Source organism: Dermochelys coriacea, chromosome 6, assembly GCF_009764565.3.
Source record: "Dermochelys coriacea isolate rDerCor1 chromosome 6, rDerCor1.pri.v4, whole genome shotgun sequence".
Classification (NCBI taxonomy): domain Eukaryota; kingdom Metazoa; phylum Chordata; order Testudines; family Dermochelyidae; genus Dermochelys; species Dermochelys coriacea.
This window is the reverse complement of record NC_050073.1, coordinates 104,374,399-104,842,545: the sequence shown is the minus strand read 5'-3', so window position 1 is coordinate 104,842,545 and position 468,147 is coordinate 104,374,399. Positions and strand designations below refer to the sequence as shown.

The 468,147-nt window shown below is 42.1% G+C and overlaps 6 protein-coding genes and 2 long non-coding RNA genes across 17 annotated transcripts; 3 read left to right on the top strand and 5 right to left on the bottom strand.

Annotated features, from left to right (window-relative positions):
- Positions 1-20,832: 20,832 nt before the first annotated feature.
- LOC122460697 lies at positions 20,833-38,006 on the bottom strand. The gene is made up of 3 exons (XR_006282162.1): positions 37,996-38,006; positions 23,755-23,760; positions 20,833-21,354 (listed from the first exon to the last, which is right to left on the bottom strand). It is a non-coding gene; the product is annotated as an uncharacterized LOC122460697 (long non-coding RNA).
- A 21,256-nt stretch (positions 38,007-59,262) lies between these two features.
- Positions 59,263-74,561, bottom strand: LOC119856613 (extracellular tyrosine-protein kinase PKDCC-like). Its single transcript, XM_043516839.1, is given in 10 exon segments — positions 59,263-60,434; positions 60,969-61,034; positions 62,539-62,715; positions 64,236-64,340; positions 64,443-64,522; positions 65,740-66,011; positions 68,625-68,747; positions 70,042-70,118; positions 70,121-71,078; positions 74,310-74,561. Coding segments are annotated over 9 exon segments (2,091 nt in total). The 3' UTR covers positions 59,263-60,434; positions 60,969-60,987.
- Positions 74,562-80,246: 5,685 nt separating this feature from the next.
- LOC119858031 (cholesterol 24-hydroxylase) lies at positions 80,247-100,781 on the bottom strand. 4 transcript variants are annotated; one of them, XM_038407846.2, is made up of 15 exons: positions 100,264-100,781; positions 94,628-94,705; positions 94,244-94,325; positions 93,065-93,138; positions 92,138-92,224; positions 90,911-91,049; positions 89,722-89,832; positions 88,751-88,907; positions 88,297-88,362; positions 86,777-86,849; positions 86,198-86,282; positions 85,360-85,470; positions 84,939-85,027; positions 84,324-84,390; positions 80,247-83,371 (listed from the first exon to the last, which is right to left on the bottom strand). In XM_038407846.2, the coding sequence occupies exons 1-15, from the start codon at positions 100,389-100,391 to the stop codon at positions 83,210-83,212; spliced, it is 1,509 nt and encodes a 502-aa protein (XP_038263774.1). In that variant the 5' UTR covers positions 100,392-100,781; the 3' UTR covers positions 80,247-83,209. The 4 variants fall into 4 exon arrangements, with proteins under 4 accessions (XP_038263774.1, XP_038263775.1, XP_043372464.1 ...); XM_038407847.2 differs by having other exon boundaries at positions 88,297-88,359; positions 100,264-100,755; XM_043516529.1 differs by having other exon boundaries at positions 88,288-88,362; positions 100,264-100,666.
- Positions 100,782-111,295: 10,514 nt separating this feature from the next.
- Positions 111,296-112,641, top strand: LOC122460662. The gene is made up of 2 exons (XR_006282114.1): positions 111,296-111,684; positions 111,847-112,641. It is a non-coding gene; the product is annotated as an uncharacterized LOC122460662 (long non-coding RNA).
- HHIPL1 (HHIP like 1) lies at positions 112,414-139,662 on the bottom strand. 2 transcript variants are annotated; one of them, XM_038405949.2, is made up of 9 exons: positions 138,950-139,662; positions 133,892-134,538; positions 126,218-126,361; positions 124,444-124,772; positions 121,842-121,968; positions 121,100-121,245; positions 118,038-118,119; positions 115,708-115,790; positions 112,414-112,646 (listed from the first exon to the last, which is right to left on the bottom strand). In XM_038405949.2, the coding sequence occupies exons 1-9, from the start codon at positions 139,628-139,630 to the stop codon at positions 112,606-112,608; spliced, it is 2,280 nt and encodes a 759-aa protein (XP_038261877.1). In that variant the 5' UTR covers positions 139,631-139,662; the 3' UTR covers positions 112,414-112,605. The 2 variants fall into 2 exon arrangements, with proteins under 2 accessions (XP_038261877.1, XP_038261876.1); XM_038405948.1 differs by having other exon boundaries at positions 112,414-113,501; positions 138,950-139,651.
- Positions 139,663-177,247: 37,585 nt separating this feature from the next.
- CCDC85C (coiled-coil domain containing 85C) lies at positions 177,248-349,845 on the top strand. 3 transcript variants are annotated; one of them, XM_038404576.2, is made up of 7 exons: positions 177,248-179,001; positions 281,129-281,205; positions 304,029-304,067; positions 315,657-315,761; positions 339,032-339,127; positions 344,273-344,371; positions 346,269-349,845. In XM_038404576.2, exons 1-7 carry the CDS (start codon positions 178,293-178,295, stop codon positions 346,356-346,358), a joined length of 1,215 nt encoding a protein of 404 aa, XP_038260504.1. In that variant the 5' UTR covers positions 177,248-178,292; the 3' UTR covers positions 346,359-349,845. The 3 variants fall into 3 exon arrangements, with proteins under 3 accessions (XP_038260504.1, XP_038260506.1, XP_038260505.1); XM_038404577.2 differs by lacking the exon at positions 304,029-304,067 and having other exon boundaries at positions 177,437-179,001; XM_038404578.2 differs by lacking the exons at positions 339,032-339,127; positions 344,273-344,371; positions 346,269-349,845 and adding an exon at positions 321,378-321,586 and having other exon boundaries at positions 177,420-179,001.
- Positions 349,846-350,022: 177 nt separating this feature from the next.
- CCNK (cyclin K) lies at positions 350,023-381,133 on the bottom strand. Of its 4 annotated transcripts, none has more exons than XM_038404574.2 (11): positions 380,354-381,133; positions 375,556-375,813; positions 374,357-374,438; positions 373,367-373,498; positions 371,892-371,997; positions 370,503-370,560; positions 367,741-367,910; positions 365,987-366,261; positions 356,142-356,175; positions 355,246-355,317; positions 350,023-351,404 (listed from the first exon to the last, which is right to left on the bottom strand). In XM_038404574.2, exons 2-11 carry the CDS (start codon positions 375,750-375,752, stop codon positions 350,797-350,799), a joined length of 1,734 nt encoding a protein of 577 aa, XP_038260502.1. In that variant the 5' UTR covers positions 375,753-375,813; positions 380,354-381,133; the 3' UTR covers positions 350,023-350,796. The 4 variants fall into 4 exon arrangements, with proteins under 4 accessions (XP_038260502.1, XP_038260501.1, XP_043373438.1 ...); XM_038404573.2 differs by having other exon boundaries at positions 355,246-355,341; positions 380,354-380,619; XM_043517503.1 differs by having other exon boundaries at positions 355,246-355,341; positions 380,340-380,527.
- SETD3 (SET domain containing 3, actin histidine methyltransferase) lies at positions 380,867-459,051 on the top strand. The gene is made up of 13 exons (XM_038404570.2): positions 380,867-380,998; positions 401,886-401,995; positions 404,856-404,948; positions 409,208-409,356; positions 410,680-410,752; positions 411,376-411,632; positions 442,076-442,134; positions 443,295-443,409; positions 448,725-448,799; positions 451,291-451,457; positions 452,316-452,401; positions 455,119-455,279; positions 456,552-459,051. Exons 2-13 carry the CDS (start codon positions 401,893-401,895, stop codon positions 456,996-456,998), a joined length of 1,785 nt encoding a protein of 594 aa, XP_038260498.1. The 5' UTR covers positions 380,867-380,998; positions 401,886-401,892; the 3' UTR covers positions 456,999-459,051.
- The last annotated feature ends 9,096 nt before the right edge of the window (positions 459,052-468,147 follow it).

The following is a 468,147-nucleotide window of genomic DNA, read 5'->3' as shown; positions in this document are numbered from 1 at the left end:
CGTATCACAATGACAATACATCAGAAAGAAGCATTAAGGGCTATTTTCTCAAATTATTTTCAGATGTGAAAGGGGGAGATGATTGAAAAAAGGGAGGAGAATATGACATTTATATTTACAATAATATTTATAACTGACACTAATATATAAAGTGATAGATATTTGTGGTAATTACTATATACAGTAGAATTTACAGTAGTTTTGTACCTACGAGATCCTGATATTAGACCCATACATTTTGCTCTATAGTTTGGGATTTTTAAAGCCAGATTTTTACTGGTCACAACTGAATGTGAGCTTGGTATTCCAGAGAGAAAAAGTCTCCATCATCTCCTCTGATGTCACCCCAGACAGAAGATTAGAAGATTATCTGTGTCAGGTGACAACAATCCAGCAGCACAGAATAGAATTTTGCACATTCAAAGAGAAAAAAGGAGGGGAGAAATTCCAGCCATCTCTAAGAAACGTATATCTCACAAGTCTATTGCTGGTTCACAAAGAAAATGTTTTATGTAAAGGTGATTCTATACAATAAATAAAATAAGAAGATCAAAGACTTGGAAGAGGATTTGTCTTTGAGAGGGAAAGAGTAGATAGTTCATGAGTCTCAGTGGCATTTCAGTCCCATTCTATTTATAAGCAGCTGCTTTATCTGGGGAGAAGTTACAAAGGACCGTTGAAATTAAGTGGAGAAAATATTAATGCTAACTACCATTTGAAAGGTGGAATTGTTTTCTAGCTGCAGCAATGGCTGCTAACATTCTGGAATTCAAACTGAGTATGCAAGCTTAAATCTCACTTGCCGTGAGCATTTGTCTGGATGAAATTTGTTTGCACAGCTATTTGCAGAAGGTGAATACAAAAGAACACAAACTGGGCTTATCACACTCACTAAGAAATGTGAGCAAATGTTCATCAGCATTCTTGCAGTATTCACTCAGTGCAGAGAGAGAGAAAGAGCGAGATCAATGTAAAGCCTATTCTTCCATCAATATACATTAGATCTCCAAGCATAATTCCAAATAGTGTTAATGGGGGTTGCCAATGTAAACTTTCCATGCATTAATGGGTAGTCTCAAGGGAAAACTGAAGGAGCAAAAGAACAATTATACAATTTAGGCCTGATCCTGCTGCCCCTGATTTCAATTGCAGCTTTGTCATTTATTTCCATGGGAGTAGGATCGAGCCCTTTATATTCTCCTGCAGCTGAATTTACTTATCACAAACCTTGTGGGGAAAAAAAGAGCTTCAATCCCTGAATGTAAATATTATGCTATCGAGCGGTGGATCTGAGGAGCAAGTGAGAGTCTAGCAAACTGAGAAGGCTTGGCAGCTGCAAAAACAAAATTCAGGCAGACAGATGCTCTCTGCAATGAGGCCGGTCTTAAAAGACTCACAAATGAATGGGCTCTGCAAGGTTTTCAGTGTTTCCTACCAAAATTCCTATAAATCAGCCTTTCTAGGCAGGGAGGCAGAGAGGAGTAGAATCAGTTATATCCCCAGACAGCTTGGATCTCCAAGGTTAACTGACAAAAGACTGGAGAGCTGGAATGTCCTGGGAGGAATTAAGAAGGGGCAATGTCATCCTTTTAGAAGGCGAAAGCCACCGCTTTAGTTATGGACTGTAAGTGCTTGGGAGACTAATTGCTACTGTCTGTGACCAAGGATTTCAATTCAGTAATAAAGGAAGGTGAGGTGCCAGATACCATGAATTATGGAACCATGCTGGGAATACTAAATCTTGTTTTAAGAGAAGTAAAACCACACTCCTTTATTGAAAGTATGAGGATCAATGCCAATTAGAACACTAGAGAGAGCAGGCGAGACAGAGATGAACCTCTCGCCTGCGCCTGAGAGAATGAGATTTATTAAAAGTGGGGCCAAATAGAACATTATCAGGCCTGAATTGTCCCATGTTTTAATGAATAAGTCTTCACCAGCTTTCGTCTCTAATATTTTCTACCTGTGCACGTTTAAATCAAGAAAGACATTTTCACGATTAAAACAAAAAAACCCACTTGTCAACGGTGACCATAATGGGACATCTGTGAGGTCATAGCTTCCGTCCATATTTGCAACAGGAGCAAAGCATATGATATCTGCCAGCAAATGCTGACTCGTGGGTTTAGAAGGGTAGCAAGAGGTGTGCTGGATGACCAGGCCAGAGGTTGATACATCTACCCCTCTATAGCAGTGGTTCTCAAACTTATTTGATCGTGCCCCCGCCCTCCCTTCTTTGTGTCTGTAGTAGTTTACTCCCCCATTTGTCTCGCCACACAAGTACATGTACTGATATAGGCAGCAGCGCTTCACTTAAATTAGTTTTGGCTTCTTTGTTTTTCACTTGAGTTGTTTTTTTTCCTGTTGCACAAATGAGCCAATGATCCATTATAATAAGAGCAAAAGCAAAACTGTGACCAACTGTGACCATGGTCCATGTGCACACTATGCCCTTATCTAGACTACGTGAATAACACAGCTGGAGTCAACATAGCTGGAGTGGGTGGGTGAGATTTTGTGGCCTGCGTTGTGCAGGAGGTCGGACTAGATGATCATAATGGTCCCTTCTGACCTTAGTATCTATGAATCTATGAACATAGCTTAGGTTGACTTACTGCGGTGTCTACACCATGCTGGGTCAACGGGAGACACTCTCCTGTTGACTTACCTTATGCTTCTCGTTCGGTGGAGTACTCTGGAGTCGACAGGAGAGCGATTGGCCGTCAATTTAGTGGGTCTTCACTAGACCCGCTAAATCAACCTCCAGTGCATCGATTGTGGTAGTGTCGATCCCCAGTAAGTGAAGACAAGCCCTATGTCATAGCAAACAGATTAACATACAGATGGCAACACTTTCTATAATGCTATTCAAGCTTAACAGAAATCTGTCAAAATGCACAGCGTCATCTAGAGTCAAGTGCACACACCATCTGAGGACCTGATAGGTCTGGAGGAATCAGCTTTGCTAGTTATTCATTGCTGTGGATAAAATATGTGCAGTAAATTTTTCTTCCTAAAGCTTCTCATGAATACATTCTGTGCCTCCCAGTTTGAGAACCTTTGCTTCATAACAATCCCAGTTTGAATCTCATCATATCTCATCTCATCTCATCACAAGTAGTTTACAGATTCTCCACAGCTTCAGACTTTTCAGAACCACCAGCAGCAAACAGTGAGCACCAAATAGGTGGTAAAATCAGATGCTCCTCCAAACAGTCTCCTGCACTGAAATCAACTGCAACCTTCAAGGTGCAAAGTCAAGGTCTCCCATCCAGGGAGATGGGATGAATTAAGGCAGTGGTTCTTAATCCGGGGTGCATGCAACCCCTGGGGGTGCGAGATGCCCTTTCTGGGTGTGCGAGACATGCCAGATTTTTTTAGAAGGTAAATCATTGAAAACGCAAATTAAGCACAAGCACGTAAGTACACTACTTTGTTTCATCAAACCTATGTATTTATTAACATTAACATTATACATTTTTTAACAATTACTGTAATATACAAACAAAAATATATCTAGGTTTAAAGAACTGACCTACTTAAATGATTTTTCATAAGGGGTGCGAGAACATATTTTGAGAACCAAAGGGGTACAGGCTGCAGTAAAGGTTAAGAACCACTGAATTAAGGGATTGTTAATGGAATCAGAGTTGAGCAAACAATGGAGGAAAACTATTCACTAACATGTTCATAAAATCTGCAGCATAATTCAATCTGGTCACGTTCACACCCATTTTCATTTACTTCTTTGCAAGCATTTGTCAATGGCATTGGATGGCAGAAAAGATTGCAGAGGAACTTTGGTTCTTATTTATTTGGAGAATAATAAGAAGAAACACCACCACAATTAGCATAAACTGGTGACCGTTCTGTCCACGTCTGCAAAGAGGCCAAAGACTCAGTGGGAATAAGGAATGAGCAACTCCATTACCATTTAAGTGTCCTCTCTAGGTCAGGGTTGATCAAGGCATCCATGAATCTCAAAGTGTTTGAGGAAGTCAGTATATTTATTCCCATTTTATAGATGAGGAAACTGAGGCACAGGGAAAAGTGACTTGCCCAAGATCAGCAAACCAGGGAAGAATCAGGTATTGGATGCAGGTCTCCTGAATTCCAGTGCAGTGCCCTATTCAGTTGGCCATGCTGCTTGTCTGTGGATAAAATTGAGGAATTCACTATGCAGGGATGTCAAATCAATTCATCACTGAAGATAAATGTCTTAAATATGCTGTGTAGCATTTTCCTATCATCATTATTATTATTGTCAGGAAAAGGAAAGTTAAAGCAAATAGTAGGGAGGAGAAGAGAGAAATAAAGAGAAGATAGCAAGGGAAGAGAAGAGGAAGAAGAAGAGAACACATGAGATTAGTGTTTGAAGCAATACAAATACATGTTTCTATATTTGCCATAAACTTGGGCACACATTTGATTGTGCATGTAGCTTTATGTGCAAAGGTATGGCTTTGTTTTCTGTGTACTGCACCTTTAAATTTCTAAGGACTATACCTATCTGCATGCATATCACAGAATAGAAAACACTATGCTCACCCGTGCAGACTTTACTTTTATTCTTCCTTATTTTGTTGTTTCCCTTACTCTGAAATAAATGTCTGGCTGAAAATGTCTGCTTTTTGGTGTATGGATAAACATAACATACTGCTGCATAAGGCTTGTTGAGAAATTTCCAATCAAAGTGGTTTTCAATGGAAAATTGCGTTTTCAACTAAACAAAATTTTCCATGAAAAGTGTCTTTTCACAGCATTTTTTACCCCTTTTTCTTTGAAAAACTGAAAGCCCCAAACCCAAAATATTTCACTTTGGAAATGCTGCTGAGAAGACACGTGGGAGCTGTCATTCAGTTGCTTCATGTCCTCATTCTCTTCTAGGGTTTGGTCTCCCCAAGTGGACAACAACTCCCACAATGCTTCGTGGCCAGGGACTCCATTGATGCACTACCCCTTCTTCAAAAGTGGAGATTGTGGTGCATCATGGGAGATGTACTCAAAGCTTATAAAGGAGAATGGAGACATGAGACAGTTGAACTATAATTGCTGTAAGGCGCCATAGCAGCATTTCCAAATGGAAAAAAATTGAAATATTTTCAGCAGAAATCTGATTTTTGAATTTCCACTGAAAAATTAAAGTTTTCCAAAGAAAATGCATTTACAAAGACTTCCCGACTTTAGGCAAGACTTTACAGCATCACCTTAACAGTGATGTCTAGTGGTTCTTTGGAAGGTAAATTAGGGCCTGACCTTGTAACCACTTACTCACTGGAGCAGTATTTACTCACACCAGCTGTCCTATTGAGTATAAAGAAAAGGAGTACTTGTGGCACCTTAGAGACTAACAAATTTATTAGAGAATAAGCTTTCGTGAGCTACAGCTCACTTCATCAGATGCATTTGGTGGAAAAATTTTTGCATCTGATGAAGTGAGCTGTAGCTCACGAAAGCTTATGCTCTAATAAATTTGTTAGTCTCTAAGGTGCCACAAGTACTCCTTTTCTTTTTGCGAATACAGACTAACACGGCTGCTACTCTGAAACCTATTGAGTATAGTTTTCCAAAGGATTGGGTCCCAATGCAACATATGATGAGTACAATTAATTGAATGTAACAATTACAAAACATTTTAGCATGCAAGTCAAACAGTCAGCAGAAATTGAGGCTCTATTCCCCAACTGTTCCAGCACGACTGCTGCTTATCAATAGCAGCCCTGCTTGGCACCTATTGTAGTTCTTAACTATCCTCCTTTCCCTGTTGGCACAAACCCTTCCAGGCCAGTGTTTTTGCTATGTCCTGGATGCATCTCCTGTCTATGTCTTTATTAACTCACAGCAATGACAGGAATTAATGGAAGCAGGGGAGTGAAACCTTGGCTGTAATATCCTGGAATATAGACTTTCAGCGGGGGGGGGGGGGTTCGTGGAATTACTAGCACATTGCACAGAGTGCTTTGGCAGAGCTAGATTAGATGTGTTGAAATGACACCCCCGGGCCATCAAAGGAGCAGTTAATGTGAACTAATAATGGGTCCCAGCATTTTTAAACACATATCAGTTTATAGTTATTTTTATCAGAAAATTATACTGACAAAAATTACAAGAACGCATTACTGGTGATGTTAACTTGCCAGGAATAGATAGGAAAAGTGCAAAGGGTACAGAGCAGAAAATTAAAACCCCAGGGAATTTTTTAATGTAGAGAGCAGCAGAAACTCTAAGAAATCTGTCTCACAGCAGAGCCCACTTATGAGGAAATTCACGTATAGTCAAGTGTCAAGATGTTTTCTCAGTGCACGGCAACGTGTCAATTGCATTTCCAGTCAGAGCGAACCTTTGCTTAGAGTGAAGTTTTTTTGTAATGTTGCATTTTCATTTTAGTTCATCTGCACAAAAAGCTGCTGTATATTTGCAAAAGTTTAAGACCTCTTTCTTTCTCCCCACTGTTACTTGAGGGCCTCCTTCTGTCACTCTCACGCTGATTAGCTCTGAACTCTGCAAGTGGTCCTATTGCACAGGTGCTGCGATCTGACCTGCCGTTCTAAAAGGCTCATTGGGTTAAGTTCTGCCCTCAGAGGCGGATGCACTGCTCCTGCTGAAGCCACTGAGATTTGCATGTGCAGGCAGAATTTGGCCCCATGCTCTCTAGGTGCCAATAAAATGTTTTTTATTTACCAATAAACTCATGGGGATACTCCGTTGGTAACCCCACCATTGGTATCCTTTTCAAACAAAGGGCCTGAGCCCCCGGGCAGTATGCTGCAGAGATATTTCATGTCTGACAAATTACAAAGCAAAGCTAGATCCTGCCATCTTGGTGCGATAACTCCAGCTACAGGGGAACTATCTCCTTCCATTACTCTGGGCTCACACACTGCGGATGCTCATCTGCACAGTGACGATGGGTTTATTCCAGTCCCAGCCCTCCAGACTCTAGTATGTGCAGAATGTTGCTGTCTGCTGGCTTATCCATACCAAGCATAGCACCCCCACCCTCAGACACTTCCACTTATGGCTCCCCGTCCTTTTCAGAAACCATGCCAACGTTATTCTCTTTGTTTTTGAGAGTCCCTTTCTCTTGAATGGTCCTTCTCTCTCCTATTCTCCTTGGGCCCCCCACTCTTCTAGCACTGAGCTACTCTCTACCACTCACTCCATGCCACCTTGAATAGTTGGTGGAAGAGCCACCTTCTCTGCAAATCCTGTTACCCTTCTAGTATCCTTGTACTGCACTGGCTCTCCCTGTCATTTCGAACCTCAGCTGGGAGCATCTCATTACTCCCCTGGCTCTCTTTTGAGTTCCTGCTCCCCCTTCTGTATACTAGTTAGCTATGTCTGAGAAAAGCATGATGGTCTTATGCTTAAGGCAGTGGACTGGGTATCAGGCAATTGAGGTTCAGTTTGTGGCAGTGTGATCCTGTGAGAAACATCCAACCACTCTGTGCCTCAGTTTCCTATCTGCAAAATGGAGATAAGACTTACCTTCTGTTTTATCTATTTAGTTTGTAACCTCTCCAGGGCACATGCTGTCTCTTACTATTTGTTAACACAGCACATACCACGAAGAGGCCCAGTTCTTGGCTGTAACTATGCTACTGTAACACTAAGTTCTTGCATATTTTATGTCTAAAAAGTGTTTTGTGATGGAGCATGTATGAAATATACTCTACTAAATAAAGATGTATTGAATTCCTGAGTACGAAACTTTCCATATCTCATACATATTCTACCTGCAATCGATCTCATTAACAAACAGAATGCATCTAGGACTGTTTGTTCAGCTATGGATGGTTGAAATGACGCTATCATTGACATAACAATTGATATAGCCATGGAAAGAATATTAATTTCAGAATCCTTCTGGCCAATACCCCAAGATGAAACCAGCAATGCATTATGTAGCCCATGGAACTGCCTAAATATTATTTTGAGCATGGCAAGGTAAAAATTAGTGGGCATAACAATGAATGATGAAGGAAAAAGCTATGATTTATGAGATGAAAACCTGACTTGATGCTAGCTCTTTAAAAATACACTTGAACAATGCATGGAAAAATAAACGTTTTCTATCATGTCCACATTCCTTCTGCACCTCAGAATTGTAATTAGTGACACGGGGAGGGTGTGTGTGTGGGGAGGGGAATAATTCATTTGACAGTTGTCCTCAGGGCAGACTTTTTACTTCTATCTACATCTACACAGCTCTCTATTACTATTTCTCCTGGCAAAACTCCTCCTCCACTTCACTCGGTTCCTTAGCAGAGACAGGAGCCGATGTAGGGCTAATCCACATTTTCTCCTCTTTTGATGAATACTTTGCTTAGCCACTAGTGGACTAAGTATTTAATTTTCCAAAGATGGACAATGATGCACCGGGACACACACAGCACTAAACTACTGTTCATAATCCTGCCTGCTGTGGGAAACAACCAATGTTAATTCAAACTTAACAGGATCTAAATTAAACAGCATGGGCCAAAGTCATCCCTGGAGGTAACTATTGATCCAAATGTACTTTATTTGATTTGACTGAATTACACCAGGAATGAACTTGGCCCACTGTGTTTATACAGTGTTGAATGATATAGCTAGGAAATTTAACTTGAGCTGCACACATGTATAAACTTGACTGCTCTGGCTGAGACACTGATACTATGCTGCATTTAGCTTGTTGTTCTTTGATCTGGATCTGTCATCATCCCTTACGAGTATTTCTGAGGCTCATTTACTTCCCACTCTTTATAAAGGTTAGCTGGGCCTTCTGAAAATATGAGGAGTAATACAGAAATCCTGTCTACATGCAAAATGTGGACTGTATGGACAGTATTTTTTCCAATTGGTCCAAACACAAAGACATACCTCTATCATTTATTTCAGATCTATCCTGTATTAGGTATGTACGCTGGTATGAATCTCTACTGAATACACTAAAAAGTGAATCAGTACCCAGTACATTAAGATGCAAAGAATATAACTTTCGGAAGTACTAATGGTGCATAAATGCAGCCAGAGATTTCCCAGCTCTGGAATTTACAAGGTTAAATTGCAAATTGCATACTGCTGTTGAGAAGGAATTTGAAGTTCACTCAGATTCCTTGGGAGTTCAGCAAAGAGCTTCCTAGAGTGTAACAGATTTGATGGGTCAGCTTAGTTTCCCTATCACAACACAGGCCATAGTATTCTGCAGTTACTCAGCAACCCTCACTCATCTGATGGATGCCATCTTGGCACCAAGGATTGCCAGGCCTCGAGCAGATTGTGTGTGTAGACTTTACTTACATGGAAATGAGCAAAAGTCAGATGCAGAGCCTGATTCTGTACCATTGGAGTCAACGGGAGCATTGCCATTGGCTTTACTAGGAGCAGGAGCAGGCCTATATTGAGTATTGTATAATATTTGCAATGAAGGAATATATTCATTAATTTACCCAGCAACTTTTTAATACCCCATCTCACTATCTGGTGCTGTATGTTTACTGAGCCTTCAGTTTTATCTTTGTGACCACTAGCCACTCCGTATTTATTAAAAAGAAAAGGAGTACTTGTGGCACCTTAGAGACTAACAAAGTGAGCTGTAGCTCACGAAAGCTTATGCTCAAATAAATTTGTCAGTCTCTAAGGTGCCACAAGTACTCCTTTTCTTTTTGCAGATACAGACTAACAAGGCTGCTACTCTGAAATCTGTATTTATTCTGTACTATATTATTCTGTATAGAGACTGGAAGAAGCCAAAACCTGGTCTCTTTTTCATCTGTGTTTCTGCATTGTATGTAGTTGTGATTTTGATGGTCAGATCTTGCAAGCGGGGATTTCATTCCTTGATATCCATCTCTACACTTCTGTCACTGTATAAATAATAGCACTACACCTTTGACACTTTGCAAAGTAAATATGCATACTAAAAGCCCAATCCTGCAACCCTCACTCTTGTAAATAATCCTTAAACAAGTAGCATCACTGAATTCGTTGGGATTACTAGCATGAATAAAGGTTGCAGGATTCCTGGGTCCTATGACGATATATAAATAATAACAATATTGTTTACCAAACTATGAAGCATTAGCTTGAAAGAACTACCTGATCTTTACATTGTATAGGGAGAGTTATGGGCCTAAGGGAGGGATCCTCACCAGCTGGCCAGCTGAGAAAGGAGCCACCTAAACTAGCCAGGAGTAAATGCCAAGGAGAAGGGTGAGAAGAGGAGAGGGGCTTAGGCACTTGCGTGGCTGATGGACCAGAGATAGGTACCCCCCCCCCAAGTCCCTGCCTGATCAGGATCCTCATCTCAGGGGCACCGGAACAGTGGAAGCCAGCGGGTCAAAGCTCCACCACTTTTAGAAGTGAGAGGGCTATGCTCTCCAACTTTTTACTGTCCATAAGGGTGAGCGATGGGGGGGAGGGGTTAGAGAGGAGCAAGCAGGGGGCGAAGTCTCGGAGTCGGAGAGGGAAGAGGCGGCCCAAGGGTAAGCAGCTGGAGGGAAGGGGTGGTACACGGGCAGGGCCTTAGTTCAGGTGCCAGTGGCCCCGACTTTTAGGGAACTTCTACTGCTCCTGCCTCAGCTGCAAACTCTCTTCTGGAGGTATGTGCCTAAGCCAGGACAGCCATTCAAGTAGCCCATGCCCTGGCAGCTGACACCATCTCTCTCCCGCTCACAGTGATACCTCTAGCACACCTGCCCTCTGTGCCACTGGCTGTCTTTTGTGCAGGTGCTGTGCAAGCCCCACACTTACTAATGGACTACATCTGCCTCTCCTGCTGTGGGGTCTGACTGGTATCAGGTGTTAGGTATGCTCAGAACATGCCTACAGGATTGGGCCCACAGGTAAGATGAATGCCCTTTGGCCTAGTTTCAGACTCCCGCTTTGCACCTCTGGGGCTTCGCCCATGAGCGAGGGCACCAAGCTGCTCATCAGGGCTTCAGTGGCTTTGTAAATGTCGAGTGGTGGAAACATAAGCACCATGCCAGCAGAGGGGCAGTTTTGGAAATGTCAGTGGCACTTATATGGTGGACTAAGGCACCTAAATATCTCTGAGGATCTAGCCCATAGGAGCCTAAATCCCACTGACTTTCAATTAGACTTAGAACACTAAGTTAATTATAAAAAGAAAAGGAGTACTTGTGGCATCTTAGAGACTAACAAATAAATCTGTTAGTCTCTAAGGTGCCACAAGTACTCCTTTTCTTTTTGCGAATACAGACTAACATGGCTGCTACTCTGAAACCTGTCATTATGCAAGGCACTGAATTTAGCCGTATGGAGTGGAAATCTATCAACTTCATGAAAAAAACTCATACAGATACAGACAGACATCATCTTCCTTTCCAAATGCAAACAGATGGACATCATACCAAAAGGACTGAAGGGAAAAAATCCATTACAATCTACATACCACACAGACTATGCTGACAGCTTGTGCCACACACTCTCAAAGAAACTGCGGAACCACCTGATCAACATCCTCTACAGCAAACAGGGAAAGATTAAGAATGAGCTCTCAAAACTGGATACTCTCATAAAAAAACCAATCTTCCACACAAACTTCCTCATGGCTGGACTTTACAAAAACTAGACAAGCCATTTACAACACACACTTTGCTTCTCTACAAAAGAAAAAGGACACTAAACTATCTAAACTACTACATGCCACAAGGGGCCACAACAGTGGTTCCCTTAACCCACCCAGCAATATTGTTAATCTATCCAACTATACTCTTAGCCCAGCAGAAGAATCTGTCCTATCTCGGGGCCACTCCTTTTGCCCCTCCACCCCCACAAACATGATACAGTTCTGTGGTGACCTAGAATCCTATTTTCAACTTCTCCGATTCAAGGAATATTTCCAATACACCTCTGAACAACATACTAACCCACAGAGACCTTCCTACCAAGACTACAAAAAGAAGGATTCTGGGTGGACTCCTCCTGAAGGTCGAAACAACAAACTAGACTTCTACATAGAGTGCTTCCGCCGACGTGCACGGGCTGACATTGTGGAAAAGCAGTACTTGTGGCACCTTTAGAGACTAACAAATTTATTTGAGCATAAATTAGTCTCTAAGGTGCCACAAGTACTCCTTTTCTTTTTGCGAATACAGACTAACACGGCTGCTACTCTGAAACCTGTGGAAAAGCAGCATCACTTGCCCCATAACTTCAGCCGTGCAGAACACAATGCCATCCACAGCCTCAGAAACAACTCTGACATCATAATCAAAAAGGCTGACAAAGAAGGTGCTGTTGTTATCATGAATAGGTCGGAATATGAACAAGAGACTACTAGGCAGCTCTCCAACACCACTTTTTACAAGCCATTACCCTCTGATCCCACTGAGGGTTACCAAAAGAAACTACAGCATTTGCTCAAGAAACTCCCTGAGAAAGCACAAGAACAAATCCGCACAGACACACACCTGCAACCCCGACCTGGGGTATTCTATCTGCTACCCAAGATCCATAAACCTGGAAATCCTGGACACCCCATCATCTCAGGCATTGGCACGCTGGCAGCAGGATTGTCTGGCTATGTAGACTCCCTCCTCAGGCCCTACGCTACCAGCACCCCCAGTTATCTTCGAGACACCAATCACTTCCTGAGGAAACTACAATCCATCGGTGATCTTCCTAAAAATACCATCCTGACCACTATGGATGTAGAAGCCCTCTACACCAACATTCCACACAAAGATGGACTACAAGCCGTCAGGAACAATATCCCCAATAATGTCACGGCTAACCTGGTGGCTGAACTTTATGACTTTGTCCTCACCCATAACTATTTCACATTTGGGGACAATGTATACCTTCAAATCAGCGGCACTACGATGGGTACCCGCATGGCCCCACAGTATGCCAACATTTTTATGGCTGACTTAGAACAACGCTTCCTCGTCCCCTAATGCCCCTACTCTACTTGTGCTACATTGATGACATCTTCATCATCTGGACTCATGGAAAAGAAGCCCTTGAGGAATTCCACCATGATTTCAACAATTTCCATCCCACCATCAACCTCAGCCTGGACCCGTCCACACAAGAGATCCACTTCCTGGACACTACGGTACTAATAAGCAATGGTCACATAAACACCACCCTATACCGGAAACCTACCGACCGTTATTCCTACCTACATGCCTCCAGCTTTTACCCAGATCACACCACACGATCCATTGTCTACAGCCAAGCTCTACGATACAACTGCATTTGCTCCAACCCCTCAGACAGAGACAAACACCTACAAGATCTCTATCAAGCATACTTACAACTACAATACCCACCTGCTGAAGTGAAGAAACAGATTGACAGAGCCAGAAGAGTACCCAAAAGTCACCTACTACAGGACAGGCCCAACAAAGAAAATAACAGAACGCCACTAGCCATCACCTTCAGCCCCCAACTAAAACTTCTCCAACGCATCATCAAGGATCTACAACCTATCCTGAAGGACGACCCAGCACTCTCACAGATCCTGGGAGACAGGCCAGTCCTTGCTTACAGACAGCCCCCCAACCTGAAGCAAATATTCACCAGCAACCACACAACAGAACCACTAACCCAGGAACCTATCCTTGCAACAAAGCCCGTTGCCAACTCTGTCCACATATCTATTCAGGGGACACCATCATAGGGCCTAATCATATCGGCCACACTATTAGAGGCTCGTTCACCTGCACATCTACCAATTTGATACATGCCATCATGTGCCAGCCATGCCCCTCTGCCATGTACATTGGTCAAATGGACAGTCTTTATGTAAAAGAATAAAGGGACACAAATCAGACATCAAGAATTATAACATTCAAAAACCAGTCGGAGAACACTTCAATCTCTCTGGTCACTCAATTAGCCTGAGAGTGGCTATTCTTCAACAAAAAAACTTCAAAAACAGACTCCAACGAGAGACTGCTGAATTGGAATTAATTTGCAAACTGGATACAATTAACTTAGGCTTGAATAGAGACTGGGAGTAGATGGGTCATTACACAAAGTAAAACTATTTCCCTATGTTATTCCCCCCACCCCACTGTTCCTCAAACGTTCTTGGCAACTGCTGGAAATGGCCCACCTTGATTATCACCACAAAAGGTTTCCTTCCTTCCCCCCACCCTCCCTACCTGCAGGTAATAGCTCATCTTAAGTGATCACTCTCTGTACAGTGTGTATGGTACTACCATTGTTTCATGTTCTCTGTGTGTGTATATAAATCTCCCCACTGTATTTTCCACTGAATGCATCCGATGAAGTGAGCTGTAGCTCACAGAAAGCTTATGCTCAAATATATTTGTTAGTCTCTAAGGTGCTACAAGTACTCCTTTTCTTTTTGCGAATACAGACTAACAAGGCTGCTACTCTGAAACCTAAGTTAATTATGCGTTGCAATGCTGCGTGGAGACCTGCCAACATACCTTTAAAAATCTGGGCCTTAGAAGTCAGTGCTTTAACTAATCAGTTCTTATAAACTGCACATTCATTCTGTGACAGCGAGGTCCTGTTGCCATACACCTCTTTCAAAGGTCCTTTTGGAACAAATGCCTAACTGGAAACTGACACACATTGCTACACAAAGCACGACACTCTCCAGAAATGAAAGAAAATCAGCTTGGTTCACTTTTCTGATAGATGTCAGCGACCATGTCTGCTGCTTTCTGAAAGGGGTCGGCTCCCTCCACTCTCCCCTCTTACTGTTTGCCTCGGTGGGCTGTACTGATGCAAAGGTTAAAGGCGCGTGGTTATTCCTCCATGCATGGGCTCTGTGTCACTGAAATCAAAAAGGAGAATACTATTGCCCGTGTTATTAAAAATAATGAGCGACTGATTAGCACTAGAGACACAACAGAAAACATTTAATTTAAATTGCCTTTCTTGTCGAGTTAATTAAAATAAAACTCAAAGCTTTTCAGCTTTATTACGATGACTGCTTGGTTCAAAGCAATTCAACTAAAGAGGATCGCAATTAATATTTGTGTTGACTTCCACCTTACATTAACATAATAAAAGAGACTAATAACACCTTTCAAATGATTCCCAGTGATACAGCTGCAGTTTAGAATGTCAATATGTTTGGGTTAGGTGTAATGTAATGTACCCCACATGTTCTTCTAGAGAAGCAGCCAGTACTTAATGAGGAAAATACAGAAGCGCCCAGAGCTTTGAATATGAGTGAATGAATAACTGCCCTACCGGGCCCTACTGTAATACCTGTCAGTTGCTTTCTGAAACTTCTGGTGCCTTGTTCAGGCTGCCCCAGGGAACGAACGATTCAGCTAGATCAGTTAAGGAAAATGTTTTGATGCGGTATCAATGGCTCTTACAGTTTGGAGTCATCTTTTAGACCAACAGCACCCAGTGAAATGAATGCAGCCCCAACAGAGTGCGTAGGTAAATCTTAATGTTTAAAAATAATCATTTTTCTTATGTGTACACTGTATTGTTTCTCACTGCTGGCAAATACCATACATGTCACTGCCCTCTATTGTAACATATTGGAAATGCTAATGGATTCATTTCCCTAACACAAGGGGAACTACAGAAATTGAGCCTTTAGCGTATTGGTGTGGGCTTCTAGTTTTGGAGCACACGGTCCTGAGTCAGGGGGGTCTCCCTGTACAGTGAGTATGATAACTCTACATATGTGGTTATAGATCGATTTATCTCCTTCTTTTGTGATACCTTATAAAATCAGATGGCTCTTGGTAGACTACCAAACACATCAATTTACCAGTTTTACTGAAAAGTATTTTACTAATACCTACAAGTACATCCATCTTTAACCTATACCCTCTTTATCACCTATATATTAATCACAGTAATTACATACTGGGGTAAAATGAAGGATACATTTGCATTTCTTACACCATTGCAAATTACTGAGTAGTCTTTAGGATGTTTTAAACTCGAAATAAAAATTAAACTGTGACTGTACAGTATTGGGTGAAGAATAAAGTGCTGTAAATAATGGATTTAGTATTTACTCGCTCAGTGTTAATTGTGATGGAAAAGGAATTCGTTTCTGTAGAAATCTGCACGTACCGAGTGCTCCAAGACCCCGGGATGGCAGGTCCTACACAAGTGCAAAAGTTTGTATTATATGATTATTATTATTATGCATCCGGGTATTAAATACGAGTATAATTTAATCTGGGCATCCCATTGCAATGTGCTTATATGGTGTACTGGAAGGTGCTCTATGAAAACCTTAGTTAGCTAGACAGGAACTTTCACCACTTGTAGTACAATGCTGTGCCCAATTAAGTAGTTACCAGATTAGGCCCAGGGTCAGGGAGAAAAGTTGGTTTTGTGCATAAATAGAATCATAGGACTGGAAGGGACCTCGAGAGGTCATCTAGTCCAGTCCCCTGCACTCCTAGCAGGACTAAGTATTATCTAGACCATCCCTGACAGGTGTTTGTCTAATCTGCTCTTAAAAATGGAGATTCCACAACCTAGGCAAATTTATTCAGTGCTTCCTAACTCAGGGTGGTTAAGTTTTTCCTAATGTCCAACCTAAACCTCCCTTGCTGCAATTTAAGCCCAATGCTTCTTGTCCTATCCTCAGAGGTTAAGAAAAACAATTTTTCCTCCTTCCTCCTTGTAACAACCTTTTATGTACTTGAAAACTATCATCATATCCCCTCTCAGTCTTCTCTTTTCCAGACCCAATTTTTTCCAGTCTTCCCTCATAGGTCATGTTTTCTAGACCTTTAACCATTTTTGTTGCTCTTCTTTGGATTCTCTCCAATTTATCCACATTCTTCCTGAAATGTGGTGCCCAGAACTGAACACAATACTCCAGTTGAGGCCTAATCAGCACAGAGTAGAGTGGAAGAATTACTTCGTGTCTTGCTTACAACACTCCGGCTAACACATCCCAAAACGATGTTCACTTTTTTTGCAACAGCATTACACTGTTGACTTGTATTTGGTCCACTATGACCCCCAGATCCCTTTCCGCAGTACTTCTTCCTAGGCAGTCATTTCCCATTTTGTATGTGTGCAACTGATTGTTCCTTCCTAAGTGGAGTCATTTGTATTTGTCCTTATTGAATTTAATTCTATTACTTCAGACCATTTCTCCAGTTTATCCAGATCATTGTGAATTTTAATCCTATCCTCTAAAACAGTGGTTCTCAAAGCCGGTCTGCCGCTTGTTCAGGGAAAGCCCCTGGTGGGCCAGGCTGGTTTCTTTAGCTGCTGCGTCCGCAGGATCAGCCAATCGCAGCTCCCACTGGCCATGGTTCGCTGCTCCAGGCCAATGGGGGCTGCGGGAAGGGCGGCCAGCACCTCCCTTGGCCTGTGCCGCTTCCTGCAGCCCCCATTGGCCTGAAGCGGCCAACCGCAGCCAGTGGGAGCCGCGATCGGCTGAACCTGCAGACGCAGCAGCTAAACAAACTGGTCCGGCCCATCAGGGGCTTTCCCTGAACAAGCAGCAGACTGGCTTTGAGAACCACTGCTCTAAAGCACTTGCAACCCCTCCCAACTTGGTATTGTCTAAACTTTATAAGCGTACTCTCTCTGATATTACCTAAATCATTGTGAAGATATTGAACAGAACCGGACCCAGAACTCATCCCTGGGGAACCCCACTCGTTATGCCCTTCTAGCATGACTGTGAACCACTGATAACTAGTCTCTGGGAATGGTTTTCTAACCAGTTTTGCACCCATCTTATAGTAGCTCCATATAGTTTGTATTTCCCTAGTTTGTTTATGAGAAGGTCATGTGAGACTGTATCAAAAGCTTTACTAAAGTCAAGATATACCACATCTACTGCTTCCCCCCATCCACTAGACTGGGATGCAGGAAACGAGGCAGGGTGCTGGAACTAGGAATGCTGGCAATGCAGGAGCACCCACTGGCTTGAAGTGGTTTCCATCATATACAGTGTTTACAGTTTGGTTCAATGGCTTTCAGCACCCCCGCTATACAAACTGTTCCAATGCCACTGAAACTAGGGGTCAATTCCTGGCTCAGCCACAGATTTTCTCTGTGATCTTGGGCAAGTTGCTTAGTTTCCTCACTTCACCGTACATTATGTGGAGCTAATAATCCTTCCTTGATCTGACTTGACAAGTCATAAACTCTTCAGGGCAGGGACTGCACTTACTCTGTATAATGCGTACCACAATAGGCCCATGCCTTGACTGGGGCCTCTAGGAACTACTATAATAACAAGTAATACCATCATGCTGTCCTCCATTCCTTATCTCTCTCTTCCCCTTCCCAGCATGTGTCTATGCAGCAAGAGCTGTACCCAGGTTAGCCTGTCCAAGCTAGGCTGAATCCAGCTAGCCTGGGCAATAGTAGCAGTGAAGACAGCACAGCGTGGGCTTCAGAGCAGGCTAGCAAGCCAAGTACCTATCCAGAGTCCATGCCAAGCTTGTACTACCTGTGCTGAAGCCCTCACTGCACTGCGTTCACTGTAACCTGTGCTAGCTGGAGACAAGCTAGCTTGTGCGGGGTAGTCTGGGCACAGTTTTTGCTGTGTGGCAGCATTAGATCAGCAACAACCAGATTTAACTTTCATCTAAGAACAAATATTCCTCGTGAATTTGCTTTCTATATGGAGTCCTCAATGCTCCAGAAACTTGCTTGAATTAAATGCAAGCTGGATTCCTGTCCGGCCCCCAGCTGCGAACACCTAATTGACAGCAGAGATGTGAACAATTCCTTCACTTCATCTTTAGTTATATAACAAAGGCAAAAGTACAGTAGCATGTTCAAAATACTTGTCCTACTTCCAACTACAGAATGAAAATGTCTGACTTGGCTAATTAGTCTCCAGTGTGGGAAAGAGGACAGGTCGTTAATCATTTAAGAAGCTCATTAGGTTTGCCCCATATTTCATTACTACAGTCACAGAGGTTTTCCTTTGTGTGCCTGCAAGTACCTTACAATACCAGTTGATAGCCATTTTTGAATCACACTAGTAACATGGTAGGTAATAATGAAACTAATTGGCCCTCATTCACTTATACCTGTTCTACATTGGTGTTACTACATTAACTTCAATGAAGTCAGTGGTGATGGACACAAATATAAACAATTTCACAACATGTCTCATCGTCTATGAAGTTGAATCAAATAAGAAGAGCCCATAGAGGCACCTATGGGTCGATTTACACATTCTTCTTAGTCTACCCATGTAACTGGGCAATCTGCCCCATTGCTGATGTGGGCAGGGCTGGCAGGGAGCAGCCCTTCCTGCTCCTGGGAGAAACCCAGCAGGTAGGTCCTGGGAATTAGCTGATGCAGGTAAACAGCAGCTGATTGGATAATAAAGAAAGAGAGATTAGGGAGCATACACCCTATAATTAAAGCAGGAGGCTGCAGGCAGGCACATCCTGTGGATCTTCCCTCCCCTGCCACACCACAGCGTTGGGGCAGGCCTGCTCACTAGCTACTGTAGGCCAGAGGGCCCCAATCTGGACCCTTAACCAGACTGTTTTGTGTGTTACATTTTGCACATTGTTTCTTTCTTTCTTTATGAATATTATAAGCCATCATGTTCCTTTGCACCCAATGTGTGGTGGTCACAGAGCTTGTTATACATACCGGATAAGTTCATAAGATCCTTTAATGCTCTGCCAGGAATGGCTGAGGTTCCTTTTAAATGAGGTATTTTATACACAGCACCACCTAGTTGCTGAGCAGTATAATACAATTTAGCATTCCATCACATCTCCCCCTTTAAGTTCTGCATTCGTACTATTTACAATATTTACACTATCATGCTATCTTTGAAATTAAGTACGGATCTGTCTGTTGAGTATCTCTGAATTGTATTGGTTTTCTAATTACACAACCCAAACACATAACAACTTGGTCATTTGGCTGTCCATTAGTTGCCCTGACTGGTTGTGGTTGGTCTGGGATTCTTGAGTTGTCTTCTTGTTTGGCATCCACCATCTGTAAAATTTGCTCTGTTGATTGTTATTCCTGAGGAACACATTGTAAATATTGATGGTTTCTGTTGAATTCACTATCAGTTTTGATCTCATATGATCCGAGTGCTGACTTCTTTTTCTTTTCGACAGCTGGAGATGTCCATCCTTTTTCTCCATTCAATTTGACATGGTCAACAAATTCTAGACCCAGCAGTGGTTTGTCGGAGTAATGTCTGTTGTAAGAGAGTGTTCATAAACTCTTTTTGCCTTTTCATCCAATTTGGTTGCTGTCTTCATGTCTGGCCACTTTGGAGATAGATTCTTTCCAAAGTTAGAACAGTAGTTCTGAGTTGTTTTCCCATCAGGAGTTGTGTTGGACTATAATCAGTTTTTGCTATTAGTGTTGATCTGTAACTCAGAAGAGCAAGGAATAGATCTTCCTGCTGTATATTTTCTTGGCTGTCTGTTCAGCTCTCTCAACCTCTTCATTCACTTATGGATAATGTGGCTGCTACTAATATGATCAAAGTTATATTGGAATGATTTATTCAGCTGCAGTGAACTGTGGTCTGTTGTCCATCATTAGTTGTTTTGGAATACCGAAAACAAAAGTGCACTTCAGTTTCTTGATACAATTGTGATATATTGTGTCTTTAAGTATATTATTTCTGTATACCTGGAAAAATAGTTCATGACCACCAGATAATGATGTCCTCTGAATTCAGCTACTCTCTGTTGGTCTGTTAGTTCTGCAATTTTCACATGCAGAGGCCTGGCCAACACACTGACAGGTTGGCTCATTCCTGGCATTTAGTTACTCCTTGATGTCCTTTATGGAGAAGATATAGGAGTTCTCCTCTCATTTCATTTGGAATTACAATTGAATTGACTTTAAGCAAGTAATATGATTAATCTTCCATGCACCACGAAGTAGTCTCTTGTCACTTCCTTAGTATCCTTTAGGTACTTGGACCAGCCACCCCTCATGTAACTTAGAACTTCCTGAACTTGCATGTCTGTCAAGGTTGCTTTTTGTAGCTGTAGTAGTCTCTTTTCTGACAATGGTCTGTATGTGTCCACAGCATCCACCTATGCCTTTATGTCATCTTCAAGCTCAGAGGTAGTTGAGTGCAATGCTGGACTCCATGAGAATGTCTGCTACTACTAGATTTTTCCCCAGAAACATATTTAGCAATTAGGTTAAATTATATTAACCTTGGTAATAGACCAGCGGTCTTTTCCATTGATGAGGGTTATAAGTGGTTTACTGTCTGTTATCAGTATAAACGAATCCAGTCCACAGTGATATCTGTAAAAGTTCTCACATGCCCATATGCTTTCCAGGCACTCCTTTTCAATCTGTGTATATGGTTTTTCCCGCTTCTGTGAGTGTGCAAGAGCAAAATGCAGCTGGCTTCCACTCAGAGCCATGTTGTTGCAACAATACACCACCTAGCCATAGCTGCTTGCATCTGCACTGGCTGCTGTGGGTTTGTTCACATCATAGTTCTTGAGAACTGGAGCTGTTGAGATCATTTCTTTTACCTTTCCAAAAGCAATTTCTTGATTTGGCCCCACATAGCCAAATGTGTTGGGTAATGGTAGTTCATTCAGGGATTTTGTCATTGTAGAAGAGTCTTGTAGATATCGACCAAGGTAATTTACCTTGTATATAAATTTACCAGTATATAAATTATGTTATAATATACTGTGTGGTATATCAGTTGGTGCATTCAATTCTCAAATTGCTTTTACTTTCTCAGGGCTAGGACTGATTCCATCTTTGTTTATTGGATGTCCCAAAAACTCCATTTGGGGTAGGCAGAAAATACATTTTTCCTTGTTTAGCTTCAGTCCAGACTGACTGATTAGGTTTAGGACTTGTTTGAAGGTTTTGGTGCGTTCTTCCATCTAAGATCCATATATCAAAATATCCTCCATGAAAATTACAACTCCATTTGTGTTCATTAACAGTTTTACCTTCTTTTCTTGGCAAATTTCAGGTGCACTGGTAGTCCAAAAGGTAATCTTCAAAAGCAAAATCTCCTAAAGGGTGTGATAAATGAAGTCGGTTTAGCACTCTCTCTGGCTAAAGGAATTTGCCAGAATCTGCTTGTGGCACCCAGCCTGGAGAATACAATAGCTCCTTTCACTTTGGGGAGAATGTCATCCAGTGTTGGTAGGCTACATTTTGCTCTCACAACTGCCTCATTACATCTTTTAAGATCCACACATATTCATATCTTTCCATTTTTCTTTATAACTGGTACCATTGAGGCATACCAGGATGTGGCTCGGATATTTTTTTAATTACACCAATCTGCTCTATTTAACTCAGTTTCCACTTTATGAAGTAATGGGATAGGAATCCTGCGAAGTTTATGTACACTATAATTCAACATTGTCTCAAGGTTATTTGTATTGGATCTCCTTTCAAAAGTCCAATATCACCAAATATTCCATCGAGTTCTTACACCTTTCGCACTAGGTCCATCATGGCTGCCACATTGCGGCTGAGAAGAATATTGGTCTGTGGTCTTTTGATCACATACAAAAACAAAAGAAATGCATTCAGAGCATAAGTTGTTTATGTGGTGTACTGGCAAATGCACCGTTCAGAATACCGCCAGTGCTAATCAGAAGCTGTGTCAGGTGACTTCAGCTCTGGGAGGGGTTGAAGGGGATTATAAGCTCCTTCTGAGATGACTGTAACATCAGTACCTGAGTCGATTTTAAATGCAATAGTCTTGCCATGAATGTTCAGTTTCACTCTCCAGGCAGGCTCTACGTCATCACAAGTGATAGATGCCAGAAAAAATGGCTCTTGACTGTCTGCAATAAGTCAACTCCCTGACAACTTTGGAGAGGCAAACATCTGCAAAATGTCCATATTTCATGCATGTATTAAATCATGTGCCTCTGGCTGGATATGCATCATCTCTTTTCCACACCTTGTGCATGTAGGCTGGAATTTGCCCTTCTTAGCCTGGGATCTCTCTCTCCTTGTCTCAGGGGTTTTATGGTAATGACTTTTATCACTCATGCTGCATATGTTAACAGCTTCTGAGACAGTTTCTTGTTTTTCAAGTTTGGCAATATGCTCTTTGTTTTGCTGTCTCACCAGCTCAGATTGCTTTGCTGTGGTTAGAGTTAAATCTCTCTTCTGTTGTAGCTGCTGTGAAAGGTTTTTATTTGTTAACCAAATAACCAGCCTGTCTCTGATATTTTTATTCCCCCAATCACAGTTTTCAGCCAAGCAGAGCTCTTATACAACATATAATATTTTCCCATGGTTCTTGAATTCTCTGACGAAAAAATGCTCTTTTGTAAACCAAATTTCTCTAAGTATAACATATGCCTCAAACATAGCCAGGATCATAGATATCTTTGTGACTGTCGCCAGTAAAGTAAGAGGATTTAAAGGTATGCTTTTCTTGCTTCCCTGTAGCATAAATTAAAGAAGATATCTGTATATCTCCATGCAACGTTGTGCTGTATATGATTTTATGAAAATATGCTAATGAGTGTAAATATAATGTAACTGGAATATGCTTCATGCAAAAGGTCTCTTGTGAGGTATCATTACAAAGCTTATAATCTACTGAGTGTGGTCATCCTATTTATATAAATGTATCACTCTTGTATCTGAAACTAGAAATATAACCCTGAGATCCTATTGTAGTTATGCAAAATGTGGGCCATTAATGGTGGCTTGGAATCTTGATGGCTCCCATCAACCAGGACAATTGACTGTGGATGGCTATTTACTTGCAGGCCTTCCTGTGAGTCAGGCTGGGAGAAATGAAGGCTTTCGGTCTCACAGGACATGTGACCATGTCACCTGGTAATGAAATACATCTTAAACCTGGTGCTTTTCCATTTAGAAGGAGGGATGGGGACCCAGAGAGACAAAAGAGTCCCGCCTTGTGCCAAAGCTATATAAGGGGGTGGAACAGAACAAAGGGGCTGCAATCATGAGAAATCTCCTAGCTACCACCTGAGCTGGAACAAGGGCTGTACCAGGGGAAAGGATTGTGCCGAGACGAGGAAGGCATCCAGTCTGTGACAGAAGCTTACTGAAACATCTGAGGGTGAGATTTTATCTGTAATCACTTTCTTACAGTACTAGGCTTAGACTTGCGTGTTTTATTTTACTTAGTAATTCACTTTGTTCTGTCTGTTATTACTTGGAACCACTTAAATCCTACTTTTTGTATTTAATAAAATAACTTTTTACTTATTAATTAACCCAGATTAATACCTGGGGGGGGGGGGGGGGAATAGCTGTACATACCTCTCTATCAGTGTTATAGAGGGTGAACAATTTATGAGTTTACCCTGTATAAGATTTATACAGGGTAAAACAGATTTATTTGGGGTTTGGACCACATTGGGAGCTGGGCATCTGAGTGTTGGAGACAGAAACACTTCTGAAGCTGTTTTCAGTTAAGCCTGCAGATTTGGGGGGGATGTTGTTCAGAGCTGGGTCTGGGTTTGTAGCAGGCTAGTGTGTCTGGCTCAAACAGGCAAGGTTCTGGAGTCCCAAGCTGGCAGGGAAAACAGGTTAGAAGTAGTCTCAGCACATCAGATGGCAAGTCCCAAAGGGGTTTCTGTGATCCAACCCATCACACTACGGCTTCTTTGTGGAGTTTGTTTGCAGTTCGAAATCCTGCAAAATATTGCTTCCAGTCAGGGGTACCAGAAGGGGAGGGGGGGCAGAAGACCATGGCCCCATTACTTTTTACCAGCCGTAAGGGCGAGCAACTGAGGGGAGGGGGCAGAGAGGAGCAAGTGGGGGGCAGGTTCTTGGGGAAGAGGCAGCACAGGGGTGGGGCCTCAGGAGAAGCAGAGGCAGGGCCACAGTTCGGCTGCTGGGGTGTCAAAGCTGAAGTTCTCTGGGGCATTGAAGAGTGCCATGTTGATGAGATTCTGCCACTTTTGCTGCCTTGTTCCTTCTGTTTGAAACCTCTGTTGCTATTTTCCTTCTGTTTCTGTTCTTAGTGTAATCTTGACACCACATCACGTAGTTCTGTACCAGGTGTCGACTGATCACAGAACTTGCTTATGCACACCAGAAGTGTTCATCATAAGATTGTTTAATGCTCTGCTGTGTATGGCGGAAGTTAGTTTTAAATAAGGTTTTTTCACACAGCACCATCTAGTGGCTGAACAGTATAGCACAGTTTAGCGTTCCATTCTATAAACCAGTGGGCATAGGTTGAGAACCAATCAGCACACAGCTGCGGTCCATGCGACATCCTCAGGGCTATACAGGTAGTACTGAATGCGGCCGACGGTAAATAGGTTGAGAACCACTGATGTAAACAGAGCCCTGAAGGAAGGGGCATAAACTAAGCTGGGCTTGGCTGACTATTTGACCCCAACTGGTGATTGGTTTGTAAGCTGGGGGTACGGCTTTTCCAAAATTATGTAAATTGGTCAACTAACGTTAGGGGTTTGAGGCAAAGAAAGTGCTTGTTTGCTTTATTCCCAAAACAGACGTTCTTTTTTAAAAAGTGAACAAAATATTAAAACCTTTCATTCTGAAGCGGTATCACCTAATACATCTTAATGCTTAGCATTTTAGAAAAGCATTGATTCATCACACTTTAAAATTGGGTAAACTGAGGCAAAGAAGCTTACAAAGGTAACAGTGAATCAGTAGCAGAAGTGGGAGCAGAATGCAGAAACTTGGGTTACCTGTCCTGTGCTCCAAAGAACAGCCCATACCTTCCTTTTGTTCCAGTGTTAGAGGAAAAGGAAATAATAAAGTGACTGTATTAGAACAATATTTACCAGCTTCAGCACTAATCACCATATTCTGACCTCAGATGCATCAGGTTCATCTGATGGCAGCATGGTCCTGCCACTGAATAAGAACATTTCACTAGATTGCCATCACACAGGTGAATCAGGAAAATTGTTACTTCACCTGCGGGAAAGACCTGCCCAGTGCTGCTCTGGTAATGTAACAGGAGGTTATCAGGTAGCACTGGTGGCTAGGGCAGGGAAGCAGCAATGTCTAGTGTGCGTGCTCACCCTTCTGCCATAAGAGGGAAGTGGGAACTTGAACAGGAGACATTCAGGGCATTGAGGCAAAAGCTAAGGAGGAAGCTAGTTGCTTGCAAGACACGCATTCATTGGTTTCAATGGGAGTTAGGGGACTCGGTGTTTCTGAAAATCCGACTTGGCAACTGTCTGCATCTTTAGATGCTTAAATATTGTTACAAATCGGGCCCTCTGACACTACAGCGCTGGGTTGCTGGGTAAAACCCTTATGACAGCAGAGACCGCTACCAATGCCACTGTGTGAGAGCAATGAGGAATCTGGACATGATCTTTGTACTTTTGAGCCTGGCTTGCTGCAAGTTGGCATGGTTCCTCTCCCAACCATCATAGAAAACTCAAGATTTCAACTGCATTGTAACTGGAGCCTCCAAATACCTTAAACAAGGGAACCTTCCTATATCCACAGTGTCCTAATATGACCCACAGAGTCCTTCTATTCTCTAGCCCAATGTGTTAGACATTTCAGCCGTAACATCTCAGACCATAGCATTTGGCTTAAACCAACTGTTTAAAATGCTGCTTCTGTATCACTGCTCAAGGTGGTAATGTGATTGTTTGAGTTTGTAGAGCACCTAGCACAACAGGGTCCTGGACCATGACTAAGGCCATTCGACATTATGCTAATACAAATAATAAAACCCTACAGACCGTCAGTGGTGATTTTCATCATATTTATCTCCATCTCCTCCTCCAAAACCAGAAAAGACACAGACCTCTACTTTGTCCTAGTGAGCCAATGAAAAGCTCATATTGGGTATAAATAAGTTTGATGCACTTGAGTCTCATTCCAAAGTCAGGCTAATTCTCAGAGCAGACAGCCATTCAAACATCAGTCAAGCTACTCTGTCCGGGAGGTGGCACTTATAAAGAGAAGCTGGAGTGGAGATTAAAAGAAACATTCACCTTTACAGGGCTCCAGAGCTTGAATCAGTGGGAAAGACTGAACAACAGGTAGAAAAGCATAGCAGGAGCACAACAGAAAAGCAGACAGATGGATGCTCCATTAGCTCATTAAGTGTAGAGATGTAAGCCTGCTGGGAAATTATTGTCCACTTTATGTCCTGATAGTAGAAAGAATTTAACTAAAAGAGCTAAGGCAGGTTTAGCACTCAGGCTATTTAATTATGCTTTTTAAAGTGGCCTTTGAAGCCACGGAGGGAAGGATGGATGAAACACACTCTCAAGATCCTTATTAGTCGCTCCCTCCTCTGAAGTAATAATAATTATATTGTCCTGCATTGGCATGAATGTTCCCAGGGAATCCCAGTGCTCCTTTCCCTCCTAGATAACATTTTCAGCAGTGCAAGCTGAGATAATGATATGGGCACTTAGAGCTCATGCTTCAGGGTGTGGGACCTACACAGGTCATGTATGAACTTCCCTGCTAGGTAGATCATTGCACACTTTTCTTGTACTATAAATGGGGACAGATCTGAAAACTCAGGGGTGTAGGGAAAATCTGGATCAAACTTTGTGGCTAATGCTCATCTCTATTGTCTTGGTGATTTGTGAAGGAAAGCATCTCATTCTCCCACTGCTGTAGACAACACCAGACTAGACTGATTCAATGTGTCATAGATTTTAGACTAGAATGGACCGTCATGATCACCTAGTCTGACCTCCTGCATAATACATGCCTTGGATCCATGATGTGATCTGGTATTTTGAATACTATGATGCTACTGTGACACCCTGGCACCCCCTTATTCACCGCGGTCTATAATTAGGATACGTTTTGTACAAGTAGGCCTTGTGAGGTATCATTCTAGAAGTCTTGATCTGCTAGACATTAATCTCTCAGTGGATTGTATGGGCTATCATTGTATGTGAAGTTTGGCTATGCATGTCCTACTGAAATATGTTGTGAGGTTGAGAACTCCCACAAGCCGCCTTTCAAGTACAACAATAGAAAGGCCAGACAATGTTAATGGCTTATTGAGGAAATACAAAGCTGAACAAGGATGACCCCAGGACCTATGTACAATAGAAACCTCTCAGAGATAGCACTACACAATGGGAACTGTTTGACTCAGGTCACAGCAAAAGAGCTTTCCAGCAAGTTGGAAGAAGATATAAAAGAAGGAAATGACATCATGAGGAGACCTTACTCTCCCTACAACAACACACCTGAAATTATTGGAGGAAAAGGACTGAATTGAGGGGGCGGGGGCTGGTCCCAGGCTTAAGGGATTTCTAGCCTGTGTATGGAAACTTGGTGGACTGCTTGAATCAACAGTCAGGATGAGAGATTATTGATTCAGATCCTATCTCATATTGTAGACTTAGTTTGTGTTTTGTTTTATTTCTTATGGTAATCTACTTTGATCTGTTGGCTATCACTTATAATCACTTAAAAGTGATCTTTCTGTAGTTAATAAAGCTATTTCATATTTTACCTAAAACACTGTGTGTTGTTTGAAGTGAAAAGGGGATAAATCTCAGCTCATGAACAAGAGTTGGTGCACATCCACTTTCCTTTATAGAAGTGGTAGACTGGGTAATAAATTCATACTGGTCAGGTTTTGATCAGGGCAGGACGGTACAGCTCTGGGGTCTCAGGCTAGGGAGCCGGGGATACTTTGGCTGTAGCCTCTCTATTGTGGGTTCATGACTGGCTAGCCAGAGCATTCATGAACACAGCTGGGTGTTGTCCCTACTTGTGGATGCTGGTATGAGTGCAAGCTTGGAAGGCTTTGCAGCTTGTCACAACATCACATTGCAAGAGGGAACCCAAATTAGCAAGACAGAGGGTTCAGTTATACCTCAGTTCCAGGTGGCACCCCGAGGGGGGGGGGCCATCACAGCTACGACACTGTGAAATGAGAGCACAAATGATGCAAGCAGGAAAAAAACACCAAAAAAAGCAGCGTCTCAGCACGACAGACAATTTTGTGCCACTGACATTACATATGGAATCGGTATAGCAAAACTGCACTGAAACTGCAGCCTCTTAGAGAGCACAGCACCTGCATTATCACTGGAAACATCCATTATGCAGTACTTGCCATTGGACTTTCTTCTAGCAGCACCTATGACACAGACAGGAATAATAAAGGAATTCATTAATCATTTAGAGAATTGCTATTACAGTCAGTCAATTCATCAATACTGGACCTTCACATGAAAGTGCTTTTGTTTCTGCTTGTCCAGAACACTGTCTTTTCATGCTGCACAAGGTCATACTGTATTTAGCTAGGACAGGAAAGGTCCTATCAGTCTGGAGGTTTGAGGATATGGATCCCACAGCTTGGTTGCTGTTGCTTCCCATGGAGAGACTCATGGCTCAGTCTTCAAATTATTTGACTTCTCTTTTAAATTCCACATGGCCTGGTAGCCAGGCAGCTGTTTTCTCTTTCTTTGTGGTGTCCTGGCAACTGAGTGTGATACTGGGATCTTGCGACTATGGTGGTGGGAGCTGGGCATGGCAAAGAACATACTGTCTACTGAAAAGGAGAAGGCCCTGTTCTGAAGTCACCATTTATGAGGACTTGCTAAGACAGTGCAACAGCCACCATGTTGGCCAATGCGGCAGAGACTAAACTAGAAGATAAAAGCACGAGCTGCTACAGAGGGAGCTAAAAAGAAATGGTTCTGTTGCAACTGTTGTATCTACCTCATATCCGCTGTGGGTGAGGCACAGAGCGGGACCCATAAAACACAAACATACACTAGAGGGTTACAGTAGCTCATACAGCTCCACCCTGCTCCTACCGATGCTGATGAGAATTTTAAAATCCACACATAGATGGAGCCACTGGTGATTGTTCAGCTAAGAAATGCAGCAGCTCAGTGCTGATACATTCCATTCAAACTCCTTGTCAAATCCGCACATTGCTTTAAATGTGACAAAGGCCCCCCCCAAAAAAGAACAAATAAAAATGCACTTTTGGTTGACAGCAACTTCTATGGGATCATCCACTTGGGTAGGCGGAAAAAACAAAAGAACAAAAATTACTCTGGGGCATGGCCAAGGAAATGCCTAAGTCCAGAGAAGTGGTGTGGAGATAGACAAGCACTAGCCTGCATGTAGAGACCACAAGGGCACGTATCAGCCTTGGTTCTGCAACTGGACACTCCTGGGCAGACCCTAGTGCCCACACAGAGCTGCACTGATTTCAGCAGATCTCTGTAAGGGCCCAAGGGTTTGTCTGACCCCATTTCATTAAAGGCTCAAGGCCCTGGTTTATTGTTTCTCAATAGCACCTCAAGAGCCCAGACAAGATCAGGACTCCATTGTGCTAGAGTCATACAAACTCAGAGAGAGACCCCGTCCCTGCCCTCAGCAGCTCACAATCTAACTAGACAAGAGTGGAATGGGGGGGAGGGGAGGAGGTGGGGCAACAGATGCACAGGGAGCGGAAATGACTTACGTCAGCTCACCAGTGGCTGAGCTGGGACTAGAACCATGCTCTCCTGAGTCAGCAGCCTGTGGTCTATCCATTGGGCCTCCCTGCCTCTCTGTCAAGGCTAGAACTTCCTGCATTTATCTTGGTGGCAACCATGCAAGCCCTTCTTCAGGGCTTTTCTCCCCCAACTCTTTTCCTCTCCTACTTGCTTCCTTGCTGTGCACTAATGTTTCCAACTAACTTGAAACCACCAAGTTCCTGTGTGGCACAAAGTGGGCCCCTTTCAGCCCCCACCCCCTGAGCCTGCTGCACTAGCTTTCTTGCACACTGGCTGGAACAAAAGTCAACCCCCTGTTTTTTCCTGCTCAGTGAGTTTTCTCCTCCTCTGTGTGTTTTCAGCATTGAACTCCCTAGAGTTAGCCTTTGATAAACAAACCAAACTCTGATTTTTTTCCCCCGAAGAGTGTTTCTGTCAAATCCACTACGTGGCAGTAGAAGGAATAGTGAGCTGCAGCTCACGAAAGCTTATGCTCAGATAAAATTGTTAGTCTCTAAGGTGCCACAAGTCCTCCTTTTCTTTTTTAGTAGAAGGAATACCTTCCTCTCCCATTAAAAGATTAGGATCCTTTGAGTCAGATTTGAGGAGGATCAGTTAGGAGGACTGATGAGCAGGGCCAGCTCTAGGTTTTTTTACTGCCCAAGCAAAAAAAAAAAAAAAAATGTTGGCTGCCCCCACCCCAGCCCCGGGCAGCCCCCTTTCCCCCCTGCTGCCCCAGCCCTGGGCTCTCCCCACCCGCGCCCCCTGCTGCCCCAGCTCTGGGTCACTGGTAACTTGCTCCCAGGGCGGGTCATCAGCATCCCGCTCATGACACTAGCGGGGGTGGAGGCTGCATCCACCCTACTCCTTCCCCGTGCCCGGGGGGCCTTGACTCCCCCGCTCCTTCCTCGCCTCCAGCCGGTCCGGCGCTGGCAGGGTCGGGGTAAGCAGCGGAGCTCAGCCCAGGGTCCCTCCAGCCAGGGCTCCCGCCTCCAGGTCCAGCTGGGAATCAGGAGGCCAGAGCCAGGGGGACTGCCCCAGCAGGGAGCTGAGGAGCCAAGGCAGGGCAGAGGGAGCGGCCGGTGGGGAGTGGAGCCCCGGAGAGCGGGATGCAGGTCCTGCAAGGTAGCGCCCCAGGCACCGGTCCCCTCTGTGGACCCACTGCTGCTCCTGGCTGCCCTGCTGCACCCCTGGGCAGCTCGGGCCACTTCGCCCAGCCCCAGATGCAGTGCTGGGGGGAGGCCGCCCTGCGGCACGTGCCGGCGGCTCAGTGCGCCCTGTGGGGTGGCCCCCAGCCCAAATGTCCTGCACTCCAGGTATTTGAGCCTGCCGGATGGCTCGGCCGTGGCCAGGGGCGCAAAGCACAGCAGCCCCAGGGCACCCCCATGCTGCTGCTGCGAGCTTTGGCCACCCACTCTGGCTCTTCCACCTGGACTTCGGCGTCAGCTTGGGGGCCGGGACAGTGTCTATGTGGGTGAGCACCCGCAGGGCCAGCACCCAAGCAAAAAAGATGGCCCGAATGCCGCCCCTGCAAATGTGCCACCCCAAGCACCTGCTTGCTTGCTTGCGCCTAGAGCCAGCCCTGCTGATGAGCTACAAGAGAAAGTCTGAAAAGTCACAGGACGGCACCCAAACAACAGGTGGCATTAAAAGGAGAAAGAAGACTGGAAATCTTACCAGCACTTTGCTTTATTTGCAACATACAACTATTCATGACAATACTCTGATCAAGAATAAATAGCTAGGCCTAGGGCAGTACTCTGAAGTAAAAATGAGATTGGAGCCCGGAGGTAGGATTCCCACTCCCAGTGTAATGTATGCTGACACTCTAGTCAGGCCTAGATAGTCTGAGCATTAATCCAAATTAAGGCAAATGTGTATAATCAAGTCAGGGGTGCATATGATATATAGCACAAGTCTATTAATGAGTTAAATGTTTCAGATATCCAGAGATGCAAAAGTAATTTCAAGCACACAGTGCCCAGATCTGACAGTATTAATGACTGGTGCCATTGGCAGGGACAGAAGAGGGGGACAATGTTGGCATGTCATGCTCAACTTTATATCTATACAACCTCTCACTGATGGTAAATACAGCACAGAGGATTTGTCATGAGGAAGGTTATCTTTCTTTTTCAGCATTTATACTCTTCTCACCACTGCCTGCAAGTAAAGTAGTCAGGGATCCTGTACCATCAAATCTGAGGCAGTCTTGCTGACCTGTGGGTATTTTGGAGGCAAGAGAGGACCAGGAACCAAGACTCCCGGGTTCTAGTCTTATTCTTTACCTTAAATAAACCCCCTCTCCTCTCTGTCTCAGTTTCCCACATGTGAAAAGTGCTTTGGGATCCCCAGATGAAAAGCCAAGTATGAAGTATCATTGCTGCCCCCATTATCACTCTATTTACCACCATGGGCAACACAAGGCACCTCCTTCAGTGAGCTGTGTCCTCCCTGTTCTCCATGCCAGGGCCACGGATATCCTAGCCCTAAAAGAACCGCTGTGGGGGCTTCCGATAGGAAATAGTCACGTTCCCCAGAGTTGTTAGCCTCCACATCCCACACGTTTTGGTCAATTCTGTAATAAGTATTAGGAGGCAGAGAAGGGGAGAACTAGTGAGTTAAGAACAACAGTTGTTGTCTCTCCTTTTTCTTCCCAATTCCTATGGTGCTCACCACCCGGAGTTTCAAAGACGCTCCCTCCTACCCTGACTACATTTTCCTCTTTTGCAAAAAGGGAAGAAAGGGGACACATCCCCACACTCATATTCTGTATCGGGAAGCCACATCACCACCTACCAGCACCACTGTGGGCACTATATACATGATGCATGACTCTTCTCTTCCACCTGGGGCAAGTGGAGAGGGGTCTTGAAGTGGTCTTGTGAACTGGGGAGCCACAGGAAATCCTGTAGCTCCCAACCTGAAGCATCCCATGTGTTCCTCTGGGGACTGCTTGCTATCACAGCAATGATCATATGGCCAGGCCAATAACCAGGCTGCCACTGGCTCCTGGGATCCCTCCCTGCAGTCAACAAAAAACTCCCCGATTTCAGTGAGCTCTAGATCAGCCCCATCATTCATTGCCTAACAACATTAACCATTCACCTTTATCAGACCCCATCTTCACTGGTTTGATGTTCCAGAAAACGTCAAATTCACTGGAAATATTCAGAACCCCAGGCTCTTTCCCAGTCCCATAGGCTAGCTACTTGTCTCGCCCCCGGTGCCTTGCTTCCCAGGAAGCTGAGCAGCCGCCGTGCCCTGTCGCAATCAGTACACATTTATTCTAATTGAAAACACCATTGATTGGAGGCTGATTGCAGATGTGAAATGCTCTATCAATAACCTGTGCCAGAGAAGGACTCTGGGTATTTTGACAGTAGCCAGCAGAGTAATTGTCAGCAGTAATGCTACACAGAAAGCCAAACCAGCCAGTGCTCTGTCAGTCTTTGAATGCCCTACTTACAGTTCTCACCAGGGAGCAAGCTGTCTTGCTTTCACAAAAAGAAAAAAGGAGTACTTGTGGCACCTTGGAGACTAATAAATTTATTTGAGCATAAGCTTTCGTGAGCCACAGAAGAGAGCTGTAGCTCACAAAAGCTTATGCTCAAATAAATTTGTTAGTCTCCAAGGTGCCACAAGTACTCCTTTTCTTTTTGTGGATACAGACAAACACGGCTGCTACTCTGAAACCCGTCTTGCTTTCGTGATCAATTAATTTCCTCTGACTGCTAACCCCACAGTCCTCCACTGCAGCATCTTGCCAAATTCACGGCATAACAAGAATCTGTCACTGACGTGCAAATATGGATTCATTTTTGGCACCACAGGCAAGACAGCGGACCCAACTCCCCCGCACTCCCCTCTTCAAGATTTTCCCCTGCAGGGAAAAATTTCAAAATTGCTAAATGGAAGGTAACATAGAAGTCATTTAATTGAACAACTCTTTTGATGTACTGTGGCTTAGGCTTTAAATAATCATACGACTCCCACAGCATGTTTGATGTCTTCGGGTTTTATTGTAGGATGAGTTATGGCTCAGCTTTCTCATAACTTGTTAAGTTACCTACCATAACCCATCAGCCAAGCCCAGAAACACTGGGGTTTGTTGAAAAGCCTGCCTGAGGGTGGGAGGGAGTTAGAGCAGGAGATCAGAAATGAGGAATTCTGATTTTATTCCCAGATTGGCCACAAATTTGCTGGGTGACCAGGGGGAACTGACAGCCTCTCTGTGTCTCAGTTTCCCTACCTGTTAAATAGAGCAATTAGGATGAATAGAGACTGGTGATTTGTGGGTGTGGCTGAAGTTGTTCATGAACATTTTTGCCAGTTCAGTTCCGGTGAGTTTTTCAATCCTCAGCATTTCATTCACTATGAGTTTGCGAACTGCAAAATTCCCCCTGAAATTCTCTGAGTCATACAGTTCATTTCCGGCTACAGATGTTGTCAGTTTGAAATGGAGCATGCAGTAATACCTTGGGTGATTCTGGCTTGTGGACAGAAGGCATGAAACAACACATGGAAAAAAACACACCCATTGATAATACACATTAAGCTGTACATACATGTACAGCAGATAAAGGAGAGCAGAAGTGGCACTAGAAGTGCAGGATAGATAGTTCAACTTCCAGACATGGCATGGGGATTAATGATGAATCATGCACCCTCCAATCAAGGGAGCAGCAGGCTTTAAATCAGAATTTTGATTAGCCAGAGCAAAGGAACCAAATGGTAGCAGATAAGCAGGCCTGTCATTCATCAGGATCCTGACAATACACCCAAAGCAGTGCTGATCTTTATGACTTGCGCACAAGGACTACCGGAGAAATAATATCCAGAAACATGTCACCCCCAAGATTAACATAGCCAAAGCACATGTGAAAGCAAGTCACACTCTAAATCAGCTTACTCAAACTGCACAGAAACCTGGTGATGGATTTAAACTCAAATGATTCAGAATTTTAATACGTCTCTGAACCATCCAGCCCACCAGGCCAGGTGGTCCTGTGTCCCTAAACAATGCAACCTACACCTAGCACTCATTCTTTGCGGGGAAGCATGACCTACTATCCCTGACCTTCTCTGGCATCTTTGGTTGATGAACTACGTTCTCATCTGGTGTCTTCAGTGCGAAGGGATTGCCAGGGAGAGCAGCGTGCATGGTATTTAAGAAGCAAAACGTGGTCCCTCGTCCACAGTGCCTTGCAACAGACAGCACTGCACAAAGATTTCCGCTGCTATCATTCCTGCTGGGCCCTTGTCTATACTACTAGAGCCCCCTGCTCTTTTTGGGGCTTGAGAGAAGAGGATCCCAAGGACACCAATTGTCTGCCCACTCAGCTGCCCAAGACACCTGTGGGGGCCAGACAAGAAGGCCGACTGACACACCAGGGCAGTCAATTTCAGGCTCCAGAATGCCTGTGCATGGCTGGGATCTCCCAGACACATGAGCTGAGCCTGGATAGACACAGCTGGGGAGAGGAGAACAGGAGTTGATTGCTGGGAGTGGGCTTCTACCAACAGAACCCACAGCCTTCGAGTTGCTCTTGGAGAGAAGGTGCAGAGAAAGGCCAGGGCCCATTGGTCCCATGATGAGCCATAGAGCTAGTGAGGAGGGAGGAATGAGCGGATTCCAACACTCTTGGAGATCAGGAGGGTGCTACGCTAAAAGACTTGCACCTGTTTATATTGACTTAGTTAAACCAGTACAAACCCCTGACACAGATGCACTCAAACCTGTTTAAAGCTTGCTTAAACCCTCAGTTTGGCTTTCTTTGCTATGTTGCTGATGATTTAACTAGGAGGTCATTTGTGTACAGTGTGTCTACATTAGTGATTTGCACTGGTTTAACTAGATCAGATTAAAAATCAATTTAGTCAGATTGGTGCAACTTTCCTGGACAAGATCTGAGCAAATGAGCAGCAATGGCTCTGCTCACCCACTCAATCATGTGAGGCTGATCAGCCAATCAGGGAACAAGGATTAATGCTATGTAATTTACTATGATCCCTCTCAGACAAATCAAGCCAGCTACAAAAGGGGACCTTGGAAATGTATGCAAATATTTCTGGCAGTTGTTGTAACAGCAGAATTTTTTCCTCACCAAGTCTCATGGAAAAAGGTTAAACAGAATGTTACCCCACCATCACAAGGACATACAGGGTTACTATTGCAAGATGGGTCTTCAAAGACAAATGTCTTCTATGCTTAGAATCAAAACACCTGCTTGCAACGCTTAACCCAGGAGATTCCCTGCCTTGTACAACACAGTATTCAGAAGGCCCATTCCTCTCATTTCTACAGTGTGCTGTGCTCCAACATAGCACGTTAGGGTTGGAAGAGACCTCAGGAGGTCATCTAGTCCAATCCCTTGCTCAAAGCAGGCCCAACACCAACTAAATCATCCCAGCCAGGACTTTGTCAAACTGGGGCTTAAAAACCTTTAAGGATGGAGGTTCCACCACCTCCATAGGTAACCCATTCCAGTGCTTCACCACCCTCCTAGAGAAAAAGGATTTCCTAATATCTAATCTACACCTCCCCTACTGCAACTTGAGACCATTGCTTCTTGTTCTGTCATCTGGCACCACTGAGAACAGGCTAGCTCTATCCTCTCTGGAACACCCCCTTCAGGTAGTTGAAGGCTGCTATCAAATCCCCCTTCACTCTTCTCTTCTGCAGACTAAATAACCCCAGTTCCGCCTAATAAGTCATGTGCTCCAGCCCCTAATCGTTTTCATTGCCCTCCACTGGACTCTCTCCAATTTGTCCACATCCCTTCAGTAGTGGGGGGACCAAAACTGGATGCAATACTCCAGGTGTGGCCTCACCAGTGCCGAATAGAGGGGAATAATCACTTCCCTTGATCTGCGGGCAATGCTCCTACTAATACAGCCCAATATGCCATTGGCCTTCTTGGCAATAAGGGCACACTGCTGACTCATATCCAGCTTCTCATCCACTGTAATCTCCAGGTCCTTTTCTGCAGAACTGCTGCTTAGCTGGTCCCCAGCCTGTAGCATCTAAATAATTTTAGAACTTCTACTCCATTTAGTGCATGGCTCACATACTGACCAGATCTTTAGCTGGTTTAAATCAGCATCACTCCACTGAAATCAATAGTTAGGCAGATATGCTACAGCCAAGGATCTAGCCCACTCTGTTTAAGAAAAGATTGCAAAGAGCTGGAGTTCTGATGAAAGTGCTGTAAAACACTCCTTCTTTCTTTCAAGTTTCCCAGATAATTGAACTGAAGTCACCTTGAATCATGACTACATGTGGCTGAAGAGTCTCATCTATTGACTCAGATGTAGGGCCAAATTCAATCCTTCTGCAAGGCAAATTAAACAAATGGAGTTAAACCAAAAATGAATTTGTCCTGTTAAAATTTACTGCATGACAGACAGAACCAAATCAGGTTTGTCTCACAAAATGAAATGAAATCCATTATCAGTGACTTTGAATATATCATTCTTTTAAGAAAATCTGGGCATCCTCCCTTAAATACAATATCAGCTTTCAAAAGGAGTATTATGGTAACAAAATTGCCTAATGATTACCTAACAGAGGTCAGCATTGCTCACTCAGCTGTTCCTGAGTTCCTTGGTACAGATGGAAGGAATGAAGCCTCTGATCAGTGAGCTGGAGAACTGAGGTTGTGCCTTTGAGCGGGTTTCCTAAACCAATTTACTAGCTTGCTGCAGTTTGGATGAAATTTAAGACCAAATCTGAACTATTGGCCAGGAATCTCTTTTGAAATACAAGCCAGGAAAGTTTTCTTTGATGAATATTAAGCTTCCATTACTTTCCCTTTTTATTGTAAGGGTAGATGCAGCATAGGTAGAACTCTATCCATTATCTGTATTTGGACAAAAGCCCAGTATTTAGAAAACCAGTTCAAGTCAAGGAGACTTTGAACTAAACCTTGTCCACATTGTTTGAAATTAAAGCTCTTTTGCACAGAGTATGATTGTGTGGAGCATATGGATCTCTTTTTAATCAAGCAGCTCAGGCTGTCTTCAGTGCAGAATTAGCTTAGGTTCTAACTCAGGTGTTGTCCCCAAACTTCCTCCCCTCCACACACAAAACCTACTCACCTGAATTCAGAGGTGCTTTCAACCCAGGCTAGCTGGCTCTGCTGGGATTGTGGATTAGAGTTTGGATATCACTTACACTCAGGCTGGTAAACTATCTTCTTCACAATGAGGATACAGGATAAATCACTCACGTGCTGATAGTCCTCTAATTCCTTCCCACAATTCCCCTTCTGTATCCACAAGGACACACAAGTTCTCCCACAAATCACTGGGAAAGAATCATAGAGCAGCTCAGCTCACTACAGCCCAAAGAATCTTGGGATATATCCCCAGAAGTCCTAGCAACACACCAGTGAGGATACAATAACTCAGGAATGGCTTTGCTCTGTGGCTGCTCATACCTGGGCTGGGCTAACTGGGGTGCTGACCACCTGGTCTAACTTTGCAATTAAGACATACCCTTAGAGGGGCTCCCTTCCTGAATCCATAGCCCAATGGAAACTACAAACAGACTCACTGGGCTTGATTTGCCATTATCTTGCACCTTCTATAATTTACATGTGTGTAACTGAATGCCAAGATTTGCTGGTATTTTACACACACTTTGCCCGGGTGTTAATGATTTCATAAGGTTCAGGACAGGTTCAGTGAATCAGACTCATTGGGTGGAATACAGTTGACCACCGATGCAGGCAAATTTCCTGAGACTGTTCCAAGTTGCAGGATTCAAAATACACGGGAAAGCAAAGAGCAGTTGGTCACACTACACATGTTCCTAGCTGTATAGCTGGTATGGTAGGAGAAATCAGAGAGAGGATATAGTATATGTTTGTACCAGAGAACTATATTAAATGTGTCTATTATATAGGTAGAGTCCCGATTCCTAGGATCTTCTTCTCTTCCTGCCCATGGATAATTCTCAATGAACTTGGTTAGTTATGTGTAACTTCAGAAGGAACATAGAATTCAGTGTTCTTATAGACCAACTTTCCTTTCTTTTCATTCATACATCTGACCTTTGTAAATTCAGTGTTATCACCAATGGGCCCAAACACTAGGTCTGAACACCCCTGAACTTTGCAGCCTAGTCCCATCTTGAGATACTTGCAAATTCATCCACAATAATTCATCTACTCCTGGCAGGTGGAAGACCCTGGGTCCACTCCCACTGCTTTAATAACTTTTTCATTATTTATCCAGAGTGCAACAGCTTCAACAGGAGAGAGTGGGGGAGCCCTTCATCAGAATAGCAGGGAGCTCACTGGTTAGGATTTGAAGAGGGGTACCCCTCTGAGAAGAGTTCTCTTTTCCCCCCTCTGGCAGAGAGGAGAGAATTGAACCAAGTCTCCCATATCCCAGAGGAGTGCTCTAACTGGTGAACTAAAAGTTATAAGGTGGGCAGAGGTAACCCCCACCTCCTCCTCTGGCTGGATTTTTAATGGGACCCGATTAGATAGGTGGCCTGTGAGCACGCCTACTGGAATGGCCTCTCCATAGACAACTCATGCCTCCCCAGACCTAGGGGCCACAATCTAAAGGGGAGGACACTTGACAGACCCTCGTGTCTCCTCTGCCCAGTGACCCCTCCCTCCCGCCTTGCACCCAGCCTGGGGCCACCGTACCCTCCCTACTCCAGGTTGGGGGGCAGTTTTCTGTCCTTCTCCCAGTGCATCCCCCACCTTGCAAGTTTGGCCCCTGTCCCTGGCAGGTGGGCCCAGGTGGGGAGCAGAGGGGACAGGGTGGGCCACCGCCTCCCCAGCCAGGCTCTCTCAGGCAGCTGCTGTGCTGCATGGAGCAGCAACTCCAGCGTGAGAAGTGACCACTCCAGTTCCACCCCTTCTGCTCCCGGCCCAGGCCCGGCTGCCAGGGACAGGGGCCGAGTGTGCTGGGGGCAGGCACAGTGGGAAGACAGAGCCCCTCTCCCTCTACACCCCTCAGAAGGCCAATCTGGGGGAGGCAATTGACCCTGAATGCCCCCCGCCACATGAGCCCCTCTATGTGAATGTCTAACTTTCCCTGCTTCGTGAAGCGCTCTGGGGCTTAGCCAGGAGATAGGATCCAAATGCCTAGATGGAGGCAGCAGCGCACATGCTCACAGGCAGAAACAGAGGTGCCTGGAGAACTTTTACTCTGAAAAACTTAGGCATCAAGTGAGTCTAGGTGCCTACTGTGTTGGGCAGGTGTTTTGTGGATCTCAGTGGAACCAAAACTGGGACTTAGGCTCCTAAACCCCAGACTCAGGGACCTACATCTGGAGTGTAGGCACCTGTTTACTTTTGTGGATGCCAAAATGATTGTGCTACTACTGGCTTAATTGGGATAAGTGAACTTGCTGGGGCAGGCATTTCTGGTATTGGAGAACAGATTTTTATTATTTGTGTTAGGTGCTGTCTGTGTGCATATGAATGCACGGAAGATATATAAGACCAGTCAGCATTTAAATGGTGTGCATTTATTCATACAGTTTAATGCAGATAACATACTTAGGCTTAAATCATCCTGGCTGCATTCACAGTGCTTTAGAAATATGAACTAATGAATCCTCAAAATGCCAGCGTAAGCACTTATATGGCTCTCATTACCAGAGTAATCTAAGCACCTCACAATCTCTAATGTAAATATTGTTAACCCTATTTTACAGCTGAGAAACTGAGGCACAGGGAGACTATGTGTCACACAGAAGTCTGTGGTAGAACAGGGAATTGAACCTGGATGTTTCACAGCCCAGGCTAGCACCCTCACCACTGGGTAGTATTAGAATAGCCATTTTACAAATGGCTGAACCAGTTAAGTGGTTTCCCCATAGACAAAGGATGAAACAGTGGCAGAGCTGGGGATAGGAATTGGAACTTCAGTGTGAGTTGATAGTGAGGAATGAGGCTTCAGGAGTCCTAATGCCTAGTTCCCTACTCTGCTACTAACCCAGGAATAGCTCCCATGCCCCAGAGAGAGAGACCAACAGACACAGAATGCAGCCTAACCTCTCTTAGGTCCATGAACTGAAGCAGGAAGATTCTCCTCATGCTTAAATGCAAACAAATAAGAACAGAAGACAGAGAAGAATCACAAAATATGATTCCTGCCCTTGATTAATGTGATTAATACTTCCTTTCCTCTACTAGCAATTACATTAACAAGAGCAGTTTCATACAACACAGACATCTGGCTGGGACTAGAAGGTACAGCATGTTTATATATTATTAATACTTTCAAAAGCAGTCTTCTGGGGCATGATTATATACACTAGAGCAGTGTGAAATGTCCTTTACAGCAAAATTAATTAATGCAGGTACCTAAACTCTTTTAATATGTGTTCATCTTTTTGGAATGAATTCCTCATTTGGACTAAACACATTTGTTTTGCCAAATAGTGAAACAAATTAGGAGCTGAAATCGGTTTTGATTATAAGTTAGCGGCCAAGCACTTCTTCATTCTTAAAAGATATAATCTGGTCAGGGAATCATGAGTCTATCATAATGGAAAATTGCAAATCCCAGCCTTATCCAAGAAGAGCTCTTTAAGGATTCTTGGCTACTTCTGGAATAATGATGCTATTGTCTCTCAGTTTAAATATTAGGCCTTGGCACTGAACATAAAATTATAGTGGGAGACTTCTAAAGCATAACTTTGGGATAGAATTATTGCATTTCTTTAAATGGTTTATCCTCTAAAAAAACATGATCTAAGAAAGTTACTTAGATGGTAAGCCCTTCATAGCAGGGACTGTTTCTGTTATATCTCTGGAGCCAGCAGAGAAGGAGATAGACAACAAACAGACACAGAGGGAGCTGATGAATGCACAGCTTCTTGCTGTACTTGCTTTATTGTTCTGGCTGAAAAACTGAAATCAACCTGAAAGTGAGGCTTTGGGCTATGGAGTCGGGAGAGTACAGAGTCCCTTGCACATTTAAAGGGAAAGGACATCACAGTTTGTTTTCTAGATGTTTGTACAGCATCTAGCACAGTGGGGCTGGTGCCTCGAGATGCCACTGCAATACAAACAATAATAATCAAGGTTTTCTTCAGTTTTTGTATCAATTGATGATATGCTGTAAGCTGCTTACACCACTAGGCAATCCGAGAAGAATAGTTATACATTACTACTAGGCAGATATACTGACATTAATTAATGCACCATCCATTCTTGAGGGGACAGTGACTCCCTCAGTCTGTACCTCAGAAGTCACAGATGTGAGGAGATAGAGTATTCTGCTTCCCTTGATATCTGAAATGAAGAACTGAAATGGGAGGAAGGGTCACATTTTCAGTAGCAAAACTGCATGCAACTGGGTGTGGCTGCATCACTCGCCTGTTCACTTACTGTCTGCGCAGGCACAAATCAGGAAAACAAATATGCAAATGGCTGCTGGACGCCCAGCTTTTGTCTGGGGCCTGGTCTCTGCATGCACCTGCAGTTATCATATATGCAAATGTGTCCAATCATTTGTGTGCACAGAGCCTTATTATTGTTATTATTTCTGTTACAATGGTGCCTTAAAACCTTAACTGAGATCAATGCCCCAGTGTGCTGCTAGGTGCTGTAAATACACATCCTAAGAGAGAGGTTCTGCTCTGAAGAGCTCATAATTACCTAGACATGACAGAGAAAAGAGGAACAGGTGAAGTGACTTTCTCAAGCTACACAACACATCAGGCAAGAGAATCCAGGTCTCCTGATTGCCAGCTCAGTGCCCTGTTCGCTAGCCCATGCTTCCTTTCTGAAATGGTGATCCTAATAATAAAAGAGAAAATGAATCTAAGACTCATTCTCCTCTGGGTTTCCTAGGCCATACTTTGTGGAACCAGACTCTGTCCCCTCGTGAATATGGGCCAAAAAGAGGACAGATGCTGCCAGGCTATTTGACCTTGCTTAAAATACAAGAACAGAAGGCTACAAATCTAAGATGGGGAAAATGGCAGCCACTGCAAAAGATACCCCAAGCCTGTGCCTTAACCACAAGACTGTCATTCCTCCCCAAGCACTGCAGGAAGATTCTGTTCCATGGGCATTTCCAGTTCAACCTGAAAAGAGAATTCCCAGAAATCTCATGAGAGAGAGCCTGCTTTCACTATAGTCTAGTTCAGGTCCAACCCTCTCTGGTTTGGATGGTGTGAACAGTCGGATGCTTTTCATGGACTCAACTTCTGTTCTGTTTGTGTTGTTGCTCTTCACAAAAATGCACCCTGCCCATGCCTCCTATAGTACATTGTACAGCATTGTACTTGGCTCGGGGCAGGAAGTTAGTTTACCTTGGCAAATATATCACTGTAAAATATCCTGAGGAAAACAGTTTATTTAAAAGCATGTGATTGGGAAAAAAAAAAACCCTTATGATCAGCAGAACTTTTCTCCCTCAGCTTGTATGGGCAGATTCACTCATAAGGCCAAGCTGCCATGGGGTTATAAAATAGAATCAAATCCCTGTAAGAACTGATCTAACTTTCTTCAATTGCCCTTGCATCTTTAATCACTCTCACCATTTTAAAAGCAGCAGATCTGGCAGCTAATAATTACACTGAGCCTGAAGCAGGATGGCCAGTGGCCAGATCATGTCTCCTTTCATCTGCATATTTATGCATTTAAAGGAAAATAACTAGGTTCTTCTGAATCCATAAATTAAGTTCTCCAGGCTGGTTCTAAACTTTCCCTCTTAAATAAGTAGAGTGTTTTTTTTTTCCTTCTTCATTTTCCTGTACTGGATATAAACATGGGAGAAGTGCTGAGATGACCCACACAGGTTATTGATCCTCAGTAGCATGTGATGTGTCAGGCAAGGTAAAACCTAATGCACTTATTTTTGAGATAAATCTTTTATTTGATTCCTGGGACAGAAAATGTTGAATTCGCCAAGACTCCTTATATAAACTGTCTGGATCTTGTCTGTTGATTAAACAACAAAAAATTAACCAGGCAATAGTGATCACCACATTTAAAACATTATCAGATACAAAACAATGTACTTTGCCCGGTATTGTACTAATTAGAAAATCATTGACAGCGCCTGTATTGGCACTGAGCCTATTGGAGATTCTGGGTCAATATCTGACATGATGTTCCCCTATATAGATGTCAGAATAAAGGAACTTGCTCCAAATGAGAGTCTCGCTCCAAAACTGTAGGCTGCTGGAGATCTTTCACAGTTCACACTGTCAGAGAAAACAACGGATGGTCGATCTCCCTCAGTGTTATGCCTTCAACCCCTCTGTCAGAGGCAAAAAGAAAAGGAGTACTTGTGGCACCTTAGAGACTAACAAATTTATTAGAGCATAAGCTTTCGTGAGCTACAGCTCACTTCATCGGATGCATTTGCTGTAGCTCACGAAAGCTTATGCTCTAATAAATTTGTTAGTCTCTAAGGTGCCACAAGTACTCCTTTTCTTTTTGCAAATACAGACTAACACAGCTGCTACTCTGAAATCTGTCAGAGGCAGACTCAATTCAGCTGAAACCCCCCCCCCCCATGTGTTTAGCGTTAATTATGCATTCTGGCTACAGAATGGCATGACAGGGCTGCCATTGTCTTTCCTTATCTCTTGGTAGCGAAGTGTAAGGAGTGATGCTGTGTGAATTGCTCGGAGAAGGCAAGGCTCACTTCACAGAGTATGGCAAGGATGCTTTCTCCTCGCCCCTGGCTTGTGGCTGATAGCTTCTAACACTTTGCATGATATCACGTAGGACATTTTGCAATTCATTTTCAGTCTCATTCTAACCATTTTGCCCAATCTGACATGTGAACGCATGGTTTTCTATTAGTATTGAATGACAAAGTAAATCACTATTAAAACGCAGGATGCAGTGAGGACAAGAGGTTATTGCTTGTGACGTGCACAAAGCAATCAAACAACTGACTATGTCAAGCTGTCCTTCAGTGACTTAAGAGCATGAGTACCAACCTCACGGCAGACTGTTAAGAACAAGGGCACAAACCCCAACTTGGCTGGGGGTTCTATGCTTAGATTTCACAAACCAATTATCAAGTATAAACTCTTCAGGCACTATAATAGCCTTAACATGGAATCACTGGCAGTCCCCTTGGGTATGCCAATCTATCTCATCACCTAGGCAAGCCTACCTTTGTGATGGATGGTCGAATCACAGCAATATTCAGGTTACTTCCAGTCACAAAGGACCAGTCAATTATCTCAGGTCAATTGTACTTTAGATCTTACACCAATGACAATGCTTGTAGTTAATCCTATAATAAACTATATACAAATTTATTAATAGGAAAAAGAAATGAGAGTTATTTACAAGGCTAAAGCAGGTAAACAGACACACAAACCAGTTACAGTCTTACGTTTCAAAAGGTAATAGAAGCTTCTAGAATAAGCAAGATCTATATGTCCGTTAGGGCTAACCAGGCAAAGCAGCTCAGGATCCCTTGCTCATGCCTAGAAACCTTGCCCCCAGAATCCAAGCAGCAGTGAGATCTAGTTCCTCCTTGTTCATAGATTCATAGATACTAAGATCAGAAGGCACCATTCTGATCATCTAGTCCGACCTCCTGCACAGCGCAGGCCACAGAATCTCACCCACCCACTCCTATGAAAAACCTCACCTATGTCTGAGCTATTGAAGTCCTCAAATCATGGTTTAAAGACTTCAAGGAGCAGAGAATCCTCTCTCAAGTGACCCGTGCCCCATGCTACAGAGGAAGGCAAAAAACCTCCAGGGCCTCTCCAATATGCCCTGGAGGAAAATTCCTTCCCAACCCCAGATATGGCAATCAGCTAAACCCTGAGCATATGGGCAAGATTCACCAGCCAGATACTACAGAAAATTCTTTCCTGGGTAACTCAGATCCCATCCATCTAATATCCCATCTCAGGGGATTAGTCCTATTTACCCTGAATATTTAAAGATCAATTACTTACCAAAATCCCATTATCCCATCATACCATCTCCTCCATAAACTTATCGAGTAGAACCTTAAAACCAGATAGATCTTTTGTCCCCACTGCTTCCCTTGGAAGGCTATTCCAAAACTTCACTCCTCTGATGGTTAAAAACCTTCGTCTAATTTCAAGTCTAAACTTCCTGGTGGCCAGTTTATACCCATTTGTTCTTGTGTCCACATTGGTGCTGATCTTAAATAATTCCTCTCCCTCTCCTGTATTTATCCCTCTGATAAATGTATAGAGAGCAATCATATCTCCCCTCAACCTTCTTTTAGTTAGGCTAAACAAGCCAAGCTCCTTAAGTCTCCTTTCATAAGACAAGTTTTCCATTCCTCGGATCATCCTAGTAGCCCTTCTCTGTACCTGCTCCAGTTTGAATTCATCCTTTTTAAACATGGGAGACCAGAGCTGCACACAGTATTCCAGGTGAGGTCTCACTAGTGCCTTGTATAATGGTACTAAAACCTCCTTATCCCTACTGGAAATGCCTCTCCTGATGCATCCCAAAACCGCATTAGCTTTTTTCACAGCCATATCACATTGGCAGTTCCCTTTCCCCCTTCTGATTTGAGCTGCAAACTCAGCTGATGGGAGGAATTCATTTTCAAGACTCATCTTCACTGGGGTGTGGGGAGGGGAGAGTAACAACAAAGTCTTGCATCCTCTTTAGTGTTCCACTCTAGTCCATCTGGTGTTGATGGGCCTTCCTTGTCAGGCAGGCCATAACACCTTCTGCTGGAGACCAGCATTTCACACTAGTTAAATTCTCCGAGCTGGTACTAACACAGTTACAGAAGCTGACAGTGCAAATGCTCAAATATTACCTCACAATATGAGATACAGAAATTATGAGTAAGGCTAAGATTTTGTCATGGATATTTTTAGTAAATCTCATGGACAGGTCACAGGCAATAAACAAAAAATCACGGAAGCCCGTGACCTGTCCCTGACTTTCACTAAAAATATCCCTGACAAAACGGGGAGGCGGGATCAGCTCAGCACCCACTGCTGCTGGGGATCTGGGATGTTCCCCCCCACTCCGGCACGGCGATTGGGCAGCTGCAGAGTTCCCTCCACGAGGGTGGGCGCTGGGAGCTGTGGGGGTGCAGCTGGGAGCTCCAGCCCCGGGGCAGAAAATGTCATGGAGGTCAATGGAAGTCATGCATTCCATTACTTCCATGACATAATCATAGCCTTAGTTATGAATGAGATTAATGCAGGCAGCAACTCCCAAGCATTCAATAAAGCCTAAACTTTATTCTTATTAGTCTAATACCTATTGTAACAACACTAACACACAGGTGAGCCAGACTGATTTAATCTATATATTTGCCTGTATTTAACTGAGGCATGGATATCTTGGCATGATATGGCACCTGGTCTGCCAGTGTCACAGACTGCCTTTGGCACATTGAAGTGCTTAGCTAAATACAGTTCCTAAATTTTTTAATTCTCTATTAAAGAAAAGAATCATTCGCATTTCTATAGTAGTAAGCGTATTTCTGCATTGGCAGAACACTCTCCACTCCACAGACCCCTAACCGCAGCCCGGGGACCCCACCCCCTATCTAACCCCCCCTCCCCCATCCCCTGACTTCCCCGACCCCTATCCTATCCTGAGATGGTCGAGTTCAGGATCCTGACACAAGGAAAAAAGGAAAGCAGCAGAATACGGACCCTGGACTTCAGAAAAGCAGACTTTGACTCCCTCAGGGAACTGATGGGCAGGATCCCCTGGGAGAATAACATGAGGGGGAAAGGAGTCCAGGAGAGCTGGCTGTATTTTAAAGAATCCTTATTGAGGTTGCGGGAACAAATCATCCCGATGTGTAGAAAGAATAGTAAATATGGCAGGTGACCAACTTGGCTTAACAGTGAAAGCCTTGCTGATCTTAAACACAAAAAAGAAGCTTACAAGAAGTTGAAGATTGGACAAATGACCAGGGAGGAGTATAAAAATATTGCTCAGGCATGCAGGAGTGAAATCAGGAAGGCCAAATCACACTTGGAGTTGCAGCTAGCAAGAGATGTTAAGAGTAACAAGAAGGGTTTCTTTAGGTATGTTAGCAACAAGAAGAAAGCCAAGGAAAGTGTGGGCCCCTTACTGAATGCAGGAGGCAACCTAGTGACAGAGGATGTGGAAAAAGCTAATGAACTCAATGCTTTTTTTGCCTCTGTCTTCACGAACAAGGTCAGCTCCCAGACTAAGGCCAGTTAGCCTCACCTCAGTCCCTGGAAAAATCATGGAGCAGGTCCTCGAGGAATCAATTCTGAAGCACTTAGAGGAGAGGAAAGTGATCAGGAACAGTCTGCATGGATTCACCAAGGGCAAGTCATGCCTGACTAACCTAATTGCCTTCTATGACAGGATAACTAGCTCTATGGATGAGGAGAAAGCAGTGGATGTGTTATTCCTTGACTTTAGCAAAGTTTAGCAAAGTTTTTGATATGGTCTCCCACAGTATTCTTGCCTGCAAGTTAAAGAAGTATGGGCTGGACGAATGGACTATAAGGTGGATAGAAAGCTGGCTAGATCGTCTGGCTCAACAGGTAGTGATCAATGGCTCCATGTCTAGTTGGCAGCCGGTATCAAGCGGAGTGCCCCAAGGGTTGGACGTGGGGCTGGTTTTGTTCAATATCTTCATTAATGATCTGGAGAATGGCATGGATTGCACCCTCAGCAAGTTTGCAGATGACACGAAACTGGGAGGAATGGTAGATATGCTGGAGGGTAGGGATAGGATACAGAAGGCCCTAGACAAATTAGAGGATTGGGCCAAAAGAAATCTGATGAGGTTCAACAAGGACAAGTGCAGAGTCCTGCACTTAGGATGGAAGAATCCCAGGCACTGCTACAGACTAGGGACCAAATGGCTAGGCAGCAGTTCTGCAGAAAAGGACCTAGCGGTTCCAGTGGACGAGAAGCTGGATATGAATCAACAGTGTGCCCTTGTTGCCAAGAAGGCTAACAGCATTTTGGGCTGTATAAGTAGGGGCACTGCCAGCAGATTGAGGGACGTGATCGTTCCCCTCTATTCGACAAGGTTTTCAGGATCAGGCTTGGACAAAGCCCAGGCTGGGATGATTTAGTTGGGGATTGGTCCTGCTTTGAGCAGGGGGTTGGACTAGATGACCTCCTGAGGTCCCTTCCAACCCTGATATTATATATATGATTATACCGCTATAGATCTGCTGGTACAACTCCCTGTATAGACACTCTATTCCAGAATAAAAGTGACTTTATTCTGGTATAATTACGCTGCTTTCAAAGCTCTTTTATTCTGGAATAGAGCGTTCACTCAGTTTTTTTAAGATGGAGCTTGGTAAGGGATTGTCTGCACTTAAAACATTACAGCAGCACAGCTGCAGCACTTCGGTGTAGACACTACCTACGCCGATGGGAGGGATTCTCCCATTGGTGTATTAATCCATCTCCCTGAGAGGCAGTAGCTGGGCTGACAGAAGAATTCTTCCACTGACCTAGCGCTGTCTACACAAAGTCTTAGGTTGGTTTATATCCGCCATTCAGGGGTGTGAATTATTCACGCCCCTGACCAACATAGTTAAACTGAGCTAATTTTCTAGCGTAGACCAGGCCAAAGTTTATGAATGGGTTTATGTGATGGGACATTCAGAAGCTGATAGTAAAATGCCTGTCCAGCTATACCAACATGCTGATTAACGTGTCCCGCAGGGGTACATTATCAAGCTTTTAATCTGAGCCACAAGTCTCAAATCTGTCATCTGAAGCAATGAAGGGTGTCACAGGATGTTTTTTTTTTACCAGCAGAGAATTCACTTGCTGAAGGCATTTGTTAGGTAGGAGTAACCTCATGAGAATTGGGAGGGCTGGTCATTTAGTTTTATAACTTTGGGATAGCCCAATGCCTTGAATTCATTTTGAGGACAGATCATTTATTTCCAGTACAATACATAGAACAATCAGTCTGATCCAAACCCTGTAGAAGTTGTCCAAGAGAGTAATTTCATTGATTTTGATGGGTTTTGGATATAAATGCTGGCATTATAGTGTAAGTATTTGTCCTTGTGGAAGGTCTTGTGTAGACTAGGATTTGGAAGGTGTTATTTAACATGTAACTACCTAGTGTATAGACAAGACAATGCGCCTTTAACTCAACCCGTCTCCATTAGGCTATTAACAGGCACTATCTACCACATTCCAAATCCGAGTCTAGATGAGGCCTTAATGTTTAAAGCAAATGGAAAAGGAGGTTAAAAAATAATGACAGCCTGGCTTCATGGTTAAGGCATAGGACTAGGAATCAGGTGATCTGAGTTTTACTCCTGGCTCTGTCACAGACCTTCCATATGAACTAAGGCAAGACATTTGGGGCCTGTCTTCGCTATGTTAGCTCAGAAGATCAGCCTCCAGGTTAGCCTAGCCTGGGTCTGAGCAGCCTCATGGTGGGAATTGTGGGAAGGCATTGGAAGACTATCAGCATTTGAGTGATTTAGACTGCGTCCTAATTGCAAAGTGGGCAGATTATTTGTCTGAGTGGAAGCGCTCAGAGCCTCAGGGTGAACGCACCCTCAAACTTTGTGCATGGATGGGAGAAGAGTTAGCTGCAACACCTGGGAAAGAGACCTAGCTAACTGCAGTGAAGAGATACCCTTATACTCCTGTGAAGTTGTGACATGAAGTTTCCACAACGAATCGGTGAGCTGAATTTTAAGCAAGGTAGACTTAGCATTCATCCCCTCCAGCTAGCACCCTGCCGCTGTAGCTGCAGATAATTTTGCCCCAATCTGATCAATTTTATCTGCAAAATAACCTGAATTTTCCTCACAATAGCCAAGTGAGGACAGCTTCATTAACCAGACTACCCACCACCCAGAACAAAGCCACTGCCCTAGACTATACAGCTGCTATGGAGGAGGAACAGAAGCATTTCTTTGTCTTCCTCACACTCATGACATAAGACTTTAAAAATCATTAATGATGCAGTCAATCAGTTTCTGCATGAGGCTTCCATCAGCAGAGCTCTAACAAGCTGCCATTTTGCTTCATCATGTCACAGATCACTTGTAGATCATGTGAGGCAGAGCCAGGAAAGATGGTATCTAAGGGTCAGTCTACTGATAGTTCAGGACAAAAGATTATAAATCCTATTAAATCACAGAGAAGTGTGTTGGTGATACAGTATTGTATTCAGACCCATCTAGAAGCACTTGTGTTCTGTTCACTTATGAAAATGGACCATCAAAAGGAGAGTTATATTCTAACTTCTAACCACGGGCATCAACATTTTGTCCATGACACAATCCCCAACTCTCCGATAACTAATCTTAACCCAAACCCCACACAGTGTGGCCAGCTGTAGGAGTTGAACCTAGCACCTGGGATAATCCCATGGCTGTCATGAGAATCCTGAACCAACTCAGCCAACACGTCAATGGGGACGTTAAAGTCATTGAGAATTGATGCTTGTAAAACACGCAATGATCCTCAAATGGGAGATGTATTACAAGTGCAAAGCGTTGTTTTTGTCAGCACAAGTGCTTTTTTTAGATACATAGTGTGTTTTTTCATTATCAAGTTCTGCTCCCCGTCAAGTGCTAAATCATATATGAATTCCCCATTCACACACCTGAAGACAGTCATCCTTCATCTGCTGTTATTTATTAAATTATGCTGTATGTCTTTGCAGTGAACAGTATTTTGTTTTATGAATACAGCTTTATCTGTATTCTCTGTATTTTCTCTGTTATTGCAACCTCGAATAAAAGAAGAATATTAAAGTTTTTTTTTTAAAATGACATTCCTTACTTTCATCTACGGGGACATTTTCTCCCAATAGCATTGTCCTTTTGGAAGATGTGACAGACATATTGAGTAAATACTGTACCTCCAACCACATGGTTCCCATTACAATTGATTCCCCTGCTGTTTCCTTCTAAGCATTCCCCACCTTACTTCTTCCACAATGGTGAATTCAACAGTGTGACTGATAGCGGAGATAAATTTATTCCAGCAGCTTGTTTTGGGCAAACTTGTTTACCTTAGCATGCACTTCAGTTACTGAAATAAAGATAAATAAAGAAGAAAATAACAGAACGCCACTAGCCATCACCTTCAGCCCCCAACTAAAACCTCTCCAACGCATCATCAAGGATCTACAACCTATCCTGAAGGACGACCCAGCACTCTCACAGATCTTGGGAGACAGACCAGTCCTTGCTTACAGACAGCCCTCCAATCTGAAGCAAATACTCACCAGCAACCACACACCACACAACAGAACCACCAACCCAGGAACCTATCCTTGCAACAAAGCCCGTTGCCAACTCTGTCCACATATCTATTCAGGGAACACCATCATAGGGCCTAATCACATCAGCCACACTATCAGAGGCTTGTTCACCTGCGCATCTACCAATGTGATATATGCCATCATGTGCCAGCAATGCCCCTCTGCCATGTACATTGGCCAGACTGGATAGTCTCTACGTAAAAGAATGAATGGATACAAATCAGACGTCAAGAATTACAACATTCAAAAACCAGTTGGAGAACACTTCAATCTCTCTGGTCACTTGATTACAGACCTAAGAGTGGCTATCCTTCAACAAAAAAGCTTCAGAAACAGACTCCAGTGAGAGACTGCTGAATTGGAATTAATTTGCAAACTGGATACAATTAACTTAGGCTTGAATAGAGACTGGGAATGGATGAGTCATTACACAAAGTAAAACTATTTCCCCATGTTATTTCTCCCCCACACCCCAACCCACCGCCCACTGTTCCTCAGATATTCTTGTTAACTGCTGGAAATAGCCTACCTTGCTTGTCACCATGAAAGGTTTTCCTCCTCCCCCACCCCCGCTGCTGGTGATGGCTTATCTTAAGTGATCACTCTCCTTACAGTGTGTATGATAAACCCATTGTTTCATGTTCTCTGTGTGTGTATATCAATCTCCCCTCTGTTTTTTCTACCAAATGCATCCGATGAAGTGAGCTGTAGCTCACGAAAGCTTATGCTCTAATAAATTTGTTAGTCTCTAAGGTGCCACAAGTACTCCTTTTCTTTTTGCGAATACAGACTAACACGGCTGCTACTCTGAAACCTGAAATAAAGATATTAGGGGAAAATTTTACTGCAATTGACTTTATAAAGACCTTTGATGAAGCTTTAGTGTAAAAGGACAAAAGCGAACAAAGATTGATTGGCCTGGTTCGGATATGAAGATACTGCTCTCTCTATAAAACACCCACTTTGCACACAAGAGGTTTACAGAATATACTATGGTTGAGGAGGGCATATTGGTTAGCGCATCATAGAACCAAAAGATTGCCAGAAATTGTAATCTGCAAAATGCAGAATCTGGATTATAATCTTGCAGTTTGTTCACTTTGAATTGCAATGGAGTTCATTCTCCTGAATTATTTGAGCTCAGTGGGAGCCTCGGGTGCACAAGGAATGCAAAAAGGGTCAAACAGGAGTAACTAGGGATTGGGAAGTTAGAAGCAGAGGAAGTTATTTGGTGGATTCAAAATTCTTTCATATATATCAAAGGTCAAGTCCTCTCTCGTTCCAGGGCACTGACTCCCAAAGGGATCACTCTCCAACCACAAGTTTGGACAGTGTTTTGTTAAAGCAACTAATTAAAAATAGATACAACGTTGTTTGCTTGGATTCCACATACTCAGTGTATGCCCACTTAATATTACTAAGCCAAAGAGCAGAAGGAAGGAAGGGTTCGGCATGAACACAGCTTTGCCCTCAAAAGTCTGGATCTGCAATCGCTGTATGCCAAAATGCCCAGTGAGTAGAATGAGAGTTTTTGGTATCTAAGGACTTTACGATTAGTCAACAAACCTGGTGATCCAAATGCTAGAAAAGTAATAAACTGAAAAAGACAATCATGTTTATTTCTGAATTGGAAGCATTGAAGATCAGAATCTAGACAGGTTTCAGAGTAGCAGCCGTGTTAGTCTGTATTTGCAAAAAGAAAAGGAGTACTTGTGGCACCTTAGAGACTAACAAATTTATTAGAGCATAAGCTTTCGTGAGCTACAGCTCACTTCATCGGATGCATTTGGTGGAAAAACAGAGGGGAGATTGATATACACACACAGAGAACATGAAACAATGGGTTTATCATACACACTGTAAGGAGAGTGATCACTTAAGATAAGCCATCACCAGCAGCAGGGGGGGGAAAAGGAGGAAAACCTTTCATGGTGACAAGCAAGGTAGGCTATTTCCAGCAGTTAACAAGAATATCTGAGGAACAGTGGGGGGTGGGGTGGGGTGGGGTGGGGTGGGGTGGGGGGAGAAATAACATGGGGAAATAGTTTTACTTTGTGTAATGACTCATCCATTCCCAGTCTCTATTCAAGCCTAAGTTAATTGTATCCAGTTTGCAAATTAATTCCAATTCAGCAGTCTCCCGTTGGAGTCTGTTTTTGAAGCTTTTTTGCTGAAGGATAGCCACTCTTAGGTCTGTAATCGAGTGACCAGAGAGATTGAAGTCTTCTCCAAACAGCAGCCTGGACTTCTACATAGAGTGCTTCCGCCGACGTGCACGAGCTGAAATTGTGGAAAAGCAGCATCGCTTGCCCCATAACCTCAGCCATGCAGAACACAGTGCCATCCACAGCCTCAGAAACCACTCTGACATCATAATCAAAAAGGCTGACAAAGGAGGTGCTGTTGTCATCATGAATAGGTCGGAGTATGAACAAGAGGCTACTAGGCAGCTCTCCAACACCACTTTCTACAAGCCATTACCCTCTGATCCCACTGAGAGTTACCAAAAGAAACTACAGCATTTGCTCAAGAAACTCCCTGAAAAAGCACAAGAACAAATCCGCAGACACACCCCTGCAACCCCGACCTGGGGTATTCTATCTGCTACCCAAGATCCATAAACCTGGAAATCCTGGACGCCCCATCATCTCAGGTATTGGCACCCTGACAGCAGGATTGTCTGGCTATGTAGACTCCCTCCTCAGGCCCTACGTTACCAGCACTCCCAGCTATCTTCGAGACACCACTGACTTCCTGAGGAAACTACAGTCCATTGGTGATCTTCCTAAAAACACCATCCTAGCCACTATGGATGTAGAAGCCCTCTACACCAACATTACACACAAAGATGGACTACAAGCCGTCAGGAACAGTATCCCCGATAATGTCATGGCTAACCTGGTGGCTGAACTTTGTGACTTTGTCCTCACCCATAACTATTTCACATTTGGGGACAATGTATACCTTCAAATCAGCGGCACTGCGATGGGTACCTGCATGGCCCCACAATATGCCAACGTTTTTATGGCTGACTTAGAACAATGCTTCCTCAGCTCTTGTCCCCTAATGCCCCTACTCTACTTGCGCTACATTGATGACATCATCATCTGGACCCATGGAAAAGAAGTCCTTGAGGAATTCCACCATGATTTCAACAATTTCCATCCCACCATCAACCTCAGCCTGGACCAGTCCACACAAGAGATCCACTTCCTGGACACTACGGTGCTAATAAGTGATGGTCACATAAACACCACCCTATATCGGAAACCTACTGACTGCTATTCCTACCTACTTGCCTCTAGCTTTCATCCAGATCATACCACACGATCCATTGTCTACAGCCAAGCTCTACGATATAACCGCATTTGCTCCAACCCCTCAGACCGAGACAAAGACCTACAAGATCTCTATCATGCATTCCTACAACTATAATACCCACCTCCTGAAGTGAAGAAACAGATTGACAGAGCCAGAAGAGTACCCAGAAGTCACCTACTACAGGACAGGCCCAACAAAGAAAATAACAGAACGCCACTAGCCATCACCTTCAGCCCCCAACTAAAACCTCTCCAACGCATCATCAAGGATCTACAACCTATCCTGAAGGACAAACCAGCACTCTCACAGATCTTGGGAGACAGGTCAGTCCTTGCTTACAGACAGCTCCCCAGTCTGAAGCAAATATTCACCAGCAACCACACACCACACAACAGAACCACCAACCCAGGAACCTATCCTTGCAACAAAGCCCGTTGCCAACTCTGTCCACATATCTATTCAGGAGATACCATCATAGGGCCTAATCACATCAGCCACACTATCAGAGGCTCGTTCACCTGCGCATCTACCAATGTGATATATGCCATCATGTGCCAGCAATTCCCCTCTGCCATGTACATTGGCCAAACTGGAAAGTCTCTACGTAAAAGAATGAATTGACACAAATCAGACGTCAAGAATTATAACATTCAAAAACCAGTTGGAGAACACTTCAATCTCTCTGGTCACTCGATTACAGACCTAAGAGTGGCTATCCTTCAGCAAAAAAGCTTCAAAAACAGACTCCAATGAGAGACTGCTGAATTGAAATTAATTTGCAAACTGGATACAATTAACTTAGGCTTGAATAGAGACTGGGAATGGATGAGTCATTACACAAAGTAAAACTATTTCCCCATGGTATTTCTCCCCCCCCCCCAAACCCCCACTGTTCCTCAGATGTTCATGTTAACTGCTGGAAATAGCCTACCTTGCTTGTCACCATGAAAGGTTTTCCTCCTTTCCCTCCTCCCCCCGCTGCTGGTGATGGCTTATTTTAAGTGATCACTCTCCTTACAGTGTGTATGATAAACCCATTGTTTCATGTTCTCTGTGTGTGTATATCAATCTCCCCTCTGTTTTTTCCACCAAATGCATCCGATGAAGTGAGCTGTAGCTCACGAAAGCTTATGCTCTAATAAATTTGTTAGTCTCTAAGGTGCCACAAGTACTCAGAATCTAGACAGTAAATTCGCTATCAGACAATTAAGAAATGTTGATTGAGTGAGAAGTCTGATCCTGGATAACTTAGAAAACTTAGCAGGACAGCGTTTCACTTCTAGGTGCCTGATCCTGCATTCATTGCACACCCAAAACTCCCATTGACTGCAGAACCTTGCATCATACGAGTTCATTCTGCATACATACAGACCCTCCACTGAAGTGCAATGCCCATATTATATGCCCCCGGGAGCTGCACGGTGGATACAGGGAGAATTGTGCCCATAGACTTGGAGTGACACATTTTCAAAGTGCGTACTAGGTCTCCACTTGCGCCTCAACGCAACTAGGCACATACATACCTGCACTCAATTTGTAGGTGCAAACACCTGGGTGTGTACTTCCAATAGCATGACACCTGAATATTCATAAGTGTTACAATTTGCACTTACCACATTGATTAGGAGCATTAAGTTTTGTAGGTGCCATGTTTAAACACATGCAAAGGTGTTACCCTGTTGGAAGTGTGCATGAACTAGTGCACATAAAGGTACACAACTGGTCCCAGTTCAGCATGGTACTGCTTGCATGCTTAGAGTTAGGCACCTGCATGTGCACTTTAGAAGTTAGGGGTCTGAAAACGTATCCATTAATTTGAAATGCGTAGGCTATGTTTTCCACATGTGGCTTCTCACTTGCCAAGTGCAAATCAGCTCAATGGGATCCTTTAAACCCTTCGTACACCATTTTAAAAAATATATTTATTATTTGTTAGCCCTTTGTGTGTGCACAGCCCTTTGCAAGATACAGGACATGAGCCTCACCTCCCCAAAAGCTTCTAGATTACTTAGACTATGTCTACACTACGTGCCTTTTAGCAACACAGGCGTGCCACTACAGCCATGCCGCTAAAAGGTGCGCAGTGTAGCTGCTCTTTTTTGGCAGGAGAGCAGTTCCTGCCGACAAAACGCAGTCCACACTGCTGCTTTTCGTTGGTAAAAACTTTTGTCGTTCAGGGTGTGCAAACACACCCCCCCGACTGACAAAAGTTTTACCAACGAAAGTGCAGTGAAGACAAAGCTTTAGTTGCTGTAGCTCTGACTCTGGGATTTGCATATTTACAATAAACAACGTCCTCCCCCGCACCATTTGCACAAGGGCCAAGCCTGACTACCACATGGGAAACAGATAATACAATGAAGACATTCTGAAAAATTATTAGCCCAAAGGGGAGACCTCTGGGAGTGCTGGGTGTTTCAAATACACTTTTTTTTTTTTTAACCCGGGCCTTGACTTTTCATCAGGATTGTGTAGAAAAATCTTTTTAACAAACACCAGAGTCACTTCATTCTTGCAGTTTTCAGTCTTTATCCCCTCTCTTTCTAGGTCCAGCAATGAGGAGACTACACCAGCCCTTGGCTGTTGACATGAGGGTGTTCTGATTTGTCTCTCTTAGGGTTCAGAGAGATGGATACAGTCTCATTAACTCTTTATAATGTAGAGCATCACATGGCAGATGCCCTGAAGCCTTCACCCAGTACAGTCAAATTAGAACAATAGAGGACCCCCTGCCAGGGCCTCTCTCTCCAATACACTGGTCCTGTAGAAGTGGAAGGAAAATCTTTGACTGTCCATTTAAAAAGCATTATCTTCACAAAACCCATAGCAGGAGGGTCATCATGATAAAAAAAGGCTTCTTGTTGTACTAGATAGGCATTTTCATTAATTGTGTCGTTTTGGAGCATAATGCAACTGGAATGGATTGCATGAGAAAGCAGAAGTGTAATGGCTCTGCTGTGCCTTAATGGAGCACTAATGAGCTAACAGGTGAGCAGCTATATTAGGAAACACAGAATAGCATGCAACAAGGAGCACAGCCTGAGGTAAATACTCAGGAATCTCACTCTGGAGTATCCAGATCCCAATCAGGTATGTCTACACTGCAATAAAACACCAGCAGCTGGCCTGTCTCATGGAGCTATAACATTGCACTGGAGACATTTGGGCTTGGGCTGGAGAAACTTATACTGCAATTTTATAGCCCCGCAGCCCAAATCAGCGGACGTCAGCCAACCCTGGATGTTTTACTGCAGTGTAGCCATACCCCTTGTGGCCTACAGCTAGCCACTGCAGGGTAATGAGAGTATGGAGATTGAGTAGCCAATATGGTCTTACTGCTTCCTGTACACTCACCCACTCACTCACACTCAGGCACAATGTTAGGTACATCTCCATTTATTGCAGTTTAAAATGCGTAGAAATCCTGAAGCCTTTCAGAGGAACTGCGCGCAGAGGGCCAATGCAATATATTATCTCATCAAAGCAATAAAACCACCCTCCCCCCTTCACCTCATTGTCAAGAGGAAAATAGCAGTTCTTTATGATACAAAATAGAACTTCAGACAAATATTTTGAACATTTTGCTCAGCAGAATTTCTTTCATTGAAAGTAACACTGCACAACCTTCAAGGCTGATACAAGGAAACTGGTGTTTTAAAATGCACACATCAAACCCAAACCCTGCATCCAAACATCCCAAATTTTAGATCTGGATTTGAACTGCACACCTACTCCCCTGCCCTGTTACAGGTTGAACCAAAACCCTGGATCTGAACTGCATACCTCCTTCCCCCAGTGGGTTGAACCCAAACCCTGCATTCTGAATCACGCGCCTACCCCCTTACCCTGCACAATGGACTGAACCCAAACCCCGCATTCTGAACTGCATACCTAGACTTCCTGCCTCCCACCCCCATGGGCAGATCCAAAATCATGGCTCTGGATCCAAACACTCCACCTTGGGCCTCATCACTAATGTATGGACGTAACATCTTTACATTTATGATGTTACTAAATCCCTTTTGGCAGCCCCATCATTGGGGAGCTGTGTGTTCTTCAGAGGTGCATTATTCATAGATTTTCAAAGACAGATGAACTAACTAGGACTACTACAGCCAAATTCCTCACGGCCATTTCTATTCCTTTGCTGACAAGTTCTGAAAGCAGCAAGCCGAGGTTCTGCAAATTGCAACAACATTTGAACCAAAACTGCAAATGTTTACAGGGAACAGCAGAGTCTGGGAACAGGTTAAGAACCAGGTGGGGTTGTGTAACAGAGAGCATTTGGCTATGGATAATCTCTGCTTTGATCAAAAAGACAGCACCATTTTACTCAGTCCAAGATAGCATGGAGATCACATGCTAAAGCAAAATAAAAAGTATCATTCCTTTTGGTAGATGATGTTCTCCCCACTGACTCCTACCCAAATTACTTTATGTGAGCTCTCACTGTTTTTTAAAGTCTTTTCCTCGAGGGAGCAGATCGTTTAATATAGAGTACAGCTTTAACATCTGGTATTAAGTCAGTCAGGCTACTTTGAAATGAAGCGAGTGGGCGTCCTGGTAAGAAAATAAAAATGCAAGTTTAAACAGAGGAGACAGGTCATCTTGGTTCTTTAGATTCCAAGAAAGATTTATATATAAAAGTATTCTCTAAGCAGGTTCCTTTTACACCAGCTATGTGCATATGAGGCATCCTTCCTACATTCCCTGTGCATCCACGATCCTCACCAATTTCAGTAGGAGTACACAAGAAATGCAGGATCAGGCCCCATAGGCTTTATGACTCAATCAGTATTACAGAGTTACTTTAACAAGTTACCGGCAAACACCAGCAGCTCCAGTTAAAGTGAATGCAAGATCTGGGTCCTCAGCATGTCAGAAAAATCAGGCCACAAGTAACAGAATTGTCCTTTTTGGGCATTCAGAAACAAAGACTTGTTCCAAAATGTGAGGAAGAAAAAGCTTAGGAGAATAAAAAGAGACTACAGAAATGGCCTTGCTACAGGGCAGCCTCTTGCGGAAACAGAATGTAGCGATGTAGGCAGGCTGTTCTAGACCATTCTGGACAGGGGTTTATACCGTGCTCCTCACCATAGTAGCTGAGCTCCTTCTAATAGCACATGAAGCATGTGACGCACATCTGTTCCATTATAAAACCTAGAAGAGATGCAGAATACAATACCCATGCACAAACCATTGCTACTGTGAAACTGGCTCTGTGCACAGAAGCCAGACCTACTGTTTTGTCAGCACATGAATACTCTTATACGATCAAGTTATCCGTGTACAATTTTCATACAAACGTATAGAATACGATTGAAATATTTTTTTTTAAACAAAACACTAAAATGCAGCCATGTATCATATCAGCGGACAAGATACAAGATCGTAAGCACCACGGTAACAATGCCTGGTTCATGTTCATATACCTTATTCAGTATTCACATTATAAGTTATGGCTTAGACTGTTGCTGAAGTGTCAGTTAAATGAGGGGATTTACAGTGTAATTCTAAAACCAGGCAAGCTGGCTTCAATGAAAGGCTGTAATCAGAGCTAATTATAGGGATGTTTGTGAAACTCATTGGTCTGGAGCTTTATTTTGATATAAAAAGGAGCAAAACTATTGTAAACTATGGTTCTTTTGAGTATAACAATAATAACCGCCTACTTTTATATATCTTCTTTCACCTCAAAGGACCCAAAAGCTTTTTACAAACGGTATATACCACAGCAATTGCCTCACCCACTACTGAAGTGCAGCTATCTCTGGGGTGGATAATAGCAACTATTTAAAACTACATACCAACACCATGCAAAACTGTAGCAGAGGAAGTGAAGAAAATTATCACATCCTGTTGAAGATGCTGATGGAATTCACTGAGGAAGAATGTAATTAACCAAACATGGACACACACACACACTAAAATCTCCATTATTCTTGCAAGATATATGGTATCTTTAATAACCACAAAGGTAGCTTCCTATCTCAACAGTAAGACCTTATCTTATATTAAGTTTCTATATAGTGTTTCTCCTCCATAAATGTCAAAGAGGGGCAGTATCATTATCCCCATTATATAGATGGGGAAACTGAGGCACAGACAGGGAAGTGACTTGCTCAGTAGGTTTGCAGCAGAACTGGGAATAGACTCCAAATCTTCTGGGTCCCAGTCCAGTGCTCTAGTCACTAGGCCACACTCCCTCTTCTAGACAATACTTTGAGATGGTTCTTCCAAGATAACTGTGCCACCTAGCACCATGCTGGGGCACTGGCACAGTACTGACCCAGAGAACAGAGCCACCTCCTGAATCACCCACACCACTTCCTAAGCACTCTGCATTTTTCATGGCAGAGCAGCCTCTCATCTCAGTACTGATCAGGCCAGACCCTACACGGCTTGGGAAATCAAACCAGATCAGAACCCAGCATGGTATGGCTTCTATTAAATCAAACAGAACAGCAGCTTTATGCAGTGGGACATGATACCAGTTCCTAAGTGGAATGTCATGCTTTTTTAAACACAGGATCTAAAGGGAACCTTTTTGACTTCCTTCCTGCACGCTTTCTATCATAAGTCCCAGCAATTTACAACTAGCTCTGGCCATCTGTACTGAAAGATCTTTATTGGGATTTTCGATAAAATAAAGTCATCATCTCACCTGTCCACGTTCTCTGTTGAGCGACAATAAAACTTTGGCATTGTGGTTGAGAGTTACAGATTGCTGCAGCTTCCTCTGCATTATGAATGGAGAGCAAACATCCCAGATGGCTGTAGGAGCGCCAGCATTTATAGTCCTGCATTTCCATGGTTCGGAATCCCTTTAGGGTGATGTAGTCTGAGAAATAGAATAAAAACTAGTAGATAAGGAAACAGCCTTTAGGAAACCTTTAATATAATCCAAAAGGAAGACACCCTGCAGTATGTTACGGTTACATCATAAAGTTAATGCTTTGCCCTTGCGTGACATCCTTCATTCAAATAAGACAGAGAGAAGTTACAGTAGCTGCTCAAACTGAGTCAGTGGAGGAGCCAACCACAGAACACATACATTTTGACTTAACCCCCACTGCTTTAACCACTAGATTTGTCTAATGCCTCCCAGACAGATATGACAGAGCGGACAATGTTTAAGGCTACCGCTCACTCACTGCTAAGATTTCTGCCCCTTTGTGGAGGTATAAAATAGGACAGAGGTGCTAATTTTAGCACACTGCTAATGAACACTGATGGATTAACTGAGGGAGAGACACTGTTAGAAATGCAGGCCCATCTGTGTAAGAGTGCACCTACATTTTTGCACATGCTCTGCTTGCAAGCATGCCATTTCCAGAGTAGATGTAAATCTGGCACTCCACAGATATTGCAATTCATGCCCATCCCAAGTCTGCATGGGAACACTTTGGAAATCTTGGGCCACAAGACCTTTTGGGCTCAAAGCAGCAAGGAATGAACTTTTTCATAAGGAAGACTGATTAGTCACTTTTCTCCACCATGGAAAGGATTCCCTTCTTTTGTACAGATGAACAAAGCCCCAAACTATGATCCATGGTCCACCAATGACTCAAAGCAGCAGATCAGTTTCATTGTGCAACCTGAGAAAAATAAAAGTATCACAGGGCTCCGTGGGTAAAGAGAGTGGAGGCCAACTGAAGATCCTTCTTACCAACTGGTCCACAAAAGTAAAAAGCTGGAGAGCCACTTAAGATATTAACAGGACATATATTCACTTGAAACACAAACTGATGCACATGCTGAAAGGACTGTGAGTAAAGTGGAGTACTTAAAACAGCATGCACGTGCGCACACACAGACACACACACACACACACACAAGCCAGATTGTTCTGCAAGGTACGTACAATGTAGTACAAGCAATCACATGCAACTCTCATGAAAAAACAGCAAAGATTGCACCAAAGAGAAAGAAACAAAGATACCAAGGCCAGCTCCACACTAGAAACGTCTGCTGGTATAGCAATATCAAGTAGGGAGTGATTTTGGGTGATTCTTTATTGTTTCGGTGATACTTCTATTTTAAAAAAACCCAGCGCAGATGCAGTTATAACCGGCATAAAAATGCTTTAGCTGGTATGGCTTATTTCATCTTTTTTTCCTGGTGTGACAGCATCTACATCAGGAGGGCTTGACTGTATAGCTATACCTGTATAGTTTTACTGGTAAACCTTTTCTAGTGCAGACTAGGCCTAAGTGTGAGAAATACATCCACTGTGTCCATTGGGACTGCATGAGCATAACTGAGATCAGAATTGGGCCATATTTGGGAACCACAAGATTCTTACAGTCCGATTGCACTGCAGTAATTGAACTATTATCTAAAGACTCTGAAGTCGTGTACCTTTTAAAAGAGGAAGCCTGTTCTGTAGATATAGCCCAGACTTGTACAAATGTAAAACTTTTTCACAAGCTCCTAGGGTTTCATTTATTCCATATCGTAAATCACCTACATTAAAAAGAAAAATATGACAGAAGTAATTAACCTGATAAAATATCATTTAGAATGTTTTCTCATAAAAGACACTGGGGTCTAAATATTAGCTTGTACCTGTTCCATTCAGAATATCACCCAGAAGGGGCCGCAAAGCAGAAGGTGCAGTGTGTGGCAAAAGATACGTGAAAAAATACCTGCAAAAAAATCCCACAGGCTTGTTAGAAGTGAGAGGTCTCAATATGTTAGCAGTTACTCCTCTCTAAATTGTCACTTTCCATCTCAGGAGGACGATTCTGTTCTATTCAGGTTGTTACATAATACCCAATACTGTGGTGCTGGAGCACCATAACTGGCTTCTCATAGATCATGTTGCCAATCCCTCTTAAAGCTTGGTCCCTGTGGCATATAGTGCTGCCAAGTGCTTTATTCAGTCTAATTTAAAGTATTCAAGCAATGAAGCTTTCACTAAGTTCCCCTGAAAGGCTTCTATGTATATTGCCTTGCTCACCTTTAAGCAGTGACTTTCCAATCTACAAACGACATGTATGCTCTCTCACCTAGGGCAACCAGAAGGCCTTGTGCTACCAAGGCTTGGCAGCCCATTATTAACTGAAAGATAGTGTAGCTCATTATTAATTCCTTGAACCATTCAGTCCCTCCACAAAGCTGCTGTTCTAAAAGGAATGGGTAATTATTGCAAGACTATAATTTTCTTTTAGGGTGAAATTAGGATCCCTCAATAACAATGTCTCCCTCTTAAACCCCTGAACGTTAATAATGGGCTATGAAGACTTTCACCTCCAGGTCAGCAGTTCAAATCTAGCCCAGATCAATGGAGAGAGGAAGTCGCTGTCTTTTGATAACTGATTGGTGGCCTACGTGAAGTGACTTGACAATCTCAGTTCAATTCCCAATAGATGTCCATCTCTATTTCTTCTTCGCTCCTTTGTTGCCCATCTCAAGTGAGAGGCCATGAGTTAAAAGGGACACGGAGACTAAACTATACTGTTCTCATACAGAGGAAACTCCACCTGCAGTACCACCAAGCTGGGGCACATTGGTGGGGAAGCTTGCAGTGCCTCTGCCGTGGAAAGTTAGAGGATTGCCATTTCCAAGGCGGTCATTGTGGGACCTCTGGGAAGCAATAAGTTCACTGTGGAAAGTTTTTTGGTCAGGTTTACTGGTGATCATAGAGAGAGGCAGTGCAGGAGGGGTGTCTGCTAGCCAATGACTAAGCTGTTTTCAATTCTTAGCTAACAAGGAAAATAATATTTGCTACAAAGAGATTCTTAATAAATCTCTCTCTCTCTAGAATAAGAATAAGTAGAATAAATACAGGATACTGCTTACTATATGGTATTGTGCAAATTATGATCAAATCTACCAAATTTTTCTATATAATTGCACATACCGGTATGCATTAAAAAGCTTCTTCTTTTCATTTAGTCCGTCACATTTCCCAGCTGCAGTACATTTGAGAATGAAGCTTTTTACAGGGAAGTCTAGTGGGCAGTCATTATCTTTCTTGCATGACAGTTCCTCAGTGCTGGCATCGTCCATGTCTGTCACTTTTAAGTTTCCATCCACCATAACAAACTGCCTTGGCTGGAAATCCAAGAGGACTATTGAACCCAGAGAGGAATGTGCCAGGTAAAACAGCAGTTTCACTAGACTCAGGCAAATCTGAGAAAGAGGAGATGAATACGCATGGGAAACATAGTCCAAAAAAAGCTATTAAACTGGAAGAAGGGCATTCAGTGAAATTAAAGACAAGAAATGTACAGTAATTAAGAGGAAATTATGTGTATGTTACAAACTGTATTGTCAATATTGTCAGAGGATTTTACTATCATAAGCAGTTTAGCAATGTTTGTTAAATATGCATACGCACAAAAAGAAATCTTTACAGTTGCACCATTAGGGTAAATAAGGGATACAATATCAGCTTTTATGCTTCAGGCCATACGTAGATTGCCAGCTGAGATCAGGAAGGTGTTTTCCACCCTGGTACAGCATTACACAATTAGCCCCTGATCCTGCAACTGTTCCATGCACTTGGACTCCTGCACCCACATGGAAGCCCATGTACTTCAGTCTACATGAGTTCAGGGGTTGGTTCACTCAGAACAGCTTACAAGATCAGTGCCTAGTGTGGTGCATCATGGGATAAAAGCAGGCAGGGACCATCAGTATAGACCATTACCAGAGTCAGGATATAGGCGCAGATGGTCCAATTATCTGTTCTGGAACAGCACTCCCTATGTAAAATTATTGTACTAAATGTTTTGTTCATTAACGGTATGTCTACACTGCAATTAAAAACCCACGGCTGGCCCATGTCAGCTGACTTGGGCTTAGAGGCTGTTCAATGACAGTGTAGTCCTTCAGGTTTGGGCGGGGTGCAGGTAGGGTTGCCAACTTTTTAATTGCACAAAACTGAACACCCTTGCCCTGCTCCCTACCCTCCACCCCTGCTCCAAGGCCCCTGCCCTACCCCTTCTCCAAGGCTCCATCTCCCACTCACTCCATCCCCCCTCCCTCTGTCACTCACTCTCCCCCACCCTCACTCACTCATTTTCACTGAGCTGGGGCAGGGGGTTGGGGTGCAGGAGCGGGAGCAGGGGATGGCTCTGGCTGGGGTGCAGGCTCTGGTGTGGGGCTGGGAATGATGGGTTTGGAGTGCTGGAGGGGGATCTGGGCTGGGGCAGGGGTAGGGGAGGCCTTTCCTTCTGCTGGAGCGTGCCATGAAACCCCTATGCTGAGTTTTGGATGTCAGTCTGTTGGTTCAGTCTTGTGGATCACATGCTTTTGGGGGTTTTATGGTTTGAGGGTTTTTTAACCAAAGAATTTCTCACTGATTGCAGGGTAGTTCTTCCTTTAACTTCAACATCATCCTCTCTCCAGTAAAGCAAATAAGCAGCAGCCATTACAGTGAGGCCCTGACCAAGACTTCTGAGGGCATTACCATAATACAAATAATAAAAATAACTTCCATGTCATATGTAATTTATGCTAATGGAGAGCTAAAGAGCCTCACTTGGCCTCTCACCTACCGGGCTGAGATAGCAATTTATTATTATTTGTATGATAATAGTACAAAGAGGCCCCAAACAAGATCAGAGCCCTACTGGACAAACGCTTTAAGAGAGGGTCCCCGTCCTGAAAAGCTTATAATCTAGAGCAGGGATGGGCAAACTATGCCCGGGGGGCCACATCCGGTCCTTCAGATGTTTAAATCCGGCCCTCGACCTCCTGCCAGGGAGCCGGGGTCTGGGGCTTGCCCTGCTCCACATGTGCCATGGCTCCGCGCGGGTCCTGGAAGCAGCAGCATGTTCCCCCTCCGGCTTCTACGCTTGGGGCAGAACAGGGGATCCACACATTGCCCCTGCCCCAAGCGCCGCCCCCGCAGCTCCCATTGGCAGGCAGTCCTGACCCTCTCCAGTGCCCCGACTCCCTGCCCCAGCCCTGATCCCCCTCCCACTCTCCAAACCCCTCAGTCCCACCCTCCTGCACCCCAGAGCCTGCAGCCCCAGCCAGAGGCTTTGCCCCGCCACCACCTGCACCCCAACCCCCTGCCCCAGCCCAGAGCCCCCTCCTGTATCCTGAACTCCTCAAGGCTTTGCCCCACCCAAGAGCCTGCATCCCCAGCTGGAGCCTTCACCCCCTTCTGTACCCCAATCCCCAATTTCATCAGAATTCCTGGCCTGCCATACAATTTCCATACCCAGATGTGGCCCTTGGGCCAAAAAGTTTGCCCATCCCGATCTACAAAAAGGATAAGAGAAAAGACAGAAGCACAGAGAGGTGAAGTAACTTGCCCAAGGTCACGTAGGAGGTCAGTCAGTGGAAGCACCTGGAAAGAACCAGTCCCTGTCCCTTGCCCCTCCACTGTAACATAATGCCACTGCAATAATGGGCCTACCTATACAAATCAATAGACCTCTCTGCAAAGGCGTGCAGAACAGAAGGAACCCGACATCCAGTCAGACAAACACAATACTATCCCTCAGCAGGATTCTTTAGACTTTGTAATTTTAGGTCTGTTGTAACATTGCTTCGGAGGAGGGAATAAAGGAATAGCTAGTAATAGTGGAGCTCCTGCTCTCTGACTGGAGATATTATTTACTGTAATTTAAAAGGAGTGAAAACAAGATAATTTAAAGAAGAATTCTAGGAGCATACAGAAAGTCAGCACGACAATCCTGTGAGCCCCAGCACTCATCATGGGCTCTTTGCATTTACTCAGTTTGAGACCTAAAAGCTACTGATAAAACTGCCTTTGTTTTGTTTTCTTACTTTAAATCTCTCCTCCCATGGAGTCTGCAGAAGCTGAATCATCTCCAGAGGGGATCCCAGCTCCAGCATAGCTGTGACCCTTATTTCAGGATCTAAGCTATTATCGTAGCACTGACCATGCAACTGTATAGAGAAAAGGAGAGATTGTTATACTGATGCATACTCAAGTACAAATGTCAAGGGAAAAGGTTGAATAAATATTGACAGATCAGCTTGGCCTCCGGGGAATATGGATTCAAGTACAGTAAAAGGCATTCAGTCTCCTACACTCTGTTTAAAGCAGGCAGACACTGTGTAAATATGCAAAAAGAAAAGGAGGACTTGTGGCACCTTAGAGACTAAAATTTATTTGAGCATAAGCTTTCATGAGTCTCTAAGGTGCCACAAGTCCTCCTTTTCTTTTTGTGAATACAGACTAACACGGCTGCTACTCTGAAACCTGTGTAAATACGGTAGCACTATCGCTAATACAATTCAATTGCTCTCTGTTTAGAAGGGTTTCAGAGTAGCAGCCGTGTTAGTCTGTATTTGCAAAAAGAAAAGGAGGACTTGTGGCACCTTAGAGACTAACAAATTTATTAGAGCATAAGCTTTCGTGAGCTACAGCTCACTGCATCCGATGAAGTGAGCTGTAGCTCACGAAAGCTTATGCTCTAATAAATTTGTTAGTCTCCAAGGTGCCACAAGTCCTCCTTTTCTTCTCTGTTTAGAAATCACCGGTACCATCACAGGTATCAGGAGGTAGCCCTGTTAGTCTGTATCCACAAAAACAACAAGGAGTCCGTTGCACCTTAAAGGCTAACCGATTTATTTGGGCATCAGCTTTCCTGGGTAAAAACAAAAAAACCAAAAAACCCACTTCTTCAAAAGCAATGCGATACCGTCCCATGGATGCATAGTTCTGTTTGCTGCCCCGACCAAGCAGCAGTTGTTCCGCTGAGCGAGAAAGCGGCGTGAGCTGCCTTGGCTGATTCCCCCCAGCTAACGGCATCATTAGCGGGCCGCAAGCCCGGGACGCGACCCTGATGAGTTTACAGGATGTGAATTTGAAGACCTCGCTTTCTACAAAGCACGTGGCTCTGGGCGCATCCTTGCAAGGGGCTCTGTAGTGAACAGCCCGCCCCCCCCCCCATCTCCAACCAACCCCATCAGCTGGGCTTTATTTGGAAGACCGGGATCTCCTTCCTTCGCCCAGCTCCGGACGCACGGGCGCTGTAGCACGCCGGGGACAGTCCGTAGCTGCCCGGGGCTGTGTGCAACGGCTGCGCGCCAAGGAGATCGGGCACTCGCCCCGCTGCCGCAGCGGCTGCCCGGGGTCCCCCCGCAGGTGGCCGGGTCAGTGGGCGCGGGGCGCGGCCCGTCAAGCCGCGGGGCTCAGAAGCGCTGGGTCGCCCACTCCCCCCGTCCCGCTACCTGCCTTGACGACGCCGGGCTGGCCGAGGCGCTGCAGCAGCGTCACCTCCCTGAGCAGCTTGTAGCCGGCCAGCCGGCGCCGTGCCCGTGGCGCTGCCCGCAGCGGCTCACGTCGCCGCCGGCCCGGCGCCCCCACTTGAGGGCGATGGCTCCGGCCCCCGGCAGCGCCGCCCGCAGCACCAGCTTGGCGAAGCCGGAGCCCACGACGCCCAGCCCGGCTACGCGGCTCAGGTCCCCGCCGCCCAGGCGGCCGCCGCGGCTCAGCCCCAGCTCCCGGGGCCCGGCCGAGGTGGCCAAGCGCCGCAGGTCCCGCTGCCGCCGGCTCAGCTCGTCCAGCAGAGCCGGGGGCGGCCGCCTGGCAGGCCGGGGGCAGCCCCGCGTCCCGTTCGCCCCCCAGCAGGGGCCGGCGCCCGGGCAGCTCTGGAGGGCCAGGGCGAGCAGCGCCGCCGCCCCCCCCCGGGCCGGGCGAGGCTGGCGCCCTCCTTGCCCCTGGCTGCCCCCATGCGGGACGGCCTGAGCGCGGCCGCTCCCCAGCGGCTCTGCCTGCCCGTGCCCGGGGCGAGCCGGGCGTGTCCGCCAGCCCCGGCTCGGCTCCCTAGGGGGCAGCTGGCCGCTCCCGCCCACCCCACCTCGGAGCGGCTCCCCCTTCGCTGGCCTGCCCTCTCCCCCAGCCCGCCCCAGGGGGCCCGTGGGCGTCTGCCGCCAGCCCCGCCCCACGGAGCCCGGGGGCGTCTGCCGCCAGCCCCGCCTCTCCGCCAACCCCGCCCCACGGAGCCCGTGGGCCTCTTCCCCAGCCCGCCCCACGGAGCCCGGGGGCGTCTGCCGCCAGCCCCGCCCCTCCCCCAGCCCCGCCCCACGGAGCCCGGGGGCGTCTGCCGCCAGCCCCGCCTCTCCGCCAACCCCGCCCCACGGAGCCCGTGGGCCTCTTCCCCAGCCCGCCCCACGGAGCCCGGGGGCGTCTGCCGCCAGCCCCGCCTCTCCCCCAGCCCGTGGCGGCTCCTCTTTCCTGCTGCGGAATCGCCCCGGTGTTTTAAAGCGACCCTTTCAGTTGGCCGCAGACTGACTTTGGGAGACAGGGAAGGGGCAGATCCGGCCCTGATTTCACTGCACGGTCACGCCGCTGAATTTGGCCCGTTAGACTTGGGCTACTGTGAGAGGAAGAATGGTCCCTCTGATTAGCTTGCTGGACTCAGGAGGCCCCAGGTGTTCAGGCATCTAACGGATTGAAATCAATGGGAGTTAGGTGGCTACATGCCTTCTAAAATGCGAGTCTTTGTAAAATGAGGCTAATAACACTTCCCCACCTTGCAGGCTGTTGCGAGGGTAAACACATCAAAGACTGGGGGGTGCTCACATACTACAGCGATGGGGTACTTGGGTTCTGAGCCAAATCTATGACACTGCAGTTAAAGGAGAATTACACTAGGTGTGAATTTGGTCCTCTGGCTTTAACTACACTGCTTTCAGTAATTCGTAGCGACAGCATCGAGAAAACATAGCGGGTCTGACTGTGACCCGTCACAGCACCCCAGTATTTCAGTGGACGTAAATGACTAGCGAAGTCAGTATGCAGAGCTGCTGTAGGTTTGTGGGTCCCAGCATATTAGATAGACAATGTGGGTGAGGTAATATCTTGTATTGGATAAAATGGTTTATCTTCTTGTTTCTCACCAACAGAAGTCAGTCCAATAAAAGATACTACCTCACCCACCTTGTCTCCTTAGACAAGTTAGTGGTAGTCAAGAGCCTTAACTCTCAGGGCATCCTAAAGTTGCTCAGGCCTCTATCCCACTATTTGTTTGCTGCAATGGTGCCAGCTGAATTCATCGCAGAGTGGCATGAGAATGTGCCATATCACGGAGGAAGAAATAAGGCTGCCATCCCTAGAAGCCTTTGGGAGAGGATTGCAGAGTATCTCCATGAAAGTTTCATCAGGATCTCTGAGGAAGATAAAAGAGACATCCCTATTCACACAAAGGAGTGCTTCACATTCCCACCCCCCTTGCCTGGCCCAGCCAGGGAATGAAAAGCAGATGCCTAGCTCTGCAGGGGTGTCATTTTAGATTTGGGGGCGGCAACTTTAACCATGATTCCAGGGGCCACTTAAACACCTGAAAAGTCTAGGTTTTTTGGCAGATAATAACTTAGAAATTAGTTTTGGAGCCTTAATAAAAGAACTAAAAACTTCAGTTGGTAAATAAAATTCATGCAGAATATTTGCTCAATATCATTGTCCTTACAATATCACACCAGCCACCCTCAAATACTCACATACTTTTTTATTTTCATTTCTATTACCTTCTGGAAAATTATAAGCAAGCAAATATATGCACTCTTAATTTGTATATCTTATTTCTCATTAAAAAGGTATGAAGTCTAAAGTAGTTGGGTTTCCCCTCAAACATTCTTCTAAAATATGGAATAACTAACAAATTAGAGAACAAATTCGTTTTGCACTAGCTTAAAAAAAAGGCAAGATAAAAAGCTTTTAAAGTGATAACCGGAAAAAAAAATATTAGAATAGACACCTGGAAGTGTATTTCCAGTAGAAAAATGTTATCACCTTTTTCCAATGGCAATGTGTTTTCTTTTCCTATTAAGTTACTTCAGTAATAAGAAATAAAGTCTTAAATATTGTAATCTGTTTATACAATGCATTTGATATTTCTCCAGCACAAATGAAAACACACTTTAGTTCAAGATATTTAAGATGTAAAGCTTCCAAACATTAACACAAATTTAAAAATTGAACTTGCATTTACAAATGACTGATCTAAAAGCCTGTTTTAGCCTCTGGAAAATGTTCAGTGCTATAATGTAAAATAGAAATCCTGAGTATCTATCTACAGTGACACAACTGGATGATTTTTAACCGTTTTTTAATGAAAACATGACACGATGTGTCTTAAATATTATTAAGACAATTTGCCCTCTAAACAATGTCATTTTAAGGGCATACTCATACATTAAGGAAGTTGGTAAAGAGTTTTGTTCCAGAGCTGTAACAAACTTGTAGGATTAACATGAAAGCAGGAGGATGGTGTGAATACATCATGAAGCACCATGACAGATATGCTTGTTCTTTAATTCTCTGAGTGGAGTTTTGCTGACAGGGAATTAGCTAAATTGGGAGACAAAAGAAGAATGAGGGGACATTGAAGCATGGGGATAAAATGGAAGGTGAAAGGAAGAGAGGAGGAGTGAATGGGGAAGAGAAAAAAGCTTGATTTACACTACATCCACACCCCTGAGCCACATAGTTATACCGACCTTAACCCTCCATGTAGACAGCACTATGTCAGCAGGAGATGGAGTTATTAAGCCGACGGGAGATCTCTCTCCCATCAGCTTAGAGCGTGGTCAACAAATGGCCTGCAGTACAGCTGTGGGGATGTAAATTTGTAGTGTAGATCGGCCCAAAGATTAAAAACCTCATCAGCAAAGCCCAACAGATCCCACAGTGACTTCCTCTGCAGCATGGAGCAGGGATCATCTGGACACACTCCACCTAATCAGTTCCCTGCCACACACTGGATGGGCCTCCAGACATTGGTGGCATCTCGGTCTCTTCTTCCCTGCCTGTGACTTGCAACAGTTTAGCCTCCTGAGGACTGGAAAGGGGACAAGACATTTAGCTCTGATTTGGTCCAATAAAATCTGTTTGGAAAGATTCAGAATCAAGTTTTTTATAAAGTAAGGCACAGCTAGCCAGGCAGACTGATTAACCCTGGTTCCCAGGCTAGCTACCAAGTCAGTGGGAGAGCTGGAGCCAGAACCCAGGAGTCCTGACTGTGTGGCATACTCAACTTTAGAGCTGCAGCCTTATGGAGAGGAGAATATGTTTCAGATTAAGAGAGGAGAAGGAGAGTGAAGGACAGTGGCATGAGGAGCTGGAGAGAGAAAAGCCACCACAGGTGGATCAGGATGAGTCAGTGCAGCAGCAGTTCCAACACCAGAGAGAGGAGAGGGCGCAGGAGCAGCGCTGTGAAAAAGAACAGGAAGAAAACTCAAGGAGAATGCCCATGGGGGGTGATCACAGATGCAGCCCTGTTGTGACATAGTCCCTTTAGTAGCCTAAAGTGAAAGGAATAGACACCAGTTACATGGGAATTGGGGAAACTCTGTGACCAATACCAATGGAGCAGGAATCATGGGACCATTATCTCTCCCCTTTCCTCTCAGGGGAAAGTGTTGGAGCCCTATTCCTGACTGGGCCAGGAGGAGGAAGACACAGTATCTGAGTGAGTTACAGATCAGTTGCTACAAATATACCAAAAGTCCAAAGGAATCAATGGCAGAGGTCTGTGTCAGGTCCAGGGGCACAGACTGGCACACTGGCTGGCTGGAGACGGTGGATACCCTCAGCATGGTGATGAGGTCTACAGCAGCAGCTGAGGGGTTGTCATGAATTGCTAAGAGTCCGTCCATCCATCCAAGAGGTTGACCAGATGGCAGGATGAGAGTTGGGCATGTAACCTTCCAGTGCTTGCCAATACAGACACAAGCACACAGGTACACACCCATGTTTCCATGGACACCTGAGAACGCCTCACAAGGGCAGGGCAGTATTTCTGCTACTGGGTGTCTCCCACTGCTGGCTTTGGATTCCCTCCTAAATGGGTGGTGGGCAGATGTCAATGCAGATGGGGCCAAACCCTTCAACTCCAGCCTGTACTTCACAGATGATTGAATAAACAGCCCAGCCAGCAACAGGGTTGATTCTGCCTGAGCCCATTGGGATAGAGCTTGAGAGGGGTGAAATTTAGGGGGCTGTGATTCCAGGGTAAGAAACTCAGTTCTCTGGAAATAACCTGGAATACAGGGCATGGCATCAGGGGTCCTGCCTGGCTATGGCCTTTAGAGTTACAGCAAGAACAGTAATGAAATCATAACTGTAATAGTGTCAGACTGAGCCTAGTGGGGACTGGAGCTGGTTGGGAGCAGGGACTATGATTGTGAAGTCAGTTAGAATGCAGCAATTTTGTGGGGCAGCAGCTCTTCAGGGCAGTTGGGCTGATCAATGGGCATCATAGTACTGATGACCTCCGCTCTTCAGTCGGTGCTCCAGGACCAGCCCCGCCTCTTGGACATTAGACCAAATGGTGCCCCAGGCAAAGAGCATCTTTGATTTCCCCTCCTCCATTTGTTAAACTTTTGAATACTGTCTTTTTTATTGCATTTGTAGCCCATTTTATGACTTTGATTCATGATCTGCATGCATGATTTATCCCTGTCACATAAGATGATAAATTTGCACACTAGGCTCTGTAAAGCTGTATTTATTCATGCCATATAAAAGCAAATAAAAAATGTGTTTTCTCTACGCTTTTAATTTTAAGAATAACTGAAATGTACTAACATCAAGAAATTGAACTGTGCACCAATATTGGGTGGCCCAACATTAAATAGTGTTACAGTTGGTGACAGTCTTAGAATATTAACCCTAGTCCTTTAGTTCAAATCTTGCTTTTTCTTGCCTTTGCCCTTGTGAAGGGAAGCACAGCACTTGAAAAGGAGGGATAGCTCAGTGGTTTGAGCATTGGCCTACTAAACCCAGGGTTGTGAGCTCAATCCTTGAGGGGGCCATTTAGGGATCTGGGGCAAAAATTGGGGATTGGCCCTGCTTTGAGCAGCGGGTTGGACTAGGTGACTTCCTGAGGTTCCTTCCAACCCTGATATTCTATGATCAGAGAGATCCAAAGACTGGCCAATGGCATTTTCAAGTGATAAAAGAGCAAGCAATGTCAGTCTCTCGTTGGCTATCACTGATCAAAGATATGTTTTAATGGGCCTGAGCTTCAAAAAGCTGTGCTCACCACACATGACTGTGACCGGCAACATGAGCAGAATCCTCAAAGCTATCCACACATTAGGAAGAGGGTCCTTCAGCTCTGCATCATGAATGAATTGGAGAACTTGGAATGAAGAGTGCTTCCGGTGTTGCAAGGTGCGACGGATATTGTCCTGTGTTCCCGCTAAGCTGTGCAGTCGGGCGGCACTCGGTTAGCAGAGCCGCACATATCCCTCACCATGTGTTCAGGTGCCCCCTCCTCCCCTGCCCTGCTACTTTGCAGCCACATTGCTCCTGCAGCAGCTCCCCGAACCATCCGGCTGGCTGTGCAGAGCAGGGGAGAGGAGGGTGCTGATGTCAGGGTGTCTCCCTCCCCCTGCTCCTGTACCCTGTCTCCACAGAGCAGGGGAGAGGGCTCAGGACTCGGAGCAGGAGAGCTGCTGCAATGTGAGGTGTGAACAAGCCTTCTGGACAGTGTGTGCCTTAAAGAGACAGTACACGGTCTCTCAAAGACTTCCCCAGCAGCCAGCTTACCCAATCTCTGTCTCTCTCTCTCTCTCTCTCTCTAACTCACACACACACACACACACACACACACACACTCTCTCTCTCCCCCTCCCCCCTGTACCCCACCTCTGCAGAGCAGGGGAGAGGGGACAGCTATCAGGAGCAGGAGAGCTTTCAGTGAGTGCCTTAAAGAGACAGCACACGGCATCTCTCGGAAACTTCCCCAGCAACCAGCACACACACTGTCTCTGTGTTGCACACACACACTGTCGCTAGGTCACCTCCCCCACACACACACATACTGTCTGTGTGTGTGTGTCTCTGTCTCTCTCACACACACTGTCTGTCTCACTCACTCACAAAAACACACACACACACTCTCTGTGTGTCTCTCTCCAATACACACACTCTCTGTCACACACACAGTCTGTCATCACACACACAGTCTCTGTGGCTCTCTCTCTCACACACAGTTTTTCGCACTTCCCTCCCAACACATACTTGCATTATTGTTGTTGTTACTTCTCGGTACTTCCTGCAATGCACATATATGCTCTGTAATTTTATTCTTTCAAAGTGTGTTATTTGTTTTTTGACCAGTCTATGCATTTCATAATTTTTATTTCTCTCTTATTCTTAAATTTAATTCTTTGAGTCGTGTGTTCTAAAAAGCCTAACCTATCCTGGCTGGAGTAATTATCCTTATAGTAACTTTTTAAAAACATATATTATATATAATTGTCTAGGTTTTTTTATTCTACCGGTGGGGCATATCCACACATCACCTCGGTGCACATAACAAAATTCATTCCACACATGGATGAAAAAAATTAGAGGGAACATTGATGTTGTCCAATTCGACACAGAGGTCTTTAGCATTTACATCTGAACATTCCCCATATGTCAGCATCTGGTGAAGGTCTGAACAATTGTTCAAGAGTGTTTTCCTGTCCACCAGCAACTTAGTAAGGGAATACAAAAGCCCCCAGATCTGTTTGTTGTACTTCATTTGTCCTAACCTTTCTTCAATGGACACTTGAGCAGTGTCAACAAGTGAGCAAAAAAATGCCACATAGAGATGTGGGGGTTGGCTCTGGGGTATCAGTTCAGGTTTCCATAGAGATGGAGCTGGTGGAGAAATTTAGAAAGAGATCCAGGTCCGGATTCAACTTCTTGCCTAAATTCTTGCCTAAGTTCACCCAAGTGATGTGGTAAGAGACAGGTCTCTTGACAAATTAGCTGAGGAAACCTAGATTGAATAACAAGGACTCGGTTCTGGGGGAAGCTGGAGTGTGAACAAACCAAAATAGCTGAGTGGGCAGAATAATCAGCTGAAATGCAGCACTGCCCTTGGATAGGAGCAATTCTAAGAGAGTGCTACCATTGTGAAGACAGTAGTAGGATATACCATTGGGGTGGCACCAGCTATCCATTGCTGACTCTCCTGTCACCGGTGTCAGAATGAGGAAGGGACTGTCCCTACCCCAGAGGAGTTTAGCATTCTCTGCCCATAGATCTAACAGTGCACAAGCAGCCACAGTCCATCCAGAGAGAGAGAGGGAAAGGAGTGAGCGAGCAAGAGAGATTTGGAACTCATCAGCAAAGACCAACACATCCCACTGTGCTGGGAGTGGGGTTTGCTGTGACACAACAGAAAGAGAGGAGAATGTTCTGATTTTCTCTCAGCGTTATTCAGGCTGGTCTCTGGGATGGCTGGGATTTGTGGGGTGTAAGCGCACAACACACTCAAGGCACTATCCCCATGATTTACACTGACCCTCCTGCTCCATCCTGCCACCCTGCCTTCCGGGCCAGTGACACACAACAAACGTCCTCCCTAGACCATGGAGAGAACAGGAAGCTCTACATTGCACACACATTACTTTTAATATCTGCAGCTCTGTATTAGGGCAAAGACTAGAAACAAATCTCACGCTTCAGCCAGCACAAAAGGCCCCATGCAGCAGCTTGCTCAAGCCCCTGCTTGATCCAAGATGGCTTTTCCCAGAGGGATGGAGACCCCCTGCAACCCAAGGGAAACAGGACTGACAGAAGAACACTGCAGAGATTTGGCACAACATCAATCCACCAGCCTGGGAAGCATCTACTCTCCCCTGTGGTGTTGGCTCCTAAGAAACTATCAGGCCTGCAGGGCCGGGTTTGACAGTTGGAAATGAAAGCCTGCCACCTGATGGAAGCAATGGGTAATAAGCACTGATCTGGCACAGTCCAGAGATAAAAAGAAAAGGAGTACTTGTGGCACCTTAGAGACTCAAATTTATTTGAGCTAAATTTGTTAGTCTCTAAGGTGCCACAAGTACTCCTTTTCTTTTTGTGGATACAAACTAACACCGCTGCTACTCTGAATCCAGAGATAGTATTACTATTTTCCCTGTATTGGGACACTTTTCTTGCTTTTTCTTTCATTTTGAGTTTTGTGTGAAAAATTAGGTAGGTGACTACCTAAACAGCTCGGGACTAGCAGCTTCTGCGGTTTATCATGGTTGTAAGGACAGCTCATACTCCAGAAATGTTTGCGCTAGGCTTACCAGATTGCAAGTGTCAAAAATTGGGACAGGAGGTGGGGGGTAATAGGTGCCTATGTGAGAAAAAGACGCAACAATCGGGACTGTCCCTATAAAATCAGGACATCTGGTCACCCTAGTTTGTGCTGTTGTTTGGCAAGGTATCCACAGCTCTGCCAGCTCCTTCCATGGGCTCCTTGCTGATCCAATAACTCCTCTACCTCCGAGGCTTTCCGACACTTCAACAGGTTCTTAGCGACAGACCCCTCTGCTATTAATTTAGATGGAATATATAGGCCCAAAGAGCCAAAGGTGTCAATGCGACCCTGAAAATGTCCAACATTAAAGAGTGTTGGACAAGGTTTGGTATACAGAAACTTCAACCTGCTTAATATGCTAACCTGATTTTAAAGGGATGATTTATTACAGGCTCACCAATGATCTGAACAGAAGATAATAAGGTTCTTGTCCTGAAATCAGGCTACAGAATTCAATGCAAAGAGTTCAATATTTTGTAAGGACCCTCAGGGTGAGTGGCAAGAACACTCATGCTGAGAACAAAGCAGAGATTTTTATTAAAGGAAAAGGTCATCAAAGCTCCGACCTCAGAATTAAAAAGAAATAATACCATTCTAATAGTACCCATGGTAACATTCCTCACAAATGCTAATTAAACTAGCATATTAACACCCTTCTTGTGGACCTGGTGATAAGAGACACAGGACAAGCCTTGCCTCTGGCATGCTAGATGAGTCCAATGGTCCAAGTTCCTCAATGGCGAGATGGTAGAGAGCAGAGTCAGTGTTGAGTAATTAAGTTATACTGCAAAAACTACGCTGGTAGCTAAACAAAGGGGAACTAAAGATCTAAAAGAATAATTTCCATATGGTGGTTTGCCCTCTTATAGAGTCTTAATACTATCCTGAATATTCATGTCAGTGCCCAAACTTCCATGCCCAAATTACATTTCCTCACCCACATAATCTTAGGGTACACTTATTCTATCATACTCATACATATTAATGCCCATTATCTGATATCTTGTTACCTTTGGCTTGAACCGTTACTTCCATGTTCTTGTGGTTATTATTATGTCCCAGAATTGGTAAACACATTCAGTTTCCCAAAATCTAAAAGGATAATCGGTAGGCCATTTATCTATGCCACAGGTTACAAACACTCATGCAAGTTTGCTCTAGTTAATAATACAGGATCCAGGTTCCTGCATTACAGCCAAATATAATGACATAATGTTTACAAAAATTATCCATTACAAAAATATAAGCCATAATAACATAATCATACCAGCCACTAAAGACAGGATATATAATATAGCAACCTAGCAGGCTAGTCTTATGGACTATAAATACCATGGAAAACACATCATCATTGAACATAATTTTAGTCTTTAATTAAAGATACAGAAAAGAAGGAAGAACAGTTAAATCATTTGAAAAGTACTAAGTAAGGCTTTCATTATAATAACATCCCTTGTTTCCTTTTCAAAGGAACCCCCTCCCTTGTTTGACAGTCTCATAGATCAGTGGTTTCAATCTGGGGTCCACAAACTATGTCTAAGGTGTCCGTGAAAGGTTGTTGTTACATAAAAGTGGTTTTCAACCTGTGGTCTGCGGATCCCTGGTGGGTCTGCATACTATGTCGAAGATTTCCAAACTAGTCTGCACCTCCATTTGAAATTTTTTAGGGGTCTGCAAAAGAAAAAAAGGTTAAAAACCACAGTCTTAGATGCTATCAAAGATGGTAAAAAATGTCCTTTGGGGGGAGAAAGAGAAGTTAATTGAAATCGGCTGGAGCTGTTGTTGAAGGTGGGGAAGAAACACACAAAGGTGTATATTTGTCAGTCAAAGTCTCACCTCTTAGGTGGCATATGGGATTTAGCCAAAACTGGTGATGTCAACTGGTTCACTCTCTCTGGCTCAGTCTGCTCAAGACATCTTTCAGGATTAGAGAGAGACAGTACAGGGCCCAGGAGATGGTTGAGGTGGCAACTGTGAAGAAAAGCTTGTTCCTTCTCTTGTCTTTCAGTCAGCCAGCAGCCCAGTAGCCTTTCCCACTCAAAGTCTCTTTTTGAGGATCGGTAGGCAGAATTGCCCATCCCCTCATATTTTGTCCACAAATTAGGCTAATTTCCAACACACCAATTTTGGTTCATTGGCTTCCAGTCTCACACTGTTCTTGTTTATCAGGCATGATCTTAATGCAGTTCTTGAAGTATATTACTAGGCCTTTTTGTTCGGACTAATTCCATCTTTTTAACCTTTTCCCGTCAACATTATTGGCTATTGCGTCACTTCTATGAACTGTTATTCACTTTTCACAGTTGAGGTCACAATTAGGGTATCTTTGTAGGCCAAATTATCACAACAGCCCTCACCCCTGATAGGGCATCCAGACCTCTGCAATGTCCTCAGGTGACTTTAAGCAAAAAGGCATCTGGCTCGGTCCCATATTAACCTCCAGCAACATACTTGTTGAGAAAGATAGAGTCCCTTTATTTGTGTGTAACAGGATAGTCAGGAAAGAGTAATGCAGAAGCAGGGCTTGGAGCAAGCTGAGCACAGAAACAGAGCATAACCACAGGCACATGCATTGAGCAGCCAGTGAATTGCTGCCGTTGGGCTGAAGAGCAAGCCTGCTAGCTTCCTCAGCCAGCCAGGTGGGGCAATCCATCAGGTGGTCTAGTGGATGCATCCCAGCTCTGCTCATTAGGCTGGCAGGTGACTGAGCAAGCGCAACTGCAGGGCCTTATACCTGACTGCATGTGCACCTTAGGACATTATCGAAGACAGTAATGCTGTCGGAGTGATAGCATCAATGCGATAGGCCAGATTATCATGCCCTTATTTATGCTGAATAGTACCTTAGCCCATGAGCTGTCCCACTGAAGTCAATGGGAACTCAGTGTACAGTGCCCTACAGGAACAGACGGATGCTGTACCACATCACAGCTTGTCTTCTGCTCATCTTAATTGGAAGAGATAAGGAACACAGTTCAGCTCCAATTATCCTGAACTCCTTTTATCCAAGACAGGGTCATGTTCCCCATCATCTATTAATTACCATCTATTTCTAAACAGTAGCGTTTTCCCAAGTTGTTCTTCCTTTAATTGAGATAGGCCATTTGGAAGCTAATCCAGCTGAATGCTTTGTCAGGCATGGAGCACTGTCATATTACAATCCAGCTAATGTCAGCTGTAGAAGTAGTACAGGGTAATACTAAGACACAGCACAACTTTTGCTTCCACTGTGTGTTCACTGAGCAACATGGACTGGGGCTGGAGAGAAGGATAGTGTGAAAGACAGAGTGAGAGACAGACAAGAAAGGAGGAAAGACTAGATATGGACAAATTTTTTGGCAAAAATGCCAAGTGAGCAATACCAAAATGTTTTACAAATTCATGGCAGTTTTGTCCAATTACTTCATCTGAAAAAAACCCTAAGAAGAAAGTTCACAAAAAACTGAAATGCTTCAGTGAAATTTTCAAAACTAAATGTTTCAATGTTTTGGTTCAAAACTTTTCATTTAGAAATTTACCTTCATTTTATTAAAAACTGAACAATTAAAAACATAAAAAAATGCTTGAAATCAAAATATTTTGTTCAATACAATTTTTTTTTTTTTACTTTTTTGAGTTGCCAAAATTTTTTTGTAAAAAATTCATTTTTTGCTCATTCTGAAACAATTATTTTAATCTACCGGTATTTTGGAATTGTCAATGAACCACAAAAATCCAGTATTTGCACAGCTCTAGGATAGACAATAGATGTAGCTTCTGATCCCCTCCCCTGCCATTAGTTTTCATATATTGAATCATATTCACAGCAAAGATAACATGCACTATTGCAGTTTACAGCACGGGTGGGGGAAATGATTTGGGTGCAATAAGAATGAACTCAAACTTTTACCCCCAAACTCAAACCAAAACTGCTGTACAATTCAACCAAGTGTTTGATTCATTGTTTAAGTGCTCATATGCTTCTGAACTTATGCCCAATGGTTCCACTGAAATCAGTGAAAAATCTGGACCAGGATTTGGCTTTAGGTTTGTTTGTCATCATACGTAGCAGAGTGAGAGATGACATTCTTGTGGTTTTTCGAACTCTGATGAGAGCCAAGCAGTACCTGATTAAAAGTCTGCTTTTTGCAAAGCTTCCAGATCAACAAGTTTCAAATAAACAGCCACACTAAAACTCCTGAACTTCTCCACAGTAATTATGGGGTGGGCTAACAACATTTTCTAAATAGCACCCCTCAAAAGTGATTGCAAAATCTCTAAAATCCGTGGGGAAACTCCACCACCATTTGACTCCATTGCTCCCCACTCCCATTATTTTTGGGACCCTTTTGTAATGATCCATGGTTTCAATCTGCACACTACGCCGTCTTTTGGTCTAAAGGTTCCTGTATCCATAATTGTAAAGCTCTGCCCTGGCACCAGCTGAAATTCAAACCTCTGAAGCAGTTTTGCCATCACCACTTTAGCCTCCATCTGTTAAGGAAAAAAGAAAACTCGAAATAAGCAGATGCAAATATTGCTTTGGTGAAGAGATTTAAATTGAAGACACTGGGCAATTCTGTAAAATACAGAGATTTAAAACGATACAAGCTACCGTGTTATTGTAACTCCATTAGGGAAAGAGCTTCCCCTGTGAGGGGTGTTCCTCAGTCACCTGCAGCGTTCCCGAATTGGAGATATATTACAGACACAAAGATACGTCTGTTGGTTTAAGTTCTAGGTCTTACTTGGAGACGAGGGTATGGATCAATCCACTTTAATAAGAGGATTGCCAGCGCAGGTATAACTGCATTTAGATGAGCCCCATTAGCAGCATGGGAGACTGGAAAAACAGAAGATTCCACACAAGAGCTACAGAGCAGGGAACAAACAGCAAGGCCAGCTTCCCTGCACTGTCCACAAATGTGCATCAGGACAGCCTTGGGGATCCCAGCTGTAAGGGGAAGAGGCCGGGTCAGTAGCTTTGCCTCTATGCCTTTGGGCCTGTCTAATTGCCTATTGCTTCAGCAACATGGCACAGCATGTACCAATGAAGCAACAGTTAAAATTTGTTAGCTTAACAAAGGTAAGTTTTATGGGTGATCTGACTGAACAGGGAACAAATATTTAATAATGAGCTCTTCAAACTATTAGAGAAAGGTCTGACACGATCCCATGGCTGAAAGTTGAAGCTAGACAAATTCAGATTGGAAATAAGGCATAAATTTGTAATGGTGAACGTGATTAACCATTAGAACAATTTACTAGGGGTTGTGGGGGATTCTGACTGGATGTTTTTCTAAAAGATCTGCTCCAGGAATTATTCTGGGGAAGTTCTATGGTCTGTGCTATACAGGAGGTAAGACTAGATGATCACAATGGTCCCTTCCAGCCTTGGAATCTATGAAAAAGGTGGGATACACCAAAACTTCAGAGGCCTGCGTACCTGTGAAAATATCTGTCCAATACAGGAACGGGGTCCCAAAGAAAATGGAAAATAGGTAAAATATGGCCTATGAGGAAAAAAAAATTTTTTACAACATTTATTCTGATGGCTGCACTGGGATGAGAGATGCTGGTTTATAAGTCAAATATTTCATCACAACTGTAATTTTAATTGCTTAGCAATAACTTCTTTACACCTTTGACTCATTAAGGCACCATCTTCTTAACCTACCAGCAGAATAGCATCATACGTCTTTGTGCCCATTTCCTGTTATATGGGGGAAATGACACTGTAAACTCTTGGGGGCAGGGACTGCCATTCATTATATATTTGGACAGTGCCCAATGCAATGGGCCTCAATCTGATTTGGCCTTTGGGTGCTACTCCAGTCTAAATGTTAATAAATAATAATAATAATACCCTCCTTTGTAAAGTGCTTTGAGAACTGCAGATAAAAAGCTGCTATATAAAACACAAAATTATTATTAATAATAATGATGCTTTGATTTGCATCTGAGCATAAAGCTACAATAATAAACATATTTTCCCTGTTAAAGCTCTTACCATAATGGTTACTCAGTACGTTTTGGTAACATGGTAGTAAAATATACTCACTTTGGTGCATCTTTGCTAAATCGGTCAGGATTAAAGGTCAGTGGGTCCTTGAAAAACTTTTCCAACCTTCCCATGATATATGTGCTGAACTGCCAATAAAATGTGTGTTTGCATTATTTATGAGATGCACAGTGCTAAAGCCTCTCTGATGGCTCACAAGGACAAAAATAATTCTGTTTGTCTCTAACTAAACACTTTGCATCACCCTCCCCATCACTGGATCTGACGTACTGCCAGGAACTGGGTCCAAAAGCCCCATTCACACCTTACTCTTTTGGTCTTCAGTGCCCAATTCTCTGTTGCCGTAACTCCCCTGAAGTCAAAGAACCATGCCAACAGAGAATTCTGGCTCTGCAGTGTCTAACTCCATTGTGTGTGGACCTACAACCTGATATGTTTTGGATGCAGCCATCAAACTCACAAAGAGAGTAGTGTTTGCGGGAATTCTGATGCCTTCAATGATATTTTCCTTTCCTGTCCAACGTACGGTCCCTGGAACAGGAGGGTATAATCGGAGGGATTCTTTGAGAACCTGTGTCAGCACAGAGTAACAAAGTGTTAATTATTACAACATGGGGAGAAGAGAGATGATGTCAATTCTTCCCCCATAGCCTTTCCAATCAGGTCATTGATCTGGAGGGTGAACAATATAAGTAAGGCTGTAGCTAGAGAAGTTGATGGCTAGCAAGGCAGGACAGCTAAATACATATACTTCTGCCCTTCTTACTGCCTTGTGTGTAAGGAGAACACTATGAAAAAAAACCCCACAGCAACTAGACGAAGAGCCCAGGTCAACTGCCTTGGGCTTGTGGGGCTTGCACCATAGTGCTAAAAATAGCCGTATAAAGTCTATTACCACTCAGGTTGGAGCTCAGGCTCTGAAACCAGGTCAGTCACCCTAAGTCAGACTCTCTGGGGTGGAGTTCCAGGCTACAAACCCATGTTGTCAAAATAAGGGCAGAGATTCACTTGAAACATATAGTGAGTGAGAAACCTAGTTCTATGCTCCAATAATAATTAAACTAAGCAGGCAAGGATTTTTGTGCGATTTCAGAGTGAAAACCCAAGAACATCTTTTCTCCCAAAGTTATGCTACCCTGAGAGCTCAGAATAGCTAGGACAAACACTGTCAGAATTGATCGTTGCTTTTGATTGTATAAAATGAAACCAGTTCAGAGTCCCTAATGGCAGTGCTATGACATGGCAAAAGTGCTGCAAAACAACGTCAACTGCCCTTTGGCCTCATTCTCCTACTGTACCTGTGACAAGTACTCCAGCTTCCCAAGATCTTCATAGTCAATGTCCCTCTTGGCTCCAATAACCTCATCCACTTCAGCATGAAGTCTAGAGGTATAATGAAGGAGAAGCTGAAGTTACCAACATCCATTTCCTGCTAGACCAGGTGAACAGTCTTTTTTTATTTTATTTTTTTTATTTCTTAAACTGTTCTAATATTGAGCCTGACCTTGCCTTCCTCCCTCAGACAAAATGCCTATTGATTCCAAAGGCCGACTGCCTGAGCAAATATTCCAGGATCAATACCATGGCAGTATTCATAAAGTATAACACAGTCAAAGGTGATAAATTCCATCTGCAGACAAGACCAGCTTTGTATAAAGGCTTCTAAATTACTTAAATAGAATTGAAAAATCTCAGTTCCATGTTTTTTACTTTACAGTGTGAATTGCATTAAATATTATTTATTTTGGAACACAGGTTAGGATTTATTATGAATAAATACTGGTTATTTAATAGTCCTTATAATTATTATGGGGCACAACATGCTCACCCTAGAGTCAGAGAGCTGGCCTGGCAAACTAAGCATGGAGTGTACATACCTTTCTAGTATTTCAGGTTGCCGTCCCAGTTCCATTATTGTAAATGATAACTGATTAGAAGTTGTCTCATGACCTAAAAATATTGAGAATCTATTTAAAAAGCAACATTGAAAAAATCACTATTCTATACAAAATGAATGGCACCAATACAACTGTGACCACAAAACCAGAGGCCAGATTGAGGCCTCTAAAAAAAAAAAAAAAAAAAAAAAAAAAAGCCCCAAATGCTTAATTTTAATACTGTGCTAGGCAATAAATGAATGAAATCATATAAATGTTGAGATATGCATGCAAGAGGCCTTCAACAATAAAAACCACAAACAGATTACGCTGCAGATCAAGCCTATTTCTTGTCCTACTTTCAGTGAATACGGAGAAGAACAGATCTCCATCTTCTTTATAACAGTCCTTAACATTGCTGAAGAGTATCAGGTCCCCCCTCAATCTTTTCTCTCAAGAATACACATACCAGGTGTTTTAAATCTTCCCCATAGTTCAGGTTTTCCAAACCTTTTATCATATTTGTTGCTCTTGTCTGGACTCTTCAATTTGTCCATATCTTTCCAGAAGTATGGTGCCCAGAACTGGACACACTACTCCACATCCGTGATGAGTACAGCAGAACAATTACCTTCTGTGTCTTACATAAGGCACTCCTATTATTACATCCCAGAATGATATTAGCCTTATCACATTGTTGTCTCACATTTAATTTGTGATCGACTAGAAGCCCCAGAGCCCTTTTCAGCAGTACTACTTCCTAGCCAGTTACTCCCAGTTGTGTGTTTGTGCATTTGATTTTGCCTTCCTATGTGTAGTAATTTTGCCCTTGTCTTTATTGATTTTCATCTGGTTGATTCCAGACCAATTTGTCAAGGTCTTTTTGAATTCTAATCCTGTCCTCCAAAGTGCTAGCAATACCTCCCAGCTTGGCATTATTCATAATTTTATAAGCACACTCTCCACTCCATTATCCAAGTCATTAATCAAAATATTGACTAGTTTTGGATGAAGAATAGACCCTGAAAGACCCCACTAGATGTGTCCTCCCAGTGTGATAGAAAACCATTGATAACTATTCTTTGAGTACATTTTTTTCAACACACACCCCCTTTATAGGAATTGCATTTAGACCACATTTCCCTTAATGTCTTTTAGCTACTTTCAATGAGATCTAGGGGAGGAGATAGCATCATGAGACTAACCAGCTCTTTGCAGACCACCATCAAGTGCTGCTCTGTGGACCACAGCTTGGGAGCTACTGGTCCAGATATTCTTCGCTTATGTTTATCTGATGAGTGGGAGGGATAAATTTCATTTTCTTATTTCCCACTCCAGATCTCACTCAAACTGGTTTTACACCACTATAACTTGCAATGGAGTTACTCCTGACCTACACCTGTGTCAGAGAGAGAATCAAGCCCTTAGCAACTCTCATTGTAGACCCCCTGGGAATGCGTACTCTTTTCAATAGCTTCCCACATTATGTGTCAGAGTAATAAAATAACTACTGTACAAACCAGCAATGAAGAAAGTGACAAAGTTATCCAGGATAGTTTCATCATCTCTAGTCTCCTCCTGAGCTGCTGGGATAGGAAACAAAGTAATTATAAAAGTTCACTTTGCCCCTTTAACAACATTTTGGGGTCATTGGGGGTGGGAGGGCAGGGGGCTAGAAGGGTGGGGGAGGCTCAGTGGTGAACCTGGAACCCAAGTTCTGATTCCAAATGTAAAAAGAGGTATATGTTAAACTCAGAAAGGGGCAAAATCTCCAGGACAAAGTCCCACTTGTAAACAAATCCTTGTTTGGATCTTCAGCTTGAAAGAAACATTCCTGAACATGTTAGAAAGGACTGTACCTCAAAGTTCAGATCCAGAAGTGAATCCCCAAATTTTGGGTGTGTTTGGATCCACTGTTTAACCCTGCAAATCAACTCACAGAATAATGAAATCAGAGAAAGTTGAGTTTCCTACCATCTTCTTTCAGGATCTGAGTAAGAATATCTCGTGGGACTTCCTCCCCATTCTGGATTGCCTCTCGCCTCTGCTCAATGCATTCCTTTCCTACACGGCGCAACAGTCTCACACTTTCCTGGATCTCCTTTATTATTTTTTGTTTTCCTGGCATGTACTGAATATAAAATGCACTTGGTCATTTTACTAGCTTTGCAGAATAAACCAAAGAGGTGTAGAGACTAGGGCTGGTCAAAACTGTTTTAAATAAAAAACTGGGTTTGATTAAATGAAATTTTTTGCTAAAAATATTTGCTCTTCATGGAAAAATTACGTTTTTGTGTTGAAAGACCAAATGCTTGAAAATTGAAATATTTCAATTTGGATATGCTGCCGTAGCACCTCACAGCAGCTGTAATTCAGTTCAGCTGCCTCATGCGCCATGGCCAAGGACTCCCAGGAAGTATCAAAATGCACCCTTTCCTGCATCATGGGAGATGTAGTCTAACCAGGATGTCTGACCTATAGAGGCAAATGGGAGCAGAAGGCATCTGAACTACAACTTCCATGAGACACTGTGGCAGCATTTTCAAATCAAAATATTTCGGTTTTCAGTTGAAACGTTTTGGTATATGAATTTTTGCTTAAAAAAAAACCCTTCACAGAAAGAAAACCCTTTTTCTAACCAGCTCTAGTAAAGACCATGATCCTTTTTTCAGATGCATTTATGCTTCTATTCAGAGAGAGAGAGAGAGAGAAGATAAGAAAATATTTTGTTCAGTGTATGATTTACTTAAACTACTACTGAAATTTTATTTCAGAGAGAGAGGAAAGGAAAGACACAGGAACCATCTCAATCTGTTGATCCCTTTTCTATTGCGAAAGGGCCAAAACACACAATCCCAGCCCACTGTGCTCACCAGTCAATATGCATGCAGTGACTACAGCTTCACTCTGAAGAGAGCACTAACTTAAGTGAGATGTGTACGGACCTGCACAAATGGGACACGTATCTCGTTCATTCCTTTCATGACCATGGACACGGCATGTGGGAAAGGTGTCTGATCATCATGCAGCGTGTTTAATTCTATGCCAAAGGCCACCTGAGGATATTGAGAGAAAGAGGCAGCTATTTGCTGATTAAATCCTTCTACTTCTTGCATCTATAATTAAAAACCACATGAATAGACCCATGCCCTGTTCCTATATCATGCTAGTACCTAAGGGTTACATTCTACCTTTAGACACAGCCCTGAGCAAAGGGTCGTATCTAAAGACCAGAAGCGGCCCCTGGGAGAGAGAGAGAAAGGCTCAGAGACACCAATCTGTGTCACACTACTTACCCAATGGGGGTAGTCATTTACTGCTCCCTTCTACCAACCTCGTGCTGGCTCCTGCAGAGAGGGTGCAGCCATGGCAAGTTTTTGTTGATGCATAATGGCAATGAAACACTATACACACATATGAATTAACACTGACATGTTCCTTTGAGATTGGAGGAGAGGGAGAAGAAGACACAGACCTGGAGAGCCCTCTCAGGCTATGTCTACACTGCAGGTGTGATCTGCAGCTTGGGTACACCAAAGTTAGTAAACCAAAAATGGCAACGTAGGCTTCAGCATGGACTGTATAAGCCCATCTGGGACCCTGGGTATGCACTCATGCTGCTAGTCCACACTGAATTCCTGCTACTTTTAGCACGCTAGCTAGATGAAAGCTAGCACTGGTATGGCTACATGAGGTGCAAATCACACCTCCAATTGCACAGTACACACAGCCTGAGTGTAACAGCCCCTGAGCAAAATTTTCAAAACATGCCAAAGTTTTATTTCCAAAGCACATAAGTCACTTAGGGACTTCTAAAGTGGGACTTAAAACACTTTTTAAAATGTTTCCCCTCCATCCTTTAGTGCAGATCAGATTCTGCCACCCTGGGGCAGGTTGAGTGGTAACTTATTCCGCGAGTAATTATCTTGCGTCATACTGATGTCAGTGGGTCTAGTTATGGAGTACGCTACTACTCTACCTGTGTAGGGGTGGTACACTCTCACCCTGAATTAGACTGGCATTCAGGGGAAAGTTTTCTGTTTCATAGCTACAGCCCCTTGATTTTGGTCTAAGTATCTGCACTACAACTGTTCTGTCACTTACAGTGGAAAAAGGAAGTCAGACAGTCTGTACCTTTGCAAGAACATCCAGAGTCACTCGGCTCATCATGCTCATGATGTCCAGTTCAGTTTTTCCATCTGCTTTTTCCTCAAGCTTATTCATTAGCTCCTCTACTTTTTCATTAAAGGTTTCCATCAAACCAATCAGGTAGCTGGACAATTAAAAAAAATATTAGTGATGGGGCATCTTTGTTCAGAGAAAAATTATCTTCACTTATTTTACAAAGGAAAATTTAGAGAATAAAATTTTTTCAAATGATATTTTAAACCCCAAACTAGTTATATACATTTTTCCAAATTAAAGAAAACACCTGGTATAATCACTTGCTTAAGCACAATAGAACGAGCTAAATTCTGCTTGCACTACTTCTGTGGAATTCAATCCTGCCAGAGATAAGCATAACCACGGAATGAATCACTTTCAGAGCAAATTGATTCAAAGCCCACTGAGGTCAATGGAAAGACTCCCACTGACTCCAGTGGGCTTTGGATCAGACCTGAAATGAAACAATGCCTAGATTTAGCTTACCTTCCCCTCTGAGCATAGGTGCTGAATTTTATTTTTCCTGGGGTGCTCCACCCTTGCTCCGCTCTGAGGCCCTGCCCCTACTCCACCTCTTCCCACCCTGCTCTGCCCCCTCTCGAGGCCTCTGCCCACCTACTCCTCTCCACTCTCCCCCATACACTTCCCACCAGCTGCCAAACAGCTGTGGCTGGTGGTGCTAAGCACCCACTATTTCTTTTCCGTGGGTGCCTGAGCCCCAGAGCACCCACGGAGTTGGTGCCAATGCCTTTAGTACACACAAGCAAAACTAAACAAAAACCCTACACAATAATAAAGATGTTTCTCCTAAAGACTGAAAGCAAAGGAGACAAATGGTATTTGAAGTCACTTTTTAGATACTTGAGAGGCGCTCAGATATGACATATGGTGTCATCACTATTGTCTAGATAGATAGCTCTGCAAAAACTGCTGCTGCTACTATTGTCATTGGGTGTATATGGATGTAAGTGGGAGAAACAAATTAGTCTCTATTTACTGTACGTACAATACGGACAAGTTATGGTTGACATGAGAACAATGCATTAAACTTTGGATAAAATGAGAACTATCCACTGAATGACCACAGTTACTTCTAAATTTAAAATAATTGGGGAAGGAAGAGAAATACCTGACACATTTTAATAACTCCTCTTTGGAGACAATAGGGAGCTAATCTCAGATATAGATTTGCCTTACTTTCGGCTGAAAGCTGGATCCATAATTCTCCGTTGCTTGTACCAGTGATCATGGTTAAGATCAGTCACTAAGCCATTCCCTAAAAATCTAACAGAAAAGATGAGGATTAAGGAAAAGAAAAAGTTTCTGGCAAGGGATTTGATATGAAGTTTTCAATTCTTTAAGCCACATGTATAGCAGCCTTTCCCCATCTGCCTGAGCTCTTATTAGCCTACTCGGTTTTATAATAGGGAAATATTTTGTAATTTCCAATTATAAATACGTTCTTTTCTCAGGAAGCTCCAAGTTGGTCCAAGCATATTATTCCACTCATGCCACTGAAGGAGGAAATAACTTTAAAAGACAGCTGGGTTTGTACAGTACCTAGCACAACTGGACTTTGATCCATGACTGGACGGTCCTAGATACTACCACGTACAAAATCATAAATAATCATATCTGAAGTACCACATATATGTTTCAGTAGATCATGCTAGCATGGCAGGATAATTTCCCCCTCTATGACGAATATTCAGCAGCTGAATATCCCCATGCACAAAGGAATGATTCAATAGTGTAAAGGGCAACCAGGGATTGATTGATTTTTTAAAATAGTCTTGTGCAAAGTTTCATCTGCTTTGGGTTTAGCTCATAGGAGCCCAACTGTTCTGAGGCTAGGTGCATATCCCACAGGGGAAGGATGTGAAAGATAAAGGACTTCCATGCGTACTCTCCATCGTTCCACTAGGAAGACACTTGATTCTGTTTGAGTCTCATAAAGTTAATATAATTGGTGCCTTGTGCCCAATTGTGACTGGAGTTTAGCCACAGATCCCAATTTAAAGTCAAATCCAGAATCAATCAAAGCAAATTTAATCCCTTCCTCCCATTTTATTCATTTCTAAGTTTATTTTAAGCACACGATGCTTTTGATTGGAGTTGGCCTACCTCACACCAAATAGAGCATAGAGTTTGCCATATGTTATTCTATCCTTCGGGTACTGTGGTATCGTCAGGAACTCCTAAAATGAAATCCCACAGTCAGCAAATATAAAGTGCAATTCGTTTCCTAAGTAGACTGTAAAGAGCCATTCGAGCATTCAATACTTTCTTTGTTTTATCAAAAGTCCACAGGCAACAGGCTACACGAATCACACAAACTTGCCCCGTGAACTATTAGGAAGGAACACATTTGTCTACCAGAGTTATTTTAGATGATTTCAGAGTAGCAGCCATGTTAGTCTGTATTCACAAAAAGAAAAGGAGTACTTGTGGCACCTTAGAGACTAGCAAATTTATTTGAGCATAAGCTTTCGTGAGCTATGCATCTGATGAAGTGAGCTGTAGCTCACGAAAGCTTATGCTCAAATACATTTGTTAGTCTCTAAGGTGCCACAAGTACTCCTTTTCTTTCTAGATGGTTTGGCTCCCTCATTTAGCAGATGACAGAACGAGGAGTAATGGTCTCAAGTTGCAATGGGGGAGGTTTAGATTGGATATTAGGAAAAACTTTTTCACTAAGAGGGTGGTGAAACACTGGAATGCGTTACCTAGGGAGGTGGTAGAATCTCCTTCCTTAGAGGTTTTTAAGGTCAGGCTTGACAAAGCCCTAGCTGGGATGATTTAACTGGGACTTGGTCCTGCTTTGAGCAGGGGGTTGGACTAGATGACCTTCTGGGATCCCTTCCAACCCTGATATTCTATGATTCTATGATTTGTACACTTCCAGAATTTAAGGCTTCTCTGCAGGCCTAACCCTAGAACACCTTTCCTCCCAGGATCTGAAAGTGCCTTACAAAAGTTGCTCAAATCTCACATCACTATTATTCCTATGATTCAGAAGGGGAAACTGAGGCATCTAGCAGTTAGTGGACTAGTTTTTTGGAAGTGTTGAGCACCTGCAGCTCCCATTGACTGCAGTAAATGCTGCGGGCATCCACTATCCTGTACAGCGATGTCACAAGTGGCTTAAATCAAGGCAACAGTATACGTCAAACGGTACAGCAAGAACTAGAACCTCCGGCTCCTAACCTCATACTCCAAACACTGCACAACACCCTTTCATTTTATAGGAGGACAGATGGGTGGATGGATAGGATGATTCCAGTCAGATGATTTATACAGTACCTTTACTCCTTCTGGACTTAGAACCATTAGCGAGACTCTGTGAAAAGCATTAAAACGCATAATGGGGCCATACTCCTCTGCCCTACAAGAGAAAGGAAGAAGAAGAATTATGGTAAAAACTAACACATCAATCATGTGTGAAATGAAAACACCCTCAAAGGAAAACAACACAGTGTAATGCGCACTGCTACCGCCACACCTAGGCAAAGCATTTACAGCAAGATCTGACTCTGTCACTGACTTGCTGACTGACCCTGGGCAAATCATTTACTCGCTTTGTGCCTCAGTTCCCCAATTTGCAATATAGGGTTAATGATGCCATGTGTAACACTGAGTGGCGGTGTGGTCCAATAAAATAAAAGTTATTGAGATATAACAACTTACCATTGTATGAAGAGATCAAGTGCCAGCTCATTTTTCTTTAGCATCCTCCAGATAATTGGCAGGTGTCCCAGTAAAAAGCTGGAGAAAACAAAACTAGATCTTAGTCTAATCCTAAGGCTGAAACACTACTCTCTGTCCATAGGACTCAAGTGGCTATGGACAGAATGAAATATGGGGGATAGATTTAAAGGCTGGAAGGGACTTGGCAGAATGTGTTGGTTCAGCTCCCAGAATGTGCAGGTCTTCATGAGGCAGGGAACATTGCCATTAACTTTGCTGTGCGAACTGACACAAGTTAGACCTTACGTATCAATTTCTCCATTTGTAATAATGGCGATCATGTTTATTTGCCTTTGAAATGTGCTTTAAATCTTCATTTGAGGACAAGAGTAGATCATATTAATGAGTGTGTATTTTTAGACACATTGATCTCATGTGGCTTGTAAGCTTTTGTAGAACTTAGTCACATTGTTCTGGTTTCCGTTGATGTGCTGTCTGCATTGCTTGTATTTTCTTTCCTTTTAAGAAAGCACACCCACAACCCATAGCCCCTCCTAAAAGACACATTCCCCGCCACCCTCTTCACTGATGTTTACAAGGCAAGACTCCTTGAATTGTTCTGCAGAGTTCTCTGCATTCTGTAGGAAGGTCTGTGAACAGAGGCTGAGCACAAAGACTCTGCTGTTCTGTAAAATGAGACAGTCTTTTGTCTGTGTAAGAATCTGAGATGTTTGGGATTATAGGCGGTAACTTTCTTGGCATCAATGACAAAGGGACCCAGTGCCTTCAGTCTAATATTCCTGAATCCATGCTGTAGTTGTTATACAATTGTATGTACAGAAGAGAGAATGTGGGCCCAACTCTGAACTTCTTTACACCATGGTAACTCAGTCAATGGTGTTACAAAGATGTAAGTATGATTAGAATTAGCCCCCTCTGTCTACATGTTCTCGTTCATTCAAATTATGAAATAAAGAGGAAACATTAGAAGGGAAAGTACTGGCTAATATGGAAAATAATTAAATGAATAAAAGGTGTTAATCCATCAAATGCATCAGCTTTATTTAAAACCTATGTGTCAATTCTTTTAGAGGCAAGTTGAGAATTCCCACTGACTTTATATACATCTGAAGTAGGATCTGGCTCAGCAGCTTCCTACTGCAATTTCTCAAAAAGCCAACAAGCTGTGCTTAAGGGGATCAGTTTTCCAAATGAGACAAAGATAGCTGTGCTGTTGTTCTCTTTAAAGTAAACAAGTTATAATAAAAAACAACACAGGTTCTCTTTCTTTATGCTAGATTCTTTTAGTTACTTAAAAATGTCAAGCATTTAACAAAATTAGCCAACCATTTATAACACACTCTTTTAACACTTTGTGTGTGTGAGTCAGTGAAGTTCCCTTCTAGTAACTGGACCAAAAAGGACAGGATCCCTGCTGCTAACGGTTAGCTAAACAAATTCTCCTTTAGCTGAGGTATCAGAAATCTGTGTGTTTTGAGCATGAAGGAGCAAAGTTGTAGCCCTGGCTCCCTTTGTGCTTGTCTCATTTGTTGACTGTCGTTGTCCTCACCACAAATATTTTTCTTCAAATTTCCCACCAATGCAAGCCCGCCATTGCCCGAGCCGCTGGTGGTAACACTGGTGGGAAGCTTGTATACACTGGCTGCCAGTGGTTTAATTCACTATAACAGAGGAAAGATGGCCAAATGGTTAGTGCATTAGCCCGGTACCTATGACAGCTGGTTTCAATTCCCTGCTCTGTCAAAAACGTTCTGGGTCACCTTAGACAAGTCACTTTGTTGCTCTGTCTCAGCTCCCCATTAGTAAAATTCACTGGGGTGTTATGAGAAGAACAATGTTAAAAGCGTGTGAAGGGCTCACCACAGTGATAAGAGCCCTGCAAAGCTTACCATAGATAGTATTATCCAGCTCTGCTTAAAGCAGTTCTAGCTGTTGGAATACTGGTGGCAAAAGCGGCCTGTCTACACTAGTGCTCCCGCTGGTTGAGCAGCACTGGTGCTTGACAAAGGTCTAGTATAGGTAAGGCCACTGTCTGAATCCTCCCTTATGCATGCTCTGGCCCAGTGGCTGGCTGATGGGGACGGAACACGCCAATGGTCCTACTCTAGAACGCTTCCCCCCCCGAACCCTCCCATGGAAAGGACAGTACCATATTTTTTTCCACTTATGCTTTTTTGATCAATTGGACACTTGATGGGACTTAACACATAAAGTTAAGCATGTGCAGAAGGATTTGCAGGATTAGGGCCTAAGATAATACAGACCATATATTCTTCACACAGGCCACTGGCATATTTTTTTAGAGGTTGTTGATGTGCCATGCTAATTAATACAGAGAGCACTGTGTGGCCCTAAATGACTAAACCAGCATGTCTGAGTCACACATCTGCCTCATTTCACACCCCTGTGTCATTTCAAGTCCATTGTTTTCCAGGGCTCTGCAGTGATTCTTGGAGTGCAGAGGATTCTTTGCAGAAGTCCCTGACTCCAATTGGAGCTGTGAAGGGGCTCAGCATCTCACAGGACTGGGCTCTTAAAAATGGTTTTCTTTATCACATGAACAAAGATTCAAATCAAAGGACTGGAGAAAAATCCCTGGAAAAATCATGGAGCAGGTCCTCAAAGAATCAATCCTGAAGCACTTAGAGGAGAGGAAAGTGATCAGGAACAGTCAGCATGGATTCACCAAGGGAAGGTCATGCCTGACTAATCTAATCGCCTTTTATGATGAGATTACTGGTTCTGTGGATGAAGGGAAAGCAGTGGATGTATTGTTTCTTGACTTTAGCAAAGCTTTTGACACGGTCTCCCACAGCATTCTTGTCAGCAAGTTAAGGAAGTATGGGCTGGATGAATGCACTATAAGGTGGGTAGAAAGCTGGCTAGATTGTCGGGCTCAACGGGTAGTGATCAATGGCTCCATGTCTAGATGGCAGCCGGTGTCAAGTGGAGTGCCCCAGGGGTCGGTCCTGGGGCCCGTTTTGTTCAATATCTTCATAAATGATCTGGAGGATGGTGTGGATTGCACTCTCAGCAAATTTGCGGATGATACTAAACTGGGAGGAGTGGTAGATACGCTGGAGGGGAGGGATAGGATACAGAAGGACCTAGACAAATTGGAGGATTGGGCCAAAAGAAATCTAATGAGGTTCAATAAGGATAAGTGCAGGGTCCTGCACTTAGGATGGAAGAATCCAATGCACCGCTACAGACTAGGGACCGAATGGCTCGGCAGCAGTTCTGCGGAAAAGGACCTAGGGGTGACAGTGGACAAGAAGCTGGATATGAGTCAGCAGTGTGCCCTTGTTGCCAAGAAGGCCAATGGCATTTTGGGATGTATAAGTAGGGGCATAGCGAGCAGATCGAGGGACGTGATCGTTCCCCTCTATTCGACACTGGTGAGGCCTCATCTGGAGTACTGTGTCCAGTTTTGGGCCCCACACTACAGGAAGGATGTGGATAAATTGGAAAGAGTACAACGAAGGGCAACGAAAATGATTAGGGGTCTAGAGCACATGACTTATGAGGAGAGGCTGAGGGAGCTGGGATTGTTTAGTCTGCAGAAGAGAAGAATGAGGGGGGATTTGATAGCTGCTTTCAACTACCTGAAAGGGGGTTTCAAAGAGGATGGCTCTAGACTGTTCTCAATGGTAGCAGATGACAGAACGAGGAGTAATGGTCTCAAGTTGCAATGGGGGAGGTTTAGATTGGATATTAGGAAAAACTTTTTCACTAAGAGGGTGGTGAAACACTGGAATGCGTTACCTAGGGAGGTGGTAGAATCTCCTTCCTTAGAGGTTTTTAAGGTCAGGCTTGACAAAGCCCTGGCTGGGATGATTTAACTGGGACTTGGTCCTGCTTTGAGCAGGGGGTTGGACTAGATGACCTTCTGGGGTCCCTTCCAACCCTGATATTCTATGATTCTATGATTCTATGACTACAAGGGGTCTAGAACACTCATTAAACTCCTGGATTCCTAACACCTATTGTGCACCACGCTGATACCTTTGCTCAGGTTGGGATGTATCGGCATGTGACAATTATCCAAAAAATGTCCGTTTGGAAAGACATCTATTTTTCCATGTTTTCCTTTAGAATCCTCATGTGAAATAAGCCTTTGACGGGATAACCAAAGATGTGAGCCATTCAAGTGAGAAAAATGGCACAAAACCCCCATGCAAGGATCACTTTCACACCTATTCAGCGGAATGTTTTAATTTAAAAGTGCTCATAAATGAAGGCTCTGAGCACCTTAAACAATTTACCCACCATTTCTATTCTAAAATATACAAGAGGGCATCAAGACCAAATAAAGCTGATACTAGGAGCCACACAAATCTCAATAGCGTGCATAATATAGCAGTGCTGGAAATTAAAAAGGGATAGAGAGATCACAAGCCTTATTCTGAAGGATCCTACCTAGGTTGATCGCTGAAAATCAAACCAAAAATCCTTAAGGAGAAAGACAAATAAACAACCAAAAATTTACCTTACATGGTGCCACAGGCCTGGAAAGCCATTTTGGTCTAACTACAAACAGGACTAGAGCTGGCATATCCCTAATATTAATTTGTAGACTCTGAATAGAAAGACACGATAACTGCAGTTACACAACCAAACCTGATATCCTTGTGTGGCTGCTTATGCAACAGAATGCTATTGCTGTGTCTGCTCACGTACTGGTATGTCCCCAGTTTACTAAGGCACACAGGCCCAAAGCTAAGGTGAAATAAGCAGCCTCAATACCGCTACATGAGCTGTTTCTCCTTGTTGCAGCAATGCCACTTTGGTGCTTCGGTCTCTTTACCACTGTTCATATCTGTTGACCTTTGTTTTTTGCCAAAACAGAATACCTATGCTGTAAGGAAAGAATATGTTGAAGTGGGTGAAATTGTTGTCAGCTGATGTGGTCCAAACATTCTGATATGACCAAGTGTGTGTGTGTGTGTGTCGGGGGGAGCTTTGTGGCCAACAGGGTCAGTTTAAAGACAGTGTACTGACAGAAACAGAGCTTCAAATGGAAAAGGAGGACTTGTGGCACCTTGGAGACTAACAAATTTATTTGAGCATAAGCTTTCATGAGCTACAGCTCACTTAACTGGTGTGCTAGCCCCAAGGTGGATTATAACCCTCTCTCCTGGATTGCCAGAGCCCAAATCCTACACATGCAACGCAAAGCCAAACCCTCCAGGTAAAAGACTTAAAGTGCCTCTAAACAGGCTTTTACCTCCCCCAGCGTAAAAGGAGAAATCCTGACCTCATTCAAATCAATGGCAAAGCTCCCACTGACTGTGCCGGAGCCAGTTCTGCACCCAAAGCGGGTCAGGCCAGCACGCCTGTCCCCGCAATACCAGCAAGGTCACAGACAGCCCTCCTGGAGGGAGAGCAGCCCCCTCCCCTATTTCCTCATTGGGCCATGCTGGCATTAGCAGGGCAGCAGATGGGCCCGGATGCACCCAGGCTGGTGCAAAGGGAGAACCTGCCACCCCCGGGGGACCAAGCACTGGGGTGTCAAATGGGGGGGGGGTGCTACTGAGATGCCTGAAACAGCAAGACCCTTGCCTCCCCCCGAGCCCCTGTCCCTCCCCGGGGGCTGGCTGCTGGCCTCCCCTTACCTCGCTCTCGGGGCGCCGGGGATGTGATCGTACTTCGCGTGGATGGCTCTCACGTAGCAGCAGTAAAGTCCGAAGGCCAGGAGGCAAAGCGGGAGCAAGAGGAGCAGCAGGGCCCCCAGCCCCTCCATAGCCGCGGCTAGATCGCTGGGCAGCCCCCTCCCGCCTCGCCGCTAGGCTCGGCCGGCGGGCGTCCGACTCCTTGCCGGGGCCCTGCCCTTCGGGGGGAGGCAGAAAGCGCCGCAAGGCTGCGCTTAAAGAGACAGGGCAGCCCAGCCGCGCCTCCCCCGGCAGCGCCCAGGTCCGGCCCCGGCTCGGCTGCCTCCCCGGGCTGGGCCCTGCAAAGCCAAGGCGTCTGCAACAGCCTGTACCCCACCCGGCCCGCGTGCCCCCGGGGCAGCCTTGCGGCTCTTCTCACCAGAGGGGAACCAGAAAGTTAATAATCACCCAGGGAGCTGTCAGCACGGGGCCAATTCCACTGAAGGGACACAGGGAGGTGAAACTCGTGTGTTACAAAGAAACGCTGCACTTCCCTGCCCTTAGATAACATAACCTGGTTCAAAAATCACGAGTAACACCCCCTCCGCCCCATCACCAGCTTGGCCTAAACCAGCTTTAATTTCTAAAACCAAGATTTTTTTCAATAAAATCTTCATATTAAAATTATAGAGAGAGATATATATATATAGGGTTCTTTGTGTTTGCCTTCTGATTTGTGAACTCTGAGATCCCACTCGCGTCATGTTTACAAGCTCTTCATCGCAAGCATAAGAGCAGAAATGTATTTTTTTTTCTTTTTAATTAACATCTGAGATTTCGCACAAGTCACAAGGCTGAGGGAGCTGGGGCTTTAAGAGGGGAACCCCGTCCCCCCCCCCCCCAATCCTGTGAAACTTGTGATAAATCCTGAGAGTTGGCAACCGGGAAACAATCACCTGATATTTCGTTGTTCTGATGTTGGCTGACTTTTTGGGCATTCATTTCCTACATCTTAGACAGCAAAGCTCAAAGGGGAAAATATAATGTGCCTTTAAAAATAAATGTAAACTCATCTAGGACCACAAATGCTAAAATGTCTTAATCAAAATCATTTATGATTATTGCATGATATCACTACAAGGCAGAGCGATGGGTTTCTGGGTTTCTGAACGATGCATTTCTTAAACACAGAAGTATTAAACTGCCACCTGGTGGAGCTTTGGAGAATTTGCTAGATAAAATAAAATGACACGGTGAATGGCCGCAATATCTTTTATTGGACTTCTATTTCTGTTGGTGAAAGACAAGCTTTTGAGCTACACAGAGCTCTTCTTTAGGTCTGGGAAAGGTACTCAGCCTGTCATAGCTAAATACTAGTTGGAACAGATTTAACATAAGTAGTTAACACCTATTCTAAAGGACCATTCAAGGGGGGAAGTGGTCAATTAACACCCCTACAGTCATAGGACAAAAAAGGGAGTGTTTGTAGGTTATAGATTGTTGTAATAAGCCATAAATCTAGTGTCTTTATTAAGGCCATGTCTACACTAGTGAATATATAGTGGCACAACTGTACTGATGCAGCTGCACCGCTGTAAGATCCCTCCTGTAGCTGCTCTATGCTGATGGGAGAGAGCTCTCCTGGCAACCTAATAAAAACACCTCAATGAGTGGTGGTAGCTATGGGGAGAAGCTCTCCTGAGGACATAGCGCTGGGCATGCTACCACATATGCCAGCAAAACTTATGTCGCTCAGGGGTGTGTTTTTCACACCCTAGTGACATTAGTTTTGCTGACATAACTGAAAGTGTAGACATGGCCTTAGAACATGATTTTTAGAGTGCAGCAAAGTTATGGATTTAATCTCGTATTTTGAAGGGTTGTGCAGCTTTCCTTTAGGATAAGGACTAATAGATCAGATATGGAGTGATTGTTTTGTGAAAAGTCATAGGGTTTTGGTTTTTTGTTTTGTCTTTTATCATTTTCCTGTGTGAGTTCATTTGAGAGCATAATGATTGGTTTCATCTACATAGTTGTTATTGGGGCATTTAGTGCACTGGATGGGGTACACCACATGTTATGATAGCCATGTGTAGGACCCATGTGAATCACCATGCGTTGTGGGAGGTATCGATCATTGTAGCAGTGAAGATATGTCTGCAGGTTTTGCATCTGTTGGTCTGGTGTTGAGTTGGTGGATCCTGGTTTGTGTGGAGCTTTCTTCTGATGATGAGCATGGCAATATTGGGGGAGCTGAAGGCCTGAAGAAGGGTTTGGGAAAGATTTCTTTCAGGCTGTGGTCCCCATCAAGTATGGGTGTAACAGTTTAACAATTCCCCATATGGGTTCCAGTGTGCAGCGGGAGGTGACAAGGCAGGTGTGCCACTGTAGAGGTATTTTTTCCTGTATTGAAACAGGTTCTCTCAAGGTATTTGGATGGCCAGTCCTACGATACGGTCCACGTCTGGTGGACTGTCCTTGTTTGGTGAAGGGAGTTTTAAGTATGTTAAGATGTATATCCTGCACATTCTGTGGTATCTGAGGGCCTGGCTGTAGATAACAGATGTTTTGATGTGTTTGTGGATCTGTGAAGCTAAGAATGGTGATACGGAAGTGTTCTTGTATATAGTTGTCTGTTATTCCAGTCGCAGGATAGCTAGTGACATGTTTTGTAAGTGATGAGAAGAGGTAGCGAGCATAGTAAAGACAGCAGCTTGCACTTGAAAACAATTCACTATCTCTGCACCACATACTTGACCAGTTTGAGGGATACAGAGGGGTCTGTCTTTGGGACAGTTCTGAATTTGTCAATAAAATCAGGTTTCCAAATAAGAGATTTTTTGTTTTCTTTTTTAACAGCATCCATCTCAAATATGCAAATGAACATGGTGGCTATTCATTAAGTATCATCAGCATGCTCAGCACTGGAGTTGACAATTTAGACAGTCCCTCCTGAAGAGTTTACCATTTAAATCTTCAAAACTGTACAGAGCACTATATGGGCAGAGCCCTGAGCTCAGTGCAGGATCAGGGACTATGCAAGCAACATGCTTGAGCAGAGTGCCATAGCGAATGGAAATAAACACTTGCATATTAGTATTTTATATTGGCATCAATAGCACATCACATTGCTACTATAGGGTCTTTTGCAGCATATAGTTACCATAATATGTGCAAGCATTAGCCTTCCACTTTACACATAACTCATGGGGGTTGGGTGGATGATAGATGCTCTCAGTAGTAACTGCTCGCAGGATTAGGACCATAATCTGTGCTGCCTGTAGGAATATTCAGATCACTTATAACAAAGTTTATAGAAGATCTATAGCATCACAGTGTGCTAGAACATTTTTAGGCACTGTAACGCAGACAATACTCTGACAGAAAATGATTGCATGGATAGACAATGAAAATACTCAGGCATTTGTTTAATGGGAGGTAAATGGATTTTACTATCACTGAAAACAAAACCTCAGTATATAAAATTTGCCTTTGCTTTCTTGTTGGTGCTTTCTTGTCTGTTCAATGGTCCGGTGTCATCATAGACTAATCTTTGAGCAACTACAGTTTACAGACCTGGTCTCTGCCTCCAAGGAATTTAAAATCTGGTATATAGAGCATGTAATCTCATGCTTTCTTACTGTGTGATGGCAAAGCAAAACTGCTCCACTTATCTATGATTTTAAAATGTGCTAGAGGTTTAAACATATTCAATTTATATTGTGATACACAGCAAGCAAAAGGCACTAGCACTGTGTGGTATTATCATGGATACATCCAGCTCAGTTCAATGCTTTATAAAATAATTTTGGGGATAGGGAATATAATCACAGGTTTAAAATAGAAACAAGCTAACCTTATATAAAAATATGCAACAGTATAATAAAAAAATTCATCTTGGTGTTCTGAGGGTCAACTGTTTTAACAGCTGAACTCCTGGGTTTTACTATTATTACTGTGTAGATTCATATGGTACCCACCACTATAGTACTAGAGTGCACATTATCTCGGTTAGAGTAAGAGCAAATAACATTTTCCCCAACTATAAGAACAGACACCACGGACAGACCCCATTGCTGGAACTCTTGCATTACATAGTTGTTTCTCCATTATTAATATTGTACATGCCATTTACAACATAGGCAGGAAAATATTTGCTTGTAGGCGAATTCACCTGCATTCTTTCGTGCAAAATGCTCACATCAGAAGTGAAGATGTAAAGTTTTTTTTCCAAATATATCCAAAAATTAATTTTAAAATCTGGGGTTTTTATTTATAAAATACAGGCTGCATTATTATACCTAATATTACAGACCCATCATTACAATAAAGGCTTATGTTTCCACCACCATTACAATAAAGGATTGCATTTTAAAAACAGATATACAGAGGCCCAGATATGAATGAAATAAAAGTAATAGAAAGACATAACTTCCGTACCAATATAAATTTGTTACTTTCTCCCAGGAAAAGTATAAAAGTAATAATAAAGTAATGGGCCAAATTCTGCTTTGTATGGAGTCAGAACTAAAGCCATCTCTTATATCAACATGTCACTGAGCATGGCTGTGTGAAGAGACAGCCTAATCATGAGTGGTACTGACCACCTGCAGCTCTAGGGAGTGTCAGGCTCACCTCTTCCAAGTTCTGCTGCTCTACCCAGTCATGTCTAGACTTATAAGAATGGCCATACTGTGTCAGACCAAAGGTCCATCTAGCCCATTATCCTGTCTTCTGACAGTGGCCAATGGCATGTGCTTCAGAGGGAATGAACAGAACAGGCAATCATCAAGTGATCCATCCCCTGTCGCCCATTCCCAGCTTCCGGCAAACAAAGGCAAGGGACATTATCCCTGCCCAGCAGAAGTGAGAACCCACAAGGCAAAAGAGCAATTCCTTATAAACTGAAGGCATTTCTCTTTCAGAGGTAAGCAATACATTTCAAAGCAAGTTGAGTCACACCAGCAAAGGAAGTCAACAGCACATCACCACCAACAGCATGAGATCATGTTGTTATTGATCTAATAATGCCAGTATGGACATCTCATGTTCCCTTGAGATGGTTCTCAACCAGCTCAACATACGCTATCTTCATGCCAGATGCAGAGTGGATGCGCATAAACAATGATATGATTGGAAGAAGCTAGTTGGCCTTCCTCCTTCTCTATCAACAACTTTCTCCTACAAGAAAGGGGTAGAGATTAGACATGTAAGTGGTGAGATCATTAACATTGGGAGATAGCTTCTTGAGAAAGGGCCAGGCCACAGTGTGTTTAATAGTTGCCTTCAGCTAGTCCTTCCTAAGAAAGGCATTAATGATTACATTCCAGATTGATGTCAACGGAACTATAGATGGCTGAATATTGGGGTTGTTTTTATATATAATCATTTAAATAGCATCACTATTTCCCATGTTATTGTTAAACACTAATTGCATTTTCCATCTAAATCCCTTTTCCAGTGGTGCTGATGGTAACTTGGCAATAAAATTCTGCTCAAGGCAGAAATATGGGATACAGCTTTCTCAGCCTGAGAGTAAAGTCAACACATTAAAAACCCCAGGACTGGAATATGAAATGTATAGAAATGTTTAAAAATAGCAAAGTGGGCTTGGAGGCCTATTTAAGTTTCTATAATTTTAGGCAGATATAGATTTAAAATAAAATTTGGGATGCAGTTAGCTCCTATTACTATTTGTAAAAAGGTCAACAGTGTGTTAGGCACTTTACAGGCAGGTCTGGAGGTACAAGGTGAAAACCTGGTCCCACTGAAGTCAATGGCAAAACTCCATCTAAATTAGAGGTTTCAGAGTAGTAGCCGTGTAAGTCTGTATTCGCAAAAAGAAAAGGAGTACTTGTGGCACCTTAGAGACTAACAAATTTATTAGAGCATAAGCTTTCGTGAGCTACAGCTCACTTCATCGGATGCATTTGGTGGAAAAAACAGAGGGGAGATTGATATACACACATAGAGAACATGAAACAATGGATTTATCATACACACTGTAAGGAGAGTGACCACTTAAGATAAGCCATCACCAGCAGCAGGGGGGGGAAAGGAGGAAAACCTTTCATGGTGACAAGCAAGGTAGGCTATTTCCAGCAGTTAACAAGAATATCTGAGGAACAGTGGGGGGTGGGGTTCACTTCACCTGCTGAAGTGAAGAAACAGATTGACAGAGCCAGAAGAGTACCCAGAAGTCACCTACTACAGGACAGGCCCAACAAAGAAAATAACAGAACGCCACTAGCCATCACCTTCAGCCCCCAACTAATACCTTTCCAACGCATCATCGAGGATCTACAACCTATCCTGAAGGACGACCCAGCATTCTCACAGATCTTGGGAGACAGACCAGTCCTTGCTTACAGACAGCCCCCCAATCTGAAGCAAATACTCACCAGCAACCACACACCACACAACAGAACCACCAACCCAGGAACCTATCCTTGCAACAAAGCCCGTTGCCAACTCTGTCCACATATCTATTCAGGGGACACCATCATAGGGCCTAAACACATCAGCCACACTATCAGAGGCTCGTTCACCTGCGCATCTACCAATGTGATATATGCCATCATGTGCCAGCAATGCCCCTCTGCCATGTACATTGGTCAAACTGGATAGTCTCTACGTAAAAGAATGAATGGACACAAATCAGACGTCAAGAATTATAACATTCAAAAACCAGTTGGAGAACACTTCAATCTCTCTGGTCACTCGATTACAGACCTAAGAGTGGCTATCCTTCAACAAAAAAGCTTCAAAAACAGACTCCAACGAGAGACTGCTGAATTGGAATTAATTTGCAAACTGGATACAATTAACTTAGGCTTGAATAGAGACTGGGAATGGATGAGTCATTACACAAAGTAAAACTATTTCCCCATGTTATTTCTCCCCCCACCGTTCCTCAGATATTCTTGTTAACTGCTGGAAATAGCCTACCTTGCTTGTCACCATGAAAGGTTTTCCTCCTTTTCCCCCCCTGCTGCTGGTGATGGCTTATCTTAAGTGATCACTCTCCTTACAGTGTGTATGATAAACCCATTGTTTCATGTTCTCTGTGTGTGTATATCAATCTCTCCTCTGTTTTTTCCACCAAATGCATCCGATGAAGTGAGCTGTAGCTCACGAAAGCTTATGCTCTAATAAATTTGTTAGTCTCTAAGGTGCCACAAGTACTCCTTTTCTTTTTTCTAAATTAGAGGTGTCTGTTAGTCTAAAGCACAGAGCTCGGAGTCAGAAAACCCAGAGCGCCAATCCTGCCTGACTTCTTCTGAGGTCTTGGGCATGTTTTTTAACTTCTCTTCTAACATGATTTCCTCACCTTAAAATTAGGAAAATGCTTACCTACCTGCCTGCAAGGGGGAGCTGTGAAATTAGCTAACACTTGTATAGCACTTTGAAAATGTATAATGCTACTGCCTTAAATAATCACCTACAGTGAGATCCACCTGTGTGTGAATGGCCAATAAAAATCCTATGCACCATTTAAAGCCTCCAACTGGGACTTAAGTGGTGCACAGACCTTTGCCAGGCCTTCTGTGTAGGGGTGAATTTTACCCTGAATACATTAAAATCAATCAGTGTTATTTAACAGTCAGCCAATGCACTTTCAGAATAACTTCTACAAATTGTCATATGGATTTTTTAGTAGACTTAACACATGCTCTAAAGGCCCTGGTCTGTCCCACCCAGACAGAGACTACTACCTACCTCCATGATACTTAAGCCATTAAATAATCAGTGATGCACTCTATATCCAAGAGGAGGATTGGGATGTAAAACATTTAACATAATTACACAATAAGGACACGGTGAAAACATTACAGGCCACTTGCAGCCCTGATATAAGCAGGTAAAATTCCAAAAGAGTTTTACCCTCTTACCACTCTGTTTTGCCTTAGATCGTGAACAAAATATGAACACACAGAATAGAAATATAAATGAATTTATGGTATTTAGGGCCTAATCCTGCTGTGGGATACATTCCCAAAGCTCCCACTGAATTTAACGGGCATTTGGAACATAACTAACGGTAAGATCAAGCCTATTAGTAACATAATGCGACAGGTTTTGTGCAGACTTCTATCCTATGCTACCCGCATCAGCTTTATGGGTTGTAAGAAAGTGCAATGCATCGCAAAAAGTTGCCTTAAGAAGATTTGGCTGAGTTGTTCTGGTTTGCTGGGTGACAAAACGAGAGCTAAATTTTCCCCTTTGCTGTGCCGATGAGTAAGATGGGAGGAAGAGGTCAGGAGGGACACCCAGCCGGGGGGAGAGACAGTTGAACAGAAGCTTGCAAGGGTTGGGAAATGGGGGCAGTGGTGGTTGAAATGACAGTCTGAAACTGTGAAGCAGGGGCATCAACTTTCATTTTTGGTGGGGGACAATCCCAATTCCTTAATGTGGCAGGATGTCTGAGGCCAGGTGTACACTACAGACCTACATCAGTATGACTATGTTGCTCAGAGGTATGAAAAATCCACCCCCCGACCTAACCCCCCCCCCCCCATGTAGACAGCGCTATGTTGATGGGAGAACTTCTCCCACTACCACTTCTTGGGGAGGTGAATTAACTACACTGAGAAGAAGCTCTCCTTTCACCATAGGAGCATCTTCACTCAACCAGTGCAGCACCTCTATGGCAGTGTGTGTGAACACAAGTCCTTACTCTACTGCCTGTGGTAAAGGTTACCTTTGCTGCACATACTGTGCATGTTTTCGGTTCTAAAGGCAGATTGGTGCCCTCTGGGTTTAAAAAAATTCTCAAGAGAATATCTGGGAATCCAGCTTTTCTGAGAGGGCATCCCAGTCCCTCAGACACTGCTCTCTCCAGTTGTTCAGCGTAGGGAACAATACATTTCAGAACAACTTTGCAGTAAATGATTTCTTTCCCCCCTTAATCTCAAACACACCCAAAAATAATGTTTAAATAACTTTAAATATCCAACTAAAGTCAGGAAATGTGCCAAATTCTGTCCCTGACTCATGCCCTCGTGTCTTTGTTTTCTTCCTTTCTTTGTCATGTTAAAAACAGCATGTCACTTGCAGTGCTAATACTAAATTTCCTCTGTTTGAGTCAGTCTTAATTAAAGACAGTTCTTGTATTTAGTAGTGTAAGAAATGTGTGAGATACTGTTTATACCCAGCAAGCTGATACACAGGAGGTGGGCAGGGTTCTCCCTGCAGAGTTCTGCGCTACATAAGTCTTAAAAATCTAAAACTGAAATTTCACACAGATGAAACAGAACTCATTTTCAAACTATTTTTCTTGCTTTTGGTGGCCAGGACTCCTTAGTGGCTAAAGAGACCAAAAATAGCTTAGTTTTGAGATATATTTACATTACCAGATAGAGAATGAAAACATCTTAATTTATACAGCATGTTTCCTTCTCAAGGTTCTTAAAGTGTTTCAGAAACTTTACATACATACACAGAGGAACTGCAATCCAACATTGAAATGCAGCCACTTCTGGAGTGGAAAGAAGCCGTTGTTTAACGGCACATAGCAACACAACAGCAGTTTATGGTAAAGACTCTGGGGAAACAATTAACACATGAATAACATACCCACAATTGCACTATGGTAACTGACAGTTTAAGGGGCAGATCCTGCATAATGGTCCACTAGCACAGAGGTCCATGCATTGGCATATTCTGATGAAGGAATAGAACATATCTAAAACTAAATATGTATGTGAACTGTGACACAAGTGAAGCAGTGAGCATTAAAAGAATGACAAATACTAACAATAAGAATCTTATTAAAAATAGTTGATGATGCATCAAATATTTAAATGTACAGGTATTTCAGCCTTTGGCATCAGGGGCTCTTTATTTAAATGCTGCAAAATTAGAGAGTGAAAAATACATAGATTTTTAAGGCTAGAAGGGACCATGATGATCAGGAGTACTTACCGTCTCTGTTGTATGAATATGCATAGAATGCACGCATTCACTTTCTCTTTGTCTGTGCTGCCCCCCAAGATTTCCCACCGTTGCACTTCCTCTGGTGGAAGCAACTGTGGGAGCACAGCACTGGTGGGAAACTGTCAGGGAAAAATATAATAGATGGCCTCTGTTTCTAATACTGTACATTTTCTCTATATGCTGTGTGGCAGCCACATGATTCCCAACAGCACACACTGGGATTGCAGAGCTTTGTATCTGAACTTGCTGGGGTCAGTTGTCATCACCTCCCCTGTGTACCAATAGAGAGGCGATAGCTGTGGCCTTGAGTATTCCTTGTTCTCCTCTCCCGGCACAGAATGAATGCCACAAGGTGGCAACAGCAGCCACTAGGAGACGGTGGTGATCAACACTGACAGTCCTCGATGATGAGGTGGCCTTTAGTTACATTCTGCTGCCAAAGGCTCCAGCTGGCGAAAAGCAGGAGTAAAATAAACTAAGACTTTAATCTGAGGAGTACTCAATCACCTGCCGCTCTTCACCATGTTGAGGTTCCTCCCCATCTTGTCTTTGGCAAAGATACTCAAATCATCAAGGAGTATTCTGGGATAGCTTTAGTTCACGTGGGCCAGAACCTACCCACCGTTTTTAAGCAGAACACCTCCTCAAATTTCCGTTTAAAATCAAACAGCTAGCATTGGATGAAATTAGATTATAAAAAAGGGGAATTTTTGAAAACAAATGGTATGAAATAATTCCTCTTTCCCACAACCCGCCCAAAAAACTGTGGTATGTGGCCCAATGGTTTTATAGACAAATTTACAAAGGGCTTCTCGAATTGTTCCCCAAACAAATGGATGCATCCAAATTGAGTATCCCCAAGTTTTCAACAGCTGTACCTGGTTACTGGGTTGCTGTGAAAAAAGCCTTAATGACTTTTTGAGTTTTTTGTGGCAACAAGAACAACATTCCACAAAAGGCAACTTACTTCTTTGCTTTCCCCTTTTAACTTGATTAACATGGAACAGAAAGTTGTAGTCTGTGCTACTCCTTTCATCATCTCTGCTTACACAGGGATGCTATTCTTTACCACCAAGGAATATTTATAGGGTCTTCAAGAAATTTCAGGCATGATCATTTTAAACAAATTTATTTAGCATCTGGAGTTGTGTTTTGGATTTGAAAGGACACGGTCAGCTTGGATTCTGGGCTATTTCATAGTTGCAGATTCTAAGTCTTGTGTTTGAATTCTGCTGGCTGTCTTTACAAGTACTACATATTCCTTTTTTTCATCTTTCGCATGGTGTGGTGTAAAAGATACACAGTAAATAGGAAATAGACACTGAATATAAAGTGAAAATTACTGTACATAAAATGAGGACAAAACCTTTTTTTAAAAAGTGAGCGAGAGAGAGACAGAAACGTGTCTCCACTCATTCAGTTAGGGTTACTTATGTGTTACTTGTAAAAAAACCAATTCAGACAGAAGTGTAAGATTTTTTGAAGGTGATGGTGTCCCTTTAAGGATAGGTTTCAGAGTAGCAGCCGTGTTAGTCTGTATTCACAAAAAGAAAAGGAGTACTTGTGGCACCTTAGAGACTAACAAATTTATTTGAGCATAAGCTTTCGTGAGCTTATGCTCAAATAAATTTGTTAGTCTCTAAGGTGCCACAAGTACTCCTTTAAGGATAGTACATGTGTAACAGGCCTTGTTCTCTATGGCATTGCCCCTTGTGTAGTCATTTACACCTATGCAAAATTGGTGTAAAATGCTCCATTTCTGATTTGGTAGAGGTTTGCACCTATTTTGCACAGCGGTATATGGTCATGCAAGGCTCAAGGCAGTGGACAATCAGGACTGAAGTGTCTCCATAACTGCAGTTAAACTGGATTACAGCCACCATATGTACTATGGGCTGGATTTGCCACTTGCTTACACTGGTGTAAATGAGAGTAACTCCAGTGACGTCAATGGAGTTACTCTAGTGAAAGTGAGATGAGACAAGGCTCTCTGAAATGAAACTTGAATCAATTTGTAGAATTTAACACATAATTCTTCCAGACACTACTGTGACTCTGGGTAGGATTCCTTCCTCATGTAAACAGGTGTAATTCCTACTTTAGTCAATACATTTACACCAGCATAAAAACAGCCAGAGAGGAGAATCAGGTCCCTGCCTTCATTTTCCTTTTAAAGCCAGAGCATGGAGATTCAACACTAAGTTATCTCCATTTTCCACAACAAAACACACAGACTCGTAGATGCTCAAAGATCAATGTTCAGTTTTTTGTACAGGTGCCAGAACAGTTAAGCAGGCAATGAGAATGTTTGGATAAATAAAACTTTAAAACACTGCCATTTGGGAATGTTTTTCAGCAGAATGCCGCTCGACCTGGCTGGGGGAACTCTGTGCTACAGTTGCATTTGAGATGACAAAGGGGTACATTTTTCTATTTCATAATCGCTAACATGAGGATGTTTCTTCTTCCACCTGTAAAAAAGAAAACCCTGATCACACACATGCTCAAGCGATTATGTTCTCTCTCTCCTCCCAGCACACACATTATAGGATGTATGGGGACAAGACTGCAAGATTACTTAAATCAGATATAGCATCCTCAGGGTTAAATATATTGTATTCAATACATCCACTGTTTAAGAAGGGGGAAAAAGAAAGATTGAGGTTAGTCCATTTCTATCCTCCCATTCCTCACAATGTGCTGTTATTAGTTTATAATCTCTTCATGGCTACATATCACCCCTGCATCTTCTTTGTGGGAGCAGTTGTTTTTGCCAATGTCTGCGTGTGTGCATTCCAGCAGGTTCTTCTCCTGCCCAGTGCACTCAACATCATCAAGAAGAATCCGAAGCGAACGTCCTTCCCCAAACTCCGCTCTCTTGGTTGCCCTGACAACATAAGGGAACCCTAACTGGTGACACACCACAGCTGCTGCCTTGGAGTTCCACAAGTCATCACACACAGTGCCCCACTCTCCATTGATGTAAATCTCCACCCTTCCCCGGTCTCTTCCTCTTGCTTGCCTGTTCATCAGTCGCACTGCACCATTCAGGAGCTGGGGTGGAGACAGAGTGCTGGGAGGTTTGTTTTTCCTTCTCTGCCCTCTTCTTTCCCCACTCTTCCCCCCTTTCCTGGACTTCGGGGGTTTGGTTGTTGGTGTTCTGGAGGTCACCTGCACTCTATTTTGATTCCTTAGAAGGTTCAAGATTTGTTCCACCCAGTCTGGAGCAGTGGCATGGGGTGTTTCAGGAGTTGGCCTACCCCTGCGTGGGGCTTTGGTGGTGGTCCTTAATCTAGGCCGTTGGGTTGGTGTTTTCACAATCAGTTCTTATTGGGGGAAAAACAGAAGTAACGATAATGAGTCTATAAAGCTAGTACAATAGTTTAAAATGACTACATAAAAACAGTGCTAACTTATAGCTCCACTGTATTTAACTTCTCTGATGGAGTTTACTTTCTTGATCCTGTTGAGTAGTTAAACCGACATTGCACCAGCTAAAAGTTTCCAGTGTTTTAAGAATGTCTGGCTGCTGGAGATGACTGCACTGTTCAATGCCAATAAATAGGACAAAAAAAAGGAAACATTACCAAATTTGCATGAACAGTTTACCAACAGAACTTTAATGCGCGGACACATCAAGAGTCAGACTTAAATGCTGGAGACTTCTGGCAAGAAACAGAGTTCTCTCCAAGTACCTCTTGCCCCTGCAGAAAGCATTTTTAAAGACATGCTTCTACTTCTGCTGTCTTCTTCATTACTCATGATTGGATCATAACCAGACTGTAAGAGCTCCAGCCTCCCCACTGTGCCAGATACTTTATTCAGTGTGGCTGGAATCACAGACATTCACAATCAATTCTCTCTGGTAACTGGAATGTGCAAAAAGAGCTGAGTTGCCAGGACAACACATAAAACAGAGGGTTTTTTTTTAAAAACAGCCTTGAACTGCAAAGGGCTGGACGTATTTTACTGTTGCAGCTTCCAGGAATTACTGGACTTGCTTATTCATTCTATTTTAAAGTTAAAAATAAATATAGGCTAGTCAAAGGGATAGTTACTTTAGTCAGAATAATAATCAACCAAGTAGCTCTCCCAACGTTATGCATATTTGCAAAGATGTCAAAATTCTGCTGTTTAGCCTACGGACTTCCCCTCCAACCTCACTCATCGTTCTTTTTAATATACAGAGGGGAAAAAGTGTCAAATTGGGGAAACTGACAATACAGAGAAGAGATTATCACATTCTGGAAACTTACACATTGTTGGGTTTAGGGCCTGACCTCACAATGTACTCAGCAATTCTGGAGCTCACTAATTGATAAAGTCTATCATTATGCAATAGTACATTTAGTAACAGGCAATCAATGGGGGGGGGGGGTTGCGTAAGCTAGAAGTTCAGCTGACTATCTGACTGAACTGAATCTTTTGAGAGCATTTTCCTCATCCTTTCCTGACCTCTAAGTAACAGTGGCTCAGATCCAATCTCTCTCAAGGAGCTAATTTCCAGTTCTCTAATAACAAGACTTTTCACCCCCTAAAGTGCTTCTGCCTATTAGGAGGTACTCCAAAATCCACGGTTTTCCTAGTGGAAAGCACTGTAGAATTCAAGATCGCAGTGCAGGGATGGCAACAGGCAGGGTTTAAATTCTCACAGACTATTTCCCAGAGCCCCAAGGCTTCTACCGGAGGCACCGGGGCTCCCACAGGTCTGAAAATATTTACCTGAGCTCTGCTCTGAATGGTTATAGCTGAATTTAAGCCCTGGCACAGGGAATCCACGCTACTCTTAATGAGACAGCCATATTGCTATCTACTACAGAAAGGGAAAATGGGAGGGAATGGGAAAAAGTCATGTAAGGAGGCACAGTCTAAGCTGAATGTTTAGTATGTCTATCCTAGGTACTTATATGGCCTCCCATCACCACAGTATCTGAGTGCCTCACAATCTTGAATGTATTTATCCTCACAACACTCCTGTGAGGAAGGGGAGTGCTGCTATCCCCATTTTACAGATGTGGAACTGAGGCACAGAAAGACTAAGATGAGGTCTATACCACAAACTGAAATTGGTATAACTACGTTGAAAAATCCACACTCCATGCAATGCAGTTATATCAACCTAACTCCCAGTGTAGACAGCACAATGTTGAAGGGAGAGCTTCTCCCATCAACATAGCTACTACCTCTCACAGAGGTGGATTAACTATGCCGACAGAAGAAGCCCTCCCATCAGCATAGGCAGTGTCTTCACTGAAGTGCTGCGGCATTTTAAGTGTAGGCCTGCCTTCATTGACTTGCCCAAGGTTACACGGGAAGTCTGTCGCACAGCAGGGAATTGAACCAGCATCTCCCAAGTCCTAGGCTAGTGCCCCAACCATCCTTCCACTCCTTATATTAAAAAGGTGTAGGTAGAAATTAATTTTAAGGATAGACTAGGTCTGAGGCTCTGGATGGTTTGTAGATCCAAAAAGACAATGTTGGTTTTGAGTTTATATTTATGGATCAAAAATAAGGAGCAACAACAATACTCACTCTCCTTCGGCACAAACTTTATTAGCCTGCTTTTCACTTTCACTGACAAAGGCTCAACACGGCATTTTCCTGGGGGTGCTCTCCTGTGAAAGAGGAGCACAGACAATGCAGGATTAATTGCTTTCCAATGCAGCATTCTATCAGCAGGATTCTTTGTTTCCATTGCTTTTCAATGAATTTCGTACTTGTGGAAAAAAAGTCTATTTAAATGACCCAAATACACTCTTACACCCCACCCCACAAAATCCTATTCACTCTGTATAGCAGAGAGCTCAAATATTCACAAGCATGTGCAATATTTTGATAGCATTTTCTTGATCATTGCTGTATCCATCAAAGTACAAATCACTGGTGGGTTCAAACGATACAGAAAGATGTGAATCAAATTGAACAGAAAAAAAGCATAAAGCTATACGTTTGTTAGATAGCTGAAATGAATGTCATGTTCACATGCAAGTTTCCAAGCCATCTCCATAGAAATAAGATGGCATGCAATCATTTATATATTTAAAACAAAAATACTCTTCACTTTGCACCACAATTCACACAATAGAAAGGAGCCAGAAAGAATGATTTAAAATGGAAAATAAAAAGAATCTGGAATTTGTCACCGACAGCAAGTTAACAGTTTAAACAGCATCATAGATGCAATTCACTTCAAATTAGATTTTTTACATTCAGAGTCCCTTTTAAAGAAGCATTCTCTTAAAATGCTACATTCATTTGACTCAAGCTTGTTTGCCATGCCAGCGTCCCTCACTTTTGAGAAGTTACACGCAGTACATAGCCACTTTTTCCTCTGATATTTGGTTTGTTATTTTCAGGGCTTCTGAGGATTTTCAAAGCAGCGCAACAGTTGGATAATGCAGTCTGACTATTTGCATGCACACATGCAGCAAATAATCCCTACATAATTAGAGTCATTTGCATCTGCTGTGTCTGGAAAGAAGACTGTAATAGCCAGACATGAAGAATAGCTCTCTCACTTATTGACTTATGAATACTATACTTTTGTAAGCCCATGTACAAATCTTTATTTTTCTACTGTTATGCTCTATAATGAGTCCTACGAAGAAGACTTTCATTTATAATTTATAGATTGCCTGTTGAGTTCTGTTTTTCAAAATCTTAAATATTTTTATGTGGTTTGATACTAATAAGCATTGTACTTTGTATTTTAAAAAGGGATGCCCATGGTTTTAAGATGCTGGTTTGTACCATGGAAACTGCAAGCATCTTTTTAATACATTCTATGGTATGCAGGAAATATTCTAAATTGTTTCAGTTGATGGGCAATGAGACGATCAAAAAAGAACTAGTCTGCAAAGGTGTCAGAGAAAAAAAGAAAAGGGTGAAGTTCTGGAATTCAGAAGCTATCCATATGCAAGCAGAGAGATATTCTCTATAAATAAGGAGTTTTCCCATGCTGACTCAAAAAAGATGCTCAGAGAGCTGATGCCCAAATTTAGTTTATTTTAAATAAGCACATGTCTTAAAAAGCCTACTGGGCGCATTTATCTGAAGGCATTATTTGGTCCTTTAATAGTCATGTTTTAATTAAATTAAAATCTATAAATTCTCCCCAAGATTCTCCTACATTGTTAAAGTCCCAGATACAACAATTTTGTGCAATAGCATGAGATTCAGAAAGTGAAGCCCTAGTCTTCATACCACTGTCCAAGCTAGTTCCACCATTATACCAACAGCATAAATGGCAAAAAATAAATTCAGTTTTTATTTTATTTTTTCTGTTTTAGTTATAGAAAGTGGTGGTGCTAATATCAGGCTGGGCTGCGCCCTTTAATTCACACAGAGAGGCCCCTCTGTGGACATGGATCTCACACCTCCCCTGCAGAAGATGTCAGCCAGCTGCAGAAGGTGCTCTGTGGAGGTGGGCTTTGTGCAGGAGGGAGCAGATGGGCCTGTCAGGAACATACCAACCACCTTGACAAAGGCAGCATCAGTTTGGGCAGAAGTCATGAGGCTCCATTGTCCCCTAATACAGCAGGAATGCCACAATACCAGCTGCCTGCTTTTCAAGCTGCCACTAAATAACCCTCACAGCCAGGTAAGGTAACAAGCCCCCTTCAAAGCAAATCCATGGATCACCCACCAATGCAGACTCCAACTCTGTAGAAACCCGGAGCACCCACTAGGAAGCTTACTCAGAACTCTCCAATATGAAGCCAGTCCCTGTTTACACTGGTTTACTCTTTAACAAGGGACCAAGGTGAAACAAGGGCAATTTATTTCAGCCATAACCATCAATCACATTTGAACCCAGGTCCACAGAACCAAAATGTAGGTTTTGTAACAAGAGCATTTCTCACCGTGAGGTGTCTACTATTTTGTAAACTACTCCATTGGGAGCGATGGCACTTGGTACTCCAGTAGACATGAAGTAAAGTTCTCCTTAGAAAAACAAATAAGAATTACTGTCTGGGAAGAGAAAACTGTCATGTAACCTATGCATCCAATTGAAAAGACTGAATATAAAATACAATAAACAAACAGAGAATGGGCTTTGTACCAAGAATTATTCTGTGAAAATATTAACATAATTGGAGAAAATAGATTTTTATGAGGACAAATTTGATCAAATAAATTAGTTACAGATTATTCACACAGCTCTACCTGCCAGAAAGAATTTTATGTCAAAACTCATTGATTTCCTTCACACACACCCCTCTCCTCCCACCACACACTTCATTCACCAGCCTGCCTACTAGAAAGGCTATCCTTTGGGTTCCTCAACCCTGCCTCAGAGTGACTGGCTTCAGGCCTGCTGCTGAGGATATTCTCTGGGTTCCCCATCCCAAAAGTGCAGAGAGAAGGGAAGAGAGAAACAGGCACAGACCTGCTGATTGGGAGAAGCCTTGACCTGCCAGACCCCCTAAAGCATCTCCTATGCATGCAGTGAAGAGGAGAAGGGGAAGCAGCAGCAGGAGAGTTGAGATCAAAGAAATCATGGGTGTCAGTGGGAATCAAGGATATCAAAGAGAAACCTTGTGTGCAAAATCCTGAGATCTTTACTCTGATTTTGCTTGGGTAAACTCCCAACTGCCTCAAGATTTGCCCCTGGATTTTAATCAAATTTTGCCATGACTCATCAATAATTTTTCCAGACATTTAACCCGAAAATAGTCATTGCCCTACTGATGAGGTTAACTGTGCAAAGGAATGGACCCAAGAACACAACCTGACTTTTATGCATGCAGAAGATACCCACCCATACAGTAGCACCACCTTCCTGCAGAGAGCTGATTTGGGACCTTCCTTCAATTTTATGCAAATACCAAAAGTATACCAAAAAGATTTGTGGTTTGCCATTGCACAGGAGCTGCTTCCCACCCGTCAGAGTAGTAATCCTGAAAACAATCATTTTAGTAAGGGAAGGCCCACTCAAATAAATGGTAAAGTCATAAACAAACATCTCCAGACAGCAAAAGGGCCCAAGAGAAGATTATACCCTGAACTCAATTGAGGAAAATATTAATTTAGTGGTACCTCTTCTTTCCATTATACTGAAATGAATACATAGGAAGAACTAACCCGGTAAAAGATTACAAACCTGATACTCCATTGAACCTTGTACAGTCACTTATTCCAGTGCAGTGTAAGTGTAAAAAGCTACAGAATGGTAATATTTTATATCCACTTTGCACTCCATGGGGGGCATCAGCATTGTGTTTTAAAAACCCTTGCAGTGAGTCTCAGACCCTGGGACTAGAGACTTGGGTCGCAGTGTGGTGCTAAAAACAGCAGTGTAGACATTGTGGTTTGGGTTGGAGCGCTGGCTCTGAAACCTAGGGAGGGGATAGGCTAATTATGTCAATAAAGGGTTTTATTTTTAAATATAAAAAAGGGGAAAAATTGTATATTCAGTTATTCAATTGCATTCAGCCTGCATTAATACCAAACATTGTCTGCTCAACTGTCCACGAACAACAAAGAGTTATAAAAACATACCTCAGGGATTGTGGCAGGAGTCATTGTGATCAGAAGCCAACAGACTTACATTACGTCTAAGAGTACAAACTCCCAAATTTCCATGTAGTGCATGCTGCTGCTTAGCAACCATGCTAAACATTTGTGGAGTGACTCTAATGCGTCTACTGCTATGAATTGTACAGTGTGCTTATCCTTACTTCAGTCTCACAATCAACAATATGTATGAATTGCATATAACATTTGATCAACGTCAAGTTTTCCCTTCAGATCCTCTTCCCCCTCACCCCAGTTTCATATCATAAGAGATCACTCTTGTAACATACAAAGCCAGTAGCTTATCCTGAAGCCTTTTCACAAATAATATTATTTAAAACCAAGGCCAAATACTTTACCTACTATCTGAGCAAAACTCTCATTGACATCAACGGAAGTTTTGCCAGAATATGACCCTAAAAGGAAATATACAATTGTTTGCAATTCACACATTGCAAGATACTAAAACAGTGTACAACTTCCATTCTGTTTCACTTTGAAAGGAGATTTACAATATTTAAGGCCAGTACGAGCAGGTGTCACTGTCACCGCTCATTGTGTCTAATTTTCTGTCCATCATTAAGTGTCCAGTCCAGATTGCTAAATGAGCCAAAAAGCATAAGCTTGTTGTAACAAATACCAGATTCCTTTCATTTTTACCATCAACTTGGCCACCCAGTTGCATCTACACTGCAATAAAAAAAAAACCTCTGGCATTGAACCTCAGAGCCTGGGTTAATTGATTCACACTCGCAGGACTCGGGCTGTAGGGCTAAAAACAGAACTGTAGACATTCAGGCTTGGTCTTGAGCCCAGGCTCTGAGAACTTTCCCCCGCATGGGATTTCAGAGCCCAGGCTCCAGCCTAAGCCCAAATATCTATACTTCACTTTTTAGCCCTGCTGCCCAAGCCTCATGAGTCTGAATCAGCTGACCCTGGCCAGCCCCAAACCATGCTGTGATTCTTTTATTGCAGTGTAGATGTACCCCCCATATATTTCCTATGGCTTTTTCAAATTGGAAATTAAGGTTCCCGCTAAGCGATGTTTTAACATATTTGTCCCCAGGCATTCACTCCCCTCCAAATGGCAATGGGGCAGACTCTAATGCAAATGGATCCGCAGTAAAAATAAATAAAATGGCAAGCAACCTACTCCCAAAACTGCTGATGGACTCATCATTGCATGAGACACTGGCCACTTAAGGAAGAGAACATTATAATTGCTTGTTTTTGGTAGCTGAGAGAACTCGGGAGTCCACTTTTTTAATGTTTGGGCACACTCTGGATCTTACCTGAGCTACTCTCCAGAATGCGTGCTTCTTAACTTAAAAAAGTATTCTCATTCCAAGGTGTTTTGCTCTGAAGATAAAATACAACCACACTGTTCAGTGTAATACTATATGATTACCTGCCTCATCTTCAGCAAAAGAGATGATGTACTGATAATAATTATTGATAAGCCCAGGGAACACACACGTTTGTCCTGTTCCCATGCAAATTTCAGTGTACTGCCATTCTCCAGTAGAATCTCTCTCTTTCAATGACATTAAACGTCTGCAAGACAAAAAATAATTTGCAACAGGGACAAATACTTTTAATCTAGTAGTACCAAATGGGATAATTAAAAGATTGCCCAATTGTGTGACGGATGTGTGCTCTCCACTCATTTCTATTGAATCTAATGTGAAAGGGGATGAACATTTAATAGGACCAGAAACATGGGCACAGACTTTCATGGGTATGTATGTGCCTAACTCCCATTCATTTCAATGGGAGTTAGGCACCTCCTGTGACTGGATAGTGCAACGCATTAAAGATGCACCAGAATACAGAATGGTCATTTACTCTTCTTTTATGGTTTTAAATCAATGTCAAAGCCACATCCGTTCACATATACTGACACCAAGTGAATCAGCAACATCTACCGCTGTTGTGATAATCATATACCTTCACAACAACATGGAATAATGATTACATAAAAACATGTTACGTGAGTCATTTGTAATATGCAGTAAGGGTTTGCACTCAGAATAAACCAAGCGAAGAACAGTAAGTCAGCGAGGGTTACACTGCAGAAGCATTTGCAGACGTATGGAGCAAAAATGGAAGATTTCAGCTGGGGGTAATGCTTGCTGAGCGACCGGACTTACCCACTCATAAAATCACCAAATATGTACAGCCCATTCAGGTTTGGAGACTCACAACCCCGATAGACATAGCCTCCTATAACAGATTTCCCCATTTTGTGTGGATAAGCATAAATTGGAAGCACATCATCTGTAGAGGGGAGAAGATATTGTGTCTTTCCTTGTTTTAAGTATGATACAGAATAGCTGTTCCATCAATAAAATGATAGATGGTTACTAGTCAGGGATGTGTATTATCAAATTCCCATCCAGCTTCTTGTTCTGTGCTAAACCAACTACTGAATGGAGTCAAATTTATTTTTATTATACTTTGGCCTTTCAGGTCTCTTCTCCCAAATGGCTGTGATAACTAGGGCTCCTTATTAAGAAACTGACCCAGTAATTAAGTGTACAAAATAATTTAATGCTGGACCTAAAGGCTCTGTGATTAGCCGCATGCTGACATGGGAGATGCCTAGCTGTATTCCTGATCCTGGTCTCTCCCCTCTAGAACTGGGCTGCAAGCATGAAAGAAACTGTATGTTCACAACCCTGTCAGAGGGAATCTCGCATGACACTCTGAAGTAGAGGAACTTAACCTTGAAAAGCCACAAAATAATTGTGGTGAGACATCCTGACAGCGTTGCCATATTTAATGCAAAATATTCATGAAATCACCACAAAACATCACCAGGGTAGAGAGTCATTTTGTGACTCTCTAGGGCTCCATCTTAAAAGTTTCCTCATTCCCCTCCCTAACTCCTGAATATAGGGACAGAGGGCATATGTATATGGGGGCAAGAGGGCATGCATTTCTCTCCTCTATCCCTCTTCTTCCTCACAGCAGCTAGGAAATTGGAGAATGGAAACATATTTCTCTCCTTGAGCTGTAGCTCACGAAAGCTTATGCTCAAATAAATTTGTTAGTCTCTAAGGTGCCACAAGTACTCCTTTTCTTTTTGCGAATACAGACTAACACGGCTGTTACTCTGAAATATTTCTCTCCCCATCCTGTTTTCCCCACACTTATTTGCTGGGAATCCGAAAGGGCTCAGCACTCTCCTGCAGTCTCTCAGTGAGTACCCCCGTGACTGGCAATTGGCTCCAGGAGAGCCTTGAATGGCAGCTTGATACTCAGCCTGCTGCACTAGAGCCTCCTCTCTTTGAAGCGACCACTGTAGCTGAGCTAGAATGGGCACTGATGAGTTCTGAAGGGAATCCTAGGCAGCCCTCTTCTGTCAACAAATGTAACTCTCGGCCTTGGGAAGATGAGGGTAGTGTGGATGAGGAAAGCCAGCTGGGAAATCCCTTGTTGTGGACAAGAAACTTAATGAGCTGTTTCCATAAAGAAAGCAGTTCACACAACATAAACACCGGACCGGACCCTGAAAGCTGCCAAGCCCTTCCCACTCCCCTTAACTTCATGGTGCATTCATGTATTGTAAGGGTCAGGGAAGATGGATATATAAAAATTATACAGCATAGCTTCCCATCTAAAGTAGTTACTTCTGACAACTCAACTTGTTTTATTTTAAAGAATCTATGAAAGCATCAGAAACTATTCTGAACCCACGGTGTCACTGATAAAGAGCTTCCCATTAATGTAGCTTAAGTAACTGACACACAGAAAGGCATTAAAAGGACACTTATAAGGCTACTTTTTCAGTGGCAGAAGGAAGAGAATTCAGACTTAAAATGTGCCACATGCCTTCCAACTCATTAACCCACATTTTATAGCTCTTAACGTCCTTTCCTATGTACCAATTCCCTTATATTTAAATTCATAGGAAGATGATGTTTACATAGCAAAAAGAAAAAAGTAAGGCACTGAACAATATAAAAACCATAATGGGCCAGATGCTTGGCTGGTGTAAAGTGGTGTCACTCCATTGGCTGCAGTGAAGCGATGCCAATTTACTCCCACTGAAGCTATGGTCCAAAATCCATACACATTTATGGCCTGGCGTGCCCTGAGATTTACTATGTTGACCAAACTGTAGCAGACAGCATGTGTACTGAGTCAAAGTGTTAAAAATAAAAAGTTAAGAGTGTTTTCCTTTTGGGATTAAAAAATAAATCATCACACTGCATACAGAGTAGCCTTTTAAAAGCCAGCAGAGTAACCAATCCAGGTAAGGGAATAATAGCTTGAAGAATCTCTTTATGAAGCTAAACCATTTACAAGTTATGGAGATAAATCAGTAAAATGTTACTATCTCAGGGGCAAGGTGTTGGATAAAGCAAATAGCTCTGACTTCCACACACTTGCATATTAGTTTAGTTTATGTAGCAAAAATGAAAATTGTCCCTTGTGCATATTTATCCAAATCACAGAACCACCATGAAAACTTGGCACAGTTTGGTATAATTAGCAGCATATTTGGCTAAGAAGTGGAATAGCCAGGGCATTAAAGTTCAGTTCATTTTTCTCGTAACTCAAAAATAGCAAGAGTTTTTAATGTAACTTCCCAAGTCAGTTTGCTCCCAGGATGAGGCTGTATATGCCAAGTTTAAACCCAAAAATACATGTTAGCAACTGCTCAATCAACCTGTGAAAGCAGAAGTCAATAATGGAAGTCCAGGCACCACCCAATATCAAGGTCATTTATTTAGAGTGTATAATTACCTAGTGAGGAATTGGTGCATAGTTTCTTATCATAACAGCTGAATCCTTCCCTTGCTCTCCAGCCATAATTTTTTCCTCTCTCTATAATGTCAACTTCTTCAAATTTATTCTGTCCTACATCTCCGCAGAAAAGTCGCCCTTTCCCTTCTTTTGTGTAGGGTTCGCCCCTATCGAAAGAGCAGCGCCACATATTTCTCACCCCGTATGCATAGACTTCAGGTCGAGCTTTTGGGTCACTAACAAATGGGTTGTCTGGAGGGATTCTATAAAGAGGTCCACGGTCATTATTGTCCACATTGATCCGTAACACTTTGCCTAGCAATGTTGATCTGTATTTGTTCAAAAGAGAGAGGGGAAAAGACAGCACTCTCTTAAACACATATTCTTAACCAAAGATAAGTATTTTTTAAAAAAATGCAGTCTAAAATTTCATAATTTCTATTTCAGAAAACATAAGTCTTTCAGTGCATCAAATATTCACTAGTTGAAGTTTATGGGAGCCAACCTATGCAGTTTAAAGTAAGCCAGAGCTTTGCCAAGGGCTTTAATGAGGGCAGGATTTAGTCTTGCATACAAAAGAAAAATGGATTTAAGTAAAAAATTAAGGGCCTGATTCTGCAAACGTTTACACATTTCACTTTAAGCATCTGAGAAGATCTATAGACCTCAATGAGACTGCTATGGGAGAAAAGTTAAGTTGGCAGGTTAATGTTTGCAGGACTGCAGCCTAAGTGAATTTATTGTTCATGAAAAATGCCAGATGGACAGAAGCCCTCTATTTATCCCCAGAATAGGTGGCAGCAGCAATGCAAGCTTCCTCACCAAGATCCAGCAGTGAGGATTAATGGGATCACCTCCAGAGTGAGGGCAATTTCCTTGCCCAATCAGACACTGGCCTCCTGGCTGCCAACAAGGGTGCCAATTGTGGTGGAGCTTTTTGTTATCTGGATAGTTGTACTTAAGCAACTGGACCAAGATCATCTATCTCATTTTGCATGGGCCACTGAACAGCCTTCATATAGTAATTACTTTTTGGGACTACCAACGTGGCAGATTTAAACTGGTGTCTTGGAAGTGAAAAGCTCTATAGCCGCCATCTAGATGCTAGAAAACTGGGATCAGTTCAGGATATTGTGCCTAAAAATTGGGTTTGTGTTTCAGATTTTAATAGCTCTTTAAAAAACACATTAGTTACTGTTGTAATGTAAATTAGCATCATAACAACGCTTAATATGCGAAGAAAGGGTTGCAGTAACAAAGCTTCCTATATAGTAACAAGATTTATGACAGCACTTGGTTCATTATGGCATCTATGCAACATACTGAATGTGTAATGAAAATGAAATGCGGTGCACCATTAGCAGCTAATTTCCAAATGTAAGTATTTTGGGTGTTTGTTCCGCACTGCAAATGGCATAATCTAGATTAGGGAAGAGCTCCGTTCTGAATTATTTATTTTTAAATGAAGACATTTTGGTTTAATGGAAACATGGTCTAATGGATAAGCCACAGGATTTGATGTCAACATATCTAGGTTTTATTACATTATAGCATGAAATTAGAACCAAAGGAATTTTCTATAATTCCTGTAATATTCACCTTAAAAAGGCAAGAATATTGCTTTAATGCCTGTTGAGAAAACTGGAATTACACATTTAAGGAAACAAACATAACTAGAAAAATAGTTCCTCTCCCCTTGGCTTATCTCTTCTACTTAACCCCCCTCCCCAACCCAGCCCCACACACAAAGTTTCATACACTTAGAGGCTCATACTTGTTTTGAGCATTTCCAAACGTCCCAAAAGGATCGCCAGCCATGCCTCCATCCCCAGTAAATATGTAAAGATAACCATCATCTCCAAAGAGTAGCTCTCCTCCATTGTGATTGGAAGCTGGCTCTTCTACCTCCAGAATTATCCTGATCAAAACCAGGAATGAAGCATTATCAATACTGGGTAAGTTATAAGCAAAAGGCACAGTAGCACAATAGCCTAAGTACAGCTTTTGAGGCATGAAATTGTATGAGGACCAAGAAAAATACAAATCTTCCTCCACACCCTGGTGATAGAATTTTGCTTTGTCCTTGCTCTAGAGAAATCAGAGTTTTTTCTTTAACATGCTACACGCAGTGGGCCAGCTTTTGATTTCAGACACATTATATTTTGAGCCATACAATATTGTGCACTAGTCATCTGGAATCCCAAATGGTGCAACAGGGCAGACACCGTTGATTTTATTATTTTAGATAAATCCACAAAATTTTCAATGATATGGAACCATCACATTGTGCAGTAAGGAACCTATGTAATCATGTTTATGATTATTACATGCAAAATGTATTCTTTTAAAATAATACTGTTTGCACTTCACACATTTCATAATATACTGTGCATATTTTGGTTTGGCATATGCAGTCTTTTTTTTTTGGTTATCCCTGTCCTCCCCCTCTTCGTGCCTTTTATTTGTCATACACAGTTGTTGCTTCTCGTTTCCAATCAGACTGTAAACTATAAGGTCCAGGACCAAGGTCTACCTGTGCATTTGCACAGTGCCCGGCACAATGTGGCTACTATTCTGATTGGGGCTTTCTGAGCTACTGCTTTACAAATATCAGCACCAATGTGGACACAAGAACAAATGGGTAAAAACTGGCCACCAGGAAGTTTAGACTTGAAATTAGACAAAGGTTTCTAACCATCAGAGAAGTGAAGTTTTGGAATAGCCTTCCAAGGGAAGCAGTGGGGGAAAAAGATCTATCTGGTTTTAAGATTCTACTCGATAAGTTTATGGAGGAGATGGTATGATGGGATAATGGGATTTTGGTAAGTAATTGATCTTTAAATATTCAGGGTAAATAGGCCTAATCCCCTGAGATGGGATATTAGATGGATGGGATCTGAGTTACCCAGGAAAAAATTTTCTGTAGTATCTGGCTGGTGAATCTTGTCCATATGCTCAGGGTTTAGCTGATCGCCATATTTGGGGTCGGGAAGGAATTTTCCTCCAGGGCAGATTGGAAGAGGCCCTGGAGGTTTTTCGCCTTCCTCTGTAGCATGGGGCACGGGTCACTTGAGGGAGGCTTCTCTGCTCCTTGAAGTCTTTAAACCACGATTTGAGGACTTCTATAGCTCAGACATAGGTGAGGTTTTTCATAGGAGTGGTTGAGTGAGATTCTGTGGCCTGCACTGTGCAGGAGGTCGGACTAGATGATCAGAATGGTCCCTTCTGACCTTAGTATCTATGAATCTATGAAATATTAAATAGTAACAACAATAAAGCTCAAGGCTTGAGGCACAAATTATTAAGGAGAATTACAGATGCATATTTCACTTGCTCCTGGAATCTGTATATTACTGAACCACAAACTTAAATGATTTTTAAAGGGACATCCTTAAAACAGTCACACTGTGTTAAGACAAGTATTCTGATTATTGTTCAAAGCAACACCTAACATTATTGTTAACTGAAAGAAATTTGAAGAAAAAAATCTTTTTTCAGCTGGTTTACTTTGTGCATTTGGCATCACTTTAAGTATAGCAAACAGTTAAATATAAGAAAACATGATTAAAAAATACACATTTTGGCAGTGGGATTCAGGGTCAAGTGTAACACTTGAATTGTATTTTATTTTCTTATTTTACAAAACCCACTGTATTTCAAGTTGACAGTCTCTCTCCAATATCCGTAAAAATAATTGATCAGATAATAACAAATCACAGTATCTTGCATTAATGTTATCCCCTCTCCTTTTAAAAGATCCTAAAGCGCATAGTAAACAGATAAACTAGCCATGTAGGGATCAGTTCATCCACCACTAAATTTCATCACCTCTAGAATGGAGTAGCTGTTCAACAGCACATCAAAACACTACCCAAGCGTAAAAGTGAAGAAGAATACTGTAAGCAATAGAAACCTGATTTCTGTTCAGCTCCTCCCAAAGCAAAGGGATTCTGCAGAACAGCAAGACAAACTGAGTTATTAGTAAACAGGAAGGCAAACAGAATAGATACATTCTCACTCTTAATGCTAATGGAACCCCACACAGGATTACAGGCCTGACTGTCCATCTCTGGACAATATTCACAGTGAAGTCAATGGAAGCCTTGCCAAAGTAAGGGCAGCAGGACCAAGGTTTGCTTTTTTTCAGGTTGCAGCATGAATCTATTTTTGTAATGAACATTGTAGTAGCTATGCAAGAGGTTACAAACTTAGAGCCTGATGGGTCTTCATTCAACAGGACAGCATGAGAGTGAACGTTTGCAGGGTTAGACCCCTGATCCATTTCTCAAGGCTCTTCTCCTGTCCAAATCTAAATTTCTTATAAAGACTCACTTCTGCCATTCTGCCTACAGGGAACTAAATTGACATATATACACTGTCGTTCCTCTTCCCAGAGCCTCTGTCTGTCACTAGGCTGTGACTTCTTTGGAGCAAGGATCACTCATTCTTGAGTATTTGGAAGGTACCTAACACATTGTGGGTGCTAGCATAAAGATAATAAAATTCATAATATTCAGTGCTCTCATAAAACTGTAATTTTGAGGTCCTACTCCAGATTATAAACTTTATAAACCAACTCCTTTGTCCTACATGCAAAACTTCAATTATCTTTGCATTGTAGGTGCAGAGCAACAGCAGAATCAGATTAGTTAACTCAGATGCCGTAAAACATTTTTAATAAGAAAAATATAGCTGTGCTTAAAAATGGTGCAGTTAATATGTTTGGCTTGTGCCTTAATTCCGTATATTAAGCAATGAAACACCAACATTTATGAAACCAAAACCTTACACTGCCTTCAATGATGCCTTGTTTTAGAAGAATAGGATGCTCCAATTCACTGTAATGCAAACTTTTAAAATGCATACGATTATTACATGCAAAATGTATTATTTTAAAATAATACTGAAGGCACTAAAGACATTTCCTAATTTACTATGCATATTTTGGTTTGGCATATACAGTAATTAAAAAGTTATCTTATATAGTGTCTCATACAAATGTATCTCAGGATGTTGCACAATTATTACACATTTCTATCTACCTAAGGTATTTATAGGGTCCCTCATTACCATAGTATCCGGGCTCCTCATAATATTTAATTAATTTATCCTCACAACACCCTGCGAGGTAGAAATTTGGTATTAATTCCCATTTTACAGATAGGGAACTGCGGCACAGAGAGGATAAGTGACCTTCCAAGATCACACAGGAAGTCGGTGGCAGAATAGGGACTTGAAATGAGGTCTCCCAAGCCCTAAACTAGTACCCCTGAACATCCTTTCTCTGAATTTTGTGCCTATAAGAGTAATAAATAATAACAGATACTATAGCTGTGGAATTATACAACACTTCAGGGTAGCTGAAGGAGATACTGAAAGGCACTGAGAAGAGAAAACAGGTAGATTTTAGGAGGACATGTTAAAAGAGATGGATAGTCAAAACAGATGCAGTCCAAACAGAGGTATAGCAAGGCTGTCTATGAGGGCAATAGCACAGAAGAAAGCCCTTTCATATCAATGTGTAAAAAGAAAAAGGAGTACTTGTGGCACCTTAGAGACTAACAAATTTATTAGAGCATAAGCTTTCGTGAGCTACAGCTCACTTCATCGGATGCATTTGGTGGAAAAAACAGAGGAGAGATTTATATACACACACACAGAGAACATGAAACAATGGGTTTATCATACACACTGTAAGGAGAGTGATCACTTAAGATAAGCCATCACCAACAGCAGGGGGGGGAAGGAGGAAAACCTTTCATGGTGACAAGCAGGTAGACTAATTCCAGCAGTTAACAAGAATATCAGAGGAACAGTGGGGGGTGGGGTGGGGGGGAGAAATACCATGGGGAAATAGTTTTACTTTGTGTAATGACTCATCCATTCCCAGTCTCTATTCAAGCCTAAGTTAATTGTATCCAGTTTGCAAATTAATTCCAATTCAGCAGTCTCTCGTTGGAGTCTGTTTTTGAAGCTTTTTTGTTGAAGTATAGCCACTCTTAGGTCTGTGATCGAGTGACCAGAGAGATTGAAGTGTTCTCCAACTGGTTTTTGAATGTTATAATTCTTGACGTCTGATTTGTGTCCATTCATTCTTTTACGTAGAGACTGTCCAGTTTGGCCAATGTACATGGCAGAGGGGCATTGCTGGCACATGATGGCATATATCACATTGGTAGATGCGCAGGTGAACGAGCCTCTGATAGTGTGGCTGATGTGATTAGGCCCTATGATGGTATCCCCTGAATAGATATGTGGACAGAGTTGGCAACGGGCTTTGTTGCAAGGATAGGTTCCTGGGTTAGTGGTTCTGTTGTGTGGTGTGTGGTTGCTGGTGAGTATTAGCTTCAGATTGGGGGGCTGTCTGTAAGCAAGGACTGGTCTGTCTCCCAAGATCTGAGAGAGCGATGGCTCGTCCTTCAGGATAGGTTGTAGATCCTTGATGATGTGTTGGAGAGGTTTTAGTTGGGGGCTGAAGGTGATGGCTAGTGGCGTTCTGTTGTTTTCTTTGTTGGGCCTGTCCTGTAGTAGGTGACTTCTGGGTACTCTTCTGGCTCTGTCAATCTGTTTCTTCACTTCAGCAGGTGGGTATTGTAGTTGTAGGAATGCATGATAGAGATCTTGTAGGTGTTTGTCTCTGTCTGAGGGGTTGGAGCAAATGCGGTTATATCGTAGCGCTTGGCTGTAGACAATGGATCGAGTGGTATGATCTCGATGAAAGCTAGAGGCATGTAGGTAGGAATAGCGGTCAGTAGGTTTCCGATATAGGGTGGTGTTTATGTGACCATCGCTTATTAGCACCGTAGTGTCCAGGAAGTGTATCTCTTGTGTGGACTGGTCCAGGCTGAGGTTGATGGTGGGATGGAAATTGTTGAAATCATGGTGGAATTCCTCAAGAGCTTCTTTTCCATGGGTCCAGATGATGAAGATGTCATCAATGTAGCGCAAGTAGAGTAGGGGCATTAGGGGACGAGAGTTGAGGAAGCGTTGTTCTAAGTCAGCCATAAAAATGTTGGCATACTGTGGGGCCATGCGGGTACCCATCGCAGTGCCGCTGATTTGAAGGTATACATTGTCACCAAATGTGAAATAGTTATGGGTCAGGACAAAGTCACAAAGTTCTGCCACCAGGTTAGCCGTGACAGTATCGGGGATACTGTTCCTGACGGCTTGTAGTCCATCTTTGTGTGGAATGTTGGTGTAGAGGGCTTCTACATCCATAGTGGCTAGGATGGTGTTTTTAGGAAGATCACCAATGGACTGTAGTTTCCTCAGGAAATCGGTGGTGTCTCGAAGATAGCTGGGAGTGCTGATAACGAAGGGCCTGAGGAGGGAGTCTACATAGCCAGACAATCCTGCTGTCAGGGTGCCAATGCCTGAGATGATGGGGCGTCCAGGATTTCCAGGTTTATGGATCTTGGGTAGCAGATAGAATACCCCAGGTCGGGGCTCCAGGGGTGTGTCTGTGCGGATTTGTTCTTGTGCTTTTTCAGGGAGTTTCTTGAGCAAATGCTGTAGTTTCTTTTGGTAACTCTCAGTGGGATTAAACAACAGAACGCCACTAGCCATCACCTTCAGCCCCCAACTAAAACCTCTCCAACGCATCATCAAGGATCTACAACCTATCCTGAAGGACGAGCCATCGCTCTCTCAGATCTTGGGAGATAGACCAGTCCTTGCTTACAGACAGCCCCCCAATCTGAAGCAAATACTCACCAGCAACCACACACCACACAACAGAACCACTAACCCAGGAACCTATCCTTGCAACAAAGCCCGTTGCCAACTCTGTCCACATATCTATTCAGGGGATACCATCATAGGGCCTAATCACATCAGCCACACTATCAGAGGCTCGTTCACCTGCGCATCTACCAATGTGATATATGCCATCATGTGCCAGCAATGCCCCTCTGCCATGTACATTGGCCAAACTGGACAGTCTCTACGTAAAAGAATGAATGGACACAAATCAGACGTCAAGAATTATAACATTCAAAAACCAGTTGGAGAACACTTCAATCTCTCTGGTCACTCGATCACAGACCTAAGAGTGGCTATACTTCAACAAAAAAGCTTCAAAAACAGACTCCAACGAGAGACTGCTGAATTGGAATTAATTTGCAAACTGGATACAATTAACTTAGGCTTGAATAGAGACTGGGAATGGATGAGTCATTACACAAAGTAAAACTATTTCCCCATGGTATTTCTCCCCCCCACCCCACCCCCCACTGTTCCTCTGATATTCTTGTTAACTGCTGGAATTAGTCTACCTGCTTGTCACCATGGAAGGTTTTCCTCCTTCCCCCCCCCTGCTGTGGGTGATGGCTTATCTTAAGTGATCACTCTCCTTACAGTGTGTATGATAAACCCATTGTTTCATGTTCTCTGTGTGTGTGTATATAAATCTCTCCTCTGTTTTTTCCACCAAATGCATCTGATGAAGTGAGCTGTAGCTCACGAAAGCTTATGCTCTAATAAATTTGTTAGTCTCTAAGGTGCCACAAGTACTCCTTTTCTTTTTGCGAAAACAGACTAACACGGCTGCTACTCTGAAACATATCAATGTGTGTGAGACTGTGTGGAGGGAAGGAAAAAAAGTGTATACTAGATGAACGTATGAAGTGGCAAGTAAGGTGGTTTTCAGAGTTTCTGCTTTAAGACTGATGAATTAAAATATTATTTTCTAATAACTTTAAATGTGCTGAGCTGATGAGCCCAAAATGTGCTCATAACAGTGTGATTTTTGGAAGAGCTTGGCAAATTCAAATAAATGCAACTGTATTTATTTCATTCCAAAAGATACATATTTATTTGAATGCACAACATCACAGGAATGCAACATCACTCAGCTAAGAATACTGGGCCAAATTAATCTTTGGTGTAACATCGCTGACTTGATTTATATTGACTTCAGTGACATTCCAGTAGGGATGTATTTGACTTGCACAGTGCAGAAGTATACTTGAATGTGTGGTCAAGGTTTCTCTTTCTCTTTTTTCTTTCTTACACAGCCATCAAACCAAGGAAATTAAATGCAAAAAACTTTATGCAACATTATAGTTATATCTTTAGATGTTCAACGGTTAGGAAATTCAAATGTTTTTTTCCAGGGCAATTGTAATTCATCTTCATTGAACATGTATCTTTTATACCTTAATACATACCTGTGCAAAATGAAGCAGCTACAATTACTCTTAGGGAAAGGGTTTAGAATTTTCTGATCTTTGTACATTAAAATAAAATCTCAATTATAAACTAATGTCCTTTTTCCACTTTAAAGTTACAGCATAAATAGACTAGAACTTACTTCATATAAAATTAGAATGAAAGAGCAATATTAAGCCAAATAAATCTTGTTTATTGCGTTAGCAGGCCTTTAAAAATGCATGAAATTTTCTTTGAAATCTTAAATAATTTTGACAGATAAATGTGCATACAATACCTTTCAGAACTATGGTCCAAAGTATTCATGTCATCAGGAGAAATTCTGAACTCACTTATTCGGATTCTCTCTTCAAAATGAACTTCAACTGAATAGTAGACATACACTTTACCATTAAATTTGAATTTAGGATGGAAGACAATACCTAGAAAACCTCTCTCGTCTCCTTCCCAAGGTGAGGTAAGTACGGCTTCACTGATGTTCAGAAATGGCTTTTCCAGCCTTGACCGATCTGAGAGGTAGGTCCAAACTAAACCAACTTGTTCGGCAATGAAAAATCTGTGAGTTCCATCATGTGCATGCACCATAGCAACAGGATTCCGCAGACCATTAGCTACCTCTACTAGGCACAACTGGAGACAGCCCTCTGAATTGGCAGTCACTAACCCAAGGTTTTGATTAAGATTCTGATTTACCAGCAGGCGAGGGAAACAATAGTCCACATCATCAAGTGACAAATAGCGGCAGAACTTTGCCTTATTGTTTTCCAGGGCCAATAATTCTTTGTCCATAGAAAGATAGCGAAACATGGACCTGCATTTTTGCCACACCTGCTCACAGTATTCTTGGCAAAGTCCTGCCACTGTCCGCAAGGGAGTGGAAGGATCCTCAGCATCATACAAGTGAGCAGCATAGGGGGAGCATTCCTACGGAAAGAGCAGAAACCTCAGTCACTTCAAAATGTGGCCAAAAAAATTTCACCAAAATATGAAACGTCATTTTATCACAACATCATGCATGTGACTCACGGTGCAAATATATTTACATAAGTAAAGATCTCAGACCTCTGAAAATGATTCATCCCAACAATCGAGGTAATAACCTTAAGTACAGATGATGGGAGCCAACTCAATGGTAGTTCTCAAATGTGGATTCAGGTATTCAAGCCTGAGTGACAACACAAAAAAAACTGGACCCAGACTCATGGGTATGCTTAGTGTATATCACGCCGATGTCCTAACAGAGGAAAAGTGAAGTTTTGTGTTACAGGCTCTATTGTCAAAAGTCACCATTGCTTTACTCCAGTTTAATGCTGGAGCAACTGCATTGAAATCATGGAGTTACACCTGTAACGGTAAAACTGGACCAACACAGAAGAATCAGGTCCAAAAATTTCCACAGTGAAAGAAGCAGCAACTGAGCTGCTATAGCTCTATAGCTTCCATTCCTCTTCAACTGATAAAGGGATGCACTGCTGTAACAGCAACATAGAGTGAGGACCACAGATCTGTGAGCACAAACTACATTTGAATACCCAACTACCTGACTAGTGAGTGCAAATGCATCTTGAGACCATTGAACTAGATTGTAAACTCTTAGGGTAGATACTATTCATGCTATGAGTAGGGCCGTACCAAATTCATAGCCATGAAAAAAAATTACAGTCTGAAATCTGCTCTCCCCCCATGAAATCTGGTCTTTTGTGTGCTTTTACCCTAATCTATACAGATTTCACTGGGGCTCCTGACCCAAAAGGGAGTTGCAGCGGAATAGCAAGGTTATTTTAGGGGGGTTGCAGTATTACCACGCTTACTTCTGCGCTGCTTTCAGAGCTGGGTGGCCAGAGAGCGGCAACTGTTGGCCAGGATCCAAGCTCTGAAGGCAGCATCCCACCAGCACCAGTGCAGAAGTAAGGGTGGCAATACCAGACCATGCCACCCTTATTTCTGCGCTGCTGCCTTCTGAGCTGGGTGGTTGGAGAATGGTGCCTGTTGATTGAAGTTCCAGCTCTGCAGGCAGCAGCTCTGCCTTCAGAGCTGGGCTCCTGGCCAGCAGCTGCTGATCTCCAGCTGCCTAGCTCTGAAAGTAGCACTGCCGCCAGCAACAGCGCAGAAGTAAGGGTAGCAGTACCACAATCCCCCTGCAATAACCTGGCCCCTTGCAACTCCTTTTTGGTAGAGGACCCTTGCAATTACAACACGGTGAAATTTCAAATTTAAATAGCTGAAATCATGAAATTTATGATTTTTAAAATCCTATGACTGCAAAATTGACCAAAATGGATCATGAATTTGGTAGGGCCCCAGCTATGAGATGTTACAGTGTTCCAATCCAGACTGGGCCCTTTGGTAGCTACTGCAACACAAATAATCAACAGTTTATGAAGATGCCCTGCTTAAGAACTGAATCAAATTCATACAAGGGTTATCTGTCATAAGCACATTTTCTTGACATAAGAAGTCACTTACATCCAGAAAACTACTTGTCTCTTACAAACTGACCAAAACACCCAGTTCTCTTGATTTTCAGGTGTTTTTTCTTGTCAAGTAATAATACATTACTTTCCACTTCTAATGCACCTTCCAGACAAAGATATTAAAGTGCTCTATAACAATGCAATAAACCTCAATTGGTAAGGATTTTTAATTTCAAGTGATAGATAAATAAACAGACAAAGAAAGGAAGAATGATTTATCACATATAACTAAGCAAGTCTGTGGTATAGCTGGGAAAAGAAACCAACTCTCTTGAATAAATCCGTGCTTTAATTATAGGGCCACACTTCTCCTAAGCAAAATGTGCTTAATTTAAAAAAACAACAACATACAGATTAGGTCATTAGTCAATGATGAAAAGAAAAAACATCCAAGATACCTATATTTAAATTAGCTGGTAAATATACACAATTGTACTACACACAATATTTCATTTTCATAATAGTTCTGGCATCTCCCATAATAAAGCAAGGGACTATGTAACAGATCTGGTTAGTGTATAGTAAGATTTCTTATTATGTTAACCTATTCATTGCAAAATGAAGGTTATTATGCTGATTGCCCTTCAAATGAACAGCAATTAATGTGAAAAAAAGCAGATTCAATGAGACAAAACACCAAAACTGCATACACAGATTGAGTAACTGTACACCAATTCACTTATGCAAATATAAAAGTGTGCAAGGCATAGCAGATAAACTGGCATATTTCCTGGTGCATTTGTTCTGGCCATGATTGAAGATTTGGTCTTAAAAGTCAAACCTTAATACAAAACAGCAAGAGAATTCCAACTTAAAGCTATTATAGCATTCATATTGGCCACACATGCATAGCTCACATTGACCTCAATGGAGTTCCACACACATATGGAGAAGAAAACAGACTCATATTAAATGCTGTAGTACATATGGTTCTCTGACAGGGTATCTTACACTCCATATGCACTATAGAACAATATTCTGGTTTCAATACAGGAGATAAAAATGGCATAGAAGCATGAATGCCTAATTCCTTTGTTACTGTGTTTGATCCTTAGGGCTTGTCTATATTACCTGCTCGCTCGACAGGCAGCAATCGATCCAGTGGGGGTCGAAGATGCGATAAGTCGACCGCTGAGCGCTCTCCTGTTGACTCTGGTACTCCACCAGGGCGAGAAGTGCAGGTGGAGTCAACAGGAGAGCGTCAGCCGTTGACTTACCGCAGATCTAAGTATGTCAACTTCAGCTACATTATTCATGTAGCTGAAGTTGCGTAACTTAGATCGATTCCCCACCCACAGTGTGGACCAGGCCTTAGTCTTAAGTCAGTGTTAATAACAGAAGATATTATGGATAACCTTATATGCGAGTCATAACACATCTGTGGTGCCATTTGTATACACACAGTAACATCTCATTGGAAATGATGTACAAAAGATTAACGAACAGCCAGATACTGCACTGAACCATGTTTCTGTAGTATTTTCCACTACTAAAATGCTCAAAGTTGGGAGACCTTCTGATTCTGAATCCGAAACACAAGAAGCCTGACCTTGAAATTCTTTGCTTGCGAATCAAGTGGTGCATCCAACCCCTAATGCTACTTTATTTGTTGTGTTCAGTTAGTTATAACGTTAACTGACTTTGCACTGAATTCATGGCACAGCAGGACCAGCAGATCTAAATTCTCTTCTACAAATTACAAGCTATACTGTTTTATTAATGCTTCTAATTGAACTCTTCTAGGGCTTGATCCAGAGCACATGGAAGCTAGTGGACAAGACTGGCCAATACCGTGATAAGAATGGAAATTAACACTGTCAGTAATTTAAGTAGCTGGCTGGATTTTTTTATATATGCCTGAATTATTTAGGCAGCTAATTTACAGAGTTACGAAAAATATTTACCTAAGCATTGACTTTAACAGCAACAATTAGAATCAGGATTGGTACTCAGATCCAGCAATGATTTACCCATGGTATCAGTTTGGCAGTTCTGATGCAAGTTTTTAGAAAAGTGTTCTACTTTCCACTTAGCCTTTGATACTTCTTATCATTTTCAACCTAGGAAGCACAATACTCTTACTTTTAAAAATGATATATTTATTTAGGAGATTGTAGTTTAATGGGAAAAAGCCTTTGCCCTCCATCTCTTTACAAAAGTTTTCACCAGGCTGTACTCATACATGTAATTATTTTCACTTTATATAGTTTGTCCTCAGCCCCTTCCTTGCTGCTTTGCAGCACAAAAGCAGCCTTAACTGGCCCCTTGAAAATTTCACCTGCGATGGAAAGTCTTTGAATAGCATAAAGCAGGGACTGGCAACCTTTGGCATGCAGCCTGTCAGGGAAATCCGCTGGTGGGACGAGACCATTTGTGTACCTGCAGCATCCGCAGGTTCGGCTGATCGCAGCTCCCACTGGCGCGGTTCGGAAGGGGAGAGGTAACAGGGGGTGCAGTGTCACCTGGCAGAGCGGGCCCTGCAGGGAGGGGAGGGGGAGCACGGGCTGTGGTGTCACCGGGCAGAGCGGGCGCTGCGGGAAGGGGAGGGGGCGCGGTGTCACCGGGCAGAGCGGGCGCTGCGGGAAGGGGGCGCAGGGGGCGCGGTGTCACCGGGCAGAGCGGGCGCTGCGGGAAGGGGGCGCAGGGGGCGCGGTGTCACCGGGCAGAGCGGGCGCTGCGGGAAGGGGAGGGGGCGCAGGGGGCGCGGTGTCACCGGGCAGAGCGGGCGCTGCGGGAAGGGGAGGGGGCGCAGGGGGCGCGGTGTCACCGGGCAGAGCGGGCGCTGCGGGAAGGGGAGGGGGCGCAGGGGGCGCGGTGTCACCGGGCAGAGCGGGCGCTGCGGGAAGGGGGCGCAGGGTCACCTGGCAGAGCAGGTCCTGCAGGTGGCTGGCGCAGGCGGCGTAGACAGGCGGGGCCAGGCGGCCGCTCAGGCTGTAGTACCGCTCCATCAGCTGCCGGTCCTGCTCCGCGTCGCAGCAGCCGAAGTCCGAGTACTGCACGCAGAAGTCGAGCGGCTGCGGCGGCCTGAAGGGCGGCTTGAAGTCCAGGCACTGCGGGTGGGGTCGCACGTGGCCTAGCCCGGCCAGCAGCAGCAGCAGCAGCAGCGGCGGCGGCGGCGGCGCCAGGAGCGGGGGCCGCGACCCCGGCCCAGCCCCCCCGGAACCCGGCGCCGCGCTGCCATGTACCATGCTGGGCGCTGGGCTCAGTGCGGCCGGCAGCCTGGCTCCCGCCCGCTCCACGCCCCGCCTGGGCGGGCTCGGGTTATGCAATGCCCCGGGCCGCCCCTTGGCTGCACCTCGCCCAGCCGCTCCCACCCCTCCGGCCCTCGGGGCAGCCTGGCCGCGCCGGAAGCCAGCGGGCCGGCAGAGGCGATTCCCCGGCCGCCGGGGCGGGAGCTGGCCGGCCCCGCTGTCTGCTGCTCTCGGTGCCCTAGGGCCGGGGGCCCCGGCGTCAGGCTGAAGCGCCGCCCCGGCTCTGGGCAGAGCCAAGAGCAGCTGCAGGGAAGGAAGCGCACGTAGAAGCAGCGATGTTGGCCGAGCCATTCTGGGCTGCGGCTCCCGGGGGGGCAGCTCCACATAGCTCAGGGCTGGGAGCGGTTCACCGCCCGCCCCCCCCAGCCTATGGCGACACGTAAAACCCCACAGTGACATAGGTGCTGCTGCGGCACTTCAGATACTACAGCCACCGGAGGGGTTCTCCCAGCTCCCCCTCCCCTGGAGGCCATGGCTAGGAGCAATCCTCACTCCAGCTGGCACTGTCTACACCGGAAAGAAAAGGAGGACTTGTGGCACCTTAGAGACGAACAAATTTGTTAGAGCATAAGCTTTCGTGAGCTCCAGCTCACTTCATCTCACGAAAGCTTATGCTCAGATAAATTTGTTAGTCTCTAAGGTGCCACAAGTCCTCCTTTTCTTTTTGCGAATACAGACTAACAGGGCTGCTACTCAAACCTGTCTACACCAGAGACTCAGTCAGTTGAGCTCCGTGGGCATTTTTCACACCCCTGCGCAGCGGAGCTGGGTCAGTCTGATTTTGTAGTGTTGTCCAGCCCTAAGAGACGTATTTATGTCAATTTAACCCCCGGAGTAGACACCGCCAGGTGGATGGAAGAATTCTAGCTCCTGCCTTTTGGGGAGGTGGATTAACTACAGCAATGGGGAAAACCCTTCTGTCGCTGAAGCGAGTGGCTATGCCACAGGTTGTTAACCCTCCCAGATTGGCCAGAGTCTTCTGGAGTCGGCCTCAATCTCCCGGAGCAATCTGGGAGATTTTAATAGGCCAAAAGTCCGGTTGGTGGGGCTAAGGCAGGCTTATTACCTGCCCTGACTCCGCGTGGCTCCCTGATGCAGCTGGCATGTCCCTGCGGCCCCTAGGCCCAGGGTCAATCAGGGAGGCTCCGCATGCAACCCCGCCCAGAGCACTGGCTCTGTAGCTCCCGTTGACCGGGAACCACAGCCAATGGGAGCTGCGGGGTTGGTGCCTCCAGGCAGGGGCAGCGTGCCAGGCTGCCTGGCAACCCCTGAGCCTAAGTTCCCGGCGTGCCAGTCACTTCTGGGAGCCACCTGAGGTAAGTGCTGCCTGGCCAGAGCCCGCACCCCAGCCCTGATACCCTTCCTGCACCCAAACTCCCTCCCAGAGCCTGTGTCCCTCACCTCCTCCTGCACCCCAACCCACTGCTCCAGGCTCAGCCCAGAGCCCCCTACCACATTCTGAACCCCTCCACCCCAGCCCAGAGCCTGCACTCAACCCCTGGGCGTGAAAGTGAGTGAGGGTGGGAGAGAGTGAGCGATGGAGGGAGGGGGATGAGTGAGAAGGGCTGGGGCACAGGTGTGGCCTAGGGGTGGGGCAAGGGTGTTTGTGCGATTAGACAGTTGGCAACCCTAGTTACAGCAATGCAGCTGCAGCACTGTAGCAGAGCCACTGTGGCATGTTTAGTACAGACATAGGCCTGGTCTACACTAAAAAGTTAGGTTGACCCAGCTACATCGCTCAGGGATGTGAAAAATCCACACTCCCGCGTGATGCAGTGAAGTCACCCTAAGTCCCCGGTACAGACAGCATTAGGTCAACAGAAGAATTCTGTCGACCTACCTACCTCCTCTTGGGGAGGTGGATTACCTACACAGATGGAAGAATTTCTCCTGTCAGTGTAAGTACTGTCTCCACTGAAGCGCTACAGTGGCACAGCTGCAGACTTGCTGCTGTAGCCTTTCAAGTGTAGACAAGCCTAAAGTAATTTAGGAGACTAGTTCAGAAGTGACATCGGCATGTGAGCCAAGGCATACTGCACTTTTCAGAATGGGACTCATCCTCTTAAGTCACTTCAGAGCTGCTGAAAGTTTTACCCACTGTCCAGAGTCTTGGAGAAGGGCAAAGTTTTGTCACATATAGAACATTAGATGTGGTTATATTGTATCCTGCAAAGTTGGGAGAGCATGGGGGGAAATTGATAGACATCAATCATGGAGCATATAGATCTATAAAGGAACATACAGACTTTTGAAAAGTCTGGGGTGGAGGGCGATTGCTCCCCTTGCTGCATAGCGAATGGTGCCTCTGGAGCTAGTGGGAATGGTTTTGCTGAAACATTTTTTTAAGTGAATAATGGCTTTTGGGCCAAAACAAAATGTTTCATTTTGATTTGAAATTTTCCATAACAAATTTCCAGTAAACTTTTTTCAGTTAAAATTTTTTGGTTTTCAAAAGCAGGAAAATTGTTTGAGTTTTAATTGAAAAACAAAAACGTTTTTGTGGGAAATCTTAGAGTACTTTTTCCTGAAATTTCCCATTAAAAATAATTGGCATTTTTTAATCAGCTCTACTATAGACTAAACAGAGAGAGAGAGAGAGAGAAGAAGAATTTCCAAAAATGAAGGGCAGGAAAATTTTGGAAGCAATATTTCTTTAAAACCCTCATGGGATTCTTCTCAATTTGATCCAAATTTTTTTCCCCTTCTTTGTAACATGAGAAATTCCAGGAGGACTGGTTTGATTTTGATAAAGTTAGCGGTGAGGTTTTGAAAATGGGCTTATAATGGGAAGCTATGTGCAACCATCACTTTGAGGGACTGGGGCCCTTCATAAGAACCACTCAGAAGATCTGATTTGAATAGACCATGTACAGTGGAAATAATTATTTATGTGTATTTACAGTATAATGAACATTTTGGAAAAGTGATGGAAAGTCTTGAGTCTGGTTCCAGTTGTACTGCAGCCTCCTAACTACATACACATACAATGTAAATATAACAGTATTGTGTTGCTTTAGATTGAAATTTATAAGAAATATAAAAATTTTAAATGGAAATTAGGGCACTTTTCTACTAAATTGTATCAGGACTGCCAAACTGATACCATAGTTAAACAGACCACTGTGAGTGCCCATCTTGATTCCAGATCTTCAAGTTAATATATTTCCTTAACATTTTCTAAACAGTTCTCTAAGTACATTCTTGCAGCATAATTTATTTGGTCAACTATTTAAACTGGTAAAGGTGAGCTTTTTATTCTGTTAATAATATAAAACTTCAGTCACAAAAAGAATAAATCAGAGTAATATTGTAATTTGGAAAGAAGTTATTTAGATTATGACTTCAGCTTCATTTGGTGTAGTCAGTGAAGACAATATATAATAATAATAATAATTAGCACTGATGTGACTTGCTTACAGGCCATTTTAAGACTGAGACATTTAGAAGCAAGAAAATTCAATCAATGCAGCTAGTGTTTTTATTGTAACTAACTTCTACATTCTTTGGTATTACAAGGTCAGACTCTGATCCCACCTAGCTTTGTGCAACACTAGATGCAGTTGAGATGGTGCTCAAGGTGGCTTTTACGCCATATGTTTGTGGCTCCCACATACAGGGACTCTGATTTGGTCTGGACCCTGCCTGAAGACTTAGCATGCCTATCTACGGTTCAAAGGGCCTTTTCTGACAGCCAGGGATAGCACCTTTGACATACTCTTTTCCATGATGATACTGCACCAAGGGTGAAGTTCCCACTGTATGCTACCCAGGGATTCCCCATATGCAAGGGAATCCCAAGTTAGCTAGTTATACCAGCTTCCCAGTAGTTTTGCACCACCATTGTGGGAAAAAGATTCTGACCAACAGGGTCCAGTCTCATACTTCCCACCTATAGGCATTTGATATGTATTAGCGGGAAATATTTACTTCAGAGCTTGGGTTAAGTACAATATTTAGATGGCAATTGTTTGTACATCATATTTTATGTCATATTGTTTGTATAAAGCTCCCAAGGTGCATTGTAATTTTAGCTGTTAAATACTATTATCCACATTTCAATGTGATACGTTAATATTAAAATCTAGAAAATCCATTAAAAACAAAAGAATTTGGAGACAAGCTGCCATGCTGTTTTTAACTCCCACTTTGATACAAAAGTACTGCTCTATAGTGCATACGGAGCATAAGATCACTGCTTGGTTCGAGAGACCCTGTCAGAAGATCATATGCACTACAGCATTTAATAAGAGACTTTTTTTCTTCTCCATATGCGTGTGTAACTACTACTAATGCCAGTGAGAGCTATGCATATGTGTGGTAGTCTTAACTTAGAATTCTTTTGCTGTTGTGCATTTATGTTTGTGTTTTAAAGACAAATTTTCATCCATGACCCCAATGAAGGCAAACACAAACATGCCATCTCATCCATCGCATCTGCAAAACCTTCTATTTGCATGTATAAATAGGTAATTAGGTATGCAATTATCCAGTCCCAGGTTTTGGAAGCACAACTGGTTTCCATCCATTTTTTCCATTTTGTGGTTAAAAATTGGGTTTGTGTTTCAGATTTTAATAGCTCTTTAAAAACACATTAGTTACTGTTGTAATGTAAATTATCATAATAACAGTGCTTAATATACAAAGAAAGGGTTGCAGTAACAAAGCTTATTGTATAGTAACAAGATTTATGACAGCACGTGGCTTATTATGGCCGCTATGCAACATATCGAACGTGTAATGAAAATGAAGTGCAGTGCATAATCAGCAGTTCATTTTCAAAGGTAAGTATTTTGGGTGTTTGTTTAGCATTACAAAATGGCATAACCTAGATTAGGGAAGAGCTCCGTTCTGAATTATTTATTTTTAAATGAAGACATTTTGGTTTAATGGAAATGTGGTCTAATGGATAAGCCACAGGACTGGAGTCAACATACCTAGAATTTATTGGCAGCCCTGCTGTAGCCTTTTGTGTGACTAACCAAGTGGCCACTTTTGAAAGTGTTAAAAGAAATTTAGAGTTCAGTAGATGGATGGAATATTGGCCCACATTCACAATGCTTTTACAGCACTCAAAATTGAATGGGATCTGAATTTGCTTGGTACCTCAGTGTTCAAGTGTGGCTTAGATAAAAAGAAATGAGCTTTTCCAGGAGATATTTATCCAGTATTAGCAGCCAGTCTGTCAACCCCAGCACTGGAATAGATAACAGTCAGGAATGAAATACATTGACACAAATGCTTGTGGAAGATTAGGCCCTGCCTGCACACACTATGTCTGATCTTTCTAACCCCTGCTGTCAGTTATTTATTTCCTGAGCATTATGTTTCCTTTGTTTACTGAGGTAAGGCAATTTTTACAAAAACAACACCCAAATGAGAATGAGGCAAAGGATTAATTTTAGTCTAATGTGATCTGCCAACATAGAACTTGGTCATTTATTCCAGCATACCACAGGGATCCGGTTAGATTTTAGCAGTCTACATAAGCAACTGGAAAGACATAATAAGTCCCTGAAAAGATGCCAGAAAGGCAGTTTTGCAACATTTACAATGAACAGATTTCTTCTTCTTTAAGCATCGCCCTGGGCTTGATTCAGCAATACATTTAGGCACTTAACTTTAATTAGGAGCTGAAGTCCTGTTGACTTTAAACATAGGAGTAGTCCCATTAAAGTTAACGAGCTGCTTAAGAACCTTGCTGACTGGGGGCCTAAATGAAGAGGGGGGGAATATGTGCTGCTGATGCTCTTATGGCATCTTGTATCTTTAAGAAGAAAGTGTTACATCTGTAAAATGGGGATAATGATACTGACCTCCCTTGTGAAACACTTTCAGAGCTACTGATTAAAAGTGCTATAAGAGGTAGGTGTTAAAAAAAAAAAAGCCTTATATTAATGTCTGTTTTGATTTTTAAGGAAAAAGAGCAAGGACCAAAGCTTGGCAGTAGGCCTGAAATCCAGCACAGGTGCTCTGACAGAGGGTTCAGTAAAAGAGCAATGTCTCAAGGCATGTTGAAATGGCTCATTTATGCTGCAGAATGCTATTTACTGCTGCTGTGTTTATGACCAGAGTGCTCATTGCTAGTGGAGCTGTGTGTCAGCCATGTCTCCAACTCCGTTATGATGCAGCATCAACTGCTTTAGCAAAACCCTTTTGGTAGCATATTTCTGTGCTCTGTGTCACAGTAAATTTTTGTACAAGACACCGGGACAGACTTCTAGGTGGTGTAAATCAGTATAGCTCTGGTGTATTCCTGTGTACCATGGCAGGGATCAAACATTCCTGTCTGGTGCATGCTTGTGGCCTGATGGTCCACTTTCGTACTTGCCATTCTTATGCTTCTGCATATGTTCTGGCAGGACAGAGACCATAGTTTTGCAGATATTCAGTATCTTTTTGCTTCACATAAATTGCCACCTCCATAGGAGGATTTTCCACACATGAGGCCTGAGGAGCACATGTGGGGGATAATATTCCTTGCCGGTAATGCCTACATAACAATGTTATTCTCTTATCAGCTCACACAGTGATAAAAGCATATGGAGATGTGCACAAACAATGAGTGGCATTCCTGCCCAGCTAAAAGGAATGGAATAATACATAACCCCCTATTAATTATGTTGTCTATTGCATAGTAAGTGGAGGTTTTAGTTAGCGTGTTTGCAAGTGAAAAATAAAGAGATTGAAGTGTAAGTCTTTTAAAAAGTTGTTTAGTGATGTTATGTAATGTATGACTGCTTTGTATTACATACCCTTGGCAAAATTAATTTTTTTTTGTCGGATAATGTCAATTTAAATGTTCACAGTTGCAGGAAGTTACGGTGGGGGCCACAATAGCTACTTAGTGACAGACAAGATGCAAAAAGTTAAAGCTTTAACCTTTAAAAACCATAAATTCTCAATACATTGTCAAAATATACAAAGTAATTTTCCTTAAATCAAACTCTAAGTTCTCAAACACTATTTTTCTTGCTTTGTCTAGCTGTAAATTTCTATTAGTTAATGGAAATATTTGTCGGTTTGTGAATGGAGGAGAAATTAAGGTTTACTGACATTTACCAATAAAAATCTAATCTTTCCAAGCCTAATTATGTATAACTATAAAGTTTTTATATAACACAAAATAGTCCAAAATACATGCTTACTGAACTGTGCAAACAAGCCTTCCCCTGCCTAATGATGATCTACAACAAAATAAGATATGCCTTACAATGTAAGAGGAATAATGTATTGCGTGTCTCCTTAGGGTGGAAGGTGGAAAAGCTCATTTACCAGAAAACATAGCTTCTATAATTCTCTTTGCATGGCTGATGTAGATGTAGAGCAATAAATTATAATTTTACACTTAGGTGGTTAAGCCAGATAATTGCATCAGGAGTAGCAGAGTGTATCACTGTGATGCCTCCTTCGTATTTGTGAATTGGACATTGAATTGTTATATGCTCCACGGTCTGTTCTGGGTGACCACAGTCGCACACTGGAAAGTTTTTAAAATTTTCCATTTGTGCAGCAAGTATCTGCATTTGCCATGGTTTGTGCTGATGCGGTTTAAGGTCACCAATGAGTTTCATGGACGCTCAAAGCCAGGGATCTTCTGCATCGGGTCGGTTTGTTTGTAACTTCTTGTGAATTCCATTCAGCTTTCCATGCTTCATCAGGGTTGAAGTCACATTGTCAAAGGTTAAGTTGGACATCAACAAGTCGAGCGTGGCTACTTCTGGCCAACACTGGTGCACAGTACTCAGCTATGGAGTACACGAGGGCCATCACTGATGGACGTAGCACTGATGCTGATGCTCCCCAGTAGAGCTGTGACAAAGGTTTGCCAAAGTTTGGTGTGATCATATCCAAGGGTGTAGTTCAGCCACAGCTCTAGTTAAACAGTGAGTAAGGCACCTTTTTTTGGTCAAGTGTACATTTAAAAAAAAAATAATTTTTTTCGAATGGAATAAAACAAGTATCAACCAGTGCTGCCATTGTTCCTCCTTTGCTATAAGGATAAGGAACTGCATGCAGCTTGTTCAGATGTTTTCCATTAGCTGAAAATAGAAGATATAGTTAATAAAACCACAACTTGAAAAAATTCCCCAAATTAATTGCAATGGAGGGTCCTACTGCAGTGCGCTATGGCAACTGCTCCAAATCAAAGAGAAAGATTGCAAATCTTGGATTCTGGCTTTGCTGGGGTGGAATGCCATTTCCTGGCCTTTCTCAGAGCTAAGAAGCTTTCAGCCTGCAATTCATAAGTGAAAATATATGGGGTCAGTTACTTCTCTTCCAGGGACAAACCCATGGAAGAGAAGAAAAGAACTTACAGAAATCCACTTGGATAACTCCAGAGCGTTCTTTCCTTTGGAAGGAGGGGTTAACAGACCCACAGAGAGGCATAGCCTCTTATGTATACACAGTGCTAGGATCCACAGGGAATTCTGATCCAACTAGACAGATCTTGGAACATCTATGCTTCTTCCAGGGTTTGCTCAGTTCTGGCAGCATGACTGATTTAGTAGCTATACGGCCTTTAGTTTGCCAACCCACTACAGTGTCCTTCTGAAACATGCAAAGAATATTAACTTCCAAGAGCACGTGTAAATTTGCAGTTTCTTTTGAGAGGCATAATATCCAAAGAGGGCCAAGGTAGCACACTCCTTTATAGGCCCTCCTCCACTTCTTCCACACTTCCTGGACCAAATTTTGTATCAATAGCAGGCATTTGTTCTCCTTTACTCAGCCAAGGAGAGCTTTTGGCTCTAGGAATCCAAAGGATGCAGTAAATCCTGGTGAACATGTCCCTTCCCTTGTGGAAGTTTATCAAGCATTATTCATAGTAACAGCTAGTGCAAAATTAGTTTGAAAACATAATACTGACTGACTTTGAACAGACTTGCAGCCTTGTCAAAGACAACTATGCACGCTACAAGCAGAACCACATGGAGTTCTGGGCATAGATTTGCAATGCCTTCTTATAGTAATACAAAACAGCTGATTTAAGAATCCCCACATGGAACATGGAGAACTAGACAATCCACGCTAGTTTAAGTGCCTGACCCAGCTCCCATTGAAGTTAATGGCTAAGGACCATATTTCCAAAGGTATCTAGGCACCCAAAGATGCAGATAAGCACTAATATGCTTTTTAAATCCCCCCCCCCATTTCCTTTCCTCATTCCATAAGCTTTCCTTATGTTTTATCAGGATTAAGCCTTTCTCCTATCTTGGCCCTGGGGTTGCTTTAAAGTGTGCCAGCTGTCCATGTAACGCCTCCAGAGTTACCCCCTCATAGCCTAGGAAAGTCCTAGAGCACCCCATCTCAGTTTCCTTCTCTCCAGGGCTCCTTAAGAACACCACACAGTTCAGGGTATTCAAAAAACAAGATTCCCCTTCTGAAGTCTAATTTATTAAGTCCTTACACAGTTTCAAGTGGCCCTCCAGTTATTCTCATCTCGTTCCACCCAGACTGGCAACAAAGTCTTTCCAAACAAATGAGACTCAAAACAAAATCTTTTTAATAGTTCTTCCTCCACAGCATCTTTGCTGGAGTGTAGTCTCCCCACAGCTTGGAGATCAGATCACACCACAAAGAAACAGAGTTCCCCTACCAGGTCTCCTACAGGCACACACTTGTTCTTGATAGGCAGTTTTGGTGCTGCTACTATCCCCTATTCCTCCCCAGGCCTCTTCCTATCTACCCTGGAAGCCTGAGTGAGTCATATGACCTATCAGTCATATCACATGCCCCTCATTTTCCCCATCTGGGGAGGAGAGTTGGCTGTGTCACAGGTGGGGCTGAGACTCATCTCCTTTTAAAGGGCCAACAGCAATTTGACAGGCTAGCTGGGAACTACCAAAGTGCAACGGGCACTCTGCATTCCCCTTCATTACAAACACTTATTTTTTTTAACATTTCCCACAGTTGCTTCCAATCATGTTGCTCCACTGGTGGCACTGATGGTGGGAGCACTAGTGTAGAGCAGTCACCAGTGTTTTCACTGCTATGCAATTTAACTCTGTGCATAGCAGTTGTAGATGACATAGTGGTAAAAACACTGCTGACCTGTCTCCTCCAGTGTTCCTGCTGTTGCTGCAAGACATGGAGCTGTATGGGTAGTAACAAGGGAAGGAAGGTTTAAAGGAAGAAAGTCTGATGTAGGCAAGCCTTTCTCTATCAGAATTGTTGTACATAGACTTGGGATTGGTTTACACATGTAACCGTATGAACTTCTGGCTTTGGTTTACTAAGGAAGGATGGGCCAGAGGTTAGGGTGCTAGTTTGAAACTACAGAGACCTGGGATTCAAGTCTTTGTTGTGCTCCAGACTTCTTTTGGGACCCTGGGCAAGTCATTTAGCCTCTCTGCACCTCAGTGTCCCATTTGTAAAATGTGGATAATAGCACTCCCCTACTACACAGGGCATTGTGAGGATAAATACATTAAAGATAATGACGTGCTCATGGGGGGCAGGTAAGTACCAAAGATAGATAGATTTCTCTTACACTGAAGTAAAATGTGGATTATTCAGTTTGGACACTAACAGTTTATACATTTTAAAAGTGCAATCAAGGAGAAACAAAGCATTTACAATCATTACAATGTAGTAAATGTAACTACAAATAGCAGCCAGTGACGTATCATGCAACTCACTTGGACCATGTGAAAGGCTTCTAGAAATGGAAAAAAATCCTTTTTTACAGTGATGTTTGTTGCCCTTTAAAAAACAGCCAGATGAGACTCTTTCTACCCATAGGGTTCTCATGCACTGACAGTTACATTAACCTTTGCTGATAAGCGCTTCTCTTTCTTGTAAAATCAGCTAGTGAGTGCAAAATTCTTCCAGACTTTAAAATGGTTACTATCAAATCAAGATGTACTAAATGCAAAACCAAACTACTCATGCCTTACAATTACTATTTGTTTTGTTAGTGCTGCACTGAGATTACTTTAGATGTTGGTAAATGATGATGGCTGGGCATCTGTCCATTTTAGCTAATATTGCAGAATACGTCTGAAATGCATGAAATGCAGCCATTTGTTACTGTGACTATCTAGGCATTTATACCATGCTCATCACTATGTTGTCTGCACAGCGAACAGCTTATCAGACCCAAGTAATACAATATATGCTTTGATTATTTTATGTCTATTGGTTTTAAAACAATGCTACAAAATTACACACACACCATTCCCCTTTCCATGATGTCTCCCTATCAATCTCATATCCTTCTTGTTTGCAGATATGTGATTTCCTTTATATGAGAGAGAAATTCTTCCCATATAAGAGGAATTCTTCTTTTTTCCCCATAAATGCAGTAAATGAGATGCTCATATGAAGCTATTTCTGCCATCTTATAGTATCAAGCTTTTAAAATTGGATATAGGAGATTTTCCACCTTCTCAGGATCAAGCTCTTTACACAACCAAGGGCAATTTAAAAGACTTTGTAGCTAAATTAAATTAGGCAGCAAATATAATTTTGATGCAGTCAGTGGTTTCTGATTCCATAATATCTCTGTAACATTTATAATAGTTGACCAGACATTTCTAATATTAGGACATTGTCAAATAATGTATGTCAACCTACCATGCTGGCTATTCACTATCAAAATACATCCTTGTTCAGGAAACCAGATGCAGGAATCCACTATGTGATTGGAATTGTTTAAGTTGTTGTAAATATAATTTAAACTCATGAACAGATTTTATAATCTAACCCAATATAATTTATCACTGTCTCTCATTTAGGGCCCTGCTCCTGCTAATGGGTTCGGCTTTAAACTTGTATTCCCATCCTTCTTTGTGAGGCTGAAATGCACAAGTCAAATAAGAGAGCACAAGTAACATAAATATATTGAGAGAAGGGTACAATTTTTATACTGAAAGAGCAATAGGAAATTACTTCGCGGCAAGCAGAAATGTAAACAACCTGAAGTTACGTGAAATCCTGATTGCTGATCACTTCCCAAGTTAAATCTGTTCCACAAGGATGCGAAGATAATTGGCAAACCTTGAGACAAACAATCTGTCTGCACTGTTATATCTAAGGGTATACAGCCTTTAATATTAATATTATACAGTCTTCAAGGGGGCCAGGATTTCACCCTGGATGATTCTCTCTCTGAGCCAAGAAGTGAAAGTTGTAGCATGCTTTACAGATCAAGGACATAATCACTGTACCACACCCATCTCACCACTAGAGCTTGTGCCGCCTCATCCTTGTCCTGAGGGTCCCAACCCAAATGAGATCCTCCACCTGACAACGAGACGTATCGTGGGGAAAATGCTAAGCTCCATAGGCCCTCCAAAAAGAAGTATTGGGACAGGTCTATAGCATCCTCTCCCATCAAAATACATGATGAAAAGTGATGATAAATTACCCATGGCACTGCATCACAGATATTCCACTACATCATAAGGAGCCTCTTCCCTAGTGGGATTTAGTGGTCATAGCAGACACCCACTAATACCCCATTTTACGCTTTATGGACATTGATCCACAAGCATTCCTGATCATTGTCTATTGAGTTATCAGTGACTCAGAAACAGGTAATGCCATTGTTGACACAGAATGCCATTCCCCCCTCCTTTTGCCTGTTCGATCCTTCCTAAATAGGATATAACCATTGATTTTAACATTCCAGTTCTGCAACTCATCCCATCAGATTTCAGTAATACCAGCTAGCTTGAATTTATGCTCATAAATGAGCAATTCCAATTCCTCTTGTTTGTTACCCAGGCTCCAAGCACTGGTGTTTAGGCAGTTAAAGAATTTCTTGTCTTCATATCCTTTGGTTCCTTGATTAATTTTGTTTCCAGCATCTTGATTCTATGCTAAATGAGGCCTCATATCCTCCCTCTTTTTATTCTCCTCTTTTGTTATTAGTTTAATGCCCGCTTGACTACTCTAGCCAGCCTATCCCTGAAGAGATTGGTTCCCCTTCTACTGAGGTGGGAGGCCATCCAAACTATACAGCCCCTCTCCCCATAGAAAGTGGACCAATGTTCCACAACACCTAAACCCTCACCACTTACCTAGCCAGGGGTTCACTTCTAGAACCTTCTGCCTTCTGTCTTCCTTTGCTCGCAGGGCAGGAAGGATCTCAGAGAATTTGGATGTCCCCAAACATGTGGAGGATTTCAGAGCATCCTTGTGGAAAGGCAACACCTGGGAAGGGCAACAAGGGCCAGATGCTCCTCCCCAGACGCCTGAGGGAGGCACATTCAGCAGGGAACCGCAGCAGTTCAAAGGAGCAGAACACGGGGCCGCCACTCCCAGAAGCTAGCGCCACGCGCTGGCAGCACCTCCGACGCGGCTGTACCGGTACCTCTCCAGCCCTGTCCCCAGCCCTTCTACGCAACTGCATTTCCTGGGGTCTGTACTGCCCCGCCTGCAGGACAGGGCTGTGGATGGTACAGCCATGCAGGAGGAGCTGCTGGCATGGGGTTGCCCAGCATTCTGCTCCTTTTGCCTGAAATTGGTATCCGGCGCAGCTGGAGGACAGAGCCCCCGCCCAGGTAACATGAGATGGGGAGGGAACAGGGAGAACGCGGGGGCCCCAGGCTGGAGGAGTCACGTTGGGGGTCATGTGGGGGGTCACGTGGAGACATCATGTGCCCTCCCTTTAGCTGGTGCCCCCCTTTGTGTCCTCCCACGAGTCGCCTTTTCTGATGTCAAACAGGGTCGCAGGGCCCATGGTGGAAGGAGGTGAGCTAGACAGGAGGCTGTATGGGGCAAAGCAGCAACAACCTCACTAGAGCGCCTGCAGGGGCCTAGCACAGCCCAAAGTATTGGCAACGCTGGCCAGGGAGGGAGCACAGGCAGAAGATGGGGAGGCATCCCCTCAGCAGCTCCCGATGGAAAGCTACCCTTCCTTGGGGTAATCTTTACTGTCACCAAATGCCTTCTCCAGAGCCTAAATCCCCTCTGGAGTTCAGCAGGCCTAGATGGGACAATGTCCACCTCCCCATGTCAGCCAGGTTGCATCTAGCCCAGCGATTCTCAAATGATACTCTGTGGACTGCTGGCATGTCATGCGTTATTGGGCCCCCCTTTTTTCCAGGTGCTTCTGCTCTTTTTAGTGCAAGCCTCATATTGCATTAAAGCAGGGGTTCTCCAACGGGGTCGGGACCCCTCATGGGGTCGCGAGGTTATTACAGAGGGAGCCGTGAGCTGCCAGCCTCCACCACAAACCCTGCTTTGCTTCCAGCATTTATAATGGTATTAAATATAAAGAAAGTGTTTTTAATTTATAAGAGGGGGTCACACTCAGAGGCTTACTATGTGAAAGGGATCACCAGTACAAAAGTTTGTGAACCACTTCATTAAAGGAAGCTACAAATATATACATTCTTTCTTAACATTATTTTTTCATGTAAGGAATCATTGTAGTTATCATTGGAGTGTTGCACCATCTCAAGAGGAAAGATGATCGTCCATAAGTCTCTCCATTACTATATAGTCCACAGGATGAGGCAATTTGAAAGCCCTTGATCTAGTCCAAAATACATTAAGCTAAACTGAAGGATCTTTTGTCTCCAATGTTGAGTCTTTGCCCCACATTCGGGGACTAGGAAGATGAGAGGTCATGGTCATTTGGATTGCAAACTGTTTGGGGCATGGACCATCTTTTCTTTATATGTGTGTACAGCACCTTGCATAGTGGGGACCTGATCCCTCATTATGGATCCTAGATGCTACTGCAGCACAAATAAATATTGGTAACAATTGCAGTGTGTGGGAAAAGGATCAAAGAAAGAAATAGTTAAAGAAATGTCTTACCTGAGCAAACCTCTGCCATTGCAGGGGCCTTGGGCATTGGTGGCACCTTGATCTCTTCTTTTTTCTGCCTATGGCTCATGACAGCTTAGTCACTTGAGTGCTAAAATGCTTTAATTTAACTGAAGTTATTGAGCTGAACACAGGGATATCTGGGTGGAATTTAATGACCTGTGATACCAGAAGGTGAGACTATGATCGAAAGGTTCCTTCTGGCCTTAAACTATATGACAGCTCTGTGAAATTTTAAATAAATGCTCCTTAAGGACCTTAATTCTGAAAAGCCTTTGCAATGGGTGTGCAGTGAAATGCATACAATAATGCAACCTCTAGGTTGTACCAGCTCATGTGGAATGCCAGAGGAGTGCAGAACTGTACCCCTGATAAGTGCTAAACAGAACACTGATTAGTCTGATTGGGATGCCACTGGGCGGAATGGAAAATGCAATAAACATTGCAGATTTTCACACAGTGAAAGAGGGCACAGAGCTGTCCTGCCAACCTGGCTGGCAGCTCTACCAATTCACATAGCGGAGTCATGAGTTCAGAGGCAATTAGTATTTCCTATCCCTGGGCCAGAAGAGACTAGGAGCATCAGAAAATGCCCACACCAGCTTACTCAGAATTGGATTTTTATTCCCATTTTATATTATGGAAGATAGAGAATGATATCGGATCCCTTAGTCTAACTGGCAGTGAAAGAAAATGATTAATTGAACAAAAAAGACCATGACAACCGACAAAGCAGCAGGTCTTCCATGACTCCCTGAAATAGAGGACATGTAATACTGCTGCTGCTGCCACCATCCACAGACGCCCCAAGCCTTCCTCGCAGAAGCTTACTTATGAAGTTGCAGCACACAGAAGCAGTAGAGAGCAACATGCTGGCACATAGAGTAAAATGTGGTCGACAAGATAACAGACACACAATTGAAAACACTAATGGTCTTTCTACATTGCAAATACAATTATGGCACAAGAAATTCAGCCACTACACAGTTCCAGCTGGTAGTGTGGATGGGACCTTATCTGTGGGCATCTAAGGGCACATTGAAACTACAAAATTATGTCGACCCAACTTATGTCGACATACAACCGCCGCAGTTATTACATTGCTTTTGCGTGTCCACACTATGCTGCTTGTGTCAGCGGTGCATGTCCTCACCTGGAGCACTTGTACTGATTGTACTGTCACTGTGAGGCATTGTGGGACGGCTTTTGAAAGCCATAATAGTCAATGTAAGCAACGCAGTGCGTACCCTGACACTGTGTCGACCTCATTACATTGACATTGACTCTCACCGAGGTGGAGTTATTAAGTCGGCATAGCAGGGCAGTTATGTCGACGGGAGCAAAATTTTAATTTGGACACTTACATAGTTAGGTCAAGATAAGCTGCCTTGCATTAACCTAGTTCTGTAATGTAGATCAGGCCTAATGCTTTTTCCTAATCTACCTATCTAGGCATTAATAGACTACCCAATCATTGGTGCATCCACATTCAAAGTCCTCTTGACACCAACATACCCCTTTGCATGAGATCAGGCAGGCTAGCATAAACCAATCAAATCCCTTCTGAAGATCCACTTCCGTTCCCAAGAAGTGAGTCAATCATAGAAACTGAAAAGAATCTGAGCGATTCCATCCTCTTGGTTTCCTAGAACCTCCTGTCTGCTCTGTATCTGTCTTTCTTAGACTGTAAGCTCTTCCAAGCAGGGTCTGATTTCTATTTTATATCTTGTACAGCTCTGAGCACATTATTTGTTAAGCACTGACAGATAAATCACCATCATTGTCGTTGTTTTGCTTTTTGAGTTGTTTCTTATTTTATCTGAATTGTCTTGTCCATCTGAAATAAAAACAACAATAAGAGCAAAATATCACTTCTATTTCTCTACTTTAGCAGAAACATCTGGCCAATGTATTTATCCCACAGTCTCAACCACAAATAAAATTAATTAAAACATTAAAAAAGGCCCAAATTGTCAGAACAATCTAACAATGTGTGAATTCACCTATCTGAAATCAGAGACTATCCAAATTTTAGGCACATTGATAGAATAGAAAACCATGGCCAAAAGGATCATATTTTTAAAGTCCCTGGGAGCTATGAATGTGGAGTATGTAGCCACTTATTTCAGTGCCTAAATATTGACTGGGGCACCCAAGTTTTGAAATTTTGGCTCATATATTCATTTCTGCCAATTTGTATCACTCAGACATTATTTGTACAGTTTTGGGAAATAAACTGATAAAGCCTCTACTAATTATTTTGGTAAGTAGAATTATTAATATTCCAAGAAGCTCTAAGATCTAAAAGACTTTCTAATTTATCATATCTAGGTTTTTTGATGAATAGCCATGAGGGATACTTTCAAACATCAATAGAGATAGAATGCACTATTAAATACAGATGAATAGAGGGAAGAATGATGATTGAATTACATTTGTATATGTAACCATAAACATGGGCTGATATTATTTAATTTTAAGCAAAAATTATTTATCACTCCAAAACAAAAGATTATGATCTATGGCTCTGTTTCAAAGTGGTGCACAGAATGTAAAATAAGAGACATGGCCTAGATCTTTGGCTGTGGCTGAAGAGCACATAACTACAGGTTGGGAGGTAAGGAGAAGAGGAAGAGCACAGGTGGTATGAAACAATGTTTTTCACTTCATTGATTTTGGGCCAGCCTGAGGGCTGAGTTAATGTATGTTGGCTCCAAAGACTCCAAGGGTCTGTTATGACAGCTGGAGATTTCTGAGGTGTAGGACATCCCTAATCACACCTCCTTTCCCGCAATTATGCCGTTATGGTCTATGCCACCAGAGAATCTGTCTACACTGGGGTCATTCTCCAAGGACCAGTTACACTGGCTTTGGGACTGTTTACTCAGGTGCAGTGTCACCAAGTGGCCCTAATGCAGTTAAGCATTGGGACCTAGGGATTTTATACACATGGCTTGTAAATGTAGAAAGCTTGCAATGTTTGGGTCAAAAGTTGTCAAGCATACGTAAGCTTTGTTAGCTGTGTTTGGTTTATTTAATTCATATGTTTGCATTTTAAATAGTTTAAAAGATGTTATATTAAACGGACATCAGTGAAAATGGATGGGAGTGCATTCTCAGTAGCAAGAACTTGTGCAATGAGACATTGGATAAAAGAAACTGGACCTTTAAAATCAGAATAGATTAAGAGTATGAATGCATGTATCCCATGAGAATTTATTACCAACTCAGAGGACATCCAGAGACCTTCAAAAAGAAACAGGGCCCAGATTTGAGTTCAGATATCATATCATTTCAATTGTAAATATACTGTTTGTTATAGTGTTTATAGTGTAGCTGTGTAACATTTTTTATCTGATTTACTCAATTACCAACATTGTTTTATATTTATACAGAAGGGATTATATGACATGGTTGCCTGTCATAGCAGGGGAATGGACTTGATGACTCAGAGGTCTCCTTCAGACCTATGTTCTTATGTTGTTAGACATAAGTATGCTTTATAAGGAATTATAAACTGGATTATAAACTAAATTAATTTTTACCACTCAGGAAACGGATCTTGGAGTCATTGTGGATAGTTCTCTGAAAACATCCACTCAATGTGCAGCGGCAGTCAAAAAAGCAAACAGAATGTTGGGAATCATGAGGAAAGAATAGATAATAAGACAAAATATCATATTACCTCTATAACTCTATGGTAGGCCCACATCTTGGATACTGCATGGAGATGTGGTCACCCCATCTCAAAAGATATATTGGAATTGGAAAAGTTACAGAAAAATGATGAGGGGTATGGAACACTTCGATATGAGGAGAGATTAATAAGACTTAGACTTTTCAGCTTGGAAAAGAGACAACTAAGGAGGGATATGATAAAGGTCTATAAATTCATGACTGGTGTGGAGAAAGTAAATAAGGAAATATGATTTATTCCTTCTCATAACGCAAAACTAGGGGTCACCAAATGAAATTAATAGGCAGCAGGTTTAAAACAAACAAAAGGAAGTATTTCTTCACACAATGCACAGTCAACCTATGGAACTCTTTGCCAGAAGATGTTGTGAAGGCCAAGACTATAACAGTGTTCAAAAAAGAACTAGATAAATTCATGGAGGATAGGTCCATCAATGGCTATTAGCCAGGATGGTCAGGGATGGAGTCCCTAACCTCTGTTTGCCAGAAGCTGGGAATGGATGACAGGAGATGGATCACTTGATGATTTTGTATTCTTTTCATTCCCTCTGAAGCACATGGCATTAGCCACTATCAGAAAACAGGATACTGGGCTAGACAGACCTTTGGTCTGACCCAGTGTGGCCATTCTTATGTTCTTATGAGTACTATGTCCAGTTCTGGGCACCACATTTCAGGAAGGATGTGGACAAATTGGAGAAATTCCAGAGGAGATCAGCAAAAATGATTAAAGGTCTAGAAAACATGGCCTATGGGGAAAGATTGAAAAATTGGGTTTGTTTAGTTTGGAGAAGAGAAGATTGAAGGGGACATGATATCAGTCTTTAAGTAAAAAGTTGTTATAAAGAGGATGGTGATCTCCTTATCCATTGAGGACAGAACAAAAAGTAATGGGTTTAAATTGTAGCAAAGGCAGTTTAGGTTGGACATTAGGAAAAACTTCCTAACTAGGGAGGTGGTGGAATCTCCATCATTGGAGGTTTTTAATAACAGGTTAGACAAACAACTGTCAGAGATGGTCTAGATAATATTTAGTCCTGCCTCAGTGCAGGAGACTGGACTAGATCACCTACTAAGGTCCCTTCCAGTCCTACATTTCTATGTTTCTATAATTCTATGTGTTATTTAAGTAAATAAAAATCACATAGTTCTGATTATATTACATGGCTACTTCATTTCCTGAAGAGTCATTGGTAAGGGACTTTGTCAAAGGCTTTCTGAAGAAAATCGAAATATACTATATCCTCTGGATCAGCCTTATCCATGTGCTTGTTAACTTTCTCAGAATTTGCAATTAAAAAAAATCTGCAGTGGAGTTTAAAACAAACTAAGTAATAAACAAAAATTTGAAACTTTTCTATTGGTCTTAAGTTTTACATTAGGTTATTTTTTAAAAAATCTGAACTTGAGGCCAAGTTTGACCTGAGAGTGACCCAGTAACTTTTAGTTTAGGAAGCTGTTTTCCAACAATAGTAGAAGATTTGCATCTTGTTCAGTTCAAGAAAGTCTAAAAGACTGCGCTGCAAGTCTCATAAAACATAAAATAACCTGTGTCCTTTTCATTTCACAGATTTTCAACCCATATTTCCCTCTCATAAAAGTGATATTTCCTTTGGTCAACTTGTTAGCCTGAGCCTAGTCACCATATGTTATGATGATTAAGCTTTAACAACTCCTTATGAATAAGAATTATGATGTTAATCACACATTAAATGGATGAAAGAAAGGTTCTATAAATGGTCACTGTCTCCATTGCTCTTTGATCTTTCTGTAGCACGGCCAACATGTCTCCCTTTATGTTCCAGAACAGGGTGATTTAAAAGTTGCCTTTGAGCAGTTCAGCATTAGTCTTGCATTAGACAGGAGATATTCCCACTACAGCCGTGTGTGAGATTTGATGTCAACCTTTATATCATAAATTGCTTTCATCCAGCTCAGGGCAGCAGGCTTTTAAATATCATCCATCAACTCTGTGTGCCACCTGTGAGACATTGTTTTCAGCAATTCTTCAGAAAAGAATGACCACTGTTATGTGCTAGGGTGACAGAAGAAGACTGATGTGAAAGCTGGATTTCACTTGATGAATTATGCTACTAAAGTAACATGTGGACAGGCAAAGTCTAATGAAAACTAATGGCTTCATTAGTTGTCCAAACTTTTTGTACATTAACTATCTGTGTTGTATGTCAGGTTCACAGTTCAAAGTTAAAAAGCTTTGTAAGTAAGGGTTTGAAAGTGTCAAGCAATCAGCACTTACCAGGATCAGGCCTATATCTAGCAATAATGCTACTGCTACATAATAATGTATTTCATCTATATAGTGCTATTCATCCAAAGGATCTGAAAGCACTTATCTAGCTATAATAAATATCACTTCACCCACCATTAAAATTAAAACACATCTGGGCTGGAATGTAGAATGCTATGAGTAATAGAAGTGTCTTACCCTTATTTACTACTTTTTAACTGAAAATGACATTAACACCATACTTAGGGCCTAAACTCCCATTGACCCCAGTGGGCTTTGGATCAGGCCCTTAGTGCTGAATTTGTTAAAAAAGTGTGTAGGGCCTGAGGAATTTAACCTATTTTTAAAATCAACCTATTAGTTTAATTTTTAAATATTTGTAATGGTGTATGCTGGAGCACAGATCCATAATGGATATGGAATTCATAATTCATAACCTGTGCTTTCTCCATTGGTTTGTTGTATCCACCTGTTGTCTTCTTCTGGCTTATACATATATTGTAAACTGTTTATGGGCAGGGGCCGTCTTTCTATAGTTTGCTTAAAACAATGGAGCTGGGGTCTTTAGGCACCACAGTACAAATAAATAACAATACTAATAATAGTGATTGTACGAAGTTAGTGACAAGCGCTGGTTTGACAGCCCTCGAGGCTGAAATCCTTCGTTTTTCCTAAGAACAGTAATTGCATGGATAGTGCCAGGACAGGTTTCTCCCCTGCTGTGTGCCCCAACCCTGACCTGAAAAGACACTTCCTTTCTCACAGGGGCGATAGAGTAATTAATCTACCTCCAAGACTATTCAGTCATTGTCTTCTTGGATGAGGTTGCTAATTGGGGTTCTTATTGTGATGATGTTGACACCTGTCCACCAGGAAACTGACTGAGGACACCAACTCATTTCATATTGCCACATAACAGCTGTCAAATGGTAATGACTTTCAGTCACTGCCAACCTTGCCTGGGTTTGAACCAGTAACTTAGACACAAAAGACTCCTCTCTTATTAGTACCAATTCCCTGAGCCATCCAGTTCCCCAGCAGCAGATGTCTCATATGTGAGTGTCAAAACAGAGGCAATTGTGTCTAAAAATATGGGCTGAATAAACGTTTGTAAAGTATTAGTCCTAAAGCATTAAAAGTATGATATTGCACCCATTGACACAGCAATGCTCCTACTGCTTTTAGTGGATGCAGCATTTTAATATGTGGTACCATAAATCCAGAAGGTTATGATTCAAAAAGCTAAAATGCAAGTGAAATACTGGCTTTACACACCTCTGAGTAGACAACCTCTAAAGCCATTCTGGCTGCTTAATGCTGTTCTAGCTTTCATGCAGTCAAAGAGGTACCTTTGTTTATGTCTCTTAAACACATATCCAATTGAGTTTCACTAAACAATTACACAATGTATTTTCCAATGGAAAGGTCGCTTAGCTTATTTATTATATTAAGATCTTTAAGGAGGGCCGGTCAATGTAGTTGGGAAAGAGATATTGGGGCAAATTATCTGCTGATGGGCAAAATCCCATTAAAGTCAGTAGAGCTGCTCCCAAGAGATTTTGGCTCACCTTGTTTCCCATGAGGCTCTGTCAGCGAGGCTAAAATGACACAGACGCTGCCGTCTAATGTAACTGATAAATACAGTATTGCAAAATAATCAGCTTCTGAGAAGATACGTAAAAGGAATGAAATACCAGCAGCCAAGGACAGCTTGGTTTGGCACCTATTCATCAGGAGCCCGATCCTGCTAACACTTACAGTTGTACAGGCTGGTCCTAGGAGTTTTTTGCAGGAATAGGGCCTAAGAAAGCATGCTACTGAAATAGAAATGGCAATAAATCATTGCCTGGGAAGAGTATATGTGCTCATGAAAAAAGAATCCCCCAAATAACTGGTAAGTCTTCAGAGCTCTGCTGATTAGAGAAAAGCCAATTGCAGCAAGTCTCACTGCCAATTAAGCACTTGCAGCATAGGAAACTGTATTGCCAAACAGGATGCTTTTCTGCTCTGTGGAACTGCTTGATAAGTGACAACACCCCAAGTTCTTGACCTTGGTAGACAGGCTTTTGTAGGAGGCTGGTTTATATAGGGCAGCCCATCATTTATTGGAGTCCCCGTGGCAGTAAAATGTTTGAATGAAAGAACCTCCTCCCACGCTGCAAGAAGCTTTTCCAGTTGGTCAGGTCAGGAGAGTTAAAAGAAGAATAAAAGTGCAGTTGTTTGCAGGAAGGGGGTGGGGGAAACCAATTTATTAACACTGTTTTAAACAGCTTAGCTCCCCTTTGCCACCAGTTACTCTGAGTGCAGGCTGTCCATATGGAATATATTTTTTCCAGTGTTGTGAGCCAGCTTCTGATCTAATTTGCAGTATTGTAAATCTGAGATAATTCTACTGAAGTCAGTAAACAGGTGTAACTGGCCCTGTATCCTAAAGCATGAAAGGACTCTTCACGGTGTGTGTTATTATTACTGTTATTATTTGCTTTGTAGTCTCATCTAGGACCCCAATCATAGATCAGGACCTTCCTTAAAGTTGGCACTGTACACACACAGGAAGAAAAGGAAAAAAAAAGAAAAGATGGTCCCTGCCATAATTAGTTCATCTCTCTGGCATACCAAACTTACACAGAGAATGTATCACTTTGTGTCACCTGCTTGAACCATGTAACACCAACAGTAAGCCTATTGTACAGTAAACTGCATTATCTGCCATTTATCCAGTGATTTATTGTTGATAAAGTATTGCTGATACTTTAACCACAAGATATTGAGCAGATAGTAAGGAGATTAATGCCCTTCCTGGTTTTACAGATGCTGCAAAGAAACCTGCACTAAGGCTCACTCTCAATAAGCATTCTTTTGCCATAAGCAACTGCCAAGGTTTCCTCGCACAATTGTGTTACCGCTTTGGGCCCTGTGTGTATTGGGATCAATGCAGATTCCCTAATCAAGGCCTCAGTCTCTATGTGAAGAAGTCCTTCCAGGCCACTTATAAATTCACAAACTGAGGAGAGGTGATTTCTCTCGAGCACAGAAGATTGAACAAAACAGGAAAATGGAAGAGTAAGGACAATTCTAGAACATAATCAGAAATAGTAACACATTAATGGCTAGACTAGGACTTGGGCTACCTGTATCATGGGTCCAAGCATTCAAAAGCAAGCATGTGCAGCACATCCATTTACTCCGTCTCCCTACCTCACCAGCAGGTAACAGTGGGATGAGGGGGGGAAATCAGTAGCATCTTGACTCCACTCCTCCAACTCACCCATCATTGCATCTGAACTGGCACGGGGGTGGGAGGCTCATAATTTGTGACAGTGTAGATTACTCTGCACTATTTTCTTTGAATTTCACTTCTTTGGGTTCTAATTTCATAATTACTGCTGTGTAATGGTATATTTAATAATTGCAGAAATGAGTGTTGCGTTTAGTTCTAAAAGGGATTAGTTCTGGTCTCATTCTATCTCTTGTGGGAGTGGGTTCCATAGGCCAAGCCAGCTCCTGGGGCAGTTCTGTCTCCCCTATTTATGAATCTCTCCCTAGTGATCCAAGAGTTTCATAGTTTGAGTGGAACACAGTTGTTGTGGAAGATCATGGTCACGAAGGGAGAAGTGATCTCTTCTCAGGTAGCTAGGACCAGTCCCTTGAAGGACTTTGACTAGCTGGCCAGAGACCTTGAACTGTACTCCAGACTCTGCAGAGAGCCAATGCAGACACCCAGAGTTCTAGGGAGGGTGTGTTCATGTGGACTTGTGTTGCTAAGCAGACTGGTGTTTAGTACCAAGAAGGTATTCCAGGGCATGTAGCTTCATTCCTAGATATAATGATTGGAAATAATCAAGCTGGAGTTTAGGAATGCGTGGGTCATTGTGGGTGATTCTGGGCTGGACAGAATGAAGCAGACTCTTTTGGCCAGTTGCACATGAGTGGATGTTTTGCTGCATGAATATTTGGACATCCAACTACAATGAGGAGTCCAAAAGCTGTCCCTGCTCTCCAGGCACAGTGCTGGGCTTGATGTATCTCCACAATGCCTCCTACAGGGCTGGGCGCCACAGGGCCTCAAAAAAGGCAAATTATTCAGTACAGAAACAACTTACATTTTTCTGCTGGTGTAAATCAGTGTAACTTCATTAATGACACAACACTACATTGATTTATACCAGCTAAGGCTCTGGCCCATAGGGTTTTTTACCTCTGGGTCATTTGTTTGAAGCTGGCTCAGTTTAGTAGCAGTCCGGTTCTGCCAATCAATAGTGACCTATAGGCCACAAGTGCATGGTGGTAAATGTATAACAGGTTGTTTGTGTCAGTCCACATCTTGCTAAGCAAGTGTTCAGAACACAAAAACAGTTCTCACAGTTGGCACTAACTGGCATCCTTGCTGGCATTCCCATCAGAGAGACAAAGGACTGAATGGGCAAGGGGACTGAACTGCTTACCACCCTGGGTTACTACCTACTTGTGTCTGAGTTGGGGCACACTGTTATGGGAAAGCCTGCACAGCTGCTGGCTTTACCTAACTTGTTTTGTGCCAAGAGGATTTTGGAATCTTTCATGAGCATTAAATTCACTTTTAATTAGGGGGAGGAGGAGAATATATTAAATATATTCAAATTCACAGCCATGGCTGATTGATTAAGCCTGTTAAAATTCTACACAACATCAAAATAAAAGCCTACAGCATGGTTTAAAGTATTGTCTATGGAGAGGAAATCTAATTGTATCCAAAATGTAAATTCTACTAAGCTTGAAGTATGTCTGCTCTGCAAATGAAAGGCAGAGACTTATAATAAGATCACAAACACAGGAATCTTTGCTGCACTGACTGTTCAGTGCTAGAACAAGTCATGAAGCTGACAGATTCTCTCCCAGCTGCTAAAACTATCATAATCCTAAGGCAATTAATTCCATCCATTCAGAGTTTTACTTGCATGGCAACAATCAAATTGCTACAGATAATAATGTAAGAATAAGACATGGCCACTGTTTGGAGCAGAGCATTTGAACCTTATTTATAAAACAATACAACAGAAAATGGGTGATGAATACAAAAGCAAGGCAAAGGAACTTGCTATCTTAAGGACAAAACAGAAGCCAACCTGGCATTGTTCTAAACCACAGAGCGAGACAAGCTGTGCCAAACTGAATCATGCAAATGAGAGGCATGCAGGAAATTTAATAAAATGCATTGCCAGGCTACAGAACAGAAGCTCTACTAACAACAGCCACATTGAACCTTGCAGTAACAAACCTATTACCCAAATGCCACCTGGGGCTTCCCTTGGCTCAAATAGTGAAAGAGTGGAATTCGTTCTCCAATTTGTATTCAAATGGCATCGCTCTTTGTAACTGTATCCAAGTCCTATTGTGAGTTTGAGTCATGCAGACACTATAGAAGATTTAACACAATCACCTGAAAATTAAGAATTGCTTGCTGTAGCTGCTGATCATAAATCAAGTGAGGTAGATTTACTTAGTCAAGTAACTTAGTACATTTATACTAGAAAGGAGGCCTAAAATGAGCCATTCTAGCAATGTTCCGGTTTACACTCTCTCTGTCTACTTACTGTGCCCTTGAGAGCAGCAGGCAGCATGTTGACATTTACGAGGCTTCCATTCCCCTGATACCTCTCAAGTCTGCTGAGGCCCAAATGTCAGCCACAATGAGGGTCAAAGATCTAAAATGAGGGACACAAAGCAAAGAATAGTACAAGAAGCTTTAAATGATATGGGATTAGTTTATTTAGTATTAACAAGAAAACATGAGCTGGAACTGCTATATTCTGACCTGAATTTCAAACACTATACTATGGAGGTGTTCAGATCTGAGAATCCTGATTCAGCTTATTATAAACATTGGGACCAGTTACAAAATTTGAATCTAGCTTAGAATTCTGGATGTCTTAGCATGTCTTGGAATTCTGAATGTCTTTGATTCAACCCCATTTGTCTATAATCTCAGCTTCATGATTCAACATATTTTAACATGATTTAACCTACTCGAAGTATACTATCAGTAGTAGTTACCAATGGTTCACTGTCAAACTGGAAGGACATATCTAGTGGAGGCTTGCAGGGGACTGTTCTGGGTCTAGTAATAGTCAACATTTTAATTAATGACTTGGATAATGAAGTGAAGAGTATGATTATAAAAACTGAGGATGGCACCAAGCTGGGAGGGTTTGCAAGGACTTTGGAGGACAGGATTAGAATTCAAAATGACCTTGACAAATAGGAGAATTAGTCTGAAATTAACAAGATGAAATTCAATACAGACAAGTGCAGAATATATACTTAGGAAGGAAAAATCAAATGCAAAAATACATTTTGGGGAATAGCTGGCTAGGTGGTAGTATTGGTGAAAAGAATCTGGGATTTACAGTGGATCACAAATTTAATATGAGTCACCAATGTGATGCAGTTGCGAAAAAGGCTAATATCATTCTGGGCTGTAAAAAGGGAGTGTTGTATGTAAAACACAGGAGGGTAACTGTTCCACTCGATTTGGTCCAGGTGAAGTCTCAGCTGGAGTACTGCGTCCAGTGTGGAACGTCACACTTTAAGAAAGATTTGGATAAATTGGAGAGAGTCTAGAGGAGAACAACAAATATGATAAAGGTTTAGAAAACCTGATCTATGAGGAATGGTTAAAAAAACTGCATGTTTTTAGTCTTGAGAAAAGAAGACTGAGGGGAAACTTGATAACTGTCTTCAAATATGTTAAGGGCTGTTATAAAACGGATCACTTGTTCTCCAGGTCCAGTGGAGGCAGGACAAGAAGTAATCTGCTAAATCTTCAGCAAGGGAGACTTAGGTTAGATATTAGGAAAAACTTTCTAACTACAAGGACAGTTAAGTACTGGAATAGGCTTCCAAGGGAGGTTGTGGAATCCCCATCATTAGAGATTTTAAAGAACAGATTACACAAGCATCGGTCAGGGATAGTCTATGTATACTTGGTCCTGCCTCAGTGTTGGGGGCTGGACTAGAGGACCTCTAAAGGTCCTTTCTAGCCATACATTTCTATGATTCTTTGATTTCTGATGTCAATAATTATCAGGAATGAAAAGCAGGAAATAGTCTAAGGCAAGGTTTCAGAGTGGTAGCCGTATTAGTCTGTATCAGCAGAAAGAAGGAGGAGTACTTGTGGCACCTTAGAGACTAGCTAAAGCCCACTTATGGGCTTTAGCCCATGAAAACTTATGCTCGAATAAATTTGTTAGTCTCTAAGATGCCGTAATTACTCCTCGTTCTAAGGCAAGGGTGACAGTAAATTTGGGTCTTACATGAGGGACATCTCTGTTAATGAGGTCACAGTTTAAAGGTATGTGGCCCCTCTTAAAGAGTGGGATGCTATTAAATTTGAATCTCCTCAAAACAGAAGAGCCAGGAGGGTGAGAATAAATGCTGAGAATATATGTGTCTGTAAGACAATGTCATATGGAAACAACTCTGTTATTTTCCAATTCCTGTATTAAGTTTTGTCCTGTGTTTTTATTCCACTGATGTCAGTCTGGAGCCATGCATGATAATAACTATTTCTTATATAACACTTGTTATCAGTATATCTCAAAGTGCTTCCCATTTTTTTAATGTATTTATTGTCACAACATCCATGAAGGAGGGAGGTGTTGTTATCCTTATTTTACAGATAGCAAGCGGAGGCACAGAGAGGTTAAGTGATTTGCTCAAGGTCAAACAGGAAGAGTGCAAAACTGGGATATGGCACAACTGAACCTGGGACTCCCTGGGCTCAGCCAGTGCCCTACCCACTGGAACATCCTTTCCCTCTGGAGTCTTTATCTATAATGACTTCTGACGGTGAAGCACAGGGAGAGATGCAGGCAAAGGCACATAGAGGGTGATTCTTGTATGTGGCTTGATCACACACCTAGTAAAGCCAATGGCAAATGGTAAATCCATTGACTTGGATGATGCCGGATCAGGCCTTGTGAGCTGTGTGGGCCCTGTCTTGTGAAGTATTGAGTGAATCTTAAGAGGTGCTAAATGCCTTCATCTCCCACAGAAATCAATGAGAGCTGAGTGCTCACTCCTCACAGGATACATTCAGCCCCTTGCAGAATAGTACCCTGAGGTGTTACACATGCAGCGTGGACCACATCATATCCTCAGATACCCCCATCCCCCTGCTGTGAATTATGCATGTATCTAAGGACAGGGTTTGGCCTCAAGGGCATATGATGATGTCATGGCAACTAAAGGAGTGAAGCTTTGTGATCGCCTCAGAGCACTGAGATGTAGGTAAAAGTTATTTGTCATTTATTGTACATATTTGATGCATCACATAAGATTTTAAGAGAACATTTAAAAATTAAAGTGATAATAAAAAAGTCCCTTTAGTCCCCTGATAGGTTAGATAGTATTATAAATATGAGTAGAAGAGATGTAAACCTTCATGTTTCTGGGCATAAGCCAACCAGTAACAGATGGTGGGTAAGAAGAAACTCATCCTTTAGGCAGATTTCTTGCACAGTCTTCATAAGAATCTGGTACAGGCCACTGTCACATACAGGAGGGTCTGATCCAGTATGGCTACTTCTATATTCCTTTTTTTTTGCTGATTTCTTGTAAATTCTGTAAGAGGAAAAATATTTTTAGTTTTGTTTAAATATTTGATTTCAAGATCTTAATGGCACAGCTCATAGCTGTATTCTGGCTGATGAGGTGACTCAGCTAACGTTACCTGTAGTTCATTTGCACATTGCGATCTTCTTGATTAAAATGTTATGAGTAGTTTGGGGATTTTCTCAACACTTGAAAAATGGCTTTGATATCACTGGCCGGAAACACAGTCTTCTGAAATGTTCCGATCACCTATAACTCCCAAGTGAGAGCTGCATGTGCCCAGAGCCTTTTAGGATTTAGACCCCACTTCCTAGTATTTTACATATCTAAAGATTAATATAACAAAAAAGGTGAAAAAACCCACCCACTCACTAGAGATGGCTGGAAAATTTCAATGAAAATGAAATTTTGATGAAAAATATCCATGAAACTTACCACCGTCACCATGGTTAAAACTCTTAACACTTAGTGAAACAAAAAAAGAGAGCTAGCTTGAATTCCCTCACAGCCCTGTTAAAGGTCACTGGAGCCAATCTGGACCCAATAATGTTACTGGGAGAATGCAGGAAACTCTAGAAGAGGGCTTCCTTGTTTTGTTTTTTTTCCAGAGTGTAGACCATATCTTAATAGAGAATTTGTCCAAAGGACACCTTCCCTCCCATTCACCACTGAAAGAACCACAGAATTTGATCTACTAGATCAGGAAGTATTTATCTCAGATCTAACCAACACGCTATACAATGGCATTTTTAGGACCTGACTTTTGGACTGGTGAAGAGTTTGCCTACGTGGTCGATCACAATCTTAACTGTTCCCTGAATCTACTGTAGGATTTTTTTAAAAAAATATTATTTTTTGCTGGTACATTTTATCTGTTTATTAGCTCCTGAATTATAAAGCAAATGGATGCTCTCACCTCTCATAATGAAACTTCCTATTGATGTCAGGTAGAATTTCACAAGCAGAATGAAGGAAATATTTGGCCTAGTTATAATAGCTGAGCTCAGTACTAAGAGGTGCTGCATATTCTGCCCGGAACTTGCCTTTATGTTGTATATCAGCTAGAGGGGCTAATGCAGGGATGGGCAAACTTTTTGGCCTGAGGGTCACATCTGGGTATGGAAATAGTATGGCGGGCCATGAATGCTCACAAAATTGAGGGGTGGGGTGTGGGCTCTGGCTGGGGTTGCAGGCTCTGGGGTGGGGCCAGAAATGAGGAGTTCAGGGTGAGGGAGGGGGCTCCGGGTTGGGGCAGGGGGTTGGGATGCTGGGGGGTTGGGTGTGAGCTCCAACTGGGGGCACAGGCTCTGGGGTGGGGCTGGGAATGAGGGGTTGGGGAAGTAGGAGGGTGCTCTGGGCTGGGAACGAGGGGTTCGGAGGGTGGGAGAGGGATCAGGGCTGGGGCAGGGGGTTGCGGCATGGGAGGGGGTCGGGGTGCAGACTCTGGGCAGCGCTTACCTCAAGCAGCTCCCAGAAGCAGCAGCATGTCCCCTCTCCGGCTCCTATGTGGAGGCTCAGCCAGGCAGCTGTGCATGCTACCCTGTCCGCAGGCACTTGGGGCGGGGGCAGGGTGTGAAGCCCCTTGGCTGCCCCTACACGTATGAGTTGGAGGCGGGACATGCTGTTGCCTCCGAGAGCCATGCAGAGAGGGGCAAGCCCCTGACCCCGCTCCGTGGCTGGAGTGCCAGAGCAGGGCAAGCCCCAGACCCCACTCCCCAGCAGGAGCTTGTGGGCAAGATTAAAACATCTGGAGGCCGGATGTGGCCCCTGGGCGATAGTTTGCCCACCCTAGGGCTAATGGGATGACAGACCCCTTTCATGGGGCTTTCCAGTGGATCTGGTCCTGATCATATAGCTGATAAGAAATAAAAGAAGAAAGAATTAAACACAACAGCTAGCTCTAAAATGCTCAAGCTCAAATTTCTATTTAATTAGAGTTGGAGCAATGGACAAATCTCATCTGCACAGATTAGGAATGTAGCATAGTTTGCATTATCATGTAGCAGAAATTTTCACTGTCGTAACCTGGATTAAGCATTTAAAAATATTAATAAAAGATTAGTCCTTGGTGCTGATTTATGAGAAAAGACTAATAGGGATGAAGATTTATAAGTTGGGTGAGTGAGTAATGGAGTTTAGATTCTAAAGGTCAAACCGTTAGCTGGTGTGAATTGGCAGAGCTCCATTGAGTTGAGGATCTGGCCCCTTGCATTCAATAGCAAAGGGTTCATTCTGAACAGGGTTTGTAGCATTAGGTAGTCTAAATAAGCAAACTTCAACCTGGCAGAGCAGGAGAGTCACTTTGTCAGCAAATGTATTCACGGGGAGTCACAAAGCAATGGAGTGATATCAGGGCACCCTGTTGCAATGCTTGTGTCATGATACTGCATCCTAAGATTTAATCAGCACATAGGAGAATCAGACACATCACAGTGCACTGTACCATGGTTATTTGGAAAAAGATTCACTGCAAGTTCATCCGATATAATGGGTCAACTTCATCTCGGATGTAAGCAGGGACAAATCCACTGACATCAATTTGCCAGAAGTGAGTTTGGTCTAATTTCTCCTCTCATTCCCCACTCCAGGCTGCTTGGAGGAATCGGAAGAGTTGCTGGCAGCTCCAGTGCATGTGCTTAGTGCTTCTTGTGCTGCATTGTAAGTGTGCAAAGCCATTTGTAGCCCTCCCCCTGGGATCTCTGCCTCCTCTTCCTGAGGCCAAACCTGACTTTGATATACAGGTTTCCTAAGAGATATAGAATCTCAGGGGGAGAAGCACTAGCCTAGAAGTGTTTTTTGTAATACTGACTCAGCCCTGTAGAGGGAATGCTTCGGTAAGATTTAAGTGATGTGATGTGTGATTTCCAACATCAGGCACCAAATTCACCCCGGTGTCACCCCTCTCAATTCAGTGGGGTGACACCTGGGATGAATTTGGCCCAGTAACTTTTTCCTAAAATTCTTGTCATGTTACACAATGGCTTAATAAATTAATACCAAAATAAAGTAAAAAACAAAACAAAAAAGGAATGATATTTTAAATTCAGTGCAAGTGATAGCTTTTGATGCAGTATTACATGGGCATAAAAAGCTTATGATGACATGCATATGAAAAGGACTTTTCGTTCACAGCTTGCTGAAGGCCCTGCAGCTAAATGTAACAAACCAAATGTTTGTTGTGTTGTTTATTAACTCCTCTGAGTTTTCCATCTGAAACTGGCCAAGCAGAACCATAATTCCAGCTGAACCACATCGAGGAACTGGCTTTGTTAGCTGGATGTAGAAAGCACAAGCCCTTCAAAAATATCCCAGGATGTGTGTTGTTTATTGAGATAAAAGCAATAAACCTATTTCAATACCTTAATATGTATTGTTGATAATAATACCTTGCACTGATGTAGTCACTTCCTTCCAAAAATCTGACAGAGCTTTTCAGACATGCCTCACAACATCCATCAGAGCCACTCTAAACATGGGTAAACAGAGGCACAGAGAGGCTGTGACATGCCCAAGATGATTCAGAATCAGTGACAAAATTGGGAACAGAGGCAGGAGTCCTGACTCAGCCCTCTACCCTAAGTAGACAACACATTCCCTCATCACCTTCCCAAACTGACAATGCTTTTATCTACTTAAAAAGCATTATGATACCCATGTTTAAAGAAAGACGTCTGGGTGAGAGCCCTCCCCACCAAATACAAGTCATTCATGTCTATTTGCTGCTAGTGGATGTCTGTATCCTAATATACTAAGTTTTAATCATCACAATGGTTTATCTTCTTAGTGTACATTAATACTTTCACCCTTGGAGCTCTTTTGTCCAGAATTGTCTTTGCAATTTTTTGCAAAGCCAGAAGATTCATCCAGAGTTTCCTCCAGAAAAAAAAATCCAGAAAAAAAAAAAACAGCTTCTCTGGGGAACAATGTCAACTCTGATGCCACAAAGTTAACTTCTGTGCTGCAAATCAAGGGCAGATCTAGTAATATGTCGCCCAGTCCAGCCACGTCCAGATTGCATCAGGCAATCATCACTACCTTCTCCTCCCAGTGATGTAAGCAGGAATTTGTGGAATGACATCTCTGAACAACTCTCTCTGCCTTCACCCCTCCTTTCCCTCCCAGCAAATTGAAGGTAATTTTACAAATAAGGATGGAGCACTCCTAAAACAACTGGGAGTGCCTGGGACAAGCACATTTTACTTCCTATAAGAGAGGATGTGATTAAAGCCTTGTAAAAAAAGGGCTTGCCCCAGAAAATGCTCTGATGCCTGAGACAGGATGCAACCCAGAGATTTACAAAACAAATCATTGCATTTGCATAACAGTGTGGGCCAGTGGACTGGGGAGCGGGAGACATGGTTTCAACACTCTGCTCTCCATTGCGTTGCTGGCCAAGTAACTTTGCCACTCTACGCCTTGGCTTCTCCGAAAGCATAATGGTTTTACTCGCATGCTGAGATCTGCCAATGAAAAGCCAGAGAACAGTATTGTTACTATCCATGCAAGAAGATGAGAAGCAAGGAGTGGTAAGGGAGACCTTATATTGGGCTAACTAAAAATAAAGGGCTAGCTTGAGTCTTTAGATTTAACCTGGAGTAAAGGGCAGCACATAACTGAGCTGCTCCAGGAAGACCTCATAAGCATTGTGCCTCAGTGATCCCCTATGGGACACATTTCTCCTGGAGCTCCTCTTTATGCAGTATCAGTTAATTACTAGATGCAGCATACATACTCCCCCACCACATGCAGCCAATCCACCAACTTCCTCCCCCTTTCTGATGGGGGAGCTGTATCGGACACACAGACCCTGCTCTTCCCAAGATGTGGGTTCATCCTGCACAGCTGTGCAGGGGGATGCAATCTGACTTCCCTGCAGGGCCATGTGGGAGCCAGTCAAATCTAGTTCCAAACCTTCAGGCACTCTACAATCCCATTCTTCATCAAGCCAGGGGTTATTTTGTACTTAGTGTAATGATAAGATATGGCTAGAACTTCTTATTTTTAAAACTGCATCTTCTTGACTATAACAGGGTTCAAAAAAGAACTAGATAAATTCATGGAGGATAGGTCCATCAATGGCTATTAGCCACGATGCGCAGGGATGGTGTCTCTAGCCTCTGTTTGCCAGAAGCTGGGAATGGGCGACAGGGGATCAATCACTTGATGATTACCTCTTCTGTTCATTCCCTCTGGGGAACCTGGCATTGGCCACTGTCGCAAGACAGGATACTGGGCTAGATGGACTTTTGGTCTGACCCACTATGGCCGTTCTTATGTTGATCTTACACAATTGCTGTTTTGACAACATGAGCGCCTGCTTATGAACAAGAACTGTACAGCAGGACACTCTAACATGAAACCAGTATGAGCTCGCTCCAAGCAAAGTGTAGGGCAGTGCTTGGATTTAGTTATTTGCCAGTAGGGGATAAAATCCTTGTATTGGAGCCCAAGGTATTATATTGGAGCACTTGGTGCAATCAGGTTCAACCTACAGGCCAGAAATTTGTTCCTCAGAAGTAGGTTGATCAGGTTAAATATCTAATACTGGGGACGACCTGCATATCCCTCCATCTCAGATTGCTGTTATCCTACATTCTTTTAGGAGCGAGGGACAAAAGTTAGCCTGGCTCAGCGATGGTTAAGAATCATCCATGGAGAGGAATGTGTTTCATCAGAGGCAGGGAAATCCCTCTCTTCTGCTCCAGTGAGGAGTAGGGAATTGTCTTTAATTACGGAGGACATTGCCAGAGGCAGGAACCAATGAGCCCAGACTAACTTGCACAGAAAAATGTCCAAGAGGCTACAAATTTATTTAATTAAACTTAACAGTACAACACCAAAGGGCAGCAACTGGAATTCCTTGGGCCATTGCTCTGTGCACCACACTCTGATGCATCAGACTTGAAGTTGTTTTTTGCCAGAAGGACATCAAGGCCACAGGCCTTTACCAGCTTTCCAATGTGGCCAAAAGGCTGAGAGTGCACAAAGTTAACCTAGAGGTCAAATGAATCATTGACTGAGGTTCCCTTTGGATAAGGAAGGTGATGATTTCCCAGTAGGGCCATTCTAAGACAGGTTAAGGTCACAAAGGAAATGGCTGGCAGCACCACCACAACTAACTGTTGGTGCATTTTTCCTTTTACAATACAGTACATGTCAAAAGCAGATTTAAAATTATGGTTGTAGAAAAGTGGTGTAGCCCAGAAGATAGGGCACAGAACTAAATGTCGGGTGACCTGTGTTCTCTTCCTGGCAAAGCTACTGACTTAATGCACTGCTCTCTATGCCTCAATTTCTCCATTGTAAAATAGGTCTAGTAATACAATACTTACCCTCCTTTGAAATCCATGAATGAGAAGTGACACATAAGTGCAAAGCCTATGTATTTATTATCATGTAGCCTTCATGAGATATCCTACAACCATCACAAAGCTGCCTAGCACTTGCTTGGCACTATGCAAATATTAAACCCCTCCCAGATATATTTTCCTATCCAACATCCAATGGAGGATGTTGCACAAGTTTCTGCAGCAGCTGTTGCTTATACAGATGAATTGCACAACTCCTACTTGTCCATAGTTTTAAAGGGAAAAATAGGGAAAGGGCATTTTCTCCTACTGAGCTCACTATTCCTGACGTACAACTTTAGGAAGAATGAGCTGAAGGCCAAGAAGATATATATATGCATGCAGCTGAGCTATATTTAAAAAGTATATATGCATATAGCTGAGCACCCCACAGGCTGTGTGGTGGAAAGAGGAAAGAGGGTTCCTGTGAAGAGGTCTGGCTATGAAAGGGGATGGGATGTCTCTTCTGGTGCACAGCCAACACCCCTACTGTAGGTAGCTGGCTGAGAAGATGCAAACATCTGAGGCTGACCTAGCCCCCTCCCGTGTCTTTCACTTCCTTCCGCCTTGCCCACTTGAGAAGTCCCCACACACTCTAATATCTGGGCCACTGCTCTAGACAGCAGCTGAGTATGCCCACCAGTATTGCCAGATCCCTCTGGCTGGTACTGAGTAATCCTTCAGTAAAGGCTGGTCAAAGAAAGGTCTAAGGTTAGCCAATGGCCCTGTGTGCCACAAGTACTGGTCTCCCTTCCCCTCATTGTGGTGAGAGGTGTAGCAGCAGGAAGGGCCTTAGCTTGTATGGTAACAAAACCCACCTCCCTGGGGGCAAGGCTTGCCTCGCCTTTGAGGCAGCCATAGTGGTGGTGTGATGGCCACCATCTTGGCTGACACACCAAGGACTGAACCAGGGGGCCTCCAGAACTAAAAGCACGACCACTTGAGTTTACAAGCCAAGTCGCACCAACTGGGGGCTCTAGCAGAGCCCTATCCTGTTGAGAGGGCACTGAGGGCAATGTGTTACACACTCACCAGTGGGCTACAGTAGCTGAAGCTTAGGTCACAGGAGGCTGCTGCCCAGCTGCAGATAGAGGGGCAACCACAAGAGTGCGAACCAGAGGCTGGAGGCACTAGGGACATACACTGAAGAAAACTTACTTTGTTCCAAAGCTATACTGTGGTGTGGCCAAAGGCCGAAACAGACTGAGTCAGAGAAGAATGAAGGGTTTCTATGGGGAGAGTGGCTAGAGAAGTGACCTTACCAATCTCATGTAGAGGGACTGAGGTTACATAACAGTGTTGGAAGGAGAAGGACAGTGGGCTGGGCTGCTCAGGATAAGGGCTAGTAGGATGGAGGCTGTGAGAGGAAGCCTACACAGGGTAGAGTAGCCTCAGCTGTATACGGGCAGGAGTTGGAGGAGGGGCTGCTTCCCCCTCTCTGGTTATTTATCTCTCTAGGTAGATACAATGCACCCATCCCTGTGATATCTCAGAGCACTACAAAATGATAGAAAGCCACCCCAGTGATCACCTTAGCTTTGGTGGTGCCACTTTGGTAGGCGCCCAAGACACATGCTTCGGACTGACCAGTGGAAATGCTCTGAACAACAAGCCATGGGTTGTTTTTGCAGCTGTTGTGGCACTGCCTGCTTATGCCAGCAATCCCAGGGTCAGCACTGTGTTTCTCCTTCGCTGTGGTTACGGAGGCACCATCACAACAAAAGGAATATTCCCAGACCTGGGAAATCTCTGCTGCTGGAATAAAGGGCACCTCCTCTCCCCACATACCCCACCTGCTTTCCTGGTTGCTGCATCAAGAGACGGGGGCGGGCACGCTTCTTACACGACATCCCTTGTCCTGTATGGATCCTGGTAAAAACCCGGGATGTAACAAGCCGAGAATAAATAAATAAGAATGAATAACTCAGAAAGGAGCCCTACCCAGGCAGCAAAGCTAAATGCACAAATAAACCAAATCCACCAGCGACGGCTGCAGAGAGGGCAAGAGACGGGGCCATTTACAGACGTACAATGAGGCAGCGGAGGCTCCGCGTCCCCTGTGCTCCCAGGAGCAGCCGGCTCCTTTCAGACACAGCCTGGCGGTGACACATGGCTGCCGGGTTAGCCCGAGCGAGACGCTGGCAAAGGCAGATCGCGGGGCACAGGCGCCCCAAGGCTGCGTGCGTGGCGCTGCTGGGGAGCGCGCGGCCCCTTTAAGAGCCGACGCTGCCCTACCTTTCCCTTTGTACCTGCTTTTTGAAAGCGCTTTGCAGCCCTCGCATTGGCTGGGGGGGGGGGGGAGCCACCGCGTCTCCCCAGTAACTTGACCCGAGGCGCACAGCGAATGCAACCTGAAAAGTCCGGAGCATGGCAAGGTCCCTGCCCCCAGCCTCTGACACCCAATCAGGCTGCGGGGGGGGGGGGGAAGGTCCCTGCCTCTCTAAGCCGCTTCTCCCCGAGCAAAGAACCGTCTGTATTCAGCAGCAGCCGGGTAAGACGGTGGGGGAAGCCTCTTGTGTAGTGGATCTGTGCTGTGCTTTCTCTCCTTCAGTGCTGGAGGGGGCCCCGCCTCCCCTCCCCTCCCCAGAAGTAGGTGGGACCAGTTCAAGCCCTGTAGCTGAGCTCCTGCTTTCTGATGATTGTGCCATTAGAGGAATGCTCCTTCGCTCACCACCTCTTGTCATGACATTTTTTACGTGCAGTTTACAATGGTATTGACATCATCCGGAGAGCAGCCTCGGAATTAACGCCAAACAAACAACCGGAGGGACGGGTTTCTATTTCACATGTTATTCAAAAAACCAGCTCCCTAGCTCAGCAGCTGTGGTGTGGACAGGGATCGGATGAGGAAAGCTGGGTCTGCACTGGAGGAATGAATGGTGCCCTTATTATTTTATTTGTACTGTTTATTGGAAATCGATGGGTTTGGGATTTTTGTAGAGGAACAAGTGAAATGAGCAAATCCAAGAAGATTGACCATTGCTGATTAGCCTCCACTTAGTGTTGTGTTCACCTAGGGTAAGTTGATTGATTCACTTTGGAGACTTAATTAAAAGCATTGTAAAGCTTTGAATCGGATCTCTCCCTTTTTTGATTTTTGATATGGGGGACAAATCTTTCAAGGTGAATTTGCTGTTTTTTTTCTTGCCCCATCCTCTCTGAAGAACTATAATTTTCTCCATGCCCAACATGTTACAGTAAATTTTAGTTCTAGAAAACAGTGTTTATTATTATTATTTTATTTTATTATTTTATTTCATTTTAAAAGAAACAGTATCTAGACTCAAATATGGCAAAAAATTCTGTAGAAGGGTCCAAGGAAGACCTGAGCAAAATTTCAGAAGAGGAGATGATGAGATGGAGCAAGGAAGAGCTGGTGAAAAGATTGAGGAAAGTAGAAAATGAAAAAATGAACTTAATGGTGGAACATGGCAACTTAATGAAGGATGTAAACAGGAGGCTGCAGGTTCATCTGCATGAGATCAGGGGGCTGAAGGAGGTGAATCAGAAATTACAGGACGATAATCAGGAACTGAGAGAGCTCTGTTGCTTCTTGGATGATGACCGTCAGAAAGGCAAAAAGCTGTCCAGGGAATGGCAAAGGTTTGGGAGGCACACGGCCAGTGTGATGTGGAAAGAAGTTGGGATATATCAACAGAAGCTGAAGGAGCTAGAGGCAAAGCAGGAATCCCTCATGAGGGAGAACATGGAGCTGAAGGAGATAGTCCTCATGCTAGATGAAGAGAGAAATGGAGCTGGCTCTAGGAGCTCTATAGACAGCCAAGCCAGTTTGACCAATTTGAATGGGAGCTCTGGCACCAGGGATGTGGGGGATGGTAGTAGCACCTCCAGTACTGGGAGCGCAGGGAGCCCAGATCATCATCACCTTCACCTCCACCATCACAAACCTGTTGAGAATAAGGCTGGAGCAATAAGGAGATCTATGGATGACTTGTCTGTACCTGTTCACCACAGGAGTATCCCCAATGGTCTCAATGGTAAGTCTGTTCCCCCACTTCCTCCCTATCTCTAGTTCTGTTTGAGGAAGTGCTGTCTAGTGTTTACACAACTGGGGTGAGATGACATGGGGCCTGTACTTAGCTCTGCCACAGATTTCCGGTTTGAACATGGGCAACTCACTTTAACCACTCTGCCTCCACTTTGCCACCTGTGCAATGGAGATGCCTGTCTCAAGGAGGTATTGTGAGTGTTAGTTTATTGACCTTTGGACAGTGCATGTAGCTGGAAGAGTCCATGGGAATGCATGTTATCATTTATTATAAGGAGTAGTAATTGTATAAGAAATACAGTAGGTGATCTTCTGGGAAATGTGAAATGCACCCTGTGCATTTCTCTGTGATTTTATTAAACCTCTTAATCTGATAACTAGTTCATAGTGGAGCTGTTCTGATGTAGTTATACTATTGTTAAATGCTCATCAGATGCATTATTAATGGGGGGGCTGTGAGATTGTCTTTTATTTTTTTGTTTTAAGTCCTGGCAGGCAAACTGACTATTGGTTTTCTGAGTTAAATAAACATTGGTTTTCCTGTTAGTGTTTTGTTTTATCTTAGCTGCTTGCCTGATAGTTTCATGAGCTTGATAAAAGCATAGTTGGGATGTTGGAATTATTACAATCCTCATCTGCCAAATAATGGATAAAAGCGTCACCTGTTAACTACATGGGGCTTTCACTGGCAGACTGTCTGAAACTGAGCAATGCCCAGTAGCTAAAGACTGTGTTCAATGTATAGGAATTAGCTTAACTTTTTTGCTTCCTCCCCTTCCTCTTGTGAAATAATCAGGGATCATTCTATAACTGAAACTGTACTTATACTTTATACAATGTATGCTCACAATTAGAAAAATCCCAAATATGGAATGATGACAGGCCTCATCCTGTTCTTCTCAGGCAGGCAAAGTTGAGTCTATATTGAGCTGGCTTTAAAATAATACTAATATTGATGATAATAATATTACTAGCAATCCCCAGAATGTCATTAAAATCCAGATTTGTGGGGAAAGAAGTCTGGGATGCAAAAAGATTTCAAATTTGACAGGAAGAACTTCTAAAGAGTGCAGTTCTGATGAGAAGAACCATCAGGAAGCAACCTGGGCTCATACATGACAGCTAGAGTTTCAGCTTCTTCAAGCCACTTTCCACCAGAATATCCAAATCAGATTGGAATATTCTGTGGTAAATGGGGTATAAACTACAGCATCCTCCTTTTCCAAGCTTAGAAACTGCAGTCTCAGCACCGCCAGCTTGCAACAGCAAGGACTGAGTGGAATGTCAGAAGGGAGGAGCGGGGGAGTTGGTTCTTCTGATTGATGTTCTTGTCATGTTCCAAATGTGAGAATGTTACATTTACAAAGGGGTAGATGTAGTTCACCCCCTCCAATGGGAGAACCACACGATGGGGCAGATAAGGGACTGCCAAGTCACCCTAAGACTTAAGGAGTTTTAGGAGTGGTGGAGGGAGCAGAGGGCCTGGCAAGGTCCTGGTGTTCTATGGGTAAGCCTCAAGGCCACAGAGAATGTGAGTGGGACTTGAGGTCACTCAGCACTTATCAGTCCAATCCTGAAGAGTGTTATCCTTCACTAACTTGCCATGCTCCGAGTTCCCTTGCAATAGCTGCCTTTTCCCTACAATAGTTGAACACATTACACCCATTTAACTCAGGGCAGGAATGCTGGTTTAGAGGCTGGTACTGTCCTCAGATGTTGCAGGACATAGTATCTTAAACGTAATTTGCTTCTCATGCTACTTTACCATCTCATGAATTTTAAGCAGCATTTTAAAATGTCTTCAAAGCAGAATTGTAGATCTTATTTTATAAAGCTTTGCTGTTTGCATTTCAGATGCTTTGTCTTGATGTGCATTGTGCAAAAAAAGCATTTTAATTCTAAATTCTTTCTTTGCGGGAGGAGGGTCACAAAGTCTTTTTACTATACTGGGCCAAGTTCCTCCTAGATGTCACTCCACTAATTTCAATAAAGTGACACCAGGGCTGAGTTTAGCCCATTTATGATAACCAGATGTTTTCATGAACTGGATTGTTTGCTAACGCAAAGCATAAAAATATTCTTCCTGGAAGATCCTGATGCCACGGTGATGGGCGCCGTAGAAAAACATTAGATGGAATTCAGTTGCCTCCCTCTGCTTACACAAGAAAAGGAAAGTCTGCAACTGCAGGGCCGAATTGGGCATGGAAGTGGGGAGTGCTCCCTCTACATGCCAGCCTCTCCAACCCTCCCCTCTGTAAGCTTCCCTCTAAGTTTCATCACTAGTGTCCAGGGCTATGGGATGCATGAGCCAGAGCTGCTAGATCAGGGGGTTTCAACCTTTTTTCATTTGTGGACCCCTAAAAAATTTCGAATGGAGGTGTCAACCACTTTTGAAATCGTAGACATAATCTGCAGGCCTCCAGGGGTCAGTGGGTCGCAGATTGAAAACCACTGTTCTATGGTAACAACTACCTTTTGCGGACCCCTTAGACATAGTCAGCGGACGCCCAGGGATCTGCGGACCACAGGTTGAAAACCACTGTGCTAGATTCTCCACTCACCGGGGTCATTGACACAAGTTACAAAGCTTTTGTGATAACTTGCCTAGTTTTTCAATCTTCGCTGTGCAACCACTCCCCCTGCACTACATATGCTGCCTCACCCCCTCCTTTTGATGCTGGTAGCTGGGGAAACCATGTAGCCCCTGCACCTTCCATGAAGTCCAAGAACTGTAAAGAGGTGAGTGCCTTGCGGAGTAGAAGCAAGGAGACACAGCATAGATACTGTTTACTTCCAGAGGTTCTCTCAGGATATTTGGTATTGGGCAGGGTGAGGAAAGTCTGGGTTCAGAGGATGTAGCCTTTGAGCTCTTTCCCATGGGGTGTGAAGGTGGAACTTTGCCCTGATGGATAAATCCAAGAAAACTCTGTGTTTAAACTCAGTTTCCATTTCTCTGAGTGGAAATAACCCACGTAGAGGAGAAGGGAGTATTAGGTTTGGTAGGATCTCATGTGTGTAGGGTGGGGGGCGGCCTGGCTTGGGTTTTTGTGTAGGAAGGAGCAATGTGGACTTAGGGAAAACTTTTCAGAAGTGGTGACAGGTTTAGGTTCCTCTGTATAATGGATGCCCATCTTGAAACACTTAGGATGGTCTCTTCGGGAAATGTTGACACTGACTCTTTGCCATGAACTTGTATAGTTTCATGTCTGCTGGTGTGCAGATATAATCTACACTCTGTAATAATCCATGTACTGATGCCAGTAAACCTGATCTGGTGAGTTAGGTAGTGAAGCTGTAAAATGACTTGCATAGTTGTCATTCTCCGATGGCATCGGTATTCAGCAGAGGCTCTGTGCCTTTGGAAAAGCTTGTGAATACAAATGCAAATGCAGCCTCTTATCTGGCTACTTTTGATTGGCAGCAAGATGTCTGGCACTGGGGCAGGTTTAGGATTGTGTGCTACAATTCTGGTAAGGCTGCTGCAATGTGGAAAAGCGAGACAGGTGAACATAAAGAATGCAGAAAGTCGAGTGAGTCTGTGGTTGAGCTGAGACTGAAACAGTCTGCATCATGGATTCTGTCCATTTGTTCCGCTTGGTGATTCTTGTGCCGTAAGCACAAGAAGGTGGAATTCAAATTTCTTTACATTTTTGGATTGATTTTTCTCCCTTGAATAAAAAGAAAGGGGAAATTTTGAGGGTTGAGTGTCTCGTTGCAGAGAAGCATTGGTGCTAGGTTTTAATTTTTTGTGGCACTAGGCAAACTAAAAAATGCCCAGGCTGCCCATCCCCCAGCTACTCAGACAGAAAACAGTCCCTACATGGTTTCTTAGCTCTAAGAGCCTAGTGGAGTAAGAATAGAATATCAGAGTCGGAAGGGACCTCAAGAAAAAGATCATCTAGTCCAACCCCCTGCTCAAAGCAGGACTAATCCCCAATTGTTGCCCCAGATCTCTAAGTGGCCCCCTCAAGTATTGAACTCACAACTCTGGGTTTGGCAGGCCAATGCTCAAACCCCTGAGCTATCCCTCCCTCCAGAATATTCAGGTTTTGCTTGTGGATCATGCTTTTCTATGTATTAAGCAGAATGATTTCAGTTGAATGGTGGTTTTGCGAAAGAGTCAAGCACTTGGAGGCCATTCAACTCATCTCTCACATGACAAATTAGATTTGAAGGAGGTTTGTACGAGAGAACAGGGTTTAAACCACAGCCTTGCTTTCCCTTTCTCCTATGAACCTATGGAAATGGGACTGAGTGCAAGAGCCTAATCTAGCGTCCACTGTCCATCCTCCTGTTGACTTCAATAGACCGAGGATCAGGCCCAAGGTGAGAAGATGTATGTGAAATGATAGATTCGCCAGGTAAATTCAGGCTAATTTAAGTAGCCATGATAAAGAACATTGTCCCACTTTCCCTTTTCTTACCTCTCATTCTCTTTCCTTTAAAGTATATCAGTTCTGTGGTGCAAGGGGATCTTAGCAGGCCTTTTATCAGAGAAGTATCCACAGCTCCTTGACTAACTACTGACAACAGCAGTAATAACGGTAATAAAGATAAGTGATGACCCCAAATTTACTAGAATAGTGTATAAAATCTACCATGTCTCTGGATATTCTGTAAAAAGCCAGGTAGAAATCTGTCTGGCCTTACTGTAAGTGATATTTCATATTGCTGCTTGCGTGTGCTTGTTAACTGTAAGGTATGTGGGAAATTAGACTCTCAGGGACTGATCCAAAGACTGCTGAAGTCAAAGGGAGTATTTCTATTGACTTTAGCGGACTCTAGATCCGACCCTTATTACTGTTATTCAATAACAGTTGAAAGCATAAGACAATTGGCTTCCATAGGATTTGTGTACACCTCTGGGACTCTGCACAGCTGATAATATGAGGCAAATGTGACACTGGTGCCGGTGTAGAACAATTCCACCCATTGGTGACCAATCACCAGTGTAGCTGCAATGGTGTAAACCACTAGTGAAGACAAGGGCGTCTGTGATTTTCACCAGTTCAGTTTAACTCTGCTTGAAACAAGGGTAAATGCAAATTGTGGCTTTCCTTTCCACACTAGAGGTTTTTACTGGTGCAAACACACTAGCAATTGATGGATGAGATGGAGACAAAATCCCAGTGCATACAAGGCTTGAGGGCTTTTCATTTTTCTCCAAGGGTCAAATTTTTGTCATGAGAGGTTCACACTCAGCTCCCATTGAAGTTGTTTGTTCCGGGTACCTAAGCTGCTCCTCAGTTTGTCTTGCTGTTTCCCATGTCTCCTGTGCTTTATTCCAGTTGGCTACCAGCTCTAGCTGGGTCAACTTTCTAAAAAACCAGAGTGATCAGAAAGGTCTGTAGGAAATCTGTGAATTTGGCAATTAGGCTATTGATTAATGTCTCTGCTGTAATAATTCATCACTGCTATCCTCTTCAATGGAAGAAGAATTATCTCTGAGGACGAGGGGGTGGAAAGATCACTAGTTTACCGATTCCCACTTGTAAATGTTCACATATTTATCTAGAGGGGACAATATATTATGTTTAAAATGGTGGCAAAGAAACACTGTTTAAAGAGTAACAAATTTATTAGAGCATAAGCTTTCGTGAGCTACAGCTCACTGCATCCGATGAAGTGAGCTGTAGCTCACGAAAGCTTATGCTCTAATAAATTTGTTAGTCTCTAAGGTGCCACAAGTACTTCTTTTCTTTTTGCGAATACAGACTAACACGGCTGCTACTCTGAAAACTGTTTAAAGAGCTGTTTCATGCGGGTTGGTATTGATCTTATGTGCACCTTACTGTACTTCTTTCTCCCTCTATTCATTCTGCTCTCTTTAGGGCCAAAGTCCTTTGTTGTTGTCTGAGTATTGCAATCAGTATATACTTTTGCGAGGGTGCATTAATGAGGCCTGAGAGACCAAAAGGAGGTAGGGGTAGACAAGGGCAGGCAGAAACAAGGAATATGGATTATTTAAGATATCTTAGTGACCATCTGCCACACACTGAAGAAATAGATATTTTTCTATAGTTCTGATGGAATCCCAAAATTTAATTTTTATAGTAAAATTTTCTTTGGAGAGGGACTCAGATCAGACTCCACTCTCTTGCACACTCTCTGCTTCATCCACATGAATTATGTGGCAAGGGCAGTGAAATCTGAACCCAGATCTGGATCCTGTTTCCACAAAAGCCTCTTTCTTTAGAATGGGCCAAACCAGAGCCCTGGATCGAAACATGAAGTTGTTGGATCTGAGGTTGGCTCAAGCTTCAAATCTAATATGCTTATTCTAATAATATATAGCACTTTCTCTTCAAAGTGCTATAGAAACATTAATTTTTTGATGCTGTTGTATTTTACATGACAATAGTTCTAGCATTTTAGAACATGAGCTACAATCCTTCATGATAACCATGGAAACTTGCCCTGGGCTGAAACTTTAAATGTAAGACCTGAGCAGAATACCTGTTTTAAAATCTTCTGTAATTTTATCCGGGTCTGTGAATAGAAGATTAAAAAATGCCCATGTTTCAAAGTGCCACCAAGAATGTGATTTGAGTCTCTTTAGGCCAGATGTTCATTGTCCACTAATTTTAAGTGCTTCAGTTTTTGGGTGACCAGCTTGAGACACCTAATGCCAGATTTTTCAGAGGTGTTGAGCTCATGCCTTCCTTCTAGACTTGCACTGGGAGTTATGAGTACTTCTAAAAATCAGTCCATAGATGTTTAAGCTGGGCCCCCAAGATTGGTGTCATCTTTAGAAATTTGCATCCCTTTGCCTGAATCTCTCTCAACACTTTCTCCTTCAATCTCATTAATAATTTTGGCCTCTCTTCCAAAGAGACCTTTCACTGTTATGAGATGTCCCCTAGGAAGGAACCTCCCTATTGATTAAAAGGCAATTTTCTATGGCTCTTGATGGAATTATCCACTTACACCTGTCAAAAGCAATCAAAATAAGGGATGTAAACTATGTTTGTTGCAATGTAAATGATTTGGTTCCTCCAGAGGTGTTTGATCAGATAAAGCAGAGGATCGAATTAAACAGCGATCTAATGAAGTGGCAGGTATAGTAACTCAAAATGCAGTCCTGCCATGCCCAGTGAATGGGGAATGTGGGGAGCATGACCATTAAAACAGGCTGAGATTTAGTGGAGGTGGTAATAGTGGGCCTGTAAAAGGCTAAGGGATGATAATTATTCCTTTGTGGCAATGAGAGCTAAGTGTCTGGTGTCTTTCATGCCTTTGGATTAATGCCCTAGGAGGCACTGGGCAGAGCACAGTGACCAACAGCTCGTGCTACCAGTGAGAAGGTGTAACCAATGCTCTCCTGCTGGTGAGCCGCGAGACAGTGTGGAGCTCATGGCTCTGCCCATACTTCCCTCACATTCACCTCCTTTGGGTCCTATTATTGCTGTCCCAGCTTCCAGGGCATCCTTCTGGCCTGAGGCCTGCCTCGGGTGCAGGTGCTTTGGAGGGCAGTAGGAAAGGAGAAAAGGGCTAGTAGCCAATGGTCTTAAATCGACACAACCATTTCGGATACACTTTCCACGCAGCAGAATAAGGGAAATTAGCAGATTTAAAACCAGTGTAAAATAGCATTAAAGCTGTGACTCAAGGAAAACCAGTTGATGCTTGGACTCCATCCTCACTCATGAGCAATCTATCCTTAACTCATCTCATTGCAAAGCATATGACATTGCTGACCTTGGTAGTACTGGGGTGACTTAGTGCCAGAACTTACATCCGTAGCTTTTACCTGTATGGGTTGTATAGGTTTGTGTTCCCATTTGCATTGTTATTTTTAAAGATGCCTTTTGTCTGGGAGTTGGAATTTATCATGCCCTGTCTCAAAATGTCATCATCTCCTTGTGGTTAACTTGCTGCAATTCATGAAACACTGCATTGCCAGAAGTAGTTATGTGCAGCCATTCCACTGCCTGTGTAATGGACAGAAAATTGTTAGCAGTGCTGCTAGGCACTCGCACACTAACATGTCCACCACGAGGAGGCTGACCCATTTCCACAAATAGATAACTACTGGCAGGAAAAGTAGCATTGTCTCAGAGAATCTGCCTTTCCTTTGCCTATTGACTTGTGAAGTAAGAAGAAGGTTAACTCTGTCTCCCGCATCAACAATCATGCGAGCACATGACTCTCCAGAGTAACAGAAGCATCGTTGCTCATGTACATTTGTAAATGGCTTCTTCATCTGACAGAGGCTTAAAACAGCAGCAATTCCATTTTTCTAATGAGCGCTTTTATTTGTGAATGGGATGCATGATGTACAGCACTCAGAAATGATCTCTGGGTGTATATATAGGCATTTATGAAGCACTTATCACTGAGGTATTGGAGTGCTGCATTGCATGTTATATATGACACCTTTGTTGTCTTGTGAGTCTGCACCATTTGGGCCAGGTTGCACAGGGATCACAGAAAAAGAGGGAGGCCCCCTACCTTATCTTGCCCTTGCAAGAGCTGATCACAATAACAGGGACTGCTTGGCCCTTGCTCCCTTTGGAGAGCAAATCACCTGGCCCCTCCTCTGCACAGGTTCAAGGAATGGGGCTGGGCACCTAGAAGAGGAATAACTCAGTGGTTTGAGCATTGGCCTGCTAAACCCAGGATAGTGAGTTCAATCCTTGAGGGGGCCATTTAGGGATCTGGGGCAAAAATTGGGGATTGGTCCTGCTTTGGGTGGAATAGATGACCTCCTGAGGTCCCTTCCAACCCTGATATACTATGAAGAGCAACTGGCTAGTTCGCAGTGTGTACATATGGGAGAGAGTGCCTCTCTGAGGCATTGTGGTCCCCCTACACCATAACACCCAGTCTAGCTGTATATGAACTGGAGTGGTATTCAACATCCTCATTGAAACTAGCTGTCCCATCATCCAGTGCAGCTTTTAAATGCTGTTCTAGTCACTATCACGAGCACTTCTTAGGATAATTGAGGCCTGTTCACAAACCCTTACTCATCAGCATTGACTCACTGGCCTGACTCCTCTCTGTACAAGCTCGGGCTGCTGTGCTCTGAGGTGTCTTCAACCTGGGAGAGGGTAACCAGTAGTGCTGGTTCTCTGCTAGGGAATGCAGCCTTAGGAACCATAGGTTTCAGAGTAGCAGCCGTGTTAGTCTGTATTCGCAAAAAGAAAAGGAGTACTTGTGGAACCTTAGAGACTAACAAATTTATTTGAGCATAAGCTTTTGAAGTGAGCTGTAGCTCACGAAAGCTTATGCTCAAATAAATTTGTTAGGAACCATAGGAGCCTTGCCACAGGAAGCTGCCAGTCAGCACATCCCCGCCCCATGCAGCCACTTCAGTCAGTGGTGCCAAATTTTCAGCTTGCTTGGGCAGTTTTGATTACTATGGGCTACAGTCTCCATGATGGTAGGCTCCAGTCAGGGATCACGACCCATTATGCTCGGCACTGTATACAATCAGAACAAAAAAGATGGTCCCTGCCTCAAAGCACTTACAAGTTAAGATTAAGACAAGAGACAACAGTTGGATACAGTTTCTGCTCCCAGGACCCTGTGGTCTGGTCAAAGCTATCCTAAACCAGGGATGAATTTAGCAGATTGGTTTCAGTGGGGTTCTCATGAGACCCCCATGTTTGCAGGCTCCTCAGTAATGTATGAGCCAGTGTCACATTAGAATAGTGGGTTTCTCTTAACATGACCATCTGAATTTGGGAATAATAGCGGTGATTGGAGGGGTTGTGGGCTCAGGTGCACGGGTAGGTGCACACTGAAGATCAAAGAGTAGAAGGGTGATAGTCTAGCAATCTTATGTTGTAGTGTCAACCCAGCCCTGCCTGCAGGGCCTGCTCAAGCAAATCTGCAACACCCTGCAAAACTATTCAGTTGCCCTCTCAACCCCCTGCAGTAAGGCTCAAGACAGTGTATTGATCTCCTTTCTTCTCCTGCACTTGCCCCAAACCGCTCTGCTATGCCTGCTGGGGATCTGGTCTCACAATAGGGAAACAGAGCTTAAGTGTTGATGGAGGAAACTAGGGGATTAGTGGATAGAGGCAGTGGGGGGAGCTGCATGAGCCTAGCTAGGCTCACAGTAAAGGGGGAAGGACTTCTGGGTTTCCCAGGGGGCTCATGTTATCACCACCATGGAGTCAAAATAAGGCTGCTCCTGCTTCACATCGCTTGGACGAGAGCTGGAACGGGTAGGCACCATACTATTGTTTCAACCTGTCCCTGGTGAGGTGGAGAGTGGCTTCATGAGCTAGGGCCCCACCCTGCCTGTAGGCTTGGTGCATCCTGATATAAGAAAATGAGGTTGTAGTGTGTGGTAAGTGTGCTGCTCTGTGCAGTAAGCTGCAGGACTGATGTTGCCTTGAGCTGTCACTAAGGAATGATTCTAACAAAAGAAACGGGAGAGGATAAAGAGGACAAGTCAAAGCAGATCAATAAAAACAAACAACTATTTAAAAAAAATTAGGTAATCCTTGTGGCATTTCCAATCCCTGAAGCTCAATATTTCTGTGGAAACCATTGTAGCAAAAAGTTTGCTGTCAGTATCCTTATCTGATATCTTTCTACTCTTTGGAGTTACCTACAGTTTTCTAACCAGAGCCGTCAGAATTTAGGCTAATATTACAAATATAAGGTTGCACCCTGTATTCCTTGCTTTGACTTGACCATTAAATGTCAGACATGCACTAGAAGACTTGCATCCATCTTTCACATGCAATTTCTTACTAGGATATATGTCTTGTGTTCTATGACCTTAGTTATCATTGATTATGTCCTGTCCCATGAACACCTCTCCTGTCATTACCTACTCTTTATATGGGTACGTCTACACTGCTCACTCCTTATGGTTGTGTGTAGAGTACATATATGATACACACTCCAGAACAGGTACAAACAGCAGTATAGACGGTGAAGCACTGTTTAGGTGAGTAGAGACTCGCCTGAATCTTTAGGGTATGTACCTTACACAGCTCTCTTCATGCCCATGCAGTGCCTCCCCCATCTACGCTGCTATTGATAGTAGTGCAGTATCCTGCTGCCTCCCTGCTGCTGGAATCTCTCTCTGCAGGAGGGAATGCCTTCCAGCAATAAGGAAAGGCTGTGGCAGGGGAGAGGCAACAGGGTAAAGCAGCTGCTGAAAACTTTCCCTGCTGCCGTCCCCTCTCAGAGCCTTTAACTAACACATGTAGTTATACACCACAGTGTGGATGTAGCCTGCTTTTCACTGTGGCATGGAGCTACATGTTTAACATCAGACGATTCCAGAGCAGAAGACATGTCATCACCCAGCTTCCTATTCAGGATTTGCTTTTTGCAGATGCTGCTGCATTCGTTTCTAATTCACCAAATGAATTGCAGGTTGTAATGAACAGGTTTTCTGATGCATGCACCAAGTTTGGCATGGTAATCAGTATCAAGAAAACAGTTGTCCTGTCAGAAAGTACCAGCATTCCACTTAAAATCTATGTCAATAATGAAGCTCTGAATAATGTGGGTCACTTCTGCTATCTCAGCTCAATTCTTACCAGCTCACTTAACCTTGATAGGGAACTCAATGCAAGAATCGGCAAAGCTTCTGTCACTTTTGGCAAACTTACCTCATGTGTTTGGACAACAAATTGCTAATCCTGAGCACGAAGGATCAGGCTTGTGTCGTTAGTACTCCTCTTTACGATTGTGAAAGCTGGGTTACAGACTCCAAGTAGAAGTGGAGATTGAGCAGTTTCCACCTCTGATGTCTTAGAAAAATCTTTGGAGTTACTTGGGATCAATACCGAGATCCTTGAGCGAACTGGCCTACAGTATATGCAGACTACCCTGGACATTCGCAGGCTTTGCTGGTTGGGACACATGGAGCGCATGCCTCAAGATCGTCTGCTGAAGGCTGTGCTCTATGGCCAACACAAGAATTGCCTGCGACACAGAGGAAGGCCAAATCTCCGATACAGTGACAAGGTCAAGCAAAGTCTCAAAAAATTCAGCATTCCCACTGACAACTGGGAAAATTCTGCCCACAATCACTCAGTTTGGAGAAGCTGGGTTCAGGCTGGTACAGTCACCATGGAGAGCCACCAGAGAGCCCAGGCTGAGGCCTGCAGGTGAGCCAGGGAGCAGAGTATGCTTCAGTCTCCATCTGGCGTGTGGAGCTGTAGCCACTGTGGAAAGGTTTTCCGCTCATGCGTCAGGCTCTTTTCCCATATCATTACTAAGCACCACTGACGGACTGACTTCGTCGTATCTCCTTTCATCTGTCAAGATGCTGGACGGCCAAGAGTACTTACATGTACCTGAAGTGCCAGTGCCAGTAGTGTGCAGTGTAGACATAGCTGTTATGTGTAATGGGAACTTTCTCCAGTTCCTTAATGAATGGCTAGGAGTTTGAGCCACATCTTCTTATTAAAGGGGTTTATTTATTTTCAATAGCTGAGTTGATTCTTTCACTGGCTTTCCCCATCTACCCCACATTTAGCATGATGTATGTTTCCCGTGGATCCATTTTCAGTACAGTAAAGTTCCCACATTTTATGTTGGAACACCTTTGGCAAGTGGAAGCCTATCCTGCCAATGGGGTAATGGGGCCAGAAGCAATCCTTTTCAGGTGCACAATCATTTTAATTCTTGACAGAGTTATAAAGAAAATGGTATTTTACGTATAATCTTACGGCATTTTTCTGATAACAACAACAATACCTAGCTCTTATATAGTACTTTTCATCAGTAGATCTCAAAGCACTTAGATTCATAGATACTAAGGTCAGAAGGGACCATTCTGATCATCTAGTCCGACCTCCTGCACAGCGCAGGCCACAGAATCTCACCCACCCACTCCTACGAAAAACCTCACCTATGTCTGAGCTATTGAAGTCCTTAAATCATGGTTTAAAGACTTCAAGGAGCAGAGAAGCCTCCCTCAAGTCACCCATGCTCCATGCTACAGAGGAAGGCGAAAAACCTCCAGGGCCTCTCCAATCTGCCCTGGAGGAAAATTCCTTCCCGACCCCAAATATGGCAATCAGCTAAACCCTGAGCATATGGGCAAGATTCACCAGCCAGATACTACAGAAAATTCTTTCCTGGGTAACTCAGATCCCATCCATCTAATATCCCATCTCAGAGGATTAGGCCTATTTACCATGAATATTTAAAGATCAATTACTTACCAAAATCCCATTATCCCATCATACCATCTCCTCCATAAACTTATCGAGTAGAATCTTAAAACCAGATAGATCTTTTGCCCCCACTGCTTCCCTTGGAAGGCTATTCCAAAACTTCACTTCTCTGATGGTTAGAAACCTTCGTCTAATTTCAAGTCTAAACTTCCTGGTGGCCAATTTATACCCATTTGTTCTTGTGTCCACACTGGTGCTGAGCTGAAATAATTCCTCTCCCTCTCCTGTATTTATCCCTCTGATATATTTATAGAGAGCAATCGTATCTCCCCTCAACCTTCTTTTTGTTAGGCTAAACAAGCCAAGCTCCTTGAGTCTCCTTTCATAAGACAGGTTTTCCATTCCTCGGATCATCCTAGTAGCCCTTCTCTGTACCTGCTCCAGTTTGAATTCATCCTTCTTAAACATGGGAGACCAGAAGTGCACACAGTATTCTAGGTGAGGTCTCACTAGTGCCTTGTATAATGGTACTAAAACCTCCTTATCCCTACTGGAAATGCCTCTCCTGATGCATCCCAAAACCGCATTAGCTTTTTTCACAGCCATATCACATTGGCAGCTCATAGTCATCCTATGATCAACCAATACTCCAAGGTCCTTCTCCTCCTCCGTTACTTCTAATTGATGCATCCCCAGCTTATAACTAAAATTCTTGTTATTAATCCCTAAATGCATAACCTCACACTTCTCACTATTAAATTTCATCCTTTTACTATTACTCCAGTTTACAAGGTCATCCAGATCCTCCTGTATAATATACCGATCCTTCTCCGAATTGGCAATACCTCCCAGCTTTGTATCATCTGCAAACTTTATTAGCCCACTCCCACTTTTTGTGCCAAGGTCAGTAATAAAAAGATTAAATAAGATTGGTCCCAAAACCGATACCTGAGGAACTCCACTGGTAACCTCCCTCCAACCTGACAGTTCGCCTTTCAGTAGGACCCGTTGCAGTCTCCCCTTTAACCAATTCCTTATCCACCTTTTGATGTTCATACTGATCCCCATCTTCTCCAATTTAACTAATAATTCCCCATGTGGCACGGTATCAAATGCCTTACTGAAATCTAGGTAAATTAGATCCACTGCATTTCCTTTATCTAAAAAATCTGTTACTTTTTCAAAAAAGGAGATTAGGTTGGTTTGGCACGATCTACCTTTTGTAAAACCATCTTGTATTTTGTCCCATTTACCATTGACTTCAATGTCCTTAACTAATTTCTCCTTCAAAATTTTTTCCAGGACCTTGCATACTACAGATGTCAAACTAACTGGCCTGTAGTTACCCGGATCACTTTTTTTTTCCTTTCTTAAAAATAGGAACTATATTAGCAATTCTCCAATCATTCGGTACTACTCCTGAGTTTACAGATTCATTAAAAATTCTTGCTAATGGGCTTGCAATTTCAGGTGCCAATTCCTTTAATATTCTTGGATGAAGATTATCTGGGCCCCCCGATTTAGTCCCATTAAGCTGAGACCACTTGAGACGTGGTGTTCTTTTGTCTTCCTGATTGCTCTTTCTTCTCTCTCTCTCTTTGGTGCTTGTATTTGTAGAAGCAGTCTTGTATTTGTAAATTTCCCAGAAGCTAAATACAATGTTGATCTATGCTTTGGATCTGCAGAGCTCTTAATCCTTTCCCGTTGATTTTTAAAGCTTGTTCTCAGTCAAATGTGATAAGTACTTCTAGATTATATGATCTTCACCAGTGGTTCATGTGGCACACAAGGGTGGCATATTGTAAATATTACTGATTTTAAAAAGGCCTGTTGTTCTTGATGCTGGTAGCTACTCCCACCCAACGCTGTAGCGAGTCAATTGTTTGATACGTTGCAGACTGCTGATAGGTCTATAGTTTGCTATTACATGTGTGTCATGCTTGCCTTCTTGCTTTTGAATTATTCACTTTTTCAGTTATGATTTTTATTTTTCATACTATAAACAGTTTACAGTTCAGCAAATGTGATAACATTTGCAATGCAGTTTTCTCCTAGAGGTTTTTCTTTTGTCATCCTCTTAACTACTTGTTCCTCCTCTTAAAACACGGGGATCAGTTCTCAAAGCCTGAATACTTCATTCCTCTTTGATGTCATGAAACAAGATAATGCATGCCCTGTTTGTTGAGATGTTCCCTCTCTTGGAATTGCTGAAGATTCTACCTCTAACTGTAACTACTTCTGCAATTTGCAGTCCTCCAGGCTATATTACATATCTGCATTTGAACAGAATGATACTCTGTTCAGTATATTTAAACAACTTTTGTAGGTGGGTCTGTTTTTAATTTGCTTTGATTTATGGATTTTGTGGAAGTCAATCTGCGGTGGCTGTTTTGTCTCCTTCTGTCATCTTTTAAACCAAATTAAAAACCTGGGTATTTCTTCCTCTGTGGTTAAAGATCTTGTTGTTACTGTAATTTTAAGCCTTATAAGGACAGCTACTGGAGGGAAAGGTGGTCTTGTAGCTCAGGCTCTGGAACTCAGAAGACATGGGTACATCTCCTGTCTTGACCACGGATTTAGATTCATAGATTCATAGATACTGAGGTCAGAAGGGACCATTCTGATCATCTAGTCTGACCTCCTGCACAATGCAGGCCACAGAATCTCACCCACCCACTCCTACGAAAAACTTCACCTATGTCTGAGCTATTGAAGTCCTCAAATCATGGTTTAAAGACTTCAAGGAGACTTCAATCCTCCCTCAAGTGACCCGTGCCCCATGCTATAGAGGAAGACGAAAAACCTCCAGGGCCTCTTCCAGTCTGCCCTGGAGGAAAATTCCTTCCAAATCCCAAATATGGCGATCAGCTAAACCCTGAGCATATGGGCAAGATTCACCAGCCAGATACTACAGAAAATTCTTTCCTGGGTAACTCAGATCCCACCCATCTAATATCCCATCTCAGGGGATTAGGCCTATTTACCATGAATATTTAAAGATCAATTAATTATCAAAATCACATTATCCCATCATACCATCTCCTCCATAAACTTATCGAGTTTAATCTTAAAGCCAGATAGATCTTTTGCCCCCACTGCTTCTCTTGGAAGGCTATTCCAAAACTTCAGTCCTCTGATGGTTAGAAACCTTTGTCTAATTTCAAGTCTAAACTTCCTGGTGGCCAGTTTATATCCATTTGTTCTTGTGTCCACATTGGTACTGAGCTTAAATAATTCCTCTCCTTCTCCAGTATTTATCCCTCTGATATATTTATAGAGAGCAATCATATCTCCCCTCAACCTTCTTTTAGTTAGGCTAAACAAGCCAAGCTCCTTGAGTCTCCTTTCATAAGACAAGTTCTCCATTCCTCGGATCATTCTAGTAGCCCTTCTCTGTACCTGTGCCAGTTTGAATTCATCCTTTTTAAACATGGGAGACCAGAACTGCACACAGTATTCCAGGTGAGGTCTCACTAATGCCTTGTATAACGGTACTAAAACCTCCTTATCCCTACTGGAAATACCTCTCCTGATGCATCCCAAAACCGCATTAGCTTTTTTCACAGCCATATCACATTGGCAGCTCAATCAAACCTGTGGTCAACCAATGCTCCAAGGTTCTTCTCCTCCTCCGTTACTTCTAATTGATGCGTCCCCAGCTTATAACTAAAATTCTTGTTATTAATCCCTAAATGCATAACCTCACACTTCTCACTATTAAATTTCATCCTTTTACTATTACTCTAGTTTACAAGGTCATCCAGATCCTCCTGTAGGATATCCCAATCCTTCTCTGAATTGGCAATACCTCCCAACTTTGCATCATCTGCAAACTTTATTAGCCCACTCCCACTTTTTGTGCCGAGGTCAGTAATAAAAAGATTAAATAAGATTGGTCCCAAAACTGATCCCTGAGGAACTCCACTGTAACCTCCCTCCAGCCTGACAGTTCACCTTTCAGTAGGAGCCGTTGTATTCTCCCCTTTAACCAATTCCTTATCCATCTTCGATGTTCATATTGATTTCTTGTGAGACCTTGTGCAAATCATTTAAAGTTTCTGTGGCTCAGTTCCCTACCTGTAAAATGGGGCTAATAATACTTCCTTTATCTGTACATTTAGATGCTAAGCTCTTCAAGAAAGGAAGTGCCGTTTATAACATGTAGGTACAGCACCTAGCACAGTGGGGCCTCTAGACACGACTGTAATACAAATAATAACAAACATATTTTTCAGAGCTAGCTAGGAGCAGTTCTTCTCCTTTTCAGTAACCAAAATCCGCAGCTGCTCTGAATTCCCAGTTTAGGCATCAATAAAGTTGAAACAGGGCTTCAAGTTCTTCTAAAAAGAAGAGGAGTACTTGTGGCACCTTAGAGACTAACAAATTTATTTAGTTCTTCTGTAAAACTTAAAAAGTATGTTTAAATTTCTGGGAAGGGGTCTTTATAGCATGTACACTACCTAGGACAAAGGTAGGCCTGACCTGACTGAGACCTCTAGGTGCTACCAACATCTTAATGTCAAATATTACTAACAAACAAGCTTTCCATAAAGGAAGTCCTCAGGTGAAAGAGACAAAGAACAATAAACACCACTGTCCATACCAATAACAGACAGACAAGACAAATGCACAACAGGTAAACTTATGCCCTCGTAGATTGCAAAAGCAACAATTTTTGGGGGAAAATAGCTGGTGGTGGAAGTTGTTGTCTTTCAGTTTATCTAATTTATGAGCAGGTGTGATTCTAAATTTCATACTCTGATTTGTGTTTTTTTTATGATGAGATGACAACATAAGACTTCCTAATGCAGTTTAGGCTGAGACACAGTTCTATAGTCATGAAGGAAATGAATCCTCAACTGCTGTGTTTCTCTTTGTCTCAGCCAAAAGCTAATAATGCCTATGGTATAATAACTAAAGACTCTTTTCCTTGCCTTGCCAACTAAACTCCCACCTTGTCCCTTGATTGCTCCATTTCTGACCTCTCTAATTTGTTAACACCTAATAAGTCTTGAATTAAAAGTAATCAGATCCAGTCTGCTGTCTGTCTGAACCAAATGTTTCTTTAACCAACCCTGGCTTTTATTCTTGGTTGCATTGTGGGTTTCACAGGGAGGATATATTTGTCTGTATACTAGCAAATCATTAAAATGGTGACAAGATCACAGTAACTCTTCCTCAGCAATTATGTATGAAAGGTTGTCAGTGTGAGTATTATGGGAAGTTTAAAAGCCTTAATTTTCATTTGGAATTGAAACCTTAATGACTTTCCACTCCCACAAATCATAAAGACCTTGTTTCAGATTTAAGTTGACATAAAAAGCCTTTTTTATCAGATTTCTTTTTGTAAAGCTTTTTCATGAAAAAATTTAAATAGATTTGTGAGTCACTGTTCTTTGTATAAAAGATAATTACTGGAATATGAACTTCAGAAAAGTGGCATTTGTGACTCTGCTGCTAGCCAGCCAGTGGAAGCTTTTGCTTTATCTCTTTTCACTTAGTTAAGTTAAACAACATCTCTGTTTGAAAGGGCTAATTATGCTTCCGTTTGTTGTTTGTCTAGTACACTAAATGTTTTCTATATGTAAAACCAAGCAGCAAGGGGGAAAAATAAGGATTGCCCCCAATGATCACCATTTAATTATTCAAACTGTGAATGCAGATCTTATGGGGGTAAAATACATTATTGAATTCAGTCAGGTACTAATTTGCAGCTGAGCGATGTAGGAAAGAGAAACTGAATCTCATAAATCATATTGCAAATAAGAAGTACAAATTAAACCCGCTTTAAGAGACCTTTGATTGATGGACTAATTTTTATGTACTGGTTTCAACAGGTTTTAAAGGGGAAAAAATGCTTGCACTGGTCAATCACTGGTAAAAGTTAAAGCCATGCCCTTCATGTGTTTTTTTGTTTTTGTTTTGTTTTTTCTGTTTCAAATCTAGATGGGAAGATTTTACCTAGGAGCATAATTTTGCAATGAAATGACAAGTATTGTTAAAGATTGAGGCAGACACTGCATGTGTGTTGCAAAAATATGCACGCACACGCATACACACACGTATTATTGCTTGTTTTTAAAGCTATAGGCCAAGATTTTTCAAAAGTGATTAGCCATTTTGGGTGCCTCATTTTTTACTATTCAACTTGAGATACTTTAAGGATACTTGATTTTCAGAGGACAGGTGCTCAGTGAAGGTGACTCAAGTCAGACTTTTGAAAATTGGCGGTACCCAAAGTGGCTAGTCACATCTAAAAAATCTTGGTTACGTTTCTGACAAAACCTTGTGATAGAGCTGTTAAGTGCATTAAATAGCTGATCAGTAGCCCTGCTTGCAGTGTAGTTTTGGAGATGACCTGTCTGTTCTGTGGGTCCTGCCCCTGAAGGAATAGGTCATGTAAACAAAAGCTGATTAACTTGTTCCCGCATGGAAGCATTTCTATTTTTCTTTTTAATCATCCAGCTAAGTCCCATTGAATAGGGAATTTTTCAGATGGAAAAACTGCAGTTCCACCCTATTGTTCAATCCTAGCTGGATAAAATAGGGAGTCTGGTATTTGTTTTCTGACCACTCAAAGCGAAGGATGGGTTTGGAGTCAGACTTGTATACAAAACACAGTCTAGTGCTTTGTGTATTTAAAAAGAGAGAACTTCCTGACTGGTTAATATGTTAAGGATGAAAATGTTTGAATTTGATATTTATTTTTAAAACAGAGACTATGTATCTGGATTTAAACCAAGACCATCACAGGCAAGAGGAGCCTAGAAAATAATAAAGACTGTATGTTTATCAATAAACCACAAACTAATAGCCAAGAATTGATGTAGATAACTGTAACTAACACAGATTCATTAATATTAGCAGGTGGAAAAGGGAAGTCTATTTTTACGTGAGATGGATCTGTATCAAAGCCTCTGATTTAACCATTGGGAAAGTTTAGACCTGAACTTTGTGGCTCTGCCTATCTTTGCTTTTCAGTGCATACAAACATGCTGTCACAGTTTCAAACCTGCTGAAATCTTTAGTCCTAGTACTGAGAGGATGGAAAGCAAGCAGTCACGAGTTTTGAAAATACAAACAGGGTTCAGTTCAAAACTTTAGCACAATTCACAATGTTGCAGATATGGAAAAAATAAGTACATATTCACTCTGTACTATATATAGTTGACCCAGTTGGTAATTCAGTGTTGAAGGCTCATCTGTATATTTCAAATGACAAATCTAGGTTCCAAAGAACTTATGATTAGATTAAGAAAGTGTAGTAAACTTTAATGGTGCATGAAATGGTACTGCTGGATTTGCAGTAATATGTACTGTACTTCTTTAGAACAGTGTGAATATACTTGTATAATCTCTTCCAAATAGGAATCTCAAAGTGCTTTACAAACTTTAATGAGTTTAGTGTCACAGCAGCCTTATGAGATAAAGACGCATCATTATCCTCCTCCTTCCCCTCCATTTTTTTGTTTTTTGTTTTTTTACAGTTTGGACATCAACTTATCTATGACAGAGTGAGAAACAGAGAAAATCTTCTGACTTCCAGTCCCGGGCCTTATCTATAAGCCTTTCTGAGTGTGTCTGAAATATGTGCAATAATTGCTTGCAGATCCCATCCACATGTACAACAAAATGTTTGTGCTTGCAAAACTGTTGCTGTCCATTTTAAAGCAAAAATTTAGCCTACTAGCTTACTTCTAACAAATTATATTGGACTTCTTACTAGTCTTCTGCGTCCAAAAGCAATTGAGATTAAAGTTAATATGGCATTGAAATAAAATCAGTTCCAAGCATTTATGAACAGCCTTGTCTTGGTCTGCATTAGTTGGACTCTTTGTCCCTGGCTGAATCTTGCATTCCTTGTGCACCCAAACCTCCTGTTATCTTTAAATGGGAGTTTCAGGTGGGTAAGGAATGTGAGGTCAGCCTGGAATGGTATCATATAATCACTGGTGTTAAAGAATAGGAGGACTTGTGGCACCTTAGAGACTAACAAATTTATTTGAGCATAAGCTTTCTTGATGACTGTGAAAAATTCTCGGTATCGGAGACTTCTCAAGAATCCACCCTTGTAAGGCACTGCTGCAAGATTTCCTCCTAAAAGCTATTCAGATATGAGAAGCTTCATTGTTGTACTTCAGTGAAGTCTGAGGGTATGTCTACACTATCCGCCGGATCGACGGGCAGCAATCGATCCAGCAGGGATCGATTTATCGCGTCTAGTCTAGACACGATAAATTGACCCCCAAGCGCCTGTACTCCACAGCCAGGGGAGGCGCAGGCGGAGTCGACGGGGGAGCGGCAGCAGTTGACTCACTGCGGTGAAGACACCACAGTAAGTCGATCTAAGTACGTCAACTTCAGCTATGTTATTCACGTAGCTGAAGTTGCGTAACTTAGATCGATGTGTCCCATTTCCCCCCCTCCCTCCCCCAGTGTAGACCAGGAGTAAGTATTGATTTTGAAAGCTAGCCTGTGATGCATGGCCTCAGTAGGAACATGTGTGTTCTGATATATATTCTTTCTTAAAAACGTATGTGTGTGAGTTTAGTGCTTGAGAAAGTTGACAGTCCTGGAGACTGAAGTCCTCTGTTTAGCCACAGGACAGTGCTACATAGGCAGCAGCTGTGCAAACTTTCCCCACACTCTCTTGCCAACAAACCTGACTCCTAACCTGAAAGACCTACTTCAAGGTCGCAAAACCTGGAATCTATTGAGGCTGCCACCAGGAATCCATAGGGTTCCAGACGTGGTAGTGGTCTTTGCAATGTGGACATCTCTCCGCTAGCAGAGCTTGTCCTAATGACATGCTGTCAGTGTGGTCTCTCTTTGTCCCTGGTGACCAAATGCTGGGACTGGGCTGGCTGATCATAAAGCAAAGTTCCCTTTTCTAAATAGGAAGTGATTGAAAGGGGTGAGGGCAGTGGGAGTTTTTCAGGACAGCAGGTGTGTTAGTGAGCAGTTTAGCTTCCTGGTGTTTCCCGGAGCTATTCTTGCACTTTCTGTAGACCATTGGCTACTGGGAATTGGATGGAATCCCCCATGTTTGTCACATAAACTACTATAGATCCTTTAAACAGTAATGACTTTCTGTTACTAATGACCTGGGCTGGGTTTGAGCCTGCACAGATTGTTCTTTCTCTTCCCTTTTGAGATGGCTGCTATATCCATTGTCTGACTTACCCTTTATCTATCAGGATCTGGTTTAACTCCTTTGAAAGAAGCTGACTGCATACCACCTCTTTTGGGCCTCGCTATCAAGTCAGTGGGGTGAATTTAGCCCCATGATTTGATTCTATTCCACTCAGGTTCTTGTACCCCATGGATATGAAGATATGGATGGTACAAAGGGCAGGCAAAAATCAAAAGCAGAAAGAGATGAAAGAGTTCTGATCCAGTAATCATAGAATACCAGGGTTGGAAGGGACCTCAGGAGGTGATCTAGTCCAACTCCCTGCTCAAAGCAGGACCAATCCCCAATTTTTGCCCCAGATCCCTAAATGGCCCCCTCAAGGATTGAACTCACAACCTTGGGTTTAGCAGGCTAAGGCACAAACCACTGGGCCATCTGTCCCCCCTGTGCATTGCCTGCATCTTATTTGAAACTGTCCCTGTCATCTTAGTATTTTCTGCTTTCTTACATGATCCAATGAGAACAAAGGGTGTAGGGTAGGTATGTTGTACTCCATTATGTGCTGGAAAGCTGAATAGCATGTGTTTGTCTATTGTTACCTTAAGGAAGCTGTCTTTTGGGGTGAAACAGCATTAAAGCATTTCAGCTAAAGGACATTTCACATATATGTTTTCAGTTTGGCTCCAATAAATAAAGTAAAATGGCATAAAGCTAGCGCCTTCTATCACTGTGTCATGCTACCGCTCACTCCTTTTTGACTGCCACTTGCTCATCAACTTGGAACAAAAACTTCTCTGATAAGTTTTTTGTTCATGGCTGGGAATAATCAACTTTGGGTGACATGCTACTGGGTTTGGCAAGGCAAACGCATTAGTGCAGCTACACGGTATTTCAGGATGGTGCATTGCTTTCTTCTACAGTTGGAAACCAGAGTACCCTCTAGCAAAGGCTCTTAGTTGATTTGGAGAGCTTAATCTTTCTAATACAGCCCACAATGTGTAGTGAAAGATCTAGATAATACAAGAAAACAATTATGTATCTGGGATTAGCCTACATAAAACATTTACTTCAAGCAGAAAGAAGGCCAGAATACTGGCCTTTTGTAGATGATGATGAAATGAAGCCTGATCCAAAGCCTATTTAAGTCAATGGGAGTCTTTGCACTGACTTCTCAGAACTTTGGATTAGGTCCTTGGAGCTGCTCTTATATTGTTTTGTTTATGATTGAAACTTTTTGTTGAGGAGAGGGCAGACAATTAAAAAAACAAACAAACAAGTGGTGGTGGTGGTGGTGTTGTTTTTTTTTTTTTAAATACATTATCCTTAATTAACTCTCAGGCTGGCTCAGTAAAAATGACTCCCTCCTCTGTCCCTCCCCGAGAAGAGAGAGCCTACCGTCTTTCAAAATCTCTGGTCTCCTAGCAAGCACTAGACATTTTCCCAATGATTTATTATGGCAGGAGCTACAAAGTAATCCTTGGTAAATGGATTTATATATGTGGCGCTCCGGTGAATGGGAGATTTATATGTGGCTTATTTCATTGCTGCTTATTATCATATGATGATTCATTGAATGAAATTACATGACTGCCTTGACTCTTGAAGGCCTAGAATCAATTTAAGTTGTTACTATCTTTTTCTGCTTACAAGAGGTTCACAAAGAGGGAACATTTTAATGCGACTGACAGGTTTGCTGTCGGCTCTCGTTCTCCATCCTTAGGAGGTTTGGCTGTGCAATGTAGGGCTGCCTCTTTGGCCTCAGTGTAACTTGTCCCATAACTAGAATGTCCATTCCATTATGCAAGGCACATTATTAAAGGCTAATTTTAACCAAATAGTGGTCTAAGCTACTCTTCTCCCCTCCCAAAGAGAACGTCTGTTGTAGCTGACTGAGTGTAAACCAACCACTTAATCAGCTACCCTGATGATGAGGAAGATCCAGTTATAGATCCACCTGTTGTATTTCGTTTTGTAGAATTGTTAAGGACAGATCCTCAGCTGGAGGAGCTCCACTGAAATCAAACTTACTCCAATTTATACGAGGAGAAGATCTGGTCCTAGTCTTTCTGGGCCAAATCCTGGGGCCCATAACTGGTCCTTAATGGGAGTTTTACTGATTTACTTAAAATAACTTAAATTAATTTTTTCTCTAGTTGAGATTCAATCTAATTAGATTTTAAAGATGTTTTAAACTCTATCTTAACACAATCATAAAACCTGCCAAGATGTTCTATTTTGCATAAACATTTTGGTTGAAATCAATGGCAAAATTCCCATTGACTTCAGCTGGGGCCAGGATTTCCCCCTTTATTTTTAGATTGTCCAGAGCCTTTCATTTCTGAGTTGGTTGCATATTGCATCTTTAATCATTTAATCTATACATGGCTTTTTTTTTTTTAAACCGTGACCTGTTTTGTGCAAGGTTAAGCCCTGTATTCCTGCAGTGTGTACTCTGAGCCTCATTCATAAACATCTCTCTGAACATCTCCCTTTATCCTGTGTCCATGGAGGCGAAAGAACCACAAACAATGGCAATGCTGAAACAAAAGTGATGATTGTTCAGGGATCGCAGAGGCGGGAGGTCAGCTAGACCCATCAGCCTGTTGCAGGCTGAGAACCATTGTCCCAATAATTGGATTTCTGCTGATGGTGCCCAGCCGCTGGGAATGTGAGTGAGAAGGAAGACATGATGGGGGACACTTGCCAAGTGCAATGAAGAAAGCAGTGATTGCGGGAAGCAAATGACTACAGAGTTCATGGTGTTTGCTGAGGACAGTTTGTTAATACAAAGATGAGTAGAAGTAGAAAGGCACCAGGTTTGTTAACACTGACATGCTGAGATAATGCCGTGCACTGAAGTTTATCTATTGGATCCTGAAAAAGCCTTAATTCCAGTGCTGGACCTTGAAACTCAGGGATATTCATACAAATCACTGCACTGACTTCAAGTCCCTATTCCTGAGACTGAAATTTGGCTTACTCACTTGAGAGCCAGAGTCATCTGTACTCAGTTATTTTTTTACTCTTTCTGATGACCCAGTTCTGGGCCAGATTATGATTGGCCCTGGTGTGGGGTGGGGGTGCTGCACAAGCAGCTTCCTCCTCACTTGTTGCATGGACTGTGCAAGGGTGATTGCACTAGCATTCCCTGTGAAAAGACTGTGTGTCCTTGCTCTCTCTGGGAATCTGGTCACTCTGAGAGAGTGGGGCCTCCACCTTCCACAACTCTCCGCACCAACTTGCGAAGTGGGGCTGATGCTCAAGGAGAGAGCAACCTGTACTGTGTCTTATGGAGTGGCTCCCCATTTCTCCCACTCTCCATCCTAGAGCTGGAGCCAGGGAAATCCCTCAGTGCTCTGGGGATGTTGGTTCTCTTTCCCTTTGCACTCCATCTGCCCCAGTGACTTACCTGTGGGTGGGGCTCCTGGAAAAGAGAGTACGCCCTAGGGTCCCACAATATTTGGGCACCTTGTGTTGTCTGCCACAGTGTCTGTGTGTGTGTGTGTGTGGGGGGGACCTAGCTTTGAGAGGGAGGTAGAGGGGGTCGGAGGCTGTGAACAAAGGCAGCTAGTCGTTGGCCAGGTGAGGGTTGGTGGTGGGGTGAGATTTTTTCCTCAAGTGCATCTTATTGATGTTCTGGGGCAATCCAGTCTCAGCTTTACTCCCAGAACTGCTCTCCTGCTGAGTTCCAGTCCAAGTCCAGCACAGAGAAAGAGGCCTGTCAAGGGCCATCAGCCAAAGACAAATTTGCAGTCCCTTGCCTGGATCATACACAAATCTCTTTGGTTTGAATATCCACAGTAAAACATTTGACAGGTTTGCTCTATCAGCTCTGAACAAGCCAATGCAATCATACCTTCTTCCAGAGTAGCAGCCGTGTTAGTCTGTATGCGCAAAAAGAAAAGGAGTACTTGTGGCACCTTAGAGGCTAACAAATTTATTTGAGCATAAGCTTTCGTGAGCTACAGCTCACTTCATCGGATGCATCCTTCTTCATTTGCAGTCTGGAAACTTGCCTCCCAAAGCCACTGCAAACTTTCTTATCTTGCTCTTTAGCTCTGGTTGGGCAGCATCCACTTCCCCTCCAGACCCACCTAGACAGCAGCTCAGACTACACCAATGTGGTCCCAGGAAATGACTTGCTAATGGCTGTACAGTCCCTCCTAGCTTTACAGGTTGAAGAAGCCTTTATCTGACACACAGACATGCACACACCACTTCTCTCCTCCCCCCCGCCCCCCCGCCGCAAGTGTATCTCTGTGTGGCGGGGTGACCCACTTTTGCCTCCTGTAAAATAACATTGGCAGAGTGATCACATCTATTTGCCTTCCTCCCTTGCCAGTAGTGCCCCGGGCAAAACCCATTCCTGATCCCTGCTTCTCCAGCACTCTCTTCTCAGCTCAGTTAATTACACTGTGGTTGCAGATATCCATGTGTACTGGAGCACCTGGCTGCATAGTCATAGTGAGTGGGGGTAGGGTTGCTATCAGGGGAGAAATAACACAGGGCCAGTGTATACTGGCTATATATATACTGTACAGAAATACCCACACAGCAGTCAGGAAGCTTCCCACGTTTTCCTTCCCAAGTTTCCTGCGCATTCTTAAATGGTGTTTGAACTCTTCTCCCACCTGAGGACAAACCGGGATCCTGATCCACAAACACTGGATTCCCCAAGATCCTTAGAGAACTCAAGAATGCCAGGCTCCTAATGCAAGGGCAGTGTGCCAGCTCTGAGCCCCCTACGACTCTTTTCCAATTCATGTCATTGGGATGGCTCAGTAGGTGCACAACCTTGCACGGGAGAGGAAGCTACATCAACTCTCCTATGGCTGTACAACTCCCGCACTGCCAACTCCCTGTCCACAGCTTGCCCTACCCATCTATGGCTCCACAGAGCTATAAAGAGCGCTCGAGTTAATCACGCCTTTCTGTGTAGGGAGGGGCCAAAATATAGTGAGGGTGTAAATGGTGGTGCAAGCTGCACAAAGTGGCAAAGTGTTGTAAATTGTGCTAATTTGGCATGTGCAAAATGAATGTAATTTCACCAACTTGATGTTCCATGCATTCGAAATTTAGCCCCTATTTTTAAGTGGACTCAATTTAGTGGGAGCAAGGCCTGCTTACACCAGGGCTATATTTGTCCTGGGGAATGCTTGGGGTCGGTACAGCGTACATTGAACTGAAAGTGACCTGCTTTACCCTACACCTTAGTTGTTTTTCCTGTTCCACACACAGGTGAATAAGGAGTGTTAGCCACCCATTTTACATCCCTGCAGAATGCTGGATTGGTACAAGCTAGATGGCTTTGCTGCTTTGATAACCAGCTTGCACCTGATGTGTTACTTATTCCAGAAGAAGCTGAAATTGGCCCGTATGTCACGAGGCTCAAATGGGACAGACACCTACTAATCATCACCTACTCCCTTCCCATTCATCTTGGAGAGATGAAGATGTAGCTCCACCCATCCTGCTAGGGCCTCAGATCACCATGTTCTCGCTAACTTCCTTGGCTGTAAAAGCAACATAAAAGAGCATGTGTCTGAAATAACTGGTAAGCCCATTGTGAAAGAATACCCTTCTCTCAGAAATGGGCCCACTGAGCAATGCTCTTCTTGCTCATCCATCTTCAAAACAAATGTTTGGAGCCCTCCCTACTCTGTGCTAGCAGCTATCTAGCTCTTCAGCTGCATTGATGTCCCCTTGATGATTGGCATGCTTGGACTGGAAATGAACTGGTGAATGCTCATTCCTGGAACTAGATTCTCTAGGTGTATGTACTTATTGCAAGGAAAATCCATGCACATTTGCAGCTTTCCTTCATTCTGCGTATTAGTGGTTCCATTTAATTCATAGGAAGAGTGTGAGAAAAATAGAAACCGGTGAAATCAGAAGAGTACTTGAAGTCAATGGGGCTTTGTTTAGGGGGTGAGGCTTAGAATCATCAGGAGTGGAAAAGACCTCGAGGTCATCTAGTCTAACCCCCTGCTCAAAGCAGGACCACTCCTCAATTTTTGGCACAGATCCCTAAATGGCTCCCTCAAGAATTGAGCTCACAACCCTGAGTTTAGCAGGCTAATGCTCAAACCACTGAGCTATCCCTCCTCACAGAAGGTACTTGTGCACCTACCTCTCATTGCAGGATGAGATCAGCATTATATCCCATGCTCTATAAAATAAAATATCAGTTTAAATGTGCATGTGAAAGTAGTGGTTGAACTTGCGAGCAACTAGGGAATGGAACAATTTTATTTTTCTTGATGTTTTAGCTGTGACCTTTTCAGACCTTAGGATGTGTGATGGCGTAATCGTCATCTAAAAACCCCTCAAAACATAAAGTGAGCACTTGTGATAGTCTGCGGAAAATGTTAAAATAACACATGGGGTAGTGAATGCAAGGAATACTAGAAGGAGTTTTCTGAGGGTGAAAAGGTTCACATTCCACTTCCATACATCTCCAGCACTGCTGCACGCTAGAGGAGAAAAATATATGTCAAAGGCAGGCTTGGTTAATGGAGGAGTACTCAACACTACATTTATGTTGTGCAATGAGTTAAAAATCTCCTTTTAAAAAGTGGCCTAGAATGCTTTGGACTCTTCGCAATGTGACATCAGCAAGTCAACTGTAAAATCAGCTTGGTACACAGTGCAATAGATCAAAAGACGTCTGTACCTTGAAATATTAGAGTGGACAATTTTCAAGCACAGCTCAGGTCTTATTGCTTTGGTTTAGGGTATAGCACTACTCCACATACATTTTGAATTAAAATAATAATAATTAATAAATGCTTGCAAAAAAACACCAGACCAAAAAAGAGATGCTGAAAAAAAACCTTGCCTGGTCTCTGCTCATTTTGATGACCTGTTCAGATTGGTGTAGTTTCTCAAGCCATTTTGGGGTTAGGTGTGTTCAGAACAGACACAGCCATGCTTTGGGGTCATAAGTCCTTCAGATTTGTGAAATGGCAGAAGTAATCCTAAATCATGTACAGTTATGCCTGATGGTGATGATCCCTTCTAGTTACATAGCACCTTCCATCCAAATGGGCTCAACCCAAGGGGCTTAGCCAAGGAGTGTTTGCATATATGGTTTTGTATATGTTTTAGTGTCATATCAATCCATTGATTTAGTGCGCCTCTAGATTGGAACATGACACAGTACTCAGTGCTGGAAACACTACTAACAATGCTCTCCCAAAGGGAGCGAGGAATAGCTTATCTGTTTGAAAATACAGAGGATGTATAGAGAGGTCAATGCAAATATGAGAATTGAGATTTATCCGGAATAATGGAGATACTTAGATTGTACACTCTGAGGGGCAAGGGTCATCTTTTTGTTCTGTGTTTATTCAGCACCTAACACAATGAGGAATCCTGGTCCCTGATTAGAGCTCCTTGGTGCGACAGTAATACAAATAAGAATTCCCCTGCTGTGATCTAAAAAGTCGCCTGGGATCTCTAATGACCACAGGTATCTATATGTCACATGCATTGACAGCATCATGATAACAAATTGTCAGGACTTGCACTCTTGACTCCTCTTGAAGACAGAACTATCAGCAGTCTAGTGCTCCAGTGTGCTATCCAGTCAGTACTGACACTGACAAAAGTGTCCCCTCCTGAGTCGCCAATCTGTAATCCCGCAGCATCTGGGATTTCTTGGAGGCTGCCCGTCTAATAGGCTGAAGATGATGGCCTTTGTCTGACAGGGTATTGGGGGGAAGGATCTTCCTGGGAATAGTTTTGGGGAGAGCTGTATTCTACAGTTTTTTTTTTTCCTTTCTGTTGTCTGATGGTGGATGTTGATTTTTATCTCCATTTGATTGTTTAAAGTTGTTGGCTGGCGGGGTTAATTGATTTATATTTTAGTATTAATGCTGCCGGGTGGCTATTGTAAGTTTAATTATTGACAGGGCATTCAGAGCTTTTTGTGGGTGTTTTTTTCATATAAAATTGAAATAAAAAAAATAACTATTAGGCAGATCTGAATACTTGGTCATGAAATCTGACATGTGCACAGCCCAAGGCGGTGTGCCTGCAAGCCCATCAAATGAACAGAAAATATAGACTCCCCCTCTCACTCCCCTAATTTAAAAATAAACCATAAAGCAACATGTATCTCTTGCTTTATCCTTCTGGCATTCCACTTTTGGCTGAGGTTTTCTCTTGCCTCACCCCAGCTAAAATGTCTGCCTTTGGTTACTTTTTGCCTGTAGTCTCAGCTGTATTAAAGTGTAAATACATTCACATGAAGAGTGGCATCCTGCTGTTAGGAAGTGATCACTGCTTATCTTGTCAAAGAAACTTTGGACTCCTCCTGTGGGCTGCAGCTGAAGGCAGTTCTTCACCTCCCTTCCCTTTTCTTAACCTTTGAAACGTGTAGGGCATAAAAGACTCCTGCATCTTTGAGCTGCATAGGGATCCTCTTAATCAGTAAAAACAGAAGAGCTGAGAAACACCAGGCGCATTCCTGTAAAGAAACAGACCACCTACAAGACTGAGCACCTGAGCTTTTAGGTCAGCAGTATATTTAGAGAAGATAAATTGCCACCAGCAGGATTACAATATAGATTCCCACGCCAAGGTGAACCTATGGATGCTGTCTATTACGCTATAGTATGCAACAAAGGCCTCTCTAATTATACCTGTGACTAAGACACCCGCTATCGCTTTTCTACCAAAATTTAGATTGTAACCTTAAACCATGGGAAAACATTTTTCTTTAAAGTGCATTGTTATTGGAACATTTTCTGCTCCCTCTCTCCTTCCCTGCCTGCATAAACACTTTATCGAGTTGCAGAGAACAGAATATTTCACGGGTACTCTTAGGAGGAGGGAGAGAGTTAAAACTTTGCGTTTGATTAAAACACTGGGCAGAGCGGGGAGAGAGACTGAGAGAGAGAGAGAGAGAGAGAGTGTTTGTATTTGATTAAAACACTGGGCAGAGCTGAGGGTGTGTGTGTGTGTGGGAGAGAGAGAGAGAAAGAGATGTGTATTCTTCCTGGATCTGCAATCGCAAAAACTGTGTTTACCTTTGGTCAATATTATTGACCGGAATATTGGGGTTTTATTTTTATATCAAGATAGTGACCTTTCATCACAGAACAAACTTTATTTCCAGAGATATGAAATGTAAGTGCTTGAATGAATTTCAGTGGAAATGTCATTATGGTAAAGGACCCTTTAGAATTCTATGGTCTGCCAGGTGTTATTGGCAGTTGGGGAAAATCCACACTGAATTCTTTAACTACAGCATGATCTTAATAAAGAAGTGAAAATGATGCCATATTTTTTTTAAAATGCTATCCAAGCCCTCCTAGGAATAATATAGATTCATTTTAAAAAGTATTCATGCTTGCATTTGAATGGCACTGTGTTTCTAAGTACTTGGGGGAAATGGTTTCAGGGTAGCAGCCATGTTAGTCTGTATTCGCAAAAAGAAAAGGAGTACTTGTGGCACGTTAGAGACTAACAAATTTATTTGAGCATAAGCTTTCGTGAGCTACAGCTCACTTCATCGGATGCATCCGATGAAGTGAGCTGTAGCTCACGAAAGCTTATGCTCAAATAAATTTGTTAGTCTCTAAGGTGCCACAAATACTCCTTTTCTTTTTGGGGGAACTGGTAACACAGACCAACATGGAAGACCTTGATAGTGCTTATTTATGTAAAACGAATGAATAACACTTATCGTGTCACATTAAAAGATATAGCTACAAAAGCACTTTTTTTTCTGAGGTAAGAGCTTTGTGTTTGATCAAGAAGTCTGTACGACAAACATATAGGGCCAAATTAATTGCTGGTGGAGTTACACCCATGATTAATGTGGACTAGCCTGGACCATACACAAGTTGCTTTTGAATATGGTATAAACGTTATTGTCAGACTTGAAGGTAACAGTTGCTTCATAACATCAGTCATCATAGCTGAGATTAGTGGAATAACAATTTGAAGAACTCTACCTTTTTTTAGAGTGCATGGAACTTGTTTATCAAATAAATTCTAGTCCCAATGAAAATATGGAAATCCCACTGGCCACCTGGTGTGGGGCAGGCTCACTGTTTGCAGTTGTGTTAAAATAGAGCTTACACCACTTTAAACAAGAGCCGGAATTGCACAAAAGGGTATGCAGAGAATCTGACCTTTGAAGTCAAAAGTCAAAAGGTCAGCAGTGGTCCAGTGCTTTTATACTCCTGCCTGGAGTGGGGCTATGGTCACCCTGTTGCAATGGCTTCTGAACTGTCTACTCGGATGTTCTTTAATTAAAAGCCATGATGGTTATAGACTCGCTCCTAGTTATTTATTCTTACAGTTAGGTGCTCTTATCTACTAGGAAACTTACATTTCTGAAAGTGGGTTGGCCTGGATTCTCCAGTTTCTAAGCCTTATACCCTATGTTGTTACTTCTACTTCTCTAAGGGCCAGATTTTGATCCCCTTTCTTGTACTGGAGTATTCCAGGAGTAGTTCCATTGGTGTTGAGAATATCAGATCTAGCCACATCATTACAAAATAATAATAATCAATAAAACCAGTTTCTCCAATTACACAAGTACTTCTAGTGGAAATTACAAACTTAGATGTTTGTTTTCTCTTGTATGTGAGGAAATGCCTTTACCTAATGATTGGGAAATAGTAAATGAATGTGCTCTTAATATTTTGGGACTATTTACAAACATGTAGGTGTGTGACTGATGTGCCTAATTTACCCTGGCTGTTGCTACTATTGCAAGCACAAATGGCTAGTTAGGCATGAATTTGCATGGAATCATGGTAACTGCATGAGCCAATTAGCTGTGAAATTTCACATTAATCTTTGAAAATGAGTTGTCTGATTTTCAAAGGCGTGGAGCACCTGCAGATCTCATTGAAATCAGTGGGTTCTGCGAACACACATTATTTCTGAAAATGAAGCTCGAGGATCTTTATGATGATCTGTCCCTGGTTTGATAATGGTGTGATGTTTTCAACAAAAAGGTCAAACAGAATTACTCAGAATTGCCCACTGTAACCCAATGCCCACTGTAATGTATTCAATAGTACTTAAGTGGAAAGAATAGTTAGTTAATTATGGATTTTTTTCATTTACACTTTTTTTCTTTGTGGGGGTCACTATTTCATTATATACTTGAGAATGAAGCTTTAAGCTTAGATGAATGGAGAGCAGACGCAAAGCTTATGCTGAGCATTTTTGGAGCTAAATGTTAACTAATTTGGTATAAAACTACACTTTGAGTTTACATTTGACTTATTCATAACATTTGATATTCCTCATCTGTGAGTATTTTTGCTTTGCTTAGATAAATGTGGATTAAGTTTTAAAACAGTGTATTATTTGATGTCCGAGCTAACTGTGCGTGTGGTGTATGTGTGTGCGCGTGCACACGCGTGCAATATGTATCTATGAGTGGGTATAATAAATGCCAGCACCAGCACATAATTACTGCTGAAGGATACTAGGGCTAAGGGAAAGGGAAAAGGAAAGAAATTTCTAAGTTGCAGCTTGCCTTTACTGCATTCTGTTGATTTTACATAGTATATATAGCATGTAGTGTAAGCTGCCATCCCTTAATAAAGAAGTAGGTTAAGGTCAAATTTCACCCTTCACTCTGAGCTTTCTTGTTTGTGTAGAGTAGACTGAGGTTCAGCTAATGTAGTGCATGTACAAATGTATCAACACGTCCCATATGAAAAGCCAGAAATCGGAATATGAAAATAGCGGTGTCACTCGACTCAAACTCTGCTTACACTCCTGGTATAGCTGGATGATTCTGCTATTGCACAACTGAAATGAATGATGGCAGTTTGTACCCTGCACCGGATGGTTTTTTTCCTTTTAAAATTTTCCACAGTTGCTACCACGAGTGTAACTGCAGTTGTGGGGGCGCTTGTGTGGTCTGGACTGACGGACTGGGCTTTTAAACAACCGTGTCCTCTAACCCAGCACACAGCAGGTCCAGATGGTATGATGGTTAAAACACTGCCATCTTATCTACACTAGTGCACTAGCCATCCCTACCACCAGTGTTGCTGCAGCGATGGTAACAATGGTGCGAAATGTTAGGAAAATGTCTAGCACAGACAAGCCTTTAAGCAATTTTTTTCTGGTTATTGGTTTTCAAACTCAAGAAACCAGAAGCATATCAGGTCACATTCAGAAGGTTTTCTTAGCCACTATAGGGATAGAAAATGATTTTCTTTTAAAATGGAAGTTTAAATTCTTTGGAAGCTGTGCAGCCCGCAGAGAAGGGCTGAGCTGATGCATCAGTGAATTCCAACTCTATCCAAACCCTATTAAAAGCTCTGGAATATGAATATAATAGTACTGCTGCTGATCAGAGGGATGTTTTATGGAAATGCTCCTTGAGGTAAAGAGTTTTGTCAGAGCAGCCGTGTGATACAGCTTAATCATCAGCTGCCTTCTCGGAACTGTGCAAACGGTGCAGGCTGGCTCCATTACAGACAGCTGGGTGTTCAGCAGAAAGATTGACTTGTACAGCAGCCCGAGAAGTAGAACTCTCACTTGTTAGTCTTGCACATCCCTCTCATCACTGCAAGCTGGACTGCGGTTTCTTTTGCCTGGGCTGGATGGGTTCCAAAGCAGCTTGCTCCTACATTCTTCCCTGTGTGGCTTGAAGGAGCTATCAAAGCTGTGATGAAATCGGGGTGTGATGATTGAAATCTCTTTGTAGCTAACATGACCACAATTGGAAAGCCTTCCTAAATAAAAGTAGACGAAAGAGTTGGACAGCTGGATTCTGATCCCACTTGCACCGCTTTTACATCTGAGTAAACTTATAGATGTCAGTGGAGTCACTTCTGATTTATACTAGTGTAAAGTCAGAATTGGGCCCGAAAACCATGACTCAACTCCGAGCATGTGATTCCTTTCTGTTAGTAACTACTGTTGTTTACAAGAGAGTTCTCTCTGACAAGTGAGGTTGTGGCTGGAATTGCCAGCTGATTTTTTTTTTTTTTCCCCTGAAAACCTCCCACCAGGCAAAGTGCTTTAAATGCAGTTTAAAGTACACCTGGTTCACACCCTGCTTACAGAACATATGTGGCTGCGCCCTGAAATGTTGGCACTAGAGTCCTGTTCCTGGTTCCTACGGAAAGCTTTGCCAGGGATTAGAGGAAACAAGGCCACACCTTTGCATCAGGCTGTTTCCACGCTAAGGCTCTTGCTTCCTTGCTGACATAATCTGTGGGTTTTTTGGGAAAAGTAGCCTCCTTCTTATATTTGATTCTCCCCCCCCACCTGATATACCTTATGCTGCTTTGAAGTCGTAAACATGCTTTTGATTCTTTTATTGCTCTCTCTGGTGCTGCTTCTAGGCTTGTGGTGAGTGGATGGCTGCACTCCTGGGAGTTTTTATTATTCATTAAACACTCATAAACAATAATGTGACAGACTTTAAGAGATATTTAGATGCCTAACTTTATTGATTTCAATGGGTGCCTAAATACCTTAAAAATCTTGCCCCAAATCCTTAACTTGAGTACACTGAGGTTCAGCATAGTTCTCACAACTAGACATCAGAAATTAGAGCTGGAAAAGGCCTGTTAGTTCATTTGGGCCATACCACTATGCTCAAACACCAGTTGTAGTGGGTATGTATAAGAACTTAGATCAGTGATTTTAGTCATTTTCCATAGCACGACTCCATGTTACAACAGAAAAAGGTTTCAGGACCCTGCTACCATCTACCCCTATAGAAAAGGAGCATGGTTACAACCGATTAAAAAAAAAAAGAAGCAACAAGCTGCAACAAATTACAAGTTAAACAAGCTACAAGCCAAAAACTAACCAACAAGCAACTCACAAGCTAATTAAGCCAAAAACAAGCCCAATTTCTGCATTTTTTCCGCTTGTTTGGCATGTCTAGTTAGAACCCTGCTAGACCTGTCTGTGACCTCCAGGTTGAGACCCTGTGACAGGCATAGAGACAGATCACTGGCCAATCTAGGGCTGTTCCCTAAGTTATAATTTCTAGTGATTTATCCCATCAGGATTTAAATGTCGCAAATGATAAGGATTTTTTTTTGCTCTGTTCATTTTCGTAGAATCATAGAATATCAGGGTTGGAAGGGACCTCAGGAGGTCATCTAGTCCAACCCCTTGCTCGAAGCAGGACCAATCCCCCACTAAATCATCCCAGCCAGGGCTTTGTCAAGCCTGACCTTAAAAACCTCTAAGGAAGGAGATTCCACCAGCTCCCTAGGTAACCTCCAATGCTTCACCACCCTCCTAGTGAAAAAGTTTTTCCTAATATCGAACTTAAACCTCCCCCACTTAACTTGAGACCATAACTCTGTCATCTGCTACCACTGAGATGTTCACCTTAAGGCTGGCATCTATCATAAATATTTAATAAAAGCATTAAAATGCAGCTTTAAGCAGCAATGTGTTTAGACTGTAAGCTCCTTGAGTGAGACACTATGTCTTCCTCCACATTTCATATAGTCCCAATCACATTGACAACCCTCAATAAATAATAACAGTGCAGATGCAGAAGATTCATTGAAAGGTGCCTATCCGTGGGAGGACCCTGTCTGGCAAGTCAATGCTCATGTTAAATATGCTCAAGTTACCTTTACTTTAGTTTAAATCTTTAGCTAAAACTAACTCTACGTGGTCTTGCTAGTCAGTTTGTGCAGCACTCGCCATGTCCTGCATTTGCAAACAGAGGTCGCTGAATGGCCAGGGCGGTTCAGAAGCTCTAGATTTAATGCTGATATGGACTGGTGGAGTTGTAAAGCACAGCTCCCCTGACCTGAACTCGGTTTGGTTTGCATCTTAACTCTTTGTTTCCCAGCTGGAGTGAAAATGGAATGCTGAGTGAAAAGCAGACTACATATTCTTTTTGAAATGGAAATTTGTGGGTGATGTAGCCAGGACTGAAGCAGCCAGTGAGCTGTGAATGAATTGCACAAGGACAAAAGGACTTCAGCACTGGACATGTTTGTATGCATACATCAGGGCCAAGCCTGCCTTATTGTGTCTGTAGTGAGGCTGCTGTCAGGTGGCTCTTGTGTTCACTGCACAATTGTACCAGGCCATTCTGTAACTACGGACTGACTGGTGTTCAGAAGCCCACTTTAGCAAAACTGGTTCAAACTTGCTGTTGCTGCTAATCTTATGACAACTTGTAATTATGTATAGGTGTGGGAAACACCTGGGCGTATTCAGTTTATTGTCCTTGTCTCATAAGCACCTGATCACATTGTTGAACCTTACTGAAATTTAAGTGACACAACTTTAAGGTTTGTGCTCTTGTTTTCCACTTCTCCCCACCTTTGAAGACTTGGCCTGCTGGTTGCTTTATTTGGTTGAAAAGAGGGAAGACTGTAAATCAGTGGTCCCCAAACTTTTTTGTCCATGCCTCCCCATACCTGGTGTGTGCACCCCCTCCCCTCCCCAGGAGCCAGGGTCAGGGTCACGGTGGGGGCTGGGGGCCACAGCCAGGAGTGGGGCCGGGAGCCAGTGGCCAAGGCCGGGGCCAGAACTGCTACAGGGACTGGGGGCTGAGGCCTTGGCTGGAGTGGAGCTGGGGGCAGAGTAGGCCTGGCTGGCTCTTCCTCCCCACCCACCATGAGGACTGGCCAGGGCCCTGCTGTGCCTCTCCCACACCCCGAACGTTGTTCTGTGCTCCCTAGGGGAGTGTGCCCCACAGTTTGGGGACCACAGCTGTAAAATGTTGGTTTCAACTTTGGATAATGCAATGAGGTTTTTTTTTTTCTATCAGCTAAAATATTAGATCGTTATAATGATTCACAATTGAATCATCAGAGCTGTTGAGTGAGAGACTAAGAGAGCACAAAAGTTAAAAAAGAAAAATAATAGGGATAGACCTCCTCTGTTATCAAACTAATTTGTAAAGATTGGGAACTCTAAAAGTGAGCAGCCCCTGTGTCTGTTCACAGCTGTTCCACTGGTATAACTACATTGGTTAGGTGTGTGAATATTTTACGGGTACAGTTACATTGGTCCAACCTCTAGTGAAGACCCTGTTAAACCGAGACAAAGGTGCCTTATACCACTAGAGTTTATTCTTGTTCCTGTACAAGAATAGGTTCTACTGGTATAAGTACATTTTATACTGGTATAACTGCCTCCCTGCGAGCGGGGGTTGTACTGTCCTGATATAGTTCAAGTGGTACAACATGTGGGTAAACAGGGCCTTAATTTAAGCCTTCCAGCGTAACCACAGTGGCAAATGGCTCCGTTCACTGCGGAAGGAGAAGTGTTTGTTTCCTGTGTACATGGGGCACAGGGAAGGGAAACTAGGTTATTTTTTAATTTATTTTTTAATGAAAAGTAAACCACATGCCAACAGATGGGGTATGTTAGCAAGAGAAGACATAGAAGCAGAGTGCACCAAAGATTCGGAGCAGGAACTGCAGTAGATGAGTTCTGAACAAAAAGTGAATATGAGTATAAGCAGAGCAAAGGAAAATAGGAGCAAGGCAGAAAAATAGCCAGACAGTGGAGTTATCATGGTGCTGGGATTTCTCTGGTTATCCTCCAGGAGCTGACATCACGTGTCAGGACATTTGTCTTTGTTATTTTGATCCCTGCAAAATTACAGCTCACACGTAAATATTTTTGTCTGAATTTTCAAGGGAAGGGGTTGTGCATGGCATGGGCACTGACTCCGTGGGTGCTCAGGGGCTCAAGCACACACGGGGGGAAAAAATAGTGGGTGCTCAGTACCCACCAACCATAGCTGTTCGGTGGGGCCACTGATCAGCTGTTCAGTGTCTGGCAGGAGGAACTTGGGCAAGGAGGTGGAGTGAGGGCAGGGCCCCGGGGAGGGGGCAGCGTGGGGGTGGGAAGAGGTGATGTGAGGGTGAGGCCTGGGGGATAGGGTGAAGTGGGGGCTGGGCCTCAGGGTTGGGGGAGTACCCATGGGGACAAATAAAAATCAGCACCTATGGTTCATTGCATGGAACCCAACCCTCTGGTCCTTAGTTGAGCATGACTGCCACTGACTTCTGTGCAAGTTGACTCTGAAGTTATTTCTCAGAATGTTCCAGGGAATTATGCCTGAGAATGAACTGCAGGGTCACCTTGCCTTGAAGTCAATGGGCATAATGCCCATTGACAAGTCCTGTAAGGTCAGATCAGTGGGGGTTGGGCCTGGATAAGGATTGCTTGTTCAGGACGATAATGAGAGCAGTATTGTTTCTGCCATTTCTTAGTAACGGAAGATTTCATCTTGCATTGAATTAATTTTTTAAAGGTGCATTTTAGAAAGTTGACCCAATGAAACTGTTGGTGAACAGAGATGTTTTTTGTAGCCTCTTGACCTTTTTAAAGCTGTGAGTAGATTTAGCGTTGCTCTTTCCAACTGTCTAAAAGGACTGCAGGATTTCGGGGGCTGATCCTCCAGCACTCACTGGTGCATGTAATGCATTAGCTGCTGTTCATTTGTTTCCTGCTCACACCCACAATAGTCTAGTACAGGGGTGGGCAAACTTTTTGGCCTGAGCATCACATCGGGGTGCAAAACTGTATGGAGGACTGGGTAGGGAAAGCTGTGTCTTCCCAAACAGCCTGGCCCCTGCCCCATCCTCCCCCTCCCACTTCTTGCCACCCATCCAACCCTCCCCCCCTGCTCCTTGTCCCCTGACCGCTCCTCCCAGGACCCCCCGCCCCAACCGCCTTCCCATGACCCCATCCCCTATCCAACCACCTCGCTTCCTGTCCCCTGACTGCCCGCCCCCCCACCTCCGCTCCATCCAACTGTCCCTTGCTTCCTGTCCCCTGAATGCCCCCTGGGACTCCCTGCCCCTTATCAACCCACCCTGCTCCCCACGCCCTTACCATGCCGCTCAGAGCAGCAGGACTGGCAGCCACGCTGCCCGTCCGGAGTCAGCCACGCTGCCCGGCAGCAGCTCGCAGCCCCGCCACCCAGAGCGCTGGCAGTACAGCGAGCTGAGGCTGTGGGGGAGGGAGGACAGCAGGAGAGGGGCTGGGGGCTAGATGTGGCCTGCGGGCTGTAGTTTGCCCACCTGGTCTAGTAGGTTGGACTGGTGGCCACCTGGGATTCCTGAGACCTCTGTGATGACTACTTCATGCAATCTTACCTGTCTCTACTCCTCCTTCCCATTTGGCGGCTGTTCACCTCCAGTGTACTGGCTAAATCCCAGGCCTGTTTCACACTTAAAAATTCCATCCATCTAGATACGTTGTTCAGGGCTGTGAAAAATTTTGCACTCTAAGGGCTTAGGTTGACCTAATCCCCGGTGTAGACACAGCTAGGTTGACAAAAGAATTCTTCTGTCGACCTAGCTGCCATCTCTCAGAGAGATGGATTAACTATATTGATGTAAAAACCCCTTCCGTGTTGTGAGGAGTGAATACACTCTGGCATTGCAGTGGCACAGCTGCAGAGCTGTCACTTCTACCGGTAGTGACTGTAAGTGGAGTCTGTGGGCTGGGACTGATCCTGTGCTACTTGCTTGTACAGTGCCTGGTAAAATGGGGCCGTAATCCCAGTTGGGTCCTTTGGTGCTACCACAGTAGAGATAACAATTGTTTGCTACTCAAACGTGCAGGCAGAGTGTGTGTTTGTTTACACTAGAAAGCCCTAATTGTGCATCAGGGTCTGCCACAAGTCACTGGCCCTCCATGCAGCTGGAGAGAGTCCATGCTATTAGATCCCAATATAAGAAGAGGAGGATTTGCGGGGCACGGCCTGCATTTCTGGTCGGTGTGTGTATCGCGCTTAGCACTATGGGGCAGTGATCAATAAATAGGGCTTTTAAGCATTATGGTAACACAAATAAATAATAATACATGACCAGAAATGTGCAAAGGGGAGGGTGGAGGATTAAAATCAAAATCTGATTTTTTTTTCACTATGTGGGTTTTTTTTTGTTGCTATTTAAACAAGTACATACACCTCAGCTATACCTGACTGCCTTACATGTGATGCGTACGGAGATGTATTTTTGTGCAATAATATCTCGTTGGGGGGATTGTTGTGAAGAATACATCTGCCCAGCTGTTCCATTATGGAAAATGCACTGTGCAAATGTTTCCAAGGTTGTTTACGTTTTCCATCATGTTTAAGACCTTATGAAGGCCGTTGTCTGACAAGGATGAACGGATTTTAATATTCTCCAAAAGCTGGCTCTCACTGGCTGTTAGTTTGGTTGTTTTTTGGCTTACTTTGTTTGTATTTTGGGCAGCAAAAGAGAGTTTGAACTTTTAGTTTTAATTAATGATTTATTTATTTTAATCAACTGAGCCCAGCTGGCTCACAAAATATGGCAAGCTCTAAAATCTGGAAATGGATTGGGGGTGAGATAGTTGTACTGATTATCAGGTTTTTAACAGAGACTCAGGGTACGTCTACAGTACGAAATTATTTCAAAATTATTCTATTTGAATTTTTGGAAGCAATTTTATATATTTGGTCTTGTGTCCCCCCATTAAAGCGCGTGAATTTGGCAGAGTGCGTCCACAGTACTGAGGCTAGAATCGAATGTCAGAACGGTGCTTTGTGGGTGGCTCTCCCACAGTTCCCGCAGTGCCAGCCGCTCATTGGAATTCTGGGTTAAGTTCCCAGTGCATGATGGGGCAAAAACATTCTTGTGAGTGTTTCTGAGTGTGTGTCGTCAGGCGCTCTTCCCGCCGTGAAAGCTACAGCAGACAATCGTTTCGTGTCTTTTTGGTGTGCAGGTGCCATATTGCTTTCAGCAGACGGTGCAGTACGGTACACTTCTTCTCTCCTGGTACTATGAATCCACCTTGCATTTCCTTTAGTCTTTCTATGTAATCTCTATAAGTATCTACTCTTTTTCTCTTCCTCATCAACTGCTTCCGCTACCAACTCTGCTCGACCATCATGAACCGAGCAGCACAGCTTCCGCCACCAACTCTGCTCTCCTGCTCTTGCCACGCTACTGAGCTTTTCCATGTGTCTGTCCTGGGTTCCCACCTCCGTGAAAGCTACAGAAGACAACCATTTCCTGCCTTTTTTTTTTTTTTTTGGCTATTGTGAACCGAACAGCACCTCTTCTGCTGCCACTCTGTTTTCCTACGTTTCGCGCCCTTTTTCCAGGATTACCCATGCAGGCGCCATAGCGTGGCAAGCATGGAGCCCGATCAGATCTCTGCTGCAGTTTTGACCATTGTAAATATCTCGCGCATTCTCCAGCAATATGTGCAATACCTGCAAAATTGGGCTAGGAAGCGACGACAGTGCGATTACGATAGTGATGAGGACATGGACTCAGATGTTCCTAGAAGCACGGCATGTGGTGATTGGGAGATCATGATGGTGTTGGGCCAAGTTCATGCTGTGGAACGCTGATTCTGGGCCTGGGAAACAAGCACAGACTGGTGGGATCGCATAGTGTTGCAGGTATGGGATGATTCCCAGTGGCTGCAAAACTTTTGTATGCGTAGGGCCACTTTCATGGAATTTTGTGACTTGCTGTCCCCTGCCCTGTAGCGCAAAGACACCAAAATGAGAGCATCCCTCACAGTTGAGAACCGAGTGGCCATAGCCCTGTGGAAGTTTGCAACGCCCGACAGCTACCGGTCAGTCAGGAATCAGTTTGGAGTGGGGAAATCTACTGCGGGGGCTACTGTGCTGCATGTAGCCAACGCAATCATTGACCAGCTGCTATCAAGGGTAGTGACTTTGGGAAATGTGCAGACCATTGTGGATGGCTTTAATGCGCTGGGGTTCCCTAACTGAGGTGCGGCAATAGACGGAACGCATATCCCTATCTTGGCCCTGGAACACCGGGGTGGCCAGTACGTAAACCGCAAGAGGTACTTTTCAATGGTGCTGCAAGCACTGGTGGATCACAAGGGACGTTTCACTGACATCAATGTGGGGTGGCCGGGAAAGGTGCATGACGCTCACATCTTCAGGAACTCTGCTCTGTTTGAACAGCTGCAGGAAGGGACTTACTTCCCAGACCAGAAAATTACTGTTGGGGATGTTGAAATGCCTATAGTTATCCTTGGGGACCCAGCTTACTCCTTGCTCCCATGGCTCATGAAGCTGTACACAGGCACTCTGGACAGTAGTAAGGAGCAGTTCAATATCGGCTGAGCAAGTGCAGAATGGTGGTAGAATGTGCTTTTGGATGTTTGAAAGCATGCTGGCGCAGTTTACTGACTCAGATCTCAGCACAACCAATATTCCAATAGTAATTGCTGCTTCTTGTGTGCTCCATAATATCTGTGAGAGTAAGGGGAGACATTTATGGCGGGGTGGGAGGTTGAGGCAACTCGCCTGGCAGCCAATTTCGCACAGCCAGACACCAGGGCAATTAGAAGAGCGCAGCAGGGTGCGCTGCGCATCAGAGAAGCTTTGAAAGCCAATTTCATGACTGGCCAGGATATGGTGTGATAATTCTGTTTGTTTCTCTTGAAGTTACCCGACCCATATATATATGAAGGGAAATAAAGTCAGAATGGTTTAAAAACTGTTCTTTATTATTTGTTGCACAACACATTGAGAGAAATCAGAAGGTAGACTCAGGGGCGGGGGTACTGGAGGAGGGGGGTGGAGGAGGAGGGAAGGACAAGTCCAGAAACCAAATCAAAATTTAGGATATGCCAGCTTTCTGCTGCTTGTGCAATCCTCTGGGCTTGAGTGTGTGGGTCCCCATAGCTTCCCCCCACGTATTCTTGGGCGTCTGGGTGAGGAGGCTATGGAACTTGGGAAGGAGGGAGAGCAGTTATACAGGGGCTGCATGGCAGTCTGTGGTCTTCTTGCCTTTCCTGCATTAGATGCACCATACATGAGCATGTCAGTTTGCTCACCCATGAGCTTGACCATAGATCCTGCCTGCTCTCATTGTGTGCGTCCCTCCTCTCTTCGTGTTCATTTAACACTTTATGGGACTCCACAATTGTTTGCCTCCATGCATTCAGCTGGTCCCTATCAGTGCGGGAGGACTGCATGAGGTCAGCAAACATGTCTTCCCGAGTTTGTTTTTTCTGCCTTCTAATCTGGACCAGCCTCTGGGATGGAGTAGATAGGGACCGCGTTGAAACATTTACACCTGAGGAAGGAGAAAAAGGGAGGGTAGCATTTTAAAAGATACATTTTAGAGAACAAAGGGGACACTTTCTCAGTGAAACAGGCAATTCGTAGTACACAGCACATGTTCTTTCTATTCATGGTCGCATTTTGCCTCTTATCCTGAAGTGCCTGCCACTTTGGTGTGAGTAAGCCATCACACGCGGATGGGCAACAGAATTCAGCTTACAGGCAGCTATGGTAAGCCCTAGGGGCATGCGGGGTTCTGCTTCTTCCGCATTCATTTAAATGCTTTCAAACTGCCAGGCCCCCTTTCCCATAGCAAGCAATGGCTGGTGGGTTTGCCATATAAAAGGAGGGCTTGCTGGCTCTCTGGGATGAGCACTTCACACAACCTCCCACCCCCTCTGCCCTTGCACCCACCGCATGGCTCTGATGAAGCTCTGAGCAGGGATGAGCCCTTTAAACTAAACATGAATAGCCCACCGCATGGCTCTGATCAGGCTCTCAGTCACCAGAAGTGCCTTCTCCAGGGTCATGGTCCGGGAGCCCGCCTTGGGAGTGGGGGGAGGCTATTGGATCCAGGGTTAAGAATAGTTCCTGGCTAGCGGGGAAAATGGATTCCCTACTTGCCGCCTGTGCACTGTCGTCGTCCTCCTCCTCCTTCTCCTCTTCGTCCTCCAATAACTCATCCCTCTCACTCCATGCAACTCCTCCCTTGCTGGTGTCCACGGACAGTGGTGGGGTAGTGGTGGTGTCATCCCCCCATAATTGCCTGCAGCTCACGGTAGAAGTGGCATGTATGGGGCTGTGACCCCATACACGTTTTCTCTTCCTCCAACTTGCAATAATAAAATACCACAATTTGGCAAATATTTTTTTCATAGTTCTGAAAAATAAATATTTATTTAATGCTGTTGTAAGTTACATGAAATGGAATCCAAATACATTAATGATGATTCTGAACCATATGGTCAAGTGAATCCTAGGATGCACGCAACTGCATTTTCATATTTAATGTTAACACATTAAAATTCATCAGTTTGCAGCCAGAATTGTCTTTATTAATTTAACTACCACCACAACATTCCTGAGATACATCAATACATTTCATCATGTAAATAAATATAAACTCTGATGATTAGGAGAGAACTGTTAGCTTCAAAGGATTACTATTGCTGAAAAGCTGCCTATGATTTAAAAGACCTAAAATAAGTTGCCAGAATGTGTTCTTCTGTCTCCCATTGTTAGAACCATAAAGACTATTATTAATCTTTCTAGTACCTAATTTATTTAGATTTTTTCATGCAATTTTAGCCAGAGGCTTGTTTACATTTGTTGAATGTTACAATGCTTATTAGGGGTTTGAATACCCAGTATAGAGTCCTATGGTAACATAACAATTAAGGAGAAGGTTATAAAATTCTGTGGGCTGGGATGATGCCTACACGCTAGAAATATGTTTTCCAATATAAAAGCAAGCATAGATGGCAATTGCCATCCCTTGGTGGGAAGAAGCTAATGTTTCTCCAATGCACTGAATGTGGAAGTTTAAATAGAAGTAAATGCATCAATCAAATACTGATAACATTTTGTGTGTGCTGGTGGGAAGCAGAAGTTGTCTTTCTCAGTCTGTGATCTGGAAGATGCCAGGAGCACCAGAGCTTGGTCTTACACTCCAAGCTTGTGTCCAGTGTTTGCAACAAGAAGATAGAAAGAGCCTGATTCTACTTTTACATGCATCTATGTAAATCAGACCTAACTACATTGAAGCCCATGTAGTTAAATGGGGTGAAAGCAGTGTGAGTGAGAGGAGAATTGGGTCAACATGTCCGCAGTGCCCGGGAAACTGTAGCTAATCTAAGCAGGCCTTTTTCTCTTGTCCTTTATCTTTTAGATGGGAATGTGAATCTTATCATCCTCTCCATGCACGTGTCAATTCATGTCATTTCTCTTAGTGAATTTAATTATCTGTTTGTAGAATTCAAGGCAGAGTTGTGGTGTTGTGGTCTGTGGTCTGTTCCTGCTTAATATTTTTTTTTGTTTCTCCAAACCATTTACCAATCAGAAATAATTGTAGTGGTGGTTGTGTAACACTTAACAAAGGCTGCTGATTTGGCAAAGTAATGACTGAGTTGATCTCCATGATTTTTTTGCTCAGCTGTGGGGTGAGTGTACTGGCAAAATGGCTGGAGTTGCTCCTGTGTATGACTATGTACCCAGGGTCTTGAACAGGCTTGTACCTGGACAGCTAGCTGTGCTTCACCACTATTTTTAGCAAGTTAGCTCCATTAAAGCTCTACAGGTAGGCCTACATGTGCTGCAATCACACCTCCCGATTTCAGTGTAGACATACCAGCTGTCACACTGTCCAGAATAGCTCACAACTGAGAGTGCCACTCTCGGGTCCGACTGTCTGAAAAAAGGGAAGATGCCCCAAACTGGTGGTATATTCTGTAGTTAGTTAGATTTCACCAAACCAGAATCAACTGCGCACTCATGGATTACTATATTAGTTTTAGCTCCCTCTGCTGCTCTCCAGCGCATCTTGCCACCCAGACAAGATGGACTAGATGATCAAAAGAAATTAAAATAAAAAAATCACATCACATTAGGTCACTCCCGACCTCAAAGGGCCAGTCACTTACCCCAGGTCAGTGGATGCTCTTGATCTCACACCAAAGATAACGCTATAGCCAGTTTCTCTAGTAAACTGGCTAAAGATTTATTAGCTAAGAAAAAATAAATGAGAGTTATTGGGAGGTTAAAGCAGGTAAAATACATTACAGGTGAATCTAAGTTTGTAGTCCAAATGATAGCAGAGATGTAGTGATCTGTTTGTTTCCTGTAAATCTCTCAGGGTTACCCAAAATGGCTTTGGGGATCTCTGTCCAATCACTCAGGATTCCCCCTGTCAGAATCCATCAGTCCAGAGATACCAGTTCGCTTCTAGGGTTTCTTCTTATAGCTACTTTCCCTGGAAGGCAATCTGGCAAGTGTTCCCATCACAACATGAGTCCTCCGCTTCTTGACTAAATGCAGATGAAGTTTGTGGATATTCCATTGTTGAACACGGTGACCCATGCTTTGAAGTTAACATGCTTCTTCATTTACATTCCAAGGCTCTGATCCAGTGTGATGGGCAATTGTATATATTGCACTTAGTCACAGCAATCCAGACAATCTTTCATTAGTTTTCATGAAGTTTTACACATTAAGTAAATTCTCATTTAAACATAAATACAGCCTTTGATCTAGAGCTAATTAACTACAGGGACATAGATAAGGTGAATCAACAAGTTACAGATAAACATAGACAATAATATTAACATTTCTTTAAACTATTCTAGCAGACAAATGAAAGGGTCTGATCACAGTACAACACCTTTTGAAACTCCTGCACTGGAATAAATTAGCCTGCTGCCTTGGTCTGAGCTTGCAACTTGTTAGATAGCATCACATCAGCATGAACTCATGTTTTTAGTTAATCATTTTTATTATTGAATTCTCCACCCTTCCCCCCAGAGAATCAACCCAGTTGATTATATGTACAGAGCAGTGTAGAAAAAACAACATAAGAAAGAAAACACTGAAGCTTCAGTAATAACCAGGAATTCCCAAAACAGTCATAATGCAATCTGAAGCTGAATGGGACCCCTATAGAGCATTATACATGTAAAGATACTGGGTGACTCCACAATCTTTGATAAGGAAACCCTGATATCAAAGCATGACAAAGCACAAGCACCACATCCCTGTGAGAGAGGTAAATGTGGTCCCCATCCTACTAAAGAAGAAACTGAGCTGTTAAGTTTCAGAGTAGCAGCTGTGTTAGTCTGTATTCGCAAAAAGAAAAGGAGTACTTGTGGCACCTAAGAGACTAACAAATTTATTTGAGCATAAGCTTTCGTGAGCTACAGCGATGAAGTGAGCTGTAGCTCACGAAAGCTTATGCTCAAATAAATTTGTTAGTCTCTAAGATGCCACAAGTACTCCTTTTCTTTTTGCGAATACAGACTAACACAGCTGCTACTCTGAAACCTCTCTTGATCAGATAGTCTTAAACACAAAATCAGCCTCTTCATTGCTGTGGAGAAATTTCAGGCTGTTCGACAGTAGTTTGTGATTATATGTTTATGGATTGGCCAGTCCATGTGTGCATCACAACCCTGAACTGTGAGTCTTTCTGGCTTTTGGATTTTTTTCCCCTTTTCTCAATATTTGCTGAACTCTCTGATCTAGAGCACCTGTGGCTTTTCCCCATCATTAGCTGCTAAGGTTGGCTAGCAAGCTCCAGCACTAGACTCACAAATAGTCATAACCTGATGCCAAAAGGTGAAATAAAACAGCAATTTGGGGTGTTCATTGCTCAGGTGAGGCATCACGCATCACTTATATTGAAGGCTTACTGCTGTACCCTGTGAGATTTATGGTCTTGCAGATGAATTGGATTAGAACAGCCAAAGTTGTAATAAAATGACTGTGCCAGATTTCCGTATGAGAGGAGGGGAGAGGGAGGTGGGGTTTAGATACCTGATGAGGAAGTTGGCTTTTATTTACTTATTTTTTCCTAAAACTTCTCCAGTCTTGCAAGCCTAGCTAGAGCAGTGAGGAAGAACAAAGCAGATAGATTTCAAATGGATCGCTACATCTGGCTGGCTTCAGAAGGAAGGATCATTTTTAATGTCATAAAATTGTTTCTTTGAGGCTGAACCAGCTCAGGACAATATTGTTTTCCCAAATAAAAACCTATAAAGATTGTTCTTCGTTCTCTTCAATTGCCAACACGGTCCCAGCATGTCAGGGAATGAGAAATGGGACCCGTTTTTGTTTTTATGTATTAATTCTGTTTCAGAGGAAACTAACAGTGATTTAGTCATTGGTGTTTCAAATCTAGGGTGAGCAGCAGCCCTGAATAGTTTGTTCCCTTCCCCACCCCTCCATCTACCACTTGGATCCCATGGCATTTTAAAATGAGTGAAAAGCAGAGGTGATAGAAAATTGGAAAAACAATTTTGGGGAAAGTGTCAATTCTCTCTTCCCCAACCCCCATTCGATCCAACTGCTGGATTGGAGCTGGAGAGTGTAAAGCTTGGCTATCATTTTGGGATCCTTGGTTCAAAGGTGTGATACTATAGCCGTGTTGGAAGGAGATGGATTCATAGATTCTGTTGAGGGTGGGGGGCATCTGTGCGGTCCATTTAATATTTGTGGCCCATTCGTTGTTGCTCCCTGCTTGACAAGTCTGCATTGCTAACATGAGCCTGGGTGAGGTTTTGATGGCTCTTGATTTTACCATCCTGTCTCCATTAAGGCAAGTAGAAACAAATGACTGATCTAAATCCCACATTTGACTAAAGCAGTCCAGTTACAGAATTGGCAAGATGTTAGGCAGTGATTATTCCTGGCTGACTACTGTTGTCTCGCCAGGGAAGAACCCAACCATGCGTTAAGATAGATAGATAGATAGATAGAAAGCTTCCTGAACATGTTTCGTGCAGCATCCCAGTGTCTTCAAGAGCAAGATTATCATGGGAATGCAGCTTTGTGCTCTGAGACCCCCTCCTTGGAGATGAAAAAGAGGGGGAAAGTATATTGTGGCAATGGATAGCTGTCAGAGAGTGGACTCTTACCCAAGAATTGTAAATAGCTCTCACGAAAGAGCCCCATGTTGCTTGTGAAAACCTCCACTCCTTCAGCCTAGCATGGGTGAGATTAGGCCCTGAACTGATTATCTTGGAAAGACTACAAACAGAACCATATGGGAGTCATCTTTCCCTTTAGGAAAATATCTGCTGTTAAAGCTTTATTGGGAAGGTATTTTTAGGGGTGTGATTTGGAGGTTTTTTGTTCAAAGTTAGGACAATCCTGTTGGAAATCTCTTATCCCAACCTTAAACAATGTAAGTAAATCAGGGTGTAATTATATTCCTCCTAATGACCTTTGGAATATACTGTTGGTTACAAGAGGTCCTTGTACAACTGTTTTCCCCAGATTACACATCTTGAAAGATGGGACGTGTATGTAAACATGGTATTAAGTGCTGACTGGCTGCCAACTGAAAGGCAGAGATGGTGTGGAGGAAGATTTATTTTTTGTAGTAATAGTAACAGAAAGCCACATGGTAGCAGCAGTGTATGAGTGATGCATGTGAATCTTTGTATTTGGACATTTTGTGAAGCTGTAATATTCAGTTCAGGCGGATAAAGCAGACATTTTCCAGCATATCTGGCTATAATTGGCAGAAGCCCTACTTGGTTCATTAAAAAATGTTCAAAATTGGTTAGATCCAAATCTACAGTCCAGATCATTTGCTTTCCAGAAGCAGCATTTTATGTTTTTCATTGGACAGTGCTTATAGCATTAGTAGACAGTGCAAGGAGAAAATGTGCTCATTGGATGTGAACCTAACTGAGAGTGACATGGCTGGGTATTAATATTAGTCTTGCCACGGGCTTTTCCTTTCCTTTTTGTTTTTATATTAATGTGATTATCCACTTAGTGAATTCCACAACAGCATCACCAATAAACGGAGTGTAGATTTCTCTCTCTCTCTCTTTTTCTCTAAATTTAAATGCACCGCTGAAGGTGCTTTTCCTCCAGATGAGAGGGTACGAGAACTGAAAACGCAGTAGAGCTAATCTATATCACTGTCAGCACGAGGTCACTCTTGCTCCTGACATGATCTTTGTTGATTATAGTTTTCTGTTTACCAGAAATCATTTTTTAACATTTCATAAATTGCCTATGGAGTTTAACTTGGCATTGATTTTATGGAGAGGGGATAAATGAGTGAAAAGGGATGAGAATTTATTTGCATCTCTTTCCTCCAGGACCCTTCTTCCCCTCCCCCAAAAGATGCTTGTAAAAATTTAGCATTCCATTTTCAGCAGCACTGGCTACAAGATAAGCATGCCGGGAATGCTGGTGAACGAAGTGCTCTGTTTGGCTTGGAAGGAGGCAATGATTTGTTTGAGTAGTCGGATGGACTCCTGTTGTGTCTAGAGACTAAACACATAACCCAGAGTAAAGGTGCTATTTTGTAGTTGTGGTGATTAATGTAACTATTTTCTGGTGTATGAGCTTTTTGAAGGCATGTGAGCATCCTCTCCTCCCCGCTCCGTGTATATAGACCTAAGAGAGAAGAGACTGTGACCGTTCTGAGGGGTAACGCCGATGCCTATTGAGTGATAATTTGTGGCTGTACGGTCCATGCTTCCACTCTCTCATCCCCTCGATTCCTGCTGTTCATGGCTAGGATGAACAATGAGCTGGAACAGTTTGTTTCACAAGTCAGTGCCATCTGTGCAGGTCCCAGAGTTTGCTGAACAAAAGGATTTGAAAGAGGATGATGGGATTATGTCTTTAAAAAAATAACAATTAAATAGAAGAAAAGATGCTTTCATCACCTGCTTCTAACAGAGTATGGGGCCGTTTGCATAGTTCACTACTGAAACCACTCATAGTTTAGTGCCACTTTCATTGCTTGCAACTATGCAAGTTTTCTAAGGTGTGGCTGTTGTTTGGATGCAGGGCAATATAGTAAATCATTGTGGTCCTGCGCTGATTTAAAAAAAAAAAGTCTATGGTCTGTAGTCTGACAGTTTTATCTCCTGTGTAATGAAATTGAATTATTAAGGATTTGAAATTAAATGCTGTAGTTTTAATAATTAACACAAGTCTTTCCCAGCATGTTTCACAACTTGGTAATTTCCTCCATCTGATTTTGGGGTGTGTGAACTTGTCTGGAAGAATGTGAGTACTCAGATGACCTCTTCTTAATTATAACAAGCTCAGGGCATGAAGTACAACTCCAGGTGTCTCAAAATGGTTTCTGAAAACATCCAAAACCTATGGAAAAACAGGGGTTTAGATAAGTGAGAGTGCAGTGTTTGATGTGTACTGCTATCAGAGGACAACATTGACCCGAAAAAACAGATAAACAGTTCAAATAGTGAGGAAAGAACTTTACTCTGATACCCCAAAAACTCAGAGGTGACTTTAAAAAAATACTGAAAAAACCCTTATAAACATCATATTTGTAAAGTAAAATACTCATGACTTCCTAATTTGACTGACTGAACAGTCTTTGATGCTTGGACCTTTTAATACATACATTTCATTTTTTCCCCTTTCCCTTCCCCTATTGACCTGAAAACATTTCTAGACTCTGTATCTTGGAATTTATACAGCATATGGTACAGTGAAGCCCAGATCCAAAGTTGGGGCTCCTAGGTGCTAGGCACAGTACATTTATTATTATTAATAAATGTTTAGATTTAGGGCCAGATTCTGATGCCCTAACTCTGGGAGAGTGGCAGTTGACTTCAATGGAACTGCCTTTGGAGTTAGTCTTACGTACTTTGAATAGTACCTAATAGAATCTGGCCCTTAGTAATTATTACTGTATGTGTACTTGATGTTTCCAAGAGGGAACAGTGTTGAGATGATATCCATGAGAAACAATGAAAGATTTAAAAAGAAATATTGGGCCAAATTCTCTTCTAAGTTACATTGGTATCAGTCAAGAGGGATTCCCAGTTCCACCAACTCTCACAATTTTATCTTGAGTCTTGCAATTTTTGGTGCTTTTCTGATAAGCCCAGACTCTTGGAAGCATGTGAATGTGAGAATTTCAGCTTTCATTTTTTTTAAAAAAAGTAAGTCTCATGGTGGTGGAGAAAAGCTAGAAAATGTGAACCTTAAAGGCTCAAACATCAGAAGATAAATCAAAGGCCCAAATTGTAGTAGTTTTTTTTTAAATCTCATGAGTTTGAAGCCAATCTCATGATTTTGGGGGACCAGCTCATGATTTTTTGAATGCTTGGGGTTGGGAAAACTGAACTCCACTGGTTTCAGCATAGCTACGAGCAGAATTTGGCCCTTTCACCAGAACACACAAGAATTAGCTGTGCTTGCCTATGCTATTGGAGTTCAGTTAAATACACAAAGGTTTTAACTTTTTGGGTGAATCCTGGGAGTTTTGCCATCAACTTCAGTGGATTTCACCCTGCAGATTTCCGTCCTAGGAGGCCATTTCCTCCAGCACTGTTCGTATACACGAGAGGGCATGAAACTGTGAAGAGTGGGGCATCCCAGAATGCCAGTGTTAACAGAAGTGGATTGATTGTTGGCTGGAGTGACTCCAGCGCAATAGAATTCAGCCATTTGACTCTGTGTGCCCAAACATTTTTTCTTTTTTTGATAAACATATTGTCAAAGTTACTTGGCAGAAAATATTCTATGATGGCAACAGCAGTCTCTGGTTTCCCAGCCTGTGACTGCTAATGGAGGAGAATCATTAGGTTGGTGACCGCTTAGAACATGCCTGTCTTAAGGGCAGCAATCAGTCATGAACAGAAGGAGGGGCCGGGGGGAGAGCTGCTGGAGTAATCACTGGTGTTCAGGTGTTTGGGCTTTTTACTCTTGGAGGAGGGAGACATGATCTATGTTTAACTGCATCTAACCCATGACCTTCAACTCACTCAGCCTACTACCTGGGCTTTCTTAGGCTGTGTCTACACTACTGCCTATATTGGCAAAACTTATGTCGCTTAGGGGTGTGAATATTCTACCCCCGAGCGACTTAAGTTACACCAACATAAGCGCTAGTGTGCACAGCGCTATGTTGGCGGGAGAGCTTCTCCCGCTGACGTACTTATGCGCTCTCAGGGGGTGGTTTCTTTATGTCGACGGGAGAGCTCTCTCCCATCAGCATAGAGCGTCTTCACCAGACGTGCTGCAGTGCCACAGCTGTGTCGGTGTAGCTGGCTGCTGCAGCTATGTATGTGTAGACATGGCCTAAGTCACTCTTCTGAAGTTGTGCTGCTGGTGGGAGGCACGGTATGTTTGCCTCCCAGGGGCCATAAGTCAGCAGAAGTTTTGCCTGGGTAAAGACTTTAGGATCTGTGCCTTATAACTTTGTATCTTCAGCATGTTAGCTGCTCTTAACCTAAGCCATGTAACAGCATTGGAGAGGAAGGATGGCCTTGTGGTATTTATTTATTTGGTGTACGTAATCTGGTCAAGCCAAGCCACAGTGTTCAACAAGCCTTGTGGTTAAGGTATTAGACTTGGATACATGGGATCGGTTCCTGGCTCAGTCAGACTCCCTATGTAAGCTTGGGCAACTCATTTAACCTCTCTGAGTCTCAGTTCCCTAATTGTGAAGTGGGGATAAGAAGACTTCTTTTAGTCTGTTTTGTCTATTTAGATTGTAAGCACATCAGGGCAGGGGCTTCAGACTTGGTTGGGTGTCCTCTAGGGTCTGTCTACACTACAGCTGGGAGCGAACCTTGCAGCCCAGGTAGACACTCGCGCTAGCATTGTGGATGTTGTGGCTACAGCGGAGACTCAGGCTTGGCACCTGAGCTCAGATCCACGGGGTTAGGTGGGCTTGTGAGCCCAAGCTGCTGTTTAAGCTGCAACGTCCATGCTGTTATTTCTACCATGTTAGCTCAAGCCCAACTAGCACAAGTCTGCCTACCTGTTCTGGGAAGCTCGCTCCCAGTCGTGGTGTAAACATACCCTTAGATGCTACGGTAATACTTCATTATATGTTACATGCTTGGATATTGCAGTAGTGCCATGTCTTCATAACAATGAAAGCATGGGAGGTGGATGAAATCCTGCTTCGGGGAGGCTAGCCCCTGGCCCTGCCCCTTCCACCCGAGGCCCTTCTCCTACGCTGCCACTGTGGCCGGAGGAGCCCCGGCTGAACTGCCCCAATCCCCAGGCTGGCTCAAGCACTGGCCAGAGCACCTGCTGGACCCCCGGGCCGGCTCCAGCACTGGCCCAAGCCACCCCAGGGTGCTGGCTGGCTCGAGCCCTGAGCTCCAGGCTGCTGGCTGGAGCTGAGCCCCGGCCGGCTTCCAGGGAGAGGGGGGTGAGTAGGGACTCGGGTCGCCTTGCAGGGGAGGGGCATGTAGGTGAGGAGGTATGTGGCGGGTGTGGGGGGTCTCACGGGGGAGGGCGGATGAGGAGGGACGCGGCGGGCGGCAGGGATCTCTGGACGGCAGGGGTGGAGTGGAGGAGAGGAGGGACTGACCAGGCAGCTGCGGACAGTGGGGGCCTCGGGCAAGGGGTGGAGCACAGGCAGGGCCACCACGGGCCAGGTGTCTGGCGGCAGGTCGATGGCAGCTGCGCCGGGGAGGCTTAGCCCTTGTAGGCTCTAAGGTTAGTGAAGAACATTCTGCATATATGTTGGAAGTCTCTCTACTCAAATATATCTACACAGCTGTAGAATTTTTCTAACAGGGCCTGCTTTCTCCTGACTGACGTCACACTCTTGCTTATAAATTTCTGGATCCAATTTGATAATTGCAGGCCTGCCTTTCATCTGTTTAGCCCACACCCTAATGGGGAAAGGTGAGCTTCTTGAAGGAATCCTTGAAGGACTTTGTTGAACTGAGTTCAGATATGTGGTGGATACTCTAGCTCAGAAGTGATTATTCTAATAAAATTTGTACTCCCAAAAGCCATTTTATTTTATGATCTATTTAAACTACTTGAGTCATAGATCTTGGAACTGAATGCCAACATTCAGTCTCCATCTCACTCTGTCCCCCTTTGTATGAGCTGTTTAGCTGCTGGGTTGTAATTCAGACTCCCTTCACGTGAAATACTTTGCCAGTGCATTTTTCACATTTTCTCATCCCTGAAATTGCGGTAAAAATTTTGTAATTGGGAATGCTGGTTAGACCCCTACTAATTTGCAGTGCAGACTACGGAGAATTGTGAATGTCTTAATTTTGCAAATTAGAAGTTAAAGACGGTAACACTAATAAAAATTCAGGATGCTTAGGATAATGCAGCACAAAACGTACTCTTCACTTGCTGGATGCATGTACTTTAGTTGGAATGATATATGAGCCTTCCTACTAGTAAATGTTCTGTAATATATTTTGCCAAAGGAATGAAAGTTTTGGTAATACCAGACCTCGTGATACCACTCTGCTGTTTTGTGTGTGCAAATTATGTGCTCTGTGGATTAGTGAGTTTCTGCTGTACTAAATTCTTGCAAACCTAAATGTAATCCTGAAGGAAAAACCTGACTCCACAATGATAAGGCATTTCTAAGCCCAGAGTCACTTGTAGCACTGTTTTTTTTCTGCTTGCAAACAAATTTATTTTGACTTTGTCTGATAACAAGAGTTAATACTGGAACAATTTATTTTCCTTTTCCCTTTAGGAAATTTTTGTAGGAGTTTTGTCCCCAACTGTGGGTGCTGATCGCTTGAAAATCTGGCCCAGAGCTCTTTTGAAAAACTGACCCATCTGGTGTAGTGTGTGAATACACCAGACACCTGCTCCTTTCCCACCCTTACCCCTGCTAATCAGAAAGTGAACGGAATGTTGCTCATTTAGAAGCTGCTGTTGGTGCCAACCTTGTGCAGAATTGCAGTCTGAGACTGACAAGCCTTTTCATATGGAATGATTAATATTGCCCAAACTAGTATTTTAACTACTGGGTGTGGTTTGTCCCAGAAGCTCTGGCAGGCGAGAATTGTCTATTCATAGAATCATGGAAATTAGAGGGAGAAAAGTCCTATTGGATAATCGAGTCCATCTCCCCAGGGCCAGTGTAGCGTTGTTCCTCTTCTGCTCTAATCCAGTGGTTTCCAAAACTCGCTGGTAATCTGTGGAGGGCCAGCTTGTCACCTGGTGCAGATGCTTCTCTTCACTCCCAGCTGTTACATCACATTAAAGACAGCTAAATATGCATGAAGTACTTTCCTAATACCACATTCCTATGTTAGCAATTGTTGTCCTTGCTGCAGGTACTTTATGCAATTACACATGGAAGAGGTGGCACTTCGTCTGACTGTAGATGGGAAGGGAGATGCTCACGAAAGAACCTTTCTATTAAGATGGGGCTTGATGCTATCAAACAGTGTGATAATCCCTGGTGTAGTTCTGTTTATTAAGATTTGTGTGCAATCTACTGTCCCCTTCCCAACTCTGTTACTTACAAAACTAATGTGAGGTGTCTGGAAAAAGTAGTGCTGGAAGACGACGTCTTTTTTTGCATTATTCTATTTGATGCTGTATTGTTGGTTACAAAGAATTTAGTAAAAACCTCTTTCCTCTGGAGGGAGGGAGGGAGGGAGGGAGGAAGGAGAGGGTAAGCTCACAGATCTCCATGCCATTTGGGATCTGGTTTCAGTGACTGCAGCTCATACGGAAGTCAATGGGAGTGGCACCCACTCACACCAGGGCTGAATTTGGTCCATCATTTCTACATTAGCTTCAGTCGCCTCTTCCCTGTAAACCATTTTGCAAAGAAGCATCCTGTTCCATTTGCTGTATTTTCTGTACCTTTCTTAGAAATCTCTGGGTTTTATTTATATGCTAATTTATTTTGCAATGCGACCATTCCAAGTATGTACATGTCTGCCCAATACACATCTTCAAGAGACACTGTCAAGGCTGTTAGGTCTAAAATTAGACCTGCTGGCTGTGTCTATTGGTGTGCAGGCAAATGTGTGCACGTCTCGCTGCAGCTCTCTCTCTTGTCCTGTCTGCTCCATTCTCTAGAGCACTGCAGGCAGGATAGTGAGATATCCAGAGAGCAGGATTCCCCTGTGCACTCGAGTGTACAGAGCTTGGGCACGCTGAGCACAGGGATGGACTGATGTATTTGTAACTGAAGCACAGCTCATCATGCTACATTTTCTATTTCAGGTTCATGCAAGAAATTAGTTTAAATTAACTGCTACCATGTTGCAGTTGCTTTAAGGAACAAATAGATTAGTCAGTGTTTGGGGTGATGGGGGAAGGGATAGAGAGTTAAAGGAACACCCCAGTTTTATAGTTTGGTTCTGTTGTTCTTGATGATGCCCTTTCCAAAAAACCCCCAAGCAAACAGTAATGTATACTCATCATTATAATATCATTAATTATAATCTTACAAAGGGCTTTTAATACCAGTGGCTTAGTAGTGAAAGTAAACTCCCTAAATGTTCAAATCCTACTGCTTTTATGTAGGAGAGAACCCACAGCAACTCTTGTTATGACTCCAGTAGGTCAGTTTACATTCCCATTCAATCCTTGTGCTGCGCTGTACACTATTTTTCCAGTTGTATGGGTTTTCACTGTGTTGACAGTCTAGTTTATCAGTACTGAGCACATGGTAGGATGGTCCAGTGGTTGGGGTACTTGAGAGTATCTGGTTCAATTCCCTGGTCCACCACAGCCTTCCTATGTGACCTTGGGCAAGTCAGGTAGCCTTTCTGTGCCTCAGTTCTCCATCTGTAAAATGAGGATAAGAGCACTTCACTACTTCACAGGGGGGTTGTGAGGATAAATACATTAAAGATGATGAGGTGCTCAGAAACTACAGTTATGAGGGTCATAAAATACCTAGATAGATGGCACTAGTATATAGGGTTGCCACCTTCCTAATTGCTGATAACCAGACCCCTGAGGCCCTGCCCCTGTCCCGCCTCTTTTCCCAAGGCCCTGCCCCTGTCACTTGCTCCTCTCTCTCCCATCCTCGTCGCTCACTGATCATCGTTCCTGCATGTAGCAGGTGGCCCTGGCTAGGGTGACCAGATGTCCTGATAAAATCGGGACTGTCCCGATATTTAGTTCTTTGTCCTGTGTCCTGACCGATGCACGGTCGGGACACCATTCGTCCCGATATTGCGGCTTTGGCAACTCGGCTCCGGCTGCTTTTTTTTTTTGTTTGCTTCCCCCATGGTTCCCGATATTTTGTCCATTTCATCTGGTCACCCTAGCCCTGGCTGAGCTGGGGCTGGTGTGGGTTAATGACCTGGTGCCTCCCCCCGGCCCTGCAGTAACTGTACTTTTGGTTCAGGTGCCATTTATGGTTGCCAGGTCCCTTTTCGACCAGACTTTACGGTCAAAAACTGGGCATCTGGCAACCCTAAATGGCAACCGGACGCAGAAGCCAAAAACCAGACTGTCGGGGTAAAAACCGGACCAGTGGCAATCGTACTAGTATCTTGAGTGTTATAGACTCTCTTACTGGGTGTGGGGGGGAGAAGAGGTCAAAAGGAATAAAAGTAATAAATCTAAGTGAACTGGTACCTTTTATTAGTCATTTTAATTAAAAGTAGTTATTAAGAACAAAAACACTTGCTCTTCCTTGTATACAAACTGAAAACAAACCAGAATTTCTAGTTCAGGGGGATTATGAAGAAAATCAACAAAGCAAGTCAAGGGCTGCTGTAATTTTTAATCCATTAAAAACTGTCTGTTTTCATTCCTTCTTCAGTCAAGCCTGTATTAATGTGTCTGAAAGCTTGAATTCCCGATGGGCCACCTGACACTGGTATAGTGTGGCAATGACCCAACTGAGAGTCAGGTGTTTTTAAATTTTTTTTTCATATAGATTCATAGATTCAAGGATACTAAGGTCAGATTATGATCATCTAGTCCGACCTCCTGCACAACGCAGGCCACAGAATCTCACCCACCCACTCCTGCGAAAAACCTCTCACCTATGTCTGAGCTATTGAAGTCCTCAAATCATGGTTTAAAGACTTCAAGGAGCAGAGAATCCTCCAGCAAGTGACCTGTGCCCCATGCTACAGAGGAAGGCAAAAAACCTCCAGGGCCTCTTGCAATCTGCCCTGGAGGAAAGTTCCTTCCCAACCCCAAATATGGCAATCAGCTAAACCCTGAGCATATGGGCAAGATTCATCAGCCAGATACTACAATTCTTTCCTGGGTAACTCAGATCCCACCCCATCTAACATCCCATCACAGTCCATTAGGCCTATTTACCCTGAATATTTAAAGATCAATTAATTACCAAAATCATGTTATCCCATCATACCATCTCCTCCATAAACTTACCGAGTTTAATCTTAAAGCCAGATAGATCTTTTGCCCCCACTGCTTCCCTTGGAAGGTTGTTCCAAAACTTCACTCCTCTCATGGTTAGAAACCTTCGTCTAATTTCAAGTCTAAACTTGATCCCCATCTTTTCCAATTTAACTAATAATTCCCCATGTGGCACCGTATCAAAGCCTTACTGAAATCTAGGTAAATTAGATCCGCTGTTTCAGAGTAGCAGCCGTGTTAGTCTGTATTCACAAAAAGAAAAGCAGTACTTGTGGCACTTTAGAGACTAACAAATTTATTAGAGCATAAGCTTTCGTGAGCTACAGCTCATCCGATGAAGTGAGCTGTAGCTCACGAAAGCTTATGCTCCAATAAATTTGTTAGTCTCTAAGGTGCCACAAGTACTGCTTTTCTAGATCCACTGTGTTTTCTTTGTCTAAAAATCTATTACTTTCTCAAAGAAGATCAGGTTGGTTTGGCACGATCTACCTTTCATAAAACCATGTTGTATTTTGTCCCATTTATCATTGACTTCAATGTCCTTAACTACTTTCTCCTTCAAAATTTTTTCCAAGACCTTGCATACTACAGATGTCAAACTTGTTGCATGTTTACTTCTGCTGTTTTTCTGATGACTTGAAACTATGTTTTGACCTAACCAGAATCTATGTAACAGCACTGGCTGAAATTAGAAAGGATTCTAGGATTGCTGGATCTGGAACCAGGAGGCACTCTGGTCTGTTACCAGTCTCTGCATGTGATAGTGTTTGTCTTTAGAGACCCTTTAACTCTCTGCACACATATAGCTCATTTTACAGTAATGTGACTTAGTGTTCATGTCGGGAGGAAGCTACCAGCAGCCAAATTCATCCCTGAAGTAACTGCATTGACTTCATTGGGGTTAAACCAGGGATGATTTTCTCCTTGAGTCCTTATCTGTATAAATTAATTCAGATGGAAACTACTTTTAATTATAATCAAAGTTTTACTGCCATAACTGAGGAATGCTGTAATATCCAAATATGTGTGATTTGCTGTGTTGGTTTGCATGCATGTGCTGGGTATATACTCTTTACTGAATATGTGAGTTACAAGGCACACTGGCCTTTTATTAGATAAGACTAGAAAAACTGTGATTTCATGGTATATACTATAAATGCCACAGAGAGCTTCATAAAATCATTGTTAACCTGACCTGACCAGGGTTACAGTGAGCAATTAAACCCTGATTATCTCTGAGATCTCACATTGTTATTTTACAATACACTGGAATGACGAATTAAATAATCTGCAGGTGAAACAGTACTTGTATATGGTGAATGAAAATTGTTCCAAAGGGCACAGTAATCAAGGCGTTAAAACCACTAGCAGTATCAGATGCTTGTGACATTTAAAACCATATAATTGAACCTTGTGCTCATACAAAAGATGGTTATAATAGCTCTATTTTGAGTCAGTCCCAGTGCAGGTATGCACTATGCAAACTTCCTTTTGCAGCTCTGCCCATGCATCTCGATTCTGACCAACGTTTTCCCCCTACATTGCCAGGTCTAGGTCATTTGTGAATGGGAAGGGAATTGTATTCAACATGCTAGGTTTTTGTGGTGTTCATGAATGAGAAGTGAAATGCCAGTTAAACTTGTGATCCAAGTAGGATTCAAATGGGATGAGACAGGCTAACAACTTAACCTCCTCCTCCTTGAGTATGACTAGAGCTTCCTCCATTTAGACATGGGGAATAGGGAGAAAGGATAATCTTGTGCTTGAGGCAAATGGCTAGGGGACAGTAGATCAGGACTCTATTTCTCAGTCTCCTACAGATTTCTTTTGTGATATCATAGAATCATAGAATCATAGAATATCAGGGTTGGAAGGGACCCCAGAAGGTCATCTAGTCCAACCCCCTGCTCAAAGCAGGACCAAGTCCCAGTTAAATCATCCCAGCCAGGGCTTTGTCAAGCCTGACCTTAAAAACCTCTAAGGAAGGAGATTCTACCACCTCCCTAGGTAACGCATTCCAGTGTTTCACCACCCTCTTAGTGAAAAAGTTTTTCCTAATATCCAATCTAAACCTCCCCCATTGCAACTTGAGACCATTACTCCTCGTTCTGTCATCTGCTACCATTGAGAACATATATAGGCCTCGAGCCAGAAAAGTTTTCCGAGCTGTAAAATAGGGGTGATACTACTTACCTGCCTCATCAGGGACTTTAGTCTCACAAGTCCCAACAATCTGTTGTATACATTTAGAGCTACTCAGGTGGTGCCATACCATGGAAGTACAAAATGTTAGTATTTAAGGTAATCAGGAAAGTATATGTATCCATTGGAACCAAAGCAAAAATTTGATCATACCCATGTTACCTGAAATTTAACCATTTCAACTTTTGCTAGTGATTGGTTTAAAGAAAAGGAGTACTTGTGGCACCTTAGAGACTAACAAATTTATTTGAGCATAAGCTTTCGTGAGATACAGCTCACTTCATCGGATGCATTTGGTGGAAAATACAGTGGGGAGATATATATACACACACAGAGAACATGAAACAATGGGTTTTATCATACTCACTGTAAGGAGAGTGATCACTTAAGATGAGCCTTCACCAGCAGCAGGCGGGGGGGGGGGAGGAAAACCTTTCATGGTGACAAGCAAGGTAGGCTATTTCCAGCACTTAACAAGAACATCTGAGGAACAGTGGGGGGGGGGGAGGGGGAGTGGAGTGGGGGGGAGAAATAACATGGGGAAATAGTTTTACTTTGTGTAATGACTCATCCATTCCCAGTCTCTATTCAAGCCTAAGTTAATTGTATCCAGTTTGCAAATTAATTTCAATTCATCAGTCTCTCATTGGAGTCTGTTTTTGAAGCTTTTTTGTTGAAGGATAGCCACTTTCACGTCTGTAATCGAGTGATCGGAGAGATTGAAGTGTTCTCCGACTGGTTTTTGAATGTTATAATTCTTGACATCTGATTTGTGTCCATTTATTCTTTTACGTAGAGATTGTCCTGTTTGACCAATGTACATGGCAGAGGGGCATTGCTGGCACATGATGGCATATATCACATTGGTAGATGCGCAGGTGAATGAGCCTCTGATAGTGTGGCTGATGTGATTAGGCCCTATGATGGTGTCCCCTGAATAGATATGTGGACAGAGTTGGCAACGGGTTTGTTGCAAGGCCCCACAGTATGCCAACATTTTTATGGCTGACTTGGAACAACGCTTCCTCAGCTCTCGTCCCCTAATGCCCCTACTCTACTTGCGCTACATTGATGACATCTTCGTCATCTGGACCCATGGAAAAGAAGCCCTTGAGGAATTCTACCATGATTTCAACAATTTCCATCCCACCATCAACCTCAGCCCGGACCAGTCCACACAAGAGATCCACTTCCTGGACACTACGGTGCTAGTACGCGATGGTCACATAAACACCACCCTATATCGGAAACCTACTGACCGCTATTCCTACCTACATGCCTCTAGCTTTCATCCAGATCATACCACACGATCCATTGTCTACAGCCAAGCTCTACGATATAACTGCATTTGCTCCAATCCCTCAGACAGAGACAAACAGCTACAAGATCTCAATCATGCATTCTTATAACTACAATACCCACCTGCTGAAGTGAAGAAACAGATTGACAGAGCCAGAAGAGTACCCAGAAGGCACCTACTACAGGACAGGCCCAACAAAGAAAATAACAGAATGCCACTAGCCATCACCTTCAGCCCCCAACTAAAACCTCTCCAACGCATCATCAAGGATCTACAGCCTATTCTGAAGGACGACCCATCACTCTCACAGATCTTGGGAGACAGGCCAGTCCTTGCTTACCGACAGCCCCCCAACCTGAAGCAAATACTCACCAGCAACCACACACCACACAACAGAACCACTAACCCAGGAACCTATCCTTGCAACAAAGCCCGTTGCCAACTCTGTCCACATATCTATTCAGGGGACACCAACATAGGGCCTAATCACATCAGCCACACTATCAGAAGCTCATTCACTTGCGCATCTACCAATGTGATATATGCCATCATGTGCCAGCAATGCCCCTCTGCCATGTACATTGGCCAAACTGGACAGTCTCTATGTAAAAGAATAAATGGACACAAATCAGACGTCAAGAATTCTAACATAAAAAACCAGTTGGAGAACACTTCAATCTCTCCGATTACTCGATTACAGACCTGAAAGTGGCTATCCTTCAACAAAAAAGCTTCAAAAACAGACTCCAACGAGAGACTGCTGAATTGGACTTAATTTGCAAACTGGATACAATTAACTTAGGCTTGAATAGAGACTGGGTATGGATGAGTCATTATACAAAGTAAAACTATTTCCCCATGTTATTTCTCCCCCCCACTCCACCGCCCCCTCCCCACTGTTCCTTCAGATGTTCTTGTTAACTGCTGGAAATGGCCTACCTTGCTTGTCACCATGAAGGGCTTTCCTCCTTTCCCCGCCCTGCTGCTGGTGATGGCTCTTCTTAAGTGATCACTCTCCTTACAGTGTGTATGATAAACCCATTGTTTCATGTTCTCTGTGTGTGTATATAAATCTCCCCACTGTATTTTCCACCAAATGCATCCGATGACGTGAGCTGTATCTCACGAAAGCTTATGCTCAAATAAATTTGTTAGTCTCTAAGGTGCCAGAAGTACTCCTTTTCTTTTTGTGAATACAGACTAACACGGCTGCTACTCTGAAACCTGACTGGTTTAAGAAACTTTTTATTTCTGCCAAGGAAGTCTGGGGTCAAGGCATCCTGCCAGAACTCTAAAGGTGTGTCTGAATAGCACAATTCAAGTTATCAAGAGAGGGATAGCTCAGTGGTTTGAACATTGGCCTGCTAAACCCAGGGTTGTGAGTTCAATCCTTGAGGGGGCCATTTAGGGATCTAGGGCAAAAATTGGGAATTGGCCCTGCTCTGAGCAGGGGGTTGGACTATTAGATGACCTCCTGAGGTCCCTTCTAACCCTGAGATTCTATGATATGATATTCTAAGTTTAGCAGGGCTAGCATGCAAGTAAGAGACTTATAACTTTTATCACATTGTGTGGGAAACATGAGTGCTATCATGATACTATTAACGCTACTAAGTTAATAGATTTGTTACTGACCCCTGCCATATGAATAACTATATTTTAATTGAGCTGCCAATGCTTTTTCAAATATAATAATATATTGCACTTTTAATGCTGCTTACCGAAAAGTATTAAGGTACTTGGAAAAAAGGTGCATAGATATTAGTTCCAATTTACAAATGAGACACTAGGTCATGCAAATAGTGAATGGCAGGCTTGTAAAGAGAACACAGAACTCCTCCTGACTCCCAGACCCCTGCACTATCCACTAGACAATGTTATATGCACGTAGCATTCCATATGTAAGGAGAGCCTGGAATGCTCTGATCTTTTCTGTGTCAGCATTTTTCATCTCAATGCCTTCCTCCATTCCCGCCCCCCCCCCCCATCCTGTAATGCCCCAGGCACATTTGCACACTCCTGGGATAAAAAGAATGAGAAACTCTTTTATTTTGTGGTCCACATTGATGCATTTTACCTGAGGATACAATTGCCAAGGGGGTTGGAGGTGGTGTTGGAAAAGCTAATTTTTGCCAGCGTAAGGCTTTCTGTACATTTATGGACACAAACCGGCTGTGCCATTGGGATTGTAGATTTACTCATCACTGCTTTCTTTTTTTTTTTTTTAATGGCTTGTGAACCCAGAACCCTTGTCAAAGAGCTGCAGTGCCAGATCCTCCCTTTCAAAAGCTAACACTGGTTATGGGAAGATCAGCATTTTTTTTCCCCCAGGGCAAGAACTTTGCTGCGAAGCAGTTTTTATTATTTACCTAACGATGACTAAGATGTGAAAACTCCAGAGCAAATAGATTGCTGCCCAGTGAAATGCCCATCTGAGGGCTTGAGAACTTGGGGTTTACCCTCTCCTACCTGTCACCACTAAGCATAGCCCTTCTTAAAATAATGTGTTCATAGGAGCCATACAATACAGCACGATTTTCATCCATTCGGGGTTGAAACACCCTCCCCTCTTTTTTTTTTTTTTTAAGTGATCCTGAAAATGAATAGATTGGAATAAAAAAATCCCATTCTAGCATTTCTGCTAATAAAGGTGTAATTGGAGTCCAAATGCATGATGATCAAAGGTAGCTTTAGGGTTGGGAATTAGGGGAGGGTCAGCTGCAAGGTTCTTCTTAGGAACCCCATCACTTCTATCTCTCCTTCTCTCCTCTTCCCATCCTGTGTGGCGGGAAGAGTTCTCGATGGCAAATCTTCTTTCTTGCTGTCAATGCTCTGTCTAGGTTCAGCTAGTTTCTTCCCACCCCCTCCACTGTCACCCATGCATGGTGGTTGGGAGGAAAAAAGACATGGGGTTAAATTCATCCTTACGCTGATGCTGAGTCTGGTGCACCATCAAAGGAGAAGTGACTGGTGCCATAGGAGAGGAGGCTGGTTTGGCTCCTGATACAAGTTAGGCTATCACTTGAAGGCTGCTGCTGGAGTCCCTGTGAGCCTATGGAAGCCAGATGATAACTGGGCCATAGGAAAACCCCACCCACATGTCATTACACCCTGGTCACATCCTGTGGTGACCCAGACACTGCCTTTCTCCACCAGGTGCTCCTGCAAGGGGATCACAAACCTGGCAGCAGACCTGGCTATGCACCAGGTTGGGAGACCCCCTGTGCTGGCTAACGTATTTTGAAAATAGCATGACCATGATGTGTGGAGATTTGCTACAGCTGGGTATTGTTTGCCAGGCCGCCAGTGCACACTGTGGAGTGAAGGAATGGAATCCTCAGCAGCAATCTGCAGTAGGTGACACAAGGACTTCAGTAACTCAGCCAGAGATTATGGGTCTTATCTGGCCCAGTGAGTTCATTGTGGGCTTTAAGGACTGAGCTTCCCAGACAGAGAGTCTGGGAGGGGCACTGTGAAGCTCTTGATGTTATGCTCGGCCAATTGGAATCCAAAACAAAATAAAGCAGGTCCTGGCAAGCACTCTCGGCATTGAGCGGTCACTGAACACCACATATTGGTAGAACACAGAGACAGCCCTGCAGCATATGCGGCCTTGGGTTGCATTTCTCCAGGAAGAGGATATTTTACCCCTGCATTTCGCTACCTAGGAGCTGTGCTAAGTTCTTAATACTTTGTTTTCCCTCGTGGTTTGGAAAGTACTGTCCTGGCAGCCCATTTAACTTGAGCCCATTTAACTTGCATATTCACGAAGCCTCTGAGGTGAGTCAGGTCTCTCCTTTAACTGGAAGACCATTTATTTTTAAAGTGATTTTTCCCAATGCACTCAGAGACTCTTTCTCCCTCCATCGTATTTGGGGAGAGCGGCTGCCTTTTTCCAAAAACAGTGATTAACTTGCATGCTCTGTACCAAAATGTTAGCTGTGACAGATGGATGGATGTGAGTATCATGTGGCAAGTTAATGAATAATATCTATTACCTAATTTCCAGAAAGTTGGCATGTAATGAGACTGGTGCAGTGATTATTACCTCTGTAAATCATGACTTTTAAAATGATGACAATCCCTCCTGCCCCAAGGATACAGGATCGCCAGACAATGATGTGCGTTTAATTACTATGTGAGAGGCAGAGTGCTCGGGAGCACACCATTGCCTCTAGATTACCTTCTGCAGTAGTGGTGTTGGAGGAGATTAGTACAGATTGGGGATGAGGAGAAGAAAAGGCCCTTTACAAACATCTGTGTCCTTTTATTCAGCAGGTCCATGGTAATGATGGGAGTTGTTCATGTAGGGAAGCTGGTTTGGATTCCTGGGGTTTTTTTTTCTCCCTCTCACCTCAGGGCCTGAGGCAGAGAATGGCCTACTCTGAAACCTGCCTAAGAAAGGGGTTGTTTAGCATCGCTCAATGGCATTTCTTCCGTCTGACTGTGGATGGATCCCTCTTTGGTCAAAGGACGGTGTCTGCGAAACAGAGGCCTCAGCCTTGAAGGCTAAAGCTGTAGCCGTGTTTCCTCCCACTACTCTGTCAAGCCTTTGCTGGGAGGGCAGTTCTTTCTCCTTTCTTCTCCTCTCCACAGCAGCAAAGCTTTGTCCCCTCTCCAGACCCACCACCAACCCTTGTTGTCCATAGCTGTCTCCTCTCTACCTGCGCTGTTGGCAGAGATCTGGCCATGTAGGTTTATTAACTCTTCTGTTTAATATCAAACACAAACTGTGTTATGGTGGGAGCAGGTGGAGCCTGTGCAACCTGGGAGGCCTTCCTGGAAGTTCTTCTCCTCAAATTAGCATGCATGCAGTGTCCGGCTAGGGGAGCTTTTATGGCTGCTGTCACTCCAGGGAAAGAGCTTCCTCCTTCAGCTCTGATGTACTGGTTTCTGTTATTGTTTAACGGACTCCCCTTTCAGACATTCCCATGGAAGGGCTCAATTCTCTGACGAGGAAGCAGAGGCAGGTGGCGTCATTCTGAGTGTAACTGAATCTCCCAACCTTTTTGAATGCCCGCTTGCCCCAGCCACTTCTCTTGTCCACAGACTCTGTGTTAATCTCCAGAGCATTGTGTTTTGGGGGTGTTTCTAATGGTGATTCCACACTGGCAGACTCCACTCTGACCCCTTTCTCACAACACTGGCCTGGAGGTGGGTCAGTTGGTTTAAAAGATCTTCCTTGTCAGTAGTGCTGCCTGTGATGCCCCTGTGCTCAGAGGTGCTCCCATTCAGCTCACTAAAGGTGCCCTGGTCCCACCCCTGACACCTCTTCTCTTGGAAATGGCTTCTCCCTAGTTCGGGCCCTAATACTGCTGTGCTTGTAGGTGCTCAAACCCACCCTGCCCTGCTGTACGCTTTCCAGAGCCTCTGCTTGGAGGCACCCAGACCTGTTCTTTTCATGGTACTTTTTCCCCCAATGTCCCTATGTCTAGAAGCACCCAAACTTTCCTCCTCACTGTACTGCTTCCAGCATCCTGAGGCAGTTTTGCCTAGTGGATAGAGCTCTGGACTGCGATTCAGGAGACCAGGGTGCTATTCCTGGCTCTGACACTGACCTTCTAGATGACCTTGGGCAAGTCATATTGCCGCTCTGTGCCTCAGTTTCCCTCTCTCTAAAAGAGGTATTGATACTGCCTTCCTTGGTAAAGCACTTTGAGATCTAGTGATGAAAAGCACTAGATAATACTGAGGTGGTGGTATTTATTTATTTATTTTATTGTGTTTGGAGATTCTGCTCTGTGCTATCACAGTGCTCATGCATGGAATATACCCAAACCTCAAGTGTGAAGATGAAATCTTGAAACATAGTCTTCCAGTGCACCAATCAAGTACCCAGCTGCCCGCTTCTGTTTGCTCCTCTTCTGCAGGTAGGAGATTGGCTGAGGAGTGTGGGGGTGGTGTAAAGCCAAAATAAGAATAGTCTCAGCTCCAAAGTGAATATGACATGCAAATATGTAGCACCTGGCTTGACAGAGCAGTGTTCCTGGAGCTTCCAGGGTTCAGAATTTCAGTCTGTACTTGATGTGTGGCCTACATGCCAAAATTATTTGGCCCTGGGGCTTAGCTAAACTGTAAGTTATAACCAAAAATTCATACCCTCAGTGGGGAGTCCAGCAGTGATCAGTATAAGGACTTGTCCCACTACTGCCTGATGCAAACTATTCCAAGAAACAAGCTTATTTTGAGCTTTCTTTTTTGAAACCTGCTGTGAGTCTCCTCTCTGAACAGTAAGTACAGATTTAGATATTACTGAATGTGTCACTCCCCTTGCAGCCCACAGTTCATTCGTATAATACCACATAACGAGATAAGGCATATGGAAAATCCTATTCCTGAGTATACAGGTGTGCCTGCATTGCTAGATGAGCATTGCATAAACTCCTAACAAATGATTTAAGTAAGCAGGTTCCTCAGAAGGCGAGTAAGTATTCCATTCTTGTAAAGTTGGAACCCTGCTAGCTTTTTAACGTGCGTTTCTTCAAGGTCCTATAAAATTTGTAGTATACATGGCCAAACTGTGATCAAACCAAGTATGCTGCTGGCACTCTTCAAATAATTAGTAACAATCTGTCTTCAGTAATAATTAATAATTTGTCTTTACTATGTGCTCTCCACTTGAGAACTTAAACCCGTGTTGTTTTTTCTCAAAAGTCTATGCTGTGACAGCTGCAAGGAAGTTAAATGTTTTCTGCCTAGAGGTAGTTCTGCACGCTACCAATCCGCATGGGAGCTTAGTTTGAAACTTGGTTCAGTCCTCCATGCTGTCAAGACGAGTACAGTGTGTTCAGCCCCTGGGGTGGGGATGTAGGGAGCATGGTGTTTCACTCTGCAGTCACACTTAGTTCACCAGGCAATGGAGAGCTCCACCCGACCATATGGGCCTCCTTCATCTGCCCAGCCTATCTAGTGTTGTCTTCTTGACATAAACAACCAGTTGCCTGCTATTTCCTTCTGTCTTTGGTGAATGGACTATTCTTCTCTCCATTGTTTTGCGGGGAACTGCCATGTAGGGCCATCTGTGAACATCCTGGATGGATCCTCTATGAGAGGAGGAGAGTATGGGTGAACTCAAAACCAGGCAGGCTTCAATGCAAATACCTTAATAAAAGACCAGACATTTCCCTTTGCTCCATTTTCAACCAGCATGGTGAGATGGATGATATTTGGCCATCATCTTATTTCACAAGTTTGTTTGCAAATGTGGCCCATTGTGGCTTTCTATTCCTTGTTTCAAGTTTCCTTTTGCTCAAGTAAGCAAAGACAGTCGAAGGGTCCTTGTGTAACACTAGAAAAAAAAGTTTCAGAGTAGCAGCCGTGTTAGTCTGTATTCGCAAAAAGAAAAGGAGTACTTGTGGCACCTTAGAGACTAACAAATTTATTAGAGCATAAGCTTTCGTGACCTACAGCTCACTTCATCGGATGCATTCAGTGGAGTTGTCTTAACCAACTGGAAAGATGGTGTCTGTTAAATGAATGATGATCCTGCTAATGGGTTCCTGTAAGTACCGTAAACCTGTTATTTAGTTCTCTGTAGTAAATTGGCCATTGTTGGTATGAGCCTATAGAGCCTGTATTGACCTTTTTTATCATTGAAAACATCATAATGCTCATGAAATTTGCTATTACATAAGCCTCCTGTCTCAAAGTGTGCCTTGCTATGGTGTAATGCTCATCTGGAATTAGGTAAGAGCAAGAAGCAAAACAGAGACCATAAAAAATATAGATCTACAGCTGAGAGACTTATTATAACATAACCCTCTATGCAGGGAAAACCAGGTGTCAGAGTTTTCTTGTCCCGTCTAACTCCACAGTTTAGAATGTAACTATGGGAAAACTGCCAAGGCTTGAAAATAAATCATTGCTTTGTAAATCCCTTAATCTAACTGATGGGAACATGCAATTAAGTATTACCCAATTTATTATTTCAATTAACTTTAAGAGACAGAAATTGCAGAGTACTCAGAACTGGGTTTCAACCAAGGTAGGTGAGAGGGGGGAGTGCTTCATCTACATACTTGTATCTGAAAATAGCTGCTCGCTCACAGCTACTGCTGTAGGTAATGAGGAGATTTCACATATTTGTGACTTGGAAGTGTAGGTCCCCAGCAGTGGCTGTACGATGCAAAAGTTAGGAGAACTGGGCTCTGGCTGTGAAAGGTATGTCATCATGAACAGCTGAGCCTGAAATACATTTTAGGATTTCACTGCTACAGTACCTTACTGAAGTGTTTCAGCAGTGGCTGAAATTTATTGTTATTGTTAGTTGATTAAATTTCTGTTGGTCAACACAAATAGTATTGTTTTGGCTGTGTGTTCATGGGATGGAAATTGGCAATGGAAAGCTCTCCACAGAGAAAAGAAAGGACAACCTGTCATTTAAAACTGTTCTGAATGTGCGTATATGCAGAGGGAGGGGAGGGGTGGAGAGGAAAGTACAAATCACTCTGTACAAACACTTGCCCTGCTATTTCACTTCTCCTTAGCGTGAGCCTGATCCTGCTCACCTCAAAGGGGGTTTGCCTCTGTGAGGAGTGCAGGACTGGGCCCTGTGTTTTCTACAGTTTGGGCAAACACTGACAAGGCAGGATATAACCCTGTGGAAGTATGGAGGGAGATGCGCTGTGTGGGGTGGCCCAAGAATGTATAACTAGGATTAATGGGATGAAATTAGGTGAAGGAGAAATGTAGTCAGGAAACATTTCCTCAAGGTGAAAGCTATTAGACTGTGGAATAGGTATATGAAGAGAAGTGATTGGTGGGTCTTTATTTGAGTCATTTAAAATTGGACGAGACTGAGCACTTGAGAACTATCCTGTGCTGGTAGGGAGATAGCCTAGAATCACTAGAAGACCCAGTAGACCTTTTCCATCTTTAATTTCCATGATGTATCCATTGCCTCCCTTCCTAAACCTGGGCAGGGGAAGTTCCAGAAGATTGGAAGAAAGCTAATGTTGTGCCAATATTTAAAAAGGATAAGTGGGGTGACCCGGGTATTTATAGACCTGTCTGCCTGACATTGAACCTGGGTAAGATATAAAGTGGCTGATATGGGACTCAATTAATAAAGAATTAAAGGAAAGTAATATAATTAATGGAAAATAGATCCTGTCAAACTAACTGGATATCTCTTGATGAGGTTACAAGTTTGCCTGATGAAGGTAATAGTGTTGATATGATATAGTTAGACTTTTGTAAGGTATTTGATGTACTGCACAATATTTTGGTTAAAAAACTAGAACAATATAAAATTAACATGGCACACATTAAATGGATTAAAAGTTGGCTAACTGATAGGTCTCTAAATGCAATTGTAATCAGGGAATCATCATCAAGCAGGTGTGTTTATAGTAGGATCCCACAGGAATTGGTTCTTGGCTCTGTGCTATTTAACATTTTTATCAATGACCTGGAAGGAAACATAAAATCATCACTGGTAAAGTTGGCAGATTGCAAAAATTGGGAGTGTGGAAAATAATAGAGGAAAACCGCTGATACTGAGCAATCTGGATCACTTGGTAAGCTGGGTGCAGGCAAACAGTATGTGTTTTTCATGGCTAAATGTAAATGTATACATCTAGAAACAAAGAACGTAGGCCATACTTACAGAATGGGGGCTCCTCGGAAGCAGTGGCTCTGAAAAAGATTTGGGGGTCATGGTCGATCACTAGCTAAACATAAGCTCCCAGTGTGATGCTGTGGCCAAAGAGGTAATGCAGTCCTGGGATGCATAAACAAGGGACTCTCGAGTAGGAGAAGAAGGGTTATTTTACCTCGGTATTTGGCACTGGTGTTGACCATTGATGGAATACTGGGTCCAGTTCTGGTTTTCACAGTTCAAAAGGATGTTGATATATTGGAAACAGTTCAGAGAAGTGCCAAAAGAATGATTAAAGGATTAGAAAACCTGCCTTATAGTAATAGACTCAAGGAGCTCAATCTATTTAGCTTAACAAAGAGAAGGTTAAGGGGTGACTTGATCACAGTCTGTAAGTATCTACATGGGGAGCAAATATTTGCTAACGGGCTCTGCAGTCTAGCAGAGAAAGGTCTGACGTGATCCACTGGCTGGATATTGAAGCTAGACAAATTTAGACTAGAAATAAGGTGTACATTTTTAACAGTGAGAGTAATTAACCATTGGAACAACTTACCAAGGGTCATGACGTAATTTCCATCACTGACAATTTTAAAATCAAGATTGGATGCTTTTCTAAAAAATATGCTCTAGAAATTATTTTGGGGAAATTCTCTGGCCTGTTATACAGGAGACCAGACTAGATGTTCACAATGGTCCCTTCTGGCCTTGGAATCTATGAATAATTGGCTTTTCCTCACGTGTGATTCCCACCTTCCATGCAGTGTGCACAATTCATCAGAGACTGGACACCAATCCCAGCTGGCTACTCAACAGCTCTCTTGGCCCCACTTTTCCTTTCGTTTGATGTGCAAAACAAACTTTTATTTTATTGGTGAAATAAAAATTGTCTGTGGGCTGGACCCCTTTGGATGATGCTACAGAATGGTCAGAAGGTGCCTTGAGCCAGATGTGTAATTTGGGAGAGTTACAGGGGATGTGCTCCATGAAACATTTCTCTTGGTGAAGAGAGGGTCCCTTTCTGTATTGCATACACATTGCCCCTGTTGGATTGTGACACATGACGTGTATTCAGAACCCATGCTATTCTGGTGGCTAACACTTCAGTAAGGTACTGTAGCAGTGAAATCCTAAAATGTATTTCAGGCTCAGCAGTGCACGAAGACATACCTTTCACAGCCAGAGCCCAGTTCTCCTGACTTCTGCATTGTATAGCTGCTGCTGGGGACCCACACTTCCAAGTCACAGATGTGTGAAATCCCTTCATTACCGACAGCAATAGCTGTGAGCGAGCAGCTATTTTTAGATATAAGCATGTAGATGAAGCACTCCCCCCCTCACCTACCTTGGTTGAAACCCAGTTCTGAGCACTCTGCAATTTCTGTCTCTTAAAGTTAATTGAAAATGTAAATAAAAATATCCCTTGACTTCCTGCTTCTCATTTTCCCCAGCCTGGAGTCAGTTCTCTATTTTAGTTTCAATCTCTGTGGAGTTTATACAAACTTCCAGCAAATGGTTCAGGGAGTGGTCAGCCACCAGTCCAAAATGCTTAAAGTGGAGATAATAAACATGTTAATGCAGCCAAGTTCCCCCATTATTTATTATCAATTCTGCTTCAATAGAGTTTTTATTTCAAAATGTGATTTCAGGGACATCCGATAAGAAAAAGAGGATACAGCGCTTTACAAACCATATGAAGTGTTCATTTACTTTATAGACTCAGATAGTCTAGTCCCATTCCCCGCTCCTCTAAATCATGGAAGGATTGATTTTTTATTTTATTATTTTTAATTCCTGATGGATGGGTGTCTGACCTCTCCTTGAATTATCCCCAGTCAAAGTGATTCCACAGCTTCTCCTGGCAGCATGTTTTTCAATAATTTAAGGATTAGTCCTATGAGATGCTGAGCACGCTCATCTCCCATTGAGTTGTGAACTGTCAGCACCTTTGAGGAGATGCAGAGCCAGGAGTGGACCTGTAGAGACCTTCCTAAAGATCACAGACAAAATGGAATGAGGAATATAGTCCAGGTGATAGCACAGCTGGGAGATTCAGCCGCTGACTGACCTTCCTCTGCTGAGCTACTTGCCTTATTTTTATTGAGATGGGATTGTACTACTGATTCACATTTAATCAATTATCAAATAACCTCTCCCCTCTCCTATTCTCCTCCATGGTATTGCCCCATTCTCACACATTGATAATTGCACTTTCCATTTGTCTTTCTAGGTCTCATTTTGATCCTACCCAGTTCTGTATCTTAATCTGATCCTCCAAAATATTTCTGATCCCTCTCAGCTTCTTACTATTAGTAAATGTTTTGTGTATGCTCCATTCCAGGCATCATCATCATCATCATCAATAATAAATAATACATATAAATAGGGCTGCCAAGTGATTAAAAATTAATTGTGATTAATCACACGATTAAAAAATTAATAGTGATTAATTACGCTGTTTAACAATAATAGAATACCATTTATTTCAATATTTTTGGATTTTTTTACATTTTTAAATATATTGATTTCAATTACAACACAGAATACAAAGTGTACACTGCTCACTTTATATTTATTTTTATTACAAATATTTGCGCTGTAAAAAACAAAAGAAAAAGTATATTTCAATTCATCTAATTGTACTGTAGTGCAATGTTTTTATAATGAAAGTTGAACTTACAATTGTAGAATTAAGTGCAAAAAATAACTGCATTCAAAAATAAAACAATAGAAAACTTTAGAACCTACAAGTCCACTCAGTCCTACTTCAGCTAATCGCTCAGACAAACAAGTTTGGGTACAATTTGCAGGATATAATGCTGTCCAAGTCTTGTTTACAATGTCACCTGAAAGTGAGAACAGGCATTTACATGGCACTGTTGTAGCCAGCATTGCAAGATATTTACATGCCAGATGCACTAAAGATCAGATGTCCCTTCATGCTTCAATCACCATTCCAGAATATATGCGTCCATTCTGATGACGGGTTCTGCTCAATAACAATCCAAAGAGTGGGCCGATGCATGTTCATTTTCATATCTGAGTCAGATGCCACTAGCAGAAGCATGCTCCACACCTCATCCCTCTCAGATTTTGGAAGGCACTTCAGATTCTTAAACCTTGGGTCAAGTACTGTAGCTATCCTTAGAAATCTCACATCGGTACCTTCTTTTCATTTTGTCAAATCTGCAGTGAAAGTGTTCTTAAAATGAAAATGTGCTGGGTCATCATCTGAGACTACTATAACATGAACTATATGGCAGAATGCGGGTAAAACAGAACAGAGACCTACAATTCTCCCCCAAGGAGCTCAGTCACAAATTTAATTAACACATTATTTTTTTAACAAGCATCATCAGCATGGAAGAATGTCCTCTGGAATGGTGGCTGAACCATGAAGAGGCATATGAATGTTTAGCATATCTGGCACATAAATATCTTGCAATGCTGGCTACAAAAGTGCCATGTGAATGCCTGTTCTCACTTTCAGGTGACATTGTAAACAAGACTTGGAGAGCATTATATCCTGCAAATTGTACCCAAACTTGTTTGTCTGAGCGATTGGCTGAACAAGAAGTAGGACTGAGTGGACTTGTAGGCTCTAAAGTTTTACATTGTTTTATTTTGGAGTGCAGTTATTTTTTGTACTTTAATTCTACATTTGTAACTTACACTTTCATGATAAAGAGATTGCACTACAGTACTTGTATGATGTGAATTGAAAAATACTATTTCTTTTGTTTATCATTTTTACCGTGCAAATATTTGTAATAAAAATAATATTAAGTGAGCAGTGTACACTTTTTATTCTGTGTTGTAATATAAATCAATATATTTGAAAATGTAGAAAAACATCCAAAACTATTTAATAAATTTCAATTGCTATTCTATGGTTTAACAGTGTGATTAATCGCAATTCATTTTTTTAATCACAGTTAATTTTTTTGCATTAATCATGTGAGTTAACTGCAATTAATCAACAGCCCTAATAATAAATAGATTTATTCTACGCAGGTCCTTATATTGCACCCATCATTGTGGTATCTGAGTTCTCTGCTGTGCCTGGTTTCAGGTCATGGCTGATTCTCTGGCTCGTTTTACAAGAGCTCCAGCCCTGCTGGAATTTGGAGCAATCTTAAGGCTGCTCTACGCTCCAGCACTTGTTAATTACCCCCAAGGAACCATCCAGCATTTCAGCATACCTGGATCCCTTCCCCTTCCTAATTTTTACACTCTCAGCACAATCCCTACTCCAGCGTTGCATGTGGGGGGTCAGCATAGGAACTGGCTACACTGACTGTACCCCAAAAAGGGACGCCGCCAATGTCACGGAGATGCAGACAGTTTCTGCTCCCTTTGCACTGCCTGAGTGGCATAAAGGGAGCCTATGGGTGCCCATTGTTGTTTTATAGCAATGGAATTGTGTTGTATCCCGAGCGAACTCCTGCAGAGGGCTTCTTTATACCTGCTCGGCGGCTTGCCACTGAACTATCAATGACTGGGATGATTATTCCCAGGTAGGTAATTCCGTGGTTTGATGGTTTTCATATGCGCCTGTGTTTTCATATCAGTATTGACTTCTGCAAGGCAGCTGGGAGAAACACAACTTCCTCCTGTAGTTAACACAACCATTGGAATGTGTTTATCAGAAGAAAGTTAAGTTACTGGGCAAATGGAGTGAGCCCATAATGTTTACCTAATGTCTGTGTAGTGGTGGTGGTGCAGCTCAACGTTCTTCTGAACTGAGTGGGGAAAGCAGTATCTGGGGAAAATCCTCAATTAAAAACAAACCAACTCTTCCCTACTTTTGTGCCTCTCCAACCTCACCCAGAGGAGCTTAGACTCTTCATTTCTTATTTGCCATCTTTTTCCTCTTGACCCCCACTTCACAGTGAGTTTGGGCTAGAAGCCAAATCAAATGTTTTTTCTGTTTCCTTACCTACCTTGGAGTGTTGTGAGTTATGAGTAGAAATGGGTCTGAACTGAAACTACAGAATTCTGTGCTCTGGGGCTGTTCAAAATCCAGAGCCCCATTTTGTACCCTGTTTAAGCCTACTAAATAGGGCACTTTGTACCCTGTTTTGGGGTGCTGAGCTGTTGAAGCCCAAGAAGTATTATGGTGATGAGAGGTACCTGCAATCAGACCAGGGTCAGTTGCTAAGTACTCAGAAGGGGTAATGTCCTGAACTGGAATGTGGCTGAATGCTGCAACTGATTTGAGCCACTTGCATCTACAGCAGTAGTTTGCTTTTGGTAATATTTGGCCAGTGCAGGAGGGAGAACCCCTTCAGTTGATCAGTGCAGAGTACTGTGGAGCTGGATTGTATTTTCCTATGGGACCCCAGTGTATCACTCCTGCAGCGTAGCCAGACTTCATGTCCTTGGATCAGAAATCTCCCCTGAAGCCTTTTTCCGATGTTAACATTGCTGAATGTGGTGCTCTCCTTGCTGGAGCAATGAACTTCGGAGGTTACATTCCTTTGAACAAAGCTCTTGGCAGGAACTTATGCTCTCTAATCATCTTGGCCAACACTTCATTGTATTGTTAGTGGAGTTGTGAGACTTGCTTGCATCCTACACAATAAGTAAATGCTGTGTATAATTGGACAATTACTCTCAACTCTGCCTAAATGAGCCAATGCCTTTTCTGAGGTTTTAACATCTCTGCTACGTTACACCTGGCAAGTATATGCCAAATTAATAGGGACAAACAGCTTGGAAAAGCCTGGAGGAATTGCTTTACCTGCTTTCTGCTTATGTTCTCCCTGTTATAAGTATACCTGGAATGGGTGCATTCAATTTAGGGCACCAGGCTGCAATACAGAGCCTGACAAATTGGAAAAATTCAGGGAAGAGCAACAAAAGTGATCAGGGGAGTGAGTGATGAGGAAAGATTGAAAGCGAAAACTCTCTATTAACATGTCTAAGGGCTTGTCTACACTACAAAATTAAGTCAATGTAAATTACATTGATGTACAGCCACCGCAGAAGTTAAAGGGGTGGTTCATGTCCACCCTATGCTCCTTCTGTTGGTGGTGCCACGTTCTCACCAGGAGCACTTGCACTGACTGACGTGGGGCATTGTGGGGGCACTGACAGCTGGAGCCCCCTGCCTGAGCTCTCAGTCAAGCATGGGGCTTACAGCTGGGGCCCCTCCCTCTTGGGTGCTGACAGCCCAAGTGTCAATCAGGCACAGGGCTCACAGCTGGGCCCTCCGTCCCAGCACTGACATCTTGGTCTGTCAGGACCGGAAGGAGGGGGCAGCTGTGATCCCCATGCCTGGCTGATAGTGCGGGCTGTCAGAGCTGGGGTGGGGGGCTCTAGCTGACAGTCAACAGGTGATGTAAGTAACGCAGTGTCTACGTGGACACTGCGTCACCCTGACTACATCGACGTAAGCAATATGCCTATTGCAGAGATGGCGTTATCAAGTTGACGTAGTGGGCCACTTACATCGGCGGGAGCACCATTGTAGTGTAGACACTTACAGAGTTTCGTCCATCTAACTCTGTAGTGTAGACCAGGCCTAAGAGAGGACAAAATGAGGGCATTATTCTACAAATGGTTGAAGGGTGTTAATGCTAAGGAAGGAATGGAATTCTTGATGGTGGGACAATGTGGGGATGGGGACACAAATGGAGGAATGGGATCAAACTAACAAAAGGAAACTTTAGGTTGATTATCATCAAAAAGAACATCCTGACCGTGAGAAGTATGGAGCTGTGCAATAGCCCCACTAGGGAAGTGCCCTGTGCCATTAAAACTAGAGTGGACATAAACATCACAGGATGTATGGAAGGGAATAATCCTGCATGGGCAGGGAGTTGAGCTGGAAGACAGGTCTTTTGTCTCTCTCTAACCCATACAGATGAAGCTGAGCCATCCTGCGAGACTTTGACCTTGATCTTTGAAAGTTCTGTCTACTTTGTTTTGCTTTTTATAATTAAGCCCCAAAATGATTTGTACCATCTAGCCCTGTTTCCGTTTCTTCCTTTTTGCTGCCAACTTTTCCAGCCTAGGCCAATAACCTGCTCTTCCACCAGGCAAATATAACTGGTTCTGTGTGGAATAAAAAACTCTGAGTGCATAGAGGTTATGCTCTCCATTTGAAGGGCTGTAAACACTTGCTGGCCTCCAGATAGAGGGACTTTGATCTGACCCCGCCATTTCTAACGGAGGCATCACTCTTGAATGAGTTTCTGTTTTAGGTCTGGTAGTATGCAGCGGACAAAGGAATGGGGGAGGATAGTTAACCCTGATCAGGAACAGACTCAGTTGAGTGTCCTGAGTCAATACAACCTATTTTTCATTAACCCAAAGATTAGTTTTGCTTGCTACCAATTACATTTTTCCTGCCGTACTGAAAAGGGCATCATTTGCATGTCTGAGATTTTTTAATAGGAGGCTCAGTGAGCACCGAGGGGAGGTATTTAAGTACTAGAAATTAAATTTGAATTTCTCTCTCGAGTTGATGGAAGAGGATTTTTGAGTTTTAATTACCGTGCAACTTGGATTCACAACTGTGAAAGACCACACTGGGGGAAACTGCTTTCCTTTGTGCTGAGCAGTAAATTATGCAGTCTTCACCCCCAGCTTGCAGAGACTATTGTCCAGAAGAATCTTCTCAAACAGAGGAGGGAGAAGCGTTATAATCAGGAATATCTTTTCAGTGTCTGGAAAAGTTATTACTTGGGCTTCTAAAAAGAAAGACCAGAACTATGGCAAAGATCCTTGGTTTTCTGTATTTTTAATTTTAAAATGTTTATGGTCCGTTTTGTTTTAACAAAATGTGTGGCATGATCAAAAAAACTGTTTCTATTTACAAAGGTTGTCAGTGAAAACAATTGTATTAATCCAAGAAATTCTGTACAACCTGTCCCAGTTGCTGGCTCTGCAATCAGTTTGTAAACAGAATCCCTTTAAAGAATGAGATCAAATTAACAGTGGGGACTTCAGTCCAAAATTATGAACAGTGCTAATATTTTAATTAGGAACATGTGAAATTGGTAGTGTTGTTTTGCAGGGTATCATGTAAACATTTTCTCCTGGTTCAGTTTATGTGGGTGTGAACCCACCTAAAATCTCAAAGGTAAATTCAGTTGAAACTATTACTGAGGTTTGCTTCAAACCACATATTTTGTACAATTTTGATGCAAAAACCATTAGTGGGCAAAAATCGATGTAAAGATTTGACGAACTTCAGCAAATCTTTCATTGAACATGATCCACCTTTTGAATTAGTAGCAACCCCCCCCCCCCCAATCTCACAAATTTGTGTGATTTCAAATCTTGTGAATGTTTTGACTAGCTCTAATCAGCATAAAGGGCTTCAGTGGGAAGTATTTTCACAGTGGAATAAGGTCCCAAGTCAGAGTTCCTCACTGCCTGGATTCCCTCTTAACACCTACTGAAAGTAGTAAGAGGAATAAGATACGTACTCCAAGAATGAAGACAAGGGGGCAAGTTCTCTCAGTTACACTGGTTCAATTCTGCTGACTTCAGGGGACTTGCAAGCTGTAGCTAAGAGAAAAGTCTGGCACACAGACTGGGAGACCTAAAAGTATTCTAACATGAGTTTTGATCCAAGAAGATCAAGTAGCTCAGACTCCAGGGGTGCATGGATACCAGTGCTATCACTGCTGTTGAAGAGCAAGGACTAACAACCGGCTGAAGCACATTAAAACTTACCTGTTTTTACATCTGGACTCTGCCTGGGAAAAGGTGGAAGAAAGAGACTAAGTTGTACATTTATAAAGCTGACCTGACTCCCAGTCTCAGCTCCTACAAAGTGTCTCCTGGACAGAAAGCACTAAAATGCTTGCTCATCTGGAATATTAGTCAATCCAGGAAGAAATCACTGTTTGTTGCAGTGAACTAGGACAGAATGGGAAGAGTTAGGGCACTGAATGGCAGCATGCTCTCTATGGGCTGTAGTGGTGTCAAGCTCATTCTTCTTGAGCAGAGGGAGGAAATACTCAGGGTCTGATCCTGCTCTCATTTAAGTCAATGTTAAAAATCTTATGGGTTTCAGTGGTGCATGATCAGACACTGACTGTTTGCAGCTTTTTTTTTTTATCGTCTTGGAACGTTCTACAGCTAAGGTTATTTTTGTGGGAGGTGAAAGAGACAAGCTCTTGAGCTTCACAGAGCTCTTTTTCAGATATACAAGTGGCGGGAGGGTTAGCTCAATGGTTTGAGCATTGGCCTGTTAAACCCAGGGTTATGAGTTCAATCTTGAGGGAGCTATTTAGGGATCAGGGCAAAAATTGGGGATTGGTCCTACTTTGAGCAGGGGATTGGACTAGATGACCTCCTGAGGTCCCTTTCAACCCTGATATTCTATGAATCTAGGCTGTCATTATAGATGTGTATATGTACATATCCAACCATATGGTTGTGAAGATAACCTTAAAAATTGAATGGAGTGTAACCAATGCAGTGTTCTCATCCTAAGACATCCTTGCTTATAGGAATGGGGTAATAACTCTGAAACCTAATGCTGTTTATTTAAATATCTACATTATATACACGATTGTTTTACTGGAAACATCCAATTAGTGTGCTTATCCCACAATCCTACACTGTGTTCCATTTCTTTCCAGGTGCCCAAAGCCCCAACAATCCTTTATCTAACTGTCAGACCCTCCAGCTTCCTTCTGAAAAGTACAGTGCAGTTATATGTTGTCAATATAAAAATTTGTGATAGAATAAAAACCAAAGATAGTAGACATTGTAAATAACCTGAATCTTGTATCATATTCAGTTACACAGGGCTGCTGTATGCATTGTATTATTCAGTTTCATATTCAGTTCATTAAAAAGCTCAATTTCTGTAATTTAAGTAAAGGTCTTGCTGCATGCACCAGGAAAATGCAGAATCCAGAGGCATTGGCATGGAATTTTAGATCCAACTAGGTATAATGCACTGTCTGTGTGCATGTATAAGGAAGACATCCTTTAGTAGCTGGCCCACACGGAGGATAAGAGGCTACTAGTACTAGCCAAGGGAGTGCTCCTTTAGCTCAAGAGGAAGAGGTCTGTGTTTTCTGAGCTGAAGGAGCAGATCTCTAGTCCTGGATTCCTAGAGGAGTGTGTCATTTATCTAATAATTGGATCTGTTGTCTACAGCAGGTAGACTCAATACAAAGGGAATCCTATCCTGTTCTTGTCTGGAATGATGAAGACCATGACAAAAGATGCTGATAGTTTGGGTTGTTAAAGAGCAGAACTGTGCTGAGAGGGATTTTGATGGGGAGAATGTGGGGAAATGGTGACTGGATTTACTTGGGTAAAAATGAGGAGAAAGGTTGTCCTTTTGTAGGATTTTCCCTCTGGGAATCCATTCGTGGTGATTTCTAGAAAAGTGGCTGCAATGTACAGCCAGATGTGCTCAACAAGAGGGCACAAAGCCTGGCACTATCCTCTTCCTGAAGTATTCACACTGTATCCAATGTTTTGGCCGTTTGTAGCCAGTGGAAAGCCACTAATCGGCTTCAGTTTTCTGCTGGGTCACGTGACCGTGTTACCAAGATTAAAGCAGCATGAGGAAGGAAAAGAGGCTTAAATAGCTGAGGGTGCCCAGCAGGTCATTTTAACCTTTTCCTAATCATTAAAGCTGCCGAATCCCATTATTCTCTGAGCGACTTGCAGCACTGCTCCTTGAATGCAAGCTGCTGACGGAACTTTCTGTTCACCTGTGTCCTTCCCTGTTGATGAAACCGAAGTCAGTAGAACATCTGGAACATCTGGCCCTTTGTATCATAGCGTGAAATGAAGGGTCTCAGGCTCCTTGTTGTCTAATAAGTTTTAAATATGCCAATGAAAAGTAGCATGATACATAAAGCTATCGAAAGCAGGGGATTTAATTTTGCGTATCTAAAATTAGATACCTGGAGAAGGTACTCAGGCTATATGACACTTGGTGAGCGCTCCTCTATCTGTACGATAGCATGGAGGTATAGGATAAGGACGATTATGTTGGTCACCTAATTCATTGCTTCTGTGTTGATCAGTGAACTATTTCTTCACTCTGTGGTAAATCTGGAGATCTGGGAGGTGCCTGTACTGCTGAATGCAAGGTCTGACTCAGGGGCAGAGCCCTGCAGGATCAAAGCCTCCAATTTGCCATCTTTATTCATTTTTATGCTTCAGTCTTTTTCTTGTAGGTTTATAACAACATGGAATTCCAGCTATTCATGGGCAGCAGGTATAATAGGCCAAGGGACTAGCCTCACCCACCGCCTATGGAGCTATTATAAAGTTTTAAATTCCTCTTTCATTCTCCCAGCTGTTGCATAATCTTATTTTCCTTATTCATATTAAACAGCAATCAACAATTTAACACGCAGGAAAAGTGCTAATTCTTAACTCTGCTGGAAAAAAAACCTGTATGAACTTGGCCTGGACGTTGCAAACTGTTAGATATTTCTAAGACAGCCTTGGTACTGACAGGCCAATCTGGTCTTCTGCAAATCTAGTTGACGTGACAATATATGTAAAATAGTAAAAATAATAAAAATATTTCTATAAAAACATTATTGTGTAGATATGGCAAACATTATGGCATTCTGATGTGTGATTTTTATCCTGTGTTGACCTGCTGCCTATTAAAGTTCACTTTTTAGTACAAGTGGTAGAACAGCTCCGCAGTTGGGGTAAATCAGTATTGTTCCATTGAAGTGGATACCAGTTTACACAAACTTGGGCTCTAAGGTTGCCAGGTGTCCGGTTTTTGACTGGAATGTCTGTTCAAAAAGGGAAATTGGCAGCGTCTGGTCAGACTGGATGCTAAAAGTCCGGTTGGCTTCAGTAACTGACTTCTGCCACTCGGGGGTGGGAAGGGCAGCAGCTGCGGCTGGAGCCAGATGTGGGAGCTGCTCTCTGCTCAGCTGCTGACACCTGCCAGAGAGCAATGGGTGGCTTCTGGACTGGGATTTAAGAGGTAGGTGCTGCTGCCTGCTGATTGGGGGGGGAGGTGATGGAGGGGCGGAGCCTGTCCTCCCCCGCTTCTGTCCTGCCATGGCCTAATTGCACTGGCCCCTCGCTACGAGGACTGACCCCTCCCCACTCTTTCCCCTTGTCCCAGGGGCCGACCCCCACCGTGTCCCACTGTGCCCCGATTGGGCAGCCTCCTCGTCAGCTCCTCCCAAGCTGGCTCTGCAGGTGAGTCCCAAAAGAGTGAGCAATGGGGGTGATGGAGAGTGAGCGATGGAGGGAGAGGAGTGAGCGGGGGCAGGGCAAGGGTGTTTGGTTTTCAGCAATTAGAAAGTTGGCAACCCTAGGCTCTGGTCCCATATGTACGGGAATTAATATTACCGCTGTACTTTTATTTTAATCCGTCCCTTGAGTTACATATTATATAGACTTCTCTTTGAAAGTTCACTTGTTAAAGATGCCCAAGGCTGGACCTCTTGAAAAATTATCCCCATTTCTTCTCAGGAGATCAGCAGAAGTCAGGATTTAAAGCATAGTCCTCAAGGCTGAACATGAGGCCTTTGCTTATGATGAGTGCCTTCAAAGTCGCTTTGAAGCGTTAGATCGGTATGGGTATGAAAAATATAGCGGGAAGGAAAATAATCGTGTTCCTTCCCCATCACATCCTCTGGAAACCTGGAAGAACAAGGGAGGGTCTGTTTTTCTGGTGCTTAATAGTTCATGTCTGTGCTAGTCTCCCTTGTGGACAAGAGCAGGCATTGGAAGACCATTCTAAGCAATTTCAGGCACACCAGGGCATTTCTCCTATGGGTAGATAAGGATGTGGGAAGCAAAATACTCTCCCCTGCTCATGTTCAGAGATATGGATACCAAGTGCATCGTGACAAAGAAAAATAATATCATGGAACAAATCTGTGTCAATGTCTAGGTAAGCAACGTCAAAAACTACTGTTAAATAACATTAAGGCTCTGTCTTAATGGTTTTATCCCCAGAGATTGCTTTATGTCCTGGATGTAGACTACATGTCATGCCTAGTTGGATTAATCCCTCCTAAATTGCAGCGTCTCCTGACTTTCCCTTAATGATCGAGCGTAACCTGTGATAAAGATGGTGGGGGCAATTATGTGCATTATATGACTTTCCAGGCAACAGACCAGTGGCTAATTTCATATATTGGAAAACCTTTAAGTACTGGATTCATCCCCTGGTAACTGCTTCATAACAAGCTTTGCTATCCCTAACTGTCCACCTTGAGGAAAATCAGTCTGTCATTTGCTGACTACCTTAGGTAGTAAGAGCACTATAAAAAAAAAGGTTTCAGAGTAGCAGCCGTGTTAGTCTGTATTCGCAAAAAGAAAAGGAGTACTTGTGGCACCTTAGAGACTAACAAATTTATTAGAGCATAAGCTTTCGTGAGCTACAGCTCACTTCATCGGATGCATTTGGTGGAAAAAACAGAGGAGAGATTTATATACACACACACAGAGAACATGAAACAATGGGTTTATCATACACACTGTAAGGAGAGTGATCACTTAAGATAAGCCATCACCAACAGCAGGGGGGGGAAAGGAGGAAAACCTTTCATGTTGACAAGCAGGTAGGCTAATTCCAGCAGTTAACAAGAATATCAGAGGAACAGTGGGGGATGGGAGGGAGAAATACCATGGGGAAATAGTTTTACTTTGTGTAATGACTCATCCATTCCCAGTCTCTATTCAAGCCTAAGTTAATTGTATCCAGTTTGCAAATTAATTCCAATTCAGCAGTCTCTCGTTGGAGTCTGTTTTTGAAGCTTTTTTGTTGAAGGATAGCCACTCTTAGGTCTGTGATCGAGTGACCAGAGAGATTGAAGTGTTCTCCAACTGGTTTTTGAATGTTATAATTCTTGACGTCTGATTTGTGTCCATTCATTCTTTTACGTAGAGACTGTCCAGTTTGGCCAATGTACATGGCAGAGGGGCATTGCTGGCACATGATGGCATATATCACATTGGTAGATTGCGAATGTAGCGCAAGTAGAGTAGGGGCATTAGGGGACATTCCACACAAAGATGGACTACAAGCCGTCAGGAACAGTATCCCCGATACTGTCACGGCTAACCTGGTGGCAGAACTTTGTGACTTTGTCCTGACCCATAACTATTTCACATTTGGTGACAATGTATACCTTCAAATCAGCGGCACCGCGATGGGTACCCGCATGGCCCCACAGTATGCCAACATTTTTATGGCTGACTTAGAACAACGCTTCCTCAGCTCTTGTCCCCTAATGCCCCTACTCTACTTGCGCTACATTGATGACATCTTCATAATCTGGACCCATGGAAAAGAAGCTCTTGAGGAATTCCACCATGATTTCAACAATTTCCATCCCACCATCAACCTCAGCCTGGACCAGTCCACACAAGAGATCCACTTCCTGGACACTACGGTGCTAATAAGCGATGGTCACATAAACACCACCCTATATCGGAAACCTACTGACCACTATTCCTACCTACATGCCTCTAGCTTTCATCCAGATCATACCACTCGATCCATTGTCTACAGCCAAGCGCTACGATATAACCGCATTTGCTCCAACCCCTCAGACAGAGACAAACACCTACAAGATCTCTATCATGCATTCCTACAACTACAATACCCACCTGCTGAAGTGAAGAAACAGATTGACAGAGCCAGAAGAGTACCCAGAAGTCACCTAATACAGGACAGGCCCAACAAAGAAAACAACAGAACGCCACTAGCCATCACCTTCAGCCCCCAACTAAAACCTCTCCAATGCATCATCAAGGATCTACAACCTATCCTGAAGGACGAGCCATCGCTCTCTCAGATCTTGGGAGACAGACCAGTCCTTGCTTACAGACAGCCCCCCAATCTGAAGCTAATACTCACCAGCAACCACACACCACACAACAGAACCACTAACCCAGGAACCTATCCTTGCAACAAAGCCCGTTGCCAACTCTGTCCACATATCTATTCAGGGGATACCATCATAGGGCCTAATCACATCAGCCACACTATCAGAGGCTCGTTCACCTGCGCATCTACCAATGTGATATATGCCATCATGTGCCAGCAATGCCCCTCTGCCATGTACATTGGCCAAACTGGACAGTCTCTACGTAAAAGAATGAATGGACACAAATCAGACGTCAAGAATTATAACATTCAAAAACCAGTTGGAGAACACTTCAATCTCTCTGGTCACTCGATCACAGACCTAAGAGTGGCTATCCTTCAACAAAAAAGCTTCAAAAACAGACTCCAACGAGAGACTGCTGAATTGGAATTAATTTGCAAACTGGATACAATTAACTTAGGCTTGAATAGAGACTGGGAATGGATGAGTCATTACACAAAGTAAAACTATTTCCCCATGGTATTTCTCCCTCCCACCCCACCCCCCACTGTTCCTCTGATATTCTTGTTAACTGCTGGAATTAGCCTACCTGCTTGTCACCATGAAAGGTTTTCCTCCTTTCCCCCCCCTGCTGTTGGTGATGGCTTATCTTAAGTGATCACTCTCCTTACAGTGTGTATGATAAACCCATTGTTTCATGTTCTCTGTGTGTGTGTATATAAATCTCTCCTCTGTTTTTTCCACCAAATGCATCCGATGAAGTGAGCTGTAGCTCACGAAAGCTTATGCTCTAATAAATTTGTTAGTCTCTAAGGTGCCACAAGTACTCCTTTTCTTTTTATAAAAAAAAAGATGCTGTCAACCCTCTCTTTCAGATGCAGCATCAGGATGGTACTTTGCTGATGCTTTTAGCATAAATACTAGGGTGGGACAGTTACAGTGTCACTCCTCTGGACAAAGTATGCTGCCCTGAGCACAATCCTAGTGCTAGGAAAATAGACTGCATTATGCTAAGCCCTGGTCTACACTAGGCGGTGAGGTCGAATTTAGCAGCGTTAAATCGATTTAACCCTGCACCCGTCCACACGACGAAGCCCTTTTTTTCGACTTAAAGGGCTCTTAAAGGGCTCGATTTCCTTACTCCACCCCCGACAAGGGGATTAGCGCTGAAATCGGTTTTGCTGGGTCGAATTTGGGGCATTGTGGATGCAATTAGACGGTACTGGCCTCCGAGAGCTATCCAAGAGTGCTCCATTGTGACCGCTCTGGACAGCACTCTCAACTCAGATGCACTGACCAGGTAAACAGAAAAAGGCCCGCGAACTTTTGAATTTCAATTTCCTGTTTGGCCAGTGTGGCAAGCTGCAGGTGACCATGCAGAGCTCATCAGCGGAGGTGACCATGCAGAGCTCACCAGGAGAGGTGACCATGTTGGAGTCCCAGAATCGCAAAAGAGCTCCAGCATGGACCGAACGGGAGGTACGGGATCTGATCGCTGTATGGTGATAGGAATCCATGCTATCAGAACTACGTTCCAGTTTTCGAAATGCCAAAACATTTGTGAAAATCTCCCAGGGCATGAAGGACAGAGGTCATAACAGGGACCAGAAGCAGTGCCGCGTGAAACTTAAGGAGCTGAGGCAAGCCTACCAGAAAACCAGAGAAGCGAATGGCCAGGTCAGAGCCCCAAACATGAAGCTTCTATGATGAGCTGCATGCCATTTTAGGGGGTTCAGCCACCACTACCCCAGCTATGTTGTTTGACTCCTTCAATGGAGATGGAGGCAACACGGAAGCAGGTTTTGGGGACGAGGAAGACGATGATGAGGAGGTTATAGATAGCTCACAGCAAACAAGCGGAGAAACCAGTTTTCCCGACAGCCAGGAACTGTTTCTCACCCTGGCCCTGGAGCCAGCATCCCCCGAACCCACTCAAGGCTGCCTCCCGGACCCGCCAGGCAGAGAAGGGACCTCTAATGAGTGTACCTTTTAAAATACTATACAAGGTTTAAAAGCCAGCATGTTTAATGATTAATTTGCCCTGGCATTCGTGGCTCTCCTGGATATACTCCCAAAGCCTTTGCAAAAGTTTCTGGGGAGGGCAGCCTTATTCCATCCACCATGGTAGGACCCTTTACCACTCCAGGCCAGTAACACGTACTCAGGAATCATTGTAAAACAAAGCATTGCAGTGTATGTTTGCTGGCGTTCAAACAACATCCGTTCTTTATCTCTCTGTGTTATCCTCAGGAGAGTGATATCATTCATGGTCACCTAGTTGAAATAGAGTCCTTTTCTTAAGGGGACATTCAGAGGTGCCCGTTCCTGCTGGGCTGTTTGCCTATGGCTGAACAGAAATGTTCCCCGCTGTTAGCCATGTGGTGGGGGGAGGCAAAATGCGACCTTATAATGAAAGCACATGTGCTATGTATGTAATGTTAACAGCAAGGTTTACCATGAAAGAGTGTACCCATTGTTCTATAAAATGTGTCTTTTCAAATACCACGTCCCTTTTTTTTTTCTCCATCAGCTGCATGTGTTTCAAGGATCACAGGATCTTCTCCTTCCCAGAGGCTAGCGAAGATTAGAAGGCAAAAAAAACGCACTCGCAATGAAATGTTCTCTGAGTTCATGCTGTCCTCCTACACTGACAGAGCACAGACGAATGCATGGAGGCAGACAATGTCAGAGAGCAGGAAAGCACAAAATGACCGGGAGGACAGGTGGCGGGCTGAAGAGAGGGCTGAAGCTGAAAGGTGGCGGCAGCGTGATGAGAGGAGGCAGGATTCAATGCTGAGGCTGCTGGAGGATCAAACTAATATGCTCCAGTGTATGGTTGAGCTGCAGGAAAGGCAGCAGGAGCACAGACCGCCGCTACAGCCCCTGTGTAACCAACCGCCTTCCTCCCCAAGTTCCATAGCCTCCTCACCCAGACACCCAAGAACGTGGTGTGGGGGCCTCTGGCCACCCAGCCACTCCACCCAGACGATTGCCCAACAGAAGGCTGGCATTTAATAAGTTTTAAACTTTTAAAGTGCTGTGTGGCCGTGTCCTTCCCTCCTCCACTACACCTCCTGGGCTACGTTGGTAATTATCCCCCTATTTGTGTGATGAATTAATAAAGAATGCATGAATGTGAAGCAACAATGACTTTATTGCCTCTGCAAGCGGTGATCGAAGGGAGGTGGGGAGGGTGGTTAGCTTACAGGGAAGTAGAGTGAACCAAGGGGCGGGGGTTTTCATCAAGGAGAAACAAACAGAACTTTCCCACCGTAGCCTGGCCAGTCATGAAACTGGTTTTCAAAGCTTCTCTGATGCGCACCGCACCCTCCTGTGCTCTTCTAACCGCCCTGGTGTCTGGCTGTGTGTAACCAGTGGCCAAGCGATTTGCTTCAACCTCCCACCCCGCCATAAACGTCTCCTCCTTACTCTCACAGATATTGTGGAGCACACAGCAAGCAGTAATAACAGTGGGAATATTGGTTTCACTGAGGTCTAATCGAGTCAGTAAACTGCGCCAGCTTTTAAACGTCCAAATGCACATTCTACCACCATTCTACACTTGCTCAGCCTGTAGTTGAACAGCTCCTGACTACTCTCCAGGCTGCCTATGTATGGCTTCATGAGCCATGGCATTAAGGGGTAGGCTGGGTCCCCAAGGATAACGATAGGCATTTCAACATCCCCAATGGTTATTTTCTGGTCTGGGAAGAAAGTCCATCCTGCAGCTTTTGAAACAGACCAGAGTTCCTGAAGATGTGAGCGTCATGTATCTTTCCCGGCCATCCTACGCTAATGTTGGTGAAATGTCCCTTGTGATCCACCAGTGCTTGGAACACTATTGAAAAGTACCCTTGCGGTTTACGTACTCGCTGGCTTGGTGTTCCGGTGCCAAGATAGGGATATGGGTTCCGTCTATGGCCCCACCACAGTTACGGAATCCCATTGCAGCAAAGCCATCCGCTATGACCTGCACATTTCCCAGGGTCACTACCCTTGATATCAGCAGATCTTTGATTGCGTTGGCTATTTGCATCACAGCAGCCCCCACAGTAGATTTGCCCACTCCAAATTGATTCCCAACTGACCTGTAGCTGTCTGGCATTGCAAGCTTCCACAGGGCTATTGCCACTTGCTTCTCAATTGTGAGGGCTGTTTTCATCTTGGTATTCTTGCGCCTCAGGGCAGGAGAAAGCAATTCACAAAGTTCCATGCCCTGACGCATGCGAAAGTTTCGCAGCCACTGGGAATCGTCCCAGACCTGCAACACTATGCGGTCCCACCAGTCTGTGCTTGTTTCCTGGGCCCAGAATTGGCGTTCCACTGCATGAGCCTGCCCCATTAGCACCATGATGCCCACATTGCCAGGGCACGTGCTTTGAGAGAGGTCTGTGTCCGTGTCCTCATCACACTCGTAACCGCTCTGACGTCACCTACTTGCCCGGTTTTGCTTTGCCAGGTTCTGGTGCTGCATATACTGCTGGATAATGCGTGTGGTGTTTAATGTGCTCCTAATTGCCAAAGTGATCTGAGTAGGCTCCATGCTTGCCGTGGTATGGCGTCTGCACAGAAAAAAGGTGCAGAACAATTGTCTGCTGTTGACCTGACGGAGGGAGGGGCAACTGACGACATGGCTTACAGGGTTGGCTTACAGGGAATTAAAATCAACAAAGGGGGTGGCTTTGCGAGAAACTGAATGGCCGCCTCAAGGATAGAACTCAAAACCTCAAGGATAGAGCTCAAAACTGGGTTTAGCAGGCCGTTAATTTCATGCAGGGGGAGGGAGGGAGGAGAAAATGAATACAAAACAAATCTGGTCTATTTCTTGTTTTGAGCCACTTCATCTATCTTTATACATCTTGCTGGCAGCAGACTCTGCAGTACGACCGCTAGCCATCGTCACCTCCTGGGTGCTTGGCAGAAGACGGTGCAGTATGACTGCTGGCCATCATCTTCTGCTGGCTGCAGATTAAAAGACAGTGCACTGCCGGTAGGACTCAATCGCCATGAGACGAAACAAGGGAAATGACCTGGCTGAGTCACTCCCATGTTTGCCCAGGTGCCCGGTTAAAAGAGCACCAAGGACTACGTCAATGATGGCTACCAGTCATACTGCACTGTCTGCTACCAAAAGGCAATAAACTGCTGCTGTGTAGCAATGCAGTACCATGTCCGCCAGCACCCAGGAGACATACAGTGACATTTAGCTGAGCAGGCTCCATGCTTGCTGTGGTATGGGGTCTGCACAGGTAACTCAAGAAAAAAGATGTACAACGATTGTCTGCCCTTGCTTTTACGGAGAGAGGGAGGGAACGGGGGCCTGACGATATGTACCCAGAACCACCCGCGACAATGTTTTAGCCCCATCAGGCACTGGGATTTCTACCCAGAATTCAAATGGGCGGTGGAGACTGCGGGAACTGTGGGATAGCTACCCACAGTGCAAAGCTCTGGAAGTCGATGGTTGCCTCGGTACTGTGGACACAGTCCGCTGACTACATGCACTTAGAGCATTTGTGCGGGGGGACACACACTGGACTGTATAAAAACGCTTTCTACAAAACCGACTTCTATAAATTCGACCTAATTTTGTAGTGTACACATACCTTAAGTGCAGTAGTGCAATCTGGAAAATAACTGGATAAATAATGGTGCACTCTGGCTAGACATCACCATCAACATTTAGTAAGATTTTATCAATAACGTTGCTCTTTTTCCTCCTCCTCCTTCAGTTCTCTTTATTTACTTTGCCCATTAAATAGGACTTGTGGAGTAACCAAGTTATACACACTTTGCCACAAGTGATTTGCTTTGCTGTATCCTTTGCGGAATAGTAACAAAGGTTGCCCTAGGAAAAGAGAAGTTTAGGAGTGTAATAGAAAGATCACCCTACCAAGAAAGAAAATTCAGAAGCTACTTTTTAAAGGGATGAGACAGCATTCTCTTTGCTACATGATATTTTTTCTCCTATCAGTCTCTTCCTAATGAGAGCCTGATAAGCTATCAGAAGCTCTTGAGTTCCTGTTGACAGTCATAGTGGGGAAGATATTTTGCTATGCTTGAAGATGATGTCATTTCTGGAAGCTACAGCAGTGAGGGTAAAAGCACAAGGGAGGCCTTATCAGATTCGTACAGACTGACTTGAGGCTGCTAAGCTTTTATACACGTCTAATGAACTGGAACCAAGGCAGGAATGTGCAGTCTTTTAAAACTTCAGAACCAGTATTTAGAGACTCACTTGGAAACATTAATTAAGTAGTTCCAGTAGTACATGCACTGTCCTGCTTAAGCAATCTTTTGCAGCAGCATGAGCTTGTTTCCATGTACAACTGGCAGCTTGTTTGACATGTGATTTTCCTGAGATTCAAGACAAAATGGTTGTCTGATCTTTTTTAAATTACATTTTAAACATATTCAATAACTGAGCTTAACATGAATCTCAGCGTGCTTCAAAATTGCCAGGCCTCACTCTATGGGCCTACGCTCCTTTTGGGGACCGGATTCTGGGTTGGCACAGGGGCCAGCTTGAATCTCTCAAAGACTTGATGGTAGAGGTAGAAGTTGCAGGTCAGAGAGCTTTTTTCACCCCTCCCCCGAAACACACAAGGTCTGACTTCTCTGCAGGGTTAACTCGGGTTCTTACCTGAGTGTTGCCTCAACCCCCCTCCCATCCACACACAAAAGCTGCCTCACCCGAGTTTAGTGTTGCTTTCAACCCAGGCTGGCTGGCCCAGAGCTCAGGTGCCTCTTTTGTTCAGGTTGGTAAGCCACCCGCTATACAGTGAGGACACAGGCTAAAACATTTGAATGTGATAGTCCTCCAATGCCCTCCCACAGCTTCCCACCATGTGCCCAAAAGGACAGCCAGTTCACTGGGAAAGAATTAGAGAGTGGCTCAGCTTCATGCAGCACAAAGAACCATGGGATATGCCTCCAGAAGTCCCAGTGACACCAATGAGGATGCAGCAACTCGGGTAGGGTAGGTGGTTGCTAACACCTGGGCTAAGGTAACCTTTGTGCGGATCACTCAAATTAACTCTGCAGTGAAGACATATCTACACACACCAGCACTGGATAAGGCAAGGGAAGTTGGGGTCTGCTAGAAGCAGCAGGAGGGTTTGGGGTTGCATGGGGAAAGTGGAGGTTACAGGTCTGCCTGATTTCCTCTCAGAGATTCACTTTCATAGTAAAATAAGAAATGATGCTGGTTTGACCTGTTTTCTGGTTTCTCTGTGAAAGAATCACACCGCCTTGATATATCAATCTTGTTACAAGACAGATTGCGGGCCCATATTTCAGCCTGCTTGTCATCCTCATCATCAGTGTCAATAAATAAAACCCGTGGAGCCGTGAGAGTCTGATATATTGTGCTGAGGAGTCAAAGTCTGTTAACAAAACTACTGACAAGCAGCTCTAGTGCTTGCAAATTGTTTTATTTAGTACAGGTTGAGGGTCTTTGCACGTTACCCAGTTTAATGGAAAGGTCAGTGCTCAGTGGAATGGAAAGGAAGATGTCAGCATCTGTGCACAGGGAAGGAAAATAGGTAGCAGACAGTTAACTGTGTCAGAACTTGTACTCCTTTCTGTGTTATCCTTTTCTATGTTTTGAGTTTTGGAGCAGTGCTGGCTGCGTGGGGAAAGCTACTTTTTGTGGGGGAGAAAATAGACATACACTGAGGGAGGAAATGTTGATGCATCTTGCCATGATTAAGTCTCCTGTGCGTCACTGAGTGAAAATGGCCCATAGCGAGAGAACCCAATGGAGGGTAAATCTCCCCCTTCACCTCCCTAAATCTGTGGAGCATCTTCCAAGTGCAGACAGTGGAGAGGGGTGTTTGTGGAAACCATGCAGTAGATTTATAGCCTAATTTGCCACCTTCTATACAGCACAACTGTGGGGATCACATGTGTCCCACTATTTGAAATGTACAAGACACAGAAAGAATACAATGGAAAACCCCTGCATCGTCCCATCTAGTCCATCTCTCTGCTCGTGCAAGATTGTTTTCTGTAATACATTGCGTAGAGTTTAGTCACAACTAGGTCTGCTTGCTCCGAGCCAAATGTTGGGTCTTTCACCTCTTCCCTTGGGAAGCTGTATATCACATCAGAGAAATTAGTCCAAATTCCAAACTGTGTAGAATATAACAAAAATCCCAACTAATTATTACCACTATGCAGTATCACTCTGTCTGTTTGTGTGGTTGATATGCTTTTGCTAAATTAAATCCTGTGTAATTCAATGTATTTGTACCATTTCAGCTCTCAATTGATGTTCCACTGCTTTCTGTTCTTGTAGACAGCTACATTAATATTTTCCTCTGTCTCTATAGCAGACTGATTTTATAAAGTGGATTGTATGGATTTTGATTAAATTCACTTAAATAAAACAATGTTCTAAAGATTTCTTATACAAATGGTGCTTGATATTAAATTTGTAGTTCCATTGAAGCTTGTGCCCCACATTCTCTCAAATTTGAGAAATGATGTACAGGGAAATAAACCATGATTGTTAGAACTGTCAAAATAAATGAGTGGTTCATCTTATTTTCCCATCATCCAGCTTCCTCTGAAATCTCAAATGGGGAAATGAAATGCCCTAGCGTCTACAAACATCTCTGTGTGTGACATTGTTCTGTGTTCCAGACACAGAGAAATTTATTGTAAAACAGTTTCTAATTTGTGTGTTAAAAGCCTTCTTCAACAACTAGGTAATTCCCCACTCCTCTAAGGCCATTTAGTTAAAACAAGGAAGAGTGATTTGTCTCTCCTTGATTTAGCTGTAATAAGTATTAAGTGACAGGTTTCAGAGTAGCAGCCGTGTTAGTCTGTATTCGCAAAAAGAAAAGGAGTACTTGTCGCACCTTAGAGACTAACAAATTTATTTGTTACTAATGAATTTGTTAGTCTCTAAGGTGCCACAAGTATTAAGTGGTTTGTCTGTGTGGAGAGAAGTTATTCAGATAGATTATATCAAAGTTGAATTACACCCTAGTCCAGATGGAATATATATATTTTTAAGATCAGTAAATATTCATGAGGGTGAGTAATAACAGTAATGCTCCTTTATGACTTTGGAGAGTAATTCAGGTACCGCTAGCAGAGATGATGATACCAATTACGTCAATTAGCATTTCAAAGGCTCAGTAAAGAAATTGGACTTATTTTAGAGCTCTGCAAACAATTTAGTTTGGGTGCTAGCACTGAGTAAATGAATCATTATTAGTTATAATCTTCACCTCCCTCCTCAGTTTTCATTTGCATTGTTTTTATTTCTGATTGTTCCCTGTGAATGGACTGTGTCCCTGTCCCTTCCTCGACAGAGTGCACAGACCCTGAATTAGCGTCCAAACTTACCCCTGTTCTGGCTTTGAGATTACTGGGAATTCAAAAAATAACAGGTTTCAGAGTAGCAGCTGTGTTAGTTTGTATTCGCAAAAAGAAAAGGAGTACTTGTGGCACCTTAGAGACTAACAAATTTATTAGAGCATAAGCTTTCGTGAGCTACACTGTAGCTCACGAAAGCTTATGCTCTAATAAATTTGTTAGTCTCTAAGGTGTCACAAGTACTCCTTTTCTTTTTGCAAAAAATAACAATGCAACATGGACCTGGCCCTAAACTTTCTCTGTAAGCCTGGCTGTCTCTTGGGTCTCCCTCCAGAACCTGTTTCCTAGCTCTCTCTCTCTCTCTCTCCAAAGCTGCTTCTACTTTCCATATATTCCCAGTCAAGCACCTGTCACAACAGCAGAATTTACTCAGTGTTTTTATGCGGGGTTCCAGTGCCTGCTGACAGAAGAATCCTGCCATCCTGTTAGATGTCCCCCTTATGCCTTATTGCACTTACCCTTCTGATCACATACTCCTGTTTCTGCCCTCACCACATGGACAGACGCTGCCACTCCACACTTCCTCCCTACTACATGCCCCCACTACTCAGTGACATGCTGTCAGTTATAAGTATAACACAATCGGGGTGAACTCCCAGCAGGGGTCCCCCCGAATAGTTTCTGTTTTAGCCAGTGATAATCTCCCTGCTCCAAGGTGCATGTGCTCAGAGAGTCAGGCAAACAGGGCAGGGATCCTGTCCATTTGTGTTCCCATTTTAAGTAGTCAGGAATGAAAGCACCCCTCTCCTCCTCCCCGCAAGCAAGCCAATTTGTATTATACTGCACTTGTCTGGAAAGGTTTATTATACATTGCTCTTAAAAAATATATTGAGCATAATGACTACATAGCAGAGTGTGACATGTAATATGAGGGTAACAGCACTTCCTTACCTCAGTGGGGTGTTGTGAGAACGCATTAGAGACTGTGAAGTGCTTTGAATCTACTGATGAAAAGAGCTGTGCAAGAGTGAGGCGTTGTTATAATAATGAAGGAGAGTAGGATGGGTGGATACCTGATCTGGGTCCTAAGGCAAACATTTCCTCACACAGCTGCTTCTAAAGAACTCCAGGGATAGCTGCTAGGGCTAATTTAGCAATAGCCAGAGAGGAAGTGAGCCTCATTTTAGCTGGGAAACCCTCCCTAATGGCACAGCCAAGATCTTGGGGTTCTGTAGAGCCACTATAACAAATGAGAGGAGTGTGTATTTGGACTGAGGGTTAAAGCATTCCTAAAAGCTGAAGACATAGCTAATATGGAGATGGGGGGGATTTGTTTAATTTTGAACAATGATTCTGGCTAGGGGGTGTGATCCATTAACATTCCTGCTCAGCTGATGAGTCTGCAGTGCTTTTTTTAAATGAAGCTTTTGGGGTGGTGAGGGTGTGTGTGGAAAATGTACTGATAACAGGAAGGTCAGAGGCAGAAAAATTCTGGGAATGTGGTTCTTGATCTAAAAGGGGGGGGGGAAATCAGCATAGGTTTTGCTGCTTAATGCTTGAGTGACACTGCCTGCAGGTCTGAGAGCTATGGAGTCTTTTACAATGGAAATCAAGGTGCTCAGTTGGCACCCACCTAGAATAAAGAATGTCCACAAGATGTTGGTGACTAATCTCTGAGAGTGCAATGCAGAGGCTGACAGTACTGATGAGTGTTTGTCATGCCGTGCCAGAGATGCAATATTTACTGCTGGCAACAAAATAGCTGATACTTTTTCTTGTTTGTTTTTTTATGTTTAATTTTACTATGGTCCTTTGGCGTTCCCTTACAGAGGGCAGAATTTAAAGATCGGTTCATTTATTGTATTTGAACACAGACAGACTTTCCAGAGTGTCATCTGTTGAGAACTAGAGCCCTTGTAAATCTTAGAACTGAATTTCAAAGATGGTAGCACCCACATCTCCCACTGACTTCCCCAGGGTTGCACAGCCCTGCTGAGCGCGTGTTTGGAAAGCACACATTGGCATATGATAGGCATCATTTTAAAAAAGAAATAATATTTCTCTCTAATTTTTTTCTCTTTCTGTGAGTATCTGTATTCCAAAACTGTCCCTGCCATGGAACAAATCCATTTGATTGGAAGCCTAGTAATAAAACTCACTTATGGAGGACCCTCTCCATCCAGGTGTATATATCCACAACTCTTTTTAAACATGGGTGTTGCTAGGTGGTTTCTAGCATAGTTTCTCTGGCCATAGTGGACATGGAGTATTCAGTTCTTTGATCAAAAATCTGTTATAAGCTGTTTGGGGCAGGGACTGTCTTTTTGCTCTGTGTTTTGTACAGCACTTAACACAAAGGGATCCTGGACCATGACCAGGGCATCTAGGCATAATACAAATAATAAATAATTGTGGGACAGTCAATTGCTACTTGCCAGGATGGGCAGGAATGGTGTCCCTAGTCTCAATGAATCACTTGATTATTACCTGCTCTGTTCATTCCCTTTGAGGCACCTGGCATTAGCCATTGTCGGAAGACAGGATACTGGGATTGATGAATCTTTGGTCTGACCCAGTATGGCTGTTCTTATGTTATATTCTTCTGCTAGTCTGTCTAGAGAGGACTGTCTCCCACAGAGTCCACCTTGCACAGAGAAACTAGACAAAAACCCTGCTAAATAGTATGGTTGTAACTGAGCACCTGCATCTGAGCCAGCTGTGCATATATTGAGCCTCTATATCAGGGGTTCTGAAACTGGGAAGCAAAACAGGAATTTGGCCAGGTGATTGCCGATATTCTCAAGGCAAAATTTGTAAGATTTTTTTTTTAAACGATCATAAAATGTCACAACAAAGAGGTGCCCCTAACACTGTAGTGGGCCACAGGTACATTACTAACTCAGACCCTGGCCCCTGATTCGCAAAGTACTTAATCACGTGCGAAGTGTCCCAGACTTCAGTTTTCAGAGTGGTAGCCGTATTAGTCTGTATCAGCAAAAATAGTGAGGAGTCCTTGTGGCACCTTAGAGACTAACAAATTTATTTGGGCATAAGCTTTTGTGGGTTAGAACCCACTTCATCAGATGGAACTTTACTTAAGCAGTTTGCTTTGCTGAATTGAGGCCTCAGAGGGGAAATGACAAGTATTGACTATGCAAACCACTTCCTACAGCTGCTCTTAGTTGTTCATTCCCAGCCAAGTTCATACCTGGCCTGTTTAGTTTGTGAACTCTGACAGCACTGCATCTCAAGGTTGTATTTATGGATCCTAAGGCCATTTAACCTGTTCAGAGGACCTATGTGATTTGAAATTGCCTTTTCTTATCCTCTGTTTTTGTTATGAGGAATATTTGGATTTACTTGTTTCATACAAAACAGTTTTAAAACAAAAGCAATACATGTCATCCGGGGGGGTTTGTACTGTAAGTAGACACAGTACTTGAATATAATATGTCTTGTCTGAGTAGTTTTTACATTTCCTTTGTGTGCAGTGTAGCACATGTCTAAGGTGGCATTTTCAGGCATATTTCAGTTTTTCCCATGAATAGTCAAAACACCTTAAGAGATTAGCTGTAGTTGCATGCTAGCAGATCTGCAAAACCTGCACAGAGAATGATCTGGCAAGAATTCTGCAAGGTGCTGAGTATCTCTGGTAGGTGCTGGACAACTTCAACATCCAATGACATCAGTGAGAGATCAGGTAGTCTAGGAATGAGCCTTGGAAGATCATGTATGAAAATCTCTTACTAACTGCATCTTGCTAGACCACAGTGGGTCTGAGCCTGAGAGTTCAGTATCTCCAAAGCCCAACGAAAATCAGCAGTGTGCTCAGTTCCTCTCTCATTCATGCCCAGTGTGAACTATTATGGTTGAATAGTGGCTTTGCACCATTTCACAGTAAATACTAATACCTAGCTCATATAGCGCTTTCCATCTGTAGATCTCAAAGCACTTTATAAAGGAGGTTGGTATCATTATCCCCATTTCACAGATGGGGAAACTGAGACACAAGGAGCTGAAGTGACTTGCCCAAAGTCACCCAGCAGGCCAATGGCCATGGTGGGAATAGAACTTAGATCTCCTGTGTCCCAGTCCAGTGCTCTATCTTCTACACTTTACAAAATACTTTTGACAGAACAGAGTTGGCTCAGGTTAGTCACTTGCTTAAGCTGCAAAACTCACAGCAAACAGATCATATAAACACACACTGCAGACTAATTTAAAATGTTACAGACAGCTTAATGTGTGCAAGAAAGTCCTTCAAATAGTTAAATTGTGATAAAGCTGGTGCAACTATTTTGCCCTCTCTTTAATTTCTCTGTGTACAATTTGCAATGTGTTGATTCAAAATGTGTTCCAAAACAAAAAGCAGATGTTCTGCACAGCAGCAACCCACCCACAAAGCTCTTCGGCACCAGGTCATCCTAACCACTGGTGCTGTCTTACTGTAATGCTAAACTGTCTATTAAACTCCCCAAATTGAACACTGCCATGTTATATGAGACTACTATACGCTGGTGTCCTACCATTATTTCTGCCTGCTCCATGTGTTTTTAGAATAGCCTATCAGATCTCACTGGTAGAATTCTTTGGGTGTGTATGTTCATTCATGTGTGTACTTCAGGTTTTAGGTCTTGCTGTATCTGTCTCCTCCTCTTTGATAATGCATTAGACTCTCCAGCTGTGACCCCTGAGCATGCTTCTTTAGCTCTTTTCTAAGCTTATCTTCCAGAGAGAGGAAAAATGAGTCTAATGTTGAAACTATATTTCTGATTTTAAAGAACCGTGTCCCAGGGAGATTAATCTTATTTCTTTTCCTTCTCTTTAAAGATTCATCTTCCAACTACATCAGGCAACTTGAAACAAAAGTCAAACTGTTGGAGGATGACAACAAACTCCTTTCTCAGGTAGGTTTTTTTTGGTGGTGTTAATATACAATATGACTTTTAGATCCTGCAACTGGATCCAAGCAGACAGAACCTGGTTCCCCCATGATTTCAATCGGGCCCTGTTGAAGTGCGAGGGTGCACCTGCATTGATCCAGTTGCAGGATCGGGTCTTATTTTGTAAAATGACTTTCATACTAACTGTACCTCAAAATCATTTATAAAATTAAATAATAGAGCACATTAGAGAGAGAGAGTAAAGGAAACAAGTCCAGACAAGGACAAGGCGTTCATGAGGTGTAGAGTGACAGGAAGGCTGCTCCCCATAGCAGGAGCAGCAAGATGGTATGGAGGAACACAAAGGAGGTGTCATAGGGTAGCTGGCCCTCTGAAAGGATCAGGAGCCCAGACTACCTCTGAAAGGCTCCACAAAAGGGAATGAGGCAACTCAGGTTCACCTGAGACTAATTAAGTTATTGAGTAACTGGGAAGCAGTTAATTAGGCAAGGAAACACCTGGGCCTGATAAAAGTGAAGCTGCAGCTAGCATGGGGAGCTAGGAGAACAGAAGCTCCTGGGGAGAGGAATGGTTCCAGAGTGTAGGAAGAGAAAGCTCCTAGAGAGAAGGCTTTGGGGGGAGAAAACTAGTGAAGGAGGCGCAGCAGCAAAAGAAAGCCAGGGAGAATGCTCCCGGGTGGGAGAGTTTCCAGAAGAAAGGGACTAAGAATGCTAAATCGCAGACCAACCTGGCTCCCATGAAGAGCTTCACCAGGCAACAGCAGAAGTCCTAGATTAGAGGAATTATAAGATGTTCTGAGAAAGGGTCCTTGCAGTTCAGCCTCCAGGTGGGGACCTTGATCCAAGAGGAGGGACCCTCCCCAGCTAAAGGCCCCTGACTTAAGAGGGTTCCAGGTTATGAATGCCTTGCTGGTAAGGGACCTTGTGCATAACAGGGGTTGATGGACTAAGGCTGACTCAGCCCCTCCTCCCTCCAACTGGAGGTGCTGATGCGTAGGTCTGCCCATGTGATGATCTGCCTTTTGGGACTGAATAAACTAGACACCCCTGGAGGGGCGCTGTTCAAAAACAAGCTTCAGTGGAGTCATTAAAAGCCTCATTTGGGGAAACTGAGGCAGAGATGCAATGGCAGAGCTACACTGGGCTGTGAGGGGATGCTCTGGAGGCGAGGGCCCCCATTACATCAGGGTTATGTATGTGTCAATACAGAGGACCCCAATGCATGCACTATCCTTGTTATAGGTTGTTGTTTTGACTGCCCATTTGTAAGTAGGACAAGGATAATATCTGCAGGAGAGCACAGCAAAAAGGAGCAGCATTGGCCATTGTTGTATGGAGCTCGTTTGTAACGTTTGTTTACAATCATTGTGCTTATAAACAAACAAGTGCCATAAGAAGTGAGTGACTGTTCTGCACACAGTGGGCTCCAGAAAAAGCATTTAAAGCTAAGACTGTGCTTGCTCCCTGGTTTCTGCTCCTAGGGGCTTCTAGCCACCAGTTGTTCTGTTCCTTCTTGCTTCTCAGCTGCTCTGACATGCGAGTTTGCATGGGGAAACACTCCTCTTGCCTTGCATGTCCTCTGACTCCAGGGCCAAATTCCCTGCTGGTGTAAACTGGTGCAGCTTCATTGGTATGGCCATTTAAACCAGCAGAGAATTCAGCCCTGTGCCCTCATATCCTTTCACTTTCTTCTGTGCTAACGTGTTTAGGTTTCTTCTGTTCTAAACCTCACTTCTTGCTTTAAGGAATGTTTTATAGTCACTCTTTGTGACCATCTCTTGGTGATGAGCTGAAACCCCATTATGGGCTAGAAAGGGATAAGTGCCAGTTAGTCACATCTATTACACCTGTACTTTCCAGACAGAGAGGGTGGGCCTAAGAGACATCAGGTGATAACTTCATGGACAGCCCTCTTAAAAGGGGTAGAGTTCAGGAAGCAGAGGGCTCCTGTGAAGGGCCCTGAGTCAGAGTCTGAAGGAGAACAGTCACCTCAGGAAGACTTGGGTTGCGGGGTTAGTGCTGAATACCAGAGCTAGGGAGAAGGAATGAAGACAGAGCCCAGAGGAAGGGCTGATTTGTTGGGACACTTTGGATGCTAGTTTGAATTTCCCTTACCCTTTAAGGGATCTGAACTAGATGCTTCTCAGCTGGAGCACTGAATCGTGCTCAAAGGCAGATTGCCTATATGGGGTGCTAGGGCTGAAACTGCTGCAATGAGAAGGTCTGACAGTAGGGGGCGCTATGGCAGTGAGTTCAACTGCTAATTCTCTCAGCTGTTAGGTTAAAATTCTGTCTGGTTAGAGAGTTGGCAATTATTTAAAAACAGCTCCTTGTGTCACTATCACTTTAGATGTAATGAAATGAAAACACTTTTTTTTTAAACCTAGTTTTACTTCTTATACTTTATGCTGTTCTGCTTGCTCTTTCCATCTCACTAAGTTTGAACACTTAAAATAAACCAGTCCAACATTACTTTTCTTTCCACGTTCTGATTGTAGTGGGTGCTGAAATGTTCATTTGTTTAAAAAACACATCCTTTCCCCATTGGACTTAACAAAAAAAAATCCAAAAGATGGAAGTATTTCTATTGGTGCTGAGGTTTTTTGTAAAATCTTGTTTTTTACGAAATCTAAATATCAAGTGTGAGAAAGTTCCTTCTCTGCCTTGGTGGGTCTTGCGCTTATTGGCGGATTTGCTCACCTTGGAGATTCACAGCTGCCCTCAGTTTGGCTGTTTTCGTGAACCCACAGTCCAGGTCAACTCCTCCTGTGTCTGATCAGGAGTTGGGAGGTTTGGGGGGATCCCGGGCCCGCCCTCTACTCCGAGTTCCAGCCCAGGGCCCTGTGGAATGCAGCTGACTAGAGGGCCTCCTGGAAAAGATGTGCGACAGCTACAACTCCCTGGGCTACTTCCCTATGGCCTCCTCCCAACACCTTCTTTATCCTCACCACAGGACCTTCTTCCTGATGTCCGATAATGCTTGTACTTCCCAGTCTTCCAGTAGTACGCCTTCTCACTCTCAGCTTCTTGCACCTCTTGCTCCCAGCTCCTCGCACGCGCCACAGACTGAAGTGAGGTCCTTTTTAAACCCGGCCTTAGCCTGCCTTATTGATTCTAGCAGCTTCTTGATTGGCTGAAGGTGTTCTAATCAGCCTGTCTTCCTTAATTGTTTCCAGAAAGTTCCTGATTGTTCTGGAGCCTTCCCTGTTACCTTACCCAGGGAAAAGTGACCTACTTAACCTGGGGCTAATATATCTGCCTTCTATAGAACAAATTTGAAAATAGAAAAAAAAAAATCACTCTCCTGTAGCCATCTGGCCTGACCCTGTCACACAAGCTACAGTTTGACCCGCCTTTGTAATCCTTTCAACTCGTTGAGATCTTGAGCTGGCATCCCTGGCGTTAAAGCAAAATGCCCTGTTGAATTACACCAGAAAGTCCTTTAGCTCCAGGTAGCTACCAAAGGGTTAAAACCCCAAAAACACTCAACAGCATCCAAGTGGCCTTCAGACATAAATCAATTGCTAATTTAATGTTAACTCTCTCCCACCCCCAAATTAGCTGGTGGCAGTTTAAACCCTGTGATGATTTAATTGGAAATATTGGTAAACAGATGGGCTCTGTTGAATGCTGTGGCTTGTTGCTAGGAGACTGGCCATGGATTGGGTAAGTGGCTCCCTGTTCAATATGCCCTTGGCCTGACTTATTTCTGTCTTCTGCAGGCCATACGGCACTGAGCGCTTTATCTGGTTGCTTGTGCTTTTACAAGGTCAGAAAAGTGATTACTAATTAGTAGGTGAAAAGTACATGGACTACAAAGATATCTAGGGACATTCTTTTAGTTAGTACACTGAAGCCTTTTTTTTTTGCAAATGAACCTCCCATGAGGCAACTGCTGAAGAAATGTTCACGTTTGAGGGAATGGATTTCATACAGGAAAGCCCAGCATGTTCACAGTTTTATGTTTTTAGCCAATGAAATTGAGAAGGAGAGAGTTTCTTTAAAAAAAATCCTAAAACACTTCCATCTCCCCCAGTAATACCTAGCACTTCTGTAGCAGGAATTAATACAGAAAATCCCATCAATCCTGGCTTTCAGGCCACACTCAAAGAATGGTGCAGGGGGCATCGTCTCATTTGCTACCAAATCCCTTATCCCTCGCTCACGTGGTGATTGGCCAAGATCAGCAAGTGGGTGACCTCGCTAACTTGGTGATTGGCATTGGGCTGAAGCTAAACATTTATAAATTGGGGGGGAAGAGAAAAATATTTTGAAGATCTGGTCACCACCGTCATGCCTTCTGCTGCTGAGGGAGTCTGCCCTCAACTATCCAAGTCAGTTTGCTGCTTTGGGGTTCTCCTGCTTCTGGATGCTCAAATAGCAACAGCTGCCAAAAATGCTGCCTGCCTTCTGGGGCTGGCAAGAAGGCTGGACCCTCTGCTGTCACTTGATGATGACCTATCCTCAATTATCCTTATCTCCATGACTTCTAGGCCGGATTACTGCAAGTTGCTATGCCTAGGAATGAATGCAGTGACAGTAATAAGCTCCAAGATCCAAAATGCACCAGCCCACCTTGTTAGCAACACTGGTGACTGAGAATATATGACCCCGGTGCTCTACTCGCTCACTATAAAACATCTTTATGGTTCTCCATGGCATCTGGGGCAAGCTACTTAAAAGAATACCTCTTGCTCACAGATCATCTATTTGGCAGTCCTAGGTACTTATATGGCCCTCGTTACTGTAGTACCGTGAACAATGAGACTGCCACCTTCAAGGATAAAATTATTTGGAACACAGAACTGAGGCTACTTCTACACTACAGCCCATGTCGGCAAAACATATGTCATTCGGGTGTGAATATTCCATCCCCCACAGTCCCCAAGCAACATAAGTTACACTGACAAACGTTCTTATGCACAGTGCTTCTTCCACCCACATAGATTATGCCGCTCACAGAAGTGAGTTTTTTATGCTGATGGGAGAGCTTTCTTCTGTCGGCACAGAGTGTCTTCACCTGACATGCTGCAGCAGCTCAGGGTATGCTGCAGCTCCACTGCTGCAGAGCGGTACGATAGACGTGGCCTGCGCTTTCGCTGCAATTGCTCCAAAGCTCTCTTCTGGAACTTGCTGATTTAACCTCATCTTCCCACAATGTCAACAAACAAACCTAAGGAAAAGAAAATAAGATGGAGGAAGATGAGAAGCTCCCCACTCTTTCTCAGTACATAGACATGCACTTCCAGCACCCTCTGAAGAAATTTAGTCTGCTTGTTTGACTCTCTTTTGCTCTGTTTGCTTTGGGAAAGTAAAGCTCAGATCCTGTGATGAGGGGCTCTGGGTAAGCACCTAGTCAGATAGCATCATGACAAATGGGGTGCAATTTTTGTACTGTTGATATGTTCCCTCTAATTGAGACTTTGTTGAAACCACCAAACTCACTTCACTTTTCACCACCTAAGTTGCATTTTAACTCAGCTCAGCCTTCTCCCTTGTATGTTGACAGTGCAGTAGCAAGGGGTATTTGGAAAGATGCTTTCCCAATGGCAGGAAGTTCTGTCTCCAAGGCGCTGAAGGAGTGATGAAACCTGAGGTCCTAAGCAACAAACAATGCCAGTGGATTAAGAGATTAAGCCAGGAAGACTTCTATAACCAGTACAGATTTGTTGTTTCCAAATGCTAAGCATAGAACCAAAATACTGCTTCATCCAGAGATATCTGCTATTGCCAGAGCTGTAAATGATATTGCAAGCTTTGTAAAAATGTTTATTCTACAGTGGCCTGGGACACAGGGCTCCTTTGCTAACTGGTGCTTCTTGACAAAGATTTGTTACTTACCCTGTTTAGTGGCTGAGATGTGAGGCCTTATAGAGGTGTACCTCAATACCTTTGTGCCTTTTTCAGGCAGAAAAATAAATTAGTGTGGGACTTTTAAATGTAGCTCATTATTCTGCTGGCTGACATCTCTGCCATCCTTAAACACATAAGAATAAAGAATGCCGGTGCTGTGGGAGTAGTGATATTCCAGGGTCTTTCTGAGTCTGCCGTTCATACTGTACACGATATCAATACTGGTGTGTTAAGACACGTACTTCTCTGCTTCTGGTGACTATTCTGAACAGATTAATTGGAAGCTCTTTTCTTCCCATTTTGAGTAGGATCGAATGATCCCATTCCCTGAATCACGATTGAGGATGGGGGAAAATGAAGAAGCTTTCCTTTCTCTTTCCTTCTCATTCATGATAACTACATACAGATATGGTGGGACTTTTTAGTTTGGGTGGGTTTTTTTGGTTTTATTCTTTTATATCTGCTGCTTCATTGTAGAGCCATTGTTTCCCTCCAGTTGATCTTTAATTTCTACATCATCTACCCACAGGAATTGATAGTTCCTTTTCAGGACTACCCTTGGTAATGCTCTAAGCCAGGAGCAGCAGCTAGCAGCGAGTGTTGAACAATATAATAGAGTAGACTCATTACATCTCCTGCTGCATCATCTAAAGCTTTCTGTAGCCTTGGAGCAGAATTTTACTATATTTTGGACACGGCTCTTCGTTAATGTAGAGTTGCAAGTCCTGGTGTCCACTGATCACGTGAACTCCTGACACCAGCGATTCTAGGTCTTCACTGGCCTATTCCAGTGAAGGTTTTGTTATCCTATTTAGAGTTGGCAATTTACTCCTAGCTTTGTGATATAACTCAATGTTATCACATGAGATCATGCCAAATATCACCATGAACAATGTCACGTTGTTGGAACAAGATTAATTTATCCTCAAGGACAAATACAACAAATAGGTGGCAGGTATACAGTATTCTTGGGCTGAATAGTCCAATATGATCTATGGAAACAGCCATTTTGCCATTCACAAACATTTTTCTGCTGTGTATTTACCTCATAATCCAATGTTTAATATTTTCCATCATGTAGCATTTCCAAATAACATTAGTTTTGCTTTTGCTGACTTAAATTTAACGAGTTAAATTTTGCAAATGATATTAAAATGAAATCTAGTTAAGCAATGAGGTCCAGTTCACATCGGTATTAAGGCATCTGAAAACACCGATAGATGTCTAGTGGGATTTTCAAAAGTGCCTAAGTGAGACAGGCACCTAATTCCCAATTGGCTTTCAATGGGAGTTAGATGCTTAATGTTAATCATGTTTATTACAGCAGAGCCTCAAGTCCAAACAAGAATTGGGCCCTATTGTGCTAGGCACTGTACAAACACAGAGTAGACAGTCCCTGCCCTGAAGAACGTACAGTCTAAATGGAGAGGATGGACACAAGATGGGGGAAAGGGTATAACACACAAGCAGAGCGAACAGTGTGATGGCAGCCAACATCAGGTTAGTTCCACAATATTTTTGAGGGGGGAGGAGGGGAAATTTGGTTTACTTAAAAAGGAATCAGCAAAATGGAAAATAAAGGGAGAGGGTGAGAGGAAGCGGGAAATAGTGAAGCAAACAGTCAGTCAGCGCAGGGCAGAGAAAGTAAGAGCACATTCTATAGTTCTGATGGGAATGTGCAAAGGTTCCTGTTTGTGGCAGTTCTGGGTCAGTGGGGTGCTGGAGGGAGGGGTGGCCCCCAGCAGGGCCTCATTTTACCCTCTCCCCTGCAGTGCAGCAGTTCCTGTTTAGGAGCTTTAATCCTTACCAGCTGGAGTCTTAAGAGTTAGATGCTTAGGGGGCTAAGTGCCTAAGTCCTGTGGTATACATTAGGAAATTAGGTTGGTATAATTATAGCCCTCAAGGGTGTGAAAAATCCACACCCCTGAGCAACATGGTTAAACTGACCTAGCCCCCCATGTAGACAGTGCTAGGTCAATGGGAGAATTCTCCTGTCAGCCTAGCTACTGGCCCTCGGGGAGGTGGATTACCTACACTGACGGGAGAAGTCCTCCCCTCTGTGTAGGTAGGGTCTTCACTGAAGCACTACAGTGGCACAGTTGCAGGCACAGTGCAGTATTATGTATAGACAAGTTCTAAGTGAGGCAGGTACCATCTGAATCTAAATATACCGTCAGTTCATATCTTTCCTTTTATTTGGAAACTATTGTCTCTGAAACACCCAAATAGAGGACAGCTGCCCCAAGCAGTTGGATCAAGCACAGATCCTGACTGGGGGATTGGGGGCTGCCACAGAAGCTCAGAGAATGAAGTGGCAAACAAGAAAGTAAGTTACATGAAAGTGTTCTTTCTGTACTTGTAAATGGCATCGCTGCTGTAAGTGCATTTAGTACAGCTGAGAACTCTAAAGTAGGATCCTGCTTTACTGTTTACTTCAGTGGTGTGTCATGTTAAACTTGGGGAGAAATCACTGAGGAGTCGGGGCAAATTTCAATTTTAAATGTACATGTTTTACCCAAAATTTGTGACTTCTGGATGTTTTTCCTTTTTCTGCATTACCGGCATTCCTCGCCCTAGCCCCAATTCCCAGACACTCCACCTGTCCTCCACCTTGCAGCTCTGCCATAGATTCCTCAGCCTGGAGGAGATCCTTGCTGCACTCTACCTGACAATGCAACAGTTGCCTTCAAAGCCAATGACTTTTGATATTTAACTGCACCCAGAAAAACTGCAGGCTTCACAAATCTGCTGCTCTACTCAGGCGACATCATGGTGCACAGGATTCTGAGGGGAGGGAGTGACCTGATTGCTGGTGGCACCATTTAACGGACTCCATTTCATGTGAAAAGCGGAAGTGAAAATCTTTGGCCCCTTCCAGTCTCCAGCCTCACTCTGCCAGAGAAGTGGAGTCCAAATGCTTATGCTGGCATCTGTCCTTAGTTGCCAAACTTTTTTTTTTTTTTAAAAAAGATGCCTAGAGAGCTAATTATCCCTATAAAATAGGGGTGTGAGGGACAATAAGAGCTGATACTGGAAGGTTTTGTGGGCAGTCTGGTGAGTTTTACCACTCAGTCTTTAAAATAACCTCTGCCTGGGACAAGGCAATTTTAAGGCTACAGGACTGTATAGTGGTAGTGTCTGAACATTAACTATTTAATTGACACAATCCACCCCCCTATTAGGAGGTAGAAGAAACATTGTTTTCTCCACCTCTGGAGAGGGAGTACACCATAGAGCTGGGATTAGCCCCTTGCTCTCAATCCATGCTTCATCCCTTAGACCAGGATGCCTCTCATATTGTTAAAATGTACCCCTTGTGGTTAAAATGTACCCGTGTTTGGCTAAGCTGCAGGTAGCCAGATAGGAGGGAGACCGAGTGCCTTTGAACCACAGCTGCTGACTTTTTTCCCGGTGGGTGCTCCACTACCACTCCGCCCCAAGGCCCTGCTCGACTCCACCCTCTCCCCCGAGGTCCTGCCCTTGCCCCGCCTCTTCCTGCTCGGCCCCCTCTTCCAAAACCCTTTCCAACACCTCCTGCTCTGCTTGCTGCTCTGCTGGCCACCCTGGGTTGGCCAACCAGCTGATTGGCAGCAGCCCGGCCAGAACCTTTGGGGTTGGTGGGTGCTCAGTGCCCCCTATTTTTTTTTCCATGGGTGCTTGAGCTCCAGAGCACCCATGGGGCCTGTGCTTTGAACAATCTCAGACAGCACTGCCCCACAACTATAAATTACTCTGCTTGCATCTCCCACATTTCCAAAATTAAAGGGACCCAATGCCTGTAAGTCTCATACGTGCCAAAGGTCAGTTTTGGGTAGCAATGGGAAAGACCATGAATAACCCATAATTTTTTACGAATAATCCTAATGAGACTTTCACCCCGGTTTACATTTTTTTCCTTGTGCAGAAAATGTTAAACAAAGAAGTCATTCTGCACAAGGGAAAAGGCTAGAATCATTTTCTTTAAATGAAAACTGCAATGTATAGGTTGTTCCAAATCAGGTTTCATGAGTCCTATGCCTGAGCTGGTTTCCGCTTCCACTTCCCACCATCAGGTCCTTCACATTGTGGGATGATGGTTGTGATCTCAGTAGGTTTAATGTCTCTGCTTGGCCTGGTATGACTTCTCTATTCAGATTTGGCATTCCTGGAGGATTTTCCAGGGCAAAGGTGCCCCAGCATGCATTGCAGGTTGCTGACCTGGGGAGCCTAGATTTGAACAGAGCAGCCATTTCAAGGTAGGCCGTGAGACTGCAACTGACTGGAAGCTTGACAGTGGGATTATGATCTGGATTTTCATCAAAGAATCGGTTCCTCTGTGGGACAGGAGGAGTCTTTTCTGACCCTGAAGGCTTATGTGGAATGGCCGAGCATTTATTTAAAAGACCAACAATCTTAAAGTATTTCTCAGTCAATACTCCCAAACTTGTAGGGGTCATTCCTGGGAACTATTGTGGTCTGGACAATTCCTGAGGAATCCTGTCTTGAAGTATTTTTTTGTCTTCTAATTTTGAAAGTAGGGCTTGTTTTTATTTTTAAGAGTAGTTGTCCGTGCCACACTAAAACTAACTTCTTTCAGGCTGTAGCCATGCAGGTAGCAAATAATTCTTGTAAATACTATTAATGATATGGAGAATTGCTGCCCAGATTAGGATCTGCTACCCTGGGGAATAGGGGGATCTGCGGAGTGCCTAGTTGAATTTGTGCATTTCTACAAATACACATGGGAAGTTCCCCAAATGTTTGTCTTCAAATTAGGAATATAGCCCCTGGATTTAAGGAAGTATGAGAGCCAGGAGAGCTGGGATGAACTAGGAAATAAACACAGTTTGGCAAGGAGTTAAACCTCTCTTAAAAATGGGGGAGTAAAAGAAATCACACTCAATGGGCGGGCTCCAAAAGAACTGGATTGCAATTTCTTCTATTGTTTTAATATCAGCCACTTCTGCATTAAATCTGCCATTAACACTCCCACGTACGCAATTGCCTCTCTGGCACACTGAGCTCACATCAGCTATGAACATTTGAGCCTCCCTTTCAAATCAGCTTGTTAGTTTTGTTGTGTAGCAATTACTTGGTCCAGGAATGGTACATGTATACTTGGGAAGTTGAATACAATTGCAAACCTGCCTTATTTCCCTAAAGCACGCCCTACTGATTGCTGGGAGAATTATCATTATTTTAATTTAAGATCTCACAAGGGCCATTTGATTTTTGGATCAGAGAGTGATTCGGACATGAATGCTTTCCCTGTGTTTGCCTCTGTTTAAATTCAGAAGTACTTTAAATAAAAAGTACCAAGGCAATTTATGGCCTTTTTTGTAAGCAATGTTTAAAATTTTTGCTACTTCCTAAATGTAACCCTTCTGCCCATCAGAGTTGGCAGCAACAAGGGCTGGGTTCAGTATCCAGGGGTTCCATTCCAATAACACAATGCAAAACCGGCTCAAGCCCCCCACCCAGTGACCTGGGACAAATGTATACTACCCCTGCTGGGCGCCTCCAAGAGGCAAAACTTCCCCTCTCACAAGCACATAGTCTGAGTGTAGCAGAAAGCCTTTTAATAACAGGGAGAAACAATGTGGCATTATGTTGGGGAACCACCACCAACAGGATTCATAACACAACCCATGAGCAAAAAATACCCACCCCAAGCAACTTGGGGCATGTCATTTCCCTTTGGTTCTTGAGTCTAGCAACCCAAAGTCCCAAAAGTCCAACGACCCAAAAGTCTCTGTCCCTGGTCAGGGCAGCCCCAGAGTTCAAAAGTTTATCTGCAGAGTTTTACCTCCCAACCTGGGTGGAGATGGGGGGCGGGGGGAAGGGGTTAAGGGGCACCTTACATGGTCCAAAGCTGATTGCCCCACCTCTCCATGGGACTCCGCTCTGCCAGCCGCCCCCACGAGCTGCTCCAGGCATCCGACAAACTGCTCTGCTCCACCAGCCGCTCTGCTCTGCTCTCCGTCCTGCAAACTGCAATGCTCTGCTCCACCAGCCATCCCACAAACGCTCTGCTCCACCAGCTGCTCTGCTCGCCCATCCCACAAACTGCTCCACCATATATCTTCAGGCTCCCCCACTACACAACACTCACTGATTTCAGCTCTTAGTAAGTTTAGCTCTTTTGTGATTTCAGCTTGTAGTAAGGGAGCCTCAGTGCTGGTGCACCATTAGCCCAAAGTGAATTCAGCTCAGTAGCCTGTAACTAGACTCTTAATGGAATCAAAATTTGCTGAAGAGAGGAGAAAGTGCAATTAGCATGTAAGGCACTCCCCCAGGGGGCCCATACCACCAAGTATTAATACCTGTCCCCAGCCTCTCTCCCCTCATGGGGTTTTGGAACCCATGACCCTTGCCTAGCAAGTGCTGCTTAGTTGATGGTGAATCCCTCCATCATAACAAAAGGCCAAGTATAGTTCCACTGTCCTTGATTCACATAATCAGGATAATAACAGTTTATTCCTTCCCCAATAACAGAGAAACTGGGGCTCCTACAGCAGCCAAAGTGACCATTTAGGCAGGGTGGGTGTGCCTATGCAAATGAGATCAGCCCCTGAAGTTCTTTTCCACAACCCACCATGACTCACCACCAGATGTCAGGGTAGAGCTCATCCTGACTCTGCTTACATCAATATGATTAATCAAAATCCTATATCCATATTTTTTTCTTAATGGTTTTCCTGATCCAAAGTTGATCCAGTTGAAGTCAATGATAAGACTCCCACTGATTTCAAAGGCAGACCTTTGTATGTGGGCATAATACACAGAAGATTAGATTTTCATAGGACCTTCTTTAGCTGTACCTAGGGTTGCCAACTTGGTAATATTTAAAAACCGGACACTACAGCAAGAGTGCTGGAACCTCCCCTGCCCTGCCACTTCCCCCTGAGGCCCCGCCCCTGCCCCATAAGAACATAAGAACGGCCATACTGGGTCAGACCAAAGGTCCACCTAGTCCGGTATCCTGCCTTCCGACAGTGGCCAATGCCAGGTGCCCCAGAGGGAATGAACAGAACAGGTAATCATCAAGTGATTCATCCCCTGTTGCCCCTTCCCAGCTTCTGGCAAACAGAGGCTAGGGACACCATTCCTTCCCATCCTGGCTAATAGCCATTGATGGACCTATCCTCTGTGAACTTATCTGGTTCTTTTTCAAACCCTGTGATAGTCTTTCTTGGCCTTCACAACATCCTCTAGCAAGGAGTTCCACCAGTTGACTGCGCTATGTGAAAAAAAGTTCCTTTTGTTTATTTAAACCTGCTGCCTATTAATTTCCCCTAGTTCTTATGTTATGAGGAGTAAATAACACTTCCTTATTTACTTTTTCCACACCAGTCATGATTTTATAGACCTCTATCATATCCGTCCCCCCTTAGTCGTCTCTTTTCCAAGCTGAAAAGTCCCAGTCTTATTAATCTCTCCTCATATGGCAGCGGTTCCATACTCCTAATCATTTTTGTTGCCCTTTTCTGAACCTTTTCCAATTCCAATATATCTTTTTTGAGATGGGGTGACCGCATTTGCACACAGTATTCAAGATGTGGAGTACCATGGATTTATATAGAGGATGTGTGATATTTTTTGTCTTATTTTCTATCCCTTTCTTAATGATTCCCAACATTCTGTTCACTTTTTTGACTGCCGTTGTACATTGAGTGGATGTTTTCAGAGAACTATTCACAATGTCTCCAAGATCTTTCTTGAGTGGTAACAGCTAATGTAGACCCCATCATTTTATATGCCTAGTTGGAATTATGTTTTCCAATGTGCATTACTTTGCATTTATCAACATTGAATTTCATCTGCCATTTTGTTGCCCAGTTACTCAGTTTTGAGAGATCCTTTTGTAGCTCTTCGCAGTCTGCCTGGACTTAGCTATCTTGATTAGTTTTGTATCATTTGCAAATTTTGCCACCTTACTGTTTACCCCTTTTTCCAGATAATTTTTGAATGTGTTGAATAGGATTGGTTCCAGTACAGACCCCTGGGGGACACCACTATTTACCTCTCTCCATTCTGAAAACTGACCATTGATTCCTACCCTTTATTTCCTATCTTTTAACCAGTTACCAGTCCCTGAGAGGACCTTCTCTCTTATCCCATGACAGCGTACTTTGCTTAAGGGCCTTTGGTTAGGGATCTTATTAAAGGCTTTCTGAAAATCTAAGTACACTATATCCTCTGCATCCCTCTTGTCCACATACTTGTTGACCCCCTCAAAGAATTCTAGTAGATTGGTGAGGAATGATTTCCCTTTACAGAAACCATGTTGACTCTTCCCCAACAAATTATGTTCATGTAAGTGTCTGACAATTTTGCTCTTTACTATAGTTTCAACTAGTTTGCCCGGTACTGAAGTCAGGCTTACCGGCCTGTAATTGCTGGGGTCACCTCTGGAGCCCTTTTTAAAAATTGGTGTCACATTAGCTATCCTCCAGTCATTTGTTACAGAAGCTGATTTAAATGATAGGTTACAAGCTACAGTTAGTAGTTCTACAGTTTCACATATGAGTTCCTTCAAAACTCTTGGGTGAGTATCATCTGGTCCTGGTGATTTATTACTGTTTAATATATCAATTTGTTCCAAAACCTCCTTTAACGACACCTCAATCTGGGACAGTTCCTCAGATTTGTCACCTAAAAAGAATGGCTCAGGTTTGGGAATCTCTCTCTCATCCTCAGCAGTGAAGACCAATGCAAAGATTTCATTTAGGTTCTCTGCAATGGCCTTATCGTCACTGAGTACTCCTTTAGTATCTTGATCATCCAGTGGCCCTATTGGTTGTTTAGCAGGCTTCCTGATTCTGATGTGCTTAAAAATTGTTTTGCTATTAGTTTTTGAGTCTTTGGCTAGCTGTTCTTCAAATTCTTTTTTGGTCTTCCTAATTATATTTTTAGACTTCATTTGCCAGAGTTTCTCCTTTCTATTTTCCTTACTAGGATTTAACTTCCACTTTTTAAAGGATGCCTTTTATCTCTCACTGCTTCTTTTACTTTGTTGTTTAGCCACGGTGGCACTTCTTTGGTTCTCTTACTATGTTTTTTTAATTTGGAGCATACATTTAAGTTGAGCCTCTGTTATGGTGTCTTTTAAAAAGTTTCCATGCAGCTTGTAGAGATTTCACTTTTGGCATAGTGATACAGAAATTAAAAGGTACAAACTTCCTCATTTTTGTGTAGCCCCCTTTCTGAAATTAAATGCTATAGTGTGGGGCTGCTGTGGCGTTTTCCCCACCACAGGGATGTTAAATTTAATTATATTATGGTCACTACTACCATGTGGTCCAGCTATATTCACCTCTTGGGCCAGATCCTGCGCTCCATTTAGGACTAAATCAAGAATTGCCTCTCCTCTTGTGAGTTCCAGGACTCGCTGCTCCAAGAAGCAGTCATTTAAGGTGTCAAGAAACTTTATCTCTGCATCCCATCCTGAGGTGACATGTACCTGTCAATATGGAGATAGTTGAAATTCCCCATTATTATTGAGTTTTTTATTTTTATAGCCTTTCTACTCTTCCTGAGCACTTCACAGTCACTTACACAATCTTGGTCAGGTGGTTGGTAATATATCCTTGGTATCTACATGTACCACAACCACCAGTTCCTCCCCAGCACTACACATAAGTCTATCTAGATGTCTCAAGAGATCCGCAACCTTTGCATCAAGCAGGCAAGTCACCATGTGGTTCTCCCAGTCATTGCATATCCAGCTATCTATGTCTCTTATGATTGAATCTCCCATTACTAATATCTGTCTCTTCCTAATAAGTGGAGTTCCCTCCCCCGGAGAGGTATCCTAAGTGTGAAAGGATACCACAACATCATCTGGAAGGAGGGTCCCAACTAAGGGATTGTTTCCACCTGCTCCAGTTGGATGTTCTCCTTCCCTGAGGCTTTCATCCTCCTCAACAGCACAGAGGCTGTCAGACCGGGGATGGAACCATTCTACAGTGTCCTGTAAAGTCTCATCTGTGTACCTCTCTGTCTCCCTTAGCTCCACCAGTTCAGCCACTCTGGTCTCCAAAGCCAGTACACGGTCTCCGAGGGCCAGGAGCTCCTTGCACCTAATGCACACATATGCCACCTGCCTATAGGGCAGGTAAGCATACATGCTGCATTGGGTGCAATAAATTGGATAGCCCCCACTTTGTTGGTGGAGTTCTGGCGGGATTCTCTTTTTATTCCTGCAGCTTGTTCCTTTGTTGATGTTTTGTTTTTATCAGGGGGTGGTTTGGCTTTAAGTTTAAAGAATGTTATGTGTACCTGGGGCTCCCCTCCCACCCGCATGTTCCCCCTCTAAACTCCTTTGCAAAATTCCCATTAACCACTCCTGTTCCCTAGCTCCTCTGGTTGCTTAGGAGCAGGCTTTTTAAAGTCTTCTTGAGTAGCCCTGTCCCCTGGTTAAGAGTTGACTTAGGGGTCAAAGTCTCGTTAAGAAGCTCTCAGCCTTGCCTAGCAGGCCGCTAGTCAGCACACAGTCCCCCAGACAAACAGACCACACGGTATATTTCAGTCAAGCAGCAAGCACCCCACCTCTTCCACCGAGCCCTGCCCCTGTCCAGCTTCTTCTCCTGAGGCCCAGCCCCCATCCACTCTCTCTCCCCCTAGCCCCCATCACTTGTTGCTTTCCCCCTTCCACACCTCCCGCCCAGGTCAGGAGGGACTTGCCTGAGGAGCTGGGGCTGGGAAGCTGCAGCTGTGTTACAAAGTTAGGAGGCGGCCCCTGCTGAATAGGAGCTGGAGTGGGTGAAAGCTTGGTGCCACCCCACCTCCCCTGCTTGCAGTGACTGGACAATGGGTGTGTGGTCAGTAGATCTCACCGGCTGCTGTCAGGTCCCCTTTTCGACCAGACTTTCCAGTCGAAAACTGGGCACCTGGCCACCTTAGCTTTACCATTCAAAATTGACTTTACATCTAAACTGCATGCATAAATCCTCATTTGCGTGCACATGCGCCGCTTTTACACATGCAAGTACAAGTTTTACATATGCACACAAATGTGGGATCAACAATGTTGGTGGGGAGGTTCATGAAAATGTAGCACAGAAAATGTAAGAGTACCAGTGTCTACATCAGTGCTTTTCATTCCTGCTCCTTCCCTGCTGATTTAATATGCCCAGATTGATTGATATGACTAATTAATTATCTGTTGGAACCCAGTAAGCAGAAGTTTTAAAAAAGCAATACATATTTATTGAACAAAATGTTCTTTCAAAATAAGAGCCATTCAGCTTTATACGAGTAGTTTAGAAATGCTGCTAACTGGAATTCAGAGAAAAAGGAAGTTGAGATACTACAAGCCTTTATTTGGGAGATGGATCCAAAACCCATTAAGTCAATTGAAGAACTTCTATTGATTTCAGTGGGCTTTGAATCAAGACCTAGGTCTGCTGCTTTGGGAAGTACTTCCTTAGCCCACACTCATTTGGATGGGGTTCTCCAAATTAGATATAAATAAAAAAAAAACTGCAAACTTTAACACAGTTGTAAAGGTGGCCTACATTGCTGTGAGTAAAGCTTGTGTGGGTGTGCAGTGTTTCTGACTCCGGTGATCTTGTGAATGTCGTAATATTTGTTGTTTTTTTAAAGCCCCAGTTCCTGGAGTCAAGTGATTAAGTGAGAATCTCAGCTTTCATTTACAAATAAAGTGTGTTTCTAACCCTCATGGCTGTGGAGAAAATGTGACACAAATGCATCCTAAAGGATGTGAAACCAGAAGACAAATGAAAAGAATTAAAATTTATTTATTTATATTTGTAAGCCTCTCCTATGCTTTCTTGACTCATGATTTTTGAAATGTTGGGGTTGGCTCTGTGTGTGTGTGTGTGTGTGTGTGTGAGAGAGAGAGAGAGATAGAGAGAGAGAGAGAGAGAGAGAGAGGTGGAGGGATGGGGGTGGTCAAAGCTCTTTCATGCGCCATTTGTTTCTGCTGTGGGAGAAGTGCAAGAGCATTGTATTTAATGAGGCTCGGTTTAACCTCCAGCTGTGAACACGGGATTAGTCATATTCTGTGCTTAACAAACTTTTAAATAATTTTATTGGAAGCCACTTTTATCTGTTTATGGAGACAGAGATTGAAAAGGGCCAGTTAATCACAGTATGAAAAGCTATGAAGTGGTAATATCATATAACTTTATAATGCATAAAGAGGTGCACACAGACTTCAATGGTTAAGTCTGAAAAAATTCAAAGCATGGTACAGAAAAGCTAAGGATTAGCTTGAAAGAATTCAAGATGAACATTTCCAATAAGTTCAGTTATGAATTCAAGATTAATTTGAGAGAAATTCAAGATCAACAATGTGAAAAGAATTCAGGGGAATGTACAGAGAAACATCAATCTCTGCTTTTTCGTGCGCAAGAGAATCTTAATCCTTGTGATGTCTCACTGACAACCTTGGACATTGAAGTTGGCTACCATGTGTCCCCCACAGTCTCTCTCAGATGTCTCAGTCATGACCTACAGAGATGTCCTATAGGGCTGGGAAGAGAGCAAATTCTAAAACTGATTGAATTTTTATCATTGGTACATTTATTTTTAGGGGAAATAATGCCTTTTTGACCAAACTGAAAATTGTTGTGAAAAAATTAATTTGTTTTTTCAATTAAAAATTAATTGAAATTTTTGGTAATAATATTCCTTTTCCAGTTTGGCTTTCAGTACAAATTTTTAGTTTTTGAAAACGAATTTTTTTTTTACCAAAAATGGTTTTCAAAATGAAGAATTCTTAGCTTTCCAGTTTGGGTCTTTCATAAAATAACAGCAACAAAAACCTTAAGAGATTTGTGGGAAATTAACAAAAAAAAAATTTCAAAATATCCCATGAAAATTCATCATAATTTTTTTGGCCAGCTCTAGCTAATTCTCTCTGGCCATTCATGCCCCAGTCAATCGGCTCCCCTGCATCTGAGCTTGGGTTAGTGCATGTAGACATGGTCCCAGCTTTAGTTAGAACAGCTGAAGGGTTGGTCTAATTTAAACCAGTGGAGAATCAGCTCTACTCCTTCTGGCCTTGGAATCTATTCTCCTGCCCCACCACTGCCATATCCATCCCTTTCCCAGCACACCCTCGTACTGGGGTTTGGAGACCAGCTTAGCGCAGGTGCCAGCTTCACTGCTTCTGTTGAGCTGATACCTGTGAGCAGTTCTCCTCTGCAAGATGAATTCTCTAGTGGCCCTTTTTTGGCTGGAATCCATCCGCTTTGCCTCACCTGAGCAGCACAAAGTGACCAAAGGAGACTGGAGATTGTGGCCCAATGAGACTACTCCCAGGCTTAAAGTTATACATGTATTTAAGCACCGGGCTGAATTGGTGCCTCTGTCCTTGGCGTCTCTATGAGTTTGCCAACAAAAGGGGCTGATTGTGGAGCTGACCATTGTGCTGTAGACACCTTCCACTGGTCTGAGACTCCCAAACTTATTTCATGCAAGTCACAGACCAGCCGCTGAATGGCAATGGAAACAACTCCATTTTGTATTTTAGTACTTATGGATGTAAGAGACTAAAAGCCCTGGATCTGAGCCCCAGCAACAACCCCAGCTGTTCCAGTCCTTGGTCTCTCTCTCTTGAGCAAAGATTGCCAGTTGGGTGATTATAATTATATACTGTATTTTCATTTGAGCTGATTACTTGAGCCTCACATGAGTTATTAGACTGATCTTTCTCTGCTGGTATAAAAATGAAAAGACAAGACAACCGTTCTCGAATGTTAATGATGTATTAAAGCTCCCTGTCTGCGTTTCTACAGAGGACAGAGAATCATAGAATCATAGAATCATAGAATATCAGGGTTGGAAGGGACCCCAGAAGGTCATCTAGTCCAACCCCCTGCTCAAAGCAGGACCAAGTCCCAGTTAAATCATCCCAGCTAGGGCTTTGTCAAGCCTGACCTTAAAAACCTCTAAGGAAGGAGATTCTACCACCTCCCTAGGTAACGCATTCCAGTGTTTCACCACCCTCTTAGTGAAAAAGTTTTTCCTAATATCCAATCTAAACCTCCCCCATTGCAACTTGAGACCATTACTCCTCGTTCTGTCATCTGCTACCATTGAGAACAGTCTAGAGCCATCCTCTTTGAAACCCCCTTTCAGGTAGTTACAGGTAGAGAGCATTGTTACTGGCACTGATATTTATTGCTTATACCCCATGGAGATGCTGATAACAAATATTTTTAAAATAGTAGTTTTACATGCTGAAATCTTCTGCTAAACCTCTTATTAACAATCTCCTGCTATTCATTAATGCTTCCGCACAGCATTATCTCTCCTCTGTCAATTAAGAACTCCAATTTTCAGCACTTTAACCAAATGACATCTGCTGCTTTGCCTCTTCAAATCGTCATTTCCACTCCCTGTATAAGCAAAAGCCAGTGAGATGTATAATCTGAAATCTACAGGCCTGATTCTGTTCTCACATCAGTTTTTGCACCTATTGACATGAGGAGTTATTCCTGATTTGCTGTGTGTAAGGCCAAGATCCAGTCATATCTTAAAAATCTAAACACACACACACACACAAATACATTCTATATTTTTCATTGGAACCCCAGCTGTTTTCTGTGCCACTTTTTCTCAGAGGGCCCTGCTGCATCTTGTTCCCACAGTTGTCATCTTGTTCCAGAAGAGAGAAACACAAAGGATTTTGGGTGTGTCACCTGTGAAATTAACTTGAGCTTCCCCAGTTGCCTACTGGATAGAGCACTAGATGGGGATTCAGGAGACTGGTGTTCTTCTTCCCTGCGCTGCCACTGGCCTGCTAGGTGACCTTCTGCGCTTCTGTTTTCCTATCTGTAAAATGGGGATAATAATACCGACCTTTTCTAAAAAGCACTTTGAGATCTGCTGATTAAAAGTGCTATACATGACATAGAAGATATTAAACAGAGGGCTCTTTAATTTCATACCTTAACTTTCCTTTCCTCTGCAGTATTTTGAGAATCGTCTCTTCTTTAAAAAAAAAACCCACCCAAACAATAAACAGTCAGGTCCCAAAATACCAAATGCTCAGGTAAATTTAAGCACACGTGGGCAGTCCCATTGAAGCTAATGGGACTGTTCAGATGTTCTTAACGTCGTACATGTGTTTTGCTGAAGCATGATTGGTAACAATATCTTTAATGGCTGAAACTTAATTCAGTTCTTAGTTCACGCCATAATGGATTGTAGGGGAGACGGTAGGATGGGAGCTGAGGAAGTAATGGCTTAGGGTTTACTTACTGGCATTTAAAAATGCAGCTGCAAAGCACTGAAGAACTGCCTTGAAGGCAGATGAAGATGTGCAGCCTCCATTTAGGTCCTGACCAAGGATGCTGATGGTTTCAGCTACTGGAAATACCAGAAGCAATATGACCAACCCTGTTTGTACCATCTTATGTGTTCTGGTGCTTTGTGGCCAGAGTATACAATCCAGAGGATTGCTTCTTGTGTTCAGGTCAGAGGGGCTGTGACCATGAGGTTTTTTACCTTTCTCTGCAGCCTGGAGTGCAGGTCACTTGCCAAGATCATTTGGGTATATCTCATCTAATCCATTCCTTGGGCACTGGTGCACCTCAGTCCCGTCTGTTCACTGCCGGCAGCACACTATAATTTAATCTCATGTGGGCTGTAATACTTTAGACTAATTTTGATTGTTGGGGTTAGTGTGCAGGTGCTGTGTGGTATTAGTGGTCTGTGATGTACAGGAGGTCAGACTAGATGATCTAGTGGTTTCTTCTGACCTTAAACTCTGTGACTCTGTTAATCGGGATTTGAGAGCATTACCCTGCTGACAACCCTGGCCATCAACTCGGGCCATCCGTACGTGTGTGTGTGTGTGTGAGAGAGAGAGAGAGAGAGAGATCAATTTCAGTGGGAGTTGGATGGCTAAATATTCTAGACAGCTTTGAAGATCTTACCCATATTATGTATGTTCCTCATGTGAAGCTAGTTGACAACTTATATGTAAAGCTTCTGTCTCAATCATCAAATTAAGTCTATTCCAGTCAAAACTGTATTCATAGGGAAGAGTCTCGTCTCCCTCCATGCCGTTAATGCTGGGTAAAAGGTCTGGGGTGGTGCTGAGGACCCATAAAAGCTCTGTATTGAACAGGTGGAGAATTCTTCTGATTCAGATAATATAGAAAACAGCCATAAGACTGTCTTCTGAGCACCTCCTCACATGTGCTGGCACAGAGGGCGTGCAGGGAGGGGCAGAGCTGGAGGTGGGAAGGGCATATTGGGAGTGGGGTCACAGCACTTAATGCTGCAGGGATTCTGGGTAGTACTGCAGTCCATAGGCATCTGGGGATAGGTTGCTTAGATGGTCTATGTTGCTCTAGGGGCTGCAAAGCAGCGCAGGATCAAGAGGGTGCAAAGATGGCTTAACGCCACTTAAATCACACTCCTTTTAAGAGGCGCAGCACAGAATGTCACCCCTTGTTCTTGTGGTCAGGCCTAGTGATATGAGAACATGGCCAGAAGGCAGAAATTCTTGGTTCTGTCCCTCGCCCTTCCACTGACTTGCTGTGGGATCCTGGACAAGTCATTTAAGGCCTTTTTTTCTGATTTTACTTACATCAGTGTAAATCAGAAGTAACTTGACTAAAGTCAATGATGTAATGCTGAGTTTAATCATGCTGAATATTATAGCACAGGTATGGCTATTGAATTCAAGAGGTGTTCTTGTGAGGTAAGGTATTATTCAGTATAAGTAAGGGTATACAAATTTTGCCTATTTTGTCCAAGGTTCCCCATCTTTAAAATAGGGATATTAGGCTATTTATGCTTATTTGTCTGATAAAGGGTTCTGTGAGTCTTAATTTATCAATGTTTGTAAAGGCCTTTGAGTTCAAATATTATCTTGTCAAAGACTGAATGTTAAAAAGGTCCTACTTTAGTAATCTGTAATAAAGATTAAAGTTTACTATGACAATAAAGTATCTTTTCTTTTTTATTTTAATTAAGATTTAAGTTGTATAATATTCTTTTGTTCCCTTCTAGCTGACTGACCGCAACAGCTTGCCAAGAAATTTCATTAAGGTAGCGAGATCTAATACATTTTTAAGCTGTGAGTTTTTTGGATCTGTGGGACTGCCTCTGAGTACTGGTGGTGGCTGTTTGGTGCTCTGGTGGATCTTTCTTTCAGAGGCTCATGTTGGCAATTTCCATTTTTAATCATCTGAATGTATTAAATGCACTCCTAATTATTTCTAACTTCTGCTCCGCACTGGTGATAAAAATATGGGTAAGTCTGTCAAAACTCAGACGGTACTATCAAAAATTACTATTCAAATCAAAGCCATTTGCCAGTGCGAGGAGCTAACAGCTAAATGGCTTCTGGACCAGTATGTGTCTGGAATAATAGCAAAAGCTTTCAAACTAAATTTTCCATTTAATTATCGAGATGCAAACAATTGATTGTTGAGTGTCAAAATTGAGGCAATTTCAATTACTAGAACAATTATGGTGCAGTGAATTGCTGCCAGTAGGTGGTAAAGTATATACACCACAGCAACAGGGAGGTGACTTAGATAATGTATTGTAGTACTGTCCATAAACACATTGCCCCCTCTCTAAATTAACCCTTAGAATAGTCTACAGGCCTTCCTCAGTAAATTGCACCTAGACACTGCAGATGACAACATGTGTTTCCAGCTTCTGATATCTCCCACCCTTCTTTCAGCTGTCAAATTTGAAGGAACTCAGCCCCTGACTGCCCAGTTCTTCACCAGTCTCACTAGTCTAATCTGCTTCCTAACCTGTGTCCCCATATATGAGCTTATTCCTACCTCCTCCCAAGTTTCAGGGGCCTTTGCACTACAACATAGACATGTTCTTTCACTCTCTTTTCTACCTAACCCTAATTCTATCCATCATCCTCACACACACACACTCTGAACTCTGGCCCCAATTCCACCAACCTCCTATATGCTAGTTCCCACCCAGCTGTACAACCCAACCTCCCCACTCCCCTCCGGCTGCCTCTGTCACCTACCTGCACAAGAGCCTGAGCTAATCAGCTTCTGATTTACCCCCTTCTCCCCTACTTCCTCCACAAATGAAATCAGAGTGCTTCCACATACACAGCCAATCAGGATTCCAGCACTCAGACTGCTAACTTTCCACGTCTCCTGCCTGAAGCCTACGTTTCAGAGTAGCAGCCGTGTTAGTCTGTATCTGCAAAAAGAACAGGCGTACTTGTGGCACCTTAGAGACTAACAAATTTATTAGAGCATAAGCTTTCGTGGGCTATAGCCCACTTCATCAGATGCATAGAATGGAACATATAGTAAGAAGATTATATACACACACACACACACACACACAGAAGGTGGAAGTTCCCATACAAACTGTAAGAGGCTATTTAATTAAGATGAGCTATTATCAGCAGGAGAAAAAAACTTTTGTAGTGATACTCAAGATGGCCTATTTAGACAGTTGACAAGAAGGTGTGCGGATACTTAACATAGGGAAATAGATTCAATATGTGTAATGACCCAGCCACTCCCAGTTTCTATTCAAACCCAAGTTAATGTTATCTAGTTTGCATATTAATTCAAGCTCAGCAGTTTCTCATTGGAGTCTGTTTTTGAAGCTTTTCTGTTGCAAAATTGCCACCCTTAAATCTTTTACTGAGTGGCCAGAGAGGTTGAAGTGTTCTCCTACCGGTTTTTGAATGTTATGATTCCTGATGTCAGATTTGCGTCCATTTATTCTTTTGCATGGAGTCTGTCCGGTTTTGGCTAATGTACATGGCAGAAGGGCATTGCTGGCACATGATGGCATATATCACATTGGTAGATGTGCAGGTGAACGAGCCCCTGATGGCGTGGCTAATGTGATTAGGTCCTATGATGATGTCACTTGAATAAATATGTGGACAGAGTTGGCATTGGGACAGGCCCAACAAAGAAAATAACAGAATGCCACTAGCTGTCACCTTCAGCCCCCAACTAAAATCTCTCCAGCGCATCATCAACGAGTTCAAACTATCCTGAAAAATGATCCCTCACTCTCACAGATCTTGGGAGACAGACAAGTCCTCGCTTACAGACAGCCCCCCAACCTGAAGCAAATACTCTCCAGAAACCACACACATCACAACAAAAACACTAACCCAAAAAACCTATCCTTGCAACAAAGCCCGATGCCAACTCTGTCCACATATTTATTCAAGTGACACCATCATAGAACCAAATCAGATTAGCCATGCCATCAGGGGCTCATTCTCCTGCACATCTACAATGTGATATTTGCCATTATGTGCCAGCAATGCCCCTCTGCCATGTACATTGGCCAAACCGGACAGTCTCTACATAAAAGAATAAATGGACACAAATCTGACATCAGGAATCACAACATTCAAAAACCAGTCGGAGAACACTTCAACCTCTCTGGCCACTCAGTAAAAGATTTAAGGGTGGCAATTTTGCAACAGAAAAGCTTCAAAAACAGACTCCAACGAGAAACTGCTGAGCTTGAATTAATATGCAAACTAGATACCATTAACTTGGGTTTGAATAGAGATTGGGAGTGGCTGGGTCATTACACATATTGAATCTATTTCCCTATGTTAAGTATCCTCACACCTTCTTGTCAACTGTCTAAATGGGCCATCTTGAGTATCACTACAGAAGTTTTTTTCTCCTGCTGATAATAGCTCATATTAATTAGCCTCTTACAGTTTGGATAGCAACTTCCACCTTCTCTGTATGTGTGTGTGTGTGTGTGTGTGTATATATATCTCGTCTTATTATATGTTCCATTCTGTGCATCTGATGAAGTGGGCTATAGCCCACAAAAGCTTATGCTCTAATAAATTTGTTAGTTTCTAAGGTGCCACAAGTACTCCTGTTCTTTTTTTGAAGCCTAAGTGGCATTCTAGACCTTTAACGTGAAGCCAAAATAATCAGAGTGAAATTAGCCCCTATGGAGAGGGCTAGGCCTATAAAGCAATAAAGTCCCTTAAGCATTCAAATGGTCCCAATGTCTTTTCCTGCCTCACTGGATGGGGTGAATTTCACGTTAAATATTTAAATTAGACAAAAATCAAACCCTGATCTGGTGGGAGAGTGGAGCAGACACTAAAAATGGAAATTGTCCATCTCTCTAGAGGTTGGGATGCTGGTGTGACATGTACACACTTTAGAGGAAAATCTTTTACAATGCTGTTGACAAAAATATAGTATATTGCAACTGTTGAGTTTATAGCAGATCTAAGGATCCTTTCCGTTTAGTTTTACTGCATGCTAAGATATAATTTCCTCTAAAGCTCTGTTACATAACAGGTGTAATACAGTTATGATATTATGACCTGTGGGTATCATTTAAAAGTGATCAAAAATCTTGGCTATCCTCCAAGTTCAGGAATCTGCCTTTCTCCTGAAAGAATAGATGACACCACTAATGCCAGTAACGCTTCAAGAAAATGTGTGTTTTAGTGGCCTCTTCTATTCTTTCAAGGAAAACTCAGAGCCTTGAATGTGAGGCTTAGCAGGTAAGTCAAAAGTAAATGAATCTCAGCTATTCTGTTTTAAAATATCATGCTCTGTGCCTAATTGGTTTGTGGTTTTGGATCTTCAATATACTTTGTGTGTGTGTGTAAGAGTTCCCATTCCTTTCATAATGCTTCTGCTCAGAACTTACAACAGTCTGAATATCATTTTCCAATGTAAAAGCTCTGCTGTTCTGTTTAAGGTGAATACTAGTGGACTAAAGGCCAAGTTCTGACTTTATACCAGTTTACACCATTCCAAGGCTATTGGCTTTATGGAGTTACTCCTGATTTACATGGGGGGGGGGAGAGAAAGAGATAAATGAAAGCATAATCAGAGCTTATGTCTGTCAGGTTGCCATAGGAAAGTGCTTTTCATATGGAGGGGGGGGGGGGGAACCTCCTGATGTAGTGGCTCACCTTGCCAGGCAAGGAGCTGAGCCCACCAGTATAACACACAATCTGCTGTCTCTCTAACTCAGCATCAAGAAGTTAAAATGGTTGAAAGATGAAGCTTATAGTGCAGTGTCTAAAAATTATGACACCCTGGGATTTCCAGAGTCTGTGACATTGTCTGCAGTTGTCCACTCAGTGCTTCCCAATCCCCTCCTGAATGGACTCCACTGACAGTAAATAAAAACTCCAGACATGAAAGTTATCATTAGAAGATGCTCTTCAACAGCACTGGGCTTCACAAGAGTGATACTGCTTTCTGTTTTCCATGCAAATGGGACTAGCAAATGTCAGTTTTGACAGACTGTGGGAAGGTAAAAGGAAAAAAAATTACCCAAGAGGAAAAAACAAACAAACAAAGACAATCTAACAGAACAACCTAGGGAAAAGGCTCTAATATTTCAGTAGCATGCGGACACAAATGGAGAATCTACCCTTTTTTTTTCTCCTGTAGAGATCTTAGGCTATTTCAGCTGACGACAAAGGAGAGAATAGTATTTTCAGTTAATGAGCACTTATATAAGCTCTGTTCCGAATGCTAATTCATTGATTATTGGAAGCTGACAGTGTCATTTTCTAATATTCCTGGGTTATTTGAGAATATAATTTTAATTTAAATAGTTCCCTAGTTTTACTAATCTTATACATAAATGCTGAGGAAGATCTGGGTGGCTATCAAGGAAATTTGGGTTTTTCTCTGTTTAACTTTAATATAGGAATGGTCCATTTTATTATATCCTAGTGTATAGGAATTAGGTCCTATTTGTTAAAAGAAAAGGAGTACTTGTGGCACCTTAGAGACTAACAAATTTATTTGAGCATAAGCTTTCTTGAGCTACAGTTCACTTCTTCGGATGCATTCACTGGAAAATACAGTGAATGCATCCGATGAAGTGAGCTGTAGCTCACGAAAGCTTATGCTCAAATAAATTTGTTAGTCTCTAAGGTGCCACAAGTACTCCTTTTCTTTTTGCGAATACAGACTAACACGGCTGCTACTCTGAAACCTGTCCTGTTTGTTCTGTTTTTCCATCCTCTCTAGCAGAAGTTAGCCTAAAGTGTAACTAAAAAGATTATTTTTCTAACTTGCCTGAAAGTTCTTATCTGCACAGTTGGTTCAAGATAGCTATAGCACTAACCAGACAGAAAGAAAAGGGAAAATAAATGCTTCTGCTTGTTACCCTAACCTTAAAATAGCAACATAAACATCATCTGTCTTCTCATGCTTTTGCATTGTAATCAGATTGAATCATCCTGATCACAGCAGGTCAAAAGTAAAGGGTCACAGTTTATTCTCTTTGCTAGGAAGAATAATATGGTTTGATTCAGAGTTCAGGTGTGTGATAATGCTTTTTAAAATTTTATTATTAGAATTGATTGAAATTTGTCAAAAATTTGAGATTTTTAACAAAAAATGAAATTTTATGAAAAAGTTCCCTATTTTTTTCACCCAGTTCAGCTTATTATTATTGTTTTATTAATGATTAGACCTATATTCTATAAGAAAGAGAAACTTATTGTGTTAGTCAGTTTTCACTAAGGTGTAACTCCATACCCACTTTTACTGAAGTGAATGCGTAAAATACCCATTGATTTAAGCAGGGGCAGAGTTGGATTCATTTCCTTCATTAAGGCTTAAGCTGAGTAACCACCATGTATAGACCTCAAGATCCAGCCCATTAGAAGTCTTTTTCTGACTCAAGACTTTAGGATTAATACAACATCTTTTATTGTTTAATAGTCATTCCCAGAGAATAAGTAAATAACTGCACTGGGGGAACCTTTGGTGGGCTGTCAATGATGGAAGTGTCTGACATGAAAGTAAATGTGTTTAGGAAGCAGTGGTTTGGTGTGTATGCGCCATTGTTCTCTATCTGAGTCTCATAGTTTTGGAGAAATCTATTGAAATGGGTGCAAATGTAACATGATGCCTATGAGTTGGTTGGCGGCAGTGCAGATTGAACTCAGGACCTCTGGTTCTAAAACACCAACCTCTACTGCCTGAGTTGAAAGATTGTTCTGCTAGGTAAACCTGTATCTGGCTCATCAATGACTGTATGTTGCTCAGCCACTAGAGGGGGACAGAGTTCCACACTGAGTAATTGATGGACACTCTGTTTGACTACAATGGGAGTTGGATTGGAGCTAAGTGAAACCGTGCACTTAAGTGATATTATGTGCCTGATCTTCCTTTCTGTGTGTACCCAGAAAGCCAATGGGAAGTATTGCATACAAAAAAGGAAAGCAGGATCAGGCCCTTAGGTCAGTGTGTGCTTTAGGATGTATCTTGTTCTTTAAGGACTTGCTCCTGCTCCCATTAGAAGCAGGACTGACTCCTAACTAAGTTCAGTGGTGTGAAGCTTTTCATCGTATGAAGGATTTTCTTTCACAAGACTTGTAAAATTACTTTACTGAACAGTGATTTACTAAAGACCTGCTGTCTGGTAAATAAGATCATCTCCAAACGGTGATGGAGAACAGAGGTGATCAGCAATTGTGCTTTTAAATGCCATTCTGATGAGAAAAGTAATTTAGGAGTCACTTCCATCTCAGTAATGAAAATTGGGCAAGGGAATAAGGGATTTCATTTTGTGAGTGAACTAACAATGCAAATACCAGGATTTTTAATTTAGGTTTAAATGGCATAATAGTTTCTCATTTTGATGCATCATTAGTCATATTGCCTGTTAATGAGGGATTCACATTTTTCCTTGGTTAGCTTTAGACTAGCAAAGTCTGATGAATGTGTAAATGTTTATAAATGTCTGTGAGGTAATTGCACCAGTTTAATTGGAATGCTTGTCTTCTGCAGCCAGGAAAAAAATGGACTTTTTCTGTCATATAAATAATGGTGCTGAGATGTGCTTTATGGGCTGTTGGAGGAAACCAGTTTTCATAGAGCAAGTTTCATTTTGAAACCAATTTTCTTTTAAAGAAAATTGTAGAAGGAAACTAAAACTGTTTAGTGCTTATGAGAGGGACTGGAGCAACAGCACTGAACGTGTAGCCCAAACAGGTCAAGATTTTCTACTCTACCCCACTAATATGCCTTACCCCTGACCTGGAAAGACCATTACTGAGGTGGTTAGGTTTCTTGACTTCAAAGAGATGTTTGTATCCTGTGAAGGGAGAATTTACTCAGGCAGCACAGGGTTGTGCTTTAGAGCCAGAGGTCTGTGGTTCAATCCCTACTGCTGACTTTACATTTGCATTGATTTCAATGGAAGCTGGATTGGCCACTAGTAGAGAAATGGATTTCTCCAAAACTATGAGACTCAGAGGGAGCAACAAGAAGCATGAAGACCCATTCACTGCTTCCCAAACACATTTATTTTCATATTGGATACTTCCGATGCTGACAGGCGGTCAAAGGTTCTCTCAATGATTTATAACATTTTTCTTTATCAGTGTTGACTGAATTCACTGAGCATCTTTACATTGATCTCCAGGGCATTGGATCAGACTCATGAACAGCAACCACTGAAACAACCAGAAGCCTTGTCTAAACACAGAAGTTGCACCAGTTCAACTAAAATTGATTTTAAAACTGATTTAGTTAAACAAATGTAAACCCCTGTGTGGTGCCTCAGTTTTATTGGTTTAATTTGTGCCTGTAAATTTACCAACACAAACTAAACTGCTTTAAACCAGGTTGAAACTAGAATAGTTGAAACTAGAATAGGGGTTTGCACCACTCTCTTTAATTAGTGTAAAAATCACATCTTTAGCTAAACCAGTGCAACCTTGTGTGTAAACCAGGCAAAGGCGCGGTTGCCTTAGATTGTTTGGCAAGATGGATTGTCACAGGGCAGCTGGCATCTTTAAGTGAGGCATGCCCAGCTCTCCTGCACCAGAACAGGTGTCCCCTATTTGGCCAATAAAGGGGATGAGACAGCACCCAGGACCATAAGGGATCAGGGAGAATTAGAAGGCAGGAGAGCAGCAAGAGGGGTTTGCTGTTTGATCTCCCCAAGCTGGAGAGAGCTTGGGTCAGAGGACTGAAGGCAGAAGAGCAAGGAAGGGCATTATCTGCTAACTCACAAGCTGGTGTGCCACGGACCAGAGAAGGCTGAACAGGGGAGCAGAGGAGGGGCTTTCCTGCTGACGTCTCCATGCTGCAGAGTGGGAGCCAGAGGGCTGAAGGCAAGAGATCAGCAGAGTGGGTAGCCTGCTGGCTTCCAAGTAGGGTTGCCAACTTTCTAATTGCAGAAAATCGAACACCCTTGCCCCTCCCAAGCCCCCCCCCCCCCCGCTCACTCCATCCCCGCTCCCTCTGTCGTTCGCTCTCCCCCACCCTCACTCAGTTTCACTGGGCTGGGGCAGGGGGTTTGTGGTGCAGGAGGGAGTGAGGGCTCTGGCTGGGGGTGCAGGTTCTGGGGTGGGGCCAGGGATGAGATGTTTGGGGTGCGGGGGGGCCAAAGGGTTCGGAGTGTGGGAGGGGGCTCCAGGATGGGGCGGGGATTGGGGTGTGTGAGAGGGTACAAGCTCTGAGCGTGGACTTGGGGGTGCAGGCTCTGGGGTGGGGTCAAAAATGAGGGGTTAAGGATGCGGGGCTCTGGGCTGAGGTGCAGGAGGGTGAGGGTTCTGACCTGGGGGTGCAGACTCTGGAGTGGGGCAGGGGATGATGGGTTTGGGGTGCAGGAGGGGGCTCCAGGTTGGGGATGAGTGCGGGAGGTGGCTCAGGGCTGGAGCAGGGGATTGGGGGTGCAGGAGAGGGTGAGGGCTCCAGGAGGGAGTTTGGATGTGGGAGGAGGTTCTGAGCTGGGGCAGAGGGTTAGGGCGCAGGAGTGGGTTCAGGGTGTGGGTTCCAGGCGGCGCTGACCTCAGGTGGCTCCTAAGAGCCGGAGGGGTGGCCAGGGTCTCCACACGCTGCCCCTGCAGCTCCCACTGGCTATGGGAGACGGGGGGACATGCTGGCCACTTCCCAGGAGCTGGGCACAGTGCCTGCCTGCCCCACTGGAAGGTCTGGGGTTGCTGTCCTGGCAGAAGGACAGGAGAGGACCGAGGAAGAGCCCAGATGTGGTGGAAGATGCTGCTTATGGTATGTGTTATGCTGATGAACTAGAAATTGTGGGATCTTAATTACTATATGCACTGAGGGGTGATACATGGACCATGTTTTGGGACTCTTGTACAGATACATGCACTGTGTTTTTCTGATAAACCAGCCTCAAGAAAGGTATTATTGAGCTAAGAGAGCCTTTTGTGGAGTGCTTAGGGGCCCAAAAGGGGAAGTGGGATACTAACCCTCGCATTGTGGCTGGGTGCCCTAAGGGGGCACTCAGGGATAAGGGGGATTCATTCACAGGAATATTTTGACTTTGCTGCCAGTGCAACTTGTGCTAGAGAAGATGAACACTCGGTCCAAAGTACCAGGACCCTTTTCCATGGGAACAACTCATCTTGTGGCAGGAGAGCAAGATACTGAAAGATAGAAATAAATAGCCACAAACTGCCCATCTCTATCCATATTCAGCCGGTCCCTTCCATGTTTGTTCAGAAAGTGGCATGTTGTTATCAGTGCAGTTTGTAATCTTCCAATGCAGCAGAATTACCTGTTGGGTCGTGCACTCTAATCCCCAGAAAGGCATGCATTGTCCTTCTGGAGTGGAGCGTTATGGATAAAAACCAATGCATCTGTGATCACTCTAGCACATAGCAAGAACTTTAAAATTCCTTGCTGTACTATTTGCCTTTGTTGTTCACATGTGTGCATATATGTGTGCGTTCGACTCAGATGCAGGAGGGGACCGTACACCATGGCCAGAAATGTCAAGGCAAAATGGAGGTCAACGGTAGATAACACAATGCTGGGATCCAGCATTGAGGCTGCTGGAGCCACATGTTCATATATGATAGGTGAAGTGCAGGTTGTAGCTTGCACAGCCAGCCAGGACAAATCCTCTGTTTCAATATAATCAGCCAAGAAATGATTACACAGTAGACCTGTGGGACACTGTCATTAAACAAAGGTGTCTAGTCATCAGATTTGCATGGACCTATCCAACCCTTCTCCCTAAACTTCCCCTATAAAAAGCCCAGGCATTTATACAGTGAAGTAAATCTTGCTCTCAGTTCTAAGTGCATGTTACCTGCAAGAGTGAGCTACGTTTCAAAATATTGCTGTCTTTGACACTTCACTTGTGAAATGCAAAATTTGGGGAAACAAAACAATGATCACTTCTGATGCCAATTCCAAGGAAAGTGTCAATGCACAATCTGTGCAAATAATTCTATGGCAACTGACTGCAAAGGGATAAAACACTTCTAGCAGGTTAAACTATGCGGCAGTAATATCCAGTTCTTTAGGATGACTACCATGAAGACTAGTCACCTCTGCACAGCTTGTAAAAGGAATAGGGTTAGCGGGCTGTAGCTGTGAACTCATTAGATCACACTGGATCTTTTTAGAAGAAGAATATAGTATTGGAGAGCTCAGAAACAGAGTTCCCAAACAAATCACTGCAAGAAAAAAAATCTCTACTGTCAATAATGGGAAAATAGTGTTTGGGCTCTAAGGGAACCAAACTTTTCTGCTGTAAAATGGGACCAAACAGTGGAATTACAGCCACCACCAACGCTGCGGTGACAAGAGTGCTAAAGGTTTTGGCTATGGTCAACCCCTGGGGTTACTGGGGTGGGTTTTTTTTTTTGTCTGAACAGTTGAGCTGATTTATGAGACATTCCATTAAAGTTTATTGCACCAATGGTTTTTCTTTCGTTTTTTTGAAATGGAAAATATTTTTTGCAGCAAATGCGAGTCAAAAGTTTTAATGGAGCATAAAAATCCCAAAGGTTATGCTTTTATAGCTTTAAAATGGAGGACAATGCATTGCTTGATACTCTTAAAATATATTAAGTTAATGGCAAGTTTATGGTAATAAAATTATATAATTCTCATCCCAGATCCTTCATTTCATCCTCAGGTATACTGGATCTTTTAAAAACAAGTTTGCTGGTTCTAAGAGTATCTCATTTCAAATTCACCAAGTGAGGGAACTAGACTGAGACTCCCTCATAAGGGGATTATGCAGTACCATTATAATACCCACAATAACCACAAAACGATCATGTAGTATTTTCCATAGAATGTGTGATTTATAACATTTATTTGTATTGCATGTAGAATATTTATTCAAGACTCTGTGTGTGCAAGAAGTTCTTAGCCAAACAAGAGATGGTGTCACTCACATGCGAGAGCTTTCATAAATGAGAATGTCAATATTTAAAAACTCTTATTACTCTCCAATTACCAATTGGAATATCCAATGTAGTCTTAAAAGGAGAGCTAGAAAATGGTTTCTAGTGTATTCTGATTGGTGCATGCTACTTTTCTTTTAATAATACCTTTTTATTTTGCAGGTATGAAGTCAGAGTTCATGTGAATAATTTTCCCATCTGCATATTAATATGATTTTTTTGTGATCTGAAATTTAGATGAATAAAATATCTGTGAATGCTTAATCTCCAACCACTTGACAATGTTTTTCCAGGAATTGAGGAAAGGAAAAGCATTTTAACTATCATGGTCATTTTAACCGTGATTTCAGGGAAAAGTTATTATGGGAACAGGCCACAGAATAGAAATGGTCACAAGGAAAAGCTACTAAAGAATTCTAAGCAGAATGAGCATTATTTTCCTTCCTCTGGTTAATACAGATTGTCCTATTTTCTCTTTGCAGCAATCTAGCTCTGGGGATTTGAGGACTCTAAGAAAAGGGTTATCGCCGTACCATTCTGAGTCACAGCTGTCATCGCTGCCGCAGTATCAGGATGCCATGCAAAATGTAAGAGCCATTTAGCTACCTGGTGTATTTATACAGACAAGAATCTTAAATTTCTGAGAGAGAGGAGAGAGACACTAAGCTCAGGCCATGAATGCAAATGTCTGGTAGGTTGATAGGTCATCTCTTCAGAACCAAATTCTACCCTGAAATCAATGGTGTGAAACAGAATAAAATCGGGCCCTTTATCACAAGACTTATTCAATTTTACAGGTTGCAAATTTCCAGAGACAGAGGAAAGTCTGGAAACATTGATCTTAACCAATGAAATGTTGAGCTCAGGATTTTTCTAGTTGGAGTTTCCCAGATAACTCAGAAACCTGTCACTAAGTGCCTATCTGAAAAGAAAGTGGGGTCCAAATAAATCTGATGCTTCTTTTCTTAAACTCTTTTATGGACCGTGTCAAAAAATCTGACATTGGATAAGACAAAATACATGTTGCCAGGTTTCTAACAATTAGTAGTCAGGATCTGTAGTGCTCAAGTTCTTGGTGCTTTCTGTTTACCCTGTGCTTCTTCTGCACAGCAAGTAAGTTTATGTAACAAGATGGGCCTGCTCTGCTTCCTCTAAAATGACAAAGGAGGTGAAAAGTCTTGAGTTAGCTAAACAATATGCTGTTATCTTCATGGCTCCTCCTTTCAGTCCCACAGCACCCACTAATATTTGGAATGCTATTTCATTTGTTAAGGGATTGCTCAAGAGTTCATCTGTTATGGTCAGATGTCTTCTCCAGAATTGATCTAATAATGAATTAGAATTGTGAGATGTAATTTGAGTTGCCCATACGTGGTAACTCCTCATATCTTTCTTTTTTAAAAACTGATAGTACAAATATGCTTAATCGTTGCATTCCTTTAATACTCTGCTGAACAAACATTTGCCTCTTGGGGTTAGGACAGAAGAGGCATAACCACAAAGCAAGTCTTAGCTATACTTTTGCTACTAAAGATGGCATTTAAGCAGTTCAGTTTCTAATGGTGTGAAATCTCACTTGCAGGTTTTTGGTGTATGAGCTTTCACTGTGTCAGGTGTTTGTACCAAAGCTAAAGATAAACTCTAGGGGCGAGGTGCTGCACAGAACTCACAGCCCAAGGGGATGGGGAGCTAAGACAACTTTTGCTCCTCAGCACTGTCATAATTTAGACAGCTCTGGGGGCCTGTCTAAGTTACAGCAGCCTCCTGCATCTCCCCTAGGGGATGCAGCACTTCCCAGAATCTCTGCAGCACTGCATGCTATGGCCCTACCCCAACACAACCCTCCCACCCAAAGCTCCACTCCAGGCCCGTCCTCAATGCCTGTCTTCCACAGTATCTGTACTAAGAGCAACTTTACACCACCCTGGCCCTTTTATCCAGAGTAAAGGGGCCAGAGCAGGGAGAAAGATCTCAGTCTAGAGATTGGTTTCAGAGTAGCAGCCGTGTTAGTCTGTATTTTGAAGTATGCTAAATGGCTCTTATAATGGGACAGCATAATGGCTTATTCCTGTAGGTAAAACCTGATCTGTGAAAGTAATGCATAACATGGGTAGACTCTCTCTGCTGAGCTGATGAATTATAGCAGGCAAAGTGCCAGTGTATTGTTGGGATTGGAGAGTAGAAAACTTTAAGGATCCTATTTAAATTGGTGGAAGCAGGAAGCTACTTTTTGGTGTTGTCTCTTGGGAAGATTGAGAAGAGGCCCTGTAAAACTGATATGCCACTACAAGAGAGGCCCATGCTTATAAATATCAACCACCAATGTATGGCTTTGAATCTTTAGCCTATACTTGGGTCAGGTTTTCAAGTTTTTCCTCAGAACCATAAGGCTAGAAACATGATTTTTTTTTTTTTTTTAAAGTGGAGATTCTCACATATCCACATGACTCTAGCAGCTGGGGTTTTAAGAAAAAACACCAGTTTTTTTCTGATAATAATAACTGGTAATAAAAGCACAAGAGTTGGCAACACTAGGAAATGCATCTTCTAATTGTAAGCTGGGAGCAGGAGAGAAGCGGTGGTGCTTTTCCAAGCTCTGCTCATCAAAGAAGCGCTGACTACTTTCAGCATATTGTGCAGCTGTTCAGAATGACTTTGTGCAAGGTCTCTGTGTGCCGTGGGGATCCTTGCAGGGGGTAGGGCAAGGAGGGGAAGAATAAGTGGTGCTCTCCAGGATGCCAACCACTGTGGCACCAAGTTGAGACCTCACTCATTTTTGTGACTAGATTGTGACCCTCCCTTTCCTTTCTTACCTGGGGACAAAAGAATTAACAGTATTACATTGAAATTATAATCACTGGGCATCTGAGTTCACACCTCACTGAGATGAATGGGGCAGTTCACACCCCTCAGAGCTGCTGTTCTATGCCTTTGCAAACTTATCTCTATTTCAGGTACATTTGGTTCACATTTTTTAAGGTTTTCTTCAACCATAACAGCTAGGCTTGCTTTTTATTAAAATGAAAGCTGAGATCCTGGAGAACAAGAGAGTCATTTTAGAAAAGTGCTGGTACGGCCTACAGAGCATGTACTGGCTGTTTCTGAGCCTTGTATATAAGATTCTGGATGCAGTCCTTACTTTTTAAATGATAAGAGAACACTGCTTCAGAGCTCTGTAGCATGAGTACATAGCACTCAAACATCCAGGCCTCTTTCATATTGCTTTTTACAAATGAATACCTAAGAAAAGAAGAGGTAACTTAATACCAGTCTAATGCATCCGATGAAGTGAGCTGTAGCTCACGAAAGCTTATGCTCTAATAAATTTGTTAGTCTCTAAGGTGCCACAAGTACTCCTTTTTTTTTTTTGCGAATACAGACTAACACGGCTGCTACTCTGAAACCTGTTAATACCAGTCTAGACTCACATTCCCAAAAATTCAGTTTACTGGAGGGGCCAGTTATTGGGGTTTGCTATGTATTTTACAGCCTTCTCAGAGGTATCATCTGGCTATTCAGAGCAAATGCCACAGTAATAAAAAGGACTTACTTCCCTGTAGCGGCGTATACTCACCTCTCATGAGCACCCCTTGGCTGAGTGTGTGCCTGCGCGCGCGCTCGCTCTCTCTCTCTCTCTCTCATATTGTCCCTGCTCAGGGATAGAGCAGTGCCCCAGGGCTCCCTCTCTGGAGACAGTGTCTTCACCCTCTTGGGCTTCCTGGCTACTGCTCTCCAGCTGGGCCATTAGAGTTCAGTTACCCCTCTGGGGTGACTCAGTGTCTAGGCCACTTTCCCACAGCACCACACCGTCTTCATCCTTATCTCAGGGCCTTGTCCTAATGGAGTCCCAGCAATCAGCTCAAGGCTCTTTCTCTCTCTCCCCGACTTCGGGCAGGGCAGGGCAGGGCTGTCCTGTCCTGTCCTGTCCTGTCCTGTCCTGTCCTGTCCTGTCCTGTCGCTCCATCAGTGAGCCACACTCCAACAGCTCCAGCAAGGAACTGAACTCCCACTGGCCCTGCAGCTCTTCTTATACTAGGCTTCTGGGCCCTTATTGGCTGTGTCCCACACAGCCACTCTAGGCAGCTTAGAGGACCCTCTCCATTGCCCTTTTTGGGGATGGGCTGTGGCAATACCAGGAGGCCTCCAGTTAGGGCCTCAAAGGGTCTGATATAACCCGTTACACCCCCTTTCTGTAATTTTGATTGTGTTGAATCCGGGAAAGTATAAAATATTAGGAAAATATATCAATTTGTAGAGGTTCTTTCAGAATTAGAATAAAATTCCTAAATCATTGCAATTATTTTGAGCTGTTTTAGGAATCTGTCAATAAAATAAAATGTGTTAGTGTATCTGTGTGTGTATATAAGTATACATGTATATTCTGCAGTAGTAGTAATAGGGGACTTTACCTACCCAGACATCTGTTGAAAAAGTAATATGGCAAAACACAAAATTTCCAGTAAGTTCTTGGAATGTATTGTGGACAACTTTTTGTTCCAGGAAATGGAGACTGTAACCAGGGAGACAGCTGTTTTACACTTGATTCTGACTAACAGGAAGGAATTAATATTGAATCTGAAGTTGGAAGGCAATTTGGATGAAAGTGATCATGAAATGATAGTTGTCATAATTCTCAGGAAAGGAAGGAGTGAGGGCAGCCAAATAAGGACAATGGACTTAAAAAAAACAGATTTTAACAAACTCGAAGAACTGGCCGGTAAATTCCCATGGGAAGAAAATCTGAGGGGAAAAAGGATTTTTGGAGAGCTAACAGCTTCTCAAGGAGACAATATTAAAGGTACAACTACAAACTATCCCCAGTGCAAAGGAAAAATAGGAAGACTAGTAAGAGACAAATATGACTCCATTAGGAGCTCTTTAATGACCTAAAAATCAAAAAGGAATCCTACAAAAAAGTGGAAATGTGGACAAATTGCTAAGGAGGAGTACAAAAGAATAACACAATCATGTAGGGACAAAATCAGAAAGGCTAAGTCACAAAAAGAGTTATACCTAGCAAGGGATGTAAAAGACATTAAGAAGAGTTCTTTAAATACATAAAAAGCAAGAGAAAGATGAAGGAAAGTGTAGGCCCTCTACTTAGTGGGGAAAGAGAGCTAATAACTGTGGACATCAACAAGCTGAGGTGTTCAATGGCTATTTTGTTTCCGTCTTTACTGAAAAAGGTAATGGTGACCAGATACTTAACAAGTAATATTAACCACAAGGGGGAAGGAATGCAAGCCCAAATAGGAGGATAACAGGTTAGAGAATATTTAGATAAGTTAGATATATTCAAGGCAGCAGGGTCTGATGAAATTCATCCTAAGGTAATTAAGAAACTAGCTGAAGCTAGTTGAATCTTGGAACCATTAACAGTTATCTTTGAGAGCTCATGGAGGTTAAGTGAAGTCCCAGAAGACTGGAGAAGAGCAAACATAGTACCTATCTTTAAAAAGGGGAACCAAGAGGACCCATGGAATTATAGACCAGTCAGCCTAACTTCGATGCCTGGAAGGATACTGTGTGATGTGGTGTATAGGCCCCATGCTGAACCAGGGTAGGGAATAGAGCTACTGGGCTATCGAGGCCCACCCTCAATAGGTGCAAGGCATATTTCTAGTGGAGGAACATTTTCAAAGGGCATTGGTAACTCAGGAGGAGGGGGAATGAACTGCATGTGACACTAGGAAGCAACGCTATGTAGGGAGTGGCAACTAGCTGTACTAGCACAGGACTTGGGTTCTCCCCGCTCTTTGGGAGTTGAAAACCCAGAGGCTGATTAACTGAACTGGACGCTGAGAGACTGAGAAGAATCTGCTAGGCCCTTGACCATGCCCCAAACTAAGGAGCTCCAGACTGATAGGAAGTGACCCGGGAGTAACATAATTTGGAGTAGTTCAGTAGGTGGCCCTGCTGCCATCCAGCTGTAGTGGCACGCTTTGGTACTCACTGCACCTGATGGCCTACCCTCACACATTCCAGGGAAGCCTCCTTCCCCTAGGATGGCACAAATCCCCGTACCTTGGCCACGTACCGCTCCTTTTTAGTGATTAACTCTGTGGGAGCAATTTAAGCTTTAGGTTGGTTTGCTCTAGTTAGAATTTCTGATGTTGCAAGAAACTCTTTCCAATGGACTCTGAAGATCTTTTGCAGACATTTATTTGGGAATTAATTGATCTTCTTATCAATTTCTGTTGTAGATTTCCATGATTCCTGGCCATAAAAGGAGGACAGACATGATGCCTATGTTAAACGTTCATATTTTTGCCAGTGCCAGTCATGCTACTTTTCCAAATCTTTTCAGGGTTATAACAGTTTTTTGCTGCTTTTGATATTCATTGCTTCACATCTAGCGTTTTGTTACCATCATTGTACCTCTCACTCCTTAGATTGGTAAAATGAATGACTTGAAATGTTTTTGTCCAATCTAATGGTTATTTTTTGGACATTGATAGCCATATATTTTGTCTTCCCTTTGTTGATGGACAAACCACCTTGTTTTGCTGTGTCTGCCAAAAGCAAGGTCTTTTCTTCCACTAAGTGATGTGTTGAACTAAGCAGGACACGTCATCAGCAAAAATGAGGTCATTCAATTGAATTTTATCATTGGCATTAACCTATAGATCCTTGTTTATTCTAATTATTTAGTTGGTATTCCATAATATGCCCTAATTTTCAAAAGACCATCTCTGGGTACAGTGTCAAAAGCCTTCTGGAAATCTACAAAATTTATCACAAGAGGTGCTTGCCACCTCACACTTAGTTCTATAATGCCAGTATGGTCTGCACATGATCTCAATGGTCTAAAATCTGCTTGTTCCTATCTAAGTTGTAGATCTATTTGTTTCTTGATATGTTCCAGGATGATGATGTACATGATTTTCACAGGTTTCAGAGTAGCAGCCGTGTTAGTCTGTATTCGCAAAAAGAAAAGGAGTACTTGTGGCACCTTAGAGACTAACAAATTTATTAAAGCATAAGCTTTCGTGAGCTACAGCTCACTTCATCGGATGCATTTGGTGGAAACCACCAATGCATCCGATGAAGTGAGCTGTAGCTCACGAAAGCTTATGCTCTAATAAATTTGTTAGTCTCTAAGGTGCCACAAGTACTCCTTTTCTTTTTATGATTTTCACAGGCACTGAGAGTCATGTGCTTTCGCTACAGTTATTGCAGTTGGTAAGGTCACCCTTCTTTAGCAATTTTCCTATAAGGGCTTTCTTCCACTGGGTTGGGTTCTTTTAGTTGTTCCATATTCTATCCAGACTTTCCTTGTGATTTTGGAGGGCTGATTCATCACTTGCTTTAACCATTTCTCCAGCTATGTTATCCTCTCCAGCTGCTTTCCCATTTTTCAGTTTACTGATGGCTTTTTTAACTTCTTCCATTGCAATATCTCCTTAATCAATATGAAGCTCTAGTGCTAGGTCTTCATCACGTATTTCTAGTAGGTCACTTGGGCTTGGTCTATTTAAAAAAATGTACCACAAATCTTTCCCTTTTTCCTCTTCTGGTCTTTCCATTTGCACCTTTAATAGGGCCTGTAGTAGTGCTAAAGTTCCTGTTAGCTGTTTGATTGTCTTACATAAGGATGTAAAGTCACCTCTTTGGCTAGCATCTTAAGCTTCTTGACATTTTCTATCAGTATATGCCCTTTTATCTCTTGTAGCACTTCTCCTTTTTACTTCTCTTTGTAGAACTCTGTATTCTTCTTGCCAATTGCTTGTCTCTTCACATGTCTTAGCATTCATGAGTTTTTGCTTTCTACTTCTCTTTTCCACTGCAGCCCAAGTAGCATTGCTAATCCATTCTTTCCTTTTAGATTTTGTTGTTGTTTAAACTATCTTTGCATTTTCTAGATAGCATCCTTTGACGTTTTCCCATAGAGTATCAATGTCTTAGTTCTCTTTGGTTACTTCAATTAGAACACTGATCCTGTTCTTCAGTTCAAGCTGAAAAGCACTTTTTTTGTCTTTAGGTGTTTTAATTGTGTCTGTTTATGCACGGTCTTCTTTTAATCTTCGACATCCTCTTTAACTTGATCTTCAAGTTAGCAATATAACAGTTATGGTCACTGCCCACATTTGCTCCCTTGTGCACGTACATCTGCCAAAGAGCTGCGCAAGGTTCTTGAAATGCAGAAGTGGTCTGTCTGATTCTTGGTAGCACGATCTAGGGAGTTCCATTTACTTCATGGATTTCTTTATGAGGAAATATTATTCCACGTAACGCTAGGTTGTTCACACTGCAAATTTCTATTGATCATTTACTATTTTGATCAATGTCAAAACCCCTGTCACACTTGCCCATAACTTTCATAGATATTAAGGTCAGAAGGGACCATTATGCTCATCTAGTCTGACCTCCTGCACAATGCAGGCTACCGAATCTCACCCACCCACTCCTGCAATAGACCTCTCACCTATGCCTGAGCTATTGAAGTCCTCAAATCATGGTTTAAAGACTTCAAGGTGAAGAGAATCCTCCAGCAAGTGCCCCATGCCCCAAGCTGCAGAGGAAGGTGAAAAACTCCCAGGGCCTCTTCCAATCTGCCATGGAGGAAAATTCCTTCCTGACTCCAACTATGGCGATCAGCTGAACCCTGAGCATGTGGGCAAGATTCATCAGCCAGATACCCAGGAAAGAATTCTCTGTAGTAACTCAGATTCCACCCCATCTAACATTCCATCACAGGCCATTGGGCCTATTTACCAGAATAGTTAAAGATAAGTTAATTACCAAAATCATGTTATCCCATCATACCTTCTCCATAAACTTATAGAGTTTAATCTTGAAGCCAGATAGGGTTTTTTGCCCCCACTGCTTCCTTTGGAAGGCTGTTCCAGAACTTCACTCCTCTGATGGTTAGAAACCTTCATCTAATTTCAAGTCTAAACTTCCTGATGGCCAGTTTATATCCATTTGTTCTTGTGTCCACATTGGTACTGAGCTTAAATAATTCCTCTCCCTCTGGTATTTGTCCTTCTAATATATTTATAGAGAGCAATCATATCTCCCCTCAGCCTTCTTTTGGTTAGGCTAAACAAGCCAAGCTCCTTGAGTCTCCTTTCATAAGACAGGTTTTCCATTCCTCGAATCATCCTAGTAGCCCTTCTCTGTACCTGTTCCAGTTTGAATTCATCCTTCTTAAACATGGGAGACCAGAACTGCACACAGTATTCCAGATGAGGTCTCACCAGTGCCTTGTATAATGGTACTAACACCTCCTTATCTCTACTGGAAATACCTCACCTGATGCATCCCAAGACCACATTAGCTTTTTTCACGGCCGTATCACATTGGCAGCTCATAGTCATCCTGTGGTCAACCAATACTTCAAGGTCCTTCTCCTTCTCGTTACTTCTAAGTGATGCGTCCCCAGTTTATAACTAAAATTCTTGTTGTTAATCCCTAAATGCATCACCTTACACTTCTCACTATTAAATTTCATCCTATTACTATAACTCCAGTCTACAAGGTCATCCAGATCCTCCTGTATGATATCCCGGTCCTTCTCTAAATTGGCAATACCTCCCAGCTTTGTATCATCTGCAAACTTTATTAGCACACTCCCACTTTTTGTGCCAAGGTCAGTAATAAAAAGGTTAAATAAGATTGGTCCCAAAACCGATCCCTGAGGAACTCCACTGGTAACATCCCTCCAACCACAGTTCACCTTTCAGTATGACCCGCTGTAGTCTCCCTTTTAACCAATTCCTTATCCACGTTTCAGTTTTCACATTGATCCCCATCTTTTCCAGTTTAACTAATAATTCCCCATGTGGCACCATATCAAACACCTTACTGAAATCTAGGTAAATTAGATCCACTGCATTTTCTTTGTCTAAAAAAATCTGTTACTTTCTCAAAGAAGGAGATCAGGTTGGTTTGGCATAATCTACCTTTTGTAAAACCATGTTGTATTTTGTCCCATTTACCGTTGACCTCAATGTCCTTAACTACTTTCTCCTTCAAATTTTTTTCCAAGACCTTGCATACCACAGATGTCAAACTAACAGGCCTGTAGTTACCCAGATCACTTTTTCTTCCTTTCTTAAAAATAGGAACTATGTTAGCAATTCTCCAGTCATATGGTACAACCCCTGAGTTTACAGATTCATTAAAAATTTTTGCTAATGGGCTTGCAATTTCAGGTGCCAATTCCTTTAATATTCTTGGATGAAGATCCCCCTGGATCTTATCTGGATCCCCCGATTTAGTCCCCATTAAGCTGTTCAAGTTTTGCTTCTACCTCAGATATGGTGATATCTACCTCCATATCCTCTTTCCCATTTGTCATGCTGCCATTATGTCTAAAATCCTCATTAGCCTCATTAAAGACTGAGGCAAAGTATTTGTTTAGATATTGGGCCATACCTAGATTATCCTTAACCTCCACTTCATCCTTAGTGTTTAGTGGTCTCACTTCTTCATTCTTTGTTTTCTTCTTATTTATATGGCTTTTACTATTGGTTTTAATTCCCTTTGCAAGGTCCAACTCTACATGACTTTTAGCCTGTCTCACTTTATCCCTACATGTTCTGACCTCAATAAGGTAGCTTTCCTTACTGATCCCTTCCATCTTCCATTCCCTGTATGCTTTCTGCTTTTTCTTAATCACCTCTCTGAGATGCTTGCTCATCCAGCTTAGTCTACAACTCCTGCCTATTAATTTTTTTTCCCTTTCTTGGGATGCAGTCTTCTGATAGCTTCTGCAGCTTTGATTTGAAGTAATCCCAGGCCTCCTCCACCTTTAGATCCATAAGTTCTTCAATCCAATCCACTTCCCTAACTAATTTCCTTAATTTTTGAAAGTCAGCCCTTTTGAAATCAAAAACCCTAGTCGCAGATTTATTTTTGTTTATCCTTCCATTCAGTTTGAACTGAATTAGCTCATGATCACTTGAACCAAGGTTGTCCCCTACAACCATTTATTCTATGAGGTCCTCACTACTCACCAAAAACAAATCTAAAATGGCATCCCCTATTGTTGGTTCAGCAACTACTTGATGAAGGAATCCATCAGCTATCGCATCTAGGAAAATCTGAGCCCTATTATTATTACTAGCACTTGTCCTCCAGTCTATATCTGGGAAGTTAAAGTCTCCCATGATCACACAGTTTCCATTAGTATTTACTTCATTAAAAACATTAAAGAGGGCTCTATCCATATCCAAATTAGATCCCGGTGGTCTATAGCACACCCCAAGCACTATCACAGGGGGGCTCTAGTAGTTTTCTTCCCCAATGTGATTTTTGCCCAGACGGACTCTGTCTTAACTTTATCTAATCCATCAATGTTATTTCCAACCTTTGCATTTAAAACCACCTCTAGTCACTATGAGATTATGTTTTGGGACCTTGGCTAACCCATCCTGTAACAAATCATAAAAAGCATTTTTTTCCCTTCATCTGGCTTTTTTGTTGGTTTGTGCATAGCATTGTATGACTGTTAGTTTGAAGAATCTAGTCTGAAACCAAGCTTTAATAATTCTTTCATCACCTGATTCCCACTCAGCCAGTGCCTGCCCTGCCTCATTTGACATTAGAATTGCCAGCTTCAGTCTACCATCTAAAATCCTTGAATGGCAATGATCTTATTTGTTTCTCTACATAGTGTAATTTGTTTGAACCTCTCCATTTATACTCCTTGATTCCAATTAATTACTAGGGCAGTGTTAATAGCTTTGTACGTTGTTCCCACATTCCAAAATCTGATTTTCATTATTGATCTGGTCTTAAGCAAGAGCCTTCTCAGGACATGGGCTTTCTTTACAGTTTTGACCAACGTCCTGTCATATTCTTCGCATGAAGTGGATCACTTGTTTAAGCCTGCTGCACACAGATATGGCTCCTTTCTGTAGTAAGTTTGTTTTTGTCTGAAGTTACCAGCCCCATGCAAACCTTAGGTCCATGGCTCCTTATTCGGAGCAGTCCACATGTTTGCACTTCGCCCATCCTCCACCTGAGGAACATGCTTGATAGCTTTGGATGCTCCAAAGACCAAATGAGACATTGCATATTTATTAATGTATAATTTTATTTTGTAACAAATCACATTTGCACTGATTAAACTGAAGAGGAGCCTGGGAGGAATTTCCTTGCCTCTGGGGTTCATCTCCCTTGATTTTGCTACCATGTACTAGCCAGAGATGTCACATTCCTTTATAAAGATATTTCTGAAAAGTGCATTTTCTTTTGCCATATGGCGGGCACATTATTATTACAAAAAGAGGGTGTGTGTGTGTGTGTGTGTGTGTGTGTGTGTGTGTGTACACGCACTTAAATACCACAGTGATGGGTGCTATAGACAATCCTGAACTGATACAGAGGCTATCTCTTGAATCTGCTGCTAGGGTAGTGGTGGGAGGGAGCATGATGATAGCTAAATCACTGCTCCAATCAGATTCCTATCTTGTCCTGTTTAGTCAGAAAGATGGTGGCTCTAATGCAAGGCACCTTTGATATAAGTCATAGGAAAACTGGTGTGAGAACATGAATTTCTTTTTGTCAGTTCCCGGTGGGGGAAAAATATTAAGTTAAGGATCTGTGTTAGACCAACATATGCAATGAAATCAGAGTTAAAGATGAAACTGTGGCCAAAATCTGTTCATTCACACTGGGTATTTCCATTAGTCACTTAATTGGTTATGTGTAGTAATATAAATTCATTAATATCTATGAGTAGTCTCTGATCCAGTGTCCTTAAAATTAACCTTTTTTTACAATTGTAAAAACAGTTGATAAATGGCCTTGGATTCTTATATGTATTGTAGCATCGGAGGTATTTGAATGAAAGAGATCAGGTCACATTGTCTTAAGCATCCTACAGATCTTCAGTGCAATGTCCCAAAACGGTGCCTTATGGTTCCTAGAGCTGGTGTGCAGTGGCACAATCCCCAAAAGAATACTTCGTTCCCCTTTCTGTTCCTCATTTCTGTCCCAAACAACACCAACCTGCTGCCCAGCTAGAATGGGAAGAGGGTAAATCAGTGTGTGTGTGTGTGTGTGGGGGGGGTGCATATAAATACACAAATTAGATGTGTTATTCAATTCTTAATGATGCAGGGGAATTTCTGCAAGGTCAGCTATTAAATAACATCCTATTTTAAGGGGATCATACCACTAAAGATCCTCCCATACATGCATTCAATAACCGGCTAACTTAATGGGAGCCTTCTGAGTGGATCTGAGGACAGGGATGTAGCCCATTAGGTCCACTGATTGCCTCTGCTCTATGGCAGCACTTGCCTAATGAACCCCGAGTACCTTTTTATACATGAGGAACCATGAACGAAGAGCATGACAGAAGGAAGCGCATTCCAGCTGATGACGTTGATAACACCATGATGGTTTTCTCTCCGTTCAATAGCAAGTCAGCCTTTTCACTACCATGACAATAGCAGGTGAAGAAGACAAAATTAAGTAAAAGGATTGTCAGGAGAGTGACAGAATTTGCAATGCAGAGAATGCTATTTTAAAACTTCAGAGGGTGTGTTACAAGCAACTGAGAATAAGCTAATATATTTTAAAGGTAGTAGGCCTTTATCAACAGTTATTTTGAAGTCTATGAACAGCAGTTGCTGTGTCTCCCCTCAGTGTCCCAAAAGAGCTGTCCCAAGACAGAATTTGCTCAATTTTACCAACAACTTGGAAATCACATTTCCATCTGACATCTTTTGTATCTACTGTTGTTATAATTAACCTTTCAGAACTGAAAGAGATGAGAGGAATCCATCTGTTGTGGCTTTGAGCTTTTTGACAGCACTTTTCAGATAGTTCACTTCCTGCCTTGTGTATTAGTATGATGATATTGCTTATTTTCAGCTCCAGGGGAAACTCTTGCATTCAGTCTTCCCCAGGTCTCTCAAGAGGCTGTTTACCAGTAGCTGCAAAACCAAAATGAAAATATATAGTGGTACGTATAGAGAAGAAAGAGGAGAGCTGAGGAGAGATGGCCCTGAGACTATCTACTGCAGTATTTGCCATCCCCAAGCATTCCAAAATCAGCCCCCACTCCCCCAAATCATGAGATTGACTGACTGACTGAAAACTTAAAAATAACATTTTTATTTGCCTTCTGTTTTTTTGAGTATTTAGTGTTTCACATTTTCCACCTTTTCTCTGCTTTATTTATTTTAAATGAAAGCTTATAATCACCAGACTCCAGGAGCTGGTGCTTTAAGAAAAATAACAAATATGCGTTTGTGACAAAAATTCATGGGAGTTTACAACACCATTGGGGGTGTGGGTGCCAGGCACAGCCAAAACACCTTTCTAAACATCAAAAGAGAGAGCAGAAAAATCCTTAATCTTTTTTAAAGGAACTTCTTTTTATTTTAAATCTGAAAGTATTGTTTTAAGATTGCTTGATTTGTTTATTTTTAATTAAAAAATTAATCTTTTTCAAAGTAGTCAAATTGACAGTCTCCACTTCAGCCAGTCACTTAACAATATGTTAACACACAGTCCATGGAAAAATGGTATAATGTTCCTGCCGATAGTATTCAGAATTTTTTTTGCAACCTATATCGCTTAGTTGTTGTTTGACTGAAACAGCTCTGAATTTAGAATGCTAATACCAGTTTGTAAGATTTTTTTGAAAGACCACGATGCCTCTTTGGTGCTGTGAAAGTCTATGGCAGTGTCATGTTTTTTAGACAGTGTAGATTGAACTCAGGTCTGTTATACCAGTCTAAATTCAGACCACAGTGGAGTTACTTGGGGTTACACAGTTGTAACCAAGAGGAGAATGTATTGTGGCATTCCATGAGAGTGGAACTCTGTGATGCATTAATGCTATTCAGGTAGGTAAGTTCCAAACATTCCTGTTGCATGGGAGAGCTAGTTGCAAAAGGATGTCCATGCTTTCCCTCATCATCCTCCTGTGTGCGGTCCTATAAGAGCTCCCTTCTCCTTGGGCACACCAATTCAGACATGTGACAGGGAGCAGTGTGGGACATGGCTGCAGGGAGAGGGGTCCCCTTCCATTGGATAGACTGGATATTTAGGACTGTATGACAATGAAGCAGTTAAATTGTTTTTTTTATTACTCAAACGGAATATATACACCCTTTTTGTTGGTTACGTAGATTTCACTAAACTCTGCCCTGAAGATATGATTTGTCTGACTAGTCGGTGTCTGAGCTGTGCAGATGGGCTCTGCCTGCCTCCTGGACAGACCCAATGGTTAATTCATGGATTTCAATATTTACATGGCCAGCTGCTCAGTATGATTAATGGGAGGCAAATTAAATAATGCCTAAGGAGATTAGCATCTGCAGTAAAGTCCCTCTGAATCTGAGATGGAAGATGGGTCTTGTTTTCACTTGCTAATACCAAGGACCAGTGGCTCACTTCCTTCAGTAACAGCAGTGAAGAGATTAGCAGCATACAGTAATAGTCTTCTATTCAAGACATAAACTCTCTTTCCATAGCATCTCCCCGTACTTCCCTCTGTGGGATACATGTTCTCGTGTTTGTATCCTGTGGCAGGCGTGCAGCTTTGCATAGCTGGAAAGGAGCATAACGTGACTTAGGTTAGTATGAAAGAGTGGCCATCTAAATATGCAGGAGATGCGGGTTTTTGTTTGTTTGTTTTAAATCCTGCAATCTGTCTGAATGGTGGGTACATGTTAATGAAATGCCACCATTATTTAGGGTGGCCAACTCTGACTAAACCTATTCTGGGAGATTTTTTCCCCACAACATGACGTAATGTCATTTTCTTAAAATATTTTATTAAAATCTCCCGGATTGCTTTCAATAGTCACCAGGAGATAGATGCCGATTCTGGGAGACTCCAGGCCAATCCTGGAGGCTTGGCAACAGTACGGGTTGCTAAAAAGAAAAAGTGTACTTGTGGCACCTTAGAGACTAACAAATTTATTTGAGCATAAATTTAGACAAACCGGGAAGATAACTATTCAGAGCAATTCCAAATAAACTGGCATATTCCAAGATGCTCTACTCAGAGAAAGGAGAGGAGATAATGGCACTGGGGACTGATGCATCGAACAGCAGGATGGCAAAAAAAGAAAGGGCTAAAGTTGGTTTAAAAAAAAAAGCCCCTGTAATTGGTTGTTGACCCGTCTCCCCTCCTAAGAGACGCTTAATCTGGGTGTCTTCAGATGATGCTATCATGAGACAAATTGGTCCTCTTTATGTGCACTCCATAGCAGAGGCAGGAGTGTGCTACGGGCATGACTATCTACAGTATGAGAGAAAGGGGCTTTGAAGGGAGGGGGAAATGTCAGCTCAGAGTCATGTCATGCTTGGAATACACACTGCGCTGGCTCTTTGTTTCAAGCTCAACCCTTCTGTGCTCGCATAGCAAAGAAAAGCATGTGCGCGTCCCAGCTCCTAATTGGGCTTCCACAGATTCATCAAGTAGATGCTAACGATGATATTTATATTGAAGGACCTAGAGAATTTTTAGATCAACTATAGCAACCTTAAAAAGATCAGGAGGACTTGTGGCACCATAGAGACTAACAAATTTATTTGAGCATAAGCTTTCTTGATGCATCCGATGAAGTGAGCTGTAGCTCACGAAAGCTTATGCTCAAATAAATTTGTTAGTCTCAAAGATGCAACAAGTCCTCCTGTTCTTTTTGCGGATACAGACTAACATGGCTGCTACTCTGAAATATAGCAACTTGTTTCTGATCCTCAAAGAATCTGTCTCTAGGCCTTTTGTATATCAATGTAAGGACTAAATCTTGCGAGCAGCCTAATAATACAGAAATAAATGGACATAGGCTCAAATAGATGTCCCCCATCTCTCCTCATTTTGGATCCTCCTGAGCCCCATTGAGCAGGGCTTTCAGTTCAGCAAGGTGGCTTTTCTGCATCTAGCATAACTGTTCCCAAAATGGGTCCCTTTCCCCCCCTAGTAAGGTAGGTAAGACTGAAAGGAGAGGAACATTTTCAGCAAAATCTCTTGGAGCTGCCACTTGGGTGGTGGTGGTGATGTGTGAAAGCTGAACTGTGAAACTTCACTTTTCATTTCTGAATGAATCAATTGAATCTAAAAAAGTGGTGGTGGCGGTGGTTTTTGGGGTTATTTTCCCTTTGTCGTGCCTTGTGTTTATGGCATGCATTTGCAGAGTTTCATTAATTGCTGCGTAATGTGGTAAATGCAGATTTAATTTAGTTGCTAGCGCTGAGCCAACACAATCTCCTGGGGTGTTTGTGTTTCTGGGGCCAACTTTTTAGTGGGCTTCCCTGATTGCTCCAGCAGTACTTGCAGGCACGTCCATTTGCACTTGCAAAATGAGTGATTGCACATGTATGCAAATCAGGTCTCACTGAGTGAGTTTTCAATTATATATTAATTATATATTATATATTTAATTAATTAAATGCATCGGATGAAGTGAGCTGTAGCTCACGGAAGCTTATGCTCTAATAAATTTGTTAGTCTCTAAGGTGCCGCAAGTACTCCTTTTCTTTTTGCGAATACAGACTAACGCGGCTGCTACTCTGAAACCTTCAATTATATATGTAACTTTTACACCAGGCATGTGGTCATGATCACCATCACATACACTCACATTTCATAAGCAGCTGTATCAACTGACTTTACATTGCACTTGTGAATATAGCTAAGCTCCGCATATACCAGTGATCGTTTCCATGATAGCTAATGTACCTCAGAGAAAGGGGAAAGAGGAAAAGGACAAGTGGTATAATGTGTGATGGTGCAGTGTTGGAAAAATATTTCCTGCAGGTTTTGATTCCTATCAAGTCTCTAGGATTTTTTAACCATACATAGGGAATGCAACAAAAAGGCAGCCAGCTGATTATTAATCCCTCTCGTCATGCAAAATAGAAGAACCATGCACAACAGAGAAGACTGATTTGCATCAAGGCACTAGACTGGGCCTCCAGTGTTTGGGGTTCAGTTTCTGACTCTGCCACAGAATTCCTGTGTGAACTTGGGCAAGTCACTGCATCTCTGTGTGCCTCAATTCCTAATCTGTAAATATTATTTCCTTACCTTCTAGGATAAATTCACAAATGTACATGAAACTCCTGGATGCCATAGAAACACCTAGAAATAAATCCAAACAGAGCAAATTAAACCAAGCCACAACCAAAATCAATGACAAATACAAATTTATCCACGTGAGTTTTATGTGAGTTGTGTGGGGATACCTGCCTATTTCACTTGTGGTTTTCTTTGATCAGTCACATGGCTATCAACACTTCACAGCATCCCATGTGATCACAATTATCCTTGTTTTACTGCTGTTTGAGCTATTATTTGACCATTCGGGCTTTTTAAAATCTGGATTTAAGTACAAAATTCTTCTTGTTTTTTAAATCAATGATCTGTAGTAATAGAAAGCAATAAAAAGATGTGAAATTCAGAAGCTTTGAAATGTGGCCACAAGCTCCATTTCATTATTAACCATCTAATAATAAAAGTTCTCAGCTCCTGGGATCTCTGTGGACCATGACTGTCCAGTCAAGCAAAACCCTTTTAAAAGCTTTCATTCTGATTCTGAAAGTTAGATGATCTGTTCAGGAGCCAGGAGCACAACTCCTGGCAGTTCAGGACTAGACATCTTGGAACTGAGGTAGACCTGAATGGAGGGGGGAGAAGGGGCTGTTAAATGGATATAGCATTCACACTCAAAGTAATGAGCTAAGAAGAACGAGATCTCCTGTCTTTTTCAAATCCAATGAGAAATGTTGGAAAAGTTGCTCATCACAATTCTTCTGTTCCTTTTGACTGCCAGGAAGTATATAAAAAAATCTAGATTCCATTTCCCCTACTTTTAACATTTTGAGAGTTTAATGAATCTTAAACATTCTGATAAAATAATCCTAAATAAGAGAACTGTCAACTTGCCCCTACACTGCAGGACCCCAGAAAAATGTACATTTTTCACCAGTCCTCATTTAGTACCCCTTTCTCCATAGGGGTGATGTTGACACTTGGATACTGGGAAGGAATGGCAGAAGCGACCCTACAGCTATTATATAATGTGTTCACAAAAGCAACAACCTGAAGCCACTGATGCAACAGAAATGTTGTCCTGCTAAATTGGCACATGGTCTTGCCTACTATACCATAGAACTTAATGGCCAGATTCTGCTCTCATTTATATTGATGTAAATCAGGAGTAATGCTATTAAAGCCTACCTGCGCCAAAGAGAATGAGAAGCTTAGCATTTAGTAATGGCTTAGGCTCTTACACTCGTTCTGTGCTCAGTAGAGAGGTGAAGCAGAAAGGGTGTATTTTTCATCAATTTAAATATAAAAATAGTCACATCCTATTTGTTTTATGAACTATTCTTTATTCACCTCTGAAAACAGCCCACAGGTCCCATGACTGAGGGTAGGGAATATCTCCAGCTTTGGTTACAGACTGATACGAAAATCTAGCAAGTGGCTAAGTCAGCAAGACCTCTGACTAATGCAGAGTGTGCATATCCAAGAGAACCAACAAGGAAGAAGAAATTCAGACTGATACGAGCCTCACAACTCAGAATGTAGCATTCCTTGTCTGTGTAGACTGTCTGCTTGTTAAGACAATAAATATATTAACCTGTTTGTGGCTGGGTGGCAATGGACTGCTTCAGTAGTGTAACCTGGCTATAAAAGGGTAAGGAGGAAATAAAGGAAAGGGGTGTAAGAGAGAAACAAGAGCAGTATGAGCTTAGACTACTGCAGAGATGGCAGCTACAGAAATAGCAGGGCTTAGGCTATAACAGCCCTCCAAACATCTAACCTTTTGCCCTCCATCCAGTCTCATATCTCCAAATCTCTCCCTCTCCCCAATATCTCATCTTGCTGCTGGATGACATGCAGCTCCTCATCTTTCCTTCTTGGCCCCTCCTTCCCTGCTCTCCTGCTGTTGGCAATTCCACAATTCTTCCTGCAGAGAGGGGCTGCAATCTTGGGGTTATCTCTGCCTCCTTCCACTTCTTTCTCCCCTCAACCCCAGATTGTTGCTGTCAGTAAATCTTGCCAATTTTCCCTCTACAACATCCCCCAGATCTGGCCATTCCTTCTGCCAAGACCCTGGTCACCTCTGACCCTGATTACTACAGGGTCTTCTTGGGCTTCCTTGACACTCACTCCAGCCCAGAAAGCCACTGTGGTTCTATCTAAGTACCTATATGGCCCCCAGTACCATAGTGTCTGAGCACATCTTTATCTTTAAATGTGTTTATTCTCACAACACCCCTGTGAGGTAGGCCAGTGCTATTATCCCCATTTAACAGGTGGGGAACTATGGCAGAGAGAGATTAAGTGACTTACCCAAGGTCACACCAGAAATCTGTGGCAGGGTGGGGAATTGAACCCTGGTGTCCCGAGTTAGATTCCTAACCACATCATTCTTCCTCCCAGAACTCTTAACTCTGACTAAATCTAGCTGTTCTTCACATCCCTGCACTGGCTCCCCCCGCCCCCCCATGAAATTCATGCTCCTCCTCACCTTCAGGAACTTACACAACTAGCTCTCCATCCCTCTCTCCATTCTTGTTTCCTCCCACTTTTCTCCTTGGTGACGTCACTCTGCCAAGCTGACGCCCCTTTCGTGTTTTCCCTCCACTCCCACCTTTGTGTCTTCTTTGGTGCTGCCTCTGTGCCCGAAACTCCCTTTTCAATGTTATGTTCACAGCACACAAGCAGAGAAGTTAGATACAAACATATAAATCGTTTATTCTGGAGTGTTGCAACATAACACTACTTTATTTCGTCAAATCCAGAACCCTAACCACAAGAACCAAAGAGAGAGAGAAGCAAAGCAGGCTGCTTCCGAAGGCAGCAACGCACAAGTCACCTCACCTTGCTCTAGTCTGGCTCTTTGCAGGCTGATTCAGATCACATGCTTCTCTAGCTTGAAAGTAGGACCAGGGAAAATGTAAGGAAACCCCTTACACTTGATAACTTGTAATATTTCATGCAGTTTTCAATACACCACATCCATCCCAGATCTCCATATTTACATTTTCTCCTCCTCAAAACCCATCCTGAAGACTCGCTTTGTGAAACTCTTTGCTACCCATTCACACTGCTTTTAGTGTCCTGCTTTCCTCTTTCCTACATTTGTACCTTCTTCACTTAGTTTATGAGCTCTTTGGGTTAAGGATTTCGTCTGTAAAGGGGTTTCCCCCACTGACACTGCCATACAAATAATAATAATAATTAAAACCAAGCCTAACCTGAGCATCAGTGATCATATTTGTCTTGGAAAGGAAGCCATCCCAGAGTGAGGCTATGTTTAGGCAGAAGCGGGCCCCTTTCCTTTGTTACATCTCCATCATTTAACATTGTATTTTTAAGGACAAATTATCTGCTGGTGTAAATGGGTACAGCTCCACTGCCATTGACACCAACAGAGAATCCGGCCCAATGTGTATGTATTTTCGAAATGATCCAAAATATACAATTTGTCTTTAAATCAAATGCAACTGAGGGTGTTGTAGAAAAAATAATAGTGGGGTTTTTTTCATGTGAGTGCGGTAAGCCATTGAGCATGATCAGATGTTTTGGAAACCATTTCTCACTGTTCTTTAAAAAAAGAAAAGGAGTACTTGTGGCACCTTAAAGACTAATAAATTTGTTAGTCTCGAAGGTGCCACAAGTACTCCTTTTCTTTTTGCGGATACAGACTAACACGGCTGCTACTCTGAAACCTGTCACTGTTCTTTATGGCTCATGTTTCCCTCGTGCTCATTTCCCATATTAGTTTTAAGAGTGGTTACAGTCATAGCTCAAGGTAGTATTACCATCAATGCCTGATGCAGGAAGAGAGAAAGATGCTATTGTGGAAAGGTGTGACCATTTTGCTGCCTCTTGTGGGAGACCTTTAATCTACTGGATTGTAGTCAGAAAGCCTTGTTTATATTTCCAGGGTGATAATGAAGATTCTTCTTGTAATGATCAGCCAGGTTGTATGTTAATATCTTGCAGGGTGTTTACTGTGTTCTAGCCAGGGGGAGCTTTGGGGGAATTTATGGCCACAGAGCCCCAATTCTTCTGCTTTTACTTGTCATGAGATTAAGATCTAGATTGTATTAAAAAGAAAATAGTGGTGTTTTTGAAGCCAGAGATTGGGAGAATGATACATATATTGATGCATTTGACATTTATTGAAGACTGATTCTGCAGGCTTCCAAGAGCAATTAGCAGATCTCCATCCAAGATCCCTACTGAATACTCTTTGTTGGCAGCTCTGGTTTAAGTGGATCGGTCACTTGCATTTTCCCCCCTTTATCATTTATTGTTAAAAAAGTTAGCTTGACAGCCTTGAAGATGAAAGTTCTCTGTTTAGCTATACAACATGCACAACCCAGGTGGGAGAAATGAATTTTTCCTTTATCCCCACACTGAGCTCCAACCCTGCGCTGGAGGGATCCGTTGCAGAATGCAATGGTAGCCTCATCTCCATGCTCTTGTAACCTATTAATTCTCCCTTGAGATTTCCCACAAAGGTGCTAATTCTAATGCTGGTTTCTCCGATGAGTTCACCTGTTCAATAGAAAGTGATGTGTGGGCCACCAACTCATTTCACAAAGGCCTCAGAACAACCATCAGGGGAAGATGATTTTAGGCCAATACCTTGGTTAAATTCAGATCAATGGTCTATGAAAGAATGAAACATGAAAGAATCCCTGGCCATCCTGTCTTATTATCCAGAGCCCAACAAACTGGGCCAAATCCAGTTGCTTTATCAGCTGTATATGAACATTTTTTAAAAATAAAAACAAAACAAGGGGCTCACAGCTGAAATGCATGAGAAATGAGAACAACCCACTGGCCTCTGCTTGGTATAAAAGATTATGGGACTAGATACTGTTTTTTTAATCTTAGAAAAGATGGTAATGAAGACCCACATGCATTGTACGGGCAAAGCATTCTTGTGATGGGGCTACACATCACTCTGTCATCCTAATTTATTTTCACCGTCCAACAGGATAATCGTTCTTTGTGTTTCCTATGGGATGCAAAGACTCAATATGAGTTTGTCAATGGATTCATTGTTGGTTTCTCCGAGTATTACAGTGCAAATACACAAATAGGAAGGACAGGAGGAGTGCATCTCGCTGAATAAGGATATTGTATCTTGTGTTATTCAAGAGAGAGAGACCTTGAAAAGGAAAGCCTATATCGAAAGTGCTTATCAAGCTGTTTGAATACTTGAATTCTTATAAAATAGCCATTTTTGTATCTTTCCCAGTGGAATCCTAAACACAGTTGAACTAGAGAGCACATTTTGGAAATAATCCCCACCAACATCGAGTCTGGACATCTGTTTATCTTTAGGTTACCTTCCAATCCTTCTTGTAGCTAAAGATGGGTACACGATGCCCATTTGAAAATCTTGCCCCAAACCAGTAAAAACAGATGCCCACTATTATTTTCTGCCAGATACTCTCTTAGTAAAAGCCAGGCAGTGCCGGAAAGTTGTCATGTTTACAGTGTTTTCTCTATGGCAGGGTGGGAGAACTCTTTTGGCCTTGTCTAATGCACAGAAGTTGCACCAATTAAACTAAAATTGTTTCTTGAACTGATTTATCTAAACTGGTACAGGTCCCTGTGGGGAAACACTTAAATTGGTTGACACTTGGCTTATATGAATTAAGCTACAAATGAGTCATCTGATGTGTGTCCACATAGGGGTTTGCACTGGTTTAATTAAATCAGTTTAAGAACTGCTTTTGGTTAAAATCATGTAGCTTTTGTATGCAGATAAAGCCTTTGTCTTTGCCTGAGGCTGGTGGAGAGTTAGATTTGATGTAGTTTTATTCTTACTAGGTATTTTCTTCCTCTCATTTAAAAAACTCAGTTAAACTACTTAAAAAGTGTGTTTTTTACTTATTGTTTCAACAGGGCCCAGCTCGTACGGCTCCTGATTTTGCTTCCTCTCCTGTGGCAGGATATGTGCCTGTGGGTCAGAAGCCAGAGGCTGTGGTGCATGCTATGAAGGTAGGTCTGCATTCAACCGACATGTCGTATTGCTCCTGCATACAACAACTGTAGAAACATCATCTGGCATTTTCTCTAATGATGGAATCATAGTAATCAGAGATGGAAGAGAACTATTCAGCCAGATTATTACTGACCAGCAGCCATGCCACCTCAAGGAGTTAGCTTGTCACACACTTACCAGCTAAGCAAGGTCAAGCGTGGCCAGCTTTTGGTTGGGAGACCTGCAAGGAAAAGTCACAATACTCCAAGCTGGTTACCTTTTGAGTTCCTCAGTCCTGACTGAACCAATGCCCCCAGAGTGGCTTTAGGAAGCACTGGGTGCCATTTCAGAATCAGATGCATGCCAACTGTCTTACACACTTTTGGTCATTGAAAATCCTGTGGCAGTTCTCATAAGAGCAGGGAGCATTTTTTGTAATTATGTAACAAACTGTGGCTTCATACACATGTAGACACCTGATTTGTCCCTGGGGGTCAAAACTAGGACTCAACCACTTGAGGTAAAGGAGAACTTTTGACTTTGTAGCAAGTGGTAAGTCACTAGGGCCAGTCTCTAGAAGGAGAAATTCACTTGACATGTAGTATGCTGGTGTGGTACATGTTTCCCCTGGTCCTGAGTATCTAAGATCCATAGAAATTCCAGTCTTGCGGTGTCATAGAATCATAGAATATCAGGGTTGGAAGGGACCTCAGGAGGTCATCTAGTCCAACCCCCTGCTCAAAGCCAGACCAATCCCCAACTAAATCATCCCTGCCAGGGCTTTGTCAAGCCTGACCTTAAAAACTTCTAAGGAAGGAGATTCCACCACCTCCCTACATAATGCATTCCAGTGTTTCACCACCCTCCTATTGAAAAAGTTTTTCTTAATATCTAACCTAAACCTCCCCCACTGCAACTTGAGACAATTACTCCTCATTTTGTCATCTGCTACCGCTGAGAACAGTCTAGATCCATCCTCTTTGGAACCCCCTTTCAGGTAGTTGAAAGCATCTATCAAATCCCCCCTTATTCTTCTCTTCTGCTAACTAAACAATTCCAGTTCCCTCAGCCTCTCCTCATAAGTCATGTGTTCCAGTCCCCTAATCATTTTTGTTGCCCTCCACTGGATGTTTTCCAATTTTTCCACATCCTTTTTGTAGTGTGGGGCCCAAAACTGGACAGATGAGGCCTCACCAGTGTCGAATAGAGGGGAACGATCATGTCCCTCAATCTGCTGGCAATGCCCCTACTTATACATCATTGTATAATGAACCCTGGCTACATACACACAGATCACATAGCTGTCTATGGGGATCAGGACCAGGGCCTCCAGCACTAAAAAACTAAAAGGCCTTTAACATTTGAGCAGGCTGTGTAGTTGCTGGTACCACCAAACAGAGGGAGACATGACCACTCACACTACAATCCAATTCTGCCTCTGTGTATTTCTCCTGTAGTTTCTGGATAAGGCGACATTCTTTGTATCCTGACCTAAATGGTTCTGTGCTGTTGACAGATCATAGAATCATGGAAGATTAGGGCTGGAAGAGACCTCAGGAGGTCATCTAGTCCAATCTCCTGCTCAAAGCAGGACTAACACCAACTAGATCATCTCAGCGAGGGCTTTGTCAAGCCGGCCTTAAAAACCTCTAAGGATGGAAATTCCACCACCTCCCTAGGTAACCTATTCCAGTGCTTCACCACCCTCCTAGTGAAATAGTGCCCCAGCCCCCTAATCATTTTTGTTGCCCTCTGCTGGACTCTCCAGTTTGTCCACATCCTTTCTGTAGTGGGGCCCCAAAACTGGATGCAGTACTCCAGATGTGGCCTCACCAGTGCCGAATAGAGGGGAATAATCACTTCCCTAGGTCTGCTGGCAATGCTCCTACTAATGCAGCCCAAAATGCCGTTAGCCTTCTTGGCAACAAGGGCACACTGTTGACTCATATCCAGCTTCTCGTCCACTGTAATCCCCAGGTCCTTTTCTGCAGAACTGCCACTTAGCCAGTCAGTCCCCAGCCTGTAGCAGTGCATGGGATTCTTCCGTCCTAAGTGCAGGACTCTGCACTTGTCTTTCATAGAATCATAGAATCTTTGTTGAACCTCATCAGCTTTCTTTTGGTTCAATCCTCCAATTTGTCTAGGTCACTCTGGATCCTATTCCTACCTTCCAGCATATCTACCTCTCTCTCTCAGCTTAGTGTCATCCGTGAATTTGCTAAGGGTGCAATCCATCCCATCATCTAGATCATTAATGAAGATGGTGAACAAAACCAGTCCCAGAACCGACCCCTGGGGTACTCTGCTTGATACCAGCTGCCAACTAGACATCAAGCTGTTGATCACTACCCATTGAACCCGACAATCTAGTCAGCTTTCTTTCCACCTTATAGTCCATACATCCAGTCCATACTTCTTTAACTTGCTGGCAAGAATACTGTGGGAGACCGCATTAAAAGCTTGGCTAAGTCTACCCATCCAGGGACTGATCCCCCTGGATGCACTGGACTTTGCTAAAGTCAAGGTATATTATGGCCACTGCTTTCCCCATATCCACAGAGCCAGTTATCTCATCATAGAAGGCAATCAGGTTGGTCAGACATGACTTGCCTAGGGTGAATTCATGTTGACTGTTCCTGATCACCTTCCTCTCCTTCAAGTGCTTCAAAATGGATTCCTTGGGGACAGTTGCCAGGCTCCACCCTAAACTATAGCTGCATTTCAGCTGTGAATGAAATTATTCCTGTGTATAAGTGTGTGCATGTGACAGGGAGGGAGAGAGAGAGAGAGAGAGAGAGATACAAACACCATGGTTCAGATTTCTAGGTAGCATACACTGATTTATAGCAGCTGAGGATTTAGTCCGGTGTTTGTGTGCATATATATTTGTAAGCTTCTTTGGAGTCAGATCCACAGCTGGTGTAAATTAGTGTAGCTCCATTCACTGAGGTGAAATGCATGTGCCATATTATATGTTACAGAACCATGTGATAAATGAATTTAACACACACCTTTGACCTCCTTACCTGCCTACTGTTCATCAATACAGCTCTGCTAGGACTTTCTCTAATATTCCAGACCACTCACTCGCTTCAGTGTGGCATGGGGTCAGGGAGAAAGTTTCTTGGGTAAATGGGTCTGGAGCCATTTGTGGTTTCAAAGGTTAAAACTCTCAACTTCTGCCTCTTATTATCCAACAGCATTTAAAAGCCACTTCCATTGAAAACAAAGAAATAAGCTCTACATCCTCTTGACACCACATGAACTTGGGAATGTAATTTAAATTTAAATTGAAGTAATAGAAAATACAGTAAATATTCTCCCTTTTGAGACTCATGTATTTGAAAGATCGCTGACTGATAGAATCAGATATGGAAGTTTTAATTAATCTACACCAAAGTTGCCCTGGACATTTACCCTGTGGATACAGCCAGTGTTTGCTTCTTGCAAGATATTTCTGATGATCTGCACTGGAATTTGATTGCACAGGTTGTGTTGCTTTCACAGCTGAGAGTCGGAGGCGTACTGATTCCAAACAAGCTTGTTCAAAGTGCGAGTCCAGCTGGATCTATAATTAATCAATTCCTTTTTAATAGAAAAATAGACATTGTATTTGTCAGGGCTGGAATGTCTTTCACATGCTCCATTAAAAAAGGTTAATCTAGGTAAAGTTAATGTTTGTGCACAGATTCCACTGGTCCCAGATATATTGGTTAAACTAGTGGTTGGTACATTTTTAAAAGAAGTAGGTTAAGGGCCCTAAGAGAATGACCTAGTTTTATAACTGAAACATTTAGCATACAGCAGGATTTCTGTGCTTGAACAAATCAATGAATAATCTAGGCTAGTATCCTGTTTCTAGCAGCGGTCAGTGCTGGATGCTTCAGGAGTGAAATCCATCCTTGTAATGAATCTAATCCTGTAGTTCATTTGCATGCGTACACTTATGCATACACAAATGTACCTGCTGTAAAGGTGTATGTGTTGTATGTGTATACCTTTAGCACAAGAGAGAGGCAACATGGTGAGTGGCTTAAAAATCTTATTTCCAGGAGTCTGAGGTGACCACATTATGCGTGAGTAATAAAGCCATGAATGAGTTATATAGGTCATCCAAACACATGTCAGTAAAATGATTATTTAGTGTCCTACCATGCTGTGCTTTTATTCATGCAACAGATTTGACAGAAAAAAGGCTATTTAAAAAATGTTTTAGAAAGTTTTTAATATGTTGGTGCTATTTTTATGTGTCTCCACCTATAAAGGCAGGTGGCTTTAATACCATGAACCCTACTTATCTGGACACCAGAGAAAAGGAAAAACTCTTCTTAGCAACCTCTAAGCATTATCTAAAATCAGTTTTTTATACATAAATATAATGCGATTTTAAAAAGACATTGTCAACTTGACGAGAGGCAGTGAGTCAAGAAAATGAGTTACAAGTAACTTCAGATACCCACTTCTCCCTGAGCCCCCTGCCAATTTTTGTGTTTTTACAATCACATTTTCCTGTTTGAAAATGCTTTTCTCTCTCTTGTTGCTGTATAAAAGACCCACTGGCACAGTAGGAGAAAATGAATGGCTAAGGCCCCCAGTCCTGCAAACGTTTACACGTGTTAGTAACTGCATAAGTATCACGGCCCAACTGACTGTTACAGGAGAGAGAATTAAACTGATTACATTCACATAGGAGGAGACAGTTCCTGCCTTGAGGAGTTTACATTGGAAGACTTTAACTTCTTTAGTTAGGGATATGATTTGTTTACAGGTATAGTTAAAGCAATACAACCCTTCATATGGTTGTAGGTATAACGGAGTCTTATACCAGTACAGTTTATTCATGTACATTCACAGGACTAAGCTATACTGATATGAGCATCTTTACCTGGTAGAACTGCATTCACGCTGCTTTAACTATACCAGTTTCAAACCAACATAGGTGAAGTGGGTGTAGACAAGTGCTAATGCTCTGCTCCTGTCCCTGATAGTCCATGGGTTGAGTGCTGCACCCACTGAAGGGAATGCATCTCTTTGTGGGAGCAGCAGTTTATAGGATTGGGGATGTGGCAGGCCACATCATGTTAAATCCTAGCTAGTGTTCTTGCAGAAGATGTCATTGATCTTTGAGAAGTATAATACTTTGGCAATCTGTTTGTTTGTAGGTCCTTGAAGTCCATGAAAATTTGGACAGGCAAATGCAAGATAACTATGAAGAAGACCTGAGTGAAAAGGAGAAAGCAATTGTTCGTGAAATGTGCAATGTAATAAGTCTTTATTTGTAGTATTTTATATAGTGTTATTTTGGTCCTAATGTTTTGTAGCATCTGTTGTGTGTGCGAGTGTTGTTTGAAACCCACAGAGAAATTCAGTCATAAGGAAAACTTAATCGAAGCTCAGCTAAATTCTGAATGGGCAGGAGCCAAATGTCAAATACCTGAACACTTAATTTGATGCATTTGCATAGAAGAAACCTAGGGCTGAGCTGTCTTAAAGGATACAGACACCACCTGTCCCACTCATTTCCTGGTAGAGAGTGGCTTATCCTATTAGGGCTGATTGACAGTTATGCAACAGTCTTTATCTGGCTAGGAGGTTTAAATTTTCAGCCCTGTGTACTGATCTTGGTTTGTAAGCCCCTGAAAATTATATGGTTGATTAAAAGCATAGGTTGGTCTATTTGCCTTAATTTATACGTTTTGGGGTATTTAAGTCATAGAAATGGAGTGACCGTAATCTGATGTCAGAATTAGAATCCTCTTGTTTGAATCCATTAGGGGTGATTACATGTGATTTCTGGCACCCGCTAACATGTTTGGCCTAGCAACCACATTGTATACGGAGGTTGCCACATATTGTAAACTGAGCATTTATGCCAGAACTTTGCCCTGGCTGAGGTGTGGCTGCTGCTGCTGCTCTGCTACCTTTTATTCCAGGCAGAATGATCTAATAAGAAAAATGACTTGGGTACACACTGCGGATGAATTGTATTGCTGTTAAAACATTGCTCAAGCTGAGAGTCATGTGTTTTGGAGGATTTTCTCCTTGACAGTGCAGTGTTTCCCAGAGCAGGGACTCCTGTGGATATTGTCTTTGAAATCCATATTGCAGGTCAGAATATCAGTGGGGCCTTTTTGGTGCGAGAATTTCAGAGGAAGCAAAACTCTCTGCAAACTTTTTGAATAGGTTGATGATGGTGTGTTTCAAAACCACTGGAATGGCACAAGGTGCAGAAATGTGATATGACTTTATTTATGGAAAATATGAATGTATTTTTTGGTGACTACATTTTTACAAAGATGATGTTGGGCAGGAAGACCAGAAACTGTTCAGTGTGGATTTTCTTCCTTTCCCCACCCAAAGCATGAACAAATTTAAAGAGCTAGTCCCAAATTTGCCCCTACATAATTCTGACCCTGTCAAAAAACAGGGTTTAAAAAACCTTTTTAATTCCTGAATATACAAATGCTATAGTTAATCCCCTGCAGAATATGAAGTACTTCACTTTAAGGCTCCAAGATTGTAGGTAAATCCCTGCACTGAATAACAGTGAGCTCTTGGTTTGTGGGGTTTGTTTGGGTTTTATTAATGCCACTTTCTTCTAGCAGAAGGGAAGATGGAATGTTACGACTCCAGGATGGCACCTCAGCAAACTGTGGGTTGAATGCTGGGTATTTGTAGAGATAAACTAGAAGTGGCTCTTAGATCTACAGCAACATCCTTCTCAGAAATGTTGCTAATTCTTGTCACTTCCTCTCTTGCTTTCCTTGTGAGAGCCCCACTTGCCCCACTGGTCCTCCTCTCAGTGTTAACCATTCACAAAAAACTGCTTTTAAAGGGAGTAGTATCTGAACTGGATGGGATCTTTTTCGGATTATATCTATTGAAAGGAAACGTCACTTTTTTAAGAATGCCAGCGTTTGGTCTAACATTGAATTTAGCTTCTGAATCTAATGTATTAGTTTTATATCATTACCTATGGCATAACAGTTCTAATTTCAAGAGAGAGAAGATGAACACTTCAAATCCTTTAAATTGTAATTTGGTGCATAAGTGCCATCTAATGGTCAGATATAGAACTGCAACTCTGGTTTGGAAACTGCCTATTTTGACTTCTAGACATAGCTCATCAACTGCAATCTTTTCCCCCTTTTCTCACAGGTTGTCTGGCGAAAGTTGGGTGATGCAGCAAGTTCCAAACCATCCATCAGGCAACACCTTTCAGGAAACCAGTTCAAGGGGCCATTGTAGGAACATCACTGAAAACTAGAAGCAACTCTATAAAGAATCAGAGAGGAAGAGAGCTCTGTTTCTAGCAGCCAGTTGGGCTTTTTGTTTTTTTTTTTGGTAACTGTCTATAGTGTAAATATGGAAGCTAAAGGCTTAGCCTCCAGGCTATGATCTGGAACCAACGCTAAATGGGTTAACCATCCTATAATCGCAGACTTGTGTCACTTGTATTGTAGTGCAAACCTGCTTTGTTGTATGGTCTCTGTAGAATTACCTAACAAGAGAATTTCTATGAGGAAAAAATGGAACCCTAACCTGTGGAGAAGTTATTTTGTATTGCTTCTGTCCACCTGCTGCTTAATTGATTCATAACTAGGCTGGTGGCTCTATGTAGCATGTTTTTGGATTCTCCCAAGGAAACAAAAATCTGAATCAGGTGGCTTATTGGCTGTCCCTTTACTGAGCTGCTAAAATTGCTTGAAGGTCCTTATTTTTGGAGGATGATATGCAACTATTTTCAAGAGCGATCATAAAAAATACTTTGTGGAATGATAAAACACTGAAAGCACCTTGTATGTTGTACCGTATTGACCATGACACAGGTCCATCGCAGGCATGCAGAATAGCCTGAGCCTCCATTTCAGCTGCTTGTGACCTGATTTTAATGGAACAAATGATACTTAGAAGATTTCTGCAGTCATAATGTGAATAATTTTAAGTCATTTAGCCACAATCCAGTATGAATATGGTAACGCTGTTCCTGTAAAGCTCTTACTGTTAAATACTTAGGCAAGAACAGCTTTCCTACCAATGTGGCTTACAGTTTTGACAAGAGAAGTTTCTCTCTTGGATCCTAGTATTTCAGTCTTGATATTCACTCACATAATAAGGATTTGTTTTGTAATGTCCTTGTGGAAATACTGAACTAAATTGGTTACTTCATGATGTAACCAAAGCAACAGCCCTTCAAAGCTGTGTAAATGCTATATCAACAGAAACTGTCAAATGAGGCTGCTGCTGCCATTTAAGCTTTATTTTTGTTGAACCAAAATGGAGTGTTTTTTTCCTTCTAATTGCTGTATATAAAAATAATGGGACTTATATTTTGGCATTGTGGAGTAGCTGCTTGTGGAGCTGTAGTAAGAGGTTGACCCCATCTTGTCACAAGATCTGGCCCTGTGTTTCATGAGATGTTCTTTCCCTTCCCCCCCCCCAATAGTCTATGGGAAACTGGACCGTTAGTAAACCTGCCCTTGTAAAATAAAATAATCTTAACAGTACATGCATGTAGACTCAATGCCACCTCTTCAAAAATGGCATTGGTTTTGGTGCTTAGTTTGAAGCTTTAATGTTGCCACTTTAGAAAAATCAATCACAGCTACCTAAATGTAGATGAATTAGTTGGAGGTTGTTACTATTAGATCCATTTGTTTTGCATTAGCGGAGTTCTTGACTCTGATTAGCGTGAAACACCTACAAATAACAGAGAAGTAATATAAAGAAAATGAAAATTAAGCAGTAAATCACTATAGATTAAGAATGGACCCTAGTAGCTGAGATCAGTGAGTTATTAGAAACTCCCTCAATAGCAGTTCACTTCCCCCTAAAGCATACCAGAGCTGACTAACTGTAACTCTATACTAGGTTTATGCAGTCTGTGTAGCCTGGCAGAAACTATCCTAGAAAATGGCACATAGTCTACCTTTTGAGTTGACCTCTAGAGCATTCTGAATTTCCTCCTTAGCTTTTCATTCTGACCATTTTCAGCCTGTTCCCATCTATACTATCCATCAGTTTCTTTTCTTTCTTACTCAACTATTTTCTTCATATTAAGGGGAGGGGAAAAGCATGGTTTTTTTCCTTCCAGAATAAGGCAGCAAAGAAAGGTTTAATTTCCCCTCTGAGCTATAAAATGTATATATAGCTGCTTAATCAATCTACTTGAAAGGCCATTGTAATCATGCCAGTGTCCAAACTCTGGATTGAGTGTTGGGGACAGAATTGATTTACTTCAGCAAATTTTCAACTAAAGCAGCAGAAGTGTTGCCAGTAAAGCCTGAAGTGTTAATTGTATTGATAACGTGCTTGCTGGTTTCTGAGTAGATTAACCTAACAAATAAACATTTAATGCTCCCTCCCTCTCAACAGGACTGAGAGCTAAACTAGCAAGTTTACTCCTCTCACTGGCTCTGACCTAGTCGTCCAAATTTACTATTAATCAGATATATCTATCACAAGCCATTTTGTGGCTTGAAGCATTGTCTGTATTCTGGTTTCATCTGCAGATCTCAAACTCTTAAATAAAGGGGAAACAGCACTAAACCTGAGGCGTGTTGTATGGCTGTACACCCGAGAGAGCTGGCTAAGACGACAGCCAGTCTTTTAGTTAAACCACTGAAGGATCCTTTATATTAGTAGGCTAAAATTATATTTTGTATGATTCTACTTGGCAGCATAAACCCCAAATGCAAGATGTGCATTGTTGATTTTATAGAAGTACATGAGAGTTAGTGCTGTATGTATTTTTTTTAAAGTTTGCTACTCTTTGTATTTAGCTCCATTTGAGCAAAAAAAAAAAAAAAAAGTGTCTTCCTGGGGGGAAAAAAAAAGACACTCAATGACATTACAGAATGACTTGGGTGCTAAACTTTCAGTTGTCTAAAAAGATGTTTTATATGCACATTTAAATTCACTCTTTACTATGCTCTAGGTGTACTGTGAAAACTACCTGAAAAACTTTGTATATTAAGTTTGAGGGAAACCCTCCCCAAAATGGTGGCCATTAAGTTGCTATACATTGGGCTACTGTCCCCAGTCTATTTAGAGGCTGCGAATTCTGCAGCCCCAAGACAAACAAAGCTTCCATTGACTTCCAACTGAAGTTTTGCTTGCCTTAGGAAAGCAGAATCAAGCCCTTAAGTTTTCTTTGAGTGACTGATGTAAACAAGCATTTTGAAATGCTGTGGCATAACCAACTTCAGGTGGCTCATTGCACCTTTAATAAGGCTTCTGAGCCCAACCTTGAGACTGGCACATTTTTATCCAAATATTATTAGATATAAATCAGTGTTAAAGTGACCTTTTATCTTTTTAGAAACTGGGTGGGAAAAAAAGTACTACTGATCTTTTTCAAAGTGCATGACTGTAAAGTGATAAAATTGTATATTTTTCATAATGTGGGGAAAGTCTATTTGAACTGCTTTGGGAAATCAGTTTGACGTTTGATTTCTGTTAAACCTGTGATCTTACAGCCCTCCTGTATATGATTTACAAAAGAAACTGGAATAAATTAGCACCCACTGTTGTGTACATAGCAAAATCTTTAGACATTAGCACACATTTATACCTTTTATTGAACCACTTTGGCTTTCTGGGGGGGAGAAAAAATAGTAATCAGATTTTTTTGATATGTGTAAAACATTCATTTGGAATATTTTAGTAAAAATGAAGTATGAGATTGTGATAGTGTATACTTTCAGTTGAATAAAATAAAGTACATTCTTTGTAAGTGAGCTGTGATCCTTCTACATTTTCATAGAACATTGCTGAAATATTCTTACAGTGAGTTAGTACAAGAGGTAAAACACCTACACTTTCCTCTTGCAGCAGTATAAACATGAACAGTAATGTTAGAGACAGACTAGGTAGAGCTAGTGGGGAAAAAAGATTTTGGGAAAATCCATTAAATTCAGATCCAGTTTTATTTGGGTACAAGTGAATGAAGCAGTCCTATTTATAACCAAGATGTAAATCACAGTATGTTGTTATACTCAAACTTTCACACTTAGAAAATATATATATTTATCTACAGGAATTTGCAAATAGGTGTAAACATACTTAATTTTTCAAGATAGCAGTACATTCCAAAACAAAAATATTAGCAAGGCAAACATCTCAAAATGATTTCTGTCAGCTGGGGGCTGTAAATATATACATATTAAATAAAGTAGCTCTGATGCTTAACATTAAGTGTCACAGGAGAGTTACTTAATGAAAATTAACTTTTTTTTTTTTTTTTTTTTTACTCTAGATGGAACTTCAGGATATCTGACTATTTTAATACTCAAAAGTAGGCACTGATTTCTAGAAGAAAATTTACTTCTTACTGATATAAATGAGCCAATATGGCTGGTTAAAGTCACTAGTACAAAGTAACCCAGTGCTGGAATAACTCAAAACAATTTAGTCAGATAACTTAGTTTTAAATCAAATGTACAAATTTAGATTTTTAATTAGCTCTGCCATGTCTATATTAAGCCTATATATCTAGCCATTAACAATACTGAAAGTAGGTCAACTAAGATTCCATTTCACCCGTTCCATGTCTTTATATACTATACCAGAATCTAGATTATACAAATTACTTTTCTATTTATCTTTACAATATGGTTGCTGCTCAATTATTCTGCCTTTTAAACTATTTCTCAAAATTAAAGAATATTTGTACACAATTCTTATGCTATCTCATCCATGTAGCACGTCCAAGTCCTGCAACAGGTGGCATAACAGGTGGTGGTATTGGAGGTGGCACTGGTGGTTGTCCACCAGGAGGAACTGTAGGAGGGGGATAATTAGCTGGTGGCATTCCCAGCCCTGGAGGTGGATGAGTTGGAGGTAGTCGTGGAGGTGGGAAGTTAGGATTGTACGTAGGTGGAGGAGGGTACCCTGGAGTAGGTGGTGGGATATTAGGGGGTGGAAATGATGTAGGCGGAGGTGGAGGAACAGGTGGAGGAGGGTTAGGAGGATACACGTGAGGATGATATGGTAAGTGAGTTGGTGGTCCATAAGCTGGTGGCAAAGCTCCATAGGTTGGTCCTTCGGTTTTCATCATTGACTGAAGACTCTGATAACCTTCCCCTGACATATAAGAATTTGTAGTGGACATTCCAGTTATGTAGCTGGAAGGTGGAGGTGGTGGAGGACGATGAGGCATAGGTGGTGGCTGATGTACGGGTGCAGGATGAGCTGGAGGAGGAATCTGGACCTTTGGTATGTCTACAGAGTCCACTGTAGTACTTTGCTCCGCTTCTCCCATTGAAACTGCAGTTGTCAAAGGAAGCTTACGGTCTGCAACAGACAAAAAAAGATTCATTTACTTTTTTTTAGTACAGCAATAAGGACTATCTACACTGCTATGTTTTTCTCAAAATGTTAAAATGTTGCACATAGTAGTCTGCTCTCTTCCAGTTTTTTCTGCAGCTAAAACATTTGGAAAATCAAATGCAGTAAGACCTTCTAAAGTCAAAACACAGAAGAAACTGCAGATACCCCACAGTGAAAATTTACTTTATTAGTCTTTATATTTATTCCTTCCACACTGCTGAGCTCATTCAAAACTGTTCTATGACAAGTACAGATAAACAGTTGTGACATGGAGTCCAGTCCTGCAGATGCTTAGAAACAAAGCCACCAACTGCCTGTGCTGATGTTGCCTTCAAAATCTTTTAACTACTCTAGGAAACAAAATGTGATACAATGAAAAGAATTCTTTTGCCGAGTTGGGATTTGAATTTCTGCACCAGTTTTGATTCTTGTGTTAGAACTTTCTGACCTGATTGAGGCTACGATTATGGGAACGTTTACAAAAGGTCACAGTATATGCTACTGTTTTGGCCACTTCCATGTAAGTAAACATTAACCTTAGGTCTGTTAAGAAAAGATGAGACACTTAAAGCTTATTCCTGTCTATGCAGATTTTATTTTGAAAATGTTGGCTATCTACAACCTAAAATAAAATGTGTTACTTTGAAATTTAAAAAAAGAAAAGGAGTACTTGTGGCACCTTAGAGACTAACAAATTTATTTGAGCTGTAGCTCACAAAAGCTTATGCTCAAATAAATTTGTTAGTCTCTAAGGTGCCACAAGTACTCCTTTTCTTTTTGCGAATACAGACTAAAACAGCTGCTACTCTGAAACCTGTCATTTGAAATTTAACATTTCATATTACCAGGTCTGTTTTTATAAATTATCTTCAGATACCTTGTAAGAACATGCGCACAATGCCAGCTTGCAGAAACAGGAGGCTCACAGTGAGCCTTGATCTGTTGGGTTCTAGATCTCTGAACGCTAACTTCATTCAAGAATATTTGGTCAACCAGCCTGCTGACAGCAACAACACTTTATATGTGGCTTTCCCCCTTACAGTAAGCCTCACGTCCCAAAAGCTACATGCAAAGAAAAATCAGCTAAAGAGCAGAGGCAGCGGAAAAAAACTAACCAGAATATTAGTTTCTAAGTGCAATCACTCCACATGCAAGGGCTACACAGATTTGAGACTGTGAAATAGGCAAGCATTAGGAAAGGGTTACAAAATTTGGGTCATTTCATCTGAGCATTCCTCTCAGAAACACTTTTGTCTAATTTCTCTTATTCCCTTTCTCTACCTGCAAAAACAAAATATCTTAAACTGGCACAAGATCACACCCATGAAACTTCAGGTTGATTGGACAAAAGTTAGGGGAAGTTAAAAATCAGATCAAAGCTGGTCTGAACTAAGGGCAGACCAATGTCTTTCTATGATAGGGCCCAAGGGTAGTATCTTCAGAATCCACAGCAGTCAGTTTTAAAATGCTTTACTGACGGAAATAAACTTGTTACACAAAGCTAAGGCACATGTCCTGTTTGTACACAGAATAGTTCACTTTTATAACAAGGTACAAAACATCTTTTCACTGAAAAAGCTATATAGGGCAGGTTTGCAGAGCTGCTATTTCACCACTGCCTAATTATTGAACTAAAATGACAATGCAAAAGAAAGTTGAGATGGACAAGCCCGCACATGCTACTCTTTGGCTGTAGAATAATTGATCACCATCCTCTCGGTAACAGGCCTAACATATTTTAAGACTATCAGGTTCCTCCTCTCCCTCCCCCTTTCTTTTCTCAAGACTAAAACTACTCTCAGTATTTTCACCTGTCCTCATAAGGTCATGTTTTTAAAACCCTTTATTATTTTTGTTGCTCTCTTTGGGACTCTGTCCAGTCTGTCCACATTTTTCCTAAAGTGTGACGCCCAAAACTGGATACAATACTCCAGCTGAGGCTTCATCGGTGCCGAGTAGAATGGGACAATAACCTCCATGTCTTATCTATGAAACTCCTGGCAATACACCCACAATACTCCTTTGCATTTGTGTATAGACATCTCAGATGTTGAGCAGATTCCCACTGTATTATTGTCCCCCTCTTGTTGTTCCTATGTCCCTATTATAATTTACCATTCTTCTCTCTCCTGCCCACAACTTCTAGCCCTTTGTCAAGGTCACCATATTGACAACTACAACCAACAGTAGGATTGTTACCCAGGAGCCAGTGTTTCAGATTAATAAATCTGCCTTTGAGGAGCTGCATTGTCAGTTCTTGAATATGACACTTGGAGATTTCCTACATCAGTTTACAAGTGATATGAAAAATAAAAAACTTTGCATGGCCAGCATATTATTTTTCCATTAGTTAAAACTTTATTTGCAAAAAGTTCTTTCAAACATCTGATTCTTCCTCATGGAGGGCTAAGTCCATGACAGATTTGAAATTTAAAATTTGTGAGTAACTGAAAATAGGATGAATGAAAGTTCCTATTCCATCACAACTGTTATAGGAAATGCTGAATTTTTTAGGAGTGCAGTAGTTGAGGTGGTAATATATGGACTAATTAAATATTGTATGGTCTTCATAAAAGGGTGACAGGTGCTAAGCTAGCATCAGGCAGTAGCTTCAAATTGCCACATGTAATCTCTCTTCAGAATACACACTTGAGCATAGTTTCTAATTCTTATACAGTGTCAACCAGTAAGGGATGTTCTTTTCCTTGGATGATTTCCCAAAAGAGGGCTTGATCTGCCAAAGAACCCTGTAATGCTCCAAAATGCCATATGTTTGTGAAAGAAATTGTACTACTGTGCTTCCAGTGCCTTGATACATTAGCTGTCCTTCCACTGACCCTGAGATATGACATAAATATTTTATAGTGTGTGCTATATAATGCAACCTAAAATGACAGCTCTTAACAGGGGACAACAAGAGACAGAAGAATACAGTGGCAGAGTGTGTGCTTAGTACTATAAAGAGGAACAGCATCAGCTTTTTTTCCCCCTTCCTGTATAAAATTTCAATTAAGTGTGAGGACTACTGTAAATAATTTATATAAAACTGATATGTGAATCATAGCTGCACATATCCACCTTCAAAAGAAATGCCCATTGTTTTATGACAGCGGAGAAGCAGGATCTATTCACTATACTGAATTGTAGAGAAACCAGCCTCTATTCTATACTCAGATAGGTTACCAAGGGAGGTTGTGGAATCCCTGTCATTGGAGGTTTTTAAGAACGGGTTAGACAAATACCTATCAAGGATGTTGTAGGTATCCCTTCAATTACAGGAGAACCTCTCAAGGTTTCTTCCAGCCCTACATTTTTATGATTCTAAATGTTTTCAAGTGCTTGATACGTTTCTCCACAGATTATCACAACTGGCACAGAATTCTTTGTAAACTTGAAGATTCAAGGTTACAAAGATAGTGTCCACTAAAGTTAACGGTGAAATCAGAAGTCATAACCTTGCTTTTTCAATTACTATTTTAAAATTCCTTTTGGCCTGAAATTTTTCATAACTTGTCTTAAATCAGCTTTGATATTGTTACCTCTAACCAATCAAGTACTTAATCTCAAATATGGCAAAGCAAAAGAGACTGTTTCGGAGGTCTGTTTCTGGCCACTATCTCACTTATGCACTCATTGTTCTAATTACACAATCAAATATTTCATCACCTTTCATACTACAGTTAATATTATTCAAACCAACATGACACTTTTAGCCCATAGTAGCAAAAGAACAAGGTCAAGCACTTAACTCCAAAAGATTCAATAAGAACAGCATGCTGGGAAATAACTCTTAATAAAACCTTACCTGGAGGTGGGTGGACAGGCGGTATTGGTGGATGAGACGTCTCAATTTTAGGAATTTTAGATGGTGGTGGTTCTGAAAAAACAAATTTGGAAGCCCCTATCAACAAAAATGGAAGTTTAGTTATGGGTCCATCAGCATACTAAAACTGGAAATCCAGAATGGATTTTGGGAAAAGGATTATTTTATGATGTTTGTACTGTGTACAATGGGGCCCCAATTTGTTTGGAGACTCCAGGCACTACCACAGTATGAAATTTAAATAATCTAACTGAAATCGAGCATCACACATATTAGTTTATTATTAGGGTCTGTCTACAACTTTTAACGATTTTGTAAATGGAGACATGGTTACTTTACTACACAGCTGGAAAAAAAGAACTGGCCAAACTTGTTACATAGGCACAGTTAGGGTATACAGCAAAATAACTTTTACAAAGTGGATACTGGAAGACAATCATGTGTTGGCCTAACTCTCGGACACCAGAAAAATGTGGTTAACTGTCATAGTTACCAAGAATTAACTATGTTGTGTTTGGGTACAGACTGTAAGCCATGCCAATAATTGGCTACAAACGCAAGTTATAATGGAGATGGAGCTTTTATAATAGTAATTGTTAGTTCTACTGAGCAGCCTATCTGTACAAGCATAAAGGCACTATGCTTTAAGAACAATTATACTGTACTTCCACAAACAAACAATTTTTTTATTTTTTTTAATTGGAAGGCCTATATTTAAGCCTGCATAATCAAGACCAAACAAACACAGTAATTTCTAGACCTAGAAGGAAACAAACCGAGCAATTTTAGAAGGTGCGTGAATTAGTTATTCTGGCAAACAGTTTTGCTTATTAAAAAAGTGAAAGATAGAATATACATTAAAAAAATACAATATCTACCTGATGCCTTGGTTTCTTCTTTGGGAGATACAGCCTATTAAAAAAAAAATTTACATCAATCTCCAGAACTATACATTATAGAATCTGAATAATTCAAAAATGAACATGTAATTAGGAAACACATACTGCTAGTACTAATAGGAGGCAGTTTATTAAGGCCTGGTATATGCACAGGTTTTGCATCAATTTAATTAAGTGAGTTTCCAATTCGAGTGCAAGAACTGTGATCTAGACAAGTCCTAAACCTTTTTTTTTTTTTTTTTTTTTAAACTGAAAGGCCTGTGATGTTCCAAAGCTTTTGAAAGAAACTCTACACACAAAGAATGTTGAATCAGGCAATATGAAGCGGATCATTTGATTTGGGTAGGAGAATTGATGGTTAAAAATGTGAGAGTGTGAACAGATTGAAAAATGTACCTACTGTGTGTGAACACAGAGCTACCTTTGTAATTCTTGTCATTTAATATTCACATCTAATTTAATTTATTTATAATCTACTGAAGAAGTATCATGGTCCACTAGACAGAGTGCTGACTGGGAAGTCGAGAGATGTGGGCTCTATTTTCTGGCTTTGCCTCTGACCTGTAGTGTGAGCTTTGGCAAGTCACTTCACCTCTTTATACCTCAGTTACCCAGTCAGTAGGATAATGAAAAAAATATTTCCCTTTGTAAAGTACTTTAAAATCTTCAGGTAGAAAGCACTATGTAAGAGCCAAGTATTATTGTAACAGCACAGAACGTGGGCGCACACTAAATTCAGAGTGAATGAGAAATGTTTTACAGACACGGAACATTCTACCACCAAAGTGGCTAGGCGTAGAAACTTAAAATTTATTTTCATTTGTCTGAATTCCTATAAGTTCTATAAACTTTCTTGCAGACTAAAGTATACACTTGTAGTCTTCCTACCTATCCTGCACCACTGAACTAGCCATCTCAAGCCAATGGAGTTTAAGAAGTTCAGTAACTCTAACAGGAATTTAATGAACACACAAGCTTAACAAGAAATTAAATTCCTTAGCAGAACCAGCCAAGTTACAAGCTCCTGTAAGAGCCACCAAAACCCCTGCACTAATACTTCACAAACACAGACAACTACATTCCTGAAGTCCATCCTGAGCCATGCTGCCCTGTAAGTGGCAGTCTGCATTGTCTCCAAGACGCAGCCAGGGATATTCTGCTTTCTCTAACCCTGCAAACACATTTCCTCCCAATAACTGCAGGATCTTGCCCAAAGAATTTAACTTGACTAATGTCATTAAGCAAATATTGCAATTTCTTTGGAGTTGGAACTAAATTAAATTCTTTCCTACAGCTTACTGTAAGGGTAAATGATTCTATAACCTCATAAAAATGTTGCCTCTAGAGATTTGTAATAGAGCCAATACTAATATTATATAATTATTTTTGGAGTTCTAGGGTAACTAAACAGCTGCAACCAAAAAGCACAGAATTCAAGATCATTACATTATTTAATGGCTAAAGATCATCTTGTAAAATTTTTAAATGAGGTCCATGAGTTAGAGAGAGTCTGGGAAAAACAGAATACAAACTTGTAAGTGCAAGGAACCGTATGAACTGTAACAAACTGTTTTGTCAGTGTATCCAGAATTTCAAGGTGGTTTTCTTATTATTTTGACAAGAATGTGCCAGTGAAGACAAAGGACTGACCATTATTTCAGCAAAAGCAAGTATATGTTAGAAGAGCTCCAATTTATGTCTCAGGACAAGGCTGTACACATGTATACTATAATTTGCACTGTTTTATTTAAATTCTTTGCTATCCTTCATTCTAGTAACTGAAGTAATATTCAGAGCCCACTTCAACTTCTACCTTTTCTCCAAAGATTTATTTTGAATGTGTTCTAACTGCAGGTCTGCAAATCAAATTATAATTGCACACATAATTACTGAAAAGGACACTCATTTTCATTTATTTTCATGATTGAGTGGAGTAAACAATTTTAAAATGGTAACATATCCCACACGTTTAAATGATCCTGTAAAGTTTAGATACGTAAAAAATGAATGATACCAATGATTAAGCAAAGGCAAAGTGTGGAAAGTTCATAAGCATACAGGATATGTATCACTGTTTTCTTTACTACTTGCTGATACTTTCAAAGTTATTTATTCCCTATGAAGTTTCATCAGCTTTGAGAGAGACTGGTTCAAAACCATAACTGTATTACAAATTCAAAAGCATGAACATGCAACAAAAACAGGTCAATCTGAAATGGAGTACTGTAAACTGGGTCAATCTGAAAGCAAGCAAGTTTAGACAAATAAAATGGAATTCTCAAAGGAGTTCATTTTTAACTTCCCTTTGATTATATGCAGTGGATCCTCGGGATCAATTGGATATAATCAAAAAGAAGTTACCTACAAGCTTCTTAAAAGGGCTCTTTATTTCCAGTTTCCTCACTTCCTCCGCTTATCACTGGATTCCCTCTAGTCTAAAGGTGGGCAAACTATGGCCTGTGGGACCGTCTTGCCCGGCCCCTGAACTCCCAGCAGAGGAGGCTCACCCCCGGCCCCTCCCCCGCTGTCTCTCCTCCCCTGCATGCCACCATCGCACAGGCCGCCCCCCCCACGGCTTGCGCCCGCCCAGCTCTCAGGCTTTCCAGTAAGCCTGTCCTGCTGCTCTGAGCGGCATGGTAAGGGGGTGGGAGGGGTTGGATATGGGGCAGGAGGTCCTGGGGGGCAGTTGGATAGGGTGGAGCTGTGGGGGGCAGTCAGGAGATAGGGAGCAGGGGGATTGGATAGGAGGTGGGGTCCTGGATAGGGGGGTTAGGGGGTGGGGGTCCCAGGAGTGGGTGGATGGGTCAGAGGTCCCAGGGGGTCCGTCAGGGGTGTGGATAGGGGTGGGGCAGTCAGGGGACAGGGAGCAGAGGGGATTGGATAGGGAGTGGGGTCCCAGGAGGGGGCGTCAGGGGACAAGGAGCAGCGGGGGTTGGATGGGTCAGAGGTTCTGAGGGGGGCAGTCAGGATGGGAAGTGGGAGAGAGGGAGGGGGCCAGGCTGTTTGGTGAGGCACAGCCTACCCGGCCCTCCATACCATTTCGCAACCCCGATGTGGCCCTCAGGCCAAAAAGTTTGCCCACCCCTGCTCTAGTCTAATTTTCATCTTCTCTACTCTACCTGAACTGATCATTCAAAAAAGTCACTAATGACACCTTCCTTTCCAAATCTAAGAGCCTGTGCTCCATTCTAATTCTCTTCAATGTGTCTGCTGCTGCTGCTGATACACACTACCCTTTTCTTCTGGAGGCCATCTCTTCCTTGGGTCCCTGACTAATTTCCTAGTTCACTTCCTGCCTTACTTAACCACTCTTTCAGTGTTGCCTTCACTGGATCCTTGGTCCTGCTTTTTTTCCCCCCTCTTGCGTTCTCAACTTTTCCACCACTAGATATTTCCCCTCCCTGGGTAACCTCACCTACTCCAACTGTCTCATATGTCTCTCCAACCCTGACCTCTGTTCAGGCTCAAACTTCTTCCTGCCTCTCCCATATTTCCCAATTGAAGTCCTAATGCTATTCAAACTAAACAGGGCAAAAATGAACATCCCAACTTTCCTCCTAAAACTCCTCTCCCTCATCCCCTTTGATAATTCCACAACAGTCCATTATTGAAGCTGGCAGCAAACATAGTGTTTACTTTGACTCCTGTCCAGCATTGCCATATCTTGTGGTTTTATCACAAGACCTCCTAACACAAATAGGAGAATCTTTTCTGGGGGAGAGTTTTTTTTAGCCCTCATGCTTGTGAAACAAAGCTTGCTTGTTTTGTCACGCTGTCCCCATCCCCCCCCTCCCCCCCCGTCCCCACATTTAGGAGTTTCAGTGGCATTTAGCAGACCTCTGCCATGCTTTGAAAAAAGCTTGCCATATAAATATTCCTCTATTCCCCTTTTGTTACTGAATTTCTCTTTAAGAGGGAATTATATACTGGTTGTAGAAGACAGGTCACTACCCCTTCACTTTAGGGGTTTAGAGCAGTGGTTCTCAACCTTTTGGACTACTGTACCCTTTTCAGGAGTCTGATTTGTCTTGTATACTCCAAGTTTCACCCCAGGCTTTGACTTCAGCCCCGCACAGCAGGGCTTGGGCTTTCAGCCCTGGACCCCAGTGAGTCTAACACTGGCCCTGGCAATGCCATTAAAACGAGCTTGCCCACAGTTTGAGAACTGCTGATATAATATATAGAACAGTATAAACAAATCATTGTCTGTATGAAATTTTAGTTTGTACTGATTTCACCAGTGTTTTTAAAACAAGGCAAATATCGAGATGAGTTTATATATTCCCTAAAAGGTTTCCACGTATCTCTGGTTGAGAATCACTGGTTTAGAGCAACTGAAATTAATGTCTGGCGTCCTGCCACCGTTGCCAAAATGTCTGAATGATTAATATGTGAAATTATAAACATCGATAAGGGAAACCACCTAACACTAATTTAACACAAATTCCTTTATTAAATCCAATTTAAAGTAGTATTTATACAATTACTCTAAAAATGCCTAAAAAGCCTAATAAGCAATTTACTACATCCAACCAGTACCAAAACATTTATAAGCATTCGATCAAGAGGCTTACAAATGGGCTAGGCCCAGGGGTGCTTAGACCCATATTGATTGGCTCCAGCATGGTCAGGCAGGTATCAGTAACAAACCCCTTTAAGAGTTTACTTTTTATACCCATTAAACAAGTGATGTCATTGCTTGCCAATTTCAGCTATAAATCAACTTGAGACAATTGATCCTTAGTTCCAGTCTTAATACTCATAAGATTTACAGCCCCCTTTCTTCCCTTATCTTCTCCACCACTCCTTGCTTACCAGCAGAACAGTGGGAAGATTTGGGCTGGTTTCTTTTAAGACAGTTTTTCTTTGTCTTGTTACTGCCGCTCTTTATTTTATTAGTTACTTTTGAAGCCATACATCCTTCCCACACTACTAGTAACACTACTTATTCTCACGACCTTCTTTTACTTGCTGATTGGGATTCTCTTTACAACACACAGTATATCCTTAACCAAACTTAAGCTAACTTTAATTCTTTAATTTTACTCTTATCCTACACCCTATGCCTGTTAGAACATCCTTCTGTGTGGCAAGTATCCTCACTATCCCCTCCAAACCCTGTCTGAAAAATTTACTTTTGCCTTGCTTTCCACCACTGTTATCCACTCCTGTGCAGTCTAATTCCTCCACTTTGCTCTACTTCAGTCTGTGTTTGAGGTATCAGAACGTATGATTTTCTTACTCTGTAATGATTTATTTGCCTTACTTCACATCCCTCCTTTTCCTTGGCTAGCCTCAATTCTGTTTAATTTAGATGGGACACTCTTTGGGGCAGGAAGCATGCCTTTAAATCTTTATAAAGCTCCATGCCAAGTTACAGCACAATCTACATTGTTAATAAAAACTGTGAAATCACTAGCTTCCAATACCACACATATGCAAAGCAGCAATAATTCCACTTTGCCAGGGTAGATGGATATTAAAATGCAGAATAAAACTAAACAGATTAAGCAGCTTTAACTGATGCCAAATGATGATCCCACAATGTTTTAAATTCTTTATTAGCACCAAAGTGGCACACAAAATGAAAAGTTCTTCCCTACATGTGAAAATCAAAGAAGCCATTTTAAATCTGAAGTGACTCCCCCTTGACCATCATGGAGATGACTTTTGAAGTTGTTTGCTCTAATTAGTCAAATGATCACATCAAGCAGCAACCAGATTCCATTTTATTAGGTTACTCTGTATTTATTCACAAAGTCTAATCTTGCAAAAATAATTTCACCAAGACGCCCAATCATCATGGAGTAAGTGAAAATAGCTGATGGAGGAGACAATTAACAAAATGGGTCAGACAAAATTTCACACACAAAAGATATGTGACTAGTTGTTTATGTAAAAGCAGTATGTATCAAGTGTCACCAAAGTGCTTTTTCCAGTCATGTCAGTGAGTGTAATCTTTTTTCTTCAGTAAGTCACTGAAAATCCTTTTAACCATTCTTGAATGTAAGATGTTGCCTGTTTAGCCAATAACTTCTAGAAAAGGTTACTAAAATCTGTTTATAGAGATTTATTTTAATTGGCTATTTAGTTGCGTTGCTAACCAATATCCCAAATTCCATAGTAATATTATTTTCTAGTACAGCACTTGAAGTTTGTGAAGAGTTCGACAGTTTTAAAATGAGGCAATCCTGCAACGTAAGGCAGAACCTCAGAGTTATGAGCTGACCAGTCAATCACACAACTCACTTGGAACTGGAAATACAGTATGGTACCCATTAAACAAACTACTAAAAATATAAAGGGCAAATTTAAAAAAAGATTTGACAAGATAAGGAAACTTTCATTTAAATTAAGATGGTTAAAAGCATCTTTTTTCTTCTGCATAGTAAAGTTTCAAAGCTGTATTAAGCCAATGTTCAGTTGTAAACTTTTGAAAGAACCATAACGTTTTGTTCAGAGTTACAAACATTTCAGAGGTATGAACAACCTCCATTCCAAAGGTATTTGTAACTCTGAGGTTCTACTGTATGTGCACCTGTATCTTTGAAAAATTTACATCTTCAATACAAATGTATCAGCCCCAACAACATATTTTAGTTTTACCATTTAAAGGTAGTTTTTCTCAGTAAAACAACAATGGGAGAGATTATTGGATACAGAGACCTTAATCAGCTGAACGTTCAAAATATTCTTCCCCACCAACAGTTTAGAAGAGGTGCCAGATTTAGACAGACAGGCATTTGGAAAGGTTTTATAAATCAGGGACCAGCTCCTCAGCTAATGTAAATTGCCATATCTCCATTGTCTTCAATTGAGCTATGATGACTGACAAAGTGGAGCATCTGGCTATGAGAAATATATACATTTCTCCTATAATGTCTTAAGTGGCAGTCATGCAATTTCCTATTTACAGAAACTGATAGAATCTCGTAGTAAGGTTTAACTTAAAATGTTTTTGGGGCACAAACTATGAGTAAATCCTCTAAGCACTATGCATCTTATTGCTTCCAAGTCATGAATTTCCTAGCGTGGAATAAATTTGGTACATAAAGCATAATCTGAACTATTGCACTCTCCTGCCACAACTCCCACACCTTTATACCTCTAACTTTTTATAGTCTTTAGGCTTTTATAGGCTTTTTTAAAATCTCGCTCTACAAATTATCTGGGCTTATTACTCCCTTCTGCATCCGTTTACACTCTAGGCTTCTGCTAGGTGGGCTCAGATACCGTTCTCATCATATCTCCAACTAAGCAAGATCAAGCCTGCTTAATACTTATATGAGACTGAAGAAAACTCCAGGTGCTGCAGGAAATCATGCTGTTGATTCAGTAGGTATACCCTTGTTCCTCCAAAGTTAATTTACGAATTCATGCCTTAGCATAGGATTGGAAGCCTAAAGTTGCTGAAGATGCATTCTTTTAGGAAAGACCTAAAACAAATACCCAGACTATTTGCAAACAAAAGTTCCTTGGCATTTTAGCTACAGTTACATGGGGCCAGATTCGTTTGTGTTTTCATTATTTCCATAGTGCCAACTGATTGCTACGTACTTCACAGACAAATATAAAAAAGAGCCTGCCCTTAAGATCCTACAACGCAAGACGACAATGCGTAATGAAAGCAAGCTTTTTTGGGGGGGGGGGGAAGGGAGGGGCAAATATATTCTGGCTACCTAAATTCCCCCTAAAGTGTCAATTGAATTTAGTATTCTTTATTTTCCATCTTTAACTACCATGTACTGCAAATGTGCAATATTACAACAGTGCTGCCATGTTCCACTGCAGACATGGCTTTGTTTCAGCAGTAAATGACATTCTATGTAAAATCTAAGATTCCACAGACCTATGCATTCTTAACTTTTTCTGGCTGCTACCTCTATCTAGATTTTGGCACACTCCTCCTCAGCCCCAAATCTTCCACTGTATTGTCCGTTGCTTTTCTCCAGAGCTGCTACCTGCTGTTCTCTCCAAATCAAAGCTGCATTAGCAGTAATACGTCACAAGAAGACATTAAGAATTTATAAGAAAGAGGGGTGGGCACATCCTAAATAGCCTGAGAAAACAGATACCAGAGGCTCTAGTGTGAATAACGCACTTGTTATTTCACTGCTGTTTGAATAAATTATCAGAAACATAAATGCAACAGAGACAACAATTTAGTTAACTGCATATCAAATAGAGGTCCTTGACCCTGGAATGACTTTGGATAAGCGTGCAGCTGGAATACTTATGAGGTTTTGTCCATTGTGTAGGGTGTTTTCTTATTTTAAAAGAACAGATGGTACAGAGCACAAGACATGGAATGCATATGTGTCTGTGAGATGAATTTTTTTTTTTACATTACGCATGAAAATATACAAAATTTAAGTGGTTTGTAATGGGGTGCTGCCCTCAAGCATGCCCCCTTGTGGCCCTGCATTACTCTTGGCACCCACTCAGGTTTTCAATTACAGGCAGGCCTCGGACTTAAGACATCATTGGTTCCTTACAATTGTGTTGTAAGTTGTAACTTGGAACCGCAAACTACTCTATTGTGGGACTGAGAGTCCTAAACTCGAAACCTATAGTCATAAGTCGAATCAGTGTGTCAGTGTAGAAGTGTAATAAGTGCCGTTTGTCTAACTCGAACGTCGTAAAGTCAAGGTCGACCTGTACTCAATCCAGAGTAGTTCAAAGTACACATCTACTTCACTGGGTGGGGTGTGGATGGGGGAGGTCCTAGTTTATAAATTTTGTCTACAGAGCGTGACTTACTCCTTTAGTCACTCAAGTTCACACCCACTCCAGGTCCACAGAAGAGTCCTGGTAGGTTTTTACTGCCCCTGATCAGGGGGCAACCCAGGCCCTTCCTTGAAGTTGGGTTGTACTTTAAACAGTTTCTTTCTCTTTAAGACAGCAATCCTGAGCTGGGTTGTAATTTAGGCCAACTGCAGGGCCTTACACAGCTTCTCCTTCAAATTAGTTTCCAGCATCAAAGGGTTCAGCAGGCAAGCCTTCTGCTACTGCTGTCTTCCCTGCTATGAGAGAGAAGGTAGCATACATGCTCATCCAATTGATTAGAGGAGAGGGGAGCCTTGTCCCCACCCTGCAGGACTCCCAGTGTTGGCCTTTTAGGCAAGTGACAGGATTTCCCATCCACTTATTTGTAGTACCACTTCCTCTCTACCAATATCTCCCAGGTCCTTGTATATATCAGATCTTTCAAAATCTTAAAGGGCCATGCCATATGATAGGGTAAGCTGACCTTGATGTATCACAACCATAAAGGGACCAGACTACCCCATCAAGTGCTTCCACTCTGAAAATGCCTAAAAATGACACATTTGGGTTCCACATTTCTTGAATCTCCAATTTTAAATAAAATATGCTCATTTTGGAAAAAAAATGTAAATGGCCAATCCAGCAAACTCAGTCTAGTTTCTGAAAATGAATTTGGGTTCTTCTTTTCTCATACATCATCACTTATAATAAAGGTTCTGCAGATCAAGTGATTTCATCAGTAACACCTGGGCAAACTTACAGCCTTCAGTTGGTGGGCACTGGCATAACCGATTGAAACACAGTTAACCATTCTGTTGGCAATGCACAAGAGGTGCAGGCTCTGCAGTCCTAGTAAGCATTAAAAAAACCCAACTTATTTTGGTTCTAAAATAAGCAGACCTAAACTCAATAAACCAAGAAAAAAATCCAGCATGTAATAAGGTGATACTTTACAGTCACTTTTCAGAGCATAACCATAATTTAGATTAAGCCAAGGAAACAATTGTTCCTGCTCTAAATAGAAAATCTGTTCACCACTTATGTTCAGTTAAACTTACCGCTGGACGTTTAGCTGGCCTTGGAGGACTTGACTGAGGAGAGGGTTTCTTAGATTGTTGTGTTTGTTGCTGCTGTTGCTGTTGCACTGACTGCTGGGACTCTTTTTGCTGCTGTGACTGTGACTGCTCTGAACTTTGAGATTGCTGCGACTGTAGTACTGGAGGCATCTGAGGTGTAGACTGAAGGGATGGCGGCTGTTGCAGTTGGTGTGGAGTATGATGAGGCATTTGCTGTTTCCCTTGTGAGTACAGATCCAGGATCTGGTGACAGATGTCTAACAAAAAGTCCAAAAGGTTATACATTCCTAATAAAACATAACAATATTTATAATCAGCTTGAAACCCTTTAAAAGGGACACCAACATCAAAAAAACATTTCTTGCTGAAAATATTTTACCTACTATTAAAATACCTAGGATAAGTATAACTGTTCTTTTTTTCAATTTACTTTGTACATTTGCCAGGACTTTGCATGTAGTCAGTTTCACTGTCACCCCTTTATAGCAAGTTTTAGAGCAGCAGCCATGTTAGTCTGTATTCGCAAAAAGAAAAGGAGTACTCGTGGCACCTTAGAGACTAACAAATTTATCTGAGCATAAGCTTTCGTGAGCTACAGCTCACTGCATTGGATGCATCCAATGAAGTGAGCTGTAGCTCACGAAAACTTATATTCAAATAAATTTGTTAGTCTCTAAGGTGCCACAAGTACTCCTTTTCTTTTTTCAATGTAGCACTTTTTCAAACAGAACTATATTAAAGCACAATAGGGAACTTTTAGTGAGCATCAGAAAGGTCTACATGGACCAATTAAAATGCATCACATTAGTGCGCTTTAGACATAACACATTCCTGCTCCATGTAGACAAGCCCTTAGATACAAGCAACCATTCTGTTGTTATCTTGCTACACACAGATTTCATTTTCTGTATGGGCTGTTTTATCGATGTCTGTCTATTAAAACTGAAAATCAGAAGCACTAATTATAATATGGAAGACTACACCTTGTTATATAGACAGATCACTTGCTGGATTTTGAAGATCAGTGCGTGTAGAAATCCTTGTCATCCAGTGCAGGATTTCCAGGCTGTGAGCTCCACACTATTCCACTTCATAGGCCGCTACTACCTGTACCACTTGTATTTGCAAAATGTTATGGTGGAATCACTGGATCTGAACACTTCTTAAGTTTAGAGGCATTTGAATCCAGAATTTTGATCTGGCTCCAACATTTACAATAAAAAAAATTTCAGTTTTTAAAATACACAATTGAAATTTCTGGGAAGGTTTATATTATAATAAATTAAACATTGATAAAAGGAGACACTCAGCTCCCCTCTGAAAAGCTTAAGTAAACAGATGATCTTCAGTATCCTGCCCTAAAAGCAAGGCTGATGATTAAGGGAGAAACTGTACAGACTAGTGTCGCCAGGCATCCAGTTTTTTGAATGCCCAGTTGAAAAGGACCCTGGTGGCTCCTGACCGAGCGGTTAAAAATCTATTCGGCAAAGCAGCAGGGCTAAGGAAGGCTCTCTGCCTGCCCTGGCTCTGCGTGGCTCCCAGAAGTGGCTGGCATGTCTTGTGGCGTCTAGGCACAGGGAGGCTTCGCGCACTGCCCCCGCCCCGGCTCTGCAGCTCCCATTGGCCTGGAACCACAGCACTTGTTATGCAATCAGAAAGCTGGCAACCCTAGTCCAGACCTCAAATTAAAAAAAGAATGCAAGTATTTAAAAATATGACAAAAATATTTCTCGTACCTTCCAGAACATCAACAGGTACATCTTGAACAAACTGCTCCCACCATCTTCTGTACATTGGCTTTGATGTCCACTCCTGAATTTCAAACTTGCACAAACGGCCTGCCAGATACATAACTGCAACAGCTATGATCTCAGGTTCCCACTGCAGTGACAACGTAGTACAGAGACTAGAATATCAAACAACAGTCATTTTAAGATAACCCAGATAGCTGCATCACAAGTCTGAATACATGACATCTACAACGTACTGTTGAGACAAAGCAGATGACAGTTAAGTTTTAACATCTCATTCAGGTAATTTTTGATTAACAAAACTAGGATTCCCCTGTCACACAAACTAATTTACCAAACTAAGACCTTTGTTAAAAGTTCTTTGATTTATAGTAATTTGATTTTTAAACGTCCGAAGCACCATTATCCTGCAGTAACAAAAAGCAACATGAACAGATTTCTGAGGAATTTATTTAGAAAAAGAGTCTGACACACTGAGATAAAGTTTTCAAAAAGCATGAGGGAATTTAGCTGCACCAGATTCCAGTTTGGGTGATTACATTTCGCTTATCTAAAAGATTCCTCCTGTAACATCAGCTGTATATGATATTCTTCAAGTTCTTCAAGTTGTTCAGTGGTTTTATTTCAGTGGTAGGTGAAAGGATTTTTATGTTTATTTTGTAATGAATTTGGGGATTATTTTTGATAAAATGCACTTAAATATAAACAATGAATCATGGGAATGTTGAGACCAAATACTCCAATATATAAGTTTTAGATACAGTTCTAAGAGGTCTAGAAAGTTGTCCCCTGATTAGCATATGTAGTAGTAAAGGCTACAGTAAAGTTGATTATACCACTACTTCTCAATTGTTAAGATTAATCATGAAATACTCAGCTTGATTTGCAATTTAAAACCCATAGAAATATTAGAGCCAGCTTTCCTTTTCTTCGGTAACCACTCAACTCATTGCTAAGTTCTAGAATATAAGCACTTCAAGCAAAAAGTCTGAAAAAATCTGCCATTCAGTGATCTAGCCAACTGGTTACAACAAATTTCATACCATTCATTCATTGACCAATTCACTATGGGTTCTTTTGTTTAGCACAAGGTACTAATAGCAGTTAGGTTAAAAAACTCATTAGTTTATGGATGACTGAAGTACATGAAGTATTAGATTGTACCCATAGAGGAGAGTCATTTAGTAGTTTCAAAACTAAAAATGCAAAAGGTACCTTTAAAAAACTTTCAAGGAGTAAACTGGGTTAGAATTTCCTTTCTTAATGTTGCTTCTACATCCATGGCACTTAGGTCTATGTTTATATTACAGCTAACATAGCATGCCTAACCTTGTGCTTGAAACCCTTTAATGGATGTTGCATAGCATTGTTTTTCACAAGGTCCCATGGGATAACTCTCACCACTCAGTGTGCACTAAACATAGTGCAGGGTCTTAAAAGGCTAAGTGAAAATCTTAACCAGAATAGCTGTAGTTAAAATCCATGTTGATGACTGTATGGAACAAAGCTGCATAAATCCAATAATTTTTCCAAGGGCATTTTTCTGAATTTCAAGTATAGTGCTGTCTCAACAACACTATCAATTTTTCTGAAGTTACAAGAAAAAAAAAAAAGTTTCCCAACTGCCATCCTGCATATTCAACCTGGGATCTGAAAGTCAAGCTAGATTCTTTCCTTCCTATGTATCACCATCTGCAATAAAGATGATGCAAGCCAAATGGTAGTCACACCTGTGCCAGGCACCGTTCTTCAATTTACGTCACCACCACCACCCATGTAAACCAATTATCTCCATTTGGGTTGTACAGGTTTTCAAGACTTAGAATTTGGGCCTAAATTCTAATCTTGCACACCTAAAATTAAGCACCAGAGTAAAAGCGACCAATTTGCAGAGATGCTGTGCACGCACAAGTCTGACTCAAATCAATGAGAACCATAGGTGCTTAGCGCTTTTGAACAATCAAGATCATTTTTCTTTGGATGTCTAAAGTTAAGCACTCTAGTTAGAAATCTGAGAGTAATTACACAGAGGTGTTGATGCACCAGGAAATAACCTAGCTCATTCTCCCTCACGTGTTGGCTCTACAGTGCTAACGGAAGTGTAATATACTAAGTTTATTTAAGCCTCTGAGGTATGCAGAAATGACTCAATATATCTATTAAGAAGGTGCTATTTTTTACATAATCATCTTTCATAGTTAAATTCAGTTGAGCTACAGCTGGTTACAATGTAAAATCAAATATTTTGCTTGGGTTTTTTTTTCCAAGTGTTGTCTGATGAGACAAATAAACACCGCTTATATCTGAACTATTTACGGCACTGCACTATGAAGAATATAAAATATGTTTCACAAAGACTATATTTCTGGGACCCACCTCTTCCCAGGCCAAGACATTGGGTTACACCTCTCTTCCTATAGGTATTGGAGGCTCTGGGATTTGGCTATGCCCTTTCTGGCTTCACTGTATGGATTTGAAGGAAGAACTGACCATATTCCCTAATCTGGGCTTCCCCTTGAAGTCCCTGATCTAAATTTTATCCTGGAATAAGAGGAATCCCTTCAGGCAAAAAACTCTGCAGTGAGGGCAGAAGGAGCATGGCCAAACCCATGATTCATGGACAAACATGAACCGTCTTTGGAATGTGCACAAAGAGATACAGCCTAAATGTGCATGATTGGGGAAAGTGGTGGTAACTAGCTGAAATATTTAAATGTCTGGAAACCTTTTTTTTTTTTTTTTTTTACCTGTCATTTACAAATGTCCATGCCATTTGAACCAGTTTTTGAATTTTGTTTTTATCACCTGAAAGAAACAAAACAAAAAAGTTTACTAAACTAAAAAGTTCAGAAAAATTAGTTTTAAAAACCATTATAAATGGAAAGACTTCTTTAGAAAAATGGTATCTTTGTAATATTCTAATCTTTTCAGGTATATGAGCTGAAACTGATGTGTTACAAGTACAAACCTGTTAACATTCTAACCTCATGTTTTCATATGCTCCAAGTCCCCCAAAACATTTGCCTTTTGCACTGAATTTTTTGAGTTTTGAAAAATGGTAGCAGGACCCAGAATTGGTTTGTAAGTGGGAACAAATTCAGTGATTTTTTAAGTGAGGGGACAGATTTTGAGGGGAACTTTAAGGCAATTTAAGTTAAATAGTTATTCTTTGGAGAGGGAAGATGTAGCAGGAAAAGAACTTTTCACCTGGGCTAGTAGGCCTAGACAGGAAAGCATCAAGAAAGTTTCCAAGTTATATCAGGCCAGGAAAAGAAAACCCATAAGCCACTGTATTCAAATGATTTATACATAAGGCTGTGAGTCTCTCATGTATTCTGTGACTTTCCCTGACCTCCATGACTTCTGCAGCAACTGGTGCTGGTTCAGGGGCTGCCTGAGCCGGGCAGCCCCTGGGCCAGCAGCAGCAGTTTGGGTGTATGGGAGAGGGCATGGGTGCACTTATCTCGGGGTAGGGGACTCCCACTGGCATGGCCCTGTTGCTCCTAGGCAGCAGAGGGGCCGGGGTCTCTACACTGCATGCAGGCCCCACCCCCGCAGCTCCCATTGGCTGCAGCTCCTGACCAATGGGAGCTGCGGTAGCCGGCATTTGTGCCCCTCCACCAACTAGGAGCTGCAGGGATGCGGAGCTGGGTAGGGAGCTCCTGACAGCCATCTGCCCCCACTGCGCCCCCCTGGGCCACCTCCCAGCACACGTGGCCCCCGCCCAAGTTTTAGTCACAGATATTTTTAGTAACAATCATAGATAGGTCACAGACCATGAATTTTTGTTTACTGCCCGTGACCTGTTCATGACTTTTACTAAAAATACCTGTGACTAAAATGTAGCCTTGTTTATACACAACAGTCATACACTGAGAAAAGTGAAATAAACCATTCTTTTAAGACATTAAAGAGATCGAGCTGAGGACTGGAAGCCCAGAACACCTAAATTCTACTAGTTCTCACTCTGTGGGCTTGGAAGTCACAACCTCTGTCCCAGGTTCCTTCTCGGAAATATGGTTAATATTTCTCTCAGATGGTGGGTGAGTAGATTAATGTTTTTAAAGAAGTATAAACCAAGTGTGCTATTTAAGAGTTGTTGAATATTATTCAGCAATGCAACTCTTCATATTTACCTTTGAGTTGTTTGGCATACTTGAGAAGAAACTGGTATGGATGTTCCACTTGTAAATCAAACTTTATTGTTTGTAATAAGATTCTCTCCAGGACCATCACTTCCTCCTAGACAATATGACAAAATAACCACAAAATATATAATTCCCTCTTTTATTCATGAACATTTGATGCTCATTTGAAATGTGACCTTATTTCCAGTGGAATTTGTTTAGCTTCAGCTTTCAGACACTGGATATTATTATGCACTTGTCTGCTAGATTATCTTTCCCTGTGCAGGTATTTATAAGACTGTGATGAAGTCACCTCCTAGCTTTCTCTTCAATTATTTCCTACCATTGATGGTCCTGACCTTTCAGAGGCTGAATCACCTACCTTAAAATGTTAGCATTATGAGATTTAACTGTCCAAGATGAGTTATTACTGAACCTAATTATGCGTGAATCTATTAGTTTCTCTTAAATATTCTTAATCTTTAAGGTTATTTACCAAGTGTTTACTTCAGTGAATGAAGTAACTGAATCCATATTCTCACCCCCATTCTCCCATCTCATTACCTAAAAAGTCTAAAACAGATCAAAACTCCATTTTGGGGTGAGCTGTTCTACATTTGGGATGGCAGATCACAAGAGACACACTTGGGCTAAGTTTCTGAAAAGTGAATAGGGATTTTGGGTGCCTCAATTGTGGCATACCCATCTTGACACTTTAAAGAGGCCTGCTTTTCAAAAAGTGTAAAACACCCACCCTGTGGATAACTAAGCCCCTGTAAGGTGCCTCAAGATAGGTACCTCAAAACTGCTGCATCCAAAATCACTAGTCATGTTTGAAAAATCTTGGCCTTTGATGGTGACGGCTGAGTATCAACTAGAAAACTGAAGCTATCACAGCAAATGCAATGGCAAAGCTAACTGCGAAATAAACTATGAAAGATAAGCAGCATTACTCAGAAAAGTAACACCAACAACAACACAGTGAGATTTGAAAAACTAAGATCTCCCATAATTTCTTTTAAAGGTATGGCATCTAATTAAAAATCAGTTGTATTTGTCTGAAAAATGTGTATATACTATAGTTACAAACTAACATCTACAACTACTACAACTGAAAGAAATTATTGACAGTTTTTTTTCCAATTTACTTTGTGAATTTGACAGCATTTTATGTAGTCAATTTCACAGTTTACACTGTATAATCAATCAGTTTCTCTTTTGCTGAAAACACCTTATAATCAACAGGAAAACTGAAACACACTTAAGTAAGTTAGACTATATACGTGGTAATGTACCAGAAAATTAAATTTTAGGTTTATTTATCTAACTTGAAGAATAAAGTTGACAGTGCCCTTTCAAATGAGAATCCAACTTTCCTTTTAGCTCAGAAGAGAAATAAATATAAATATATAGCACAAGTATTAACTCTATTAAAATGCTAAGTTTTAAGTAAAAGAATCATAAGCACGAATAAATTATTTTACCTTTGGGTCATCACCAAACTGTCCAAATTGTACATCATTTAGTAAGCTACGAGCTGTTTTGATTATATCTTTACATTTTTTTGGAGTTTCTTCAACTTTCCCTGCCAGGAAGAGACAGCAAGCTCCAGTCACCTAACAAAGAAAATTCTGTCAGAAAGTCTACATCTACAACGCCGCATCTATATATTAAAAACAAATTGTGTTTTAAGTGTCAGTTTCAACAATCAGGTTATGAGATGCTGTTTCTCAGAGAACGGTTAATAGAATTAGAAGCTCACTCAATGATTACACACACAATTTAGCTTTTTTAGCTATTTCCAAGTAGATACAACCTTTTTGAAGACAGCCCATAAGGAGCATTTTATTTAATTTAAAGAAATACAACCAGAGTTTTTTGTCTTGGCATAGAGAGCATTGCTTCACAAGGGGGTTTAAAAACGTAATTATATATGTAATTTGTCTTTTCCTTGACCACTTAGCCCCTGCTGCAAATCACAAATTATTGCAGCTTCTTGGGAATGACATTAACATAACAAAATTGTAACAGCAATTCTTATTTACTCTAGAGCACAGAAGTACTACATTTTAAGTCTTGATATTCAGGATAAAACATTTAGTTTTCATTGCATGGAAAATATGAGAACTGTGTAATACTTTGTGTTTAAAGCAGGTCTTGTTTCTACATTAAAACGTAAATTAAAAAAATCACATGTAATTAAAATACTCTAAATTATCCTTTTTCTGACATACTTCTGAAACTCTGAAAAGCACAATATTAACAGAAAGCTTAAACATTTAAAGAAACAACATGTATAAACTATAACCATGGCAAGATATTTCAGGGGATTATTCATAAACATGAGGCCTTAGTTAAGAAATAAGGCCTTAGTTAAGAAATAAGGCCATCAGCCTTCCTTAGTTGCCACCACTTTAAATATTCCATACTTAAAGCAACCATGGAATTAAGAAGTCAATGCTGTAAATACTTACATATCTTGGGAACTGTTTGAAGGAATGAAACATATAAAATCGATGAAAATAAATTATTCCAGTTGCCAAAGTGTCATAATGTCTGCGCTACACAATAAGGATTTAAACAGTATAAATCAAGTTCAAAATATAAGACACGAGAGGAAGCCGAGTCAGAGAAAAAACTTGCTTTGAACAAATCAGCTGACTGATTCTCTAATACTATAGTTGATATTTGTTTTTAAAGTTTTGAAAGCAAGTGTGATGTTTTACCAAAAAAATCCTACAAAAAAAACACAAGGTCTCTGTCCTGAGCATTTTTTAGTCTAATTCAGGTGCAGTGGATATCTAGAACAGCGTAAAAGGCATGGCTACAGAGTCAAGGTAAAGTTCACCCTGGTACAGAGGGTCCATACCACCACCTGCATGACTTAAGCCCCACACCTGGCTTGGAAAAGCCAGCAATAATGGCAGGCCTGGAGTGGAAGTCATGCAATTTAATGACCACAACAGCCAAGCAAGTGGTGGAGGCACTGAGACCATCCTTTCAACTCAGACTGGGAGTACAACCAAGAGAACTTTCCCTCTGGTTGACAGGTGGATTTTGCCTCCCTTAACTGTCCACTAACACGTGATTGTTAAGGGCTGATGTAGCTGAAATTAAATACAACTTTAGTGAAGATCAAAACTATAGAAGATAAGATTTTTAATGAGGAACAGAAGGAGAAAAGGGATTATTGGTATACAAAAGCGTAGAGTAATTCCGAGTATGAGGAATGGCGAGAAGCAGCTGGGAGCAGAAGAAAAAGAGGGAATAGTTGGGAGAGACTATACAGCGGGGCAAAATGGACAAGAAAAGATGTAAATTCAAACACATGCCTAAACAGAGCCTTGAAGGGAAAAACCAGGAGGTTTTAATTTCTAAAATCACCACACAACTGACAGGCCATCTTTTCCCTTTATGTTGTCACTTCATTAGTTAAGCTAGTTCATTTGTTACAGAAACTAGGATTCAATTAACAGAAGAAAATGTTCAAGTAGAAAAACATTAAACATCAAAGATGTTTAATTTAAAAATAGTAGTGATGTTTTTGAAATAAGACTACACTGTACAAATTAATGATACAAATGCACAAGGACCACTCTTGGTATATTTTTTCTGGACTTTCTGATTCATAATGCTACAATCGTACCCTGAAAATATCAACTCAAAAGGATACAGTCCCAGACGTGTTCCTACATCAAATATGAATCTGGCTCCTTCTCGGCGGTATCGTGCCTCAGTAGCTGGATCAAGTCCTTCTAATTGTGATGGTGTATGTGCCAGATCTTTTTTATCCCAGTACCAACATGGTTTTGTGTGGTCCAGGTTTGCCAAATTTACAGAAGGGCTGGAATTTTCTTTATTCTCCTTCATTTATTGAAGTAGAGTTGTTCCTGCTTGATAAGTTTTCAGACAATGGGTTTTCAGACAGCAGCTTCAAAATAATAATATAAAAATAATCAGGTAAAACTGCAACAGACCAACATTTTTCATCCTGACATAAGTGATATTTTCGCTACGCACACATATACTATGCATGTCACAAGGTAGAATGGAAAGATGATCTGAAAGAAGGGAAATGTATTTGTGTATTTTTTTTGCTGATTAATGACGCTTGAAAAGTTTTTTGAAAAGATATTTTACTTGTGAAAAATTCAGGTTTCATCTACACTGGTTTCCCCTAGTCTGTGGGCACCGGAAAACTAAGAGAATGATGTAAATTCCAAAGTAGGGAAACTTGGGCAAACAAGTCACTACAAATCTCTTACTATATTTGCTCACTTGATCTAGGGCAGTGTTTCCCAAAGTGTGGTATGCATACCCCTGGTGGTACATGAAAGGGTTTCAAGGAGTATGGGGCAGAATTTTTTATTTTACTTTATCATAATGGGACCCCCAGCTGGCAGCAGGCTGAGCAGAGCCAGCGGACAGAACCCCAGACCCACGGTGGGCTGAGCGGCTCAGCCCGCTGCCAGTCTGGGGTTCTGTCAGCTGGCTCCTCCCAGCCGGGGTCCTGGCTGCCGGCTCCGCTCAGCCTGCTGCCGGCCAGGGGTCCTGTTCACCCAGGCCGGCAGTGGGCTGAGTGGGGCCGGCGGCGGGGACCCCGGCTGGCAAGGAGCCGGCAGCGGGCTGAGCGGGCCCAGCGGACAGAACCCCAGACCCGCAGCGGGCTGAGTGGCTCAGCCCCCTGCTGGTCTGTGGTTTCATCCGTCAGCTCCTGCCAACCAGGGTCCCAGCCACTGGCCCCGCTCAGCCCGAATTTTTCGATACTGAAATAGTAAGTATTAAAACTAGTGCTTTCTTCACTAACCTAACCAAGCCAGCGTATTTTAATTTCATAATTTTTATATATCTATATCTATATATACACACACATACATACACACACACGCTGTTCTGCCACTGTTGATTCGCTTCTATTATTTTCATTATTTCTAGTACTATTTCTATATGTAACTATTATTTCTATTAAAATTTTTGTTTCAACTGTAAGTAATATAATTTTGTAATTTATTTCTAATAAACATTTAATCCAGAATGAAACAAATTAGGAGTGTGTTATAAAAATGTGGCTAGGTGAAATTTAAGGTGCTGGTAACATGGTTACAGGGTTAGCTGAACTCACTCTCTCTCTCTCCAGGGACACTCTTTCAAATGACAGGCCCTGTGTCTTCACTGTTCTTGGGATGGAATCCCAGATTCACCCCTCTATTAGACAGAGTCTCCAGGCAACAACAACACCTCAATCACTAACTGTGATTACTCTGCAGGCCCAACTGGGTTTGGCCACGTGCATATATTCCCTTTAGGAGCTATTCTTCCATCCAAAAGAATGCTATCATCTATTTATCTATCCATAAGAATGCAACAATCAGAAAAAAAGTGTTAAAAAAACAGGCCAATATGCATAAAGGTCTTACTTAAAACTAAGTTAGGCTTAACTTGACCTGCCACTTCTCAGTCTCAGGGAATCAGTGAGCACATCTCCAGCCTGTATCTGCCAACCCTAAACTTCATTGAGTGTCTTTTTAAAACCATGCCAGCCCCTTTGCTCTGCATCACCTACTATTCATAAAAACAAACAGATTTCCACATTTTTCATAATTGGCTTTGCGATTTTAAACCCTAAATGGTTAGGAACTACCTACTTGAAAAAACATTTCTCCCCCATGGCACAACACCACAGTAGACAGACATAAACAGGAGTCCTTCTGGTATAAATGAAGTGGGATCTTCAGCCAGAGCACCCTTTCTTTGGAATCTACACCTCAATTCCAATATGTGGAATTCCTCCCTCACCCTTTATATAATAACTTTCAAGTCATGTATCAAAAATCATCTTTTTTGTAGAGATTTTAAAATATGGAGGGGACACGCAAGGAGGGAGCTGAGTTTTTAACTCACTGATTTACTCATGACAGATTTCACATTATGTTAAAATTAGGATGTGTTTATGTCAAAGGTGCCTAAAGTATACGAATAATTCCAGCATTTCTATACACATGAATAAAATGGTTACTTGTTACCTAACAGACTAAATAGAAAAGTTTTCTTTGTGAAAAATTCAACATTTCTAAATCAAACCAGGGCCAAAAAACCTCTACTCCTGGGGGAATTCTGCACCACTGCATGTGTACAGATTTCACATCTCCCGCAGATTTCTTTGCTTCCCTGCAGAAAAATGGCAGACAGAGAAGCAAAGGGAAGCTGCAAGAGCAATCATGTGCCTCTCCCCAGCAATGCGGGCACGTTGTTTCAAGCGCTCAAAAGCAGCCAGCGGAGAGGTAAATCACTGGGGAGACTGAGGACACCGCGGCTGGTGTGGGTCAGACCTACTCCCTGTATCCAGAACCAAGCCTTAGCCCCTGCATCTGGACACCCCGTGCTGAGTCCCAGCCCCTGTATCTGGATCCCCCCGCCAAGCTCCCACTCCCCCTTTACTTGGATGCCCACTCCTGCACTCAGAACATCCCTTGAGGAACCCTCCACACTCAAACCCTCACCCCAATGAGGTCCACCCCCTATGCACGTGGACCATCCCGACTAGCCTCCTGCACCTGGACCCCCACCTCACCGAGCCCCAACCTGTTGCACCCAGACTCCCATCGCATCAATTTCCACTCCCCCAATACCTGGACACCCCTGCTAAGATCCCAACACCCCTTCTGAGTCCCAACCACCTTCACCTGGATCCAGTGTTCACTCTACTTTTCCAACGCATGTGAGGAATGAATTTTGTTATGTGCATCAATATGGAGGTGATGTATGACACATCACCTCCATATTGGTGCACATAATAAAATTCATGTGGTAAGGATGAGGCTGAGGGACTCGGAGTGTAGGAGGTGGCTCAGGACTGGGGCGGAGAGTTGGGAGGCAGGGGAGTGAGGACTCCAGCTGGGCTCTGGGGTGGGGCATGAGCATGAGGGGCTCAGGGCTAGGGTAGTGGGTTAGGGTATAGGAGGGGGTAACGGCTCTGACTGGGGGTGCAGGCTCAGGGGTGGGGCCAGGGATAAGGGTTTGGTGTGCAAGCTGCCCCAGGACTACGGCGGGGAGAGAGAACTCTCCCCAACTCTCTCTCTCCCATAGCAGCATCTGGGCTCGGGGGAGGGGGGTAGAGGCATCTCTCCCCACCGCAGCGCTGAGCACCTGCATGGCACTTAATAGGCTGCTGCATGGCCGCTTAGATGTAACTTAGCCTGGATCCCCCTGCAGAGTTCCATTGCCCGTACATCTGCACCCTGCTCCTGAATGGCTGTGCATCCAGAACCCCCACACACCTGGATCCCCTACTAAGCTGCCTACACCCAGATTACCTCACACAGAATGCTCTCACTCCACACCTGGATCCCTCCACACCTTGATCCCCTCAGCCTGCCTGCCCGCCCATACCTGGTACAGAGGGGCAGGACCCCACAGTGTTTCCAGAGCAGGCCCAGCCCTTGTGCTGTGTCAGGGTCAGGTGCAGCCTCAGCGCCGTGTTGTAGATGGGGAGAGCTGCAGGGGGATCTCCTACCTCTGTGGAGCCAGGAGCCTATGCTCCCCACTACCATGCTGGAGCCTCCACATTTATTGACAAATAAAATTTGCAGAATTCTAAAATATTGTGTGTAGCATTTTTAATATTTTGGTGCAACATTCCCTCAGGAGTAAAACTCTCAATCCTTTGTTTCAAGAAGTTTCCCATCAAAACCAAGACAGACAAAATTTGGTACAATAGATATTTTAATAATATTAAACTAAAAGTTTTCTTTTTCAGATTCTCTTTATAGATCACAAAAAACAACAAAAGGCACCACAAGCTCGTTCCTACCCTCCTTCTTACAGCACCTTCAAACATAAACCAGTTTATAAAGTGAAACTGCTCTTGGAAAAGATCACACTACCTCCTGCCCCATAGCCAGCAAAGACTAGTGATTTAATCCAAAATACAGTCTTGACTGTCCTTTTCCTACGTGTGACACAAATCATACAATCAAACCGAAGGGCAATGTTATAGTTCTCATGACACCAGTCTCCTGCAGACACGAGAATTTAGAGAGATGCCAAAGTGAGTAAGAGAAACAACGCACAAAGGCCGACGGGCAGGGTAGCCGTGTTTGGACGCATATTTCCACGCAGCCTCTCCCCAACTCCACGGTCCCCCGCACCCCAGGCTCTCAACCGCGCCGAGTCAGTCCCATGCCGGCACCCAGCCCAGCGCCCCAATCTCCCGCTGCCTCAGGGCCACCGACCACAGCCACCCCCGCCATTTTTTGGACAGGATCTCAGTTGGCTCCTCGCTCCCTCCCCAGCCACCTGGCCATAGCATCCCTCCCCGGTATCGCAGCCCCTTTTCCTCAGCGCCCCGGCCCTGGCTCAAGACACCCCCCCCCCCCACCACCACCACGGCATTCCAGTCCCCATTCACCCAGCCCCGAGCCCCTCCGAGCCCCCAATACCACTCTGAGAGACTCCCATCGAGAAACACTCACGAAGCAAGCACGCGATGGCCCCACAACGCAGCGCGGCCACTAACGACAACGACACCTTCCCTCCCTGCGCGGCGCCATCTTGGGAATCGGACCAAGTCGTTCCCGTACGTCACTGCGTCAGCGTCGCGAGGGCACGGCGCCCACGTTCCCACTGACCAATGAGAATCACAGGCATAGCTCTAACTTCCACCCTTCTCCGTCAGACGCTGAATAGAACAGGTTTGTGCGCACCCTACCGCGGTAATGTCGATGAAGACCAATCAGGTAGCAGAATCGAGAGGATTGCAGGCCCCTTCAACCAATAGGAATCGAAAGTGGTAGGGTGAATTCTCACCAATCGGGAGTGGCTTGGCCCCCTGTCCCTGTTTCCGCTACTCCCAGTGGGTGAGCGACAGGGGCGGTGGTGAGGGGGCGGCCTATGGGAGTCGTTGGCTGTGCCAGAGCTGGGGGCGGGCCCGCTGTGTGGGTGCGGCTCAGCCAATGGCGGCAGCGGGTTGGCATCAGTGGGCGGGCCGGGCGTTGGGAGGGTGGGGCTCGGGTTAGCTCGGCCGCCACCTACCCCCTTCCCCGGGCAGCGGACGGCGTCCGGTGAGAGAAACGTGGGTGACTCCGCGCTGTTTCTAAGAGGAGGAGCCGTCGCGGGAGGTAGGGACCGACCGGCCGCTCCATCCTCGTCGTCTTTTGGGGGGGGGGGAGGAGCAGCAACCCCCCCCGCCCACCCTTGGGCTGGGTATGGGGCGCTGCCCCCTCACATCACCTATCCCCGCGGGGGCCAACCCCCCGGGGAGCAACTCCCCCCCCCCCCTTCCTCGGACGCAGCCGCTCAGCGCCCAGGCCTCGCCGCCCCCCGCGCCACTCTGAGCTCGCTCCACCCCTGTGCGTCTCCCTCTCAACTGTGCCGCCCCCGTCTCTCCTGGGGTGCCTTGACCTCACCCCATCCTGCGTGTCACCTTCCTTCCCCCCGCGGTGCGGGAGCAGCTTCGTCCGCCCGTCTCCTCTGTTGGGAGCACCCCGGCCCGAGCACTCCGTCCTCGTGCCCTGATCGCTGAAAACCTGCCTCCCGCACTCGCCGTTTTGGTGGGACAGGCTGTTCTCCTTCCCACCCGCCCCGCCTTCCTCCTCTCGCCTGTGCCTCTCCCGCACCCACTCGCAGCTCCCCCTTCTCATCCCTCTCCCACTCTCACCCAGATTCCTCCTGGGGGTGGTGCAACCCTTAGCCCGCTCACCCACTACTCCACTTTGCTCCTCTCATGGGAATCACCACACTGCTCTGTCCCCCATTTTGCGTTTTCTCTTCTGCTTCCCACTCACTGTGTTTCTGGAAGGAGACAACACTGACCGAGATGGGCAGCCCTTCATCACATGTGCTGCAGCTATCCCACTTGCTGCTTGTCTAGTTCCCACTCCCACTGTCTTGCTAGGGGAGGAGAGAAAAACATTACATCCCAAACCCACATGCTACTACTGCCCTGTATCTATGTGTGGATGCTTTGCTTTAATCCCATTTGTATGCTCTGGAGGTATGAGATTTTCTTCACTTTTATGAAAACTGGAGGCAATTAAATCCACTTCTTCTCATTCATCTTCCTTCCCTTGCTTCTCCCTCCAAAAAAGTGATAGCAAGGGTGGAGAGTGAAAGTAAACAAATTGCTTAACTTGACTTCTCCGTGATGTTATCCTTCCTTTTTTGATGATCACAGGGTTCACGTTTTTAAAAAATGGTTAAATCAGCTCCACCTTTCTTTTTGCCTTCCATAATTCTCCCACACCTCTACTTCTCTGGATCCAGCTCTGGAGTGTTTCTGCTGGTATGTGAGAGTCTAGTTTCCTGCTTCATAGGCAGGTGAGCAGGAGGAGGCTCAGATTCACTGATCAATAATTTGACATTGGTTTGTACTATTTTAAGCACTCTTTTATTCTCTTTTCTCCCATCCACTTTGTGGCATTTTATTTTATTTTATTTCAATTTTGGAAAAGAATTAAGCCCAGCAACTGAAAGACCCTGAATGATTTAAGCAAAGTATCTTTTAAACTGATTGATCTGCTGGGGAAACTTTTCCATTACTTCTCCATGAGCCTGTGTGTTGCAACCTTCCCAAATCAGTACTGAAGCTGCTGCTGAAACTGATGTTTCTACAACTTCCTTTCCTGCTCAGAGAGGATTGGTTTAGACTCAAGTACCACTTGGAAAAAAAATACAAAGATGAATTCATACTGCTGTTATCTCTTCCATAGTAAGATGGCAGGCTCTGATCTCCCCAAATGTGTCATTTTATCTGTGAAATAAACATATCTCTCCCTTTTTCTCCTCCCAAGTTTGTGATATTTAGTCCGTGTTTCAGATAGATGGCTAAACTTAGGCTTCAGTAGCTGGCAAAGAGGGGAAAGCCTGTGTTCTCAAGGAAGGGGAAAGGGCTTTTTTCCTTATTAAGGTGACCTAATGGAGAAATGTACCATCTTTTCAGATTAATAATGTGTTAATGTGTAAATAAATTGCAAAATGCTTAAATTTTATTGTACTATGCACCTAATATCTTTTACTCTTTCATTTTGTTTTTGAAAGCAACATAGTATAAAGACAGGTTTCAGAGTAGCAGCCGTGTTAAAGAAGCTACTGTTGGTGTCTGGATGAATGTGACGTTTCAGACATTATCCATATGTCTGGCTCCTAGTTAAAACTAGACAGCCACTCAGTAAACTACAAATACACAGGGAATATGTCTTCAGGGGCAAAAAGGGTGGGTTTTATCAATTGTGTTAGCTCAGTAAGGTTAATTTAACATGACAACTTTGGACATGCTAATCTGCATTTTAACAGGACTTTTCAATTGTGTTAATTAGATTGAGCTAACACAATTGAAAAACATACCCTTTTGCCAGTCAAAGCTGGGTCAGAGATAGTTTTAGGATTTCAGCCAAAATGTAAGCACGTAGAATCAAAATACTGGCATGTCCAAGTAAAGGTGGACTGAGCTGCAGATTTGATGCAGATCTGAATTTCCAAAGTCCTCTCTACTCACAAATATTGTATTTATTTTAACAACAACACAATAAATGTAAAGATGCTGTCTATCCATGTACGAGATGCATGCATCTTTATTAGCAGTATTGTTTACTATTTGTATAGTGTGAGAATATGTGATTAGAATTATGGAGATTTCCCTACCAGATCCATAGTGCAGATTGCACTGAATGGTATATTTAACGCCGGTTTTAAATCAATTAATCAAACATTAAGCTTTACACAGATGCTTATGTAGACTTGTCCCACTGTTATTAAAAAACTAGGTCAATATATGCGTACATGGGGCCAAATTAAAGTTGCACAGGCAATGTTGATTTTTGGCTATAATACAGTATGATTGAAAACAACAAGGAGACTAACACAGCTACCCTTCTAAAATCTATCACAATACAGTATGATTGTATCACATGTACATTCATAGATGTTTAAACTATTTTATCAAGATGTGTTTTTACTCTAATCTAGTTGAGGTTTGAATTAAAGTTATATATGTGAGTGTAAGCTTTCATGAGCTACAGCTCACTTCATCGATGAAGTGAGCTGTAGCTCACGAAAGCTTACGCTCAAATAAATTTTAGTCTCTAAGGTGCCACAAGTACTCCTTTTCTTTTTGCGAATACAGACTAACACGGCTGCTACTCTGAAATATGTGAGTGTGTTTTGGATGAATGAGATATAAAAATTGTGAGTGGTTGTATTTTGGAAGTGAAAGGGAGTTGTTGTGGATATAAGGTGCATTTAGCATAATGGCATGTAGGATCTGTATACTATGATATTGTAATGGCCAATGATGGGAGACAACATGATCCAGTGGATTGGGTCTTGGAGTGGTGTCAGAGGCCTGGGTTCTGTAGCCAGCTGTACCACTGACATGCTGTATGAACTTGGGTAAATCACTTAATTTCATTTTACAGGTGGAGAAACTGAGACAGAGAGAGACTAATGACACCTATCCTTATTTATAAAAGATTGAAGAAGAAAGTGAGGTGACCTGGGTAGGCTATGCTAACTGTTAGGAGAGGCAGAGGCAAACCAGGACAAAAGGGATAACTTTACATTTTTAGAACTTCATAAGGGAAATCTTCAAAATTGTATCAGGAGTGTAAATACTATAGAACATTGCCAAAGGTTATTTATTATAATAAACTATAGGTTACCAACTCATTAGCCTTTGTGAACTTGTACACACTTTGCAATCAGTACCAAATGCATTGTTCTTAACAACAACAGAAGAAATTACAATATACTGTGTCACTTTAGAGGAGAATTAACTTTTCTTAGATCATAGAATCATAGAACTGGAAGGGACCTCAAGAGGTCATCTAGTCCAATCCCCTGCACTCAAGGCAGGACTAAGTATTATCTACACCAACCTGCTCTTAATAATCCCCCGTGATGGAGATTCCACAACCTTCCTAGGCAATTTATTCCAGTGCTCAACAACTCTGACAGTTAGGAATTTTTTCCTAATGTCCAACCTAAACCACCCTTGCTGCACTTTAAGCCCATTGCTTCTTGCCTATCCTCAGAGGTTAAGAAGAACAATTTTTCTCCCTCCTCCTTGTAACAACCTTTTATGTACTTGAAAACTGTTTATCATATCCCCACTCTGTCTTCTCTTTTTCAGACTAAACAAACCCAATTTTTTCAATCTTCCCTCATAGGTCATGTTTTCTAGACTTTTCATCATTTTTGTTGCTCTTCTCTGGACTTTCTCCAATTTGTCCACATCTTTCCTGAAATGTGGCACCTATCATTATCATTTCCTCCCAAGTTCCTAACCACCTTCACAACTAATTCATCCCTGTTGGTCAAAAACAGATCCAAAAATAGATGACCTCCTAACTGTTTCCTCAACTTTCTGAATCAGAAAGTTTTCCCCTACCCATGCTAAGAACTTGCAGGACATACTATATTTTGCTGTAATAGTCTTCCAACAGATATCAGGGAAGTTAAAATCCCCCGTTAATACTAGCTCATGTGTGTTAACAAAATTAGCTACCTGCTTGTAAAATGTGTCTTCCACTGCCTTTTCTTGATTTGGGGGTCTATAATAGATCCCCACCATAACATTGTTACCATTCTTTTCCTTTTTTGTCCTCACCCAGAGACGCTCAGTAGGTTTATCGCTCCCTTCCTCTTGGACCTCAGAGCAAGTATATACATTCTTGACATTCAGTGCAACACCATCTCCTTTTTCCCCATACCTGTCCTTCCAGAACAAGCGATATCCCTCAATGCTGGTACTCCAATCATGGGAGTCATCCCACTTAGTCTCTGTATTGCCAATTAAGTCAATTTTCTTCTTGGCTGTAAGTCTAACTCCACTCTTGCTTTCCTGTTTTTTGCTTCTCTTCATTTTGAAGTGCTTCTTAGATTCAGTGTTCCTGTGGCTGTACCTCTTTCACAGAGTTTATCCACAAGCAGGGTTTCTTCACTTAGAGGGCCCTCACTTGTCTATTAGGCACCTTTGAACTGTATTTTTTTTTAATGGATGTTCAGTCACTCTTTGTTCAGATACTCTAGGTCAGTGGTGGGCAGCCTGCAGCTTGCGGGCCGCACATGGCCCAGGGTAATCCGCTGGCAGGGCGCCAGACAGTTTGTTTATGTTTGCACAGCTGCCCGCAGCACCCAGTGGCCGCAGTTCACTGTTCCCGGCCAATGGGAGCTGCAGAAAACAGTGGCCAGCACCTGTGGACCGCGCTGCTTCTCGCAGTTCCCATTGGCCGGGAATGGAGAACCGTGGATTACCCTGATGGGCCATGTGGAGGCTGCAGGTTGCCCACCATTGCTCTAGGTTCTTTGTTGATGGGCTTCTCGTTTTTTGCTTCCAGGATCTGTTTGTATCTAACACAGCTTTTTAATCAATTCCCTTTTTCACCAATTTATATTTCCTTTCAGTTTTTCCCTTGATACTTGCTCTCTGGTAAGTCTGTAGATTTTTATTTCTCTCTGCTTCCGTTCTCTAACAGTATCTGCTCATGTATCCAGGTCTGTTTTTTTCCTTCCACTTGTCCTGACCTAAAACCTTTTGTATTTTCCTTTTTTTCCTCCTTCTCAGTTTTAGTCTCTGTTCTATTTTATCATTTTACCCCCTATCCAGGCTCCAGCTCATGAGCTAGCTCAACATCTCGATTCTTCTCCTTCTCTGACAGCTTTTTCCAACTGCTCCTTCAGGCAGATTCTGAGCCCCCTCCCCAGCTTGAGCTGCGCTCTTATGGGCTCTCTCTCTTCCTCCAGGACAGCATTCTGTGCGTCTGCATTGCAACTGCAGCAGGTACTAGTGCCAGGGTGCGGGTTACTACCAAAGCAATACATGAGAGCTAAGTTATTTATGAAATAGTAGTGTGTGTCTTTTAAAGTGATTGTGTTGACAAGAAATGCATTTGAGAAACCTTAACTCTTAGGTAATGTTTTTTGTGTGGTCCTCTTTAGAAGGGGACAGTGGAGGAAGTGAGATGAAGTGACAAAAGCAATTTGACTGGGTGATGTTTAGTGTTTTTGAATGGCTTTTTCATAAGGAGTAATATTTTCACTGGCTTAGGTGTACAATTGTCTGAGTAGAGAACTTCAGTGGGAGGCGGGGAAGGATATTGTCTGTCAGGAGACAAGGCTTGAAAAGTCCACTTGCTTATTTGTAACAGACAAATGATGTTTCCCCGGCAAGTGGAAAACAGCTAAAAACACTACTTCTCTCCCCCCCCCCAAAAAAGAACTTGCGCATCAGTTTAGAAAAATAGTTACTTTCCCTAATATTAACTAATGCAGTGTTATCTTCCTGAGTGGCATCTGAGGTTAGCATCTAATAGAAAATCCCAGTATTGTGGGGATCAAGTATTTTGGACATGGCTGGTTCTCCCCACTTTCCAGTGTTTCAGTAGTCTTCTGGCTTAAAACGAGTGGTAAACTTCTCAAGCATTGATCAAGAGATGTTGGATTTGCCAGTATTTCTATCCCATCAATAAATATAGCCAGACTTCATTAATCTTATAGTGTCAGACTTCTTGATTAGTAATAGTACTTTTTACTTTTTGAGGGTAGACTCATGGATATTTTGTACATGGCAAGGCAGTATTGTCAAGACACCATTCTGCTTGATTATAATTAGTCTATGCTAAGAACTACTAATCAAATCCCTTTTGAGGCCCATTTATTGGGAACCGTAGTTGCGGTATTGAGACAGGATTACTCTCTCAACTTGGTAAAACCCGGGTAGAAAATTGTGAATTGTCCTTTCTCAGCAAGTGTTGAATTTGTGTCCCAATACATATATAGATCCACTCTCTGTGTGGCTGACGCTATATCGTTTTTTAAAATGCATTTGATTTTAGTAACTTCATTTGATGTTGATTTCTGAAGGCTGGTTACTTCTGCAGGCTTGTTTACACATTCAGTGCATCTGGTGAAGAAGCTCTGTGCTGACGAGAGAGCTCTTGTCAGCATAAGAAAACCACCTACATGAGAGGCGGTGCTATCTATCAGTGGTAGAAGCTCTCCTGCCAACATAGCGCTGTTCACACCCCTGAGCAACGTAAATTATTCCGAAATAAGATGTTGTGTAGACATAGCCTAAGTATTTTACCAAAGGTGAGCTTTAACATACTTGAAAAGAGAAATTTAGTGATCTTCAAAGACTGTACAAGGGTGTTTTTTTTTCCTGCACCTTAAAGAAAGTGAATATAATACTGTGAAAAGCACTAGTTTAGTGATCTTGAAACTAAAATTATTTTTTCAGAGCAGATACAGTGGAGACGGTAGCAGTGCAATCTTCCTTATGTTCCACCAATATCCTCAACCCTAGGCTAGTGATGGCAAACCTTAGTACTGTATTATGTGATATAGCTTTTGATAGAGACAAAAGTGGTTTTGAATTTAACTCTGATTCTCTCCTTTACCAGTTAACGCATCAGAGACGCTTCAACTTTCCAGACCAGGTTTCCAGGTGCTTAAATAAGAAAATAATTTTGGTTAACATATGTTTTAAAAGTAGAATCTCTATTAGTCTTATTTCTATTGCGTCAAAAAAAAAACCTACGTTAAACATTAAGGTGGCAAAGTAAAGTGTTCAAAGTTAGATGATGTCCAAATCAGTGTTGCTCATGCAACCTTGATTTGGCTCCCTGGGTTCAGTTCCAGATTTTAATGGGGATTTGCTCTAGTGCTTATAGATCCTGACTCTGTAATCACTACATGTCTTCATTCCCATCTACTTTTTTTCACTTCCCTCTTTCCAGCTCTTGCCCTTTTTGCCTCTGCTCCTGTGCAACCCCGAGCACTTCTACTCTTCCTCTGCTGTGATCCAACCCACACACTGACTCCTGTCCCCCTCCTCCTCTGCTTCTATTTAACCCACCTATCCCAGCTGCTGCGTGCCTCCATTTCTCAACCCTCTGCTCCTGTTCTTTCCCCTCTCTGCTGCACCTCATGCTCTGGTTTCTACAATCTCCACACATTGTCTCCTTCCCTCCTAATCCCTCTCCATTCGTGTCAGGAACCACCTTCCTTCTGCTTCTCGCACCAGAAGAAGGAGCATCGAGAGCAGAGGAGAGACAGTCTTGCTACTCTCAGTTTCAGTGCACTGCTTCACAGTGGAATCGGGCAGTCATCAGTTGCAGGGAAAATCCTTCTCAGCCCTGCTAGCCTTCGGCTGGAGCATGCTCAGTACACACAATCCTGGGAGAATTTAGCTGTCAAATTCTAACAAGTCACTGCTGATCACGTGCAAATTGAGACATTTCAGAGTCTCATAATGTGACCAAATTTGGGCAGATTATCATGGGAAGGGCACGAGTCCCAATGCCAAATTTCAAGTCCTTGCTCCAAAGCGTGGAAGTGCTAGTTTCTCAATGAAATGACTTAAGAATTTCTTTATAACATCTTTTCCCCCAGTTTTGTTCTCTGAAACAGTTGAATGGTTTCAGCTGAAACTTTGTAGAAAAATTTAGCCTAAGGCAGACTCATGACATAGGAAACTTAGCCCTAATGGTTAAAGTTTGGTAAAGTTGTAAACAGCTTAAAACAGGGTTTTATAAAGGTGCTGGGCAGCCTTAATCATAAGTGTCACTATCTGTACCAGTTGTAATAGTTTTCTGATGTTATTCTTACTTCCTGATTCACTTGGACCTGAAAATAATTAATCAATTGAGATTGGCAAATTCATTTTGGAACACTATTCATTTGTATCCCCTATATATCATTGGCATTATTTTCGGCTTCTCTTGGCTGGTAAGTAATATGTTTGGGCTAAAAAGCTTTGGCAGAATTTAGAAGAATGTAATTCAGAGTTCAAGAGACAAAACTTGATATTCAAGTATTTGCAATTGGATTTTATTCTCCTACTTTTTGTATCAGTTTAAAAAATGTTGACCAAAGAAATGGACAGTAGAGAGACCATCGCTTTGGTAAGAGGCAAGGAATATATTTTCTTTGTTTCACCGGTCGCTGCAGAAATCCCCGAAAGTCACGGAATCCATGACTTCCATAACAAACACAGAGCCTTATTAATGATGAACTAAATATTAACTTTGTTTTAAGATGTTACTTTGGGTGTATTTCCCCCCTCCCACCTACTGATCCAAATACAAGTTATTGCTTTCTCTTAAATTGCCATTAACCTTTCCCTTTGATCAAGTTGGAACCACATGGCCTTCTCTCCAAGCCTCTATCCATAATGAACCAGTGATCATCCAACTAAGGATGTGCACAAGGGTAGCACTCAGATTACTATTAGTAGGGCCCTACCAAATTCATGGCCATGAAAAGTGTGTCACGGACTGTGAAATCTGATCTTCCCTTGCCCCACCCCATGACATCTGGTCTTTTGTGTGCTTTTACCCTCTATGATACAGATGTCATGGGGCGGGGGGGGGGAGTCATGGTATTGCTACCCTTCTGCAGTGCCTTCAGAGCTGGTGGCTGGAGAGTGGTGGCTGCTGACTGACAGCCCAGATCTGCATGCAGCAGCCTAGAAGTAAGGGTGGCAATACCATACCATGCCATCCTTACTTCCACACTGCTGTTGGCAGCGACTCTGCCTTCAGAACTGGGCTCCCAGCCAGCAGCTGCCATTCACCAGCTGCCCAGCTCTGAAGGCAGCGCAGCCAGCGGCAGCGCAGAAGTAAGGGTATCAGTACTGCAACCCCTCTACAGTGACTTTGCAACTGTTCCACAACTCCTTTTTGGGTCAGGACCCCTACAATTATAACACTGTGAAATTTCAGATTTAAAAAGATGAAAACATGAAATTTGTGATTTTTAAAATCCCGTTCCTGTGAAATTGACCAAAATGGCCCGTGAATTTGGGAGGATCCTAACCAATAGGTCATGCAAAACTAAAACACTTCTGAATACAATGTGTAGTTGAGATGTTCTTAGAAACCCCCCAGGTTAGCTTTCAACAAACTACTCTGCTTATCACAGCAAAAAATAAAGTCAGTCAAGGCCAAGTATTTAGCGTAATGTATATACAAGAAATAATTCATGCCAATTTAAAGAGGACTTTTGGACTTTGGTAAGAATTTCAATACATTTTTGTGTCAGTTATCAGGAAGAACTTGCAAATGTCAACCAGTAAGTGAAATTTCTTTTCATCCTTTCAGAAATTACTGGTACTCCTAAGTATCGTGCAAGTGAAGTAATTCTAAAGTCTTAGGTAGTAAAAGAAAGATTTAAGAAATCTGATAGTGTTCCAATCAGCAGGACTGAAAGCTAAAGGATTTTTATCATCATCATCTTTGTTCCGTTGCCACTTCATCATTTCAAAGCATTTGAGTACAGAGTGAGTCCACCTCTGAATTTTAAGGCTGTCATCTGCATAGTGGCCTCACCTTTGATCAACCACAGCTATAGTACTTATTTCCTGCCTGTAAGGACAAGGGAGTTAACTCATCCAAGGCTAGCGTTTAATTCCTATCTAATAGGTGGCAACCAGAGGTAACTAACCCATTTTCTCAACATTAGAAAGCAACATGCCTGATCTACTTTGGTCCTAGAGAACTCAAATTGTCATATTACTTCAGAATCCAACCACCTCTCAAAGTAACTTTATAAATGGCTTGCTATATACTTCAGTATTTCCTAAAATCTGCTATTCTAATTGTTACATTACATCATCATCATTTAAAATAATTAAGTGAATGGCATCTTAAACGTATACATTATTTCTTCATATTTTTAACATTTACCTATATATGAAAAAAGCCGATGCTAATATTTTATTAAAATGTAGCCCTCATTTACCTCAACTATGGAAGGTGGTATTTCCAGCATTAAAGCAGTCTTTTTGACTGCTTACTCCAACAGCAGCAAAACTGGACATACTGAAGTTACATTTGCCCTAATATCTGGGATTACGTTGGGCACAGTGGCGTGCGCCTATAATCCCAGCTACTTGGGAGGCTGAGGCTGGCAGATCACTCGGGTTCTGAGCTGCAGTGCCTTATGCTGATTGGGTGTCCGGTGCTGCTGACAACCTGGCCAGTGAGTGACTGAAGGACTGACTTGTTGTCATTGGCGTTCTCTCTGTGAGGGCTGATGGACCAATCGATCAGGGTGATCTAAGATTACAACCTGGATATAAGAGATTTGCAGGCTTTGTTGTAAAGCATGGATTAAAGATTATAAAATTATAAAAAGAAAAAATGGAAGATACAGGTATTTCCACTAACTGTTTACAAAGGGATAAAGATACATATTGATTTACCTCTGTTGAGAGCTGCATAGCTAGACCACTGTATATCATATCCTAAATGTGTACCTCCTCACAAGGAAGAATAAGACCAGAATTTTACAAAGAAAGACTAACATAGAAAAGTAAAGTCTAAATATGACCCCAGAATCACCCTTTTAACTTAAATATAAAGAAGAGTTTAAAAAACGTTTGTTTAAATGCTGTTCTATTTTGGTGTGTGTTATGCCATTCTGAGCTAAATATTATAATTCAGAAGTAAATTTCACAGTCCATGACACATTTTTCATGGCCATGAATTTGGTAGGGCCCTACTAATAGTAATCTGAGTGCTACCCTTGTGCACATCCTTAGTTGGTTGATCTGTGGACAGAGGCTTGGAGAGAAGGCCATGTGTTCCACCTTGATCAAAGGGAAAGGTAAATGGCAATTTAAGAGAAAGCAATAACTTGTATTTGGATCAGTAGGTGGGAGCGGGGGAATACACCCAAAGAAACATCTTAAAACAAAGTTAACATTTAGTTCATCATTAATAAGGCTCTGTGTTTGTCACGGAAGTCATGGATTCCGTGATTTTTCCATTACTTCTGTAGTGGCCAGTGTACCTGGCCCAGGGGCTGCCTGAGCAGCTTGGGTAGCCCTGGGCCAGGCTCACGGGCCACTGCCGGGGCAGTCTCGCCTTTGCCCCCCAGCAGCAGGAATTTGAGTGTGAGGGGGGTTGGAGTGCTTACCTGGGGGGGAGCTCCCTGGAAGGGCGACAGCAACTGCAGAAACGGGGCTTGGGGTGAAGCAGAGGCAGCACATGAAGCTAGGAGCTGAGTAGAGAGCCTGCTCCAGCCCCTCCAACACCTCCCGCCTGCCTGCCAGAACCCAAGACATCCCCCTGGGCTGCAACCCCTCCCTCCCCCGGACACCTGCTCTGAGCACCCGTAACACCCCCAGGCCATGACTCACTCTTCTCCCCCTCTCCCCGAGCACCCATAACACTCGGGTCTGTGACTCTCTTCCCGCGTGCCCCAACCACCCCACCCCCAGTACCTGCGGTGCCACTTCTGGGCCATGACACCACCACCACACCCCACCCAGCACCCGCAGTACGCCCCCAAGGCCACCCTCCTGAGCCAGGCACCCCACCCCCACCCCCAAGTTTTAGTCAGAAGTATGTAGTAAAAGTCAAGAACATGGTGAGCTTCAAAGCTGGGATGAGCCCATTGTATTTCTGTAAAGGCCCATGGAATTGGGTAGGAGCACATTTACTCTGTGATAGGCTGAGTCCGCTACCTGTCCAGTGGCAGGGACAGATGTGAGATGCCAGCATTGTAGCTCAGAATAATTGACTGGAAAGGAGAAGCCTGGCAGACGGTGGTAAAGCACTTCAGCCACTTTCTCCTTGTATCCTAACTAAGGATGGACAGAAATATGTTGAGGAAAAAATTAACAACCAGCACAAGAATGTCTCGCATGTCAGGCCCAATAGCCATTAATTCACCTGAGGGCATTTCACTTGGCATCCTAATAAACTGTAGTCCTTGCCATTAAGTATATTTAGCCTTAAATCTGTTCTTGGAGACATCTCAATTAACTGAATTATGCCATGTGGCTTAGTTTTGTATTTTTTATTTTATTTGTTATAACACAAGTTGAAAAAGAGAACTCTCAAATCTCTGCGATATTGGAAAAAAATTTTCTTACCAAGTTCTAATGTTATATAAAGCAGGAATACAAATCTGGAGCTGTAAAAGAGGAAAAAGCAAATGAAAATACTTGTGTACTGAGATATTTATTTCCTTGCATTTTCAGAGCATTTATACAAAGTACTAAAATGTTGTGTGTGTGCTGAGCTCCCAGCCAGGGAGGCTAGTCCTTGGTCCCTCCCTCACTGTTCCCCCTCCCCCACAGTCTCGCCACTGCACGGGCAGCGCGGCGGCATGGCTGGCTCCGGCATGGTAAGGGGATGGGGAGCAGGGGGAGTTGGATAGGGGGTGGTTGGGGCAGGGGTGTGGATAGGGGTTGGGGCAGTCGGGACAGAGAGGAAGGTGGGTCCTGGGAGGCAGGGGGTTCTGGGAGGGGGCAAGCAGGGGGGGTTGGATGGGTCGGGGGTTCTGAGGGGGGTGGAAAGTGGGAGGGGGCGGAGCCAGGCTGTTTGGGGAGGCACAGCCTTCCCTACCTGACCCTCCATACAGTTGCGCAACCCCGATGTGGCCCTCGGGCCAAAAAGTTTGCCCATCCCTGGTCTATGAGCTGGTCATAGCAGCACCGAGTAAAACTGTAGTATTGACTTATGTGGCATTGTCAAGGTTCCTTCCCCACTCTGAACTCTAGGGTACGGATGTGGGGACCTGCATGAAAAACCCCTTAAGCTTATTTTTACCAGCTTAGGTTAAAACTTCCCCAAGGTACAAACTATTTTACCTTTTGCCCCTAGACTTTATTGCTGCCACAACCAAGCGTCTAACAAATATATAACAGGGAAAGAGCCCGCTTGGAAACGTCTTTCCCCCAAAAATCCTCCCAAACCCTACACCCCCTTTTCTGGGGAAGACTTGATAAAAGTCCTCACGAATTTGCATAGGTGAACACAGACCCAAACCCTGGGATCTTAAGAACAATAAAAAAGCAATCAGGTTCTTAAAAGAATTTTAATTGAAGAAAAAGTAAACAAATCACCTCTGTAAAATCAGGATGCTAAATACCTTATAGGGTAATCAGATTCAAAACATAGAGAATCCCTCTAGGCAAAACCTTAAGTTACAAAAGGACACAAAAACAGGAATATACATTCCATTCAGCACAATTTATTTTATCAGCCATTTCAAGAAAACAGAATCTAACGCATATCTAACTAGATTGCTTATTAGCCCTTTACAGGAGTTCTGACCTGCATACCTGCTCTGGTCCCGGCAAAAGCAACACACAGACAGAGAGAACCTTTGTTTCTACCCCACTCCAGCTTTGAAATTATCTTGTCTCCTCATTGGTCATTTTGATCAGGTGCCAGTGAGATTATCTTTAGTTTCTTAACCCTTTACAGGTGAAAAGGTTTTTTCCTCTGGCCAGGAGGGATTTAAAGGTGGTTAGCCTTCCCTTTTATTTATGACAGACATTGTCACTATTTTTATTCCTCAAAGTATGTACTATAGAGAAGAGTCTTACACTGGTGTCGTTGTCATCATTGCAAATCACAAAAGGACATAGTCTCCTTGCAGATGGAGCACTACCCAGATAGATCTCATGCTAGATATTTGAGGTAAACTGTATATCCAATCAGCATGTCAATCAATGGTGGTCTTTTTGCACCAATAAAGCTTTTGGCGAACACATGATTGCTGGGCATAAAGTGGTATTCCATGATAAACACACTTTGGAATTTGTTGGTCTTCCATCCTAATAATGTGTCTGTACTAAGAAAGCCACCAAAATCAAACCAGGCCTGATGAAGGTGGTTGGGTTCAGTTTAAAATATGCTCATTTCTAATCTTGTTCTGCCACTTAATGTGGAGCAGCTGACAAAGATGATGGGAATCAAAAACATCAATCCAGTGCTCTTTAGCCTTTCTCAGTGCCCATGTTTCACTGCTTTACAACAGAGTTGGTATATTTGTAGTTCTACAGATCCTCAACTTTGTGGAAAGCGTGAAGTCATGCTGTACCACAGAGGCTGCTGAAAGGCCTGAAACGTGCTATACAAATGTTCACATCTTTTGAGCATTCTCCAGCAATGTCTATGGTGCTACCCAAGATTTTGACCTTTGCTATTTATTTGTTGTCCTATCTGGACAGGTTAATACTGAGCTTGTTGTAATTTGGACCTAGAGGACCTTGATGGTAATGGCCAGGGACTTAGATTTATCTGGCGTAATAACCAGACCTAATGCATGCTGTTTCTTGCCCAGCCAGATCCACCATTAACTGCAGTGATTCACTAAACTGAGCAGTAATAGGGGATATTTATTGACTGCTTTTATAAAACACTAAAATCTTGTATTTGTGTTCAGGAAATACGTCGTCTCACCTCATGAGTCTGCAAGTGTTTAGGAAAATAGCTGTTTTGTGTAGGGATTGGGCAAGGTGTAAATAATGAAGGAAGAAGCTTTTTGAGATCCAGGCAAATGTGACGTCTATTCAATATTACTCCAGAGTTTCAAAATGTTTAGTGAAAAGCTAGACTGCATGCTGATGTAAGGAATGCTGTGTGTGGTGCAGCTACTTCAGAGTTGTATACTTATAGATATGTTTCTACTGAATCTTTAATGCAGCATTTTTTTGAGTTCCAGTTGGTATTTTAATAATATTCATATATGATTTACACAATAAAATGTAATCTGTCCCACTGGTGTTAATATTCAGTACAAGGTATTATCGTTTTGGTCATTTTTAGGAGTCTGTTTTACAGTAAAACTATTTTTCAGCAGTACATTTTTCTTAATTTTTTTTTAAATAGCGAATAGATCAAGTGAAATTCTGAAAGGAGTTATGGTTTAAAAATTTTGTTTGATGTTCGTAATCCATAAATAAATGATTAACTTTATGGCTGGCTTGGAGTCAGAGATACTATTGCATTGTAAAAAGAGATTGAAAGGAGCATTGGAGAGTCAGTGATTTGTATATAATGAAGTTTGTCTTACTCACTGAAGACTTTGGGCAGAAAGTTTTGTCTTTTGAACCCATGTTTCTCTATCCAGTATGACCCAGTCCCACCTGCTTTAATCTCATCTTGAATTGAGTTAATTCTATTCCTCCAGTTTTTAAAGGCTTTTTAAATAAGGATTGAGTTATGTTATTTGTTCAGAAATATATTCTATTCTTCCAGAGTTAGAACACACAGGGCCATTTGGCATTTCTCAGCACTAGGGAATATGCAAGTCCAATCTGCCTGGCTGTATTTTTGAAGCTTCTCCTGGTGCTACTCAAGCACTTAGTCAAACATCTAAAGTTCTGTAGGTGTACCTTCACTGAACAGACATGTAGCAAGGGTCGAAGATACAGGGTTAGTGCTTGAATTGGGAAAAGTCATTGGTTGCAGCCAAGTGCATGGCTGACAACCATAAGTTTATACTGTATGAGCAGGTTAAACTGTGATGAAAGTAATAAATATTATCTATTCATGCAAGGTGCACTTGTCTGTTGTTAACCTTGATATCTTTTTGCATAAGTAATGATTAGTAACATGAGCCTCTATGATAACTGTTTTAAAAGTGACAGGGTGTGAACATGTGGATTCCAAGTAACACTACATGGGTGGTGGTTGCAAGTAAAAGTATGCTCGTTATAGGCATATAAACTGATTTCTTAAAAATCATAAATCTTTCCTCACCCCTCCCATTTATTGACACTTGCCTGATTTTGTGTCCCTTATTAGTCACAAACATTTAAACATATTTACTTTTTCCCACAGCCATAAGAGGTGGTAAGTTTTTGAAAAAATTAACAGTCAAAAATTTCTCATTAAAAGTGTTAAGAGCAATTAAACTCTACCATTCTCCCACATAGGTATTAGAGACCCCTTTCAGTTGTTGTAGGAACCTTAATTCTGCCCTCTGTGACCTTACCTACTCTCCATCAGTATGTCCCAATGATTGAACACTGTACAACAGTTAGTCTGTCCTGACACATTGTCTTGAAATGTCCATTTTTAGAGCTTGACATGGAAACTTAGCACCATATTTCTATAGATCTCTAATGCTATGACGCAGAAAAGCTCTATAAAACTATATACCAGTGGACTCGTGGGTTGCTTACATATTCTGTTTTTAGGCGGTCATTTTAAAAAATTGAAATTGCTATAAACTAAGTGCCTCTTAAGGAAAAATGTTTGGTAGAAGTGTCTCGTGTTCATTCTTTCAAAAGCTGTTATAAAATGCTCCCCCCTCATTTTTAACTCATTAAAGGAATATTCTTTGTGTGTGGCTAGGACAGAAATTCAGAGCCTGATGCAACAAAACATCTCTTTGCCAGCAGTGTTAGAGGGGGAAGATCAGTTAAACCCATCACTGCCACTGTCTGCGCATGCTTCTTTTTGCCAAGCTAGCTGATACTCTATCTTTGGAAAGATATGGCTATGGCATATAACCAAGCTTATTTATCACCGTATCGGTGTATTCTTTTCTTTTTGCTGGACACTTTCATTAGTTCTGCACAGAATTATCATTTGGATAGAAGGATGAGACATAGACCATAGCTATTGGTGGTCATTCAAATCTGTAGGCCCTAATCCAAATCTTATTTAAGTCTTCTTTCATACAACTAGATACATGTTATGTTTCTGTCACATTTGTCATGTGTATTCTGCTAAGGAGCATGTCTTTTCACCGCCTTATTGGTGAACCAGGGTCTCTCTATTTAATTTTTCTTCGAAAGAGTTTTGTGTTTTATTCATCTTCAGTACACATTATCTCTTATAATTCAGATTTTATTTTAAATTAGAAATGTTCCATGGAAGGATCAGTTTTCTGAAGTTGTGTGTTTCCAGGGCGTTAGGACAAATGCTATTAGATTTTTTTTTTATCAAATCCTAAATCTCTTATCACCTGTGAAATCTGAATTTAACTCTCATTATAAAAGTAGTTCCACAAATCAGCTAGACTTATTCTCAACTTCGTAATAAAGGACTGTGTTGTCTCTTATATAGCTTTCTTCAGCATGATGCTATCGTTGCCTTACCTCATTTGCTGGTAAACCATGTGACAGGGAAGGACTGTTGCTTAAATATACTGTTCTGTCGACATATGTAAGTGATTGCAATTCTATCAGCCCCTAGTCTTGGGCCTCTTTTATGGAGCAATATTTTGTTATCTAAGTGAGATCTTTAGGAAGTTCTCTTTCTTGCAAATGCTAGCCTATATCGGGATGGTTTTGGAGAAGACTTCTCCACACAAATGTGTGCAGTGGCAACTCAGTAGAAATTTTTATTTTTGCTGAGCAGTGCACGTGTGTGGGGTTTTTTTTTTTTTGGTTATTAGATGTAACAATATTTAATCTGAACAATTGATTCTGAGTTTCTTTTTGGGAGGGATGGGGAGAAACAGGTGGGAAGAGGGGTAGTAATGGCTTTCTGATTTGTGAACTGGATAAAAATGTATAGCTATGATCAAAATGGAGAGTTTCATAAAAGGAAACGTCGTCTTATCACAATATCTCAAGATACCACAGTCCACTGCTTGCTTTTCTGTTGTGTGAAGTGGGCTTGCTAGTTTAATTCTGCAGGCACGATTTTGTTTCCAGACACACACTCTGATGATAAGAAACAAGAGTCTGTACATGACAAATACATTTTCAAAGGAGAAAATGGAAATGTGGGTAGAATTTATATGATGACCATATATTGGTAACGATCTGCTATAAAAAGTGTAACCACTTGTATGAAAACACATTTATCAGGATTGTACAGTCAATCCAGAAACATTGTTCACAGAATTTGTTGGTTCTTGTGATAGGTTTGTGGTGTGGTGCATCAGCACCACAGTCTGAGATGGGTGCTGTGTTAGTTTTGACTTAGAACGTTTTTTCTTTTTTGTGGGTTCGGTTTGTTTGAATTTACAAAAACTTGCTTTAAAACAAAAATCTTTTCTCCTATGAAATTAATACTCTTGCTTTACTGTACCTTTTTAATTTGCCTTTTTTTTTAATCGTCACATTGAAGAAGCTGGAGTCTATAATATACTCGGTAATGGATTATATTTTAGTAATGCTTAAATGCAAATAGATTCTCATTACTGACCTGTTCCATACTAATATAGCTTCACAGTATATTAATGTACTCTGAGAGGTTAAATTATCCTGTGAGTAAGCTGTACTTTCTTGTCTCCTTGTATGAAACATCTGTGACTGGATACATATATATCTGATCCTTATAAACATGCACATGATGTTCTCTACTCCACACTCATAACAAAATCTGTAGCCAACTGTGTGTTCAAAGCTGCTTTTCCTCTAGTTACAACTTCATCACATCAAAAACCGTAAACTGCCTTGGAAGTTGTCCTTCTGAAACAAGTTTATCCATACACCTCTACCCCGATATAACGCTGTCCTTGGTAGCCAAAAAATCTTACCACGTTATAGGTGAGACCGCGTTATATCAAACTTGCTTTGATCCACCAGAGTGCGCAGCCCCGCCCCCACGGAGTGCTGCTTTACCGCGTTCTATCGAATTCGCGTTATGTCGGGTCATTTTGCATCAGGGTAGAGTTGTATTTAAAATGTGCAGACAGCTGTCTGTCTACAGTAGCCCAGTTCCTCTCAAAAAATCATCTTAAGAGTTAGTAGACCAATGGCGCAGTTATTGTGGTTGTAAAAACATGTTTTTCTTACAGCTCTAGCAAATGCACATGTAACCTATACCTGGGGTGCGGCTGCAGTCTTCTCCCTTTTTTCTCCTCTGGGGTATGGGCTCACCTATGAGGGCGCCCGTTGCCTCCACCCAAAGAAACCCCTCCTGGTGCAGAGGACGCAGAGGAATTGTCCCTGGAGAAAATGTATTCAACACCTAATCTCGTATAGAGGAATGTCTGTTAGAGCACGATAAAATAGCTATTACAACTTCCAGAGTAATAAAACAGTAACCGGGGCTTTATTAGTTTTGGGGAATTCAGGGTAGGATACAATGGATAAAGGGATTAGAATAATAAAAGACAAAATAAACAATACATAAGCTCTACCCCTCCCAACATTTACAGCCAGTACATGCCATCCTGTTCTCTCTCAGCACCTGCCTAGGCAAATGATGAGTTTAGGCTCAGTCTTCCATAGCTGGTGCAGCACTGAAATCGGTGGTAGACTTAAAACACAATAGCAGAATAAACAAGGGTGTTTTTACAAAGTATCCACACCAAAGATGGTAAGATTATCCTTGTGACTCTTTGATCTGAATTCCAATGTGCAATTAGGCTGGCTCCTGGTGTGGCCTGACCTTGAGTTTCTCCTCAACCTCCTGGGTTTTTAGTCTTTTCTGTGATGACATTGTTCAGTGTCCCAAAAGGACTCAGCCTTCCCTTGGGAAGGAATGTGGAGAGAGAAGGGTCATCCTTGGTTGTGTAGCTCTTGTTCCTGCTACACTCCAAACACAGCCAAATGAAAGTAAACTCAGCCCTTTTTATCTGAGTCCTGGCTCATGATTGTTCCCAGTAGTGTTCCTAGCCAGTTCTACCTCTGCCCTGGACCCTGGGAAAGAGTCCTGAACCACTGTCATCATTAGTACTGTAGTTTGGGGTGAGTCCCCTAAAGGCTCAGTGTGGTATTTCAGGAGTACCTGCTCCAAAGGGATTACATTCATAAATAATAATTTTATTTTTATCTTGAAGTAGAACTTTTAACTTACTGTTCATTTTGAATTACTCTTTACTTGGTTGGGCCAATCAAACAGGTATCAACTTAATTCAGAGTAAAATGTAAGTTGTCATGATAGTTGGTGTCCATAATATGACACTTGTTTTATCCTTATTTGCTAAATACACATCATGAATGCTTTTTTCTTATGGACAATGTAGATACTTTTTAATATGCCAAACTGATATGGTGTATTTTTCTATCCCTATATAAGATATACTTCTACCATAGTTATATGCAAAAACTTTAATGAACTTCCCTTCCAGACAGTGCCAAGCTGTCTGTCTTACTATTTGGAGGACCTGGAGAAAACATTTGGCACCTAGTTACCTGTGTGATGATAAATAACTATTAATGCTGCTTTTATTTATTTATTTATTTATTTATTTATTTATTTTGAAGCATCTACCAGGAGGGGACCTTCTCTACTCCACATTTTAGTTACTATATTTTGCTGCTTAGTTATGAATTACAGTTTGTCCGTTTTTCCTTTCTAGTTGGAAGATGGGGAAGAAGAGCAGAGTGAAAACTCAGAAGTCAGGTACAGGAGCTACAGCAACAGTTTCTCCAAAAGAAATGTTGAACATAATTAGTGAATTATTACAGAGTAAGTTTAATTTTCTAAACAACATGTTTGTAGAAAGCAGGAGAGGGGGAAGGATGTAAAAAAAGACCGGTTTCCCCTTTTAGTACTGTAGGCAGTTAATTGCATTAGTTAAATTTCCTGGAAGTGTCGCCTTGAGATTTCAATCTCTTATCTACAGCTATATCCAAATTTCAGTTTTACTTTGTATATATACTATTTTGTGCAGTTTGAAGTTTTACTAATGTGCCTGCCTATTTAAAAAGTATTAGACCAAAAACCCTACTTAAGCTTACTTGACAAAGCATCTTTGTTTAAAATATCTTACTGAATTGTAAACACAGAGGATTATACCGTTCTGATTAACAAATGGAAAATATTTTTAATTAAAGTATAACTTATGATATCAGAGCAGTATGGTCACCTGTTAGAGAAACAATGCAACTTGAAATAATTACGTTCTTCATGAACCTTCTCCATTATTCAGTTGTGGTGCTTGGAGCTGCAAATAGCCCTAATAGAAGGATTTTGAGCTCACCAAATGACTTCTATTGGATAGGCTTTGTTTAAACTAAGTATTCCTGGGGGAATTCTGCACCACTGCGCAATGTAGAATTTTGCAGAAATTAACGTGCATGCAGAATTCCCTTTCCTCCACAGAAATGGGCTCCAGTGCTGCTAGTCCGATGGACCTGGCAGAGCCCAGCTTAAACATAGAAGACACTGCTGGGGGCGTGGGGAGGAAGCTAGAGGGTTCCTGACAACTGCAGTTCCCAGCATGTCCTGAGGGAAGGAGAGGGCAGTGCTCAGGAAACTCCATGTAAGCCTGGGAATGAGCATCAGGCTGTTTCTCCCTTTGGATCGGGGAGGGGAGGATCTGGGATGGGGCCACGGTTGGGCTCAGCGGGAGAGACTTCTGGACTCTGAGGGTGAAGGGGTTCTGGTATTTGGGCAAAGGGGGGCCCTGTGGCTGGGCTCGGGGTGGGGGGCAAGGGAGCAGTAAAACAACTGGGTTGTCATAGGGGTTTCTTTAATTTTGTACTCCTCGGGGAATTTGTGTGTCTGTATTGTTTCAGACATACTTGGTGACAGGTATTTTGAAATAAATTACCAAAATTATTGAAACTGGTGTGATTATGTAGTAGTGTTTTGACAAATAAAATTTGCAGAATCTTAAAATATTATGCACAGTATTTTAAATTTTTTGGCGCAGAATGCCCCCAGGGGTAACTAAGAGAGTCAGTTTCACCTCTGCTACTGATGGTATATAGGCTAGTGTAGAAAGAGCTCAGTGTGTTTATCATCGTTATGAAAGACAGCTGGTTTTCATGACATGGCAGTACATCATCTGATCCCTGTCCACAGTAGCTCTCATTGATAGTGACGCTGCAGCTGCGCCATTGTTGAAAAACAGATCCTGATTTTTCTGTTAAATGCACTCAAGTGCTATACCAAGAAAATTAGGATTTGTAGCCACCATTGTTCAGAGTGGTAAAACAATGAAGTGGTTATACCACTTGAGTCCTACAGTATAGCTTGCTTTTGCACTTTCTACTCTACACATTCATTGCTATCACAGATGAATTGTATATCCTGATTTTCCAAGCAGAAATAAGGCCCTGATGCCTTTTTTTTGGCTATGCTTTGATATTTTGTTCAATCCTGAAGGTCTAGTCTTCTAATCAAGTTGTGAAAGGTAGTTTTTTCTTGGATAAATTTAAGTGTGCATTTCAGTCACATCCAAAATTGGGAAAATGGCACAATGTAGTGTTGCTGGGATGGTGGTTGTTGTAGTCCAAAGCAAGAAAATTATTGTTAAATCTCTCTTCCCGCCCCAACCCACATAATATTTCACAGCATTGTATTAACGTTAAAAAGAATAGTGATAGTAAGCTTTCTTTCACCTGACCCAAGTATTGTTGCTGTTATCTATTTTTGTTACAAGGATCCAGAAGAAACCTTCTGGTGATGGTTCTGTCCCTTTAGTTTTTGTTTTTCTTTGACATTTTTTTAGCTATTGGATCTTTTTTATTTTTCATAGATTCATAGATACTAAGGTCAGAAGGGACCATTCTGATCATCTAGTCCGACCTCCTGCACAGCGCAGGCCACAGAATGTCACCCACCCACTCCTATGAAAAACCTCACCCATGTCTGATCTATTGAAGTCCTTAAATCATGGTTCAAAACTTCAAGGAGCAGAGAAGCCTCCCTCCAGTCAACCATGCCCCATGCTACAGAGGAAGGCAAAAAAACCTCCAGGGCCTCTCCAATCTGCCCTGGAGGAAAATTCCTTCCCGACCCCAAATATGGCAATCAGCTAACCCCTGAGCACATGGGCAAGATTCACCAGCCAGATACCCAGGAAAGAATTTTCTATAGTAAATCAGATCCCATCCATCTAATATCCCATCTCAGGGGATTTGGCCTATTTACCCTGAATATTTAAAGATCAATTACTTACCAAAATCCCATTATCCCATCATACCATCTCCTCCATAAACTTATCGAGTAGAATCTTAAAACCAGATAGATCTTTTGCCCCCACTGCTTCCCTTGGAAGGTTATTCCAAAACTTCACTCCTCTGATGGTTAAAAACCTTCGTCTGATTTCAAGTCTAAAATTTCAGAGGATAGACAAATGGATCAAAGTGACATTTTGAGGCAAGTAATATGAGAAATTGAAAACTCTACTACATGCATTTCAAAGAATAGGAAATTTATAGTGTTTATACAATACATGTTTTGTTCAATAATATATCTAGTGAAGGACATTTGGTAGTAAGGTCCAGTTAAAGGTAGCAAAAAAACAAGGCCTTTCTCAAGATGATAAAAGGACTAAATTGTATTAAAATATTCTTATTTTTATATTTTTGGCTTCCAGAATGCAGCAGCCCAACCCCTGGTCCTGGAAAGGAATGGGAAGAATATGTGCAGATTCGAGCTCTTGTTGAGAAAATCCGCAAAAAACAAAAAGGTAATAGAAAAAGAACAAAATTTAGAGCAACTTTTGTATCATGGAATAGCATGTCAGTGAGATCTATACCAAACAGCTATACAGGTGCATGGAAAATCATTCAAATACAGGAGATATTGCTTGTGAAAAGTAACATATTGACAAACTTCATAAAGAGAGGAAGTTGAAGTCAAAATGACCTCCATAAGTAAGTCTCTTTTGCTTCTTGCTTAGGCACTTCTTAAGCACGGGTAGGGTGTTTTGTTTAACTTAAGTGTCTCTTTGGATTAAGGCAAGAGTTCAGACATTGCTGGGAAAGAAGGAATTTTTTTTTTAAAGAAATAATTCCCTGGACAACATGCTAATGGCAGAATAAGTGTCCTTGTATGACAACAGAAATAATGTCAGTGTGTGACTGGAATTCTATGCCAAAATGACATGTAACTATTTATTGTGTGGGATATTGTAGTAGCTGTTTTCATCTGGCATAATCACATAGCTAAAACTATGGTTTTAGCTCCCCCTGAGAGAACGTTTGAATTGTAGGGTAGACAAGATTTGGGTGGGCTATTAATTTGCCTCAGCAAGTTTGGCTTTTCCCATTTAATATATGGTCTAGAATGAATTTTCTCTTGTGATATAATCATCATCTGACTCCGAGCCGTGGGAAATGGTTTTATGCACTGACCCGTAAATAGCTTTTTTCAGTTGCTGATGCATCTTTTTAAACTCAATATCTGAGATTTATGTATGAAAACTGTCTAAAAATAGCCTTATTATGAAGTTAATTTTACATTAATAAAATGTCTACAAAAGGGACAAACAAAATTTGAGATGAGCATATTTATGATTAATAAATTAATAAATAAAAGTACTTCCATCTAAGAATGCAATAGCAAGTTAGAGATATTATCCTTATTTTATAGACAGGGAAGCTTTGTCACCAAAGGGTTGTGGTTTGCCTAATATCTCAGTGAGGCAGTGGTCAGTTTGGGAATAGAGCTCCTCCAGGACTCGTGATTCCCAGCCCCATTGTTTGACAACTAGATCATGGTAGCTCTGCAAAAATTAAAAAATTTTGAATTGATCGTTCTAAATGTGTTATACCATATTCTAATTTGAAATGTGTTACCAGACATGGCAGAGACTGCATTTAGCAGTAATTTTTCATAAATTGTATTTTAACTTCATAAATGCAAAAAAAAAACAAAAAAAAAAACAACCCACCCCAAAATCTTTTAATGCAACATTAAAATCAAGCAATGCAGAAGGTAAGGTTCCTACAGCAATAGTCACTTGATCATCAACCTATTTTCTGTTGTGTGTTTATAATAAAAAATCTAATGGGGGGGAACAAGTCCTTAAAAATCAGTTTTAATTTAATTTGGGACTACAAACCATATTATGCACTAATCATAACTGTAGGGACATTTCATGACATTACTACTGGGTAGAGTTTAAATTGCTTGAATGCATTAACTCTGCATTTCCATACTTTAACAAGTTTGGATGTGTTTGAAGGTTAAAGGTTAACCTATACTCAGTTTTCTGATGATTGTTCTCAGATAATTGAAACATTCTTCTAATGTGTTTTACTGTAATTAACTGATCTGTACTCAACTTTAATTCTATATTTTAGTTTTTATCTGGGAATAGACTATTAAAATGTTTTATTTATAAGTAACCCCCTTTTTTATGGTGTTCATCGCTGTACCTTTTAGCATTTAGTAGGTATTTTACTTGTAATTCATTTCACAAGATCTACAAGAATAGATACTGACTAATGCATAAAAACCTCACATTGTTAAAAGTCGCTTAGACCTTTAAACATCACCTCCTGACAACAGGAATATCAAAGATTAAGCTGATACTGTTTGAGTGACTTGATCATGTATTTGGATAGAGATGAACTTCAATTATGTTTCTTCCCTCTCTGATTGCTGTTGTTTTCTGGTGTTATGTCCCATTGTCTAGTATTATGTAATAGATACCCTGCCTTATATCCTACCACAATGCATATATACAATAGCAGAGTTAAAGCTATTCACTGAGTTTCTTGACTCAGAGTTTGAATATTTTACATTTTCATTGAAAAATACAGAACCTTTTAACCATAATACTATTGCCCAAATTTATCATATACATGTAATATTATGGCTAATTAAGAACTGTGTGCATACAAAATGTTGTTTGTTTGAAGGCGCTTCATAGTTATTTTACAGAGGTTTTCTCTGTACAGAAAAATAGCAAAAAAGGCTTGAAATTGCTTACGTGAGCATTTTGAACATCATTTTCAAGAGTAAATGATCATAAGAATAAATGTGCAAGTTAGCACATATCTGAAATGTATACATTCTACACTAGTGTTGTGTAGATGACTTGATCAGAGATATGGAACTAAAATAACCCTGTTTTTAGAACACTTTCAGTGTGATTATCTTGTGAACACCAACAGTTTTATAAATGTTGCTGATAGGACTTTTGAGAAAAAAAATTAAAGTTTTATTTAATACATATATCTAACCATACCACAACAGTGCAGAAAATATGAAAGCATTGCCGTGTTTGTTGAATAGGAGAAATGTTATAAAATGTGGAAAATTTGTGCCTGAATCTCATGTTTCAGAGATGGTCATAGAATAACTGCAAATGCACTCTGCGTTTAAAAAGCCTCCAAGCAGCCTTAAACAGTCATAAATCTTGGATGTCAGAAGAACTAAAGCATCACACAGTATAAACACTCTCAACTAAGTGTGAGCCCATGGCTTTAAATATGTTCAGCAGAGGATAGCAAATAGAAGTCAGATAGCATGAATGAGAAATACCAGCACTGTAATATACTGTATACCAGATTCTCTCTGCATTCAAAAACTAACTACTGTACCAGTGGTGCCAAATACAACTTTTTGTAATGAATCTGTGAAAGATTATAGCTTTAATCTTTAGCACAGTCATTTTAAATGCAGATTTCACTATTGAAGCAGAGGTTTGAAAATACACAGTTTGGGTAAAATAAACTTTGCCTTTGCTTTTAAACTTCTCAAAACCGATATTCTAGAGCAGTGATCCTCAACCTTTCGTGTGGGAATAGCAGATTGCTATTCCCACAAGAGACTGCGGTGGGTGCCAGACACCCCGCCGCCGAAATGCTGCTGCTGAAAAACGGCAGTGAGAAGAAGCATCATCACCATAATGCCGCCGAAATGCCATGGCAGGGTATCCTGCGGGTGCACAAAAATGCCCTGGTGGGCACCATGACACCCACAGGCATCGTGTTGGGAACCCCTGTTCTAGAGTCCTGCTTTTCATTACAAATGCATTTACTATCAACACTTATCCAGACTCTGTCTGGATGCAGATGGCTCAGTCATCTCATATAGGGACATCCAGTACAATTACTCTTTTAGGGATAAAGTAGTGTAATTGTCAGATGCAGGGGATGACGTTGGCTTTGGGATCTTAGGGATTGGATCAGGTAGGAAATAGATACCAGATGGAGGCAAGAGGTGTGACCAAGTTAATTGCTGGCATCCCCAATAGCCAATGTCTAGTGCATATGAAGGCTAAAATGGCTAGTTCCCAGAGGTAAACGAGACCTAGGGTTTTACTGGTGTACCCTGTAGCAAAAGGTGAGTCGTGAAGTCTTCACAAACCGAGGATCTCCTTTGGTATCCTCTTACCCACCGGGGGGAGGGGGGGAGGATTAAGAAGAGAGCTGAATCCTAAGGCTAGCCTGAGGAGGATCTATCCCAAGTTAGTGGTTATATGTTGCGGAGCCCTGTAACTCTCACTGGACCCAATTAAATGCCTGGTATTAAGAAATGACTGGGAGGTGGATGGGCGGACACACTGCATCCCTATCCAATGTAAAGTTGCAACCTTCCACTTAAATCCATCCGTGGGTCTCTCTGCATTCACTTGTGTGTCCTGATCAATGCAGTTATCATCAACACATAGCATTGGAATGTCTTTACTTTCAGCTCATTTAAATGAAAAAAGGGAAAGAATTTTCAGACTTTTTTTTTTTTTTCATAGACTAGTTTGATTTGCCATTTCTAAGGTGACTGGCAAGCAAATGTGGCAATGTTTAGGTTGACTAAAATTGGATATGACTGTAGACCATTACTTAATTACTTTTAACAAAGACCAGTTCTGATCCAACCTCTTCAAAGGATAGCTGGGGGATAGTTAGGGGTTTTTCCTTTACATGTGGTTTATATTGACCCTCTGTGGCCTGCTAGATCCTCTCATTTCTGTGTTTTTATAAATTGTGCATATAGGTTTGTCTGTTACCTTTGATGGAAAAAGAGAAGACTATTTTCCTGAACTAATGAAATGGGCCACTGAAAATGGAGCATCCACAGAGGGTTTTGAATTAGCAAATTTTGAAGAAGAGGGCTTTGGTTTGAAAGCAACAAGGGAGATAAAGGTGAACATATGAACAGATTAGAAAATAATGTCTTTAAATGTATTGGAAATGTGACAGCAGGACATTGAAACCATTCTTTTCTCTCTCTCTCTTCCCTCCCTCCAATGTAAAGTTCACTTCACTGGAACTACTGTTATAAATATATTGTAAACTATATATACGAGAAAAAGAAAATTTACAATAGAAATTTAGTATTGTTCTTTAACATTGGGCAGTTGTTTGATGGGTTGAGTAAAAGTGCTAATTATGAATCCTTAGTTGGGTTATTTATTCTGCCCAGACAATTTAGCTCACCATTCCTTGTGTCTTTATGCCTTGTTCTACATATTCCCTTCTGCTACTCCCTGTCTGCCCCCAGGGTACGAAGCTTTCGCTTCTTTTTTCAAATTCCTTCCTAAAATACACTTTTTTTTTTTTTTTTTTCTCATTGCATTAGTTTGCCAAACCAAACTGGTGGTGTAATATTTATTTGAAGCTGAATTTAAATAAACACTGATTTGTTTTAATCCATCTTTTGGTCATCTTATACAATATGTATCAATTGTACTTTTCTCATTCTTATTTTGCAAGCCCATTGGGGTAAAGGTTATCTCTCCTGTATGTTTCCAACTGTAAAATTGGGATAATAAAGCTCTATTATTTTGCAGTGGAGACAATTGTTAATGTGTGTGAGACACTCGGATACTATGCTGAAAAATGCCATAGCAAAGATGCCAAGGAAATAAATATTTCCATATTCATTACAGGAATTAGATGGTGTGTAGTTAATAAAGTAAGGGCTACTAATTGAATGATGAGGATAAAATATTGAACAGCTTCCTCCACCCCATGCACTAAAAGAGACAAGGGTCCTGTGATCACATTCTATTTTTCACGTAATTAGAGACTGCATCATAACACATACACGTGAGGGGGAAGAATTAAGGTGGCGCAGTCATCTTAACTTTGCGTACTTCCTAAGTATTGAGTGCTTGACTTTGTAACCTAGATAAATTCATTTTAACGTAATGTTAAGGTAAAATTTATATAATGTTTTAAATCAAGTAGTGGCTCGACCTTTGTTCTTTAAGTCGTAATGTAATATCATAATGTAAGAAGTTCTCATAGCATTTCAGTTTACTTGGCAGTGGATGGGTGAGGAATCTTGATTCAAAATAACTTTAGGATTTAAAAAATGACATGAAAACCTTTCATTTTCTTAATTTATTTACATGTATATTTGAGATTTTAGAGAAACAAGTTTTGTTATATTTCACGTGAAACAGTAACTACATTTCTGAACTTACTTGGTTTTTTTGTTTTGTTCCCCCTCCCTCCCCATAGGCAGAAGAGTTGTTTCTTTGGGTTCCTAGAAAGTTGCTGATGACAGTTGAATCAGCTAAAAATTCAGTATTAGGTAAGAGCAATTTTTGAGCTTCCTTATAAATATGTACAATGGGAAGAGTTTCTTTGATAGAGCATTACAAATTGACATGGGAACGGAATAGCAGTCTAAACATCAGGTTTTCAGTATCTACAGTCTTGAAGTATCAGTGACCAGAATTTAATTTCCCTTTTCCATTCCTCCCTCTGCCACCCTCTCCTCTTTCCCATCTCCTTCCCTGCCCCATGCACCAGATATCTGCCTGGTTGCCATTCTTACCTTAGAGGGTGGATGCATTTCAGTGGTGATGGAATTCCTGATGTGTTTTGGTAGTTTCTAATGCATGTGGAGATGGAATGTGCTATAAATGTAAATAGTGAGCTGCTTATGTTTTGATACCTTGCTTTGGATTAATCTTTTTTTTAACCATACAAAAAAGTATCCGAATGTCATAAAGATACCATTTAGCTGTATGACAGGCACTCAAGATAACCATCTCCTATCTCAGGCAGTGCTGTACACTGATGACCCCAGACACTTTTATTTGATACAGTATTCATGCACAGTTTTTAATTATATTAATTTAAAATACATTTAGTATAACTATTTTCCAGGCAATTAGTTCAGCCATTTACTAATCTTTATGGTTAATTCAGGATCCTTGTATTCTCAAGACCGAATTCTCCAGGCCATGGGCAATATCACATTGGCATTCCATCTTCTTTGTGAACGAGCCAATCCTAGCTCTTTCTGGCTGCCATACATCCAAACTCTCCCCAGTGAATATGATACCCCTCTATATTTTGAAGAAGATGAAGTGCAGTATCTTCAGTCAACTCAGGCCATACATGATGTCTTCAGCCAATATAAAAATACAGCTAGACAGTATGCCTATTTCTACAAAGTCATTCAGGTAAGCAGCTTAAATTTAATGTATGGAATATATTGCACTTATGGGGTTTTGAGAGGAAAAGGGGTAAAACAATGACATTAAATGATAAAGCGATTTTTTATTGCTGTTAGAAAAACTGAAAATATGAGTCATTACATATAACTTCTCACTTATGTTTGTCTACTGCTGAGATGTCATTTTAACAGGTTTCAGAGTAGCAGCTGTGTTAGTCTGTATTCGCAAAAAAAAAAGGAATACTTGTGGCACCTTAGAGACTAACAAATTTATTTGAGCATAAGCTTTCGTGAGCTATAGCTCACTTCATCGGATGCATTTGGTGGAAAAAACAGTGGGGAGATTTATATACACACACAGAGAACGTGAAACAATGGGTTTTATCATACACAGTGTAAGGAGAGTGATCATTTAAGATTAGCCATCACCAGCAGGGGAGGGGGGGGAGGAGGAAAACCTTTCATGGTGACAAGCAAGGTAGGCTATTTCCAGCAGTTAACAAGAACATCTGAGGAACGGGTGCAGGGGGGGGAGAAATAACATAGATCCTTGATGATGAGTTGGAGAGGTTTTTGTTGCAAGGACTGGCCTGTCTCCCAAGATCTGTGAGAGTGATGGGTCGTCCTTCAGGATAGGTTGTAGATGCTTGATGATGCGTTGGAGAGGTTTTAGTTGGGAGCTGAAGGTGATAGTTAGTGGCATTCTGTTATTTTCTTTGTTGGGCCTGTCCTGTAGTAGGTGACTTCTGGGTACTCTTCTGGCTCTGTCAATCTTTCTTCACTTCAGCAGGTGGGTATTGTAGTTGTAGGAATGCATGATAGAGATCTTGTAGGTGTTTGTCTCTGTCTGAGGGGTTGGAGCAAATGTGGTTATATCGTAGAGCTTGGCTGTAGACAATGGATCGTGTGGTATGATCTGGATGAAAGCTAGAGGCATGTAAGTAGGAATCGCGGTCAGTAGGTTTCCGATATAGGGTGGTGGTTATGTGACCATTGCTTATTAGCACCGTAGTGTCCTGGAAGTGGATCTCTTGTGTGGACTGGTCCAGGCTGAGGTTGATGGTGGGATGGAAATTGTTGAAATCATGGTGGAATTCCTCAAGGGCTTCTTTTCCATGGGTCCAGATGATGATGATGTCATCATTGTAGCACAAGTAGAGTAGGGGCATTAGGAGACGAGGATGAGGAAGCGTTGTTCTAAGTCAGCCATAAAAATGTTGGCGTACTGTGGGGCCATGCGGGTACCCATCGCAGTGCTACTGATTTGAAGGTATACATTGTCCCCAAATGTGAAATAGTTATGGGTGAGGACAAAGTCACAAAGTTCAGCCACCAGGTTAGCCGTGACATTATCGGGGATACTGTTCCTGACGGCTTGTAGTCCATCTTTGCATGGAATGTTGGTGTAGAGGGCTTCTACATCCATCGTGGCTAGGATGGTATTTTTAGGAAGATCACCAATGGATTGTAGTTTCCTCAGGAAGTCAGTGGTGTCTCGAAGATAGCTGGGAGTGCTGGTAACGTAGGGCCTGAGGAGGGAGTCTACATAGCCAGACAATCCTGCTGTCAGGGTGCCAATGCCCGAGATGATGGGGCATCCAGGATTTCCAGGTTTATGGATCTTGGGTAGCAGATAGAATACCCCAGGTCGGGGCTCCAGGGGTGTGTCTGTGCGGATTTGTTCTTGTGCTTTTTCAGGGAGTTTCTTGAGCAAATGCTGTAGTTTCTTTTGGTAACTCTCAGTGGGATCAGAGGGTAATGGCTTGTAGAAAGTGATGTTGGAGAGCTGCCTAGTAGCCTCTCGTTCATACTCTGACCTATTCATGATGACGACAGCACCTCCTTTGTCAGCCTTTTTGATTATGATGTCAGAGTGGTTTCTGAGGCTGTGGATGGCATTGTGTTCTGCACGGCTGAGGTTACGGGGCAAGTGATGCTGCTTTTCCACAATTTCAGCCCATGCACGTCGGCGGAAGCATACATAGAGTGTATCCTGAACCTATCCTGAAGGACGACCCATCACTCTCACAGATCTTGGGAGACAGGCCAGTCCTTGCTTACAGACAGCCCCCCAACCTGAAGCAAATACTCACCAGCAACCACACAACAGAACCACTAACCCAGGAACCTATCCTTGCAACAAAGCCCATTGCCAACTCTGTCCACATATCTATTCAGGGGACACCATCATAGGGCCTAATCACATCAGCCACACTATCAGAGGCTCGTTCACCTGCGCATTTACCAGTGTGATATATGCCATCATGTGCCAGCAATGCCCCTCTGCCATGTACATTGGTCAAACTGGACAGTCTCAATGTAAAAGAATAAATGGACACAAATCAGACGTCAAGAATTATAACATTCAAAAACCAGTCGGAGAACACTTCAGTCTCTCCCGTCACTCGATTACAGACCTGAGGGTGGCTATTCTTCAAAAAAAACAAACAAACTTCAAAAACAGACTCCAACGAGAGACTGCTGAATTGGACTTAATTTGCAAACTGGATACAATTAACTTGGGCTTGAATAGAGATTGGGAATGGATGAGTCATTACTCAAAGGAAAACTCTTTCTCCGCCCCACTCCACCCCACTCTCCCCCCATTGTTCCTCAGATGTTCTTGTTAACTGCTGGAAATGGCCTACCTTGCTTGTCACCGTGAAGGGTTTTCCTCCTTTCCCTGCCCTGCTGCTGGTGATGGCTCATCTTAAGTGATCACTCTCCTTACAGTGTGTATGATAAAACCCATTTTTTCATGTTCTCTCTGTGTGTGTGTGTGTGTGTGTGTGTGTGTGTGTGTGTGTGTGTGTGTGTAAATCTCCCCACTGTATTTTCCACCAAATGCATCCGATGGAGTGAGCTGCAGCTCACGAAAGCTTATGCTCAAATAAATTTGTTAGTCTCTAAGGTGCCACAAGTCCTCCTTTTCATATTTTAACAGGTTTGTTAATTTACAGGAAACAATCATTTTAATTAAAGTAGGAGAAACTTAATTCTATAAGTCTCTCATTTATATCATGTATGCACTGCTCCGTAATAGGTTTTCTTTAGTGTAATATCGCTTATTTGATTTTTTTTTTTAAATACAACTGTGCCCATCTAGTAGCAAAATGGAAATGTGGAGATATACAAAAGTTTTTCTATAAACTTCTCATCAAATTTCTGAAGTAATCCTTTAATTTAATTTGTCACAAAGTAGTAAATTATGACTTTGGCATATATGTATAATCAATATTGTGAGTGTATTGGGCTGTCATTGCCAAAGAAGCACTTGATATCCAGTCATCAAAGGTGCTTATGGCATTATCTGTGTATAAGGAGCACATGACACTCTCTGGGGTTTCCAACAGGAGATTGTAGACTAGAGGGCATCTGTTTGGAAGTAGGAGTAGGTTGAAAGATATTGTTAAAACTAAGGAATAGTCTGATCTTTCAAACGGTTTCTATTAACTACTTTCTTTCAGTTAACAAAGGTTAAAAAGTTCTGCTCATGAAGTTCTGCTCTGTTCAAAGAGGTTAGATAGGTTTACTCCCATCAGAATGTCAACTTGCCAACTGCTGTTAGTGCTTAATGCACTTAGAGACAATTTTTTTGAAAACGCAGTGCTTTGACAAATAATGTATGGTCATCAAAGGAAATGATACTCCTTTGGAGCTGAGTAGCATCATGGGAGCAGTGCTCTAGCAGAGAATGGTGGGCTCTTGCCTACTGCCCTTGATTTGGGACAAAATTCACAGAAGGATAGTGAAGTCAACTCCGTTCACTGCGAAACCTCCCACTTCACTACTCATAGCTGGCAATCCACAGCTGCACTGCCAGCGATGCACTTCTGTCTGGGGGATAGGGGGAGTGTTATGGAATGGAGCATATAATGCCATATTTGTCATGCTGAGTAGTATCTTATCTTGCTCGAGTAGTTCTAATTATTTTAAAAGGAATTACTAGTACAGTATGAATATGATTAGTGCTTGGTGGAGTGTAGAGTACAGGCACTACGCATGTATCTATACACGACATTGAAAGGCTCTGGCAGTGATGAGGCAGTGAGGAAAAGCTCATGTATCCGGGAGTTGCCAAAGCCTTTCCCTGCTGCCTCCCCGCTGCTGGAGCCTTTATTGTGGTGGAGAAAGCAGGACACTACACTGCAAAAAAATAGCAGTGTGGACATGAGAGGCATTGTTTGGGCATATAGAGAACTGTGTAGGGTGTATACCCGCGGGCTCCGGCATGTAGAGCACTCTACTCACCTAAGCCACGTCTCATGGTCTACACTGCTATTTTTATGTATAATAGCTGGCATGTGCTGTCTGTACTCTACATGTCGCATTAAGTGCAGGCATAGCCTAATTCCCTGATCCTGCAAATACATGTGTGTGCGTGAATTTATTGCCATTACTTAGTCACATTGATTTCATTGGATTTACTTTTGGGTTTACTCCATAGTAGTAAAGTTAGGCATGTGCATAAGTGTTTGCCGTGATCAGGGTCTTAGTTATTAAAATAAACCTAAGGCCAGTGCTAAAGCCTGGTTTGCTGAGAAAAGTGACTAAACATAATGGACTTGTCTACACATAGTAAGTTGCAGAATTTCTTTGCAATAACTTGCCAATATGCATAAACTGATACTACTGTGATTATGATGTTGTATAAGAATCTATGTAGAATACAATGTTATAATGTAAAGTATAAATAGAACAGTGGGGAGTGTGTGTCTAAGTTGCAAGTGATTGCTTAAATGTTTTGGCAAGGAAAACATCTAAAGAATTTTTTATAACATTTGAGAGAGTTATCTATTTTGTAGCTGTTGGATAAACATTAACTGAATTATATGGTTAGCTTTGTGTTTCTTGTGATCTAAGTCAACTTGTGTAAAGAGGAGAGGATGTGGAAACTAGTTCAAATCATTTGAACATTAGATTAATGTGAATGTCCAGAATTGGCTCTCTAGTTCTCGTAGTCCTTGCTACACCACATTACGTCCCCAGGTGCCTGGAACCTTGCTTCTCATTGATGACCATTTGATCCAGTATGTATTGAATTTTAAGATCTTTTATATTTCTTCAGTATTTAAAAATGACCATGAAAATAGTTTTGTAATTAATAAACTGGTTTGTGTTAAGCATTTGCAAACCATGTTGTAAATTGTGCTAGGATAGAAAAATGCTAGAAAAATTCTTTGGGAGAAGAAACTAGTGTGGCTTTCCAGGCAGAATATCTACAATAAATCAATAATTGGTTTTAGAACAGCATTAATCGGGGAATCTCCTGTGCATGATCACACAGACTTCAGTATTCTATGTAGTAATATATTTGTATTTATGTAAAGATTGGTGCGGTACTACTTTGATTCAGAAGTGTGGATTTACCTAATAATTCAAACTGTAATACCTTGGGTGGTGATCAGCCTGATTCTGCTTGGTTTGGGATATGTTAATATTTTAGGTGGACTCCATGGAAGTTGTTTACATGATTCAGTAGATGGCGCCCTTCCCTCTGAGTCGACATTAAATCAATGCTCCTCCAACAGGATGTTTACTAGTGGAAGTGGTGGTTTTTTGAATTAGTTGTTAAAACCAAGGTCCTGGGCACTTGCGAACATTAAAGATCCCCATGGCCCTTTTGGCAAACATACAGATGTCCTGGCCAGATTCCCTTTACCTGAAACTCCTTTGTGGCATGCTTTTCTTCCTGCTTTAATAATTCAGCTGCATTATACAAAACTTTAAGCAGCTTCTGTTTCACCATAAAGTAGACTGCATTTCAGTGGTAGGTGAAGTGATCCCTTTATACATATATAATTTATATATTAGTTTGTAGCACTTTGGTTTCCTTTGGAAAGAAAAGTGATATATAAATATATGGGGCCAGATTCACTGGTATGTTCCAGTTGCTTTGTGCCATTCAACAACACCAGGCAGCCATAAACCCATTCTAACTGGCCAGTTAAGCTGGATTTACAGGTGTTTTGCATGAGTGGGGTAATACACAAACAATCATATTCCAATAGTGGATCTGGCCCAGTGTATGTATTAACTTGCATTCAGCAATAATGCACTAGTGAGATTTTCAACTTGTTTGGCACCAAGGGTTCCAAGAGGTTCTCTTTATCAATGTCTTGGATGAAAACTTATGAGTAACTGGTACGGATTTTGCTCTTTGAAAAGAGCTCTAGGTTAACTCTAGTCTTTAGTATATGTTAGAGCTGTCAAGTGGTTAAAAAAAATAATCGCAATTAATTGCACTATTAAACAATAATAGAATACCATTTATTTAAATATTTTTGATGTTTTCTACATTTTCAAATATATTGATTTCAGTTGCAACACAGAATACAAAGTGTACAATGCTCACTTTATATTTATTTTTGATTACAAGTACTTGCACTGTAAAAAACCAAAAAATCATATTTTTCAATTCACTTAATAAAAGTAATGTAGTGCAATCTCTTTATCATGAAAGTTAAACTTACAAATGTAGAATTATGTACAAAAAAAACCTGCATTCAAAAATAAAACAATGTAAATCTTTAGAGCCTGCAAATCCACTCAGTCCTACTTCTTGTTCAGCCAGTTGCTCAGACAAACTAGTGTTTACACATTTGCAGGAGGTAATGCTGCCCGCTTCTTGTTTACAGTGTCACCTGAAAATGAGAACAGGTGTTCTCATAGAATCATAGAATATCAGGGTTGGAAGGGACCCCAGAAGGTCATCTAGTCCAACCCCCTGCTCAAAGCAGGACCAAGTCCCAGTTAAATCATCCCAGCCAGGGCTTTGTCAAGCCTGACCTTAAAAACCTCTAAGGAAGGAGATTCTACCACCTCCCTAGGTAACGCATTCCAGTGTTTCACCACCCTCTTAGTGAAAAAGTTTTTCCTAATATCCAATCTAAACCTCCCCCATTGCAACTTGAGACCATTACTCCTCGTTCTGTCATCTGCTACCATTGAGAACAGTCTAGAGCCATCCTCCTTGAAACCCCCTTTCAGGTAGTTGAAAGCAGCTATCAAATCCCCCCTCATTCTTCTCTTCTGCAGACTAAACAATCCCAGCTCCCTCAGCCTCTCCTCATAAGTCATGTGCTCTAGACCCCTAATCATTTTCGTTGCCCTTCGTTGTACTCTTTCCAATTTATCCACATCCTTCCTGTAGTGTGGGGCCCAAAACTGGACACAGTACTCCAGATGAGGCCTCACCAGTGTCGAATAGAGGGGAACGATCACGTCCCTCGATCTGCTCGCTATGCCCCTACTTATACATCCCAAAATGCCATTGGCCTTCTTGGCAACAAGGGCACACTGCTGACTCATATCCATATTTCTCATGCCACTGTTGTAGCCGGCATCACAAGATATTTATGTGCCAGATGCGCTAATGATTCATATATCCCTTCATGCTTCAACCACCATTCCAGGGGACATGCGTCCAGGCTGATGACGGGTTCTGCTTGATAACAATCCAAAGCAGTACATGTTCATTTTCGTTATCTGACTCTGATGCCACCAGCCGAAGGTTGTTCGGTTGATTGTTTTTTATTGTTTTGTTTGTTTATTTATTTATTTATTTTATTTATTTTGGTGGTTCGAGTTCTGTAGTTTCCTCATCGGAGTGTTGATCTTTTAAGACTTCTGAAAAATGCTCCACGCCTCATCCCTCTCAGACTTTGGAAGGCACTTCAGATTCTTAAACTGTGGGTCAAGTGTTGTAGCTGTCTTTCGAAATCTCACATTGGTACCTTCTTTGTATTTTGTCAAATCTGCAGTGAAAGTGTTCTTAAAATGAACAATGTGCTGGCTCATCATCCAAGACTGCTGTAACATGAAATATATGCTAGAATGCGGGTAAAACAGAGCAGGGAAAATACAATTCTCCCCCAAGAAGTTCAGTTACAGATTTAATTAATGCATTATTTTTTTAACGAGCGTCATCAGCGTGTCCTCTGGAATGGTGGCTGAAGCATGAAGGGGCATGTGAATGTTTAGCATATCTGGCACATAAATACCTTGCAGTGCTGGCTACAAACATGCCATGCAAATATCTGTTCTCACTTTCTGGTGACATTGTAAATAAGAAGAAGGCAGCATTATCTCCTGTAAATGTAAACAAACTTGTTTCTCTTAGTGATTGGATGAACAAGAAGTAGGACTGAGTGAATTTGTAGGCTCTGAAATTTTACATTGTTTTGTTTTTGAGTGTAGTTATGTAACAAAAAAAGCTATAAGTTTCACTTTCACAACAGTACTTGTAAGAGATGAACTGAAAAATAAGATTTGTTTTGTTTATCTTTTACAGTGCAAATATTTGTAATCAAGAATAATATACATTTCGATTTCAGTTACAACACAGAATACAATATATATGAAAATGTAAAGATCCAAAATTTAATAAATTTCAATTGATATTCTGTTTAACAGTGCTATTAAAACTGCAATTAATCACAACTAATTTTTTTGAGTTAATCGCATGAGTTAACTGCAATTAATCGATATATATTATGTAGTATATGTAATAGCAAAATTATTCATATAAACATTATCTACTGATTATGGAAAAACACGTGCTGGGGGATCAAAGTTGTTTCCAAAGCACAGAACAAGCATGATTTGATGTTCAGTTTTACAAATGGGGAAAATGAGAGCTAGGCCAGGTCTACACTAGAAACTTTTATATAGTAATGTGTAGTAAAATTTGCTTTTGCTGGTATAACTTTTTTCACTTAGGTACTGGTATAAGCTATACCAGCAAAAAGTGCTTTTTTGCTTATATAAACTGCATCTACACTAAGGGGTTTTTTGCTGCGATAGCTGTATCAGCAAGTCCTTTCTAGCGTAGACTCGACCTAAGTGACTCACCTAAGATCGCACAGTGAATCATTGGCAGTTCTGGGTTTGGAATTTAGGAATTTTTTATTTCCAAGTTTTGCTCATTCCATTTTCCATTGATGCATTGGGCTACAATGGCTGTACACTATCAAATGTTAGTCATTTTCATTTGCATTGGGGTTTGTGCTAGTTCCCATTATGCAATGGTTTTGATTGGAAATAGACCAGTGCTGGAGTTCTAAAAAAAAAAAAAAAGTGAGGGGATGCAGGATGTGGGAAGCCCTAAGAGGAAGCAATGGGAGATTGGGGGTAGTGAGTAGAGCTGGGATGAAGATGGGGTAGTGGAGAACTCGGGCTTTCCAGAGGAGCAGGGGTTGTACCCCACAAAGTCCACCTGTCCTGTCCTTACCCCTACCTGTGCTGGGATCTGTTGTCCAAGCAATCCTGCAACCTGGCTCCTGCCACTGCCTGGCCCTGGCTCCAGCTCTGCCCCAGGCTTCTGGTGGATCCATCCCCTATGTTCCCTTGCCCATTCCTGGCTGCAATGTCCCTGGCTCCCTCCGTGCTGACCTGTCACCAAGCCCCCCCACCCGTCTAGGCCCAGCACCTGCCTGCTCAGAGGAGCCGAGAAGGGAAAGGAGCGATCTGAACTAGAACCAGCAGAAGTTCTAGAACGCAAGTTAATTTTGAACAGTTAAAATCTGTCCAAAAATTTAGTAGGCAAGGGTCAATGTTAACTGCCACGTTGTATATCCTTTGGTTGATGACAGCGGTTCTGAAACTTTTGTACTGGTGACACCTTTCAAATAGCAAGCCTCTGATTACGACCCCCCTTATAAATTAAAAAAACTTTTAAATATATTTAATACCATTATAAATGCTGGAGGCAAAGTTGGGTTTGGGGTGGAGGCTGACACCTCGTGACCCCTCATGTAATAACCTCACAACCTCCTGAGGAGTCCCGACCCCTGGTTTGTGATATGTATTTTACAACTTCCCCCCCCCCCCACCCGGAGAGAGCTCATAATTTGCAGAGTATTGTAGAATGCAGGAAAAATTGCAGCAGAACCCCTTTCCCCCAAATCCCCCTCTCACATTTCTGTCCACAACCAAAACAAAAAATCCTTTCTCATAAATCAGAAAAGCCCATAGCAATATTGGTATAATTTTCCACACATGCACACAAATCACTTTTTGGGAAAAAGTCTAGCATTGAAAATATTGATCCAAATGTTGAATGATTTCGGAAGTTATAAGCCTGTGGAAATGGGACTGGGAGTAGGGCCAGAAATGAATTCATAATAAAAGCTGTCTTGCTTCCTAACCATAAAGGTGCTACTCTGTGTACAGTGTAAGTTGCATGCTTTTCAGAGGGGAATACAGTGTTTGATTTTGTGCATCACTTATTTCCTTTAGTACTTCCCATGTTTTTAGTGTAGAAATGTGCATTAAAGCTGGCCCGTGTGACCAGGATTTAGACATTCAGGCTAATCTTTTTGAATTTGATACTTGCCCCTGACAATACAAACTAGTCTTCCAACTTCCTCCACACTCTTGCTAGCTTCTCCAACACAGAAGGCAGAACTTGTGGCATCTTAAAATAGAAGGTGTTTTGTTGATGGCTGCAAACATTAGAAGGAAGGATGAGATTATTGAGTGAAGTAAAAAGATTTTAACCCCTTCATTCTGGATTGGTTTTAGCTTGCACAATGTGCCTATTTAGTGACTCTTGGGAATTTAGTGGGTTAATGGAGCCATCACTTAAATACTTCACAAATAAGGTTGATAGTCATTAAAACAGATTTGCTTTTCATGTGCATGCAGATTTAAATGTTGTTTGACTGGGTCTGCTTTGTTTCACTAGCTTCTCCATAAACAGAGTATTCTCATAAGAGCATATTTCTAAACCCTTCCCAAAGTGATTAGTCTTGGATACACATGAACAACAGGCAGACTTCTGCATTTAACAGCTGTTACAAGCTAAACTGTAGTCTGGTTTGATAAGCAAAAACAGGTGTGAGGTTGAGCAGACAGAAATAAACCCTTGAGCATGTTAGCCAGGACCTATAAACCAAACTGAATCGTTTTTAAATGTATGTAATTTGATAACTAAAAAATAGTTAAGGGGAAAAAATTCTTGCAGATGGACTTGAAAGGTGTATTTGGGCACTGGAACGCTACTTATAAAGAGCAGGAAATTTTGAAATCAGTAGCCTTGTATCTAAGTGGCTTTTCTTTTAAGAGTTTTTTTGTAGTTTGTTCCAAAGAGAACTTTTGTATGCCCCAGGGTTTTTTTTCTTTCCTGGATATGTGTGTGTGTGTGTGTGTGTAACTTCTATTAACACTTATGGGCATTGTATGTGCACTGAAGGGTGAACAGAGTCCAAATGTTTGTGGTTTAATGTTTGGGGGGGTGTGCACTGAAATGTGGCATTATCCGCACAAGAGGGAGCCATATAGTTTAGTCATTCACTATGAGATTCTTTGTTATATTTTCTTCGTGGCTTTTTGAAGGAGTATGCATTGGATTTCCTGGTTGATTTTTTTTTTTTTTTCCTCCCAGCTGCATCTGGTTGCATGTTTATAGTTAACTTCAGAGTGGTTTCTGCATAGATCAGTGCAAGGCATCAAGAGTGCTCTATGGCTAATGGAAATGCTGGAATGCTACTTTAATTCTCCCTCACACCAAAGGGCCAGTGGCTATAGATTACAGCATTTTCTCCCCAAGAATGATGGAGAGTGGTGGTGGTCATTTTAAGACAACTATTTAATTTGTAGTTGTAGTTAATTTTTAAAGTCATGTTAAAATTAAAATGGAAAATTAATAGGGCTGTCAAATGATTTAAAAATAATCATGATTAATCACACTGTTAATAGAATACCAATTGCAATTTATTACAAATATTTGTGGTTGTTTTTCTACATTTTCAAATGTATTGATTTCAGTTACAACACAGAATACAAAGTGTATAGTGCTCACTTTATATTTTTTATTATAAATATTTGCACTGCAAAAAAATAGCATTTTTCAATTCACCTCATACAAATACTGTATTGCGATCTCTTTATTGCGAAAGTGCAACTGACAAATGTAGATTTTTTTGTTACATAATTGCACTCAAAAACAAAACTATGTAAAATTGTAGAGCTTGTGAGTCCACTCAGTCCTACTTCTTGTTCAGCCACTTGCTAAGACAAACAAGTTTATTTACGTTTACTGACAATAATGCTGCCCGCTTCTTATTTACAATGTCACCTGAAAGTGAGAACAGGTGTTCGTGTGGCAGTTTTGTAGTCAGCTTTGCAGGGTATTTACGTTCCTGATTGCTAAAGATTTGTATGCCCCTTCATGCTTCGGCCACCATTCCAGAAGGCATGTTTCTATGCAGATGATGGGTTCTGCTCAATAACAATCCAAAGCAGTGTGGAGTGACACACGTTCATTTTCATCATCTGAGTCAGATGCCAGCAACAAAAGGTTGATTCTCTTTTTTGATGGTTTGCGTTCTGTAGTTTCTGCATCGTAGTGTTGCTCTTTTAAGACTTCTGACAGCATGTTCCATATCTCATCCCTCTCAGATTTTGGAAGGTACTTCAGATTCTTAAACTGTGGGTCAAGTGCTGTAGCTATCTTTCTAAATCTCACATTGGTACCTTCTTTGCATTTTGTCAAATCTGCAATGAAAGTATTCTTAAAATGAGCAACATGCTGGGTCATTATCGGAGACTGCTATGACATGTTATGACAAGAATGCTGGTAAAACACAGAGCATGTTTTTTTAAAGAAAGTCATCAGCATGGAAGCATGTCCTCTGGAATGGTGGCTGAAGCATGAAGGGACATAATGTTTAGCATATCTGGCACATAAATACTTTGCAAAGCTGACTACAGAAGTGCCACACAAACACTTGTTCTCGCTTTTAGGTGACCTTGTAAATAAGAAGCGGGCAAGTTAATAAGAACTATAGTTGGGGCAGGGGGGCAGTCGGGGGCAGGCAGACGATGGGCTGGTAGTATAGTATGCAATTGGATGGTGTAAATTCAACATGTTTGGGGTTGGATTCATCTTAGTTTGGGCTTTAGAGCGGAGCGTAATCTAGGTTGGGTATTCCTATTTGTTTGACTATATATAATATAGAAATGTTACCTAGCTAAATAAACCATGTTAGAGAAGAAGTTGTGGAGGCTGAAATCCTAATACAGCATTAGCAGTACAAGCTACCACTTACTTTTTTTTTTTTTTTTTTTTTTAAACAGGTGTGCTTCAATCTTGTTATGGAATATCCACTTGGCAGTGAGACAATAATTCACTCATTAAGGAATAAATGCGCATGCACTCTCTAGTTGGGCTAATAACAAGGGTACTAGTTACAATGGTGCCTTTGTGTGTTCTGTTGCCAGTAGAGAACTATATTAAGACCACCAAGACCATTTAACATAATACACCTCTACCCTAATATAACGTGGTCCTCAGGAGCCAAAAAATCTTACTGCTTTATAGGTGAAACTGCGTTATATCGAACTTGCTTTGGCCTCGAGCATTTCCATTATTAAGTCACTTCCCGCACTCTGACTGACCCCTCAGAACTCCCGACCCATCCAACTCCCCTCCCTGTCCTTTGACTGCTCTGACCCCATCCACACCCCTGACAGGCCCCCCAGGACTCCAATGCCCCTGACCACCCCGCCCCCAGAACCTCCAAACCATCCAACCCCCCCATCTCCTGACTGCCCCCCAAGACCCTCTGCCCCTTATCCAACCCCTCGGCCCCGGCCTGGCACCCTTAACACGCCACTCAGAGCAGTGTGTCGGAGCCAGATGCACTGATCTACCGGAGTGTGCAACCTCTCCACCCAGAGCACTGCTTTACCGCGTTATATCCGAAATTGTGTTCTATCGGGTCGCGTTATATCAGGGTAGAGGTGTATATTAAACAGCAGTGGTGGATTTCTGACACTGCTGGCTTGGGAATAGCAATTTAAAAATGAAAAGCTTGATGTTCCATTACCCAGATCTCTTGGAGCAAAATGTAAAATCTGTGTTTTGGAACTGAAGAGTTATATACATCCTATGGAGATTCTGCTGTTGGCTTTTTTGCTGGTCACTCGGCGACATTAGTAAAGTTCCAACAGACTGAATTTGTAATAAAGATTTCATTAATATGTTTTTTTAAGAAGGTCTGGGTAACTATTCAGATTTGGAGTAACTTTCTGATACTCAGATTGTTCTGTATGTTGTCTGAATATTCACATACTTTTAATGGAATCAATAAAAAGTGATGGTATACTTATCTCCTTGCCAGGCATCACTCCAGTCAAGCTTGGGAAAGAATGTCTTTTTCCTCACGTTATCTAAAGTGGAGTCCCTTAAATGATGAACTCACTTTTAAAGTATGGTGACATCGCTTTCTGTCAGTTGATTATAGAAAGGTATTGTTGGCTTCACCTATTGAGGAAGGCACTTATATTTTTCTAGATCAGGGATTCTCAAACTTCATTGCACCGTAACTCCCTTCTGACAACAAAAATTACTACATGACCCCTGGAGGGGGGACCAAAGCCTGAGCCCACCAAAGCGCTGCTGCCCCAGGAAAAGGGCCCAAAGCTGAAGCCTGAGCCCCACCATCCTGGGCAGATGCCATAGCCAAAGCCCAAGGGCTTCAACCTTGGGAGGGGGAAATTGTAGCCTGAGCCCCGCCACCCAAGGCTGAAGCCCTTGTACTTTGGTCCCAGGTCCCAGCAAGTCTAATGCCAGTCCCGGCGACCTTTAAAACAGGGTCGCGGCCCACTTTGGGGTCAGGACCCACAGTTTGAGAATGTCTCTTCTAGACAGTATAAAGAATGAGAAGAAATAAAAATTAAAAGTGACTAGCTTTAAAAGTAAGCTTCACTTGGAACTGCAGTACTTGCCAACTCACACAGTACGCAGTTTGGGTTACAGAACAGTTGGATGAAGAAAGCCTATTGTCTTTGGATTTGCACATCTGGCTGCTGTCCTTCTTCCTGTCTTTTGGGATACATGCTGTCATTGGTGTGTGGGAAGAAGATGAAGGAAGCAGGTCTGGGTACCCTGTCCTTTTCAGTATTTCTTCATGTGATAGGGGTTGAACTGTCTAAGGGAAAGAAGACATTTACGAGGGAGCACACTGAAGGTACAGCCGCACTCTCACTGTCTCTATATCAGGAGTTTTCAACCTCAGATTTGCAAGCAGGTATCAAGGAGTCACAGTTGCCCTTCCCTTTGCATATTATAAGTGAGAACTCCTTCCCACATATCATGAAAAAGGGACTATGGAAAAGATTGAAGATTATTAGTCTGTGTGATGATTGGGGAAGTAAAAGACTGCAGCCACTGCCAACCAGGAGTGTATATCCAGCTATTCCTTCCCAAATGTTTCGGATTGACTGGCCTCTGGATCCTAGAACAGGTAACTTGTGTCATGATTGTGTGTGTTTGAGGGGGCTAGGATGGCACTGCTATCTCAACTGGTTATGTGCAGTTTTTTGCAAGTGATGATGTACAAAAGAAATGGAATGGAAGATGCAATTAAACTCTGGTATGCCAGGAAGTGTCATTCTACACCATTCTCACCACATGAATCCTGCTGTAATGTAGGAATGACGCAGAACATCCAATCCATATTTGATATGCAATAAAAAAAATCACTGACACAAACTTGCAGTACTTTCAGGTGCCTCATCAAGTCAGTAGGTGAATTATATAACTTTAATTAATTACTGTCCTATGGCGCCTTTTTAAAATTTAGAGCTCCATTCTGCTCTGGTGTTAGAACATTCTGGTTTGTAATATTTTTTTTATCACCTTAGAAAATCTAGCACCTACTTTTAGAATAGACACACTCCTAGCGGTTAATAAAACAAGTTAAGTGAATGTTTTGACATTTACCTCTGTAGAAGTAAACTATTATTACAAAGTAGAAGACATCTTGTAGTTTTCTTCATACCCACCATTCTGGACTGATGGGTTACCTTATTAGGTTAGGCAGCACATATTCAATAGAAGATGAGAATTCTTGATTCTCTCTAGATCACTTGGATCCTCCTTTCTGAAATCTTTATTTAGTTTAGCTTAAGGGCAATTGTTCAGTAGTTCTGTACAGAGAAGTGTTTCTCTTTAAGGCTCCTGCTTCAAAGGATTTCTATAGCTGGGAAGGGGACAGTACCCAGCAATTACTGATAGAACTTCCTTCTTGTGGCCTGGAGTGTGTGTGTTTTCACCTTGGCCTGAAACCATCATGTAATATCCAGCTTGTCTCTTAATGTTAACGAATGCACTGGCAAGGAGAGACTTCATTGAGGGTGGGGAGGAAAAAAATTCTGCTTGGTCAAAAGAAAAACCCTTGAGCTTAATGTTCAAAGGCGTGAAAGCTAACAAGGTGGAAGCTTAAGCTGGGTTTGGCTTTGAGTACCCCAAGTAACCTTACCATTATTTTTTGCTTTGGATGCCACAGTATAATCCACACTGAATGGGATTCTTTCCAGAGATGTTTCAGAGTAGCAGCCGTGTTAGTCTGTATTCGCAAAAAGAAAAGGAGTACTTGTGGCACCTTAGAGACTAACAAATTTATTAGAGCATAAGCTTTCGTGGCATCCGATGAAGTGAGCTGTAGCTCACGAAAGCTTATGCTCTAATAAATTTGTTAGTCTCTAAGGTGCCACAAGTACTCCTTTTCTTTTTTCCAGAGATGATTATGCAGAAGTAAAGCCTGACGCAAGTTCAGTGACACAGAATAGTTTCTTTATGATATTGACACCTGATTTAGTGATATTGATGCAGAAATTGTCCAATATCTTTTCCTTTTGGGATGTGTGTGCTTGAAACTATAGTCTTCTGAGAGGGACAGGAAGAAGGTTCCCCAAGACTTCTTCCACTGCCTCTTTGTCAACAAGAATAGGAAGCAAAGTTGTAGTGGAATCTCTGTTGTGGTTTAATCCAAATGGAAGTGTAAGTATGATGTTTGAGCCAGAACACAGAGGTGTGTGAACTCAGCTCTTGGGTCCTGATTCAGCAAAGCATTGAGCACATGCTTAGTACTTTTTAGAATCAGGGACTTGGTGGCTGCTGTTGCTTTCATCCAGGTGGTAAAGTCCTATTACAATAGTAACGTAAAAGAAATTCTTCAAGGAAGAGCTTCTAAAACAGAGGCTAACCTAACTAGGTCAGTCAGAAAGGTCTGGTGTTGTAGCAGTTTTTGTTTTGCTTGACTGTCCACCTCTGCAGAGGCAGCTGTTGAGATTTAGTGATCCTATGAACTCTTTGAGAATCAAGGGGTGGAAAGAGCTTAGTTATCTATGCATTTCTGCTCAGAGAAAATTTAACAAACAAAACATCTTTCTCTGAAAATATTTTTTTGTGTAAAACCATATTTTATATGGCAAACAAGGCATCCAGTAACATCAAAGTTATGTACACTAGTGAGCTGAGTGATACTCTCTTCCCTTACTGCCATCACTTGTTTTAACTTACACAAACATTTTTATTAAATACAGTGGGATTCAGTAAATTTTTCTTTCAGTATCTTTAGACATGGATCCCATTCTTGGTATGCATATACCCCATTCACAGGAGAACAGAATTTTTGACCAGTAGCATCCATTGGGGCTGGACATGCCCTCTGCCTACCCTTGCATGACCCCTACCAAGGGAATAAAGGGCAGAGCATCCCTAACATTTCCCACCAAGAATCCTGATAAAAGACTCTGAGCTGTGAGAACAGAGGGCAGATTGTGGGTTCTACATTTACAGAATGTCTCGAAGAAGCAGATTGTGACAAAATGTACAAATAGATATATACAAATGCTAGAAGTCTAAATACTTAGATGGGTGAGCTAGAGTGTCTGGCATTAAATGAGAATATTGATGTAATAGTGGAACAATAAGAACATACATAATAACGGCTATGCTGGGTCAGACCAAAGATCCATCTAGCCCAGTATCCTGTCTTCCAACAGTGGCCAATGCCAGGTGCCCCAGAGGGAATAACAGAACAGGTAGTCATCAAGTAATCCATTCCCTGTCATTCATTCCCAGCTTCTGGCAAACAGAAGCTAGGGACGCTATCCCAGATCCATCAATGGCTATTAGCCAGGATGGGCAATCCTCCCTGAATTTATCTAGTTATTTTTTTAACCCTGTTAAAGTCTGGGTCTTCACAACATCCTCTGGCAAAGAGTTTCACAAGTTGTGTATTGTGTGAAGAAATACTTCCTTTTGTTTGTATTAAACCTGCTGCCTATTAATTTCATTTGATGGCCCCTAGTTCTTTTGTTATGAGATGTAATGATAATCAATGGGATATGGTAATACCAGAGTACAAAATATATAGGAATGAAAGAGTAGGTTGTGTTGGTGGTGGAGTGATACTATGAGTCAATTAAAGTATTGCTTAAATCAGCCTCTGTACCAGATGACTGGAGGGTAGCTAATGTAACACAAATTTTTAAAAAAGGCTTCAGAGGCAATCCTGGCAGTTTACGGGCCAGTAAGTTTTACTTCAGCACCAGACAAATTGGTTGAATCTATAGTAAAGAGTAGAATGATCAGACACACATTTGAATATAATTAAGGCTACATTTTAAGTCACGGAGGTCATGGAAGTCATGGAATACCTGACTTCCAGACACCTCCCTGACATTCTCTGCTTCAGCCCCGGGCCTGCAGGACTCTGGATCTGGCAGCCAGTGGGGCCCAGGCAGGGTTCCAGTGCCATGAGACCCTCTGCAAGGTTCCAGCGACAGGTGACAGACTCCTGAGGGGGCCATCCTCAGGGTTCCAGTGACGGGTGACAGCCTTGCGTGCATGGGTATGGGGGACATGCCTCGGGCGAGCAGCTGGGGGTGTTCCATTTTCTCTTCGGCTCCCAGAAACCATGGGCAGAGAGGGCCTTCCCCCTTTCTCCCCCCCCTCCCCCCCCCCCCCCCCGTGCAGTGCCACCAGCAGAGTGGGAACGCCACAGCTCTCGGCCACCACTGTGGCGGGGAAAACCATGGAACTGCAGCAGCAAAAGTCACAGACAGGTCACGGCTTCTGTGATTTTTTTGTTTATTGCCCATGACCTGTCTGTGATTTTTACTAAAAATAACCATGACACAAATCTTAGCCTTAAATAAAATATCTTGGGGAAGAGTCAACATGGCTTTTGTAAAGGGAAATCATGCCTCATCAATATATTAGAATTTTTTGAAGGTGTCAACAAGCATGTGGACAAGAGTGATCCAGTGGTTACTGTGTAGTTGGACTTTCAGAAAGCTTTTGACAAAGTCTCTCACCAAAGGCTCTTAAGCAAAGTAAGCAGGTCCTCTCATGGATCAGTAAGGGAAGGTCCTCTCATGGATCAGTAACTGGTTAAAAGATAGGAAACAAAGATTAGGGATAAATGGTCAGTTTTCACAGAGGAGAGGTAAATAGTCGGGATTCCCCAAGGATCTGTATTGGGACCAGTGCTTTTGAACATATTCATAAAAGATCTGGAAAAAGGGGTGAACAGTGAGGTGGCAAAATTTGCAGATGACACAAAATTACTCAAGATAGGTAAGTCCAAAGCTGACTGTGAAGAGTTACAAAGGACACTCACTAAACTGGAAAAAGAAAAGGAGTACTTGTACACCTTAGAGACTAACAAATTTATTTGAGCATAAGCTTCCGTGAGCTACAGCTCACTTCATCGGATGCATTTGGTGGAAAATACAGAGGGGAGATTTATACACACACACACACACACACACACACACACACACACACACACACACACACACACACACACACACACACACACACACACACACACACACACACACAACATGAAACAATGGGTTTTATCATACACAGTGTAAAGAGAGTGATCACTTAAGATGAGCCATCACCAGCAGCGGGGGGGGGGGGGGAGGAGGAAAACCTTTCATGGTGACAAGCAAGCTAGGCTATTTCCAGCAGTTAACAAGAACATCTGAGGAACAGTGGGGGGTGGGGTGGGGTGGGGGGAGAAATAACATGGGGAAATAGTTTTACTTTGTGTAATGACTCATCCATTCCCAGTCTCTATTCAAGCCTAAGTTAATTGTATCCAGTTTGCAAATTAATTCCAATTCAGCAGTCTCTCACTGGAGTCTGTTTCTGAAGCTTTTTTCTTGAAGGATAGCCACTCTTACGTCTGTGATCGAGTGACCAGAGAGATTGAAGTGTCCTCCAACTGGTTTTTGAATGTTATAATTCTTGACGTCTGATTTGTGTCCATTCATTCTTTTACGTAGAGACTGTCCAGTTTGGCCAATGTACATGGCAGAGGGGCATTGCTGGCACATGATGGCATATATCACATTGGTAGATGCGCAGGTGAACGAGCCTCTGATAGTGTGGCTGATGTGATTAGGCTCTATGATGGTGTCCCCTGAATAGATATGTGGACAGAGTTGGCAACGGGCTTTGTTGCAAGGATAGGTTCCTGGGTTAGTGGTTCTGTTGTGTGGTTGCTGTTGAGTATTTGCTTCAGGTTGGGGGGGCCGTCTGTAAGCAAGGACTGGCCTGTCTCCCAAGATCTGTGAGAGTGATGGGTCGTCCTTCAGGATAGGTTGTAGATCCTTGATGATGCGTTGCAGAGGTTTTAGTTGGGGGCTGAATGTGATGGTTAGTGCCATTCTGTTTATTTTCTTTGTTGGGCCTGTCCTGTAGTAGGTGACTTCTGGGTACTCTTCTGGCTCTGTCAATCTGTTTCTTCACTTCAGCAGGTGGGTATCGTAGTTGTAAGAATGCATGATAGAGATCTTGTAGGTGTTTGTCTCTGAGGGGTTGGAGCAAATGCAGTTATATCGTAGAGCTTGGCTGTAGACAATGGATCGAGTGGTATGATCTGGATGAAAGCTAGAGGCATGTAGGTGGAATAGCGGTCAGTAGATTTCCGATATAGGGTGGTGTTTATGTGACCATCGCTTATTAGCACCGTAGTGTCCAGGAAGTGGATCTCTTGTGTGGACTGGTCCAGGCTGAGGTTGATGGTGGGATGGAAATTGTTGAAATCATGGTGGAATTCCTCAAGGGCTTCTTTTCCATGGGTCCAGATGATGAAGATGTCATCAATGTAGCACCAGTAGAATAGGGGCATTAGGGGACGAGAGCTGAGGAAGCGTTGTTCTAAGTCAGCCATAAAAATGTTAACTTAGGCTTGAATAGAGGCTGGGAATGGATGAGTGATTACACAAAGTAAAACTATTTCTCCCCCCCACCCCACCCCCCACTGTTCCTCAGATGTTCTTGTTAACTGTAAATAGGAAATAGCCTACCTTGCTTGCCACCATGAAAGGTTTTCCTCCCTTCCCCCCCCCCCCCCCGCTGCTGGTGATGGCTCATCTTAAGTGATCACTCTCCTTACAGTGTGTATGATAAACCCATTGTTTCATGTTCTCTGTGTGTGTATATAAATCTCCCCTCTGTATTTTCCACTAAATGCATCCAATGAAGTGATCTGTATCTCATGAAAGCTTATGCTCAGATAAATTTGTTAGTCTCTAAGGTGCCACAAGTACTCCTTTTCTTTTTGCGAATACAGACTAACACGGCTGCTACTCTGAAACCTGTCACTGAACTGGGTGACTGGGCAACAAAATGGCAGATGAAATTCAGTGTTGATAAATGCAAAGTAATGCATATTGGAAAAAATAATCCCAACTACACATACAATATGATGGGGTCTAAATTAGCTGTTAACACTCAAGAAAGAGCTCTTAGTGTGATTGTGAATAATTCTCTGAAAACATCTGCTCTGTGTGCAGCGGCAGTCAAAAAAGCTAATAGAATCATAGAACTAGAAGGGACCTTGAAAGGTCATCTAGTCCAGTCCCCTGCACTCAAGGCAGGACTACGTATTATCTACCATCCCTGGCAGGTGTTTGTCCAACCTGCTCTTAAAAATCCCCAATGATGGAGATTCCACCACCTCCCTAGGCAATTTGTTCCAGTGCTTAACCACTTCTTTAACCACTGACAGGAAGTTTCCCTAATGTCCAACCTAAACCGCCTTTGCAGTAATTTAAGCCCATTGCTTCTTGTCCTATCCTCAGAGATTAAGAAGAACAATTTTTCTCCCTCCTCCTTGTAACATCCTTTTATGTACTTTGAAAACTGTTATGTCCCTCCCCTCAGTCTTCTTCTCCAGACTGAACAAACGCAATTTTTTCAATCTTCCCTCATAGGTCATGTTTTCTCGAACTTTAATCTTCTCTGGACTTTCTCCAATTTGTGCACATCTTTCCTGAAATGTGGTGCCCAGAACTGAACACAATACTCCAGTTGAGGCCTAATCAGTGCGAGTAAAGCGGAAGAACTACTTCTCACATCTTGCTTACAATACTCCTAATACATCCCAGAATATTGTTTGCTTTTTTTGCAACAGCGTTACACTATTGACTCATATTTAGCTTGTGATCCACTATGATCCCCAGACCCCTATCCACAGTATTCCTTCCTATGCAGTCATTTCCCATTTTTGTGTGTGTAAATGATTGTTCCTTCCTAAGTGGAACACTTTGCATTTGTCCTTTTATTGAATTTCATCCTATTTACTTCATACTATTTCTCCAGTTTGTCTAGATCATTTTGAATTTTAATCCTATTCTCCAAAGCACTTGCAACCCCTCCCAGCTTGGTATCATCTGCAGACTTTATAAGTGTATGCCACTTTCTATGCCAGGTTTCAGAGTAGCAGCCGTGTTAGTCTGTATTCGCAAAAAGAAAAGGAGTACTTGTGGCACCTTAGAGACTAACAAATTTATTAGAGCATAAGCTTTTGTGAGCTACAGCTCACTTCATCGGATTCATTTGGTGGAAAAAACAGAGGGGAGATTGATATATACACACACACAGAGAACATGAAACAATGGGTTTATCATACACACTGTAAGGAGAGTGATCACTTAAGATAAGCCATCACCAACAGCAGGGGGGGGAAAGGAGGAAAACCTTTCATGGTGACAAGCAAGGTAGGCTAATTCCAGCAGTTAACAAGAATATCAGAGGAACAGTGGGGGGTGGGGGTGGGAGGGAGAAATACCATGGGGAAATAGTTTTACTTTGTGTAATGACTCATCCATTCCCAGTCTCTATTCAAGCCTAAGTTAATTGTATCCAGTTTGCAAATTAATTCCAATTCAGCAGTCTCTCACTGGAGTCTGTTTCTGAAGCTTTTTTGTTGAAGGATAGCCACTCTTAGGTCTGTGATCGAGTGACCAGAGAGATTGAAGTGTTCTCCAACTGGTTTTTGAATGTTATAATTCTTGACGTCTGATTTGTGTCCATTCATTCTTTTACGTAGAGACTGTCCAGTTTGGCCAATGTACATGGCAGAGGGGCATTGCTGGCACATGATGGCATATATCACATTGGTAGATGCGCAGGTGAACGAGCCTCTGATAGTGTGGCTGATGTGATTAGGCCCTATGATGGTATCCCCTGAATAGATGATAATAATAGATAATAAGCGATGGTCACATAAACACCACCCTATATCGGAAACCTACTGATCGCTATTCCTACCTACATGCCTCTAGCTTTCATCCAGATCATACCACTCGATCCATTGTCTACAGCCAAGCGCTACGATATAACCGCATTTGCTCCAACCCCTCAGAGACAAACACAAGATCTCTATCATGCATTCCTACAACTACAATACCCACCTGCTGAAGTGAAGAAACAGATTGACAGAGCCAGAAGAGTACCCAGAAGTCACCTACTACAGGACAGGCCCAACAAAGAAAACAACAGAACGCCACTAGCCATCACCTTCAGCCCCCAACTAAAACCTCTGCAACGCATCATCAAGGATCTACAACCTATCCTGAAGGACGACCCATCACTCTCACAGATCTTGGGAGACAGACCAGTCCTTGCTTACAGACAGCCCCCCAATCTGAAGCAAATACTCACCAGCAACCACACACCACACAACAGAACCACTAACCCAGGAACCTATCCTTGCAACAAAGCCCGTTGCCAACTCTGTCCACATATCTATTCAGGGGATACCATCATAGGGCCTAATCACATCAGCCACACTATCAGAGGCTCGTTCACCTGCGCATCTACCAATGTGATATATGCCATCATGTGCCAGCAATGCCCCTCTGCCATGTACATTGGCCAGACTGGATAGTCTCTACGTAAAAGAATGAATGGACACAAATCAGACGTCAAGAATTATAACATTCAAAAACCAGTTGGAGAACACTTCAATCTCTCTGGTCACTCGATCACAGACCTAAGAGTGGATATACTTCAACAAAAAAGCTTCAAAAACTAATTCCAATTCAGCAGTCTCTCATTGGAGTCTATTTGCAAACTGGATACAACTAACTTAGGCTTGAATAGAGACTGGGAATGGATGAGTCATTACACAAAGTAAAACTATTTCCCCATGGTATTTCTCCCTCCCACCCCACCCCCCACTGTTCCTCTGATATTCTTGTTAACTGCTGGAATTAGCCTACCTTGCTTGTCACCATGAAAGGTTTTCCTCCTTTTCCCCCCCCTGCTGCTGGTGATAGCTTATCTTAAGTGATCACTCTCCTTACAGTGTGTATGATAAACCCATTGTTTCATGTTCTGTGTGTGTGTGTGTGTATATATATATAAATTTCTCCTCTCTTTTTTTCCACCAAATTCATCCGATGAAGTGAGCTGTAGCTCACGAAAGCTTATGCTCTAATAAATTTGTTAGTCTCTAAGGTGCCACGAGTACTCACTTTCTATGCCATTATCTAAATCACTGATGAAGATACTGAACAGAACCAACCCAGAACTGATCCCTACCAGACCTCACTCTTAATGCCCTTCTAGCATGATTGTGAACCACTGATAACTCTCTGGGAATGATTTTCCAACCAGTTATGCACCCACGTTATAGTAGCTCCATCTAGGTTGTATTTCTCTAGTTTGTTTATCAGAAGGTCATGTGAGACAGTATCAAAAGCCTTACTAAAGTCAAGATATACCACATATACCGCTTCCTCCCTATCCACAAGGCTTGTTACCTTGTTAAAGAAAGCTATCAGGTTGGTTTGACGTGATTCGTTCTTGATAAATCCACGCTGACTGTTGTTTATCACCTTATTATCTTCTAGGTGTTTGCAAATTAATTGCTTAATTGTTTGCTCCATTATCTTTCCAGGTACAGAAGTTAAGCTGACTGGTCTGTAAAATAAATAGGAACCATTAGGACAGGGATAGATAATAAAACAAAGTATAATCATGTTGCTTTATAAATCCATGGTATGCCCATACCTTGAATACTGCATGCAGTTTTGGTCACTACATCTCTAAAAAGAATTAGAAAGTACAGAGGTGGGCAACAATGATTAGGGCTTTGGAACAACTTCCAAAGAAGGAGAGATTAAAAAGATGATTGGAACTGTTCATCTTAGAAAAGCATTGACAGGGGGAGCTGTGATTAGACATCTATAAAATCATGAATGGTGTAGAGAAAGTGAATAGGGGTATGTTATGTATCCCTTCATGTGACATAAGAACTAGGAGTCACTCAATGAAATTAATAGGCAGCAGGTTTAAAACAAACATAAGGAAGTATTTCTTCACACAATGCACAGCACTTCCCCCACCGCCAAACAGCTGTTTGGCGGCACTTAGGACTTTCTGGGAGGGAGGGGGGAGAGCGGGGAAGCACTGCATCTCCACTCCTCCCTCTCCCTCCCAGAAAGTCCTAAGCCCACCAAACAGCTGTTTGGTAGCGCTTAGGATGTTCTGGGGGAGGGGAAGGAGCGGGCATGCGGTGTGCTCTGGAGAGGAGGTGGAGTGGGGGTGGGGAAGAGGTGTGCCTGGAGTCGAGCGGGGATGGGAAGAGCTGGTCCTGGAGCATCCCCCAGCAAAGTCAGCGCCTGTTCTTCTCTGGGAAGCTGACACTGCTGCTGCGAAGGTGCTTCCTAGCGTCCTTGCCTTCAGCAGGCTGTGCCTGTGTGAGGTAAGCCAGGGGCAGTTCCCAACCACAGTACAGTACTGTACAGCAGTGCTTCTCAAGCTATCTGTTGTGGGGGACCGGCAATTTTTTTTCCAATGTGCGCGCAGACCGGCAGCCAATGGTTCCGGTCCGCGGACCACCACTTTGAGTAGCACTGCTGTACAGTATATAATGCCTTTTGTCTGCCCCCAAAAAATTTCCTTGGAACCTAACCCTCCGCATTTACATTAAATCTTATGGGAAAATTGGATTTCTTTAACATCATTTCACTTAAAGTTGCATTTTTCAGGAACATAACTACAATATTAAGTGAGGAGTTACTGTACCATTTGGAAATAGACACCCAGAAATGTAAATACACCAACCCTTGATTTTGCTGCATTTGGCCACCACCCAGGATGCCAGCTCTGACAGTATTTTCCCAAAAATGTTTACTAACTTTTTCTTTAAATATACAATGGAACCTCAGAGTTATGAACACCTTGGGAATGGAGGCTGTTCGTAACTCTGAAGTGTATGCAACTCTGAACAAAACGTTACGATTCTTTCAAAAGTTTACAACTGAAGATTGACTTAAAAAGCTTTGAAACTTTGCTATGCAGAAGAAAAATGTGCTTTCCCTTTGTTTTAGTAGTTTACGTTTAACACAGTACTGTATTGGGTTTGGTTTTTTTTTGGTCTCTGCTACTGCCTGATTGTATCCTTGCGGTTCCAAATAAGGTATGTGGTTGACTGGTCAGTTTGTAACTCTGGTGTTTGTAACTCTGAGGTTGTACTGTATGGGGTTTGTTCCTCTATAATGACCCTTCTGATAGAATGTAAGGGCCTGCATTTAAATGAGAATACTCACTTGATGTTCCCATTTTTAACGTTTAAAAAAAAAAGAATTAAAGCTATTCAAAGCTGTTTCATACAGACTTGATTAGTTTAAATTAGAGTTCATGTAATACTGAATGCCATATTTTATAGCCGCTCCCTAAAGGTCTGGCTGCATAAGCTTAAAAAAGCAATGTCTGATTTTGTTACATATTAAGTGTTTGTTTAGTTTAAATACATGTCTGTATCTTTTTTGATCAACTTGGAAAATTTGCATGCTATGCAGCAGCCATCTTCTATACTTTATTAAATATCTGTCAATTATAAATATCAAGGTTTTACATTAATGTCAAGATAGTACATCAAAAATTCATGGAATATGTGACTTTTTCCAAGGGTATTTAATACTTAATGCATTTGTGTCATTTTTCTTTCTAGATATATTGACAGGTTTTATTAAGTGTTTGTTAGGGAGATTTCATTTTTACCAAGGGACTATAAAGAGAAGCTGCATGCTAAATCAATTTTTTAATCAGAATATTTTTAATGTTTTCTGTCGTCAAACTCTTATAATCTATCAGCTTAATTTAAATTTCTTGGTCTATTTTTAAGTAGCATGCTGAAATAGTTCAGGGCAGAAATCTAATATGGTCAGATATGCTGACTTCAATGTATTTTAATTTCTTTAAAATAGCTACTAGAATATTGCATTGTGGAAAGTGTTCTTATAAATACGGTAATTACATTTTTTTGGTAATTTTATTCAGTCTTGCATCTTTTATTACAAAACCATATCATTCTTGCCCTTTGTTGTAATTCATCCATATAAAAACACTGGTTACATGCACCTGAACTATTAAGATATGGCAGTCTCTAATTTCTAGAAATGTATAAATGCAGGGATTAATGGAATATACAGCCTTCACGTTGAGGTCACATGTTCAAATCTGGATTGATGTATGTTGTGACTGAAAGTCGTTACCATCTGATGGCTGTTCAGTAGCCCATGTGAAATTAACTGGTTGTCTCAGTACAGTTCCTTGTTGTCAGATGTCTCCGTTACAAAAACTACACCATCAAAATTAACACTAATTTACACTCTTGGAGAGGCCAATGGCTGATTGATCATAGTGTGAACTACCCTCTTGCTTTCTAGAGATGCTTGCTGTAGGTCATTGTTAAGACATATTGGCTGATGAATAATTTCTGCTGCTGTAGTATTTTGATCTGAAACTTCATTTAAGAAATTCACTGTAGCGTGCTCAGTCCTAGACCTTTAAAATGAATTTGGATTTCAAAGGAAAAATCAGTAAAAATATCGAGATGTTTGCTTTCCTGTTTATATGCCATTTAACTTTTTTTTAAGTACATTCTAACTACTGATCTATTGTTGACAATCATTCATCCTGTCAGAAGTGGTGGTTGGGGTGAAAAATAAGTATTTCTTGTACACCTAGTTTCTTTTGAGCTTATGATAAACAGCTGCATGCTGTTTGGTTTAAAGTAGCATCTGTTTACACTGAATATTTCAAATATTAGGATTTCACAAGGGTGAATTAGTTTGAACCACCAGTGTCAAGTTGGTAATGCTGGAGGAGATTTTCATTTTAATTAGTATCATGTTTATCCTAATGCCACCTATTGTGAATTAAGGGAGGAGGGTTTGGAAGGATTTTGACCTTGCCTGGCCATGCCATGATTAATGATCAAATTCAAGAGGAAATAATCTAATAATTTTGTGCATAGCATTTTGGTGATTATTCTGCTCCAGTGCCAGTAGGTGGCATCAGTGCCACGCTGACAAAGTCTCTCCTGGTGAATATGAACTGTTTAGTCAAAACTAATATCAATATGACAATTGGAAAAACTCCATGATGCTTTCCTTAAGCAAAATTGTTTTAATACCAAAAAAATAAATACAATAGGAAATAGAATAACTTTGTAAGCGTTAGTGATATGAAGATTTATTCCTGGATTAACTCTCGGGATTAAATATAAATGGGAAACAATCAAATTTCTTTAGAAATTTCCCTGTTCACAGAAAATATTCTTTAGGATTTCTAGGCATAGAATGAGCTTTGACAGTTACTAGTTTGTAATAGAAGTGGACATAAATGTTCTAGTGGAAATCTTTTAAAATTAAACTGTAGTTAACCCTTTGGTTAACTGTTAATTTTTTTTATTTCGCTTCTGAGTGTTAACTTTTCTGGATGCTTAGTTCATCATACCAAGTTTTAATCTTTAGACTAGTAATATACTGCTAATCAAAATGGAAATTAAGTTCTCATAAAGAAATAAGAGTTTTTTAGAATTTTAACGGAATACATAGTTTCAGTTCTCAGATTCTAGCATGTTCATCTTCTAATTATGGTATAGTTTGGCGGGAAAGAACACCTCCTGAGGAATGTTGCTTGTGGCTCAATATTGTGTTTGTGGTTTTGTGAGAAAGAGAAATTGTTTTGTAAAATGTGCTGTTAAGTTTAAATATAAAGTAATTTGCTGTGCAGTGTCCAACATATATAGATATTAAAATCCTATAGAAATGTAGAAGTTCACACTGAATTTTTGAAATAAAAGCTCAAATTATTAACTTTTTACTTGAAAATCATAAATTTCAGAGTTAATCCATCCAAAGGGTTAACTACAGGGATTGGGAAGAGCAGACACCTGGGACCTAACGCCCAATTGGCAGTCTTTTGTAATGTATAATTTGCCTAAAATTGCGCACTGAGCACAAGCTTTTGTTTTCTAATTGATTTACGGTTTGGGCCACTTTTACCTCATCCCCTACTGTCCTGCACACAGTGCCAGCAAGTACATTACAGTGAGAGATGATAAATTACCATGCACTTGTGATGCTAATGCGTCGAGTAAAAACTGCATACTACATGGAGCTTCATGTATTAACAGTGTTGGAAAGATACAGCCAAGCAAAAATTCATTTGTATCTTAAGAAATAACCATTTGTTCATTTGATCGCTTACTACAATCTGTCTACAGACTTAATTGAAATGAAAGATTAAAATTATAGTCGTATAGTTTTCAATCTGTTGTTTGGTATAAAGTTTTAAAGTGGTTGAAAAGTCCATTTCTTTTTAGAAAATGTATGATAGGCTATTTTAGACATACTGCATATTGGATACTTCATTTACCAGAAACGAGTGACGGGTTTTACAGGTTTAAAAAACTTTTTTTAACCACAGTACTTTATTTGCTAATGTCAACTAAGCTATATACCTTTTATATCTAATCTAACAAATCTAAGAAAAAATAGAATTACCCTGCTTCTGGATGAATGTATCTACATATAGTTGCTGCACTAAACCTAATTATGCTAGTCACTAAAACCATTTAAATATTTTAATCTGTTGAGATTCCTGAAGTGTGGCAGATCTGTGAATAAACTCTTGGTGACTACTAGGAAGGAAAGAAAGACTTAGAATAAATTCATTCTCCATATGTAAAACACAGAATTAAGATTCCAGGATAGGAGAGGTGATAGTAGAATTTGCTGAAACCTAATGTTCATTTCTTGTTTGGGTTTTGTGAGGTTGATTGTTTTCTACTTTTATGGAATCAGTCCACCTTAAATTTTTATTTTTGTGAGGTGTCTGTGGGTTCCAGTCTTGAAATATGAAGAAACAGATTTATGGCGGCTGCTGGGCACAACAAATTAAGTTGACAGTGATGTATGAGAGCATAATAGCATGATGATCCCTCTGTAGCGCGGCTGGACGCCTCCTGCTTCATTTGGCTCTTGTTAGGATCTGTTAGGCAGCTAAATAATGAAAATTCTGCTGACTGATTTCAGATTTTTTTTTTTCCTCAGACGCATCCTAATGCCAGCAAACTGCCCTTAAAGGATTCTTTCACTTATGATGACTACAGGTTGGTGTGCTGTTTTTAAAGCGAATCTTGGGATCTTGAAAAGTGAGAAATACTTCACTAGGAAGAAGGGGAAAAAACCCAACCCTGTTCAGTAAACCATTTAAAATGTCAGAGTTTGATACCCTCTGGTACTCTTTTTAGAAACAACAAAGAATAGAGATTAAGTGTCATGTTTCAACAGTCATATAGAAATTGTCATTAATTTGGGTTAGGAAGAGAAGTTAATTTAGCCAAATTACACTTGACCGCCTGAGATTAGTGTGGTGGTGTGTAGTTTTTAGGTAACTTTTACTCTGCCGTTTAAGCCTCCTTATTTTTCACAAAGGTTTTACCAGCATATATTACCTCATAACTGATATTTGGTATGAGACCTGAAAATCTCTTGCTATACATGTGAAGTCTGAGTGCATTTTGGAGGTGTCTTAAGAAGTAGAATCCGTTCAGATAAGAGGGAGCTTGAGTTGAGTTAAGAATGATAAAATATCATGAATAAGGGCTAGTCTACATTGGCAACACTAAAGTGCTGCCGCGGCAGTGCTTTAACGTGCCTTGTGTGGTCGCGGCACCACCTCAACAACGATGGGCGTAGCCCCCAGCACTGGGAGACTGTTTACACTGGCTCTTTACCATACTGCAACTTGCTGTGCTCAGGGGGGTGTTTTTTCATACCCCTGAGCAAGAAAGTTGCAGCGCTGTTAATTGCCAGTGTAGATAAGCCCTAAGAGGAATTCATGAGCCCTCGTAGAAATCTTTTAGTCCTTTTGTAGTTCTGAGTCATTATGGTATCTCCACAGATGTTTCCCTCACTGAGAGGGAGGGAGGGAGGTGTCAACTTAAGTGTGAAGTTGCTCAAAATGTGAATGATAAAGGTATGCATTTTAAAAAGTATTGTACTGGCCAGTTTTTTAATATCTCAGTTTTCATAATTCTGGATTAGTTGAGTGAATAGACTAAAGTACTATACAGGAAATTCTGATACTTGGTGGCATATGGTAAGGGCACACTTTTTAAATTTTTACATAAATGGAGATCTGAATGTTTTCTGTTCTTTGGGGAGAAAGTTTGGAAATGCTCATCTAAACTGTTGATTTCTTTTGGGTTGCAGCTGATAAACTGGCTGTGTTTAAACAATGAAATATTGAAGTTTTTATTCTTTGCAGATGGGCAGTTTCCTCTGTTATGACACGACAAAACCAGATTCCAACCGAAGATGGTTCCCGAGTTACCTTGGCTCTGATTCCTTTATGGGACATGTGTAATCACATCAATGGTCTGGTAAGGATTTCTTCAATGTGGATAAGAAGCTTTAGAACTTAATGTATTAAACCATTTCAATTACCGTTGCATATTTTAATACTTTTCTTAAAACAGGGATTCCATCTTCCCTGCTGACCCTCAAAAGCAAACATCTTAAAGAAATGACAACTTCTTAAATATCTTGAAATAACTATTTCAATGAGAAAATCCCTTACACTTAAAAGACTTTTAAAAGTAATTGCAAATCATGCATAGTTTTTTCTTTTTCCTTGCACTTTCACAAGTGTGCAGCTTTAAGAAGAATTTCCAATGATGCGAGATAGGCTGGTGTCAAATTCTTTCCAGCAAATTTGAATACGTCTAATCTTCACACATCTAAGTTCTGTATATGGTGTTGCTGACAAAGGTTTTCATGAGACTAGATACTTTTGTATTGGGTATATGAAAACAGACTATGATGGAGGTTGTCTCTCAAAGCATCTCTGTCCTGGCTACCACAAGGGAAAGTGGATAGAAATTTGCAACTAATCAATGCTGCCTGCTCTTTACCGTGCCCAAAGAGCCTTGTTATGGAGGCAAGAACAAAATCTAGTTCAACAAAACCAGTACATCTGTTAGTACATCAAAGAAACACTACTTAACACATGCAAAAACACTACTTTAGGGCATATTAAAATTTAAAAGATGGCATGTGTCTATAGAAAGTCAGACCTGTTGACGTTTTGGCTTCCCTGAGATTTCCTCCTAGCTCATGGAGGATCAAGTCTTGATTTGATAAGATTGGTCAATTTTGATCTGATGAAATGAGAATTCACAAGAGAATGGTTTGCCAGTCTTGCTTAGCCAATCACAAAGCTTCTGTATATTTCACAGTTTATACTTTCAAATTATATTGTAAGTAAGTAGGGTGACTTATGTAAACAGCAGATATGACCTATTCTTCCATATTTTAGTAATCCAGTCCCTGTAAGGGAGAATTGATGTGGATGACAAGTCAGCATGTGTTAGCAGTCGTATTGTAATGAGTGAAACTTAACTTAAATACTCAATCAGGCTGTAGTAATGATTTGCATTTTTCTGTTGATATTAGCAGTTTGGTTTATTAGATCATACAATGGGTTTCTTTAAAGAGGATACCACTATGACTGGCTGTATCAAACACAGTGGAATTCGGTCCTGGCTGATGATTTTTTCTTTTTTTCTCTCCCATTGAAATGGTTATTATGTATGTTTTTCTTTAACCAGTGCCTTTTACAGCTGAGTACTTGTTGCAGAATCTGGTAGCTCTCTTTCTTTGTTTCAAGGATAGATTTAGTGTTTGACTACCCTCGAGTATACATTTCTTAAACTTCATGAAACAATTTAAAAAGCAAAACCCCTCCTGCAAGGGGGTTAGATGTAAGTATAGTGCTTACTGTAACTCTTGTTGCCCTCTTCTTCCTTGACACTTTTGGAGAGGCTTGTTCATTTTCACATGGATGGTCCTTAATGAGTGCCTTCAAAAGTTGGGATTTAAAAAGAAGGAAGACAAATGACGCTTCTAAGAAAAAAAATTAAATTTAGCTAGCCCATATTAAAAACAAGGTCAAGCAGGTTGTTTTAATTATTTCAAGCTTCTGCTGATATTGGTAAAGTATTTTTTTGTTATGGTACTTGGTGAATAGATTTGGTGCAGAGGCAGCTTGTGGACCCAAAACTGAGGATAAAGTGGAGGGTTCTCTAATCAGTTCATATTACTTATGTTTGAGTAGTTTACTCTAAAGGAAATATAAATCAATATATAAACGAAGGTAGCTGCAAATTTTAGGAGCTGACTGTTATTGGCTCTGTTGAAATAGAAAAACTCTGTTAGAACTTTCTTCTCATTACAAGTTTAGATTACTTAAATTATCAGAAGTAGGAGTAAATACCCACAGAGATCAGTTTTACTCATCTACCCAGAATTATGTATTATAGTAGGCTTTGGGGGAGCAAGTGGAAGTCTCTTTGCTCTGATTATAGCGCGTCCCGATGAAATACCTCAAGTGGACACTTGATTCACTGCCTGAATGTATGAAAAAGACAGTGTTGCATTCTACAGTGACTGTTCCAAAGGTAGTGTTGAAATGCCCCTTCATTCAGTCCCTGTTATAATATGTCCCTATTCTTGTTCTATCCCACAAGTCTTTTTTTCCACATGCTAAATTATAAAATGCTCTTTGGGTTTTAGCTGGCATTAGGGCCATCCAGCTTTTTCTTGCTTCTGACATTACTAATTAGATCAGCCTATATCTAAGAACTACGTCAAAATGTTTGTCTTCATGCATTTCTCATTGTTATTCTTCAGTGGGATTGTATTTTGACAGTCAAAGGTTAGTTAGTTGCTACTAGAGCTTTGAATGAATAAAATAATTTTATGCCTACTTGGCTTGGGCCATCCTTATCAAATCACTGGCCAAGCAAACTACTGCTTCCCCCTACACAACTTGATATTCATGAAGTGGCCTGCTCCAGCAGTACACCTAAAGAGGGAGACAACTTGTTATCCATCTTCTGGAACAGGAAGCAACTCCAGTGCTCATTTTCTTTCTACTTCCCCTGTCTTAGTTAACTTTGTAAATCCTTAATCTAGCACTATATTGGACTTTGCAGAGCAGCCCATTAGAAGTGCTGTTGTTTTTAAATTTGGCAGTCTAGTGAAACACAAGCTCAGCAAATTTGCAGCACTTTCTAAGACGTACAGAATCCTTCTGCTTCCATCTAGGAATCCACAAATGCTTCAAATTCTTTCTCTGAAATCATTTTAGAAGTTTTTAAGGGTTTTTTTGTTTTTGTTTTTAATTTGAAAATGGTTTCTTTGAATTTATGAAGTAGCTAAGGAAACTTCAAGACATATGAATCTTTTGAGATAGTATCAAGGATTTCCTTCTGTCACTGAGAGAGGAAATTTTGGGAATGTTGCCATTGAAATTGGGATGCACATTTTTAACAGGGATGATATTTAACCATTAGAAAAGATTACCCAGGGATGTGGTAAATCCTCTTGCACGAAGTCTTTAAATCAAGCTGACATGTCTTTCTATAAGATGTACTGACAGGTTTCAGAGTAGCAGCCATGTTAGTCTGTATTCGCAAAAAGAAAAGGAGTACTTGTGGCACCTTAGAGACTAACAAATGTATTAGAGCATAAGCTTTCGTGAGCTACAGCTCACTTCATCGGATGCATTTGGTGGAAAAAACAGAGGAGAGATTTATATATACGCGCGCGCGCGCGCGCACACACACAGAACATGAAACAATGGGTTTATCATACACACTATAAGGAGAGTGATGATAAACCCATTGTTTCATGTTCTCTGTGTGTGTATATAAATCTCTCCTCTGTGTTTTTTCCACCAAATGCATCTGATGAAGTGAGCTGTAGCTCACGAAAGCTTATGCTCTAATAAATTTGTTAGTCTCTAAGGTGCCACAAGTACTCCGTTTCTTTTTATAAGATGTACTGTATGTCAGCAGCAACTGATCCAATGGAATATAGGCCTGGATGCCGGAATCTCTCACCTCCATATTGGTGCACATAACAAAATTCATATGGCAGGGGTGGGGCCAAGGGGTTCAAAGTGTATGAGGGGCTGGGGTTGGTGTGGGGGGGGGGAGTGAGGACTCCGGCTGGGGGTGCGGGCTCTGGGGTGGGGTCAAGGATGAGGGGTTTGGAGTGCAGGCTGCCCCAGTGCTACAATGGGGAGAGAGGACTCCCCACAGCAGCACCTGAGCTGGGGGAGAGAGGCACCTCTCCCCACCACAGCAGCTCTGGGGCTACAGGATAGGTGCTTCTCCCCCAGCTGCAGCAGACCCAGGCTGGGGCTGGTTTGGGGCCAAAGGAGGGGCTCCTCTCCTCTTCCCCTCCCCCCCCGGCAGGTCCAGGGAAAGGCACCTTTCCCCCCAGACGTGGCAGGTCCGGGGCTGGGGGAGAGGCATCTCAGGGCTGCGGTGGGGAGAGAGCCTGTGCAGCACTTAATAGGCTGCTGTGCACCATTCAGTTTAGAGGGAACTTAGGTGACTGTGGCCTATGTAATGCATCAGATCAAACTGGATGATCTAGGCTACAAAGAAAGTGTATAAAGGACTTGCAAAAGTATCACAAATTCATGTAATACATTTTTGAGCTGTGGCATCTATGTACAATGCCATTATATGTGTCCCATAGGGCTCTGCTTATGGCTGCCATTTTGGATTTGCTGTGTCTGAGAAGAGTTCCCTGTGGTCACTATGAAAGCATTGTTTTGACTTACAAATGCATGATTGAATATGCAAGCAGAAATTATTAATATGTAAACTGCCAGCCAAGCTTTCAAGGTAGCCTAAGGGGCTCTCTCCTCAGACAAAGCAAATCCAAGATGGCAGTCACAGTATAGTACCTGTGTTCAAACATAAACTCTGTAAATGAAAACAAAGTTCTTATGAAGCCACAAGATCTAGTGAGAAAATCTGTGGCTTTTTGCAGTTTGTTCCACAGGTTCACAACCTATTTTTACTACAATGTAGTTGTGTAAACACTAAATTCAGAATACTTGTCACAAAAGTTGTTTCCTGATTTCACAACTTCATTATGTCTAGCATGGTCTCTGAATCCTTTGATATAGAGTCCATGTTGAATGTTGTTGTTCAAGAGCATACTAGATTTAACTTTAAAAAAAAAAATTAGGATGGCTTTACTTATAAGTATTTTTATTTTCATGATTTTTAAAAGAAATGTATTCAGGGCATGGTAAAAAAAAAACCCCCCCCCCCCCATCTGCTCCCACAGAAAAATCTCTTCTGTATTTGTTGCTTAACTTTAGATAAAGGAATTATTTGCAAGTAAATTGGAGTTCTCTGAAGATGGTATCCCTTAAAGATTTCCAGTTATCCACTCCTTTCATTGAGAGAGATCAAAATCATTGATAGTTGAAGGGTTTGACACAGAATTGTAGCACACAGTGCAGTGCTCCAGTGTGCCTCACAGGAGTGACTTAAAACTCAAGAACTTTATAATAAGCTACTGGGTTTAGCGAGGGACCAGCAAGTGTTGGTCTGTGGAGGGTACTTCCCTCAGAGCTTTCCATTTACTTCAGGTAAGTAATTTCCTTCCTTGATCTTCTCTAGTCCAGAGATTTTTAATGTTCCTAACTAAGAAATGATTGCTTAAGATTCATAAAACATTTAGTACCAACCATGTTGCATCAGGTGAAGGAAAAGCAGGATGTGCAATTACTTTAGCTAATATCCATCTCCAATAAAAGGCAACTTTATGAAAATGGGGAGGAAAGAAATATAATATGCTAAAGACTCATTACTTTTTCCCCCTTGGGTAGATCACTACTGGCTACAATTTAGAAGATGACCGTTGTGAGTGTGTAGCGCTTCAGGATTTTAAGGCTGGGGAACAGGTAATGTGAGACAGTTATCTATTCCATGGCTATTTGGTGATGTTTTATGCAGAAATGTATTCATGCAACTGACAATCTTGATGAAAAGGGTGACTATTTCACACAAACGTCGTCTTGTCTACTTGATAACTAACCTCTAATGTTTTTATTAGCTGCAGAAGAGCCTTGCTAATCTGCAAATATAATCTACACAAAAAGGGGGTGCTCAGTATTTCTCTGTGAAGATTTAATAGCAGAGTCCTGTGGGTGAGGTCTTTGTATAAACAAGGTTTTGTTGTAGTTGGATAATACTTTGTAAAGTATTAGTAAACAAAATAAACTAAACTACAGTTGTCAAAACAATGAATACAATACATTCTCTGTCACACAGTCATCTTTGCAAATCTCCTCTGTAGGAGTTGCATGCTTCTTCCTGAGTAATAACCATTTCATATATTTAATCACTGGGGAGCGTACACTGTACAGGCCATTGATCTAGAAATTGTAGATGTGGTTGGTAAAGATCCATACCCAAAACTGCCCTCAATGCCTCAGTTTCCATCAGCAATAGCAGGTGGTAGAACTCTTGATTTTGTTCAGTGCTTTTTTCTGCTTGAAATATCTTGCATAGTTTTTATTTGATTAGTTTGTGATAGTCTAGTACTTGTCCAATCAACAGGTAATAAGAGGAGGTATTATCAACAATCCAATAGACAAAGACCATTGGTCCAAGAGATATTTGGCCTGTGCTGTATGTGCCCCAAAACCTTAGTCAGAATGAGAGAGGATCTTGAAAGTAATCATCCTGGATTAAGACTAATGGGTCAAACCATTAAAATAGGAAGACCAAGACTCTAAAGATTTGCCAACATCAGGAAAAGTACCTGTTGCTGAAAACAGGTACAGATGGAGTGATGGAGAGCACAGAATAGCTGAAAATGTTAATGCTATTTGTTTACTGATCCAAGGACAAACTAAGCCGTGTTCAGCACCTGTCCAGTGTAACGTAGACCAAACATGCATCAAGTCCCACGGTGTATTCTGAAGATATGAGTGGAAAGATGCTGACCCCAGATCTTTCACATCCAGTCTATTAAGAAATATGTATAAATTGTTTAAAAAGTAGTATTTATCTAAAGAGGAGAAGCATCTGTCTTCTAAAACCTGATGAATTGAGCTGTTTGGGATAGTATACAAAACAGTTTGTGCATGGAGTTTCCTTGACTGGCAGGGGCTTGGATTCTGTGTTCAGATACTTAATTTGTTGGGGATACTTCTTGTTCTCAGGCAAGTTCCTTGCACTCATCTATGAGTGCAGGACTTGAACTCCTCTTTAGTTCTTTTTTCTCCTTGGATTACAACCTTTGTACTCAAAAGCATTTTTAACAGATATGTCCTTTTATTCTTATCCTTCATCTTTTTCTAAAAAATATGCTGTAGTTGGATTTGAAGTAAGAATTAGTACAGAGAAATCCAATGACCTGCGTTATGCAAGAGGTCAGACTAGATGATCACTTCTGGCTTTAAAATCTATGACTGTATTAATTGTATCCAAAGCTTGCCTAGGTCTGTGTCTTGCATCTATCATAGAACTATCATTCATAGAATCATTGCCTTTATAATGCAAGCTTATTTAAGCAGGATACCATAGATAGATGTACTTTTTTTTAAAAGATGAACTCAAGATCATTTAAGGATCTATAACTAGAACATTGTTTTTATTTCTAAAGGCAATGATTGTTTTGCATCTGCGTACAAGATAAATGTCTTATTTCTGTTGACAGTTCCATTATTAAAAAAGGGTTCTTGTGGCTCAGAATGCAACAGTTGGTGCTGTGGCTTGCTGTAGCAAGTTCTTAATGCAGCCAAATGCTAGGTGAAAAATTGCACCATGAACTTATTAGTGATTTTTTTTCTTTAAATTCTCAGTTCTTTTAAAACACTTGTTGCCGTGTATGCTGCTTCATCTAACATTTTAGATTGTATTAGTTGTAAAAGGCAGGAAACATGTCTACATTTGTGTGGCATCTAAAACAAAAGACATTATATATAAAAATGGAATATATTTTTTGTAAGCGAGAGGACCATGGTGAATAAATTAGTCTTAAAGTACAAATTTGATTTAGAAAAAGTTGGGGGAAATGGGGATAATATAGAAAGCATCAGCTGAATACCTTTAAGATGTCTCTATATGATATTAAATATCCTTAACACCATAGCAGTTATCTCCCCTAGCATGCAGGGTATAAAATAACAGGCCCATCTCAATATATGGAAATTTTGAACACATTGCACAACATCCTTGAAGTCTTATGGCAATACTGTATGGTATTTTGAATCGTTAAATGAAAATAAACATGTATTTTAGTCTTACAACCACATAAGTATTGTATTTCATGACAGTATAACTTTTTTCAGTAAATAACTTTCCATTTATGTCCGTTTTGTGAGTTAAACTTAAGCTTCCCGTTCCCCCTCCCCCTCCCCTTCACTTCTCTTTTCATCCTTCTAGATTTACATTTTTTATGGCACTCGGTCGAATGCTGAATTTGTGATCCACAGTGGTTTTTTCTTTGATAATAATTCACATGACAGAGTGAAAATAAAGCTTGGAGTGAGTAAAAGTGACAGGCTGTATGCTATGAAGGCAGAGGTCTTAGCTCGTGCCGGCATTCCAACGTAAGTAAAACAGAATGAACTGAGTTTTTTCTTTCATCCTTAAAATATTTCAAAATGTATACAGTCCAGTAGTGCATTATTAAGTGTTCTGCAATAGTTTGCCTAGGCCTAATATCTTGTCTGTTTATATAGCAACTGACGTACATTGTGATGATGAAGTTCAGTGCACTACTCAGATCTAAATAATGTAGTTTGGAGTGTATACAAGGAGGAATTTAGATTTTCTTTAGTAAGTGCTTAGGTAAAAATAGTGAGAGAGTTAAATGTGAACCAATATGTGGCTTTCATTTCTTCCCTATCCCTTCTCAAAAAGTCCTGCAATGCTCAATTTGTCATCTATCATGGTTTAAACTATTTTTCCTTAGAAGAAACTGCTGTTAGTTCAGGCTGTAGTATGGTGGGCAGCAATCATGAAACATTGTTTTCTCAAGGGGAAAGGAACCATCCTAATGGAAACTATTATCCAGGCGCTTCTGTTGTTGAATATGTCAATAATTGATTAATGACTGATATTGAACCAATCATAGTATTGCTGTTAACATTTTGAAATCAGCACTTAAGGTGATATTCTTCTTCTATATATTACTCATCTGGCTACTAAAATCAAGCATGAATTTATTATGAAAATCATATAAAAAGACATTTTAAGTGTAAAATTACCTGTCGTGTGAAGAAGTGATTGTTCTTTTTCTGGGACAGGTTGGAGAAGTTCCTTCAGTTCAGACTCAGAAATTGGTGTGACCTCATATTTTTTCAGAATCTAATAATTTGACGTCTGTGTGTATATTAAAGGTTTCATGTTGAAGCTACTACAATCTAATTTGCATTCACTTTTTTTTTTTTTTTTTTTTTTGTCAGCTCCAGTGTTTTTGCCTTGCACTCCACTGAGCCTCCAATCTCTGCTCAGCTTCTGGCTTTCCTTAGAGTGTTTTGTATGAGTGAAGGTAAAACATTCACAAATATTCCAATTGATGGAGGGTTTTTTAAGGGGAAGATAAGAGATGTTCATATGAAACAAAGCTAGAAAACTTTAAAATTAATGCTTTAAGGGGAAAATGGAAAAGGGATTGGGAACACAGAACAGAACATGGTCCTCTTCTGCATCATTCATAAATTAATAGAACATTAGAGGACATTGAGTTTTCTAAAAGTATGTAAAATTGCATTAGTCCACATTCTTGGGTCATGTGGTATTAGGAGTGTGCTGACGGCTTGAAAATTTTGGGGGACTTTCTCCTCAAAGCAGCATGTGTGGTGAATGTTCTAATGTTGAAGGGTACCATATAGTACATCATCACTGCCTTTTTTCCTCCTTGTGATTTGAAATAGATTACTTTTGCTCTTCAGTCTTATTTAGTCAAAGGTAAAAAATGGCCCACAATGCAAGGTCGTATAAGTCCAAAAGTTTACCGCACACTTATAGTGACAGCATTTCAGTCACCTTTTACCACCAGATTCTTCTGGAAATAAACTGGAAAATACTGCACTATAGCAGAAATCAAAGACACACCTCAAAGTTGGCAGTTTGCACATATAAATCAACGTTTTTGATTATTCATTATCTATAATCAGCTTGTCTTGTGAAGTAAAGTATCAGAGCCTTACTTTCATGCATGTGTGTAGTTGCACCAGGAAAAATGTATGCACAGTTATTAACTATGCACCTAATTTATCCATGTAATAACTTAATTGGTGGATACAATCACAACTGTTTGCTAATTAGGTACAATTATGTACCTAATCTTGCATATGCTGTTGCACTTGCATTTATGAAAATAATCCAACAACCTGTTTTTGGAGGTTATAGGTAAGAACCGTTCTTTTCACAGAAGGGAGAGCAACCACATACAGTAGGGTTACTGTGCAGATTTAAGTTGCTATGTACCTAGATGCTAGCAGGTACACTAGAGGCATGTTAAGTTTTATGTATATATTGTATTTTATTTACTTCAACTAAGAAGACATACATTAAATGCATTAATAACTTCACGGCCTTGTGTTCCAGTCTCATTGGATTTTTTTTAAAAGAAACCTTTATTTTTTTTAAGGTGATATTGATAAAGGGGGCTCTGTAGTATTTAATAAAGTGGTCTGTGTCACCACATCCGTAACTCATCCTTTATCTTCCCCATCCTCCAACAGCCCCTCCTGTGAAATTAAAAAGTATGCAAATTAGATAGCTTTGTCCCATTATCTGTTGTATTAGTTTCATGATTAGTGAATTATTTATATGGCTCCCACCAAATATATCTATTTACCTTCTTCATAGTTGGGTGGAGGCCTTTTTCGTTTCATGTCACTTTTGAGGGTTGTAGGAATGGATTGCAGGATTTCTGATATGTCAAAGGTGTTAATCTTTATATAGTTAAACTGACTGATACTTTAACCCTAAATTCATAAACTATACATGTACGTCTGCATTATTACCTGTGTTCTCGTGATACATGAGATTTTTGACTAGTTTATATTGACCCAAGAAAGACTACAAGTTTTGTATTATACTGTGGGACTATAATTTGTTTTGATATATATATATATATGGCTTTATGAGGAAAGATAGCGGAGTGGTGGTTCGTGTGTGTGTAAATTCTAATCTCTGAAAAGCTGTTGCTTCATATGCTGAAAGTTTGGGGGATACTATTGGCATATACATTTGTGCTTCATTTAGAATTCTAAACGAGTGTGGACTTTGGGACTGAACTTCTTTTGATTTTCAAAGAGATGATGTCATAATTACATAATAAGCATAATTCTTGAGGGACGTGGAAGGGATTGGTAAATTTTCTCTTCTAGGAAATATACCTAGAGTGCATTTGCTATATTATCATGAAATGTACTGGTGTGCAATTGAGGTATGTGTTCTAGATACTCAGCATGAAAACTGCAATTATTGTCTGTATTTAAACTGTTCAGTGAGGAGCTATATGACATGAATCATTGATCCGTTGGTGAGAAGTCCCTTGCCTTAGTAACTCTTTCATCAACAAATGAAACTTACTTACATGTCACTGAAGTCTATTGTATAAAATGTTAATACCAACTTTTGTAATGTTTAATTTGAAGTTTGTGATATACTGCTCTGCAGGAGAGTGTTTTGGTAATTAAACGGTTAAGATTAATGAAATTTGTGTAATGCTGTCACAAACCACTTGACATTTTCTATGAGGCACTTCTGATGGATGTCTTTTGACCAACAGTATTCAGTTTTTTTACTGAAAAAAAATAGCCTTTAACAATAGAAAAAGAAATCTATTGCTATTTATCCAATAAAAGAAACATTTCAGGGAGCAGTGTATAAATATACCCAACTCTAAAGTATCACCCCCTTGTTCTGCTTATCACCATCAAGGATTATATGCGACATTGTATCTGTAATTGACATACAAAGTAAGAGTTGTCTTTTAAGCCAAAATGTTCAAAAGGTTATTTAAGAATGGAGCTGAAGGTTCCTTTTTCTCCTAACCCCAAGATTTCTAGATGCTACCTTGAGGGGAGTACTAGAAATAGCCAGATTGTTGGATCATTCCTTTTAAGGGGGGAGGATTTTTTTCTCCAGCGGTATAAAATCATATTATTGAAAATGAAGCTTTCTAAGTTGTATCAACTACCGTAGTGAATGGTGAGATTGTTTTTAACATATTGTTCTTCATAATTATTGCAGAAGAGCTGAAAGAACACTTAATAGGAGAGCATGCTATTGACAAAATCTTCACTCTGGGCAACTCTGAGTTTCCAGTTAGCTGGGACAATGAGGTTAAACTTTGGACGTTCCTTGAAGCCAGAGCATCCCTTCTTTTGAAAACCTATAAAACCACTGTGGAGGTAAAACTACCAAGAACCTGTAATTCTGTACAATCTTGAAGTTTTTGCATGGTGATTCTAGCAAAACAAAACTTCATTTTCTCCCATCCACCCCCACCCCCCCCAAAAAATCTTCTTTGAATTGAGTTTATCTTAGTTATGTGACCATTCATTTTTTACTTGGTTTTTTAAAGTATAATTTATAATATATATATCCAAAGAAAATAAAATATGTAAGATTTTTGGCAATCTGTTTTCATGATTCTGTAAATTGTTGCTCCTTGTTTTTTCCACTAGTAAAATGTGGAATCAGTTTTAACTTGCTGTGTGTTTTTTTATATTTTCTAAATTATCTACTAGACAAGGGAGGGCAAACTACGGCTCGCAGACTGGATCTGGCCCGTCAGGGCTTTCAGTATGGCCTGCGGGCTGGATCTGGCCCATGGCTCAGCGGAGCTAAGGCAAGCTCCCTGCCTTCCCTGGCTCCACACAGCTCCCGGAAGCAGCCAGCACGCGTCTCTGCGGCCCCTGGAGGAGTGGGGGGGCAGAGGGCTCTGTGCGCTGCCCTCACCTGCAGGCACGGCCCCCCACAGCTCCCATTGGCCAGGACTGTGGGAACTGCGGCCAATGGGAGCTTCGGGGGTGGTACCCACAGGCAAGGGCAGCATGCGGCAGAGCCGCCTGCCCCACCCCACCCCCAAGAGCCACTGCCGGACATGTTGGCCACTTCTGGGAGCAGCTTGGGGCCAAGGCAGGCAGGGAGCCTGCCTTAGCCCCGCTGCATGCCGCTGCCACCCCGGAGCCACTTGAGGTAAGAGGCACCGGGCCAGAGCCTGCACCCCGAACTCCTCTTACACCCTGCATCCCAACGCCCTGCCCTGTGCCGCCTCCTGCACTCTGCACCACCTCCTGCACCCCAGTTCCCTTCCCTGAGCCTCCAACCCTTCCTCACCCTTACATTCATGGCCTTGCATACAATTTCCCCACCCAGATGTGTCCCTTGGGCCAAAAAGTTTGCCCACCCCTGTACTAGACTAACACATCTAGAAAGTGTATCACTTTTTATTTGCTTTCACTACAGCTATCCTTAAAACTTACTGACTTGAGCTTCTGCAAGCTGATCCATGTGGGGGGACCTGTGCTCCTTTAGGGATTCCCATGGACTTCAGTAGGGCTCCATACAGGCATAAAAATCTGCCTCTGTGGATCAGCTTACAAGATCTGGAGTCTTTGTTATTGCAGGACAAAAGTTGGATGGATTTTATTCATAATTTTTCACTTTTTTTCCTCCAGGATGATAAATGCTTCTTGGAGACCCATGACCTTACCTTTCATGCGACAATGGCTATCAAATTGCGTTTAGGTGAAAAAGAGATTTTGGAGAAAGCAGTGAAGAGTGCAGCTGCTAACAGAGAGTACTACAGTAGACAAATGGCAGAAGGAGCCCTACTTCCTAAATATGAAGAGAGCAATATTGCCTTGCTAGAGAACACTGTGGCAGACTCTAGACTCCCAATTGTCTTGAGAAACCTAGAGGAAGAAGCAGAGGAACAAGGGGACTTAAAGATTGATGAAGCTATTGATGCAGAAGTCACAGAGAATGGGTTTGTAAATGGTGAAAAAACTCTACTTAATGGGACCAAATCAGAAAATGAAAATCTAAATCAAGAGGAAAGCAACAAAGACACTGAAGATGCCAAAGAATCTTCTTCAGACAGTACTGATGAGGTGAAAGAGTAGTCATAAAATAAAGTTTGACTTCATTGTGAAATTAAAATTAGCAGAAGTTTATGAACAGTGCATTTACATTGGTGTGTTTCTTTGTTTAAAATTTCTCTTTCTGCAGAGGAAAATGTTTTTGCTGCTTTATATAAAGATGATTTTTTAAGTTATTTAAAAATTTTATCATCCCTTTTCAATTTAAGATTGCCATCTTGCTTTCAGGCAAAAACTGGGGGAAAAGGTGCCTTTGCAAGATTTTGCAGACCTTTGTGGGACAAATGTATTTTCTTCTTGGGAAAGAATTAAGCTCTGCTATCTGCTGTGCTTTTGTTGTTCTGTCACTCTTGACTACTGAATTTAAAATTTTGCTCTGCCTCCTGCCAAGAAAAGCAGAAGGCAGGACTGACTTGGTATTCAGCATAAAAGTAGGAGAGCAGTACAGCAGAAAACTGAATAAGAGGATCAGAAACTTGGGAGACTGGAGGAAAACCTGTTTAAAACCAGGTACACCAGTCCAAAAAGGTAAGGTGGCAACCTTATTTTCAATAGTTTTAAATGTTGATGAGAATCCTAATTATATACACTTACAGTGATTTCGAAGGATTTCAGTTTACTTTTGTGTTTTGTTTACTGTATAAAAACATTTCATCTTTCTCCTTGAATCAGTTAGGCTACTGTAATACATCATTCACCTAATTTTAAAGGCTGACTTTTATTTTAAAATGGTACCTTCTTATTTAAATGTTGGCAAGATAATGGAGAGTTTGAAAGCAGATAGGCCAAGCCACAGCTTTAAACTGTGTGGTTCAAAGTGAGGTTGCTTCCTAGCTTCTTCACATTTTCACAATTAGCTAGAGATTTTCAAAGCTACACTTTTGGCTAAAACCATTATTAAAACGAAAACATGAGTAATACTCCTGTCTTCTACTTTTTCATTTTTATGTAGTATTGGATGTAACACTGAATGTGACAACTATTAACCAATCTTATTTAAACTTCATCTATTGGCTAATATATATTTGATTCTGTTTTCCTGAAGGAAAAGGTAAGCAGGAGTATTTTTGGTTTGGGGAAAACCAAAATCAACCCTGGTGCATACTTTACCATTTAAATTATGTAGTGGTCTGATGCACATTGGGTTACATCCACAATGCTAGCTCTGTCTATCCAGCAGTATTGGTCACCCCCTCCTATACATTGTGAATTCTGTCTGAAAGCAATTGCAGTTCAGTGCAATACTGAAGTGAGGATAGTGTCAAAGCCTTTCTTTGATATTTCCCAGTTTAGGAGGAGTGAATAATAAATAGTTTAATTCTGAGCTCAATTTTAAGGACTTTCCCTTTTAGCATATTTTATCTTGAAAAGTTCAAAATAATAGAAAGATTGGGCAAGCTTGGATGACTGCTTAAATTTTAATGAATGTAGCAACTTGTTTATCCAAGTTTGGTTGCATTAAAATGCCTTTTGACATTTACAGTCTTTTATTTTAGATTTTTGCTTCTCTTTTACATTACAACTTGAAAAATGTGCTTTTGCATTAATCGTTTGTGCAATACACATGTCAAAAAGTGACTTTCATATTGCCATAGCAACTTTGGAATCCAATGAGATGTAAAAAAAAAATGTTAAATAGTTTTTTCTAAATATTTCACCGAGAATGGCATGTTGCCATTACACTGGGGATATTGTTTCCCCACTAAGTAACTAGAGGCTGGACCGATATTTTTGTAACTAAAATGCTGCTTGTAGGTAGAACAGCATGCATTGTCATCCTGAGAATTTAAATGTCATACAAAAGTCACAATTCTTCAGCTTTAATTAGAAACAATACTTTCATTCCTGCTTCTGCCAATTTCATTGCACATATATCGTAGAAGGCGATATGAAATTCTGAAACTAGCTCTCCCTAAACATTTTCACTGTAATCCAAAATCTAAATGATTTGGTTCAATCTGATGCACTGTATTTTGTTCCAATATTTGCTGTTAACTATGGCTTAGCAAAACTTGTGGTGACCACAGGCAGGAGGAATGTGTGGGCTTTCTTGAATAAAGCATAGTTCTACAACGTCTTTGCTAGTAAGCGTATTACACAAACAAAAAATACCTAACCCTACCTAATATTTACATGGCCTTTCTCTTAATAGAGAGAGAAGGAGGGAAACTTACTACAGGTATACATTTCAGTACTCCACAGAGGGCACTAGTCAAATCAATAGTGATCATGCTAACAAGTGTAGTAAATGTTGATCTATTAAGCAGTCTCATTTTCCTATTTTTGATCTGTTTGTGTTAACTAGGAAAAACATGTTGGATACAATAATATTGCAGAATAGTCTAATCTTGTAGTTTACATTTCTACTCATTAGATGTAACTGATGCCTCAAAGAAATATTAATCTAAAATCTTCCCTCCCCCTTCAATTTTCAAATGCTTAGGGATAATTATTTTGGCACTGATAAGCCCTTATAGCCATCTGTCATGAAAACAGACCCTTCAAAAGCATTTTAAAGTTAACTTTCTTAATGTTTGGTTATATGGCTGTTCACACTAATCCTAGGATAAATGCCAAATATTGCTTCTGTTTAGTTCGCTATATGTAGTAGTCTTGTAAGTGGAAAACAGTCTGAGAAATCTGACTGATGTCTAAGAAATAAATAAGAATATTTCCTTCGAATTTTGTATGAAAACCTATCTGTTGAGGGTCATTTCCCTAACAGCCTGTAATTTGTACAAACTTATTTGGCTTTGTACAGTATGTCCATGTCTTTACTACATGTGAGACTTAAGCTAAAATTACAGGCTAAACTAAGGATACAAGTGGTGTTTTAGGAACTGGGCTAAAGTTAAATGCTTTCTCTCTCTCTGTACATTTCTTAAATGGTCACTTGTACAGTAAATATACTTAACCTCAGCAGGGGCTGCATGTTTAAAGTAGCTTAGCCCTTAGCGAGGAATGATCATAGAGCTGCAACTGAGGTACTTAAGGCACACTGTTAGAGATTCATGTTGTACAAATAAATCTAGCTCTTATATATATATATATATATATATATATATATATATATATATATATATATATATATATATATATATATATATATATAGCCTACTCTTTTTCTCATAGATTGCATTGCCAAATAGCACTGTTCAGGCAAAATATTGTTCAACCAGATGTTTCTAAAATAGCAAACAGTCCAGCCTTTTAATAGTTTTTTTTTTTTCTTTTCTTTCTTTTAGCTGATAGTACCCTAATGTGGATTTCAAATATGGGCATATGGGTTTCAGGTATTGACCCTATAAAGAAACAGCTGAAAGTTTCTAATAAACAGGAAGAAAAGGAGTACTTGTGGCACCTTAGAGACTAACAAATTTATTAGAGCATAAGCTTTCGTGAGCTACAGCTCACTTCATCGGATGCATTTGGTGGTTTTTTTTCCACCAAATGCATCCGATGAAGTGAGCGGTAGCTCACGAAAGCTTATGCTCTAATAAATTTGTTAGTCTCTAAGGTGCCACAAGTACTCCTTTTCTTTTTGCGAATACAGACTAACACGGCTGCTACTCTGAAACCTCTAATAAACAGGGTTAGGGTTAGGGTTATGTTCCTATGTTGTTCTACTGGGAGTAGACCACTTTCAGTAGAGCCACAGGAGCAATGTGGATTCATGGATAGTAAAGGTCCCTCAATAGTCTGCTGCTGCCTCCATTACCTTGGAGGCCATGTTCAGGATTTTCACAAGCCAAGAAGTGAAACAAATTTGAGAAACTGAATGTGGGGAAAAAAACAATAAAGGATCCAAGTTTTCTCTGGAGCCAGTGTCTTCTGTGGGGCTTTTGAATTAGAAAGACTTACTGATTGTTCTAGGGCTCCTGTAGAAGGACTGAGGAACTCAAACCTTAATTGAAAGTGAATTTTTACGTGCGTTGGTAAAACTATATTGTTTAAAGAGAAACAGCTGGAAAGAAGATCTGCCTTCTTGCTACCAAACAAGTGCTATATCCATGATATAAGGGATTTATCACAGTCTGAGTGGGTATTTGTAATAACCTCTTGCTCATTAGTATATGCAGGGTATATTTAAGTTTTGAGATGCTACAGTGATGAGACCATATAGGATCATGTGTAAATATTTTTGAAAACTTAAATAGGCTCTTATAGTTTGGTTAACAAACACATATTTGGCATGTACGTGGCACACTGAATCCCAGTGGAATGTAACTCCTGTCTTACGGTATGTCTACACTTAAACCGCTACAGCCTAGAAACGACCATGCCCATGGGAGGGGTTCTGTTTCTGTCCACCTCCCCGAGAAACAGTAGGTAGGTCAATGAAAGAATCATCATATTGACCTAATGCTGTTTACACTGGGGGTTAGGTCAGCATAGCTGTCTCTCTCAGGAGGGGGTGGATTTTCACACCCCTGAGAAACATAGCTATGCTGAAGTAAATTCCCAGTTTAGACCAGCCTTTAGATGCACTAACTCACCTGACACTGTCCCTTCACTCCCTCCCCAGATATGTACTAGTTGGGTGGTCTGCGCTGAAGCCTGTGTGCTGCATCCTCACTGAAATTTTTAGTGAGCTAGCTAGAGTGGGTATGTCTGCACAAGCTGCAAATCACAGCTGCAACATAGATGGAGCCTTAGTGTTACATATTTTTTGCCATTAACAACTTGTCTGTTTTCAAAATACCAAGAGATTAAACCATATTTATGGACTAAATTATTTTTAGTAAATTGTGGAGCAATTTAAAACATGAGTCACTGACCCTTTACAAATAAAACAAAAAACAAATTGATACAAAGTTTTGTCAGCATTATTCCGGAAATATGCACGAAAAGTAACATGCAGTACTTGAACCACAAGAAACCAAAGAAAATTTGACTTATGACGACAGATTAGGTCAGTAACTTAGCCTCTTGGGCAAGTCGGTCTCTCTGTTCCTCAGTTCCCAGTCTGTAAAGTGCAGATAATAGAATTTCTGTGCCACACAGGTGTTTTGTGAGGTGCTCAGATACTAACAGTGATGGGAGCCATATCAGTACCTTGGATAGTAAATTCTTAAGTTGCATCCTGCCCCGTTCTGCATGGCCAGATATCTATATTGAACATTAGGTGGAGAAAAAAGGAAACTAGGGAGGGCCCCTTATTAAAAGGAGGAAAATAACAAGTGACCAGTTGTGTACTAGTCAGTTTAAGCAGCGAATGCGGTGGTGACTGTTCTCAGGGATGGTTTTAATAAACTGTTGGATGTCAGGAGACCTCTGAATTGACTGATAAGTAATTTCAACTCAATTAGTCTTGTTTTAAAATAATAAACCCTCAAGTTAGGACTGGAAGAACAGAAGAATTTGTTCGATCTAAAGTTACAAAGTTTTCCAATGGAGTAGCTGTAGCATATCGCCCTGCCACATGGGAACCCTCTTTTAATGGCATTGATCCAGAGAATCCCATGCTCTAGGCAAGTGAAAATGGTACATGCTGGCATTTTGCTACAACATGTTACCAGTGAGTGTCATGATGCTTACCAGAACTTTGTGGTGATTGTGAAGACCAAAGTAACCCAATTTTTCTTCATGTATACTGACTGGACAGTCATGACCACCATTGTCAGCTAACTTGTTTAGTTACAGCTATGTTCAAACATAGTAAAAAATGATAGTGTAGACTAGCCCCACCTGTGCTTAGTTTGGCTGAGTGCCTTTATAGCTGAAACATTTCAGTAGCCCTTTGCAGAGTGAGATATGAGATCACTCTCTGGCCCTTAAAAAGGGTGTTTCAAAATCTGCATGAGGATGGGATCAAAATCTTGTATGTTGATCTCCAACTTGAATCCCATAATTTATGCACAGAATTAGAAAGCAGAAGAATAATTAGATAACTGAATTTCATACTTATTCTTTTTAATAATTGTCAGTTTGACAGTCCTGGACACTGAAGTCATTCATCCTTCAAACAGGAACAGCATGGAGAGAGCAAGCTTCTGCATCGTGCCCCATTAATGTTCCTAAGTTCTGCAGGGATGAGAGTAGTTTAATCCCCATGAATTCCTTGTTGCCTCTGTAGATAGAGGCTGCCAACCAGCCTTTGTGCCTCTTATGTGATGCAGTTTGGAATCCACAGTGAGGCCACTGATTCATTCTGCATATGCCCTCAAACGACCATATCACTCACTGCCAATCCAGCCAGTCCATGTTTAAAACACTCACCTAGAAGTTAACAGGATTCTTATCACATTAACTGTGCTGAGCCATCCAGTCTTTCCAACTGAATGCAATACTGTAATTTTAGAAATACTGTTTTTATAAAACCTGTTTGATGCAGACATTCAGCTGTTCATTGACATCTCTGTACAGTGAAAACTGATTATAGCAATGACCACATCTCCTCAATGTCGAATAAATTTACATTTTTGTAAATATGCAGGTGTCCCTAAATCCAGCAATCTGTGCATGACATGGTGTTCAGTCAAATTCATTTTCCCTAGCATTATTCCCGGTCGGTTCACCATTTTTAGGACTGCTGTCTACTCAGCCAAGATTCCTAATTTCATTGCTAATAAATGTTGTATACACTCTTGTAGTCCAAATATATGAATAATGTACTTTAAAACTGAATCTGCTGTGCTGAAAAAACCACATACACTCAACCTCATATAAGCTACAAGGCCTTCTTGAGAATAGCTTGAATATCTATAAGAAAGCCATAGTGCCTTGCAGCAATTAATTCAAGTGATTAGATACTTGGAATGGTTTATTATAATTGCACACACGTAGTAATTTATTAGGGTGGCTGTTTCTTTTGGCATATGTCAAAATGGTCAGTTAGATTTTTTTTTTTTTTTTTTTTTTTTTTTTTTGGACATTAACTTAGTCTTCTGAATCTCTGAAGTTCCACTTTTTGGTCATTAATTTCATACATGCTGAGATTGTGACAATTAACCCACTTAATAAAGGTCAAGTTTCAATTTTTTCAAATTTCTGGAACACTTAACTTTATTCCTTCTTGAAAATGGGCAGATACAGAATGATAGTTATTAAATGAGAACGAAGATGTAGTTCTGCTGTCAGGATAGCTATTGAACAGTTAGTAACAAAAGGAGTAGCATTACAGTGTGTGTTTTTTTTTTTTTAAAGGGTCAAACATTACAGGAAAATGAAATAGAAAAATATAAAGCTCAATAGTGTATTCAACGTAAACTGACTTCAGCTGATGTTCCTGTTTAATATTATAACTTCTATACATCTAATTATCCACTCCTCAAGTTTCAAATATATAATTTGCCCACTTTAAAATGTTTCTGCATGTGCATACATGATTTTCCTTATATCCAAACCAGCATCCTGTATCGATAGTCCAGTCAGCACATCATGCACAGGTGCATAGACCAATAAAGCAACATACGAAGTAAAGAAGCTTTTTTATATGTTCACACAAACTCAAATCCTGGTCCAGGTACAATCAATGGGAATTTTGTCATGGACTTCAGTAGGACCCAGGCTACGGACCAAATAATCCTTGGATGCTTTCTAAACTCCATATTCAAATGCTACTGCTGTTAAGGAAATTAGCAATTTAAAAATGAATGTTGAACTATGTTAAAGCTCTTCAAGGTCCTCTAAGGAAAGGTGAGTAGAGAAGAGCAAAGTATTAATTGTGAACTGTATCATCCAGCATGCTTGCAAATGCAACCATAGTAATTCCTTATGTTAGTAGAAATCCATTATACTTTTTAAGTGCTGAGTGATTGTGTAGTAATTATACCCTGGAGCTGAATATTTTCGTGGAGATTTCACACACGTTTTTCAAGTATCGGAAAAGATGTGAATTCATTGAACATTGCTAAAAGAAGGCTTATATTAGTTTTATAGATTTACTGCCTAACATTCCAGTACCGGAATAACAGGTGTATCTTTCAAAGAATAAAGGGGCTATGTAATTACAAATAAAAGGTAAAAGCATGAGTGTTTTCTGTATGCTTCTACATAGGGAAGTGAAATAAGTAGGATTCAAACCTTAGAAAGGAGTGAATCAGTAAGGTGCACAGCTAGGTGTCAGTCACCTTTTCAGTCTCTTTGTGGCAACTCTAATTCTTCAGCTGTGGGGCTTTGGAAAGATTAACCAACTACAATGCTAGTGGGAATCTACACTTGCTGCTGGAACTTCTAAAATGTGCATTAATGTGACTACACTAGTACTTTCCAATATTGTCACTCAACTATAAGATTAGATAAAACTATTAGGTTTCACTGAAAAAATTATGCAACTTCACCCAGTAACATGTTCTAATGTAGTTTGGCAGTGTTGTGGCTTATTCCCAGTGTGAGAAGTTCAGCTAGTGCATGAAAGACCCCAGGTTCTCTCTAAAGCATGTTACTTTTTTGTTCAAGTAGTGTAGATATAAGTTAAACCCTGCCTCCTTTCTCCCCTCCCCCTTAAACTAGGCTAATAACTCTAATTTATGCTTTCTAAATGCTGCTAACTAGTCGCTAGCAGTGATGGGTCTAGCAGGAGAGATATAATTCATATCTGTTCAATTCAAAATTTTCTCAGCTAACGCAAAATGATCATTTCAGACAAATGTCTGCTACAAGAAGCAGATACACACCAATACTAAAGTTACCATGATTTCCAGATTATCATAAACAATGTATATTTCATCTTTTCATATTTCACTTTGGAGAGTAAGGTCATTCTCTGAGACGTATCTTAGAGATGATTTAGCAGCTGAAGGAATTAGTCAACGCTTTCCTCATCTTACTGTTTTATAAAATCGGCTATTTCTCATTGTCCCTATGATGCCGCTAGAGATATCAAAACAACCTGTATCTTGACAAGATTATATGAAAAGACTTGTCTTTTTTTCAAAATTCTAAGTCAAACCTATTTAGAAATCCAGAGTTTTAGTTTATAAACTTACATCATAACAATAAATAACACTTCTCAATTCCATAGCATATTTCTTCTGAGGATTTCTACAAAACTCTTTACAAAACTCAATCCGCTGAGGTTTTGCAAAACCTTTTTGAGATGAGGAAGCATTATGCCCATTTTCAGAAGGGAGAAACTGACACAGATGCAATTAGTTTGGCAGAACCAAGGCTAGAGCCCCTGATTCAGTCACAAAACTACCTGGGCCCTTGACAGTTTTTCTAGGTTTGTACTGAGAGTTTCCTAGAACAGCCAGAATAATCTATATGGGAAAGGAGAAGAAGGAAAAAAAAAAGTATGCATGAGACTCATTGAGCAAAGATTTGTGGTTTGTGTAGACCTGAAATGATGATGTGCTATGGACTGAATTATAAGAAATCTTTCCTGAAATAATGACAGGTTTCAGAGTAGCAGCCATGTTAGTCTGTATTCGCAAAAAGAAAAGGAGTACTTGTGGCACCTTAGAGACTAACAAATTTATTTGAGCATAAGCTTTCATGAGCTTTCGTGAGCTACAGCATTGCATCCGATGAAGTGAGCTGTAGCTCACGAAAGCTTATGCTCAAATAAATTTGTTAGTCTCTAAGGTGCCACAAGTACTCCTTTTCTTTTTCCTGAAATAAGAATTTGTAAGTATTTCATCTATAAGGTGGAAGTGCAATAAGTAACAATAGTTCTCTCCAAACAAAAATGCCTTCTGAGCAGAGCTTGGGGAAATTTGGGGAACTAAATTTTGCCCAAAAATGCATATTCAGGTCAACTGGATTATTTTGAAAATTTGTGTCTATTTTTGCCAAATGTTCCAGTCAAAAATAAAACGAAAAAATTGGGATATGACTTCTTGTTTTGAATTTTCCTTTAATATTTTTAAAAAATTAAACTTTTCATTTTGGGTCAAACAATGTTTCAGTCAACCTGAAGTGGAATTTCTTGGTTTCCTGAAAAATTCTTCAAAACAACAACAAAAAAACCCCTAAAAACATACACCCTCACTTAGGGTTGACTTAAAATGAATTTTTTTGGTTTGGCCACTTGGAAGTAGAAAAATGTTAATTAGCTTCCCTCTTATTTAGCTTGGAAATTTTTTTTTGAAGATTAGGACACTACCATCATTTTAGTCATTCCCTTAACTCCCTTAAATCCAAGGAATGGAAAACCTGTCTTATGAAAGGAGACTCAATGAGCTTGGCTTGTTTAGCCCAAGCAAAAGAAGGCTGAGGGGAGATATGATTGCTCTCTATAAATATATCAGAGGGATAAATACCAGGGAGGGAGAGGAATTATTTAAGCTCAGTACCATGTGGACACAAGAACAAATGGATATAAACTGGCCACCAGGAAGTTTAGACTTGAAATTAGACAAAGGTTTCTAACCATCAGAGGAGTGAAGTTCTGGAACAGCCTTCCAAGGGGAGCAGTGGGGGCAAAAGACACATCTGGCTTCAAGACTAAGCTTGATAAATTTATGGAGGGGATGGTATGATGGGATTGATTTTTGACTATTAGCAGTAAATATGCCTAATGGCCTGTGAAGGGGAGGGGGGATCTGAGTTACTACAGACAATTCTTTTCTGGGTGTCTGGCTGGTAAGTCTTGCCCACATGCTCAGGGTTTAGCCGATTGCCATATTTGGGGTCAAGAATGGCAGAGGCCCTGGGGGTTTTTTGCAGCGTGGGCATGGGTCCCTTGCTGGAGGATTCTCTGCATCTTGAAGTCTTTAAACCATGATTTGAGGGCTTCAGTAGCTCAGACATAGGTTAGGGGTTTATTACAGGAATGGGTGGGTGAGATTCTGTGGCCTGCATTGTGCAGGAGGTCAGATTAGATGATCATAATGGTCCCTTCTGACCTTAAAGTCTATGACTCTGACTCAAAGTCATTAAGCTTACCCCCATGCTAATGACTTTTGTCTTCTGCTTCAGTCTTTTCACGTGTTAGGTTCGTATCAGGTAAACTGGCATAAATCCAATCTTCTGGCTCTCTTTTGACATACTGTTCTTTAGTCAGCCTTTTTGTTCATCAGATGTCCACCAAAATAAAATGACTAGTAAAGTAGACATCCACCATCTGAGACAGGAAGGTACATATGCTTCAACTTTGGTTTCTGACCATGGATCAAATAACAAATGATGGCAAAGTCGGCATTGCTACACCCACATTTATAGGGACCGTTTTGCATTTCCTACTGCCCACACAAAGTAAATAGTACAGCAGTATTCCAAGAATCTAGTC

Coding starts and splice junctions, on each gene's coding strand:
- LOC119858031 (XM_043516529.1), bottom strand. CDS start 100,391: ATGGAGGGGCTGGGGGCCCTGCTGCTCCTCTTGCTCCCGCTTTGCCTC. Junction 86,850..88,287: donor CTTCATTGCTGGTTTGTACA/GTAGTTATTTTA, acceptor CAATATTTTTAG/GTCATGAGACAACTTCTAAT. Junction 85,471..86,197: donor AGCTGGAGTACTTGTCACAG/GTACAGTAGGAG, acceptor GTGCTGACACAG/GTTCTCAAAGAATCCCTCCG.
- HHIPL1 (XM_038405948.1), bottom strand. CDS start 139,630: ATGGCTCGGCCAACATCGCTGCTTCTACGTGCGCTTCCTTCCCTGCAG. Junction 126,362..133,891: donor TTGGACCATAGTTCTGAAAG/GTATTGTATGCA, acceptor GGTTTTGATCAG/GATAATTCTGGAGGTAGAAG. Junction 113,502..115,707: donor AAAGTTTGTGCCGAAGGAGA/GTGAGTATTGTT, acceptor TCCCCCAATAAG/AACTGATTGTGAAAACACCA.
- CCDC85C (XM_038404576.2), top strand. CDS start 178,293: ATGGCAAAAAATTCTGTAGAAGGGTCCAAGGAAGACCTGAGCAAAATT. Junction 304,068..315,656: donor TGCCAAGAAATTTCATTAAG/GTAGCGAGATCT, acceptor TTCTCTTTGCAG/CAATCTAGCTCTGGGGATTT. Junction 344,372..346,268: donor TTGTTCGTGAAATGTGCAAT/GTAATAAGTCTT, acceptor CTTTTCTCACAG/GTTGTCTGGCGAAAGTTGGG.
- CCNK (XM_038404573.2), bottom strand. CDS start 375,752: ATGAAGGAGAATAAAGAAAATTCCAGCCCTTCTGTAAATTTGGCAAAC. Junction 373,499..374,356: donor TCAAACAGTTCCCAAGATAT/GTAAGTATTTAC, acceptor TTTCTTTGTTAG/GTGACTGGAGCTTGCTGTCT. Junction 356,176..365,986: donor GGCCAGCTAAACGTCCAGCG/GTAAGTTTAACT, acceptor TTTTTTTAATAG/GCTGTATCTCCCAAAGAAGA.
- SETD3 (XM_038404570.2), top strand. CDS start 401,893: ATGGGGAAGAAGAGCAGAGTGAAAACTCAGAAGTCAGGTACAGGAGCT. Junction 410,753..411,375: donor AGCTAAAAATTCAGTATTAG/GTAAGAGCAATT, acceptor TGGTTAATTCAG/GATCCTTGTATTCTCAAGAC. Junction 411,633..442,075: donor ATTTCTACAAAGTCATTCAG/GTAAGCAGCTTA, acceptor TTTTTTCCTCAG/ACGCATCCTAATGCCAGCAA.